Raw genomic sequence first — 576,716 nt, 5'->3', positions numbered from 1 at the left:
TTTGCCAAATGAGACCTTGACAATCTTAGAAACAGTAGCATAATTTACATTTATAACAAATGACACTTGAGAAGAAAAAACTATTGAATAGCCAAAAACTCTAGCTGGCTAAATTACAAATAATGTTAAGATGTACTTCCATTGTTTGTTTACTTAATCAATAGCTCAAGAACTTGCACTAATTTAGCTGCTTGTCTTCATGATTGTGTTGTAACCATGTTACATTGGGGTTCCACTGTGGTTAGCCTTTTTTACAAAAAAGATGGCGGGACAGTAGGACTTCTAAACCTGGGGCTTGTCCGCCTTTTTTTTCTCTCTTCTCCCACATTTTTTTTTATTTTCTCTTTTCTTTTATTTACTTCTTTGTGAAGAGCTCAGTTGCAGTGATGGCATCAATGGCGAGTATTGCTGTATCTTCCCCTTTGCTTCTTTTAACATGGTCCTGGACTGTTCCTGGTTGCAGCTGTGATGTGAACAACTCCAATTTGATTTATTTATTGTCTCGTGTATTTTGTTACACTGTCGCCACTCTCCGGTGTCAGGTTAAAACACAGAAAGGTAATCTAAGACTAAAGGCAGAAAATTAACAAAATAAAGAGAAAGTGTTGGACTTCACAATCCTTCTCGTTAAGAGCCCCTCTATGGGCTATGGGTGGCCAGGCATGGGTTCACTTTGCCATGTCGCTGCCATTAGAATGAAATTTAGCACTCTTCAGTGCTTCTTGCCTTCAACAACGCCCTCGCCACTCTGAGTCCTTGCTGGACCTCACCAATGCAGGCACCAACAATGCTGCCACCATGAGTCCACTTTGGGCCACCTTGCTGGTGCACCTTCTGGCCCTGCCACTGGGTCTTATACTGGGCCCAAACTCACTTCCACTGCCACCTCTAGGAATCTGCGCTGGACACGGATCCCCCCAGGAGCCCAAACCCACCTCCAACCCCACTGCCACATGTCCATGCTGGGCCCATTCACCATCGATGCCCCAACTGCCACTCAGCTCTTCAACAAGACCTAAGTAAAAACAAAGAGAAAATAAAGATAAAAAGGTGGGTGAAGCGAGGGAGAGAAGCAGACAGACCCCGGGTTTAGAAGACCTAATCTACGCCATCTTTTTTGCAAAGCATCCACTTGCATTGAACTGCAATAGGAGATGACAAAAGCCATCACTACCAGTGTAGCACAGGAAATCCGAAGAGAGGAATACTCTTTTTGCTCTGGTTTTGCTTGATGGAATCATAGAACGTTCAAGAGACAGAAAGTGGCCTCTTAGGCCATTGTGTTGGTGAGTCAGTTAAAAAATGAGCTACCAAGCCCTAGCCCACTTTGCAGCAATTGGCCTATAGCTCTGCTGTCATATATTGTACCTGATTGTCTGGATAGATATTATCGTCCAGGCAATACATTAAAGAAATATGTGGGAGTTCAGCTAATTAACTGTGGTGAATGTGATGGGGAGTAACTCCACAGAGGTGGTGACATATGGAAAAATAAGGGACACTGCTTATCTTGTGATATTTTGCTCTTTTCTTCCTATTCGTTGGCTGTTATATAAACAAAGACAAGATGAGAGGTTTTATTATAAAAATATTGTTTCGTTCCTTACATTCAAACTATTTTGAATTTTCTACAGTTGTTAATATACATCCAGGACATGGTCTGCCAGACATTTTTGGTTTACAGTATTTAATATTTATAGTTTAAAAGGTGCTGAATTTTTGATTTGGTGTTTATTTTTTTGCCTCTGAGAAGATAAATTTTACTTTCGTATGTTATACTAATGTGATTTATGAAATGTGTTTAAAAAGTAAGGAACTCCCTCCCAAACTCCCACCACCTCACCACGTCCCTTCCTGCTTTCAAACCGTTTCCTTCGACCTTCTCTGTGACCATGCTTTCACCTCTCCCTTTGTTTCCTCTATTTTTCCTTGCTAGCTGCTGTCCCATACTGTGAAATATTGTTTTCTATAATAGAACTGGTATTTAACTAAAGTCGGTGTTGTTAAAACAGGAGGTGGACGTTATACCAATGTGATGAATACACCACCTTATACAGTGTGTGATACAATTTGAACAGCTGGTCTTTTTAACTAAGTTCTACATAAGGACTCCCGGGAAGTTTTGAAAATTGCCTGATGAGCACTGTGGTAGTTTTAACAAATTCAAAATAGAAGCCCTTAATACAGCAAATTAAGATAATTGTTTAATCAGTGGTTTTCTGTCAAGAAAGCTGCAAAATGACTCTGCTTCTAATTAATCAGTGCTATGTAAAATATGGCGAAGGATTCTAAGTAAGGACCAGGTGCACACATGGCAATAATTACATTTAATTACAAAACAAAAACAAATACTAGCCTAAAAAACACTGGTTAGCTTCTTTTTTGAAGGCGTCTAGCGGACTGTTTTTGTAGTATTTTCTTACTAGATACATAAACTCTCCTTTGCTGTTTTCTTATGACACCAAATCCAGATACTGTGTCAGGATTGCATTCAGTAAAGACATATGTCACTTACACTCTGGACTGCATGTTTTGTGCATAGGCCTGAATTAAAATGATCAATTGAGTAAGGTAATGACAAAAAGCTAAAAAATGTGAACTGTGAGCTGTTTGCAGAATTGGCCTAATCATAGTGTTTCATGATGTGGCAGTCGTGAGGGATGTAATAGAAGTTAGATGACAAGTTGAGATATATGACCTATGGCTACGCGTTGAGCAGGTGGACCTCAAAGAGGATTTCTAAAGCGAGCAGAGAGATGTAGCGAGTCAGAGATGTTGGCAAAGAGAATTTCAGGGTGCAGAACGAATGTGGCTCCTTCCTTAATGGTTGAGCACACAGGATGGGGAGGAACATGGCAGAATGACAGACAGCGTTATTTAACTGCAGACACCAGAGAATAGTATGCAAAGTAAAGGTGGAGTGAAACTGCAAAGGGGTTTGGAAACAAAGACAGCAATTTTTGGGGAATCAGGAGTTACTGGAGGACTAATATGCTAGCAACTAAAATGGGACAGAATGTGACATTCAGAACTGAAGACGTTCCTCTCAATTCTTACATTTGATTAATCATTCCTAACATCTGCAGTTTTTAAAACTAATCTTATAATATCTGTGAATATCATTTCATGGCTGGTTTCTTCCCTTTCCCCAAATCATCATTATATATCAACTGTTAGATTCGGTCAAATTTGTTTTTATATAGATGCATACAAAGTGAACGTTAATCAAACAGTTCTTGAAAGAAGATCAAATCAGAAAGATTGAGGATCTGACTAAAAACAACGAGAAACAAATTGTGACTTTGATTTTCCAACTGAAATGCCCAGTTTCCAGGGCAACAGAAGAAAATGCAAGGGGTCTGTCATCAGATTTTAGTCGCAGTTGATATAAGTGCAAGACTTCCTATCGCCAATTAAAGAAGATAACTGTCATATAATGGCAGTGGGTGTGTCTTTCACAGGTTGATATTGAATCCACAAAAGTCATTTTATATTTGAATCTAGTTTCTGTCCCCTGTTGGCTCACTGTCACTCCTCCATGCTGTCTGCTCCTCCAATGCATTGTCTTACTGCCACACCAGTTTTCTATGCTGCTGCTAAACAGACAGCTGCATTTAGAAAAAAATCCGAAAAACAGAGAGATTTACTGTGATTATAAAATGAGATGTATTACTTTATCGATAATTTTACTACTTCTGATATCTTTAGTTAATCCAATGGATTAAATTTTTGGGCAATCCCAGATTTAAAATAAAACAACAATTCTCTTTTGGAATTAATTTTTGGGATGTGTACATCAATAGCCAGATTAGCAGTTATAGTGTATTCTCAATAACCCTGTTCAACCTAGAGTCTTGCTACAGAGGGCAATTAATAGTCAACCTTATGAGTATGGGACTTGAGAGACATGTGTGTGCCCAATTGAGTATGAAAATCAGGCTACTTTTTGAGTCAACCTTTTATGCTTGGGTAACAATCCAACAGCTTAATTCTGACTTTGATTGAAAACAACTTTTTTTTTTGACATTTCAAGTTTGTTTAAAATAAACTCAAATTCTGAAGTCATCCGGTATTTTACAAAATGATTTGTATTAGGAAGAATCTTCTATTAGATGTTAGGGATTGTGTTTTATAAATGGACCATGAAATCTCCATAAACCAGTTAACAAATAGAATAAGGTGTTCAAATATCAGAAGCTTTTATGTTCAGCTAATTCTACGTTCCAACATTAAGTAGGAATACACACAAATGTATTTTACTCATTTTCAGCAGTATTTCAAATTTGACTTCAATGAAAAATATCGACATTTTATCTGAAATTCTTGGAGGAAGGTAACCAGTCATGGCACACTCTGAAGCCTATAAGATCTCATTAATTTACTCCTTGCTTTCCTTAGAAGTCTGTTGTTTCTTCACTTTAACTTTTAATATGAGAGAGACCCATTCTGTTGCAGTCCCTCTAAAGGTTTTCCTGTCCTTAACTAGTTTTCCACTGCTCCTGCTTCAGTGTATATTTCTGCTCCAGCCTCAATCAACACCCCATACTCACCTTCCCCCTTTGCTTTTGAAAAAAATACATTGATTATTTTGGTAGTTTCAGCGTAACGTGAGCAAGGGTCAAAGCCACTCTTAACAGGTGAACACTTCATGTTACCATACTTGACAGCTATTTTAACACATCTATTAAGCAATCTATCTAAAATATAATTCTCTTCGAAATAGAGGTATCACAGCTATAATCAGATTGTATCCTGTTACAACATTAGTATATTTTGTGATGATTGCATCAACACCTATAGAGCATGGAGTGATAGAGATGTACCTTTTGTCCAATTTGTCCATGCTGACCAGATATCCTAAATTAATCTAGTCAGCATTTGGCCCATATCCCTCCAAACCTTTCCTATTCATATACCCATCGATGCCTTTTAAATGTTGCAATTGTACCAGCCTCCACCACTTCCTCTGGCAGCTCATTCCATACATGCACCATTCTCTGCATGAATAAATCATCCCTTAGATCTCTTTTTTAAATCTTTCCCATCTCAGCCTAAACCTATGCCCTCTAGTTTTGGACTTTCCTAATTTGGGGAAAAGAACTTGGCTATTCACCCTTTCCATGCACCTCATGATTTTATAAACTTCTATAAGGTCACCACACAGCCTCCAATGCTCCAGGGAAAATAGCCCCAGCCTATTCAGTCTCTCCTTATTTATCAAACCCTCCAGCCCTGGCAACAGGCTTGTAAATCTTTTCTGAACCCTTTCAAGTTTCACAACATCATTCCTATAGTAGAGAGGCCAGAGTCAAAGGCAGTATTCCAAAAGTGACCTAACCAATATCCTGTACAGCTGCAACATGACCTCCCAACTCCTATACTCAATGCACTGACCAATAAAAGCAAGTATACCAAACACCTTCTTCATTATCCTATCCACTTGTGAATCCACTTTCAAGGAACTATGAACCTACACACACAAACTTTGTAAAGTATTCCAAGGAATTTTGATACTCCTGATTCTGTCCCATTACTTATGAGTTGTCGTAGAAAGCAACTTGCTTCATCTGCTTTGAATACACCAAGACTGGACAAATTTCTCACTTGGCAATGGCCAGTTGCTAATTGAGGGGGATTGGAGCTAGCTAAATGCCTCTTTGATGGCGCAACTCACCTCATTAATATTCAGGTTCCTAGCTTGCTGAATACACTAAAGAGGCCAGGCATTGAGAATTCTCAAAGTGGAAGTCAGAGTGAGTACTTGGTGACTTCAGCTCACCACTGGCTGTAACCCGTGTTTCTCAACACTAAATGGTATCTCCATGGTGGAGACATAGTGGATCAGCCAGAAATCTGTGCACTTCTTGTCCAGACATGTCCCTCAAGGCACTTCTGGGAATTTTGATGCGGAATGAAGAATGGTATTCACTCAGTTGCTGGGACATGGAAGTTTTGATCCTCTTCTGAAAGGGCCAGGATTTTCTACTCAAAAAGGATTGGGGTCAGATGGCAGGCGCCCCATCTGGAACCTTTTGGTCCTGTTGTTGGCTATTTTCTCCTTCAGTGAGAGAATCAGAGGGATTGGATGAGCTGAACGCTGTGCTAGACTTTGTTAGGACTAGTGCAGGTGATGGAAAGACGTTCCCAAGGAGAGTGTAGGTAGTGTGGACGGCATATGAGGTCAATAGTGTGAGAGGTTAGTGGGTTGGATGAGAGTGAATGAAGAGCGTTGTTGCAGCTAATTGCGAGAGTGGCAGAGCATGAGCGTAGGTAGGATGTAGGTGCAATAGCAGAGATAGAGTGAATGTGAGGTAGCAGAGAGAAACAAACGTGACAATTAATGTGGTAGGGAAGAGAAAGCCTTCAATCTTCTTACAGCTCTGCTAGATGATGGGCGCCACACTGAGCTAGATCAGGTTACCAGGGTCTGTTGTTGTGGGCTCCTCTTCTGGACCACCCCCTCTTCTAGGTCCTTATTGGAGGATCCCAGCAACAACTTCCCTGTCTTCAACATCTTCACATTGTTTGTCACTGAGCAGGCCAGCTTCAGAATGCCACTGCTCACCTTGGTGCCCAGCAGCCTGGTAATTATGGTCTGGGCACAAGGAATGCTCATCATTTGACAGATATCTGCTGAGTAATGAATTGTTCTGGAACAGTGCACTTTAAGATGGCACTAGAAATGAGCAGAGAGATGCCATTGTGGCAGTGTTGGTAGTTAATAAGATAAGTTTGGTAAGATATAGTGAGAAATATTGTTAAGCCTCGTGACAGTAAACCATCCAAAAACCTCAATGCAACCAGCCCTTAGCCAAAAAAATAAGATTCAAGTCATAATGTAGGAACCTGAGCCTAACTTTAGAGAAGGAACAAGACTTTAGGTGACAAGTGATATAGGAAACAAAGTCATAGAAATTATTGGTAATATCAGTCAACATCCGTTTTTATTAACATCATATTTGATGGTGAATAATATATTGAGGTCTAAGTCACACATATAGAACAAGTGTGGACTGGTAATGTTGTGAAAAAAAGCAGTTTAGGAGAGAGATCTCAAAACCATCTATATTTTTGGCTTGCTGATCTCTCTCTGATCAGATTATTCACGCATAGTCTCCGCTACCATTTTCCACATGTCTTCTGATGCTGATGACAATCCCAGCTTAAACCTCCATTGGCACATCATGAACAAATGGGGAAAAATGTCCTTTTTTTTACATGCCATCATGTACAATGAGGAATCTTTATTGAAATTACATTAACTTAACTCTATTTGAATGTAACCATGACCTTTTCCTTGCAAGAAAAGTTTAATTACAGGCAATGACTTTCAAAGAGGAAGTGAATGAAAGATGTAGTTATTACACACTGTTATAGGAACAGCTTTGTATTTAAGTAAATCATATTGCACTGACCCAGTTTGTACAGTTATTCACTCAGTTAATTCTGAGCAGTTCCAAGTGCCTGAGTACATACAATGCTCTGCTGTTGGTGCAATGACATGTACAACTTTAAAGCAAATAATATCTTTGTGTAAACACACATCCTGTCTTACACCTGAATTCCAGAGTCTACAATTAAATTCTGACATTTAAATCATAATTCTGGTCTGAAATGATCAGCCACTGGGATTCATTTGCTTCAATTTGCTGAAGGTACTCTGGGTTAAGAACAGAATATTAAGATTGGCAGGAAACGTTATCAATGTCTTTTAATCATACGATGTACATCACTGATGTACTAATCTGTACAATCCTCCCAGTTCTGACATCTTGCCATGCCCTGATTTTCATCAACACTGGCTTTGTCTATGGCTGCCTAAAGGCCTTAATCTCTGGAATTAGATTCAGTATTTCTAGGCAATAGAGTTTAAGAGTCTGAATACAGTTTAAAACAACAGATCTCTTCAAAAGAAAATCTTGCACTGAAGTTGTTCAGAACACAGAACAGTCTGGTGAGCAAATTGAGATAGCAGAATTGTTAGTAACAGTGAGAAAGTTAGTGCTGTGAAGGCGGCAATCCTCCAGTAACATGACTGATGCTGAGAAGATGCCTATTTCACCATAAAGGGTGGAAAGAAGACATCTGTAGCAAAGTGCAGTAAAGAGCTTGTACATTTCAACTCCGATGTCACAACAGATTGAAAGTAAAGAGGGTTTGAACTAACTGGAGATCAGCTGCACACAATTCCATAAAAGACAGAGCAACTTCCACAAACTCAGGATCCAGTCCAAAAATAAAGAAATTGCCTAACCTGAACATCCAGAATATTTCATAAAATCAGGATCTGTTCAAATCAAAAAACAGTTGCCTGATCTAGAAATCCATGACCCAACAAGGAGGAAAGTAGTTACTTAAACAAAACAGTCATCTTCCATGATGGACATATATGAGATTAAAGATCCCCCTCTTGATGTTATTGACAAATTACTTAAGTTAGCAGGGATGTATTCACCTGCAAAGGAACTTAAGGGTCCTACAGATAAGCAAGACACCAACTCTAGGCTCAGTAGGAACAACATTCTGTGCAAATGATGTCCAAAAGAAAAAGGATCCTCTGGCAGAGAAGTGATTCATAGCAATTTGTTTCAGGGTTAACAGTCCTGAAGCCAAAGACCCACCAATCTTTCAAATCAAAAGGAAATGTGTTATCTTCAGACATCATATATCTTTAAAGTCAGAGACCTGCAAGGTGAAGGGATAATAGTAAATGTGGTAAGTTTTATATATATATTAAAGCATATTTATTAAAGGAAATGTATGTTTTCCAGGGGAAATTAAGACAAAAAATGTTTTATAGATAATCTGAAAGAGCTAATATTGAAGTTGTAAAAGCTCCAAACAATGTAATGATGCTGCACAGGCTTTAGTGGAAAAACGATGATGAGGTCTCAATGAAGAGAGACGTGTAGTACCTGAGTCCTGATACTTGTAATTATACCCAAGTACAATAGTTAACATTAGTTGTATCATTGTTATCAGTAATAAACTACAACTTATTATGTAAGACTTTAGCTCTTTTACCTGTTAGTCTCTCTCACGGTTTATCTGATAATTGGTCAGGGCAGTTTACTCAACATAGGAAAATGAAGAGCAGGTTCCTCTGGTGCAGTGGTAATGTCCCTACTTTTGTGACAGGAGGCCTAGGTTTAAGTCCCTTCTTCTCCTCCAAGGGTGGTATAACATCTCTGAGAAGGTTGATTTGGGAAATGTGGATTGTCAAAGTGAGAACTGAATGAGTTAAATTGCAGTGGTTGAAGTAAAAAGTAAACACATCTACGTCAAATTAACAAAACTCAAGCAGGTTCTGCAGTCAGCAGAAAATTTCCATAGAGCACTAGTTTGATTCAAATATACCACTCTTTCCTCGAAGCAAGCTTCAAGCCACAGGCATGATTTGAGCTCATAGCTTAGGCTGACATTTCACTGACGTGCTGCTTTGCTGAATAACTTGTCTCCAATGAGATAACTGAGGCTTCATCTGTTCTCTCAGTTTAGTGTAAAAGGTTCATGATACAGCTCAAAGAAAAGTATGTTCAGCTGTTATTGTCAATTTTACACGTCAATGAAATGTACCAAAATAGACAATGTGGTCAGTTAACTTGTTACTACCTGATTCCATGCATAACAACATTGTTTATAGATGACAGTTTTCATATAGTCAATCTAGTGCTAGATAAATTTGTTCCTGTGAATAGAATTTAGACAATAGGCCATAAGACATAGCAGGGTAGACCATTCAGCCCATCAAATCCTCTGCACCATACATGGCTCTTCTGATAATCTTCAACTCTACTTCCTTGCTTTGTCTCTATAACTCTTGATTCTGACTGATTAAAGTTGACTCTTATTGATTAAAAATCTATCTAGCTCAGCCTTAAATATACTTAATGACACAGTCTCCTCAACCCTTGTGGTAAAGAATTCCACAAACTATCTACCCTCTGAGAGGGGAAATTTCTCCTCATCTCTGTCTTAAGTGTGACTTCTTATTCTGAGATTAAACCCTCTTGTCCTAGATTCTCCCAAAAGAGAAAACAACCTTCTTGCATCTACCCTGTCAAGTCCCCTCAGAATCATGTATGTTGCAATAAGGTTCTTCCAAATTCCAATGAATTTACTCCCAACTTACTCGACCTCTCCTCCTAAGATTATCCCTCCATTCCTGATGTCAGCCTTTTCAACCTTCTCTGGACCGCCTCCAATGCCAGTATAAATTAGATCAGATTCTCTACAGTTTGGAAACAGGCCCTTCGGCCCAACGAGTCCACACCAACATTCCAAAGAGTAACCCACCCCGATCCATTTCCCTACCCTATATTTACCCCTGACTAAGGCTCCTAACACTATGGGCAATTTAGCATGACCAAGTCCCTTGGCCTACACATTTTTGGATTATGAGAAGAAACCCACACAGACACGTGGAGAATGTACTAACTCAACACAGACAATCGCCTGAGGCAGGAATTGAACCAGGGTCCCTGGTGCTGTGAGGCAACAATGCTAACCACTGAACCACTATGCCACCCACAGTGAAGTTGAAAGGTTAAGAATAAAAACTCTCAAATCTGAACAGATACAATGTGAAAAAAAATGTATTTCATTGCTGGTGACACCTGACTTCCAGCTAATGCTGAATAAAGTAACTTATAATGTGGAAACGATGACAGTGTGTTAAACTCAAATGTACTTATGACCTTACAGAAACGTATAAAATTACGAACAGAATTGATAAAATAGAAGCAGAGAGGATGTTTCCACTGGTAGGTGAAACTAGGACAAGAGGGAATGGCTTCAAGATTAGAGGGAGCAGGTTTAGAACTGAACTGAAAATTAACTTCTTCACCCAAAGGGTTGTGAATCTATGGAATTCCTTGCCCAGGGAAGTAGTTGATACTATTTCAGTAATTGCGTTTAAAGCTAAGGTAGATACTTTTTTGAAAAATAAATGAATTAAGGGATATAGTGAAAACGTGGGTAAGTGGAACTGAATCCATGAAAAGATCAGCCATGATCTTATTGAATGGCGGAGCAGGCTTGAAGGGCCAGACAGCCTACTCCTGTTCCTAGTCCTCATGTTCTTCAACCATGCTTTGCAACTTTACCTTCCGAGGCAATTATTTGTTTTTACTTTTCCTTCCTGTAATTTAGCAAGTTGCATTTAAACAAACGGACTTACTTGAACAATTACTAGTTCATGTTCTAATAACTCTAGCATTTTTTAAAATCTTGAGTATTGAGCTTTCTAGTGTTACCTTATATCAACTGAGTCTGATTCATCAAAGGATATATCAACTTGTCTGGGAGCCCCTAACACATATATACATTCTTAGTCGTCCAGTACTGGCACAGTTGATAATCCACATACAAAGATAAAATACAGATTTAGACGTAGACACAATGTCTAAAAATTAGCTCGGCAAAAATTCTTATCTTGGACTCCTTTAACCTTCTAATCTTTGTTGTCTGTTCAGATGACACATTAAAAGATACAGGGAAAGTGCGTCAGGCTACCTCAATTCCTGTCAGTGCTCCAAGCTGATAAAAGTGGCTAGATAGCCAATTGTGGAATGATATGCTCAGTTGCACAGCTTCATAACCCAAAAGCAATTGTCCTCCCACGCGTGTGGTAAATTATGTCGTGAATTTGTTCAAGAATGCATGAAATTCCTCTTAACTCCTCTTTCCTTTAACTGTAGCACTGTAACTGTTTTAGGTCTGAGGGCTGCATATTGTCAGAAAGCATGATTTTGATGCAACACCCTTGGTGATAACACTGTTTTGCAAACATTTCCACACAGTTCAGAGACAGAGAAGTGAATTTCATTTGGACGTAAAAATTGATTTTATTTTCTTTAAAATATTCACCAATGTAGAAGATGTGATAGTAGTTTCTTGATACATTCCTCTCTTCTCACATCTATCTTTTACTAGCCATGGCAGAGTTGACTGCACCAGATTCCTCCAAAACGTCTCCTCGTTTGCTCATCTGGAAGATCTTCATAAACTTTGGAATGGCTTCTCTTTCAATATCTCCACTATCGCTATTGTTATTTCAAAAGTTTTTCAAAGAAACTATCCATGTCTCCCTCCTCTTCCTCATCAACATGCTGTCCCTTAACAACGTAATTGAGGTCATAAAATTAGACTGTACATGTTTCAATGACTTCTACCCTCAGATTGCTCCAATCCTTCAATGCACCCTTGCTGTTTAACCAACTCTGGATGTCAAACAAGCTGATGCTAGAAAGCCCGGTCACTACAGAATTCCATATTGCCACCAATTTCACTTCACCGAGACACGCTCTAATGTTAGCTCAGATTGCTTGCAACGCAGTCAGCTCACCTGAGACTCTACTGATGTTCTGACTTCATGCACTGTTCTTTATAATGTTTCCAACATTCGACTCCAGAATATTATCTGTCTCCTTTGTAGACTCATCTTTAACTTTGTCACAGTCAAGCTGCATGATTCCAGTAAGATAGAAGTTCCTCCTTAAAGCCTCCCATGTTTTGTCTTCTATAGGCTTAGATTTATTCAAAGGTCTGCTGCTTCTATCCTGCCCCACATAAGACCCCACACTATTGCCAGTGCCGTTCCTGCCACACATCTCTGTATCATCCTTTAGTATTACAAGTTACCCTACCAGCCCATTCCCAGCTCTGAACCTGGCATCTAATGCTTTCTCTGCTGCATTGCTCCAACAAATGTGGCCATGCATTGAACAGTGTTAACCCAACATTCTGGAATTCTCTCCAAAATCCATCCAACTTGTCACATCTTTCTTCTCTTAATACATGTTCTTTTAGCAGCATTTTGACCATTCTTCCTGGTATGTCTCTTCTCAGTGCTCATTTGCTGATACTTCTGCAAAGCATATTGGGATTTTTTTTCTGAATTTGGTACCAAAATACAAACTGCTGCCATTTTGAAAATATTACACAGCTTTAATTTAGAATTCCATGAAGAAAGATCAATACATGGAATGAGTCTCTGAGTGGGTTCTTCGTTGGAAAATTCTTGTTTTATTTAAGCAGTCATCGAATACTTTGGTTTGGTCTTTGTGATGAGTGAAGATTAACTGAATTGCCTCTTGTGATAAGTATCCATTCAGTGATTAAATTCAGGATAGCACACACTTACACGCAATTACTGAGGGTGGTGAAGGGGCTAGTGGGTGTTCTGGAATAAACTTTGCTCTGAATACTCTAGGGATGAGTTGAAAGGCTAGGAATTAGATCACATTAACTTGGGGCACATTTCTAATGTGGTAAAGATGGTGTGCACTAAGTAAGGCTATTGACAAGACTGTGGAAAATTGCCTCACATCAGGAAAGTACTGGCAAGCGCAGGTGTCAGCCATAACATGACAGACAGCTTGCTCGTCATGGAGTGGGGTATATTCTCTCACTTGGCAGGCAGCTGAGGTCCTTAACCAAAGTCTGGGAAGAGGGGACAGGTATGAGAAAGACAGGAGGGTTGCTCCTAATTTGCACGTGCATGTACCCCAACCAATGTAGCATACATTGCATTTTCAGTGATAACTGGGCATACCCACCACATTGCAATGCACCAATAATGTGCAGTCAGAATTCTATGCATTTAAAGTTTTCTGCCATGGAGTATTGCTCAGAGTTCACTTTCAGCCATGTATCCTGACCTGTATCACTGTTGGAAAGTGTATCAACAAGGGAAATGACTGCATTACATCCTGGTATGCCTGTGTAAACACAGTTCGCAGATTGATCTGCGATTTGCATTGTCAGTTATTAATTTCTGTTTGAACTCAGGCTTGACCACAGCTGGGCTCTTCAAGGGGATTTGCAAATCCATCAATCAGACCTCGGGAGGAATAAATTCATTGTATTCTGAGAGTATCGTAAGTTGGTGAATACACAAAGCTCAGGAGGAATACGCAGCGCCAGTCATATCAATCATCAGACTGAGTTAAATTAGGAAGAATTTACAGGGGAAAAAAAATCAACTTGCCTCCCACCCACCCTGCTGTTTCTCCGACATAAAAACAGCTTAATAGTTCTATTGTTTACCTCTGAACTACTATGGACATTGAAATTACTCAGGAAACTTTCATTTCTCAGGCTACCCATCTGGAACAGAGGTTAGACTATATCACTAGGCAAATTTTATTCTGGTTCTTACTGTAAAATTCAAGTATACAAATTGTTTCATCAGTGCTGCTTCTCTCTCTCATTTCGAATTGGAAACATTGATTTAATTTTACTTCCACTGTCAATCCTGCTCTCACCTTCACCTAGTCCACCTTTGACCTCTCTCTTCCCTTTCTCAACATCTATGTTCTCATTTCTGGGGATAGGCTGGCCACTAATATCCATTACACACCCACTGTCTCCCACAGTTAACAACTGTACATCGTCATACTCCACCTCCTGTAAGAACTCAATTCCATTCTCCCAGTTTCTCCATCTCCATCTCATCTGTTCTGACAATGCTACCTTCCACAAGGGGCCTCAGAAATTTCCATCTTTTCCGTCAACCAAGGATTCCCTGCCCAGGGCCTTCAGCCATAACCAACCCTTTTCCCCCACTTCTACCTTCACCTCTTCCCTCCCTTCCCACAATATCAATAGGTTCCACTCACATTCTACCTCACCAACCTCTGCACCCAGTATTATTGTCACTTTCAGCAGGATGCCACCACCAGACATATATTCCTCTCCCCTCCCTTGTTGGTATTCTGCAGGAACCATTCCCTCTGGGACACCCTGGTCTACTCCTCCACAATTTCCAGCATCTTCCCATGGCACCTTCTGCAAACCGTAATTGCAAATGAAGCAGTAATTTAGCTGCACTTCATTCAATCTAGTCTACTCTATTGGCTGCTCATAATGTGGTCTCCTCTCAACTGGAAGATGAAATGTGGATTGGATGACCATTTTGCAGAACACCTATGCTCTGCCTCAGAGCTGTTGCAGTGTTCCAGTGAATCTCAACGCAGGCTGAATGAATAACACCTCATCTTCCACATAGATACATTACAGCCTTCAGGACTCAACATTAGGTTTAATAATTTCAGAATGTAAACACTCTCTTCCATGACAGCTCACTCCATACATGCACCACCCTTTGTGTGAAAATGTTGCCCTTTAAGTACCTTTTAAATCTTTCCCCTCTCACTCTAAACCTATGCCCTCTAATTCTGTACTCCCCCACTCTGTGAAAAAGACTTTGTCTATTTACCCCATCTGTGCCCCTCATGATTTTATAAACCTCTAAAAGATCACCTCTCAGCCTCTGATGCTCCAGGGAAAATAGCTCCAGCCTATTCAGACTCTCCCTATAGCTCAACCTCTTCCTATAGCTCAGATCCTCCAGCCCTGGTGACATCCTTGTAAATCTTCTATGAACCCTGTCAAGTTTCATAACATTCTATTTTGGTGTTCTTAGCTGATGGAAAAATGTCACCCAGAGCAGTAGGGGTAACCTCCCTGTCCTTCTTCAAAATAAAACAATCAGATCATTTACATCCTTTGAGGATGATGGATGAAACTTCATTTTCCTATCACATATGGCATCTCCAGCAATACAGCATCCTCTCGCTGTACTGCACTGGAGTGACAGCCTAAGCTGTTGTGCTCAGATCCAATGTTTTCAGTCAGAGGTCCATGTACTGCACTGTCAACTGAGCCACACGAAGCCAGCAGCCGTGAAAGTAGCCAATGAGGTGTTGGAACCTTAAGGAATTGGAATAGATGTTCAACAAAAATATTGATAATCATCAGTCCTCTTTCTTATCTATGCAGAAGCAACAATTAAAGACACATTTAAAGAAACAATCTATCAGGGTTTGAGATTGGAAAGGTGGAGAAATAATAACATCAGTTAGTTTTGCAGATGAAAAAGAATCATATCATCAAAGAATCCCGACAGTATGGGAGTCCATCGAGTCCACACTGCCCCTCTGAAGAGCATTCCACCCAGACCGACCACATCCCTGTAACCCTGTGTTTCCCAAGGCTAATCTATCTAGCTTGTACATCCTTGGATGCTATAGGCAATTTAGCATGGCATTCCACCCGAACCTGCACATCTTTAGACTGTGGGAGGAAACCAGAGTACCTCATAACAAGCACCAAAAGGATTACAAGATGTCTTAGCTAGACTAATAACAGCTGGCATGAACTTGGCGTGAAAGTGAACATTGGAAACATTAGAGTGATATCATAGAGTCATAGAGATATATAGCACAGAAGCAGACTCTTTGGTCCAACTCATCCATGCCGACCAAATATCCTAAAAGAATCTAGTCTCATTTGTGAGCATTTGGCTCACATACCTCTATACCCTTCCTATCCATAAACCCATCCAGATGCCTTTTAAATGTTGTAATTGTACCAGTCTCTGCCACATCCTCTGGCAGCTCATTCCATACACGTACCACACTCTGTGTGAAAATGTTGTCACTTTGGTACCTTTCAAATTTATCCCCTCTCACTCTAAATTTTTGCCCTCTAATTCTGGACTCCTACAATCCTGTGAAAAAGGCCTTGTGTATTTATTCTATCCATGCCCCTCATGATTTTATAAACATCTATAAGGTCACCCCTCAGACTCCAATGCTCCGGGGAAAACAGCCCCAGCCTATTCAGCCTTTCCTTGTTGCTCAAACCCTCCATCCCTGGTGACATCCTTGTAAATCTTTTCTGAACCCTTTCAAGTTTCAAAACATCCTTCCTATAGCAGGGAGACTAGAATTGCACACAGTGTTCCAAAATGGCCTAATCAATGTTCTGTACAGATGCAACATGACCTCCCAATTCCTGTACTCAATGCACTGACCAACAATGATGTGTATTACAATTGCATAAAATATTAATTGTTTGGTCCTTTATTTTAATCCTTACCATTGATACAAATGTCTGACATTAGAAAAAGAGGACAAATTGGATCACTCTTTCAATGAGACACCACAGGCACATTGGCTCAAATGGCTTCCTTCTATAAAATTCCATTAGAATTACAAATTTGGAATCTGACATCTCAAGATGAAATAAGTCCCCTATTATTCGCACCCTGTTGGATGGTCGAGATGTATTCTGCAGGAAAACCCAGCTTTGAAATGGGCTTCCTCCTATTCTCAAAGTCTTAATTTGCAATCCAACTGCTGTCAAATCTACCACATCCATACAAAAATGGTTCACTTGCTTCAGCCATTGTACTGCTATCGACAAGGCATTTTATTACGAGTTGTCATAAAACAGTGTGAGGTGAGAACGGCCTCAAAGGGTCAAATAACTCAAGAATATTTATTTTTGTGTTATGAACTTTATTCTCCAATTTTCATCTTCCTTTTTGCCAATCACAGACCTCCTGGCCCTACCCACAATTCACCAGTGTCTTTCCATATGACCATCATTCACATGTGGGCCTTGACAATATGCTCGAGCAAGCTTTAGAGCAATCCATTGACCAGAAACTGAATTGGACCTTCCCTTTAAATGTTGTGATTATGTGAGCAGGTCTGAGGCTGAAAATGTTGTACGTTACCTCCTGACACCTCAAAGGATTACCATCTACAGGACTCAAGTCAAGTGTTTGATGGGATACTCTCCCTCACCTGGATGAGTGCAAATCCAACAACACTCAAGAAGCTTGACACTATTGAAGATGGATTTGATTTGGATGTGATTGCAACCATCTAATGGTCTTTCAATCTTCACTCCCTCCACCAGCGATGCACAAAAGCAACAGCAGCAGCAGCAGCAGTGTGAACCATCTGCATCGTGCACTGCAGTAAATCAGCAAGGCTCACTCAAAAGCACCATCTGAGCCAGTGATCAGTACATAGAGGACAAGAGCAGCAGATGTTTGAGAACAGCGAGAATGGCAAGTTCCTTACCGAGTCACGCACTGCCCTGACTTGGAACTGTGTCATGGAGACAGTAAGGACTACAGATGCTATGAAGCTAGAAAAGCAAAGCAGGTCAGACAGCATCCGAGGAATAGAAAAATCAATGTTGTGGCCCAAAACGTTGACTTTCCTGCTGCTCAGATGCTGTCTGACGTGCTGTGCTTTTCCAGGTTCACATCTATTGACATTGGAACTATGCCATCATTTCTTCATTGTCATGTGGTCACATGCCTGGAACTCCCTGCTTAGCAGCGCTGTGGGAGTCCTTCCTAAGTGGACTGCAGTGGTTGCAGAAAACAGCTCACTACCACATTCCCAAGGGCATTTAGGAACGGGTAATAAATGCTGGCTGAGTCAATGCTGTCCACATCCTGTGAGAAAAATCTAGAAAGACCGAATCTGTTGTTCTTGCAGTTTGTTGACCTTTCATTGGAACATTCTGATATGTGATCATTGACTTGAAATTTTAACTCTGGTTGTCTCCCACAAATGTGTCCAGAGCTGCTGAGTATTCCCGGCAATTTTCTGTTTCTTTTGTCAGGTTTCCAGCAGTCATGGTGTTTTGCTTTTATGAACCCGAACTTGCTCTCATCCAACATCTTCACATTACAAATGGTGACTAAACATCAGCAGTAATTCATGCTTTGGGATCTCCTGCATTATGATTTGATGAGATATGGAATTTTATAGAAGGAAGCCATTTGAGCCAATGTGCCTGTGGTGTCTCATTGAAAGAGTGATCCAATTTGTCCCAATCCTGTTTGATCCTCACAGTCAGTCAATGCTTCCTTCTTCAAATATTTTTTAATATCTATTTTAAAAGTTACAACTCTGCTTTTAAACCATTTTAAAGCAGTGTATTCCAGGTCATAACAAAAGATAAAGTCACCGCAGCCCTGCAGGACATGGGGTTGCTCTCTCATTAGATGGAGATGACTGATGGTGGTTTACCTGAGCGACACCATGCCTTAGGTGATGGGACAGGTTGAGAAGGAGAGTCCTTCATGGTCACCTCAGCCAGTGTGGGAATTGAACCCACACTGTTAGCAACACAAAACTGCTGTCCAGCCAACTGAACTAACTGACCCAAACTCCAGATACCAACAACTTGTGCAAGAAAGACAATTATCTAATTTTTCCCTTCGATTCCTTTGCCAATTCCATCAATTCTGCCTCCTCAGGGTTTCTGATTCTCTCAGCAGCGGTAACAGTTGCTCTCCATCTACTGGATCAAAAGCCCTCATAACTTGTGAACACTTCTATCAGATCTTCTCTTCACTTCTCTATCCTCAGGATTTTCTCTTGTCTCTCCACAAGTTCTTGCTTTCTTTAAGATATATGTGCTATTACTGGAAGGTAGGCACGATATCAGAAACTTTGCCTTAATTTTGACACAGCTTACCCTGAGTTTCAATGGCCAGTTTTCTTTGACCATCATGATCATGATCTGGATAGAGATGGGATCAGTCTGGTTCCTTCTTGGCCCAACCAGTAATGGATAAACTCTTCAGGCCATCTGGGAGTAATACTTGAAGTGTATCATTTGATTGTGGAGATAGTTTTCATTTTCTTTAGCCCGAGGAGGAAATGGCTACATTATCTGTGCTATGTCACTTGAGGCTATTTCCTGACATGCCTCTGGAGTTCCGATTCAAATCACACAAAAGCATGTTTGAAGTGCATTCCAATTAGCTTATGAATATTTTATTAAGCAGCACAAAGCATTAGTTCACATTCTTAACAGAATGGCTGAAACAGTGCCTGAGGCATTGAGACCAGAATATAGCATTAGAGATATGCCATCATACCTTAAAAACCAGCCTAAAAATTGTATTGTATGAAAAATTATAATCATTTTCTTTCCTTATGTAATCATAGCATAATGTGAACTCAAACAGATATCCTTCTTTGTTTTTCATGTTATACTCCTCATTGACGAGATACTTGGAAATCTTTATTTCAAAGTGGTACTAGTAAGTGATATCATATCGAAATTTTATCATATTATCATATCATGATATCATATTGAGTACAAAAGGAACACTAATGTTTAATTTTCTGTTGTCTAGCTGGGGGATATTCCTTGAAACTTCCTTTGTGTGACCGTTAATGAATTAATCAACAAACCTGTTCTCAGCAGATTGACAATATGGTGCATAATGGTATGGTGAATCTGGTACAAATGTAAGTGGGAGAAAATTCACTGCTAAAATGGTTAATAATCTCTAGAGTCAAATATGGAATTTTAAATGGGTACCATTACGTACTGGCAACAAACAATGTAAGAGCTTGTCAAATTTACTGGCATGCATGCTATCATCTTTTCCATGGTACAGGGTGACATTGACTGCATACACATTTCCTTGCCTGTATTCCAAAAAGAGCTGCACTCTTTCAATGTGCTGCTGATGTGCAGTTGGAAGTGGTGTTACAACTGAGGCTGGAGGATGACACTAGCCGATCTAGTCCCACTATTCCTTGGGTCATAACACAAAGTACATAAATCACAAATATATGGCTTATCTACATCTGTTTTAAATAATTATATCCATCAACTAGGTTTCTTAATTGGATGCATCATAGTATGGTATGGCTACTGCTCTTCCAAACACAGCAAAGATCCACGGAGAGTTGTGAACACAGTCTGGTCCATCACAGCTTCCATCCATTGACTCCATCTATACTTCCCACATTATCAGGAAAGCAACCAACACAATCAAAGACCCTTCCCATAGCAATTATACTCCCTTTCACCGTCTTTCATTGGGCAGAAGATAAAAAAGTTTGTATTCACGAACGGAAAGATTCAAGAACAGCTTTTTCCCATTTTTATTAGACTCTTGAATGGACCATTTTAATGTTAATGCTGAGCTCTCTCTGCACCTTCTTGGCAGCTGTAACATTGTATCCTGCATTCTGCCGTTTCTCTGATTCACTGGTACAGTACGATTTGCCTGTAAAGCACATAAGACAACTTTTTACTGTACCTCGGTACACATGACACTAATAAACCAAATCAAATTAAATTAAATTAAAGATTTTATTAAATAAAATATGGCAGTCAGTTATATAGAAGTAAGAGTGCTTATCTCTCTAATTATCCTCAAAACACACATACAAACATACACTCGTCAGAATAAGAGAACAAAAAGATTTCTCTGAAGAGATTGGCTTTCCAGAAACAAAAGCACTGTGGCTAATGGGCTGTTCTTGCAGGCAAAAAGGGATGAAGTATTGAATGTGCTGGAGTCTCGAATAAAAGCCATATATTGCGGATGCTGGAAATCTGAGACAGACACAGAGAAGGGTGGAGAAACTCAGCTGGATTGGCAGAATTCATGGGGAGAGAAAAACAGTGTTACTGTTTCGAGGCTGGTGTGACTGTTCTTCAGAACTCAGAGCCCAGTCCTGTTTCTTTAATTTTGTCTCTCTCTCCACAGATACTGCCAGACCGGCTCAGTTTCTGCAGGATTCTCTGTGTTTATTTTATGTTCTGGAATCTGGTGCAGCAGATGTTATCAAGTCACCAGCGACACACACACACACACACACAAACACCTCTGAAGTCTTCTAATTCATTCACGGGATTTGGAGTCTCTGGCTGTTCAGTTCCTGTCCTTTAATGTCCCAGCAGGTAATTAAGATTCAACCAGTTTGTTGTGGGTCTGGAATCACAGGATGACAATTTCCATCCTGAAAAGACATTAATGAACCAGATGATTTTTTTTCCAAACAATCAGCAATAGTTTAATGGTCATTAGATTATGAATTCCAGATTCTTTATTGAATTCAAGTTCCTCCATCTGCCATGGCAAGATTTGAACGTAGATCTCCAGAGCATTGCCTCAGTCTCTGGATTGGCAGTCAAGTGAAAATACTACCTGGGTGTCACCTCACCTTAAAGGCACAGCTTGCTCAGGAAATACAATCTTGAGCTGTTCCTGATAAAGTTTTGAGGATTTTTAAAATTATTCTTTCAGAAGGTTAAAAGGGCATCACTCACACCTCAGCAAAAAGGTTTTGTTTCGAAAAATAAATATTAATTTCAGATATCTGGTCAGCATGGACAAGTTAGACCGGAGGGTCTATTTCTGTGCTGTACATCTCTATGATTCTAAGTCAAAGGGATCAACTGTGCAGTTCAGTGCAAACTTCTCTCCAACTCACCTTGTTCTCAGCAAACTCCCCTCAAACTGAACCAGACAAGTCAAGAACATCTCCAAGTCGGTCACTGTTCAAAACCCAGTTGCAGCAGGGTCAACAGCAAAGCAAGCAGTTATCACTAGCCATGTGATTTACACTAAGCCTTATTCTTTAAAAGTCTCCAATGTATGCTATGAACTTTCAATGACCACTTTCAAAGAAATCACTTCAGGTATTCCCACAAAATTTGATATAAATCCATTTTCCGTAATCTTCCAAAACTTAAATGATCCAAACCATGTTAAATGTAAAGAATGAAATGTTGGAGAGATTCAGCAAGTCTGGGGTCATCTGTAAATAGAGAAAAGGAGTTAACATTTTGAGTCCAGTATAACTTTCCTTTGGCAGCATCTTTAGAGAGAGAGAGAGATTAGATTTGAAACATTAACTCAGCCTCTCTAAAAGATGCTGCCAGACCTTCTGAGTTTCTTCACCACTTCCAGATTTTATTTCAGATTTCCAGTATATTGCATTTAAAGAGAAAGCATTTTTGTAGATAGTCCTATGAAACAAAGAGTGAGCTCTAAGTTCTATTCAATCCTCAAGATCAAGTTGGTATGGTGCTCCTTCGTGTCTTTTGGCTTCAATGAAGGTTTATCAGCAAGATTTCTGGGCACCAGGTAATTTATACCCATTAGCCTTCTTCTGATAGCCTAACACCATCAACATCCTCATGCAAGTAATCTGTGACAGAATTAGTGTACAACAGCACATTCTGATGAGTTGGGTAGTACTCTTTCCCTTTTATTCCCACCCTGCTCCTGTGCACATTTCCAATAGTAGTAAATATCTATCCAATTTTAACTTCCATCATCTGATTGGTTTACCTCAGCCTTTGCATGGACTAAAATGTTTCTTTTTCAGAAAAGAACAAAATACAGAACTTAGCTGACTGTTTTGGTCACTTGACCACACATTGAGGCAAGATTTGTGAGCCCATATGGATAAACTAAATGATTGACACTGCAATTTCCATGTTTATTCAAAAATATCGAGACTAGGTAACTAAGTCATTGTCAAGAGATTTGCGTCTCGTGTTCTATTCAAGCATACATAATAATTACACATTTTCGGAGAAGAATGGCTCATTTGGTGGCTGATCAGTTTGAAAAGTTAATGAAGCTAGATTCTGGAATACACATTGAGTCACATTTGAATCACATTGAGCAGACCAGATAGAAGGAAAATAAATTTGTAACAACAAGAGCTAGAATTCTCTTTCTCTCTGTCTGTTTCTCCCATTATTTTGGAAGACACCATCCAGTGGAAAAAAAAGTGGGAAAAGAATTATTCACCTCGAGCCCAAGGATATCGATTGAAGCTTCTACTTTGATGGATACGAGTCAGCTACTAACTGACTGTAACCCTGGTAAGCATGTAACACTTCAACATCACTAAGAACTGCTTAACTGTGTAACTATTATTTCCTCTGTCTGTTCTGAGACTCTCTGCATTAAACCTATTGCCAGCACTGCGTGTGTTTTGTGTTTTATAATGTTTTTCTCCATGGTTTTTTAAATATAATTCTTCTTCCTCTCGCTCAAGAAAAACTTTGTTGTTGGCTTCTTCATATTCTAATGAATTATATTTTAATTAAAGTGCAATAACCACATGCCAAAAAAAATTGTTATGACCAACCAAGAGATGGGTTAAAGCAAAGGGGAATTGATTTCCCATCCTCACTTTGTCGTGTGCCAGTGTCTTTCCATATCTAAGCTCTTTCTCAATCTTAACCTCTAAGGCACCCGTGGTGTCAGATTCAGCTGGTCATCATGAGCATAAGATCAACTGGAGTGTCTGTTCACCTTCATTGTCTTCTCTCTGTCTCCCCCTTCTTGTGAGTGGGAAGGTTAAAATCTTCGGGATTTGAAAAATGTCAATGATTGATTGTAATGAGGGAAGACGAGAAAGGAAGAACTGAGTCTTTACAGCACCTGTAGTTTGTGAATTAGAAGACATTATGGGACAAAGGAGAAGTGGAAAGAGAAAAAGCAGAATTAGCTGTACTGATGCCCTCATTATCGATTCCTAAGATCTGTAACAGTCACAGTAACATTTTTGCCTCTACCCGTCATAACCAATTCTCCTCTGTGGAGATTGAAAATTGTTGATGCGCTCGTCCTCCACCATTTCTTACTGCTGCCTCCAATTAAGTATTGTGTCATCTTATTCTGCAAGAAAGAGGGAAATATGTCAGTTACTGCCTTGCAACTTGGGGCATTCTGGCTAACATGGCTGAGTAGCTGTCAGTGTGCACTGGCTGTGATTTGTATGTGCAAGGTTTGTGACAGTGAGTGAAGCTGAAATGAAAGAGATGAATTGAAAGGGTGAATCTAGGTAGAGAATCTAGGTTGTTGGAAGATGGAGGTCATACAGTTGAACAGTAGATGAGGTTTGTTGAGTAGATGGTGTGAGTTCCTATTTGAAATTAACACACATCACCACACTCTATCAATTTCATTGGAGTAACATTCCTGGCATTGCTATCTGCTGCTACCTGTCCTCACTGACTCTTCAGCATATGTCTGGAGGACCGCATGTGGATTCAGGACATTTCTCCTCCTTTCCAGCCTTACAACAAGCCCTCCAGTACACTGACTGAAAAGCATGGGACACCCTATCCTACATCTTCAGCCATTATTTGAAGTCTTACAGCCAAAACTCACTTCTGAAAGAAGAATCTGAATGTTGCTCACAGCCACGATGCACCCCGTTTCGAGAGTAGAGAGCTGTAGGTAAATAGCGCTAAAGACTCTGTAGTGGGCTCCCTGCTGAGGCAGAGAGACAGTGAGGTCTGCAGATGCTATAGATCAGAGTTTAAAGTGTGTTGCTGGAAAAGCACAGCAGGTCAGGTAGCATCCGAGGAGCAGGGAAATCGACGCTTCCAGCCGGAGCCCTTCATCAGGAATGAGGCTGGGACCCTTGGGGGTAGAGAGACCTCATCCTTGCTGAGGCATCGAGCTAAAGAACAGAGCAAGTAATACTGGCTTCAGCAGCAATTTCAGAGAAACAGTCATCACCATTTACCATCTCATCTGGCACACAAGGAACACACAAGTTAGTCATGCACTGAGATTCCCCATGTCTGTTTTCATTGATTATCCAACTTAACCCCACCATGTCTATTGATTAGTACTACTGTTTCACAGCACCAGGGATGTGGATTTGATTCCAGCCTCGAGCGATTGTCTGTGTGGAGTTTGCACAGTCTCCTCATGTCTGTGTGCATTTCCATTAGTTGCTCCGGTTTCCTCCTACAGTCCAAAGATATGCAGGTTAGATGGATTGGCCGTGGGAAATGCGGGATTATGGGGATAGTGTGTGTGTGTGCGTGTGTGTGTGTTGGGGGGAGGGGAATGCTGCGTCTGGTTGGGGTGTTCTTTGGAGGGTCGGTGTGGATCTGATGGGCTGAATGGCCTCTTTCAGCACTGTAGGTGTTCCATGATTCTATTGCTTTAAGAAATAATCCTTGAATCACTCAACAAATTCAGCTTCCGTGTCACCTTTGCCCCTCTAATTTCTCCAGTCAATATATAAATTCAAATCACCCATCTCATTTGTATTGCCATTCCTAAATTCCTCCATTATTTCTTTATTTATACGTTATCCTACAATGTGTCAAATCTATAAGGTTATGGTTTGCTTCCATCCTGGACATCTTTCCCCTGCTATTCCTTATTTTCACCCAAACTGATTGCACATTTAACTGTGTTATGGTTTTGAATCCACAACTATCTCTGTATTATATTCATTATATGATTTCGAACTGACTACCATGGGTTTTTAATTTGCTTTTTGCTATCTGAATTGAATTGAACTAGCTTTATTGCCACATATACTCAAATGAGTGCAGTGAAAAGTTTACAATTGCCACATTATAGTGCCATTTCAGGTACAAAGGTATAGATACTCAAGATCAAGTTTAATGCTTTACTCAAGTGATGGCTAACTTGGAGCAGTGTTACAGATTTCACTTTTCCATATTTTTTGATCTTGGACATCAAAGTCTGAAAAGCCTTTCAAGTCTGAAAAGCTCCAAATTTCTCTCCAATCATTCCTCATAACTCAGGTCTTGTGATATAAAAGGTAAGACTCATCAAGCTTCTGGAATTCTGGAGGAGTACAGATTTGCACAATCAGTACATAAGATTCTGGGACTTGGAGATGCTAAACCCGGAAGAACTGGGAACATTCTGCCTAATTCAAGCCTGATTGATCAACCATCAGAATGGTTAGTCCAATACTTTGTATCCATTTTTGGACAGCATAATGTGTATTATATTCTGGATTAGTGGTGCTGGAAGAGCACAGCAGTTCAGGCAGCATCCGAGGAGCAGTAAAATTGACGTTTCGGGCAAAAGCCCTTCATCAGAAATAAAGGCAGAGAGCCTGAAGCATGGGGAGATAAGCTTATCTCTCCACGTTTCAGGCTCTCTGCCTTTATTCCTGATGAAGGGCTTTTGCCCGAAACATCGATTTTACTGGTCCTTGGATGCTGCCTGAACTGCTGTTCTCTTCTGGCACCACTCCAGAATCTGGTTTCCAGCATCTGCAGTCATTGTTTTTACCTAATGTGTATTATATCCTTGTTGTAGTCAACAGTATGGCTGATGGGGGAATTGACACAGATTAGGTTACTTACACCGTGGAAACAGACCCTTCGGCCCAACAAGTCCACATCAACCCTCTGAAGAGCAACATTTACCCCTTCATCTAACACTGCAAGCAATTTAGCATGGCCAATTCACCTGGACTGTAGGAGGAAACCGGAGTATCCGGAGGAAACCCACGCAGACACAGGGAGAATGTGCAAACTCCACACAGACAGTTGCCCAAGGCAGCAGAGCTAACCACTGCGCCACTGTGCTGTCCATGTGAACAATGTTTCAGTAATAGAGTAATAGAGTTATACAGCACAGAAACAGATCTTTTGGTCTAAAGTGTTCATGCTGACCAGGTGTCCCTTACTAATCTAGTCCCACTGCCTACATTTGGCCCATATCCCTCTAAACCTTTCCTATTCATGTACCTGTCCAAATGTCTTTTAAATGTTGTAACTGCACCAGTATCTATGAATTAATTTGGCAGTTCATTTCACATATGAACCACCCCTCTGTGTGAAAAAGTTGCCCCTCAGTTCCCTTTTTAAATCTTTCTCCTCTCACCTTAAAAATATTCCCCCTAGTTTTGAACTCCCCATCCTAGGGGGAAAACGTGTGCATTTCAAATTATCTATGCCTTTCATGATTTTATAAACCTCTATAAAATCAACCCTCTACCTCCTGTGCTCCAATGAAAAATGTCCCAGCTTATCCTTATAACTCAAACTCAAACTGTCCAGTCCCAGCAACATCCTGGTTAAACTTTTCTGAACCCTTCCCAATTTAATAATATCTTCCTATAGCAGGGTCACTAGAACTTCACACAGTACTCCAAAAGTGGCGTCACCAATGTCCTGTACAACCTCAACATGACATCCCAACTTCAATACTCAATGGTCTGAATAATGAAGGCAAATGTGCTGAACACCTTCTTAACCACCCTGTCTATCTGCGACGCAACGTTCAAGGAACTATGTCCTTGAACCTTTAGGTCTCTCTGTTTTGGAAGACTAACCAGGGCCCTACCATTAACTGAATAAGTCCTGGCCTTGTTGGTTTAACCAAAATACAATACCTGGCATTTATCCAAATTAAATTCCATCTGCCATTCCTCAGCCTTTTGGCTGTATCGATCAAGATCCCTTTGTAATCTTAGTTAACCTTCTTCACTGACAATTATACTACCAATTTAGATTAAAAATCACACAACACTAGATTATAGTCCAATAGGTTTATTTGGAAGCAATAGCTTTCAGAGCGTTGCTTCTTCATCAGAGAGCTGACATCAATTTTGGTGTTATCTGCAAACTTACTAACCGTGCCTTCCCAAATTCTCATTTGAATCGTTTATATAAATGACAAGCAAAAACTGCTGATAGCAGTCAGAATGTTATACTCAAGATGTTAAATGTGAAAAGGTACTGTCCTTGTGAAATCATAAGTTAAGGACAATATCGCAGTGAAATGGGTTAACTAAATTCAATACTGATTGCAAAAGCAGAATCAGTGAGACCACCAGAATGCAGCTCCCTTACGGGAGGTGCAGACTGCTGTTCGGTTGCATTAGGCACTCATGAAATTAGACTTCTTGAAGATGTATGCAGCCAATGAATAGTGCAAGTTATACTGGCCACAGCAGCTGCTATCAGTAAAACCGCTGGCAAAACGATTTAATGCCACCTGGAAAAGGAACAATTCATTTCTGTACCCAAGATCCTTACCTCTGTTTAATTTAGTTGTTTGTGTCCAGCTACAGTGAAGAACATATTGAAAGAGAGATTTAACATAGTTAAATATTTGAGCAATCTTCACTTCTAATTTTAAATTTAATCCTTTGTTAACAATTTTTGTTGAATAAAATATTTCGAAAGGTCTGAGGCCATGTTTTCTCAAATGGTCCGGAATGACAAGTTACATTATACTCCCAGTTAAATGTTACAGAAGTGATATTGATTTAATGTCAGTGCTCATAGACGATGGAAAAAGGGTAGCTGGAGAAAGGAGAGGGGAACAATTTACGCATTCACCTAGATGGCGCTGCAACATTAGGATTTTAAAATATGTTCAGGATAAGACAATCTTCTATAGCTTGGCTCGGATTTTCTGATAGCCAGATAGATGTCTGTGCAGTCCAGATGGGAGATGTGCATCATGACAAAACAGAAACCTGATGTAGCAGACCCCAAGCGAATTGCCTGGAAATGAAGATTCCAACTGGCAATTTCTCTTTGCTAGGAACCCTCTGAAAATCTCCGTTCAAATCAGAGAATTTGGAGGATCCTGCTGTTGTTTAAATAACACAGCATCTAAATCTGGCTAGCCATTAAACTGGCCTCCCAACTTAATGACTGCATACCTCTCCAACATCATCTCCCCCAACTCCTTACATGCCCCAGATCCTGACCCAGTACTCTCTCTCTTCCCCCAGACACAAAACACACAACCCCACCCTGCCATTGGAACTCAACACTCAGTCCCCACCCCTAGGACCAGAGAGCCTCACCCTCTCCTCACTCTTTGCTACTGGACGTGATTCCATTCCCCTTCCCTCAGGATCTGGCTAGGACTGAACAACATCCACAATCTCCCTCCTGGAGCCCATGAATGCTCCTGACCTGTTCCCATTCCCTCACCCACCCAGATTGGGCCTGGCTCTTTCAGGGGCCTGGCGTGCACCAGGACCTGACTCACCCAGTCAGCGGACGTGACACCATCTCCTGAACCCCACCAGACCCAATATCTCTCCATTCGGCTCAACCTATCTTAAACATTTCATCACTTATTGGACATTTACCCACCTTGCACATTGGCAGCTTACCCACCTGACACCCTACTTACCTAGCATCTTAACCACTGACCACTCTATTTATTAGGTACCCAGGAATCAGCCAGCAGCCTTTCCTCCTTTCATCCTAACCTCACACTGAGCTGACCCTATCATGGGAGCTGTCAGAGTGCTGTCTGTGATGCTGCATTTTTCTATCACAGAATTCAACAATTGAGCGCTTAAAAAAAAATGCCATGACTTTCCTTCTTTGGACCATCTTTCACTGTGAGGGTTCTATAAAATTTAAAATACACTCTGCAATTCTGAAGCAACCCTGATCGTAACCTCTTGTCAGAAATGTGGTGCTTCTTATTAACATAAAAAAAGACTGAACTAACAATCTGAGTCTGAATGCCATTGTTCAGAAAGTCCAGTTCTCTGTTTTCTGAAGATTGTGGTCTTCACTTATTGCGTGACTTATAATATCTGGAAGCAGACTACTTCTGCTCTGTTAGTAACTTGCTGAATGTACAGAAATGCTTTACATTCAGGATGCATTAGGCGGCTGTTGGTGCATCTTTGCTTTATTAGCAGACAAAGTGAATTCTAAATCAAACTGCATAACTCTAGAACTAGCTGAACATATTCGTGAGTTGGATTCTAAACTGCCCTTTTTCTGTCAACTTTAAGAACTCCAAAGCACCACTTGAATGTTGGTGGAGAGCTGACATTTAGGAGACACCGTGAAATATTTAATAATAACATAGGAGTATCATCTTGATGGCCATGAAAAGATAAATTTGTTTGAAATGATAACATTTCAAAGTATAAAATAAAATAACTTGACTTGTCAGTGAGTTGGGGTTGTCCAGCAGGATTATAAATAACTAGACAGCATATGGATTAGCAGAGGACTAATCTTCATATTGTAGACCATGTGTGGAGTGAGGAAATATCAGCTCTTATCATTTTGCTACATATTTCATCCTTTAGGCAAAATTATTTCCAACATATAAAGTAACCAGTTCTGCTGTCCTGTCAAAAGGCATCTATCACCATTGATTATTTAATATCAGCCACATTTCATTCGATCAAAGAATGAGACCAGGCTGATCATTATTTACATCCTTATTTGGCTCTGGAACAGTGAACATATAGGCCCATCAATTGAGAATTCTAACAAATTGAAAATGAGCAGATGTTAAGTGCATTAGCATGAAGATGGTGTTTTGTAGGACTGAAGGATCCTTGTCCAAGAAAAAATTACAGATTGATTCCCAATTTACAATTATTCAATCTATACATACTCATACTTACAAAGGCAATCTCATACAGGTGTATCATTTTAAAGATCTGACAGATGAACATTTCCTGTACTTACAAATGGTTCCTTTGTTTTGTCCTGCAATATGTTCTAACTTGCATACAATTCAAACCAAGAACAGTACCTGTTCACAACCTGGGGACTGCCTGTTGCTTTTGTTTTTTTCAAATATTTCCACTGACAACATTTAAAAAGATGGATAATCCAAGTACAAGCTTCTCAGTTGGAAAATAAAATGTTTTCTAGGATCTTCACTTTACTGAGGCTGAAGAACATGCACAAATTTAACCCCAACCTATTTTTGCAAGGGAAATAAATCCAAATCTAAAATCAGGGGAGTTAATATTCAACTTCAATATGGCTAAAAAAAAAAGGTGGTAGTGGGTCAGCTACACCCTCAGCTCTATTATCACCTTCATCAACTTCACTGGAAAATAAAATTGAGCAATGTGTCAGCCCCTAATATGGGGTGACTTGTTACAGTAGTGTTGATGGCTCTGACCAATCGTGCCCAACACTTTAATATATAATGAATGCAAAGTACCACACGAATGATAGAAGAACATTAAAACGATGGAATTGTACAATAAAAGAGGTCATTTGACTCTTTGAAAGAATTATCTAATGAATTCCATTCTTTTGTTCTTTCTCTATGGGGCCTGCAATTTTCTCCGCAGCACATATTTACTAAATTCCCAATTTGCTTATTTAATATCACAAGGTTTTGTAAGATGATCAAGCAATAATTTAGCACTTTTTACTTTTTTTGTCACTGCAGACTAACCCCTCAGCACCATAATATCATCATAATGAAATATTGTCATTTTTTTATTCTTTCATGGCTGTGGGGAACACTAGCTAGGTTCAAAACCCTCCCCTAATTTCCCCTGAGAAAGTGATTGGTGAGCCACCTTCATCAACTGTTCCCTCCTTATCCCCTGGGAAAGTGATTGGTGAGCCACCTTCATCAACTGTTCCCTCCTTATCCCCTGGGAAAGTGATTGGTGAGCCACCTTCATCAACTGTTCCCTCCTTATCCCCTGGGAAAGTGATTGGTGAACCACCTTCATTAACTGTTCCCTTCTTATCCCCTGGGAAAGTGATTGGTGAACCACTTCCATCAACTGTTCCCTCCTTATCCCCTGGGAAAGTGATTGGTGAACCACCTTCATCAACTGTTCCCTTCTCATCCTTAGAAGGGTCACTGGACTTGCGGCATTAGCTCTGTTTTTTCTCCACAGGTGCTGCCAGACCCAATGAGTTTCTCCAGCAATTTCTCTTTTTATATCATCAGGAATAATCTTTATCCACCAAGTCATTGCTTGGGATTTCTGTCAATCTGGATTCAGCTGTCGAAGTAACAGTGATACTAGCAGCACTCGACAATATTCAAGAGGAAATCAAACAATAACTTTCAGCAACTGCAATTGAGCAGACAAATGTGGAAATCAGTGAATTGCTGTCTGTGCTGCCCTACTCCTCTAGGAGCTACACAATAAACAGGAGCCTCACCATTCAATATTTGAATTGCATGAAGTTATAATATTTACCTCATTGATAAACTCAGAAGAAAACGTTAAGGCTTATCCCTTCCAATGGAAGTGAACTTTTGAGAGTACAAAAAGTCTGCTGTATTGCCAAATATTCTCTGGCACTTAAAGTTCAATTTTCAGAACTTCACATCTCATTATTTCAGATTTTAATAACTGCTGGAGATTTTAAAATGTTTTTAAAAAATCTTTTAATCCCACTTTTCCTTCATTTTATTTTACTTGCTGTACCTGATATGTTCATTGAATTCTGTATTCGCATTGAAAGCCCCAAGTACATCCTGTGTTGCTAATTAACCATTCTTTAATCTAACTGGTGAAACAGATACATTGTTGTTTGTCTACATAGATATAAGGTCCCGTGTAGTGGGTGCCATATTGAAACAGCTCTCTAATTAAAGTCAGTTTAGGGCAATATTTCATAAAAGGTTTTTGGAAGTATATTTGATCCTTGGATAACAGGTTTGTCTCATGAAGAGAAATAGAGGAAACTGGGGCTGATTCCCTTGGAGTTTCATAAAATGAGGGATGATTTCATTAGGACCTGCAAAATTCTTACAGAGCCTGTCAGAGTGGATAGCAATAGGAAGTTACCCTTGGCTAGTGAGCCATGGGACAGAATCTCAGAATAAGGGGCAGGTCATTTAAAGATCAGATTAAGAGGAATTTCTTCAGTCAGAAAGTGGTGAAGCTTTGGAATTTCCCACCCAAAAGAACTGTGGAAACCCAATTATTGACTTTGTTCAAGATAAAAATGGAAAGATTTCTTGAGACTAATGACATCAAGGTATATAGTGATAGTGCAAGACAGATGATTTGGCATGATCTAGCTGGATGGCAAAGTGTACTTAATGGGCTGAATGGCCTTCTCATATCTCTTTGTTCCTATGTTCATATGAAATGAATGGTTGGCAGTATTTGTTCACTGCTGACGACAAAAGTCAAACCATTAGCTTTTGTGCTGATATGAAGAAAAGAACTTTGTAAGAAGCATGTATCTGCTCACTGCTGTACCCCAGCACTAATTCTAAAAGCGATTCACTAGGTTGTTGGAAGACTAAAAGAGAAAATCAAATAAAAGATAAAATAATCAATCACATCTAGAGGCTTAACAGGAAGGTAAGAAGGATTACTTCATCTTATTTCAAAATGTTTGGTACATGACAAAATAAATACTTTCATTACTGTTGTGCCTAACTGAACCATAGTTTGTTGACAAAAGAATAGAATTAGAATTAGATTTTATTGTCATGTGTACTCAAGTACAGGAATACATGAGTACAGTGACAAGCGCACAAAGTCACCATTCTCCGGTGCCATCTTGGTTACAAAACCAAATTTAATAAAAAAGCAAAAAAAAGCCAAAAGGTAAGAAAGCGTTCAGATCATAAAGTTGAAAGTCTTATACCCATAAAGGTGTTTGGAACGCCCATCCACTGATGCAGACACCTGGGTCTAGCCACAGCCTTGATTTTAGGTTAGCCTGCAGGCCTCTGATGAATGGTGCTTCTTCATTTATTTCTGTACAACAGGCTACAGCAAATTCTCTTTGTACCAGACCTGACATGGTACTCGCCCATTTTAATCCACATTTCCTTCTCAGTCCTTACTTTAGCAATTCTCCACTTTGATTTGTTAAGGAGATGCACAGTTGTTTGCTCTATTCATTGAATGATCAGTTTCTCTCGCTGGGAATTTATCATTTCACATTCTCATTCTGATCATTATAACAGCAACTTCTCGCTCTTTATTTTCCTCAGAAAGATCTTGAGCAGTTCACTTGGGAAACATGGGTTTTGAAACGCAATAACCGGAACTCCTTTTGCAACAACAGTTATTTCACGCCCAACAAAATTCCAGATATGCTCAAGTACACTGTTTGATTAAGTATATATTAGCCAATGGGAAGCAAAAAACAGGAGAACTATAAATGGGAACATCACCGCCTGTACCACTCACCACTCTGACTGGAAATCTGTCAGCATTCCGTCAGTCAAAAACCTAGAATTCTCTCCCTAACAGCATTATGGATCTATCTATAACACATGGACGGCAGCAACTCAAGAAGGCAACTCACAATCACCTTCTCAAAGACAACTAGGGATGGGGAAAAGTAAAAAATCACACAACACCAGGTTATAGTCCAACAGGTTTGATTGGAAGCACTAGCGTTCGGAGCACTTCCAAAAGCTAGTGCTTCCAATTAAACCTGTTGGACTCTAACCTGGTGTTGTGTGATTTTTAACTTTGTACACCCCAGTCCAACACCAGCATCTCCAAACCAAGAGATGGGCAATAAATGCTGGACAGTCAGTGACACCCATAGCCCATGAACAAATAGAGATAATAAAATAAACTGAATGGATGCCACTTGTTTTAGCCTGGTCAAAATAAAACCTCACTGCTATTATGAAAGAAATTAATCAAAAATGTGTTGTCATTAATGGTTGTGGCGATAGGTCAAATTAAAAAGAAATGTATAGTTCCATACATGTGGTAAGCCTGTGTAAGGAAACATTAACTTTATTGAGGGAAGACCGTCAATATAATAGACACCTTTCTGCTGGTACATGTAAATATCAAAACACGTGTCAGAAGAGCTCTGCACGCTCTCATGATTTAAGGGATAAAAGGGAACATTTCGTGTTTTTTTTTTGATGAGTTGTGAAGTAGGAAAGCAGAAATAAAGCTCGCAGCTCCAAGTCCCATGTACTTTAAATGTATTACAGTGAAACATAAAGAGAGCAAGGATTGAGAGTTTATCAGGAAAGGTAAGATAACAACTAATTATGACAGAAATAGGGAGTATGATGGCCCAAGTGAGGACTGTGCAGTTGCAGACATCTCCCAAAATTCCATTGCTGTAGTTTCTTTTCTCAGATAGACAGAAGAACTTAGGCCCCAAGTCCTGCATAAACATTCAAGATAATCTTTAGCCTGTAAAAATTCATCAGGCATTCTCTGTTGCTTTAAAATGCAGTGGTGACAGGCATCAGCTCATCACATGATCAATCATAGCTGTCACCAGTTCACCGTTATGATGCACAGTACTCCCTGTCTCCAAACTAATGTCTGCATGTGCTTTTGCTGTTATTTCCTACAAGTGAATTATAACTACATCTTAGACAGCAGAACTGTTGTACATTTCCTACAAACACAGCAACTGCTGACAACACGATGTAAATCCTACTTCATTAATCTGGGGTTCAATTAATCCATCTATAAAATATTCCAACAAATACAGAACTGTTTAACATTTTCTAAAAAAAGTCCGGCTGATTTAACGGCCTTAGCAATTCATTGCATATACATGGTACCTGTGGTGCCTTAGTGATCTCCTCTAGCAGAATAAAGCTATTCACTGCTTCGTCACTGGCTTACAGCCTGTTCCTCACTCTTATTTGCTTTGCCATAAGTGACCATATCAACTGTAGCGCCCTGGGCTGGAAAACTCTCGATACTGTACTCTGAACTTCTCAACTCCCTCACTGCACACAAATACCTCTGATACAATCATTTTTGAACAGCTTAATCGTCATAGTCAAGAGTTCCTCCTGGTGATGTCTTCAGCCTAAAAATCTTCAGTTCTTTCATCAATGACCTTCCTTCCATCCTAAGCTTGGAATTGGGGGTGCTCACTATCGATAACACAATGTTCAGAATCAACCATGACTCCTCAGCTACTGTAGCAGTCCATGTGCAAACACAGCACGATCTGGATAACATTCAAACCAGGGCATATATTAGCAAGGCAGAAGTGGGTACTGCAGATGCTGGAGATTAGACTCAAGATTAGAGTGGTGCTGGAAAAGCACAACAGGTCAGGCAGCATCCGAGGAGCAGGAAAATTGACATTTCAGGCAAAAACCCTTCATCAGGAATGAGGTACATAATTAGCAAGTACACCATACAAATGACAGGCAATGACCATTTCCAACAGGTCAGAATTTAACCATCTTGACATAACATTCAGCAACATTACTGTTACCAACACTGTATCAATATCCTGGTGGGTCCTACCAACTAGAAAGTAAACTGGACCAGCCTCAGAAACACTACAAGAACACAATAGAGGTTGAGGAGTCTGCAATGTGTCACCCACCTCCTGACTTCCAAAGTCTCGGCACCAATCTACATTTGGTATGGACTGGACCAAACCCCTCAAAGCATATTGAAAAGATAGACCAGACTCTAACTTTATCTTATTTCAGAGATAAGTGTAAGGCATTGTGTTCCAGATGCAATTCGATTGGTCAAATTACCAGGCTTGAAACAAAACACACTTTTCTCATACACTATAATTAAAATACAGACAAAATAAAAGGAAAAGAATATTTTTAACGGTGACTCTATCAAAATGCTTAACTACTATTAATTAATTGTTCCAATACAATAACATCTCACAAACATACCCTCAGCAAAGGGAATTCAGTAAAATAGATTGTCTCACATGCAATTCTAGCAGCAAGAGCAGAACCCCAGCTTTTAGATGTGACAGAGAGAGGAGTATGAGCTCCCACATCCAGCTTGAAGACCCCACAAACTGCTACTGAAGACTAAAATGAAAAAGAAACTAGTTCTGTGGGAGGTTGATCCCACCCATTTAGGCTGCTTCTATTGTTCCAACTTTTAAAAAAACCCAAGCTTTGTACTTTGTTGGCCTGAGCAGACCACACTACTCCTCTGCCTCAATCTTACTTTGTAACAAAAAAAGGACAAAATATATCACTTAGTATCATCACACAAGGTACAAGTCAGGAGTGTGATGGACTACTGTCCACTTGCCTTGATAAGTACAGCTCCAAAAATACTCAAGAAGCTTGACACCATCCAAGGCAAAGCAATCTGCTTGATTGATTGCCCATCCACTACTGTAAACATCTACTCCCCCACCACTATTGCACCACAACAGAAATGACTACCATGTACAAGATGCGTTGTAGCAATACACGAAGGCTGCTTCAACAGAATCTTCTAGATTTGTACCTCTTGAAAGAAAAGGGCAGCAGACACAACCGCACAGACATAAGGAAACATCACACTTGCACGTTTCTCTTAAAGCTACCCACCATCCTGACTTGGAATTTGGAAATTATTTTCTTTCACTGTTGCTTGGTTGAAATCCTGGAACTCCCTCTGTGTAGTGGTTGTAGTGAGATCAGCTAGATGGATCTCATAGAATATGAGTTCCCTGATTGGTGTTGATAATCTGGTCCAACCACGGAGCCCTGGCTGACAGATAAGAACAGGAGTGACATGAATCCTGTTCACTCTGTGAGCTGGCTCCGAAGGAGCTGAATCTGTGTCAAGGTCTCTCCATGTGCAAATAAAGGATGACTTGCTGACGGGATACCAGCGTCTGTGAAGTTATTTCACTTCCTAATGGCACTGTGGGGGTACCCACACCACATGAGAACTGCAACTTTTCAAGGACAATTATAATGGTCAACAATTTCTGGCCTTTTCAGTGGTGCACAGATGCCCTGAAAAGGTACATCTGACAAAGTCTTGTCCTCACTCCTGTTAAGCTGCTAGTCCTTGTCCCCTGCCCTGAAAAGCGCTCTCAAATGTGCTTTTGTCATTTTTATATATGCCATTCCTACATGGATGCCGAAGGAATCAAGTATTACCACCCTGTGTCAGATACAGACCACCAATCAACAACCCAGAAGCCAGGGAAACATTCAGATAAAACAGTCTCGGGATGATCCAGGCTGTGATTACGGACGCACACAACAGACTACACAGGAACAGACAAGAAATTGCATGACAAAAATCATTAATTTCAGAAACAACCAATCAGGAGTGGACTGCCACAACTGAACAGGCCATCACCATCGGACAAAACAGAACCAGTCACAGAAAGAGAATGGCACTACAAAGACAAAATGAATAAGCATCCCAACAGCAGAGAAGACAACATAGCAGACACCTGGGTAAGAAACCTCTCCAACAGACAGCTCACAGATGCAGAAAAAGCCGTACTAGCCAAGAGACTCAAAGACAACCACAGGAAAAAACAACAGACGTCCTAGCTGCACTAGAATGTATGCTCAGAACTAACAGACTAATTGAAGAGACACAGCAAACAGTCAGACAGACCATTGTACCCTTACTAACAAAGAAAAGACAAACAAACAGCCTCAACATCAAAGAGAGCGAAGACCCAAAAACATTCAAAAATGACAAGAATGCCATACCAGCAGACAACAGCAGAATGACTGTTATCATGGATAAGACCAAATATATTCAGAAAGCAGATATACTACTTGCAGTTACTGACACCTACCTACAGGCGGAGTGTGACCCCACATCACAGCTAACCAATAGAATAAAGGACACACTACGAACCTTCAAAAAAATGGACTAATAACCAGGATTGACCTACAAAGGATGAAACCAGAAAGCAACACCCCAAGATTTTACAGGTTATCCAAATTACACAAACCAGACATACCACTTAGATACATTATGGCATTGCCGGGAGCGCCATCGCATAAACTGGCAAAAGAACTTCAACAAAAACTAAATCATCTTATTAGCGGATCCAAACACTCCATACAATCATCACAAGAATTCCTAGACAACATCAAGAACATAAAGATAGACACGAATGAAGCAATGGTCTCATTTGATATAACTGCACTTTTCACTTCAATTGACAAAACTTCAGCCAGGGAGACAATGGCCAACCTCCTGGACAAACAGAACTGATGACACAACAGGGAACCTATCAACAAGGACTGTATACTCAAACTACTAGACCCTGTGCTTAACGACACACTTCATATTCAACAACCAAATATATGAACAGATCAATGGGACACCTGTGGGCTCACTCATCTCTGGGCAAATAGCAGAAGTAGTAATGCAAAGATTGGAACAAACAGCTCTCCCACAAATCCAACCCAAACTCTGGATCAGATGCGTTGACGACACTTTTGTTATCATTCAGAGAGCAGAAATCGAAAATATACACCGGATCAACACCATGCTCACAGGGATCAGATTTATGAGAGAGTAGGAAACTAACAATGAACTCCCATTCCTGGATGCGATGGTACAAAGAACACAGAACGGTGAATGCACCACATAAGTGTACAGGAGAGCCACACACACCAACCAGGTCCTGAATTACAACAGCAACCACCCAAACACATACAAGAGAAGCTGCATTAGGACCCTGCTGAAAAGGGCTAGTGCTGTTCTCTTTCTGTATGTGGTTCTGTTTTGTCTGATGGTGATGGCCTGTTCAGTTGTGGCCATCCACTGCTGATTGGTTGTTTCTGAAATTAACGATTTTTAGCACGCAATTTCTTGTCTGTACCTGTGTAGTCTGTTATGTGCGTCCATTATCATAACCTGGATCATCTTGAGACTGTTTTGTCTGACTGTTTCCCTGGCTTGTGGGTTGTTGATTGGTGGTCTGTATCTGACACCCCGGGCGGTAGGTTTACGAAGGGAAGAAGTAGAAGAGTGTCTCTACCGAGTCTTCGCCAAGAACGGATATCCTTGCAACTTCATCCGCAGATACCCAACAGACAAACAGCATGACGAGGACATGCCACGATCTAACTCACTAGCCATGCTACCTTACATAAAAAATGTTTCGGAACTGACAGCCTCACCTCTCTGACCACTTGGATTCATGACAGCCACGCTCAGACAACAACTCACCAGAACAAAAGACCCAATACCCATCATATGCAAGACTAACGTGATTTACAAGATTCCATGCAAAGACTACACAAAACACTGTATTGGGCAAACAGGCATACAACTAGCAATCCACATGCATGAACACCAACTAGCCACTAATTGCCATGACTATTTGTCCCTAGTAGCCATACGCACAGATGACAAGGGCCACAAATTTAATTGGGACAACACAATGATCATAGGACAAGCCAAACAAAGGACAGCTAGAGAATTTCTAGAAGTATGGCATTCATCCATGGATTCCATTATCAAGCACATTGACCTGGACCCAATTTATCAGCCACTTCAATGAACAATCAGAACCGGCAGCTGGAAGCAGCAGAAACGGAACCAATAATTTCAGAAGACACAGTACTGCAGTGCTTCACAAGAGGCTCCAAAGCACTGAAGATGTCACCTAGATGGGGGATGAAACATCTCCAAATCAATTTCCCAGCTCGGCGAACATACCCATAACCACAGCAACCGGCACCCAAGCTACGAATCTTCATGCAAGCCTTGAACATGTCATTCTGTTTGGGGATGAAATTCAATTGAGTTCATGATGTACTCTGGACTGTCCGACAGTAGCCACTCATTTTAGTGTGTTTTGTCTGAAATTTAGTGCCATTGATCTGAGTAAGCCTGAATATTGAGAGATGGTTTTGTTGTGGTAATCAACACAATTCAGTTTTGGAAAGTAGACCTGAGTCTTTGACAAATTAAAGCCAATATTTGCTTTTCAGATCTGATTCAAACTGGAAGACACAATGTCATCTGCTAATTGGACTAAAATTTAATATCCTCTGTAACATTTTTAAAGTTTCTGCTCTAGTCATTTTCATCATTTCAGGCCACCATCATGGATAACCCTCACTCTCTATAATTCAGCCTTTATCTTTATCTGCCCAATAATCACATTACATGTGATGGCACCAAGAGTCAGAGAGAAGTTTCATTACCTTATTCAAACTCCACTTGAAAATCTGTGCCATCATATCAAATTCTTGAACGTTGTAAGTTATCAGCGTTTACGCTTTAATAAATCATTCCACAGGCTGTAAAAGTCTCGCAAATACATAAAATGATTAACTAATCAGTGATTTAAAATGGTGACACACCAAAACCTGCAATAAATATGGACAGATCTACAACTTCTGCAACTGCATCAATTAAAGCCTAAGCTGAATATGAAATGTCACAAGAAAGTTAGATTTTGACCCCCAAGAACAGTCGACTGCACTTCAAAACACTTCACTGGTGCTAAACCACTTTGGGGTGTCCTAAACTCATAAAAATGTAAATAAAAGTCTTCCGTAAATAAAACAACAAACTTCAAAGAGAGGCTTTTCATTATCTTTTACAAAACACTAAAATCTCACCTTATACTGTCATAGAGTCACACAGGACAGAAACATATCCTTCGATCCAACCAATCCATGCTGAAAATAATTCCAAGCTAAACTAATCCCATCTGCCTGCTCCAGGCCACATCCCTCCAAACCCTTCATGTACTTAACCAAATAAATTTTAAATGTTCTAATTGTACCCACATCCACCACTCCCTCAGGAAGTTCATTCCACACATGAACTATCCTCTGTGTAAAAGATTTGCCTCTCTTTTTAAAATTTTTCTCATCTCACCTTAAAAATGTGCCCCCTAGTCATGAAGTCCCCTATGCTAGGGAAAAGACACCTACCATTAACTCTGTTTATACCTGTCATTATTTTATAAACTTCTGTAAGTTCGCCCCTCAACCTCTGACGCTCCAGTGAAAAACACCCCAGCCTATCCAGGCTTTCTTAATAACCCAAACCTTCCATACCCAGCAACATCCTGGTAAATCTCTTCTGAATCCTCTCCAGCTTAATTGTCTCCTTTCTATAACTGGGCAAAGGCTGACTTGGGGAAGGGATAGAGCATGGATAAACATTCTCTCAATGTGGCCCATTACCCATTCTGTAATTCAGCAAATATCACTATCAGAAACAGAACACATCAGGTAAACTGGAGCGCAAAAAAAGACAAGATAAATTGAACATTGTTACATGAGATTTACAATTTTTCCATCTGTTTAATCAGATGCTTACCATTCAGACAGCTTTTAAATTAACTCCAGAACACTGAGAACAGCTACCAATCATGTTGTGATAACTTACGTATGTGTATTGTCAATTTATCTTCTCGCTGATGTGAATTATCACCTTACTGGACATTGAAAATCTCATTCCCTCCCGTTGAAAAAAGACTTAATCATCTGGACCAGCTAATCACAGAAAATTCCCAGTCTGGGGATTTGGAGAATAATTATGACAGTACTGCAAATCTCTCCATCTGGCTCACAAAAATGTATTTTGGTCATGACACATGCATTTCTCAAAGTGAAATGTGGATTTTTGTCAAAGCCTCCGTGAAAAAGAGGGATTTGTGTTTTTTTTAAAAAAATAATGTCTAAGCAGGCCAAAGAAAAGGTCTTTCTGAGCGAGTTCCAGGTCAGCTGGGCTGGTTCTGAACAGTTTGATGGCACTGACAAAAAAACAGCATGAATAATGACTTTTAATTTGCACCAAATAAAAAAAACATCTGTTAGATAGATGTTGTAGCAGCAGGAAGGTGATGTCACTGAACCAGTGCAATTCGCACCCCACGTTCTGCCATGTACTGATGTCAGTGGTTGGCAGAGAGTGATGTCACTGACTCATATCAGGCGCAGTGTGAGCAGCATTGCAGATAGCACAGTAAGTGTGAGCTCACTGATCCAGAGGGATTCTCCAGTATCATATTCCGTTGCAGAACAGGAAATTGGTTGATAAGCCACTTAACCCAAACAGAAGAACTTACTACCAACAAGAAGTACAGTCGTTACAGCAATTTCAGTTTTTTTAGATTCCAGCTAACTGTAGGAAGGGGAAATTGCATTATGTCTGTCCTGGTCCATTTCTCCTGCAGATAACTGGAACAGAAAACTCAAACAATTATTGGCAGTGGCTGATGGTTGAGAGTCCATATTACATTGCCAAGAAATCTGTGATGATGATTTTTCCTCTGGCTATCCTGAGGTTGGACATTAGACTCAACCTGAAAATTTTCTCAGGAGAATGAAGCTGAGATTGTGGGTAATTTGAAATACCAATAAGAGGACATTGAAACACATTTTTACAGTATCTCCGCATTTAACAGCAGACACTCACACACTCGATCACAACAATATGTGCCAACATGTCATGTGTATATTTGTGTGTTTGTATGGGAATGTACATATATTCATACATCTATAAATGTGTATTTGTACAGTATGTTGTGTGTGAATTATATATTATATATATATATGTCTATGAGTATCCATCGAAGGTAAGGGAAGAGCAACACTTGTTGGCTTTGCCAGTGATACCCACAATGCATGAAAGAATTAAAACAAGCAAATGTATTTCAAAGCATTGGACATGGGAATCAGTAACAAATTGTTTTGCTAATTGAAGATGGATAGCATGGCAGGGCTTGTTGGATCAAGAGAGAGAAATGAAATGTCGTTATCCATTTAAAAGTTATATATTCTGTTTTTATTATTAAGTAGAACTTTGAATTTCTATCATTACTTACACTTAAGTAGCAGAATCAATGGGGTTTTAAGAAGTAAGGATGTTGTTCCAGTTGAGGAGTTTCCCTGGCATGGGCTGAGAGATTGATGGATGTAAATCTGAAATGTAAGTCCATCATCATTGATGGAAGGGTATAATTACAGTGTGACAAGTTTACACCAACAAGAATATCTTGCATAACATTACTGAACTTAACACAGAAATACAAATTGCAAATATAATGCAAAAACTGGCAGGAAATATTATGATGCGGAGGAGCCAGTGTTGAACTGGGGTGGATAAAGTTAAAAATCACACAACACCAGGTTATGGTCCAACAGGTTTATTTGGAAACACAAACTTCCGGAGCACTGCTCCGTCATCAGGTGGCTGTGAAGCAGGATTGTTAGACACAGAATTTATAGCAAAAGATTACAGTGTCATGCAACTGAAATGATATTTTGAACAAATGTTTTCTTCCGTAAAAATCTTTTGCTATAAACTCTGTATCTTATGGTCCTGCTCCCTGATGAAGGAGCAGTGCTCTGAAAGCTAGCGCTTCCAAATAAATTAGTTGGACTATAACCAAGTGTTGCATGACATAAATGCTTGTGCATATGCTGATGTATGTAGCATTTCTATTTGTGTGTGCATAGTAAAATGTGGTATTAAGGATAATATTTTTGTGAACAGAAAAATTAACAAAAAGGACAGAACTGAAGAAGTGCAAAATGTTCTGAAGTTAGGAGGAATTTGGATAGAAATCTTCAACTTGCTCAAACTAAGGCATTGAGCCCATTAAAATTGTGAAAGATTTGTGCAAAATGACACAGAAAGGAATTGTAAAATAAAAGTTGTCATCACTAAAGAGGAATGAAACTTGAAAGAGTCAGTTTGGAAAAGATTTAAAAGGCTGAGGTGTCTTACTCAGACATTTCACCGGGATTGAGTATCTGTAGGGAAACAGATTGAAACTTTATTTTGTTGCTTATGTTAAGGCCTTTCTAATTGTCTTCTACCTTTGTTTGTTTTTCTTTTGAGTAATAAGCTAGTGCTTAATTGTTCAAGAACATCTGTAAATTTATATGAATATCTAGCCATGACTAACCACCATGTCAGCAAATTGCAAAAACATTAATTGTATGATCTGTCAAGCCAGATTTCATTCTGTATCTGTCTTATCTAGTCATAACTTCGGCTGGGATCACAATAATAGGAAGGAAACAGTCCTGTGGAGATTTGCAGCAAAGAAAGAATGGGATTGAGAGTATGGTGCTGGAAAAGCACAGGAAATCAGGCAGCATCCGAGGAGCAGGATAATCGATGTTTCGAGCACAAGCCCTTCATCAGGAATGAATGAGTCAAGTAAGCATGCTTTCAAAGTATTTTACAGGGGAGGTGTAAAAGTAGAATAATGAGTTGAAAAACTAAGGCCTCTGCTGTAGATGGTGGAAAAATAACATAGGCAAGGTTAAACACTGAAAATGAAGGAGCATGGAATAGGATGTAGGGATGGAAAATGTTGGAGAAGTAAAGGCTCAGCACAAGGGATGATTTAAAAATGACTACAATGATCTGAATTCATTGCAGTGTGGAAGCAACGATATGATTAGATGATTGATTACATTACAGTGTGGAAACAGGCCCTTCGGCCCAACAAGTCCACACCGACCCGCCGAAGCGAACCCACCCATACCCCTACATTTACCCCTTACCTAACACTACGGGCAATTTAGTACGGCCAATTCACCTGGCCCTGCACATCTTTTGGACTGTGGGAGGAAACCGGAGCACCCGGAGGAAACCCACGCAGACACGGGGAGAACGTGCAAACTCCACACAGTCAGTCGCCTGAGGCGGGAAGTGAACCCGGGTCTCTGGCGCTGTGAGGCAACAGTGCTAACCACTGTGCCACCGTGCCACCCACCGTGCCGTCCCTGCTCGGGCGGGTCGCTTTGTGGGCGGCACGGTGGCACAGTGGTTAGCACTGTTGCCTCACAGCGCCAGAGATCCGGGTTCAATTCCCGCCTCAGGCGACTGACTGTGTGGAGTTTGCACGTTCTCCCCGTGTCTGCGTGCGTTTCCTCCGGGTGCTCCGGTTTCCTCCCACAGTGCAAAGATGTGCAGGGTCAGGTGAATTGGCCATGCTAAATTACCCGTAGTGTTAGGTAAGGGGTAAATGTAGGGGTATGGGTGGGTTCGCTTCGGCGGGTCGGTGTGGACTTGTTGGGCCGAAGGGCCTGTTTCCACACTGTAATAATGTAATCTGTAAAAAAAAATCTGTAATCTGTAATCAGACAATGGTTTGTTCAGCCACAGAACTGACGCAGAGATGGAGATTGGAGATATTATGAGCTGGTAGTAGACAGAGTTGATGACAGAGAGAACATGAGATATCTGTGGAGATAATAAGTGGGATGCACCCAAGGACTATCAGACTGGAGCTTTATTTGACATTATTTTAGTTGTTTACAGGTTAATTAATCTTTTTGACACTCGACTCACATTTTCTACTTAATTCTGGATTTTTGTTTATATTTCATTCCGATCACATTTCTTTTGAAATGTCATGTGTTCTCTATCAGCATCTTCAAAATTTGTAGTGTGTTTGAGGTTGTTCTTGAAACTAACAAGTGCAATTTTAGATCATACATTGATGAGCTTTATCTTGAATGCACGCTCTCCAACTGTCTTGAGATTAGATTCCCTATAGTGCGGAAACAGGCCCTTCGGCCCAACCAGTCCACACCAACCCACTGAAGAGTAACGACGCAGATCCATTTCCCTCTGACTATTGCACCAACACTATGGGCAGTTTAGCATGGTCAATTCACCTGCCCCACACATCTTTGGATTGTGGGAGAAAACCGAAGCACCCGGAGGAAACCCACGCAGACATGAGGAGAATGTGCAAACTCCACGCTGACAGTCGGCCAACGCTGGAATCAAACCTGTGACCCTGGTGCTGTGAGGCAGCAGTCCTAACCACTGAGCCACCATGCCACCCTATCTTAACAGCTGAAAAAAATGCAAATTATTCTGAGAGCCGACGTGCATATTTTAAGTCTCTGTTATGACAAAGTGCATGCTTTGAAACTGTTCCAATCTAAGATTGATTCATTATCAGAAGGAAGCTTCCTCACATTGTATCTCTGTATGAATCAGCATAGAGAATAAACATGCTTCAACAGCAATCAGTCAAATGAAAGAGAGAATTGGCAAGCACTGTCATGTTTATTATAGTTACCAGATATTCTCAAAGTTTTATAGTCAATGAAGTATATTTCAAGTGCAACCACCATTGCAGGAAACACCGAACGTAATTTGTGATGATGAGTCATATCAGACTTGAAATGGTAACTCTCTTTCTCAGATGCTGCCGGACCTGCTGAATTTCTCCAGCACTTTCTGTTTCGATGCCTCAATCTCAAGATTTCTTGCATGAAAGAAAATTGTATTCCCTACTATCCAGAAAAAAATAACATCAAACACTCACAAACGCAGGTATTAAACTTAAAAAAAGAAGGCAGTGGAGGATTTCTTTACAGTCAAGAAGATAAAGACAGTTGCAGTTTAATTTGATTGCTTTTTTTACTGACACTGGTTCTGAGAGGGGTCAACAAGACCTCTCACTACCAGTGCATGCTGCTTTCTCTCTCCTCTGTTCCTTAAAGTTGCTACTGAGTTCATTTGTAGATTCTTGTGCCTGTGTCATTGTTCCCTTCCAAGCTGAATAGTTTGAGGCAACCTTTCATCTCTCAATGTGAATTTAGCCTGCCAGAACAGTTCTTCCTTAAATCACAAGTAAATGAAACAACACCCTACCGGGAGTCTAGATCCAATATTCATCCAAATTTGTAAGACTAAATTGCATTTTACATTGAGAACAGGCTCAGCTTTCATGGTCAGATTGTCATTTCATGGAGCAAGAGTCTCTATATAGACTCTCTCTTGTTGCCCAATCTCAATATAATGGCTAGAAGCTCAATTAATAGTGAACTGGGAATCTGAAGACCACCAATGAATTGCCAGGGATTAACAGATTAATCTCATAACTGCAAGTGGTTTGGAAATATTCATTGTTTTCCTTATAATACGCCTTCTAAACAAAAGCACCTCAGGATACAGGTGCTGCTGGAAAGACACATTCATTGCCTGCTCTTTATCACACTGGAAATCATATTCCTCTTTATGATAATGGTATTTTCAGAAAGGTTACAAAGACCCAGAGTTATTAAGGGAGCTGTCATGTGGGTGGCATGGTGACACAGTGGTTAGCACTGCTGCCTCACAGCGCCAGAGCCCGGGTTCAATTCCTGCCTCAGGCGACTCTCTGTGTGGAGTTTGTGCATTCTCCCCGTGTCTGTGTGGGTTTGCTCCGGTTTCCTCCCACAATCCAAAAATGTGCAAGTTAGGTGAATTGGCCATGCTAAATTGCCCATGGTGTTAGGTGAAGAGGTAAAGGTAGGGAGGTGGGTTGCGCTTCAGTGAGTCGCTGTGGACTTGTGAGGCTGACAGGCCTGTTTCCACAGTGTAATCAATCTAATCTACCTATCAAAGTCAAGATATGTGCAACGTTAAAGAAGTACTGAGAGATGATAGTGTCCTGTTGAATCAAATCAACAAGCACATTCTTTTCAGTCCAATATAGGTCCATCTATTGCTGTGCCTTTTTCTTTGATACAAATGACTCCAGCTTTGCTGGAGATCCTGAGTATCATATACACTTGAATGTTCTCCTGTTTTCAAGGACAATTGTTTTCACCTCTCCTCTGGCACTCACATTCAAATCTGGATGAAAACTATCGTATGCTCTGGAGATTAGAGTCGAGAGTGTGTTGCTTGAAAAGCACAGCAGGTCAGGCAACATCCGAGGAGCAGGAGAATCAATGTTTCGGGCCAGAACCCTTCATCGGGATTCCTGGTGAAGGGCTCTGGCCCAAAACATCGATTTTCCTGCTCCTCGGATGCTGCCTGACCTGCTGTGCTTTTCCAGCAACACACTCTCGACTCTGATCTTCAGACCTCACTTTCTCCTATGCTCTGGAAATGTTCAGTTGTAGTAGAAATGTGACTGATTGTGGATGTGCTGGCCTCAGCTTACATCACTTCATGACCTCACGGTGTCAAGAGGTACAGTTAGTAAGTTTGCCGATAACACCAAAATTGGAGGTGTAGTGGACAGTGAAGAGGGTTACCTCAGATTACAACAGGATCTTGATCAGATGGGCCAATGGGTTGAGGAGTGGCAGATGGAGTTTAATTCAGATAAATGCTAGGTGCTGCATTTTAGGAAAGCAAATCTTAACAGGACTTAATGGTAAGGTCCTAGGGAGTGTTGCTGAACAAAGAGACCTTGGAGTGCAGGTTCATAGCTCCTTGAAGGTGGAGTCGCAGGTAGATAGGATAATGAAAAAGGTGTTTGGTATGCTTTCCTTTATTGGTCAGAGTATTGAGTACAGGAGTTGGGAGGTCATGTTGCGGCTGTACAGGATATTGGTTAGGCCACTGTTGGAATGTTGTGTGCAATTCTGGTCTCCTTCTGATCAGAAAGATGTTGTGAAACTTGAAAGGGTTCAGAAAAGATTTACAAGGATGTTGCCAGGGTTGGAGGATTTGAGCTATAGGGAGAGGTTGAACAGGCTGCTGTTTTCCCTGGAGTGTCTGAGGCTGAGGTGTGACCTTATAGAGGTTTACAAAATCATGAAGGGCATGGATTGGGTAAATAGACAAATTATTTTCCCTGGGGTCAGGGAGTCCAGAACTAGAGGGCATAGGTTTAGGGTGAGAGGGGAAAGATATAAAGGAGTCCTAAGAGACAACTTTTTCACACAGAGAGTGGTATGTGTATGGAATGAGCTGCCAGAGGATGTGGTGGAAGCTGGTACAATTACAACATTTAAGAGGCATTTAGATGGGTATATGAATAGGAAGGGTTTGGAGGGATATAGGCCGGGTGCTGGCAGGTGGGACTAGATTGGGTTGGGATATCTGGTCGGCATGGAGGGGTTGGACTGAAGGGTCTGTTTCCGTGCTGTACATCTCTGTGACTCTATGACTCTATAAGTGAAGGCTCATTTTATAGAAATCCTTCCGCCAATTTGCAACACTGAAGTCTGAAAAATAGCAACATTGTGAATGTCCAAAAGTTCTGTTTCTAGTGATACTGACTGAGGGGTAAATATTGACCCTAATACTGGAGAGAATTTCCTTGCTCTTTGAACAGTTCAATGTTCAAACAATTGTATGTTAAATTTATCTGGGTGGGAAAACAGGGCTTCAGTTTAATTTTTCATCTGAATGGGAGCAACACTGATGGCACAAGGCTAAGGTGTCAACCTCAATTGTGCACCCACTCCTCTGAATGGCACTAGAACTTCCAACCTTCAGACTCAGACCAGAGACCAGTCCCTATTGAATCTGCTGATACCAACCTGCTAATAGCACCCCAGGGAAGACTTCCAGTCTGCAACATTGACACCAAACTCAATGTTAGGGAAAAGTCATTGTCAGCTTTACCAGCTGAAATGATTCCACTTTAAAACTGAAAAACTCCGGAGCGATTAGGTGACAACTTAATAAAGTACAATTTACATCATGGCAGGAAGTCAAATAAATACATGCAATGAATGACTACTGCAGCCACTGGAAATACCACCTTAGGCCAGAAAGAACCTGTGCCAACAGAAAACTGTAAATAAAGTGGCAGAGTGGAAATTTTAATGTGACTGCTAGATTAATAAGAGAAGGGTCAACAAATTATAAATGAAATGTTCAGCTGACAAGCAGTGACAGACAAGCACAAATATCGGACACATATTGGCTGATGTAAATAACTGCATTGGGTCAGATTTCATTTCAAGGAATAATTAAGTGCTGCACAGAATGCAGTCTGGTAGTGTAACATTTAAGGCACTCACTTAGCACTCTTCAAATCATGGATTCCAGTCCCAGTGCTGCTTTATAGCTGAATGGGTGATGTGTTTTGTCAGTTCATTGCTGAACTGCTACGTCTCTGAGTGTTTTGCCTGCAGGACAGGGTCCTGACTTCACTTGTCTTTAATAGTATACAACCAGTAAGAGTTGCCCAATGGCAAAACAACTGAAATCTTAACTGCTGAGGAGGCATTAATGGAAACAGGGCAGCCCTCAGTAGTGTAGTTATAGCCAAATTATATTGCTGTTCAGATAACTTCTCCAAAAATCAAAATACACACTCCAATGTTAGATTAATTTTTGACACCTATATCTCTTTTGTTATTGAGAAGGTTAAAGGATATTTGTCGTTCACATATTTTCATTAACTACTCAATTTTCCAATGCATCTAACTGCATATCTGAGAAGCAGGCCTTTCTGCAATTGCATTGATGATTTATTCCATTAGTGGAATTCTGTAAGCTATCGGTAGCATCCTGACTGCATTTCATCACAATCTCATAGTCTGGCACTTCTTTCAATCTGCCAACACCCAAAGCAAAGGGAAAAGGTCTGCTTCAATGAGAAGTGTGGGAGGACATATCAGGAGCAACAGCAGGATTAGTTGTAAACAACAGAGGACTTGGTGCATGCTGAACAGCGAAAGCTGTTTAGACACAGCCAGGCAAAGCCCATAGTCAAAGCTCTGCAGTGCGAATACATTCAGTCATGAATTGTGGTGAAAAGTTCAACAAACAACAACAACAGGAGGAGACTCCATTAATATTCCCATTTGAAATGCTGGTGGAGCCCATCTGTTTGAGAGACATTTTCAACAAATGGAGGAACCAATTTTAACAACAATCTCTGGCAACAAGTGCTGAGTCGATAATCTATTTCAATCTTTAATTTAGATCTCCACCATCACAGATGCCAGTCATCAGCCAATTTGGTTCACTCCACGAGATAACAGTTGAATGCAATGGGGATATGGTGTGAAATAAAAGCCTTGGCATCAAGCTGGCTTTACTGCTGAACACTCGTACTCTGAAACAAACTGCATGTCTGTAACCAAGCTGCTCTGGAACAGTTAAAACACTGACACCTGTGCAACAATGTGGAAAAAATATTCAGTTAAGACCTATCCACAAAGAGCTGGACTAAACCAGTCCTGTTAACTACAGCTCCATTAGTCTACTCTCAATCATCAGCAACATGATGATAGTCCAATCAAATGACACTTACTCAACACTACTCAGCTTACTGATTTTTGACTTGGATTTTATTAGGCTCACCCAGCTCCAGATTGTGTAGTAGCCTGGATAAAAGAACTGAATTCAAGAGGTGAGGTCTAAGCCACTGCTCTCAATGTCGAAGCAGCATTTTAACTAGTTCAACATCAAGGAACCCCTTGCAAAATTAATGCCAATGGGAATCAAGGTGAAAACTCTTCACTGACTGGAATCATACCCAGTATAGAGGAAAATGGCGATAGTTGCTGGAGAGCAATCATTTTATCCCAGAGTTCCTCGGGGCATTCCCCAAACATTTTCAGCTGCTTCATCAATGACCTTCCCTCCATTATAAGGTCAAAGATGGGGATGGTTCACAGATGGTTATGCAATATTCAGCACCATTCACAACTCCACACATTCTGAAGCAGTCCATGTCTCTTTTTAACATGCCATGGACAATATTCAGCATTTAACTGAAAACTGAAAGGAATCTGCTTATTACACAAGTACTGGACAATGACCACCTCCAAAAAAAGAAAATTGAACTATCTTATATCTTCTCATGACATGTAACAGCACTTCCGTCTCTGTTTTCATTTACTATCAATCTTTTTGGTGGTCACCACTAATTAGAAACTTAACTGAAATAGCCGTGTGAGTACTGCAGTTACAAAAGCAGATCAGAAGCTGTGAATCCTGCAGCAAACACCTCATTTCCTGAACGCCCAAACCCTTTCCACCAATTGGAAGGCATAAAGAATATGATGAAAATCTTTACTCTTGCCTGGTAGAGTGCAATTCCAACAACACCCAAGAATCTCAACACCATCTTGGACCAGCAGCCGGTTTGAGGGGGACCCAATCCACCACTTTAACCAGTCACTGTTTTCACTACCGGCACACTGTGGAAGCAGTGCATGTGACCCAAGAGATGCACTGCAACAAGTTGCCTTGCCTTCTTTGACAGCATCTCCCAAACAACTACCACCTTCAAGGCCAATGGTAGTAGGTGCTTGGCAATGCTGCCATATGCAAGTTTCCCTCCAAGTTGCACATCATCCCAATTTGATTAAATATATCCACATTCCTTTGTCATCATCCAGAAACATCATTCCTGAGTCAAAGTCCAGAAACTGCCTTGCTAACAGCATTATGAATGTATCTACACCATATAGAGTGCAGCTAATCAAGAAAGTCGCTCACCCCAAATATCCTCAAAAGTAGTTAAAGATGAGCAATAAATAAAGCAAGGCACAAATCTCATATTTAACAATAAGGAAAAAATGCCTTTGCTTCAATTTAAGCGAGCAGGGAGAAGTATGGTGAGCTTCAATTAAGTTCAAATTATCCATTTACAGGTTTCCCTTTCCTTTTTTTTCTGCTGGATCATCCCTGAGCAAGAGTTGATCAATTAATAAATTATTTCATAATGTGAATCAAAATGAAAAACTGAGGAAAATTACAAATCCTGCTCGTGATTGTTAAACTGACCATTTCAATAATGAAGATAAATGAATAAAGAATGTGTATTTATATTGCACCTACCACATCATCTGGACATCCCAGAGTTTTATAATTTGTGAAGCATTTTGTTAAATATAAAATTGGATTGTAGATATTGCTGCAGCTGATCACGCAGCCATGTTTCAAACATCATTGAGAAAAATACTTGTGTCATCAGTATTTTTCACATTACCACATCTCCAGCCGAGTTATGTTTTGTATCAAGAAGACTTATTATTGACAAATTAGATGATGAGTTTAATTTCCATATTTCAATAAATCATTAAACTGTTGGGTCAGAGGGAATTAACTATCTCTCCTTTTTAAAAATTTTTTTTTCCTCCTCCCAGGTTTTCTATTTCCTATAAATGATTACAGTTGTAATATTTTTCTTTTCCTGTTCAAGCATTGATTTAACCATTCCAGTTTAATGTAGCATTATGACACCCACTGTGACTCCCTGAGAATCAATGGAATTGCAAGATTTCAAGATTTGATTCTGGTCTCCTTGCTTCTGCCATAATGTAAAGTTTTGTTTCAATTAGAAAGTCTGTTTAATAATTTCACAATTATGTCACTTTTAATTTTGCATTGAAGAAGTCAATTCAGAAGGAAAAGCAAACTCGAGCTCTTTGAATAAGAAATGATGTAAAGGTTTCTCTCCCTATTGAAATGCCCTTTGTTCCAGCTGCAAAGAGGGAGCATGTTAATATCACTCAATGATTGTGGGAGATTATAGTCACCCTAATTTGGTTGTGTATTTTCTCTCCTCATCCTGTCAGAGTCAATTTTATATCCAAAGGCGCTGCAGTGAATCAGGCTTTGTTGGTTCTGCTGATCCCAATCTATGTGCACAGCATCATTGGCTACTTGATCTCTATGGTGACCAAACTGTTGACGCCTTGTCTCTGTTTTCATTGGCACAGAATCAAAGTGAGCTTGGATGTGTCAGATTTGGAACAGGCACGGTGATATGTGGCGTCTTGAGATAACAGAAGCCTGCTTTCCTCGCAAACATGGGGGTGGAGGGGGTGGGGAGGAGATGGACGTAGGTTCTGCTGCTAAGAACAGTGAGGGGTTTCAATATCGACTTGTCACCATCTTACTCCATTTACCTGATTCTCTAAATTGCATCAGAACCATTTTGGCCCGCATGAGCCGCAACCACTTTCATCATTAACCCTTTCATTCTTACAGATCTGTGTCTTCACAAAATTTTCAGTGATAAAATTGCAGACTGTGGGCGACTGATCCTCTGAAATGTTAGTGGTGACCTGCAGAAGGTTAGACTGATAAAGTTGGAGGAAGTGAACCTAAATTCAAATTATGTGAAAGTTGTTTACAGAGGAACCTCAATTATCCAAAGGACACAGGCGGGGAGTGTTTCATTCGGTTAATCGAATGCCGGATAACATAGTTTAGCCAAGCATTGGGACCTTGCAATCTTGTCCGGATAATCCAAAATTCAGATAATCAATTGCCAGGTAATCGAGGTTCCTCTGTATATTTTTCAAAAAAGTCTCTGAGCAGCAACATTCCCAAACACAATTAATGTATTTTGCTGATGATGTCACATGGAGTGGTTGAGATGAATGATTCAAATGTATTTAAGGGGCAGTTAGAAACTAAGTGAGAGAGAAAGGAATTATAGTAAAGGGAATTGAACCAAGGCTCATAGTTTAAGTCCCTCCAATCAGGTTTCTGTCTTGCCACAGGGCTATGATGATTCTTATTAATATTATAAATGGTATTCTTTGTGACTATGACAAAGTGATACCAGCCCTTCTCATCATTCCCTACCTTTCTGCAGCCTTTGATATCATTGACCACGCCATTCTCCTCTAACATCTGGGCAAGATTAATGTTGCCTGCTTCTATTCTTAACCATCCAGCCATATCCAGTGAAATACCAGCAATGTTTTCTCTTCCATTCTTGCACCATTATCTCTGGAATTCCTCAAGGATCGACCCTTGGTCTCTTCCTGCTTCTCATTGACATGCTGCATTTTTCTACATCATGGGAAAACATAGCAAGGATTCCACGTGTTCATTGATGACACTCAATTTTAATTCACTTCTATCTCTCTTCATCCCGTTGCTGAAAGATTACCAGCTGATTGACAGACTGCCCCAGTTAACCAGTTCCACAATTTTAAAATTATCATCCTTGTCTTTGCAGTCTCATCTCTCTCAATCTCTATAATCTCTCCACTCAACACCCTCTGAAATATTTGTGCTGTTTTATCTGATTTGTGCCTCTCCCCAGAGTTAGCCATTCCTTCAGTTGCCTGGGTCCTAAACTGAAACCAATTCACCTTTCCCCCCAATTGACTTGATTTTGATCATTTCCCGATAATTGTGGCTAGGTGCCAAATTTTGTTTGGAAATGCTCCCAAAAAGATGCTTTAACTTAGTAATGGCACTTAACAATTGTAAGGTGTTGTTGTGTAGAGAATGAACACAGGCTTAGATACGTTAGATAAACTGTGTACAACTGAACAACTGTGCAATACTTATTGCCTGCAGATTATGTGGCATTTGAGTATAGCACAGAGGGGAAAAAATCTGGTGGCTTTTTAAGGGGCATGCAATCTTTCCCATTAGATTTTTCTTTCAGCCCTCCACTCAGGTGTTTCATACCTAAATAGCAAAGACAAAAATCTACCACAACTTTTATTTGTCCAATTCAATGAATAATCTAGTTGTTCTCTGAATGACTGACTGGGTGTTTGTTGTTACTTGTACATTGGATTAGAAACTGGGCCTATAAAATGGCACTAGATGTGAGGAAGGAAAACCATTTCTTCTTGTCTTGTAATGTTTTATTTCCTGTTATTCCCATGGCCAGTTGACAGACCAGCTTAAGCTGCCTGAGTTACCGACTCATTTATTTTCAGCCAAGAATACTGAGAAAAATCAAACTATTGAGGAATGATGCTTCCTGTGTCAAAGTTAGCTCATTGAAGTCATTCCAATTTACTCGTCAAACTCCCAGGTCAAGATAGTCACTCTTGTCTGTATCTGATATCTTTGGTTTTCTCTTTCTCTGTCTCTTCTCATCTCAATTTCTCTCCCGTTTCCTTTCTCTCTGTCTGCATCTGTTTCTCTTACAATACAAACATTCATAGTTCTAAAGTTTTATATTACAGAATCGCTACAGTGAAATTTGGCCAATCATGTCTGCAGTGATTCTCCAAAAAAACTTAATGCCGTTCTCCTGTATTCCCCCCATAAACCGACACATTGCTCCTTTTCAAATTACTGTATAATTCCCTTCTGAATACCTTGATTGAACCTGCCTCCATAACACTCTAAGGCACTGTATTCCAGATCCTAACCACTTGCTGTATGAAAATGTTTTTCCGAACATCTTCCTACCTAGCATTTTTTTGGAAGAATTTTCCATCTATATCCTTTTATTCTCACTCCTTCATGAGTGGGAATGTTTTCTCTCTATGCAGTAAATCCAGACCCCTTATGTTTTTGAATATTTCAATCAAATTTGCCTTCCCTTTTCTAAGGGGAATAGTCCCAAGCCACACCACTCAATTATTACATTTGAAATAATTAGCTGTAATAAATTTTGAACATCATGATGTCTTGCGAGATGTTATATCCGTGATGCCATTCTTTATATCTGTGGCTTTATACAGCCACATCTCAATAATTTTACCTCCGAATTTCACATTACGTTCCTGTTTTGGGTCTCCAAAGCAAGCTTTTTCTCTCTGTTGAATTCCTTTTATTTTTGGTGAAGATTGTGATTGCAAAATTAATTCATGAATAAAGATTGCAGGGAAAATGCAGTACCCAGAAGGTTCCTTCATTATCCTTTCAAATCATTCACTTTTCCCAGACATTCTTTTTTCCAATCTCTCCACTCACCATATCCTTCTCTTCTAACCACCTCCTACCTCCTGTCAAGTATTTGTTCAATCCTCAAGTCTTCCCCTTTCCATTACTCTACTGTAACTCACATTGCACTTAATTAACCACTCACTTATCTTCCCCGACCTTCTACTTGCTCTTCCAGGGGTAGATAAAAAGAGACCAAAAGCCTTCTCAATCTCAAAATCTTTCCATCATCCCTGCTCTCATCCCCTTTCTCTGATCTTCTATCCCTCTCTTACCCTCAGATTTGATTCAACTTTCAAATAAATCAGGGTAAATTGAGGGAAATATGTCTGCACTTGCTCTTTATATGCTGAATCTTACACCTTTTGTTATTGGTTCAGTGTCAAATTCCTTGGGTTTCATGGAGGGTTTCTCTCTGTCCTATCACATTTTAGCGAAGCTGGCTTACCAACTACCTACTCATTCCTGGGGCACCCCTTGTATCTGATTCTAGCTTCACTCTAACACTCACCATACCAGAACAACTTGCAACATCCTGGAACAGACCTGCATCCCTGAGACCAGTACCATCGCTGAAAGGCTATTGGGTATCTGGGCAAGTGCTGTCAGTCCAAACTGCCCTACATGTTTCCTGACATTCACCCTGGACATGACAGCCCTTGACTTACTGTCCCCTGAATAAAGGCTCTTCTTTGACTTGACCGCAGGCTCCTGATGACCATGGTACACCTCTTGGATTTGTTTCTGTACTAAATGGTACTGAAATGCAGCAGTATGGTGAGCCTGGTATCTCTGGCTGAGGGGCAAGTTTCAAAAGGCAAGGCAGGGGTGCTGTGAGCAACCAGTCGAAGTGAGTGAGTACCTATGGAGCTGAAGAACAGTCCAGAGCTGCAGCTTGGTCCAGGCCATGAGCTGTGTGCACAGTGCCCTTGCTTCAGCATTATAATGAGAGCCGCCAGTTCATGCATGAAGACCTTATGCTCGAAATATTGACTCTCCCGCTCCTCGGATGCTACCTGACCAGCTGTGCTTTCCCAGCGCACCACTTGAATTGAATTTATTGTCACATGTACCGAGGCACAGTGAAAAGCTTTGTCTTGCGAGCAATACAGGCAGATCACAGAGTTAAGTAGCATAGATAGTAAATAATAGGTAAGCAGCAAAAGCCGCAAAAGCAAAAACACAGGTACAGGCAAATGTTAAGAGCTTGTGAGTCCAGTCACTTTTTCACCCTAAGGTGCAGCCTTGGAGTGAAAAGACATACAGTAAGTGGATTGGAGATGTGCCATGAGGCTTCATAACAGCTAGATATATCAGATGGCAATGTCTGTGGACATAGGATGTGTATGGCTGATGCCCATGGATCGTAGCATGAAATGTCGGTTAAAAAAAAAAGAACTGCAGATGCTAAAGGATAAAGAAAGTGAGATGACTGAATGAATTGAATAGACAGAAAAAGTGAGAGAAACCCAAATACAGTTACGTAATTTTAAACTCAGAGGTAAAATCATTGAGATGTGGCTGTGGGAAACAGTTTTTCATCCAAATGATAGTAAAATTCAGTCATTCAATCCCCCTCAAAAGCTTTTGATGTTAGATTAATTAATAATTGTGAAAGGGAGATTAATTATTTTATTTTATTCAGCTAAAGATATGGAATTAGGGAGGATTAAGGAAATTAAGATCCAGATCAGTTGTGATCTAATAGAGTTATACAGCGATAGATGGATGGAATGGATGGACGGAATCTTATAGGGACCAGAATGATGTGGGCTATGATCCAGGGAGACAAATTCCTGATGTCAGCATTATTGCAACTCAGATAAAATCAGAAACTGCTGGAAAATCTAATACTCCCAGGCTGACCTTGACCCTGTGTCTGCCCAATTATTTCTTTTCTCTCTTTATCACTGGGCTTCATCTCTACCTATCCTTTACTCTTTCCTCTGCCCCTTCCCAATGCCCCCCCCCCTCGCTCCGCCCCCCCAAACCTCTTGTTTTGAGTATAAATCAACCTTTTCCTAGCTACCATCAGTTCTGAAAAAGGGTCACTAAACGCAAAACATTAACTCTGCTTTCTCTCCACAGACGCTGTCTGACCTGCTGAGGTTTTCCAGTGATTTCTGATTTTGTTCCTGAAATATCGGTATCTTGTATTCAACACCAGGGTCCTGCAGAGCAAGTGGCAAACTGAAATCGCCAGTTATTCGCTCGGACTTCCACGTCGAGAATCCTCAGCGTGAGTTTACTCATAGTGGGTGGTACGTTTGGAAACTGCATATTAATCAGGAATTTACAAGGGTCATTGACAAGTAATAATCCCCTTTAAGAGACAAATTGTTGCTGAGTAGTGAGAATCTCACCTTGATGCCCTGAACATAATGAAAAGATGCAATGAGTTGCAATAATCCTGACATCAGGAATTTGTCTCCCTGATCATAGCCCACATCATTCTGATCCCTATAAGATTCCAGCCAAAGCATTTATCTATCGCTGTCTTACTTCATTAGATCACAACTGATCTGTATCTTAATTTCCTTAATCCTCCCTAATTCCATATTCCTAGCTGAATAAAGTAAAATTATTAATCTCCCTTTTACAATTATTAATTGATCTAACATCTAAAGCTTTTGAGGGGGATTGAATTACTGAATTTTACTATCATTTGGATGAAAAACTGATTCCCACAGCCACATCTCAATGATTTTACCTCTGAGTTTAAAATTATGCAACTGTATTTGGGTATCTCTCACTTTTTCTCTCTATTCAATTCCTTCAGTCATCTCATTTTCTTCACCCTTTAGCCTTCCAACTGTTGGAATTGCAATCCTAGTTTTTCCAGTTCATCCTACGCAATGAACTTTATTTTGTACATTCTTTTGATGTCACAGCATCCCAATTGGAGAGGAAATATACCAGTAGACTTTGTTTCCCAATTACCTTCCACACTGCAAGCAGGAGCAGGCTAACAATGCACCAATAGTTTCTGGAGATAAAAGCTGCTGTAAATTAATTGGGTCTCAAGTTAAATTAGAATGTGTGCAGCCCAATGACTCCACACTTCTTGTGTCTGATGGAAACAATCTCCATAAAACATGTATGCAGGCTGTCTGTAATTTGTAACACATTAGAAGCAAGCCTCCCTTTTTTTTGTTACTATAGAACAGTTTATGCCTAAGTGACCTTAAGGGACCTATAAAAATGAGATGTGTCATAAATCTGTCAAGTAAAGATATCCTTAAGTTTAATATACTCAGGACAGCATATTGATATTGGTTCAACACTCAGTCCAGCACCTTACAGGAAACGCTCTTTATAGTAATTGCTAAAATAGCTGCCCAATTTGTTGCATTTTGAGGGGTGTGGGAGCAATTCCACCAGTATCTCGAATAACAAACGTGCAACTACGAAATAGTACTCAGCAGGCAGCCCATTAATCAAAAACCCTGACGTTTCCACAGGCGAGTCTGATTAATATGTAATGTCAAATTGTTACACATGTAATCACACTGTTTTGACATTTTGTCCACATGTGCTGACAGCTGCGTGTGGAAATTGCCCTGCTTTTCTCTGAACACTGAGATAATTCAGGTACTAAAAAAATGAAATCAAATCTGTATGTTCACACAAGAAAAATAACCCAAAGGGTTTTCAGCAGTGATGTACAGAAACCATTACCGAAAATCACCTCTCTCGAAAATACAAACAGCCGCAAAATGTTTGCTGCACAGACAGAAACATTTCAAAAGGCTTCTGGCAATTTTTGGACACATTTAACTTTTCTTCCTATGTGCCAGTCCAGCTCAGTTAGCAGTGTGAAAACTGAACAGGATTAAGCTAGAATAAAACTGAACCGAAAAATGGGGGTGATGTTATTTTTTCCTAATCCGCAAAGTTGATGAAGGATTGAATTTTCTTTTAATATTGAATTCTGTATGGAACATTACTGAGGATAGCTGACAGGCTGGTGGGTTAAGTATTCTTTTAGGAGCTCTCAATAGCCCAAAGACAAATCCCCAATGGCTCACTGGTGAATGTTTCACCTGATGTCCATAATCCAAGAAGATTTTTGATTCATTCCCTGGTTTGTGTTAAATTGTTGCATGTCGAACTGCTGCAATGGTGTGGAGTCTTCCAAGGTTAGAGATACAGCAATGAAAGCAGCTGAAGGTGACCATCCCTTCCTGCATCCAAAGCTGTTGAACGAGAGCACCTTTTAACAAAGTAGAGATGCCTCAACAGTTAAATTATCTGCTGGCATTCCCTGATGCAGCATATGTACAAAGGTTTGCTGGTTGGACTAATTGTAAGTGTACTTTGAAAGCAGGAAGCATCTTTTGGAGAAGAAGGAGTAAAGGAGCAGATTTTAAGAGGATGTTTTAAAGCAGATATGTTCAGACCTTCACCTTACAATGAGGAATCAGGAATTGCCCTCCTCTTCTCAGCCCATCCAAATTTCAATGTCCACAGTTTAGAAGGTGTACATTTTAACAGGCATTTGGAGCTGTTATAATTTATTTTAGACCAACATTTTCATTGAAAGTTTAATTTTGCCATAAACATTTTCTTTACAATTTGGTGAAGTTTAATTTTCGCAAAGATGTATTCAATGTTTACTCCTCCCTTGTTGCACCCATCTCAAACAAGCTGTTTTACATGGAGGTTGAGGTAAATTGCAATGGTTATGAAAACCTCTGCCTTGATTTGAATAAAATCCTGTTTGCAGAATCTCAGCTACCAGCAGGTCCCAGCTGAATATCCATAGGGAGGAAAGGAATGGGGTTGACTACATTCTCTCAAAAGTGAAGCTCATCGCTCTGCAGCACACATATCAAAGCATGTCCGCTCTCAGAACAAGCTTACCAATACAGAATTAGAACTAATATAATGCTTAGAGCTCCAACTCACAATGATCGGCTTTGTGGTTTTCTATGTGGTTACCAATGCGACATGCACCACACAGAATTGAATTCTTGTTGAGACAGATGTCTTAAAGTTTATTAACAATGTTAACTATTTACATGGCTATGATACCTCAGACATGTACACACTGTCAGAGGGAAATACTGTTTAAAAAACCAATAACACTTGGAAATGAGTGTTTTGGGCATACCGGAGCTTCAGTTTAAAGTACACAAGTCAGACCAGTATGTGCCCTTTGCAGGTTTTACTGGGTTTTTTTGGATAATCTGGATTCTGATGATACTGTGCATTAAAAACACATAACTGACTGACTACACTGCCTTCATTATGCAGAGGCGGTGACTCAGGGCAACATAGGTTACCTCTATACCAGAACAATAAATGTTATCATGTTATATAACTGTCTTAAAGGTACAGAGGCTGTGTGGTCTGCAGTCTACGCCATAATACACTGCAGATATAAGGTTTCAATGACATTAATTAACAAAAGAAGCTTTCCAAAGCTGTGGAGAAGCCTCTGAAATGTCTTAGATGAAAGATAATGGAAACAGTTCAATAAATGAAAGAAGCTCCGTTACAAAGTGTGGACGAGAGAGAAGAAATAATTAGAAATTTAGACATTTGTGTCTTCGCATCATTATTGACTCATTTTGTATATCTTCATCATCTAAGGTTTGACACGAGAGTATGCTATTGCAATCTGTGCTCAGTTATTTGCTATCCCCACTCATATCGAAGATTAATGGCCTGAATGACTACAGCTATCCTATTTGATGCAGATGCTTCAGTTCAAAGTTGCAGCTTTGCCACATTAAAAGTTTAGTGAGAAAGTTTTCTTTCACAGTTTCAAACCTTAATTCAAATTGCTGAGGTGCTAGAACTGTCAGGCAGATATTCTCATCAAGTGGCAGATTGCTGCTCAGTTTTGTTGGCTCTCTGTGAATACAAGCCATTAACCTCTCAGTCGTGTTTCCCTGCAGCGTGTGAGACTTCAGGGACTCAGTGACCAACGTTAGGAGTCTATTTATTCCAGGCTTAGCAGTTGTCGCAAAGCAGGTGAGGGCACATGAATGTGAGTGAGGCAATGGTGACTGTAGTCACCTAGAGTCACTGCAGTGCCACTGTGTTCCTCCTTACGATAACAAGGTAGCAAACTCATAAGATAATTTGGCACAGCATGGATTCGTTGTAGTTGGATGTTTGGATAAACCAAGAAGAGAAAAGAAATCAGGTACATTAGTTCTTGCTGGCATTGAGGCCCTAAAATAGAATAGCATCACAGAAACTGAAGGCTCAAAGTGTTTCCACAATAGACAAGTGAGGCCTTTCTTTTTTTTAATGTCCAACACCACTTGGACAGAGCTGGCAGTAATGTCCACTGTCAGGACCATTATAAAGTCAGTAACAAGCAGGAAGACAGAGGTATAGAAATTGCATAGTGTAACTTTAGACATGTGTTGGGTTGCAAGAAACAGGAGTGTTTGGAACATTGAATAAGAACAAAGATATAAAGTCCTCAGGCCCCTGACTGTGGGGGATCAGGGATTTGCTGCTTGCCTCCGCTCAGGCTGCACTCTGGACTTTGACCTGGAATGAAAATCAAGGCTCATGAGGGACAGTCACTCAGATGTCTGCTAAAACCTGACAGCTCCTGACTCTGGTCATCATGCGTCAGTGCGAGAAACCCAAACCTGATCAAGTCAGCGTATTTTACAACAGAAAAAAAAGCACGCTCTTTAGACAAGTCAATCATTCAAAAACACTGGACACACAAAATAAACAAAGTCTGAAAAAAGTTTCAATCAATTTTTTTCAAGTCCTTAAAGAGCATTATCGAATCATATATCGGAAATAACAACCACACATGGCAGTGGTTTTTCCTGCCTGCAGATCTCCCTTCAAACGATTCTACATCTTGTGCCCCAGATAGGTTAAAGTTCAGTCGCCTTAGCATTCCAGTAGGACTAACACTGCAGAACAAAGCTCAAACGGAAACCCTTGAGCAAAATGCAAGGAAATGTTTAAAGGAAGTTTGTCATTCCAATAATGCCCTGGTTATGTTTGTTTACAAAATTCTATATTTGGTGAGAGCAGACCTGCACTTGATTAGCGCAGGGCACAGAGGGTATCTGTTAAACCCCTGGAGTCTTTTGAGGTTTCCTGAATCAGGCAGGTCCGCGCATTCAGTTACAAGTTGCTAATTGTAATTTACAAAGTTCACTAACAAAATCATTTGTCATCATGAGTTCAGAGCTTACAAGCTGACTCAGAATAAACAACATAAACAATAATATAAAATAATATCAATTAATCACTTCTGATTTTGGAACTTAAGCTGATTTATCTGCCCAAAACCAAGGCAGATTTAACATGGGGCAAAGAAATAGTTTTAATGTCATTTTGCTTCCTGTAGGTATTTGCACCAGGATCTTCTAACAGTTGATCAATTTTAGTCACTACCTGCTGAGCTTATTGTGGGTCCCATATAATTACTTAGAAATTCTTAACGTGAATCAAAACTCAAATAAATCATTTTCCAATCATTGAATAATCAAAGAGCAGAGGGTATGGTGCAGCAGATCTTTTGTCCATACGACAGGGCTACTGATACAGTACTATCCATTTTACACTATCACATAAAGTCCAAATTGACCCATGTGTCCGTTAGTGTACAGTGGAAGCATCACATTCAACAGTAACTAATGAGGTTTGTTTTGCTATGACCACAACTATAGGGGGCAGATTCAATGCACAAGCCTGTGAAATCATTGCATTCCACCAGAAACTTTGCAATATCCTTGTAGAAAGTGACCCCAACTATTCAGTCTGAAAAACAGCCTTGCTTGAGACAGTAAGGTAACCAATCCACCAACATTATCCACTCTTTAAAATGTGTAGATCGCTTCATGTAACCCTAGCTGTTAAGCAAAAGCAGATTTGTCATACAGTTTTGGGGGAATCGAGGAGTAGAGGGTTTTAAGATTACAGGGGAAGGAATAAAAGGGAACCTGAGTGATAACGTTTTTACCCAGAGGGTGGTTCACATATGGAATGAGCTGCCATTAATTTACAACATTTAGAAGGCATTTGTACAAATACATGGAAAGGAAAGGTTTAGAAGGATATGGGCCAAATGCAGGGCAAAGGGGTTAGTGTGGATGGACATATTGGTTGGCATGGACCAGTTTGGGCCAAAAGGCCCGAATTCGTGCTGTTGGAATCTATAACTGCCTATGACTCTGCAAACACTACACTGTTCAATAACATATTTGACTAATATAAATTATTACAATGTAATAATTGAAAGATGACTAGCTGGTGTTTAATGTCATAGCTTCTCAACTAGAGATAGTGAACATAGCAACAAGAGAGATGGATCGGGTGTGGAGATTGAGACTGAGACAGATCAGGCGAGTAGGAAGGTGAAGGGGACAGCACGGAGAGTGGAGAAAATGGATGTGAAGGGAGAAGGAAATTGGACAGTGACAGGAACAGTGAGGGAGAGGTATCAAAAATTGCTGCATGGTTTCTGGTTTCAGTTCCAGTGCAGTGTGGGTGCACAGTGATGACATGAGCTGCGTTGACTTTCTGCCCCAGTGCATTGGCAGGAGGGGCAGAGAAAGAAAAAAAAGGCAGGTTTTCATTCACATAGCCCTTTTTCAAACTATAGATCATCATTTCAAACCATAGGTCATCATTTTACTAAGTACTTTTGAAGTTTAGTCACCATTGTAATGTAGGAAATGCAATAGTCAATTTGTACAGAACAACTTCCCACAAACAGCAATGTGGTAGTGACCAAATAATCTGCTTTTGTGGCATCATTTGAGGAATGAATGTTGCCTGCCACACCAGGAATAACTCCCCTGCTCTTTGTTGAAACTATGCCAAAAGATCACTTAACTACCTGGGAGGATAGATCAATGTCTCAACCAAAGGACTGCAAGTGCTAATAGTGCAGCACTCCCTCCTCAGAAATACCAGCCCAGTTATTTATTTATTCTCAAAGCCTGGAGTGGTTCTTTTACTTAGAACCTTGCAGATCAAAGGAAAGCGTGTTAGCATTTAGCAATAACTGATGCACAATACAAACTCCCTGTAAAGTTCCATTGCACTTTAATGAGGAATGAGCTTTCAGATATTCACATTTAGCGTCAGTAGCTTTATAATTTAGGGCCTGCACACAAATGCTGTTTAGAATCAAACTTGAAACATGACCGACGTAGATCTCACTTATACCATCCCTTTAAAACTAAAAGGATTGTCATTTTGTAAGTATATATGAGAATCCTATTCAATTTTTAAATGCGTTATCTGACCAAGAACAAATATAGGCATAAGTAAATAAATAGGCTTTTTTTGAAAACATGGTCATCTAACTTCAAACAAAGATTGCGCTGAACAGTTCTTGCCTATAAATTCTTAAATCCCTGACCGCAGCCTGACTTACCACCAAAGTATGTGACCTCATGATGACCTCCCATCAACTGAAGTGGTGATTATTAGGTCTGATTTTGAAAATTAAGCTCTTTGTGTGGCAATATACGCAATCAGTGAGGTTATTCCAATGTGGCAAAGGTAATGCACTGTTTCAACTCATTCCTGTCAGACTTTTTTGCTGCAAACACTGTACGATCCTGCACAGTTTGAAACCTTTTCCCGATTCAGCAGCAGGACAGGCTATCCCCATCTGTGCTGCAATCTTATGCCCAGAACTACTCTCAGTAATTGATAGACATCTGAAGCTTCAGCTCCCTGTCGGTGAGCTAGCTATTTGAGATGTTGGACCACTTGTGAACTTTCTCCTCTTATTTCATTCTTTGCCTCACTAGGTTTCTTTGTATCAGTTAAATTTTACCCACATTATAACTATCAGTTATCGTTTTCCTTCCTCTCATTACTCATCTTTGCAGGGAATGGCATTACATGACAACAGATATATATGAAAAATACATAAACATGAGTTCTGCCCAATTAACAGAGATGAAAATGATCAATTCAGCATTTGATTTGACTGAAGCTTGAATCTCCAACACATGCTCAGATATCAGGCTTGTTCCCATACAATGTAGGTAAAGTCGCCATAGTCATATCAGGCCATAGGGTTGTTCACTCATTAGAGAGAGAGATGACTGCTGGTGGTTTAACCGGAGGGTCATCACGTCTCAGGCAAGGGGAGTGGTTGAGGAGGTCAATTCTTTGTTGTAGCCTCAGCCAGTGCGGGAATTGAACCCACTTTGTTGGCCTCACTAACTGACCGTGCAGCCAACTGAGCTAGCTCAACCCCTGCCACACATCCATCTCTCGTTTCTTTTGCATGTTCATACCGCCTCTTCTGGGGTACTGTGTCCACTTCTGGCCACCCTATTGTATTAATTGGGGGGGTGATTCAGAAAGGAAATACCACAATGTTGCTGGATATGAATGGTTTGAGTTATAAGGAGAGGCTGGACAGGCTAGAATGTTTTTCACTGCAGTGTAGGATGTTGAGGGGTGACTTTATAGGGGTTTATAAAATCATGAGGGGTATAGATAAGGTGAATGATCAGTGTATTTTTCCCTAGATAGGGAATTTCAAGACTGGGGGCATATTTTAGGGTGAGAGGTTAAATAGTTAAAAAAGACATGTGGGGCAACTTTTTTTTATGCAGAGTGTGTGGAATGAACTTCCAGAACAAGTGGTGGATGAGGGTACAGTTGCAATGTTTAAAAAACATTTGGATAAGGACATAAATAGCAAGTGTTTGGACATATATGGGCCAACCACAAGCAAGTGGGACTAGTTTAGCTTGAAATTATGGTTGAATCGAAGGGTCTGTTGCCATCTCTATGACTCCATGACTTTCCATATCTAACTTTCAAACTTGAATTAATTTTAAGTTATATCCTCCAATGATACCTTCATTTAATTCACTTTTTAAGAAAAGGATGGCAGTGATTTCTTCTGATCACTGTGTGTCAGTGATATTACACATGTTAAACTACACAAGAATAGCACTCTGGAAATTAAGACGCACAATTCACAGTCATCAAATGTTCAAAAATTTTGTGCAAGTTTGCAAAGTCCCCAATTTGCCTGTCAGATAGACTCAGACCAACAGAAAACATAGACCAGGCATTTTTCACTCAGAGAGTTCTGGGTGTCGGGAATTTGCTTCCTAGTTTGGCAGTTGAGGTGGAAACGGAACCTGGATCAGAACTTAAAGTGCTGTAACCTGCAAAAGTGTGCACCAGATGCTGGAAAATGTAATTAGAATGGAAGACTAATTTATTCAACCACTCAGACTTGGTGAGTTGGATAGCCTCTTTCTATGCCACTACCTTTCTCTGATTCTAAAGGGATGACTGCGCATTACAGCCCTCCCATGTTGACCAGGGATTCTAGGTGCATGAGCCCAACTTCTCAACCACTGTTGACTGCAACCTCTCCCTGTATTTTCACCACAACATCAAACCTCGTCCTCGTCCCCCACCAGCCAGTAAATTCTGATGACTTATACATCTCCAGTTAAGTGATGGTCTAACTCCTTGCCTCCCTGAGCTCTAACCATTCTTTCTTCAGACATGTTAGCTTTTCTCTCCCTGTCTACTTGCAGTACCAATCTTCAGCTCCTCCTTTTCTGGGATAGCCAATCTCTCCTTGAACCCTGCCATGCACAGATCCCTGGATTCCTGCAATAGCTTTTCTCTCCGGATCCACCCCTATGCATAGATATGCAGTGTTTGCTTCCCCAATTGTCAGGACCCGTTGCCAATAGTTCCCCATCTATAGCCTTCTGTCAAATGTTTCTTCATCCAGCATGTTGGCGGGCTGTCATTTTGTCTCAATGCTCCCCAAAAGCAAAAGGACAAAACAACAAGGTTTGTTCGTTAAAAAGCTCACATCTTCACTGACTATACCCTTTTCCCTCATTCTTCTGTTTTTCCATCATCTCTTTCAATATTAGAGCTTTTGAAAAAACACAGAAATGTGTACAGCAAAATTTAAGCTGTAAGTTTTCAAAATCCAGGCCAAAATATAGACCTAATCTATCTGGTCTCTCTTCATACATTAGTTCTTCCAAACCATGAATCAATCTGGTAAAATTTTGTCGTACCTCCTCCATTGACAGAATATCCTTCCTCGGAGAGGGGGACCAAAACTGCACCCAATGCCCCAGGTGTGGTCTTGTCAAAGCCTTGCACAGTTGCAACACAATATCCCTGTTCGTGTACTCAAATTCTCTGACATGAAGGCCAACATGTTATTTGCCATCTTCACCACTGGCTGCCTCTGCAAGTTTACTTTCATGGACTGGTGTACAAGGACATCCAGGCCTCACTGCACCTCCTCTTTCTCAATCCATCACTATTCAGATAATAATCCAACTTCCCATTTTTGCTACCAATGTGAATAACTTTATATAACTTCAGTTCAACCACATTTGGAATATTGCATACAATAGTGGTTACCACACCTCCAGAGAGGGCACATAAAAGTTTTACCAGGATGTTGCCTGGTTTGGAGAGTATTAGCTATGCGGAGAGATTAGACAAACTTAGTTTGTTTTCACTTGAATGTCAGAGGCTGAGGGGTGACCTGATAGAAGTTTACAGAATTATGAGAGGCATGGATAAAATTGGATAGTCAGAGTCTTTTCTCAGGGTGGAAATGTCAGTTACCAGGGACATAAACCTATGATAAAAGAGGGTAGGTTTAAAGGAAATGTGAGAGGCAAGTCTTTTACCCAGAGAGTGTTAATACCTGGAATGCACTGTCAGAGGAGGTTGTGCTTGCAGATATAATAGCAACGTTTAAGGAGCATCTTGAAAGACACATGAATAGACAGGGAACAAAGGGATATGGATTGTTTTAGATTAGATTCCCCTACAGTGTGGAAACTGGCCCTTCAGCCCAACCAGTCCACACCAACCCTCTGAAGAGTCACCCACCCAGCACCATTTCCCCCTGACTAATGTACCTAACATTATGGGCAATTTAGCATGGCCAATTCACCTAGCCTGCACATCTTTGGACTGTGGGAGGAACCGGAACAACCCCACGCAGACACGGGGAGAATCTGCAAACTCCACACAGACAGTTGCCTGAGGCTGGAATCGAACCTGGGACCCTGGTGCTGTGAGGCAGCAGTGCTAACCACTGAGCCACAGTGCCTCCCTTAATTGTGTGGGGGAAAAAGCTTTTAGATTCTCAGCCTTTTAGTAATTGCTATTTATTATTTAGTAATTTAGAATGCAATTAGTGTCCACTACAGTGAAAATTATTTGTTCAACTCTTCTGCCATTTCCTTGATTTCCATTATTATTTCCCCAGCCTTGTTCTATAAGCTGCTTTCTCCAGTTTCCTAATTTCCCCTCCCCCCACCTTGTCTCAGACAAATCCCTCGAACTCAGCACCGCCTTCCTAACCTGCAATCTTCTTCCTGACCTCTCTGCCCCCACCCCACTCCAGCCTATCACCCTCACCTTGACCTCCTTCCACCTATCGCATTTCCAACACCCCTCCCCCAAGTCCCTCCTCCTTACCTTTTATCTTAGCCTGCTGGACACACTTTCCTCATTCCTGAAGAAGGGCTTATGCCCGAAACGTCGATTCTCCTGTTCCCTGGATGCTGCCTGACCTACTGCGCTTTTCCAGCAACACATTTTCAGCTATAAGCTGCTTATGTCAACTCTGGCCCCTCTCCATCTATACTGTGAAACGTGGGATAGGATTGAATTTTTAAACCAAAGACGTATTTTTGGTCAAAGTTTTAAATGAGTTCTCTGTTTAGTTAATTCTCGCTTCAGCCATGTCTATCTACAGTATTTTGATGTTGTTTTAGTAGTCCATAATTCAGCAATCCATAATTATGCCAAATTTGCATGACAGCTAGTCAGTGAAACATTGTGTGATATATTTAGAATTACAATGGGATGTGTTACATGTAGCCTTATGTGATCGAATATGGATGAGAATATCTATTATTATGATGTACTTGGAAGAGTTTTCTTGAGTGAAGAAAAAAGCTTATTGCATCACTGCTACAACTTTGGAGTAACATGACTAATATCTATTATTGCAGAGATTGCTAGATGCCCATTCACCCCAGATCTGTTTCCAACTTCTTTACTCTGACCAAGTTCTCATGGTATCATCACAATGGTGTTGCTACTAACCTCAATCAAATGTCAATCCTTTCAGACCCATGTACAACAGTGCTCTTTCTCCTGTGACATTCCAGCATTTTTTTTTATCGCCACCAACTACCACACCTCGTCAAAGGATTACCACATTGATGCACCTTTCACACATTTTCACAGTAAAGCTTACTACATATACCACGTATTTTCTCCCTGGAGTTGAACAGACAGGATTAACTTACTTAAAGCAATAAAGTGTTGAAATTAATGTTATGCAGTACACAGGGCTGTCTTGGAGCAGTGTGGTGATAGTAACAAGACTGCTGGAATATCTCATTCAGAAAGTGATATCATGCCTTCTAAGGGATTACTGGATGCAAGTACTCTAGGAATGTAGATGACTGTATGAGATTGTAAAAGTTGCTGGCAGTGAATATGAACTCACCACTCACATTTACTACATAATTGTGTGGTAACTGACTGACAGCAATAGATGAAATGCTGCAACTGCAATTAGGTATAGTGATGGGTGGTTCATGTAAGTTGGTAATGATGATCATTTGAAAAGCCACTTTAATCATAATGGACTGGGGTGGTTCAGTGGTTAGCACTGCTGCCTCACAGCACCAGGCACCCGAGTTTGATTCCAGCCTTGAGTGACGGTCTGTGTGGAGTTTGCACATTCTCCCTGTGTCTGTGTGGGTTTCCTCTGAGTGCTCCAGTTTCCTCCCACAGTCCAAAGATGTGCAGGTTAGTGGATTAACCATGCTCAATTGCCCTGCAGTGCACTGGGATGAGCAGGTTAGGTGGCTTAGCCACAGGAAATGTAGGGTTAGGGTTAGGGTGGGGGCTGAGGCTGCATAGCATTCAACAGCATCCATTGAGTAAGCTAACAAAGATAAAGACACATCAATGTTGCTGAGGACTTCAACTTTGGATCAAAACACTTCAGCTTTCTTTTAACTCTGTCAGCTCAATGAGAGACAATGGAAGTAATAGGTTGTTGAAAACTCCGCCCAAGACTCATTAATATCATGGCCGCCTATCCTGCAACATCTCACAATGACATTATTTGTTTTCATTTTTATATGCAAAGAGCTGGGGGGAGGGGGAATAATCAAACAGAACATTAGCCCAAGTGTGGATATTGAAACACAAATGTTAGCCATAAAATCATTGAAAACTGCTTCAGTCAACGGCCATGCAATGTTTTGTTTGTACACGAAGAATGTGTTTGGATTACTGTTCATAATGAATGGAATTTTTTATTAATCAGTCTGTGTTTTTAGATATCATGACTTGAAAGTCAAATAAAATCACAGTGGCATTTAGATTGCAGTTCAGATTTATAATTCACTCTGTTGGACAGTTTTTCTTAACATTTTAATATAGTTTCAAAGGGTAAGAAATGGGATAACAAATATAATGTATTGAGCTTAAACTCACAATTAGGGTATAAAATGCAATGGGCTTGTCTAAATCTTTGAGAAATCCCTCTTGCTGTTATTTAAACCTCTCTTCCTTCCCCCCACCCACCATCACCCTGTCATTCATTCTTATTTTATATGCTTTCCTTGTTGAATAGTGAAAAGGCAATCTATTTTGACACCCTAGCCAATGTTATTATGATCCTCGTTGATGATACTGCTGGTCAAGTCAGATCGCAATGTGAAACCTGGCTTAATAGACTGTGGGCTGAATTTTATGTTCTTTTGGCTAAGCTGATGTTACGTTGAGGTTGGTGAAGTGATGCTTGCCACGTGGCCAGGTGTATTTCCTTACAAATGTTGCCAAACCCGTTATGCTAATTGGAGCTTCAGGCTTCGTGGCAAGTTTCCGTCCCACCTTACCACTTGGCGTTCCTGGAGTAATTTGCTACTCAGTACAAGGTCCTCCCAAAGACCAGTATCCTTTGAGGTCGCGCCATTCTCCATAGCCTGCTGGCCTGTGGAAGCTGTGCTGCTCAACTGTGGTTGGGGTGAGGGGAAATGATGGAGAAGTGGAGGCTAGTCCTTACTTCTCTGAGATGGAACTTGAGGTCCTTGTGAATAGGATGATCGAAAGGAGAGGAGATCACTACCTGGGTCAGTGCCACCTTCAGAGTGAGAAGGACTGAGCTGCAGTGCTGCTTGAAGGTGAATGACCTTCTGCACTCCACTAGAGTAAGTGCAGTATGCTGCTATCTCACCCACCTCCATTCAAAGCTTATTCTCAGACCATCTCTATTACATGCAACACCTTTCCTCTCTCAACCCCCTTGTTCCTTCACCACTAGCCCTGCATGCCCTCCCTGCTGCCTACTTGTTCCCTTAACACCTTTACCCCCAACTAGCATCAGCACTAGCAGCTGTGGCATGCACTTGAGACTTCCTCATTCACCAATGTTTTTTCATTACTGGAGAAAAGCTCCCATAAAAAGCTGGGTGATGCAGGCAGGCATGTGCTGGAAATATATTTGCTCACACTCTCCAAGGCAAGGATACTTTTCCTTACAGGACAAGACAGGATCTGCGTCTGTGAGAACTTAGAGGTAACCATATCCCGGTGCCTGAGTAAAGAGTGGACTCTTTCCACCACTTCTGTGCTGGAGACTGGCTTTGTACATCACAGCAGGAAACAGATAAAGAGACTCAAGACATATGGGATAAATAGCTGAGCAGGTAATTTATACAGTTTGTTTTGCAAACAAGGTTTTGTAAACAGTTTGTTCATTTCACTTTACACTCATGTGATTGTCCCATTTCTGTTTGGGCTTGAGGCACTCCATCACACCTTGTGGCAACAATCCTTGGCCAAAATATTTTGGGGTGGTCAATGAGTCCCAAATCCATCAGGTGGGAGCAAGGGTAGCCATGCCTGTGCATGGCATCGACTCTCTCAATACCTCGATCTTAATGTGACTCCTGTCTACAGTCTGGCCTGCTGGAATGTAAATCTAAGGGAGGTGCCCAGCGTTGATGGAGATGTAGAGGTACAACACAAAGAGATGGGTAATGCTGCAGGATGGTTACTGGAATATGTCTGTGCTACTGAGATATCTTGTATTGGAGGCCAGTGTTGTTACCCTGTGGATACCCAAGGAATGGTTGAAGATGCAGCCTCCTGTCTGAGAAGTCATTTCGCTTTCCCTTCATTGTCACTCCCTTCACCTCAACATTGTGTGCTCTCCATGTGGTTCACCAGGGAAATAACAGCAAATGGCCCTGTGCCAATGGCATTCAGTCTCAGCATTGCCATCCCACTGAGACCCCTGACATCACCCTCTCTGCCTTCCAGCTGTCCATTTTGTCAATTCCACACACTTCTCACCTCCCCACACTAGGCCGACAACTGCCTATTTGTCAACCCCTTACCCCAACCCGCCCTTGTCCTTTCATTTCTGTAAACAGAAGCCATGAAAATGTGGTGACCCACCCCCTCAAGTGATCCAAACTGCCAGCAGCAACTCTCATATGCCCAGACCTCTAGCAGGTGAACAGATATCTTCCCACTGATGCCACACCTACCCCACAGACTGGTAGGAATGAAGGACTGATGCTGACCCACTCCCTGCTGTGTATCGGTTCAGTCTGCCTGTGCAACACTGCCATGACCAGATACACGAATGTGGACCAAAGCCTGAGACTCGGAAAGTGGGAGTGGGGTGGTATGTTGCTGTGCCAGACTATACATGCTGCCACCCATCCTCCTAACTGATGTCTGCCCCCATGGACTTCACTGTGGACTGTCCCCCTCAGACGTTCAGACATGATCCACTGCTTGCTGCTCATGCCATGTGTTTGGAGTGATTACTGAGACTTTGTGGTAGACAGAGGTTCATTGCACACTGATATATGACAAGCTGTACCTGCTTTCCATTCGGCCATCTGCCTGGTCATGTGACTGCGCCAACTGCCAATGCAAGGCAAAGCATGCATTTTAATTGCTCTCTGGGAGTAAGGGAGCAGCCCCAGTACAATTGGTTCCTGTCCCTCTGTGGTACATGTACCAGATGCAGCTGTCCACTGCTGTTTGCTGGTATGCCCTATTAAACCAGTCTATCCTTGGAGGGCAAAGTGCCAGTGCATTGAAGGATGCCAGGATAGTGGCAATACCTCTGTGAGAGTGGAGTGCCATTGCTCACAACAAAAGGATAAATGGGGCTGGTGAATCATACCCTGCTCTGTCATTTACCCATGAAAAAAATAAACATATTTTGGAGCAAGTAACCATCTCAACCCATCAAGAGCCTACTCTGGTTTCCATGGTGAGTTTACCTGACAGCCATTTTGTAAGGAAAGCTTAGGAAGATCACAATGATGAGGGAACTGACACTGCCTAATGTGAGCCTTGATATTTTGCTTGTGAAAAGTGTACGTGACACCATAAGATGATTTGGACATCAAAATGAGACTCATCGAACTGCCAGATTCTACCACTCATCATGCCAAAGCCCATACCACCAGAGCCTGGTGGAATTGCATCCCATCAGCTTTATTTCTGTGGTTGATTACTATAGTGGTCAGTCACTGAATGTATTCACCAGAGGCTGCTAATGTGTATCTTTAATAAAAGTTAAACACATTTATACAGCAGGGAAAAAAACTATTTTTACACCAGATAACAACTATTTGAAATGGTTTTCTTACAACTGTCATAAATAAAGATTAAGCCCTACTACCTTCTGTTATGAAGATATTGGAGTTAAAAGCATCAGAACAACCGGACACAGCACCAAGAGTTCTCAATAAGGCAACAATGTATGTAACACTGAGTAGAACAACTTGATTAGCTCAATGTCTGCAGACAAAAACAAATTTGAATTTGGCCAATCAGGTTAAATTATAACCCGAAAAGAAATACCAATTTCCAATCAAGTTTGAATTGAGTATATTGACAATCTTAATGGTCTGGGTATAAGACCGAGGGAAATCAAATAGTTGAGAGGAGAATTGCCAAGTCCAAGCATGTAACAGACTGCTTGTAAAAATATCTCCCTTAAAAGTACTTTTTCGATCAGTAACCTATAACGCAGAAATTCCTAACAAGGAGAAAAGAAACACAGGAAGACCTGAAAGCAAGAACCTAAAGCTGCCTAGTTTTGAGATAAGAAGTGTTGTTTTGTAAATCTTAATTGTGAGTTTTATCAGACTAGTATTATAGAAGGAAAGGTAAAAGATAGGTTAGAGAAAGAAATTGTAAATAGTGGTGAGTTAATTATTCTCTATTATACTTTAAGAAATAAAGTTGTTAATTCTTACTTTACATAGTTCTTGGCCATTTAAATTTTACAGATTACTGCATGGGATAAATCTTTTCTGTGTTGCTGGTTTTAAATTAAGCAGGGGGGGATTTAACCTGTGTCGTAACACTTCACAACAATCTTGCAGAAACTCAAACCTCACTGTAGGGTCACCACTTATTCAGTTGGCACAGTTGTATTTGGTTTATTTTAGGCATTCACTCAATATTACCTTCTTCAATTATTTTCTCTCAATGAGACTTTAAGAAAACTGCTCATATAGCTCACTTAATCCTTAACATGTGTTTCTTAAGTTAATGCATTTAACAACCTTGTTCGGGATGTCTTCCTCTCTTACCCCTCAAAGCCTTCAGTTTTTGTAGCTTTTCTCTAACTAACCTCTAAATTAGGTAGGACCTATTTACTTTTGTCCTGTTTTGGAGACTGATAAATGCTGTGAATATTACAGGGCTTTTGAAATCTCTGAATGGCTGGCTACTCTCTCATAAGGAAACTTGCTCACTCACTAACTTCCTGGTTGGTTGCTCTTGCAGATAAACACATTTCTGGCTCCCTGTATCATACAACATCACAGCTTAACCTTTTTTCTCTCTCTTTTACCCTCGGTCTCACAGGACTGAACTATTCACCTCAAGGGCTTACTTTGAGGGGTTTATTTAAATTCATGGAACAAGTTAGCAGACAAACACAGTAACAACACTCACAGTACTCAGAAATGAAACTAAAACTATATCCTCCTCTTCTTAACCCACACAATATAGAAGTACAAATCCAGAAAATAAGCAAAATACAACATCATCACAATCAACCTATTGAAGTGAGTCAGTATTAATCACCATTTAGTCACCCCTTTCTCTTATTGGATAAGCATAGACTCTGCCCGTGAGATCATGTACGTGCCCTAATTAAATTAGCAACTGTAAAATAACTTAAACAGAATGCTTTTCATTTTGTATTTTACTCATCATGTATCTCATCAGCATTAAAAGTAGCTTGTATTTATATAGCACATCAAATGCTGTAAAAATGTACTCTGATGTGCTGCACTAAGTTAAGAAAAGTGGTCAAATACCTGGTGACGGGATGTGATGGTGATCAGAAGTTGATGAAGGTTGGATCAATGAAAGAATACTCAGCAGAAAACTGCAAGAAAAGCATAGTTCATAGGAAGGTACATCAGAGTAGATGACATGGGGCAGATGAGGGATTTTCTAGATGGCATCTGATATAGGGCAGACGTATAATGGATGAGTAGCATCGAGGGAGTGTATATGAAGATGAAAGCCATTTTTTAAGCAATGCTATTAAATCATGATTCTTAAAGTGGATAAGCTGCTTATATCATCAATACAAACATAATTATACAAACATAAACATAAACCTATGTCACAACTGGACCATGTATCTCTTCTAATGTCCAGGACTAGAGGTTGATTTCCTTGTTCTGAATTTCTTCGGGGAATTGATTAACTGATGGCTCCACCAACTGAAGGACTTTGTCTGTTGACTGTGATCTAGTACAAGGTAACAGCTTCAGTGCAATGTAATTTCCATGCCCCTTGGACAATCAAATTAACACGGAGATTTATTAATTCTACTGCTTTTCATAATAATAAATCCCTGAATTCTTTTAAAGCAAAACATAAACCTGCATTAGAGGAGAAAGATATAAACCCCCAGGCACTTTGGCATTTTGTCAGTGGAATTGATGAATTTCAGATGCTCCACTGCTAAGGTGGAAATACATCATTTTAGTTTGTGACGTCCGGCCAGGTGCAATCAGTCAAGCCAGGTACTTAACCCCTGATCCTCCATCCTACACCCGATCTCCAACTTCCCAATTGTCTTGAGAATCTTTGGAGATGTTGTCACTTCCCAAGCTCCTGTCAATCTTCTTTGGAAAACCATACTCAAGTTCCCTCAAATCAACTTCCCATTCCCTGCCACACTACTGAAAGGGTTTTAAATCAAAGGTACAAATTGCACCCTCTGTGACTGCGAAGATTAAAGGAATTCTCCTCTATCTTCTTGACCAGCCTTTAATTTTTGACACAGTTGATCGTATCATCTTCATCCAAGGCTGTTCCATCTCATCCATCTGGGCGCTACTAGACTTGTCTGGTTCTGTCATAGAGTCATAGAGATGTACAGCATGGAAACAGACCTTTCCGTCCAACCTGTCCATGCCGACCAGATATCCCAAGCCAATCTAGACCCACCTGCCAGCACCCGGCCCATATTCCTCCAAACCCTTCCTATTCATATACCCATCCAAATGCCTCTTAAATGTTGCAATTGTACCAGCCTCCACCACTTCCTCTGGCAGCTCATTCTGTACACGTTCCACCCTCTGTGTGAAAAAGTTGCCCTATGGGTCTCTTTTATATCTTTCCCCTCTCACCCTAAACCTATGCCCTCTAGTTCTGGACTCCCTGACCCCAGGGAAAAGACTTTGTCTATTTACCCTCTCCATGCCCCTCATAATTTTGTATAACTCTATAAGGTCACCCCTCAGCCTCTGACACTCCAGGGAAAACACCCCCAGCCTGTTCAGCCTCTCCCTATAGCTCAATCCTCCAACCAGCCAGAGGTCCAATGGCTTCTCTTTCCACAGCTACGTCATTATCACTGGTGTCTCTCAAAGAGTATCCTGTATTCCCCACTTTTTCTGATCTGCATGTTGCCAGTAATAACATCATTTGAAAACACTAAAGTTTTGATGTGCAACCTGATGACACCCACTTCTATCTCACCACCAACTCTCCTGGCCTCTCTACTACCTTTAAATTGTCATACTGCCAATCCAATACTGGATGACCTGAAATATCATCCAATTAACCATTGGGAAGACTGCACTCATTGCTTTAGGTCTTCACAATCAATTTTCCATTTTTCAATAATTCCATCCCTTTCTCTAGCCAACAGGTGAAGCTGAGCCAGATGGTACCTTTGCTGTTAAATTTGACAAGATTACATTTCTGCACAGTTGCTAAAACCATCTAACTCTAAGTTTAAAATGTCATTCGCCACTGTTCCTGCCTCTCTCCTGCTGCTGAATCACAGAATCACAGACTTATTGTGGTTCAGAAGGAATCTACAATGTCTGTGCTTAATATCAGAGCATTTTAACTTAGCACCAATTCCTCATATTGTTCTATACATTGTTTCTATTTAAGTAATCATTCAAGCCCTTCTGAATGCCTCAGTAATCTAATTCTGGTCTCTCGAACATCGTTGACTTTAAACTCCTTTACCGTTGTCGATCATTCATTCTGCTTACTGGACGCTAAGCTCTGGAATTCCCTCGCTAAACCTCTCCATCTCTCTAAATTGCTTTCCTCATTTAAGATATTTCTCATAACCAAGCTCTCGAACATCTGTCCAAAGATGTCCTAATGTGGCTTGGGATCATAATTTGCTTTATAAATGTTCCTGTGATGAGCCTTAGACGTTTTATTATGTTCTAGGCACCATAAAAATGCAAAATGTTATTGTATTTGGGAATAAAATTACTGGTGCTGAAGCAGGTGAGTTCTTAAATGGATGAACCTTGAAGAGGACTGTGTGTGTGAAAATGATCCAAAACGTGACCAGGTCAGGGTGAGATTTGATTACCAATAACTTCATCCAATCATTTATTTCTGATCAATAGAGCCTTGCACCAATCACTTTCTCCTTGAAGCAAGGAAAGTAATTTCTCTGCTGTCCAATGCAATGTTATTGACCAGAAAATACAGCCGGCACTGACCCCGTAAAAAAAACAATTAAAAACTGTTTGTTATCATAGTGATTGATTCGGATTTGTATTGCTGAACCAACAAAAGAGGCAATGCCATTGTGAGATAAGACACGGCCATGTTGTCACCTTCTTGTGAGATAAGCCATGGATATGTTGTCACCTTGCCATAATATTTGAACTCTAATTCTTCAAAGTCTCTGTGTGGGTTATGTCGAGACATCTGCACTGATAACTCCTGTCTGCACTTGAATGGCGCTGCCAGAAGGGCTAGAAATAAGAGACCGCACCTGAGTCTTAGGCTGGCTCCAAGCAGCACTGGAATATAGACAGAGAAGAATAAAGTTTGCCAAGTCACAGACTATTCCTCTTGGAATTACTGCCTTACTGCCTAAGGCTACCAGATTTTTTTTTCCGGAACACTGGAACACTGCTTTTACTGTAAGCTGCTGAATTCACACACACAGTCTCAAAATAAAATGAGACCGCAATCCAAGGTCGTTTTAATTTTTTTCTCATCATTTGGACAGAATGCCTCCATCCTGTATAGGTTACCCATAATTTACTACTTACCTGCATTAGCAGTACAGTTTTATAATTTAACTGGGAATCTGTTCAGTTGAAGTAAGTAAAACCCAAATCAAATTAACATAAAATGAATAGGCCCCTATAGACTCGAGCTATTCAAGACAATAAACAATGTGGACTTTATTGTATAAAGGTTAATAGTGTTGGCACAGGCTGTGTGCTAAAATTATACATATATTTGCCTCAATGGCGGAAATCGTCATTTTATAGCTATGTGCACCACAGTTTACACAGGTAAATTAGACCAAGGTAATCCTTCTGCAGATAATGTAGCAGAGAATAGTCACAAAATGCACTAACTAGTCACATGAATTGTGCTTTATTTAACATAAAATAACTGCATGCAATTCCGAAGAAGCAAGACTGTCTCAATTTTTGTGGGGGGGGGGGAGGGGGGGGTGGTTGGAAGGGGGCTGCGTGCTGATGCGGCAACAGAAACCCTTTTTTTAAAAAAATAATTAAAATCAATTCAGTCTCACAGTGATTGGAAAGACTGACAAAATAGGGTACAATTAGATTTATTGTTAATTAATTTTTGTAAGAATTCTGAAACCCGCCTCTGTTCCAGTTCTGCTTTGTAATGCACAGAAGATGATTTTTACTTATATTGATGTTGAGTAGAAAAGCTCGTCATAAGTGTTACTAACTGATCAAAAACTTGCTTGCAGTTAGATTATTCAGGCTATCCTTTTGTATTGAAGAATTTTGGAAAATCAGTTTGATGAAAATTGGAACATTGCACCTGTTTTATTAGGAATAACGTAGGGTATTAATAAGCAATTTTGGGGAGCAATTTCAATATTTCCAAAGGTTACTGAAAGATTTATGATCCAATGTCAGATTGGTTGATATCTGCAGCATGTCTTGCCTATGCTAATGTGTGAGTGCCTATTTTGAGTCAGCAATTTCTGAAAATCAAATAGGTCACAGTCCAATTCCTGGCGAAATTTGGACCTTTCTTATAGTCTGGGTTCAAAGGTTTCCTCCATCTAGGATCATTGTTGTAAATTATCTTTTTTGTGGATCCTTACTGAATGTTAGATGGTTGGCAGGGTAGGAAAAAAAGGTCATCAGCAGTCATCACCTATCTTATATGGTAACTCATCAAAACATTTTCGAGGTGACTTGCCCTTAACATAGATATTTAGCCTTCTCTGATCAGTTCATATCAGATCAAGTGCCGTAAACCTCATAACAATACCTGGTATTTTCCATACTTCATGTTGGATTGGAAGAAGTGTAGCTGTGGGAGTTGTGGATTACTGGCAAGTGCAGAGGAAAGGAATGAGGAGTGAGGGGAGCTGCCGGATTTAATGACAGACTGTGTAGACTGGGATTATATTTATTGGAATTTGGAAGAATGAGGGGGAATCTAGAAGAATCATATAAAATTATGAAGGGAACAGATATGGTAGACATAGAGAGGTTGTTTCTACTGAGGTGAAACTAGGACAAGAGGGCTTGGTCTCAAAATTAGAGGGAGCAGATTTCGGACTGAATTGAAAAGGAACATCTTCACCCAGAGGGTTGTGAATCTATGGTATTCCCTGTCCAGTGAAGTAATTGACGCTACTTCAGTAAATGTTTTTAAAGCTAAGGTAGATTTTTTTAAACAGTAAAAAAATTAAGGGTTACGATGAGAGGGTGGGGAAGAGCAGCTGAGCCCATGAAAAGATTAGCCATGATCTTATTGAATGGCAGAGCAGGCTCGAAGGACCGGATGGCCTACTCCTGCTCCTAGTTCTTATGTTTTTGTGTTCTTAACTTGTTTACATACATTTCCTGACAAGTAGCTGGCTAAATTAATTGATAGGCTCCAGTTACCTGGCAAGGAAGACTGTGGCAGACTTCATTGGAAATAAAAGTTTGGGCAGATGTGGTATAGACTTCTTATTTGCTATCTCGCTTTTTCATATTATCAAACAAAGTCCACTCCCTTTCCCAATCATACCCAGTAGATCGAATACAACAGAATTAAAAGGGAAGAACAAACTTGTGTTTACGCAGCTCGTTTCACTTCTTACATAAGGATGTGCAAAAGCGCCTCAGGGAAAATCAATTGGATTTAAACGGAAGCAATGCGGATTAATGTGAAAATTAAACGGCATGGACCAACAGAATTGAAATTAATCTGGTGTGGTGAAATTAGTTGAAGGATCCTGGGATGTTCCCAAGTTATCCTTCAGAAGAATTTCAATTGATCACTTGCGTGCAGACAGAGTCAAAGTTTATGACAAACAAGGGCAAATTCCTTGTATTTGAGCTGATACTGGGGAGCACAGTACAGCTGCAGAATTATTATGATGATTGCCTTCACTCATTTTCAGGACACCTCCCATTGGAATGGTGGGATTATTGATTTTATCTGGACATACAAACTTCAGTGATACGTAATACAATCCCTGAACTTTAAAAATGATCATTCCATATCAAACATGAATTAGAGATAGAAAGGACACAGGACTCCAATGACAAAATTTGATTTGGAAACTAAGTAAGATTTCATTCTTTTGTATTTCTGCAATGTTTTGACTTTTCATTCATTGAACCTGAAAGCAATGTTAAACATACCTATGCTGTTCAAAATTTGCAGTCTTCAGTATTCTGAAAACAATAAAGAGACAATGAGGAAGTACAGGAAGTGTTGTAGTCTAGGAAATGCAGCAACAAATTTGTGAACAGTAGCTTGACACCACAGCAGACAATCTATTTCAGTATTGGTTATTGAGTGAAATATATAAGCCACGGCGCTAGGCAAGTTTTCCCACTTTTCTTCAAAATAGTACCTATTACATCCAGCTGAGAAAGCAGAGAGGGCCTCAGTTTAATATCCCAAATAAAGGTACACTTCCAACAGCGCTGCCTCCCTCTTTTACCAAAGTTACTATTCTCAAGTCTCTATTTGGGACTTAACTGAACAGTCTTCTGCTTGAAAAACAAAAGTACAACTGAACCACAGTTGACAAGAGCATCTATGGTTCAGTTGATGTTGGATAATGGCACATGAACCATTTGCAAAGGAGAATTTATCAAGGTTTAGCAAATGAGTAACTGTACCATGACATTTTTAGCTAGAAAGCAAATGAGTAGGTTTTACATTGCATCTATAATTCACTGCAAAATTAAATAATGGGGTTTAAAAGATAAAAAAATTACAAAATAGTTTGAGATTTCTAAGGAGAAACATCTGCTAATGTCATAAATAAATCTGGTAGAAATTTAAACCAATCTTCTGCAGGAAAGTGAGTACTCCAAATGTAGCGCAAACAAAATGTGGGGTTACATTTTAAGACATGTCAATCCCTCAACTCTTATTGGACAGTGAATCCTTCAGATTGTGGATTGGATCACAGAATCATCGAATCTCTATATTGTGGAAACAGACTATTTGACCCAACAAGTCCTCACCAACCCTCCAAAGAGTATCCCACCCATACGCCTCCCCTGACTAATGTACCCAACCTAAACATACCTGAAAACTATGGACAATTTCACATGGCCAATTCACCTAATCTTCAGATCTTTGGACCGTGGGAGAAAACCCACGCAGACATGGGGAGAACGTGCAAACTCCACACAGACAGTCACCTTAGGCTGGAATCGAACCTGGGTCCCTGGCTCTGTGAGACATCAGTGCTAACCACTGAGCCACCATGCTGACCTCTGCACTGAAACTCTGGAAACTTGAGATTTGAACATGCAGTTACAAACAATGTATCGTGCAGGACTGGTCCAATCATGGGCTTCACACAGTTAAGAGGAAACATTTTGGTATTCATTTCTAGGATGTTGGTTCTTGCAGTGTTAAAGCAGGATATGTTATGACTGGTAGAAAGTGAGGACTGCAGATGCTGGAGATCAGAGTCAAGAGTGTAGTGCTGGAAAAGCACAGCAGGTCAGGCAACATCCGAGGAGCAGGAGAATCGATGTTATGGGCATAAGCTCTTCATTAGAAATGACTGGTTGGTGACTGGTTGGTGGAATGGAACTAGTAATGTTTCTTTCCCAAGAATCACAAATTTGAAGAAAATGTTCTCATTTTTTTTGTCAGGACAAAGCAAATTGTTTTCTACTGTATTTAGCTGACTGAGTATACCCTGTGTTAATGGCATAGATTTAGAATTTACTCATCAATTTCAGAGGCATTGGGAATTAATTATACCTTAATATACCTTGATATTTTATTTCCCAAACTATTGAATTGTTTTAGTGCAGTTTGTTTGATGTCTGAAAAGGAATCTGGAGAATTCTCAATGAGATTAAACGTCTACTGATGTCAAGCGAGGAGTAAACAAACAATGACCTAAAGGAGGAAACTCATGTCTTTTCTTTGTTGAGTGGTGTTTGATGAATTTGACTTGGTGCCATTTTCTCAAGTAGGAATTGTACAGTTCATGCATCAAGCCAATGGCTTATATCAAGGCAAGTAGAGTCATTCAGAAGATCCACATTCCAAGGAGCTTGACAAATTGGAAATACAGTGTTGGGGAGGATGAGATACTAACAGGGAGAAATTCAAAATAATAGTCAAAAATGTGGCTGAGAGGATCAATTTGAAGAAGTTCATTAAATGATTTGGTGAAATCGAGGAGTAGGTTATCGGAGGAAGGTTAGCTGAGGCAGCTAAAGGTTCTGCTGTTAGTCGTACATTGAAGTGACAACCAACGCATCAGAGCCATGAAATTATCATTTGCCAGTTTTGTACTCTTAACACAGAAATAATACAAACATATTTGGAAAAACTGTTATGACCAAATGAGGAGGGCTAAATGGGCTCTGCTCTTTTAAATATGGCCTCAATTGACCTCAATATTTATTTTTAGCAAACAGCTATTTAACTTAAATCAAAATAAAGGAGCTAATTATAAGCTCTTGAGGGAATAAAAGATGAGTTTTAATCCCTAATAAGCCCGAAAAATATAATACCACAAAATCAACACACAAATACATCGATAATAAGTTTAACACAAAGACAGGAAAAATAAAAGTTTAAAAGTCATTAGAGTTCTTGAGATGTTCGACTCTTAACCTGAGACCACAGTTGTTTAATTGCTAACTGGTATCCTCAGCAGTGGTAACATTTGTAGATACCTTTTAGTTCATGGTAAATGGTTGTTTCTCTGATTTGTATCCTTTACCAGGTGCTGTTCACAAAGTGGTGAAGTGAAAACAGGGAGAGAGAAAAGTTTCCAGTCCTTATTTCCTAAAATATTGATTCATTTTTATCGCAGTTTATTCAATATCTGAAAAGGAATCAGGAGAAATCTGCATGAGATAACATGTCTCCTGATGTCAAGGGACAAGTAAGCAAAGAATGACCTAAAGGAGGCAATCCCTCTTCCTTTTTTTCTGTCTGCACTTCTGTCAAGTAACTACTAAAAATTACTAATTTTTGTATTCCTGAGTCTGAGTGCATTGTCTTTCTAAGTTGGATCCTCGCAAACAACTTTCATGGTCAATATGTGCAATTTCTCATGCTGGTGTGTATTAAAGCAAGGCAGATGATTTTCTTGATACCTCATATGATTGACAAGTTTTGATAGCTTTAGTCAAAATGATAATTTCAGTTCAGATGATTTTGTTTATTCCACATTGATTTCTTGAACTTGCCTTACTCTATGGTCAGGTGATTGCTGCTGTCATTTTAAGTAGGTGTTTGTGTTTTTTTAAAATCTGTTTTAATCCATGAAAGGTCTCAGAATGACAATCTCAGAGAATAAAATCGAGTGAAGAAAGTTGAAAATGATAGCCTACATTTTACCACTATTGTGACAAAGCATCGACAGGGACTGAAAGTGAAAAGCTCACTTTCAAGCCCTGGATCTTCGACTTCGACTGGAAATTAGTATCCATTTACTTCTGTGAATCTTAGTTTTAAGACTTAGTTTTAATCTTAGTGCTACAGCGGGCGCACACAGAGGGAAGCCGGAAGGTAAGCCGAGACCAGTTTAAATTAACGTTTTTCTTTTTGAAGTCTGTGTTTTTTTTTCAACTAGGAGCGGGAACCCGGAAGTCGTCAACAGAGGCTTCTGGGAAGGTAAGAAGTTTGAGTGGAGAAGGAACCCGAGACACTAAACGTGTAGTGTCTCCCACCCTCCCTCCTCCTCTAACCTAAAAAAAAGGACTCAGTCGGCTGGACAGGTAAGCGACTTAGTGTTCTTGTTTTGGAGACTAAGTGTAGAGTTATGGCAGCACAGGCAGTGGAATGTTCCTCCTGCAGGATGTTTGAGGTAGGGGTGACCATCGATGCTCCTGACAACTTCACCTGCAGGAAGTGCAGCCAGCTCCAGCTCCTCACAGACCGCGTTAGGGAACTGGAGCTGGAGTTGGATGAACTGAGGCTGAGAGGGTGATAGATAGAAGCTACAGGAACATAGTTACGCCAGAGAACAGAGGTAGCTAGGTAACAGTTAGAGGTGGGAAGGGGAGGAAGCAGGCAGTGCAGGGATCCCCTGTGGTCGTTCCCCTCAACAATAAGTATACCGCTTTGGATACTGTTGGGGGGGGGGGGTGGCCTATCAGGGGTAAGCTGCAGTGACCGGGTCTCTGGCATGAGGTCTGGCTCTGAGGCCCAGAAGGGAAAGGGGGAGAGGTGGAGAACGCTAGTTATAAGAGACTCTATAGTTAGAGGGACAGACAGGCAGTTCTGTGGACATGGGCGAGACTCTCAGATGGTTTGTTGCCTCCCGGGTGCCAGGGTCCGAGACGTCTCGGACCGTGTCTTCAGAATCCTTAAGGGGGAGGGTGTGCAGCCAGAAGTCGTGGTGCACATTGGCACCAACGACGTAGGTAGGAAGAGGGGTGGGGAGGTCATTCAGGAGCTCAGGGAGTTAGGCTGGAAGCTAAAAGCTAGGACGGACAGAGTCGTCATCTCTGGGTTGTTGCCGGTGCCACGTGACAGTGAGGCAAGGAATAGGGAGAGAGTGCAGTTGAACACTTGGCTGCAAGGATAGTGTAGGAGGGAGGGCTTCAGGTATTTGGACAATTGGACTGCATTCTGGGGAAGGTTGGACCTGTACAAGCAGGACAGGTTGCACCTGAACCAGAAGGGCACCAATATCCTGGGTGGTAGGTTTGCTAGCACTCTTCGGGGGGGTTTAAACTAATTTGGCAGGGGGATGGGATCCGGACTTATAGTCCAGCAAGTAGGTTAGCTGTTTTTCAGGATGTCCAAGAATGTAGGGAGGTTGTGGAGAAGGTAGCACTGATAGGGAACACTTGCGGACACAGAGATGGGCTCAAGAGTGTATACTTCAACGCAAGAAGTATCAGAAATAAGGTGGGTGAACTTAAGGCGTGGATCGGTACTTGGGACTACGATGTTGTGGCCATTACGGAAATGTGGATAGAAGAGGGACAGGAATGGTTGTTGGAGGTTCCTGGTTACAGATGTTTCAGTAAGATTGGGGGGGGGGTAAAAAAGGAGGGGGGGTGGCATTGCTAATTAGAATTGGTATAACGCCTGCAGAAAAGCAGTTCAAGGGGGATCTGCCTTTGGAGGTAGTATGGGCTGAAGTCAGAAATAGGAAAGGTGCAGTCACCTTGTTGGGTGTTTACTATAGGCCCCCCAATAGCAGCAGAGATGTGGAGAAACAGATTGGGAAACAGATTTTGGAAAGGTGCAGAAGCCACAGGGTAGTAGTCAGGGCGATTTCAACTTCCCAAATATTGATTGGAAGCTCTTTAGATCAAGTAGATTGGACGGGGCGGTGTTTGTGCAGTGTGTCCAGGAAATTTTTTAACTCAGTATGTTGATTGTCTGACCAAAGGGGAGGCCATATTGGATTTGGTACTTGGTAACGAACCGGGACAAGTGATGGGCTTGTTAGTAGGTGAGCATTTTGGTGATGGTGACCACAATTCTGTGACTTTCACCTTGGTTGTGGAGAGAGATAGGTGCATGCAACAGGGCAGGTTTTACAATTGGCGGAAGGGTAAATACGATGCTGCAAGACAGGATCTGAGGAGCATAAATTGGGAGCACAGGCTGTCAGGGAAGGATGTCATTGAAATGTGGAACTTTTTCAAGGAACAGATACGACGTGTCCTTGATATGTATGTACCTGTCAGGCAGGAAAGAGATATAGTCGTGTGAGGGAACCTTGGTTGACGAGGGAGGTTGAATGTCTTGTAAGGAGGAAGAAGGAGGCTTACATAAGGTTGAGGAAACAAGGTTCAGACAGAGCGTTGGAGGGATATAGGATAGCCAGGAGGGAGCTGAAGAAAGGGATTAGGAGAGCTAAGAGAGGGCATGAAAAATCTTTGGCGGGTAGCATGAAGGATAACCCCAAGGCCTTTTATGCATATGTGATAATCATGAGAATGACGAGAACGAGGGTAGGTCCGATCAAGGACAGTAGTGGGAGACTGTGTATTGAGTCGGAAGAGATAGGAGAGGTCTTGAATGAGTACTTTTCTTCAGTATTTACAAATGAGAGGGACCGTATTGTTGAAGAGGAGAGTATGAAACGGACTGGTAAGCTAGAGGACAAACTTGTTAGGATGGAAGATGTGTTGGGCATTTTGAAAATCTTGAGGATAAACAAGTCCCCCGGGCCTGACGGGATATATCCTAGGATTATGTGGGAAGCAAGAGAGGAAATTGCAGAACCATTGACAATGATCTTTTCATCTTCACTGTCAATGGGGGTGGTGCCAGGGGACTGGAGAGTGGCGAATGTGGTGTCCCTATTCAAAAAAGGGAACAGGGATAACCCCGGGAATTACAGGCCAGTTAGTCTTACTTCGGTGGTAGGCAAAGTAATGGAAAGGGTACTGACGGATAGGATTTATGAGTATCTGGAAAGACACTGCTTGATTAGGGACAGCCAGCACGGATTTGAGAGGGGTAGGTCTTGCCTTACAAGTCTTATTGAATTCTTTGAGGAGGTGACCAAGCATGTGGATGAGGGTAGAGTAGTGGATGTAGTGTACATGGATTTTAGTGAGGCATTTGATAAGGTTCCCCATGATAGGCTTATGCGGAAAGTCAGGAGGCATGGGATAGTGAGAAGTTTGGCCAGTTGGATAGAGAACTGGCTGACCGGTCAAAGTCAGAGAGTGGTGGTAAATGGTAAATACTCAGCCTGGAGCCCAGTTACAAGTGGAGTTCCGTAGGGATCAGTTCTGGGTCCTCTGCTGTTTGTAATTTTTATTAATGACTTGGAAGAGGGAGTCGAAGGGTGGGTCAGTAAATTTGTAGACGATACGAAGATTGGTGGAGCTGTGGATAGTGAGGAGGGCTGTTGTCGGCTGCAAAGGGACTTAGATATGATGCAGAGCTGGGCTGAGGAGTGGCAGATGGAGCTCAACCTTGTCAAGTGTGAGGTTGTCCATTTTGGAAGGACAAATAAGAATGCGGAATACAGGGTTAACGGTAGGGTTCTTAGTAAGGTGGAGGAGCAGAGGGATCTTTGGGTCTATGTTCATAGCTCTTTGAAAGTTGCCACTCAGGTGGATAGAGCTTGTAGGAAGGTCTATGGTGTATTAGCGTTCATTAGCAAAGGGACTGAATTCAAGAGTCGTGAGGTGATGTTGCAGCTGTACAGGACCTTGGTAAGGCCACATTTGGAGTACTGTGTGCAGTTCTGGTCGCCTCATTTTAGGAAAGATGTGGAAGATTTGGAGAGGGTGCAGAGGAGATTTACCAGAATGTTGCCTGGAATGGAGAATAGGTCGTACGAGGATAGGTTGAGAGTGCTAGGCCTTTTCTCATTGGAACGGCGAAGGATGAGGGGTGACTTGATAGGGGTTTATAAGATGTTCAGGGGAATAGATAGAGTAGACAGTCAGAGACTTTTTCCCCGGGTACAACAGAGTGTTACAAGGGGACATAAATTTAAGGTGAAGGGTGGAAGGTATAGGGGGGATGTCAGGGGTAGGTTCTTTACCCAGAGAGTGGTGGGGGCATGGAATGCGCTGCCTGTGGGAGTGGCAGAATCAGAATCATTGGTGACCTTTAAGCAGCAATTGGATAGGTACAAGGATAGGTGCTTAAGCTAGGACAAATGTTTGGCACAACATCGTGGGCCGAAGGGCCTGTTCTGTGCTGTATTGTTCTATGTTCTATGTTCTATGTTCTAAGACTGTCCACCTATGTTATTGCATGATTAGTTCTCCAACAATCTTGCACCTAACTTGAATGCTATGCACAGTTGGCAAGTACATATTTCACTCAGTACAATTAAGAAAATACAATGGAAAATGCCCAGATACATATAGAAATACAGATTTAACTGACTGCAAAATTGAATTCAGCCCAAGACGCAAACATTGTCCATTCAGCTCAAGGTGCAAGGAGACAACATTAAACAACTATAGCTCAGAATTATTTTCTTAAATGACAGTTGATATTTACCATGCTCAATAAAATAAACAATCCATGCAAAGCATCAGGAGAACATTTTTCCTTTCCCGTCCTGACGGACCATCACCGAAAGAAAGCATTACTATGACTGACAGCTGGTGAGTGAGTACAAACAGGCATGGATTACTATTGGTACGACATGGATTCAGAAGGGAAACGATGGGAGGGGCCAGCAGCAAGTTGGAAGAGGCTGTGAAAAGCTCAGAAGTTTGAAGGTCACTGTCATCTAGGTTACTTTGGGTGGCTGGAGCCACATGCTAGTGCTCGGCATTCTATTGTGAAATATCCTTTGTGTGTTAGAGAATACGTACAACAAAAATGGTTCCACTTGACAGGTGCCATAAATATGATAGTCACTAGTAAATTCAATAGGGAGTTCAGGGAAAATGTATTTACACAGACAGTATGTTACAACATGCAACTTGTCACCATAAGGGATAATTGAGGTAAATTGCACAGATGCATTTAAGGGAAATCTAGATAAACACAGAAAAGAGAAGGGATGAAAGGAGAACAAAAAGAACTGACCAGAATCATTGGCTGAATGGCCTGATTCTGAGCTGCATGTTCTACACAATTCGGAGTTGTAGCTGTCCAATTGCAGCGATGTGAATCAATGTTACACAAGCTTGGCTGTTGCTTAACTGGGGACAATACCTGGAATTAGAAAGCCAGTCAGCTGCAGTCATTAGAGCTTACTGTGTCTAGATACTGCAACCAGTATACAATCTCTCAGATGGAAACACAGCAAAGGCCCTGCACATGAGGAGATGAGAAATAAAAGTGAGCTTCTGTGAATGTTTCAAAGATATAATTTGGTATATTCTGATTAAAATGCAATTCCGGTTAAGCATGCATGACCTAGCATATGACACCACATTCCTTCATATCAGGAGAGGTGACAGCCTTCAGAATCTCAATGCAGTCTGTACACATTGTGACATCTCACCTATTTCCCATATGAACTTGCTGAGGCGGTTGCTTTGGGTCACTGGTGTCAGAGTTTGTTTGGGTTTCATCAGTAAGGTTAATTACTCAGCCCTGATCATTTTTCATTTACAAGTTATTTTAATTTTATTTCAGTAATCTAGAACGATACCATCTTGCGTAGGCAAAGTTCAACTGATCAGTCACTTTTAGTCAAATGTAAGTGACCTAAAGCAACCCAGACGTACTGTGTGTACTTACTTGTCCTTTATAATTACGTTGCATTCCTTGAGTCTCATTTAAGGTAACACTCCAAGCCACACAGCAATACTCATAACAAGTTTTAGTAATAGTACTAGTGTATGTAAGCAGCAATAGAGAATTGTTAGCCTTGCTTATGCTTATCTTACTCTCTGTAACGTCCATGAGCTGTGGTTTATAAATGGCATTTTCATCCACTTCTGTATTACAAATAATGAAAGATTAATGTTCATGATTAGCAATCACACAACACTCATTTTAAAACACGATATATCATCACCATCCATTGAAAACTCCAATATTACCTGGAACTCCAGAACTTCCATCTGTATTATGAAGAGTAATATACATTGCATATTGAGAAAACGTACAAGTTGGACAAAGGAAGCAGCAAAGTCAGAGAACTGGAAGAGTAAATTGTGAAGGTTAAAGCAGAGATGGATGAGGGACTGATACCAGAGATGGAGTAAATCTGAATAGGGATGAGGTAGAGTCTGAGCTGTGAGGGTGAAAACATGCGATGAGATGAAAAGCTGGAGAATTAGCAAATGAATAATGTGGCAAGATTACAGAATGATTCACAAAAGAGAATAAGGTTTTTCAAATCAATCCACTGGGAAATGGAGACCCAGTAAAATCAGCAGGGATGGCATTGATGGACATATGGGGCTGACAAATGTGCATGTTGGACACTTAAGGGGGAATAGAATTCACGAAGGCAGAAGGTGGACTGGAAAAACTCAAAACTGGGTTGATAAAGACATGATAACATTTTAAGAAGGTAACACAGGAGAAAATAAGAAATGTTGATAAATATCAGAAACCAGGTTTCAAATCTTAATCCGGGTCAAACTGACTAATATGGTTGTACGTAGTCTGATTCAGCGAGAACAAGCCACATGACAGAGATCAACTTTGATTGCAAAATTACAGGTTATTTGGTAGAGACAGAAATAATGGTTCCAGTGTTTCTGGTGTTCAATAATTGGAGAGACTTATTACAATGGCCAAAAATCACAATGTTGGGATTTCAATAAGGATTTGTAGAAAAAATAATTGACAGGCCATAGTCAATTAGGTTAGCTATGAATAGTCATGTTAATAAATTTCATAGGAAGAGAGACAGTGCATGAATGGAGGAGGCCATAACAATGCCAGTGTCAAGGATAATAATTAGGTGGTAAAGAACTGGCTGTAGAATGAATCAAGGGGGTAGGTGGTGAGACATGAAGAAGGGATTAATTTATTGCAGACTGGGAAATCTCAGAGAGGATTCCCTTTGATTGTAACCACACCCAATGGGAATAGGCCAAATAGATGAGTGAAATGGCAGACATAACTTGCTCTCTATTCCTGTTACAGTGGTTTTTTGTTGCTAAATTTTCAGGATTTGATGAAGACCTCAACATGATTTTAATCACTTGACAGAGCAGTCACACACTGTCTTGGCAACTCAAGAAGGAAGTTGGAAGAGGAACAGTAAAATTAGTAATCTTCATTCTCTATGCCTTTCCTTGAAGACTGTCTCCTCTGGACATCACCAGGGTACTGCTAGGTGCATGTTATCTCCCTCTGGAGTGTGATTGCCTCCAGAACCACAGCTCATTAATTATCTTAGGTCAAGAGCCTACTGTCTTCCAGAATTTCACTTCTGTTTAATTTAAGTTGGTGATTCTCATGAAAGATCAATCTTCATAACGACCAGGAGGCCTATGTGTGTGCGCAAATGTTTCCGGTCACATACAGATGGGTCAGATGAATTGTTTGTCAACTGCCTTGGTCCTCACCCATGCAAGAGGTAAATCCAAGCTTGGTAATTTAGGAAACATAATTTCTTTCTGAATCAAACTGAGAACTCTGAAGTCTTTAAGAATAGGTGATGGCTGGTGAAGTGTCTTCTCTGCTCTGCTTTAATTAGAGCTTTTCAAATTAATTGAAACTGGATAGACTGATTCAAGCTTTCTTTTGAGGTTACTGTGGAAGGCATCAAGGAAAATGTTGTTTAGAATGCTTAAGCGTTTTCTCAATGAATATTTGGATTTCTTCCTTTTATGTCAATGGATGGAGAACAGTTTCAGTGAGTGAACAATAGACTTGTATGTTTTGAAACTGGTGGCTTTATTTTTTGCTGTATGTCTGGTTAACATAGCCCAACAGATTTGGGTAATTGCTTGGTGTTGAATACATTGCAAGCCTCCGTCAGTATGGACTCTTCATGAATTTAGGTCTGATTCCTACTTTTCCATCGGGACAGCATGCAGCCATATGGTAATGGCATGTCTGTGTGATGACTGGATGTCTACTTGGGTAGGATTTACATGGTTTGGGACTGAAGGCCTGCCTGTGTGATACTTGTCAGTTTATTTGTGAGAAAGGGCTTTTGCAGCTGTCAGGCAATGTGGCAAACCATGTTTGGATAAGATTTTTGATTGTCGGTTCAAGAAGATGGCTTGTTGTCCCTTCAAATAGGAAATCTTACATAATGACAACTTTGCTGATCATTTATGTCATCGGGCTCAGCTTAATACATATCCCAAACCCTGTGCTGAGGTACCAAGAGCTTCTTGTGACTTCCAAAGGATTCACTTGCTACTGGCAAACGTCTGCTTTGCACATCATGCAAACACTCCAGATGACTGACAGGACGGCACAGGGGCTTTAATTATTTATTGTTTCAAAAAATACACCATTTGACTTTCAACGTCGCATCTATCATCTGAAATGTCAGAATATTTAAATACTGAATTTTAAAGATGTATGTTTTGGAAAGGAGTCAGTGTGCATAAAGCACATCAGCATATTGCTCTGAAAGATAGCAAACAGAACAGTTCTCTTTTAACGCTTTCAGTATTGAATGTTTTTTGAAACAAGCAAACGTAGGGGTACTGTAGAACAGTAAAGGGCCATGCTCTTTCCATGTATGGCAGCTATTCATACAGTTACTCTTAAACTACTAACTTCTCTATCTGACAGTACATGGTGTAAATGCTACACTCAGCCTAGCCTTACCGCTAGGCATGTTATCAGATATTTAAAAGGAATGCTACAGAAAGTGTAATCAAGCCCAGCCGTTTAGCCTGACTCAGACCTCCTTCCTGCTGTTCCGGTTTTCTATCTGCTTCCAATGCGTGGTGCGTGAGGCAGGCAGTAATTTGTTAAGTCTGATGTGCATCCTGCCAAAGGGACAAGATGCCACCTCAACAGGATATGGGATCAAATTCACTTTACATCACTGCTGGTAGATTTAAACAGATTTGATTTGCTAATTAAAAAGGGCAAACGTTTCCTTCATTATTCACTTGAGGGAACTGAATCAGGTTGCGATTGTGAACTAGCATGTAATGTAAAACAAAAGGATACTAGCTTCAATTTTGGAATGAGGAATAGCCAGCAATCTGGGTTTACTCACAAACAACCATGCATGCATAAAACTAGATGTTCTGTTTCTCTAATTATTGTGGAGCAAATGATGAGTAGCAATTGGAATGGACGTTGAAAGTTTTAAGCTTATCTCGACTGCTTTATATCTTAAAGGATCTGGCGTGGCATCAATGTATCTCTTCGAACAAAGATTGGATGAAAGTTTCATGACAGTGTACAAAGTTAAGTTTTAATCGTCTACTGAGTGGGACATTAATTTAGTTTCCCACCTTCACTAACAACTACTGACCAACAAGTTATGTGTGGTTAGAGACAAAAAAAAGCTGCCCATGCTGGAATCCTAAGTAACAAGCAGGAGACCAGGAGAACACAGCAAGCCAGGCAGCATCAGGAGATGGAGAAGTCAACATTTCAGGTATAACGCTCTTTCAGGACTGGATTCCAGCTTGCTGTGTTCTAACAGCTACCCACCCCCAACTCCAGCTTTTGACTAACAACTTCTGCATAGTTAAAAATCATAAAACACCAGGTTATAGTCCAACAGGTCTAATTGGAAGCACTCGCTTTCGGAATGTCGCTCCTTCATCAGGTGGTTGTTTAGCACAACCACCTGATGAAGGAGTGGCGCTCCGAAAGTTAGTGTGCTTCCAATTAAACCTGTTGGACTATAACCTGGTGTTGTGTGATTTTTAACTTTGTACACCTCAGTCCAACACCGGCATCTCCAAATCATAACTTCTGCATAGTTTTCACATGTACACATCAACTCTACAAACTCCAAATGTGAAGCTTACTCTTCTCATCAAACTTGCTAAGGTCATACACAAAATCAAAATTGGCATTTCATGGAGAAATAGTAACTAGTAACTTGTGTTAAGAAGCTGCATAGCTCTCTCATTCACCATTCTCCATGAATTAAGCATTTTATGTACCTTGGCAAGACCACATCTGTATTCAGCATTCTCCTGTGCTATTATTGTTCTAATAGGGGGAGTGATAATATCACTGGGCAAGTAATTCAGAATCCTGTCCTAATATTCTGGAGTCATAGATTTGAAACCCACAATGGCAGACAGCAAAATTTGAATTTAATAGAAAAATATCTAAAATTTAATAAAGCTAGCCTAATGGTCACCATTGTCATAAATAAAAAATGCATCTGATTCATCCTTCAGGGAAGGAAATCTGCTGTCCTGACCTGGTCATGCTTACATGTGATGCCAGGCCTGCAGCAATGTGTTTGACTCTTAGCTGCTCATTGAAATGGCCCTAGCAAGGTAGTCCGATCTAGAGGAAGACAATAAATGTTGGCTCAGCCAGTGACACCCACATCCCATGAATTAATTTAAAAAGAAATCTATTTAAATGTCACTTTATGTGAATGGAACCTCACATGACCCCATAGCTTCTCTTTTGGTTTGGCCAAAATGCTTGGATCAGCTTGCTAGCCACAATGGATTCGGTGCCTGTTTTAAACTCTATACCTTGAATTTTATTTTCACTTTGGATGACTTCTTGACAAAGATTTAAATGAAGTTGAGCCAGGATTCAATGCAGACTGATTCGTGCACCAAGGATTTCTGTTTCAAATCAGAGAGCATTCCAAATAAGCTTATCGCATTTACTTTCCTGTTCTGGTTTGATGTTTGAAGAAAGAATAAAACAGAGTATGTACATTGCCAGCAAAACTGAAGCAAAACTCTTGCAAATAAATCAAATGTTGATCGACAATATGAGGTATAAAATATTACTTCTTTCAACTGGTTTATGGACTGTGGTAAGGATGTTGAGTGCAAATGAAATTGTGATTTAAAAGTGGTGCTGTCCATTTAATTCAGCTAAGCTAATCATATTAGTTTGTGATACACTTCCCTCAGTTTTAACCAATTCATGCCTCTTCACTTTTAGCCTTTGTATGTGTTTCCGATATTCTGCTTCCTCAATGCAGATGCTAAACATCTGTTGTCTATTTGTGAGGATAACGAAACTCCAAGCTAGGCGAGTGCAAGGTAAGTGACATGGTCCGAGTTAATTTGGGGAAAAACGGGAGAAAAAAACTCCTCTCCTCTGGAATTGTGGGCTACTTCATCTTAGATTATATTAAATTAGATGGGATTCCCTACAGAAGAGTAACCCACCGAGACCCAATCCCCTTCCCTATACTTACCCCTGACTAATCCACCTGACACTATGGACAATTTAGCATGGCCATTTCACCTAACCTGCATAGCTTTGGAATGTGGGAGGAAACTGGAGCACCTGAAGGTAACCCACACAGACAAGGGGAGAATGTGCAAACTCTATAGAAACAGTCGCCCGAGGCAGGAATCAAACCTGGGTCCCTGGCGCTGGGAGGCAGCAATGCTAACCACTGAGACTTTAAATCCTAACAATTCCTATCTCTACGTTCACCCAAATATTGACAAAGAATGACAAACTAAAGAAATCTATGCACCTTATGAATGGAAGTTCAAATCTTTTATAAGATATGGGTGCCTTTCTGATAACCTGATCAAATGCTGCTTTGAAACTTGCTTATTGCAAATTCAAGTTCATCTCTACAACAATTTGAATTATCAGAAGAAAGAAAAAAATCTGTGTTTTTAAAAAAGAGCAAAGAGCGTTAAGGCAATAGGTTTTCTGAAAAAAATACACATTTCCTAACCTCATAAAGTGTGATTCAATTTTAATATCCTCACTCCTGCACCATTACATCCTTCAGACGATATGAGAACATAGAAACAGAAGTGGACCATTTGGCTTGTGGAGCTTAAAGTACCAGAGAGCAGCAGAGGAGTTACATAATGATGGGTTCACTAATCTAATAATTGAGAGATATGCACCAGTTGTAACAAAAAAGGTAAATTGCATTTATATAGCACCTTTTATAACAGCAGACAGTCCCAAAGCACTTTACAGCTAGTGAAATACTTTTGAAGTGCATTCACTGTTATGATGTAGGAAACATGAAAGCCAATTTTTGGATTTCAAGGTTTCCATAACATCGATGCGATAATGATCAGATCAATTTTATTTTTTACTAAGTTGGCCAGGATCCCACTGAAAAAATATATCCTGATTTTCTTCATAACAATGCAGTGGAATCTTTTGAATCTGCCTGGAGAGAAGATAGGTCCTCAGGTTAACATTCTGTCTGAATGACTCTGCATCACAGATTGAAACAGCACCATCTGTCAATATGCTTCTTTTCTCTAAATGCATTGTTCCAATGATGGAAGTGCTTTGGACCAGATTTTCAGTGCACTGTCAGAAACCCAGAGCCCATATCAATTCCAGGACCCCAATTAATATCCACTTCAAGCAGCCTAATGAGCCAGGGGACAAACTCAGCAGTTAGAGGTGCTGATGCTCCTAGGAGGCAGGGCCCACTTCCTTGGCAACAATGGTGAAGGCAGATGATTAAAAATCCCAAACTAGACGACATAGGCTTAAAGTGAAAGAGGAAAGATTTAAAAGGGACCTGAGGGGTATTTTTTTTAAAGAGAGGGTGGTGAGTGTATGGAATGAGCTGCCAGATGAAGTGGTAGAAGTGGGTGCAAGTGCAACATCTAAAAGACATTTGGATCGAAACTTTTTGGACAGATATGGGCTAAAAATGGGCAAATGGGACTAGTTGAATTTAGGAAACTTGGTCAGCATGGATGAGTTGAATTGAAGAGGCAGTTTCTGTGCTGTATGACTATATGACTCTTTGGTCAGCCATGGAAGTGGACCGAGGGGGGCAAAGAACTACCATTGAATAGCCGGTTAGGAGCATCGATCACGCCAACTTTCCTTAGCCCCACAGATTAAATGCAATAATGACGCCAAAGAAATTTATTTGAGTCTCACAGTGAACTGACAGCTGTGCACTAATGGGAACAAGACTAGTCAGGCTCACTGGAAATGGACTGGCTCTTAAACAGCTCCTTGAAGAGCTATTACGAGCGACAAATATATTTCAAGCTCCTTCACACCCATCCCCCGACCCGTGCTGCCTCATTGAGAAAATAAACTCTCCTAAAGCCATCAGAATCACAAAATAACGATCAGGACCACAAAACTTAATTCCTGTCCCACCAAGGGTTTGAAAATCTAGGTCTTTGTATCTGAGTAATTCATGATGCCTCAAATTATTCATAATAAATGTAACCTGCAAATTGTCAAACCAAAGAGAATTAAATGTTTGTTGGCATCAAGTTGAGGGTAGCAGTACTGGGTGGTGTGTTGGTGATGTTCAGATTTTGAGCTAGTTCTTTGATTTTTGTTTCCATCTCCTTTTAAAAAAATCAGATGTTTCATTCGTTCCATTCCAGAACTTGAATGCCAAAGTCCCAGCTTCCATACTACTGCAGTTCTGAGAGAGTGCTGTGCTGTCAAAGGTGTAATATTAAACCAAGACCATTACATCAACAGATCCAACAGCCTTATTTCAAAGAAGAGTAGCAGATCTTCCTGGTGTCCACGCCAATGTTTATCCTTCAATTAACATCACAAAACAGATTATCTGTTGTTTGTCCCGCATAAATTGACTAGTTTATTCCCTGATTGCACATTAAAAGTATATCATTGCCATTAAAGTGTTTGGTCATGGAAGGTGCTACATAAATTCAAGTCCTTCTTTCTTTTTAATTTCAGCGTGCTGGATCTCCACTTGACAATTCATGCTTGTCTCATTGGGTGATTTACTCAATATTATATTTGGTGGCAAAAGAAACAGACGTAAAGTGATAATATATTGACATCAGCGACACCATATTTCTATCACCGTGGCTTGTCGACATATATTAACATCTCACCTTCTAAGGTTTCATCAAGGGAAAATAAATCAGGTGAAAGTCTCAGTGGAACGGTCACTTATTTACCTTTTCCTCAGTGCCAGGACCTCTGGCAAATACACAGTTACATACAAAAGATTCAAAAAGAAAGAAGCTAATTTTTTTCCTAAACATTGCGTTTGAGAAAGATGAAGCACTGAGCGAACTGTTTCTTTCTAAATGTTTTAGATATCCAATTAACTAAGTCGCAACGCTGGAATAGTTCAGTGGTTAGAAAGCATGATTGATTGAAGTTAGTAGGTTTTTAAAGGATTTATCGGCCACTTTTGGGTGAAAAGCTTTGCTAGGCGTAAGGCTAATGTGTAAATCTAATGCACATTTCAACTTAACTTTTCAAAAGATGTTTGGTGCCCAATTCAATGCAGGCCTGATGAAGCACACAATTTCCAAGACTCGATCAATTTCAAACAAAAAGCCAGAACAGGAGGACAGAGAACAAACATACTTCTTTTGAGACCAGCAGAGTGCACTCTCTGATAAGCCTATAATTTCCTGGCTTCCAACAGTCACATTTCCTGTAGATCTCAAAAGGTTTTAATAACCTTGTGTTGCATTTTGTTTAAAACAAGTTAATGGAACTTCCAAAATTATCAAACGTATTAGACCAATTTACAAGGCACTTCTTGTTCGATTCTGACTGTGGATTGGCTTCAACACTGGAATAAAACGTTGATTGGAAATACAACTAATGTTATAACTCTAGATTACTCATTCCTGATTTTAAACTCAGATTAATTGTGTGTGAGCTCAGCTCAGGTTGTTGTAATAAATGATAGCATTGCAAACATTCTCTATAACTATTGGTGAACCAGAGACTGAAACAGTCAAAGCCCAGAGTATTACATCATCTGAATAAGTCAAATTGCTTTCTGAAGAAAAGTTTCTCCCATTTATATATATTTGGAATGTAAGATCCACTTTATGCAGAAATAGAATGATAATTTTATTAAGAGTCATTTGTCAAACCACACAACAGCACCAGGCTAAATTCTGATGTGACTGTTCTTATGCGTTTACAAAATAATTGTTATAATTAAGAGTATGCAAGAGATCACTAACAAAGCTGAGAATCTGTAATTGAAATTGGTTCAATTCATAATGGTAAACATGTGAATTGTAATTATTTGAATGGGGATTGGTCAGTGGGAAATGAATGACCAGGGACTTCAGATAAAGCAATGGGACTGATGCAGTTAGGGTTTGCAATCCAAGACTGCAATCCAATCCAAGGAGAGGAAAAGCTTAACCAGGGCTCTTGTTTCTGATTACTGCCTAGTCATATTTTACAGACTTGTTCATGGTGTCTAAATCAAGATTGTGCCTAACGACTATCACACAGGCCGAACAGAGTGGCCTCCTGGGTGAGACACAGGAATGATATCAGCATTTGGGAAATGAATCCTAGCACCTTTAGAAGAGACCTGGGAAAAGTAACAGGGAGGAGAAAACTGTGAACTCCTTACACAAATGTTTTGTCAAAGGAGGGCACAGATAATGCCAATACATGAACTAACAAACCCATCTTGATGTTACAATTGAGAAAAAGAGTACAAACATACCAACAACAGTAGAAAACTTGGCCCTTCATGTTTGTTCCACCATTCAATAGGATCATGGCTGATTTGTTTTTAATCTCAACTCCACATTCCTGCAAACCCATGATAATCTTTTATCCTTTTAGGATCAACAATCTGTCAACCTCTGCCATAAAAGTTTTAAAAGGCTCAACTTCTACTGTCTGTTGAGGAAGGGAATTCCAAAGACTCACAACCCCCTGAGATGGAAAGAATAGGCATTTTTTTCACAATTTCGAGATGCTAAATGATAGATATTTTTTGCTGCATGGTAATTAATGTTTCATATTAGGTCCTGGGTGTGGGAACACCACTGTTTTTTCAGGCTTAATATTGGTATACAAACACAAAATCTTCAACAAGGTCAAGATAAGTAATTTAAGGTTCAGCCTGTTCAGATGATTATAAAAAATATTGCAGAAGAATTCAAACAGATAGGGATGTTCTCTTAGCTGATGCCAATACCACAGAAAAACAAATTAACACCTTCTTTTCCTCACTATTATTGGGGGGCTCTCGCTCCATGCCTGCAAAACCCCAATGATGAGAAGTAACTCATTGTGATGAAAAACTTTGGGACATCCCAAGGACATGGAGGACAGTGTAAAAGTGAAATTATTTCTTTCTTTAAATCATGTAAATGTGGATCCATATTTACTTTGGAGTCTGTGATTGGAATCTTCTGAGTTAGACTCATTTAATGTCTGCAAAAGGCCCAGGGACACGTATGCCTCATTCTAAGAAAGAAGGTCTGATGTATCTTGTACTTAAATAGATACCAGTAAGCTTTCCTCTTGATTGAGGACACTGGGTAGGATGCCCTGGTCACCTATACCTAGTGTGTCCAGAAGAAAAAAAAATCAGTCAATCTACCTGTCCGATTTATCTAATGTATTTCACGATGGAGTGCCAGTATGACCAGTATGTTCACTTTCAGGAATGTCTGCATTTTCCCTTTTTCCCAGCCAATAAGAGGTCAGATTTCAGTAGTGCTCCCAAGGAAACTGGTGGTCGCAATTGGTATAGCGACCCCCCAGTCTAACAGGAAAGGGGTTAATGTCTTGCACACTAAGAGCGAGGGGGATATGGGCTTACAGTAACCACTGACTTGCCCCATGTCCATGCCCTCGATTGTTCACAAATTATCCCCTATCAGGCAGCCAGCATCTCCATCAGGCTTTCTGACTCTTATTTGTCCCACCTGGCACCATTTTACCCTAGCTGGGAATAAGCCTTTAAGTGCTCCTTAAGTGGGCATTAATTGACTGCTTGAGAGTCTTAATTGAAGTATAGTCACTCAGTGTCCTTCCTGCCTGGGAATGTAGATAGATGGAGGCAGGGAGGAGTTCAGGTAACAATCCTGATGATAATCCCAATAACTGTCCACGTTTTCTGCCTCCTTTCTGGCTTACTGTGGTCCCAGAAGATCTGTCATTCAAATTCTTGTGGTGCAATCTCACCTTTTGCCGACAGCAGTGCAGTGTTGGGGGCACTTTGTGTGGCACAAGATAAAAGTGGTATTAAATCAAAGACTTTTACCTATGGTAGCTCAAATTCCGAATTGTGGAGGAGGCAATGTTTATTTTCATGTGCTCTCTCTACCTTATTGTGAAATTAAAAATCACACAACACCAGGTTATAGTCCATCACGTTTATTTGAAAGTACAAGTTACTCTGAAATGTCTTTGTTCTCACCACCTATTTTGTTAGTTTTAGATAGAGTGCAACAGGAACTAGATGGTTCTCCCCTTCTGGGGACTGTGGGGGTTTTACAACTGTGGAAATGGTCTGATCGATATGGTTTTCTCATTTTACTCGACGCTTTGCCAGCGCCAACGAAACAAAGATCGACCAAAATTCGGGTGATAAACAATGGAAAATCTGGACCCAATCTCTGCTACCCAGTTCAGGAAACCTTGTTAAAGGGAGCAGGGTAAATCTCTGTAGGGAGAATTGCTGAACATAATATTTATTTTACAACTTTACAACAGCCTGAAATAGGTGAGCCTGACCTTTTAATCTGTTGACATTATTCATTTAATTCAAAAATAGCCTTAATTTCACCCTCTGTCATTTTCACTTATTATGCAACTTTATGTCGGACAGTCTAATAGATCACTGGATATTATCATTTACGATGATTGTACATATAAAACATAGAAACATAGGAAATAGGAGCAGGAGTAGGCCATTTGGCCCTTTGAGCCTGTTGTGCTGTTTAAAATGATCATGGTTGATCATCCATCTCAGTACCTTATTTCTCAGTGACACCTTTCTCCCCATTCCCTTTCATCCCTTTAGCCGTAAAAACTATGTCCAACTTGTTAAAATCATTCAATATTTTGGCCTCAGACACTTTCTGTGACAGAGAATTCCACAGGATCAGCTCTGTATCCTCACCTCAGTCTAACCCTGGTTCTGGACATCCCAGGCATCAGGACATTCTTCCTACATTTACCCTCTGTGGCCCTGTTGGAATTTTATAGGCTTCTATGAGACTCTCTCTTCATTCTTTTAAACTCCAATGAATACCGTCCTTACTAATCTAATTTCTCTTCAAACTTCAGTCCTACCATCCCAGGAATTGCTCTGGTAAACCTTTTTGTTGCACTCCCTCCACAGCCAGAACATCCTTTGTCAGATAAGGGGACCAAAGCTGCACACAGTACTCCAGCTGAGGCCTCACCTTCAATATTCTAAGTTTAAGAAAATCTTATGGTGTTCCTGTTTTACAAGGTGAGTTACGTTCATGAGCCAAGGACCACATCACCAGCAGCCATGAAGACTCCAAGCAGCAGTGTCCTGGAAAGAGGGTGTTTAAATATGTTTGTTGAAACCTACATTAGCAGTTGAGCAAAGCTGCATGACATTTTAAAGTAAATTGAACCCCTATTACCACAATCCGATATAGGAGTGGCAAATATCTATTAGTGAAATAACATGAAAATATTGCAAATGCAAATGTAGTCCATACAATCTGAACACCATGCCTCAGTGGTTAGCACTGCTGCCTCACAGCGCCAGGGACCCAGGTTTGATCCCAACTTCAGGTGACTGACTGACTGTGTGGAGTTTGCATGTTCTTCCCGTGTCTGCGTGGGTTTCCTCTGGGTACTCCAGTCCAAAGATGTGCAGGTTAGGTGCATTGGCCATGCTAAATTGTCCATAGTGTCCAGGAATGTGAAGGCTGGGTGGATTAGCCATGGGAACATGCAGGATTAGAGGAGAAGGGAAGTGGATCTGAGTGGAATGAGTGGAATTATGAGTGGAACTGAGTGGAATTACAGGAGAAGGGAAGTGGATCTGAGTGGAATGCCCTTCAGAGGGTTGGTGTGGACTTGATGCTTCCACACTGTAGGGATTCTATGGAACCTATTATTCTCCAGTAGAAACTAGAAGGAGGAATAAGCTGTTCAGTCTTTGAGCCTGCTCTGCCATTCAGTAGAAACATGGCTGATCCTCCATCCGGGTATCACATTCCTGCTTTCTCTCCAGGTGCCTTTATCCCTTAAAGTCTACAAAATGTATCTGTCTCTTTCTTGCATATATTCAGTGACTTGAATTCTACATATTCATTTTCCTCATTTCAGTCGTTTATGGCCTACCCTATATGCTGAGACAATGACCCCCAGTTCTAGATTCCAAATGAGGGAATCTGTCCAACCTTATTCGAAATTCATATGTTTCAATCAGATCCCTTCACTTTCTTCTGAACGCTGGCGAACACAGGCCCAGTCAAATTAATCTCTCATTGTACAGTCATGCCGTACATGATGTCATCATAGTTAAATTCCACTGCACTTTCTTTATTACAGGTTTTTCCTTTCTTAGGTACAGAGACCAAAACATCATATAATACTCCAAGTATGGTCTCCTCAAGGCCCTTATAACTACAGTAAGACATTCTTACTTCTGAGCTCCTGTTGTGAAACCACTCTGCTCTGTGTCCGAGGGGAATCCTATCCATAATTGAGACTCTATCCAATTGAAACAGAACTCCCTGTCCTTTGTATTCCAATTTTCATGAGATACACGTCAACCTTCCATACACCCTTTGAATTACTGCTTTTAGCTCTGCACCAGCTTTTAGTAATCGGTGTACGGTAGTTCATCGACAACGTAATGGTTGTGTTCTTGCACCTTAAAAGAAAATCGCACTTTAGAAACAATGCTTAAAGTGTTGCCGATGTAATCGTGTTACAGCCAACACATGTTTTAAAAGTTTGTACTTTAGAAACCATGTCCCCAATTCGACAATTGCGTTATATCAAATTCGCATTAACGAAACACACGTTATAGCAGAATGACCTGTGCTTTATTCCTCCAAAGCTCAATTTTTTGACATTAAGGAAGTATCATTTCTCTTGAAGCTAAAATGGATGATCTCATGCTGAGGAGTGGAGTGAACCTGGGGGTGAATGGCAGCAGCAGAATCATAAAATCCCTACAGTGCGGAAACAGGCCATTTGGCCCAATAAGTCCACACTGACCCTCTGAAGAGTATTCCATCCAAATCTATTCCACTACCTTATTACTCAACATTTCCCCTGACTAGTGCACCTAACTTTCACAACCTTGAATACATACTTGGATAATTTAGCTTGGCCAATTCACCTAATCTGTACACCCTTGGACTGTAGGAGAAAACTGGAGCACCTGGAGGAAACCCACACAGACAGTGGGAGAATGTGCAAACTCCACAGAAACAGTCACCCAAGGCTAGAATTGAACTCAGGTCCTGAGCGCTGTGAGGCAGTAGTGCTAACCACTGAGCTACTGTGCCACCCAGATAAATGCCAGAGGAGCGGGGGGGGTGCTCTGATCAAACTCACTCAGAGCAGCAGCAGGAGTGCAGCACAGCAGGTGGAACCTTCACTCAATCCCGAGCCAGAGCTCCTGAGGTGACATTACTATTCAAAAGGTGATGTAGGGCAAGCCAATTGTCTGCTTAGGATTCATCTTCAGAGACTGCAGAGAGACAGAGAGCAAAGTCCTTGTTTTGTGGCCTGTACTTTGTTAGGAATAGACAAGGAGAGAGAGAGTGGGAAATCTGATTTGGTGAGCAGTAACTGAGGTTGAGTAATTGTCCCCTTGTTTTTTGTTTAGTGTTGGTAAAGTTCTCAATCACAGGGGAATTCAGCCACATGGAATCTTCCTCCTGTAGTATGTGGGAAATCAGGGACACTGTCAGTCTCCATGGTGACTACGTATGCAGAAAGTGTGTTCCACTGCAACTCCTGATTGACTGCATAGAGCACCTGTGGAGGAGCTGTGGACGGACTCAATGTGGAGCATCCATGACACTGAAGACCTTGTGGACAGCACGTTTATTGAGCTACTGCCTCGATCATTAAGGGCGACACAGGCAGAAAAGTGGGGTGACCACCAGAAGGATTAGTAGGTGTGGGCAGGCAGGGCAGGGGTCTGCTGTGGCCATCTCCCTTTCAAACAGATATCCAGTGTTGGATATTGTTTAGGGGAATCGCCTCTCAGGGGAGCCCTGATGTAAAGGTGTCGATGTTGGACTGGGGTGGACAGAGTTAAAAATCAAACAACACCAAGGTATAGTCCAACAGGTTTATTTGGAAGTACAGCTACCTGACGAAGGAGCAGCGCTCTGAAAGCTTGTACTTCCAAATAAACCCATTGGACTATAACCTGGTGTTGTGTGATTTTTAACTCTCTCAGCAGCCAGGTTTGTCACACCATTGTTGGCTGTGCTGCACAGCAAGAGAGGAAAAGGACTGGGAGAGCTACGGTGATGGGGATCTTAATTGTAAGGGGAGCTGACCAGTGGTTATGGGGCACTTGGGTAACTGGGTGGCTCAGTGGTTAAGACTGCTGTCTCACAGAACCAAGGACTCAGGTACAATTCCAGCTTGTGTGACTATCTGTGTGGAGTTTGCATGTCCTCCCCATGTCTGCGTGGGTGTCCTCTGAATTTAGAGAGTTAGGTAGTAGATTAAAAAGAACAATACTAAGGTTGCAATCTCCAGATTACTTCCAGGGCCATGCAGTCAATAAAGGAAGAGAGGTCAGATGAAGATGTGGCTAAAGGGCTGTCAAAGGAGGGAGGGCTTTGGATTTCTGGGGTATGTCACGTCTGTACAAGCTCGATGGGTTGCACCTGAACTGGAATGGATCCAGTATCCTTGCTGGGAGGTTTGCTCATGCTGTTGGGAAGGATTTGAACTGATTTAGCAAAGGGATGGGATGTAGAGTAGGTTTTAAGTCAGGAGCAAGGTTGAATTACATACAAAAGGAATGTCAAGACATTCCAGTAGTTGCAGCAGACATGGGCAGGAAAGGCACATGTGAGGATCACAAAACCAAAAGGAGTTTGACTGGTAAGGCAGCTGAAGTTAGAGTATTGATCAACACACAGGAATATGATATTGTGAGACATGATTGAAGGAAGGACAGGACTGGAAGCTCAACATTCCTGAAGTTTCAGACACAATGGCTGGAGGTGGGGGGATGTAACGCAGTAATGAGGGATGATGGCCCAGAGGTTCTTTAAATGAGGTCATATGGCCAGAGCTCAGGAATTGAAAAAGGGTGATTACTTTGCTGGGATTTATACCATAGGCCTCCCAACAGTCAGAAGGAGATCGAGGAGCTGATGTGTAGGCAAATCATAGAGAGGCGTGGGAGCAAGAGGATTATAGTTGGAGGGGATTTCAACTTTGCAAACATTAACTGGGGTCACCTTGCTGTGAAAAGATTAGACAGGGTGAAATTTTTAAAATGCATCCAGGAGAGTTTCTTTGTGCCAGAATGTAGCTAGCCCTGGTAGAGAGGGGGCAGTGCTTGTTTTAATCCTGCAGAATGAAGCTGGTCAGCTGGTCAAAGTTTCAGTGAGCATTTTGTGGATTGTGACCATAATTCTATAAGTTTCAAAATCATTATGGAAAGGGACGAGGGAAGTACTGAAGTTACGTATCTAAGTTGGGGAAAGGTCAATTTCAATATTAGACAGTATTTAACAAGCATAATCAGGAAGCAGTTACTTGCAAATAAGGGTCCAGTTGGAAAGTGGAAATCACTTCAAAGTAGTATCGTGAGATTTCAGGGCCAGCATGTTCCGATAGTGAAGGGCAAGGGCAAAAAGTCCAGGGAATCTTGGATGTCAAGGTGAAACATGAGTTTGATAAAGAAAAAGAAGAAAGCATATGTCAGATATGGTACATTGCAAAAGGGGAGGCACTTCCAAAATATAGAGAGTGTAGGGGGTCAGGAGTGCCTTTGGCAGATGGGATCGGGGAAAGTCCTAAGGCTTTTTATAAGTATATTAACAGCAAGAGGATTCCAGGGAAAGAGTGGGACATGTTAGAGACCAAAAGGGCAAACTTTGTATGGAGTCTGAGGGTGTGGGTGAGATGTTAAACGAATACTTCCCATCTCTATTCACAGAGCAGAATGACATTATAGCCTGGAATTTCAGTTGGGCTGGTAAGGTTCTAGAACATTTTATGATTAACAAGATGGAGGCATTCGATGTTTTAGCCAAAGTGAAGGTGCATAGGTCCCCAGGGTCTGATGAGATGTAGCCCAGGCTGCTATGGGAGGCAAGGGAGGGTGGTGGAGGAGATATTTAATACTTCACTGGCCACAGGAGAAGAGCCAGGTGACTGGAAGATAAAGAAGGACAGCAAGAATAGGCTCGGTAATTGCAGATCAGTTAGTCTGATGCCAGAGTAGGGAAATTATTAGAAACAATTCTGAGGGAGGGATATATTAATCAGCACTGAAAAGGCAGGAATTGATATTTGATAGTCAGCAAGGATTTATTAAAGGGGATCCTATCTGACTAATTTAATTGAGTGTTTTTTAAAGTGACTCAACATATTGATGAGGGTAATGTAGTTAATGTGGTTTACACAAACTTTAAAAAGGCGATTAACAAAGTCCCAGATGGAAGGCTGGTCCAAAAGACAAGAGCCCAAGGGATCCAAGGCATGTTGGCAAACTGGATCCAAAATTGGCTTACAGATACGAGGCAAAGGGTGATGGTGGACCGTTGATTTTGTGACCAGTGGTGTACTGCAGGGATTGGTGCTGGGACTCTTGCTGTTCTTTATGTACCTTAATGACTTGAACAGGAATGTGGAAGCCTTAATCAGTAAGTTTGCAGTTGACATGAAAATTGGTGCTGTTGTTGATTGTGAGGAGGACAGTCTCCGGCTACAGTGCGATATTGATCAGCTGGTAAATTGGGCAGAGCAATTTAATCCTGACAAGTGCAAGGTGATGTATTTTGGGTGTCCAATCAGGGAAGAACATACACAATGAATGGGAGGTCTCCAGAGAATACTGAGGAAGAAAGGGGCCTTGGTGTACAACTCTGTTGATTCCTGATGGTGTCAGCATGGGTGGACAGCCTGGTGAAGAAGACATACGGATGCTTGCCTTCATTAGCAAGGGTGTAGAATATAAGAGCAAGGCAGTCTTGTTACAACCTTATAAGGATTGGCTTATAAGGCCACAGATTGAATACTGTGAGAAGCTCTGGTTGCCTTGCCACACTTGTCAGAAGGATGTGATTGCACTGGGAGGGGGGTTGCGGGGGGGGGAGAGTGGGTGGGGAGGGGGGGGGGGGGGGAGTGGGTGAGGGGGGGGGTTGGTGTAGAGGAGTTTCACCAGGAAGGTGCCTGCATGGAAAGTCTCAGTTATGAGGAGAGACTGGATAGTGTGAAGAGTCTGAGGGGGATTTGATTGAAGTATACAAAATTATGAGAGGCACAGACAAGGTAGATTGTGGGAATCTTTTCCCTGCAGCTATCTAAGACCAGAGGCATAAGTTTAAAGTGAGGAGAAAGTGGTTTCAAGGAGATCTGAGGAAAAATGTTTTCATCCAGGTAGTGTTGGAAGGTAAATGGATCATGCTAAGTGGGTGGTGGAGGCAGGAACTCTCGCAACATTTAAGAAGTATCTGAATGAACACTTAAATGTCAGGGCACAATGGGTGATAGACCAAGTGGAGCTAAATAGGATTAATGTGACTTGGTGTTTGTTGGTTGCCATGGACACGATGGGTCAAAGAGCCTGTTTCTATGATGTACAACATTATGACTCTATGACTTTGCCTCATTGAATTCTAATTGCCACAATTTGGTCAACTGATTTAATATATCTATGTCCCTGTGTAACTTCCAGCTCCCACCCTGGCTCTTTACTGTGCCTTCTATCATAGTTTAAACAATGGAGTAGCATCTGGGCTGACCAAACTCATTCAATTTCCAAACTACTGACTGTATCAGGGTGAAAACAAAAAGTGCTGGAAATCACAGTGGTTCCGGTAGCATCCAAGGAGAGAGGGCAAGCTAACATTTCAACTCTAGATGACTCTTCATCAGAGCTGATCTGATTGTATCAGGGTATCTGATTGTCATTCACAGTACAGTAAAATTACAAGGAAGCCCAAAAACTATGACCAATCAAATATCTGGTCTCTCTGTACTCTGTGCTGCAAGTGTGTCACCCCTTAGGTCTTGTTCCGCCTCCATTTGGCAAAGTCCCAAAATTAATGTCAAAATGTTAAGATATGTGTAACACTGGATTGGAGACAAACTTGGTTCAGTGACAAAGTTTTGACCAAGCTTTTAATCATAAACTAGTCCCTTATATTTCCGAAATGCTGCATACACAAAAACGACAGAATTATCTGTACAAGATCTTAAGACCACAGGATTGAAATATCTGTGGAACCTCATTTGGTTCATCTTGGCTCATTCATCCTGAATATTCAATCTCTCATCAACAGTTTATGACTCTTTCTTAAATAGTTCCAGGGGAATTACCTTTGCTGGCGTGTCTACTTCATGTGTTGATCATTCTTTGTACAAAGAACTCCTTGATACCAGTCCTGAATTTGGCTCTTTCCATTTGAACCTGCTCCCATTTGTCCTGAAGTAGCATTCCAGATTCAATTTTACAATGTTGTTTACCTTAATCAAGTCCCCTCTTGCCTGGTTCATATTCAAGACTTAAAATCTTATATTTCTCGTCACGACTCAATCTTTGGACGGCTGCAGTCTTAGAAAGTTTCTGTTCATCTCAGTGACCAGAACTTTGTCATTCCTCATATTTCTTAAAGACTCAAAACCACTGTTCATGATATTGGCTGTTGATGGATTGTAAATATTTGGATAACACCCTTGGTGCACCATTTTAAGAGGTGTTAACATATTAAAAATAAGAAATAGGGAGAGGCATGTGATATAAACGTTTTAAACACTTCCAACAATATTTATTTCTAACCTGAGTCTTTCACCCCTTTCCTCCCATGGTTGATACAAAAATGTTGCTGTGATACTCAAAAACGGTGATCCAGATTCAAGTCTGGTTTAACAAAATTAAAAAGCTGTTTAGTGGAGGTAACCAGGATGACAGAATCCACTGTGTTTATTTTACATTTCAGCAAGTGGGAACTGCTTTAGGTTAAATAAAATAAATGAATTGTTAATTAATTATTTTCTTTCCAAAGCCCTGTCTGAGCTATTTTTCATTTTGTATATTTTTGATGAAAATGTGTAAATTTTCTTCTATTCAAAGCTTGTAGTTCTTGATTCCAGAGGTGAGGATCAGGGCATTGGAGGGAAATTAGTGGCAAAGACCATGAGAAAGAAATGGAAGCAGAGTTTTTTAAAGACAAACTGTGAATGGTTCCGATTGTTCATCCCATCCAATGTGACCTTTCTGTATTTTGCTACCAGTGACAGGGGTGATGGCTTATTTAAACTGAAGTATAGAGTAATGCACTTGAGTGATTAAAACTACTAAAGTAGGGGTCATCTTAACCACCTGAAAAAATCAAGAGAATGTAGTCAAATCTCTCTGTCAAACGTTGGCAGCTTAATATTTACAGCTGTGAATTAGTAACAGTGTTGCTGTTGGTAGTATCTGCAAACAATTTGCCAACTAACCCAGTGACCACAATTTACTGTTCCCGAGTTTTCTCTTCCATACCTCAGCCCTCCCCCACCATCCACATCTGCACAACTCTTCATTAACAAGCAGGTCTACAGATCTTTTCTGGGATGCCCTGAATGAAATTCCTTGCCCATCCTTCTAGGAGGTACAATTAAGTAGTCAGAATATGGATATATAATAAGACTCATCCAAACATACCTCCATCACTTGCTTACCTGCCCTTAAATTGGTTCTTGTTCCTCATTCTGATAAATCATATAGGGATGGTACTGTTATTCTGAATACAGTAGAGAAGGATTTTATATATAAACACATAAATTTCAGTTAAGACAGTCCAACTGTTGTGATCCATTCTGGAGATGGAAGTAGTCATATCAATGCTTCTTGCATATTTAATATTTTTGCACTAGAATACACCCACCAGATTCAAATAAATTTCTTCCCCCATTGCAGTATGTGGATTTAAATACATGCAATTATTTCCCATGAAGTGCACATTAAATACAAATCTCTTTAAATTAAATGATGGTGCTACTGTGTTTAATTATTTCAGAGAATTTAATAACGTGTGTTTTATATACCAGCTGGCTAGTAAGATGACTGATGTTTTAATACAGCACAGAAAATAGTTGGACCACTATTGCCAGCTGAAATATTAGAGATGGGATAGGACTTGAGATTTCAGTTTGCAGAGTCCCTGATGGAAACTACGGCACAGAGTCTCCTGTGTACTTTCTTTATCAATATTGTTTTATAGGACATGAACATCACTGCCATGGTCAGTTGTCTATCCCAAATTGCCTTGAACTGAGTCGCTTGATAGGCTGGCAACCTGGAGTCACATAGATCAGAGCAATTAGGGATGGCAGATGTCCTTCCCTAGAAGATATTAATGAACCAGGTCAATTTTAAGAACAAAATATGTCAGTATTGAGACTAGATTTTCAAAAAGGAACTCCAGAATCATGAATTGTGCTTAAATTCTACTAGCTAATCCTGGTGAAGTTTCAATGCACATGCCCAAAGTATTAGCCTTGGCTGCTAGTCTCATGATACTCCCACCTCACTACTAATCTCCAGAGCAGAAGGAATTCTGCAACAAAATGCAGGGATTGGAGGATAGTTCCATAATTACGTGCATAACTGCAACTCTGGTCTCTAGCCATCATTGATGGTAAGAGTACCCAATGATGTCCATTATACCTAGAACTTGTGCTATATTGTGTGGGCCTAATACTGTAAGCTGCTTTGGTTGGAGACTGAGGATGGCTGAAAGAGTGTGGCTTGCCTACCTGCATCAAGGTATGGATGACAAATGGCCTACAAACAGTTGGTGAATGACTCACCGTGTGAATACTCATTCAACTTTTATTATTTTTCTGTAGCAAATCCCACCCCTCCAAATTTAGTCATTTCTGGTACTTAAGAAAATTGAAGTGTGTGGAGTCTTTATATCTCGATATAATACGTACTGGCAAAATATACCTTGGCAAGTCTGAATTACTAAAACAATCAATCCAAACAATCATTACTAAATGATTGGTTTACAAGGTAATCTTAAACTTTATTGTATGTTTAAAATAATCAGTGGAGGAAATTGACTTTAATGTGGACTGTTGAAAAATTAATTCCACATGATTTCTCAAAGGAAAAGCCATACATGAAGTATGATGCCATCTGGTACTTGCTGGAAGAGAAATCGTGCCACTGTCAGGGTTTTTATATAGATCATGTCAAAGTTCATTCTTGCACAGGAGGGGGAAAATGTCATTTGAAGTCCAACATGCTTATTGGAGAACCCCTTGGGGTTCTGCAGTTGGCATACCATATGTGCCATATGAGAAAGCTGAAACAGAAGGGAAAAGCACAAATCATTAGGTAAGATAACCCATAAATCATTTGATAGACAAATTGAACTATGTTCAAGTGCCAGGAAACCAAGCATCAACAGTTCTACGAAACCTGCTTCTCTTCCAACATATGAAACATATATTAACAGGCAATGAATGAAAATTGAAGAACTGGAATGCAGTGATTGCTGCAACAGACTGATTAAAATGGACTAAAGGTGGAAATGCAGCTGAACTCCTGAGAACTCAGACTACTTTGGTAATTCCAGTTTGACATGGCACATTTAGCCAGTGCATATTGTATAAAAATACCAAGACTACAATCAGGGAATCAAGCAATAAAGGATAAGAAGAAACAGTCTGCTTGAAGTAGAAGATCAGCCATTATCTTTTTGAAGGTTTAAGAGCAGGTTTAAGAGGTCACATGGCTTACTCTGCTCATAATTCTTATGGCTCTTACATCTAATTGGTAAGATTCAGCAGGTCTTGCACAAATAATGGGTGATTCACATCTAATGTGGTGTTTCAGAATGAACATTGAATATGGCTTATGGCAGTTGGTGATTTATAGAGTCATAGAATCTTACAGTTATAGAGCACAGAAACAAACCCTTCAGTCCAAACAGTCCATACCGACCATAATCCCAAACTAAACTAGTCCCACTTGGCCCACATCATCCAAACATTTCTTATTCATGTACTTATCCCAATGTCTTTTAAATGTTGTAACTGTGCCCACATCCATCACTTCCGTCGGATGTTAATTCCACCGACAAATCACTCTTTGTGTCAAATAAGTTGACTCTCATGTCTTTTTTTGAAAATCTTTCTCCTCTCCCCATAAAAATATGGCCTCCAGTCTCCTACCTGAGGGAAAACAAAACATCCATCATTCACCTTATCTATACCCCTCATGATTTTATAAACTTCTATAACGTTACTCCTCAGCCTCCTACGTTCCAGTGAAAATATTCCAACCTATTCAGTAAATTTAATTTCTGAACTGGAGTAAAACTTTAACTAAATTGCCTTGTTTTTCACTTGATTCTCAGAAATGTCAAGACCTTGAATGATATTTTGTAGATTTCTTTATTAAAACAAAATGGATGTAAAGGAATTTATTGAGTCAGAGCCCCTCACATTCCATCAAGCCATATATATATGTGTCACCTCAGCTACTGTACAGTATTAAGTATTTCAGAACTGTGCTTAAGGATTCTTAGCTTTGTTTCAGCTTTAGTTATCATCTTGAGAAACAAATGCTTTTCTATTGATGTGAGTAATGTTGATAATGTGGTATCAAAATGTATCTATGTTTCTATGCAGTGTTAACATTAGATATAAGGCAAGTGAAGGCATTGGGTAAAATGGCCATTCTTCTGCCTCAATATTATCTTTACATTTATGTTAATTGCAGACAAAAGAAGTTTCTTTATGGCCTCATCATCTCAGATGAGCTGGACCTTTACATGTCCAATATCCAGGTCATTTGTAGGAAGTTTGCCACTGTCTATTTCATCACACATCTTCCCGTAATCTTCAGAAGCTGCCTGAATGCAAAACTCATCACAGAAACATGTAGCTGCCAGTTTGCTGCTGATGAACCACTGTAGATTTTTTTTTTTAAATCATGCAAAACCAGGTTAGAGTCTAACAGGTTTATTTGAAAATACTAGCTTTCGGAGTGTTGCTCCTTCATCAGGTAGCTGTGGAGCAGGATAATAAGACACAGAATTTATAGCAAAAGATCACAGTGTCATGTAACTGAAACAATATGTTAAACAAACCTAGATTGTAAATCCCAGAACTTCTTTTAAATCACATTCTCAAGATATAAGGTTTTATATTTAAAAAAAGGTGCCATCTCAGCTCAGACAATGTATTAAAGGTGTGAGGTTAAAGTCTGTGTGAGTCAGACTGATTCTATTTCCAATGTAGGAATTTTTAAAATGTCACATGGATTGACTGCCTGCAGATTGTGCACTTGTTGAGTAAAATAAAATGTATCTGCAAATACAATTCTGCAAATTCACCCCATAGACTTATATGTGTGTGTGCATGCATGTGTGTGTGTGTGTGTGAGAGAGAGAGAGAGAGACTGTGTGAGTTGCACGTGAATGTGAGTGCGCATGAGAGCGTGTGTACTTGTACGCTTGGAAGCGTGTGTGTGAATGTGACGGAGTATTAGCCTCTGAGAAGGCGTGCATGCTTGTGAGTGTGGGGAGATGTATGTGTGTGTGCCTGAGAGAGTGTGTGTATGAGAGTGACTGTGAATATTTAAGAGTGGTGTGTGTGAGAGTGTATAGTGTAGTGGGGTCACCTGTAGCGTAACATGAACCCATGATCCTGGTTGAGGCCATCCTCATGGGTACCAAACTTAGCTATCAGCCTTTGCTCTGTCACGCTCTGTTGTTGCCTATCCCAAAGTCCACCTTGGACGATGGTCACCTGAAGGATGGAGGCTGAATGTCCCGAACCACTGAAATGTTCCTGACTGGGAGGGAACATCCTTGCCTGGAGATTGTTGTTCAGTGTCCATTCATCCATCGTCGTAGTGTCTGCTTGGTCTTGCCAATGTACCACGCCTCAGGGCATTCTTGCCTGCAGCATATGAGATAGGCAACTTTGGCCGAGTCCCATGACTGACTTTTTTTTTGGACAAGGGAACCTATCCATGTCTGCCTGATGGATTTAGACAATATGTACAGTTCAAATCGCTGTGCCGGGGGGAATATGTACACTCCTTGCAATTGAATTGCAACAAAGAAGGCTTTAGTAAATCTCCTCAAAAACTTCACAGAGATTCTGCAGCTTTCCTGCTGGAAGACTGAAAGCAAGAATGGAGGGAGCTTTCGGAAAATTGATGGAACTGGATGGTTACATCAATTTCTGAGGCTCCACTGGCCTGACACTGAGAACCTATGTGGAGTCCTTTTAGAATTTCGACACTGTCCTTTCAAAGTCATTGGCTACATTGGTGCAGTAAGTGCTCCCAAGGATGAAATCAACAGTCCTAATCATTTTTAAACAGATCAGGAAATTGCTTAGAGCTACTCCCACTTTACCAGCATTGCATTATTGGTCTCTGCCTCACTTTTTCAGTGAAGATGTACCAAGGAGCTGAAACTGCCTGGAGGGGTATCCCAGCCACAAATGTTAAAATGGATTTTACAATTTTGTAACTGTTTTTTATTACTGGCATAAGGATTTTATAAAGTGCCTAATGAGTATGCAATGGGTGCTGTGGAGCATGAATTAAGTAGATTGGTTGGACCTTCAGGGGTTAAGGAAAACAGATATAGATTTCAAAAGGAGTGCTGTGATTTTTTTCATATGCTACATTAGCCAGCCGATGTAAATAGATAAGTCTTATTTTTAAAATATTCTCAATCAAACAGCACCGTTCTACTGCTCGACTCTGGTCCCGAAACAGCACATTACAACAACTCAGCCACATTCATTAACCACTTGTGAATCCCAGTTGTACTGCTGTTTGCTATCCCTTTTCTGCAAAGTGTGTGTAGAAGTGACTGCAATCTGCAAAGGAACGTGACTTTTCCCTCTCGGTGCTGAGACAGTTTGGCAGCCAAGGAGCCAGAACATTGCTTTTGCAAGGCATACAATTGCTGTAGAGTGCGTAGTGTGAGCCAGTCCGCAAATGCTTATTTTTAATGGATTAGACTGCTCAGTGAGTACCCACTTGTGTTTTTTAGACCATATGGCTCAGAAATATTATGTTAGTGTCAAGGCACAAAAGCATAACAAGTTAAACCTTTCAACCTTTCCTGGCTTGTGTGCCAAGTGCTGTTTCTCCAAACTCCATTTTAAGAGGTTTTTTTTTTAAATGATACATAATAATCCTTCGCATGGTCACCAGCAGATTTTGGAAGCATTTTCAGGCCCTGCTCAACCTGAACTTTTCTATTTCCATTCAGTTCGGCAAACCCTCAATTGATTCTTTAAAAAGGGAGCTAATCCTCAGAGGTAAAATGAAAGGTAATTCAGCATTGCAGGTCTTTTTTTTCTTTAAAGTGCCCAGCTGTTATATGCTTCTGATGTCTTATATGGTGCACAGACCACCCATTTACTCAAGACAAGATCATATGCACATTGCCTGCTTCTTCAGATAGCATTGTGTCGCTCCAGCAGGAACTTTCCGCACAGCTATAGTAAACAGATGTAGACGTGGTGCAATTTGCAAATATTTGTGTTGAGCATTGCCCATACTCCCACCCCATCAATGTCAAGGAGGAGCCTAGCAGAGGGTTTGCTGTCACTGGCCATTTTCAGGAAAGCTATATGCAGCAGTAACAGCCCGGTAGAACAGTTTCCCTGCTGACATACATGACTGAGGCAATCTGGAATGAGTTGCCAGGGTTACCATCTGGTTCCTGACTGAAACCTTTTATTTCCTATTCCCCATCCTAGTTGTCATTTCAAAGTCAATGATAACAAGTGCTTTTGTAAGTTCCAGCAACTCATTTCGAAACAGGCTGGAGAAATATTTAAATTAAAAATATCAGTGAGATGATGGAGGGAGCTGCAGTCAAGAGTTTAGCCGTGAAGATTGACACACTGCGTGCAGTCAGTGGAACTATGCTAGAACAAAAATGTTAAGTGTACATTGTCAGTGGGTCAGGAAGTAATGGCCTCGAGTTCTTTCTAACTCCTTTGAAGATATTCTGTCCATTAGTTATAAGGGTCTGGTGACGCAGTGGTAATGCCCTTACCTCTGGTCCCAATGGCCCAGGTTCAGGCCCCAACAGTAACTGGCCTCATGACCTAACATCTCTGAACAGATTGATTAGAATATCTAGCTGCAAGACAGAAATCAGAATAAGGAAATTTGATTATCAAAATTTGTTCACCAAGCGAGAATGAGAAGAGCACTACAATGACAGGGAAGTGGTGGAGGGCTGGTATAATTACAGCACTTAAAAGGCATCTGGATGGATATATGAAAAGGAAGGGTTTAGAGGGATATGGGCCAAATGCTGGCAAATGGGACTGGATTCGGTTAGAACATCTGGTCAGCATGGACGAATTGGAGCAAAGGGTCTGTTTTTGTGCTCTTGACTCTATGATATTTGTTGAAGTTTCAGTTGTGGGTGAGACTTTCAACAGCAGAGAGAATTATGTAAAGCATAAATGGGTAAGATCTTAGGTATATGGGAAAGCTGTTTCAGCATTAGAACAAATGTGAGGTAGAAACTCCATTTCAGCATCAAAGAGATTCAGCTGGTCTACTTTACCCCGAATGATTATTCTATGATGGATCATTATCATTTTGATGCTCTGTTGATCACTATTCATTGCCACCCTCCTTCCTTTAGGTGAATACTCTACCTAGAGTGGTTGGGAAAAGCCACAAGGTAGTCTAATAGGAAGAGGCTCATGTCTCAGAAAAGGTGTGGTTTGGTACATGATAGCAATCAAGTACAATGGCGTTATCAACATTGGCCTAAGTTTTCTGATGCACAGTGAGCTGCTTCAGCAACAGAGATGGTGGTTGTGCAGTGGGACAGTGTGGAATCCTTGATGTAACAGGCTCTGAAGGAGTTAATGTTCAGGGAATGAATTCTGCCATCTTCATCTGGTCCGGCCTGCATGTGATTCCAGATCCACTGTAATGTGGTTGACTTTCAACTGTCCTCTGAAATGGCCTAGCAAACCACCCAGTTTAAGGGCACAAGAGATGGGCAATAAATGCTGGCCAGTCACGTCTCATGAGTGAATTTTTAAAAAATTTCCTGGGAAATTGAAAAATCCACTGGACAATTCCCCTACATCTGGAACTCTCTGAAAGTATCCACTGAAATGAGAGAATCAGGAGGATTCCACTTCTGTAAAGTAAATAATTGCTCAGGAAAAGTTAGACAATTAAAAACATGGCATAATTTCTGAGTAAATATTAAATTGACTGCCCCACCTCACCAATTTACAACAAACTCTCCAACCACAATTCCCCTAGATTCCTTACAGCACACAGACCCTGATTCAACACTCTCCTCTCCACCTGGAACCCGACAACTTCTGCCCAAGAATTATTTGCCCCATGCTATGGCCGAGAGGTGATACAAACCCTCTCTGCTCAGGCCTTAAATGAAATCTCATTCTCTCGTCAGGACTCAACACAGACCTCTACTGCTGGAATTGAAAACTCCCCTCTGCCAATCCTATAACTCCTCCACTCCACCACCATCACTACCACTACCTCTCCCTCCATCTGGATTCAGAATTCCAACATTCACTCACTGACCTCCCAGACTTGAAATGTCCACCTCACTTCAACCTATCCTAAACACTGCATCACTTAACAGTCCACCTTCTTGGCACCATACTTACCTGGCACCCTAATAACCTGACACTTTACTTATCTGGCACTCTATCCCTGCTCAACTGGCACCCTATGCTCCTTCAGCACCCTAGCTTGGCACTTGCATTACATGTTTGCCCTTTTACATCTGTAATGTCAGGCCTTTAAATCACAGAATATTACTGACTGCTGGGAAAAAGAAAGCCTGATTTGTCATCTTCTGACAATTCTGTGCTGCAAGGGATATGTCAGGATGGAAACGTGGCTCCACATTTTTAAAAATTCATTCATAGGAGGAGAACATCGCTGGCTAGACCAGCATTTATTGCCGCGAGGAGAGTGAAGAGTCAACATTGCAGTGGGTCTAGATTCACATGTAAGACCAAGTAAGGATGGAAATTTCTTACCCTAAACGACATTAGTGAATCAGATGGATTTTTCTCAACAATTAGCAATTAATTCATGGTCAGCATTAGATTCTTCATTCTAGATTTTCATTGAAATCAGATTCCACCATCTGCCATGGCAGGATTTGAACTCCAGTTCCCTAAAACACTACCTGGGTATCTGGATTGACAGTGCAGTGATAATACCACTTGGCTATCACCTCCCCACTGATTGTGACCCCCTGTCAGAAACATGTAAAGATAAACAGGCAGAGTAGTAGTCTGTGTGTAATTTCCACTCTTCAGAAAATCTGTTCCTTTATTCCTGAGACAATGAGGAGATATAGATGGTAGGCCCATCTCAGTCATTATCCATTTGTACCCTCTCTCCACATCCTTTTGGAACTTAAAGCATGCCTCAGCAAAAAGCCTTTCAGAACTAAATGGTTTATCTAACAATGCAGGAGAAATGAGGACCTGAGGTTTGCTTACTCTGGATTACATTGACATCAGGAGAGAGGTTGTGTTGGGTAGGCTAAAGGATATTAAGGTGGACAAATCCCCAGGACCGGATGGGATCTATCCCAGGTTGCTGAGGGAGGCGAGAGAGGAAATAACTGGGGCCTTGACAGATATTTTTGTAGCATCCTTAAACACAGGTGAAGTGCTGGATGACTGGAGAGTTGCTAATGTTGTCCCCCTGTTCAAGAAGAGTAGTAGGGATCTTCCAGGTAACTACAGACCAGTTAGCCTGACGTCAGTGGTGGGAAAGTTGCTGGAGAAGGTACTGAGGAATAAGATCTATTTATATCTGGAAGAGAATGGGCTTATCAATGATAGACAACATGGTTTTGTGTGGGGGAGATTGTGCCTTACCAACTTAATAGAGTTCTTTGAGGAAGTGACCAATTTGATAATTGAAGGAAGGGCTATAGATATCATATACATGGACTTTAGTAAGCCGTTTGATAAGGTTCCCCATGGTAAATGAATGGAGAAAGTGAAGTCACACTGTGTGTTCTAGCTAGGTCGATAAAGAACTGGTTGAGCAACAGGAGACAGAGAGTAGTAGTTGAAGGGAGTTTCTCAAAATGGAGAAAGGTGACCAGTGGTGGTCCACAGGGATTAGCACTGGGGCCACTGTTGTTTGTGATAAACATAAATGACCTGGAAGAGGTCATTGGTGATCTGATCAGTAAGCTTGCAGATGACTCAAAGATTGGTGGAGTAGCAGAAAGCAAAAGGGGCTGTCAAAGAATAGAGGAGAATATAGATAGACTGGAGAATTGGACGGAGAAGTGGCAGATGGAGTTCAATCCAGGCAAGTGTGAAGTGATACATTTTGGAAGGTCTAATTCTAGATCGAACTATACTGTAAACGGAAGACCCTTGGAAAAAGTTGATGAGCAGAGAGATCTGGGTGTGCAGGTCTATTGTACCCTGAAGGTGGTTGCACAGGTGGATCGAGTGGTCAAGAAGGCACATAGTATGCTTGCCTTCATCAGGTGGGGTATTGAGTACAAGAGCTGGCAGATCATGTTAAAATTGTACATGACTTTGGTTCAGCCGCATTTAGAATACTGTGTACAGTTCTGGTCGCCACATTACCAAAAGGATGTGGACACTTTGGAGAGGGTGCAGAGAAGGTTTACAAGGATGCTGCCTGGTATGGAAGGTGCTAGCCATGAAGAGAGGTTGAGTAGGTTAGGATTGTTTTCATTAGAAAAAAGGAGATTGAGGGGGGACATGATTGAGGTCTACAAAATCATGAAGGGTGTAGACAGGGTGGATAGAGAATGCTTTTTCCCAGGGTGAGGGATTCAATAATGAGAGATCACGTGTTCAAAGTGAGAGGTGGAAAGTTTAAGGGGGATACACACGGAAAGTACTTTACACAGATCATGGTAGGTGCCTGGAACACATTGCCAGCAGAGGTAGTAGAGGCAGGTACAGTAGATTCATTTAAGGTGCACCTGGACAGATGCATGAGTAGGTGGGGAGTAGAGGGATACAGATGCTTAGAAATTGGGCGATAGGTTTAGACAGGCTTGGAGGGCTGAAGGGCCTGTTCCTGGGCTGTAAATTTTCTTTCTTCTTTGTTGGCACAGCCTTAGAGTAAAGGGAAGACATTTTAGAACAGAGATAAAGAGAAACTTCTTCAGCCAGAGAGTGGTGAATCTGTAGAATTCATTGCCCCGGAAGGTTGTGGAGGCCAGGTCATTGAGTATGTTTAAAACAGAGATAGATAAACTGTTGATTGCCAAAGGGATCAAAGATTATGGGAAGAAAGTGGGAAAATGGAGTTCAAAAAACTTTCATCCATGATTGAATGGCAGAGTGGACTCGATAGGCCGAATGGCTTAACTGCTGCTCCTATGTCTTATGGTCTTATGGACTTGTCAGTGAATCTATTGTTATTGGTGCTAGAGATACACAGATGCTGGCAACAATCAAACAGGTCAACTCCATCAGAAGGTGAGCTGTACGAAGTTAAGGCACTTCAAAGATACTTGACTTCAGACAGGCCATTTAAATATACAGCAAAATATCCCTGCTGATTGAGAAGAGATGGAGTTGGGTATCACCTCCATACATGCAGAAACTTAATGATGATGTTACTGAAGGGCAACATTACAAATAATTGCTTAAAAAGGGGTAAGAATACAATATTGTGCACATTTGAGTTTGCAATCGGGCCACAGATGGACAAACACAGGACTATATTGGGGCAAGGGTGGGAATGATTGGGCACATGAATTTTGTAATAGCATAGACAAAGGCTGCAGTCATGTGTCTGGATGCCAAAACTGAATGCAGCCAAAATGCTTGAAAGTTTATTAAAGGTTAAATGAACCAGAATATGCGCACAGCCAACATCGAGATTGCACACAATGCGGTCACATTGGACACTTTATAACTTGTTGAGCTCAGGTTTCCAGAGGAGACTATTCCTCCTCTGCCATCCGTGACTTTGATTTTACCCCACTTTTACAACTGCTGCACTACTTTGTCTGCATTCCATAAACTTTTCCTAGCAGTCCCCACCAAAGTGCAGCAAGGTCAGCAAAATATTACGACCCTAGAGTTGCAAAGACCGCATTAATGTTTGAGTTGGCTGGGAATTAAATTCGAATAGGGACTCTAGCTGAGGTGATAACGTGAATCCAAATGCAAACAATGTATAGACGATAGCATAGATAAAGGCAGATGCAGAATGCAAAACCCTGATGTGAATAAACCTACTCCATTCTTCTTTTGATCCTCATTTTCTATCTCCAAAAAATCTCTAACACAGAGAATCACTGAAAGAAACTTAATGTGTAGAATTCTGATTCAGCAATCAGCATCAATCATTTGCACTGATATCACTCCTTTAACATATCCTAAACCACTTCACATAGGTGTAGCCTGCTACCAAACCAAAGAACAACATTGGTGATCAAAATCTTGATTTTAAGGAGGATCTGGGTTTGTGGAAGGTTTACCAAAAATAGATGTCATTACGGAGTGTGACAAAGGCAAAGTACCAGAGATCACAATTATGAGGCATGGACAATTTTGGATAGGTGAGGCTGGTTTTAGAGGTAAACAAGACCAGAGCTGTGAGATTCAAGCACGATGATAAAAATTTGGAGATATAGAAGCAGAGGTCAACATATATGAGAAATGTTACTAGTCAGCAGTTTTGGTGAAGATTAGGAAACAAGCAGATTTTTGGAAGTCCAAAATTTCACTAGGTGAGAAGAAATGAAAAGCAACAAGAGAACAACAGAATGATCAACTCTGGAGATAACGAAGACATGAATGGGAGTTTCAATGCAGGGGACCTCAGGCAGAGGAGAAGAGAGGCATGGTGTAAGTTATGATACAAGTCTGAGAAGAGAAGCTATATTCAGAAATATATGACAATGATTAAATAGATACAATCAAGTAATAAATGTCCTCTGGGTTCAGACAACAGAGTGGACACTCAGAAGGACAACCATGTCAAAGTTTACAGAGAGATTGAGAAGGATGTGGGTGGGGAATGTACCATGGTTACAAACACAAGGGATGGAATTTAGGACTTTGTTTGTGGCATTTTAATACATTTACTGTGGTGGAAACCTAATTGGAGAGACTCAAACATTAAATTGCAGAAGTAAAATCCACAGGCTAGAGCCCACATTGTGCTCTTTCATGATGTTTGCTTGTTGACAATGGCGAGTCCAAAAGCTGGAGAAGAATCTATCCCTGCCATATGGACCAAAACTAGTCTGAATGGTACTGTAGCATAGAGCGTTTAGAGTATGGGCCTTCATTCAGGGTGCTATGATGGGGATCTTGTTTTAGGGGCTAGGTTGCCTCGATCAGGAGCTGAGAGCTTGACAAGAAACATCAGCAAAGATGGGTTAGCATTTTAGTTTCCCTGTATGGTGAGTGCTGATCCACTATTGGGTGAATACCAACACTGGGGGGGATAATGGCCTGTCTGGTGTACATTAACTGTCTCTGGGGCAGGTGAGCCATCTACATGTCTTTCCAACACAGAATTAACCAAAGTAGAGGGGGGCAAACTCCAGGGCCTCACCAATCTGCCTGATTAAATGCCATCCCATCCCCATCATATAGAGTGTGCTATATTCTGCCCTGTGTGTATTAACAGATGATTGCCAATTCTCTGTGAGGGACAGTAAACCTTATATAATATGGTGATTAGCCAACATTAATTGATGAGCAATCAGGAAGGATATTGTTCAGTTTACAACTCTGGGGATCTTCTATACTTTCCCAGCATCCTATTTTAGTTTGCTCCCATTAAACCCAGATCGAAAACCCAAAGTGACTTTTCTTTGAAAAGCTCAAAATTATGGTGTCAGTTCATAGAATGATAGGATCAGAAAATAGTACAGTATAGAAGGGGGCCTGATACATGAGAGGGGAATCTGCACTCAAAAGTGTGGCTCTTTCCTGTGGCCCAAATAATCCTTTGACCTCACCTTGAGTAAGTTCAAGGTGTTAATCAAACTGAATTCTTGACATGAAGATGGGAAGCAAGAACGGTGCTGGCTTTTGATCAAGAAACCTGTAGTCAGTGGGAAATGGATTAAAGTTTGAATTTTCACATGGGAAACTCTCTAATTGGTGCGGATTCCCCATCCAATGACAACCAAAATGGCGATGAGTCCAATGAGGTGTGGGTCAGTTGGACTTCCCACTGAGGCTGCTGGTTATCCTGCTGGAGAGACCTGTGGTTGGTGATGAAGTCTCTCACAGCACCAGAGAGAAGCAAGAAGTCACAGGGGAACTGGATGTCGGGCATTCAGGGCAAGCTTATCCCTTGCTGCCTTGATGCTGCCCTGGATCTAATGCTGTGAGAATGGCAGGAGGATGCCAAGTCATCACGCACAAGGGGTATCCCTCTCTTCAATACCATCTCCCTCTTTCTCTTGACTTCACCTTCTCTCTTTCCTCCTGCTGCTCCTCTGATGATCTGTTACCTTCCAGGTCCTCATTCTCCTCCAAATTCACAGTTCCCTGGAGGGCCACGTAGACCACCACAACAACCAAGATCTTTGCAGGAGGAGATTAGAGTCCACCCAGCTGAATGGTCCCGACACCAGTGTCATATTTTCAGAAGTTTGATGATCTGCTTAATGGCTATTGTACTGAGCAGGTAGGATGGGTTGTATTGCCTGTATGCCTTTTCTTTCATGGATGGATCCCAGGGTACAGGGAATATTCCTTAAGAAGATGGCTACCCAAGGAATATTCCTTGATCACTTGGGTCCATCCACACAATTCAGGGTTTGAGTGACAATCTGAGACGCTCAGGATTGATGGAGGAAAGAAGCATCCCAGCAGCTCCCAGAAAGCACACCCACCCATTGGAAAGGAATCTTCGAGTCCTGGGTCACAGTGAGGCTGTGGTTGTTGTTAAATAAATACGCTGTCCAGCTCTGACAAAGAGGTCATCAATGGTCAGTGAGATGTCCCCACAGCTGGTCCTCGCATGGAGTCTGAAGTGAAGAAAATTAAAGCTACAATGACTTTGATGGCCAATAGCTTGGGATGGTGATCAGAGTTGTGAGAATTTTGGTGACACCCAGATATCTATCACCATTTGCCTGGGCACTCACCGTCTGCTGGTTCTCTGTCATCCAAGATCAGCTCCTGTGAAGGCTATTTGGCCTCTGTTAACATTTTAGAACATAGAAAATAGAATATAGAACATTACAGTGCAGTACAGGCCTTTTGGCCCTTGATGTTGCACCAACCTGTGGAACCAATCTGAAGCCCATCGATTCAACACTATTCCATTCTCGTCTTACCCTCTTTCTTCAGCCCTGCCTTCTGGATGCCTGGAGTTCTGCCCTTCCTGCAGAGCCTATTGTTCCTCATTATGACTAGACCCAAAAATCTGACCTCTTGTTCCTTCTACTGCCAGCTCTAATGTTCTTTCTGGGCAGGTGTACTGCCCTGCTTTCTTGGGATCCATCATCCTTGATTTTTTTTGTCCCTCTAATTTGCCTCATCATCGATAAGTTCTCCTCGAAGTCACACACTATTTTGATCTGTATCTATTATTGATGGTCCTTCACAGTTTATTGGTTCAAACCCCTTCCTAACAGTACTACAGCATGCAGACTGAAACATTCCAAGAAGGTACAGTAGCTCACCACCATTTTGTCATGGAAGATGAGGGATGCAAAATAAATATTTCAATGAATAAATATTTTAAAATTCAGAAACACCAGTGATGGACTGAATGAAATTATGGTAAAAGTTCTTCAGTCTCATTATCCCTCTTCAGACAATTCAATTATACTGCTTCAGACATTTCATCAAAGCATGATGCGTTATGTAAGCTTCAGACAAACGGTTTCCTCTGTTATCTGTGAGAGATAAAAATGTCTGCCCAGGACCGTGACTATTCTGTCCTACAGCTAAACTGGGTACAAAAGTAAAACACGAGGAAAATCAAGATCACCAGTATTTTTTTTTTAACCCAGCATGTATTACATCGTGCTCTTTTAAAAATCCTGAAATGGTGCAAACAAACTCAAACAACTCAAACTGAGTGGGAAAACCTGGAGGAAAATGCTGACTGATTCTAACCAACCTATAACTGTTCACAATCAGCGCTGCCTTGAGTTTATATATTTGTCTAGCTCCTCAATCTAACTCAATCTTGTCTTCATCTTGTTGAACTGTCAGTGATGGTGGTGTCAGAGGGGTGCTGATGTTCACAGTTAAGATACGCTTTAATGATTAAATAGAAAACTCTCACATTCCTAGCTTGAGCGGATGACATGTTTCTGGCAACTGTTTGAAGATTTTTGTTCCTAACTAAGACCCTGGATTGTCTCCTCCAGTGGATCTGCCTAGTAAAGTTCACAGTGGGCTTTCTGATGGAGCTGAAGTCACATGTCATGAGCTTAACTAGCCATGATGAACCTGAATCTGTCATATAAAAAGCCTTAAACAAATATCCGGAACCTTTGAAAAGACAGTAATGCCAGTCATTTTCTTTGTAATGGTTTTTATGCAGCACCTTTGTTTACTAAGCAATATACACCTTACAGGAACACAAATAATTGGTACTGAGCAAAGTAGAAGAGCCACTTGCAGCCTGAGACTGGGAGCATATTTTGACTCTTTATGCCTTGATTTCCTCAAATCCATTCCGACCTAAAGAAAAAGAAACAAGGACAGATTTTCTCTCTTTCACTCTTTTTTCCACCATCACCACCACCCAGAAGGACAAGGGAGAATGAATTTCATAAACACAAATTGAAAATGGAGCCCAGTCACTCATCTCTAAATCTGTTTTGTCATTTGAGTGGTTACAAGGCCAGGGGTGCACTGTACATTTTAATCTGTGCCAGACATCTTTCCAGCACTAGATACCAGTGGCAGCTTCCATTCCAAACACCCAGTGATGCTTGTCAAAATAAATCTTAACTTCTGACCGAGCTTTAGGACCAACTACAGAGGAGGAAAAGGATTGCACCTGTCAATCATAGCTGAACGGACTGGAATTTGTGTTATTAAGTCCTATGTTGGTGGTACAGTCATGGGATAACAATCGCTCAGAGCTGCTCCAAGTCCAAAGCACACAAATGATCTGAATGGACAGAATTTTGTTTTGTGCTCGAGTATTTCCGACTTTGTTGAAAAGTGCCAGTTTATTGAATTATTCTCTGGCCCAAGTCTGCTAGCTTCTGTCTAGTTTGCTTTTCCATCTTAATAAGAATCTTTCTTTATGAAAGTGGAATACCATTTTCATTTGATTACTCTCATTGAGCTTTAATGGGATTTCTAATTCATTCGGCCTGCTTAAACATTGCTGTGCATTAGCACTTGAAATGAAGACGGGCTTTACTAATTTCAGCCAGCTTTGAGGGGCTTTCATTGCAGAGATTTTGTTTCAATTTATTGCAGCAGGAAAGACTCAGTAGGGAAGAGGAGAACCGTGTTAATTGAGAGAGAAAAATATATAGAAGAATCCTTTTAATCTTTGAGCTCTAATAAAACGGAGATGTCATTTTCCTAATACTAATTAAAGTGGACACTTCCATTTGTTATGGTGTAGATAATGAAATTATGTCAGACATTTCAGCTGTCATGCACAAATATAAGAGGTAGTTATGACTAGATCCCTTACAGTTTATTTTAATTCCAGTTGCTGCAAATGACCAGTTAACTAAACATCATGTCACCTCTCAGGTGACACTGAAAAATTCACTTTTCACAGCACACACCCTAGGAAACATTCTTCCAGAGCTTGTTTTAAAGAACTTTGTCAAAATACAGCTATTAAAAAAAATTGAGAAGCAGTGAAAAGCAATAGGGCAAACGAGCCTGTCCTTTTCTTCATATTTGAATCTGATTGTTTCACCATAGGGTATAACTTGACTATATCTATTTAAATGGTGTCAGTCATTGCTCAGTGGTAATATTCACTGAGTGAAGACAATTTTCAGTTTAAGTACCGAAGCTAAATGGACGGATCAGTGCAGAGCATTGGAAGAAGGCTGCACTGTCAGACTCTCATCTTTCGGATGAGATGTTAGATGCAAGTAAATTATCCTGCAATAAAAAACAGAAGGGGAGCTTGCCTACTTTTCTGGTCAATACTTACCCCTCAACCAACTCTTAAAAAAGATAATCTGTTTGTATATTCATTTGTACTTTGTGCGATGCAATACGCTATTTATTGTGTTTTTGGAGTCTAAATTCATTCAGTCTCCCAAAATGTTGCTGCTGGAATGCATCTACAATCACTCCTTATTTACAGCTTATCTGTATCCATATTCTCTTCACATCAGATTATGGAGGATTTTTGTACATATTCTGTTCATATTAGATTAGGAACGTGTCAGGTCTGGACTAGAGAATGTCAGGTCCGGGAGAAGAGGAGGAAGGAATGTTGGTTCCCGGGGAGAGGGAGGTGTTGATTCAGGTAATGGGGCTTTAAAGGGTTTGAGGGAGGTGTAGGTGAGAATATGAGTGGTCAATTGCAGGGTTCTGTTTAATAGTTATACAAGAGTCTGTGTAGTTTAAATACTGTAAACTTTTCCTGAGTAACAATTTATTTAATTGCAGTGGAATCCTCTGAATCGTCCAGTTGGAATGAATATTGTTGGGGGAAATCTTCAATTTCCTGGGCAGCTCCTTCGCAGTCTGCTGCAATGAGGATTCTGTATGGCCTCCACATGCAACTCCCATTTACACTTCAGAAACTATTATCTAGTTATCCAGGCATTTCTCTTTGGTTTTGACTGTTCTAACACTTTGGTCATGTTCTTCATTTCTGGTTCCATCTACTTTGTATCTTTTCCAGGAGGAGTATTACACCATCGTATCCTTCTGACGTACTGCACATTATTGTCTGAAAAATATCTAGTGCGGGAGCAGATGCAATTCCATTGTTTAATATAGAGTCATAGAGTCGTAGAGATGTACAGCATGGAAACAGACCCTTCGGTCCAACCTTTCCATGCTGACCACATATCCCAACCCAATCTGCCAGCACCCGGCACATATCCCTCCAAACCCTTCCTATTCATATACCCATCCAAATGCCTCTTAAGTGTTGCAATTGTACCAGCCTCCACCACTTCCTCTGGTAGTTCATTCCATACACGTACCACCCTCTGTGTGAAAAAGTTGCCCCGTGGGTCTCTTTTATATCTTTCCCCTCTCACCGTAAACCTATGCCCTCTAGTTCTGGACTCCCAGAACCCAGGGAAAAGATTTTGTCTACTTACCCTATCCATGTCTCTCATAATTTTGTAAACCTCTATAAGGTCACTCCTCAAACTCTGACGGCAGGGAAAACAGCCCCAGCCTGTTCAGCCTCTCCCTCTAGCTCAAATCCTCCAACTCTGGCAACATCCTTGTAAACCTTTTCTGAACCTTTTCAAGTTTCACAACATCTTTCCAATAGGAAGGAGACCAGAATTGCATGCAATATTCCAACAGTGGCCTAACCAATGCCCTGTACAGCCGCAGCATGACATCCCAACTCCTGTACTCAATACTCTGACCAATAAAGGAAAGCCTACCAAACGCCTCCTTCACTATCCCATCTACCTGCGACTCCACTTTCAAGGAGCTATGAACCTGCACTCCAAGGTCTCTTTGTTCATCAACACTCCCTAGGACCTTACCATTAAGTGTATAAGTCCTGCTAAGATTTGCTTTCCCAAAATGCAGCACCTTGCATTTATCTGAATTAAATTCCATCTGACCACTTCTCAGCCCATTGGCCCATCTGGTCAAGATCCTGTTGTAATGTGAGGTAACCCTCTTCACTGTCCACTACACCTCCAATTTTGGTGTCATCTGCAAACTTACTAACTACACCTCTTATGCTCGCATCCAAATCATTTATGTAAATGACAAAAAGTAGAAGGCCCAGCACCGATCCTTGTGGCACTTCCCTGGTCACAGGCCTCCAGTCTGAAAAACAACCCTCCACCATCACTCTCTGTCATCTACCTATGAGCCAGTTCTGTATCCACATGGCTAGTTCTCCCTGTATTCCGTGAGATCTAACCTTGCTAATCAGTCTCCCATGTGGAACCATGTCGAACGCCTTACTGAAGTCCATGTAGTTCACATCTACTGCTCTGCCCTCATCGATCTTCTTTGTTACTTCTTCAAAAAACTCACTAAAGTTTGTGAGACATGATTTCCCATGCACAAAGCCACGTTACTATCCCTAATGAGTCCTTAAATAATAAATGTAATTAGCTTTCTGGAGTCTTTATCCAGGAGTAGTTGCCAAAATCCACTTTTTGATTGCAATTTAGTGGATATGGTACTCTTGGTTAGTTTTGCCAAACTTTCATCCACTCATGCTGTTTTTTTTTCATATATTGGATTCTATTCCCTTTAACATTGTATCAGTGATCGTGAATCTGTGTCAGTTTAATAGCAATGTGCTTGATGTCATGTTTTTAAACTTATCTTCTTCTGATTTCTCAGTTAATAGATTCACTCTTTCTTTGAAAGGAGAAAACATTGTGGTTGGCTCCTTACTGCTCACGGCAATCTTATTTGAAATTAATTTTTTTAGGTGTGTTATGATACACCTCTGGAGCAAGTGGAACTTGAACACAGTTCTTCTGCTGTTAAAGTAGGGGCACTAGTACCAAGTCACATCATTGAAGGGAGGAACAATTTGTACAAGAAAGGGGTGAAAACCTTTGTAGTGACAGACTAGAGAGGTTAAATCGAGGAGAGCTAATTCACTGCTTGTCAGCTAGTCACAGCAAAAACATCCATGTTTATGAACAAGTTACTAATTCAGATTTGTATCACACCTGGAAGATGACGATCGTGTGTTAAAATATGTTTGTTAAATACCTGATCTTCAAACAGGCAAGTGTTATAATTTTAGGCAAGCAAATGAATGTCTGGAGCAATCTGGTATTGGAAGTAAAGTCAGTTGGATTATTCAAAAAACCATGCAGCGATTGGAGAATTAATAAACTTTGAAGGATGATGCAGCTTTCTTTTATCTCATATACTCTGAGAAACTAGGAGTCAGGCATTTGGAAATATTCTTCAGAGGAAGGATGTAACCAATATAAAGTCTAGGTGGCAGCGCCAGCATGGTAGGGAGCAATAGGGCTCCTGAGCCCATATGCTCCAGGCCAGTCGAATCCTTCTGTCTCTCTCCTTTCTTATCCTTCTCTTTCTCTTTTCTTTCATCTTCTGATGTCGTGGGTAAGCCGGAGTGGTCGTCAGTGGCAGTGGTGGTGGGATTGAGGCCTCCTGGCTTCGTAGCCCTGGAACCAGGACTCAAGAACTTGGAGGACCATTGGCTGCGGCGGAGCTTGGTGCCTGGAGCGGAACTGCGGTGGTCCCAGAGCTGGAACTCAATGGGTCGTAGATGAGAAGTCCTGGCACAGGCTGTAGGTGGGGTCTCAGCACGGTCTGGAGGCGAGACCCAGCACGGACTGGAGGAAAGGCCCAGCGTGGTCTGCTGAAGGACTATAATGCTGACATTTTTATTTCTTTATTTTTCTACTTTATTACCAAGATTTCGAAGCTAGATACCTTGTAACTGAGGTAGCATGAAGGACTGTAAAGATTTTATTTGTGCATTTTTCTAATTTATTCATCAGTTCCTCTAGCTAGGTACTTTTGTGTCTAAGATGGCATTGTGAGTGGTGACTTTGTAAACTTTTCACTGCACATATGAGTACATGTGATAATAATTCTAATTATAAGTTAAGCTTCATATATCGATTGGGACTGGATGACTTGGGTGCAATACGGAAGAAAATGACACCATCAGGATGGCAGGAGGCTTCTCTACTTCCCTTACATTTCAAATGGATGGGGATCCTGAGGGACTTTGCCATGACTTATTATCTCCCATACCAAACTTTCTCTTTGCTCAGTGTCTGGGTCATCCAATGTGTCTGAGAATAATATCAAGATAAGCTGTTCGTTTAGGTCGAGGATTTTGTGGAAATGGGGAGTCACACTCTAACGTGCTGGGGGAGGTGAGAAGGGGATAGTTTGCTTTGTGCAAATTTGAAGGCCTCACAACTATTAAAGTAATAAAACAAAATTTGGTAAAGCAGCCCAATAGTCTCATTTAATAGAACAATGTTTGGTCAAATAAATTAATTCACATGTAGTGCTAAACTTTGCAGGTCAGAAAGATCCCAGGTTTGATTCATGGTGTTAGCTGAGTTGAATGATACCACATAGATAGCGATAGGCTGGCACAATGGGTGTAGTGCTTGGACAAGGGTAGAAATTGAGATGCCAATTAACCAAGAATGCTGTTTCTTATTGCTATTGATCAGCTCTCATTGGAATATATTCATATATAGATTTGATGGTGATAGCATCAAACTGCAGTGGATCCAACAGTTGTGCTGATTGTCTATAAAAAGACTTACATATGAAATTTGATTATATGGGTACTGGTATCAAAGGAGCTCTATCCTTATTCATAAATAAGAACATAAGTAGGCCATTTGGCCCCTCAAGCCTGCTCTATCATTGAATAAGATCAGAGTTGATCATCTATCTCTATGGCACCTTCCAACACTGTTGCCACATCCCTCAATTTCCTTAGTATCCAAACATTCAATTAACATCTGCTTTGAATACATGCTCAATGAACACACATCCCCAGCTTTCTGATTCATGAGCCTTTGAGTGAAGAAACTTATCCTTATCTCAGTTAAAATGTCCTCTTCCTTGTCCTGAGACTGTGGCCCATGTTCTAGATTCTAGACTCAGTGGAAACATGGGTGTTGAATGTGATAGGAGAAAGTGAGGACTGCAGATGCTGGAGATCAGAGCTGAAAATGTGTTGCTGGAAAAGCGCAGCAGGTCAGGCAGCATCCAAGGAGCAGGGGAATTGACGTTTCAGGCATGAGCCCATCTTCAGGATTCCTGCGATTGTGGTACCTGCGATTTTACAAAACATTTACAATTTAGATCTCTGGTGAGATTTTGCAGGTGTTGGTTGGAAGCTAAAACAAAGTGGCATAAGGTGGCGTTGTCAAGAGCTGCCACTGAGACCATTGCAGAATATAACAATAGTTTCTGCTAGCAAAGGTGGAAGTTCTGAATGATTTTTAATGATATCTGTTTCAAAATCAAATGAAAGAAGTTCTGGGATTTATATATTAATGAAACAAAACCTGCAATCCACTCCAAAAGATGCAAGACTTAACAGCAATCTAGGTTTGTTCAATCTATCATTTTAATTGCATGACACTGTGATCTTTTGTGAGAAATTATGTGTCTTATGATCCTGCCCCATTAGTTACCTGATGAAGAAGCAGCGCTTTGAAAGCTCGTACTTTGAAATAAACCTGTTGGAATATAACCTGGTCATAGAGTCATAGAGATGTACAGCATGGAAGGAGACTCTTCGGTCAAACTCCTCCATGCTGACCAGGTATCCCAACCCAATCTAGTCCCACCTGCCAGCACCCGGCCCATATCCCACTAAACCCTTCCTATTCATATATATGCACCCAAATGCCTTTTAAATGTTGTAATTGTACCAGCCTCCACACTTCTTCTGGCAGCTCATTCCATACACGTACCACCCTCTGCGTGAAAAAGTTGCACCTTAGGTCCCTTTTATATCTTTCCCCTCTCACCCTAAACCAATGCCCTCTAGTTCTGGACTCCCCAACTACAGGGAAAAGACTTTGTCTATTTATCCTATCTATGCACCTCATGATTTAGTAAACCTCTATAAGGTCACTCCTCAACCTCCGACGCTCCAGGGAAAACAACCCCAGCCTGTTCAGCCTCTCCCTGTAGCTCAAATCCTCCAACTCTGACAACATCCTTGTAAATCTTTTCTGAACCCTTTCAAGTTTCACAACATCTTTCCAATAGGAAGGAGACCAGAATTGCATGCAATATTCCAACAGTGGCCTAACCAATGCCCTGTACAGCCGCAACATGACCTCCCTACTCCTGTACTCGTTACTCTGACCAATGAAAGAAGGCACACCAAACGCCTTCTTCACTATCCTACCTACCTGTGACTCCACTTTCAAGGAGCTATGAACCAGCACTGCAAGGTCTCTTTGGTTCAGCAACACTCCTTAGGACCTTACCATTAAGTGTATAAGTCTTGCTAAGATTTGCTTTCCCAAAATGCAGCACCTTGCATTTATCTGAATTAAATTCCATCTGCCACTTCTCAGCCCATTGGCCCATCTGGTCAAGATCCTGTTGTAATTTGAGGAAACCCTCTTCACTGTCCACTACACCTCCAATTTTGGTGTCATCTGCAAACTTACTAACTGCACCTCTTCTGCTCGCATCCAAATCATTTATGTAAATGACAAAAAGTAGAAGGCCCAGCACCGATCCTAGTGGCACTCCACTGGTCACAGGCCTCCAGTCTGAAAAACAACCCTCCACCACCACCTTCTATCTTCTACCTTTGAGCCAATTCTGTATTCAAATATCGAGTTCTCCCTGTATTCCGTGAGATCTAACTTTGCTAATCAGTCTCCCATGGGGAACCTTGTCGAACACCTTACTGAAGTCCATATAGATCACATCTACTGCTCTGCCCTCATCAATCCTCTTTGGTAGTTCTTTAAAAAATTCAATCAAGTTTGTGAGACATGATTTCCCACGCACAAAGCCATGTTGACTATCCCTAATCAGTCCTTGCCTTTCCAAATATATGTACATCCTGTCCCTCAGGATTGCCTCCACCAACTTGCCCACCACCAACTTCATGGCTCGCTGGTCTATACTTCCCTGGTTTGTCCTTACCACCCTTCTTAAACAGTGGCATCACATTAGTCAACCTCCAGTCTTCCGGCACTTCACCTGTGACCAAGGATGATACAAATATCTCAGCAAGAGGCCCAGCAATCACTTCCCTAGCTTCCCACAGAGTTCTAGGGTACACCTGATTAGGTCCTGGGGATTTATCCACCCTTTATGCATTTCAAGACATCCAACACTTCCTCCTCTGTAATATGAACATTTTGGAAGATGTCACCATCTATTTCCCTACATTCTATTTCTTCCATATCCTTTTCCACACTAAATACGGATGCAAAATACTTGTTTTGTATCTCCCCCATTTTCTGTGGCTCCACATAAAGGCCGCCTTGCTGATCTTTGAGGGGCCCTATTCTCTCCCTAGTTACCCTTTTGTCTTTAATGTATTTGTAAAAACCCTTTGGATTCTCCTTAATTCTATTTGCCAAAGCTATCTCATGTCCCCTTTTTGCCCTCTTGATTTCCCTCTTAAATACACTCCTCCTGCCTTTATACTCTTCAAAGGATTCACTCGATCTATTCTATCTATACCTTTCATATGCTTCATTCTTTTTCTTAACCAAGCCCTCAATGTCTTTGGTCATCCAGCATTCCCTATACCTACCAGCCTTTTCTTTCACCCTAACAGGAATATACTCTCTCTGGATTCTCGTTATCTCATTTTTAAAGGCTTCCTATTTTCCAGACGTCCCCTTACCTGCAAACATCTGCCCCAATCAACTTTTGAAAGTTCTTGCCAAATACTGTCAAAATTGGCCTTTCTCCAATTTAGAACTTCAACTTTTAGATCTGGTCTATCCTTTTCCATCATTATTTTAAATCTAATGGAATTATGGTCACTGGCCCCAAAGTGCTCCCCCACTGTCACCTCAGTCACCTGCCCTGCCTTATTTCCCAAGAGTAGGCCAAGGTTTGCACCTTCTCTAGTAGGTACATCCACATACTGAATCAGAAAATTTTCTTGTACACACTTTCCAAATTTCTCTCCATCTAAACCCTTAACATTATGGCAGTTCCAGTCTATATTTGGAAAGTTAAAATTCCCTACCATAACCACCCTAATATCCTTACAGATAGCTGAGATCTCCTTACAAGTTTGTTTTTCAATTTCCCTCTGACTATTGGGGAGTCTATAATACAATCCCAATAAGGTGATCATCCCTTTCTTATTTCTCAGTTCCACCCAAATAACTTCCCTGGATGTATTTCTGGGAATATCCTCCCTCAGCACAGCTGGAATGCTATCCCTTATCAAAAACTCAACTCCCCCTCCTCTCTTGCCTCCTTTATATCTTTCCTGTAGCATTTGTATCCTGGAACATTAAGATGCCAGTCCTGTCCATCCCTGAGCCATGTTTCTGTAATTGCTATGATATCCCAGTCCCATGTTCCTAACCATGCCCTGAGTCCATCTGCCTTCCCCATTAGGCCCCTTGCATTGAAATAAATGCAGTTTAATTTATTAGTCCTACCTTGGCCCTGCCTGCCCTGACTGTTTGACTCTCTTCTGTTCTCAACTGTACCAGTCTCAGATCGATCTCTTTCCTCACTATCTCCCTGGGTCCCACCCGCCCACCTTACCAGTTTAAATCCTCCTGAGCAATTCTAGAAAATTTCCCTGCCAGTATATTAGTCCCCTTCCAATTTAGGTGCAATCTGTCCTTCTTGTACAGGTCACTTCTACCCCAAAAGAGATTCCAATGATCCAAAAATGTGAATCCTTCTCCCATACACCAGCTCCTCAGCCATGCATTCATCTGCTCTATCCTCCTATTCCTGCCCCCACTAGCTCATAGCACCGGGAGTAATCCAGATATTACTACTCTCGTGGACCTACTTTATAAATTCCTGCCTAACTCTCTGTAATCATCCTTCAGAATCTCAACCTTTTCCTTTCCTATGTCGTTGGTTCCAATGTGGACAATGACCTCTTGCTGGCCCCTCTCCTCCCTGAGAACATTCTGCACCCTCTCTGAGACATCCTTGATCCTAGCACCAGGGAAGCAACACACCATTCTGCTTTTTCTCTGCTGGCCACAGAAACATCTGTCTGTACCTCGGACTAGAGAATCCCCTAACACAATTGATCTCTTGGAACCTGACGTACCCCTCATTGCATTAGAGCCAGTCCTAATACCAGAAACCTGGCTGTTCGTGCTACATTCCCCTGAGAATCCATTAGCCCCTATATTTTCCAAAACAGCATACTTGTTTGAAATGGGGATAGCCACAGAACACACCTGCACTAGATACCTACCTCTCTTACCTTTCCTTGAGTTAACCCATCTATGTGACTGTATCTGAGACTTCGCCCCGTTCATATAACTGCCATCCATCACATACTGTTGCTGTTGCAAATTCCTCATTGCTTCAAATTGTCTCTCCAACCAATCCATTCGATCTGATAAGATTCATATCCAACAGCATTTATTGCAGATATAATCTGCAGTAACCCTTAAACTCTCCTTAAACTCCCACATCTGACAAGAAGCACATATCACTATACTAAAAGCCATTTTTTTGCTCCTTCACAATCTACAGACCCAGAAAATAACAATGTCTTATTCCTCCACAAAACACTGTCCCAGGTGAGATTAATAGTTACAGCTTATATTTTAAGTTAAATCTAGAGACATATCTCAAAAAACATATAATCAAGAAAGAACCCACTCTACTCACTATTGCAGACTTTCTGTAGGCCACTTAGAACAATTAACTTACGTGATTCTGTGCTGTGAACTTCGCCCAAACAGTTCCTCCAAGATCAATTGTGAATTTCACTGTTTGTTAATTTTCCCAGACGCACACCGATTTCCAGCGATACATTAATTCAAACAGCAAAAGCAGTGTCAGTTTCTTTCTCTCTCTCTCTCTCTCTCTCTCTCCTGCAATGACCTCACCATGTGCTTCCTTTGTCTGTTCTTCTCCTTTTTAAAACTGCTGTTGTTTTGACTTTATTTCCCCCAAAGTTCCAAAACAACACAACAGCATATAAAACAGTAATTGCTGCTCCTGGAATTCAAGGAAATCACCTCCAGCAGCTAACCTACCTCAAAAAAGGAGCAGCTGTTACAGCCAGAAATTTTCCTGTCCTCCATCTTCGATTACCCAGAATCCTTGTTGTGTGATTTTTTTTTAAAACTCTATTTTCAACTTTTGTTACACCTTCCAAATGATAAATAAGGACTGATTCTGAGAGCAGAGTGACTTTATCATTCATATTGTGACCCAGGTGTACATCCTCTGCCATATGCCATACCAGTCTGCAATTCTCTAAACCTTCACACCAAGGTGTTAAGCTTATCACAATGTGAATGTCGGTGCATCTAAAATTCAACACAACATTGTTTACTGTATAACCTGAAGTTGCAAGAGTTTATGATAGTGTGGTATTGAGAAGCCTGTTTTACTAACTGCAAGCTTGGAAAGGAGTCAGAGAAAGGGTTTCTGTTGGGGCGACAGGACTGGCCAGCCTTCATTGGGCAGCTTCTGACTCGTAACATTTTGCTCACTTTGACAACTATAGAGCAATCAGCAGACCATGCCTCTTGCCTCTTGCACTTCGTTGCAAAACTTCAGCTTTAGTCCACTCTCTCATGTTTCGCTGTTCGAGGATAATTTTAATTAGACTGTATTTCATTTCTCTAGGTTCTAGGAAATATCACTCATCACAGGGCAATGTCCTCATTCCCAGGAATCTGTCTAGGATATAATGATTGCATTCCCTATAGGGCAGGTATATCTTTCCTTGAGTAAGGAGTTCAAAACTGCTATTGGGCCTGTGGAACTCCAGAGTGTGGACCCAGTGGAACTACAAAGTTATTGGGCTTGTGGACTTAATTGCCTCCTTGAGTGGAGGCAATTAAGGCCTTGACTGCCTCAGGACAAACCAAGACTGAGACATCCCAATATGTTGCTATTTCAGAGTTACTGTGCCTGTGGAACTATATCGACACTTACTTTCTTGTGGGACTACATGGTTACTGGGCTATGAAACTACAGGGTTCCTGGGCCAATGGAATTCCATAGCTACTGAGCCAGTGGAACCACAGTGTTTACTGGACCATTAGAACTAAAAGGTTTACTGGGCGTTTAAACTACAGGGTTCCTGGGCCAGTGGAACTACAAGGTTACTGCAACAGTGCAACTATAGGGTTACTGGGCCATTAGAACTACAGAGTTTACTGAGCAATTAAACTACAGGGTTCCTAGCCTGTGGAACCACAAGGTTACCGAGCCAATGGAACCACAGGGCTATAAAATTACAGGCTTACTGGACTTGTAGAACTGTTGGATTATTGTCTCTATTGAATTACAAATTAATGAGCTCCAAGAGGAAAAGATTACAAGTGTTTTATAATCTTGTTTGAGTTGAGGGGTATATCAGATTGAGACGTTCTGGAGGAGTTTCGTTTGGGGTCAGCAAACATGAGTGATGGGTTCATGAACTTGAAGCAAGGAAATGCAGGTTAGAGGTTCAGTAGTTGGAGGGTGAGTAAGTTGGAGCAATTGGATCCAGATTGGACCAGCAGATTGAATGGGTCACATGGGAGTTCATTGGAGTTGCAGCCAGGGTCATGACAATTATCATCGTTAGAGGGCAAGACTGGGATTAAAGTGGCATTAAATGGAAGCCAGTGGTTATGGTGAAACCTTTTAAGGTAGGATTGGGAGGAGCAGTCTTGCTGATGTAACTTACTCATCCAGTTTAACTTGTTGCTGCAAGTGTTCAGCTGTGTTGGATTCCTTGAGTGGAGGCAATTAAGGCCTTGACTGCGTCAGGACAAACCAAGACTGAGACATCCCATTATGTTGCTATTTCAGGAATGGGGAAAGGATACATATGTCTGTTGTTACCCAAAATGACAGGCTGCACACTTCCAACTGGAAATACGTGCATTGTTTAATATTAAGACCTTAGTAGTCCTGAGACCTGAAAAAAGGACAGTCCATGAACCAATTTCTAGAATTTAGATTAGATTAGATTACTTTACAGTGTGGAAACAGGCCCTTCGGCCCAACAAGTCCACACCGACCCGCCGAAGCGCAACCCACCCATACCCCTACATTTACCCCTTACCTAACACTACGGACAATTTAACATGGCCAATTCACCTGACCTGCACATCTTTGGACTGTGGGAGGAAACCGGAGCACCCGGAGGAAACCCACGCAGACACGGGGAGAATGTGCAAACTCCACACAGTCAGTCGCCTGAGGCGGGAATTGAACCCGGGTCTCTGGCGCTGCGAGGCAGCAGTGCTAACCACTGTGCCACCGTGCCGCCCACAAATTTATTGTGTATCCAGATGGACAACCCCACATAAAGTATTTTTAAAAATTTTACATTACTCATTCTGATTGGGAATGAATGGACCAAAATAATTATTAGGTTCTATTGAATAAAATTAAACATGATTACTGTGTATGGACTGGGTGAAGTTTTAAGTTAGAAACAACAAAACTATATTTTGAGTTGTTCAGTTTAAATCCATCCCAACCTGTTTGTATTCAGTGTAAAATAACTCAGGAAATAATCTGTGATTAAAAATACATTGGAGTATTCTTTTCGACACCAGGAAAAGTTCTGACATTTACCAGCTAGTCCTTGAGAGCCACCATGTTCACTCTGCAGCAATCACTTCACTGAAGGAAATGGAGAGATGGTGAATGACTTCTTGGCATTCATGGAACTGAAGAGTGAGTACCCAGAACCAGGAATGATGCCAATCTACCTTCCCACAATGAGAGCCATTCTTTGACTGATTCTGAAGTACGTCAATGGCTATGTTCCAGTGGGGAGATCCAACATGCGGTTCCTCAGAATATTGCTCATGGGTGCCCAAGAGAGAAAAAATAAACATTTTTTTCAACAAATTATAATGGGCAACATCCACTATCTCAGATTGAAAGTACTCACTTGACATTTGACATTTTTACTTTGTTAGATCGTTGATAATTGCAGCTTTTGGAAACATGAAGGAGCTTTAAATAATACACAGTAAAACATTTTAATAAACTTCACCTCAGATAGCAAGATCTAAATTTATAAAGCTTACTTAATAAAATACCCCAATTCCCTCAATATTCTCCCTTTTGCTCCTAAGGTTCGTGTATACAATGCGATATGATTCTATGCACACTGACTACATTCCATGACCTTGTCCTGGTCGCAGAATCATACAATTTTCTGTGGAGAAGATAAATTCCTTTTTCTGTAAGGCTGATTTTGGCCCTCTGAAAGAACTATTTATCAAATTCACTCCATGGGCCTTTGGACAATGTATTTTTCAATTCTATGCCTTAACAACCATTTGAGTAAAATACCTTTCTCCAAATATTTCCTTTTAGTCTTTTCCTGGTTATCTTAAATTAATGCCTCCCACTGAGTGGCTCACCTATGAGTGGAAATAATCTCCCCTCCTTCATTGAAACATCACTCAATTTTGTGTAATTCTGTCAGATTTCCTCTCTCAGAATCGTCTCTGTCGAAGAACGTGATTTGCATTCCTACAGTGCTTTTAATGTTGTAAAACATCGCAAAGCATTTCTCAAGAGTGTAATCAGAGGAACAAAAACTGACAAAGATAAAGAAGGAAATACAAGAGCGAGTGAGTAAAAGCTTGGACAGAGAAGTTGAGTTTTAGTAGATTATTCAAGAAGAGATGGAGAGGGAAAGAGGCTTGGGGAGGGAATTTGAACTGACCTACTGAACATGCAGTGAGATGTTGGAAATGGGCTGCACTGGAAGCCTCACTTGGAGAAAGAACATAAGAATACAAGGCAAAAAGAGCAGGAGTAAGCCGTTCAGCCCTTCAAACCTGCTGTGCCACTGAATGAGGTCATAGTTTGTAATTTTCTCTAACTTCTGGAACTGGAGTGGTCATGAAAAGACACCAAGTAAATGCAATTCTTTCTTTTCTTCAATGCTTTACTTCACATTGAATTAATCTGACTTCAATCAGCTGCCGAATTTATGTTCTCCCTTAACATTATTTTCAGCCTCATTCTGAATTAACAGTGCTTCTTAATGTTATGCCATCTTCAAACTTTGAGATTGTGCCACTTATATATAAATTTGTGTATGTGTACACAAGATTATAATAAAATGTATGCAAAGAGGCAGTGCGGGAGAGGGAAGGGTATGGGATGTTGTGGGTAGAGAAATGGTTCCATGGGATTGAGTAAAACTCCCCATCATCTAAAATACTGGACAAGACCCCAGACCTTTGTAATATCTAAAACACTGGACAAAATCCTGAGCTCAGGCTGCAAATAAACACATACCGAGGCACAATGATTTCAGTCTGGAACTATTGTTCAGCCTGGAATTCCAACTTACACCTCCATTCTAAAAGAACAATCAACCAAACCTAACACTCTTGACAGAAACTAATTTTTACATGTCGGGCTATACAGCAGCAGACATTATGGAGCAGAGATACTGGACATTGAATCCCAGTTCACACATACTCTTAAATATCAGGAAGTTAACTGACCTCAAAGGGAATACCAGAAACACAATGGCGACACAGAATTGACAAAGTTAAAAACTGCTCAACACCAGGTTATAGTCCAACAGGCTTATTTGGAAGCACTAGCTTTCGAAGTGCTGCTAGTGCTTTCAAATAAACCTGTTGGACTATAACTTGGTGTTGTGTGATTTTTAACTTTTTACAGCCCAGTTCAACACCGGCACTTCCAAATCATAAACACAGGTTTGAGAAGGGATAACGGGCCACACAGTCTGCCTTACTGCCAGCCCTGATCGTGCCTGCGGGAAAGCCTTGTGCTTGTGAAATCATGTCTCATGACTTGACTGAGTTTTTGATGTTGTAACTAATAAGATAGATGAGGGCAGAGCAGTAGGCATGGTTTAGTAAATTTAGTAAATCATTTGATAACATTCCATGTGATAGATGAATTGGATACAAAACTGGCTTGATGTTAAGAGACAGAGGATGGTAGTGGAGGGTTGTTTTTTGGACTGGAGGCCTGAGACCAGTGGTGGTCTGTGGGGATTGGTGCTGTGTCTACTGTTGTTTATAATTTATATAAAGACTTTAGGAGGCATGGTGAGTAATTTTGGAGATGACACCAAAATTGGTAGTATAATTGTCAGTGAAGAGCACTATCGACGATTACAAATGGACCTCGATCAATTGGGCCGATAAGCTGAGCAGACAGAGTTTAATATGGATAAATGTAAGGTATTGCATTTTGGTAAAAGAAACAAAGGCAGGACTTATACAATTAATAGTAGGGCCCAAGGTCCTGGGTATTTCTGTTGAACAGAGACCGAGGGATTCAGGTACATAGTTCTTTGGAAGTTGCTTCACAGGTAGACAGGATGGTTAAGAAGGCATTTAGCACACTTGCTGTCATTGCTCAGACATTAAGTATAGGAGTTGGGATGCATGCTAAGGTTGTAAAGTGAGGCCACCTTTGGAGCACTGTGTACAGTTCTGGTCACCCTGCTATAGGAAGAATATTATTAAATTGGAAAGCGTTCAGAAAATATTTGCCAGGCTGTTGCCGGGACTGGAAGGATTGAGTGATGAGGAGATGCTGGATAGGCAAGTATTCTTTTCATTGGAGTGTAGGAGATTGAGGAGTGATCTTATAGAGGTTTATAAAATCATGAGGTACATAGATAGGGTGAAGAGCCAAGATCTTTTCCCCAGGGTAGGGGAGCTCAAAACTAGTGGGCATATATTATGCTGAGAGAAGAATGAATTAAAAGGGACCTGAGAGGCATCATTTTCACACAGAGGATAGTTTGTGTGTGGAATGAACTGCCAGAGGAAGTGGTGGATGCAGGTACAGTTACAACAGTTAAAAGAAATTTGGACAGGTACATGAATAGGAAAGGTTGAGAAGGATATGAGCCAAAAGCAGGCAAGTGGGACTGGTTTAGCTTGGGGAACTCAGTCAGCATAGACAGGTTGGGCTCCAATGGATCTGTTTCCATGCTGTATGACTCTATCAATGACTACTAATTGTAACCTTTTTTATTGTTTCCAGAAGTGTTCCAGGTATCACCATTACATTGATTATTATTTATCTACCTGGTTTATCCTTTTTGCACATCTTGCACAAAAAGGTTACACGGGTATTGACACAATCTTTAATCCTCTTCTAGAAATGCAATATTGTTCTGATCTCTGTAGATACAAATGATTTATGAAAATAAATTCAAAGTACCAGTTAATGGCTGATATCCCACTGCCCAAAAAACCTAACAATTTTATAGAACTCATTTTCCTTACACTATATGGTGACAAAAAGAATGTTGAAGGTTGTGGATATGATTAAAATCAAGTAGATGTTTGGCAGGTGCTGATGAGAGTGTAGGTGAGTTACTCACTAAGTTCCAAGCCATTGACCTGCTCTGATCAACAACTTGTTCATGCCGACCAGGTATCCTCAATTAATCTAGTCCCATTTACCAGCATTTGGCCCATACCCCTCTAAACCCTTCCTATTCATATATCCATACAGATGCCCTTTAAATGTTATAATTGTACAAGCCTCCATTACTTCCTCTGGGAGTTCATTTCATACATGCCACCCTCTGTGCGAAAAACATTGCCCCTTAGATCCCTTTTCGATCTTTCCCCTCTCACCTTTTAGTTTTAGAATCCCCTCCTCTAGGGGAAAGACCTTGTCTACTTACCCTATCCATGCCCTTCATGAGTTTATAAGCCACTATAAGGTCACCCCTTAGCCTATGATGATCCAGGGAAAATAGCCCTAGCCTATTCAGCCTCTCCCTATAGCTCAAACCCTCCAATCTTGGCAACATCCTCTTAAATATTTGCTGAACCTAGATTTCTAGTGTTGTGTGTCACTCCTGCTCCATATGTATATATCCCATCAGTTCTTCTGCTCTGCAAATATCAGAGTTACACCATCACACCACCAGCGCTATTTGTATATTCTATTTTACAACATGAATTGTAATGTGGAGGAATTGTTGTTGGACTGGGCTGAATGAAGTTAAAAATCACACCAGACCAGGCTATAGTCCAACAAGTTTATTTGGAAGCACTAGCTTTTGGAGTGCTGTTCCTTCATCAGCTGGTTGTAGAGTATAAGATCTTATCCTCTACAACCACCTGATGAAGGAGCAGTTCTCCGAAAGTTACTGCTTCCAAATAAACCTGTTGGACTATAACATGGTGTTGTGTGATTTTTAATATGAACTGTAATATCCTGGTATGGAAAAAAGATGTTTGCCTATCACTTTTTGGGCAATTAAGGGTGGGCGTCTAATACTAGCCTTGCCACTCACAGACACCTTACAGACAACATGCCAGAGACTGCCACCATCATCACTGGGCAGGGCCTGTCCAACTAGCAGGACAGAAACAGCAGAGGTGGCAATACTGTGCTATAGTTCAGAGGGTGGAGCCCTCAACATTGATTCTGGACCCCACGATGTTTCATGGAACTAGGTTGAACACAGTCAAGGAAACCTCTTGCTGGTTATCACGTACCACACAACTCTCTTCCCTTCCCTCAGATGATGAATCAGTACTCCCCTATGTTGTACACTACTTGGAGGAAGCACTGAGGTAAGGGTGTGGAATGTACTCTGGGTTGAGCATTTCAAGGGTAACTCAGTAGAAGTACTACCAGCTGAGCTGGTCGGGCCTTAAAGGACTTTGCTGCTAAACTGGGTCTTTGGCAGATGGTGAGGGAATCCACAAGAGGGAAACCATACTTGACCTAATCCTCACCAACTGCCTACCTCAAATGCATTTGCCCATGACAATATTCCTAACAGCGACCTTTTAGAGACAAAGTCCATCCTTCATATTGAGAATAACCTCCACCGTGCTGTGTGGCACTGTCCTCTGTACTAAATGGGACAGATTTCAAATAAATCTAGCACCTCAAGACTGGGCATCCATGAGGTACTGTGGGCCAGCAACAGCCCTGTACTCCACAAAATCTGCAACCTCATGATCCAGTATATCCCTCACTCAATCAATACCATCAAGCCTGGGGATTAATCCTGGTTCAATGAAGAGTCCAGGAGGGCATGTCATTAGTAATCCATCAAATCCACACTACTGCCCAAAGGACAATCCACCCAGCCCTAGCCTACAACCATATCCCTTCAACCCTGGATTTACCATGGTTAAATCTCATAACCTATGCATCCTTGGACACTTTTAGCATGACTAATCCATCTAACCTGCACATCTTTGGACTGTAGGAGGAAACCAGAGGATCCAGCAGAACCCCACTCAGACACAAGGAGATTGTGTAAACTCAACATAGACTGTCACTCAAGGCTGGAATCGAACCCGGGTCTCTGGCACTGTGAGGCAGCAGTGCCAACTACCGAGCCACTGTGCCACCCATGGGAACCTCACCACCTTGCATTAGCAACCTGGATGCAAACCCAACTGGGTTGTCCTTACTGCATAGTGTTGCAATCAACTAGGACAAAGTGAGGACTGCAGATGCTGGAGATCAGAGTCGAGAGGGTGGTGCTGGAAAAGCACAGCAGGTCAGACAGCATCCAAGGAGCAGGAGAATCGACATATCGGGCAAAAGCCCTTCATCAGGAATGTGGCATAAGGGTTGCTATAAGTCTTGTCTTCTTGGTGTCACATTGCAAAGTGACTTATTCAATGTTATTGCAATACCTTAACAGTTAGTTGTCACTGGCTATTTGGTTCTAATGAAGGCCTCAATAGCACTGCAAGTCCTTGTGTACAGCTTCTCACTGAAACATGTAAGATTATGAAGGGGGTCAATAAGGTTGACATTGAGAAAGGTTGTTTTCCTGATGGACAAAACTAGGATCTCAAAAATAGAACAAACAGTTTCCTTCTGAGATGAAGAGAAATTTCTTCATTCATGGAGTTGAAAATGTTTGGAATTCTCCACAGCACAGGATTGTGGGCATTTCATCACTGAATATGCTTAATGCTGAGATTGGTAAACCTTTAGATATTCAAGTTGGGAATCAATGAATATGGGGAGCCTTTGAAAAAAAGAATTCAGGCAGAAGGTCAATCCCAATCATTTTGGATTGTAGAGTTGGTGCCAGGCACCTTACAGTTTACTCTTGCTCCTATCTCTTATGTTCTTCTCAGGCTAACTATGACATGAATGCCATGTAGGCCCTAAGGAAGAAAGACTGATTCTCAGCTCCACCTCAGGTATTACCCTACTCATGCACTTTGAGAGAAAAAGTTTCAGGACTGTCCGAAGTTGTATTTTGTCTGCTATTTTCCTTCTCTGCATAATACTCACATCTGTGTGACATTAAGACAATCAAAAACACATGAAGTACACTTAATGCAACAAGGGCTTTAGCAAGATTATTAAAACAATTAAAAATTATGAATGTAAAACTTCAAACATGGGGAGCTTGGTGCAAGTGTAATGCTTTCAGTAAGTGCTTTGTTCCAACGAAGGAGTTAATCAGGCACCACTTCCATTACTTCACCTTCTGATGATTTTGCCTGCATGATTTGTACAAGCCTTCTGCGTCACAAGCTATTCTTAGCACCTGACACCTCCACCCAGAACATAAGTCACGATTGAACCTCATACATCAACTCACTCCCTTTTTACCATATTAAATTTATGGCAGCCAAATCTTCTAGCCTGCATATATGAGGAAAGAGAATACAAATGGCCTGTCGGCAAACAACTGATGACATGACTTGTCAAATATAGAAACCCCAACGTCTGCTTGGCAGAAAACCACCAGTGATCTGGAGGCATTGCGTCAGCACAGGCAATTTACATTTCCTCCAAACTGTTTTAAAAAAGACTTGTTAAATGTCACCATAAGTTGAGGTGCCCTAACTAAATATTTTTAATGGAACACAATTTAAATTTAGAAAACAGGTAATTACGGGTAGTCGCTTCTCTCTAGTTTATCTGGGCAAAACGTTTTAACTGCAGTAAATAGTTTAGGGAAAAGATCCTTTATAATGCTGGCTGCCAGCTTCACTCTGGCCAAATCTGGTTTTGAAAGCAAAAACATGTCTCAACCTACCATTTCGATAAATGTACATGAATCCAGAAGAAGCTTCTGGAAGTGATTTTCTGCATTATTCTTTCCAATAAGTCTGAAATAAAATAAAAATAGAGTACTTCCTTAAACAAAACCAGGCGGGACTTTTTTTTCAGACAACACATTTGCACTGGTTGTAACTGGAGACTTAGCTTATTGGAGACATTTTGTTTTTCTTTAAAATTGCTGTATATGACTAATTTTTCTCAACCACGAGTATGTGCTGACAAATAGGCTGAATTTATTTACAGCAAATGTCTATATTTACAAATAATGATTTAACCCTTTCCTGTGAGTGCAGTGGTGATGTCTGATAGCCAGCATGTAAGTTCAAAAATCAGTTCAAATTGCCATGGATTTGTTTGAAGCATCTTTCTAACGAAGAACTGACACACTACGGGGAAAAAAAACCTCTAAATTCCAACTGAATATATAAAGTTGAACGCGCTTTACATTTTAAACGTGAATTCACGTATGTCACTGATTTTGTTTCACTGAACTGTAAGATTATCCTTACTTGAAAATCCAAAGTTTCTAATTCTGGATCAAATATTTTTGCTGTGTGGTAGGAACTGCTTTATAGTCCTGGAGATCATTTTCTTCATTCATTTCTTTGAAATAAAGAGCTGTATTAAGCTTCAATGGCTTTTGAGAATGAAAAATGTCTGGTGCAATTTAGGAACATTATCAGAATCCCTAAAAATCAACAACTAGCAAATATATAGGCAGAAAATTCTGTGAATCTCTTTGAATGTATTCTCCAGAATTTGCAGTTTTTGATACCATTACTTGTGCAGGGAATCTTTAATATTATGTAACACTACTTCACAATTATGTCATAAATCAACATTTGACACCAGAGCACATATGGTGATAATAAGACATAACAGCTTGGTCAAAGAAATAGGTTTTAAGGAATAGCTTAATGGAAAGGTAGAGAGATGCAGAGTTTTAAGGTGATAATTTCATAGCTTAGAGCCAAGTTGGTTGAAAGCACCTCCACTGAAGGTGCTGCAATAAAATTCAATGATATGCCAGAAACCAAAAATGGGAGGGCGCAGAGCATTACAAGTAGGTGAGAAGGGGTGAACCTGCTCCGCTCTTTTCAATCTCCTTGTTTGGCTGAAATAAAGCTTGATGTTCTTTTTTTTTCCAAATGTCTATACCTCTTTCAAATAAAAAAAGTAGTTATCTAATACCCACTACATCATCAAGGAGCCAAGTACAACGTTTTCTTGAGTGAAAAAAGAGCAATTTTATTTTCTGCTGACACCAAGAGAAGTTATAAGGATGTGATTTCAGCTATACTTTAAGTTAAAAAGTGATAGTTCCCAGTACCAAAAGATGATGAAAGGCATATATGTGTAAGGTGTTCTAAGAGCACAGAAGTTTTAACTTGAAGTCAGAGTTGCTTAATTCATATCTTTTATCTTTAGCAGTAGAGAATATTTCAGCTCTCCTTTAATGTTCTGATGCTTCTGTTCAATTGGTTCTATTAGCAGGCATTTTGCCTTCTGGAGAGGCTGAGAGAGCAATTTCTGCAGCTTGTTCCAGTCACAAAACTATCTCTTTGCTTGACCAAAAGCAGGTCCTTGAAATACATGCTGATTTATGGACCTTTAACGTCTGAGCTCATTGTTTCCAAGCTTGATAAGCACAGGTGACAACTTTCATGTCACCATAACATACAGATGCAGATGAAGGCCTTTCCACGTGTGACTGGATGAGCTAGTTTCAAAGTCATAGTGCATAGAATCCCTACAGTGCAGAAAGAGGCAAATTGGTCCATCGTGTCTGCACCAACCCTCCAAAGAGCATGCCACCCAGACCCCACCCTATCCCTGTAACTCCACATTTACCATGGCTAATCCATCTACCCTGTACATTACAATTTAGCTTGGCCAATCCAGATAACTCACCTATCACTGGAGTGTGAAAGGAAGCCAGAGCACTCGATAGAAACCCACACACACACACACGGAGAATGTGCAGACTCCACACAGCCAGCCACCAAAGCTAGAATCGAACCCAGGTTTCTGGCGCTGTGAGGCAGCAATGCTAACCATTGAGCCACCATGTCACCTGGAATCCTTCTGATAATATCTTAATTTCAGTTGAGACAATTCTATTCATTCCATGTTGTTACCAATACGTTTGTCTAACCTGAGTGGTTAGCTAATTTCTGTGGCCATTTTAATTTATTGTTGTTCCTTTCTAAGACTATTTCAGTCCATGGAAGTCCCAGGCAATAAAAATAGATGATGAACTCGGAAATCAATAGTCCATATTTAATCAGTTTTGTGACAGGTGATTTCAGAGGATGTAGACTGGAAAAGGATATCCAGATAGAAAAGGGTTCCAGGCCATGTCAAGTTGAAAACACAAATGAGAGATTTAAAATCACAACATTGCCAGACCAGGAGTCAATCCAGATAAGCAATTACAGTGGTGATGAATGAACAGGACTCATTATGATGAGCAACAGAATTTTCAATGAGCTCAAGGTCTGGACAGTGAAAGATGGGGCACTGACAATGGATGCATTGGAATAGGCAAGTCTAAAGGTAACAACGCTTGCTTAACAGTTCCAATAGCAGATAAGCTGAGGTGGTGGGAGGGCTGGGTAACTTTGTAGGGGTGGAATAAGCGATCTTGGTGATAGGGATGAGGTAAGGCCTGAAAAACAGCTGAAAGTAAAAAAGGTACAAGTTCTGAAGAAGTCATATTGGACTTGAAACATTAACCCTGTTTCTCTTCCCACAGTCATGCTGAGTTTCTCTAGCATTTCCTGTTTTAAGGTTCATTTCAGATTTCCAGCATCCACAGTATTTTGCTTTCAATTGCAAAGAGAGATGTCTGATTTAGCCTCACATAGATGCCAAGCAAAGGGATAGAATTGATAGCTCAAAATTCAAGTTAGTGGCAGGGACCAAGATAATATAGATAGATACTTTACAGTATGGAAACAGGCCCTTCGGCCCAACAAATCCATACCGACCCTCCGGAGAGCAACCCACCCAGACCCATTCCCCTTCCTTATATTTACCCCCAACACTATGGGCAATTTAGCATGGCTAACTCACCTGGCTTGCACATCTTTGGATTGTGGGAGGAAACCCATACAGAACAGGGGGAATGTGCAAACTCCACACAGACAGTTGCCCAAGGCTGGAATCAAACCCTGGTCCCTGGAGCTGTGAGACAGCAGTGCTAACCACTGAGCCACCAGACAATGACAAAGATGACTTAACCAGCTGTAGTTTGATTAGACACAGCACTGATAACAGCAACGTAAGAAAATGGACCCATTCACTGTCATTAGAAACGTTCATTTCTAGTTCTTTTATATGTTTACTTTCAAATTTCACAGCTATGCACGGATCGCTGTGTGCAGCCAGTTTGATTAATTGATATCACTCTATGTTCCCTTTTCCCTAAAAAGATTAAATATTGATTGGAATACCTGAGTGTGAGTAAATGCTTCTCATTGCAGAAACCAAAGGAACATTTTTTGAATGTAATGAGTGCTGACTTGGCTTTTCACATACAAAAAGCTATTTCAGAGACTAGGACGAGGCTGGTCATAGCCGCAGTTTATTTATGTTACTGCTGCCAAAAACGTTTATAAATTACATTAACTGGCTTTTAAATCTTGGAACCTGCTTAAAATGAGAGTGTAGGAAAGGACTAAATGAAGATGAACTTAATTTTCATCGGGGGTGATACATCAATGAGTCTTTTAAGGTTTTTCCCACAGCAACTACATTCCTGCAATCGTCATTGACAGATGACCAATGCTTCACACTTGCAGTATACTCAATTCTGACAATGCTACAAGGCAGGACCGTTTTACTTTACTGGTTCACACTGTGACAACAAAATGACACTGGGAGTGTTCCTCCTTTCTTGAGCAACTATTTCTGAGGGGCAGAGCAAAGACGATTGCTTCCTGGGATGAGAGGGTTGATCGCTGAAGAGAGATTGGGCAGAATGTATTTGATATTCTTTGGAATGTACAACAATCTAAGTTGATCTGATTGAAATTCTTTGAGAACTTTACAGGGTAGACACTGAAAGACTTTTCACCTGACTGGAGATTCTAGAACAAGGGACTATTGTCTCAGGATAAGGGAGCAGCCAGTTAGGGCTGAGATATTGAGAATTTTCTTCATTTAGAGCTATGTAACTATTTGGAATTCTGTACACCTAAGAGCTATGGATGTTTTGTCTTTGAATATATTGAAGACTGGAAACAATAGATTATTGGGGATCAAGGGATATGGAAAGTGATGTTGTACTTGAATATTAGCAATGATCTAACTGAGTGAAGGACTACACTCAAGGTGCTACATCGACATGCAGGAGGCTGGAAGAAAACAGCAAGCCAGGCAGCATCAGGTGGTGAAGAAGTCGACATTTCGGGTGTAACCCTTCTTCAGGGCTGGGGATGGGTTTAAGGGGAGCTGCAGATAAAAGGGGAGGCAGGAGCAGGGTAGTGAAGTATGGATAAGTGAAAACAGGTAGAGGGTACGATCTGATTGGTCAATGGGAAGCATGGATCAAGTAGGGGGCTGGGAGAGTGGAAAGGAGGGGGAGGGGGCTGGGAAGGGTGTCAGGGCATGAGAAGAAGGTTATTTGAAATTGGAGAGCTCAAGGTTGTTGGCTGCCTAGGCGGAAGATGAGCTGTTGTTCCTCCAATTTACAGTTTGATTTGAGGTGCCACATAGTCTCATCAGACTCCTTTATGTTTTTACTTCAGATGTCAATGTTCACTGTTCGGAATTAGATAGTCATGTCCTTGCTTTTTAGCAGTTGTGGTTGTTTAGCTCAGTTGGCTGAATTGTTGGATTACAACACAAATGACACTGACAGCATGGGTTCAGTTCTTGTGCTGGTTGAGGTCATCATGAATGCCTCACCTTGTCCCTTGCCTGAGGGCATGACAACCATTAGGTTAAACCACCACCAATCATCTCTCTCTAATGAGAGAGCAGCCTATAGTCTGCAAGAACTATGGTAACTTTGCCTTTGAGAAGTATTTGTGAAGTGGCGTAACATAGATGATAGTCAAAATCCAACTCATAATTCCCTGAACAAAAAACCGAATGGACTGTGGATGATGGAAATCAGAAATTGCATGCTTTTGTTTTGGGTCATAAGTCCCTGTGCCTTTTGAGTTATTAAATCTCCACCAGTGATTTGTAATGCATTTGGATGCTAGGAAGCTACACTGACAAAAACAAGAAACAGCAATGCAAGGGGATCTCTGACCTTCCCCCAATGATACACTGAGATTGGGGATTCAGAGAAAAGAGAGATTAAAGTTGTCCCAACATCTCATGTCTTACTTTCACCATGACAACAATGAAGGGCAATTCATAATGAAATCTTGAGCCATATCCCACACATTCTGTGGGATATTGCTGTGTATGCATAGTACAGTATTTCACTGTTGGTGATCTGATTCAGTTATAAATAGGCTATTTACAATCTGATAGACGCCTTCATTCAACAGTAATTATTATAAATCGATAAATGTGCAGCGGTTAACTTCACAATACTGCTACCAAATAGCAATGGCATTGCAGAATAAGCACTGTTTATATGATTAGGATTTAGCTTCTTTCCTACAGTTGAATGCAGCTGAGTGGCATCTCACCTATGAATGCAATCATCTCTCTTTATGCATTTGATATGAGACATGGTTCGCATAAAATAGAGATTCTCTTCTTGAGCATCATATGTAATAATTTTATTTCAAAGAGCATGAAGGCATTAAGCCTTTTGGGTGCACTGACCAAGTATATATTTAGTCAGTCTTTATCCCATGTCACATCTGTGACTTGTGCGTGCAGCAAAGAGGACGGTTTGAACAAACCTGACTGAAATCAAACAACCAAGTGGATGTTGTAACCTGTGCTCCTTTGATTGAAATTTACTCCTTAGACTGTAAGGGTGGCACGGTGGCTCACAGGGCCATGGACCCAGGGTCGATTCCACCCTTGGGTGACTATCTCTGTGGAGTTTGCACATTCTCCCTGTGTCTATGTGGGTTTCTTCCCACAGTCCGTAAATAAGCAAATTAGGTAGACTGGCTGTGCTAAATTGCCCTTGTGTCCAGGGATCTGTAGGTTGGGTGGATTTCCCATGGGAAATACAGGGTTATGGGGATACGGTAGAGGCATAAGACCATAAGACCATAAGACATAGGAGCGGAAGTAAGGCCATTCGGCCCATCGAGTCCACTCTGCCATTCAATCATGGCTGATGGGCATTTCAACTCCACTTACCCGCATTCTCCCCGTAGACCTTAATTCCTTGTGACATCAAGAATTTATCAATTTCTGCCTTGAAGACATTTAGCGTCCCAGCCTCCACTGCACTCTGTGGCAAGGAATTCAACAGGCCCACCACTCTCTGGCTGAAGAAATGTCTCCGTATTTCTGTTCTGAATTTACCCCCTCTAATTCTAAGGCTGTGTCCACGGGTCCTAGTCTCCTTGCCTAACGGAAACAATTTCCTAGCGTCCACCCTCTCCAAGCCATGTATTATCTTGTAAGTTTCTATTAGATCTCCCCTTAATCTTCTAAACTCCAATGAATACAATCCCAGGATTCTCAGCCGTTCCTCATATGTTAGACCTACCATTCCAGGGATCATCCATGTGAATCTCCGCTGGACACGCTCCAGTGCCAGTATGTCCTTCCTGAGGTGTGGGGACCAAAACTGGACACAGTACTCCAAATTGGGCCTAACCAGAGCTTTATAAAGTCTCAGTAGCACAACAGTGCTTTTATATTCCAACCCTCTTGAGATAATTGACAACATTGCATTCGCTTTCTTAATCACGGACTCAACCTGCATGTTTACCTTTCGAGAATCCTCAACTAGCACTCCCAGATCCCTCTGTACTTTGGCTTTACGAATTTTCTCACCATTTAGAAAGTAATCCATGCTTCTATTCTTTTTTCCAAAGTGCAAGACCTCGCATTTGCTCACATTGAATTCCATCAGCCATTTCCTGGACCACTCCTCCAAACTGTCTAGATCCTTCTGCAGCCTCCCCACTTCCTCAGTACTACCTGCCTATCCACCTAACTTTGTATCATCGGCAAACTTCGCTAGAATGCCCCCAGTCCCTTCATCCAGATCATTAATATATAATGTGAACAGCTGCGGCCCCAACACTGAACCCTGTGGGACACCGCTTGTCACCGGCTGCCATTCCGAAAAAGAACCTTTAATCCCAACTCTCTGTCTTTTGTCAGACAGCCAATCCTCAATCCATACCAGTAGCTCACCTCGAACACCATGGGCCCTCACCTTGCTCAACAGCCTCCCGTGTGGCACCTTATCAAAGGCCTTTTGGAAGTCTAGGTAGACCACATCCACTGGGTTTCCCCGGTCTAACCTACTTGTCACCTCTTCAAAGAACTCCAACAGGTTTGTCAGGCACGACCTCCCATTATTAAATCCATGTTGACTTGTTCTAATCCGACCCTGCTCTTCCAAGAATTTAGAAACCTCATCCTTAATGATGGATTCTAGAATTTTACCAACAACTGAGGTTAGGCTAATTAGCCTATAATTTTCCATCTTTTGCCTTGATCCTTTCTTGAACAAGGGGGTTACAACAGTGATCTTCCAATCATCCGGGACTTTCCCTAACTCCAGTGACTTTTGAAAGATCTCAACCAACTCCTCTGCTATTTCCTCAGCCACCTCCCTCAGAACTCTAGGATGTAACCCATCAGGGCCAGGAGATTTATCAATTTTAAGACATTTTAGCTTTTCTAGCACTTTCTCTTTTGTAATGGAAACCATACTCAACTCAGCCCCCTGACTCCCTTTAATTGTTGGGATGAGTCTGGGTGGGATAGTCTTTGGATGGTCAGTGTAGATCTGATGGGCCAAAGAGCCTGCTTTCATACTATAGGAATTCTATGACTGTGTAGTCATCAACGGCATGCTTTTCTTTGAAATTGACATTCTTGGGGCATTCTCAGGAAATATATTCAATTACGGTTTTACCAAAAAAAGTCACCTAAAAAGTCAAAGCCATTTGCCTCAGAATTTTCCTGGTATTCAAAAAAGGATAATTGAATGTACCTTCCTCTTCTAATAGTATTAGTGTGACACCAGAGATACATTCGCAAGTGCTTTCATAAATTGAATAATGTTTGAATGAAATATTGACTTTTTCAATCGTCTTGCAGGTTGTTTTCCACCGTGACTGAGAGAGACAATTAATAAGAGAGAGGAAAGTGAGTGCAGGCGGGGATATGCCCTGAGTGAGTGTGAGTAGGCAGCTTAGAGGGCATGCAGGGTTTCTGGTGTTAAGGATTAGGATGGATGATAGTGAATGAGAGGTGTTGTAGGCAATAATGAGAGTGGTAGAGCATTGAGCCTTAGTGGAAGGTGGGTATCAAACCAGTGATGGAGTGAGTGTGAGGTATTCAAGAGAAAATGGTGGCACTACCTTGGCAGAATAGAGAAGGTCATTGACCTTCCTCTAACGTTTACCATTTTTTAAATTGCTCAGACTACACTGACCAGGGTGCCAACCTCAGACCAGGCTGATATAATCTGGTATCATGGTGTCCACTGCTGGTCTTAGAGGAAGAGATCATCCTTTGTCTGTACCAGCCTGTTTTTACATAGCTTGGGTTTATTTTATTATGTGCTCTTAGATTGTGTTTATAGTAATTATCACATGGTTTTTTCCCAAACAATGGATAGATCACTTCTGTGGCTGAGCAAAGTTGGGTAATAGGTCCCCTGTACACAAAAAAGGGCACCGACTTCCCCAAGTTCTGAGAAAGGACAACTGGACCCAAAACGTTAGGTCTTCTCTCCCAGATGCTGCCAGACCTCTTGAGCTTTTCCAGCATCTGCAATTCTCTCAGCTTTTACCAAATTTTCCTTGTCTGCTCTGTCCAGGGCAAATGTCAGAAATATTCAGGGCCCTTCCAGACTGGCAGTGCTTGATACAAGTGCACAACAGCATGGTGCTGGTGTCAGGCATGCCAGTCCATTCCAGGTTATCCCAGCACTGGCAAGCTGTTCTGAGTGTAGTGAGTGTTAGAATGGAACCAGAATTGGGCAAGTGAGACTCCATCAACATTCCCTGTACTATTTGTTCCTTTTGTGTGATCTCCAAGGCTCGTGTGCGGCAGTGTCTTCTGCAAACAGAAGTCAACGCATCAGTGCCAATCAGCGTATGCAGAACCTCCCAGTGGCCATACCGCTGAGAGGGGCATTGGGTGTCATGGGCCAGGGCAGGTCATAAATCAGGCAGGTTTTGTAAGATGTAAGAGATCTTGTTAGGTCTCGTGGAGTCAAAATCCCCATGAAAGACGACGAAACTGACACGTAAAGAAATGGTAAGATTCACCTTGTATTCTCCATTTACTTTGCTGTGAGTCCGCACTTAATCTTAACCAATCAAGCACTGTCAACAGACATCAGTTACCCGACTCCCAGAACAACTGACTAATTGAACATTACAATGTGTTGGCAAATTAAGAGTTAAGCAGACCTTCTTATTTCTTCGGTACTCTTCATAACTTCCCCATATTGATATGATCATTGTTTATTTGGAGATAGAATCAAATCATGGCTGCATGATGTCTCCTGTTTACATCCACTTGTCTCTTTATACCCCCACAATCTTGGTTTCACCAAGGGAAAAGGTAGATAAAGCAACAACCTTTTCCAAAGCATATCCACCCATCATCCTTTCTCAGCCCATAAGGACACTTCGTAATCAGTTGGAATGTTATCTTTGCATGTTTCTACATCAACAATGTCTGTCATCAGGTGAACAAACTCATCTCATTGTCAGTGGCAAGCTATTGCATGAACTGTTTGATTACTCTTTAGTCTGACAGTGTCTTGAGTCACAAGAAGGGCAATCAGAGACACAGGAAGAAAGAAAAAAAGTTATTGGCCCACCAAAGAGAGCCTACAGACACTGGTACAACAGCAGTGGAGTCGCAGGTAGACAAGATAGTGAAGAAGGCATTTGGTATGCTTACATTTATTGGTCAGAGCACTGAGTTTAGGAGTTGGGAGGTCATATTGCGACTGTACAGGACATTAATGAGGCCACTTTTGGAATATTATGTGCAATCTGGTCTCCCTCCTATAGGAATGATGTTGTGAAACTTGAAATGGTTTAGAAAAGATTTACAAGAATATTACCAGGAGTGGAGGTTTTGAGCTGTAGGGAAAGACTGAATAGGCTGGGGCTGTTTTCCCTGGAGTGTTAAGAGGCTGAGGGGTGACCTTATAGAGGTTTATAAAATCATGAGGGGCATGGATAGGGTAAATAGACAAGGTCTTTTCACTGGGGTGGGGGAGTCCAGAACTAGACTGCATAGGTTTAGGGTGAGAGGGGAAAGATTTAAAAGAGACCTAAGGGTCAACTTTTTCAGGATAGTGCATGTATAGAATGAGCTGCCAGAGGAAGTGGTGGAGGCTGGTACAATTACAGCATTTAAAAGGAATCTGATGGGTATATCAATAGGAAGGGTTTGGAGGGATATGGACCAAGTGCTGGCAAATGGGACGAGATTATTTTCGGATATCTGGTCAGCATGGACAAGTTCGATGGTAGGGTCTGTTTCCATGCTGTACACCTCTCTGACTCTATAATTTTCGGAGAACATGGGTCTTGCGTAGCCTCCCAACCAAAGCTTCAACAGAATGCAAGCAAACCCAGTGTTGCTTGATTATTTTTGATGCTGAAATTTGGGTCATTTGGACGTACAGAGTCCAGGTTGGGATCATTTCTTTTGCCTGGTCAGCCGTGTATCATTCTAATGTGTCAGATTGAGAATTATGAAAAAAAACTGAGACATTTAGACCACAGTCCAAAAAGGAAGACAAGTAAGAGAGGCTATGTACACAGCTGTGTCGGGAAATGCTGCCACAGTTTCATGCGTATATTACAGATTCTGGGCACCAAGCCATCGGGAATTGATCCAGATATTTATTTTAAACGCAGGCGCAAGCTGTCAAGCACAGTTTGGTATGAAATATACAAAATATCATTTTCCAATACAAACACATCTGCACCCTATGGCAGGTCAACCACTAGCTGGGTGTACACTGTGGCTGCCATGCTACTGTTTAAGGTGACCACAGTGCGGACGCCTCAAGCCTAGTCAGGCAGCTAAGTTACAGTCACTTGGCCCAGGACCACAGGGTGGAGGTGCAAGTCCACAAATCAAAGAAACACTAAGAAACAGTCCATCATTAACCAGCTTATGTCCAAGTCAGGACGTGCAGACCACAAGCTGAGAAGAATGACTGAGTGTCATTTTATGCAGCTTGGATTTTTTTGTTAATGCCTCTGAGGTCATTTTTACAATAGTTATCACATTGCATTTTCCCAACAATGGATAGATCACCCCTCTTCGTGAGCAAAGCTATGTAATATTTCTGGTTAGCCACATGTTTCAATTAACTCCTACACAAACATCTCTTTACTGCTGAAAAAACATCACAGATGATTTTAAGAGGGAGGAGAATTGCATCCTACTGTACATTTGTAGCATAGATCTATTCCTGCAGGGATTAAACACTCCTCTTAATTCTGGTCATGTGTCAATTTCTCAGCACCCTGAATTGAAGTGGAGAATTTTCCTTTTTGATACATTGATTTAACAGCTGTGTGGGTAAGCACTTATTGCAAACTTGGAGACAAGCTGCATGTGATTTTCTTTCCTGTAGTTTATGTCCAAACTTACAATAAGTAACATCTCCCCATCATTACTTTCTTATGACTGATCACTGGATAGGAGAAACTTTATTGGCACAGCAATAGATTTGTGTAACTGTCAGATACCCTGGTGAGTAACACAAAAAGCAATATGAAGAGCTGTTGTAAGGGAAATTGAATGGTTGCCCATCACTGTCCAAAGCACAATGCATCACCACTTGGTAGACTGCACAAGTGAAGGAGTAACTTCCCATATTCTACCAAGAATTTAGTTACATTGCTAAGAAGGAGTGTACCATTTTAAAACACCATGTTGAACTGCTGCAGTTAGTTTAATTAGAAGCTCATTTCTCTCATGAATAACCAGAGATCAAGTAAGAAAACCTTACAAATAGTTGAACTGTTGTGCAGAACTTGTGTATTGTTGAAAAGAGAAATAATTGGATGAAAGCTTTTTGTCATATCCACTCATCAGAATAAATATGAGAATGCTAAATTTCAAACAAACCTAATTATTTACACAGTATTACAAGAGAAAATGGTTAGTAAGTCTTCTCAACCAATCAGCACCCCTTTATTTTAACAGTAATTCAAACTGAAGTCAGGGTTTTTGCAAAAGGTAATGGTTCTGAAGGGGTTACCATGCATAGTACATGGGCTCCATCCATTGTTTTGATGTCACACAGCGTGTGGAGAGAGATGTGAGCTCTGAGCGATGTGGGCTATGGTAAGATTGGAGCAGAATCACATGAACAGTCCAATGAAGCCCATCTTGACCTCAGGAGCAACTCACTGCATCTTTTATGTATCTGCCAAGTGGAATGGCAAGATCTCACTGGACATGTGAGTTGCCAATTAAGGGGTATTATTACTTATTAAAGAGCTATTATCGCAAAAACTTGCCTTATGAATATTCAGCTTCCTATCTTACAAAATGTGCTGAAAAAGCTGAATTCTCACCCTGGCTACCTGGTAATTTCAGCTTGCACCAAATGACCTACATGTTGGAAACTGGGCAACAACATCCCAGGGCATCCTCCATGAGCACCATCCATATGCACTCCATGTCCAAAGATATTGGTATCCAATATGTCTCAGCTTCTAATGGCACTACTCTGATTAACATACAGGACATTTCTGCACCTCAAAGAGGTGCACCCTGAACTGCAGCAGCAACACGTAATTAGAATGTTGCTACAAGGACACAATACGTTCAGGGACATATACCCAGCTCATGGACTGGACCAGGCCACATGTATGATCTGTTCATTTGATCATGCACTCTGAGCCTACCCGAAAACTCACAATGTCTCTGCCCTGATTTGCTGTTTTACACTTTGGCTCCTCAGCGAAAGATACCAGGCTCACATTACAACTGTTTTGACTTGCCAACTCATACAGTCACAAAAGGAGGAAGTTTGTGATAGTTCCCGGTCAATAACCTTCTCTCAGGATTCCCAGCACAACAGATCAGCTCCCAGTCTCTGGACCAGGGCTTGGATGTGGTCCACCAGGTGCTAGAAGCAACCTGAGTTATGGTCTTGTCTTCATCAGAGGTGAGGTCTGAAAATGTGTTGCTGGAAAAGCGCAGCAGGTCGGGCAGCATCCAAGGAACAGAAGAATCGATGTTTCAGGCATAAGCCCTTCTTCAGGAAGGGCTTATGCCCGAAATGTCGATTCTCCTGTTCCTTGGATGCTGCCTGACCTGCTGCGCTTTTCCAGCAACACATTTTCAGCTCTGATCTCCAGCATCTGCAGTCCTCACTTTCTCATCAGAGGTGAGGTGCCAAATGCTGTGCAGCCCATCAATCATGTGAACTCTTTCTATCCTGTTGTGGACAGTTAGATCATAAGATCATAGGATGTAGGAGCGGAAATAGGCCATTCAGCCCATTGAGTCTGTTCCACTATTCAATGAGATCTCGGTTGATCTGATAATCCTCAATTCCAATTTCCTGCCTTTTTCCTATATCCTTTGATTCCCTTACTGATTAAAAATCAGTTTGTCTCAGCCTTGGATATATTTAATGACCCAGCCTTGACAACTCTCTCCAATAAAGAATTGCACAGATTCTCTACCACCTGGCAGAATAAATTTCTCCTCATCTCTGTTTTACATTTATAATCCCTTATTCTGAGATTATTCCCTCTCACTCTAGATTCTTCCACAAGGTGTAACAACCTTTCCACATTCACGTTATCCCTTAAGAATCTTGCATGTTTCAATAAGATCACCTCTCATTCTTTGATACTTCATTGGAATCAGGCCCAATCTATTCATCCTGTCCTCATAACACCAGTTCCTCCATATTGGTATCAGCCTAGTGAACTCTCACTGGACTGCCTCTAATGCCAATACATTTTTCCTCAGATAAGGTGCCCAAAACTGTTCACAGGATTTCAGCTGTGGTTTGACTAGTAAAGTTTTAGTAAAACCTCCCCACATTTATACTCGATTCCCTTTAACATTAAGGGCAACATTCTGTTTTCCTTCCCTATTACCTGCTGAACACGGCTACTCAACTGTTGTGATTCATGGACAAGGAGCTCCAAATCCCTCTATTCTGTAGCTTTCTGCAGTCTTTCCCCATTTAAATAGTTTCAGCTCCTGCATTCTTCCTGCCAAACTGCATAACCTCACATTTCCCCACATTGTATTTCTTCTGGAATGAGGGTAAGTCAGGTATTAAGAGAAGTAATGTCAGGTGTTGAGATGGGTGGCAGTGAGTGAGGGAAGGTTTGCAGATGATAATGAGATTGGTAGAGTATGAAGACTGGTGGGAGATGGACAGGGTAGCAGAGAGAGAGTGACAGTGAGGTATTGAAGAAAAGATAGTGGCACTTACCCAGCAGAGTAGATTAGTTCACTGACCTTTCTACATTACAGAGTATTTCTCCAAACAGCTGAGCCCGCACTGAGCCAGGCGGTAACCTTGGACCAGCTGGCAACACCAGATCAATAAATGGAAAATATTGTGGATGTCGAAAAACTGAAATAAAGACAGAAAATACCGGAGAAACCCTGCAGATCTGGGAACATCTATGGAAAGAGAAACAGTTGACATTTCAAGTCCATTGTGACTCTTCTTTAGAGCTGAACAAAGCTGGAAAATGATGGGTTTTATGTCAACGAAAGAGGGGGAAGCAGCGAAATTGGATCAGATTATGAGGGTGCCCAGAGCAAAAGACAAAGGCAGTGATCATGATGATAAAGGAGTGATAGAGATGTAAAATAGGTGTAAATGTTCAATGTGATAAGCAAAACGTGGGTCAAATCTGCTGAGAGCAAAGCCAACAATAGTCAATATTCAGTCCTCACCTTCCATTTAGGAACTCAACAATCTCCTGGACTCAATATGTATAACAGAGTTTGATCTCTATTCTATTACTTCCACCTTCTCCTGGCTGTGACTTGGTTGTGAATTGTTGGCTTTGTTCTCAATGTAGTGGACCTTTTCCCTCCTTTTCATTGCAACATTATTACAACAACAGGGTGAGACAGGTGGTGAGGTAATGAGGTGAGGTTGCTAAGATACAGTGAGAAAATCTGCTGTGCCTCACAGCAAAAACCCTCCAAAAATGACCACACAACTGGTACTTAGCCAAAACAAATGTACCATTCAGTTCCAAAGAGGGTTCTACTCGCATTCAGAGAAAGCAGAAACAATTGTACCAATCTTCATGCCTGACCTAATGCAGTTGTACTTGTTTTCATGTCACACGCTTTCTTATTGTCTAAGAACATTGCCTCCCCTATAGGTACAGTATTGTATCCATTACCAATAATTCCCAGATATGTCCAAATACAAAGGATGATGAATGGCAAACAGATCTCACACAGTATCACAAACTGTCAAGGGCATAAATAACTTAAGATAGCAGGAGTTTTCATCTAGGAAAATATAAGGACCTTTGGTGATCCTGCCTGAGTTGTTCCTAGCTCCTAGGAAAATGTTCACTACTTGATTTCAGATATACTTTCCCTGGGATCAATTTTGTGGCAAAGGGTGAGAAGTGCTTTTTCCCATAAACTCATATTTATGTTACACTCCTCATCACAATATTGACTTGAGAACTGGATGACATATGTGGCCTTGAAGCACCTGTAGGAATTGTTGCTAACATGCTGTTGTCTGTGTTTTTCCTTCAATACAACTGAAGACTGCCCACACCATATTTTTAAAGACCAATGATTAGGAGTTTTATGAAAACATCCTACAGAGCACAGTGAGTGCAGCAGATCCAGTTCAATTCTCCTCTCCTGCAGGTATTGCTTCCTAATTAGAATACGCACTTAAAGTATCCCAAACGCTACAGCCTCTATTTGAATGATTACTGCTCACGTGTGAGACATAACAGTGAGAATTGCCGGGCTATTTGACTTCAGAGGCATCATTATGGGTTCAGATCCTTATCAAAGGATTTGATCACATGATGCAATTTGATACTTCAATGCTGTACTGAGGGAGTGCTGTCCGAACTTCTAGGTGACACATTAAACTAAGATCCAATCTGTCCTTCCAGTTGGTTTATGGACAAGACCAAAGCTCCTCAAAACATTTCAAGGAGATAGCTTAAACCCTAGCTTTTATCTTATTTAAAGGCAAGTGTAAGGCACTGCGTTTCAGATGGGATTCGATTCATCAAACTGCTAGGCTTTTAACAAAACACACTGTATTCTTGCACCACAGTTAAAATGCAAACAAATAAAGAATCAGCATAACAACTCTGTCAAAATATGTAACACAATAATATATTATTTAACTTCTACTCATCAACTGTTCCAGTACAGAAGCATCCCATAAACATACCCTTGCCAAAGACAAATTCAACAAAACAGATTTTCCTTGCTATCTCCACCAGTCCAGGAGGCAGCTGCCTCACAGCACCAGGGTCCCAAGTTCAATTCCAGCCTCGGGCGACTGTCTGTGTGGAGTTTGCACATTCTCCCCCTGTCTGTGTGGGTTTCCTCCGGGTGCTCCGGTTTCCTCCCACAATCCAAAGATGTGCAGGTCAGGTGAATTGGCCATGCTAAATTGCCCATACTGTTAGGTGCATTAGTCAGAGGGAAATGAGACTGGGGGGGCTACTCTTCGGAGGGTCGGTGTGGGCTTGTTGGGCTGAAGGGTCTGTTTCCACACTGTAGGGAATCTAAAAAGAAATTGACAATGAATTGATCAGCAGAGGGAGAATGCAAACTATTTGTGGCAGCAGAGAGAGAGAGCTGTATCTAGCAGCTACAACTCCAAAAACCCCAAATTCAACAGCTGAGAGCAAAACTAAAACCCTGGGTCCGTGTGAGCCCGACTCCACCCACTCATGCATCTTTTGTCTAAGTTAAAAAAAACTCGAAGCTATTTACTCTGCTTTCCATGGAGCAGACACCAAGCTGACAACATCCCTCTTCAAGAGAAACAGAACAGAACAAATCTCTCTTAAAGGAAGAAATCATCCCAACTTGAAGGTGAGCAAAGGTGCTCTGGTGCATTGACACAGATTTTATCTTATTTAAATTTACTGACCTTGCTGTGCACAGATTATCTGATATATCTCTCCAATATTGCAAGTAGGACAACACTTATTGACTGTGCTACATTGACTATGAATATCTTGTGATTGAACGTTATGCTCTATCATAATAGAAGAGTTAATTGTTCACTGTGTCAAGGACCTTCTGCTACTCAATTCCAAATGATAATTTAATGACTGCAGTGTTGCAGTCATCTTGCACTCAGAAGTCGTGAACTAAGAGAAGAGTTTTAATGAGCTCAATATCTTTAGTTTTAGCTTAGAAGACCTGATTTCCTTCATTGTAGCCATAATATTTACTTGTTCAACATGACTGTATATGTTCTTTGGCACCATGTAGCTCTTTGATTTGTCCTGTATTAAGAGAGTGTAAAGTGATAGGCAGAATGCTGTGTTTTTATGGGACAAATAGTCTTCGACCATTCTCTTTAAAAGTATTGCTCATGTCACTCCTAATACTGTTCTACATAGAAACGAAAATATGTCTTTTGATAATTTGATGTCCCTCAATCTTTATGTTATGTTAACCATCTACACTTCCTAATAAAATCCTTTCAAAATTCGGCTTTTCCACAAACCTATATAATGATGTATGTAACCTGCTGTGGAAGATATGCCTCATTCATGACTCATTCCACTAACCAGTGAACTGGAACCACTATTCAAGTTAAATGTGAGCTATTTTAATGATAGCAAGGCCTCCCACATTTTATGTTCCATCTGTGTTCCATCTGCCTCTCAAGGTATAAATCATTACCATTTTTTTTAGTAGAACCACAAGCAGCACCTTTTGTGCTATTTCATTTTCACATTGCCTTTGGACAAGTAAACTGAAGAGATGATTTAACTAAAAATTATGAAGGATAAGGCTGCAAAATTCAGATTAGTAGGTTTATTGAAGGTTCTATTGTGTATGCTAATTGTTCTCCTAGTGGGATGAGCTGTACCTTCATCCAATGAAGCAAATGCATCATTCAGCTGAGAAGGACACCTTCATGTGCACCAGAGCCATGGAGTGTGTGTCAAGATGTCCCTCTGTGCTATACCGGCTGGTGCAATGTCAACATCCAACTTTACATCACACAGCTCCATTGGATGAATTTGCTAAAGTACAAACATTCAGTCAGAAGATCTCATACTAGTATTATTTGAAATGTCAGGCACTCAAATTTGTAGTAAGCTAATTTTGAATAATTCCCATCATTTGTCTCTTGAAGGAACCTAGACTGGTCTTGGAAATGAGTTCCTGGATTTAGCAAAGGGTGTCACTCCACCTGAGGAATGGGAATCCATACAAAGATTCCAACAGTATAGAGATAGCAGTTGCAGTGTATCAGAGTTAGGAGAAAGTGAGGACTGCAGATACTGGAGAGGCAGAGTCAAAAATTGTGGTGCTTGAAAAGCACAGCAGGTCAGGCAGCATCCCTGTGAGTCTAATTGTTGTGATTCCTTTGATCAGGAAGAACCAGAAGGAATTACTGAACTATTATGATCTTACCAGCTTGTTTTTTAAATTATTGGACTCCTCCTAGAACTAGCAACTCTGCAGAAGCGCAGTTCCTCCTAGATGCCTGTAAAGTTAAAAAATGAACCTTAAAAACTTTAAGCATGTTAAAGAGTTACAGTAATTTTGTCTCTTAATATCAGGACGTGAAGAAGGCAGTGAACAATTATTGAGTTAAAAGAAATGGCTTGCAGATTTTCGATTGGTACATTGTTGAAATATGGTAAGGAATAAAGACCCATAAGAAAGTTCATTGCTAATTGCACACAATAGAATTCTGATATGACATCTTTGTGCATAAGGCCACTGACAAAAATATTGGCCAAGTCTGCCTTGAAAATGGCGTTCATAATTAGAATAATCACCTTAGGGCTATAAGAACAATTAAAAATCAGTAAAATGTTTCAGATTAACAACTGGGCAGCTGTTCCTGAATTATTTGGAACAGTAATGATGAAGTAAATCATCCATGTTGATGTTGTGAAGGTTAGATAGGACTTCTTTTTTTAAAAAAAGTGCTCTGAAGATGTCAGCAATACAGTCCATGCTGCATTAATTGCCTGACCCCTAGTCGATGATGAATACATGGTGGTGAGTGGTCACTTCGAATTGCTGAAGTCCTTGGTATGGTAGTGTGCTAAGAAAATATCAGATCTAATGATCCCAATAAAGAATCTTAGCACAATGTGAAAATACACACATCTTGTAATAAAAATGAAGCTCTCTTTAATCTAGTTCTACCTAATGGTATATCGATTGGATTTTCCTTTCAAGGCATCATTTAGAGTTTAAAAACATTTCAATTGTAAGCAAAAAATGTGAATATAGAGATTACAAGAAAAAAATGATTTAATAAGTATTGGATGCGGGAAGTGTTGGGATCATACTGAACTGTTCTGAGACTATTTAACAAAAGAAAAACACCCCAGGCACTTGGGGTGCTTGGAACACATATTTTTCCCTTCTAAGGCATATGCTCGCCTGGGAGAAATGTCTAAGACTACGTCCAAGCTGTCTGAGTGCTCCTTCTTGGCCTTCCCTGCTATTAACACATCAGAAGATAAATGGTGACCTGGGGTAGAACTTGTAAAATGTTTTCCATTGTCCGCTGACATGTTGCACAGACTGATGATACCCCAAATGCTAGTTTCATATATTAGTACAATGTCAGATGGGTATTAAATGTAGTATACGTCTGAGAATCCTCATCTAACCGCAATTGCAAGTGTGCATGACTCAGTTTCGTGAAGGACAAGCTCCCTGCCAACTTTACAAATAAATCTTCAATGTGAGGGATTGAATATTTATCCAACTGTGAAAAGTTATTTATCGTTTGTTTAAAATCCCCACAAAAGTGAACGGACCCCTTTGCACTTCATACGAGGGACAATCAGCGCTGCCTATTCCACAAATTGGACTGGTTTGATGATTCCTTCACTTTCAGGCATTCTGGTTTCTGCCTCTGCTTTTGCCTGTGAGGGGTATAGCACTGAGCAGACCTTGCAGAATTGTGGGATAGCTTCCTGATCAACATGCAAAGTTGCCTTAGCTCCTTTGATAGCCCATAGACCTTCCTGAAAAACATCCTGGTATTTAATTAGGATTTCACTCAGGCAGCCGTTTTCTAATCAAAAAATGTTGAGCCAATCTAGGTGAATTTTTCGTGACAAATTTTGTTCCGTCAAGCTTGGGCCTACAATCAATGACAACTAAACCAGCTGCTCCTCATAGAGACCCCAGATGTTGTATCCCTAATCTGTAAAGGTCCCCCGGTATAGGTTCTCAGTCTGGCTGAGGTGCTGCAGAAACCTGGTTCTGTGAGCACCGAAATCTTTGTGCCGGCATCGACCTCCATTAGCACTGCGTGACCATTTAAACAGACCTTTATTTCCATTGGTTCTGATTTGAATGTTGTTAAGCAATTTAACCAAACCAGATGTAGGAGGATTTCCCAACACGACTGGCTATCGGTCTATAAGCTCTCTTACTCAATTTAGGTCTAGTGGGACTCTTTTGCTGTCTCGGGTCTGCATACTGGCAGCAACCACAATGGTTAAATCTGTCAGCTCTTGAAAGGTTTAAGTATCTGGGGCTTCAGAGAAAATTAGGATTGTAATAACCAAAAATGTTGCATGTCCACAAGCACTCAGGAGAATTACTTGTTGCTTTTTATCTGCCCCAATGTCATTTGACCGGAGAAAAAAAAATTCTTTCCACGTACTGGACCCAATCTTCGATAGCAGGATCAAACAAGTCTAGCTTTCCAAATAACAACATGACACTAGAAATGTTTACACCAACTCAAAGATGACAGTCTTGAGCGAATTTCTTCGGGAGCGTGCTTTTCTCTCGTCACCAACGAAACAACTCCACAGAAGCCGGTGTCCTGTCATCAAGTCCCCCTTTATTTACATATGGAGAGTCCTTGATACTGATCCAGCTCCCTCAGAGCCAGGTCTCAGAGTGAACGGAACTTCTGACACTCCTGTTTATATCTGTCAGCCAGGGCTCCGTGATTGGACCAAATTAACAACCTCAATCAGGGAGCTCATATTCTTTGAGGTCAACCAGGCTGATCTTGTTACAATCACTCATCGTCATCTGAAAAGTAGAAAAGTTAAGCCTTCCAGGCAACTTTAATCCCCAAGAAAAGAAAAATACTGCGGATAATGGAAATCTGAAATGGAAGAACAGAAAACGCAAGAGAGATGCACCAGGTCTGGCAGCATATTAAAAAGAGAAAAACAGAGTAAATGCTTGGAATTCAATACAGTTCCATTTCTGAAGTACTGGACTCATAACGTTAATTCTGTTCGTCTTTCCAAAGATGGAGTCAGACCTGCTGAGTTTTTCTGATATTAATGTCAGTGTTGTCATGATTCCAATATTTGAGGCAGAACTATTGGATAAAATAGGCTGAAAATATAATGCCCTCCTAATGACAAAGTGAACTCAGAGTTACTTCATTTTGTAAATATCCTCCTCTGCCAACAGGACAAGTAAATTACCATATTGAAGCCTCCTGCATCAAAGCACTAGCATGGCCTGAATTATGTTTTTATTTGAGTGAATGATCGAAGTGAAGTCTGTATCACTCAATCCATATGGTGGATTGGTGCCTGCTGGACAGATTATCAACTCAGTTTATTCGTGCAGAACATCAATCCAGCATTAAGAAAAGACAAAAACCAAAGTCCAAGATAAAGAAGATCAAAACTCTCAGTCCGAAAGCAGCCTGACCAAGAGGGAAATGTCAAATATAGCATACAACTAATCCAGAAAACCTTCACAATCCCAACTCAGTTTCAGAAAAGTGGGTTCAAATAGAATCTGCTGTATTTCGTACTTGTGCCCAAATCATTGAGATTGACCATTGTCATCACCAGAACTGGTTCAATGAAAATAATGCTGAATTACGTGACCTTCAGAACAAATATGAGCAGCCTTCATTACCTGGCAAAAGAAGCCAATGTAACAATGCCAAGATGGTGGCATTCCAAGATGGTAGCTTAAGGCTGACATCCAAAGACAAATCCAGAAGCTATGGATCATATGATGGAAAGAGAAAATCCAAGAGATTCAACACAAATCAAGAGATTTGTGGTGACCATCATGATATATGAAGCTTTTTAAAATATCTGTGTCATATATAGACCAAAATCAAATAGACAATATCCCCTCCACCACAGGATGAAATGCCTCTTCTTAAGGACGGCAATTCTAATCGTCAACAAGAGAAAGAACATTTTCAGATACTGCTCCAATGTGAATCCACATGGACAGTTGATATAATGTTCAGCAACACTCAGAGGAAGCACCGAGGATGGCGAGGACACAAAATATATGCTGGGTGAGGAATTTCAACGTTGACCACCAAGAGTGGTGCAACAGCGACAATACTGATAGAACCAATCAGGTTGTAAAGGACATAGCTGCTGGATTGGATCAGTAACCAGGAATGAGGGAACCAACAAGAGGGAAATAGATACTTGACCTCATCCTTAACAACAAAAAAAAACAGAAATTGCTCGAAAAGCTCAGCCGGTCTGGCAGCATCTGTGAAGAGAAATCAGAGTTAACGTTTCAGGTCCAGAGACCCTTCCTCAGAACTACTGTTCAGGATGACAGTGGAGCTGGAAAGCAGAAAATGCTAATGTTAAAAAAAAATTGTTGCAAGAATCAAGTACGTTCTGGATACTTCAAAAGTTATTTTGGATAATTGTATATAAAATCATTTGATTATAAATAAATACTGTTTACAATACATATTCTATATATTATATAATTTATCAATTATTATATTATATAATTCATCAAATATTTTATATATTGATTTGACTGATAAATACGTCAAGAGATATGGCACCATCACACCTTGGATTTCAGGTGGTGCCGACACAGGACCACTCTTTGCGAGTTCTGTACAGCTAATCTTCTTCTGACATTTTTTGCAACCGTTCTGCACTTTTAAACGGCAATACTAAGTCTGTAAAAATTATCTTGTATGCCTCACTCTGTAGGTTATCATCTGCTTGTGCTGCATGCAAAGCAAAACTTTTCACTGTACTTAGCTACATGTGGCAACAATAAATCAAGTCAAAGTGGATGGTAACTTCAGGAGGAATCTTGGTAGCTTTAAACCTGAAGTATCAGAAGAGATCGTATTCAAAAGTCCTTAGTGTCGGAATACCATGAGAAACCAGGATCAAACAACACTCATGCCAAAACAGATAGAAATGTGAGCTGAAGTACATGAAGGAGAAATGAAACTGCTTTTACTGATAAGATTTTAATAGCTCACCATCACTTTCTCAAGGACAACATGGGTGAGCAATAAATGCTGGCCCAGCCAGTGATGCCCACATCCTGTGAATGAATAGTATAAAATACAGAAAGAATTTAAGTTTGAAAAGAAAAGGGTAAGATAAACAAAAATATTCATTTTACAGATATCACAAACAGATGGATGAAGAACTGAAAGAACTGTGGATGTTGTAAATCGGAAACAGAAACAAGTTGTTGGAAAAGCAGATTAATTAAATATAAGCATGCAACCTCAAAGGGCTATTTACCAAATAATTACAAAATGCTCAATGTTGCAGCATCACATATAAAAGTGGAAGAAGTCTGTGCCAAGAGCTTACACCCACATTTGCCTTTCATGAAAGATTTCACAAGTACTAGAAATATTCAGATAATATAACATAGAACATTGAAAAGTACAGCATAGAACAGGCCCTTTGGCCCATGATGTGCCAAGGGTTAATCTGAATGTAAATAAAATAACTTAACCTACGCACCCCACAATTTACTGCTATCCATGTGCATGTCCAGCAGTCATTTAAATGTCCCTAATGACTCTGCTTCCACCACCACTACTAGCATAATACCTCTTAAAAATACTTTTTACCCACTGGGAGAAGGTGTCTTATTCACATGTGACTTTAAGATGAAACTTCAATTTAAATGATGATAGATATTCTAAACTTTGATATTCCTAGATATTCTTGAATAGTTACAAATAACATCAAACTGATTTCTATGTTTTTTATTTGTTCATGGAATGTGGGAAAAACTGGCTGGCCATTTTTTATTGCCCATTCCTAACTGCCACTTGAACTGATTGGCTCACTCATGCCTTATTCAGACAGCAGTTAAGAGTCAACCACATCACTGTGGGTCTAAAGTCACCTAAAAGGGCATTAGTGAATGCATTGGGTTTTTACAACATTAAATAAAGACGTCCACAAGTCAATACAGAACAGTTGTCACCAACACGGATTTGAACAGTGTGATCTGAACTGAATACAAGTGTCTTTAAAATATTAAATGTTTTGAATATCTATATTTGTCTCAATCATTAGGTTAGCTTTTACTCTCAGATTTTACCACTTGCTACAGTGAGATTCAAGTTCCACATCTCCAGCAGATTAGCTTGGGTTGCTAGTTATTATTCCAGTGATAATGGCATTCTATCACTTCCCTTGTTCTTACAGAATACTGAATGGCCTGGACAGAGTAGATTTTGGGAAGATGTTTCCATTGGAAGGAGAAGCTAGAGCTGGAGTGCACAGCCTTAGAGTAAAGGGAGGATTTTTTAGAATAGAGCTAAGAAGAATCTTCTTCAGCTAGAGAGTGGTGAATATATGGAATTCATTGCCACAGAAGGCTATGGAGGCCAGGTCATTGAGTACATTTAAGACTGAGATAGATAGGTTCTTGATTGTAAAGGGCATCAAAGGTTACAGGGAGAAAGTGGGAGAATGGGGTTGAGAAACTTATCAGCCATGATCGAATGGCAAGGCAGACTTAATGGGCTGAATGGTCTAATTTCTGCTCCTACATCTTATGGTCTTATGGGATTATATCTTTTGATAGTTTTAGGCATATCAGTTTGCGCAAATGAATAAATCATCTCATTTTATCTGTTTCGTTACAACTTCAAATGGATTTTAATCTCTTACATACTCTTTCAGTGGGCAAACACATATTCTGAAGACATAAATCCCATTGGAACATTTTTAGTGTAGTTAAGGTTAATTCACATTAGTCGTTGGTTACGTTAATCCTGCAGACCCAAGACTAAGCATTGGTGGGATTTACTGGCTTGAATTGAGTTAACAGAACTTACCTGGAAATTTTCATGACCTAATTAGCTCCAAATAATAGTTAAAAGCTAAAAATCACTTAATGTGCATCATCCCAGCCAAATGATACTAGAACTTATAGAAATTTCAATTTTGGGATACAGAGCAGACTCTGTTATAAAAATAGAATTTTCATTTCTCTTGAAAACAAAATATCGATATAGTCGGCTTTCTGTGATTCTAGAGGTAACTCTTTGATCTAAACATTTGAGTTAATTGAAGTTAATTTTTCAGAATGCAAATTTAGTGTTAACAACATTGAGCAGATAGTTAAGTAACAACTGCAAAATAATATCTGATCGGCAACATGTTGTTAATAATATTGTGAAAATGATTATTCATTTGGGCACTTTTAAGAAAACCTGGGATGCCTTCCTTTTCAAAATATTGAGGGAATGAACTGATATGGAATAATTAAAGTCTGCGGAGCTGAGATCTCATTCAACATTGTATTTGCATTGTTTCTATTTTAATACTGGAAACTACTAGGTTCTATAATGCAGGATTGATTGACTGACCACCAAGTAACTTTTCAGTTGATCAGGATTTGTATACGATAGATAATGTCTGACAAACCACAATTAGTTCATTAAAGAAGTGACCATGTTAGGGACCAGGAGCATGTCCACAGATGTTATTTAAATGAACTCCCAGAAAATATCTGATAAAGTCATTCAGAAGAAATTGCTACGTAAGGTTGATGCTTGTGAAATGGAAGGCAAATTATTGACTCAATTGGAAAATTGGCTGCAGTTAGATAAGAAAAAATGGACGGATGTATCCACTGTGCCAATTAGAGTAACAAAAGAAGTCTTACAAAATCCCTGTTGGGGATCAATGATTACAATTCTTGGTAATTGCCCTCTTACCTATTGGTATGAAGGTGTAAAGGGTAATGTACCTTTAAGAGAGTTGAAGAACTTAGCAAGCACATAGAGTGCTGGAGAATTTACAATGTAACATCTGGTTCAACAACTAGCAGTACTTGCGTTGCTATGAGACAAAAACAAATTCGAATTTGGCCAATCAGTTTAAATTATACACCAAAATACCAACTTCCAATCAAGTTTGAATTAAGTATATTGACAATATTAAGTTGGGGTATAAGAATGGGAAAAATTGAACAGTTGGCAGGAGAACTGCCAAGCCACCAACATCTGTAGACTGCCCGGAGATTAGCTCTCTTAAAGATACTTTTATCTATCAATGACCTCAGATATCCCTAAGACAAAGAAAAGAAGACAGAGAAAAATACAAAGAGAAGATTTGACGGCTAGTTGGTTTTTGAGATTTGAAATTTTCTGTAAATCTTAATCAGGGGGTTTATTGGACTGGGGATGGTAAAAGATAGGTTTAGTTAAGTGAGTTGTAAATAGAGTTAGTTCATTATTTTCTGTTAGAGTTTAAAAAATTAAAGTTGTTAATGTTTACTTTAACTGGTGACTTTTGGGATAGTTCTTTGCCTCTTGAATTTTAACAGATTACAGCATGAGGTGAATCTTTTCTGTATGCCTGTCACCTCCTTTAGGGTAACTTGAGCTCAGCAGTAAATGCTGGCCTTGCCAATGCTGTCCACATACCATGAATAATTTTTTTTAAAGAAAAGGCTGACTTGCAAGCTGACCTCATTTACTTAACATCAGGTTATTTACTGTCTGCTATGAGCACTAACTAAATATTTGATGTAATTAGTGGGTTCTGCAGCACTTAACTTCAAGGCACTGTGACCAAATGCTATTGACACATAGAATGAATGCTGCTTATACAAAATCAAGTCATTGTGAGAGCAATATGGTAGCGGTCTGAGGTATTTGCAAATATTAAGGAAGGGAGAAAGAAGAATTTTTCGAACATAGCTTCTGCCCATATGATTTTTGGAGAAATAGATTGTGCATAGTTCTGAATGGCTGATCCTCTGTTAAATTACACCACCAGGTAACCTGCAGTAAGAAGTGATCTCTGCCACTATATCACCAAATGAAAGAGTCTGTGCGAAGGCCATACCAGCTTAATAAGTTTTAACGTAAGGTTCACCATAAAGGGAGATAGAATGTTTATCTTCCTCAAGAACTTGAATCGTTGGTATCAGCCAACAGCAAGTTTGAAGATAACTGTAATAAAAATAATCAAAGTACAAGGATTTCAGTGTTGTTTCTTTACGAAGGTCCACCATTACGTTAATTATTAAATTGATGGGACATTGAGTAGTATAGGACACAAACAGAGAGGAATTAAAACAAAAGAACAAAAGAAGAAAAGAGGCCCTTTGGCCCTTCAACTCTGTGCCGATCACACACTAGCTAAAAAACAAACTTTCTGCCCTTATTCGGTCCATATCCCTCTATTCCCTTTCTGTTCATGTAACCATCCAGATGCCTCTTAAACATCTCCAATCTCTCTGCTTCCATCACCTCTTCTGGAAGTGCATTTGAGCTTCCTACCACCCTCTGCATGAAGTATTTCCCTTGCACAGCTCCCTTTAAAGTATATGAAGGAGCATCAATGTGAAAATACTTTAAAAATTATAGATTGACTCTTTGTATTCATGACAACTGCTGATTGACAAAGGAGGCCTTGTTTGCTTTACTGTACATGAATGCATGTTTGTTCCTTAAGCAGGATAATGCATGAATTTAATCCTATTCTCCAACTCATACTTAGCATTATCATGTGAAAGAAATTCCATTTTAAAAATAATATGAATGCTGGATAGTTCCACTTGATGTGCATTTTTTCCGAAACAGAAAACACATAATTTTGATATGAACAGTTACTTTTAATCTTAGGTTCAATTTTCTCAAAATGATTCACTCTCTGTCTCCTGCACATTTCCTTGATAATTACTGACTAATCCATCAAAATAATTCTGTTATAATTGCATGCTGAAACCAAGAAGACGTTGAAGTAATACTAGCTGGAGAAATTTGGCCAAACATATTACACAGTGCTTTTGTTAACTATTTAATTCCTGCAAGTTATTTTTAGGCATTATAGCAAAGCCTGTTTATCAAATTTCATTTCTAAGAATGGATGCACTTGCAGAGGGGCAGAAGAAAGAAAGAACTGAGAATTGCAGATTATTTCTGAATCCACTGGATTATATATTTTAAAAATTGCAGTCTTATATACTGGCACACAAGTTACAGTAGCCTCATATGGTTAAAACAAGGTCCTGCAGTTTCAATATGTTATAATTAAGCTGCAGTGCCTGCCAAATAATGTAGGAATGACAGGAAAAGGATGAGGTGGTCGGTGGGCCTCTTGTGGTCAAATCCTCTATGAATCAGCTGATTCTTTTCTCGTTATGTACTATGGAATTGGTCCAAACCACTATCATGACAGGGGAGTCAACTCAAGTTTTCTTTTCATGGCTTGGCTATTTGCCCACCGTTTATTAATATAGATTGCCACTGATTAATAGTGGTCCAATGCTTTCAATAATGTTCACACCTATAATAAATATACCTTTGTTAATGTCTGCTTTTGCACTTTTGATGTTTTCTTCAGTAGTTTCTATTTGTCTTCATCTTACTTAAGCTGCCTCGGGTGAAACATCATGATTACAACTGGTGAAACAAACGCGTCATTATAAAAATGTTCCTGGTCCCAATGGAAGTTCCATTAAGATAGTCAAGGAGCACAAATCTCCAGCAGTTGAAACTTCTACTAAAATTGTTTTGCTCTGCCAATTTCATTGAATTTAGCGGTGACATCTGATTGTAATTTCATTGTTTGATTGCTGTTAAGAATACCCAGTGTGGATCAATTGGCACTAACCTTTTGTCTAACAGCTCGACATAAGACATTAAAACACTCTTTTTGCATTGTACTTTTCATGACTTCAAGCTGTCCCCAAGCATTTTCCAACCATAAGATGTAGAGGCAGAAATAGGCCGTTTGGCCCATCAAGTCTTCTATGCCATTCATGGCTAGTCTGATAATCCTTAATTTCACCTTCATTCCTTTATCCTCATATAAAAAAATTGTCTATGTCAGTCTCGACTGCATTTAACAATCCAGTCTTGACAGTCCTCTGTGCTAAAAAGAAATCCACAGATTTACCATCCTCTGGGATAAGAAATGCCTCCTCATTTCGTTCTGGAATGTGTGACCCTTTACTCTGGACCTAGACTCTCTCTCAAGGAGGTAATTCTCTGAATTTCCCATGTTAATCTCCCGAAGAGCCTTTTGTTTCAATAAGGTCTCCTCTAATTCTTCTAAGCTCCAATGAGCACTCCAAATGGCCAATGGTCAAAATATAAATATGTTTCATATTTACGATATTGGAATGTTGTCTTAATTTTCTCATTTTATTTTGCCGCTGTTGGTGAGAGTGAATAATTCCATATGTCCCACAGCTTGTTCAAGTGCACAACCTGGATAACAAACTCTAATTTGACCACAACAATGATAGATTAGATTAGATTCCCTACAGTGTGGAAACAGGCCCTTTGGCCCAACCAGTCCACACCACCCCTCTGAAGAGTAACCAACCCACATCCACTTCCTTCTGACTAATGCAGCTAACACTGTGGGCAATTTAGCATGGCCAATTCACCTGACCGGCACATCTTTGGATTGTGGGAGGAAACCGGAGCACCCGGAGGAAACCCACGCAGACACAGGGAGAATTTGCAAACTCCACACAGACAGTCACCTGAGGCTGGAATTAAACCTGGGACCCTGGTGCTGTGAGGCAGCAGTGCTAACCACTGAGCCACCGTGCCGCCCCAAGAAAGCGATTGGAGTGGGAACAGTAAAAACTCCGTCCAGGGTAAAGGACACTTCAGTTGAGTGGGAATCCCACTAGATCCTGGTTTCACGCAGTACGCAACTGTACACATCACAATTAGAAGCATGTGCTTGGCAAAATTTCAGATATCCATCTACATATATATAAAATGGACAATGCAGCAAAACAAAATTACAAAGCATGCAGTCTCATGTTATAAGAGATGATACATTGTGAAAATTAATCACAATGTTGACATAAAGTCATCCATTTTTTTCAAAGCATTTCTGTATTTTAAAAATGACATTTTTAAGTGTATCCTTGACATAATAGTAGCACTCTTGCTTCTGAAGCAGTAGGTTGTGAGTTCTTATCTGATTCCATCTAAATAAGTCACCTTTTTTCTTAAATCCACCTATGCAATGTAAACTTGAGCATTTGCAGAACTCAACTATTCACACTGGTAGTGACCCCACAACCTCACAAAACTCTCAGAATAATTTCCAACTCTGAATACTCTATTTGTCACCTGAGAAATGGGCAGACAGCAGAGGATAAAGGGACTAAGATGTTTATTGGACATCAAAGATAAAGTTGTTGCAGTTTTGAGCAGGCATACCAATGGACATAGAGTATTTCTGTTTCATGTGGGTACCTGTTTAAAACTACAATAATGTACCACCAGTAATGCAGGTACTAAGCGACTTGCACAAGACAAAAGGTTAAAGGCCTGCTTGGATACCTGGGTGTTCTATCTACACTGCGCCATTATTTTATATCACGTGCACCACAGCAACCCTCTCTTTAACAAAGATGATGTAAGTTACTAATTAAATAATTCCATTGCATTTTGATTACCTACAAATCTACAATCCTCTCAGGACAAATGCAAGAATACAAAATTTCAAAGGGACACATAACTTAGACTGCATGAGAAAAGGCGGTTGATTGGTAGGCAAGAAGATTCCAATTGGTTGAGGCCTTTCCACAAACAATGTATAGAGAACAGTTATTCCCACGGTCTTGTATAAATGGTTTAAAAATTGACACTGATTGGTCAAGATATTGCCACGACAAGAACACCAGGGAACCATGTTTCTCCATACTTTTATTCAATTGGAAAAGGTGGAGAAAAATCATGGGGGACAATGGCTCCTTGATACATTCCTATTGTTAATGGGTCAACCAGAGTTTATTTACCCACAAATCAGCACATTTTTCTCATGTAGTATAAATTGTTGTTCCCTTTGAAATTTGGCATTTTTGCAATTGTTCTGATGAGGGCAAAACAAAATGCTTCAAATGCATATTCGTTTTCTTAGAAGTAGTTCTTAGTTCTGCATTACAAACTGGTATGACAAGATGAGGATAAGGAATTAGATTAGATTACCTACAGTGTGGAAACAGGCCCTTCGGCCCAACAATTCCACAGCGACCTTCCAAAGAGTAACCCACCCAGACTCATTTTCCTCTGACTACTGCACCTAACACAATGGGCAATTTAACATGGCCAATTCACCTGATCTGCACATCTTTGGATTATGGGAGGAAACTAAAGCACCCGGAGGAAACCCACGCAAACGCGGGGAGAATGTGCAAACTCCACACAGACAGTTGCCCGAGGCTGGAATTGAACCCGGGTCCCTGGCACTGAGCCACCATGCCGCCCCAACTTTCTTTTTAACCCCATCTCCCCCTTTTTCTTGATCAGTTACAATAGATTATTTTTTTCTGTTTTAGCAAGTATTTATCATGCTTAAAATTAAAGTTAGGTAGCCAGATCAAACATAAAGGAATTTTCAAGGTTTTCTCGAGTGAAAGGGAGTGCAGTCTTATTACCGATTAAATCCACCTCCCCACTCCCCAAAAATCAACACACTTCAACTGTATGCACACAAAAATGTACATGCGTAAAAGAGGAGGGAGACAGGAGTATCTAGTACAGATAGCAAGGTAATTCCAGATGCAGTTTAAACATTTTGAATCCTTGAGTTGCAACAGTGACAGCTCAGTCCCAATGGTTCAGCTTTTCTCCTGTTTCCTCGGATGGACAAAGCTGACAAATAACTTTGATTTCTCCGTGACCCTTATATTTTTCCAAACTGGTTTTACACAGTGTGGTTTTCTGAGATTGAGACTGAGGGTGACACAGCTTTCATTATTCTTGCTGTTATCAGTTCATGTTACTTTCTCTCTCCTAATTGCTCAAAGTAAGCCTCTGAAATATGGATTCTTTTCTTTTTCCAAATTTAAAATCACACAACACCAGGTTATAGTCCGACAGGTTTATTTGGAAGCACTAGCTTTCGGAGCACTGCTCCTTCATCAGGTGGTTGTGGAGTATAAGATCGTAAGACACAGAATTTACAGCAAAGGTTTCCAGTGTGATGTAATTGAAATTATATATTAACAAACACCTGGATCGTTTGTTAAGTCTCTCGTCTTTTAGAATGACCATGTTGGTTTCAGTTCTTTCATACGTAAATTGCAAAACTTTTTCTAAAAGTTATATTCTCGAGTGAACTTTAACAATTGGTGTCATGTTGGCCCAGATAATGCATTGAAGGTGCGAACTGCCCTGTGTGAGACTGTCTGATGGTCAGACTGATTCTAATCTAAAAAACAGATTTACAGAATCTCACATGGATTCATACAGTTTTTGAGCAAAGTAAAATGTAATTCTGCAGGTATGAATTCACCCCACAAACTTGCGTTCAAACTCAACTTCACTTGAGAATGTAACTTTTAAAAAAGGTTTTTAAAAGGTTTTTCTTTGAGAAGGTGACCAAACAGGTAGATGAGAGTAAACTGGCTGATGTGGTGTATATGGATTTCAGCAAGGCATTCGATAAGGTTCCTCACAGTAGGTTATTGTACAAAATGCAGAGGAATGGGATTGTGGGAGAGAAAGCGGTTTGGATCAGTAATTGGCTTGCTGAAAGATGATAGAGGGTGGTGTTTGATGAGAAATATTCATCCTGGAGTCCAGTTACTAGTGGTGTACCGCAAGGGTCAGTGTAGGGTCCACTGCAGTTCATCATTTTCATAAACGACCTGGATGAGGCGTAGAAGGGTAAGTTAGTAAATTTGCAGACGACACTAAGGTCGGTGGAGTTGTGGATAGTGATGAAGGACGCTGTAGGTTCCAGAGAGACATAGATAAGCTGCAGAGCTGGGCAAATGGAGTTTAATGCAGACAAGTGTGAGGTGATTCACTTTGGTCGGAGTAACCGGAATGCAAAGTACTGGGCTAATGGTAAGATTCTTGGTAGTGTAGATGAGCAGAGAGATCTCAGTGTCCAGGTACACAGATCTTGAAAGTTGCCACCCAGGTTGACAGGGTTGTTAAGAAGGCATACAGAGCTTTTATTAATAGAGGGATCGAGTTCCAGAACCATGAGGTTATGCTGCAGCTGTACAAAATTCTGGTGCGGCCCCACTTGTAGTATTGTGTACAGTTCTAGTCACCACACTATAAAAAGGATGTGGAAGCTTTGGAAAGGGTGCAGAGGAGATTTACTAGGATGTTGCCTGGTATGGAGGGAAGGTCTCACGAGGAAAGGCTGAGGGACTTGAGGCTGTTTTCGTTAGAGAGAAGAAGTTTGAGAGGTGACTTAATAGAGACATATAAGATAATCAGAGGGTTGGATAGGGTGGACAGGGAAAGCCTTTTTCCAAGTATGGTGACGGCGAGCACGAGGGGGCATAACTTTACATTGAGGGATGATAGAGATAGGACAGATGTCAGAGGTAGTTTCTTTACTCAGAGAGTAGTAAGGTATGGAATGCTTTGCCTGCAACAGTAGTAGATTCGCCAACTTTAAGTACATTTAAGTCGTCATTGGACAAACATATGGATGTACATGGAATAGTGTAGGTTAGATGGGCTTCAGATTGGTATGACAGGGTGGCACAACATTGAGGGCCAAAGGGCTTGTACTGCGCTGTAATGTTCTATGTTTTGCGATCTACATATGAAAGAACTGAAACCAACATGGTCATTCTAAAAGATGAGAGACAAATTGAACGCACAAATTGCTTGGGCTTGACACACAATCCCAGCAGTTATTTTAGGTTAATAGAGTTCGTTTGAAACTATATTTAATCCAAGAAAGTCTCAAGTATTAATGCCAAATGAAGAAAATTGCACATCGATATTCAATTTTTATGACCATGCTAACACAAGCATCTAATTGTCTTTTAACTTTTAAAATGTATATTATCCCAATGTCCTTTCTGATATTTTTACTTCAGTTAACCTCACATAAAACAGACAGAAATCTAATCATTCATGTTGCCTTCATCCCAAAGGACCATAAGCCTGCTCTCTCATTACTGAGAGACACAACTGGTGGTTGGTTTAATGGAAAGTCACTACACCTCAGGCAAGGGGAGAGATTGAAGAGGAGAGTCCTTCATGGTAACTTCAGCCAGTGTGGGATGTCACTGCTCTGTGGGATGTTTCAAAGCACTTTGCATCCAGTGAAGTAGTTTTGAAGTGTAGTCTCTATTTTAGTGCAGTAAATGCCGCACCTAATTTGCATTCAGCCAAGATCACACAAACAGCAATGTGATAATGATCAAGTTGGGTCAGTCAGCTCAGTTAGCTGGATGGTAGATTTGTAATACAAACTGATGCCAACAGTGCAGCTCCAAATCCTACACCAGCTGAGATTTCTATGAAGGACTAGGAGTAAATAAAAAGAATCAGTAAGGCCATTGGGATATGTCCCCACTCTTCTATGAAACAATGCCAGCACAATGTTATGCTCCTCTGAGCAAAGAGATGGGGTGACGGTTTAGCGCATCAGCCAAAAGACAGCAGCTCCAGTTATGCATGGCTCCCTCGGTACTGCACTGGATTGATAGCCTTGACTTTTATGTCACCCTGGAGTGGGCTTTGAATCCAGAACCTTCTGATTTGAAAGCGAGAGAGTTTCCAACAAAGCCACAGTCAATACAAAACTGCACTTATTCATTTTTAATTGGATTCTTATCTTTATCCACGGTAAACTAACTTGGTTGCATTGTTCTTCTTCTTATGTGAAATGTGCAACCCTTTTTTTGAACCACAGTAGACCTTTACAGTTCTATGCACCAGTTTCTCTTCCTGCCTCAGCACAATGAGTATATTTCCTATCTTTCTAATGATGGCGCAACACAATTCATGTTCTCCCATAAAACCCCTTGATGCAATGACTTCGTTATATAATAGAATCATTGAGCGCACAAATTTCTGTCAGTCTATTGTGCCAATGCTGGCACTTTGAAACGGATATCCAATTGCACAGAATTACTTAAAATACGCAACTTTGGAGCAGACCATTTGGTCCAATTAGTCTGCGTCGTTGTTTATTTTCGACACAAATCTGATCCCATTCCACCAACCTCATTTCAACCTTTTAGTGTATCATACTATTCCCTTTTCTTTCACACATTCAGCTAGCTCCCTTTTGCAAACATTGCAATTTTCCTTAACCACTTCCCAGGCCGCTGAGTTCTACATCCATGGCCACTCCCCTTCTCTTTAGCCATAGCCCTGCAGATGTCTCCTTTTCAAGCTTCTTTGCAATTAGGTTTTAGAAAACACAATTGAATCTACTTCCGCCACCTTTCCTGGTGTTGCATTCCATATCATAACAATGCCGTCTGTCTAAAAAGAACCTTTCCTTTCCTTCTGCAAATTATCTGAAGTCTGTGACCTTTTGTTACTGATCTGCTTACAGGTAGGAACAGTTTATCCCCATCTAATCAAGCAAAACCTCTCATCATTTTGAAAATTCCGCAACAATCTCTACGAGGTTTATAAAATCATGAGGGGCATGGATAAGGCAAATAGATAAGGTCTTTTCCCTGGGGTAGGGGAGTCCATCTGGGATGTTCTGGAGTGGAATTGATCCTTCTGGGAGCAGATGTGGCAGAGGCGGAGGAATTGGGAGTAAGGGATAGCGTTTTTACAGGAGGAGGGTGGGAAGAGGTGTAATCCAGGTAGCTGTGGGAGTCGGTGGGTTTGAAGTAGATGTCCGTGTTGAGTCGGTCCCCAAAAATGGAGATGGAGACATCCAGGAGGTGGAGGGAAGTGTCTGAGATGGTGCAGGTGAACTTGAGGTCAGGGTGGAAGTTGTTTGTGAAGTTGGTGAACAGTTTAACCTCCTTGTGGAGCATGAGGTGGTGCCATTACATCCCAGATGGCCTCCTATTTCGAGGATCACAATTCCCCCTCCCACGTGGTCAACAAAGCCCTCCAGCACATCTCCTCCACTTCCTGCACCTCCACCCTTGAAACCCCCCCCCCTCCAACCACAACAAGAATTGAAACCCCCGGTCCTCACTTTCCACCCCAACAACGTCCATATATAATACATCATCCTCCACCATTTCCGCCACCTACAGTCAGACCCCACCATCAGAGATATATTTCTCTCCCCACCCTTTTCAGCATTCTGCAGAGACCATTCCCTTAACAACTCCTTCGTTTGGTTCCTTCCACATCTAGCAGAGATTTTCCTGCACATCCAAACACCTCATCTACTGTGTCTGTTGCTCTCGATATAGTCTCCTCTACATTGAGGAGACAGGACGCCAACTTGTGGAGCATTTCAGAAAACATCTCCAAAACGCATGCACTGAACAATCCCACCACCCTGCGGCCGACCACTTCAACACCCCTTTTCAGTCTACCAAGGAAATGCAAGTCATGGACCTCCTCCACTGCCAAATCCAAGCCACCCAACGCCTGGAGGAAGAACACCTCATCTTCCCCTTGGGACCCTCCAACTACACGGGATCTATGTTGATTTCACCAGTTTCCCGATCTCCCCTCCCCTCATCTTATCCCAGATCTAATCCTCCAACTCGGCACCGCCCTCTTGACCTGTCTTACCTGTCCATCTTCCTTCCCACCTATCTGCTCCATCCTCCGCTTTGACCTATCACCATCATCTCCCCTCCATCATCTACCTATCGCATTCCTCGCTACCTTGTCCCCAATCCCAATTCCCTCCCATTTATCTCTCAGTCCCTTTGGGCCTCCCCCCTCCCCCACCACCCCCTCATGCCCTCCCACCCCCCACATTCCTGTTGAAGAGCTTATGCCCGAAATGTCAATTCTCCTGCTCCTATAATGCTACCTTACCTGCTGGGCTTTTCCAGGGCCGCAATTGACTCTGACCTCCAGTGTTTGCAGTTCTCACTTTCTCTGAATTGGACCAAAGGGTCTGTTTCCATGCTGTACATCTCCATGAATCTATGACACTAAGCATTGTCTCATAGAGTCATAGTCATAGAGTTATCCAGCACAGAAACAGACCCGTGTATCCAACCAGTCCATGCCAAACCGTAATCCCAAACTGAACTAGTCCCACCTGCCTGCTCCTGGCCTATATCTCTCCAAACCTTTTCTATTCATGTATCCATCCAAATGTCTTTGATATGTTGATATGTCTTTGATACCTGTATCCATCACTTCCTCAGGAAATTCATTCCACACGCATACCCCCCTCTGTGTAAAAACGTTGCTGTCTATCCTCTCACTTTAAAATTGTTATCCCTAGTCTCGAAATTCCCCATCCTAGGGAAAAGATAACTACCATCAACTCTACGCCTCTCATTATTTTATAAACTTCCATCAGGCTACCTCTCAACCTCCTATGCTCCAGTGATAAAAGTCCCAGCCTATCCAGCCTTTCTTTGTAACTGAAACCTTCCATACATTTCCAGCTCTTCTAAAGTCTCCACATAACTAAAGAGCCTTTAAGTTGCAAATACTGAAAACATATTGAAATAAATTCCTATCACCTGATTGAAAATTCTGTTGTATTACGTTTCATAGTTTGTATGTAATATACCTTTCAGAGATTTGCTCACAATAGTGTGTGACCTAAGGGTATAAAGGTCTCAGTTTCCATCTTAACTGGAACCACTTGACGTAGAACACATTGTTGAAAGCATATGACTCAGTGTGACCTACGTGCCTGTAACATTTGTGTACATCAGATGCTGTGATAGAAATCTGTTGAATCTTTCAATACCACACTACCTACATCTGGTTTTTATGTGAGAGTTAATAAAAGCAATGCCACACAGTGACAAACACCAATGGAGGCAAAGCCAGAGGGATTGGTAGAGAGTTGGGGTGCTGGGGCATGATTTTATGGAGCCTACCAGGATAAGAAATAACATGTAAAGGTGATAGCTCTCAGCAGGAAGCAACATTTTGATTTCCAAAGGTTGAGATGCAAACATAAATATAAAGGAGCTTATTTGTAAACACCGAAAGGACTATGATTCAGTAAATCATAGACAAACATAGAGATTGCTGGAAAAGCTCAGCAAGTTTGGTAGCATTTGTGGAGACAAATCAGAGTTAACATTTTGGTTTGATTGCCCCTTCCTCAGAATTAATAAAGTCTTACCTATGAATTAAAGAATCCTATTGCACCTAGCTCAGATTCTTTTGAAGCTTGTGTGCAGCATTCAGCTTTGTGCAGCTTTGCTTGAAGTCAGCAATTTTCCTTGCTTGTACTCACATTCCACAGAGGTTTGGGACAGGCAAGAGTGAATCATAGTGGAGGAGTGTGGCCTAGTTTTGGGATCTAGAAGAATGGAAGATTGATCCAAGAGAGAAGATGACTCAGAGACATGAAGGCGTGAAGTGGGAAGAGCCTGGTGTCCAGGGTGTATTGAGGTGCCAGTATTATGGTGATGAGGTCTGTCAGTCAAGGAAAGAAAATGAGTTATTTAAAGGGTGGTGTCAGTGCTGGCCAAATGTACATCCATCTCAGTGTTTTGGCTGGTAGAATGCTTAAGGGGCTTTGAGTTTACATATGTGTCTATTATATTGCCTGAGAGTAATCTCAAACAATGTCCTTTACCATGCTTTGAAATAAGCGTCTACTCAAGCTGAAAGCTTGTCCCACTCTGTGATGGGTGCAATATTGAACTTAAAACTTCAATGAACAGAGAACAAAAATAATGTTGTTTTTTTCCAGGATAAAAATAATGTGGTTTGTCAGTATGTTTATCTCAGCTCAACTCAACAAAAACATTTGTTCACATGAATAATGTAGCATGAATTAATTTTGTGAAACTTAAATCTGAACATTAATACACTGAGGCCATCTTCCTGATTTTGAATCTTATGTTATTGATAACGGATCTGGGCAAGACGTTCTGGTCATGTTGCAGAACGTCACTAACTAACTAGGTGGCTCTTTTATAGCCCACATGTCTATGTCGCATGGTCAGATGATGGCTGAGTTTTACCACTGAACCTCACATGTGTTGTCCATGCACACCGCTGGCATTTCAAATTTTAACTGAAAATGTGTGGAGAAAGAGGAAAAACAAGTAGTTGGAAGTGATGGACACTTGGAGTCATACAGTCAAACTGCAGAGAAAAGCCCCTTTGACTCATTGAGTCTGCGGTAACCTATGCAAGTCCCACTTTCCTAACACTTGACCTATAGCCTTGAATGTTATGCCATTTCATGTGCTCACCACATACTTATTAAAAGTTGTGAGGTTTCCTACCTCTACTTTCCCAATGTCATTGCGGAATAGTGCTGGGGTGGAATGGAAAGAGTGTCATAACACAGTTGTGCTCAATCTAACATGAGCCCAATGCTAACATTTGAAGAGATTCTTGAGACCCTAAGAGTCAAAGAAATCATAATAGTATAAATAATAAAAGAAAATGATTGAAATAATCTCTTTGCATCCTATTACATTCAAGACTAACTTAAGGACCAACATTTGCTGTCACATATGCAACTTGCAAATAACAATGGTCACCCACATCTGCCAATGCCCTTTTACTGCATGCCACAGATATTAAATAACAGTCATTAATTTATATTTTTAGTACAGGTGTAACAATACGAACTTAAAAAGAATTGTATAAATGCAAATCATTCTTATAAAAATATAGTACAAGTGTGTTGAGGTTTGTTTCCACTTCACTGTTCTAATGGTTTATCCTATGTGTTGATCCTTTGTTTATAACCGAATGCAGATGTAGCAGAAGTTATTTTCAGTAAGTTCAGAAGCAGCCCAATCAGTTAGCAAATGTATCACTGAGCTGGTTTCCATGGAACACAATTTATAACAAATATGGAAAATTCAGAAAAAAAACCCACCATTGTCTTTCCCAATTAGCAATAGCCTCACTTGATGAGTTTGACAAAACAAAATCATCTCATGATCCGAATTTATTCAAGTTCATCATTGACCCTGTGGGTTATGTGGTCTGTTACTATTGGTTATTTATTTTTATAGTAAGTACTTATCCCATATCAATTTAAATATTGCACTTTTCCAGAAGGAATTTATTTTTACTTCTCTGGGAAATGCATTCATTACTTCGTTTGCATCAGTTAAACTTAATTTATGTGAAACCCATAATAGTTGAAATGACATGATTTAAGCAACACATTTTGAAACTTAGATTGTAATCAGTTCAAGGTTCAGAAGTATTTAAAACAGCTACCATGTATTGTGACCATACCCCAGCCAAAATTCCCGAAGTTATTACAATTCCAGAGGGTGTACCCCCAAATTGTCAAGTTCCTGGGACCCTCCTTATTCACCACCCCAACCCCCTGCCTTGATTTTTTCTCTTGTGCGTACCTTTTTTCCAGATCAAATTCATTTATATTTTAATAAGATCCAACTAAACCAGTCTTTCTTGAAGTAACAAGAGAGAGCTTTTATTCATCACTAAACAGAGAAAGAAATAATATGATCTACTCTGTGTGTCATCCTCTGTTTCCAGCCTAATTCAGGACACAGCAGAAGTCATTTTCTATAAGTCCAGAAGCAGCCTGACCAGTTTTGCAAGTACATCACTGAGCTGATTAGAAAAGCCCCCTTGGCTCATTGAATTTGTGCTAGGTTAGAAATAAAAGTGAATCTAAAATAGGATAAATTTAAAAAGATATATAGATCAGTCTCTGAGCCATTGGTGAAGAGAGAAGAGTGGGACATTGATAGTCAAGCAAACGATTTTGAGATTCTTGGCTTTGCAGGTTGATTGAAATCCTTTTCTCCAGCTTCCTTTGATTGATGTGTTAGTTAGCTGGCTTCTAGAGCTCAGAGTAGGAAATATCTTTACCTGCAATTCTGGGGTGATTAGAGGTTCTTTGACTGCAACCTTCCCAGCATACTCACAATTGAACCCAGACTAGTACACGTGAGTACTCAGTTCACTAGCACACCTTGTTCCATTAGTATACGAAGGATTTAACTGGCTGTTAATTCACATTCTTGTGTATTCTTGAAAGGGGAAGACCCAAAACATTCCTTTTGCCCAGAGATCTGTCTTTTCTCCCATCACCTTTACAACCTGTGACAACTTCCAGCAGATTACGGGTGAGTTTGGAATGCACTTCAAACTTGTTAGAAACTTCCATGACACCTCATTTGATGTGGAGAAAGTGGGTACTGCAGATGCTGGAGATCAGAATTGAAGAGTGTGTTGCTGGAAAAGCACAGCCGGTCAGGAGCATCTGAGGAGCAGGAGAATTGACGTTTCAAGCATAAGCTCTTGAAATGTTGAGTCTCCTGTTCCTCAGGTGCTTACCTGCCGGTAACTTCTTCAATTACCTCGCTCCCATTAAATATTTCAATGAACAGTTTGGCATTAAAAGGAGCAGATGCTTGGATGGCCCACTTGGGGACTTTCAGCTTGTTGTGAACCTGTGCAGTTTAGAAGGGACATGATAGCGCTCCACTATCCATAGACATTCTTGGCATCCCTTGTTTAAGAAAAGGTTGATTTTTAATAAAAGATATTTTACCTAAAATATGTATTATTTATTGATTCAACTTCATTTTTCAGAAGATTCAAACATTCTCTTAACCATGGCTGTCTCACTCTCCAAAGATGTGGCCTGACCTGATCAGTATTTCCAGCATTCTCTGTTTATTCTTCAAATCTCCAGCATCTGTGGTATTTTGTTATTGTGCTGAGCATTCTCCTTTCTCATGCATCACTTTGTGCTTTTTTTTACATATATTTATGTGCAAGTTGTAAGATGAAAAGCAGGCCATTCTAACTATACTGGCACTTTCCCTCCACATTGAGGTGTGGTTCCCAATCCATGACTCTACTTAATGCTTTTGGTCTGAATTTTACAGCAACTTCTCAATGCCTGGATTAAATGAGGATCCTGAGTCCCACATAGAGTCATATCATTTTTTCAGACACCCAGTTTAGAGGTTTCAGATCTCTTTGTACTAAGGTCTGTTTAGTGACCTTTCAAAAGTGTGGTTCCTCTGAGCTGGACCAAATTGTCATAATGTGTAGGCTGACATTGAAACAATAACAGAAATCGATGGTTCCATGCACAGGCTCATGTAAATCAAGTATGGCCGAGAAATGGGACTTTATCCTTATCACCACACAGTACTTTACAATAGTTCTTTCAGTCCTGGCACTTTAACTTCTGACTGTTCAATTCCAGATCATATGAAATAGAGCTCAATGAGAATGATTTAATTCTCTGGGTCTTTTCTTCATTCAATACTTCTGTCACGCTGATGATAAATTAATCTCACAGTAATTATAGCCAGCAAGTTTGTCTGTTAATGGTCATGTGCGTACAGAATTCTGATTGAAAATCACAAGATCGAAAATGTTCACCGTAAATCTGGTCATTGCTAATTACTCAAACATACCCTAGTTTCCAACAAGCAGAACAGTTAATCAGAAGCATCACTGCCAATCCTCAATGAGCTGATTCCTCAGACATTTTATATACTGTTTAAATAATAAAAATGCAGTTTAATTTTGTGTGCATACAGTCAAAGCAATGGAATAACTAAAATTGGCAGAGATAGGGAAATGAGCACAACATCTGATTATCTTAATCTCATTGCACAGAAATAAAATTCATTTAACTTTGCATATGTGAAAGTATAATTTATTATTCTAAGTCATGCTTATATTGAAAAGACACCACATCCAACAAAGTCCAAGCAAATTTCAGTTACGTTACCAAACAAAGTGGCAGTCATAATAATGAGCTGATATACATGGAACAGATGTACAGGAACAGCCGCCATACAGTGCCTGTACATCAGAATTAATTAAAAACTTAAAGGGCTAAGAAGATGTGGCAAGCTCCGGCTAAAATGATACATCCAGTATGGAAGCAAATGCTAAAAGATATCTGATTAAAGAGAGCCGAGTTTAAAAAAAAGTCCTCTCAGTTTGCTGCTATTATTTCTTGCTGATTAACTCTTCAGCTTCTTTCTCTTCAATCCAGGGTAGAATGATCAGAAAGCACAAAGTAACTGAGTTCCCTCATGCCCTAGTAAATATGAGAAGGTTTTCGACTTTCCCATAACCATTTGCAAAGTTCTGTTCTATTTTGTAGATACTGATGACACACTGAGAACGAGGAAAGAGGTTCTTCCGAGAGAGTATGAGGCACAAAATTGAAAAGCAGAACCTCAAAGGTTAAAAAGTACTTGGATGAGTATTCAAGCTATGGGCCAAGTGCTGGAAAGCGGGACTAGTGTAGACTTTAGAGTAGTTTTGTTGATGAAGACTTGATTGGCTGAAGGACATCTTTTGTACTGTATGATGCTATGAAAGTTAGAATCTCTAGATTATCATCTGAATTATGTAAAAATTTTACAGGGTGCATAAAATAAGGGAGATGAAAATGTGACTCAAAGATTGGCATGGGAGAAAGTGGGTTCCTCTTCATGAGCCACTTGCTCTGGTACTGTGGAAAGGGAGGACTGTAAATTAGATTACTTACAGTGTGGAAACAGGCCCTTCGGCCCAACAAGTCCATACTGACCCGCCAAAGCACACCCATCCAGACTGATTCCCCTACATTTACCGCTGCACCTAACATTATGGGCAATTTAGCGTGGCCAATTCACCTAACCTGCACATTTTTGGACTGTGGGAGGAAACCAGAGCATCCAGAGGAAACCCACGCAGACACAGGGAGAATGTGCAAACTCCACACAGTCAGTCACCTGAGGCAGGAATTGAACCCGGGTCTCTGGTGCTGTGAGGCAGCAGTGCTAACCACTGTGCCAACGTGCCGTGCTGTACTGCTAGGATTGTCTACACTGGAACTATGCTGTGCCCAGTGTTCATGGAAAGCACATAATTAGAGAATTAAAGAGGGTTTTAAGTAGAGTGATACAACACAGACTTTTCAGTCCAACCAGTCTATGCCAACCATGTTCCCCAACTAAACTAGACCCCCCTGCCTACATTTGACCCATCTCCCTCCAAACATTTCCTATTCGTGTACTTATTCAAATGTCTTTTAAATGTTGTAACTGTGCCTGCATACAGAGGAACCTCGATTATCCGAACGAGATGGGCCGGCACTATTTCAATCAGATACTTATTTATTCGGATAATCGATTCTAGCTGAAACAAGGGAAGCCATACTGATCTAATGCTGTGCTCTACCAGAGAAGTTGTTTAAATCTATAATTTGTATGAGCCTGCAATTTAAACAAACTAATCTTTGCAGATTAGTTCTGCAAATTACAGGTTAAAATGAGAAGAAATAAACCCTTACCATAATCAGCTTTACCCCACTCAGGACAGGTCCCTTTGATTTTCAAACTTTGCTATTTACTTGAAGTGTATTTGTCACATCAACTACTAGCACATGCTACAGAGGTTATGTTGACATAGTTTAGTGATATGCTTATTTCCTTGACTTTTCAATGGCTGCCACATTGATAAGCTGCCTGCCTCTTCCTTTGCACAAAGACTGGCATTATGACTGAGTATGAAAGACCTTACACACTAAAAAGCAATGTGAAGATGATAGGCCGGCAAGCTTCAAGTGACCCATGGTGAATGAGTGCTCAGAAAGCAAGCCAAGAAGGTGCATCCTGTGCAGCTGCATAAGATAGGGGTGCGTCCCTGTGTGTGAAGCGACCTGGCAGAAGTGTGCAAGTCAAAGGTGTCCCTGAACTCCAAAGCAAAGTGGTGGATGGATGAATTGGTGTGAGAATTGGTTCAAGTGCAAGTTTAAGATGCCGTGAGACCAGAGGTTTGCCGAAGCTGTTTAGTGTGGGTGGAGAGTCGAGGAGGGAAGTGTGCATGGAGGTTGCAGGAATGTTGCGAAGAAGCAGTTCATAGAGTCATAGAGATGTACAGCATGGAAACAGACCCTTTGGTCCGACCCGTCCATGCCGACCAGATATCTCAACCCAATCTAGTCCCACCTGTCAGCACCCGGCCCACATCCCTCCAAACCCTTCCTATTCATATACCCATCCAAATGCCTTTTAAATGGTGCAATTGTACCAGCCTCCAACACTTCCTCTGACAGCTCATTCCATACACATACCACCCTCTGTGTGAAAAAGTTGCACTTAAGTCTCTTTTATATCTTTCTCCTCTCATCCAAACTAATTTTGTAAACCTCTATAAGGTCTCCCCTCAACCTCCGACATTCCAGGGAAAACAGCCCCAGTCTGTTCAGCCTCTCCCTATAGCTCAAATCCTCCAACCCTGGCAATATCCTTGTAAATCTTTTCTGAACCCTTTCAAGTTTCACAACATCTTTCCAATAGGAAGGAGACCAGAATTGCACGCAATATTCCAACAGTGGCCTAACCAATATCCTGTTCAGCCCGAACATGACCTCTCAACTCCTGTACTCAATACTCTGACCAATAAAAGAGAGCATACCAAACATCTTCTTCATTATCCTATCTACCTGTGACTCCACTTTCAATGAGCTATGAACCTGCACTCCAAGGTCTCTTTGTTCAGCAACACACCTGAGGACCTTACCATTAAGTGTATAAGTCTTGCTAAGAATTGCTCTCCCAAAATGCAGCACCTCGCATCTATCTAAATTAAACTCCATCTGCCACTTCTCAGTCCATTGAATCATTTGATCAAGATCCCATTGTAATCTGAGGTAACCTTCTTCGATGCCCACTACACCTCCAATTTTGGTGTCATCTGCAAACTTACTAACTATACCACTTGTGCTCACATCCAAATCATTTATAATAATGATGAAAAGAAATGGACCCAGCATCGATCCATGTGGCACTCCAGTGGTCACAGACCTCCAGTCTGAAAAACCACCCTCCACCACCACCCTCTGTCTTCTACCAGCAGTTCTGTATCCAAATGGTTAGTTCTCCATGTATCCCATGAGGGCTAACCTTGCTAACCAGTCTCCCATGGGAACCTTATCAAACGCCTTACTGAAGTCCATATAGATCACGTCTACCACTCTGCTCTCATCAATCCTCTTTGTTACTTCTTCAAAAAACTCAATCAAGTTTGTGAGACATGTTTTCCCATACACAAAGCCATGTTGACTATCCCTAATCAGTCCTTGCCTTTCCAAATACATGTACATCCTGTCCCTCAGCATTTCCCCCAACAACTTGCCCACCACCGAAGTCAGGCTCACTGGTCTATATTTCCCTGGCTTCTCCTTACCACCCTTCTTAAACAGTGGCACCATATTAGCCAACCTCCAGTCTTCTGCCACCTCACCTGTGACTATCAATGATACAAATGCAAAATACTGATGCAAAATACTCGTTTAGTACCTCCCCCATTTTCTGTGGCTCCACACAAAGGCCGCTTTGCTGATCTTTGAGGGGCCCTATTCTCTCCCTAGTTACCCCTTTGTCCTTAATGTATTTGTAAAAGCCCTTTGGATTCTCCTTGACTCTATTTGCCAAAGCTATTTCATGTCCCTACCTGCCCTGACTGTTTGACTCTCTTCTGTTCTCAACTGTACCAGTCTCAGATTGATCTCTTTCCTCACTATCTCCCTGGGTCCCAACCCCACCTTACTAGTTTAAATCCCCCCAAGCAGCTCTCGCAAATTTCCCTGCCAGTGTATTAGTTCCCTTCCAATTTAGGTGCAATCCGTCCTTCTTGTACAGGTCACTTCTACCCCAAAAGAGATTCCAATGATCCAAAAATGTGAAACCTTCTCCCATACACCAGCTCCTCAGCCGTGCATTCATCTGCTCTATTCTCCTCTTCCTGCCCTCACTAGCTCCTAGCACTGGGAGTAATCCAGATATTACTACTCTCGAGGACCTCCTTTTTAAATTCCAGCCTTTCTCTCTGTAATCACCCTTGAGAATCTCAACCTTTTCCCTTCTTATGTCATTGGTTCCAATGTGGACAATGACCTCTTGCTGTCCCCTCTCCCCCCTGAGAACATTCTGCACCCTCTCTGAGAAATCCTTGATCCTGGCACCAGGGAAGCAACACACCATTTTGATTTTTCGCTACTGGCCACAGAAACGTCTGTCTGTACCTCGGACTAGCGAATCCCCTAACACAATTGATCTCTTGGAACCCACATACCCCTCATTGCATTAGAGCCAGTCTCAATTCCAGAAACTTTGCTGCTCGTGGTACATTCCCCTGAGAATCCATCGCCCCCTACATTTTCCAAAACAGCACACTTGTTTGAAATGGGTATAGCCACAGAAGACTCCCGCACTAGGTGTCTACCTCTCTTACCTTTGCTAGAGTTAACCCATCCATGTGACTGTATCTGAGACTTTCCTCCCTTCCTTTCACTGCCATCCATCACATACTGTTACTGTTGCAAATTCCTCATTTCTTCGAACTGTCTCTCCAACCGATCCATTCGATCTGATAAGATTCGCAACCAACAGCATTTATTGCAGATATAATCCACAGTAACCCTGAAACTCTTTGCAAAATGGCCAGGAAAAGCTTCTAGTGAGCCACTCTGCTTTACATGTTGGCCAGTCACTGTCTCGATGGAGGTGAGGAGAGTTGGGAGTAGCGCATAAGTAAGGCAAGTTGAGGCTTTAATGAGATGTACATGCATGGAAATCTCAAAATTATCACTTAGTGGCAAGAATCTGTTTTTGCCATTTAAAATGCAAGGGGAAAATCGGGAAATCTTTTCTTGACAGTGAGAATCTAATATTTTCATTCGCACTGTATTTTCCCACCTTTCTTGTGCTGCTTACACCACATTAGGGAGGAGACAAATTGTTTTAATCAATAACATGATGAAAAATAAAGTTAATGTGCTGCAGAGGTGATGGGCTAGGTGGTCTCTTTATGTGCCATTGATGCTCAATAGTTCCTCAGGTGTGAAACAGAGAAAAGATGGATTAAATCCTTTGCCAAGCTCACACATTTTATCGATTTCTACACCCTTTTGCAGAGTTTTAAAGTATTTACAGTGGAGTTATTTCAACGTAAGAGGATAACTGAACATTTTTCCCTTCCACCCACTGACTTGCACAAGTTCACACTGCTCTTTAAGACTGGATAATTTACAAATGTTTAATAAAAAAAAACCTTCACCCTAATAAAAAAACATTTTTGATCTTCCTGTATTACGCGAAATATTTTCCTTACTTCTCTTCTCTTGCCATTAACCCAAGTTCTGACCTACACAAACTGGTATAAAGTCATCATTTAAATTACTTGGTGTTAACACAACTTGAGTAGTTGTTTACTGCTGTTCTTGGCTGTCTTGATACTAAACCTTCCCATTATTTTCATATTCTTCAACATTCCAGTGTAATCAAAGATGGATTTTGTGTGAACTTCAACTCTGCCTGTTCATGTTGATCACAAGGTGATTGAGATAAACTGCTTTCTCCATCTGCTTTAATTTGCCATATAATTTCAGAAATGTCTTGTTTATCACCTTTCTCTTTAAAAATAAATTCAGACAACTTTCTGCCCAGGTCATTTAACCCAGCTCATTGCAAGTGTGCACACTGATCTGTTCTGATCAACTTAATAGCTGCCAACCACCCCTTCCTGTCTAATACCTGCAGCTGGGCTGCTGTGAGATATCCTGGCACTCAGTGTCTGACTTAACTCACTCCCAGAGGATAAAGTTTAGTTCCTAGAAAATAACACAGAGAGTTTGTTGTCCCAAGTCCTTAACCCTTCATCTCTTTTCCACTCCTATTAATCTAGTTCTTGATGATTAAGTTTCATCAGTTCATCATATCCAAAATATGTAACGTGGCAATAGTTTTGTCAGTAAGATTGTATTACAGCTTTGAGCATCTTATTTGAAGTGTTTCTTTTTAAAGGTGGAAATTGTAGGATATTTAAATGACCTAAAATTAAATAGGAACAGAAGTCATCTACATTGCCTCTTGAGCCCATTTTGTCTTCAGTATGATTATGGCCAAACTGTGACTTAACTCCACGTATGCCACATAACCCTATATCCCTTAATAGCATTGAATAACAAAAACCTATTGGTCTTAAATTTAAATTTAACAATTGACTAACAAGCTATCAATTGCTGTTTGTAGAAAAGTGTTCCCAATTTCTATGACCCTTTTGCTTGAAGAAATGGTTCTGAATTTCAACCTTGCGAGGTCTGGCTCTAATTTTCAGACTATGCCCCCTAGCCCTGGGCTCCCAAACTAGCGGAAATAGTTTCTCTCAACCTATTTTATCTGTTTCCTTGATATCTTGAAAACTTCGATCAAATCACTCCTCAATTTTCAACATTCCAGGGAATACAACTTCAGTTGTTGCATGGCTGCTGCTAACACATTAGTTTTAGTCATTTGCCATGACTTTATTTTCTTTTGCAAGCTTTCACGAAAATTCTGTCTGTACCATTTCTTTCTGCGACGTGATGGAGATGTGCTGTGATTTCTTTGTTGCAAGTGATGACAATCTTGGAGAATGACATTTAGATGATATTCCCTGTCTGAAGCAGCTCATTATGGAACCATTTAACAAAATGGATGGTCGATAAATATTAGAATGAACTTATATCCTCACCGTAGTTAACTATCTATTCGATAAAAAGCTATTCCAGGAATAATGGGGTTTCCTGGTTCTGTGAAGTAATCTATGTAATCAAGCAAGATTTCATTTAGGTCAATCTATTACATCTATTGAGTATCATCTTTGTTTAACTGGTATCAGTCAAAGGAACTCAAATCATCATCCAAAATTTGAAAATAAAATCTGAGGTAGGATTCTAGTGCATCATCAAGTGAGTGTTGTAAATGTGGGGTAAGTTAACACCCAAGCAACACTTGACAATATACAACAGAAAGCATTATGACTTTTAAGGGAAATACAGCAAAAAAAAATTGAAGCCAAGGAAGATATGGAGTAATGGGTAGATGGTGTTTTACTCAATGCTTTAGACCAGAGGAGGCTAATGTTTTCTCGTGGGATGGGGACGCCTTTCAATTTTCTCTTCATTGTGGAGCCAGTGAGAAAATTGTAGAAAGGTAATGAGTGCCTCAACAATAAATCATCAAGAAATTCAAAATCATTCAAAAACAAAAAAAAATGATAATTTAAATAAATGATTGACAGAAATAACCATTTAAAATGCCAAACAGCAAAACTTAACATTAAAACTAAATTTTGCCTGTTGGTTACAAAGCAGAGCTAGAGATTGAAGAAGAATTTGCTCCAATCCATGATCACTGGGGAATGGAGTGGTGACTGGGGCAGAGTTAAGGAGTTAGATTGCATGGAATCTTTCATCTCCCATAAAAGGCTGATTATTACCAAAAATTAGCTGTCACCCTTGGTAAGTTTTCAGCTTCTCTCCCTAAAGCTCAGTGAGTTTTATCTCACTATCATTCCAAATTCACCCCCTTAACAATGCACTCCGCCCCTCTGCCCACTCGCTCTATTCTTACACTTGCTGTTGGCAGAAATTCTCGCTATTGCTGGGAAATCCCAGGAGCCCTACCACGAGGGCCATCTTTGAACTCCAGCTGTATACTCGGTCAAGCAATGGCTGCTGGGACTTGCCTTTTACGGCTAAACTACTGAGACAGCAAGAGACAAAGCAACACTTCTCAAGGATGCAGGTGACATAGCTGATATTTCCTTACACGTGCAATGACACATTCCTACCCAATCACTGTGTGAGCACCAAGCCACACAGCTCTCTTATTCTTTGCTACATCCCGTCTTGCAACCAAATCAGCGATACTCTTTCCCCAATGTTCACTAAAGTCCAGCATTATTCTGTCCGGGAGCATCACATAGGAGAAAACCTTGAAATGCTTCAAAAGCAAAGACAAATGGAGAATGAGCAAACAGAAGTTACTTTTGCCTTTCTGAACAGATATAAACACCAACAATGTTCTAGTCAATGAAAGATCACTGCACCCAGGTCTCATCTCCTGAATCTGGTGTCAATTAATTCCTGCCTGGCTTGTTGTGCCCCATGCTGCTACATTTTAGCATGTAGAAAGTGATGCTGTTCCTGCTGAATGCCCTCCTACTTGGAAAACTTCTCCTGCTCTCCCAGATCATCTGCCTCCATCACATTCCCTCTTTGTCTGCTCCAGTTGTGCAGAGCACAGTGTGCCAGGATGATACAGCACTCCCTGTCCTGATTGTATCATAAATCCCAGACTGATCAAGGCAACAGAACCTTATCTTCCAGAAAGAAAGAGAATACTCAGAAATTCAGTAGGTCTGGCAGCAGCAGAGATAACATTTTGAGTCGCATGACCTTCCTTGAACTGAAAGGTGGAGGAAAATGTCTTTTTTTAATGTATATTTTTGACAGAGGAGGGGGCCCAGTGCAAAAGTCAAAGTGGCTATTAATAATGGAGAAACAAAATGTCAAATGAGTGTCAATTAAGGTGTGAAAGGAAGAGAAAGATTCCTTTCTATTAAGTACAAAGTAACAAGACACAAAAAATACAAGGCTGTCCGGGGTGGTGCGTGTGGCAATGTTAGAAAAATGAAGGTCAGGCATACTGCTGCCAATTACTGAAGCTATTGAATTCAGTATTGAGACCCTGAAGCTGTAAAGTGCCAAAGTGGAAAATGAACCCCATCTTCAGCACACCTATCAGTTGCTTGATGGATCTAGTCAAATCGTAGGCAGCATTGTATCTATCCTCTTTGCATAATGGAATCACCAATCATGGCCATAGACAGTATTCCTTGTCCCCCATTTAACCTACCGCGAATCCTCTTGCAAGGATGCCTTCCTTGAAGAAGCTCTCTTCCTCCCTCTACAGAAGAAGGGCTTATGTCCGAAATGTCAATTCTCCTGCTCCTTGGATGCTGCCTGACCTGCTGCGCTTTTCCAGCAACACATTTTTCAGCTCTGATCTCCAGCATCTGCAGTCCTCATTTTCCCCTCATTAACCATCCTTGTAAGTCCTCTGAACCCTTAAACCCAGCTGCAATCGGAGATTCTTGAGGACATAGGCAATTCTCAGGGATCCACAAGCAGACTTCTAAGATGTGGGACTGATGGTCACAGATGGATATCACATTGCTGGAATGAAAGCTTTTTCTTCTGTCGAACTCAGATGTATCGTGTAATGGTGCTCTGAAATGTGACATAGGTCTGCACTAAAGGAAAACCAGCTACACTAGCAAAGCTTACAGCCCAGTGGGCAACACTGGTCTCATCATGGGGAAACAAAATAAAGCAGTGTGATCTGGCATTAATGGTATCAATAAGAGCCTTGATATGTTTGCAGGTTAAGGATTGAAAGGTCCCACAGAGGTCCCCAGTGGATCCTTGGAAGTAGCCAGTCATATAAAAATTCAATGTAGCTTTCACCTTAACTATGATACCCACCCACTCCTTCACATTGCAGGTCCCACTCCAGTAACTGGCATAGCTCTGTGACAGAGTCCAGAACATCCACAGCCTGTTTGACACTGCACCTCACTATCCAGAATATCATTCCCGATGAACAGTTTATGCTCAAAATGTTGATTCTACGCTTCTTGGATGCTGCCTGACTGGCTCTGCTTTCCAGCACCACATTCTCGACTCTCTGGAATAAGTAGATCAATAGACTCTAGGTCTTCTGTTACTGTTAAGACTAGGATTTGTTTCCCATCCCTAATTACCCCTGAACTGAGTGGCTTGGTATATCCTGTGCATCTTGAGAAGCCCTTCAGCTGTGATCTCTTCATAAGGGGGCTGTTCAGCATCAGGTGGAGCTTGTGGCTGGTTCGAAGTTTGCTAGCTTATTAGATCCTCTTTCATTTCTCTGCATTTTCATTACATTGCAGCATCAACAAAGATAACTCCTGCTGTGGCTCCATTCATTACTTATGCTTGTAATGAATCTGGGTGGAGAAGATAAAAAAGCAGAACTGGCCCTTTGTGATGAGGGAAGGCAACATTTCCAATGCATCCTGCTATGATTGCAGATGGCTTCATCTTGAACAGTGCAAGTGCATGAGTGATGCAATTGGCACCTTGGAGAGGCTCCTGTCAGTCAGAAAGTAGCCCACATATTGCGACAGGAAAACTCTGGGCTGAACCCTTTTGTTCATTTAGCTGAGTCCACTTGGGTTGTGTAACATATTGGGGAGGGTTTTTCACTTTGAGGCCTAATGAGTTTCTTGCTGTATATCATCAAAATGCAACATTAATTATCTACTCCACCCCATGACATCCATCCAGTCTGATTCTGGCCTTGTCTTGCCATACGCCATTCCCAGAACAACTCAATGTTCAGTCAATGTCCGCTGAAAGTCTTCAGTGCCTCTGGATGGGCACTGGTTTTCCAAAGCTGACCTGCTGATGGACAGACAGAACCTGAACATGGCAGAGAAGATGAAGATGGCACCGCAATTCACTGACAGGGCCTTAGATGTCTTGGTTGATGGGATGGTGTAAAGGAGAGGAGTTCACCTCCCTGAGAGAGAAAGAGAGAGAGAGAGAGACTGTGCCACCAGATCCTGCCAGCTGCTCTGGGGTAACCAGCAAACAGTACTGTAAGAAGATCAATGACCTTCTGCACTCCACCAGGATAAGGGTCACACTCTGTTACCTCACACTCATTCCACCTTTGTTACTGCATACACCACTTACTGAGGTTCATGCGCTACCACTCTCACTATTGCCCACAACATCTTCCCTCACTCAGCGCCCCCCACAAACACCCGCACCACCAACCCTCATGCCCCCTGAGCTGCCTCCTCACTCCACAGACCTGTCACCAACTTTTAAACCATGTACATCAGCTCTAACAGATGTGCCACCCACTTTCATCTGACTCAATCACTCCGTTTCTCACACTACGGAGAAGACATTCTAAAGCAGGGCACGGCAAGGCCATACAGATGTGGGGGTGCCTGAGATTCAGGTGCTTAATGCCCATGGGGAGGGAATCCTGGATCTTACACCAGAAAACTGGGACCAGTCCTGCAGTGGTTCAGAGACATCTGTGTCCTGCCAGCCAAGTAAGTATCACTGTTTATTCCACTGCAATTCTCACATTAACCCCACTGTCACTCTTGGTCATTCCACACCGCCAGCCGCAACCCCTCTCGTGTCTTACGTTACAACTAGCATCACCACAGAGTATACTTGTTTATCCCAAAGGCCACCACGTGATTTTCTGAAGCTGACATTATTGAGGTGTTGGCTAAGCTGTCTCCTGCAGCCCCCATCAGCTCAGATCCTAACATCTCAGTGGGCTTAGAGAGAGTGGAACTTAATCTGGTGAGCACTTCACTGCAACACACTCCACAGACTCCCTGACCAGAATCACCCTGAGCAAATGTCTGACTGTGGCCTATCCCCTGGACTGATATTGGAGGTTGCCGTTGAGTGACTGTCCTAGAGTTCCTTGACAGACAGGTGCCTCTGGAGGTATCAGTGAGGTTCACTCCTCTTGACTTTGAAATTTGTCTGCCTGCTTGTTGTACATGCAATGTGTTTGTCACATTGACACACAGAGTATGTGTGCAATTGACGTTGCATGTTATTGTATTGGAAGATGCAAATACCCTTGATGAAGACATGCAAGGCAAGCTGCAAGTATGAATGCACTAATTGGCATGTCATGGTAAGATAAGGCATGGTTGATCTGAGCATGCAGGTGGGCACTAAGTGAATGAGCCTTGTCCATTCCTTGAGCTGAGTTCCTTGTACACAAAGTGTCTCCACTGCAGCATTTCTATACTGGTAGCTGATATGCCTTGCAATACAATCTGTACTTTCCAAGCGGCCTATCAGTGTATCGAAGAAGTGCCATGATGGTTGTGAATAATTGGCAGTTGTCGAGCATCAATATCCGTGGGTGAGAGGTGTATGTGGCTGGTCCCATGGAATATGGCTGGGCTGCAGTTTGGTTGAAGGCAGTATGGAGATTGTTCAAAACAAGCAGAGAGCTGACTTTAGGAACAAATTACTGCAGATGCTGGAATCTTCACTGAAAACAACAAATGCTGGTGATTACAGCGAGTCAGACAGCATCTATGGAGAGGTAGCAAGCTAACATTTTCAGTCTAGATGAAACTTCAGCTCTGATGAAGTGTCATCTAGGCTCAAAATGTTAGATTGCTCTCTCTCCATCGATGTTGTCTGACCCGCTGAAATCTCCAGAATTTGTTGTTTTCAGAGAGTTGGCTTTCCTAAGTACCTGCTCTGCTCTCCATGCGAATTATTCTGACATCTATTGAGCTATTGTATTTGAGATCTGTGCTTAAACCCAATTTTGTTTTGAGACATTGAGCTCTATGTAGCATCAACTATCACTGAATATCACTGCAGTTATATACTGGGCAGTTTTTGCTTTGGGTGCAATCAGTAAAGTGAGAACAAATTGTACTTGAGATTCTATCTATTTTTAAGATGAATTATGGTTCAAAATTTTTAATACATTTTTTTGCATAATCTTCCTGAAGCAGTGCAATCTGGCATTATTTTAGAATAGTTTCCTTGCATTAGTGAAAACATTCATGTTATATTTAAGAATTGGAATCTGTGCAGTTTTATTACTACAAGTAGAAATTAGATGAAACATATGAAACAATCAAGCCACCCAACCATTTACTATCTTCATTAGAGCATGATAATCAGTTTCTTTTGAAAGTTATCTAGTTCTGCCTTAGCACCAAAAACGCAAGGTCCTCAGTGAAGGACGACAAAGGGACAAAGTTAGTGGAAACTTGACATAATAATCTGAGGGCACAATTTCCAGCATGCTGCTTTTGAAATCATTGCAACAAAGTATGTGAACTGAATTGTTTTTGAAACCCCTCTTACATTGTTAAAAATCACACAACACCAAGTTATTGACCAACAGGTTTATTTGGAAGCACTAGCTTTTGGAGTGCTGCTCCTTTACCAGGTGATTGTGGAGTATAAGATGCCCACAATCACCTGATGAAGGAGCAGCGCTTCGAAAGCCAGTGCTTCCAAATAAACCTGTTGGACAATAACCTGGTGTTGTGTGATTTTTAACTTTGTACACCCTAGTCCCGGCACCTCTAAATCCTCTTATATTGGTTTGTTTATTCAGATGAAAGGCAGAATTAATTTTAGCCATTTAGTCCATGAATAGATTGGATTATATTTAAAACTGAGACCTCACATCTGAGATTGATACCTATAATTTTAGGAGAGAAGAGATCATCATCAGCTTCTTGACCTATGCTGTCATTCAATTAGAGCATAGTTGAGTGCATCTCAATCCCACCTGCCCATTTTGGTTCCATAATCCTTAATACCATTGTCTACCACTGGTCTATCAATCGCAGTTTTCTATTATTTTATTGTGTGCAGGCAAAAACATCATGAAGTTCAATCAATCTCAGGGATTTAAAAAAAAATTTAGGGATCCAAAGTGATTTTGACTTAGGATTGAAGATCTACTCCCTTAAAAGCTAAATCCAAATTATATATTTCTCACATCCAGAGCATGCCACACTGCTTCCCCATGAGGTCAGGGACATAATCAGCTTGAGAATTCTGCCAAAACATATGTTGCAAAGTGGAAAGTATTGTTCAGTGATGCTCAGGCCGTAATGGAACTGCATCCATTATGACAGGAGTTTGGGGATTGTACTCCTTCTGAAAATTTCAGTAAAGTTCAATGATCCCATGTTGTTGTGTGGGAAACCAAACTGAAAGTAAGAGCTATGACCACAGTAATATTGTGCTGAGCCGTTGTGGAGCCGTTGTGGAGTGCAGGATCAGTCAATTCACCCTGTTCTTTCAACAATGTATGAGTTAATTCAAAGTTATGTATGTGCTGCAGGCTCAAATCACTAACTAAATACTCTTTTAAATTGCACATTTAAGTACTAAATATCCACTGCACCTCTCCAAATAGACAAAATCATGCAATATAGACTCTAATGCTATAAATTTCCAATAGAGCATTTCATAAGGTATTATCAACATCCTCCAATTGAGTAGAAAATTCAGCCCTTAATTTAACCCTATAATCCTTAAAGAGTCATTGAGAGAACTGACTTGGAAAGCATTATTAAAAGGTTAATTTGTAACAGAAGGAGGAATGTACCGCTGGGCTGCAGAAACAATGTTCAAAGAGGGAATTTTATTCAGCAATGTGAGGTGCTGAAAGCATGGCAGAGATCCCATTCTGACCAAATGAAGTGTGGAACTCTACATCCTAAATCTCAACGGAAGCAGCAATGTCTGGCCATAGTCAGTGCTACTTCCATAGGATTGAATAGCAGCCTAAAACACTGAGATTTAGAGGTATTTACCTTACTCCTAAGCTCCACACACCAGCACAGATGTTCCTTGTGGAGCTGTGGTTACCGGCGGAAACTGGAAAGGACACACATGCGGCAGCCTAGTAGGCCCTAACTAGACGCGTGGAGCCTAACATGCTTGTTCATTAGGCTCGGACAGACAGGCTCCCTTTCACCTCTCTGTGTTTATACAAAGAGTAAGTTATCCCACCTCTGAAAATGAAAGCGGGCTGCTCCGACCACAGCCTAATAAAAACCTGCCGTGAGGCACTGCTGCCAAGAAAAGCCAACCTGGAACTCATTTAAGAAATGATCAGTAACAAGAACATAGTTACCTATAAAACTATAGATAACACCACAAGTAATGTTAACCGGAGTCTCTATGTAGCATGGACCACTTTATTTATATTCTGGGAACCGATATATAGCAAAACATATTCATCCCTATCGCAATTTCTGCTCTCTTGTGGTTGAGCGATTCAAAGAATAGCATACATTGCATACAAAACTTTATGCAACCACATCTACAAATTCCAAGATCTGTGTTAATGGAAATTTTAATGTTTGCTCAAATGATTGGGTGTAATCAAAAGTAGGAGGAGAAATTCTAAAGGTTGTCATTACATAATTACAGTAAGTAATTTGTTTAATTGTCGTGAATAAAGTGCCTTTTCACTTAATTATGAGGGTTTTCCATGTGAACCCTGCTAATGCTACACCTTTTATGGTTCTAGTGTTGACACAGCTCCTGAATAAAATGCCATGTAAATGTACGAAGAGTATGTAGTCTGGATTTAGATCAGCACAGAAAGCCATGTCTCCTGTCTGGGAATTTTACTTTGGTTTTAATCTGGAAGCAGGCCAGCATGTGTGTGGACCTGGAGTGACTTCACAGTCTGTCGCCATGCGCATATGCAGGCAATAGGAGATGGTAATGTGGCACCACAGCGCCAGCGCCACCCCCCCACCCCTCATGTGCTTGTGAGGCTCAAGCTTCTGTGCTTGTGGTCAGTTGCATGAGTAAATAGTGTTGACCACAGACCTGAAGTGGGAGTTAATCTACTTTGCAAAATCAGCGTGCCTTACATTCTATTGGGCACCAAACGTACCTCGGCCAAAGCAAAGGGGACAGAAAAGGGAGTGATCCAACTGCGGAGGCTGCATCAGATTATGAGTCAGAATTGCAGTGAAATAACATAGTAATGGTAATAGCATCTGCAGTACTACTCAGAATAGATTGCTCCAAAGGGGTACATAACCAATTTCAATGACCTGAATGACTTGAGTGACAGTCATACATACTTGATCAAACGACAGTAGGGCAGCCTGAAGGTTGGCACGGTAGGCCTTTAGGTTTTTGAAGACAAGAATTCAAACTCATAGTAGCACCAGGTTCATCATTATTGTGACCTCTCCTCTTCCATAATGCTAATTTGCTCATCAAGCAAGTCAGTATTCTCCAGAATTGGTTAACCATTCTGCCCTTAATTGCAAATAGCAAGATCATTTTTCTCAAGTAGAAGATACCACCTGGTTATTAATTTAAGTAGTTTGTGGGCTTGGTAATATTTAAATGAATTGAAGAAATAACTCTCTCATTCAGACCGAAGGAGTTTTGAGGACAGAACATGAACAGAAAAATTTCACACTTCGGTGAGTCATTAACCCTGATGAAAGCTCACAATACTCAAAATAGTTACTTTTTTCAAAGAAGTCAGATTTAATTAGTTATGCAGCTTGACTTTTTATCCTCAGCAAACAAAGCCACCTGTACCGGCTTTGCTCTCGTCAAAACCACAAAAAGAATCTGTTACAATGAATCAATAACAAATAGTGGTTGTGTGAACTTATTTACCTTGAACACTCATTGTTATAACTGCTATTTTTCACGCATACATCAATATCATATTAACACAAAGGTTTTGTATTACTGTAGCAGCAATTATTTAGTGTAACATTAAATGGTTCATTCATTTTAATCTTCTTTACTTCATCTCTCAGCCAGGTTAGATCAATCAGTTCCTGTTCTAGGCCACAAGTTGGAAGATCTATGAAGGTAGGGCAATCAGTCTCAAAATATTACAAGAGAAGAATAAAGAAGCATATTGAACATTAACCAGCCATCAGTTGTCAGTGGCATTGATCGCAATGTAAACAATAATTTAAAGTCTGTTTTAACCTTTTCTCAGAGATGTTAGGCATTGGACATTTCAATGATTTTTGCATGTCATAGAATTTCATAATGTAGGATTCAGACTTTCAGAAGCTAAAATCAGGAAAATCCATCTTTACATTCAGCAAGTTTTTTTTTGTCCTAACTTCTATTTACCCTTTTAGCGATGCTTGATTCAGCCTATTTGTGTAAGGAACAAAATGAACATTTTAAACCTGAAACTAAAATGGAATAAAAGAATGATCTTAATTCTCTACTTTATATCTAGGAGGAAGTTCTACTTTTAATAATCAATTATATGTTGTGTCAAATACTACAAGTACTTTTTTTACATTGATGGAACTGAGAAGAACCTTCAGAAATATATTTTTCCCCGAGTTCCTTGTTGGTTAGCTACAATGTGATAGTGTGAAATGTTGACATAACAATTTATAATGGCAACTAACTATATAATCACACATTGAAAAAATTGTGACAGCAGAAAATCAGGTTTGTGGATATTGAAATGAAATGCAATGTCTTTCAAGCTGTTGAGCAGCTATTCAATATAAACATTCACCAAATTTTAGCTCATCTCTTTTTTTTTATTAGTAATGCTTCTGGGACTATCACTGCTCCAGCACTCCAATTTATAGGTCAGAGAACTGTATTTCATTAGTAAAATGAAAGATGCAATAAATCTAGCTAGCTTTCACCACAATTCAGGAATACATGGCTAAAGAAACAAAGATTTTATATGAACAAAAACTGAAAATGCAATATTTTGACAGTGCTGCCCAGTGATTGGAAACTCAGCATTCTCAAGTTAGTTTAACTCGCATACATAGTCTACTCATAAATCCTACCATTACTTTCTAACTCCAAGATTCAAGGGTTTGTTTTTGAAATGTATTCTGTCAGTGGAGATCATGCTCAAAGGGGGTTTGGCAAGGAAATATTATGGCATTAATTTTGAATTTATGCAACAAGGAAAATACAATGGTGAATGTCTCATCCATTTTTATATCTGTCCTAATATTCATCTCTCTTAATTTATGTTGATACTCAACCTGTTTAACTGCATTTTGAACATACTTTTATTGACCAGCAGTTCCAGGAGTGGCACTGAGCGTCTGGCTCAGAGACATAGATGCTACCCACTGCACCACAAGACCTTCATGTTCTAAATAAAGAGGTGGAATTATTTTAACAATTGAATTTAATGCAAGCACACAATGTGTTGGAGGTATCTCTTCTGCTTGGACCCATATTTTAGATTTTATTTGCACAGGATGGAGGTTCTAAGATGAATCGCTATTTTCATCTGTGCCATTGTGTAAAGATAGATGGGTGACTTTTCTCCTCACAGACAAAATAGGAAATCTGAATGAAGACAAGTCTAAAAAACTCTCACAATCCAGTTAGACACAGTCATTGATAGTAGATCGAGACTAATTTGGCCAGAATATCAGCCCTGGTGAAAGACAATGAACCTGAAGCATTAACTTTGTTTCTCTCTGCACACAAACTGCTGGACCAGCTGAATTTTGCCCTTTCTCTTTGTTTTTATTTGAAGTCTTGACATTACATATGACGGATAAAAAGTGGGCTTCACAAACAGTGAAGGACAAACGCAAAGTGGATAAACATCCTCAAAAAAAATCACTTTGCTTAATATTACTATATCATGTGAATCAACAGTTTCACTTTGTGAAATGAATAATGACAAATTAAATCAGATGAATATTAGGATAGATATAAAAATGAGCCAGACATTCACCATTGTATTTCTTTCATTGCACAATTTCAAAATTAATGCCATAATATTTCCTTGCCAAACTCCTCTTTGAGCATGGGCTCCACTGATGGAATACTTTTCAAAAGCAAACTCTTAGATCTTGGAGTTAGGAAACTGTGTTGATCAATTGACAATTGTGCATTGACAATTGGCCTGTTCAGTCACATGAAAACCCATGACATAAACTACTGACACTGAGTAGATGTCATCCTACAATGAAGTGACAACTATCACCACTACCACAGATGTCTGGCATCCATGGCATTGGTAAATTTATTCTACAATAATAAATATTTTCTACAATAACCACAGCTCATTGATTGATCCAAAAGATCAGAATCTTTTTCCCCTCCTTGAATCATCTATCTGAAGACAGTTCTGACCAATAGCACTGCAGCAAGCAGGCATGCTCTAAACCTGCCCTCAAACTAATCAGGGTCAAACGCTGTGCTTTTGGCTCAAAACTGGTTCACACCAGTTGACCAGCCAATTAAGTCATCACAGGTTCCAAAGACTCTGAGTTGCTATGGCACCTTATAGTTTTACATATTATTTGTAGTCCAGTTCATGATGAGACATGGTCCAATTTCTTTCCATTACAATCCCCCCCCCACACACACTTTTACTGCCTAGCTTTGATGTATATTGGAAGGATTGACAAGTTTACACTCAACCCATTTAACTGCATTTTGAATATGCCTTTTTCGACCAGTAGTTCCAGGGAGCACATGCGGCAGCACATCCCACTAGGTAGTGATATCAAGAGTGTAGGGTTCAAGTCCTTTTCTTTCCTTCTCTGTTGCTATTCTGCATCATTTGAAAGGCATTCAGATTCAACGGCTGACACACCTTGATGGACCAGCTGACGTCATTTTGAATTATTGGCAGCAAGCCCCTCTCAGTCATTAAGGTCAATGACTCCATGCTTCAAGATGACTTTTGCAGGGTCTTTGAAGCATTTTCCATGTCCTCCCATGAAATGCTGGCTATTTGAGAGTTCAGAAAGCAGGATCTGGCAGACTTTTTGGCCGTCTGTCGAGCAAGTCATAGCAGATTTTTGTTGGAGTATTGTCTGCTCATTTCATGAAGGACGTTAATATTTGTTCAGTCTTCCAATGAAATCAGGAGGCCTTGGTAATGATCCTACTTGTGGAATGTCTCTCGCATTCTCTTGTGCCAGTGATACACAATTCAGATCATCACAGCATGGTAATGTCAACTGCTTTGTACACTAGAACGTTTGTTGACTTGTGAAGGTTTTGCTGTCAAACACTCACTGCTGTAGTTTTGTTGAAGGCTGGGCTGGAATAGCCGATCTGGTGTTTACTCTCTATGTTTCTGGTTAAAAATCACACAACAGTAGGTTATAGCTCAACAGGTTTAATTGGAAGCACACTAGCTTTCGGAGCGACGCTCCTTCATCAGGTGATATCAGGTCACTATCACCTGATGAAGGAGTGTCGCTCCGAAAGCTAGTGTGCTTCCAATTAAACCTGTTGGACTATAACCTGGTGTTGTGTGATTTTTAACTTTGTACACCCCAGTCCAACACCGGTATCTCCAAATTATGTTTCTGGTGGCCTTCTGAGAGAGGTGGTTGCCAAGGTATGGAAAGAGGCAGAAGCGGTTACTGCAGATGCTGGAGATTAGAGTCAAGATTAGAGTGGTGCTAGAAAAGCACAGCAGGTCAGGCAGCTTCCGAGGAGCAGGAAAATCAACCTTTTGGGCAAAAGATGGAGGGCTTTCCTGCTCCTCGGATGCTGCCAGACCTACTGTGCTTTTCCAGCACCACTCTAATCTTGAAAGTATGGAAATATTCCAGAATATTCCAGAATCTCTTTGTTAACATATAATGGGAGGGGGGGAGGGTGTGTGGAGTTGACCACGTGTGTGTTGATATGAGTTTCATTTTGACAACATTCAAAGGCAGGCTAAGTTTCTTGCATGCAGAATTGAATGATCTAGAGTGGTTTGTAAGTGTGTTGCTGACTGAACCTTGACACTACAATCGTCCACAAATGATCATGTAGTCTACGATAGTCAAGTTAGTTTTGGCATGGACATGACTGAAGTTAAAGGGTTTTGGATCTAGGCAGTGTTCAATATTGACACCAGAGGTGTTAGTTAATCTTTTAAGAGGTGAATATCTACTGTCAAATAGATCATAAATAGCATGAGAATGATCACACAGTGATGTTTGACAGTGGTTCACTGAAGATGAAGGTTTAGAGCCTCCTATTTTAGACAGTGGTAGCAATTATTGAAGCAATTGCAGAAACGTGATGAAAGTTTGATGGAATGAGACATGACAGAATTTGTGCCTCAGTGTTATAGTTCTATCTTGGGCCTGTCATAGTTTCAAGCACAGTTTGTCACTGCTGAGGTGAGTCATGCATAGAAACTGTGACATCTTTTCGATAGGTGAGGTGAGGGAATTCAAAACTTCTCTTCATTTCTCAAGTAGTATCACTACTGTACAGTAGAAATATTCAGTAACACAGGAGATCTCTGAAAGCTTTGCCATGAAGCGACTTAATCAAGAACAAGGGTAGTTCGTGCCTTCATTCATGACTCAGACAGATTTATTTTGTTTTGTCGTCTTATATTTATATTTTTTCCTTTGCACTCAAAGTATCAACATTCTGGAACAATGAGTTTTAAAATTAATTTGTATTTTTGCTTCAGTATTCACCTGTTTAAAAAAAAGGACATGAGACAAGGGCACTGCTGGCCAGACCAGCATTTATTGTCCATTCCTAATTGCCCAGAGGGCAGTTAAGAGTCAACTATATTGCTGTGGCTTGGGAGTCACATGTAGGCTAGACCAAGTAAGGATGGCAGTTTCCTTTCCTAAAAGATATTAGTAAACAAATGGGTTTTTCCAACAATCGGCAATGGATTCATGGTCATCGTTGGACTCTTGTTTCTAGAATTTTATTGAATTCAAATTCCACCATCCACTGTGATGGAATTCGAACCTCAGTTCCCAGAACATTATCTAGGTCTCTGGATTAACAGTACAATGATAAAACCGCTGGTTCGTCACTCTATCCCCAAATTCAAAGTTGGGCAGGTACTTACATTCAATGTGGGGAGGAGCAAGTACATATGTTGACAAACAAAGAATAATGTAGACAATTAAGTACTTGTTCATATTTCAACAATATTTCAAGCATCTTCAGTTCTATCATCAATGACCATTCCTCCATCATAAGGTCAGAATTGGGGATATTTGCCAATGTTTGCAGAATGTTCAGCATCATTTGTGACTACTAAGATACTAAAGCAGTCCATGTTCAAATGCAACAAGATCTGGACAATATCCAGGCTTGACAGACATGTAGCAACTAACATTCAAAACATACAAATGCCAGGCACTGACCATCTCCAGGACACAATCTTACCACAACCCCTTGATATTCAATGAAACTCAACTGGACTCACCACATGAACGCAATAGCTACAAAAGTCGGTCAGAGTCTAGTAATATTGCAGTGAGTAATTCACCTCCTGGCTCCTCAAAGACTGTCCTTCATTTGCAAGGCACAAGTCGGGAATTTAATGGAATATTCCCCACTTGCCTGGATGGAGATCCTACAACACTCAAGAAGCTTGACACCATCAAAGACAAAGTAGTCCACTTGATTGGTACCACATCCAAAAGTATCCACTCCCTCCATCACTGATGCTCAGAAACAGACACTTTGGTCTAACTCGTCCATGTCAAACAAGATCACCAAACTAAACTAGAACCTGTTTTTGCCCTATACCCCTCTAAACCTATCCTATTGATGTACCAATGTCTTTAAAATGTTATAACTGTACCTGTATCTGCTACTTCCTCGAGCAGTTCATTCCAAGTACAAGCCACCCTCTGCGTGAAACATTTACTCCTCAGGTCCCTTTTAAATCTTTCTTCTGTCACCTTAAAAATATGCCCTCTGGTTTTGAACACACTTACGTTAAGGAAAAGACCTTTGATATTCACCTTATGTATGCCCCTCGTGATCTTATAAACCTTGGTAATGTTTATAACCCTCTATCATGTTTATAAACCTCAACCTCCTACACTCCAGTGAGAAAAGTCCCAGCCTATCCAGCCTCTCCTCATAAATCAAACCGTCCACTCTCAGCAACATCCTGCTACATCTTTCCTGAACCCTCTCTGATTTAATCATATCTATCCTCTAGCAGAATAAAACTGTACATACTAATCCACAGTGCCCTCACCAATGTTGTGTACAACTGCAACTGACGTCCCAACTTCGGTACTCAATGGTCTGAACAATGAAGGCAAGCATGCTAACCACCTTCTTAACAACCTTGTCTACCTGTGACACAACTCTCAAAGAACTGTATACATGAGTCCCAGGTCTCTCTGTTCAACAACACTACCCAGGGACCTACCATTAACTGTATGAGTCCTGTCCTTGTTCATCTTATTAAAATGCAACATTTTGCATTTATCCAAATTAAGTGCCATCTGCCACTCTTCAGCCCATTGGCCTTAATGACCAAGATCCGTTTGTAATCTGAAACAACCTTCTTCACTGTCAACTATACCACCAATTTTGTGTCATGCACAAATTTACTAATTGTGCTTCCTAAATTCTCATCCAATTTGTTTATATAAACAACAAACAACTGCGGACCCAGTACCGAACCCTGCAGAACACCACTGGTCACAGGCTTCCAGTCTTAAAATCAACCTTCTACCATTTTCTCTGTCTCTTACTGTCAAGTCAATTTTGTATCTAATTGACAAGCTCTCCCTGAATCCCATTTGATCTAACTTTACAAACTAGTCTACCATGTACATTATGAAATATCTATAAGATGCACTGCAGAAATTAACCAAAGGCTCCTTTGACAGTACATTGCAAACCCATGACCACTTCCATCTCGAAGGACAAGGGCAGCAGATACATGGGAACATCCACTGTCGTGATTGTAATGAGGTCTTCCAGGTTGACCTCATAGAATATGAGTTCCCTGGTTGGGGATCCGCAATCAGGGAGTCCTGGCTGACAGATATAAAATCAGGTTCTGTTCACTCTGAGGCCTGGCTCTGAGGTAGCTGGATCAGCATCAGGGACTCTCCACATGTAAATAAGGGGTAATGGGATACTGGCCTCTGTGGAGTTATCTCAACCACGACCTGCAATGTCCACTCCAAGCCATTCATCATCCTGACTGCAGAATATATTGCTGTTCCTTCAGTGTTGCTGGATCAAAATCCTAGAATTCCCTCCTTAAGGGCATTGTTAATCTCCCTACAGCAATTACACTGCAGCAATTCAAGATGATAGTTGCCCATATTGCAACATCACTTTCTCAAGGGCAAAAAGGAACATGCTTGCCAGTCAGCACAAATCATAAGTGAATATAAAATGTTAAGGTGACCATGTAAAGGAGACACAAAGCAAATGCAAATATGAAAAAATTTTGATCATGCTACACACACGCACACGCAACAATCTGTCTCTGTAGAATATATTGTAGAGCAACAAGTTTGAAAATACTCATCTACTGGCAACAAGATAAAAAGTTGGGAACAATTAGAATGGAAAACAAAACAGATTTAAAGCCCAATTGTGTAGTTCGATTTGTGTTGCTTATCTCTACGGGAGTAATTTTGTTGGAATTTATTTCTGCCTGTTCCATATGGAATGCAAGGCAGATGTGAAATAAATAATACATATAATTTTGAGAGAACCAATGTAATTACTATTTGGTTACAGTATATTTCTATGAGGTTTAATATTATAGTTACCCATAGTTTTCAGTATGTACAAGAATGTAAGGGGTAGGAGCAGGTGAGGTCATTTAGCCCCCTTAACCTGCTCCAGCAATCAACAAGATATTGGCTGATGTGGCCTGAACTGCACACCCCTGTCTGTCCCTTATAAGTATGACTCCTTGACAAAAATCTGTCTACAGTAAATGTATACAATCTGTATGTGGTAAGATTCCCCATGCTTGACACATGGACATAGTCAAATGATATAATCACCCACAATTTGAAACATATATAATTAAATGATATAATTATCTATGGTTTCAAATTTTTGATATAGTACAAAGCTATAATTTGCCAAGTAATCATGAAAAAGTCAAATTATGTAAAGAAGGACTAAGATTCAAAATTAGATAAGGAAGATAGAGAGTAGTTGCTTTTTGAAATGGAAGGAAGGATGTAATGGCATCCCCCAAGAGTCAGTATCAGAACCACTTCTCTTTTTTTCTTTACATGGAAAAGTAGCACAGATTAAGAAAGAAAGTTGCAGCAATTGGAAAGATGGAGACTGAAGAAATGGGCAAACACATGGTAGAAGAACATTAACTCAGAAAGATGTGAGGTGGCATGAGAAACTTAGGAACTTACCTATGGAACTCTTTGAAGGTGATAGGACAAGTGGATAAAGCATATAGGCAACACAACAGCTCCCAGACTATCCAGCAGGGAGTCTTAAGATGTGATGGTCGCTGATGACTTTTACATTGTTGGAATGGAATCCTTTTCTGTTTATGAATTCAGCAGCATTATGACATGACACTCTCAATGTGACGTGTGTACAGTCTGCAATGCCCGGTACTATAAAGCAGTCTGCCTGGGGCTGCAGCACTGACTTGGACATGGGCAATTGAGATGAAGCAGTGTCATTGGGCACAAACTACACCACTAACAGTCTCAATGCGTTTGGGGTCTTGGGCTTTGAGATCCCGCAGAAGTCCCCAATAGATCTTTGGAAGCAGCCAATTGCATAGCAGTTTAGTGCAAATTTTGCCTTGATGACCACTGGGATACGTTGACCACCAAACGTTCAGATCACAGGTCCTGCTTGAGGAGTCAGCATGGTTCATGACAGTGTCCTGGCACATCTTCAGGTTGTAATGTGGAGGGAATGGTACCGAGGACAATAGGACCTAGCTCTCTTGTACCTACCCCACATCCTGAGGGGATCTTCAGCTGCAATCCCTTAATGTGGACACTGTTTAACAGCTGCTGGAGGCCTGCTGGTGCTGGGCTTCCTGGCACATCCAATCCTCCTCAAATTCGATAGCAACTGTGATGATAGGTCCCGCTGTCACTGGATCCATTGGTCTCACAAACCTTAGTGAGGAATGTAATAGACATAATGGGGACTTAGTAAAATGGGAACTCAGCATCTGGGAGATTCACAAATGATGGTTTAGCATACTCCTCCATGCACTGGACCATGGAGATTCTGAGAAGGAATGTCATGGAATACTTCTGCATGGACCTTTGACATAGGGACCTTATTCTTATTAACACAGCAAATGCCACATCACATAACTACAGGAGATTCTAAATGCAATAAGGTATCAGTAATCTTATTTCCCCACGCCACCTCATGCATCGCCCAAAAAAAAGAGCACTGCATAAAAGAACAAGTAGGAGAATACTTACAGTTCAAGGCAAAAAGAAATCAGCTCCATGCTTTTGTGCAGTCTTTGATAACTTGGACATCTTTCAAAATTGTGGCCCAATGGTCTCAATTTTAGGGTCACCTGTGATTTCTTCTGCTTCACAGAGACGACTGTGACCAATCTGAAATGACCAATGACATAGAGAAGATAGCTTCTGAGAAGGATTACTGCCCCACACAGGTTAACACTGAATTCTTTGCAGGTCTTCAACTTGTGTGTAAGTGTCTGATTAATGCAATTGCCCTTTGCATGGCCTCACAATGCTCACTAAAAGCGCACAAGCTCTCAGAGAACAAAAAGCACTTACACTACCCACTCTGGATGTGTTCACAGCCATTTTCCATATCCAGTGCTCAATTATAAGTCACATAAACATAGCAGGCAATGCAGGTCAGGCTTGGCTGTGGGTAATCAAGGGGCATCCTCGAACCTCCATGTTTCTTTCTTCCTGGGACTTCTGGATGAGCTCATCCGTACTGAGTTTCCATATATTCCACGCAACATTTGGACACAATTTCACCACGCAACATTGCCCCCTGACACCAGACCTGCAGCTTAGCTATGCCAACCCATTGTGTGGCGCTAAACTCCACTGAGGCCAGGGTAGTGGTAAGCATCAAAGATCGCCTTCCCACAGTAATCCAATTCGCGATTGTCTCTGAAGAAGGGTCACTGGACCTGAAATGTTATCTGTGCTTTATATCCACAGATACTGCCAGACCTACTGAGTTTCTGCAGCAAGTTATGTGTTTGTCATTTTTGTCTCCTCCCCTCAAATGTTGTGGTTTTCCTCCAATACAGTTGTTGCCCCTCTGCATTCCAGCATGCTGCCTCCAGTCCCCACAATTCAGCTTCCCACTTCTCTACCACAGCTACGTCTCCTGACAACCCCCTTGACATTCATTGAGCTGATCCTCAGGACTGACTATGGCCCACCTCCTGACAGACTTGGACAGACAGCCCTAGTTGATGTGTGACCAGATCCCTGACAGATCTCAGTGCAGTTCTTGAACTGACTTATCACAAATCCAGTATGATATATACTCCTGACCCTGACCATCACAATAGACCAATGGACTATGTCCAAGCCCCTGGACAATGAGTGGATGCTGTAATTAACTTACTGTGCTGGGACCCCCTGACTGATGGCTGTCTCCTTTGACCTGATTAAGAACTGCATCTCTTAGAGTTTGAGGCACAGTCATTTGGTTGCTGCATATACACTATGTTTGCGATGTATACTGTTCGCTTATAGTGCAGGTGTAATATTGAAGTAGAACAGTGATATACTGCAACATATCCACCCTCTTGACTGTTGATTACTGTCACCCATGACTAGCTGCCTGGCTTTGTCTCTGAGCTAAACAGCAAGGCACAAGGTTGGCCTTCAAGCTCTGGGTAAGGGGACAAAGCAGAGAAGCTGGGAGCATTGAAATAGGGGCAAGATGATTGAGCTCTAAGAGAGCAAGCAAGTATCTCTGAGATGTACCTTGGCTCGCTCCATAGGGTGAGTGCCTATCCCTGTACCCAAGGGTCATGGCAGCAGCATTGCAGTGATGGGTGCCAGTATTCTCCATAGTACAGCACCCGTAATAAGTCGGTCAGATATGCGCATGAGGATGGGTGAAGCTGATCTATGTCTGATGCCAATGACTATGTTGTGTGGTGACCATAAGACATGGGAGCAGAAATTAGGCCATTCGGCCCATCAAATCTACTCTGCCATTCAATCATGGCTGAAAGGTTTTTCAACTTCAGTTTCCCGCTTTCTCCCTGTAACCTTTGATCCCCTTGGCAATCACAAACTTATCTATCTTTGTTTTTAATATACTCATTGACCTGATCTCCACAGCCTTCTGTGGCAATGAATTCCACCTCAAGAAATTTCTCCTTATCGCCATTCTAAAGGGTCTTCCCTTTACTCTAAGGCTGTGCCCTCAGGTCTTAGTCTCTCCTGCCAATAGAAACACCTTACCAACATCCACACTGTCCAGGCTGTTCAGTATTCTGAAAGTTTCAATCAGATCCCCTCTCATTCTTCTAAACCCCATTGAGTATAGTTCCAGAGTCCTCAAATGTTCCTCATATGTTAAGGTGAGGGAGTTCACTGACCAGTGCCCTGAGATATTGGTGACAGCTGTCCAAAATGAAGGACCAGGGATCCAAGCAGCAACCAGGTGTCCACTCTGATATTATTGTCAGGAATTGGTAACATCTGATTTCTGTCAGGCAGTTATAACGAATGGGAAATGAACTGAGATGATCCTCAATTGCCCCCAGTGATCTTTAACTCTGTGGTGTTTTGAGCTTCATGTAACTGGGATTTCAGAGCCCTCAGAGGACTGCTAGCTGGATTCCTACAAGAGATGATGTGGCCTGCTGATGTACCAGGTCTCTACCAATCCTTCACTTAGTTTCCACCATCCACATCAGCCCAGAGATCTCCACCCATTCCGGCAAGACAGTTATATCCACATGTTGCCTGAACTGGGCTTTCTGTCCATTTCTCCACCCCACCCTGATCTATCTACCTAGACAGGAGTCTGTGTCCATGTGCACTGAAAGTACATGACACCAGGATCAATTTGAGGTTAGCAACACAATCTAGACAGAAGTTCCATTCAACCTCTGTACTGGAAGCCAATGGCACCATCTGAATATGGATCAATTATGGCAGGAGGGCTGAAACCTTTGGAAGTTTGATGCAAAGCAACATCTGTGTGCCAGTTCTGATAAAAGCTTAGTAAATGCTAATGGTTCCTTCTCCACAGATACTGCCTGATCTGCTGGGTGTTTCAAGCATTATTTCCGATTTCCCGCATGCATGCTATTTTGCTTTTGTACCTGTGCGCCATGTATAAATAGGAGGCTGAGGAACCGAGCAGAGTTTGAGAGTTGCAAAGAAAAATCCCCAACACATTCATGAAAACAAACCCCAGACAGGCAGGATTTAGCGAATTGAACAGGAAACTCAATGAGCCTGTGGACGGATTAAGTTAGTCAGAATTCATTTCATTTGGCATCTCATTGCATTTCAATCATCAACAGCACCAGGGTCATTGAAATTTTGAAATACCTCCCACTATTAAAATGGTATTTTATATCCTTAAAATTTCAGACCAAAGCAAAACATGCTATTCTTTCTGTGCATAGATTTTGAGCAAGGACTATGTTTCTAATATCAGTTACATTATTCGCTTTCAAATCAACAAGAATGTTGTATTTTCAGTAGGATCATCATGTTTCTGTTTAGTTAACTGGTAAAAGAAACTTCCGCCATATTTAGAGATTTGTGACAATCATAATAACAATTCCAGAGGGGGCATGGTTTAGAGTGCAATATACCATACGCTACAGATGGAATCCAGCATCTTACTTCACGCTGAACTACTCACTCTCTCAGATAAACCAGGGTGGCATAGTAGCTCAACGGATAACACTGTTGCTTCACAGCACCAGGATCCTGAGTTCAATTCCAGCCTCAGGTGACTGTCTGTGGAGGTTATATGTTCTCCCTGTATCTGTGTGGGTTTCTTCTGGGTGCTCTGCTTGCTCCCACAGTCCAAAGATGTGCCGGTTAGGTGGATTGGCCATGTTAGATTGCCTATAGTGTCCAGGGCTGTGCAGGCCAGGTGGATTAGCCATGGGAAATTCAGGGTTATAGGGATGGGGTGGAGGCGGGTTGCTCTTTGAAGGGTCGGTGTGGACTTAATGGGCCAAATGGCCTACTTCCAAACTGCAGGGATTCTATAAACTGTGTAAGGTGTGAGTTTACTCTGGTTCTGCCTCAGCCACTATAGATCAATATTTTCTCTGATGATAACATAACCATTGCAAGAACAATCTGATATGAACGTTACTGAAGTAGTAAACATGTTTCTTAAGAACATTTGAAATATTTTGAAATAATCACCAGAGTGAATTTCCCACAATGTTTGCAATGTCACCAATACAAAGTGTCTCATATCAATTCATATAGAACTTCTCTGATATCCCTGGATTGCTTGAAAATTGGTGCAAATGCTCAGCATGTGATTTATCAGACTTTATGCATAAACACTTTGCCATTTGGTCTTTAGTGCTCTGACTCTGTGTAGAACCACTTCCTACCCATTCCAACTGGGATCCCATTAAAACATTACTCAGTCATCAATCAAAGCAATCGTTGGATATGCGGAACAAAAACAGAAGTTACGAGAGAAAATCAAAGGTCCAGCAGTATCTGTAGGAGAGAGAACCAGAATTCAAGCTTCGTGTTCAATATGACTGTACCTCAGAATTGAAGAGAGGTGGAAACATAATGGGTTAAATGCTGTTGAGAAAGGAGGCGGGGGTAAGTGGACCAAAAGGGTTTGAGTGTAAAGGAGAGTAGAAATCAAAATTGATTGGTTCAGAGTAAGAGTTAAACTGGGAAAACTACCTTCCCTTTTGTTGCAGCTGCCCTTCCAATCTTTCTCAACAACATAAAATCAATCACAGTTTCACCTCAGTGAAGACAAAATACTGCAGAAGCTGGAAATTTGAATCATGTGCATAGAATACCTGAAGAAACTCAGCAGGTCTGGTAGCATCTGTAGAAGGAGAAACAGAGTCAACACTCTTGTGATTATAATGAGGTCAGCTAGGTCAACCTCATAGAGTAAGAGTTCCCTGATTGGGACTGTTAATCTGGTCCAATCGGGGAGTTCTGTCTGACTGTGTCAGACATCCTATTCACTCTGAGGGCTGTTTCTGAGGGAGCTGGATCAGTGTCAAAGGACTCCCCATGCGTAAATAAAGGTGTCTAGGGATACCGGATTCCGTGGAGTTATTTCAAACATTTTGACTAAAAACTATGAACTGTGTTCTGAAAAAGAGTCATGCCAGACTCAAAACATTAATGCCTCCATAGATGCTACCAAGCCTCCTGAGTTTCTCCATCACTTTCTATCCTTCTTTCAGATCTCAAGCATTCACAGAATACATGTGTGAAGTGAGATCAAATCTGGAGTGAAACAAAAACAGAAATTCTTGGAGGAACTCAGCAGGTCTGGCATCACCTGCGGAGAGAAAGTAGAGTTAATGTTTTGAATCCAGTAACCCTTCTTTAGGACTGGAGTACTCCATTTTTTTAATACCAGAGGCTATTGTTGGGAACTGTACACTTAATGAGTATGTTGTGTTGCACCTTAATTTCACTGTTTTAATATTATCACTGCATTACAGCATTGTAACCTGAAAATGACCTTAACCTAATGTTTGCATAAAATTCTCTCCTGACTATTTTAATGGGTTTATTTGGAAGCACTAGCTTTCGGAGCACTGCTCCTTCATCAGGCAACTCCGAACGTTAGTGCTTTCAAATAAACCTGTTGGGTTACAACATGGTGTTGCATGATTTTTAACTTTGTCCACCCCAGTCCGACACTGGATCTCCCACGTCATGACTATTTTAATGAAATTATTAGCCTATTAGGGGAGTTACTTGAAAATGCAAGAGCAAAAACAAAATTCTGAAAAATTGATATTCAGAAAATAAACTGTGAGTATTTCAGTCGTTTGATCAGAGCTGAAAGCTATCAAGATCTCTTTTGAAGGGCAAAGCGAGGGAAGGGTTGTATGTAGTTGGATCTTGGCTAACCAAGTGGCTGCAAATGGGCTACAGTGGATGACAGAGGATGATGGAGGACATGTGACCTTAGCACAACATCACAGCAGATCTCCTAGCAGAAATAGCTACAGGCAAGAGAACCATTAGCCCATTAAAACGTGAAGGATTCTGCCAAAATGGAGGAGACAGGTTTGATCGGAGCATTGAATATTCACAGGAGAGAGTCTCACTGTAATTTCAAGGCCTATAATAACTAACCAGGGGAATATTCTAGAGGCATTTATAAATATTTTTAATAATTATTTCTAATAGTTTTAGCTGTATTTTATCAGATTGGAGAGAACCTTGTTATAGACTGGAAAACATATGTGTTATCCCAGTTATAAAAACCTTGGCTGTCACAATGGTGCAATTAAAGTTTCTTTTGTACTTAGTCCAGTGTTTATTGCCTACCTTTACATATCTTAATGTGGTTTGGAAATGATCCTCTGGCACCTTATAACCACTTCAATTAACTTTAGAAGGTCGGAATTTGGTGTTTGAGGAGATTCCCCTCTTTGCAACAAAATTGTGAACACATTTTCAAATTCCTGTTTGGGAGTATCAGGCAGAAACATCCAAAAAAATGTTGCTGATTTAATATTACTCCCTATCTCCGTAATTGCTTCCAGTCTCCCATTCTGCTTAGATTTTTGAACCTCTCCAATTCTGGCCCCTTGGGGATCACTGATTTTAATCTCTCAACCATTTTAGAGGTTGTGCCTTCAGGTGTAGAGGTCCTAAAGTCTGCAATTTCCTCCAAAAATCTCTCTGTCTCTACCTTTAACACATTCCCTAAAACCCACCTCTTTGTTTGAGCAGTTGGTCTCCTGTCCTCACATCATGTCATGTGATTTGATGTCAAATTCTGCTTGATGTAATGCATCTGTGAAGATTACTCTTGAATTACATTCCATGGGTAAACTAATGCCTAAGTACACATTGTTAATGACATAACTAAAGACAGTATGCAAGACAATTCCACTCCTTGGTCAGGCAATCTTGTAACCAAGATACATAATATCAAACATGTTACATATGAGGAAATATTCCAATTGTATTGAGTGGAGCTCCCTATTGATATCATGCCATTTGCACTGCTGGTGTTATTTTCTATGTTCTATATGGTTTAAACAATATTGAGTAGATTTCATTTTCACTGTCTCCTGCTCCCAGTGGGGCACTTTGAAGAATGGTGAACCAGTCAGTAGAACATAAGAAATAGGATTAGGAATACACCACCTGACCCTTGAGCTTACTCCACAATTCAATAGGTTTTGCCGAGTCTCTTTGCCCAAATGCCATTGTACTGGCTCTCTAGGGTGGAATCCACAGCAGCTCAAGATGGGAAGCCTGGTGATGGGAAGGGCATTTGATGAGATGGGGTGGTATTGTCTCAAACCCAGTCACATTCCTTAATTCTGCCTTCATCAGAATTAAGCTCTGGGCAGGAGCATCTTTAGTCAACATAACCACCCTGGTGACAATTGAGGCCCTTAAGTTGCTGTTTATGGACTACTCATGAACACAGACCACCACTAGCTACAGATGGGCCTGACATTGTATGGAGTTCCCAATAACTGCTAACCTTTAGTGGCAGGGATGTGATGGGAGGTGCTGAGGGTAAAGATGGGTAAGTGTTCCCAGACTTGAATGATTGGACATTAGGCAATGGCATGTCCACTGGAGTCAATACTGTTTCACATGATACTGCATCCATCAAATTGTTGCCTACTCATTAGCCTGTCTAGGATTTTACATTTCAGGTCAGGAGTCTCGAATCTGAATCAAATGAAGGTCATTGCTCCACACCTTGTGGGAAACAATCATTCCAGTTGTCAGTTTTTCTGGAATGGCTAATTATTGGTGAGAGGCAGGCTGGCTGTCTAATTATAAATGATTCAGATTCTCAGTGGTGGAACATCAATAAGATGCCCTCCATCATGGAACGAGCAACAGCCCGTCATTCAGGGAAGACACTGGGGTACACCTCCATCTATAGGCATCCTCTCAGCATTATTTAAACATTTTGACTTAGAAAATGGCCTCAGCAGCTGGACATTTTATTTGTGGAGAGGAAACCCTGCTAGGAAACCATCTTCAGGCAGATATGTCTTGGACACGTTGGGGAGTCAAGATGACGACTGGAAAAATCCAGTCAGTTTCTGAAAATAAGATTCTCTTCAGCCCCTCAGCTGTCAATCCCAATGATGACAATTAGCCTAAGCCATGATGGTAATGACAAACTTGCTAGGTGCAAATTTTCATGCCTATCTATTTCCCAACTTATTCCACTGTCCTAAATTGCTGTGCTGTCTCTTATTGTCCTTACAGCTTGCATCATTAGCAAACCTGGATACGTTCATCTTTTCCTTTCCATCATTATTACAGATTGTAAATAGCTCAGGACACAATAATGATCATTGTAACACTCCACTATTACAAGCTGCCAACTTGATAATGCCCCAGTTATCATTGCCTGCTGATTTCAGCCCACTAATTAATCCTCTAACCATGTTGCTATTTTACCTTTAACTCCACAACCACCTGATGAAGGAGCGGCGCTCTGAAAGCTAGTGCTTCCAATTAAACCTGTTGGACTATAACCTGGTGTTGTGTGATTTGAAACTTTAAAATACAACCTGTGTGTGACTTTGTCAACTGGGCATTATTTATCTATCCTACTAGGCATATCCTCAAAACTCTCATAAATATATCAAATATAACTTTGCTTTCATAAAGCTAGGTTACGCTGGTCTGATCTTATAATGGGTTTCTTGGTTAAAACATCCTCATTAATAAGTACCAGCAGTTTCTTGACAACAGATGTCAGGCTACATGTCCCTTCTCTGAATCATTGTTTTTTTTTTGTCTAAGTGTTAAATCCATCAAGTTCCATGAAGGATTTTTGTCAGGGTGGCCCAGCATGTTTTCTCATGCTATAATTCCAAATGCACCTCATTAGTTCCTTACCTCACCCGAATGATGCCCCTCACGTTTGGTGTTAGCTCAATTCATTCATGTCCTTTTAGGAAGGAAACTGCTATCTTTACCCAGTCTGACCTACATGTGACTCCAGACCCACAGAAATGTGGTTGACTCTGGACAATAAATACTAGCCTAGCCAGCGAAGCCATGTCCCTGTGAATGAATATTAAAAAAAATTGTAGCACCTACCATGGCCAGAGGAATTCGGAACTGCCAGATATCCTAGAATGTTCCAGCATTCCTGCAGATAGCATCATCTTTAAAAGGCCACGGCACACCCAGACAAGTGCTGTCAGTCAGAATTGCCCTGCACAGATTGTGACAGTTGCTATGGTCTTGGCAGAGAAGAGGAAATTGGTGTCTAGCCTTGACGTTAGGCATCTAGAAGTCCTTGTGCATGGATTGGTGAGAAGGAGGGCAATCCTCTTCCCCAAGAATAGGCCATGATGCCAGACCCTGCTAGACTGGTCCTATATTGCCAACCAGTATGCTGTCAGCCTTCTGGTGGAATACCCAGGAATGTTGGAAGAAGGTCAATGAGCTTCTCAGGTCCACCAGGATCAACATCACCATTTTCTCTCTGTTACTCTATCACACTCTATCTCTGTTACTCCACCTTGGCTCTAACATTCTCACTATTGCCTGTAACGTCTTCCCTCACTCGCTCTCACTCACCCCATCCACCCTTGCACTATTAACCCTGCATACCCTCTGCGCTACCCACTCACTTGCTGAGGGCATCTCTCCACCTGCACCAATGGTAACAGCTGTTCCATCCACTTTCATCTCCCTGAATATTCCCTCTTTTTCATTACAGGAGAAAAGAGCACAGTGGGGCAGAGAAAGGTGGTGGGCTGCCCAACATTCGCCTCCTCACATTTACACCAAGTGGTCACTGAACCTGACTGTCTCAAGTGATTGTGCAGGAAACCCCTGACTGAAGGGTGATTCCCTTGACTTGACTGAGGCCTAATGACAATTATTATATGCTTCCTGGCTTTCTATCTGTTCTAAATGGCAAGGCAAGACTGTGAGTCTAATACCTCTGGCTGAGAGGCAAAAAAAAGGTAAGATATAACAGCAATTCTGTGAGCATGGAGGTAGGTTTGAAGTGAGTGACTGCAAAGAGAGCAAGTACACAGCCTTGCAAAGTAGCCTGTTCCAATCCATGAGCTGGGTGCTTGTCCCTGTGTGTAAAATATCCGTGCAGCAGCATTGCAATATTAGTTTCCTTTGTGAACCAAAGAGCAAATTTAAAGTACAGAAGTGTACTGCAAATGGATCCAAATGTTCCAAAGATGATGTGAATGGATGGCAAGTGTCTGATGTCAAAGTCCATGGATGTGAGGCAGTCATTGCTCATGGACTGGTCCTCACTCCCCATGATAACTTTTCCTGTGTGGCCTTTAAGGAACCAAAGTCTATTTTAGCTACTCTCCTCCTTTTTATAAACTTATTAAAGCTGTGACATCTTTTATATTCTTAGCCAGTTTACTTCCACATTATGTGTTTCTTCTTTCTTTCGACTATTTGGTTATTCATATCTGAGACTCTCTCAACATTCAAGCTTATTATTTTTGCAGTATTATAAAGTTCGTATTTTATCCTAATATGATCTATATCTTTCCTTGCAGAACACAGCTAGTTCCATCTTGTTGAGTTGTTATTTTTTAATGGAATGTATTCTTGTTGAAATATTTGAATAATTTATTTAAATGTTTCCTACCCTTTGTTTATCACCGTAACGTTCAACCCATTTACCCAACCAATCTCAGCTATATTCATGCAATTATCTTTGTCTGAACATGACTTTTAGTTCTAGTCGATTCTTTGAATAAAATAGAATAACTGAGGGCACAATTCCAGTCTACACTATGGATTAATTCTCATTACTTAAAATTGTTTCCTTGCACATTCCTTTCTTAATGTAACTCTATTTTGTCCCGAACATGCTCCCATACCAAATTACATATGGTCCTGTTCTATGTTATGTTTAAAGTGGCTGCAATTTCTCTTTAAAAATATATCATTGCAAATTAAGAGACAGCGCTAAATAGTTTGTTCTGTCCAGTCTAGAAAAAACATATACTTGATCCAAGGTGAACATTTCATATTAAATTGGCTCTGCATTTATCAGGAGTTCACTATATTTTATCAATCCTACCACTGTAATCAAAATGCACTGAAAATTACTCACACCACATATTTTAACATGAGCTCCTTTAGATGACTAAATGTTGGTGGGAAGTGGATCAGTCAACCAATGCCTCAAGCACACTAAGCATTTTTGGACAACAGTCTTTTAACTCCTTTTGTACATTTGTTTCTTATCTAAGCAGAATGCATTTTTCTTCACAGGGAAAGTTGCAAAATGAGCTCCTGATCAAATTTTTTTTAAAAAGTAGACAACAAAGCTGGCTTTTTTCCCCTGTATTGATTTATTTTGTACTGATAACTGTGAAGTAAAGAGTGGTTTTTTGGGAACATTGCAGTTCTTTTAGCATTGAGATAAAATAAAATTTGCATTAAGGTAAACCTTTCACAGTAAATGCCTATCAAATTTGACATTAAATAATGCTTAACCTGATCCATGGAGCTTTTCAATTCTGATGCCAAAGGTTTACAATGATTGGTTTAAGGTATCAAAATGTAAACCAATGGAAATCATCTTAATTTACTCAGTGGGCTGGATTTTACAGTGGTATATCGGGCACCCCTCTCCCCAACACCTATGTACAAAGTCACATGACAACTTTAGATCAGCATTCTAATGGTAGCCTGTCAGTTCCTGACAGTACATATGGCCCATGGGTCCAGACATCTCAAAACTACCTACCTTCTCGTCAATGTCAAATAGCCAGCCAATTAGCTCATCAAAAACCTGCTGTTTTGCATGGTTCATACATTTTACAGTAGGTGCATGGAAAAAGGATCAGGAGGAAGTCACACCGGTAGGGGCTGCACAAAGGCATGTGAGAAGGCTTGAAAATGGGACAGGGGTGAACGTAGCAGCACATTCTGCTGCTGGGCTTCACAGAGTTTGGCTGTGAGTAAATTCATTTGACAGGCTCTATCGGCTTAATTAGAAGAATTAAGGCAGGAGTAAGAGGGCCTTTAAATTCGGATCAACTTCCGAATAAGGGCCAAATCCAGCTCCCGTTGGACATTTCGCTCAGGTGTATGATTGACTGCTGAGGCTCATGTACTATGTTCATTGACCAGTTAATACTTGATCCAACATGGTGTAATAATGGTGACAGGAACCAACTGACCATGAACACTCCTTCCTAGCTCTCCCAGCCTAACATTCAGTGTGACCTCCAGCTCAGTCTCACACAGCGAACAGAACCATCTTATCTTGACCTCCTTGTAATCCTGCCAATTTGCTGCTTATTTTTTTTTATTTCCTCAACTCCATAACAGTATGTTTTTCAAAGAAAGGAAGACTTTACATTCAGTCTTACGTCTGAATAATTCAAGAAAGGGAAGTCTACGATATAAGTAGCCTGGAGTAGTTTCAATGAAAGACCTTGATATGATGCAAAAAATCATTTGAACACACTGGTTCACACTTTATAGATATCAGTTAGCACTTGCCTGAGCAATGAGATGAGGTGTTATGAATTTATATGATATTTTTATAATAGACGTAAAGTCTCAGAGGAGAAAAAGTGATGTTGGCTCCACCCTTTGGTTGATTTGAAGTACCATGGTTTAACTGCCCCAAAATCATTGTTATTCTTTTGACCTTTCTCCACTTAATCTTCCAAGCTACAATTATGCAACTTTATACATTCTTGCTCTTATCTTTGCTCTCACTGTTAAATCCACAGAGAATTCTAGAATGATGGAGGACAGAAGGAGGCCATTCAACTCAGCCAGCGCAAGGTCTTTGGTAAATCCAATTAGATTGATTCCCTTGTATTCTCTTCAATGATATACAATTATTTTCCTCTTGAAGTAACACAAACCTACTGTAACTCCTAATCTCCTGAAGTCAATTCTTACCCTTCTATGATTTTTAACTTCTAAACCCAAGCTTGGCATCATCTAATCAATATTTACTTTTCACTTAAGTTCATCTTCACTCCTACTCTTACACTGTAGTTCTTAGCCTATCTTGGTTAAGCAACATTTTTTTTCTCTATGTTAATACTTTTACCTCTTACCAATCAATCCACAAGAGCAGAAGATATAGGAGCAGAATTAGGCCATTCAGCCCATCAAATCTGTTCCGCTATTTGATCATGACTGATATGTTTCTCAACTCTGTTCTCCTGACTGCTTCCCATAACCCTTGATCCCCTAACTGATCATGAACCTATCTATCTCTGTCTGAAATGCACCTAATGACTTGGTCTCCATAGCCTTCTGTGGCAATGAGTTCCTTGAATTCACCCTTCACTCCCTTAAAACTCAGCACACTCTCCTCTCCTACAGTCTGAATATTGATTCCTGTTACCTTGATACTTCTTGCAAGTTGTCCTGATGAGTACAAGATGAAAAGTTTTGGTAAAATGCATCTTTTTTCAGCAGTATCTAAATCTTCATTATGGTGTTGTGATGAATCCTGTTGTTGTCCAGCAGTATAAACATTTAAATTCATACTGTGCCCAGTTCATGGAGGCTTATTCTCTGTCATCTTCACTCTTACAATTTTATTGAGAATACAGAAGATTCGATAAAAGCACAACACAAATTATAGCCCTCCAGAAATTAATATCTCATTATTGATTAGTTTCAGATAAATATTATACAAGTGAAACTCTTACCCAAAGTCATTAATGAATAAATAAAACTCCAGAACAGCCTATATAAAATGAGAGATCAAAGTGACAACATAACCTCTGATTATCCAAATTGGCTTTAAGATGCCAGAGCAGACCATATCATTTTGTGAGACCATAAGTACTGCTCAATGGAAGTGTACATGAGAGTAGTTTGCAGAGTATAATAAATGGCTCAAGCAATATTTTCTGGTTATTTTATTCTGTGCCCAGAAATGTTAGGTTTCATCTGAACCACAATTTCCATGTAAACAAAGGTGCCATTTCACATCCTTTAGGCCAGGATACGCAGTCATTACCTTTTACAAAAAAATGCTCAAGTTTGATTGATTGGCTTTAGATAAATTTAACTTCACTATTTTTTTTCCTGCGGAATTTCCTGTCAAGTGCGCCCATTCCCATCTGCAAAGGTATTTGGCTCCAGATCTCTTGTGCGCTGCCATTGCTGAGGTGATTTAGTAACAAGTACATGAATGATCCTGTTATCCTTGCCCTTGTCTTTTCCAATTGTCCTGGTCTTTGCCACCAGCCTGGGACCCAGCTCATCCTGGGAACTAAGAGGCAACGGAGGACAAAACTCTGAATGTATCAAAGTAGGATTGAAAGTATCTCCAAAGCAAATCTAAATTTTTAAAAGCAGTGAATTTTCTTTATGGCACAGTATTACTGTGCTGTACAATTCCAGGTACTAATTTGCTCACAAGTACAGAAATGCTTACAATGGTACTGCAGTCAAATGTACATGTTTCCTATCCTTAACTAACCTCTAAGCCTAAATAGACTAAGAACAGAATGTGACCACTTATCAGCTTTTGCTTTTAAATATGTAATCTCTAAAAGATTAAAATGTTAATACTCATTATAATACTGCAAACAGATAAAAGAAAATTCATAAAATGAACCTTCAGCAAAGTTTCTGAGATCTTTGCGTCGTTCACTTCAAATCCCTAAGAAAGTGAATGGGAGCTCAGGGCAAGTGCCATTGGGATGGTTTTGGCAAGACCAAATGGAATTCTGCAGCACAAATTTTCAAATTCTGCGACTACAGAAAAATAAAATTTGTGTGATAGGCCCACTGTAATTATGGTCAAGTTAAACTTCTTTTTCCAAATGTTGGGAACCACAGAGGTAAGAGCTATTTGAACAGTTGTTTAATTTCACTTCATAGTGTTATGTTAAGCTTTTTGATATAGCGTCAGCCATCTTTGTGAGCCAGGAGCAACATCATAGAGCCCAAAATACATATTTTTCATTTCGAACAGCAGTCTGACAATGTCCTGTCAATCAATTCTTTAACAACACTGTTCTATCTCAACCAGACACCATGTGAGCACAAAATCCAAATAAGTCTATAAGGAAACCATTGCTAAGGTCTAGGATGAGGCCTAGACTTAAGCTACATTTGTTTGTCAGGCAGTAGACTTAGTTGGTTCACCTCAGAACCAACTTGCAGGCTCAAGTCCTACTCCAGAGATTCAAGTGTAGCTAAACTATGGTATTGCTGCACTGTTTCAAGCTCTACTTCTTAGCTCAGACATTAAAGCGAATCTACCCTGGGCTCTTAGCTGGACATGCTCAGGGTCAATCACTCTTTCGGACTAAAGCATAGGTGGCATCCATAATTATTCTTCAAAGTAAAAAATACAAATTATCTACACAGTAACATATTAGTGTTTATGGGACTCCATTTTGGATGGATTGGGTGTGGCCTTTTGACAGTGACTACACTTAGTTGGCTGTAAAGTGTTTCAGACTTTCAGAGGTAATGAAAAACAGTTCACAAACACAAGCTGTTACTTTGCAAAGAAGCACTTAGCAGAGGGATGTCCTCAATTCCCTATTCAGATAGCTCATGTGAGAGGAAAGTCGGTGTGAGGGGTGCATGCCTGTTGGGAAAGTCCACATTTTACACATTGGTGGTACTACATTCAATGGCCTCAGGAGCCCTGTAAGCTGGAATACCGCTTACCAGTGGCACAGTTCTAAAGCGAGGTTCTTGACCTGAAATGATTAGTCTGTTTCTCTCTACACAGATGCTTATTTAAGCCATGCATCCTTTGGAAATGTGAATTCAAATACTCTTGAACCTGAGTGTGAAACATAAATCTCTGGAGGTCACCAAGATCAATTTAATTTGAAACAGTCAAATGATAACAGAATTGGAAATAATAAGTCTTTAGAGATATCCGAATATTTATTTTTATACGAAATGAACTCTTCTCTTCTGAAGCCGAGCTTTGACGTTTTTCGATTAGCTGATCAGAACTGACACACACTTGCAACGAAGGGTTAATCCTTTTCTCATTTTATTCAATCTGCCCTCGAGACAGCCTTGGAGCGCCACAAGAACCCAAAGGAACTATGTGAGCAGACTAACAATATTTGAAATTCAAAGTACTTACTGTATATTTCAGCCACTTTTTTGGAAAGAAAGCGTTTTTAATAACCAACTCGGGAAGTGGGTATTGACAAGAATTCAAGATGAGATAGTATTACCTTCGAAATGCATGTGGAAAATGTGCTTCGGAAGTATTCCTGTGCGAAACTGAAGGCAATGCTCATCAAGTTCAATTAACTTAATCTGAGGCGACAAAAGAAAGTTTGACAACTCTCTCTCATCTCACTTCACCACCCCCCCCCACCGCAACTGCTCACATCAAGTCTCTTAGCACTGCTTAACATTCCTGATGAAAGCCACTAAGGAGAGGATCCTGCTAATTAAAAGCCTATTAGCTTGATTCCTGATTGGATTAAACTACTACAGGATGAACCATGTTGTCACTGAATTCAAATCAATTGCTGATCTAAATTAAAACGTTGCATATGATACCCTCTTACAATGGCAAACCGAGGTCGTGAAATGCTATTTCCTTTTGTTGCATGAACTAACTGAATCAACCTCGGTTTAATGTGCCTACTTCCATTCCCTTTGTCTCAAACTAATGCTGGTTCAGAAGCATGGCAGATATAATAATGCTTCAGACTCAATCGCCTCAGCTACATATATGGATATATGATTGATAAACATACAGACCTGTATATACAAATGATAAATTCTGATCTCGGTATGAAAATGTTTACTTGTGGATGGCATGACCAACTGTACAGATCATCAAATTATTTTATGAATAAAGTATACTTTTGAATTTTAAAAAATCAGACCATTGAAAACCCCTCAGCATAATTACTTCTGTTTTAACATGCTTTATATGATAGCTCCAAATAAACATAATCAAGAAATATTAAATGGAAACTTTTTTAACAAAGGTGAATTCCCGTGTAAATCAAAAAAGTCACCTCAGGTTTAATATTACAGATAGACTCCAGTGCCTGTCTGAACAGCAAAGAACAAAGTGATCAGCTCCAGGAACTTGTGGCTGAACTCTGCAGTGAGTGCAGTGAAGTAGTAGTTACATTCCTTAACCAGCAATTCAGTAGCATGTTCATTAATCCAGAGACCAGGGGTTCAGAACCAACAATGACAGTTTCAGAATGTGAATTTTGTGCAAAAATCTGGAAACAAAGCATTGGGTAGTAGCAAAAGTGACAACCGAGTGGTCAGATTGTTTCATTAAAAATCAACTGGTTTCTTAGATTTATCAGGAATGGAGAGTTTGAGATATAAAAATAGACTGGAAAGGCTGAGACCTTTTTCATTGGAACATTGGAAGTTGATGAATGACCTTATTGAAGTTAATACAATCATGAGGGGTAAAGATAAGGTGAATGAGAATGGTCTTTTCCCTAGGAGGGGGGAGTTCAAAACTAGGGGGCATACTTTTAACGTGAGAGGAGAAGATTTAAAAAGGACATGAGGGGCAATTGTTTTTACCCAGAGAGTGGTTGACATGTGGAATGAATTGCCAGAGAATGTGATGGATGCAGGTACAGTTACAACATTTAATAGACAATGGATAAGTTCATGAATGGGAAAGATTTGGAGAGATATAGGCCAAGCACAGGCAGGTGGGGCTAATTTAGTTTGGGAACAAGGTCAGTGGACGAGTTGGACCGAAGGGTCTGTTTCCATGCTTTGAGTCTATTAAATTCCTTTCAGAAAGGAAACCTGTTCTCCTTAAATAGTGTGGGCTGTTGTCGCTTCAGATGCACAGTATGGTTGACTCTTACCTGTCTGCTGAAGTGTCCTGGGTTACCAGTCATACAAAGAGACCAAACGCTAGCCTTGCCAGAGGTAGTCGCATTTCAGGAATGAATCAAGACAAATAAAATTGGGAAAGATAGCAGGAAAAAAATTTAAATTATAAATACTCGAAAGGCTGCTGCAGTGAATAACTCGGCATACCGTGAGTAGAAACACTAGTTAGGTTGCCCTGACGAACAACATATTTCAAGTAAAAGGGCAGCATTAGTAATCATGCTCGCTTTGTTCTATCTGGGCATAAGTTGAGAGGCAATCCAATATCCAAGTAACTGCATTGCAAATAAATCATCATAAGACTGAATCTTGCTCACCCATGGCCTATCAGGTCACACAGATAAGGTGGTAGAAGCAAATACATTAGCAAGTTTAAGAAGCATTTAGACACACAAATGCACAGGGAATTTAGGGATATGGACCATGTGCAAGCAAATGGGATCAGTTTAGAATGGTCTCATGGTTAGCACAGACATGGTGGGATGAGGATCCTGTTCCTGTGCTTTACTGTTCCAGGTTTCCTCATACAAGGATCAAGAAATAAGGAAATGAAAGAGAGGGCATGGAAAAATAAAATGAGAAAGCAAGAAAAAGAAAAACCCAAAGATGTTTTACCAATATATTTCATAGAACCCCTACAGTGTGGAAACAGGCCCTTCATCCCAAGTGACCTCAGAAGAGTTACACACCCAATTATCCCTGATTAATGCACCTACACATCCCTGAACACTAGTAGCAATTCAGCATGGTCAATTCACCTAACCTGCAATTCAACTAACCTGCACATCTTCAGACTGTGGGTGGAAACCCATGCAGACACAGGGAGAACGTTAAAACTCCACACAGACAGTCACCCACGGCTGGAATCAAACCCAGATCTCCATCACTATGAGACAGCAGTACAAACAACTAAGCCACCACACCACCCCAAAGATAAAGAGCAAAAAGATAGTTAAGGATAAAGCCGGATATATCAGTGATGAAGAAGGGAACTTTTGTGAAGATGCAGAGGATATGGGAAGAATTTTAAATGAATTTTTCATCTCCATATTCACAAAGGAAAGAGATGATATGGACATGGTAATCCAAGCAGAGTAGAGTGAAATATTGGACAAAATAATCATAACAAGAGAAGATTTGAAATCCTTGCAAGTGAGTAAGTTGCCGTGGAGTTGAAGGAGGTCAGCATGGAAATTGCAGATGCTCTGAAAACTATTTTCTAATCTTCAGTAAACACAAATGAGTGCCGGATGGCAGGAGGAATGCAGATGTGGTTCCATTTCTTAAAAAGGATACAAGACAATTATAGGCCAGTTAGTCTTACTTTGACGGTGGGCAAAGTGAAAAAAACAACAACACCAGGTTGTAGTCCAAAAGATTTATTTGGAAATACTAGCTTTCTGACCGTTGCTGAATAAACTTAGAAAGGTATGGACTGGTCAGGGATATTCAGCATGACTTTGTTAAGGAAGATCAGGCTTTATAAACTTGATTGAATTCTTTGAGGAAGTGACAAGGAATATCGATGAGGATAGTGCAGTGAATGTTGTGTACATGGAGTTTGGTAAGACTTTTGACAAGGTCTCACATAGCAGACTGGTCAAAAAAGTAAAATCCCATGAGATACAGGATAATGTGTCGAATTGGATCCAAAGTTGGCTCATTGACAGGAAGCAAAGCATGATGGGTCAATGGCTGCATTTCTGTATGTAAAGCTGTTTCAAGTGGTGTTCTACCGGGCTCAGTGTTTGCTTTATACATTAATGATTTGGAATTGAAAACTCAGTTTTGAAATTTGCAGATGACACAAGAAACTTGACCATGGAGTGGATAGTACAGCAAATTGATTTAAGGTCCAAAATGGTATAAATGGGTTAGTGGAGTGGGCACAAAAGCAACAGGCGACTGACTGTGTGGAGTTTGCACGTTCTCCCCGTGTCTGCGTGGGTTTCCTCCGGGTGCTCCGGTTTCCTCCCACAGTCCAAAGATGTGCAGGTCAGGTGAATTGGCCATGCTAAATTGCCCATAGTGTTAGGTAAAGGGTAAATGTAGGGGGTATGGGTGGGTTGCGCTTCGGCGGGGCGGTGTGGACTTTTTGGGCCGAAGGGCCTGTTTCCACACTGTAAGTAATCTAATCTAATCTAATCTAAAAAAAAAGATGGGGTTCAACGCTGATAAGTGTGAGATAAGGTGTGGAAGCATTTGTAAGTATTGAACTGTAAAAGGGAATACACAATAAACAGGAGGGGTAGATGAAGTGAGAGTTCTCAGTGTGCAAGAGCACAGGTCCCTGAAGGAAGCAGTACAGGTAGATACAGTTGTAAGGGAGGCTTATGAAATGCTGTCCATTGGCAGTGGTATAGAATACAAAAGTAGGGATGAAAATAACAAAACTGTAGAAGACACTGGTAAGGCACAACTTGACTATTGTGTGAAGTTCTGGTCACCATGTTACAGGAAGGACATAATTGCTTTAAAGAAAGTGCAGAGAAGATTTACTAGAATATTGCTAGGGCTGGAGAATTGCAGCTGTGAGGAGAGATTGGAGAGGATGAGTTTTTTTTTCCCTTGGAATAGAGAAGGCTGGGGGTGTGACATGATTGAGGTATGCAGAATTGTGAGGGTAGAAATAAAGTAACCAGGAGGAACCTATTTTCTCTAACAGAGAGTTTAAAGATTCAAACGAAGAGGCAGAAGGTTTAGAGGAAAAAACATTTTTTACACAGAGGGTGGTTAGCATCTGGAATTCACTGTCTGATGGAGGCAGAGACCCTGAACGTTTTCTAAAGATACCTGGATCTGCACCTTAATTGCTGTAAGCTGCGGGGCTAAGGGTTCCAAGCATGAAGATGGGATTGAAAGGTCATATGAGTGCCTTTGGGTTACCAGGGACAAGATGGATTGAATGGCCCCTTCTGTGCTGTAACATTTCTATAGTTCTAAAGTTGTAAATTAACACTGCAGCATATAAGCTGGTGACATACAGCCAATGTTCAATTTATAAAATGAATTCTTCAGGGAAGTGGCGATTTCTATTTGTTCCTGAATCAAGTGACTCGTTAGGCCATTTCAGGGGGCAGTTAAGAGTCAACCGTATTACCATTGACTTGGAGTCATATATCGGCCACCAACTAATGATGGTAGAATTCCTTTCCTAAATGGCTTTAGAGTACCGGACATCTACTTAGAACAATTGATGAGTGTTGTCACGATCACCATTTCTGAGACCAGCTTTTACTTTCAGATTCATTATGCTTACATTCCAGCAGCTGTCATGGTCTGATTTAAATGCATATGTGACATTAGAACCACACCATCACCCCCTACTATGTTTACCCATTTGCTAATGATGGTGTATTCCTCACTCTACCTACAAAATGAAGGAGAGACCTATGCTGGAGCTTGATGAATGAACCATGACTTTATGGCCAGTTACCAGATATGGAACAGTTAGGGGCTTCTCAAAATTGAAAACTAAGGGTCAATTTTGGGCCATAAAAACACAAAAAATCATTTTGCTTAATATTCACCTTGTTTGTACTGGCTGCCCTACTATAATGTATTTTTGTTGGACCTTTGGATCTGATCTCATAAATACTTGGACTTGCTGAAAATCAAATCAAACTTATTCCTACCAGCTATAAGTGATGGTATGTTTTTAGTGCAGAGCACTTTGGTCTGAGGTGTGCAGTGTTCGCAGAGGCATTAATTGGATCAAAGTTTGGCAGACTATAACTTTGGGTGTTCATTGCCAGAATTCAACAGAGATTGCTGCCTGAACCTGGGTGTGGGGTTGGGGAAAGAGGAGTGGGGTAAGTGCACAAAATAATGATTTTGTCAGCTGATGGTTTAGGAATAGGTTCATTGCCAGGAACTCAAGAGAATGGTCTCTGACAAAGCTGTTACAAGCCTGAATCAATCAGCTACATTTATCATACAATCTGTTTTGGGACCAGCAATTTTTTTTGCAAAAATTGGGATCCAGAGACATTATCAGACAATAAAAATTCCATGGATTTGTTAAAAAAAACATAACCTTGACTGTAGAACAGTAGAACAGTGAAATGATCTATAATACATATACAACTTATACTCTAACACCTAGAATTAACATGAGGTAAACATCAGGAATAGACTGTGATCAAATATCCCACAGTGTACAAAGAATAGCAAATACGAACAAAACGTATCACAAGGATTTTTCAGCAAATCATCTCAAATGTTAATAACATAGGAGATCATCAAATCTCATTCATCCATAATGGATTCCATTTTAGGCTATCATTTTAGGCATAGATTTCTTCACAAGGTAATACAAGTCCAAGATACTGCACTGTTAAAATAAATGGATCTGAATAACAAAATAAAACATTGTGGATGTAGGTTTGCTCACTGAGCTGGAAGGTTCATTTTCAGATGTTTCATCACCATACTAGGTAGCATCATCAGTGAACCTCCAGACAAAGCACTGCTGATGATTCATGCTTGATACTTATATGTTTGGGTTTCTCTGGGTTGGTGTTGTCATGACCTGTAGTGATGTCATTTCCTGTTTTTTTCTCAGCGGGTGGTAAATCGATTCCAATTCAATGTGTTTGTTGATAGAGTTCCGGTTGGAATGCCATGCTTCTAGGAATTTTCATGCATGTGTCTGTTTGGTTTGTCCGAGGATGGATGTGTTGGCCCATTTGAAGTGGTATCCTTTCTCATCTGTATGTAAGGATACTAGTGAGAGAGGGTCATGTCGTTTTGTGGCTAATTGGTGTTCATGTATCCTGGTGGCTAGTTTTCTGCTTGTTTGTCCAATGTAGTGTTTGTTACAGTCCTTGCATGGCATTTTGTAAATGTCTAATGTCATTTACAAAATACCATGCAAGGACTGTAACAAACACTACATTGGACAAACAGGTAGAAAACTAGCCACCAGGATACATGAACATCAAGTCGCCACAAAATGACATGACCCTCTCTCACTAGTATTTTCAACAAACACATCAACAAACACACTGACTTAGATCGGATTTACCATCCTCTGAGAAAAAGAACCGGAAATGACATCACTACAGGTAATGACATCATCAACCCAAAGAAACCCAATAATATAAATAGAAAGCAGGAATCATCAGCAGTGCTTCATCCAGAGGCTCACTGAAAATGTTACCTAGAATGGTGACAAAATGTCTGAAAATGAACCTTCCAGCTCATCGAGTAAATTTACATCCAGAACCTCAACCTGAGCTACAAATCTTCTCAAAACTCAATAAAACATTGTATTTAGAATATCCGAAGGTTTCATTATCAAGATATTATGATGTCACATGGACTCCAGCACAAACCAGACAAAAACCCATCTTTACATTGTATGACACATATTTTAAATTGGTACAATACAAATACCAAAAGGTTAGAATGCATTTGCATGTTCATCCCTTCATTACTCTTGGGTAACAATGTGAATCTATTGCTTAACTCTGAAGGAAAAGCTATGCAATTATATAGCACTTTTTTCAACCTCAGGACACCACAAAATGCTATAAACACAACGAAAAACATTTGAAATTGAGCTACTGTAAGGACAGAGAATGTAGCAGCTATATTGTGAATGTAAGCAATAGATATTTTACATGAATATAGACGCACAGATTTGAATAGGAGTGGATAGCTGGCTGTGCACATTAAACTTACTAACACTGACTGCTTTTACTGCCTGATTCTTCACAATAGAATACAATGATCAAAAGGTACATTTATGTGGAAAATCCCAACACCGTCACAGATCAAGAAGAACATTCTGTGGTGAGATTGTGGCAGAGTAGGAGGCGCTTGCCAGAGCTCCTCTGCTCTGCCTGTTCTTTTCCTTTCTTTTTCTTTCATTTTCCTCTCCTTTTTTTCCTTCTTCTCTCCCCTTAGCACCAGAGTGGAATCATAGAGCAGAGAGAGGCGGCGGCAACAAATCCCCACAGCAGCAAGCCCTGGAAAAGTGTGTGGGCTGTGAGCCCCAGAACAGTGTGAGCTACAAGCCCTGGAGAAACGCAAGCCCCTGAGCAGCACACAGGCAGTAAGTTCCAGGCGGAGACCAGCGCCAGGGATGCAATCCTGGCACTTACCTTGGAGCGAGACAAAAAAACTGGAATCCAAGGTAGACAAGCAGGAGGCTGGAAGAACATAGCAAGCCAGGCAGCATCAGGAGGTGGAGAAGCTTGGAGCAGCTGAGTGCTGGCATGGAGCGATCTGGGGTTTGGATCTGGGGAACAGCTGTTGGACTGAGACATGGCGCTAATGGTCAGACCATGTGTGGAGGCCCTGCGCTGAGCTGCTACACTATCAATTTCACCAGTTTCCTCATCTCCTCTTCCCCCCACTTTGTCCTATATTCAACTCTCCAACGGAGCACCACACTCTTGAACTGTCCATCTTCTTTCCCACCTATCTGCTCCACCCTCCAATCCTATCATCACTACCCCCCCACCTTCATTTATCTATCGCATTCCTAGCTACCATCCCACCCATCCCCAACCCCCTCCCACCTAAGTCTCAGCCCCCTTGAGCCACACCTTCATTCCCGAAGAAGGGCTTATGATCGAAACATCAACTCTTCTGCTCTACAGATGCTGCCTGACCGGCTGTGCTTTTCGAGCACTACACTCTCGACTCTGCTACACTGTAATGTCTATTTGACATTTCCTACCTCACTGTAATGTCCTATCTTTAATGATGTCCTATTTTTAACTTATTTTTCAACTCTATAAAGTAATGCAATTACTTTTATTCCTCTGTCTACCTAAGTTGTCGCCATAAGAAGGCAAACATTGAAAAATCTTTCCATTGTACCCCTGCATTGGAGTACATGTGACAATAAAAGGATTTTCTATATTCTGTATTCCACCTGAAGAAGCCGTCACTGAACTTGAAACGTTAACTCTGCTGCTGAGTTTCTCCAGCCATTTCTATTTTTGTTTCAGATTTCCAGCATCGCAGTTCAATGTTTTATTCCTCCAATCAGATGTGGACTAGACATTATGGGTCATTCAGAGTTCTAATTCTGTGAATCCAATTGAAGCAACTTTATTTATTGAAGAAACTCCTCTCACCAGAATCACTGTTTTTATCTCCATATGTTTTGAGATGAGATCTCATTACACTTTTATCTGAGTACTCCCACAGCGTAATCCAACTAGAATGAATCTGAATATGTCTGTATTTGATGATTTAAATGATTTCAACTGGTTTAGCACAACCAATGTGCAAGTCTGCTATATGAGAGGTGCTCATGTGGATGGTGAAACATGCTGAGATGTGTCCAACCACTGTATAAATAAGGGTGTTAAAGACTTAATACAATGCCATAAACATTGTCCACAATGATACTGTCAGATGGATTTGTGGGCAGAATAGATTAGGATCTCAAAGGACTGAGTCTTCCTTAAAGCTTCTGTAATAGCTGTAACTAGTTGCTAATGTGCGACACACTGCATCCTGTTCATAATGAGAGTCTTCTAGCTAGTTTGTGAAGTAATTTTCCTCTACTGAATTAGAGCAAGCAGGTTCCAATTTCCTACATTTAAATGGGATGATGGCTGCAACATTCACTGTGAATAGCAATTCATACAGAGTGAGCTGGCATGCCCATACAACAACAGACTTCAAAATCTTCGGACTACCACAGCCTCGATGCTATGACACTCTAAAATCTCTGCAGAGGCTGTAAATAAAAAGCTATTCTTACCTTTTCAGGCTTCCATGTCATAGTGTATTAGAGCACAGAAAGAGGATCTTTGGCTCATCATGTCCATACAAATCATCAAGCCCTTATCAACTCTTAATTCCATTTCCAGGCACTTGGCCCATAGCCTTGCTGCTAAGGTGTATCAAATGTTCATCTAAATACACCTTAAATGTTGCAATGGTTCTCTCCTCTATTAACCCTTCAGGCAAGGAGCTCCTGACACTGCGTGGGCGATAAATAATCTCCTTAAATCCTTTCAGAACCTTCTGCCTCTTACCCTAAGTCGATGCCCCCACATAACTGACCCCTCTATTAAGGTGAAAAGTCTATGACCCTTATAAGTCTGTGGTTTCAATCAGGTTCTTCCCAAGCCTGCTCTACTCCAAAGAAAACAACCCCAGCCTATGCCATCTCTGTTCAGAGCTGATTCTCTCCAGCACAGGCAACATTTCGTTGAATATTCTCAGCACTCTCTCCAAGGCAATCATGTCCTTCCTATAGCGTGATAACCAAAACTGTGCTTGTAACTCCTGCTGCGGCCTATACATATCCAATAAAAATATCCTACAAATATCATATACAGCTCTGTCATAATCCCCTTACTTTTGAATTCAATGTGTTGACTAATAATGGTGAGTATTCCATATGCTTTTCTTTGCCATCCGTGCTGATGTATTCAAGGATCGATAAATACACATACATACCAAAGTCCTGCAGATCTTCATTACTAGACAGAGTTTTATCATTCATCATGTGCGCTCTTGCCTTGTTAGTACTTCCAAATACAGCACTTTACAGCTTTCGGAATTAAACTGCAGCTGCCATTGTTCTGCCCATCTGAGCAGCCTGTCGAGATCTTCCTGTCATCTAAAGCTTTCCCCCTCACTATTTACAGCACCGCTTTTTTTTGTGCCATATGTGACTGTGGTTATAAAACTTCTTCATTCACATCTAAGTCATTAATGTAGATTACATACAATAAGTGACCTAGCAACAAACCCTGCAGTATGATACAGGATATACAGGATTCCAGTCACAAAATTAATCCTCAATACTCTTTGTACTCTTTTCCCCATATCACTAAGACTTTGCTACCTACCCTACTCAAATTCACCAAAAAGATACAGAGCCATTGTTAATGGCTCCTGGGTTCTGACACTCATTTGAGTACTTCAGGGAAAATATGGCAGAGGCATTTTTCGGCCCATCAATCTCTGCCCTTTGCTGGCACTTACTCTGGACTAGGCACAAGTGCTGCACCCCTTCCAGGGCAGCTTCAGAAATTCATCACCACATTCGCCTTTCCTGTCTACTTGACAAATGAGCACCTCTGAAAGGAATAGACCCCTAGCAAAAGCATTTTGCCCTCAAACTCTTTGCAGGCTTCCAGCTATCACATTTTTTCATATTCAGGCAGAGGCAATTTTTTTACTTTACACTGGAGGGTGCTGTTTTAAGATGTTATATCTAAACTGTCAGTGCCTTTAACAGCAAAAGACAACTTGTATAAACTGCTATGACCACAAGACTTGCTGTAGGACTTGTTTCAACCGGCGCAGAGTTAGATAGCCCGTTGGCTGAAGATGATGATAATTGATTCACTTCAGATCCCAGCAGCTCTCCTGAACTAAATATCTGCTGGAACAAAGTCATCCTAGGTTTTACTCAAGAGTCAATCTTCTTTAAAGGAAATAATCCTCGCAAGTGAAAATTGAACTTAAATCTTAATTAAAGCCATCATGATGAAGCTCTCCCATTCTCCCATCAGCTCCCATCTGGTCTATCTCCAAAAACCTTGACTAATATGGTACCATTAATAGACAATAAGTATTCCAAGATGTGCAAATTTAGATTCAGATTTAAACAGGCAATGAGCTAACGTGACAGATATGAGAAGAATGAGGAAATGTTTGGTGACAGATCTTGCTTGCAAGGTGGAAAAAGCAGCAGAGAAACAGAGGAACTTAAAATGGGAATTTCAGGTGGCAATGCTTGGAGGCACAGAAACTGATGGTTAAGCAGTGGAGTAGGGGATTCACAAGAGGCCAGAGATGAGGAACATAGAATTCTAAAGTATTAGCAGGAATTTTGAACCTGGAACAAGCCCACAAAAGGATTCGCAGAAAAGCAAACATGGAGCTGTTCAGGATATTGGTGCCAATACAGGTCAGCAATAACAGTTGGGGGCAAAAAAGGTATGGCCAATAGATTTTTGAATGATTCCAAACCTATGGAGCATGGAAAATGAAAGCCCATCGGGAGAACACTGGAATAGAGCAGTGTGTTAGTGACAAATGCAAAGATGAATGTCAAATTTAATAAAACATAAGCAGAGGTAGGAGAGAAGGCAGCAGATGCTACAAAGGTGGACATAATACATTTTTGTAATAAAGCAGATGTGGGGTTGGAAATTCAATTCAGGGTCAAATTGGTTGCTGAAGATAAAGGTGAACAAATTCACCTGGACAGACTGCTTGGCAAGAGGGATGCAATTTGTTAAAAATAAAAACCAGGGGAGGCAGTAGCCAAGTGGGATTATTGCTAGACTGTAAATCTAGAGACCCAGATAATATTCTGGGACACAGGTTCAAATCCTATCATGGAAGATGTTGGAATTTAAATTCAATAAAAATCTGGAATTACAAATCAATTGATGGCTGTGAAGCCATTGTTGATTGTTGGGGAAAAACCCACCTGGTTTACTAACAGCCTTACCTGGAAATCTGCCATCATTACCAGTTCTGAGTTACATGCGATTCCAAACCCAAAACAATGTGGTTGACTCTTAACTTCTCTCTGGACAATTAGGAATGGGCAATAAATGTAGGCCTAGCTAGCGATGCCCTCAATCCATGAATTTTTAAAAAACTGTGACAAAATTTCATCATTTGTTGTGGTGCCATGGCAGATAGGTTTGATATTCCCAATGTTTAACGGAATCAAATTAAAATAAGCACTCTGGTAACACAGAGGTAATGATGAGGTCAAGGTAGGTGATGGAAAGGCGGAGCTCAGTGTTGTCAGTATGCATTGCTTATGATCCAATGTATTCAAATGACAGTGCTAAGGGGAAACATACAGATGAGGAAAAGAAGCAGGCCCAAAGTAAATATTGAGTGGCTATACTTGGACTATAGTTTGGACTCCCCTAACCTGGGGAAAAGACTTTTTCTATTCACCTTATCCATGCCCCTCATGATTTTAAAAATCTCTATAAGGTCACGCCTCAGCCTCTTCTGCTCCAGGGAAAAAAATATCCTAGCCTATCCAGTCTCTCGGCCTAATTCAAGCCCTCCATTCTCAATAACATCCTTGTAAATCTTCTTTCCAGTTTAATAGTATCCTTCCTGTAGCGGTATGACCAGATTTGCACCCTGTACTCAGCCAATATCTTGTACAGCCACAACACAATGTCCCAACTCCTGTATTCAATGTTCTTACCAATGAAGGCAAATGTGCCAAATACCGACTTTGCCACAATTCTGAGGAAGGGTCAGTCAACCCAAAACATTAACTATGATTTCTATCCACAGATGCTGCCAGACCTGCTGAACGTTTCCAGAACTTTCTAGTTTTGGCTCTGATTTACAGCTTCAGTAATTCTTTAGGTTTTTATTTGCTTTTCTTGCCAGTCTGTCTGTGACGCCACTTTTGAAGAACTGTGTATCTGCACCCCTCACTGTTCAACAGCACTCCCCAGGGCCTGACTAGATGGTGGCAGAGTAGAGTCCCTGAACCCAGAACTCGCCTGCTCCACATGCTTTTCTCTTTGTTTCTTTGTTGTTTTTTCCTTTTTTCCCATTTTTATTTCTTTTCAGGTATTTGCCTTTTAGGAAGAGCTCGGATATGGCGATGACATTGCAAGTGAGCCCAGCGCAGACTTGAGTGGGCCTAGTATGGACTCAAGTGGGCTCAGCACAGATATGAGTGGGCCTAGCACAACTCAAGTGGGTCCATCACAGACTCGAGTGGGCCCAGCACAGAGTAGAGTGCGAAAAAGTGAGGACAGCAGATGCTGGAGATCAGAGTCGAAAAAGTGTGGCACTAGAAAAGCACTGCAGGTCAGGCAGCATCTGAGGAGCAGGAGAACCCACAGTGGTGGAGTGGTGTTTGGGCCAATGCAGTACCTCATGGCTTGTCACCAGACTCATGGTCCTTTGCTAAGCACTTAACAAGAAGGACTGGAGAGGTGAACACTACTTCTTTAATTCGTAATTTTCTGCCTTTATATCCGATGTTCTTGGTTTGTTTTTCTGTGTTTTAAGATGGCGCTGGAGGGTGGTGACACTATACATCGCTTTTCATTGTATTTTGTAATAAAATAGACGTGACAATAAATAAATCAAATATGTTCAGGTCCTGCCCTGGTTTGTCTCATTGAGAGGAGAGGAAAGCATTAGTGAGCAAAGATACGATGTGTTGGGCACTTGAGCAATTTTAGTCAACTATGCTACATCATTCAACAATAACTAGGGCTGAGGTACCCAATAAGCCAGCCTAGAAAGTGTTATTAAATTTTTGAATATCCTTAAATGTTAGTGGTAAACACCTCCAAGATGTTATACAACTCATGCTTGCATTTACCTCTAAATAAAATAGTTATCTTGAGAGTTTTGCTTTTGAAAATACCCAGGATAAGACTTAAGCATCTAGATCTTAGTTTGTATGACTCATCTTCAGATTAGATGAAGCCAGCAGACACCATACTGGCTTCGAGATGACAATGATTGGGTTAATTGTGATTTGAAGCAGAAGTTTCAAAGTTCCTGCCTTTCCACTAAATTCCACCATAGCCAGCTGTGTCTAGATTGAATCAATCCTGGTTCAGGTGCCGGCTAGTGTTGTGAGATGCTACAGCAAAAGGCATGCATGCGATTTCTCCAAAGAAGAATCCACTAGCCGCTAACCAAATTGGTAAGCTCCTCGACTCTGATCAAAACCTTCTGGACAGACGTGGGCAAGGAAGATGGCCATACCATTGACAACTTCCAGCAGCAAGGTCAGGGCCATATTTGCACACTGAACATGGTCATCCAGTGTGCATTTCTTTCTCCCAAGTGTACAGCAGACCATATTGTGAGGAGTGAATACAGGATTGAATGAGGTCCTCTCCATTCTTGTCAGATTTCTGCAGAGACCTGGGAAACCCAGGTCCACTCCTATTCCACTCCCAACATCTCCCACGGCACCTCCTCTTGCAATCACAGACTTATTTCCTCACTCCTCACTATCCAAGGCCCCAGACACATCTTCCAGGTGAAGCAGTGATTTACCTGCACTCCAGTCAAGCTAATCTACGTATTTGTTGCTCACAATATGATCTGCATTCCACTGGTGAAACAAAACTCAGACTGGGTGACTGCTTTTCAGAATACCTGTGTTCTATTCACCAAAATGATCCTGAGCTTCCAATTGCCTGCCACGTTAACACACTGCCAAGATCTCTGGTCAATACCTCTGCTTCAGGCTTGCTGCGGTGTTCTAGTGAAGTTCAGTGCAAGTTGGAAGAACTGTATCTCATTTTCCACTTGGGAACCCTACTTGCAGAACTCATTATTGTGTTCAATAATTTTAGGGCCTGAGCACCATCTCCCATGTCCTTACTCCAATCCCATAAACCAGGCCTGTCATCACAAGGGGCTACTATCAGAAACAGTCAATGAGCAACTATTCTATCTCCAAGGCTGATTTTTATCCATTCATTAGTCTGCCTAACTGTTCCTTTTCTGTCTCTAAGATCCTTCTCCACCCATTGTTTACTCCTTCTCTCCAGCCCCACCCCACCTCCCCCCATCTTCATCATATATACCAACTTTTTCCTGGCTACAATCAGTTCTGAAGAAGGGTCAGTGGACCTGAACACTAACTGTTTTCTCTCCACAGATGCTGACAGACCTGCTGAGGCTTTCCAGCAATTCAATTTTTGTTTCTGATTTCCAGCATCTTCGGTTCTTTGCTTTTCTTTGGGGTTAAGAGGCAAAATGGAATGTTGGGGTGCCCAATGTCCTTCTGCTGACACACCATTGTTACCAGCTGTGGCCAGGTTAGCAGACACATCACCTGCTGGGAGTACAATTAACCCAATCAACTGTCCAATTTAAGGGATTTTCTGACTCTAAGGGCATTCAATCAACAGGGAGTCCAACCAGTGAAACCTTGCAGCTGTCCAAGGGATTCACGATGGCAGGCTTCGAGATCTCCTTTGGTAATGGCCTGTTACCTGCCCTCAGCTACTCCAATCCCCTAAAGATATAGGCAAAGTCAGTTAGATGATCCAGAAATAGTGTATTTTTGAATGAGATGAGCAAGAATTAGAATGAGTGATATTAAACATTCCAAGATGTCAAATACCACCAGCTTGTGGTTGAGGTAGTTCATAGGTATAATCTTTCTTCCTGGACTGGGTCCCAGGATTCACTGGGTTTACAGTGATAGGGGAAAACCACTAAGACATTTGAATGAGAGGAGGCTTTTGTATTAAGCAGGGTAGACCAAAAGGTATAGGAACAAAATGGGGCCATTTGGTCCATCAAGTCTGCTCGCCATTCAAATACTGCTGATATGTATTTCAAACCCCATTCTTTTGCCTTTTCCCCATAACCCTTGATCTCCTCACCAATCAAGAACCTATCCATCTCATCTTAAATACAGTCAATGACTTGACCTCCACAGCCCTCTGCAGTAATGATTAGCACAGATGCATCACCAGCTGGTTGAAGAAATTCCTCCTCATCTCAGTTCAAAAAGATCATTCCTTGTTTCTGAGATTGTGGCCTTGGGTTCTAATCTCGCGTACTGGTAGAAATATCTTCTCCATGTCCACTCTATCCAGGCCTCTCAGTAATTAGTAAGATTTAATCAGATTTACCTTTTTCCTTCCAAACTTCACTGAGTGCAGACCAAGAGTCCTCATATGACAGTGTTACTGAAATCACCCAATCTTAATGATATCATTAGATTAGGTAGAGTTTGATGCAGTCTACAACATTAACCCTTTCAGAACCACTATCACCAACAAATCATTTTGAGGCAGAACATTTCCTGAACTAACAGGCTTGGTGAGAAATATTTGGTGTGGAAACTTGTTACAACATTCCAATAGAAGGATCATAGAAAGTTTTCCACATTCAAAATGGAAGTTGGTCAGGCAGAATCTTCCCTTGTCCAAATACATAGTCATGATTCAGAGAGAGAAGGGAAAGGTCAAGAGAAGTAAGAGCAATTTGTAGAACATGAAGCAAAACAAATCAAGAAAGGAACCTGATGTGTAAGAATAATGCAGCTAATGTGGTGGAAATTATAAAAGAAAATGAAGTTTCCCTTTTTACCCTTCAGAAGGTATGAGCAGTGCAAAATGTGTCATCACCATCAACATTTTGAAACTATAAGCCATGGAAAGTTAGCACCACCAGGAGTTGTTACGTGACAGCGAATGCTGGAATAGGGTATCAGTACTTAAAGGGTTAATTGCCAATTAGCTCAGTCAGCACTAATATTCAACTGTATCTTCACATAAACAGTGATTGTCAGAACTGGGCCCACTCAGTCTGCAATCAGCCCTGCCCTCGCTTTGATCTGGACAATAAGTTCACTGAAAGAGAACTGACAGTCTTTGAGTAAAACAGACACAGCTTACAACAAATTGATATATAAAAAAACGCCAGCCATTGTTTTGCAAGGAATGTCACCCATCACCATGACAGCTTTTGGCTGCCAGTAGCCCAGGCACTCCACACTAATAATTAGCCCCTAATTGGTTGATTAATAGCAATACAGAGCAACTGTTTTATCAAGAAGTCAATATTAAACCCTGCTTCCCCCCAGCAGGCCTTCAAAGATAGCCCAGCTGGAGCTCCTTGTAGCTCTTTTCACTGGTAACACTACATCAAAGGACAGCTCAGGCCCGGAGCTGTCGTCAGTACAGGGCTGGTGTCAAATAATTGTGAAGAAGCCGATCTTCCACTTGCTCTGTAAAATTGATTTTAATGGTCTGTCACACCATACTCTCAGGCGGTGTAAATACTGATATGCAGGGAAATGATCAGGATCTTCTCTTTGGGGTGCCTATGTCAGGCATATTAACACACACTGATAAAACAGTAAGGGTCAGAGACAGCATAGGATAGCCAGACAAGGATAATACTGCCTCCACTTGAATAAATACATATATTAACAATACTTTTTTTTACAATGGCTGTTTAGAAATAAGGCTTAAGTCTATCAAATACTTAATATTGTGTTTCTTCTGTCTGTCCAAGAGATTTACTAATTTTTCTCTAAACACATGGTGATGTTACTTAATTCACATTGAGGTTAGCTTAGCAACTATCACTGCCTCCCTTATGTACTACAGCTTTCTAGATTTAGTGCATTTGGTTCTTGTCGTTAGATTGACCAGCCAAAAATACTAGAAAATGAACTCTACTAGATGTGCATATGTACACTTGCTGGTATAATGAATACTTCAGAGCAACTGAGGTAGTTCTAAATGATGTGATAACATGATGTACATCTGCAAGATTTTCCCCTTTTTAATAATTTATCTTGATTTTACAACAAAACATAAAAGAGGCTTGATTTACAATCGTGTTTTTTTCACAAACTCAGGACATTGTGGAGCAATGTTAGCTGTTGATAACACTCTTACCTGAGGCTGCTAACTTGAATCCCATTGCAATGACTTAAGCACAAATCCCAGCTAACACTCCAGTGCCATACTCAGAGAGCAACGTTGAAGGCTCTGTTTTTCACATGAATCTCTGGACCTGTCTGTACTTTCAGCAGAATGCTGAATGCAAAGTAGCTGAGCAGAGGCTGACAGCCAAGTTCGGTACCCATGGGGATGGCGTCAACTGGGTTCATGTCACACTACAGGTGACCCCACAGCACTACACACACACACACTCATGTAGACTCTCTCTCATACACAAGATCTCTCTCATATGCTCACACATATGCACCCACACTCACACCCACGCATGCACTGTCTGACAGATGTATACTCCTTTACTCTCTCACAGCCACTCATAAACACTGCCTCCCCTACTCCACACACACACGCAAACACACACATACATATATAAGTTTGTGGGGTGAATTTGTACTTGCAGAATTACATTTTATTTTGCTCAAAAACTGCATGAATCCATGTAAGATTCTGTAAATCCCTTTTTTAGAAATAGAATCAATCTGAATATTAGGGCATAGACAGCCTCACACAGGGCACCCCACACCTTCAATGCATTATCTAAGCTGATGTGGCACCTATTGTTAAAATTGATTTGGAGATGCCGGTGTTGGACTGGGGTGTACAAAGTTAAAAACCACACAACACCAGGTTATAGTCCAACCAGTTTAATTGGAAGCACACTAGCTTTCGGAGCGACACTCCTTCATCAGGTGGTAGTGGAGTTTTTGCTATAAATTCTGTGTGTTAGGATTGAGCCCTCCACTACCACCTGATGAAGGAGTGTCGCTCCGAAAGCTAGTGTGCATCCAATTAAACCTGTTGGACTATAACCTGGTGATGTATGATTTTTAACCTATTGTTAAAGTTCACTTGAGAATGTAACTTGTAAAAAAAGTTCTGAGATTTACATATGAGAGAACTGAAAGCAACATGGTCATTCTAAAAGATGAAAAACATAACAAACAATCCAGGTCTTTTTCAATATATAATATTAGTTGCATCACACTGTAAACCTTTGCTATAAACTCTGTGTCTTACAATCTTATAGTCCACAACAGCCTGATGAAGGAGCAGCACTCCAAAAGCTAGTGCTTCCAAATAATCCTGTTGGACTATAACTTGGTGTTGTGTGATTTTTAACTTTGTACACCCCAGTCTAACACCGGCTCCTCCAAATCATTCAATGTAAAAGGTTCCACTATACTCATTTGAAGAATGACAGGGGAATTGTCCTGGGTACTTTACCAACATTAACCCCTCAATCAATATCTCAAAAACAGATTATCCATTATGTGGGAGTGCCGATGTTGGACTGGGGTGGACTATGTCAGAAATCACACGACACCGGGTTATATTCCAACAGGTTTGTTTGAAACAGCACGCTTTCGGAGCACCTGCTCCTTCCTCAGGTGGCTAGTGATTATCCAGTCATTATCTATATTACCTTTTATGAAATCTTGCTGTATGAAATAAACTCTGCATTTCACTGCATTGTGTGTACTCTTCAAAAATGCATCCTGAGCTATCATGTGTTTTGGACATTGTAAAAGGAGTTCCATTAATTATGTTTTTCCTGCTTTTAGCCTATGAAATACTTTTGAAATGTAGTCAATGTTCGAATGTTGGATTATTCAAACACAGGGAACAACACTTCATTGTTCTAACTAATAAACAGGTCATCTCTACATTGCACCACAATTTGTAAAGGATCAAAGTAAAATAATTTATTGCCCCATCTTACTCTGTATTTATCTACAATTCAAAACAAATAGTATTCCAAGGGTATATTGTTCGTGTCACAGTCTCACAGAAACATGTCAGTGATAATAAATGGTACCTATTGTTTCCTAAGTTGTTTTAATTCTTTCAAAGGCCAGAGGCATCATTTGTTCCTAATTGAGCTTTGAGAAGGTGGTGGTAAGTTGCTTCCTTCACTGGTACAGTCCTTTTGGTATATGGCCCATCACAGTGCTATTTGGAACTGAGCTTTGGGATTTTGATTCAGCAACAGTGTAGGAGTGTCATTATAATTCAAGGAAGGATGATGAGTGGTTTGGAGGGGGACCTGCACGTATTGGTTGTGGAATACAATACTTCTACCCTCGAAAAGGATATGGGCCAAGTGGAGGTAGGCAAGACTAGTTTAGTTTGGGGTTATGGTTGTTATGGACTGGTTGTACAGAAGGGTCTGTTTCCATGCAATATGACTCTATGACTATAAATAACAACTGAGAGCATGCACAGATGGAGCTATGCCATACTTATGGCAAACTGCAAGGAATTGGAGCCTGAGTGTGCAATGTTCCAGAATATGTCCTTTCTTATCTTCCCTTGTATATAGTTCTGTTTAATTAAGTCCATGAATGTTCATTAATAAGAGGGTAGATTTCATCTCACTACAGTGGTGCATTTTATGCCCTTATCCTCTAAGGTGGTCGAAGTTCTGGGTTTGGAAGGTACTGTTAACAGGAGTCTTGGTGAGTTGCTGCAGTAAATCTTGCAAATGGTACACATGCCTGCCACACTGAATTGGTGGTAGAGAAATGTGATGGATAGGATCCCAATCAAAAAGATTGCATTGACCTGGAGGGTGTTGAGTTTCTTGATTGTTTCTGGAATTGTACTCATGCAAGCACTGGAATATAGACCATCATATTTGTGCCTTGCAGATGATGGACAAGCATTGGCAATCAGGTGATATGTTACTCACCACAGTATTCCCAGCTTCTTACTTGCTCTTGTAGTCACATTATTTTTATGAATGGTGCCATTTAGTTTTGCTTAATGGTAACCAAAGAATATTACTTATGGAGGACTCAGTGATGATAATGCCATTGAATGTTAAGAGGAGTGGCTAGATTCTCTCCAGTTGGAGATGGTCATTGCCTGAAACTTCTGTGGTGTGAATATAATTTGCCTCTTATCAACCCATGGCTGAATGTTGTCCAGCTCTTGCTGCATATGGACATGGGCTGCTTCAGCATCCGAGATGCCAGATTGGCATTTCATTTTGTGCTATCATCAGTGAACTTTTTCACACTGACCTTATGATGGAGAGGTCATTGATGAAGCACCTGAAGATGGTTGAGCTGAGAATAATACCTGAGGAATTCCTGCAGAGATTCCTGGCACTGAGATTGCCAGTCACAGCCACAATATCTTCCTTTATGTGAGGCATGACTCCAACTTTTCCCACTGATTTCCGATGATGTTAACTTTTCCTGCCTCATTGGTGGTGATACTGGGTCAAAGCTGCTTTGATGTCAAGGGCAGTCACTCCCACCTCACCACTGGAGTTCAGCCTTTTCATCCAAGGTTGCTGAGTGGAAGTGATGGAACCCAAGCTGAGCATTAATGAGTGGGTCAACATAGAGCAAGTGCCACATGATAGCACCGTCATTAACACTTTCTATCACTTTACACTAATGATTCAAAGCAGCTAAATGGGACAGGAATTGGCTGGGTTGGACTTGTCCTGCATTTTGTTCACAGGACATTTCTGGGCAATTTTCCACATGGCCAATAATGTTACTGGTGTAGCTGTAATGGAACAGTTTGGCTAGAGGTGCAACTAGTTGTGGAGTATACCTTCAGTATTGCTGGGATGTTGTCAGGGCCCTGTAATCTTTTCAGCAACCAGTACCTGGAGTCAACTGAATTATCTGAAGATTGGCATCTGTGATGCTGAGGATGTCAGGAAATTGAGGTGGATCATCCACTCCCCACCTCTGGCTGAAATGAATGCAAACTGCCAAGGGTTATGACAGGTCTTGTGTCATGACAGCTCCACCGGTTGATGAGCCTTTTGCCAGCTGTAGCTTAGTAAGTAGCATTCTCACATCTCAGTCAAAAGTTTGAGAGCTCCCAGTCATACTCTAACCACTTGAATACAAAAAAGTAATATCCTTTTACTCTTTTCGGAACTCAAAATGCACTGTATAGTGGCAACAAAACCTTTTTTCACAGTATCTTTCTAGATAAATATGGCAATAAATAACTCATAGGAAACTCACAATGCAGTTCAAAAGGGGTGCAACAAAGTTGGGGAGGCTGCCTTTCTTGTGAAATGTCAATTACTTATAAAGGACCTCATAATATAATTGGAAGAGCAAAATGGTTTCTTTTGACCAATATTTATCAATCAAACAACATTGTTAAGGCAAGTTATCTCAACACGTTTCTCATGATTGCCTGTGAAACCTCACTGTCTGCAAATAGCTGCCATATTTCCTACATGACAACAGGATAAACACTTCAAAGGTCTTTAATTGATTTGAAAGGGGTTTGAGTACTTCTGAGGTTGTAAAAGATACAACAATGCAAGCTTGTATGTTTCTTAATATCTCAGTCAGAGTTTTAAAAAGTCTCATTGGCATGGGAATGTGTAAGCACTGAATTCCTCTGGTCTCTATTTCCTTCACTCCTAATGATGAAAGAAATGGCTTTAAATTGCTAACATATAGTCATAATGAAGTGGGTTTTCCCTATTGCTGCATGTCACTGAAATATTTTGGTTACATTACTTTTTGACTTTATTGTTCACTGAGTCTAATAAGCAAGTTGTTATAAAGGCTAACACTACTGCAAGAAAAAGTGGGAACAGTAGATTGTTCCAAATGAGTGTTACCTGAAAAGAGGAGCAAGATATTAATATTAGGATTGCAACTTCGATACCATGCACACAATGACAGTGCTGCTTCTCTTGACCAGACATGGCATATGAACATAAGAACATAAGAATCAGGAGCAGGAGTAGGCCATCTGGCCTGTCAAACCTACTCCGCCATTCAATAAGATCATGGCTGATCTTTTCATGGACTCAACTCCACTAATCTGCTCACTCACCATAACCCTTAATTCATGTGATACCAGGTTTCTTTATGAGTATGGCTCCAAACTATGGAAACAGAGTTGGATAACCACCTTTGCAAGCATTTTTCATTTCAAACCCTGATCCTGGAGTAGTTCAAAATCCATCCCATTTTAGATATAACAAACTGCGCACTGGTGCAACCTGCTGGTAATCTGGCTATGTTTCCTCACTTCTTCAGTTGAAAGTGTTATTTTTAATTAGTTCTCATTCTTCTTTTCTTCTAAAATTAATATTGTTAGATCGGCATATTTTCTGTTTCAACAGTTATAGAATTGTAGTCCTAATCCATTCAATCTCACTTTCTTTGTGTTGCATTGTGAGGCAGCTGAATTAAACAGGACACCTCGTGGGTCTTTCTTGTCTGTCACAATGTCACTTAGGGCCAGAACAAAGAACAGCAAATAACAAAGAAAATTACAGCACAGGAACAGGCCCTTCGGCCCTCCAAGCCTGCACTGATCCAGATCCTCTATCTAAACCTGTCGCTTATTTTCTAAGGATCTGTATCCCCCTGCTCCCTGCCCATTCATGTATCTGTCTAGATATATCTTAAATGATGCTATTGTGCCTGCCCCTACCACCTCCACTGGCAATACGTTCCAGACACCCACCACCCTCTGCATAAAGAACTTTCCAAACATATCTCCCTTAAACCTTTCCTCTCTCACTTTGAACTCATTACCCCTAGTAATTGAGTCCCCCACTCTTGGGGAAAAAAGCTTCTTGCCATCCATCGTGTCTATACCTCTCATGATTTTGTGGACCTCAGTCAGGTCCCCCCCTCAATCTCTGCCTTCCAAATGAAAATAATCCTCACCTACTCAACCTCTCCTCATAGCGAGCACCTTCCTAACCAGGCAATGTCCTGGTGAATCTCCTCTGCACCGTCTCAAAAGTATCCACATCCCTTTGGTAACGTGGTGACCAGAACTGTACGCAGTATTCCAAATGTGGCTGAACCAAAGTCTTATACAACAATAACATGACCTACTAACTCTTGTACTCAATACCCTGTCTGATGAAGGAAAGAATGCCGTATGCCTTCTTGGCCACTCTATTGCGCTGTGTTGCCACCTTCAGGTTACAATGGACCTGAACACCCAGATCTCTCTGTACATTGAGTTTTCCTAGGACTTTTCCATTTACTGTATAATTAGCTCTTGAATTAGATCTTCCAAAGTGCATCACCTCACATTTGCGCAGATTGAAGTCCATCAGCCATTTTTCTGCCCAACTCTCCAATCGATCTATTCTCTGACAGTCCTCTTCACTATCTGCTACTCCACCAATCCTAGTGTCATCTGAAAACTTATTAATCAGACCACCTATACCTTCCTCCAGATCATTTATGTATATCATAAACAACAGTGGTCCCAGCACAGAACACTGTGGAACACCACTGGTCTCAGTTCTCCATTACTACTCTCTGCCTCCTGTTGCCCAGTCAGTTCTCTATCCATCTAGCTACTACACATATCAAATGTGGATTTACCTTCAAACAGCTGTTCCCAATTTATATTCCCCAGCTCCTGCCTAATTTTAGTATAGTTGGCCTTCCCCCAATTTAGCACTCTTCCTTCAGGACCGCTCTCGTCTTTGTCCATGAGTATTCTAAAATGTACGGAAATGTGATCACTATTCCCAAAGTAATCCCCTACTGAAACTTCACCCATGCAACTTCACTTTCTCCATCAGCACATCATGGAGAACCTTATCAAACACCTTACTGAAGTCCATGTATATGACATCCACAGAAATTCCCTCATCAATCAACTTTGTCATTTCCTCAAAGAATTCTATTAAGTTGTTATGACATGACTTTCCCCTCAAAAATCATGTTCCTTATCACTGATAAGCCCATTTTCTTCCGAATGAGAATAGATCCCATCCTTCAGTATCTTCTCCAGCAACTTCCCTACCACTGATATCAGGCTCACTGGTCTACAATTACCTCAATTATCCCTGCTACCTTTCTTAAACAAGGAGACAACATTAGCAATTCTCCAGTCTCCGGGACCTCACCCATGTTCAAGGATGCTGTAAAGATGTCTGGTAAGACCCCAACTATTTCTTCACTCGCTTCCCTCAGTAACCTGGGATAGGTCCCATCTGGACCTGGGGACTCATCCACCTTAATGCCTTTTTGAACACCAACACTTCCTCCCTCCTTATGCTGATTTGACCAATGGTAATCAAACATCTATCCCTAACCTCAAAATCCGTCATGTCTGTCACCTCTGTGAATACCGATGCAAAGTACTCATTAAGAATCTCACCCATTCTCTCTGACTTCACTCTTATCTTTCTTCCGTTGTCCTTGAATGGGCAACCCCTCCATAGTTACTCTCTTGCTCCTTCTATATGAATGAAAGGCTTTGGGATTTTTGTTGACCCTGTTTGCTAAAGATGTTTTATAACTGTTTTTAGCCCTCTTAATTCCCCATTTCAGATTGGTCCTACATTCCCAATATTCTTCCAAAGCTTCACCTGTTTTTAGTCACCTTGACCTTATCTATGCTTCCTTTTTCCTCAGTCTCAGTTTCATTGTCATCCATGGTTCCATAATCTTGCCATTTCTATCCCTCACTTTCCCAGGGACATGTCTCTCGTGCACTCTAATCAACCTCTCTTTAAAAGCTTCCCACATATCAAATGTGGATTTATCTTCAAACAACTGTTTCCAATTTATATTCCCCAGCTCCTGCCAAATTTTGGTATAGTTTGCCTCCCCCCAGTTTAGCACTCTTCCTTCAGTACCGTTCTCGTCTTTGTCCATGAGTATTCTATAGTGATCACTATTCGCAAAGTAATCCGCTACTGAAGCTTCAACAATCTGGTCGAGCTGATTCCCCAATACCAAGTCTAATATGGCCCCTTCCTGAGTTGGACTATTTACATACTGCTCGAGAAAACCCTCCTGGATGCTCCTCACAAATTCAGCTCCATCTAGATGTCTAACACTAAGTGAATCCCTGTCAATGTTGGGAAAATTAAAATCTTCAATCACCACTACCCTGTTGCTCCTATATCTTTCCATAATCTGTTGACATATTTGTACCTCTATCTCATACTCATTGTTGGGAGGCCTGTAGTACAGCCTTAACATTGTTACCGCACCCTTCCTATTTCTGAGCTCTGCCCATGTCACCTTACTGCTCGAGTCCTCCATAGTGCCCTCCTTCAGTACAGCCGTGATATTTTCTTTGGCCAGTAATGCAACTCCTCCACCCCTTTTACCTCCCTCTCTATCCCGTCTGAAGGATTTATATCTTGGGATACTTAGTTGCCAATCATGCCCTTTCCTCAACCAAATCTCAGTAATAGCAATAACATCATACTCCCAGGTACTAGTCCAAGCCCTAGGTTCATCTGCCTTAACTACTACACTTGTTGCATTAAAACAAATGCACCTTAGACCACCCGTCCCATTGCATTCATTATCTGCTCCCTGCCTACTCTTATCCTTAGTCACACTGACTTCATTATCTAGTTCCTTACAGGCTTTAGTTACTACCTTCTTACTGTCCACTAACCTCCTCATTTGGTTCCCACCCCCCTGCCACATTGGTTTAAACCCTCCCCAACAGCATTAGCAAACATTGGTTCCAGTCCAACCCAGGTGTAGACCGTCCAATTTGTAATAGTCCCACCTCCCCCAGAACTGGTCCCAAAGTCCCAGAAATCTGAATCCCTCCCTCCTGCATCATCTATCGTGCCATGCATTTATCTTGCTAATTCTTTCATTTCTACTCTGACTAGCACGTGACACAGGCAGCAATCCTGACATTACTACCCCTGAGGTCCTACTTTTTAACTTGGTTCCTAACTCCCTAAATTCTTTGTGTAGGTCCTCATCCCATTTTTAACTTATATCATTGGTACCTACATGCACGACAACAACTGACTGTTCACCCTCTCCCTTCAGAATGCTCTGCAGCCGATCTGAGACATCCCTGGCCCATGCATCTGGGAGACCACATACCATTCGGGACTCTTGTTTTCGACTGCAGAACTGCCTATCTACTCCCCTTACAATTGAATCCCCTATGACTATAACCCTACCACTCTTTTTCCCACCCTTCTGCACAGCAGAGCCAGCTATGGTGTCATGAACATGGCTACTGTTGCCTTCCCCTGCTGAGTCATCTCCTCCAACATATCCAAAACGGTATACCTGTTTTGGAGGGAGATGACCACAGGGGACACTTGCATTGCCTTCCTGCTCTTTCTCTGCCTTTTGGTCACCCATTCCCTTTCTCCCTCAGCAATCCTAATCTGCGGTGTGACCAATTCACTAAACGTGCTATCCATGATCTCCTCGGCATTGCACATGCTCCAAAGTGAGTCCATCCGCAGTTCCAGAGTCATGATGCAGTCTAATAAGAGCTACAACTAGACACACTTCCTGCACATGAAGGAGTCAAGGACATCAGTTGTGTCCCTGACCTCCCACATTGAGCAAGAGGAGCACAAGATGGGTCTGAGATCCCCTGCCATTTCTAATCTTAAGCTTAACTTGGTCTTAACTTTTATAAATGAAAAAGGAAAGAAAGATTTTTACCAATCACACCAACAAAAAAAAAACTACCTTCCTTTTTTGGTTAGAGGAGGAGGGTGGGTGGGAGACACTGCACGTGCAGTGTCTCAGGTTCAGCTGCTGCCCCAAATATATCGGTTCACTCACCTTCCCAGAGTGCAATTTGACCGCTCCCACTCAGTTCCTCGCTCTGGCCGCATTCCTGCACTGATGCAAATGAAGGATGCCAATGCTCGAGGTAAGTCCTGTTAAGAGGGAAATTTACCCTTCCGGCAGCACCTTGGTCCTCGCTCTCGACTGCTCCTGAAAATCAGGCCAGAGATACAGTTGGGATCATGCAGCCTGTTGGCAGCAAGGCATGGCAATAACCTGCTCAGTGGGCAGAATGGCAGAATGGCTGGCGTGCTACACCACTGCAAAAAGAAGTCCGGAGAAATAAGATATTGTATTTGGCAAATTGTCAGTGATGGAATTGCTGTATTGGCAAATCTATCACCAGCAATGCACAGAATGAAATATGGCACCTTTGAGTTTTAGCCCTGATCCTACAAACTTCCATTGAAATACAGTAGCAGCTACAATGGGAAAACAGCTTGTTGAAAGCAAAGGGTAAAAGGCTATGTTGTGCTTAGGTGATGTGGGATGTTTTTTTTAACTATAGCCCCCTTGGACGAGAGAATGGAATTGCAAATGTTCACAAAAGAGCTATAACAACTGAAAACTGCCAAGTATTTTAGCATTTCTTTCACAAATCATAAAGAGATCGACTCAATTAAACTTGATGTTACTCAGCCTATTTCCCATTAAAATACAAAATTAAAGATTACTGAGGAGAATCTGCAACGTCTATTAGGGTAGAAATTATTTGGCTAGAGGTAAAACATGTCAAAAGGAAATAGTTCGGAAGGAGTTAATGTTGAAACTGCATTAAGCTTCACCTAATCTGATGATGTCTCATGATTCTTTAAACAGAGAAAAAAAGAGTAGCTTAGCCTCCCAATGCAGACAGATGTATCATCGCTGGCTCCTGAAAGTCTTTAAAATTATACCTAATTAGTAAATGTAACTCGTACTTATTGTTATTATGTAAAATACTACATCTTGTTTTTAAGACAAGTGCCTCTTCACATTCAGAATCAATAGTAGTTATCCGTTACCACCGCTAATTAGATTGACATTTAGACTTGGCAAAGAAAGCATGTTTGGTGGCAGCATTCTATCCAGCCACCAATGGTTGAACCACAACATACAACAGCTACTTAGGCCTATGACTAGAATTGTCTATCAGCTGTCCTATTTGTACACCACCTGATATACAGACCACTCAGCCCAAAATGAAATGCCCAATACTGAGAATATCTGATATAGAGACCACCAACAGTCAACATAAAGACTGTCTGGTACCAAGATCACTTGGTGCAGAGATGGTTCAAGATAAATTCCAATGATTGGCTTAATCTAGGAAACAATTGAAATTTTTTTTTTTGCATTGTGTGTAAGAAATTTGAATGGGCCACTTCACAATTTTTGTCATATCAGCACAAAAGTTATTTTATGACTGTGAGAACTGTATTGAAGATGAAATATTATAAAGTGACCAAAGCTAGAAGTGGCACTTAAACATTTGCAATCTTTTTCATTACTACATGAGAAAAATAATGATGAGCATGAGGGTGAAAATCCACAAGTTGTGGCTCAAGATGCCCTGCTCCTCTGAACATTGTGCTCCACTCATATATTGCTGAGAGATTTAGCACTAAAACAAATAAAATGTATGAAGTTGTTGTGCTTGCCCAGTACATAGCTCCTAAACCTGGCAGAAATGGTTAAGCTTGCCTTGTGCGACCTTTTTTCCAGTGGTATGGTAAGCATTAATTACTGGCAACAACAGCTCTATCATTGAAAACTCATATTTACAAATGTGGAGATTCATGCCTTTACATTTTAATTATCATTGGAGAATTTTAAAGTCTACACTGCAAATTAATTAATTTTTTTGTTTGACTATTTATTCTTTTTCTGCACCTATCTTACTTTTCTATCTTCATTACACTTACTCTACTTGAATTGACATTGAATTAACTATCATAAAATGAATTTCCAGGGTTAGAAAACTGCATGTCGCAATAAATATTCTTATGCATTGAATAGATTTTCATGCAGATCCCAGACTTTCCTGGATCCCTCCATGGGTTCTGCACATTTAAACTATGGTGAAAACCAAATAACTTTAACAAAAACATGTGTTTCAACAATACCATGGTGATCAGACTTCTCCCGAAGAACTCATCTACCCAACTCTTCAAGGACCATCTGCCCGTATGTGGCAGTCTCCAGATAATGCATGGGACTGATCAACCATCTGATAACCCAACAAACTGGAAACAATTTAGTCTCCATTCCAAAAGACTACCTCAGAGAAGGTCACAACTATTTTCAAAAGAAGTGTTTCAAAGTGAACATAAGAAGATACAATGAAATGCAATTATCTTGAATTCTGCAAGAAAGAATCCACTTTGGTTTGACCAGAAATTCAATGAGGCAAACCTTGTAAAGATCTAAGTGTCCAAATTTAGTTATTTCATCTATTTATGATATGCGGATTATATATTTATGATACACATATCCCTTTGCCGATTTTACCCAACCAGTCTTTGTCATTAAATAAAAATTGAAAGAAATTCAGATGCTGTAAATCAGAAACAAAAGCAGAAGTTGCTGGAAAAGCTCAGAAGGTTGGCAGCATCTGTGAAGAGAAGTCAGAGTTAACGTTTTAGGTCCGGTGACCCTTCCTCAGAACATTAGTTGATTGATGTACTACACACACACATGTGGGGAGTGAAGTCAGCATGTCTGTATGAATGGTAGTCCAAATGACATTATGATATATCTGCCAATAAGACACTACTCATGAATGCTGGTTAGCTCATTTAGCTGGATGGCTGATCTACTCTGCAGACTGATGCCAACAACATAGATTCAATTCCCACACTGGCTGATGTTACTATTGAAGGAATCTCCTTCTCAACCTCTTCCCTTCATTTGGTTAAACCATCAGCAATTGTTTCTCTCTGATGAGCAAGCAGCCCTATGGTTCAGGAGGACTTTGGTTACTAAATGTTTACTTATGAACGTAAGAAACATTTAAACTCTGAGGCTACTTCCAAATAGGGACTATGGATCTAGTAAGTCAGAGAAGCTTGGATATCTATTTTAGTGATTTTTAATAAATTTTATCTCTTCATATTTCCTGACAATGACATTGTCTACTGTTGGGCAATCTTGTATGGCCGTAGGTTAGCAAAGAAGTCAGAGGGGGAAGATCCAGTCTTTCATTGATTTACATTTACTGTGGTACATCCAGGCATTAGCCAGTGCTCACTTACCTCTAATTTGCCTTATTTCATTCAATTCCCCAAATCAGTGATTGTCTCTTTTTGCAATAAGCCAAATAACTCAGTGCACTACAACTGGGGAATGATAGTTGCAAGCCATTACTGCATCATGCAGGACTATGTGCTTACTGTGGTACCCTCTGCATCAAACCTTTAAAGAGTTAAAATCTATTGCTGAAGGCAAGACCAAAGCTCAGTTGCACTGAGGCAAATCGACCAGGCACGTTGTTGAAGCAAACAGTGGGGTGCTTTGAATACACTGTTTCTTTCAACGTCATAAACTGACCACTCAGGAAACACATGGCTGTGCATCTCTTCCTCACTCAAACCAAAGTACAAATGTTTAACAGAAGTGAAGCTTAAAAATAAATTACAGGACTTAGAGACAAGGCTAATCACGGCATCAATGTTCTTTCCACGCTAGTTAACTCTTTTGGAGATTTATGTGTGCTATACTTCACCTCCAGCCCTGATGTCTTGTGTGACCAAATATTTAGTTGCAAAAAAAAATACAAACTTGGGTTACAAAGTGAAAAACCTTAACATTTCCTACAACATTTGTTTTATTGATTGAACACAGTCACCGGGAGCAGATTGCAATGGGCCACACACAGTTCATAGGTTTCAAACCGAGTGCAAAAATAAATCTTGAAAATGTGTGTATGTACATGTACCATTGGAAAAACATTTGCTTGCTCCACTGATGGCCTGACGCCTCTGATTCCTGCGTGTGCCAGTTCCCGCTGTGTTTCAGCTTACCTTGCTGAGTACTAAACCGCCAGAACCTGCCGGTAACCCAGCTGTGACCCACAGTTCAAGTCTAAACAGTTAGGTGGGGTTGTTAGACACAAAGTCATCCATAAATACTTCAAAGAATTCCCTTGGACCATGCTCAGTTGCATTTATTGGAAGTCAATGGAAAAGATTCTACACTTAGATGGATTATGGGTAAGAACCACCCTTTGAGAATGTAATATTATTTCAACACAGAATTTGAGTCATTCCCTTGTAATTAAACATGAGTGATGGTGTTTGTATTAAAGGTGTTTTCTTCTTGGTTGAAGATGTAGAAATAAACACTGTGCACAAAATGATGAGATTGTGAATGAATCATTCTTTCCCCATTACTTTTCTTCTGAGTTTACTTGCTGCTTTTCCTAAAAACACTAGCAAATACTGGTGTGCAGATCCTGCAGTCAGCCCTCCATTACCGCAATGGAGTGACTTCTCTTCAAAGGTGAACCATGAAATGTGAGCGGGCATTTTGACTTTGGACAATCACATAAAACGTGTGGTTCTGAATTGAGTCAACAAAATCGTAAACCATGAGAGATGCATAACGAGCAGCTGAACCCAAATATTGGTAGTTTTGCATGAACAGTATCACCAGTTCCACAGTTAAGTGAAAGCAAGACTGATGGAATCACAATGAGACTTCAGCCCTGAGACTTTTCAATTGGCTAATAGCAGCAAGCGCACTCTTATTAAGCTGATGATAAATGTTGAAGTATTTGGATTACAGCTACAGCTACATCTGACAGATATGTGAACACATGGCTCTGCTCCCAACAAATATATGAAGATAAGAACATTTTAGGGGTCTGAAGTTGAACTGGAGCAGGTTAATTGGAAATGCTTTTTGTTGAATAAAACAGTGGCAGAAAAATGGGAGACCTTCAAAAGAGAGATGAATAAGATGAAAGCTTTGTACATACCAATGAGAAATAAATATGGGGTATCTGAAGTCGAGAGTGTGGTGCTGGAAAAGCACAGCAGGTCAGGCAGGTTCAAGGAGAAGGAGAATCGACATTTCAGGCATAAGCATTTCATTGGGAGTAGCTTATGCCTGAAACATCGATTCTCCTGCTCCTTGGATGCTGCCTGATCTGCTGTGCTTTTCCAGCGCCCCACTCTTGACTCTGATCTCCAGCATTTGCAGTACTTATTTTCTCTAGAGTATCCAAAGCTAGAGTACCCTGGATGACTAAGGATACCAATGAAAAAATAAGGCAGGGAAAGGAGGTATGTTATACATGGTGGAATAACAATCGCAATAATAATCAGGAAGCGTATCTCAAATGTCAGCAAGAGATGAAAATTAGAATGAGGAAGGCTAAGAGGAAGCATAAGGAAAGGATGGCAGAGTGCACTAAAACAAGTAATAAAATGTTCTTCAAAAATATTAATAGAAAAATGTTTGTGAAGGATAGAATGGGGTCCTTAAGGAAGAAGCAGGTTAATTGCTTGTATCACTTCAGATCTGTTAAAATTGATTCATTCATGGCAAGTACGTGCCATTGACAAGATGAGCATCATTGTGTTTCCCAAATTGCCCTTCAACGGAATGTCTTGGTGGACCATATGTGAGAACTGTTTAAGAGTCTGGGGGTTACTGGGCTTCTGGAGTAACCTGCAGGCCAGGTCACATAAGGATTGCAAATTTCCTTTCCTAAAGGGCACCAGTAAATGTGATTTTTTTGATAATCAATGGTAGTTTCATGAACACGGTTTCACCCTGTAATGTCATGGACCAGTGTCATTACCACCTGGTATTAAGCACGCTAAGGGCTTACCGAAGTGAAAGAATTTGTGCTTCATGACATCTTTTAGGCATTTAGAACAATCATAAACATTTTTCAGCCAATAAATTGATTTTGAACTGTGGTCACCATTGTAATGTAGGCATACAAGGAAGGAAGCCAGAGTCTGATTCTTGCCAATAGAGAGGTGAGTAGGCATGTTTTTTCAAACGATAAACTGGGGAAGTGGGAATACATCTGGGTTCCCTGTTGTTCTTGAAGTTCCCAAGTACAGGAAGTTAAGGACTGTGAAGCAAATAATCAGCCAAATCGTTGAGAAACCCAAACTTCCATCCTTAACCTCCACTGACCTGAGTGAGCTTCAGTTGGGCCAAAGAAGTGGCTCATTATAATAAATGGTTTATCACGTGAATTTATGAATTTGACTGGAGATGAATGCACAACCGATCCCAGCACAGCATTCCAAAGGATCAAAACCACTTCCCAATGACTCCCATTATATAGAACTTCCCATCCAAACATAATACTGCTATGTCAAATTCTGCTCCATGTTTGAAACACTCACAAATTATGCACTTTTGGACAGTTAATGTACACAAAGCAGTTAGTTATTTTCCCAATTTCGTCATGGCGACCATCCATACTAACAAACTAATCCCCTGTGCTTAAAGTGGCTTTTAATTACGCTTTTACAGTTAATATACTTTGATTCACTTGCCGATTAAATAGACTGGAGTGCAAACCCTTGTCGGGCAGCTATTTTTATCCAAGGTTTACAAGACTTGGGCAGAACATTTTGTGGCAAGTTAGTGTTATGTTTATCTGGACCTGATGGCTCAGTGAGGTTTGACTCCACTTGAGTTAATTTTGATCCGTCAGATCTAAATAAAAACAGGAACCCTCCCATAATGTACACAGTTACAGAGAGGAGGCAGCAGCGGAGTCTACTATCTCCTCCCAACCAAAAATAGACACATTTGTGATATGATCGGTTCAAGACACATGTTGAAACATTGATTGGCAATGCAGTTTTCAAAGCAGCCCCACCACGTGTTCACGATGTTTGGAAAGGGTGCAGCGTTTTCTTTTCCCCTTGTTGTTTATTTTCTGTACTGTCAGCAGTGTGGTGCCCACTTTGCAGCCGAGTGTCCTCACTGCTGTGCTGAATCATTCTGTTCCAGTCATTCCTGTGTCCCGAAGGAAACCACATAGGCTTGTCGATCCCCTGCCAGCGTGTGTCATTCCTCTAATCCATCTCCTCCTCATCTAAACATGAAGCAGTTGTAGATATTAATCGGAATCCAGGCCTCCTATTTATAGCGCATTATGGTCCGATGAGAGGCTGCTTTGTTCATTGTGGGACATGGTGGTGTGCTTGACTGAGGAGTCTGATATCTGTATAATCTGACTTAATGTTGCAGGTTCATTTTTAAAAAAGTTATTCATGGACTGAGTTTCTACCAATATCAAATACTTTATCTTGATTCCCGTTTACCCTCATCTTGGACTTAATTAGGTGCCATTTTGCACTCTTTCATTCGATAATTTTACGAAAAAGTAATCTTGTGAGTTTAACTGAAAGGAAGAACCATTTAAAATGTTTCCTTTATTTGCAAATGATGAGTATAATTTATTTCCCATGCATGATTGCATGTGTTGACAACTCTTTAATAAGCACTTTTCTTAAAAGTTGAGAATAGACTAATGGGGGAGATTGGGATTGAGGCAGGAAGTGGGATAGTAATTGACTGCATTAGATTTGTCTTGCTTTCAGTGGACAGGACATTCCTGGGCAAAATTCCACATGGTTGGGTAGCTGCCAGTGTTGTAGCTGTGCAGGAACAGCTTGGCTAAGGGTGCGGCTAGTTCTGGAACACAATTAGTCTTCAGTGCTACAGCCGGAATGTTGTCACGGCCCATTGCCTTGTGGTATCCAGTGCTTTCAGACATTTCTTAATATCACGTGAAGGGAGACAAATTGTCTGAAGACTGAGAACTGCGATGCTGGGGTCCTCAGGATGAGGATGAAATGGATCTTAGGCTTGGCACTTCTGGCTAAACGGGGCTGGAAATATTTCTGCTTTGTACTTTGCAGTCACGGGCTGGGTTTCTCCATCATTGTGGATGGGAACATTTGATGACTTTTCTCCATCAATTAGTGAATTACCCTCCACTGAAACAGAACTTTGGTCAGATCCACTAATTGTAAGTGGATATGAATCAGCAGTTGGCCCACAGCACCTCAAGAATGCCAAGTTTTCCATTGCTAGACCTATTCTGAAACCCTCCCATTTAGATCATTGGTAATGTCACACAGCACAAAGGAAGTTGAGTTAGAGCACTATTCTTTGGATGGGTTTGACCATCTTCAATTTGCCTTTATTCCCTTTCATTTCACTGATTCAGTGAGTGCAATCTAATTTTTGTAATTTCTCTGCATTCCAGCAAGAAGTTTCCTAAATGATACCACTAATTCCTGAGACGATTCCATGTGCTGGAATTTAAAACATGATTGTTGTGGCATGGAAGCATGTTTCAAGGTCTTTTACAAAAAAGGACAGCCATTTCGAAAGTGCCACAATCCCATTGTGCACTTGTTAAGCCAATTCCATCTGTATTAAATTAAACATTTTGCTCATTCAACATAGTTTCAAGCCCACAATCGTTCACTGTTACACCTTTTCCCGATCAACATTGTTAATAACATTCTCATTCTTCTGAAGCAGAGAAGTAAATTTTTCACGCACCCCCCCCCCCCCCACCACCATCACCCAGGTGTAAAACCAGGAATGCCAACTCACTACCAGTTAGAGAACCTATTTGGTTTCTATTTCCATTGATTCCTGTAGATCATGGTGGTTTCTGTATTGAGTGGTCAAATCACACTGTCAGTGTCATACTTGTACTGCAAGTCAAAAAACCCACCAAATGCTTCTTTCAACACTTTGTGAGCATTGCCATAGCAGACATACTCATAATATATTGAACATCTTACACTTCCTGTAGGTTTCACCCTGGGTTTCCTACAATGTTTTGCCCACTATGCTTTACTAGCATTTTTCCTACTGTAAAACAGCAGGTTTACAAAGGAATGCCACAAGATATATTTCTTTAACAAAGGCAGAAGAGTGCATGGTACCGTATTTTTTTGTGTGTTGCACATTGCCTCTGGAGCTTCTATTGTTATGTTCACTAAGAAAACACTGCATTTCTAGATGTGCGACATGAAATCTGAAACATTTTAAGTCAATAGGAATTTTAAAGATCATAAGAGTTAACTCAGTCATAATTCCTTTAACTACATTTAGAGTCCAGTTAGTATTAGTGTCAAACTTTACTTAAGGTACCTGAGTGTATTTAGTAAACTACAAACCCGCAGGTTCTTCAGTAAATCTGTTTAATTGCTAATAGCACTCAAAACTTAATTCAGAAATCAATATATCAAAATTGATCAAATATTAATTAAACAGTTCACTGAAGTAGGGGTGTCTTGGTAAAGAAATAGTCTAGCCTTCTCAGGAAATTGCATGTTCTTACCTTAAATAAAATTCATTCCTCGTGGCTTGGCAATAAACAGACAGATTACAGAACATTTCAAATACTTTAAGGAGTTTCAAATTTGTACATCAAATATTAAATGGTTTTTAAATTATGGCTTATATGGGCCAAAATAAAGGAACACTGCAGCTTTCGGGCTGGAGGGAGTCTGCGAATGTTTGTGCTGGTGGCTAGTGGCCGAGGTCGTGGTAATGACAAGGGGCACTGAAGTTGTCTGCCAAGAACATTGTGGAAACTGGTCTCATCCTTTCCAGTTGTCTCACAGTGATACATCCTGCCATCTTGTTTATTTTGTCTTGCATCACTCTGGAATTCTCTCCATTGAAATGTGCAAGCTCCCAGCCCTCCACTGAGTGGGGCTGCAAGTCGTCAGAGACAGGAGAACAAGGTTCACTGCATAAACCTGTCAGATCAATCTTCAGTCTTAATTATTGCTGGCAAGAAAAAGCTGCAAACCAACGAGTGAAGATCTCCTCAATGAAAGTACACAAACCATTAAAGTTTCTTTGTTTATTATCACTCTTTGGGCTGCTTTCCCTCGACATGGACAGTAAGCATTTAGTTAATTCAAGGATTATTTTTAAGTCCAGTCCTCCCTCCCTTTCCTATCTCCTCAGGTCCACATTGCTGTTTTGTTAAGAAGTGCACAGTATCAGCAGGCAAGAGCTGAGCCCCATTTTAACTTGTTTCCAATCTTAAACCCCTTCAGAAAAAGAGTGTAAAAGACTGAAAACAGGTAGGATAAAAAGAACAGTGCAAATTCATGAGGAGGTTATGTAGCCTCTGAGTCCCACTGCAATTAATTAAGTATCTTACTCCACATTAGATCGTTAGCTCATGAGCCTCAAGAAGAACATTGAGATGAGTGAATTAAATGGACAAACTTTTGGTTTGAGTGAAGGGAAGTATTTAATCATTTGTGGAGTGTCAAATTGGAGCAACAGGAAGAGGGTTGGAACAAAGCCACCTAACAGCAGATATGGAGACCTGTGGGGTCATATTGCTGGCTCAGGCTGCACAACAATTGAATCGAACAAGGTTTCATTAAGGAGATTGTGAATGAAATCAGACAATCACCCATTTCCACTCCTTTATTAGAACAATCCAGGTAACCACAGCCCTCAACTATATTGCCCTAACAGGACCTTCCAAGCATCTGTAGGAATGACAGTCAGACACTGTTTCCTGTGTTATTGTTAAAATAGTACCTGAAGCTCACAGTCCAGATAACTCAACAAGAAATAGCAGTGGACTGCACATTGTAGTCATGGAATTAGTGCTTCATTCTTCAATTAGTTGCACAAGACGACTGGACAGGGATGACCTTATTGTGTTGTACAGTTTGGTTTGGGCTGATATTCTACTGAATTTGCTCTCCCCAATTCGGATAGCAGATGCATCTACATGATATTGAGGTGGACACAGTGATGACATGCAGTATAATCCACTTGTAATCAAGGAGGTAGACCTTGAATTTGTGCAATCATGTGAGATGGTTAATGGTGAGTAGGCAATTTTTATTTCCATTGCTCGGGGAAAACTAGGGATAATGAGCTGCTAATTAATATCAGCCATTAATGCAGGACAGAGTTGAGCAATGTTTATTGAAAATAATTTTAAGAACCACATGTTTGTAATTCAATGCATCCCACTAGTACTCCTGTCTCCTCCCACCTATTACAGGTGAAATGCTTCTGAAATTTCACTTGTTGCATGAATACAACTTTTCTTTCATTTATTTCTCATAACTAGGCACTTCATTCAATGTCCTTCTATCCTCTGCAATTATTTTAAATTGATATTTATGTCTTACCTTGATGTACGTTTATCTGGAACATATCCTTCTGCCAGGTCTCTCTAATTTATGAAGATGGTGCTGTGACTGACTGTTCAACATTGCTCTAGTCTCCACCTTTTCTGCGAGTTTGGTAGCTGGCCACTGCTGGAAAAATGTGTTGCTCTCGAACCAGTGCCAGGATGTCCTCTGTGTTTTGTTCCCCCACCCAACAATTGCGCACACAACAGCTGGACTGTAGACGTTTTGTGTACTTGCAGTGGTTAAAAGGCTCATTAGCTGCAGGAACACGCCACATTTTCTTGCTGTTGCTGCTATCAAATTTGTGCTCTCGGGACTTGAACAGTTCAAACCCCTGCTCAAGCAGCAGCAGTCTCTTACTGTTTCAGGAAAACATGTTTCTCTCCTGAACGTGCTGTCTTTCAAGTTTGCTGGATGAATAACCTGGGAGTTGAGGGGCATCTCTGAGGTTTGTTTGCTCCTTCCCCACCTGCTAGGATTCTCATTCACTGAGAGACAAGGCTGCCTATCAGCGTTTCCAAGAAATGTGACCATTCATTGCGTTGCTGCAACGATGAACTGGAGAAACAAGTTAATCCATCAGTAGCTGGTCTGGCTTCAAAATCCATCCCCGCAAAACTGGAAAGCTAACCTCTCCGGCTGTTATATCACCAGACCATGCATTTTCCTGATTAAGTGTCAAAATCCCATTACACCCAAAATATTTTATTATGCTTCACAAATTCCTGAACTCTGGACATTCGGGGGAACGTATGTGCCTGATAAAATTGCATATATCATGTCTTCAGCCAACAGTATTTTCCCAATGATTTGGTAAGCGTTATAAGGAGAAATATCAAGAGCAAAACAAATTAAAATTCTGTAATAACATATCTGTGATTTCCACAGGATAATTTATTAGAATGATGTCTTATCTCAATCCTTCTGCAAGGTGACTTTAAATATACCAGCAGAACAATTTTTTTTTCGCAGATCTGTAATTCATTAAAGAGGAATTGAATGTTATATAAAAAAAATACATTGTTAATTTATATTCATAGTTACATTCCAGATGCTTTTGAAAAGTATCATTCAGCAAAATACAATTTGGAGACAGATTTGTGCCAGAAAATTGAGAAAGAAATTTCCATTTATATAGCACATTTCATAACCTCTGGAGTCACAAAATTATTTACACCCAGTGACATACACTTTGGAATTGTAGCCACTGTTGTAGTGATGGAAAACCAATTCGCGCACATGAATCTCCTGAAAACAGCAATGTGATAATGACAGTGTAATCTGTTTTTGTGATATTGTAATGGAAAGATCACTGTGTTAACTGAAATAATGCCACAGAAACCAGTATCCTGTCACCAAGTCACACGTTATTTATACGTGGAGAGCCCATAATAGTGATCCAGCTCCCACAGAGCCAGCTCTCAGAGTGAGGAGGATATCTGACACTCCTGTTTAAATCTGTCGGCCAGGGCTCCATGAGTGGACCATATTAACAGCCCCAATCAGAGAACTCATATTTCACCTGGCTGACCTCGTTAAAGTCACCACAATAACATTCTGGCTGTACCTGAAGAAAGTATTACGGGATGTCTTATGTCTGTGTACCTGAGTGGGCAGATGGGGCAACAGTTAACATCTCATCTTAAATCTGACAGCATTCCCTCAGTATTTTACTGACGTGTCAGCCTAGATTTTATGCTGACGTCCTGGGGCAGAAGTTAATACCCCTCAGTGGCATTTGGAAATGGGTTGCAGGATGGGGGATCTCAATGCCCTTCCTCTTTCACCAGGTTTAGCCTAGGATAGAATGGCATATAGGCAGGCTTCGAGTCTGGAGGCTAATTGAAGCCTTAAATGGGTGATTAAAACCCACTTAAAGGCCTTGACCCATTGTTGCTGGTATTCAACTTGTGACAAACTAAGGATTATGCTGGAATTCTGAAGAGAAGCCCTTCTTGTATGATTCTGGGGCTGCCGAGTTCAGAGTCGAGAGTGTAGTGCTGGAAAAGCACAGCTGGTCAGGCAACATCTGAGGAGCAGGAGAATCGATGTTCCGGGCATAAGCCCTTAATCAGGAATCCTCAGATGCTGCCTGACCGGCTGTGCTTTTCCAGCACCACACAGTCTATTCTGATCTCCAGCATCTGCAGTCCTTTCTTTCTACTGCCTAATTCAAAGGCTATTTGAAGGATTCAGCTTCAGGAGAGGGCAATAACACAAAAAATGAAGGAAAAACTTTGCAGGTCTGGCAACGTCTGTGGAGAATCAGATGCTTTGAATCAGGTATGACTTTTCTTCACAATGACCTGAAATGTTAATCCTTGTTTCTTGCACCACAAATGTTGCCAGTCCTGCTGAGTTTCTCCAGCATTTTCTGCGTTTGTTTCAGACTTACAGCATCGGCAGTAATTTGCTATGATTCAGGACGTGGAGCCTACTGAAAGGCACTCCCTTGTCCTTGCCTCTTGCCATCCTCCACCTCCTTTTCTCACAATTCCCAGCCCACAGCTATCCATCCTGGCTTCACTCACTTATGGTCTGCGAGGGAGAGCACCTCAATGATCTGAAGTGTCTATTGGGTGCATTGTTGGCAGGAAAGGTTATCATTAGTTACAGAAGTACCTGGTGATTCACCAGCCGGCAGGTGAGAGCTTTCTACTCCCCCATCATCAACATTAAGGTCCACTCTTGGAATGAGAACTTGATCCCACAACCTTCTGATATGGAGGCTGAAAGTGTGACCCTTGAGCCATGATCAGTAAATCACCTAGTGAAGGCCCATGGATTAAAAAGCCGTGATCAATTCCAGTCCAGCCATGCGCTGGAAATCAATGTACTATTATCATGTCCATTTTAGCCTGTCTGCGACTTTTGTATTTTGACAATGGAAGTGACTTCACATATTCAAGTTTTAAAAACAGTGAGGTTTATTATTCTAACTGTGGTTCTTCAGGAGTGCCTTGTGTTCATTTGAATGGCCTCAGAGACAGATGGACTGCTAAAAGTGTTGCTGCATTTTGATGAGGTTAATTCCGGATTGTCTGAGAACGCAACAGAACAAGAAGATCTGTTTAAAACCAGTTCGAATACAAACCCTCAGCATGATTGCAGCATATTTATTCCAGCAGTAGAGAACAAGCTTACTGCTAACAAATCAATTCCATTGCATGAAGAATGACAATAGAAACTTATAGGTCGCCGTAACATGAGTAGACAGGAGAGGGGAAGCCCCAGTTTTCAGCACAGAAAGTTCATTTTTACGAGGATACAAGTACAATAAGCATCCTGTTTGAGTAATGATCTAGACAAGTGCAGATGAATAAACTTGTATGCACCTAGTTGTTGGACAAACTATTTAATCATTCATTTGTATGTTTGAAACAGAATACTTCAGTAAAATAGAATTAGCATTCATCACAATATATTTCCTGTGACTCAGATACTGAAATAGTCCATGTCAAATTTAACAAGATCTGGACAATATTCAGGCTTGGACTGTCATGTTACATTAACGTTACACAAATGACAGGCAATGACATCTCCAACAAGAGAAACTAACTATCATCTCTTGATATTTAATGGCATTGCCCTTACTAAATCGCTTTCATTAATATCCTTGGGTTGACCATAGATCATTAACTGAATTGGACTAGCCATATAAATACAATGGCTCCAAGAGGAGGTCAGAGGCTAAGAATCCTGCAGTGTGTAACCCACCTCTGACTTCCCAAAACCTGTTCACCATCTCCAAGTCACAAGTCAAGAGCAGCAGTCTCTCTAATTTTCTTTCCAAGGCCCCTGCACTGCACTGATTTCCAAAACCAGAAGTCAACAGCCTGATCACCATTCCAATGCCGATCACCATGCAAGGACAGATTGATTGGCACCCCATTTGCTCGTTCTATTATTGACACACAGTAGCAACAGTGTGTATCATCTGCCAGATGCACTGTGAAATTCTCCAAAGTCCCTTAGACAGCACTTTCCAAACCCATGTCAATTACAATCTAGAAGGACAAGGGCAGCAGATACAAGGGAAACCACCATCTGCAAGTTTCCTTGTAAACCACTCATCACATTAACTTGAAAACACATTGCTGCTCCTTCACTGTCATTGGGTCAAAATCTGAGAACTCAGTCCCTCATGGCAGTATGGGTGTCCCTGCACAAAAAGGACTGCAGAAATTCAAAGAAAAAGTTTGCCACCACTTTCTTAAGGGATAATAGGGGTAGGCAATACATGCTGGGTCAGCCAGCAATGCCCACATCCCATGAGTTAACAATTAAGAAAGCGGAGTATAACTTGTCATGGTTTATTTGGATTATCAGAAAGCCTTTGGTAAGGTAATGTGCCACATAGGAGATTAGCAAATAAAACTAGAGTGAATGGGATTGAGGGATATATATTGGTATAGATTTGGTATTGGTTTACAGACTGAAAGTAGAGATTGGAAAAAAATGGATTATTCACCAGATGGCCAAAATAGTTTGGAGTCAAAGTAGACCATTCAGCCCATTGAGCTTGGTCCACTTTTAATGAGATCTGATAGTCCTCAAAGTCACTGCCTTGCTTTATCACCATAACCCTTGATTCCCTTACTGATTAAAAATCTGTCTCAGCCTTCATATATTTAAGAATCCAGCCTCAACATCCCTCTCGATAATTAATTCCACAAACTCACTGCCCTAAAAGTAAATAAATCCTTCTCATCTCTGTGTTCAATTATTGATCACATTCTATGAGATTAAGCTGTCTGCTTCGAGATTGTCCCAAAAGGGGAAGTAAGCTCTCAGCATCTACCTTGTCAACACCCTTAAGGATCTTATATCTTTCAATAAGCTGACCGCTCATTCTTCCAAACTTCAATGAATACAAGTCCAACCTACTCAAACCCTTCTCATCAGAAAATCCCTCCATAACCAGCATCAGTCCAGTAATCCTTCTCTGGTCTGTCTCCAATATCATTGTATATTTCTTTAGATAAGGATACCAAAACTGTTCACAATATTCTAGCTGTGATCTGAGAAGTACCTTGCATTGTTTTAGCAAGACCTCCCCATTTTTATATTTTGTTCTCTTTGAAATAAAGGCCAACAGTCCAGTTGCCTTCCTTATTCCCCACTGAACTTGGATGCCAACTTTTAATGATACAAGGACCCTAATCCCACCGTGGTGCAGTCTTCTGCAGTTGTTCCCTATTTAAATAATATTCAGCTCTTCTGCTCTACCTGAGAGTGTAAAACCGCACATTTTCCCACGTTCTGTTCCATCTGTCAAGTATGTGCCCACTTGTTTAACCTGGCTATAACCCTCTGTAGATTCTTTGTGTCATCCTCATTGTTTGTCATCCCACCTATTTTTGTGTCATCCACAAACTTAATAGCAATACATTAATTTCCCTCATCCACGTCATGAATATATAGAAAATAATTGTGGTCCCAGCATTGATCCACATGGCACTCTACAAGTGACATGCTGGAATCATGAAAATGCCCCATGTCTCCCAACACACTGTCTTCTATTAATTAATCCATGTTGGTGAGATTAGGAGATAATATTTGAAAATGTGTTCACTAACTTTGACCACTCAAGTGACATTGGTCATGTGTTTCCGGCACTGTAATTCCATCACACCTTGGCTGTTGCTTCTATTTCCTTCATTGTGCATCTTCTCGTTTCCCTGCAGAAAGATTCCAACTCTCCTCCTTTCTCTTTGTATCCTGACGGAGTCGGCAGGGCAGGAGGTGTCCAGGTTCCAGAACCGACCACTCCCTCTAACGTGACCTTTATTCTGTAAATTTTATTTTCCTTCATTTGATTTTTCAATCAGATTAACTTTTCCTTCTTTTTGTGGCTGTGGTGGTGGAGAAAGGTTGGGGGAGCTGTTGGACAGTGGATCTGATCCATTCCTGGTGACCATGTCAGTCACAGCTTGAGCAACTGCTCCTGTGTCAGTAAATTGGGGTGCGTTCTTTGCCTCTGATGTTTTGACAGCATCTGCACCAGCGATGGAGAGAACGATCTCGCGGGTGAACGACCTCTCAGTCCTCGAGAGTTAATCGGTTCTCAGAAGTTGAGATGGGCCTCAGACGATGAGTGTTGGGACAGTCTCCTGGTTATGTTAGCACCTGGAGTATCGGCAGTGCTGAGGTGATTTTGGCAGAGGCGACGTACTACACCCAGTCAGCAGTGGCGGGGGCTGCTTCAGCATGGTGATGCAGTCTCAGGGAATGGTTTGTGTGGCTGCAGAGTGTGGCGGTATCCCATAACCACTTGGGAGATCAAGGAGCCGTGTATGGAAGAAAAAACGTAACTTGTCCTAACTTTGTGTGATTTATTTTTTTAATTTATGTAATTAAAATTGTGCCAGATTATGGCAATTTATAGGCATTTTGCTGTATATGCATGTAACGATAAATTACTATTTATAGTAATTATCACTATTATTCTGTCCACTGCTTCTCTTTCTCCCTCATGAGGAACAGAGAAAGGTCCAGTGCCTGTTGCAGTAAAAATCCATTTCCTCCTTCTGGAATGTAGGCAGGCTGAACGAAGTATAGGCTACCATCGAACTGTGCTAGCCTTAATGGGCTGAGAAGTGGCAGATGGAGTTTAATTCAGACAAATGCGAGGTGCTGCATTTTGGGAAAGCAAATCTTAGCAGGACTTATACACTTAATGGTAAGGTCCTGGGGAGTGTTGCTGAACAAAGAGACCCTGGAGTGCAGGTTCATAGCTCCTTGAAAGTGGAGTCGCAGGTAGATAGGATAGTGAAAAAGGCGTTTGGTATGCTTTCCTTTATTGGTCAGAGAATTGAGTACAGGAGTTGGGAGGTCATGTTGCAGCTGTACAGGACATTGGTTATGTCACTGTTGGAATAGGTCTCCTTCCTATTAGAAAGATGTTGTGAAACTTGAAAGGGTTCAGAAAAGATTTACAAGGATGTTGCCAGGGTTGGAGGATTTGAGCTATATGGAGAGTCTGAACAGGCTGGGGCTGTTTTCCCTGGAGCATCGGAGGCTGAAGGGTGACCTTATAGAGGTTTACAAAATTATGAGGGGCATGGATAGGATAAATACGCAAAGTCTTTTCCCTGGGGTTGGGGAGTCCAGAACTAGAGGACATAGATTTAGGGTGAGAGGGGAAAAATATAAAAGAGACCTAAGGGCCAACTTTTTCATGCAGTGTGGTACATGTATGGAATGAGCTGCCAGGTGATGTGGTGGAGGCTGGTATAATTGCAACATTTAAGAGGCATTTGGATGGGTATATGAATAGGAAGGGTTTGGAGGGATATGGGCTGGGTGCTGGCAGGTGGGACTAGATTGGATTGGGATATCTGGTCGGCATGGACGGGTTGGACCGAAGGGTCTGTTTCCATGCTGTACATCTCTATGACTCTATGACTGTATGACCATGGGCCGTTCAAAAATGGGCAACTCATCAACAGTGTATTTAGTCCTGTTGTAACTGTGGCAACCATGTAGATAGGCAGGCAGAACTCTGTTTATATCCTTCTTGCAAACTTCTGTTGGGCATAGGGTAATCATTCCTGATGAAGGGTTTATGCCCGAAACGTCGATTCTCCTACTCCTCGGATGCTGCCTGACCTGCTGTGCTTTTCCAGCATCCCACGCTTGGCTCTGATCTCCAGCATCTGCGGTCCTCACTTTCTCCACAGGGTAATCATCCCCACACTCACAAATGAGTCACATCAAATTTTCAGTCCTTTAGTTTCTCGGAACTCACATAAACTTCTCTCCTGAGGAAAAGCTTCCATTGCCAAGATACGGCTAAGCAATGACAAAGCTTTTTTGCACAGCTGTACAGCAATGAGTCTGCCCTGATCCTCAAACCCACTGTCAGACAGATAGAGCTAACTTCATTGACTAGCATGGTGCCAGCAGTTTCACTTTCCAGACTGTTTCTACATGAATATGTTGAAATGAAATACTGGATCTATTCACACATTCTTTACTGAGAATGGCCACGGTCCCTTGCCTTTAATCAGCAGCTCTGCACTGCTCTGACGCAGTCAGCCGAGAGGATTAGTAATGTACCGGAAAAAGTGACTGCCAAAATCTGAAGCTTTTAGTCAAGTGTCTGCCTGTAATGTCTGGGTCGCACAGCAAGAATACATTTTTTTTATATAAGCCTGAGCCATGAACATTTTCTAATTACAAAAGGAGCTGTTCACCAATATCAACAACTAATCCACCACATTTTGTGGTTACCTGTGTGGTTGGTGAAATAACTCCACAGAGGCTGATATCCCGTCAGCAAGTTATCCTTTATTTACACATGGAGAGTCCTTGACACAGATCCAGCTCCCTTGGAGCTAGCTCTCAGCGTGAACAGGATGTCTGACACTCCTGTTCTTATCGATCAGCCAGGGCTCCTTGTTTGATCCAGGTTAACAGCCGCAGTCAGGGAGCTCATATTTTATGAGGTCCACCTGGTTGATCTAATTACAGTTCCTGCATCCCTCCCTCTCTGAGTCTGAGGGCATCAGCCATTTTTGTTTTTGTAGCTCCTCTTAAGGTGTTTTAGCACCAGGTCATGTTCCTCCAATTCTGCCTGAGATATGAGCTGTGTATAATGCGCAGTAGCTCACCATTTGCACCTGGAGTGTCTTGAAAGAAATTCATCCTCTTCAGGCGGCAATGGCATTAAGGCGGTGCCTGTCTCAGATTCCGAGGTCTCTTCAATGCATGACAGGGAAGGAGAACCCAAAAAAACGCCCGCATAGTCAAGGTATAACCGAGTCCAGGGTTTACCTGGCCATTCCCATGAATGTGGGGGAGCTGCTGGCAGTACTTCTTGTCCTTGTTGGCACTCTGGATGCTGCCCCACCAACACAGCTAGGTCTGTATCCAATCCTGGCCACCAGACATAAGGTCTCACCAACATCTTCATTTTGGAAAACCCCGGCAGGGTTCAGCCAGTATCTGGCAGCTCAGAACAATCATTGTTGCTCCACATGAAAATATGTCATCTTCTATTGTGATCTGGTCTCTCCAGATCCAAAAATGTTTCATTTTTGCTTGTGATGACCCTTTGGTTTCCCCCCATCACTACCAGCTCCTTCAGCTTTGCCAGGACTGGATCTTTCTGCATCCGAAGTCTGATATTGTCAGCTCTGACTGGAAGGGTGTCCAGAAAGTTTAAAACCAATGCAGAATCTTGTCGTGGCAGTATCGCCAGAGGTATATGTGCCAGTGGGAAGTGGCTCACTGCATCCACATTTGCTGCTTGGCTTCCTGGGATGTTCAACTTGAAATTATACACACACAGAATCGGAGCTCACTGCTGGATTCAGCCTGAAGCTATAGGAAACACTGACTTGTCCTCTTCAAGGAAACCTAGCAGGGGGTTTCTGGTCCATTATTATTACAAACTTACATCCATAAAGGCATTGGTGGAACTTCCTGACTCCAAATATAACAACCAAACCTTCCTTCTCTATCTGACATATCTACGCTCTGCATTTTCCAAATCCTGGAAGCATATGCTATTGGGCATTCCTCTCCATTGGACCACCCATGAGCTAATACTACCCTGATGCTGCAGGGGGCAGCACTGCATGTCAATGCCAGATTTTGCTTGGGATCATAATGTGCCAGCACCTTAGAGGATGATAGCTTTGAGGATGACTTCACTGGAAACCATGGCTTGGCTACATGACCATTGTGGAGGCTGACCCATTTTTAAGAGTTGATGGAAACACGGCAGGATGGAAGCCATCTTACGCATGAACTTTCTGTAATATTTCAGCAGCCTAAGGGAAGACCTAAGCTCTGGTCCTGCCATGGGAGCCGGGGCACCTTTAATTGCCCTCACTTTATCTTCAAAAGGTATAGCACAGTTTTGTCAACTGCAGAGCCCCAGCAGGTAATTTTGGGTGTTTGAAACACATTTTCTTTCCCTAAGGCATACGCCCACTTGGGAGAAATGTCTCAGGACTGTGTCCAAGATCTCTAAGTGCTCCTTATTGGCCTTCCCTGTTATTAACATGGCATCAAGATAAATGGCAACGTAGGGTAGACCTGGTGAAATGTTTTACATCGTCTGCTGGAAAATTGCACAGGCTGAAGATATCCCAAATGGCAGTCTTATCTATTGGTACTGAACCTAAAGGATATTAATTATAGCATACTTTTGAGAATCCTCATCTAACCAACAATTGCAAGTACACATGGCTCATGTCCAGCTCTGGTGAAAGATAACACCTCAACAGCATTGCGTATAAATCCTTTATGTGAGGGATTGGGTATTTAGCCAGCTGTGAAAAATAGTTTACTGTTTGTTTGAAATCCCCATAAAGGTGAACCGATCTTTTGAGCTTCACGATTGGTGCTGTCCATTCCACAAAAGGACTGACTTGTTGATTCCTTCCTTTTCCAGCCGTCTGATTTCTACTTCTGTTTTTGCCTGAAAGGCACTGGGTGGGTCTTGCAGGATCATGGAACTGCTTCCTAGTCAACATGCAAGGTGGCATTGGCTCCTTTGATAGTCCTTGGACCGAGCTGAAAAACTTTAATAAGGCCTTCATTTCGGCAGCCATTTTCTGATCAAAAAATGTTGAACGAATCTTAGGGAATCTTCCTCAACCAATGTCCTCCCTCTTCAAGTTTGGGCCTGAACCTTTTACTGCAAGTAATGGTCATTGAACTAACTGTTTCTCATAAGAGACCGGAACCAAAGTTGTATCTTAATCTGTAAAAGTTCTTGATATAGGTTCACAGTCTAGCTGAGGTCTTGCACAGACCTAAGGGTTGGAGTGCAGAGTTCAAGCCTGGTTCTGTGATCACGGAAACAGCTACGCTGGTGCGAACCTTCATTAGAACTGGATGACCATTTAACAAGATTTTTTTTTAGATTGATTCCAATTTGGATATTGCGAAGCAATTTAACTGTTCCAAACCAGATGTAAGTGGACTTTCCGGAGTGCACACTCTCCTGGATACTGGCCTGTGAATTCTGTTACTCAATTTAGGTCCAGTGGGACCCTTTTGCTGTCTCAAGTCTGCAAATCAGCAGCAAATCCATTGGCTTGCTGGCCCAGATCTTGAAAAAAGTTTAACAGCTTGGCTGAGGCTTGGCTTCATTTGAGGGTTTTGCTGTGGGCTGACCAAGAGTCCCTCTGTTCAGGGTATATCCTGAGTGAGGAGAAAGTGAGGTCTGCAGATGCTGGAGATCAGAGCTGAAAATGTGTTGCTGGAAAAGCGCAGCAGGTCAGGCAGCATCCAGGGAACAGGAGAATCGACGTTTCGGGCATAAGCCCTTCTTCAGGAAAGCCCTTCTTCAGCATAAAGTGCTTTTGCCTGCTTACATCGTTAATCCCACATATCAAACAGCCTGTCAGCATCTCATTATGGGTTAAACCAAAGCCACATGCCTCTGCCAGTCATCTTAACCTAGTCAAAAATTCCAAAATGGATTCCTTTGGTTCTTGAATTGCTGAGTAAAAACGATAGCATTTCAGAATTAGCAGAGTCTTGGGGTCATAATATTCCCTAACTAGATCTGTCAACTCTTGACAGGTTTTTAGTATCTGGTGCCTCAGGGGAAGTTAGGCTCCTAATAACTGAAAAAAACTGCAGGTCCACAAGCTGTAAGGAGAACTACACATTGCTTTTCAACTACCTCCAGTGTCATATGCCCCCTGGGGAAAAAAACACATTCTACCACCTACTGGGTCCATTCTTTGACAGCAGTGTCGAATGAGTCAAACTTCCCAAACAACAACATGATATAAGCAATGCTTATCCCAACCCAAAGACAAATGTTGCAAGTGAGTTTCTTCATGACATGCTTTCCTCTTGTCACCACTGAAATAACGCCACATTTATGGGATGCCAATTTTACACTAAGACCGAAGAACAAAGTATCAGTTTTAAGAAGAATAAATCAGTATTTCTGAAAAGTGATACTGGGTATAGCCTTCCATTAATCAGAAAGCAGTTTTATGAGCTATTAGTTAGAAATCCTCTGCTTTAATAAAACACATTAAATTCAATTAAATAATTTTTTTCCTCTGGGGAAGGATGATCTTTCTGTGTCGGATACCTCAAGGCTTTATATTGCAACACATTTTGGGGGATGCATTTGCTGATTTCAGCATCGCCACATGTGGTGCAAGTGAACCAAGTGAGTGGATATTCTTTTGGGAGGTGGGCAGGTCACAGAAAACTATGTTGGCTGCTTTCGGCTCTGTATACTGCTGTATGTGGGCTATCTATTGGCTGCTGAGAAAGGGAACTTGTACACAAATGTTGATTCACTTTCCCATTCACCCTATCATGAATAGAATAAGTGAACACAGTACAGAAATGTTTGTGCTCATCAATCATGGATGCCTAATCTGAACTTGTTAGATCATGTTTGAGGGTACATCCCAGTTATATGCTTATCCTTTGCACACCATTAATTAAAGTTAATGGGGACCATCACAGTGCTGATCCATGTGCAGTTTGACACAATTTAGTTACAGCTTAGTAAAGAGGAGGATTAATAATCTATTAGAAAAAAGGACGGAAGAAGTACATTAATGTTCATGATTTGGAGATGCCGGTGTTGGACTGGGGTGGACAAAGTTAAAAATCACACAACACCAGGTTATAGTCCAACAGGTTTAATTGGAAGCACTAGCTTTCGGAGTGCCGCTCCTTCATTAGGTGGTTGTGGGACCTGATGAAGGAGCAGTGCTCCGAATGCAAGTGCTGCCAACTAAACCTGTTGGACTATAAGCTGGTGTTGTGTGATTTTTAACTTTGTACATTAATGTTTAACATTTATAGCTGTTAGCATATTGTTACGGGAATGAAGAAGAATCGTGCAGCACTGCACAGCATACAGCTTTGTCCCTTTGTTACAGGCTTTCCACCACTAATGACACAGCTTGAGCACTGGCAGTATTCAACAAGAAAAGCTAAGTGCAGCAGTTGCTTGGTCTGATCTAATTCAATCTGAAATGTCAGGACGCCACGTGGTTCAGTGTACACATTTCATGGAACATGGATCCCATAGAAATCCAGAAAACTACTGGTTTTACATGAAGCAATTTGTCTTTGACACATCTTGGAGTAGATCCAGCCTTAATAAATGTGATCATCAATTCAGAATAGACTCATTCCATTTATTTTGAAGTTGCTCTATGCTACGGAGAGAACACTCGGCTTTGGCCTTCTGTTAACTGCGGCTCTCTTACCTTTCAGCAAGCTTTATTATTTCACTATTATTGCCTATTCAGAGTCACTTTCTTCCTTGGCATTTTACTAACAAGTATTGCTGGTGTTGTCAGATTTTCTAATCTGCATAACACTCAGAAAGTCATGCTGCTAACTTGCCATCAATCCAGCTATGTGGAGTCACAAGGATGGAGAATGAATTCAGTGAAAACAACATAATTACATTGAAGTTAGAACATTTATTTCTCTAGTGCCTTTCATATCCTTGTGAAAGTTTAAGGTATTTCAAATTGCTTTTTGAGGTATGGTCACTATTAGTATGCAGATTGTGCATATTGCTATGAAGAGGAGTGGGCAAATAAATTGCTCCCCTCCTCAACGGCCCCCATTAATTTCCTGTCTCTACTGAGTACAAGCAGTTTTTTGTTTGGAAATATAGATCAAAGTGTTTATTAGTTTTATGAATGCACGATCAATTTATGCAACAGTAGCAGAATATTTATTCTTGCACTCATCTCCAAAAATCTCAATGCCACATCAGTCACACAACACACACTCATAAAAGACATGATTACAGATGGTAGTGCACTTCTACAAGCATTAAAACCAAGATATAGGTTCACAGTTTGCATGTTTCATTGTAGGAAAACCAGTCTTCTCAGGTTTTTTAAAGAAGGATGCATTTTACAGAATTGAGCTGTTGCTTAGACGAATTCTGATATCTGGAGTTGGATATCAGGATTAATCTAGGATTCCTCTGAAGAGATGCATGAGCAGTCATGCAATTAGTCACTTGTGGATCTTGTGTATGGAGGTACAATTTCTGTATAGATGGACTTGAAGTTTGAAATCAAGCCTGGAGATTTTTGATTGACTTTATAGATTTCTGATTTCAAAGTCAATCAAAAATCAAGTTGCTGTCTGCGTCCTTCTGTGACCTCCTGCAAACTGGGGAAGTCTGAAACGGACCTTCAGGTCAAAACCCATTCTTTCCCATTTTGGTCACCTGATCAATATTTGTATTTTCCACCCAGAACAATTCAACTGAATGCCATTGCTGTACAATCAAGATAATGGATGTATTCTTCATTCTTACTATTTTTGTACACAAGTGTCAGTTTCAGGGTTCCAACTCTGATGCACAGAGACTGGACTTTGTGTGAATTTCCAAACATTTCTGAGTGTAAATTCCACAGACAGGTTCCACCTTGGATGTATTCATTTAGTGGGGAGGTCCCCTACCCATGATGACTAAGTTTGAACTTTCCAAATGATTGTGATAGTCAGATTGAATAAGACAGTTTGACTCTTGGTAGCTATTTTAACAAGTTGTCAGTATCAATTTCAGAAGCTTCCAAAGGAACACAAGCTGATATTTGAAGTTCCAAAAAAGACATGTCTTTACTGGCCAAGTTTTTTTCTTTCTTGGGATGCAAGTGCCACTGGCAAAGTCAGTACTTAATTTCCCTTGAACTGGATGGCTAGCAAGAACCTCTCAGAGGGCTAAGTTGAAAAGTGTGGCGCTGGTAAAGCACAGCAGGTCAGGCAGCATCCGAGAAGCAGGAGAGTCAATGTTTCTAGCATAAGCCCTTCATCAGGAATTCCGAAGGCTGGAAATAGCTGCATGCAAGTCAGGTAAGGATGATTGTGATGGTCACCATTACTAAGACTAGCTTTTGATTCTCGCATTGAACTTAAATGCTGCAGTCAGATTTGAACCTGCATTCCCAGTGGCTCCATGGCATTACCACGCACTACTAGTTCCACACTAAGAAACTCAATGAACCAACAGGAGATCTTCTTATGCTGAGGGACACAGGGAGAGCTCCCTGCATTTTTTTCAAAAAAAATCTATCTGCCTCAACAAGCAGATAGAGCCCAGTCTAATATTGCATCAAATTGTAGTACTCCCTCTGTACTGCAACTACAATCGAAATAAAGTAAAGATTTGATTTTATGTTTATATCATATGTTCTTTCACAATCTTACATCCATATAAATAAGTTTAAAGTTTTATTTTTAATTTGTCCACAGTAAGTGTCACTGGCCAGGCCAACATTTATTGCCCATCCCTAACTGCCCAGAGGTCAGTTAAGAGTCAACCACTTTGCTGTGGGTCTGGAGTCACATGTAGGCCAGACCCAGTAAGGACAGCACATTTCATTCCTTGAAAGATGTTAGTAAACCAGATGGGTTTTTACAACCATGATTACATAGTTGTTGTTCGTCTAGTGTTTTCTGCCTTGTGGTTCCAGGATGCAGCCCAATTCTCCTAAACTGGCAGAGCTTTCATTCACATTGTCAGTGAGGGTTCTCAAAGGAATTTCAGCCTATAATCTTGTAACTTCTCCACTCAAAATTCACCATCTCCATGGTGGGATTAGACTCCAGAACAGTAATCTTGGGTTTTTGATTACTAGAGCAGAGTCATTGCTAGTCCAGAGACATTTCCATTCTGCCACCATCTCCGCCATAGTGTAGCAACTGCTTTAATGAACAAAATGAGGCAGGCAATGCAGTCTTACAAGCAGCAAAGTGATCTTGGTCTAATAAACTGACTTAATTTTATTTGTTGACGTGTGAACATTAATCAAAACACCGGAGAGGATTTCCTTGCTTTTCTTTGAAATAGCACTACTGATTTCTCTGCTACCTGAAAAGACAGACTTGCCTTGTTTAACATGTCATCTGAAAGACAGAACCTCTGAGAATGCTGCATTCCCACAGCACTAGCCATACTACAGCATTAGTTCAGTCTTATGCTCAGGTCTCTGCAGTGGTCCATAAACCCACAACCAGAGGCCAGAGCCCAGAGTCCTACCACTTAACCAAGGTTGACAGTATAGGTATTAAGAAATGTCTCTTGTACTTGAATGTTGCCACAAGTATAAGTTGCATTGTTTTACTGCATGTAAATCATTAGAATACCAGATTTAAGTATATCTGGACTGTAAAGAAGGTTCATCAATGATTACCACATTCTGTTATTAAAAATGTTTATCGAGTTTCTAAGTCCTTGTTCCCTTCTCTACCTTAGTGAGCTTTGAGCTCACAGCAGTCAAAGTCATGCCACACATGTAAACTGAGTCATGAATTTTTAAACAAACCTGTGCAAAAGTTAGTTTTAATGCCTGCAAACACTACATCCTACTTCCATTTATACTGCAATGTCATTAAGCAAAGTGAAAAAAAAAGTATGTCACATTCTGCTTGCTTTCCTATTGCTCATATTGATGAATACATGTACAAAAGTTACTGAGGAAAGTGTGCAACCAACTAACACTTTACATTAAAAGGAATGGTTACAAATGGTTTGACTGTTACTGGACAAAGCTTACTTAATACACAGCAGTAGTAAGTCATTCCCAATGACAAAAAGACAAATTGCTTCCTGTATTTTAAACATCACTGCAGCTACTATACTTCTGGCGATGCACAGTAGTTCTTATTTATCCTGATTGCTTTGGGCTACACCTCTTGGCAGCAACAAGTGCTGCAGCACTGTAAGAGAAAAGTCTGGACAGGCAGGCTCATGTGTGTCACATTCTAAGAATGCTGGTCCAATTTCTAGCTACGTGCGGTTGCCCACGAGCAAAAGCACAGCTCTGTTGGAAAGATCACAATTGTCATTCTGGGCAGGGGGTGGGTTCACTCTGAACAATACCCTTGCTTCACCTTCTGACCTCACTGGACTCATTTAGAGCACAAATTTGGAACACTCCTCGTCTCATTAATGCAAATAATTGGCTGTTACTAAAATGCCCAAAGGTAGCTTTTTTTCCCCCTCCTTGGAGTTAATAATCCTTATTCTGTTGAATTTAATTTAACCCAAGTGTAAGTGATGAAGGCTAATAAAGAGAAGAAAGAATTGCATTTATATTCTTGACTTCGAGATGTTCTGAGTGCTTCGCAGCTTCACTTTTGAAGTGTAGCCACTGTTTTAAAGTAGGAAACATGAGAGCTACTTTGCACGCAGCAATCTCCCACAAATGGAAAGTGATCATGTCCTTTTTAATAGTGATGTTGATATAGGGATAAATATTGTCCGGGACAGTGGAGATAATTTCTCTGCTCTTCCACAAAATAGTGCCAAATAGTGACATTACAGAACCTCCTGTGTACTATATGATTCTACAGGGCGTCTTATATTCACCAAAGAAAGCAGCCATTGGATGGATGTTTTATGTGAACGATGGTAATGCATCTCTTTCTCAGTGCTGCGTTGAAACAGTAGCCTAGAACTTTAGTCAAACAGTTTTATTTGAAATCACAAGCTTTCGGAGTGCGACTCCTTCATCAGGTGGCGTAACAAAGGAGCAGTACTCCAAAAGCTCGTGATTCAAATAAACCTGTTGGACTATAACCTGGTGTTGTGTGACTTCTGACCTTGTCTGCCCCAGTCCAACACTGGCACCTCCACAACATAGAATTTCATGTTCAATCCTCTAGACTGAATGGCTCTATTTATTTTTCATGCCTACGATTCCAAGCCAGAACAGTTCGTAATAAAAAAAAAAGAACTGTGGACGATGTAAATCAGAAACAAAAGCTTAAATTGCTGGAAAAAGTTCAGCAGGTATGGCAGCATCTGTGGAGAGAAATCACAATTAATGGAGGAAAGGTCACTTCCTTCTATTAATACACTGTCTTCATCAAACCATCTGACACAAGTCTTATCATAAGACACCTTTAATAACTGATTTACCTCAATAACTCTCAAACCAATAATCTGTCTACTTGAGGTATGGTAAGGGAGGGTCACTCAACCCGAAAAGTTAACCCTGATGTCTCCCCACAGATGCTGCCAGACCTGCTGTCTGTTTTTTGTTGCCATGACTAATGATGCTGCTTTCACATGTTGCAAGCACCTGAAATGAGATCTGATGGGGATAAATGGCAAAGAAGTTATTCACCCAGGTTTCACTGTGCTCTCATCACCATCACGGCTGTATGAGGGAAGGTTGTGCAGGTGTCTGCCCTGCAGTTTTGGACTGAGCAGCAGGCAACACCATTGGCAACACTGCAGCAAAGACTGGCATTCCATACACCACATTCACAGACATGAGAGAAACATTCCCAAATGTTCCTTTTACTGCAATGATAAATTCGGGCTTTCAAACCAAACAGATCTTATGCACATCTGAATAGGAAAAACAACTGCTTGCTCATGTGCATTTCACATTCAGTGGGCGATGTGGCTGGTTGAGGTTGCTGGCAAGTGCCAACTTAATGAGGTAAGTTAATTTATTTATGAGGGATTTCCCTAGTCAACAACCTTGGTACTGGAAATGTACTGGTTCACTTTCAATTAACCAGATGTCAAATGATTCCAACCTCCAGCGTAAGAAATTTCATAATGTAGTCAGTCTAAGAGCCACATCATATGGTTATTGCCAGAATCTCTATGAGCCAGTGCTAGGGCATGCTTATATTGCCAGCATCTTAATTATACCAGGCTGTGAGCACTGTTCATTGTCATATTGTTTTATGCCATGATCAACTCTACTACTCATGATTACAGGCAACAAACAAAGTTTATTTTATTCTTATCATAATCCTGTTTTGCCATCAAAGTACATGTTTTATAGCATGTTTGTGGCTTAAAATGCCAAAGCAATAGAGAATTTTAACAAGTAGGTGCACATGCACAAACCAGGTACCTGCCTCTGTGTGAGGGCATTACTATTACTCATTTGGAAGCACTCTAATTTGTGGATTACAGTTTAGGATTGTGCTCCACCCTACACTTGTTTACATAATAAACAAGCCCTGTTAACAAATCCTTCAATGATAGATGGAAATCTAAAATTGTTAAGTAATTGTAGGAACTTTACTTCCCTTCTGTAGCCTGAAGATGCAACCTTGCTCCTCTGTAACATACCTTCCAACATTCCGCTCCACGACTATCTTACTTCTGGACACCATTCCTTAGACGTCCTTGCTGCTGATGAGTTGCTACATTCCCACCTTTCTGGCTGAACCCCGACAGGCAACCTGCAGATGGGGCATTGAAGTAAACATTGCATGTGCCCCATGCTGTGACATACCCCAGCCACCCGCAACTCCCTTAGCTAATTCCCAAATGAGTACAGCATTGAAGATATACTTGCGCAATTCTATTGGAAAACAATGTATTATTTGCATGCTATATCCTTGGGAAAATAATAACTCATTTCTACTATTCGGCTATGCACAAAGAAGATCATCTTAAACCCATGGTATGTTTGTGGCCAGTCTTGAATATTGGTGAACAATACTTGGAATCCTGAAAATTTTTGAACTAACAATCAACCTTGGAATAAACTGAAAACAAGAGCCATACTTCATGTTTATGTCCTATCATATAACTTTACTACGTTCATCAAAGCATTAAAATTCTATCACTTTGTTGCGACAAAATAATCACACATTGTTTGTCTGAACGCTAATCATGCTTCAGAGTGCATCGTTAGTTGTGGCATCGGAGGTTCAAATGTTCTTTGAGGTGAGCACCACATGTGGGCACTGATTGGCTTTTAGTGGGGACTGGGTGTTACTCCATTGACTCTGGAACTTACCCACAGCCCAACCTGCAGTTTTTCGAGAGTGTGTGGGAAGCGCATGACAGATAGCTATTTCTTTCCTTCCATACCTCACTGCCAAACACAAATATGAATTGGTTTTGCACCTTACATGTGAGTACACTTCTAAAACCATGAGGAGGGGCTCAGCTTTTCTAGCAGAAGCTGTCTCTTTAATGCCAATTTATATGGCTCATGTGATGCTACTTATTAAAGGTGAATAAGGGCAATAGAAGATAATGGGATTGTGAAGTGACAATTTGTGGCAAATCAAAAACACCAATGCAGCAGGACCAAACGGTTAGTTCACTGGAAGTATCTTAATACCCTAAAAACAATCTTCAAATTATTTATAATATTGCTAAGACTACAGTGATATTCAAGTTGATCTAAGTGTAGTATCTTTCAGGACTGCTCAGTACTCAGCACAGCAATGTGGCGTGATTGCTTAGAATTTACCTGGACACCCTGCGCTGGCCTATTACCAACCCACGACCTCTTCATTTCCAACTGCCGCCGGGACATTAACCGCCTCAACCTGTCTACCCCCCTCCCCCACTTCAACCTCTCACCCTCACAACGCGTAGCCCTCCAATCCCTCTGCTCCAATCCCGACCTCACCATCAAGCCAGCAGATAAGAAGGGCACAGTGGTAGTCTGGCGCACTGACCTCTACACCGCTGAAGCCAAACGCCAACTCGAGGACAACTCTTCCTACTGCCCCCTCGACCATGACCCCACCCTACATCACCAAACCATCATCTCCCAGACCATACAGAACCTCATCACCTCAGGAGATCTCCCACCCACAGCTTCCAACCTCATAGTCCGGGAACCCCGCACTGCCCGGTTCTACCTCCTTCCCAAGATCCACAAGCCTGACCACCCTGGCCGACCCATTGTCAGCATGCTCCTGCCCCACTGAATTCATCTCTACCTACCTCGACACTGTCCTATCCCCCCAGTCCAGGAACTCCCCACATACGTTCGAGACACCACCCACGCTCTCCACCTCCTCCAAGACTTCCGTTTCCCCGGCCCCCAACGCCTCATCTTCACCATGGATATCCAATCCCTCTACACCTCCATCTGTCATGACCAGGGCCTCCAAGCCCTCCATTTTTTCCTCTCCCGATGTCCCCAACAGTACCCTTCCACCGACACTCTCATTCGTTTGGCTGAACTGGTCCTCACCCTTAACAATTTCTCCTTCGAATCCTCCAGACCAAAGGGGTAGCCATGGGCACACGTATGGGCCCCAGCTATGCCTGTCTCTTTGTTGGCTACATAGAACAGTTGATCTTCCGTAATTACACCGGCATCACTCCCCAACTCTTCCTCCACTACATTGATGACTGCATTGACGCCACCTCATGCTCCCACAAGGAGGTTGAGCAATTCATCAACTTCACCAACACATTCCACCCTGACCTTAAATTTACCTGGACCATCTCTGACACCTCCCTCCCCTTCCTGGACCTCTCCATCTCTATTAATGACGACCGACTTGACACTGACATTTTTTACAAACCCACCGACTCCCACAGCTACCTGGATTACACCTCTTCCCATCCTATCTCTTGCAAAAATGCCATCCCGTATTCCCAATTCCTCCGCCTCCGCCGTATCTGCTCCCAGGAGGACCAGTTCCACCACAGAACACACCAGATGGCCTCCTTCTTTAGCGACCACAATTTTCCTTCCCACATGGTTAAAGATGCCCTCCAACGCATCTCGTCCACATCCCGCACCTCCTCCCTCAGACCCCATCCCTCCAACCGTAACAAGGACAGAAAGTCCCTGGTGCTCACCTTCCACCCTACCAACCTTCACATAAACCAAATCATCCGCCGACATTTCCGCCACCTCCAAACAGACCCCACCACCAGGGATATATTTCCCTCCCCACCCCTTTCCACCTTCCACAAAGACCGTTCCCTCTGTGACTACCTGGTCAGGTCCACGCCCCCCTACAACCCACCCTCCCATCCTGGCACCTTCCCCTGCCACCGCAGGAACTGCAAAACCTGTGCCCACACATCCTCCCTCACCTCCATCCAAGGCCCTAAAGGAGCCTTCCACATCAATCAAAGTTTTACTTGCACATCCACTAATATCATTTATTGCACCCGTTGCTCCCGATGCGGTCTCCTCTACATTGGGGAGACTGGACGCCTCCTAGCAGAGCGCTTTAGGGAACATCTCCGGGAAACCCACACCAATCAACCACACCGCCTTGTGGTCTAACATTTCAACTCCCCCTTCCACTCTGCCGAGGACATGGAGGTCCTGGGCCTCCTTTACCGCCACTCCCTCACCACCAGACACCTGGAGGAAGAACGCCTCATCTTCCATCTCGGAACACTTCAACCCCAGGGCATCAATGTGGACTTCAACAGTTTCCTCATTTCCCCTTCCCCCACCTCACCCTAGTTCCAAACTTCCAGCTCAGCACTGTCCCCATGACTTGTCCTACCTGCCTATCTTCTTTTCCACCTATCCACTCCACCCTCCTGCCTGACCTATCACCTTCATCCCCTCCCCCACTCACCTATTGTACTCCATGCTACTTTCTCCCCACCCTTCTCTAGCTTATCTCTCCACGCTTCAGGCTCTCTGCCTTTATTCCTGATGAAGAGCTTTTGCCCGAAACGTCGATTTTGCTGCTCTTTGGATGCTGCCTGAACTGCTGTGCTCTTCCAGCACCGCTCATCCAAAATCTGGTTTCCAGCATCTGCAGTCATTGTTTTTACCTAGAATTTACCAGTCTATTATGGACACAAAATAATTTTCAATTGCCAGTCAACATCGTTACCTGAAGTGATTGTTCTCAGTGCAATGCAAGCTAAGAGAACCACATGAGAGTGCAGATGTAAAAGATGCAATGTCCAATGCATATTACAGGGTTAGCCACAAAGTTAACACAAGATTACATGTCCACATTAGGCGAGAAATCAGTCAATAGGAATGAATTCCTGAATGTAATACACAGGCTGACCTGCTGTTCAGATTATGTAGTGTACTTCTATTTGCTCAATTAAGTAGCTTTTCTCAATTAAATAGTCTTCTAAATAGCTTACAACTCGGGTCCCCAGTGGGCCAGAAAGTGGATGCAGTGAACAATACAAATGAGGGAATATCAAGGTTCAATCCTCATTCTGTTCGGTTAGTTATAATCAGCTTCTATAGCCATCAATTTAAGAAGGGGACCAACAGGCAGGGTTCCCAACCTTGATGGTTGTTCAGTCTCTTGGACTGAGTGTGAACAGGAGAGGACAGAACACATGAGTAATAGGTCCTGTTTTAAATAACCGAGCAACGCTCATTCTTAGGTTTACATTTGAATCCTGGTCACTTGGATGAACTGATTGAAGGCAACTAAGAAATTGTGGTACAATTTTGAGGCTGTCATAACCCAGGAGACAGGGGTTTGTAGCATTTGTGAACATTAATTCAACACAATTAATTATGTCAGCACCTTGACTTCTAGCTTTTATGGCAGCACCTCACACTGCGAGATTCCTCAGCTTGTACCTCTTGCAATAACATAGCCACCAGACACAAAACACATTAAGCTTGTGTATGGATTCCAAAGATAGCATTATAGAAACAGTGCACTCTTACTTTTTTTAATATAACAATACTGTGTGTGGTTAATGGCAAACAGCTGTATCGTTTGCAATGACATTATAGCAAATCATATTCCTGCACATAGGAAATTAGAAAACCTTATAAAAAATCAACGTTACCATGGCCTTGATAATCTTGTATAGTACTCAACAATTTTTTATTAATATTAATTTAATATTTCCATGCAGTGTGACTGTATCAACAGCTTCTAAACAGGTTGTTTTTCCAGTATCAATAAAAGTGATTGACATTGATGTACAAGATCCCAGTTCAATGGTGACATGTTCAGTATGGTAGTGGCCATGTGGCATGTAGAAATGTTCTTCCATCTCAATGTTTGTTGTCCTACATCATCTGATGCAGACAAAAAATAAACCAACTTTATGATAAAACAAACAAGGTGAAATTCCCTTCGACCCTTGTCCCCATAGAAATGTTGATAGGTGTTAGATATAAGGTGGTGAGGCCTTGGGCTCCTGCAATCCCACAGAATAGCCACGTTCACAGAGCCTCAGGAACCATTGCACAAGCCATATAACATTGTAAGACATCAGCCCTCCAAGCAGAGCCTCTCTGACAACTGGTCAAACAAATACTTGAAACACTCACTATAGACATATTGAAAATAACACTCAAAATGTTCACAGAAATGCTTCAAAAAAAAAGTATTCCTCAGAGTTTCCTGCATGTTCTGAGCTGAAACATTGAAGTGATAACACACACCAGTGGAATTTGACGATATAGAATGAAAGTTAAACACAAAGCCTAACTTATGCCAATAAAACATGTTTCTCAGAGAACAGAGCCAAAAATCTTCATTCTGTTTCTGAAGTTCATATTTGCAGTGTTGGCATTAACCCAGCATGAAATCAGTACCTGGGCCATGCAGAACTAAAGCCACCAATATGTTGTTAGTGCGTCAATGATTCACTTAGGGATTGGTGCTGTTTCAGATGCCCAGTTACTTAGGGTGCACTGAATACCTTGATGTGGTTTTTACCCACAGTTGTTGTTCTAGTTGTTCCAAACAGGTGAACATCTGCAATAAACAGAGCACTCAGAAAAGAATTACCGTGACACTATCAAGTGTCGAAGTAATGAAGGAAGAAAATATGGAGCATTACAATGGGAATAGGGAACTGGATAGTGGGCAAGGGTTAATGAATTGACTGCTGGTTATACTCCTTGCTTGAAAAGGGGCAGCAATAATGACCCTGACTCCACAAACCATTAAGTGCCAGAGCATCTGTCTAAGTCAGGAGACCTTTAATTTTTTTAAAAATTTCAAAAATATACTTAATTCATAAAAATATTTTGATATCTGTACAATCGCTGATGCCATTCTTATGTATACATTGCATTTCTTTACATACAGAGATGAGACTGAATCATTTGTATGTTAACTAGTCTGTATGTTAACTATCCAGGTGTTTAGCTGAGGCATCAGTGGAGCCCAATTACTGAGTGGGCCCCCATGTCCTTCTTCGGCAGGCAGACCTTACACGGTGGTCTTTCCCCATCGTGCCTTGGCAGCAGCTGCCCCAAGCTTCAGCGCGTCCCTCAGCACGTAGTCCTGGACCTTGGAATGTGCCTTTCTGCAACACTCAATCGGGGCCACCTCTTTCAGCTGGAAGACCAACAGGTTTCAGGCAGACCAAAGAGCATCTTTCACTGAGTTGATGATCCTCCAGGCACAGTTGATGTTCGTCTCAGTGTGTATAAATTTTGTTTTATTTCAAAAATATACTTTATTCATAAAATTATTTGGATCTCTATACAATTGGTCATACCATTCTTGTGCAGACATTACATTGCTTTACATACAGACATCGAAATTTATTTTTCCTATATACAAGTCTGTACATTTACTATCCAGCTCATCTGCTGAGGCACAGTGGAGCCCAAATGACTGAGTGGGCCCCCTGTTTTTCTTAGGCAGGCAATTGTTACAAGGTGGTCTTTCCCCACCGCGCCTTGGCGGCAGCTGCCCCAAACTTCAGCACGTCCCTCAACACATAGTCCTGGACCTTGGAATGTGCCAGTCTGCAACACTCAGTCGGGGTCAACTCCTTCAGCTGGAAGATCAGCAAGTTTCGGACCGCCCAAAGAGTGTCTTTCACTGAGTTGATGATCCTCCAGGCACAGTTGATGTTCGTCTCGGTGTGCGTCCCGGGGGGATCAGGCCGTAGAGCACGGAGTCCCGCATCACGGAGCTGATCGGGATGAACCTCGACAAACACCACTGCATTCCTCTCCAGACTTCTTCTGCATAGGCACATTCCAGAAGGAGCTGTGTGACAGTCTCATCCCCCCCACAGCCATTTCGAGGGCAGCGTGCGGTGCGACTGAGAGTCCGGGCGTGCATAAAGGATCTCACAGGCAGAGCCCTTCTCACCACCAGCCAAGCCATGTCCTGGTGCTTGTTGGAAAGTTCTGGCGATGAAGCATTCTGCCAAATGACTTTGACAGTCTGCTCAGGGAACCGCTCAAATAGGATCCGCCCTCTCCTTTTCCCGAAGGGTCTCAAAGACACTACGTGCTGACCACTTCCTGATGGACTTGTTGTCAATGGTGTTTTTCTTCATAAATTTCTCCACGAAGGACAGGTGATACGGAACGGTCCAACTACTTGGAGCGTTCCGCGGCAGCAAGGCCAGGCCCATCCTTCGCAACACCGGGGACAGGTAGAACCTCAGTACGTAGTGACACTTGGTGTTTGCATACTGGGGATCCATGCACAGCTTGATGCAGCCACACACAAAGGTGGCCATCAGGGTGAGGGTGGCAATGGGTGTGTTTTTTCTCCATTGCCCAGATCTTTATACATCGAGTCCCTTTGGACCCGATCCATCTTTGATCTCCATATAAAATGGAAGATGGCCCAGATGACTGCAGCGGCACAGGTTCTGGGAATAGGCCAGACCTGTGCCATGTATAACAGCAATGACAGTGCCTCACACCTGATGACCAGGTTTTTTCCCACGATGGAGAGTGACCGTAGCTTCCATCTGCCCAGTTTCTGCCTCACTTTGCTGATAAGTTCCTCCCAAGACTTGGCAACTGTCCCAGCCACCCCCCTCACCCCCCATACCAAATACCCAGCACCTTCAGGTGGTCGGACCTGACGGTGAAGGGGATCGAGGATTGGTTGGCCCAGTTCCCAAAGAGCATGGCCTCGCTTTTGCCTCGGTTTACCTTGGCCCCTGAGGCCTGTTTGAACTGGTCACATATGCACATGAGTCTGCGCACGGACAGCTGATCCGAGCAGAGAACGGTGACGTCATCCATGTACAGGGAGGCCTTAACTTGTAGGCACCCGCTGCCAGGAATAGTCACCCCTCCCAGGCTCGCATCTTTCCTGATGGACTCGCCAAATGGCTCTATGCAGCACACAAACAAGGCAGGAGAGAGAGGGCAGCCCTGCCTGACTATAGCTCTGACTGGGAAGCTATCTGATTCCCACCCATTGATTGAGACTGCACTGACAATGTTGGTGTAGAGCAGTCTGATCCAATTGCAGATTCCCTCCCCAAAGCCCATTTTGGAGAGAACATCTCTCATATACCTATGTGATATCCTGTCAAAAGCTTTCTCCTAATCCAGGCTGATAAGGCAGGTGTCCAACCCTCTGTCCTGCACGTAGACGATCATATCCTTGAGGAGTGCGAGACTCTCAGAGATCTTCTTGCCCAGTACAGCACAGGTTTGGTCAGGGTGAATCACCAATCCGAGAGCAGACCTGACCCGGTTGGCGATAACCTTTGACAAAATTTTGTATTCAATAGAGAGATTGGTCTCCAATTTCTGATTTCCTCCCTCTCCCCCTTCCGCTTGTAGATGAGGGTGATGATGCCTTTCCTCATGGATTCCCTCATGGTTCCTGCCAGAAGCATACTGACATACACCTCCAGCAGGTCCTGGCCAATCAAGTCCCACAGAGCAGAATAGAGCTCGACCGGTAAGCCTCGCTTCCGCGAGTTTTATTCTTTTCGAAGGACTTGGGCCTTAGTCAGCTCGTCCAGAAATAGCGTCTGGTCCAGCTTCTCCTGTGTTCTGTCATCTAAAACCACCGTGATAGAGGACAGGAACGACTGGGAGGCCGCACTTTCGGTTGACTTCGAGTCATACAGGCTGGTACAGAAGGATTTGCTGATCCTCATGAAGTCAGCCTGAGATGACATTATTGAGCCATCTTCTTCCTTCAGGCTGCTGAGCACAGAGCTCTCTTTGTGCACCTTCTGGAAGAAGAAATGTATGCAAGTTGACATACATAGGACTGCAACTGACATTTTAGGATTCAACTCTCAGAGTTGGTATTGGCTACTCTGCCGACACTCTCCTCATGGTCAAGCTGAAGAAGAGTCCAGAAGTTACGGTTTGGATTTATGTCTCAGACGCCATTGGCAGATTTGAAAGGCTGTTCCAAACTCCATAAGATCTAACTTGGCCATTGTCACACAGCAGTATGTTGAGCGGAAGTTGGCAAGATGTATACACAATAGTGACCCTATGCAAATGGGAATGTTAAAATTGGACTCACATGAATCACTGGCAGGATCAGTGTGAAAATACCAGGTAGTTTGATGATGACACTTGGTAGGGAGGTACAATGCACCTTGTTGATGTGAATGGAAATAGAAAACAAGCAGATAGTACAGTAAATGTCAGCCCTTTAGCGCTAACCTTATGCATCCACCAAAGTCAATTTCTATCTTCCAGTGTCTATTGTTAAGTGAAGCTCAGGTTCGATCAGGTTCAGGAACAGAATAATGAGGATACAGAAACAACAAACTTCTAATCATATAGGAAGTATATGAATTAGCTGTTGTTTGCTTTGGTGTGATCCCCAAGATGACAAGTTTCAAACCATTGTAGTTCACATGCAGCATTTGCAATCAATGCTGTGGTGCAGGTGACAATCTTCTACAATGGCTTACACAAGGACCTCACCAAAATCAAATCCTTCGATATCCTGTTGTCTATCTCTAATTGCCCAGAGGGCAGTTAAGAGTCAACTGTATTGCTGTGAGTCTGGAGTCACACAGGCCAGATCAGGTAAGGATGATAGATTTTCTTCCTGAAAGACATTAGTGACCACATAAGTCTTTCTGACAAATGGCAGTGGTTACATTCGACTAGAATATTATTCCAGATTTCTTTTCATGAGGTCACATTTCAGCACCTGTCATAAAATCGTAGAAGTTTACAGCATGGAAACAAGCCCTGCAACCTAATTTGACCATGCAATCCAGTTTTCACAATTAATCGAGTCCCATTTGTCTGTGTTTGTTGCATACCCTTCCATACCTATCCCATCCATATACCTGTCCAAATGGTTCTTAAGTGACAAAATTATACTCGCCTTCACCATTATCTCTGGCCACTTGTTCCAGACACACACCACCCTCTGTGTGAATAAACATTGCACCTCTGAACCCTTTTAAATCTGTCCCCTCTCACCTTAGACCTATGCCCACTGGTTTTAGACTCCCTGGCATGGGGAAAAGCTGTTGGCTATCTGCTTTATCCATGCCTTTAATGATGTTATATACCTGCATATATTCAGTCTCCTTCAGTTTCCTACGCTCCAAGGAAAAGAAGTCCCAGCCTTATCAGCCTCTCCTTATAATTCAAGCCTTCCAGTCCAGGTGGTATCCTAGTAAACCTGTCCACCACTCTTTCCAGCTTAATGATATTCTTTCTATAGCAGGGCGACTGGAACAGCACGCGAGTGTCATGATGGATCTGAATCCTCAGAACCTTAATCTGGCAATCTGGAATATTCATCCGGTAATAATAACATTTCTCCACCATCTGCCCCTTTTGCTATCTGTGTGGCTGGCTTAACGGATCAATTAGCACTAAAAGCGAGTCCCTGGTGTCCACTGACTATTATCGAGTGCCTCAGTATCAGAATCTGGGGAATGCTGATTTTAGATAAGGCAATAAACCAAGACTCTTTCTGCCCTCCACAATGTATGAATAAGTCCCACAGTCCTGTTTAATGAGAAGAAATTTCTTCAAGTATCCATATCAAAATTTATCCATCAACCACCATCAGAAAAATTGTTATTTACCCATTTATCACATTGATGCTTGTAGGATCTTTCTGTATACAGTGTGGAAGCTCTCTTTCCTATGTTACAGCAATGGCTAAAACATAGTTCATTGGTTGGGACATTCTGAAGTAATAAAAAATGCAGTACAAATGTTAGATGAAAGGAAGCTCACAAAGAAAGAGATAGCTGAATTTCCTAACTACAGATGACAAGTTCTGTATACAAAATAAACACATTGGGCTTGATCCAACTTTTTCAGAAAGTTATTGAAAATTCCCAGTTGATACTGATGTCTGAGAATTCAACAGGTAGGCAGCCTTAAGAGATATTAGTGACAGCCTTAAGAGATATTTTATAATATAGTTTCAAACAGTGTAATCATTGGAATGTATTCAGCCTGGAGCTTGGTGACCAGTAGTTTGTTCTGGGACCTCTGCTCTTTGTGATTATTATAAATGACTTGAATGGGGAAGTAGAAGGGTGGGTTAGTAAGTTTGATGATGACGTGAAGGTTGATGGAGTGGTCAATAGTGTGGAGGACTGTTGTAGTTTGCAACAGGACATTGCCATGATGCAGAACTGGGCTGAAAAGTGGCAGATGAGTTCAACCTGGAAAAATGTGAAATGATTCATTTTGGAAGGTCAAACCTGAATGCACAATCCAAGGTTAAAGGTATGATTCTTGGCAATGTGGAGGAACAGAGGGATATAGGGTTCCATGTCCATAGATCCCTCAAAGTTAGTACCTAATTTAACAGGGTTGTTAAGAAGGCAAAGATTTGTTGGCTTTCATGAGCAGGAGGATTGAGTTTAAGTGCCGTGAGATTTTGCTGCAGCTCTCCAGAGCCGTGGTTAGGCCACACTTGGAATATTGTGTTCAATTCTTGTCACCTCATTATAGGAAGGATGTGGAAGCTTTAGACAGGATGCAAAGGTAATTTACTAGGATGCTGCCTGGACTGGAGGGCATGTCTTACGAAGAAAGTTTGAGGGAGCTACGGTTTTTCTCACTGGAGCACAGAAGGGTGAGAGGCAACTTGATAGGTGTGTACGAGATGATGACAGGCATAGATAGAGTGAATAGTCAGAGACTTTTTCCCATGGCGGAAATGGCTAACATGAAAGGCATTATTTTAAGATGATTGGAGAAAGATTTAGGGGAAATGAGGTAAGTTCTTTACACAGAATGATGGGTGTGTGGAATGCATTGCCAGCAGTGGTAGAAGAGTCAGATACATTAGGGACATTTAAGCGACTCTTGGATAGGCACATGGATGATAGTAAAATGAAGCGTATGTAGGTTAGTTGGATCTTAAACTCAGATAAAAAGTTGGGGCAACATCAAGGGCCAAAGGACCTGCTGCATTGTACTGTTCTATGTTCTATTTCAATCCAGTTTCCATTCATAGGATTGATAGTTTTATTTCAGTTGTCGACAAATTTCATAAGGAATGAGATGCATACACTGAGATAAAAGGACACTTTTCTTACTGATAAAAAAAATTTAACTACCAGGCACAGGCTAGCATTAGAACATAGAACATAGAACAATACAGTGCAGAACAGGCCCTTCGGCCCTCGATGTTGCGCCGACCTGTGAACTATTCTCAGCTCACCCCCTACACTATCCCAAAATCAACCGTATGCTTATCTAAGGATTGTTTAAATCTCCCTAATGTGGCTAAGTTGACTACGTTAGCAGGTAGGGCATTCCACACCCTTACTAGTCTCTGCGAAAAGAACCTGCCTCTGACATCTGTCTTAAATATATCACCCCTCAATTTGTAAATGGATGTTACCAACTTGACTAACTCATTCCATATTGAAGATCTATACGAAAAATATATATTTTTTTACAACATAAAAAAAGGGAAAGAAAAGAAAGAGAAAGATTAGCTGAAGTCTGGAAGTACAGATAAATACTGGACTGGGAAAGTCCTGGAATTTCTCAATGAAATTCGTATCTAATAAAACAGCTAATAGCATAACCAGACTAGAGGATTCCTTTGTGCAGATGCCAGTGCTGTTCTTTAAGGTACCATAGTCATGGATTTTTTTTGGACTAGAACATTGAAACTGAAAAATATACCTTTACATTTTATGAAGGAAACAAGCTCCATACCTCCCAAGAAGGCACTACACCCTCAGGGCTAGGAGATAGAGATGAACATACATCATTCCATTCAAATCTTATGGCATATTTCCGTGTACTTAATTTTGTTTAATTTAGTAAACAGTTGAGACTTGTTTTTATTAAAGTCAGATACGATATGAAGCTATGACAAACATCACTTCACCATTTCTTTCCGAATGCTTCAGATAAAGTTGCTGCTGTTTGTTTGCAGGTTAGAAATTACAGCTGGCATTATTGCTGAGTGAGCCTTGAACAGAATCCTCCGTTCATTATTGCAATAGAAATTGCCTATTCACTTATCCTTAAAACCTGCGTTATAACCTGCGTTTATCCTTAAAGCCTGCTTTAAAAGCAGACAAAGACTTCCAAGTAATTGTTTGCCGATGCCCCCAGCAGTAATTTCTTGGATACCTTCAAGTGCACAGTTGTAATTTAATGCAGTGCATTTTCTTCCGTTGGTATTTTGTTAGATACAACTTGGAGTAAGAAGCAGAGCTGGTGACGAAATGCTTGCAATAAGGGAAAGAAGGAGAAAACCAACCAACTCTTGTCTCTTGGAAAATGCACAGCAGCACATATAAGGGTCGTGACACTAAAAAAGCAGATGAGCAGACTGGGGATCCCAGCGTACAGTGTATTGAATTTCAGAGAGAGGTTTGGCATCATTAGTGCAGTAATTTGGACAGATGTTGCACCCTAGGCAACACATTATTATAATAAAATTATCGTAAGTTGTAATTATAATTTAAAAGGAAACACATTTTTATTAATCTGACAGAGACCAGTTACAATGAGTGTTTCAGGAATTCTTTTCAAATTTCCACATTACCTAAAGGCATTAGCCTGGCCCTTGACAGACACATCAGCTTATCTCACTGGTTACTGGTTCTAGGCACCCCTATACTGAGTGACTGTGTTTCTGTCTCCTGTCATGATCTGCATCTGATAAATGATGCCACTTCTTCAGCTTCAGTGCCGAACATCTGAGAGAAAAAAACCAGACACGACTATGGGAGAAGAAGCAGAAGAATGAGTTAAAAATGTGAAGCAAAACAAAACTGAAATTATACATTGGAACAAATACTTGTTCTTTGACATTAGAATTAGTACACCTTATTGACACAACACAAAATACCATTTTATTAATGAAGGCACGTGAAAATAGAAGAGCATCATTGATCATCATTAAGAGGACAACAGGATACCATCGTGCAGACTCAGTCTGACCCACACTAGATCCATCTTCCCCACTTAATGATCTGCTAGCCCTAGGGTAACCACTTGAGAGTTCTGTTAATGTTTTATGATTAGAGTGAAGCTGCTCCTTTGCTTCCTACAAGTGTCAAATAAATTATGAGAGACAAGTTAGCAGTTAGTGACACCAAATGCACTGAGCAGTTTTCTTGTATAAAGCAGAAACGTCTCAAGGAGAACAAGTAAGCCATTGTTGAAGCATGAATGAACCCTCTGGGCTTCATAATAGCAACCTTATATCAAGTAAGACAGAAATTGGTGGCCTTATCATACAACATTTCAGTGCTCAGACATACTGTAAGTCAGACTTGATGAATCTCCACATGGTGAGTTCCTTTCTCGAATTATTTGAGAAACTACTTCCTTGAAGAGTGAAGAAAGAATAGATGACATGCATTCCTGTACACCTCTTCAGTAATGTCATTGGTACTACAATGAGGGACTTAGCCATTTTCAGCTACAGGGTCATAGATGAACAGAGCTTATCAGTGGGATAAATAGCACAGGAAAGATGATCAAACTGAACAAAGCTTATTTACTCCAATTTTAAGCATGCAGACTGCTCTGCTGTTATTCATATGAACTCCAAAAGAATGTACCTTTGGGAAAGTATGCCACATGAACTTGTCACTGTGGTAGGAGAGAATAGAAAGAGTCCTGACAGAGTTCTGGACATGAATCTAAAATAGTGAGAGGACACCCTCACAAGTTTCACGACTATTCCTCACTGATTCCCAATCTTTATGTTTTAATGCTAATTTCTGATATAATTAGCAAGAGGCAGTTTTAATAGTTTTGATTTTGAATATGTCATTAGCCCAAAGGCTATTGACAAGGAGAATTGTAGTGATGCATTTTCAGGCATGATTTCTGTCAGCGGACAGTGTTTGGACTTTCAATAAGTTTTCGATCCTGAGACTTTGTCAAATGTAATTCAAACCACTCATAATTGTAATTATCCTTGCCCATCATCATGGTTTCTGTAATTACATGCTCCCCATTCACAGTGGTGAAGTCTCACATTTCGTCAAAATATAAAAAGTGTCCTCTACCAGATCTATTAAAGAATCAAGACAGTGTCTCAATCAACTCTCATTCAGCTATGAGGATAACCAAATCAATCTATAAAGTAAATCCATTGTTATTCTCTTGATAGGAAACACTAAATGAATCTTTTGTTCAAAAAACAAAAAATTGTGAATGCTGACAATCTGAAATAGGAATAAATAAGGTGAACAAGTTCAGTTGGTTGCATAGCATCTGTGGAGAGAAACAGCACATCAAGCTGATGACCTTTTAACAGAACTAAAGAGAAACAGAAATGGAAGCAATAGTTGTATGGTGCTGCAGAATTTGAAAGTTGCTGATAAAAGGCAAATTTTATTAAAGTTTTCCATCTTGCACTCATCAGGATAATTTACAAGAATACCAAATTAAGGGGAAAACCAACATCTATATGATATGAGAGAAGAGTGCTAATTAATTGGCTTGTGGACCCTTATTGGTTGAGATATTGCCATGGTGAATGCACCAATTAATGATGATTTAAACAAATCTTAGCAGTTAATTGTCAATCATTACTATTATTCCTCTTCAGCTCTGATGAAGGGTAAATAATGTAAAATGTTAACTCTGTTTCTCTCCATATATGCTACCTGACATACTGAATATTCTAGCAAGTTTTTTTAATCCTAAATAAAACTCTGATTTTTTTCAGTGCAAATGCCCAATACCACTTTTCATCAAATAGGTTAAAAGATAAACATGACAATGAAAATACATGTTCAGCAGAAATCTGAAACAACTCCTTCAAATACAGACAAGGGGTGCCAATTTAATCTTCCCAGAAAAGTTTCTGTCATGGATTAATTTCAAGCTATTTTATATGATGTTGGTAATAACGTAGCAACAGAGATCCACAGTCACAAGATATTTATCACAGTTTTAAACTGGAGTTAATGCCTACCCCATCTAGTTGAAAGAGCAAGTAAGACGCTAAAGTCACGATAGATATTGTCCTCAAGGAATCAATTACAAAATAATTGAACATGCTGTTCTCTCAGAGTTAATTGGAAATTACCATGATCTCTTATTGTAATGTTTCTAGGGTGTTTGGGATGAATGGTAATTCTGACGTAACAAGTCCAATATGCAAATGTCAGGATCAGATATATTAAACACCAGAACACCAGAATTGCTTTTTAATTTCCATTGACGTTGATGAGTCTAAAATAAGTGGACACTTCAATCCACTCAGTTTCTCACTAGGTGGGGTGTGAGTTCACTATTCCTGTTACACAATCAGGGGATTCAAGGCATTCAAATTCTGCAATGACATTTTATGAAGTCAATGGTGATAACATCAAAATTATTATCCTCAGGGTCATCTAACATGTCTGAACTAATTCAGGAAAACTGCTAGGGGGTCATTTGAACTTTGGCCAATGATTTGAAATGGGCAATATTGATTGAACTGCATGTTACAAATTTTCATTTCAGTATTAGAAAAAGTTAATGGGCATTCCTGATGAAGGGCTTTTGCCCGAAACGTTGATTTCGAAGCTCCTTGGGTGCTGCCTGAACTGCTGTGCTCTTCCAGCACCACTAATCCAGAATCTGGTTTCCAGCATCTGCAGTCATTGTTTTTATCTCATCAAACATGATGTCACCAACGTTACATTCTTGACCAAAGCCAACATTATCCCTGCAATTTCTAACATTATTTCTCTGTCGATGATTTGGCATTTCATATAGAAAGAATGACTTGTCATATACTGTTGATTGTCATTAGATTATCATCTAGAGCAATGTCATATGAATGCATTCCACCTTCTGCATCTGATAATAGCACAATCTAATCACAGACTTCGACGTGAGGCAGGAACGGGAATGTTTGTCAAAGTTGCTGCTTGGACAGCAAAAGTGCAAGAGGACTGCAAAGACTAGACAAGACATAGCATGTTTGTGCCAGAGAACGTTGGCCAATGTAATTAATTGAGACTTAAAATACACATACTTTAGTTTGGAACAGTTCCAACAAATATCACAGCACTAGTTTCCACAAGTCTCTCTCACTTAAAGTATTCAGCAAAGACGAGGGGGTTGCTTTTCAGAGACAATAAATGAAGGTAACTAAAATGTGACTGATTTGCAAGCTGAGGCGAATCTAAACAACACAGGAAAAATCAATCATTGGGAATTGTTCGGTTGTGTCATCCTCTATCATGATGGCCAACCTTGCCGCCTCTCATCAGTCAGTTCTGCAAAAGTGCAACTTCCAAAATTATTGTAATCCACTGAACAGAAAATTCCCTTCTTTCGAATTGGTAGTTTTATAAAGCAAAATCTTTCTTCATTGTCTCAGGAGCCCGAAGGGTTATTTCTGAGCTTCAATGACCAAAACAGATTACGGTCCAGAAAAACCGTGAAAATGAACTAAACAGGTCTTTCGAATGAATATCAAACTTTTGCAAATTCACAGCAAAATACTTGAAAAATAATTCATTAGTTGTAAGATATTTTGCTTTCTCCATGGAGTGGAAAAGGTGCTACATGAATGAAATTTACTTTGTTTTTGACACTTCTCATGCTTTCTCTCTCTCTCACACACACATATCCTTAACACTGTTTCTTTTGTGATGAAGCTAGTGCTCAGGTAATACGTACAGTGGAGTACCAGTGCAGGAAATTTGCAGCCCACAGGAGTTCCCATTCTAATAATTCCCTCAATTATTTGTATTCTCCCTAAATAATAACTATTCACATGATTCTTTGCCTTTCACTGTTCCATTATTTGTTTATTGTCATATTGCAAAAAGTAAACTACCTTTGCAACAAAACGTTTCCAAATGGCTATAACCTGCTGCTGTGAAGAGTGGAAAATTCTGGAAATTCAGTATGTGGCAGTTGGTGAACTGAAACCTGTTCTGAATAACTGCATATGCGGTCAAGATTAAACTATCAGAATCAATCCCTATTAAATTGGGAATATTCCTGAAATAATTTCTAGTCTTTCTTGCACAAAAGAACCCTGTAATAATCAGAAATTGACTGTATTTTACGGGCTGATCTCAGAATCTGCCTACCTTCCTCCTTGTCTTCCTTATTTCTTCTATTTTTCTCTTCAATTTCTTTTTATTTTTCCAATTTATTTTTGATGCCTTAATTCTTTATTTTATGATACTCATAATTGGAGGAAATAAGCACAATATGTGCATATAACACTCAGAAAGATGATATTTAAATAAATGATACATCTGTATTTTCATTATTTCTTTACCATTATATGTATCATAGTCACTTTATCAATTTTCTTCACATATTTGACCAAGATCATTTTATTTCAAGAAATTATATAGAATTAGAAAATTTTTAAAATCATATTGATATGCATGTGCACATTTATGTGTTTGTGCATATAATGCTGTGTTGCAAACATGTCTATGGTATATATCTGTATGTCTCCAAATGTAAGTATGTTTATATATGGTGTATATATAACATGGTTCTAGTGAATGTGTTTGTCTGTGTACATGTATAGATGTTTGTATGGTGGCATCTCAAAGTCTTTTGTGTCAATAAAAAAACTGGATCTGAATTGTTCATTCATGTTAATAATTGGAAGGCAGTTACATGTGATAAATGCATGGAGTCAGCTCAGTGAGCTATTGGGTGAGTCACAATTTTATATCTATTTATCAAGAATTCACATTAAGATGCTTATGGTAATGGTTTAATTCTGTAATGTAATTAATGATCATCTTTCATGTGCTGGTAGACTGAAAATTATAGAAGTCATAGATTGTACTCGAAAGATAGAGATTTTATTAGTTTCAGATTTTCTTATAAAATTAGGTAAAATATAAAGGAAGAAATTCAGGAAAATAAATTCAATAAATATAATTTTATTGCTGAATTAATTCTATTAAAAAGGATACCTATAATAGTTGGCAGGAAATTTTCCTTCAGTCCATTGTAAATTATACATTGAAAATCCTTCAGTAATAATGTGAACATAATAGAAGTGGTACTGACGCTCTGGAATGTGGCTGAAGATTTAAGTTTTTGAGCATGACATACATTCTGAATAAAAAACAGAAAGAAAAGATGCATTAAAGACTCTAACCCAGTTGCAAAAATCACAGGATGGCAATCAACCAACCTCATTGTCAAGTTCTTCTATCTTCATTTGAAAACTGCTGACAATTGTCTGGCACATTACACGGAATTTAAGGGTGGCAGCATGGACCTGTCCACTAACTACAAAATGGTGGCTACTCCACCACAGCCATTTTCAGGAGGACCAATGGGATTCAACCTCAATTGGGCACTTGCCTCTCTTCCTGGAAGGTTTCCAGTGGCAGCTACACCACCAGAAATGGTGGCTACAACAGGTACTCTGCTTTGGCAGAGAATCAGTGACAAAGCCCAAGACAGGTTTACCCCAACCCCAACAGGAAGGCTTTGGCAACTGAGGTAGAGTGGGTCATTGTAAGGCCCAGGGAAGACTCTCTCTCTCTTTCCCTGGATTCCCTCCCTTCCCACTGTGTTGTGCATCCATTGGGCGGAGAAGGTAGAGAAGGTGTGATTTGCCCTTCATCTTTCAAGAAGAGGTCTTTAAGGGCCTCAATTGGCTTCTGGGAAGTATGGTTGATCTTGAATGTGTCCCCCTCAGACCTAACCAGAGCCAGGCAAGAAATTAGTGGAAGGTTCATCCCATATCTTACAGCCGGATTATAGGTCTCCCCTTGCTCCGAACCCATCTTTAGGTGGATTACTTTCTATCAACTGAGCCTTTTCAATTTTGCGTGCACTCTCAATCTTATGTGCTCATATCTCTACAACACACTCATGTGCACTCCTCTTACCCTATGTGTACTTGCACCCCCACAAGACACCTATGTGTGTGTACAAGAATACAAACAGACCCAAACACAATTCCCCCAACTATATGCATATGTATACACACGCACACACACACACTCACACACACCCCCTCTATAAAAACACAACCAAGTATAAACAATTTCCATAAACACAGTCAGAAGTTACATGACACCAGGTTATAGTCCAACAGGTTTATTTGAAATCACAAGCTTTCGGAGCACCGCTCCTTCATCAGCTGTCGAATGAGTAGTACTCTGAAAGCTTGTGATTTCAAATAAGCTGTTTGACTATAACCTGGTGTCATGTGACTTCTGACTGTGCGCACCCCTGTCCAACACTGGCACTTTCACAAACACAGACACAAAAAACAATATAAACATCTCACATTAACAAGGATGTTTACAAGCACAGACACTTTCAAACACATCCACATACAGACACTGGCTCCACATAAACTATTCTCACACCCATGATCATACACATGGCTACTTTCATATCTCCCACCCATGCATACAGAGATACTTATAAACACAACCAGCATGAAGACACCATATATGCATATACAAGCACCCAAACCCAGAGACACATACTCACACACCCACATCTTTAATTAATGTCTACAGAATGAATTATCCTGTTCAGGGAGGGTCCAATGTCCCTCAATCTTCCCAATCCAACTGAGGTCAGCAATGTCCAGTTGGAGCCAATCTAGATTTGTTTGAGTTTACACACAATTCTGTGACTTCTGATTTCAACTGAGGGCTTGATGAGGCTATGGCTTACCAATTATTTCAGCCCTATTCCCAAGCAGAAATGAAACAATTTAAGCAAATCATATGTCAGATTGTACAATGTGTTTGGAGGAAGACATATTACTCTTGAAAGTGTCAATTCAATTATAAATATAGATATATATTTGATTGGCTCTTGAATTCATTCTTTCCATTTGGAAAAGCTCTAAAGTGCATTTGCAATCAACAGGTGAGATGAAAAAAATCTCATACTCCAGTCCATTGAAGCAAAATAATATGTTTCAGTATTTATTGGATTATAAAAGATGGAGGGCTGGACTATTTACCATGTAAAAATGCAATATTGCAGTGGCTGAAAAATTGTATAACCTCTTTGTAAGCATTAAACTTGGAAAAAACCCACAAATTACCATTAGAGTAGGCCCCTCTACTCTAACTTCCCCAACCCCCCCACCCCAAACATAAGATTTACAGCATCTGTGCAAACAAACAGCCCAAAGGCATAGAGTAAGGTGATATTTAGCCTCACTGCAAGTCATAGAAAATTGGCTGTCAGCCCTGCAGTGGTACCAGAAGAGTAATTCCCATCACGTCCAATGAAAGCAATTGCACTAATTAAAGCAAGTTTTTCATACCAGTGCTTGAACGAGAGAGGTTTTTGGGAGGTGGTGGCTTGTAGGAATGCCACATACAAAGAAAAATATTATTTTGATGTTTTATCCAAGCACATTCAGCAACATTACCTCTAATTAATGTCTTGTTGCATTCCACAATTGTATGTTTACGACCAAAATAAGCATCGGAGCTATTTGCTTTCCAAAGGGAGGCAATTAGGGCACATGCACTTCACTTTCAGGGCAGAAAAGTGACAAGTGTAGTGCACCATGAAAGAAATAAGAATGAGCCACTGTTTTAGTCTGTTCCATGTATTTACTCTCTTGTACAAACAAGTCAAATATCTTCTTAAATAGCCGAAAAGGAGGAACTAATCTTTATCAAAGATAAATACTGCAGCAGGGTCTTGTCTGAGATTCATTTTACACTCAGCAATGAAATCCATCAAGCACAGAGAAAGATTCCACTTGGCAATCTTTTAGATATTCATTCACAGGATGTGAGTTCTGATATGTGGGTAGGCCAGCATTCATTGCCAATCCTTAACTGTCCTTGAGAAAGTGCTGAGCTGCCACTTTGAACTGTTGCAGTACATCGAGGTGCAGGTACACCTACAGCACTGTCAGGAATGAAGTGTCAGGATTTTGAGCCAATGATCATAGACAAATAGTGATATTGTTCCAGATGTGGCTTGGAGAGGAGAGACTGGAAATTACTAATGCTCTTATGCTTTTGCAGCCCTTGTCTTTTAGGTCATGGTGGGTGCAGGGTCTTTAAGGTGTGTGTTGAGGGAACAGTAGTGAGTTGCTGCAGTATATCTTGTAGATGGTAAACACTGCTGCCAGTGTGAATCGGTGGTGGAAGGACTGAATGTTGAAGGTGAGGGATGGAATGCCAATATTGAGGGCTGCTTTGTCCTGAATGATAGTGTTGTTAGATTCATACCGATAAATGGAGGATATTCCATTACATGTCTGACTAATGGCTTGTAGATGGACAGGCTTTGGGAAAGCAAGACACACATTGCACGCTCTAGAATTCCTAGCCTCTGAGCTGCTGTCATAGTATTTATATGGCTGGTCCAAGTCAGTTCCTGGTCATTGGTAACCACCAAGGATGTTGATGGCAGGAGACTCAGCAATGGTAATACCACACTAAATGCCAAGGAGAAGGGGTTAGGTACTCTCATTTCTTGGCATCTGATGGCAATGATTATTGGCAGTACGATCACTCAGTAGTTAGCACTGATGCCTCACAACACCAGGGACCTGGGTTTGATTCCAGCCTCGGGCGGCTGTCTATGTGGAATTTGCACATTCTCCCCGTGTGTGTGTGTGTTTCCTCTGGTTGCTCCAGTTTCCTCCTACAGCCCAAAGGCAGGTTAGGTGGATTGGCCATGCTAAATTACACATAGTGTCCAGAGATGTGTGAGGTTAGGTGGATTAACCATGGGAAATGCAGGGTGATAGGGACAGTGGGTGGGATGCTGTTCGGAGGGACGGTGTGGACTTGATAGAATGAATGGCCTGCTTCCACACTGTAAGGATTCTATGATTATGCAATGATCACTGAACATACCTACTTCATATTTTGTGATGGAGGGAAAGTCAGTGATGAAACAACTGAAGATGGTTGAACCTAGCATGACTAAGATATTCAATGATCACAACTATTTACCTAGCTTCTAGGTATAACTTCACATTGTATCCTCATTCCTGATGAAGGGTTTACACTCGAAACGTCAATTCTCCTGCATCTCAGATGCTGCCTAACCTGCTGTGCTTTTCCAGCACACACTCTCGACTCTGATCTCCAGCATCTGCAGTCCTTATTTTCTCCTAATTGTGTCAAACCTCCCAGGTAATTGCCACGAGGTCCATTCATGCATTGTGGGTTATTTATCTGGTTTCTGGTTAACTGGAGACCAGAAGACTTGGATCAATTTTGTTGGTCAAATGTTTAATTAACCAATCTAATGCAATCAATTCATAACATCAAAATAATGTAATAGTGGCGCGCTGGCTACTATTCTCGGCCGAGAATCCAGAACGATTTTAGATTCGAGCTTCTACTATCAGTAAAAGTGTTCTTGAGGCTATCAGATTGTCAATCTGTTTTTTATTCATTCACTCTAGGGATGTGGCCATAACTGGACTGGACAGCAGTTATTGCCCAGAGAGTCAATCATATTGCCGTAGTTCTGGAGTCAGATGTAGGCCAAACCAGGTAAGACAGCAGTTTCCTTCCCTAAAAACCATTAATGTACCAAATAGGTCCATCTGATAGCCAAAAATGGCTTCACGATCAAAATTAGACTCTTAATTCCAGATTTTTAAAATTTGAATTCAAATTCCACCGTCTACCATGACAGGATTTGGCCCTGGGCCCCCAGATCCATTAGCTGGGTCGCTGAGTTAATAGTCTCGCAAGTAGTCTAGGGAAGTAAATATGACATCCTTGCCAACAAGATTGGCACTTAACTGCCCTCTGAAATGGTCAAACAAATAACCGAGATGTATAGAGTTGGGAAGGATTCTTCTGCTGCCCCTCCGTTATTTTCAAAGTGTATGTATGGACAGGCATTGAAGGCCAGCCTTAGAGATTCTGAGAGAATAAGAAAAGATGAAGAAAGAACATATAGGAAGATGCCACTTATTGACATACCATGTTCTTAATCCATATGCTCATATAGTATAATCTAGCATCGCCATACCTATGGCATATTAATCTCCAAAATGAATCCATTCCTAAAACCTAAGATTGCTGCCTTTTTGTGCTTTGAAGCTGCTCACAATATTTCAAATATCAGAATTTCTGAAACCTTTATCACTAGGTGTTATGCTCAGTGACTTCCTTTGTGTAACTCTGATAAGATCAAGAGGCACTGTAATCTTAAAATACATATCATGAGCAAAGTAATCTTGTGGGTAATTAAACTGCTTCATGAATTGTTTGGAATGTCTGAAAAAGCTCTTACTGAAGCAGGAAGGGGTTTAACTCTTTTAATATCAGGTTCTATCTGGAATGAGGTTGCAGTGAATGTGTTTGTTTCAGACACTGCCAGAAATTAAAATGTATGATAAGCAAAAAAAATGCTTTCAGTAAATAACTTAAAAACCATTCTTGGATCACAAATCAAAGTTGTTCAATTTGCCCTTCAGCCAGGTGTAACATTGAACTTAGTGGGAGCAGCTTTCAATCCATTGGTGAAACTTTGCTGATTTCTAACAGACTTTCTGGCCAAGTTTTGCTGGTGGACTGGGAGTAGATTGACAAAAAAAATCTTGTTTTTTTCTGTATTTCTCACAGCCCAGAGCTTTTAAGAGAGTGGAATATTAGATAGTAGCTCTTGAAGCAAATTAAGTTAGATTCCCAGCCAGTATCAGAGTAGCCAATAATTAAAAATATTCTTATTAAAATTAAAAATTGTTGTATTCTCATGTGTTAAATAAAAAGCAGATAATTTCTAATGGCATTGTGGGTCAACCCACAGCAGGTGGACTGCAGCGGTCGAAGAAGGAAGCTCACCACCACCTTCTCAAGGACAACTAAGGATGGGTAATAAATGCTAGCCAGCCAGCGACACCCACATCCCACAAATGAGTAAAACAAAAATTGCATGCATAAAGTGGGCTGCATAACTTGCAAAATATACACTTACAAATGACTTGGCTGCAAACAGTTTTAATTGTCATTCTAATATTACATATTACGGGCCTGTGACAGGAACTCTTCCTGTCACTCTCTGCCACCCATAATTTTATCTACAGCAAAAAATAAACACATGTTGAAGTTATTCAATTCGAAAATGTTCCAACGTTTTGTTAGCTGAATAATTGCAACATTGGCCTGCTTTGACTGAAGGAGGAGTCAATATTTCAACTGTTTAACACAAAGACATAAAATGAGAGAACCACCTCAACACAGAAAGCTTAGCTTGTGCGATCAACAAGGAACGAAAATCAAATAAGATCTGCAAAACTTGCTTTCATCAAATGGTGGCAGCAGGTAACTTCACTAAGAACCTGTGAGCTTGCCGAGCAAGGACTCCAGCCCACACCTCTACCCTGATTGTAACTGAACAGAGCATTGTGAAGAAGCTTAAAATACTGCAGCTTGCTACTTATACCACAACCTGCAGACTAGGGAATCAAGATGTTGATAGATATTTTAGAAGTCAGAAGAATGTTTCTCTAAACAAAGAACTACGGATTCTGGAAATCTGAAACAAAAAACAAAATAGCTGGAGGAACTCTGCAGGTCTGGCATCATCTGTGGAGAGAAAGCAGAATCAATGTTTTGGGTCCAGTGACCCTTCTTCAGAACTGTTGGACTCAAAATGTTAACTCCACTTTCTCTACACAGAGGCTGTCAGATCTGTTAAGTTTCTCCAGCAAATTCTGTTTCTGTTTCGGAATGTTAGTCTGACCTTGTTTGTATTTTACACTGTTTGGCTTTTATTTTGCAACGTTCTTTCAAGTCATCTCTTCAAAGAGAGAATCAGTCCAAAATATGTCCGGCTGATTCTCATTTCCTGAGCACCTTTTCCTGTTTTTCATTTCTTTGCATCGTTTTGTGGTTATTTACAAGCCTGTTTGTAGTGGCTCTTCCCCAGCCGGAGATGAGGGTGCCAGGTTCCTCCAGGCATGTTGATAGATCAGGACAGGATACCTCATCCAAGTATTTGTAATGACAAATCTTTGCAAAGGCACAAGACCTCTTTTCAAACCTGTTATATGTGTTCTTCACAGAAACAGTTCTTTGAAAGTAGGACTGTTGCCCAATGGAAAAATGGATGCTGGGCCACACTGTATTGGTGTATCACTTGTAAAAAATACAGCACCAATATAGACACATAGATTGTTCTGCATTAAGAAAATAAGAGTGGGAATATAACACATGCAGACCAGAGTGAGCACTTCAGCTTTATACACACATTCGATTCTGTATTACTTTGCGAAATCGTATTACAGCACTCTTTGTTTCTTTGGATTTAGAATGCGCCTGATACAACGTTTCCTTTAAGCAGAAGAACTGAAAATTATACAGTCTTGTTCACAGTAGGTGCTAAATGCAGACTATATTCAAGTCTGCAATAATCTTCAGCCTGTTACTGTGCACAAACATTAGCTGATAATGTGGTCATAAAACAAGGCTGAAGATTTTGTAACAATTTTCAGCAAGAGGTGCTGGGATGATGATCCATCTCAAACTCCCCTAGATATCTCCAACATCACAAATGCCAGTCTGTAGCTAATTTGATTCACTGTACGTCATGCCAACATGGCTGAAGGTACTGCATTGGCTATGGGCCCTGATAAGGTTCCAGCATTAGTACTAAAGTCTTGTGCTTCAGATCTTGCTGTGCCCTGAGCCAATCTGTTCTGATACAGCCAAAACATTACCATCTATCCGACATTCTGGAAAATTGCAGAGGTCCTATGTGCAATAAACAGGAAAAATCTAACTCAGTCAATTACCATGCCAGAAGACTACTCTTGATTGTCAGTAAAGTGATGAGAGGGGTCAAACAGCACTTGTTTAGCAATAACCAGCTCATTTAGAGTCATATGGGTTCTGCCAAGGCCACTCAGCTCTGAATCTCATTACAATCTAGATTCAAACATGGACAAAAGAGCTGAACTCTAGAGGTAAGGTGCAAGTGACCCTTGACATCAGGATCCTATTTGGCCTACAGTGTAGCATCAAGACGTTCTGGCAAATCCAGAGTCAATGGAAATCTGGGGGGAAACTCTCTGCTAATTGGAGTCACACCTTACACTAAGGAAGGTAGTTGTGGTCAAAGGAGGTCAGTCATCTTAGCTCCAGAACTTCTCTGCAGGAGTTCCTCAGGACAGTTCTGAGACCCAACCATCTTCAGCTGCCTCACCAATGACCTCTCTTCCATTATGCACTACATTTCTTCTCATTTCTATAGCTGCTGGATGGACCTTCAAGTTCCTTGTGCAGTTGTTTCTGGATAAATCAGAAATGAATGCATCAGCATGCCTGTTGTTATGCAGCGTAGAGGGGCTGTTGATCACAATGTCAGAAGTTTGGAAGTTCACCAATGATTCCACAATAATCAGTACCTCTCACACCATCTCAGATACAGAAGCAGTCCATGTCCAAATGCAGCAAGAACTGGACAATATTTAGGGCTAACAAATGGCAAGCAACATTTGTGCCAGGCACCATCCATCTCAAAAAAGAATGAATCTAACCATCATCCCTTGATTCAATGGTATTACCAATACTGAATCCCCCACGATCATGATTCTGGATGTCACTGTGGACCAGAAACTTAACTGGACCAACCATGTAAAACTGTGATTGCTAGCAGATCAAAGGCTAGGAGTCCTGCAAAGAGTACATCACAGCCTGACTCCCCAAAGTCTGTTGACCATCTACAAGACCCAAATCAGCAGCATGATGGAATATATTCCACTTGCTTCAACAAGTGCAGTTCCAATAGTACTCAAGAAGATTGACACCATCCAGGCAAAGCAGCCCATTTGATTGGCACTGCATTCGCAAACATTCATTCTTTCCACCATCAATGCTCAGTGCCAGTAGTGTGTACTATCTACAAAGTACACTGTAGAAATTCACCAAGACTCCTCAGACAGCACCTTCCAGACCCATGGCCACTATCATCAATGCATGGACAAGAACAGCAGATATATGGAAACCCCAAGGATAATCCCAAGGCCTTTTATGCATATGTGAGAAACATGAGAATGACGAGAATGAGGATAGGTCCGATCAAGGACAGTAGTGGGAGACTGTGTATTGAGTCGGAAGAGATAGGAGAGGTCGTGAATGAGTACTTTTCTTCGTATTTACAAATGAGAGGGACCGTATTGTTGTAGAGGAGAGTGTGAAACGGACTGGTAAGCTGGAGGAGATACTTGTTAGGAAGGAAGATGTGTTGGGCATTTTGAAAAACTTGAGGATAGACAAGACCCCCGGGCCTGACAGGATATATCCTAGGATTATGTGGGAAGCAAGAGAGGAAATTGCAGAGCCGTTGGCAATGATCTTTTCGTCTTCACTGTCAACGGGGGTAGTACCAGGGGATTGGAGAGTGGCGAATGTTGTGCCCCTGTTCAAAAAAGGGAATAGGGATAACCCCAGGAATTACAGGCCAGTTAGTCTTACTTCAGTGATAGGCAAAGTAATGGAAAGGGTACTGAGGGATAGGATTTATGAGCATCTGGAAAAACACTGCTTGATTAGAGACAGCCAGCACGGATTTGTGAAGGGTAGGTCTTGCCTTACAAATCTTATTGAATTCTTTGAGGAGGTGACCAAGCATGTGGATGAGGATAGAGCAGTGGATGTAGTGTACATGGATTTTAGTAAGGCATTTGATAAGGTTCCCCATGGTAGGCTTATGCGGAAAGTCAGGAGGCATGGGATAGTGGGAAATGTGGCCAGTTGGATAGAGAACTGGCTAACCGGTTGAAGTCAGAGAGTGGTGGTAGGTGGTAAATACTCAGCCTCGAGCCCAGTTACAAGTGGAGTTCCGCAAGGATCAGTTCTGGGTCCTCTGCTGTTTGTAATTTTTATTAATGACTTGGAAGAGGGAGTCGAAGGGTGGGTCAGTAAATTTGCAGATGATACAAAGATTGGTGGAGTTGTGGATAGTGAGGAGGGCTGTTGTCGGCTGCAAAGGGACTTAGATATGATGCAGAGCTGGGCTGAGGAGTGGCAGATGTGAGGTTGTCCATTTTGGAAGGACAAATAAGAATGCGGAATACAGGGTTAACAGTAGGGTTCTTAGTAAGGTGGAGGAGCAGAGGGATCTTGGGGTCTATGTTCATAGATCTTTGAAAGTTGCCACTCAGGTGGATAGAGCTTGTAAGAAGGCCTATGGAGTATTAGCGTTCATTAGCAGAGGGATTGAATTCAAGAGTCGTGAGGTGACGTTGCAGCTGTACAGTACCTTGGTAAGGCCACATTTGGAGTACTGTGTGCAGTTCTGGTCACCTCACGTTAGGAAAGATGTGAAAGCTTTGGAGAGGCTGCAGAGGAGATTTACCAGGATGTTGCCTGGAATGGAGAATAGGTCGTACGAGGATAGGTTGAGAGTGCTAGGCCTTTTCTCGTTGGAACGGCGAAGGATGAGGGGTGACTTGATAGAGGTTTATAAGATGATCAGAGGAATAGATAGAGTAGACAGTCAGAAACTTTTTCCCCGGGAAAAACAGAGTGTTACAAGGGGACATAAATTTAAGGTGAAGGGTGGAAGGTATAGGAGGGGTATCAGGGGTAGGTTCTTTACCCAGAGAGTGGTGGGGGCATGGAATGCGCTGCCTGTGGGAGTAGCAGAGTCAGAATCATTGGTGACCTTTAAGCGGCAAGTGGATAGGTACATGGATAGGTGCTTAAGCTAGGACAAATGTTCGGCACAACATCGTGGGCCGAAGGGCCTGTTCTGTGCTGTATTGTTCTATGTTCTATGTTCTATGGGAACACGACCATGTGCATATCCCCCCTGAAACCCTCCATCCTGACACCAAGATATGTCATTGTTCCTTCGATGTTGCTGGATCAAAATTCTGGCAGTCCTCCCTAACAGCATTGTGGGTCTACTTACCGATAATTTGAAAATGCAGCTTGTCATCACTTTCCCAAGAGTAATGAGGGATGAACAATAAATAGTGATTCAACAGGAAAGCCCACATCCTCTGAATAAGTAAAACTAAAAACCTGCATGTTCTAAAATGTCTCAAAACCGTTCATTTTGTTTCTAATATCAAAACAGTGATTAGTATCTATTTTGGGATTTCATTGTTGTTTTTAGAATGACGTGTGGCAGTTTGATCATGATTCCTTTTTTCACCTTAATTTGTATTTCTGGTGATTTTCCTTTGTAGTCACTGCTGTCAATATTTAGGCTGGATTTGCTTTGATACTTTGGCCAATGATTGTCACCGTCCAGAACACACAGGACCAAAATATAGAAGGCTCCAGAGGTCAATCTACAGTGTACCCCACTGTCACATTTCAGCCTCAATGCATTGAACACCACTCAGATGACACAATTGAGTGTTTCACCTCCCACACCGAAGAGTGTTATAAATCAATATTAAGCTTGCAGCGAAAAAAGTTATTCCCTTAAAATTATTTCCTTATTAATTTTCACACCTTCTCTCCTGAATGAAGAATTCTTCAGCTATCACTCACTTCCCAAATCTTGTCTGAAATATCAATTTTTATATGTGAAACGAAGTCCTCACTCTGGGATTATCCTGCTCAGGATGGAATCTCAGTGAGCAAAGCTTCCAGTTGCTCCTTTGGATTTTCCTCCCTCTCTTACCTATTCCTCTAAGTGTGGGGTCAACAAATATTATTCATTATACACTGCAGGATGCTCCCAAATTCCAAGTAACAAGAAGGAGCCCACAAAGAATGGAAAGTAATTGCAGTCCTGTTATAGCCAGAGTACAGGTCATATCCTAACTCGCATTTAATCCCAATCATCTATCACTCCCCTTCTCAGTGATATGCATTTGTTCCTGATCCAATCCTGTCAACACCAGTTTCTCTTCCTTGTTTTAAAATCTTCTCATGACAATGCCTATTCACTTTCCAATAACTTCCTCCAGCCTCATTTTCTGTGGGAACTTTGCATTTCCCACTTCTGAACTCTTATGTATCCCTAAATTTCTTTGCTTTAAAAGATCAGGCCTTCTGTTGCTGAGACCCTAAGTTTTGGAATCCCCTATCTAAACGTCCTTGTCTTCTACATCTCTCTCTCTCTCTCTCCTCTTTAAGATAGTCTGTAGAATCTACCTCTGACGAAGCTTTGGTGACTTTTCTGGAAATCTCCTTCTGAAATATCATCAATTGGAGCCCATTTCTCAGTCCACAGACTCATTGAGTTGCTCCAACATTTACTATTTTGATTTCAGATCTCCAGTGCCAGCAGCATTTTGCTTCTGGGCTCACATTTTCTTGTTGAATCAATTTGATTGGCATATTTTTATAACAGCTTAAAATGTGTTGCTGGAAAAGCGCAGCAGGTCAGGCAGCATCCAAGGAACAGGAGAATCGACGTTTCGGGCATAAGCAGGGCAGGTAGAGAAAGCAGCTAAATAAAGTCTTCTCATGTTCATTAATAAGGACATACACTACAAGAGCAAGAAAGTGATATTCAGATTGTGCAAGAAACTTGTTAGACCTCAACTGTAGTGTACAGTGTGGGCACAACTTTCTAAGATAGATGTGAATGCATTGGAGATGGTGCAGAAGTGATTTATAAGAATGGTCCCAGTAATGAGAAATCTTCAGTTACGAGGATAGATTTAAGAAGTCAGGACTGTTTCCCTGGAAAGAAGGAGGTTGAGGGAAGATTTTATAGAAAGTTTTGAAATCAGGAACAAGCTGGACAGAGTAGATAGGAATGAGTTGTCCCTGCTCATAAAAGGAAAAAGAAGGAGGGGGAACATAAGCCCGAAATGTCGATTCTCCTGTTCCTTGGATGCTGCCTGACCTGCTGCGCTTTTCCAGCAACACATTTTCAGCTCTGATCTCCAGCATCTGCAGCACTCACTTTCTCTCGGATATTTTTATAACATTACAGATTGCTTATAAATGCAAACTGTTCTTGTTGCTAATGGGGCAGAAGTATCTCACAGGTCAGACCAACAGCCCCACTGAAAGCCTCTGCCAAAACTAGGATGCTTCATGTCCTCGAGTCCTCATTGTCCTAGCTGATGGAGATCTCTCATCTCCCTTGGGTATAAATAGGGGGAGCTAAAGTCCTTTAGCACTATATTTCAAGACATAGCTTCTAGACAGTGAATTGAAAATGTAGGGTTCGATAAGTGTGGCATATTCAGTGTAAGAATGCACTGAAATAAATGGTTGCTTTTGTGCACAGATCATTGAAAATGGCAGGGCAGGTAGAGAAAGCAGCTAATAAAGTCTTCTCATGTTCATTAATAAGGACATACACTACAAGACCAAGAAAGTGATATTCAGATTGTGCAAGAAACTTGTTAGACCTCAACTGTAGTGTACAGTGTGGGCACAACTTTCTAAGATAGATGTGAATGCATTGGAGATGGTGCAGAAGTGATTTATAAGAATGGTCCCAGTAATGAGAAATCTTCAGTTACGAGGATAGATTTAAGAAGTCAGGACTGTTTCCCTGGAAAGAAGGAGGTTGAGGGAAGATTTTATAGAAAGTTTTGAAATCAGGAACAAGCTGGACAGAGTAGATAGGAATGAGTTGTCCCTGCTCATAAAGGAAAAAGAAGGAGGGGGAACAGATTTAAAGTAATGTGGAAACATAACAAGGGTGATGTGAAAAAGAAAACATGTTTCCACTGCCTGGAAACATGGTGCAAGTAAGTTCAATTAAGGTATTCAAGGGGCATTGGATAATTATTTGGATAGAAATGGTTTGCAAGAATATGAGAAAAACCGGAGATTGGCTTGCGGGAAAAAAACGAGTGCAGATACAATGAGCTGAATAGCCTGTTTCTGCAGTGTTTCAATTCCGTGTTTCTGTGATTCTGCCTTCTCGTCTGGGTAAAATTTCCACTTTTATACCTGGACAAAAAGTAATCCAAAAAATCATACAAAGAGCATTGCAATCCAGTGATTTGAATTGATTATTTTTACTCAAAAGCAGAAAGTGTCTGCAAGTATCTTCAGGAAAAGGCAAAACTTGGGAGTGAGGAGAAAAATTGCACAATTCTTTACAAAGCTTGAAGAGAAGAAATCCTAGATAAATTATTAGTGACATCTAATAAATGGCTGAAACAGTAGGGGGAGCATAGATAAGGTGAATAGCAAAAGTCTTTTCCCTAGGGTGGAGGGTAATCAAAACTAGAGGATGTATTTTTAAGGTGAGAGGCGAAACATCTAGAAGGGACCTGAGGGATTACGTTTTAATACAGAAGGTGGTTTGTATGTGGAATGAACTGCCAGAGGAAGTGGTAGATTCAGGTACAGTTGCAATATTTAAAAAACATTTGGACAGGTACATAAATAGGAAAGGTTTGGAAGGATATAAACCAAATGCAGGCAAATGGGACTAGTTTTAGATTGGGAAACTCAGTCAGCATAGACAGTTGGACCGAAGGGTCTGCTTCTGTGTTGTATTACTCTATGACTCTGTATTAAATATTTCTAATCAAATTTAATTAAAATATACATTTGTAAAAGCAAGTTTTATTTTGTCCCAGGTCCATGCAATTAAAATGAAGAATGTAAAACAAATTCCTTCAAACTCCATACTTGGTCCCTGCAATATCTTTTGTATAATGCAGTTAATTTAAACCAAGTAGATTTACATTTGGACCATTGAGGAAATGCAGGTATCGAAAAATATATTAGCTCCCAATCTGTGCACCACAAACCTTGACATTTCAAATGCAACCTTGAAATCCTACCTAAAGTTTAGCTGTTGATCCTCAATAATGCATTTCAATGTACTTCACTTGAAAACCTCTCATGTCTTTGTTCGGTGATGACAAGGGAACAATGTTGCCATGACAACTTATTTCTTATTCAGAAGGGTCAAATGTCACATTTCCCTGGGCTGTCAAAAATCCTTCTTCAACTTTGAAGTCTCAGAAAAAAAATTACAAATGGAATTCAGAAACATTTTGAAGGAACTCCTTGTTAAGAGACATAGGCTATTAGATTTTTATCTGGCTTACTGGTCTAAACCGAAACACAGTGGAACTTTGTTAGATACAGTACCTTGAGATTGACAAACCCACCAGTATCCCAGCAAAAACAACTGGCTGTAAAATTACTGACATGCAACCAATTTATTTGTGACTTTGTGTTAAGTTTCAACCTTACTTGTGGAAAAGTTGCCCAATTTCCCTCCTGAAAGATCTGGCTCAAATTTTTAGGTTAAGTCCAAAGATTTTGCAATTGAGGTCAAGGCCCCAATGTCAGGGTCAACTGGAGGTCATAACCCTGCACTGAGGGCGAAACAGTCATCCAGCTGTAATTTTGTCTTGATAGGACAATGGTGGTCAGCAGCTGAGGCTTATTGCTCATTTGAGAGTAATTGGTAGGTGTGTGGGCTGTTGAAACACGAGGATCAAAAGGGGGACCTGTCCGTTCAGAAAGATATGAATCACACAAGAGTGCTGAAGTAGAGAAGGAAGGTCTCAAAGTCTGGCTGAAATGCTGCCTCATTTTAACACACACACACACACACACACAACTCCATCACTGGATTTCTACTGAGAAGCAACCTCTGGCTGACTTCATCCCCAACATGTTGGCAGATGGGTTGAGGAAAGGGGAGGTGGACAGCTAACATTAAACATATTGACCTCGAGGTATCTTCAATTGCTATACCCTCAGCATTCAAAACTTTTACACCAAGAGTTCGCAACTAATTCCACATGTAGTGTTTCTTCAGATTTCTGAGTTGAAGAACAGGGTTCTGATGTCTCCATTAGATCAATCTTACATTGGATGAACACCCTGATGTTTTAAATATTAGCTCAATTCAGACTAGGGAGCAATCCCAACTTTGATGGCAGCTGGATACTTTTTGAATGCTGGAGGAGTTAAAGGAAACATGACTAATGTCTGATTCTTCAGCATATTAAAACTGGGAAAACTCAAAGCTTTAATTAAAAAGGGCTGTTGAACGTTTGAAGTCGTCACAATAGTCAGATTAAAAGTGTTGGTTACAGATTGAAACACATTTCCCTCCGCACTAAAAATCCTTTTGGTGGTTTCTACATTAATATTTCCTCCTTCCAAGGTTGTTGTCTGATAGCAAGTTGTTTGGAGGAGGGAAGGTCAGTAACACACAACACAAAGCCTTGTCACTGCGTGGGGGTTAAGTAATGGCTCTGGACGAATGTTCCTTGATCTTTTGCAAGAAGTACAAAACAAAAATGATGTCTCACTGAGCACCCAGTGTCAGCCTGCTTCTGCCATTCTCTGGATAAGGACTCACAACGAAACAAAAATCCTGCTGTCAAGTCTAGCTGTAGACAAAGCTCTGGAATTCTCTGCCGAAATCAATCAACTTTGCCTATTACCTCTGTACTTTAAAATTCTCCTCAAAACTCTTGAGTTCAAAAACACATTGAATCCCCATTTCAGCTTCTTCATTTCTCCTCCCTTCCCTCTGAACAGGATCAATTATATCCCTTTTCCCTTGTCATAATGCCTTCTACAGCAATAATAATGTCATATCAATCCATTTCTGTGTTGTTTCATTGTTCAGAAAAGTGTTCAGAGTAAGATTAATGGAAGATGGACCTAACTACAAGATGGGAGGAAATTTCAATGCAAGGGAACCAATGTACTGTGCGAATGAGGGAAGATAAGGAGGTGAAAAACACTTATTATATTCAAATGTTAAATGCCATTACACTTCAAAATCCAACATCCAGCATTTGAATTCAATCATAAAAATCAGTTTGAAAATCAGAGAACATGTAAACGCTTAGTGTACTCTGTAAATAACTCTTGAATCGTGATCTACAATTTCAGCAGCTCTTGCCAGAATTAGGAGTTTTCTGTTAATATCTACTGCACCGCTTTCCTGCACTGAAGTTGAATTTCTGGCCAGACATGCCTGCCTTCCCAGCTTGAGGCATTTCTCCTGTCAACTAACTACACACAGGCATGCTACCAGCACCTTTCCTGTTGGCCGATCCTGTGGCAGTAATGGTTGTCGCCATGGAGAAGTCAGCTCCTTGGACCAAGTAAAATAAAGCATGAGAAAAGTTCCCCACCCTTTCTGGTTTTCACTCACATAAGGCCCCTTGTATTCATAAGGCTTCCTTCAGCCAGAACGATGGTATGGTCTGGACCGCAAGCATCTTCCCAATCACCTGGCACTGCAGTCCTACACTCAGTCTGCTGATAGGACGCTCTCGTGGTACAGCTCTTCCCTCTGAGAGACAGGCATTTCACCCAGCAAGTTGATAAAAGTCACCATAACTTCCAACTGAAGCACTAGTGGGCTAAGGGAAAACAGCGTAAGTCTCATTCGTGATTCACCTCCTTTGAATTGACATGGGCTCAGATTAAGCTTGCTCTATCAGCCACCTCCTTGCACATCTCACTTACAGTGTTGCTATATTTTCAGACGTTCTTCAAGGATACAATGAGCACTTACGTCAGGGGGTTCTGTTTTCTGACATGTCCTATGACCAATTCTCTCCAATAATAGTGCTCTCACTCTCATGTTGAGCAGCTTTGTTATTGGAGGATCCAGACCACCTTCAGACAGCTGCAACCAATTCCTCAAAGTTTACAGAACCTTTCACGCAATGAAAAGAGTCTTTCTGTACCGTCAACTGTTTTGTGACAATAAACCTGGAAAGGAGCATGGCTTTTTTCTATTTTTACACAGGCTTTTTTTCCAACTCTTTTTTTTCCATTTGAGAACCACAACTGGTCATTCCTAAAAGCAGACTTTATCCAGAGAAGGAAAGAAAAACTAGCAGAAAATTATGTAACAGGCATTTTCTGATTTTGGGGTTTTTTAGCATCATGGTGATAGCCGTGTGGAGCCTCCAAATTTTGATTTTGAAAGTTTTGAAATTTTTCAGCAATCTGACTTCAAAGCTGTTATGCCATCACTATTCATAAATGCAGACACAGATTGTTTTCCTATAGTAGCTTCTGGAAGTGACCTACATATATTTTAAAATGGACATTCACAAAGTAGTTAAGATGGCTTCCAAGAGTCAGGTGATCATTGCTTATTCAACACAGACTATATTAAGATTCCAGAAAATTCTAATCAAATCTCCCTTAGTGAAGGCCTCTGTCTGGAATGGACTTATCAAGATGAATGTTATTGATGAGATTCACCTGAAACATAAAATTGATGGTGCTCTAAGCCTCTTGCCTCCAAGTTCAATATTTCACAAAACAGATCTGACAGCACAGTAATCCATAAAATAATTGTAAAAGACGATCATTTCCCTTCAGTTGTCTGCTAATGTTGTTTTAACTTTATGTAATTCTGAGTGGACCATTAACCATCCGACTGAAACTAGCCTCAAGTTCCTTTACTATCCCAAAACTCAGGAAAAGGACAGGGCAGTCTGCAGAAGACAACTAAAGAGCCAGCAGCTGTAGAAAATACCTGTATCATCTTTGCCTTTTGAAGAACCCTGAGACTATGCAGTTTCTAAAATTCCCTTAGCCTGATTCCTACATCCAAGTCTAGCTTTAAAACACTTGGACATCCTGATATTAAAGCAACAAGTGTCTAACTTTGTGACTAACTGAACATTCATCTATTTGAGACAATCCTATAATAATCTTGCTTGGTGATCCAACTTGGTGTGGATTTAATGGACTGAATGCCCTCTTTCTGCACGGTAGGGATTCTATGACTCTCCTTCCTCACTGGATTCACAAACACTGTCTTCCTTCAATAAGATAGGTGTGTGAATTTTTAAAATAATTCTTTCATTTGCAACTCATTTCTCTGCAACTGTATTATCTTCAACTTTTTTCCCCCAAGAGTGCAGGTGTAGAAATGATTGCTTAGTGGTTGACCTAACATTTAGACTTGGGATAAGTGTTTGAATGGAAAATCTGTTTTATAATCCACAGATGTCCATTGCTGGATATTTAAATTGATCACACACTGATGGTTCGTTAGAAGCACACTCATCTACCTTTCTAATGAACCATTCTGAGCGCAGACAGAAGGGGATGGATCTGGTGGATTCAGTTTAGTTCTTCATGACAATTACAATGTAACAACTGATGCGAATGTTACCCGAGTTGAGGGGTATTAGCTACACAGTCAGGCAGAGAAGCTGGGTTGTTTTCTTTGGACTAAAGAAGATTGACAGGAGATTTGATACAGCTGAACAAGATTATGTCAGATTTATTCAAGGACAGAAGAATGTCCCTGTCAGTTGATGGTTCAAAGATTTGGAGGCACAGATTTAAGGCTTTGAATTGATATTGGAGTTATACTTACAAGAGTAGTAGATACTTGTGACAGTTTGGTGGTCAGTCAAGTCCCAGGACATCTCTGCAGGAGTTCCTTTGAATAGTGTCCCAGGCTTAATCATCTTCAGCTGCTTCATTAATGACTTTCCCTTCATCGTATACTCAGAAATGGGGATGTTCACTGAAAATTGCATAATGTTCATCACCACTGGTGATTCCTTAGATACTGATTCAGTCCACAACCGTATTCAGCTAGAACACATCCAGGCTTGAGGTGACAAGAGATTTGCACCATACATGTGCCAAAATGATCATTTCAAACAAGAGTGAATTTAACCATCTTTCCTTGACATTCAACGGTATTATCATCAATGAATCCTCTACTATCAACATTCTGGAAGATGCCATTAACCAGAAATTTCACTGGACCAGGCAGAAAAATGCTCCAGCTACAAGAGCAGGTCAGAAGATAAGAATTCTGGAGGTAACTTACCACCTGACTCTACAATAACTATCAACCATCTATAAAGTACAAATGAGAGGTGTGATGGAACATTTCTAACTCCAACAACATTCAACACCCTTGCCAATATCCAGGACATAGCAGCCATTTGATTGGCACATATCCACCATCTTCAACATTCACTCCCTTCACCACCAATGTGCAGTGGCAACTGAGTGTATGATCGTCAAGTTCTACTGCAGCAACTCACCAACGCTCCTTTGACAACACCTTCAAAACCTGTCATCTCCATCATCTAGAAGCACAAAGGTAGAAGATACATGGGAACTCCATCAGTTCCAGATTGGCCTCCAAGCTACCCATCACACTGACGTGCCACTACATTATTATCCTTTCATCTTTGCAAAGTCAAATTCTGTGAAACTCCTTCCTGACAGCTGCACCTCAAGGACAGCAGTAGTTCAAAGTCACCTTTACAGGGACAATTAGGGATTGGCAATAAATGCCCTACTAGCCAGCAAATGTTAACATCCCATGAATACATTTTTAAAACTGCAGTGGAGTTTATGAGGAAGACCTGTGTGAAAGCAATGTACTGAAACTCAGTGCCCACAAGGATGATGAAAGTGGAACATGGAAAATAGGCTTTCAGGGCTATGAGGTATGAACATGGGGAAGAGACTGACTGGTCTTATCTCTACAAAAATGGCATTTACCTGAATGGGCTCTTTCTTCATCACAATGATTCTACATAGGAGGAATTTAATGGCCTCCCCCATTATGTGTGCAAGCAAAGGTGGGGGTGTATTTAATAAGGCACAAGAGGTGGTGGGTTGGGCTGTTCCACCTCCACCCCAATTAAGTTTAGGGCAGGGAGTGTGTCCATGGATTTCCTTCTTGCTCTACAACCACTTAAGGCCCTTGTGGGGCAATGAATTGCTATTCCAGTGTCTCATGTTATTGCTGATGATATCAACTGAGCAGTAGGTATGGGTTTCACTTGCAAGGAACATGACAAGCTTGGGGGAGTCCAGTGTTAAAAAGGCACTCAGAGCCTGATAGGGTTCCTGGCATCAGGAAGATAAGTACCTCTGAGAGTTATCCCTTCCCCCTGTAGCTGAACATCCTACCCTCCCTGTACCCATTTCCTGTGCATTCCCTTGCACCCGAACTGCAACCACCCCCCTCCTCTGTAACCACCACTATTCGCCTGTGGCTAGGATCCAGTGACAATTACAGAGCTTGAATGATAGTTGTACCTGTGGCCCCCATCACATCTCCAGTGATACTGCCATTCAGTGCGGCTGGAAGCTCTGACTGGCCAGGAGCACTTGGCAGGCAGGATTTCCAACCAGGGCATCCTTGATCTTGGGAAAGTCCAACAGTTAAGTGCCTGAGTGACTCCTAATCCAATGAACTTTATCTCAAAGAGGCAACATTGGGCTGTCAGTGTATTTCTAATTAACAAGCTGCTACCTCTATCAGAAACTGCCCTATAACTCTACAAAACACTCAGCACATGGTGAACTTAATGTTTTCAGTTTGGTTCTCAGGTATGTGCATCTGATTACTAATGTCCGTTTTCTGGGAAACTCAATGGACTCCTAAACCACTAATATGGTCCATGCTCATTAGGAGTTGGAAATGGTTTATTAGTAAAACCTGAAAAACATTGTCTTGAAAATGGCTACACCTGAAACGCATCTTATATCCTTTGCATATCAGTAACAACAGCACTCTATCACCTATTGTACCCAAATATTGTTTGTTTCTCTTTCTTTCTCACATGCTTTCACATGTAGACAGACTGAGACTTGGAACCCAAACACTGAAAAGTTTCTAGTTGATGAATGTCAGTACCTTTTCAAACTGCAAAGGGAAAGTATTAGCTTTCGCTCTCAGAGACAAAGGGATAATACCCATCCCTCAGAATCAGAAACCTCATCTGTGTATGGGTTGGAGGCTTGAATTGCACTCTTGCTAATGACCACCATTTCTATGTTAGGAGTTTAATTCAGATAAATGCGAGGTGCTGCATTTTGGGAAAGCAAATCTTAGCAGGACTTATACACTTAATGGTAAGGTCCTAGGGAGGGTTGCTGAACAAAGAGATCTTGAAGTGCAGGTTCATAATAGCTCCTTGAAAGTGGAGTCGCAGAATAGGATAGTGAAGAAGGCATTTGGTATGCTTTCCTTTATTGGTCAGAGTAGTGAGTACAGGAGTTGGGAGGTCATGTTGCGGCTGTACAGGACATTGGTTAGGCCACTGTTGGAATATTGCCTGCAATTCTGGTCTCCTTTCCATCGGAAAAATGTTGTGAAACTTGAAAGGGTTCAGAAAAGATTTACAAGGATGTTGCCAGGGTTGGAGGATTTGAGCTTTAGGGAGAGGCTGAACAGGTTGGGGCTGTTTTCCCTGGAGCGTCAGAGGCCGAGGGGTGACCTTATAGAGGTTTACAAAATTATGAGGGGCATGGATACGGTAAATAGGCAAAGTCTTTTCCCTGGGGCTGGGGAGTCCAGAACTAAAGGGCATAGGTTTAGGGTGAGAGGGGAAAGATATAAAAGAGACCTAAGGGGCAACTTTTTTCATGCAGAGGGTGGTACATGTATGGAATGAATTGCCAGAGGATGTGGTGGAGGATGGTACAATTGCAACATTTAAGAGGCATTTGGATAGGTATATGAATAGGAAGGGTTTGGAGGGATATGGGCCGGTTGCTGGCAGGTGGGACTGGATTGGGTTGAGACATCTGGTCGGCATGGACGGGTTGGACCGAAGGGTCTGTTTCCATGCTGTACATCTGTATGATTCTATTAATCTGACAAACTGTAGTAGCAGAAGCATACCTCAGCACTTGGGCCAAGATGTGCCTCCACCCACTGCACCTACTCAGTTCTGAAGCTTAATAAAGTACATGAAGACTCTCCCATGTCTAGCAACAAATAAGGCAGATACAAAACATGTTTATGTCAGTTTCCATAGCTAGTCTTTCTTGAAATAGACTGCTAGCCATGCGCCAGAGTCAGAAGTCACAAGACACCAGGTTATAGTCCAACACGTTGATTTGAAATCACAAGCTTTCAGAGCACTGCTCCTTCGTCAGCTGAAGTAACCTGATATACTATAACCTACTGCCATGTGACTTCTGGGGATTCAGTTCTTCACCCAAGCTGAACTGAGCTGAGCTTCCGAATCCACATTCTCTCCATCACAAAGATTCCAAGTTCCACCTCAGTAACAGGCCTACGTCATTTCCGCTCCTATTCCAGTTGGTAAATCATTCATCCATATCTTTGTCCTCTCCAGACTTGACTATTTCAATTTTCTCCTGGTTAATCTTCCATTCCCCAGAAGGAGAGCAGGGTATCATCCTGGTTATGATACTGGACTAGTAATCAACAGGTGCAGCATATTACAAATGATGGGATGTTCCTCGGTAGTTAGAGGCTGATTTGGTGTGGACTCAGAGTGAAGCAGACAATACATTGGGACAACTTGATCCCATTTCCTTCTGACTTTCCTAGGGTTGTGTTGGCACTGCAGTGCAGAAATACCAAGAGGCAGAAAGTCAATTGAAATTGGATTTGCACATTCATTCTTTCTTTCCCAACAGCACTGGTGGTCCAGGCAGGTTAGAAAAGATGGGCATACACTGGGAAGATCTGTGAAGCTGTGAAGATTTTGGTCAGTTACACTGAAGAGCTCCAGATAAGAGGCTGCTGTAAGAAGCTTCTCTCAGAGAAATCTATCACCGTGTGACAGGTGATTTCCATCTGCTTTGAAGGCATTTTGTCAGCATGTCACTTTACCTGGCTACCCTGGGGTGCAGGAGCAGCTTATGACACTCCAGATCCCCTTCTGCAAAGGGTCAAGGGCAGAAAGATCAACACCAACAAATGGTCCAGCAGCAAGATAACTTCTTCCCAATTGCGTATCGTCTATCAAATAGAGAGAGCTGGCAGCAAGATCAAGCTAGGAGGCAAGAGTCAGAATACACTGTCAATAAACAGAGGAGATCAGCTCCCTCAATAGGACTCTGCCTCCTCACATCAAGAGGTTCCAAATCTCATGGGAGGTACCTGTTAATATGTTACAGCCTCCCATGTCCTGACCTACTGTTTACTGCAGCAGATTGTCAGTGGCTTAGAAAGTGTCCACACCTGGAGACTCACCATCCCACACCCCACCTTCCAACCTTTCCCCACCTGATGTCTGAGCCTCTTACCAATTTTTTGATGTCTGCTGCAAGAAGAAGAAGAAGAAGCAGGGAAGTGTGAACGTTTATAAAAGCTTGTATTTGTGAAGGAGGGAAGGACAGCATTTATGGAGAGTGACTATGAGACATGAGTGTGAGACAGGAATGGTGTGATGGAGACACATAATATATTGTTAGTATTGTTTATAAATTGAGGTTCTATGATGGAAGGAACATGGATTTTAGTTTAGGGTTCTGTGAAGTCTGATTGTTTTTAAAAATAAGGTCAGAAATTTATTTAGCACAGTGAGCTGAAGGCATCATTTATAAGGAATCACATCATGTTATCTAAATGACTGATAAATTTCTCTGGGAAGATAATTGCAAAATTGTTTGCTGATTTTTATTTTTAAATCCAGAAGGGGAGAGAGAGAGAGAGAGAAAGAGAGAGAGAGAGAGAGACCCAGACACAAGTTCTCTCAGAGATATTTCTCTGAAAACCTTGGTACGGAGATTTCTGTACATTTGAGATGTCATGTGAATGCAAATTGTTGCAGTAGATGATTTTTTCCATGGTCTATTAAAAACCCCAATGCACTTTATATAAAGATAATAAAAGATATCATTGTGCATTATTTCATTCTTTAGCAATACAAAATTAAACAAGCTTTCAACATCACAATTGAAAACCCTTCCAAATTCATCCTGTCACATTCAGTTAATTCGTTGAAAAGAAATATTTAATTCAAGCGAAAGAGATTTGGATTAGTAAACATTGAGCCCTGGGATCAGGATGTTGATACAAAAATGATTACTTAGCTTTAAATGTACCATATTACACGCTGTGAAAGACATCACTGCGGACAATCTGCAAGCTGTTTTAGTTAACCATTAATCATCTGGTTAATTTGTTTCTGCTTGTAACTGACCACTGAAAAGGAATGAGTAAGAACACATTATCTGGAATGTTACTACAAGTGGACCACCAACTATAGCACGATCAGTGAGTGGGTATCAGGTTTTAAACTAACCTCTTACAACCGCTTAGCAAAACAAAGGAACAAAACACAGCAGCAGGCTGAATTTGGCTCTGTAAAACATACCCCTTTTTCTTCATAGCAATGGTCCATTTTGTTTTAAGGAACTGCAGCAAAACTCCATTTCATGCAAGCAATGTATGGAGTGCCACTGAGACACAGGTTGCACAGATTAATCACCTGCATACACCAGCAAGAGAAGTCTCGGTCTTAGACCTCCCTCGAAATATCTGGAGAACATTAAGTCCAATCCAGACAAGCATAAATGATACAACCACCAACTCTGTTAGTAGAAGACATGGGATGATTTGAAGCATGATTTTGTCTATTAGTCACAGGACAGGCCATGGCACATGCCAAGTCAACCTGTATGTAATAACCTGCTACAGGATGCATCTCACTCGACACCTCAGGAAGTCATTCAAACATCCCATTACAAGCTTGTTTCACCTGTTATAAAGAAGTAGTGGAAACACAAGACAAAGCTATGTTGCACTTGAACAAGTACAATGGATAAACAAAGCAACTGACATACCGAAGGCCACAGAGATACAAATCCAGTATTTCTGAAAGGTGAATGCACGCAAGGCACCAAAGACTGCATCATGAGCTAATTGAATCAAAATCACCAGTAAAATTGTGAATAAAATTTGAATCAGATTCAAAAACATCAGAAAACCAAAGTCCATATTAATTCTCTTGTTTTGGATTTAAGCAAGATCATGTTTGCTATTGAAAATAGTTTTGTGATGCTTGATAGTATAGACTAATATACATCTTAACCTACAGTTCTAGTGTTGTGGATTCATGTGCAAAGTTGCAGTCTCTGAGTGCAGAACAGGGCCGCATATTGATACTCAATGAGTTAATAGCCTAAAGTCATTTACACTAACCTGTCTTCAAAATCAAAGATTATTCAGCCTGTAACTACATTTAATTATTCATTCTAACTCCTAAAAGCAAACATTTATCAATAGAGTGCAGCAAATCTTATTATGGAGAAACATTGGCTACTTATAAAAACTAGGGATGCATCGAAGCAGGTTCCAAATTCACACTAAGGTGGACAAAAAGAAAATATTCCCATGAGATTAACTTAATTACTGAATTTGCATTTCTCAAAAGTAACATAACAAACTCTCTTTTAACTACAGAACAGAATTTTAAATGCTCAAAATCTTTCAAAGACTCATACCAAGACTTTCAACTGTTGAAGACATGGAAAATTAAAAGCAAGAAATTATCAACTTATGCATCAAAGATCATTTCCAAGCAGAATTCTACCTGGAAATCTGAACACATAAACAATAGTGTCGCCCTAAGCTGTTCTTTTGAGCATCAAATAAATAATTGCCCATTATTGCTAAGTCACAGAAGCCCCATGTAAAATCGATCTGGCCTTATTATGACCGGCTTCCTTTCTTATTACTTTTGGTGAATACTGTTTGCACAGTTGTTGAATTCTTGATCTGCTCAGTTATCTCGTAATTGGAGTATGTCACCATCACCTTGGGAACAATATTTCTCGTTCTTCTCCTATCAATCCAAATGTAGTATATCAGTGATACTTGTTGGAAATTTGTATTGTTTGAAAAAGATTTATAGAGTACAACCAGTTCATGCCAATCATAATCCTAAACTAAACTAGTCCCACTGCCTCTGCTTGGCCCATATCCATCCAAACCTTTCATATTTATGTACTTATCCAAATGATGTTTAAACATTGTAACTGTACCTGCATCAACTATTGCACTGGAAGTTCATTCCACACACTCTATGTCAACAAATTGCCCACATGTCTTTTTTAAATCCTTCCCCTCTCACCTTTAAAATATGCCCCCTAGTTTTGAACTTCCCCCACCCTTGGGAAAAAGACACCTGCCATTCACTTTATCTATACCCCTCATGAGTTTATAAACCTTGTACACTCCAGTGAGAAAAGTCCCAACCTATCCAGTCTCTCTTTATAACTCAAACACTCCATTCCCGGCAACACGCTGGTAAATCTCTTCTGAACTCTCTGCAGCTTAATAATATTCTTCCTATAACATCAGAAGTTTCAGGAATACATTGTTAAATATTGCCCATTTGAGTAGCATTATATGTGATCAAGGCAGCTCTGAAGCAGGCTGAAAACTTGAGAAACGTTGCTGTCTGAGGATAGATTGGTTAGACCAAACTTGAATAGAATGGAGCTTAGAAGAATATGAGATGATTTGATTGAACCATTTAAAGTCGTGAGGGGATGTGGGAAAGATGTGGATGTGGGAAAGATGTCTTTTGTGGAAAAATCCAGACCTAGAAAACATGATTTAAACAAAAATCACCCATTTCAGACGGAGATGAGGAGTAACTTTATCTCACAGACAGCCGTGAGTCTTTAGAATTCTCTGTCTCAAAACACAGTGGAAGGACAGTTGTTGATTCTTTTTCTAAGTTTGAGGTTGATAGATTCTTGTTGAGTAAGTGTTATTGTACGTAGGTGGGAATGTGGAATAATCAGATCAGCCATGATTTTATTGAATAGCACAGTAGTGGCCTAGTCTCCTGTTCCTAAATGATCTGTTTTTATGTGCATGACCTATCCAAATCTCTGGGATCCTCCTTGTCTCAATAGCATAAGATAGAAACTGAGAGATTGGAGGCAGCATCATGCACACTTACTCCACTACCATCAAATTTCTCAGGATGGATTTTATTATAAACTTGAAATTACTTACAGCTTGTTCTTACAGCTGGCACTTATACTCCAATAGTGGGCTACCAACTGTTTACAGCATTTTCCGCATTCTGTGTCTTTTAATCACTGCTCAAGTTTTTGCAACGCTCAATGTTGTCAAAGTTTCATTTCAGTGTCTGTTTTTAATTAACTGGACTATCCTATCCATACAAGAGAAGAGTCCAGCTGTTCAATTGTAGAGTTGTCAGAGAAGCAACAAATGTGAACCACCAGTGGAAGAGCAAGCTATCTTTCATTGTCTTCAGTAGTTGGTCCAGATGTCCTGCCTACAGTTTACAGGCAGTCCCGGGGTTGCAAACAGTTCCATTGTTGAGTCGATATGCAGGTCGATTTGTACACAAGTGGGAACACTATGCAGGATAATATAAAGTAGCCATTTGCTAGTTCATAGGTTCATAGCTTCATGCAACACAGAAAGGGTTTTTCAGCCCATCTAGTCTGTATTGACACAGCAACCACTAAAAGTGCACTAATCCCAATTTCCTGCACTTGTCCCATATCCTTGAATGCTATGATATTCACGAATTTTTAATGTGTTGGATCTTTTAAATTATACCTCTGTGTGGGACCCTCTGTATTCAATTCCCGTCAGCACTGCTGTCCTAATGAATCCTTTGAGAGCTAAATTAAGCTCAACAATATTTTTCCTACATATATTACTCCAAAGTTTCCCTGTTGTGATATGATCTGAAACATCCCCAAACTAAGAGAGAGGGTTAAACAGTGTTATTGTCTGTAATAACAGATCCAATAACTATCATTGTGGATTGCACAAGGGTGTTGCAAACCTGAAAAACGAAGTTAAAAATCACACAACACCAGATTATAGTCCAACAGGTTTTATTTGGAAGCACATGAGCTTTCGGAGCTCCAAGGAGCGGCGCTCTGAAAGCTAGTGTGCTTCCAATTAAACCTGTTGGACTATAACCTGGTGTTGTGTGATTTTTAACTTTGTACACCCCAGTCCAACACCGGCATCTCCAAATCCTGAAAAAGGAACATTCATACTTTAATGACTCAGACTGGTTGCTTGCAATTGGCATACTGCTAATAAATTAATATATTTAATTTAAACTTGATGCAAAGTTTCAAAAAATAAAGTGATGTCTAATATCTTAACATCATACTTGTTTGGGCTAACTACATTAAGATGTTTGCTGCTTGCTTCAAAGAAAAGCAAGCAACAGAACATTCTGCCTTTTTTAATGTGAACTATGTTCCCATCCAGTATTATAACATTTCACGCATGTTTACTTCAGGACAAAGATAAAACACAATGTCTTCTGGCCTTACAATCTGTAAAGCTTATTATGGTCTCACTGAAGTGATAAAGTGTATTTGTGTTTGAATTCTCCATGTCTGAAGTGGGCTCTTTATCATGATCCACTAATGTTTGCTGACAATGATATCATGTCTCAAGCTCTGCTGTAGACCCACAGGGCAGGAGCTTGTCTTGCCCTCACCCTTCCGATGTCTAGATTTAATGTACACTACCAGCTAATACTGTGTCAGTGGCTCCAGGCTGACCAAACGTTGACTTAGAACAGTCGCAGGAACATTGAAGCAGAGTGCTTATTCACAAACTTAAAAGGCTGATCACTTCCATATTGACATTTGCCATCAGATCCCATGTTGACAGGATCCTCCCTGTCTTACAGTTTCTCACTATTTTTCAAGTAGAACTGTGCATATTTAGTAGGGTATAAATCTTATTGACAATCAGACAATCCTCACCGTCTAAGCCCATCTAAATTAGAAAGGTAGATGAAAAGTATAGCTGATTGGCTGATTAATCTGCACTTCTTTGTATTGCTACTTCTTTAAAAGTCCAATGTTCTCCCTTCCCCTGTGGCTTGGCTGCGCAGATATTTGACGATTAAACCCCACCACCTTCTCTTGTTATTTTTCCCAAGTAACCATTAATCACACGCTGGCATGTGGGTGTCAGCCTGTATTTGATCATGGAAGGTAATCAGATTTAAGCCTGTTCCTTTTCTATCCTCACTAAATGTTAATTCATGCAACGGTGTAGCATGCATCATGATATAGCAAGGAGATCTATCGCTGGATGCTTCTTCCCCCCAATCTAAGGCAAGAGAGTGGAAAGTAATTCTGATTATTAATAGATCCACAACCATTGTTTGCTAATGTGTCCAGGTACTATTGAGGATTGCTTTGAGACATTTATTTTGTTAAACGAATGGTCTGAAATGAGCAAAGCTTTTTAAAGGGTTCTCTAATTATGTCTGCTTCACACAAAAAGCACACACACCATCGTATATTATTGTTCGATATTGATAGTACCATGTTGTGGTATTAAATGTTGTCCCATTAATTTTCTTCCACAAAAAAAGGACCAATTGCAACAGTTTTAGCAAAGAATTCAACTAAATCAGTGGTCACACAAATATTCTTCAGGAGTTTCTCTTTACAAGTGCACATACTTACTCAAAATTACAGCAATTCTAAGGGCTTGAAGATCCAGCTCCCACATAATTAGTGAGTAGGTTTCTGAGACCCTTCAAATTATCCAACATGTCTGTTGGCATTTTTGAACTTTGTAACCTCATGTCCTCACACAAGTGAATAACACTCATTTCCCCCTACTCTAGCTATAAATCACTTGCACAGAAAATGACAGCCTGCTACATGAAATTTAAATTTCTTTTGGTTTCTTTCGTGTTTAGTTTCTGACCACAAATCTGAAAAGCTAGTTAAATTTGTATTGCTAATATTGAACTCCAGAACATTGAAAGCATCTGTGCTTGTGATAGATGCTTGCATTTAATATGATCCACCAATTATCATAAATTTTGTCGACCATCTTTTTAAAATCTCAGCAGCAGCATTGCACAGCTGATGAGTTGTCCAGAACTAGAACAACTTGATGACTTAACATCAATAAAAGCCAAAAGTAAATACATCAAATAAAAGCTAATTTCTCACCCTCTTTTTCTCTGCTGCGCTCTGTTCATTTCTTTTTATGTTTGCTTTTCCACTTTATCATATTATTGTTTATCCATTCTTCAATTACTTAAGAGACCTCAGTGAAGTGAATAGATTATGGAAACTGGGGACTTTGTCCTCAGAGAGATTAATGGGAGTTTGGATCAAAGTTTTCAAAATTGTACGTTCTGGCCAAAGTGGATATTCAGGACTTTGAAACCAAGCTTCAAAGCTGATGTAAATCAAAGCTCTTCAAGGTCTTTTCCGATATGTTGAAGATACAACAAAAGAAATTTTAAAAATGACACAGACAGAAGCTGTTTTGGACAGTGTAAAAACATGGTCTTGATATTCGAATGAGGTCCTAACATTTGTAGGCAGGTTCAAGAGAAATCCCTGGCCAGAGCTTTAGAACTCCACCAGATCCCAGAGGATAAAAAAACCCCACTAAAACTGGTGAATAAGACATACTGTTCTGAGTCTCCTCGTATCTTTCAAAATGGAGCTCAAATACTCCCTGTACATTAATTCCCAAACACGAGTGTTTTGTTTACAGGTTTTACCCTTTGGGTAGGTTGGGGATGGGCTTTGATTTCTTGGTAGAGGTTATTTAAACTAACAATTTGTTTGATTGCTTGGACTAAAATGCACCCACTATTAGAAACAGGAGACCTTAATCAGCAGAAATGATGCTTTAGAATGGAGAATGAGTTACTGATTGTCACTGGACCAAAGCTGTGAAGCCCATGACAAGCTTTGTATATGTTGGAACACCAATCACTACCAGCTAATGGTTGGGGTAGTTTTCTGCACCTATCTGCTTTCCTCAACTGGGTCAAAGTGTCCACCTGGATTACTGTGTAGAGGAAATGCACTAGTATGTCTGAACAAGCTACCTGACAAAGGAGCAGTGCTCCGAAAGCTTGTACTTCCAAATAAATCTGTTGGACTATAACCTAGTGTTGTGTGATTTTTAACTTTGTCCACCCCAGACAACTCTGGAACCTCCACTTCATGAACAAAAAGTGACAACTGTATTAAACAAGATGTAGTTTATTGCAGGATAGCAATCAAGTGCAACTATTAGCACAATAGACATTGTTAGTAAGTGTACAGGGAGCCCTAGGATAATAGCTCTGTTCTCTTCAAGGTCGTAAACATTTCAGTCTTTTCCCCTCCTATATCCTTATGACAGCATGTCTTTGTGTGGTGGTTAGTGAAGTCTCAAACATTAATTCTTGCAGAACCATTAACTTATACTACAGGCTCAAAACTATGGAATGTGGGTACAATTTTGTAAATTCATGAATGGTTTGTGAACATCGCTAGCAATGCCTGCATTTGTTTTTCATCCTTAATTACTCTTGAAATGGTGACGGTGAGCTCTTGAGCCACTGAAGACGATGTGGTTTAGGCACACCAGCAGTGCTGTAATCAAAAGTGAGTTTGAGGTTTTTGACCCAGTTACAATGATGGAATGACAACATAGTTCCAAGTCAGGGTGCTGTATGGTTTGGAGCAGAACTTGCACTCACCACCTGACAGTAGAGGTCACATGTTTAGAAAATACTTTTGAGGACCTTAATGGGTTGACTGCAATGCATAGCCCTTAATTCAGTTCAGCCTGCAGTTTACTGCTGCAGATAAGCAACTAATAATGTTTGGAATGTTTATTTAATTCAATATGATTTTCATACAGCTTTTACAGTAGTTTTAGTATAGCTGTACAGATTAATGAACATTGAAGGACCAAATAGATGTAGAGGGCAGAAGGTAGATTGGCACAGGATTATTTCAGAGACTTGATCTCCGGCAGACGATTGAAGGTGGAAAGCACAAACATCCAATTGTCAATGCTCCCAAGTCACCCAGAGTGAGGAGGAAAGGGAATGATGGGAATGTCACTGGATCAGTATTCCAGAACCGTAGGTCAATGTTCATAGGGACGTGGGCTTGACAGCTTAGGAAATTGTGAAATCTGAACTCAATAAATATCTGAAATTAAAATAAAAATGAGCCTAACTGCAACCTTGCAACTGTCAGTTGTCATACATCACACATAATTCACAAATGTGAAGGGGAAGAACCCTCCCATCCTTTCCTGGCCTGCCCTAGGTGTGACCCCACTCTGACAATGTGGTTGACTCTTAATTCCCCATCCAGTTAGGGTTCAGTAATAAATGCTGGCCTAGCCAGTCATGCCCATATCCCATGATCAAGCCTGAAAAAATAACATGTGCCAGATGGATGGATGGATGGGTGCAAAACATGTTAACTCCCTCAATCCCGAGGATTGGAAAACAGTTTTGGAAGGAATTTCCTGACCACAGAATAACTAGTGAGGCAATACTCAGGACACCTCTTCCAGCCTTTCCCATCCTCAGCACCAACAAACTTCGAACTCTTGAAGCGAGACTTGCATAAGCCTCACTTCACAGTGCTGCCTGCATCAGCTGACATAGGGAGGGCAGGCACAAACTTCCCCCCAAGTTCACAGCACTGCATTCTTCAGCATTCTCATACCAATTGTCATACACCCCTCAGCTGATAACCTCTCTTGCAGGACAGGTTAACACATGATGTCAGTTTGAGGCTATAGAGTTATGGTAAAAGGCAGGTAAGTGGAATTGAGGATTATCGGATCTCATTGAATGGCAAAGTGGAGTCATTGGGCTGAATGGCCTACTCTGCTCCAATGTCTTATGGCCTTATGGAGACTTAAGGGGGCTTCCCCAACCTTGTGTTCCTCACTCCCTCACAGGAGAAAAAGGGGTTTGTTGTAGAGACACTCAGCTCTTGCAGTGGAGCATAGTGAGGTTAGTGGTATTTTGCCAACACTGGGTCATTGACTGAGCATGTACTGTCACCCTGGAATCCCTTTCTTCTTCAAACACATGCACAAAGTTCTCTGTACACATGAAGGAAACAGTAAACATTCTATGTAAGTAGGGCTGTGAATCAGGGAAGAGCAGTCACTCTTGCTAGGACTGATAAGTGTTAATTTTTACAGCTAATGGTGAAAGTTAGCCTCACATTGAATGAATTGTTTGTCAAAAGACCAATTGTTAAACCAGGGGTGGGTCAGGGGGTGTGCTTTCAAAATCATCCAGCAACCACCTCGGGCACTGTTGTAACAAAAGCTGCTGCATCATTTACAAGCCATTGTACTCTAATATCAGCAAATGGGCATCTTCTGTCTTAAGAACGCTGCCTCAGATACAAACCTGTTGTTCAGAACATCACCAGTACACTGCTCAAAAAAATGCATCAAATAATCTAAGTGGTCAGAAGCTGAAGATATGACACCATGTGCTGTAATTTCCAAACTGCAAATAAGTAGCAATGAATTTTAATTTCTTTGGATTAAAAATGGTACTAGAAATGTGACAAATATCTTATTAGTTGCAAGAAGAGTCTTTTTCCCAGGGTAGGGAGTCCAAAGCAAGAGGGCATAGATTTATGGATTTAAAGTGAGAGGGGAATAATTTAAAAGGGACCTAAGGGGCAACTTTTTCATGCAGAGAGTTGTGCGTGTTTGGAATGAGCTGCCAGATGAAGTGGTGGAGGCTGGTACAATAACAACATTTAAAAGGCATCTGGATGGCTATATGAATAGGAAGGGTTTGGAGAGATGAAGGACAAGTGCTGGCAAATGGGATTAGATTAATTCAGGATATCTGGTCAGAATGGATTAGTTGGACTGAAGGGTTCTGTTTCCATGCTGTACAATTCTATGACTTTCAGAGGATAATTAACTTGCTTACATTGATGCTTGTGTGGCATACAATGCTTATCATGCCTGAGTGTATTAATCACATACACGACGCATATAGTTCTTATTTCTTTGTCTGAATTGGGATATATTGCACCCAGCTATACGTTCACCAGTTAGATCTGTGTAAAGTGTTAATAGCATGCAGGTATATAGTCTCTACTAAAGAGTTAAATGGAGTGAAGACAGCCTTTGAGGCTTTTAGTAGCAAAGTGAGGGCTAAGTATGTTTGCTTTAATACCTTTTACTCACAAAGCATAAGCAAGACACAGAAATCAATGGACAATTTAGTCTGAGAGAAAATACCTTCCAACTAAAAACTAAACGTCAGTTGAAAGAGTCATGAAAGCAAAGTTACACCTAACCTCTCAAGTAGACAGAAGAGATCCCATTTGGATTGATTTCAAAGGTGAGTAAAATAGTTTTCTTTTGTGCCTGGCCAATATTTTGGCACCAATCAATATCACAAAAAGAGATATCACGTCCAATATTACTGCAATTTGTGGAAGCTTGCTATGTCGAAATTGGTTGCCACATATTCCACATTACAGCAGTGACTGTACTTCATTGACAGTAAAGCTCTTTAGGACTGCCTGAGGTCATTCTTTTACAAGTCATTCTTTTCTTTCTGACACTCTGATGATTTGCTGGTCAGTATGTGATGTCAGCACTATTTAATAAATGGTGATGACAGCAACAGCAGCTGGGAGAGAATTGAAGATATAACAGCCTGGAGGCAGCAGAGCTTAGCGGGAGAGAACCGATAGTAAAAATGTGCACAGCAGCCATTAAGATGAGAGCAACATGGGAAACAAAAGCAGACGTAAATCAACAAAATGCAATCAAGAAATGTCGTCACAGAATTGGAAGGTGATTGCAGGGAACTGACCGTAATCCATGAGGGGTCATCCATCTCTGTTAGACAGACAAGTGCTTGCAAATGTTGAGAGGAACAAAAACGGGTCATAGTCAGGGATCTGTCTACCTACAGTCTGGGGAGCAGTCAAACCTGTTGGATCAGCACCAGAATCACATATCGTCAGTCAGGGAGCTTATATCACAGCTGTCAGTGATCTAGTCAGTCATGTTTCGGGTCGCTGGAGTTGGACAGTGGTCTGAGGTGATCACAATCCAGGAGCTCCACAAACTGAGTGGTGAAGAGTGTGTGAGAGGGGATCTGTCAGGACTCATTGCCAAAAAGGAATGGTTCAATCAAGGCTGGGGATGGGAAGCCGAGACATGTTGAGGTGATACTAGCCAGCGACAGGGATCGTCAAACTATAAGGGGGAAGTGGAGCAGCATTGGAGAGCATGCTAGGCTAAGGATGAAAGTTATTACCATTGCAGCTTCTGTAAGGGGAATGTAGAGGAGCAGAGTGATCATCATTAAAGTGTAAGTTTGTAATGCCAGGACTCAGGACGCAGTGAGGATAGTTGGAGGCAAACTTCAGTGTGGTAGGTATCTTCAGGGGATGAGGGATCCATGGGTATGGGATATCAGGTTAGGGCAAGGTAAAAGGTGACATGAAGATTCTGGGGAGAGACCTGGCAACCAGGAGGAGCCCAGAGCTTAACTGTGTCTAGCATGAACTGTGTTGCCTGCCATCACTCAGCAGGAGATGTAATTGATAAAAGCCTGTGACAATGCCCAGGGTGGACCGAGTCAGAGTCAGTTTGATTGGCAAAAGCACAGGCGCCATGTCTAATGAACACAAAGATACTGAAGGGACAAATACATGAAGCATGCATTTTCAAAATATAGTTCCCTTTAATTTGCAATGATTTCATCGTCCATTTGCAATACACTTACAGTGAGTGTGTTGAGGCTTCAAGCCAATTTGCTCAACACCATTGGCCCTTGCACATTGCCACTGATGTCTACGTCACAGAGATGCTAATGGCTTAAAAAGAGGCAATTGTTGGCCAAAAGTGATAGATCAGTTGTAAAGCATGCAAGGGAGCTGTGGAAGGGTGGGAAAATCGCTTTATCATTGTTCACAGAAGTATTCCGATGGACTCTGCTGAATGCAATGATAAACTTCATGTCTGATGTGGGTCTGGCATGGGAAGGGGGGTCAGAGTACAGCAGACACTCCCATTGTGATGCAACATGCTGGATACTCAGCTAGGACAGGTTGGTGCACACACTGAGGCTGAATGAACAATGGGGGAGATAAATGCTATAGGAAGGAAAGAAAAGGGGGCAAGAGAGGAGGGGGAGTGGTATTTTTAATTAGGGATAACATTACAGCTGTTCTTAGGGAGGATATTCCTAGGAATATGACCAGGGAAGTTACTTTGATGGGACTGAGAAATAAGAAAGGGATGATCACCTTAGTAGGATCATACAGTAGACCACCACCCCACCCGCGCCCCCCCATCCCCAATAGTCAGCAGGAAATTGAGAAACAAATTTGTAATGAGATTTCAGTTAACTGTAAGAATAATAGAGTGTACGAAGTTATAGATCACACAACACCAGGTTATAGTCCAACAGGTTTATTTGGAAGCACTATCTTTCAGAGCATTGCTCCTTCATCAGGTGGTTGTGGAGTTAGGGTTAGTGTCATACTCCACAGCCACCTGATGAAGGAGCCGTGTTCTGAAAACTAGTGCTTCAAATTAAACCTGTTGGACTGTAACCTGGTGTTGAGTGATTTTTAACTTTGCACACCCCAGTCCAACACCGGCACCTCCAAATCAATAATAGGGTGGTTATGGTAGGAGATTTTAATTTTCCAAATATAGACAGAAATATAGTACTGAGGGCTTGAATGGGGAGGAATTTGTTAAGTGTGTGCAAGAAAAGTTTTTGATACAGTATGTAGATCTACCTATTAGAGAAGGTGCAAAACTTGACCTATTCGTGGGAAATAAGGCAGGGCACGTGACTGAGGTGTCAGTGGGGGAGCACTTTGGGGCCACTGACCAGAATTCTATTAGTTTCAAAATAATGATGGTAAAGCATAGACCGGATCTAAAATTTAAAGTTCTAAATTGGAGGAAGGCCAATTTTTACGATATTAGACAAGAACTTTCAGAAGTTGATTGGGGGCAGATGTTTGTAGTCAAAGGAATGGCTGGAAAATCAGAAGTCTTCAAAAATGACATAATGAGAGTTTAGAGACAGTAGGTGAAAGACAAGGCTGGTAAATTTAGTGAATGCTGGATGACGAAATAAATTGAGGTTTTGGTTATGAATAAGAAGGAAGGGTATAGACAGCAGAGATCGAGTGAATTCCTGGAATAGTATAAAGGCAGTAGGAGTATACTTAAGAGGGAAATAATGAGGACAAAAAAATGAGATAGCTTTGGCAAATAAGGTTAAGGAGAATTCAAAGGGATTTTATAAATATATCAAGAACTAAAGGAGAGAATAGGGCCCATTAAAGATTAGTAAAGCCACTTTGTGTACAACCACAGGACATGGGGGAGGTACTAAATTAATATTTTGCAGTAGTGTTTACTGTGGAGAAAGATATGGAAGATATAAAACATGGGGAAATAAATAGCAACATCCTGAAAAATGTCCATGTTACAGAGGAGAATGGGCTGGATGTCTTAAATGCATAAAGGTGATCAGGTGTACCCGACAACTCTGTGGTAAGCCAGGGAAGTGATCGCTGGGCTCCTTGCTGAGATATTTCTATCATTGATAGCCACAGGTGAGGTGTCAGATGACTGGAGATTGGCTAATATGGTGCCACTATTTAAGAACGTTGGTAAGGTAAAGCCAGAGGACTATAGACTGGTGAGCTTGACATCAGTGCTGGGCAAGTTTTTGGAGGGAATTGTGAGGGACCGGATTTACATGTATTTGGAAAAGCAAGGACAGACTAGGGATAGTCAATGTGGCTTTGCGCATGGGAAATCATGTCTCATGAACTCGATTGAGTTTTTTTGAAGAAGTAACGAAGAGAATTGATATGGGCAGGACAGTGGATGTGATTTCTATGGACTTCAGTAAAGTGTTTGACAAGGTTCCTCATGGTAGTGGTTAGCAAGGTTAGATCACATGGAATACAGGGAGAACTAGCTCGAAGGTAGGAGACAGAGGTTGGTGGTGTTTTCAGACTAGAGGCCGTGACCAGTGGAGTGCCACAAGGATCGGTGCTGAATCCACTGCTTTTTTGTCATTTATATAAATGATTTGGATGTGAACATAGGAGGTATGGTTAGCAAATTTGCAGATGACACTAAAATTAGAGGTGTAGTGGCCAGCGAAGAAGGTTATGTTAGAGTATAATGGGATATTGATCAGATGGACCAATGGGCTGAGGAGTGGCAGATGGAGCTTAATTTAGATAAATGTGAGGTGCTGCATTTTTGAAAGGCACAGCAAAGCAGGACTTATATTCTTAATGGTAAGGCCCTGGGAAGTGTTACTGAGCAAAAAGACTTTGGAGTGCAGGTTCACAGTTCCTCGAAAGTGGACTTGCAGGTTGATAGGATAATGAAGAAGGCTCTTGGTATGCTTGCCTTTGTTAGTCAGTGGATTGAGTATAGGAGTTGGGAGGTCATGTTGCGTCTATACAGGAGATTGGTGAGGCCCCTTTTGGAGTACTGTGTAAAATTTTGATCTCACTGCTTTAGGGAGGATGTTGAGAATGAAAGGGTTCAGAAAAGGTTTACAAGGATGTTGCTAGGGCTACAGCGTTGGAGCTATTGGGAGACGCTGAATAGGCTGGGGTTATTTTCCCCGGAGAATCGAATGCTGATGGTGACTTATAGATGTTTATAAAATCATGAGAGGCATGGATAGGGTAAATAAACAAGGTCTTTTCCCTGGGGTGTGGCAGTCCCAAGCTAGAGGGCATAGACTTAAAGTGAGAGGGGAAAAATTTGAAAGGGATTTAAGGGGCAATGTTTTCATACAGAAGATGGTGTGCGTCTGGAATGAGTTGCCAGAGGAAGTGGTGGAGGCTGGTACAATCACAATATATAAAAGGTATCTGGATGGGTACATGGATAAGAAGGGTTTAGAGGGACATGGGCCACATCCTGGCAAAAGAGACTAGAATAGGTTAGGAGATCTGGTTGGTATGGGTGAGTTGGACTGAAGGGTCTGTTTCCGAGCTGTACATCTTGATATTCTATTTGGTCCTCATTATGAGGGTGCTGCCTGTCTCCCTGTGTGTATGTATGTAACCCTCATCTGCAGGATATGCCAACACTGATTGCTTTCAAGTCAGAGAATCTGTTTTGCTCCTTGTGCTCTGAACATAGGTCATTGCCATTACCCAACGCTGGTGGGATGTTGGTCAGTGTGGCTTGCTCATAAAGAAGGTGAAGGCAGATGCAGGAAGATCAGGGCTGACTGAAAGCCCAGGAGTAGCAGCAAGATACTACAGAGGGTGAGGAGCACCCAGCTCAGGCACGACTGTGCCCCTTAGGATGTGTCAGAGCCTTGGGTGGACCAGAGTGTCTCGCCCCTTACACCAGTTCTTGGAGAGGAATGAGCCACTGTGTTGAAGCAGTTCTGGGTCACTGTGACTGAACTATGCTAGATATTGAATGGGGACCTACGGACTGCAGGTGTACACACCATCCTCTTCCAGTCATTGTGAAGCTGTCAGCTGCATGAATTTTGATCTCTTTCCAGGAAGAGACAGATGATCTGTGTGGAATCTCTCAATCTTCCACCCAAATGCTTTAGGACAATGATGATGCCATTACACCAATGCATATTGTTTCTCCCTTGATGAGGTCAGTGCAGCCCAGGCTAGAGGATTGAGGAACATAGTTAGCTTCCCCCAGGTACAAGGTGTACCATCAACTGCACACATGTGGTACTGAGGAGGCAGTATCACAACACTGCAGAATTCAGCAACAGGATGAAGGTTCTGTTCCATTAATGTCCAAAAGATCTCCATGACCACCTCCTGGAGGTATATGACCACTTCCATGGCAGCTGCCATGACTCCCACATCATGCTGTACTCTCACTTACCTGAAATGTTGAGAATCCAGTTGCACTGCAGGTTGCTAGAGGACAGGGGATACCCATTCTGATGATGGCTAAAAACGCTGTTGTGAAACTCCACTGCTCCCCATCCCCCAACATCCCCCCACCATCCCCCCACCCCTACCCCATCCCCACCCCAACCCTCAACTATTGTGGATCACAGATACAATGCCACCCATGCATTGAACAGAGCAATAGTGGACCAGATTATAGGGCTGCTGAAGATATGGTTCTGTTGCTTGGACCAGTCTGGGAGCCCTCCAGGACAGCCCAGACACAGTATGAGGTATCACCCTGGTGTGCTCTGCTCTGCACAAAGGGAGCAGGCAATGAGGCAACGTCATAGATGCTGAGGAACTGGAGAATGGGAGCAGCCTTCCACATATAGAACATGGAGATTGAGGAGGAGGAAGCTGTCCTTGTGGATGGCAGATAACATTGAATGGATAACAGTTAGCTATGTCCAGTGATATAAACCTGACAGGACCTGATGGGTAGCCACTTCAAGTAGATGAGAGCTTGGTGGAGCAGTCAATCAATGACTGCAAAATAATTAATGGTCATCATTCCAGCATTTCATTTGCATTATGGGAGCAAACTGTAGTCTCCATTCATTTTATCTGTGTTCACTTATGTTGACTAAATAAAAGGTCATCTTTGGAATTGACCAATTGCTTGCCTGTATGTGATGATCCCCTACTGGACAATGACAAGGTGTGAGTCCACAAGGGGAGACAGAGTAGAAGTGACTTAGAGACGTTGATTAGACAGGATGTGACTAAAGAGAGGCAAACGGTGTTGCCTGGTGGTTACACAGGGACCTTTTAAAGATGGCATGGGTGCCAGGGATGATGGTCATTTGGAGGTTAATTGGGTGATTGACAGGTTCTTCCAGGAATGGCGGGTTATAGTATAGGGCTAGAATCAGGTGAGAAGGGCACTGCAGGGTCAGGGTAGTTAGTAAATGAGACGAGTTTGGTAAGATGTGGCAGAAAAACCTGCTTGGCTTTGTGGAGAGACTTGTCCTGAGAAACTCACCAAAACTTGACACTTAGCCAAAAATCATAAAATTCAAAGCATAAAATTCCTAAAATCAAAAGAGGTGAAGAGGTCAGAACAAGAGAAGAAGCCTGAGTTTCATGAAACAATATGGCATGAGACAGCTATTAATATTGATTCTTAATGGCATATAATAGGAATTCTGTACGGCTATTTCTGTGTGTAAATTAGTCCATTTCATCATCTCTCTACATCAATTTTCTCCTTTAAAGACATTATTTAGAAAATTAACCCTGTCTTTTTGACTCTTTTGCCCCAACCAGAAGGCTTTATGCTGAGGAAATAATATGAACCTGTTTCGAGACACCTCCCAGCTGCATCTCCAAGGATGGTACCCGGTAATGGGATGAAGGTACATCAGCTGTCTGCTGAATACCAGGCAGGGCAGGTAATTTAAATTATCAAGGAACCTAACAAGGGTGATGGGGGGTATCATGGTCTCCAACATTTTGATGACTGAAATACTTGAAGAGATTATAAAATTCTCTGAAGGATTAAGACTGCTCACGACTTCTGATAAATTTGTGAATTTGACTCACACAAATCACCCAGGTATTAAAAGCTTCCAGAGTCGGCTTATTAAAGTCTTATTAGTTTGTGGTTCATGGAGAGACTTTAATGATTAATTCCTTCAACTGACACGTTGGTTAAAAACAATGGGCGGCACTTGGCACAGTGGTTAGCACTGCTGCCTCACAGTGCCAGAGACCCGGGTTCAATTCCCGACTCAGGCGACTGACTGTGTGGAGTTTGCACATTCTCCCCGTGTCTGTGTGGGTTTCCTCCGGGTGCTCCGGTTTCCTCCCACAGTCCAAAGATGTGCAGGTCAGGTGAATTGGCCATGCTAAATTGCCCGTAGTGTTAGGTAAGGAGTAAATGTCTGGGTATGGGTGGGTTGCGCTTCGGCGGGTCGGTGTGGACTTGTTGGGCCGAAGGGCCTGTTTCCACACTGTAAGTAATCTAATCTAAAAAAAATGCTGAGGGGTTGAAATAAATGTAAATAGAGGTTTAGATGTCAGTGACCTCACATTTCAGCATGTGCTGCAGAAGCGGTAACGCATTTGACTGCTGGAGGGGACAAACAGTTTTGCTTTTTCCTTGTATCAAAACAGGACAAATTATACAGGAATCAGTAGGAAATTGTTTAGCATCTCAAAATTCCACAGTAATAAGCAGATTTCATTATGTTCCATCCATAACACAGCAAATCACACTACAACATAGCACAGGTAATCATGGTGTAATCACATTGTATCTAGAAGTGAATCAGTGCTGCAGGAGAAATATGGAAGATTGAGGTGAAAATAACTAAAAATTCTGTAGTACCTTACTTCAAGGGGGATTAAATTTTAACCATATTGAATAAAAAAGCTCACATTACCTTCCAGAATACATAATTAATAGAGACAACTGACTAAACTAGAAACTGTGCTAAGACTATGCATCAGTTAAATTCAAACAGGCAGTGGGTGTTCAGGCATTACTTATACCTGCAGAGGTTAAATTACAGTACTCTACTGATCATGCTGTCCTCCTCAGATTTCTGCATGTGTTACATGGGTGGCAGTACCACCAAAGATATTACAAGTTGCTTTTTATTTCCGCAGTATTAACAGACTACTAAGCTGTCTTGTTGATCTGAAGGAAAATATCTGATTCCTCATTAATCTGTCAGAATAAAACAAAGACCAAGTGTCAAAGTATAAAGTATGTTATTTGCAGAGAAAACATAGGCTTTACGCTAGACTGAGTTCTATCATACCTATAAAACAACAGTACAGTTAAACATTAGAAAGTGTGAGCTTTGGCTATAATGGCTGATGACAATGTCAACAGTTTCCACAACAAGAGCCCTATCCCACCCACCCCTCTGCCGCAATTCTTTTATCAGCCACTATATTCTCTGTAAAGTTTAATTTCTTCAGTGATATTCTTTAACAAGAGCTAGTTTTTAATTTTGTCCATTACTGAAGGGTTAAACTTCACAAGAAAGTGGAAAAAGTGAACATTTTCTGGCAAAACTTTTCTGTATCTATTGCCCATAGGCCAAACTGTCACATTTTATAATCTTTAAGATTCTTATCTCTTATCATCACCTCCCCCACTTACCTCCAATCCCAGTAAGCTGTCACTGTTTATCATTTTCTAGAATTGTCCAAAATGTTTCATTATCATTCAGACTTGTCAATCTCCCTTTGTTACCCTTTAAAGTCTCAATTAATTTGCCATTCCTTTTTCATCTTTACGATTGCCATTCTTCATCCTCAGGATCCATTTTTACTCCATTCATCATTCTTTTGATCCATCCACCGTCATTCATCATACTCATGACCTATTTGTTATCTTTCATTATCTTTCAATTCCATTCATCATCCTCAGAACTCACCTCTACCCTTTCATCATCATCAAAACCCCTCAACTAGTTGTCCATACATCCTTGTGGGTGTCAATGTAACTTCCATTTATCTCAGTTTGTCAGAAGTTCCATGGGCAAAAGCATTGTATTTCTTCTGTAAAGTACTTTCTATACTCCTCCGTCTAACCTTTTATCATGTACCCTTTGAGTTGAAATGTTATCAATGGAAATCAAATTTAAGTTCCAAAGTATTTCCAAATTGTCAATTTTGTGGATTTCATGAAGATCAAAATGATCAGCCTGTTTGATCATTCTTAATACTTTTACTTGTGTGTCCTTACCATTGCCCACGCTGTGCTCCTGTGTCAGATCAACAATGTTAGCTTTGCTATTCTGTCATATTTGTATGACAGGAATCATATTAACAAATTAGTCTTAAAGTCTTTTGGAATATTTCTAACAAAGGTATACATTTGGTGTTGTTACAGTCTGGTGTTGCTTAGATATAGACAGGAATTTATTTATCCGTCTTGAAGCTGCAATGATGCTTGCAAATAAGCACTCATCTTTAGCTATTTGTCTTCTTTCACCAGTTCCGAAGAAACGTCACTGGACCCGAAACATTAACTCTGATTTCTCTCCAAAGATGCAGCCAGACCTGTTGAGTTTTACCAGCAATTTCTGTTTTTATTTCACACCAACGTAATGTTCATCATTAGAAAAAGGCACCAAACTGCTCCAGTCTAGAGTTACTTCAATATAGATATCTGCATTTTTGTTTTTAAGAAAAGTCCCACAGAGGTTTAAAATGAGCTGTAAGTATATTTGCAATCGGTTGGCACAAAATGTATTTTAATTGAATTTCACTTCAACACAATCAAAGCTAAACTCAGTCTCCAGTTGAAAACCAGCTGCATAATCCTACACAGCTGTGATATTGCATTAATTGTTCACAAAGGAAAAAAGTAAAGCAGATTTAAAATATCAGCTAACACTGACCAGTCTTTAAACCTATAATTGTACAAGTATTTACTACATTGGAGGTTTTTCACGACAAATTGAGGGCTGCAAAAGAGAGCACCACATTGTTGAGGTTTATTTTTTAAACTTCAGACATGACACAAATTCAAGCACACCATTTCCAGTCAGAATGTCTTTTATTATACCTAGGGGGACAATTAAAATTCAGAATGGGGAAAAGTTTCCCCATGTTTTAGCAAACACTTGAGGGAGCTGTAAGATGGCAGTGACAACAAGTTTAGTAACACTGCTAACTTTCATTTCTGCTCTATTGTGGTATTGCTTTCAATTTTTCTAACTTCATCCGTGAGATAATGGGGGGTAATCCATTTCAAATTGAATTTGTCCTAGTCTGTCTCTATTTGCATTGTAGTTACACAGCAGACTCTCTGTCCTGCAGTAACTGTTTCCCAATATGTTTCATTGTGGTTCAATTCAAAACATGTCAAATTACGTATATTTATGTAATGGCATATAAATCTATTATGTATATGTCCTAATGTAAAACAAAATAATATTCAACATCACTTCATAAAATAGTTACTTTCTACTTCAAGGAAGTCAACTTTATATTATTATAAGCCTCAAGTTAAAGCAACACATTTCGTGCTGCTGAACATAGTGTAAACTCGCCAAAATCTGGTATGAATTGACATTGTCAGCCTTACTCAAAGAAGTAATAAAGACAGATTGATTTGGGAGTTGGTGGGGTGGGGGGAAGAAATGGTTTACATGACCAGAAAAGAATATATGATCCGGCCTCAAATATTTTCACAAAAATCCATATCAGTAAATTATAACTAATTTTGTGACATGCATGATGGTCAAGCTAACAGGATGTCCTATTACGCAAATTTGTGAAAAGCACACATGCATTGAATAAGGATAGGATTATACTGAGGACTCTGTTCAAGTAGCTCGAGCCAGATAATTGAGAACTTCATCTGTGATGGATATTGTATAGGGTAAACATTAGCTATCTCTCAATCAAGAATGGTCAACTCAGGGCCATGAGTTTTTACCATGAGCCTCCATGTGAAAGAACAGGCTGATTTTCGACCTGTATGTTACTGAGAACATATGACAGAATGTCCCGAAAGGTAATGGGATCCAAAATGCAGGATTTGTTTCTTTTTCTTTCCTTCTCTGTCACCAGTCAGCTTCTTCACTCAGATGTTGTGTCTGAAAGCATGATACAGTTTGATGGACAAGTTGTCACCATTTTGAACAGTTAGTATCAATCTCCTCCTGGTCATTCATGTCAATGCTGCCACACTTTGTGGAGAACTTTGCAGTGTCTTTGAAACATTATTTTAATCCTCCATTAGAATACGGGACATTTGAGAACTGAGAAAACAAGATCTGATGGAGAAATGCTTTTCAGTCACCTATATTCATTCCACCAAAGTTGATCTTGCAGGAGCTTGCCAGATTGCTTGTGCAGCTAATTTCAAGAAGGATACTGGCATTTGTTTGATAATCCTTCTTTTGAGTCCAAAGCAAGTGTTGAAGGTATTGCTGATGGAATTTCTCTAGGGCTCTTATTAGTCAATGAGTTCCCTTCAAGCCTCACTGTGGTACAGGAGTGTGTTGATAGCTACAACTTGACAAGCTAGGGTTTTAGTTGACTTGAGGAGGTCTTTCTTGCTAAACAATCACTTCTGGCAGACCTTGGTAGCAGCTTGTGCATAGTATTATATAACAGGGGGACTTGAGGAACTATCATTGTCAAGACAATGATGATGCATAGGTGATAAGATTTCAGTAATGTGTTGGACCACAATGACCAAGACCATTTTGTTGTTGCCGTTTTCTTCTGCCTTTACAGCTGGTGATGTCTCCTTTCATCTGATCAGTCATTGGCCATTGTTTGTTCTGTACTTTGCTCAGCATCTTCTCACAACCTTGGTGCTACAAGTGGCCCTATTAGGAGCAAGAAACTCCCAACAGCATTATTCAAGGGATTATCAAAGCACACAAATCTCTTCAACTCATGCACAACATTCCACAGTGGTTGCAATGGGTGGAGGGTACCGGATGGATCAATATGATTTTTTTTTATCGGCAGTAAGGGTGAGGTGAGGTAGATTAGTGTCATGAGCAAATGACATATCAGCAATTTCCCCTCATTAGTGCTCTAACACAGAATGGGACAAATTGACAACATAATTTTACATCTATTTTATGGTCCACTACGCATTAATTTCAATGGACAAATTATCATGTTCCCAGTGGGTGAACCTATGTTCAAATTCCAAAGATAGTTCTTCTCTTGAAGTACTTTAGTATTAATTGTTGAACATCTGCCGTAAAAGTCAGACCATTGAACTTTTAAACATTGGATTTTATTAAGTGACTCATTTATTTCAGGAATTTTAAAGGCATACTGTTAATTTGAGGAGTTACTTTAACACACTATAGAGAGCAAGTAAAAATTGAAACTGATTCCTGAAGCATTGCCTCACATAGGTGAACTTTTAAAATTCCTTTGACTGAGCAAACACTAATCTTATAAGAGTTTTGGTGGCATTTTATTAATAAATTGGATTTTTTAGATCAACTCCGAACACAAAAATACCCAGTTTTTGTTTATAGTTTCTCATTGAACACTGATAGGAACTGACTTGTGTAAACAACATACAAGAATAATTGTACAGCCCACTTACAAAAAGAAGTTCAGTGCCCACCGAGTTAATAAAAACTAAATTAATATAATTTCTTTCTTTTTTAATTATTAAAGGTCAGGATGTCTCAGACGTTATTTGCCAATGTGGGTTGTCCGGCATCAAAAGTGAGTCAGCCGTCAACATATTTGGTTGACAACCTACTTCTTTCTTAGAGAGTCTACAGCTGTTTCTCGATCAGCTGTTAAAACTTGATCCAAGCTATTTAATGCATTACAAACTAACAGTCCTGATACTGGAATATTTACTTTTTTGTTGTTTTTCACTTTCTTTTACTGGTTTATTCATTTGACAAGTCAAGTGTTGAACCTACAATTATTATAAGAGTGCAAAGTCATTGTCAGCTTCTGCTTGATGTCACTTTTCAGAAAACATGTTTTGAAGGGATTCATATATTCCTGTGCTTACAAAAAAGGCACTTGCATTTCGATTGTGGCAGATCATGTTCTTAGGATGTTCCAAAATTATCGCAATCAATAAATTGCACTCAAAATGTGGTCACTGTTATTGGAAACTCTTATTGCACAGCAACATCCCAAAGAATTGTAAGGCAATGGAAAGAGTTAAACAGCTTTGCACATTTTCCCAATATAAAATGTAACGTGTGTGGTCTGTTGCTCAAGATATTACTTGTGGCTATATACCTCAAAGGAGCTATACACTCTACCAATGTGAATAGGTGGGAGATTAAGCAATATACTTGATGCCTGACATAAGTAACTAAAGTGGTGGAAATTGGATCATTAACTGACAAGATAATTTGTCATAAAATTAAGAATCTGTTCAGTGATAATCTAGCCAAGGAGCCAGTCATGCAATGAGGAAGAAAAGATTAAAAGTAAAGATTGTCTTGCCTGTATCTGTACAATACACTGTCTCATGAAGTTGTAATAAATAGACTATTAATCTTTAATTCTGATTGACCAATTTCACACCTGAACCTTAAGCAGTTTTAATTGAGCTAAAGCACTGTTTTAAATAGCTGTGGAAATGTTCTACCCAACAAACTGACCAGGATCTATACTGTGTCTCAAAATGAATGCAAAAACAACAGTGCTAAAGAATGGATTTGTGTTACAGTGATTGAAACTGAAACACCTCATCTATAGGAAAAACTAGAGATAAAAGGAACTCAACTGAAACGCATTTTGCAAAAAATCTCAAAAAGGGTGCTGAGGACCCCTTTCTGATTCAATAAGATCTTGATAAATTGATATTGGGAGATTGAAGCTCATTTGATCATATGGTCCATCTCCATTTTGCGCCAATAGCCACATGATCCAAACACTTTCCCTTGAAAACCTATGATAAAAAGCTTTTTTTCTGTTAGCTCCAGAAGGTAGAAACATCAAGAAGGCCGGCAGGATGAAAGACACAGCAACTGTCTCAACATTTTCTTTAAGCTTAAACGTTATCTCTGCTACAACTTGGAACACATCACAGAGATAGAGAATTTAAAAATTAAGGGAACATTAAATGTTGCAGCAGATATTCTAGAAAAGGACAGATTACAGTTTGAAAGAGACTGCAGCAGAACAACTAGCTTAACTATAACTCCAACGAAACTTCAAAACCAACATTGAAACATTTAATACTTTTACTTATGAACTTTAACATTTTTTGCAATTCCATCCCTCCCCACCCTATGACTTAATTTGTTTGCTCACGTGCTCATGTGTCTGAAGTTTGAAATTGGTTTTACGTGTTAATAATGGTCATACCTTTAATAATGGTCATGCTTTTAACTGAGTGAGTTTTTAAAAAAAATACCAGAACAACTGCTTTACTTGCTGACTCAGGAGATCTGACCAGTTTGTTCTTCATAGTCGTACACATGGTGGAGTACATTTTGAATTAAGCAATCATATCATTTTAAAAAGATCAAACTTTATCAGGAGTGAAAAAGAAAGCAGCAGTTTATTCATCCCTCCATGCTTGATCGTAACAGTCGACAGTTTGAAACTCTTTTTTAGCATAGGGTAAGAAAGGGGAAAGAAACAAACAATCAATAAAATAGCACAGTGCTTCTTCTTCAAGGAAGAAATTTTCAAAGATTTGTTGGAGTACCCATAGTAGAATTTGAGAGATTAAAGAACAAGCACTCATTTGGTTTGCTATTGCTCTATTTTCAAAATCTCAGGAGGATGAAAGAGTTCACTGTGATGCTTGTACCTATGGACAATAACACTGTGACAATACTAGATAAACAAACTGGGTGACAGAATGACTAGCAGTGGAGCAGGGATACTGCAGGATGTACCAACAAATACACAATGCTGGAGACAGAGCAAATCATAATTGCATATCCATTAGCTTGTTCCATTAAAACCAACTGATTTCAGTTCTTTCTTGAAGCCTGTATATATTAGCACACCTAAAGTTACTTCTCATGTCCACTTTTCACTGGAAGTTACTCCTGAGAATAGCTCTTTTAAGTCTTTGATGTTGTTTACTTTAACAAATCTGCACTTACATAAACTGATTGAAAGCTTTTACACTTGACTGGACTAAACTTATTGAACTCCCGAGACAACAAAACTTAACCAATTGAAGATCTTGTTCCGTAAATTCATGGGATAAAACTGGTTTGAGAACATAACTCAACAGTGTTATGTGCAAAGGCATCTGAAGGTCTCTGACCTGTACCAATCTTAGACTTGGTGTTACTTTAGCAGTGAAAGGCATGGATTCCGTGATCATCCAAGTAGAGTGAATGCTCAGAAAGCAAGTGAGCAACCTTAAGATGTAAACTGATCCAATTTGTGAGTTGGATGCATGCCCCTGCATGCAGAGTGTCCTTGAAACAGCATTGCAATGCTAGTTAATGATGTGTTTCAAAGTGCAGAAGCAAACCGTAAGTGGATTGGAGATGCGCCATGACAAATGCAGAGAGCCTGGCACGTGTCAGATGCCAGTGTCCATGGAGTTGGTATGAGCAGACACAGCCCACAGAGCATTCCCTGAGATATTGTGCCAACATCCAAGAAGGAATTCTGGAGAGCAAGTAACAAGCTGGAGTCACCAGATTCTCACTCAGACTTATCTGTCAGAAATTAAATTTTCCATCCGATGGGTGGTAGGAAACTGCATATTCATAAGGAAAAACAAAGTGGTGATAAGGGTGATAATCATAATTAATCCTCCTACATAGGCCCTTGTCACTTCCTTGTAAAAATTCATCATGAAGTCCAGAATTTGGAAAATATAATTTTTTACTCCCAACATTAAGATGTGCCTTGCTTAATGTCAAATACGATTCTCACATTTCTTGCCATAGTCATTCTGCCCCTTATTCATAGTTCATCCTCACAGTTAGACACCTGCTCAAGGCTACAGCAAAAGACTTGACATTGTAATCTGCCTTACTACATTGTTCCTTAAGCATGTTAAATGCATTTTAGTGAAAATATCTTCCAGAAACACTAAGTTTTGAGTGAATTAAAACATTTACTGGAATGATACCAGAACTGAGAGACTACATCTACTAGAAAAGCACTCACAGGTTAGTCCCTTTACTTTTGTTAAAAGAGGATTGAGGGGTGATCTTTGAAGATCTTTTGAGATAATGTATGGTTTTAATAGAGTGGGCACAATTATAGAATTTACAACTGTGGGGAATAGCAAAACTGGATGCCATTTATATATAATAATCACCAAGAAATCAAGGCGTTATTTTGATGAAACCTTTTTACCCAGAGAGTAGTGAAAATGTAAGGATTTTAGTAAAAGAGTTAAATGAGGAAGAATGAAGGGGTGTTTGATTACAGCATTGAACACTGACATAAATGGGCCTGTGTTATATATTCTCTGTCATTCTATGTGATCAATAGACAGTACCATCTGTGTCCAACTGCATTGAGGTATTGTTTAGAATCTTCACATTGCTGATTATAAATTCACTTAATTGTCAACACATAGAAACCAGCACAACAAGAAGTCCTGTAGATGGATGGCTGCTTTTCTACAATAATAAAAAAAAACAAAGACTTAAATCGCAGGAGTTAAGACTCTGAAACCTGTGATTTTTGAGAAATCAATTAGACTTTGGGCCATTAATTATGAAGGAAAAAAATTGTCTCTCATCCACAAATAATTGGACTTGTGTTTTTTTTTTAAGTATTGTCTAACTGGGCAACCACACAAGTGAGAATGCACAACTCATAACTGAAGGCAAAAGATGTTATCATGGTTATTTCACAAGATAGGGCAAAAGATGCTGTTGTGGTTATTTTTTACTGGGCTGGTCATCCAGAGGCTTGAATTAATAATCCATGGAATGAGAAATCATTCCAAGTCAGTTCGACAATTCAAATTCAGTTTAATAAAAGTGGAGATAAAATAATTTTAGATGGTTATTAAAAAAGCACTGAATCACCAATATCCACCAGGGAAAGAAGCCTACCGTGCTTAATTAGCAGGTTTGTCCTACATGTGACTCCAGCGCCAAGTCAATATTCTTGACTCAAGATTTGGATTCACCGGTGTTGGACTAGGGTGTACAAAGTTAAAAATCACAACACCAGGTTACAGTCCAACAGGTTTATTTGGAAGCATTCGGAGCGTGCTTCTTTATCAGGTGATTGTGATGAACCACCTGATGAAGGAGCGGCCCTCCGAAAGCTAGTGTTTCCAAATAAACCTATTGGACTATAACCTGGTGTTGTGTGATTTTTAACATCTTGACTCAAAATTGCCCAGCTCTTGTAGCAAAATTAATGCTCCAATAATCACATCATCAAATCAACTCAGAACAAATAGTGATGGACAACATTTGATGCCACATTTCAAGAGGGAGTATCAAAAAAATCTAAATAATTAAGTTTGGCTCATAATTTAGCTTGCTCAGTTCAGATATGATGCTGTCTCATTCAAACAATGAATCTTTCACAGTATTACACACACGTGTTTCATTGAGCAAAGCTAGTGAAACACAAAAAGCAGAAGATCTGTGCCATCTGGGCTTAGGATTCATTACCGAAAGCATACAGAGGAAATCTCTCAAATAGTCCCATGTGTGCTGTTATTTTAACTATTTTGAACTTTTATACCCCATAATACATCAGGAACAAAGGAAATGTAAATGCCAATTTCAATAATGGACACACTGAAGCGAGGATTTGCAGAACACTGTGTTTGAACAGACCTTGAAATGCAATGTCGTTTACCAATTTAAACATGAAAATCAAATATAAAAATACATGATCTGAATTGGAACTTGCGTTGCACTAACAGCTTAGGATTTTTATACAATATATTTGCAGGTCGACAGAGGTAAGGTCACTTGCATCAGAAACCTAGCTAAAATTGTTGCTCATCATTAGTGTGCCAATATGAGCCTCCAAAGTGCCACAGTCCAGGATTTGAATGTTAATGTAAACATTTTGTTTTCAATATAAAAATATTTTGCGCCGATATGAAGTCTCGCTTACGCCAGCAATGAACACAAAATTCAGTCTTCCGCCAGGACAAATAGCACAAAATCAAACCCAAAATGTTCAGTGGAAAAATGTATTCTTTAAACAAGCATACTACCAGACTGCTTTGTAAACATTATATTCAGCTTAAAGCTAATAGAACCTCAAGCTAATAGAAACTAGGAAAGGCCAAATGAACTGTTGAACTTAACTATGAACACTGGTCACCTGTACATTAAAGGACTAATTGCTGATTTCCCTATGGGAGGTGTCACATTGCAAATCTGTGAGACTGTGCTGTGGAACTCTCTGAGGAGGAATCACCCTTATTGATAGGTTCACGGTCAATTAATAGCTTAAGCTGCTAGGCTCCAGGAAAAATTATACAAAACATCACACTCGATGGTTACAGGAAAAATGGCATGAAAAGAAGGACTGATAGTATGTGTGCAAAGGGAAAAGCCTGTGTCTTTTTTTCCATTTGTGGTAACTGAACACTTTTAATTAGCTTTTTTTGGAAATGTTATTGAAGCAATAAACAGATTAAAACAGTACTTTCCATAGCTGGTCTCTTACCTACTAACATTTAAGTCAAGCTTTTTCTTTAAATCAATTCACCTACTCTTCATGGCATTCTTCCCAGAACAAGTACAGCCACAGGGTATTTCTATCTGGACTCTAATTTCTGTGCTATCTTCATCAATTAATTGTTGCTTTGCAATGTGGCAACCCTTGGTGTATGTGATCGATTTGTCCTCGAACTTACAAGTGGTATATTACAGACAACAGTTACATTTGTTTAATGGCTTCTCTTTAGGATTTTAGGTTTCAGCCTTTGGTTTATCCTACGATCTAACACATATCTAAGCAAAATCTTTAGCCCCATTCCACAAGGTGTTAATTGCTCCTCGTCAATAACACAGCTGACATAGGGATGAGATTTTCTTTCTGCTTTAGGTCAGAATCTATAATCATTGGATGTTTGCTGAATGTGATCAAAAACCAAAATGTGAATGTCCCAGATCACATTCTCCCTCCCCCCCCACCCATTACTGAAGAAGACAATATGGGCAAAGACCTAACATTGAACTACTTAAGAATTGAATGCAGGTCCAGTACTGGACAGCCATAAAATCCTAATTTTTTTTTTAAATATCAGAAGTGACATGGAAAGGAACTTTAATTTTCTAGACATTTGTAAGGCATGAGAATAATTAAAGTATAGGCATCTAAGTAAAGACCAATCTATCCTGTGGCTAGATCTCTTTAATATGTTCTCATCTTTAACTCCTAGTTTCTATTTTCTACAGATATTTCAAGTGTATAAAATAAATACAAAGGCATGGATTAACAGCAGGAGGTGAATGATAGAGACCAAGCTGAGCATCATTGTACAAAGGAAAGGAGGTGGTCTTAGTGGTGGAATGGATGTAAGGAAGAATATGCAAGTCAAAAGCTAGGTTTTTATACTAACAAATGCCAATTAATATGACAACCAGGATCACGGAGTACAATCTCTGAACATATAAACTTAAACATCAGGGACAAGACGATGATACCAGTCACCCTCCATTATCCCTGCTTCCAAACTGTTATAATACCGAAGGCACCCCATGCCTCAGTACATTAACATTATAAACTTTATCATACCTCAAAATCACTTTCCATCTACTTCATGAATCTTTTCCAGTCATGAGCCTCCACATGTACCTTCTCCTCTGACACTGTTTGCTCCATATTCCTCCATTCAACTAACAACCAGCAGGTTTCTAGTCATTATTTGATGGAACTCTCACCTTCAATGATTTTAACTTGTCTTGGACTTTCTTACATTTATCTGGAAGTGCAAGTTAATGTTATCAAATGAATATCACAAACATTAATTCTATAAATATTTTTCTTTTAGAGGAAACTAGATTCTCAGTTCAGGTTAGACATTTGTTTATATGTTGTTATTTCTAATTGTTTGTGCTGAATCACCTACTTATAAATCAATTTTGTACAGTCACTGCCACTGCTTTGAGTTTTGAATCTTATTAACCTGGAATCTTGTGCTTACGCTTAAATGTGTGTCTTCTTTCTCCTAATTGTAGAATCATAGATCCAGTTTCCTTTTGTAGATCCATCAATCTGTTATTGGGATAAAGAAATCAGAATTAATAACATAAGCCCACTCACAAATGCAGATTCTGATCTAAACGAGGCAAAAATAAAAACATCTTTATCGACCTTTCCACTTAAAGCATTCTTTCATGATTGAGAGTTGGAATGTTATGAAAGCTAAGCTCCATTATGCTCCAAAATATAACTTACCCAAACATAATATGGTATTATATAGATTTAAGAAAATGTGTAAGAATATGGAGAAAAAGCAGGAGACTGACATTAGGTAATGATGCTTATTTAATGAACCAATGCAGACACAATGGGCCAAATAGTTTCCTTTTGCATTGTAACACTATTGTAATAATTAAACATTACTAAACCTAGAGGTACAATAAGCAAAGTATGGAGAATCTCTACTGGTTGTGAATAACACAACCACTATTGAACAACAATTCAACAAATTATTGATTTTAACACTTATAACACTTATAACTTTAATTATATGTAGAGAAACAAAGCAACAAGTCAATAAGAATTATATACTGGTGGTTACAAAAATGATGACTAGAGATTGGGCTAACACAGGCTAAGTGTTCTCCACTGAGTTAAGCAAGGCTGATCTGATCATCTGCTATTGAAGCGTTAATTAGAAATACATGACATTAGAAAGATATTTGCTTGTTAAGTAGATTCTTGAAAAAAAATCATTGACAAGATTTTTTCATTTTATGCTTTCCAAAACGTCTTTTCTGTTCATAAAAATAAAGTGGAAATATTTAAAGCTAGAACACTTAGAAGAGCGACTCTTGAAAAATGGTTAAGAGAAACAGAAGAATAGAAGTGAGACAGACATTGATAATTATTGTTAAGAAATCAACACTGAGAAGCTCCTGGGAGATTGATAAGAAGCAGACGTTGACTCCTATTTTCAAAAGAGTGGCAAAACAAGACTCAGGTAAATGTGGATTGATTTGTTTACTACCAATATTTCACAACAAGATGGAATTGATTATTATGGACAGCTTTAATGAGTAACTACATGATAATAATCAGAATCATAGAATCCCAACAGTGGAATTAGAAACCATTCAGACAATTAAGTCTGCACTAACCCTTTGAAGAGCATCCCACCTTATACCCGTAACCCCCACATTAACCATAATTAACTCGCCTAGCCTGTAAACCACAGGGCGATTTGGCACAGCCAAACCAGTCAACCTGTGCATTTTTGAGAGGAAACCAGAGCACCTGGAGGAAATTCACACAGACACAGGGAGAATATGCAAACTCCCCACAGTCACAAAGGTTGAAATCGAGCAGTGCTGCCTCGTGGTGTAACTAGGGAAACTAAATATCAACAAAGAAAGACAAAATCTCAACTGATCAACTTCTTTTATATTTTCTTTTTAAGAAGCAATAACCTGACAAGGCTGGGATGAGTTCTATAACATAATGTACCTTGACTTCTAGAAAACCAGTTGACAAGTAAGATATTACTTTTGCCATATATCTGTGGTTGGGGAAGACTGCTGCCGTCAAATCTTCTTTCCATACTGAGTCCAAGGGGTTTTGGTGAAGAGTGGTGGGGGCTGAACCACTTGTGAGTATTAAGAAGAAGAAGCACTTGTGGTAACAAGATGTCGTTTATTGAATAATAACAAAAGTTACAATTTACATTAGTTAGCAATACTTATGAAAATTATCAGGAGCCAGACATGACACATCTGACTATTTCAGGATCTCAAGCTCTCATTCTCCACCTGAGGCTATGTGTCATCATCAGATTGGGTGAAGACTAACAGAGTCTCCAATATTAAACATTTCAGAATCATGCTTCATATAACAACATTTAGCCTTAGAAACAATGAAAATTTGGGGTAAAACCAAGGAATAGATAAGAAATTGGGTAAAGGACAAAAATGAGGAAAACTTATTAGGAGAGTTAAGTCAGGGTGGGACCACATGCTATGTGGAGTATCCCAGGGATTGGAAATTAAACCTTACAAATTGGTAAAAAACACATTTAATGAGAAAGAAACCCTCAAACTTATAATCAAATCTGTTCAGATGTTTCAAGAATTTTGTAATAAGTTTGATAAAGTATATATAACTAAACAGACCAATAAAATTCAGTGTAGTCAAGCATGAAGTATTGAAAGTATCTGAATGTGATGTTGAAAGATATTGAAAGAGCTTTGTAGATTCAATGGTCCATACCTCCAATCACTGTAATCAATAATTATTGTAGCAAATACAGTCAAAATAAAGTACATAGGAACATAAGTACATTAATAGGCCATTCAGACCCTCAAGCCCGTTCTGCTATTTAATGAGATCATGGCTGATCTGTGGCCCAACTCCATATACCTGCTGTTGGTCCATATCTTTCAAACCTTTGCTTTCCAAAATAAAATCTCTCACAGGTTTAGAAGGAACAACTGATCCAGCATCCACTGCAGTTTGTGGAAGAGAGTTCCAAACACCTACCACCCTTCATGTGTAGAAGTGCTGTCTAACAATCCTCTTGAATGGTTTGGCTTTAACTTGTAGACTATGGCTCCTCGTTCTAGAATCCCCAACCAGTGAAAATACACAATGGACTACAATGGACACAATACAAGGAATGGACTGCTGACAAAATAATGGAAGTCACCGCTTGAAATAATTTAGGATGCAGCTGGACCCATGATAATGATGGGAAGGGATAAGCGCTTTAAGAAGGAGTTAGTCACAAATAACCAAACCATCTTCATTATATCGATTTGATGGTCTTGTATTCTCATAACGCTTTTTAAATTTGATTTCAGAAATGGTTCAAAGTGATATTGTAGTTAAGAGATGTATTAGTGTCATAGAGTCATACAGCACTGAACAGACTCCTCTGACATAGTCCCATTTGCCAGCATTTGGCCCATATCCCTCTAAATTGAAAAGTGTTGTGCTGGAAAAGCACAGCAGGTCAGGGAGCATCTGAGGAGCAAGACAGTCAACATTTCAGGTATTAGCCCTTCTGATGAAGGGCCTATGCCTGAAACATCGACTCTCCTAGTCCTCAGATGCTGACTGGCCTGCTGTGCTTTTCCAGCTCCACACTTTTTGACTCTGATCTCCAGCATCTTTAGTTCTCACTTTCTCCCATATCCCTCTAAACCCTTCTTATTTACATACCTATCCAAATGCCTCTTAAATGTTATAATACTTTGTATAACATTTGACAGCATGGCAATTGCTTATCCTGAAATAGTTGTTTTTTCCACTTGATGTTTTATCAGCTATAGACTAGCCAGTAGAAGGAGGTGTCCAGATCTATTTTAATAGAATTTTTATTTTAGGGATTGTCGATATTCTGGAACTCACATTTTAGTACAGAGATTCCTGAGCAGCGTCAGAAAAAAAAGTGCTGAGGAAACAACACCTTTTAAAATTCATCAGGAAATTCATTTATTGGGGGTGGAGTAGATTACCTCTATTATATTAGCGATGGAACAGCATGACATCTCTTGAGGTGGTCTGTGTCCACAACCAGTGATTCTGTCTCCTTTGCACACTCAGAAGCAGTGTCGGTATTCTAAGGAAGTTCTGTATGCTATCATGTGAAAATAAAACAAAGAATTGCCAGAGCCGCTGAGTTTCTCCAGCAATTTCTGCCTTTGTTTCATGCTATCATGTGATTTCTGTACTAATGACACATGCAGAGAACAACCGCACAAAATGATGCTGCCACAGGGAAGATAAAGTTGCACTGATACAGAAGACTAAGGTCAAAACTGTGCAACTCATATTGTGCTGAAACATTCCACAATGGGCCAGGTATTCAATGTGTCTTCTCACACATTCATTTTGTATATGCTGTTACCATCAATAAAAAAAATTAAAATATCATGGAACAATATTTTGAGAAATATGAAAAGTTACAATAATAAATGCTTTCTGCTCTGTGGTTGAATCTTTCTGGATTTTCTGCAAAAAAAAGCAACAAAGACAACGTATGAATCAGAGATTTCATTCTAATCTTTATTTATAATAAGTTTCGGGAAAATGTCTCCAACCAGGTCTCACAGAATCCATACGGCATGGAAAGTCTGTTCCATAGGGGCAACTTGCAAAATAAATCATGAGCTCTAAGGGGTATTTATTGAAAATAAACCATTGCTTCTAAAGCAGGATGGAAATTATCCATCAATTACTGCAGGGTTTACATTTAATTTATTTTTTTGGAAGTTTAAACTGCTCTCCAGGATTTGTTTAATAAAAATCAGAAGGAGATATGAGGTCATTCATTATTAAATTTTAATGACGTGTAAATAATTATATTTACGGTTTTTCCATAACTTCGGGAACTCAATGTTTTAGCACACATAACAGTTGAGGTGTGAAATATAGTCTCAGCCCTGACATTGTTAATCCATTTGTGTGCCCGTTTATGTATAAAATGAAACAGGAAAACACCTCACATAAAATTGTTCAGCAAAAGGAACAAATATAAGAGGAAAAAAAACATATTTCTCGGCCCAGGGCTTCTTTTCCTACACAGTGCGTTTGAAAGAAATTTTAAAAACAAATAGAAAGTGCCAGCCATTCTTTATCTTACCTGGAATAGGATACACTAAATTCCATTGGCTATGCCCAGGCGCCAATGATAGAATATGAAAAATGGCACCAGCAGCTCAATAAAGTGATTACTGGAAACTTCAAAGCTATAAAAACTAAACGGTAAAGGATGTATGTAATACATTATGCGATTTAAGGCTGAAGGGAGCTAAAAGCAGGGAAGGGGAAATAGAGAAAATTGAAAGGCCCTGCTGTATGCGTGCCAGAAATTCAGTACCAGATAAGGCCTGGGGTTGCTAGGGCAACCAAAGTCTGCAGGAGCCAGCATCTTGCTAGCAAACCACAAGATCAACAAATGGGTGTGCAAATATGCTGATATTTGGGGAAATTAATGAATATGGTTTACAAGGATAATAAAAACATTTTTATCCTGTTTCGTAATGAGTAATATGAAAATGAACTGATTGATGGCTGGTTTCTTTCGGAATTTTTATTTCTTGGAAGGAGTAAGCTGAAGGTCCAGCTTTAAATTTAAAAGAGAAATAAGAAATATTTGGCTTGAGCACGTTAGAGTCTAAAATCGTTAACTCTCTCAGAATGATATTGCATTTTGACTTGTGAAGCTGCCTCTGAATCAGATTGCTCCCTTATCAACAAGTTGCATCTGTAGCAGAAGAATGTCCTTTATGTAATCAAAAAATGTGGACTGGCCAAAAGAGATATTACTAAGAGTGCTTAAGACATTGGTCAAAGAGATTGGCCTTGAGAGAGCTAAAAATTCACAATTATATTTCCTATCTGTTATCATTCTCATTGAACGCACAAGCTATAAGACTAAACTAATCAATGAAAGCATCCTTCTTCTTTAAAGCAAGCCTAATTTCCCATGTCTTCCTGGATGTACAATGACTAGCAGTTCACTGGATATAGAAGTCAAATTTGATTTGGCAATTCCCTCTACAGCACAAATGCAGGTTAAAGAGCAGACATTTAAAGAGAATGAATACAGATTATTAACTTACCGAAATCTCACTGGTACAATTGTTAATATTGATCTCACCTCTGGAAAAAGCATGTCTGCCAGGAACAACAGAGTGAGATCGGGCTAACTGTTTATCCAAAGCTCCGATTAACTGAAGATTTGAAAACATTCCAATTTGTACTCTATGTATTATGAATATGCTTTAAGAGTAGGGTAGGGTGGGGTTGCCCTTTAAGAGCTATTTTTGGAAGCATTTTAATTTCTGTTGCCAATTTTTGCGCACCCTTATGTACCCAGAAATCAGTGCTGTCTTTGTCCTTGCCTGCCGATTACATAAGGACAGAACATTAGGTGTTTTCTTCTATGTCTTTTCTCTTCTTGGTGTAAAGCAATTCCACCCTCAGGAACCTGAAACAACTATTGGGAAAGTTAAAGGGAAACAATGTGGTATAGCTGGAATTCAATGACATCAGAATAGTGAAATCTGCATTTTATTTGACTGGTCTCTGTACAGAAACACGTGACAAGTTCATCACCTGTATTTAAGATAGCTAGAGATAAGAAATAAAGAAGAGGGTAAGTCATTTAGCTGCTTAAGATGGTTTCACATTGAATTTGATCATGGCTAGTCTGCCGCAGGTCTCTAACATTTTTATTTTGTAACTTTAACACCCTCAACTTACAGAAGTCTAGCTTTTTTCAGATTTGTGATTTGCAATTATCCAAGGTTTAACAGCTCTTAAAGGGAAAAAGCCAACCAGCTCACGTGCTTATTTTATAATTTTCTTCTGGCAAATTTCCATAGATTCACTTGCCCAGTATTTTGTTGTCAAATCAGTCTGCATAGGGTTAATGAAATAACTGCATAGAGGCCAGTATCCTTTCACCAAGTCATCCTGTATTTATAGGTGCACAGTACACTGGCTGTAGCCAGCCAGCTTAGAGTCAATCTCTCAAGTGAGGAGATTGTGAATCCCTTGTTTTTTTTTATTTTAAACAGTATACAGTTTACAAACAATTAACATTCAAAGCTGTATACAGGGAATGAGCAATTTACAAGGGAGAGGGGCAGCAAAGCCAAAGCCTAAACCCACCGTTCAACCAGTTTCCAGGGAAATGAGGACAAACCTCAAATCCCACCTTCAGTCATCACAAAGGTAGCAGTGACAAATACATACTCGACAGTGCAATGATTTAAGAAACAGTGCATAGAATACAGACTGCCTCACCCACCCCCAGGGACCCACCCATCCCTCCAACCTTCCAGCCACTCTAAGGCAGCCTACCCCATGCCCCTTCTGGCTCTTGGTCTGACCTGACACAGCTTCCAGCCGCACAGCCCATCCTGCTTCCCACCTCCCCCCTCCTCCCCCCGCAACCAGGAGAACAGCAGTCAGGACGGTCTACCAACTTTCTGGCTTCCCTAACCATCCTTTGTGCCTTCTAGGACAGCTCGTCCTGGTATCTGCCTGGGGTGAAAGTGCTGAAGATGGCCTACCCACCTTCCAGCTCTCAGTCTTCCCCTATGTACCATCTGGCTCTCACCTATCCTGATGTGCCACCCGACCTGTGGACTGCCCCGACACACCTTCTGGCCACCTCTAGGCCAGCTCATCCCCTTCCCGGGGATGACAGTGCACAGGGCAGCTCACAAGCTTTCCGGATCTCAGCCTGCACCTATGCACCTTCTGGCTCTCGGCCACTCTGACATACTTTCCAGCCACCTCAGGGAGAGCCCATCCCGATTACCCTTTCTCAGGATGAAAATGGTCTACCCACCTTCCGGCTCTCGGGGCAGTCTACCCAACTTCAGGTTCACAGGACGGCCTACCCACCCTCTGGCTCTTGGGATGACAGCTTTCAGGACGACCTATGACCCATCCAGCTCACAGTTAGGTCTGCCAGACCCAGGGACACACGAAACAGTGCAGGTAATAAACCCAGCAAGCAACAAGACAGAGTTAATTATCAACAGTGTCCCTCTGGTACAGAGTTCATTACTATAAACCATTCTCTTCAAAATGTAGAGTCCATTGCCAAAAACAGAGTCCACAACCGAGGGCAGAGTCCACTCCTCAAGGCAGCAAATGCACATCCCACAGCACATACGTGTTCGGTCTCCAGAGAGTCCTGGCTCATCCACAGAGAACCAGGCCCACTCACAGGAACACAGTACATTGTAAAGGTGTAGGGGTTTGTTCACTCCCAAAGGCAGGGTCTACTCCTAAACTCCAGGATGCAGCAAATGCTCACCTCCCAGCCTACACACAGGTGTTCAGTCTTTACAGAGGCCTGGTCCACTGACAAAGGCTAGGCTTACCCACAGGAACAGGTCATCTGGAAAGGTGTATTTTCTCACAGAGGCTCAGTCCAAATGTTAAAAAAAGTGAAAACACTTTCAAAAAACAAATAAAACCAGAATGCAAGGGCTAAGCCCTGCCACAAAATCAACATTGTCCTTTTCTCAAAGTAAAAGAAAAAAGAGGAACTCACAGGCTGTGACCAGCCAGTGAAACAACAGTTCCCTGATGACAGCTGAATTACATCTGAAACACATTGACTGTTTAGATCAGGCAGTTTAGAAATCAGTCCCCAATAAAAGGAATACCAGTTAACAAACTGGCTATATAATCCAGCCAGCTCAGGAATCAGATTCTCCCAAAAACAAATAGAAACCAACAGCAGCAGTAACACACTGACTGTGGCCCAGCCAGCACATAGTCAGTTCCCTAAACTGAGGAAACTCTAAATCTCCTGGTTATATCTGTCAGCCAGGGCTCCCTGATTGGCCCAGGTTAAGACCCAATCAAGGATCTCACAGTCAATAAGATCCACCTGGCTCCAATCACTATACTGAGTCAACTGAATGTGCTTAAAATGTGCAATATTTACAAAGTTTGGAGTGAATAGTTTGGATGCATTTAACAATGCTGGTTACAATTAGACTTATCTGCTCCTTTACATGTTTTGTTTACATTACGAGATGTTCCAGTAATGTCACATCATGTTAAGATGATGCACCACTGTATGCAAGATTAGGAGTTCAATGCAGCCCCACTCAGCAAATCTTTTCCTGAACTCAGTTATCCCATTGGGTGAGACATAGAGAGGAGCCGAGGAGCATTTTTACTCTGAAAGTGATATCATAAATAGAATTATTCTGAGCGAGTAATGCAGGGATCTAAAGGAACCCAGTGATCTCCTGGCTTGTTTCAATTGCCTATGAGAGTTAGTGTGGAATTTAACAGATTGTTTCCTTAAATTTGCTTGAATTTTGAATTGATTTTCGACTTCTCTGAAGGAGATTCACCTGGGATAGACTGAGTTGTGAATTATACTATACAAGTTGTATGATTGGGTTTAATCTGATTCCATTTGCCAGCATTTGGCCCATATCCGTCTGACCCCTTGATATTCACATACCCATCCAGGTGCCTTTTGAATGTTCTATTTGTACCAGGATAAACTACTTCGTCTGGCAGCTCATTCCATACAAACACCATCCTCTGCGTGAAAAGGTTGCTCCTTAGGTTCCTTTTAAATCTTTCATTTCTCATCTTAAATGTATGCCTTCTAGTTTTGGACTCCCCTACCCTGGGAAAAAGATCTTGGCTAATCACCCTATCAATGCTCCTTATGGTTTTATAAACCTTTATAAGTTCACCCCTTAGCCTCCGATGCTCCGGGGGAAACAGCCCCAGTCTACTCAGCCTCTCCCTACAGCTGAAACCTTCCAATCTGGCAATATCCTTGTAAATATTTTCTGAACCCTTTCAAGTTTCACAACATTTATTTTATAGCAGGGAGAAATGAACATGGTATTCCAAACGTGGCCTCACGAATGTCCTGTACACCCCTAACGTGACCTCCTAACTCCTATACTCAATGCAGTGCCAAGTAAAGGCAAGCATACCAAATGCCTTCTTCGTTATACTATCTACCTGCGACTCCACTTTCAAGGTACTATGAACCTGCACTGCAAGGTTGCTTTGTTTGGCAAAACTCCTCAGGACTCTATCATTAAGTGTATAAGTCTTGCCCTGATTTGCTTTACCATTGATGTTGGGGTAGTCCATTCCCTAACAGGAGCATGTGATCCAGTGAACTGGATGCTTGTCTTGCCAAAAAGAATACCTGACAGAAAGGAAGCACCTGAAACATTTGTTACTGCTGCCAGGACAGCTGTTCTGGTACTCCTGAAGAAACAATAACCTGAATATTGCTTTAGCTTCTTTAGCTTCCCCTCCCTCATGTTGGGCTCCTCTAGCTATTACTCAGACTGAAGTTATAATTACTGGCAGACAAGATATGAGCTCAGAGTCAAGAGTATGGTGCTGGAAAAGCACAGCAGGTCTGGCAACATCTGAGGAGCAGGAGAAGATATGAGCTCATACAATTATTGGAAAGTGTCAGGGACGGCTGAAGATGGTGGGGTGTTGTGGTAATGTCACTGAACTAATAATCCAGAACTCCAGGCTACTGCTCTACGGACTTGGGTTCAAATCCCAAAAGGTGAAATCTGAATTCAACAGTGCAAGCACCACTGAAGAAGGGTCACTGGACTTAACTTTAATTCTGCTTTTTTGTCACAGATGCTGCCAGACCTGCAGAGTTTCTCCAGCAGTTTCTGTTTTTGTTTCAGATCATCAGCATTCTTTCTTTTATTTTACGTAACCACTGCTGATTATTGTAAAAATGTATTTGGTTTACTTAATACTCTTTGTAAAGAAATTTTTCATTCCCACTTGGTCTGGCCTACATTTGACTCTAAACTCACACCGAAGTGGTTGACACTTAAATTCCTTCCGAGATGAGCACTAAATGGTTGCCTAGACAGAAGTGTGCACATCTGATGAGCGCAGTTTCAATAAGCGAGATGCTGGATATCATCTTTTAAAAAGTGTTGGTGACAGTCTGGGTGCAAGTTGTTAATAGGCAAGGTCATGATAGTCAATGATAGAGCCCAGTGCAGATTCACGATGGTCAGTGATGGGGCCCAGCACGGACTCAAGGGTGCCCAGAATGAATATCTAATATTCACCACCATTTCTCATGCTTCATTGGAATTCTTAACCTTGCTGATGAGAGGCTAAGACAACAAAGAACTGTGGATGTTGGAAATCTGAAACAAAAGCAGAAATGGCTTGAGAAACTCAGCAGGTCTGGCAGCATCTTTGAAGAGAAAACAGAGTTGATGTTTCGAGTCTAGTGACCCTTCTTCAGAAGGGTCCCCCAAGCGGATATAGCCCCTGAACCCTCTTCAGCCCGCTTCTACCTTATTCCCAAAATCAACGAACAGGACTGACTAGGCAAACCCATTGATTCTGCCTGTTCCTTCTGCATGGAATTTATTGCTTCCCACCTAGACGTGACCTTTTCTCCCCTTGACCAGTCCCTTCTCACTTACATCCACAATTCTTCTGACGCTTCACAACAGTTTTAGAATTTCCAGTTTCCATCTACCTACTTTTCACCATGGACGTGCTCTCCGTCTAAATGCCCACCTAAGAAGGGTGGTCTTAGGGGTCTCTAATTCTTCCTGGAAAGAAGGTATGAGCATTCCTATCCACTGCCAGCATCCTCTGCACTGCTAAGCTGCTCCAGTTCTGAAGAAGGGTCTCCGGACTCGAAACATTAACTCCGCCTTCTCTCCAAAGTTGCTGTCAAGAGTTTCTCCTGCAATTTCTCTTGTGTTAGGAATTAGTGTTGGCTCTTCCAAAATGATAAATCTAACCAGACACTCCTAAATATAAATTTGTGTCAACTACACAACCTTTACAGGCTGCATTAAGAAAAATGACTGATTGTGGCTATTTGATTTTGACATTTAGGATAATGAGTAATGCAAAATAAAGAAGTTTTTCGTGCATCAGTCTATTTGTGATGATGTTGATAATGTCATGCTATATTGTGAGATGTTGAACTTTGCCAAAGTATAGGCAATTTTCTATATTGCTCCAATCCATACAGCTATTGATAGAAGTGATTAACTTCAACAGACAAGAAAAATTATAAAATTTACTAAATGTTATATTTTGACAAAGGATTTGCAATTTTTATGTCTGTGATGTAAATTGTATCTAGCAAGCAGCACCATAAGGTTGTCAGATTATTTTTAATTAAAGATATACTCAGCTTGGACATTAATATTTCAAAAGGTAAAATGCATTTTCCACCATTAGTACCTGGATCTCTGAGGTGCTTGAGATATGGAATGGCATAAATCAGCAACTGCATATGGCAATAACTATATGATAGGATCAGTCAAATATGGAATAAGTGAAGCATGAACATGACTGTAGCTTGGTGCAGTCAACAAACATTCTGGTTCACACACAATGCTGTGGTGTGGGAGGTTAAATAACTGCTTTGGTGGCCCAGGCCCCTATACTTCACCTGTGGAGACCCAAGTTCAAAATCTAACACACAAGAGGGCAATAAATGCTGCCAATTCATCATGGTTGCTGAGGGTCACAAGGTGGTGAACCCATAGCAGCCTCAGTTTACCCCCCGGTGAACATGTGTTTATAATATAAACACAAAATAAATCCCTTCCGTGCACTATGCCCCAGGGTTAGTCCCATGCATCCTTGCCACCAAAACCTTTAAACATCAAAGTCATGTTTATTTAAATTGCCTAAATCTCGTCTTCCAAAATAAAATTTAAATCAAGAATTCCCATGTGAATAATGGTACATAATGAAGCAGAGTGACATCAGTAAGATATAGTGCGACAGCAAACCATTACACTGCACAGAATATCTAATATTTTAAAAAAGAACAATTAAAGGTTCTCAAGGGCTTTGCCAAATATTGGAGAGCTTCACAATCACTTCCTATTCCAAATTTGACTTATTCAGCACATTAACAAATTCAAATTTACAAACATATTTAATGCATTGTTCAAGTTACTGACCCCTTTTTCATTCTTATACGGTACAAATTCAATGAGTTAAACCAACATGAAATGAAAATGCATTGATTAATATTTGAATTTTTATGATTGTTGTAAAACCAGCCTGTAGAATTATATTATTGAATAAAAGAAAATATAAACAAAAAGCAGGAAAAGGCCCTTTAGTCCCTCAAGATCATCAAAGAATCCCGGTAATGTGGAAGAGAGCCCTTCGGCCCATTAAGTCCACACTAAGCCTTCGAAGAGCATCCCACCCAGACCTACCAGTCTACCCTATCTCTATGTTTCCCATGACCAATTCACCTAGCCTGCCTATCTTTAGACTGTGAGAGGAAACTGGAGCACCTGGAGGAAACCCAGTGAACCTTCTCTGAATTATTTTCATCACACTTATATCCTTCCTAAATCAAGAGACCAAAATTGTGCATGGTGACCAGATTTGGTTTAACTGCTTTCATGTCACTTGAAGGTATAAAGTCCCATATGCCATCTTACTTGGGATCACATGCTATATGAATCATGCTGCTTTATATAAATGAATCCCCTTATTCTAGTCCAGCCACTCATGGGTTTGTCAATATAATAATTGCAGTTAATGGCTATCCATAATAGGCGTCTATTGGATGCTTCAAAAGCACATTCTCCTTGGTTAGTTTCTAATGTTACAATGGACAACATTGGCGTTGCCATTTCAAATGAAGCAACCTGATGGAGGCAAAATACATATCAGCAGATACATAGGAAAATGACAAACTATGCTTCAATTGACAAGCAGAAAAAAAGGAAAAGAAATTTAGATGGAAACATGAATAGAAGCAGGCAGATAGGGCTAATTGGACTGGTTGGACCAAAGGGCTTGTTTCCATGCTGCATGACTTTATGACTATGACTATATAGCAGGTCGTGACTGTGCAAAAGAGAAAGATGGCTACATTTTGTTTGAAAGGGATGCATTGGTAAAAGGTGAACAGAATCTATAAGAGCTACGTACAAGTGATCTAAATTAGGCATTCCTTTTTTTTTACTTAGATTTAGATTACTTACAGTGTGGAAACAGGCCCTTCGGCCCAACAAGTCCACACCGACCCGCCGAAGCGTAACCCACCCAGACCCATCCTCCTACATTTATCCCTACACCTAACACTACGGGCAATTTAGCATGGCCAATTCACCTAACCCCTGCACGTTTTTGGATTGTGGGAGGAAACCGGAGCACCCGGAGGAAACCCACGCAGACACGGGGAGAATGTGCAAACTCCACACAGAGAGTCGCCTGAGGCGGGAATTGAACCCGGGTCTCTGGCGCTGTGAAGCAGCAGTGCTAACCACTGTGCTACCGTGCCGCCCACAAATGTTAGGCCAAATGAGTCTAATTCTTACTTATATTTCTGGATTTGTTAGTTTATCTTGTTTCAGTTCTGCTGGTTCATAGATTTGGAATAGAGGGGTATTGAAGGAGGCAATAGGGCTATTGTCCGCTGATAGGTGAGCCAGCTTTCTATTGCTTCTTTTCAGAAAGGCTGCCGAATTAAGTGCCTACCTGGCATTTAACTGGGCAAGGAGACCAGGCCTGAAATCCCATTTTCCCAAGTGCTGCCATATATCTTCACTGTATGAGCAGTGTTTGTGGCTGGACATCTACCTACAAGACAGCCAGGATCAGTAAGGGGCCCAACAAGGTAGAGACAGTGGTAGTGGGGTCAGAGGACTGGGGGGACTGTGTGATAGGACAGTCCAACAGGGGCAGTAGGATGGCTCTCAATGAGCCAACCCTCACCACCTTTTCCGATATAAGGTAGGACAGTCCTACAGGGGCAGTAGGGTGTCTCTCAATGAACCAACCCTCACCAGCTTTCAGGTATGAGGTCCCACAATCAGAATGGGGGACACATCCTTGAAGGCTGCAAACAATGCCAACTGGGCTTTTTTTTAAGATTCCACACAGGCCCTTCAGCCCAACCAGTCCATACCGACCCTCCAAGGAGTAACCCACCCAAACTCATTTCCCTCTGACGAATGCACCTAACACTATGGGCAATTTAACATGGCCAATTCACCTGACCTGCGCATCTTTGAATTGTGGGAGGAAACTGGAGAACCCAGAGGAAACCAACGCAGACACGAGGAGAATGTGCAAACTCTACACAGACAGTCACCCAAGGCTGGAATCAAACCTGGGACCCTGGTGCTGTGAGGCAGCAGTGCTAACCACTGAGCCATCATGCCGCCCCTTTCTTTCCTGTTTTCTGACTTGGCAAGTCCTTCATCAACAATAGGTGGTTACAGCGGTAGTGAGATGAGGTCTTTACATGTGCATTATTTGGGCAATCAAGAACCTCAAGTAGTGATTCAGTGTGAAGGCTGACAACAAACCTCCACCCCTTCCCTTAATCAGGGCAGAGGGGAGGAACTAGCAGGGTCTCCACCTGCCACACTTCATCCAGATTAAATGCCCCAAACCACCAACCTCACCCAGGGTAGGGAAAAATGTAAATGCAGAGTAGACATTATGGTGTCCTTATTGTTTGTTGCCTTATTTTTAAAACAAGTTACAACAAACGATCAGATTACTTTGAAACTGCTTACGTTAGTTATGGTTAATGTCAAAGCTTGAGTGAATTACACAGTCATTGTAATTCTAATTTCAATGCATTACAACCGTGATGAGACATCAAAATGTGTGATATCGTATATAAAGTGCTATGGTATAATCTAAGTTCATGAAAGGTGTTACATCAAACAAATTTGATTAATTTCATTGCAATTTAATATGTCTAGAAGTGTAACATTGTTATGCCTTTGTTAAGGGGGCTGTGTTACTATAATCACTGTGTTAAGTGTAATGTAATAGCAGTCACTTTGGTCATTTCAATGCAACATTGGAAGAAATGTAGGAACATAAGAACCAAGAGCAGGAATGTACAGTTCAGTCCCTTGAGCCTGCTCCAGCATTTGATACAATCATGGCTGATCTCATCTCAGCCTGAATTCCATGTTCTTGCCTATTCTCCACAATCTTTCAACCCATTACTAATTAAAAATCTATCTTCTCCTTAAATTGACTCAATGTCCCACAATCCACCACATTCTGTTGTGGTAAATTCCACAGATTCACTACTCTTTGAGAAAAGTAATTTCTCCTTATCTCTGTTTTAAGTCTGCTACCCATAATCCAATTCTGTGTCCTCACAGTTTAGATGCCCCATATGAGGACATTTATTTTGTCAATCCCCTTTAGCATCACATACCTCAATTACATCTCCTCTCAATCTTCTAAACTCTAGACAGTATAGGCCTAATCTGCTCAATCTCTCTTCATAAAATAAACCCCTTATCTCTGGAATCAATCTAGCGAGTCTCCTCTGAATTGCCTGCAAACCAATTACTTTCTCCTGTCAAGTAAGAAGGCCAAAATTGTGTGCAGTACCCTAGGAGATGAGACATAATGTTGGGGTAAGTCCAGGAAGGAGCTCTCATTAGATCTTGAACGCAATGGTCAGTTACTTGGAACGATCAATATTAATTCTAAATTCCAAAATAGGGATAGGCTAGATTTCCAGTACTCTCACCTCATACCTCAATAGAGGCAGAAACATCACTGAAATAGACAAATAAAACTTGCACCCATTCCCAGATGATACTGTTGAGAAGTCCTTTGTTCTTCTTTAGAGTAAGGTGGGTGAGAAGGCATATAACTGAATCAATAGAGAGTGAAACTGAAACAGATCATAGACATTTCAAGTGCACACCCACAAGCTTTTTAAAGATTGTGATGTCACCTGCCTCAACTTCCTTCCCAGGCAGTGCATTCCAGACTCCCACCACTCTCTGCGTAGAAAGAAATTTCCTCAAATCCCCTCTAAACTTCCTGCCTTTCAGCTTAAAAGGATGTACCTTGATATTGACTCTTCAACTAAGTGGAGCAGCTGCCTCCTATCCATCCTGTCCATTTCCCTCATAAGCCTATACACCTCTATCAAGTCCCTTCTCAACCTTCTCTGCTCCAAAGAAAATAACCCAACTTTATCTAGCCTCTTTTCACAAGCGAGAAAGAAATTATTTTCTCAAAGTACAAAAAATATTTGAGGTAACTGGTCAGGTAAACACATTGGGGCTATGCAAAATATATTTGGATATTGGGCTGAGTTCAGGTAGGAGAGGTTCGTAGAAAAGGTCTTGAACTTTATTCACACAGCTATTAACCTTACTGAGTAATCCCTTACATGTACTGTAAATCTGCATGAATACGTGCCCATAGAAGTTTATAACATAACAGAAAAGCATTCAGACCATCAAATCCTTGCTAAAACCAAAACCAATTCCACTGTCTGTGCTTTATCCTGCAGTCCTTTAATTAGATGCACAGTATTTGCTAACATATGGCATTTTACAGGAATGCTCCCCACTATGTGTCCTAAATCTATTCAAGTATTTATTATAAGCCAGAATTTTTGCTTTTCAATAAGGTCATGGTTTTGAAAATATGTCTTCTATCATTTCTTGCAACTTGTTCACAGAGACTCTGCAGCAAGTAGGAATTGCTTGCAAGTAAAAATTGGCAGCTTTAAGACAGGTAACTGTTGAATCAATTGTAACCAGAAGGTGCTATTTTTTCTAGATGAGAGGCTGTGCTTTTAATGGAAAATCACCAGCAGATGAAATGTTACTACATCAATTTAAAATGAGCTCTTAGAAAGGAGCTGCACAAAAACATCATCTGTCAATGTCCCAGAGAACACGCAATTGCATGTATATTTGTGATACTTTTACGCCGCAGACCACAGTTCACAATGTGTTAATTAAGATCATTTCTGGTCATTTTCATATGATGCCAAGAAATAAAAAAAACACAATGACAGTATTGAATGAATCTACTGTGGCAATGGAGCTATTACCAAAATCCTTTTTAGCAATGCAGCTGTGCTCATTTAGTTTTCTAATAAAGTAGAGACAGTATTTGGAATATCCTTGAGCTTTCCAAACATGACCATGTTATCTGATAAGTTCTACTGATAAACAGCAATATAAATCCTACCTCCAGGCTGCAGGCAGCAAAGTAATCTTGCTCCTCTGTGGTCTTGCATGGACCTCACACCCTGTACTGTGAAAGTCATAATGGAAAGGCCTTGCAGAATGCAGCAATTTATGCTGTTTTCCTTACCCCATTTCTTACACCACTGCTACAAGGTAGCCATGATTGCAAATGGCACCAATTGTGTTTGAAGATATAAATTTCAGGCTACGTTCAGCTCAACTGTTTCAACAAACACTCCCAACTTTTATTATATGTTCTACTTTTTGCCTCAATACCCAAGAATATTCCCATTTTGTAATCAATATCTGTAAATATTTGCCTTACACATTTAAAAGATAGAAAGTTCTGAAACAGTATGATCATTTTGCCCCACAGGGCTCCAAAGGAAGCATAATTGATGCATTAAACCTGATTTTAATGTCAACATTTCTGCTGCTTCACTTTATCAACTGGTTCAGATGAAGAAGCCTTGTGAAACGATTTGATTTCATCTGTCCAGGATAGCCACTCAACAATTTTACAGCCAGTGGTTTTTCCTCAAGTGGTTAGAGCAGGAAATTTTGGAGGAGTTAATTGAAATTTAGGTTACCAGTGCCTCAAGTTACTAAAATCAAATGCCAAAACATTATTTGTAATCGTTCATAGGATGTGGACATCACTGGCAAGGCCAACATTTATTGCTCATCCCTTGAAGAAGTGGTGGTAACTGACCATCTTTCACACAGCAGTGTTGTTGGTGCAGCCATTTTAGAGGGAATTTAAGCATTAACCAAATTGCTGGATGGCTGGAGTCAAGTATAGATAGAGTCATAGAGTCATAGAGATGTACAGCATGGAAACAGACCCTTCAGTCCAACCCATCCATGCTGACCAGATATCCCAACCTAATCTAGTCCCACCTGCCAGCACCCGGCCCATATCCCTCCAAACCCTTCCTATTCATATAGCCATCCAAATGCCTTTTAAATGTTGCAATTGTATCAGCTTTCACCACTTCCTCTGGCAGCTCATTCCATACACGTACCACCCTCTGCGTGAAAAGGTTGCCCCTTAGGTCTCTTTTATATCTTTTCCCTCTCACCCTAAACCTATGCCCTCTAGTTCTAGACTCCCCCACCCTAGGGAAAAGACTTTGTCTAATCCTTTCCATGCCCCTCATAATTTTGTAAACCTCTATAAGGTCACCCCTCAGCCTCTGATGCTCCAGGGAAAACAGCCCCAGCCTGTTCAGTCTCTTCCCATTGCTCAAATCCTTCAAACCTGGTAACATCCTTGTAAATCTTTTCTGAACCCTTTCAAGTTTCACAAAATCTTTCTGATATGAAGGAGACCAGAATTGCACACAATATTCCAACAGGGACCTAACCAATGTCCTGTACAGCCACAACATGACCTCCCAACTCCTGTACTCAATACTCTGACCAATAAAAGAAAGCATACCAAATGCCTTCTTCACTATCCTATCCTACGACTCCACTTTCAAGGAGCTATGAACCTGCACTCCAAGATCTCTTTGTTCAGCAACACTCCCTAGGATCTTACCATTAAGTGTATAAGTCCTGCTAAGGTTTGCTTTCCCAAACTGCAGCACCTCACATTTATCTGAATTAAACTCCATCTGCCACTTCTCGGCCCATTGGCCCATCTGATCTAGATCCTGTTGTAATCTAAGGTAAGCTTCTTTGCTGTCCACTACACCTCTAATTTTGCTGTCATCTGCAAACTTACTAACTATTTCTCTTATGCTCGCACCCAACAGATCTTCTTCCTTAATCATATGGGATTTACAACAGTCCAAAGATTTCACAGAGCTTTTATGGCACAGAAGGAAGCAATTTTTGAAGAAGAATATATTTGATTTTAGATGGAAAGGTGAAAAACACACATTTGACCCAGGAAAGAGTGGAAAAACTCCATTTTGGTTGGGAAAGGTTGGAAAACCATAGATGAAGTAGATAGCCACCATTTTGATTATTAGAAAATCAACAAAAGCTGAAACTGTGGGAAAACCCATTAGGAGTACAGAAATCCAGTATTGTAAGTAAACATATTTTTAAAAAAACCTGAACTGTAAATTAGCACAGAGTAACCAAGAATAAAATTTAAGGCTTTATTGAGGAATTCAATATCGTGTTGCAGAAATGCAATACTAGAGAAATACAATGTTAAAATGATTGAAAAATAAAGAACATACCATGACATTGCTGTGCAACAAAATCTATCAATTTAAAAGAATATTGATGAATACAAGCTTTACAAAGCAATATTGAAGTATTAATCATTAATGTGACAGAGAAGAAATCTAAAAGACATAATACTTCCAAACAAATTCAAGGTGAGTGAAGGAATATATATTCAAGATTGGACCTAATGGTAGTGACATGGGGTTCTTATGATACAACATTGTCTCAAAATAAGAATGGTTAGCACTGCTGCCTCACAGCATCCTGGGCCCAATTTTAATCCCAGCCTTGGGTGACTGTCTGTGTGGAGTTTACATATTCTCCCTGCGTCTGCATGAGCTTCCTTTGGGTGCTCCGGTTTCCTCCCACAGTCTAAAGATGTGCAGATTAATTGCATTGGCCACGCTAAATTACTCACAGTGTCCAGGGATGTGCAGGTTAGATGGATTAGCCATTGGAAATACAGGTTCACCGGGAAAGGTTAGAGACCGTGGGTCTGGATGGGACGCACTTTGCAAGGTGGTGTGGACTCAGTGAGCTGAGTGGCCTGCTCCACACTGGAGGGATTCAATAAAAGAACAAATTAAATACTAAGACTGAAGCTAAGCAAGGACTATTATCTTCAAAGAGTCCAGTTGTGGATGATATTATCAAATGACAAACTATCAGAATATAGACTGTTTTGAAAATGTCCTAAAATGTTTAGCTACTTTATTCAATTTCAGAACAAATACATTTCTTGAACAAGCTGGTTTTGTGATGGAGCTCAGCTTCCAAATGATCCCAGAGAATATTTCATCGATGACAGATTAACGCAAAACTGTGAAAATGTAGCTTCAAACACAGAATTCACATAAGACAGAAGTAAGAACAGCAGTTGCTGGAAAAGCTCAGCAGGTCTGACAGCATCTGTAAAGAGAAATCAGAGTTAATGTTTCAGCCAGTGACACTTCCTCAGACCTAATGGTAGATAGGAAATGTTGGTTTATATGCAGAACATAGGGTGGGTGGGGTGAGGTAAGGACTAAATGATAGGTGGTAATAGAGCCCCAAAACAGAGAAGAGCAGTTGGATAGACAAAGGAGTGAATAACAGTCTGGCTGGGAGGTTATATAGCTGTTAATGGAGACTGTTAGTGGCTAACAATGGGTAGTGTATGATGGCAGACAGTGTGATAACATAGTCTGGTATGTGGGGCTGGGGGTTTAAGACATGGGGGAGTTCAGACCCTAAAATTATTGAACTCGATATTGAATCCAGAGGGCTGTAGGGGTCCCCAAGCAGAAAATGAGATGCTGATCTTCTAGCATGCGCTGAATTTCGTTGAAACACTGTCTCTGTCTCAGACTTGCTACAGTGTTCCACTGTCAGTCTCCATTAACAGCTATTCACCCTCCCAGCCAGATCATTATCAACTTCTTTGTCTGTTCAACTATTCTTCTCTGTCTTTGGGGCTCTATCCCCACCTATCCCTACACTCTGTCTCCAACCTATCTTCTGCATACAAACCAACATTTTCCTAGCTCACATCAGTCCTGAGGAAGGGTCATGTGACCTGAAATGTTAACTCTGATTTCTCTTCACAGATGCTGCCAGGCCTGCTGAGATTTTCCAGCAACTTCTGTTTTTGTTTCTGATTAACAGCATCCGCAGTTCTTTCAGTTTTTATTCACATAAGACAGAGTTGTTACTGAGATTCTTAACAAGACTTTGTCATATTTTAACACCCCAAGGAAGACTTAACTTGACAGAAATCTAATCAAATCTTGTTGGAAGCAGAAACCAGAAAAAACTCAACAGATCCTGAGTGGCAAAGACCAACATTACCTTAAGACAGCAACAGAGTCTATCATTTTGTAAGGTATGGACAATCCATGCCATGTTACATGCCAAACACTTGTTCCCAAAAAAATCACCGCAGTAAATTTTCTTAGGAATGGAGAATGTCTAGCCATAAGAAAGGAATGCTATTTGAAAAACTGAAGGCTTTTAGAAGATATTCAGAACTAAGACACAGTGACAGAACAGAAGGAATGCGAGCTGTCACAGACATAAAGAGGATCCACACACAGTGCAACCATTACCATTAGAAAAGATACCTTCATTGGAAAAGATAACATAGGTATTCCTCAAGGAAGGGGCTAATTCAGAACATACCGAACCTCTCTACATCAATAGACACTCTCTTGATTTTGTGCGTGTTACGAGATCAAGTGTTACTGTCCTCTCAGGCTAATTACCTTGGCAAAAAAAAGCAGTTGTTGCAACTTATAGAGAGACAACCACAAGGTGTCGGTGGAATAAGTGTCAGAAGGACAGGAATACTACAAGTTACATCACATGCACCTTGCATAAAAGAGTTTAAAATGTGTATGTTGTTCTCAGATTCAGTTTGAGCTTGTGCACATTTTTCATCTTCTGCTTCCTCAGAAGAGGTGAGTGATGTGGACAACCTCCTCTCTCTGCTCTATGGAACACTATGGAATTAGATAACATACCTTCACTAACACTTAAAGTAAAATACAATTCTTAAATTCTTTTGTTTGGGTTTGAAAGTATCACAATTACATTTATATAAAAGCTGAGGATACATAATGACCTATGTAATAACCTATGTCATTTCTGGGACATTACACAGTCAAATGTAGTCATCAATCATTCATGCACATTCAGGTTAAACATTGGCTTGTTTGAATCTTATAGCACTCACATAGCTCCAAGCAAGTTTATGAACACCATAAATACAGAGACGTTTATCACCCAAAATACTCTGCACATATGGATATGCACATCCAACCTGTTAAATTTGTATTTTAATTAATAAATTCTCAATTGTGGATGATCAGTATAGTTGAGGATCCACACTTTGAGGACTAAAGCTGAAAGCATTTACAAACATTTTACAAAATGCTACTGACAATAGCAGTTCTTCAGGAGTGCTTCAGATTGTAAGAACACTCCTCAATAATGTTAATGAAAAATGCTAAGTTAGAGTAACTATTGTTGTCTAGTCCATTTAATGAAGAACACCTTAAAAGACAATCAATGTTCCGATGGATACTAGGTTGGAAAATGGTATTAAAATCTGAGACAGTAAACAAACCATTAATCCATGGAAATTAATTATATTCCCTATAAGTTGCAGAAGGTTTGGCAAGCGAACAACCAGTTCTCATTGAATGCACTTCTGTTGCAACTAGTTACCTTTTGTTTTAAGACATGAGGAACTCCTGAGGTACACATTCATAATAAATGAATAAAACTGAAGCACAATAAACACAAAATTCAGCATGCATGGAACAACATGGTTCACTTGACACTGTGGTACTATAACAGTTAATAGCTGATTAAATACATTTCAGGTGTCAGGTCTGGGTAAATGGAAAGGTTGCCCCAGCCAGTGCAACTGTGTTCCCCAAGGGAGAAAACACTAACAGGCATTGTTGCAATACAGCCGTGGGGGCACTCATTAGGACAGGAAAGGACATGGATTCTTTTAAAAGAAATACCAAAGTGAGTAACTAGCTGCTAATGCTGTGTTAAGTCTGAAAAACTGGAACAACACCAAAAAAAGTGCTGATTATATCCTTACCATCACTGAATTCTTAATATACTTTATTTTTCAGTCAAGAGGGAGACTGTATTTCCAAAAAATAATAAACAAAATTTAGAGCACATTTGGGTGCAGGATTTAATTACTTCTCTCATTATTTAGCCCTCCATGAGGCAGCCAAGGACCTGCTGAAAATTTATATTAAAGCTGGAAGTCTAAGAACAGAGAAAGGAATCAGATTGTGTGTGCTTGTGTGAAGAAACATTTTGCCTTCTTAATATGGTCCTCATTTAAAGTTGCAGCACAGTTTGATTATGAAGGGAAGACAACATTAGCATCAAATTTAGATGACAAAATAATTGTTTTCTTTCTCTTTTCTGCAAATCCTGCCAAACTCTATTGACATAATTTTCACATTCAATCTGTTCCAAATCAGCATCATACCTGTTCCAGGCACAATTCAAATCCAAGCATAAAATTACTAAGGTCCAAACCACTTCCCATTCAATCCCAGTGTATAGGATTCACGATCCAAGCATAACACTTAAGTACAAAATCTTCATCCAAGTATAAAATATTCTCCCAATTATCCATTCTTTACTGCTGAACAGACAAAATATGGTCAGTTCACTGCCAGGATTCACCTGCAGGCAGCTGCACATTTTTCACATTTAATCCTTTTTGTTGAAAGTTCAAGGCTTTTGGTAAGTACTCTGTTGTTTTGTTTAGACTGAATTGCTGAATGAGTTATTCTATAGGTCCTGATTTGCAAATTGACTGTTTTTGCCAATGTTCTGTTGCAGTTCTGGTCTACTATAATTTTTTTTTGGCAAATTATTCATATGTCTGCCCAGATTTCACTGTCTTGGGCCTTTATTTGGGTCACAGACAACAATACCATTTAAGACATGAAGATTAAGTGCAAGTTGTACATAGATTGCTTTCAATACATACTCTTCATCCATGGATAAGTATGAGAGTAACTTAGAAGTTCATTCCCTAACCAAGAAAACATGGATTTGAGTCATTTTTATGAGTGAGGTAAGATTTTTAAAAAATCCTTTAACTTTTGCAGCATTCAACTCTCGTAAGCCATATCCTATGTTCAATCAAAATAGGATTTTACACTCATTTTTTGTAATGATCCTGCATATTGCAATACATGGCACTTAACACAAATATATTAAAGCTAACCATGTAGTGATAGCACTGATTTATATTTCTATCTGTATGTGCAATAACAAGTTGGCTAAGATGAAGTAGATTGGCTTTAAGCAGGAAAAAAAGATAACATGGAAAACATACTAGTTCCATGAAATAAGTTGGATATAGATCTTGAGACAATAGTCTAATTTTAGTATGACATCAATGACTAATTTAATTGTTTGGTAAAACTGGTGGCAAAGTAGCCAGATTTAGTTTGAATTCTTTAATTCTACCATTGTATACTAATGGAATGGGGGTCTTGTGTTGCAGTGGTAGTGTTCGTACCTCTGAGCTAAAAGTTCCAGGTTCAAGTCCCACATCCTCCAGAGGTGTGTAACAATAGGTTGATTAGAAATAATTACAATAATGGGGCAAATAATATATTTACTCATGGATCAATTGTATTAACTTAGTTTGACGCAACAGTGCATCTATTGAATGACCAGATAATTTGAGAGAAAAGTAGCTCAATTTAAATATAAAACATGCTATGCCATTCACACCTCTGTCAGGAAAATGGATTCAGACAGTCCATAGTTGGAAAACTAATGAGAAGTTGTTTAGCTTGAAAACCTGGCAGATACATCAGAAGGTAAGGGAGGGGAAAGGGCACTTCAAAATGGAAATGCTCTTCTTTAACCCTTTTAATGTTCAACATGACCTTTGAAGCCAGGCCTCCATTGTGGGGGAGGAGGAGGGTAGTGGGAGAGTGTGGGGTGGGGAAGAAATTGTTACTCCAGTGTGGCTTAGGGTCACTTCTGTAGTTAAGCAAGGAGTAAGGATCTCTGGGTTGTCTTGGACTGTTTGTTCCCACTTGTCTGTTTCTGGGACATTGCCTCCAGACAGGTAAACCTGGCCTTGCTGCCTCCTGGAATATCCCGGTCATTGAATAGAATCATGGAACCTTTTACTTCTAACCAAAAGGATTAACAGGACTCTGGGTTAATATGCTGAAAATGTGTTGCTGGAACAGCGCAGCAGGTCAGGCAGCATCCAGGGAACAGGAGAATCGACGTTTCGGGCATAAGCCCTTCTCTGGGTTAATATGTTTTCTAAAGGTTTGCACTTCTGAGAGTGAATTAGATTTAGAATTAGAATTAGATTTTATTGCCGCACGTACTCAAATCTAGAACTACATGAGTAGAGTGGAAGGGTACGATGTCTCCATTTCCATCGCCATTTTAGTTACAAAGGTACCGAGGTACAAAATTTTAAAAATAGAGAAATAAAGTTAAAAATTGAACAGTCCTTCTTAAGTGCTTAGCCATGCTGGCTCTCTCTCCCAACAAGGACACAATTTCCTCTGCCTTGGCCCGCTGTCTGGGAGGCTTCGAGGTACCTGCTCTCACCAGCGCTGCAGATGCAGGGGGACCGCCTTCACCACTGTGTTGGCCTCACTCATCCCACACTGGGTTCGATCTCAGACTGTCAGACTCTTGATCCTGCCCCCCGCAGCTGTCGCTGCCTCCATGACTGAGCTCTCTCCAGAAGGTGAGTGAGTAGGAAAACAAAACTAAACAAAAACTGAAAAAAAAAAGAAAAAACACGAGAAAAGAAGAAGTAAAGGAAAGAGACAGAAAAGCGCATGGAGGGATGAGATGACTCCATGTAAATGAGTGGCAATGAACTGGCATTTGTGCTCAATGGATGAATTTGTAAGCCCTGAAGGATGTGGACCTGGAATCACGCAGAGACAGAATTCCATGGACTGATGTGCTGGCTTATTTTCACTATTTTTAGAAGCAGGATCAACCACACTACCCTGTGGCCAAACATTTCAACTCCCCCTCCCACTCTGCCGAGGACGTGCAGGTCCTGGGCCTCCTTCACCGCCGCTCCCTCACCACCAGACGCCTGGAGGAAGAACACCTCATCTTCTGCCTCGGAACACTTCAACCCCAAAGCATCAATGTGGACTTCAACAGTTTCCTCATTTCCCCTTCCCCCACCTCACCCCCATTCCAAACTTCCAGCTCAGCACTGTCTCCATGACTTGTCCTACCTGCCTATCTTCTTTTCCACCTATTCTCTCCACCCCCCCGACCTATCATCTTCATCTCCTCCCCCACTCACCTATTGTACTCTATGCTACTTTCTCCCCACCCCCACCCTCCTCTCATTTATCTCTCCACCCTTCAGGCTCTCTGCCTGTATTCCTGATGAAGGGCTTTTACCCGAAACGTCGATTTTACTGCTCCTCGGATGCTGCCTGAACTACTATGCTTTTCCAGCACCACTCTAATCTAGACTCTGGTTTCCAGCATCTGCAGTCATTGTTTTTACTTAGAAGCAGGATGGCAGGGCTACTATACACAAGCATTGGTTATTCGATTGCACTTGCTTAAAAGGCTGTTAACACTCATAGCCAGGCACGTGCAGGTATTGGGGCAACAGAGACACTTGCTCATGATGAAGTGGGGTCAGATGCTGCAGACCTAGCTGCTGTTAATGTTTCTCCTTTGAAATTTTGAAATGTTGGAGAGAGGATTCTTCAAATCTCATAGCACTCTTTGTATTGCCGACCTGAAAAGGCATCTTAGCTGCCACTTCATTGAGAGTCCTCCTACAGTCAGCTAATTGTGCAGCAAATGCTCCTTTTAGGCATGTCAAAGAAAATCAATGCTGAACCACTGTCCTTCTTCCAATATTGCATTGTGATCTGATTTGTAGAGGAATCTGGAGAAATAATCCTACTCTGAATATTTGAAGTGGGGTTTGAATACACCACTTTCTGATTCAAGGGCAAGTTGTTTCCCACTGAACCATGTCTGGCAACACTTTATACAGGTACCTCCTGTCTTGTGATCATATTTTTAAAAATGTAAAAAAAGATTGCTTGGGAGAAAATCCATTTCCCTGTCCACCTACAGCATGGCCACAAAGAGCGTAAGGAACCATGTCTGCCTAAGCCACAACAGAAACTACCCAGAGTGCCTCAGTCTTGACCAAACAGGCTAACTAAGACACTAGGCAGCAAACAGGAAATAACTCAAACCACTTCCAGACTGGGGAATACACTTCCCGAGACAACCTGACAATAGACTTCTAAGCCCTCAGGAAGCACAACGACTCCCGAAGCCATAAAGGCAGCCTCACTCCTCATACATACTGGAACTCCACAAAGGATGCTCAGACTGAAAGGTACCAAGGTAACTTACTTGCAGCCTAACCACAATGGAAACCCATTGATGCCAAGATGAGAGACATTAGCACCTACTCTCACAGAGGATCAGAATTTCCTAATTCAATCACAGACTGATTGCTGCTATCAGGTGGTTGATTGTCCTCTCATTGATTATGTTTTACTCTTGATTGTTCTGTAATTCACACCCATTACTGTACCCCTATAAAACTGCCTTGTGCCTACTGCTCAAGGAAGACAACCCTTAGTCTACCTGTACAGACTCTCAGTTCTGTGTCAGCTTAGTCAATTTCTCTTCCAGCGATATTGCTTGTAATAAACAGCTTGTCAATTTCGTATGTTTCACACTTGTGTGGTCTCTGTTCAATTGGGTAATTTCTCTGACAGTTTGCAAATGTGCTTCTCTTTTCTGGCTGTTCCTGTGTTTTGGCCAAATTATAAATCTCAACGATGGTCTGCAGGCAGGTACATATTATGAAAAAAATATTTTCTTACCAGGCTGGAGTCAGACTTCCCAGTTGACTGACATGGAGAGGCCATTGATTAGATGGCAGCAAAGTGATGGCCCAGGGGATAAACTGCTCCAATCTGCCAATTTAAGGAGAGCGCTTGAACTATGGCTGAGGGGTCGGTTATCTCAGCTGAATGGCTGGTTCGTGATGCAGGATAACACTAACAGTGCAGGTTCAGTTCCCACGCTGCCTGAGTTTACTATGACAGTCCCACCTTCTTAGCCTTGCTGGAGTGGTAACCCTCAAGCTGAACCGCCGACAATCATCTCTTTCTCGTGAGAAAACAGCCTTATGGGACGATGGTGACTTTATCTATCAGAAAGAAATTCAAATGTACAAAATGCCAAATTATTTCCCAACATGCATTGAAAGTCTTTGTGCATCATCTTGCTGACTTCTGCCCCTAATGGGAGGATATGCACTGAGAGGCTTTCCATGGACACCAGGATTTTGATAGCGCATACAGATTTACTTATATCCCATATAGCGAAACCCAAGCGCAACGTCTCAAGCGCTGTCCTGCTGTTTTTTAACCTTGATTTACAGAGTTCCTATTCTGAAATATGTAACTTAGATTAGTATGCATTGACATTCCAGCCACACAGCCACAACCAAGCAGTACATCTTGTTTCACGGTTTAGAAACAGTAACGTGAGTGAGTTGTGCGGCCAGCAATTGTCATACATGCTGGGAAATCAACCACTATCTGTTTATGTTTTGGATACAGTGCTGCCACCAATCCTTCTTTCAATAATGGGTTTAAGAGCCTGCTTGGTGAACTACGGTAGAGGATAAGCTACCAGTGCGTCTTAACAAGAAGAGGCAAGAAGATGTGGGTTATTTCATTACAAATACTCAGACTATAATCTAGTAGAAAGAACAAATGGTATTAAATCACACTGTGATATAACTTCAAAACATTAATTGCATGAGCGATTCTGTGTAAAGTAGAATTATTCTATTAAATTTTGTTGTTCATGGCTTGATGTACTAAATATTGATATTAGCTAGTTCGACATAACTACAAGGAGCTATGGGTGATCTTTTGATCTTGTTAGTATCTCTTGCTGCAGTCTTTGATTTTTCATCCAGAATGGAATAATATAATCAGATTAGCGGTCTGTGACATTAATCCTTTCAAAATCATACACAATTAAAGCAGTAAACAACCTGGTCGATGTAAAGATGAGTGAGTTGCACAGAAAAAGAAGAAGATCAAAGTGAAAAAGAGAAAAAGGATTAAAATCCGAGCCTGAGATCCTGAGGAAACCGGATTGCTTTTTCATAACCCAAATAATTCTGTAATGTTTCAGTAAAAACATTGTCACAATCAGATTGAAAAGCAACATGTACCCTGTTCATGAACTGTGGGAAATCAATATTGCTGAATAGCCCAAAAACTAGATTAAGTGAAAGAATAAATGAGCACAGGGCATGTCCGGATTGTGTCATTATCAAATCGTAAGAGGGAGGGCAGGGATTTATTTTCATAAAACATAGATGACTATCAGTCTTAAAGAATTGAAAAAAGGACATTGCAATTTTAATTAATTAACCCAAGTCTTATTTCAGTGCTCCATAGGGGCTATATTCAGACCTCAGGGAATCTTTGTTGGCCTGAATACTACAGTGAGCATTGTTGATGTAGTGAGTGTTTCTACAAATCAGATTTGTCATCAGTATTTATTGTGCTTTCCAAAGGCCATAAGTATGAGGGCTGAAATTCCATGAGGAACTCTTCATGCTTCGAGTGCTCAAAAAGAACAAAATTGTGGCTCATTAGGAGCAAACACAGTAGCAATTCCCCCAGGTCATGTGGTTCGTAAAATAAACTTGAAATGGCTACATCATTTTTTTCTTTTGCTTTGCAGACGCTATGGCCTTTGAGCTCCAGGAATGAGGCTGCAAAGAAGCTAACATGGAGGTCCTTCCTGAATTGTCAGTATGTGGGCTTTGTTCAGCAGTGTGTTGCAATGCTTGAACTGCTAATCCTAGCCTTACCGTGGTACAAATCAGGAAACTTAATTAATGTGAACACTCACCACATTGAATCAGGTTTGAAGGGTGGTCTGTTTTTTATATGCTTTATTTAAGAATTCCAGTGTATACTTTTTATATTCTAAACACAATCAAACACAATTAAAATTTGCGTCACATGAAATCCTTCAATTGTAGTTATTGCGGTTCTTATTTCAAATGTTAGATCTGGTCATTGGGAAAACATATTTGACAGTTGCTGCTTCAATTTTCTTTTATTTTAATGCATGTATTCCAAGTTAATTTTTGAATGGCATTCAAAGGAAATTGGTGTTTAATGTTCAGTGTAACCTGTGAATTTATTTTCGGGTTTGAAACACTTTTCTATCGCTTAGGAAAAAATGCAATGGAAACTGAGAGTACAGAAACAGATAGCAAAAGTAACAAGTTGCGATCTAAATGTAAAAGGCAAAAATGCATGGGGTTCACAAATGAGCATAGAATTGTAGGAAAACTCAAGGACTAAAGTTAGCCAATTTCATGTTTTTTTTTGAAATGTCCAACTTTGAACCAATTTATTTTTAATTGATTGAAACAAAGTACTATATCTTCACAAAAAAGACAGAGCATTCCTGATTTACACACCATGTATTTCTACATATTTGTCATTGTGACGGTGATTGGCAATTAACCAAGGATATCAGAAAGGCAAATTTCTGTTAACTTTAATACAGGCAAAAGAATTGAAATGGAGAAATGCTTTCTATTCTTAAGTGTTCACTCTTCCAGTTAATTGACAGAACTCTGGCTCATTTGAAATAGTTCTTTTAAAATGCTGAACCCAGTATAATAACCAATAACAATCTTATCACAGCAAGTCATGAACAATAGAATACAACAGAATAATTCAACTCTGCAGAGAAGAGCTGGAGACAATTAATGTTTTGCAATTATATCACAGTGCAATTCAATACCATATATTATTTCCTGTACACTATAGTCTGAAAACCTATCGAACTGGAATGGGAGCAAGAGAAAAGAAGAAGAGAAAGGCTAGCTGCTTCTCACAACTTTCAATGGCAATCACATTAGAAAATTTAGAAGCCATTTTGAGCATCCTAAGATTCCACAAACAATAATAGTACAACTTTGTTAATTTGGGTGTATAAACTTAAATTGATATAGAAATTGTGACCAGGATTCCTGGAAACTTCCGGTTATTCTTTGAATAATGTCAAAAGATACGGATATTCACCTGAAGAGGCAGACCAGACTTTATTTAATCGATGCGGATAAACGCACCTCCAGTAACATGTCACTCCCGTGGTATTGATGCACCAGCCTTAGCAATGTGCAAAAATCCCATGATGATTCTTCATTGCATAAATTACTGACTCAGAGATTACCGCCAATTGTGGAAGAAGAAAACAACTCAGAGGCTGAGCTGAGATGAATATGAATGAAAGCATGAAAAAGAAAGCTAACTGTGGGCCAGCTGCAAAACAGACAGCAAATTTGTCAATCAAACATCTCTGGGAATATTAACCAAGTAATTAACTCAGTTGGCTGCATGGCTGGTTTGAAATTCAGAGTGATGCCAATAATGGGAGTTGCATTCCGACACCAGCTGAGGTTAACATCCAGGATTCTCTTTCTCAATCGCTCACTGGGTTGAGATATGTGGTCGGCATGGACAAGTTGGACCGAAGGGTACATCTCTATGACTCTATGACTTTGCCTGACCACCACCAATATTTATCTCTGATAAGAAGGCAGTCCTATGGTCAGGAACGACTATGGTGTCTTTACCTTTAACCAAGTAATCAGTTTTTTTACAGATTCCCTTTGTCCTGATTAGAGGCTTGCTGGATCGATGCACAATATTCCATGCACTTTCATTTTTGATTGGTGGTTTTGTTTTACCAATACTTTGGCTGATCCATTCTAATTTATTCTTATGAAACAGCAAATGCAGTAACAAGGTGTTAGGCATGGAAAACAAAGAAATTATTTTTGGTGGCGAAGTAATTTTTGTAATCTGATGCACATATCTCACATTTAAAATTATGGATGTGTTGCATTGATCTCTAAAATCAGTCTCCAAATTGTAAGAAATATATGCAACAAATTACCTATGGCATCAAATAGGCTACAGCTCAATGACAGAAAAAAGTTTAGTTGTTGGATGTTGTGCAGCCAAATTTAAAAGCCCTAAAACACATGGAACTTGAAAGTTCAATGGCATGTGAACATTGTATTGTTTTCTGAATCTACAGTAATAACCTGCTTAATACTGTAACCAATTTGAAAACTCCTTTTGTTGGGATGAGGACATTCATCATTGGCTGGCCATTCCAAATTGCTTTTATATTGAGTGGCAGATGGTGATGGAGGTGATTTCCTCGAATTCCAGGAGCAGCAATTACTGCTTTATATGCTGTTGCATTGTTTTGGAAGTTTGGAAAAAAAAGTCAAAAACAACAGCAGTTTTAAAAGGGAGAAGAGCAGACAAAGGAAGCACATGGTGAGGACAGTGCAGGAGAGAGAGAGAGAGAGAACCTGCACAGTTACTGCCTTTGCTGTTTTGAATTCATGTGTCGCTGGACATCGGAGTGCATCTGGGAAAATTAACAAACAGTGAATTTCACAACTAATCTTGGAGGAACCGGTTTGGGTGAAGTTCACAGCACAGAATCAGATATGATTTGGAGATGCTATCACCTGATGAAGGAGCGTCACTCCGAAAGCTAGTGTGCTTCCAATTAAACCTGTTGGACTATAACCTGGTGTTGTGTGATTTTTAACAGAATCAGATAAGTTAATTGTTGTTTTAAGTCTGTCCAAGAGAAAGGCTGCATTAGTGATACAGTGGGTTCTTTCTTGATTATAAAGTTTTGGAGTTAAGTCTCTTGATTAAACTTAAAATATAAGCCATAGCTAGTAATTTAACCTTGTGCAGTGTTTTGTAGAGGAATAAGACGGTGTTATTTTCTGGATCGGTAGATTGTGAAGGAGCAAAAATGGCCTTTGCAGTGATATGTACTTCTTGTCAGATCAGATTATATTAGATTAGATTAGATTAGATTACTTACAGTGTGGAAGCAGGCCCTGCGGCCCAACAAGTCCACACCAAGCCGCCGAAGCGCAACCCACCCAGACCCATTCCCCTACATTTACTCCTTCACCTAACACTATGGGTAATTTAGCCTGGCCAATTCACCTAACCTGCACATTTTTGGACTGTGGAAGGAAACCGGAGCACCCGGAGGAAATCCACGCAGACACGGGGAGATGTGAGAGTTTAAAGGTTACTGCGGATTATATCTGCCATAAATGCAAATCTTATCAGATAGAGTGGATCAGTTGGAGAGACATATAGAAGCGATGAGTAATTTGCAACAGCAACAGTATGTGATGGATGCAGTTATAGGAAGTTGGGAAAGTCTCAGATACAGTCACATAGATAGGTTAACTCCAGGAAGGATAAGAGAGGCCGGCACCTAGGGCAAGTATCTTTTGTGGATATACCCATTTCAAACAGGTATGCTGTTTTGTAAAATGTAAGGGGTGATGGATTCTCAGGGGAACGTAGCACGAACAGCCAAGTTTCTGGTATTGAGACTGGCTTTAATTCAATGAGGGGTACATCGGCTTCCAAGAGATCAATTGTGTTAGGGGATTCTGTAGTCCGAGGTACAGACAGACGTTTCTGTGGCCAGCAGAGAAAAAGCAGAATGGTGTGTTGTTTCCCTGGTGCCAGGATCAAGGATGTCTCAGAGAGGGTGCAGAATGTTCTCACAGGGGAGAGGGGCCAGCAAGAGGTCATTGTCCACATTGGAAGGGAAAAGGTTGAGATTCTGAAGGGAGAGTACAGAGAGTTAGGCAGAAATTTAAAAAGGAGGTCCTCGAGGGTAGTAATGTCTGATTACTCCGAGTGCTATGAGCTAGTGAGGGCAGGAATAGGAGGATACAGCAGATGAATGCATGGCTGAGGAGCTGGTGTATGGGAGAAGGATTCACATTTTTGGATCATTGGAATCTCTTTTGGGGTAGAAGTGACCTGTACAAGAAGGACGGATTGCACCTAAATTGGAAGGGGACTAATATTCTGGCAGGGAAATTTGTTTGAACTGCTTGGGAGAATTTAAACTAGTAAGGTCAGGGGGGGGGGGGGGGGGGGGGCGGCCCAGGGAGATAGTGAGGAAAGAGATCAATCTGAGACTGATACAGTTGAGAACAGAAGAGAGTCAAACAGTCAGGGCAGGCAGGGACAAGATAGGACTAATAAATTAAACTGCATTTATTTCAATGCAAGGGGCCTAACAGGGAAGGCAGATGAACTCAGGGCATGGTTAGGAACATGGGACTGGGATATCATAGCAATTACAGAAACATGGCTCAGGGATGGGCAGGACTGGCAGCTTAATGTTCCAGGATACAAATGCTACAGGAAAGATAGAAAGGGAGGCAAGAGAGGAGGGGTAGTGGCATTTTTGATAAGAGATAGCATTACAGCTGTGCTGAGGGGGGCTATTCCCGGAAATACATCCAGGGAAGTTATTTGGGTGGAACTGAGAAATAAGAAAGGGATGATCACCTTATTGGGATTGTATTATAGACCCCCTAATAGTCAGGGAAATTGAGAAACAAACTTGTAAGGAGATCTCAGCTATCTGTAAGAATAATAGGGTAGTTATGGTTGGGGATTTTAACTTTCCAAACATCGACTGGGACTGCCATAGTGTTAAAGGTTTAGATGGAGAGGAATTTCTTAAGTGCATACAAGACAATTTTCTGATTCAGTATGTCGATGTACCTCCTAGAGAAGGTGCAAAACTTGACCTACTCCTGGGAAATAAGGCAAGGCAGGTGACTGAAGTGTCAGTGGGTGAGCACTTTGGGGCCAGCGACCATAATTAGATTTGTTTTAAAATAGCGATGGAAAAGGATAGACCAGATCTAAAAGTTGAAGTTCTAAATTGGAGAAAGGCCAATTTTGATGGTATTAGGCAAGAACTTACGAAAGCTGATTGGAGGCAGATGTTCGCAAGTAAAGGGATGGCTGGAAAATGGGAAGCCTTCAGAAATGAGATAACAAAAATCCAGAGAAAGTATATTCCTGTCAGGGTGAAAGGGAAGGCTGGTAGGTATAGGGAATGCTGAATGACTAAAGAAATTGAGGGTTTGGTTAAGAAAAAGAAGGAAGCATATGTCAGGCATAGACAGGATAGATCGACTGAATCCTTAGAAGAGCATAAAGGAAGTAGGAGTACACTTAAGAGGGAAATCAGGAGGGCAAAAAGAGTACATGAGATAGCTTTGGGAAATAGAATTAAGGAGAATCCAAAGGGTTTTTACAAATATATTAAGGACAAAAGAGTAACTAGGGAGAGAATAGGGCCCCTCAAAGATCAGCAAGGCGGCCTTTGTGTGGAGCCACAGAAAATGAGGGAGATACTAAATGAATATTTTGCATTAGTATTTACTGTGGAAAAGGATATGGAAGATATAGACTGTAGGGAAATAGATCTTGCAAAATGTCCAGATTACAGAGGAGGAAGTGCTGGATGTCTTGAAACGGTTAAAGGTGGATAAATCCCCAGCACCTGATCAGGTGTACCCGACAACTCTGTGGGAAGCTAGAGAAGTGATTGCTGGGCCTTTTGCTGAGATATTTGTATCATCGATAATCACAGGTGAGGTGTCGGAAGACTGGAGGTTGGCAAACGTGGTACCACTGTTTAAGAAGGGCGGTAAAGACAAGACAGGGAACTATAGACTGATGAGCCTGACCTCAGTGGTGGGCAAGTTGTTGAAGGGAACCCTGAGGGACAGGATGTACATGTATTTGGAAAGGCAAGGACTGGTTAGGGATAGTCAACATGGCTTTGTGCGTGGGAATTCATGTCTCACAAACTTGATTGAGTTTCTTGAAGAAGTAACAAAGAAGATTGATGAGGGCAGAGCAGTAGGTGTGATCTATATGGATTTCCTGATAAAGGGCTTTTGCCCGAAACATCGATTTTACTGCTCCTCGGATGCTGCCTGAACTGCTGTGCTTTTCCAGAATCACTCTACTCCAGAATCTGGTTTCCAGCATCTGCAGTCATTGTTTTTACCTATATGGACTTCAGTAAGGCATTCGTCAAGGTTCGAGGAGAAAGTGAGGTCTGCAGATGCTGGAGATCAAAGTTGAAACTTTATTGCTGGAACAGCACAGCAGGTCAGGCAGCATCCAGGGAACAGGAGATTCGACGTTTCGGGCACAGGCCCTTCCTGAAGAAGGGCCTGTGCCCAAAACGTCAAATCTGCTGTTCCCTGGATGCTGCCTGACCTGCTGTGCTGTTCCAGCAATAAAGTTTCAAATTCGTCAAGGTTCCCCATGGGAGACTGATTAACAAGGTTAGAGCTCACAGAATACAGGGAGAACTAGCCAAAGGTAGAAGACAGAGAGTGGTGGTGGAGGGTTGTTTTTTAGACTGGAGGTCGGTGACCAGTGGAGTGCCACAAGGATCGGTGCTGGGTCCTCTACTTTTTGCCATTAACACAAATGATTTGGATGCGAGCATAAGAGGTACAGTTGGTAAGTTTGCAGATGACACCAAAATTGGAGGTGTAGTGGACAGCGAAGAGGGTTACCTCAGATTACAACAGGATCTGGACCAAATGGGCCAATGGGCTGAGAAGTGGCAGATGGAGTTTATTTCAGATAAATGCAAGGTGCTGCATTTTTGGAAAGCAAACCTTAGCAGGATTTATACGCTTAATGGTAAGGTCCTAGGGAGTGTTGCTGAACAAAGAGACCTTGGAGTGCAGGTTCATAGTTCCTTGAAAGTGGAGTCGCAGGTAAATAGGATAGTGAAGGTATGCTTTCCTTTATTGGTCAGAGTATTGAGTAGAGGAGTTGGGAGGTCATGTTGCAGCTGTACAGGACATTGGTTAGGTCACTGTTGGAATATTGTGTGCAATTCTGGTTTCCTTCCTATCGGAAAGATGTTGTGAAACTTGAAAGGGTTCAGAAAAGATTTACAAGGATGTTGCCAGGGTTGGAGGATTTGAGCTGTAGGGAGGGGCTGTTTTCCATGGAGTGTCGGAAGCTGAGGGGTGACCTTATAGAGGTTTACATAATTATGAGGGACATGAATAGGATAAATAGACAAAGTCTTTTCCCTGGGATCGGGGAGTCCAGAACTAGAGGGCATAGGTTTAGGGTGAGAGGGGAAAGTTATAAAAGAGACCTAAGGGGCAACTTTTTCACGCAGAGGGTGGTACGTGTGTGGAATGAGCTGCCAGAGCATGTGGTGGAGGCTGGTACAATTGCGACATTTAAGAGACATTTAGATGGGTATATGAATAGGAAGGGTTTGGAGGGATATGGGCTGGATGCTGGCAGGTGGGACTAGATTGGGTTGGGATATCTGGTCGGCAGGTTGGACCAAAGGGTCTGTTTCCATTTGTACATCTCTATGACTCTATGACTCTATGACTTGACCATTTCAGAGAGCTGTTTAATGTCAACCAGCTTACTGTCGGTCTCCAGTCACATGCTGGCCCGTCTGGAACATGATCAACTGGTTTCCTTCCCTAAAGGATATTTGTAAACCAGTTAGGCTTTCACTGATAGCATCAGGTCACTCTTTGTTAGAGTAGCTTTCAATTCCAGATTTTATTAAATTCAAATTCCACCTACTGCAACCAAAGGAGTTGAACTCATATTTCCAAAGCTTCTGAATTACTAGAACAATGACATTATCTTATCTCGCCGTATTCCATCACCCCGCACCCCCACCCAATATTGTACAACAATGGCTCAAAATGGTCATCAATTCAACTGAGAATCCTCAGGCCTCCACAGACTAACCATGTCAAATTAAACAGACTGCCTTCCAAGTAGTTTGTAATTAAAATTATTGAGGCTTCTGTGTCCTATCTATGTTGCAAGCCAGAGCTTTTACAAAGTCGTTTGTACACATGACCCTGTCTGCGTGGGTGGAGCTCTATTACAATATCTGGCAGCAAGAGCAGTATTCAGGCTCATCCCTCAAGTTAAGAAGTGAAAAGGAGGAGCTGAGAGAGGCAGACAAGACAGTCTCCAACCCATGTAGTGCTCTTTAATCACCTCACAGCTGAGTTTGCAAAACCTGTTGTAAACTACTCAAAGAGATTAACGCTGAAGAAGAAGTTTAATTCTATTAGCCATTGGCAGTGAAGTCGTAAATGTGTCATTTACACTGTCATGATCAACAATGAATTGAGGGAATCTTCCATTTAACAGTTCTCATTAGCTTTTACATCAAAAGACCCTATTTCATTAATCTTCACAATTCAAACCTTACACCTCGGTGCAAGTGGGCTATTTTTCACAATAGAAATTGATACCACAATTTAGCAATTAACCAAGCTGCAATGACTCCTATTGCTAAATTGTAATTGACCTTTTTCTTAGATCAGGACAAAATTGGGTTGGGATATCTGGTCGGCATGGATGTGTTGGACCGAAGAGTTTGTTTCCATGCTGTACGGCTCTATTACTCTATTTGCGCTCCTCTTTTACACATTGAATTTGAAGTTTAAGATTTGTGGCAGGCCTCCATTAGTCAACGAGAAGGACATAGCAGCCAACCCTACTCAGGATTCTTCAGGAGTTACCAATTCTCGACAAATTTTTTAAAAACGTCTAAAATTACCTTCCTGTAGAATAAGGATGAGATGGTGTTCTCCATGAGGCAACAGTATTAGCCATGATCCTCACCATAGTTTGACCCCGAATTCAAAGACGTCGCCAAGGGCCACTTCTTCTACATGGTCTGATGTGGATATTTTTACTCAGGTGAACTGTTTGCACTGAACATATCACTGAGACTTGAGGGCCAAAGTCCTTCACCCCTCTGGACTCTCAGCTCCTCATCCACTTGTCAAGACCAATATCCCAAGATGTGCAATTTCAGTGCCTATGTTTTTGATGTCAATTTCCTCAAAGGATTAACTGATGCCTGTTTGCCAGCCTTCCCCTCCCTTCAACATATTTATTTAATCAAACTGTTCAGATATTGTTATAAAACAGCTCGGGGGCTGGTGTGCATAGACCTCCTAGTTCCGGACATTACCATTGTGCCACAGGTCATAGCTAATTTAAAACAACCTGTTCAGATGTGATATGTTGTACCTCTGAAGCAAGAGAAACCGTAACTCAGGCCTCCTGGCTCAGAGGCAGGTACTTTACCTCTGTACCTCTCACCTGCCATTTTAGCATATTTTGTGCACCAGCTTACATTCTTACTGTTGAAGCAACATGGTTAGACTGCAGAAACTGGCCTGAGGGAAGAAAGCATCAAATATCCAGCCTCTAACTTGAAGTGTGTCTGACAGAGAAAGATAACATCTGAGCAAATCTCCCCTTGCAGTGGTATTATCGATTAAAATAGTATTTAAAGAAAGAAATGTGGGAGGCATGGTGGCTCACAGCACCAGGGACCTAGGTTCGATTCCCACTTTGAGTGGCAGTCTGTGTGGAGTTTGCACATTCGCCTCATGTTGGTCTGGCTTTCCCCTGGGTGCTCTGGTTTCCTCCCACAATCCAAAGATGCACAGGTCAGGTGAATTAGCCATGCTCAATTGCCCATAGCGTTAGGTGCATTAGTCAGGGTAAATGTAGGGTAAAGGAAAGAGTCTGGGTAGGTTACTCTTCGGAAGGTCGGTGTGGACTTGTTGGGCTGAAGGGCCTGTTTCCACACTGGAGGGAATCTCATCTCAAATGAAACAAATTGTGTGACCACTGCACCTCTCTCACCAAGTGGGACATCTCAACACATTTTGCAATCAATGGAGCACATTTTGAATATAGTAACTTTGACAAACAATTGACAAGCCAGTTTATGCTCAGTAAGGAAAATAGCAACATGATAAAGACAAGATAATTATTTTATCAATGATGCTGTTTGATGTATTAACCCACCTTGCCTTTTAAATCTTTATCCACCTGCCTTCCATATCATGGCGTCTACTGTTGTTTTTCAATTCTCTTATTCATGAAGCATCTTAGACTGTGTTGTTAAACTAAAGGTACTAGATAAAAAGTTATTTTTAACAGATATTTTGGAAGACCTTTGAAAGATAATTTTGTAATCAGGGAAAAGCATTCAAATATTGCCAGAGAAGTGGTTGTATTCTGTAGAATAATTAGCTCTGGTATTTTCTGACAATAAGCTATAAGGTCAAGAGGGTGGCGCTGGAAAAGCACACAGGTCAGGCAGCATCCCCGGAGCAGGAGAATTGAGTTTCACGCATAAGTCCTTAATCAAGAATGATGATGAAGGGCTTCTGCCCAAAACATCGATTCTCCTGCTCCTTGGATGCTGCCTGATCTGCTGTGCTTTTCCAGCACCACACTCTCGATTCTGAACTCCAGCATCTGCAGTCCTCACTTTCTGTTAGTTAGCTATTGGAGCTATTTTAATACTCTAAGATTACAGCAAACAGGTACCAAATCTGTCACCATTTTGCACCTTAAAACGAGGGTACAACCAGCAGTCAAATAGTCTATGTCTATTTTGTACTGAGCTGAAAATTGAAGTCATCCATCTGAGTTTTCAGTTGTCTTTTTTTCATTGAAAATATTAATGTCATTCAGTTACATGGTCATACACAATGGGTATCACTATTTGCTTGCAACTAATACAAACACTAAACTGAAAGCATTGTTCTGCAGTGCATCATAAAATCCAAGTTCCAAACCAAGAACTTAGACTCTAGATTGACTTTCCAGTGCACTACTGAGAAGATGCTGCATTAATCAGAGTACATGTTTTAGTTGAAACATTAAAGTATGGCCCTTACTGCTTGTGCAGTTGATCCCAAAGACCTCAGTTACCCTACTTCATGAAAAGTAGTAAGTTTTACTTTCCCTGTCAGTATTCTTTGCAGATCTGATTTTAAAAAAGGATTAGGTCATTGTATCAATACTGAAACTTTCACAATGGCTGCCTTAAGTGCCTACAGATAAATTGTCACTTTGTGTATGTGACCTGTTCTGGGCTATGCCTGACGAAATGTGACAATACACAAAGCAACAGATACTAGTGAACGAAGTTCAAAACGTCATTTATGTCTTATAACACCATTTTAACCAATCAGTGACAATATTGATACTTAATATTGATAAGTATCATATTGATACTTCATTTTTTAATATAACAAAGATAGCAGTATTCGAATTAGTGTAATTTTGCAATATTTGTGGTATTGGCAGTCTACTATTTTCCAAGTGTCTGCAACGTGCCAGTAATAATATCATCACATGCCTTATCTATTGAAGGCATGCTTCACAAGTTATTGAAAATGGCATTTGAAGTTATATAATTACAGTTATCACAGGTTATAACTAATTCAAATTGGTAAAACACAGATTTTTGACTTGGTTCAGAGTTCTGAAGTCCTTAATTGTTGCACAAAGTTTTGTCTTCTTATAATATTAGATCAATTCTAATATAATATTAGATCAATGAGATCAGTACTAGAGATGGCAAGAGGAAAGGTTGCTGTTTCAATGCCGAAAGTTGAATGGCACATTTCCTTGTCATCAATTTCAATGTTTTCATAAGATACCACCATGGATTGCACTTTTGAAAGTGTTCAAAACAGCATATTGTTACAATGAAATTGTACGGATCTTCAACTATTTTAAATGGGTTCAGACTGGTCTAGCCACTCAAAGAATGAACTTTTGGCACACAGGTTGAAATTTCTTGGTGAAAACACTTTTGTAAATTGGTTAGCCTCAAAACATCTGCAAGGGCTGAGTACCTTCCTCCTCTCGGTTGCAATCTTTTCCAGTTCCTGCTGTTAGAGCGATGAGACTAACAGTACAAACAAGCTGGACTTACCCATGACCACATTGAGGTATGTATGACACCACCATTGCCTTATGTCCTCTGGAGAGACCTAAAGCACATAGACTGGGAGTATGCAGTGTCCACACGTACAGACTGTGTGCTTAAGCTCCACCCATGGTGTGGCAACTTGTATATTTCGCTGGCATGATCCCTGACTATTTTTCTTCTGCTATTTCTGAAATTGGAGCGGCCTCAAATTCAATATTGTGACAAAGTATGTCTGTAGAGTGCTGAATAAAGCCACAGTACTCAAGCAGCAGATTTCAACAAGCCTCCGCTTTAAGAGAAACTGAACACTTTTGCAGCAATCAGTCAGCAAAGGCCAACTGGCTCTCCGAGTTTTCGAAGGCCTCAGAGTATAGTCTGTCAACTTAGAACTCACACTGTTAGCTAATGTCAAAGCTAAGCTTACCAGAGATGCAACGAATAGCTCAAGCTCATTTATAATACATCTTCTTAATGACTGACTGGGAAGCTATTGGATGACCGGCAAAACTTAGGTCCCAACCCAACAATTTCTGATTCAGATCAAAAATCTGAATTTGGCCCACATTTTAGGATTCCCATTAGATATACCCATCTTGGCTAATTTATTGTTTTCAGTTCCACTCTTAGAGTATATGCGCTGAATGACTGCTGCTGACTGTGAATTTGGTCACATTTCATGCCACTGTGTAACATGCTGCTCTTTGGCAATTGATGGCATTAATATCAGGAAAATACTCAAAAATAAGTCAGTCACAGTCTTCTTGAAATTTATGGTATTCTAATTTAATCTAATTCCCAAGGTTGGCCTGACTCCAATTATTTTCTCTGTGACAGCCTCCCACCAGTCCATTCAATTCCTGACAGCGTGGTGATGGAAATATACAGCATTCTCCTGTGTTCTGGTGAACAGATAAGTGACTGTTTTCTTGGTAGTCAAGTAATGGCAGAGGTAGTCAAGTAATGGCAGCATGTCAGATTCTCCTACAGCCTTGTGACAGTTAAATGGCCAGTTCTGTGCCACCTGTGATCAATATGCACACAGTTCCCTCTTGGTCCTCTATTAAGTAAGTAGCTGGATTCCTGTAGTTTAATGACAGCTTTGAATGTCCATCCTTGATATTGTAATAATGGGTACGCATCCAAATGCCTGAATGTCGAGTGTTGCTGAAGCATCTCAATGTTGGCAGTGAAGTGATTGGTAAATATCCAATTCCTAAACAGTTTAGTAATAGGTTGACATCCAAATTCTTGTTCATAAATATCTGATTACATTGTCACCTGCTGGAATCTCTGTGCTCTCAACCTTTGGTGGGAGACCATAAAACCAAGATATACTTTTTAATCACTACATGTTCGAGTAATGTTTGATGTGAAATAGGTGAAAGATGCCCCTGAACCAGAATGGTACAATATCAGGCTACTGCTATTCAACACCATTGGCTAATTCATGTAAGCAACTGAAAATCTCCAAGTATTTAGTCTTGCAATCCAAACTGTAACCAGGAACACATAACCGCAAGAATGTGGTTTCTATCACCTCCCAAGCTGAGCACTATTGATGAATGCTGATAGTGACTTCGTGCTCACATCTCTCCAATGTGTTTCATTTAAGAGCCTGAGGGCTGAGATAGAAATGAAGGGAAGCAGTTGAATCTAAAATAACAGTGGGAAAGTGGAAACTACTTTTCCCTGCATTGAAGTTAATAAATTCTTTCATGCCCTTAAACTAGGTTAGATTCATACCCAGAAACAAGGGATACAGTGGGATAGATTTTCTCAGAGTGATTGAGACTCCATGGATTTTTAAAAATGGTAGATAGGACAGAAACCTGAAAGTCCTGTCTACCATTTCTTGCAGACCCTATTTTCACTGACAGGGGCAAGAGGATGGGACTTGAAGTCTATAAATGTAAATTATGGACTGGGCCATTTTAAATTCAGAGTTCAGGCGAAGATGACCTGATTGTTTTTCTTCCAGAAATGACACCAATCCACAGTGTGCACTCCTTGACTTAATAGTGAAGACATAAATGCTCTTCCAGGATGGCGAGCATGTGTAAACAGTTAACCTGTCAAGCTATGAAATCCTGCGCCCTTTAAAAATGAAAATATCTGTCTGTCTGTGCTTAAGAGTAGGAAAAAAACTTTATGAGCAGTTTCAGTGATACCATGGGGTAAATTAATTGTCACAGAATTCCCAGCCTCTGGCTTGTATTATTTCTACTGTACTTATCTGTTGGTTCATTTCAGTTGCTGATCAGTGGTGAACCTCAGGATATTGATAGTGGGGTATTTAGCGATAGCAATGTTATTGAATGGAAATGAGTAGGTTTACTCTTGTTGGGGATCAGTGCTCAAAATATTTGTTTCTCTTAAGATTTTTGGGGACTGCCATTTGGTTTTCAGGGACTTCTTTTTCATTTTCACTAACATCTTTATTACTTTTTGTCATCATTAGTAATTATGCATTCCACATATATATATATAGACATATGAGGGTTTGGACTCATACAGAAGCAGAATTAGAAGAATTTATCATTTTTCCTCAATAAACATCACCATTCCATTAAACCTAAAGCTATAACGCACAAGGAAAGCATTAATTCCTCATCAGCACAGTATTTAATTTGTCACAAGACAACAGAAATAAGTCAGGAACTTTTAAAAAAATACCTGACCCACATTTCCAAACCCAACCATCATTCTAAACATGTTCTTCATGGATAGAGGAGATCATAGTTAATTGGTTACATGTTTATCTATAACATGATCCTTGCACCACAAATCATTCATTATGTGACACTATATAAATACAAACATTTATCAAATAAAAATATCTGATTCACAATCTTCACTACAATAGCACCCATTGCATTTTCACCTCACCCCTCTGATAATAGATGGTGAACTCCAGCTGCCTTAAGCAAAAGACTCCACTTCATCACCAAGGAATTCATTGCTTCAGTTTTCTTTGCTCCCAGTTAGCTGGGTTTTCCTTTCTTGCAAGGTTTAAAATTCACCTCTCCCTTTTGATGAGTAACTAGTTTTGGAGTACTCAGTATTATTGGCCAAATGTTGTCATGGCCGCACAGCCTTTACAGTATTCATTGCCTTCTGCTATTTCTTGAGATTATGCAGACTGATATGAGTTGGCTGAAGATTAACATCAGCTGGGTTTGTGATAGTGCTGTCTGAGACGTACTCTGTAAGGTATGATTCTGTGAGTAAGAGTATGTCAACCAGTCTGCAGGCCAGCTTCCAATCTTGGGACCCCTAGACCTCACCTCCAGTGTTGCTAAAAATGATTTTGTTAGACACCAGTGCACCGTGGTGTTGTTATTTCCAGTGACTGGGTAACTTTAATTGATCTGTCTGATTTTATTACTTGTTGACTTGTCTGTAGTGGTTTGATATAATTGAATGACTTACTGGGCCATTTCACATGGCTGTTGAGTCAACTGAATTGCACTGGAGTCACGTGTAAGCCAGACCATGGAAGGAAAGCAGATTTCATACACTGAAGCACATAAGGCTTTTTTTCTGACAATCAAAAATGGGGAAGGCCAGCGGGAATAATGTTTAACAGAACTGTGATAAGGTCCAAGAGAAAACGTACAAGTGTTTAAACAGCCCCTTTCATCACACTGCAGTCCCTGTGTCCTCCTCCTGTCTACATCCAGGATTCAAAGGCTGACTTCATCCTACATGCACCTTCCCCTGGAACAAAAAAAACATGCCAGTCTGAGATGCGTGTGCCAAACTGGGGAATTACCCAAATTGAGCTATGCACCTCAGTAGTGAAATATGTTAACCAAACTTCATTAGTTGCCCTTCGCAAAGTCTGAGTGTAATGAAGCACACAACTCCACCATTCTCAGCTTTGTATTATTGTAATGCTGAACAAATAAATAAAGAACATCATTGTACTGAATAATAGGATCCACTAAGGAGTTAGTTATTTCTATTTTTCAGTTTTATGGTCACTACTCCACAGATGTTCAGTTTGCTAGTAAAACTGTTCCACATTATACTGCACCTTTTGACAGTGCTGCATTTTGCATTTTGTTGCATCAGTACCAGAGGACAGTGGATGCCCACTGATGCCAGTTTTGTCTTTAAGCATCTGACATATTGTAGAGTCTCCAAGAGGCACTAGTATAGTAACTATTGGCCAAAAATAATCTACCATTGAATCTATTAAGACTTTGGGAATGCAGAAAGCTTCCTTTTATTGGTTGCTCACTCAAATCTTCTCCAATAAATCACAATCCATATCTGTGTTTAAAACATATCATCTTCTCCTCTATGTAGCTTAAATCCCATATCGCAACCAGAAGATCAGCCCAAGGTGAAGGAAACTTTATCAGGCATTCCTAACATTAACTATCTTATCGCTTACAGAATTATGGTAGTTTTTGTTTGTTTTGATATTCGATTGCTGTTATTTCTGGCCATATATAATCTAAGTGAAGAAAGGAATAGACAAATAAGAATCATGTGAAAAAATAGTTTGGTATCCTAATTGTTCCATTTGAAGACCCATGGTTGTTCATGAATAATGGCTTTTGTCAAGACAACCACCATATCCCCAAAATAGCTGGTGAACTATGGATTGATATTGCTCATTTAGCCTCTTTTCTCATTGAAACGATTCAGTTAAAGTAGACCACCAACCAATAAAAGGAAGCTTTTCCTAAACAAGTTAAATGGTAGTTTATGACCAGTATTTGCGAAAATTCTTCAAAAGTAAAAAGAAAAAGTAATCGACTAAAAATTTACAGATTCAAGAATGTGGTGCTGGAAAAGCACATCAGGTCAAGCAGCATCAGAGGAGCAGGAGAATCGACGTTTCGGCCTTAAGTCCTTCATCAGGAATGATGCTTGTGGGCGAGAGGGCTGAGAGATAAATGGGAGGGGACTGGGGCTGGGGGGAAGGTAGCTGGGAATGTGATAGGCAGCTGAAGGTGGGGCTGAAGGTGATAGGTTGGAAAGCAGGGTGGAGCAGATCGATGGGAAAGACAATGGACAGTTCAAGAAGGTGGGTGCCGAGTTGGAGGGTGGGAGGAGGGTAAGTGAGGAAATTGGTGAAATCCACATTAATCCCATGTGGTTACAGGGTCACAAGGCAAAAGATGAGGTATTCTTCCTCCAGGCGTCAGGTGGTTCGGGATTGGTGATGTATACGGAGGTTGGTGATGTGGAAGATGAGGACTAGGAGGTTCTGTCCATGTTGCATTGGGAAGAGTAGGGTTAGGATTGGAGGCATGGGAAGTGGAGGAGATGCACCGGAGGGCATTGTCGACCACATGGGAGGAGAAATTGCAGTCTTTGAAGAAGGAGGCCATCTAGGATTTTCAATGGTTGAAATGGTCATCCTGGGAACAGATGGGGCAGAGGTGGAGGAATTGGGAATAAGGGATGACGTTTTTACAGGAGACAGGGTGGGACAAGGTGTAGTCCAGGTAGCAAGGACAAAACCTCTCTGGTCCTCACTGTCCACCCCACCAATCTCTGTGTACATCGCATCATCCTCCACCACTTCCACCACCTACAAACAGACCCCCCCTCTCCAGATATATTTCCTTCTGCATCCCATCAGCATTCTGGAGAGAACCTTGTCAGATCCATGCCCTCCATCAGCCGTCACGCCACTCCTGGCACCTTCCCCTGCCACTACAGGAAGTGCAAAATCTGCACTCACACCTCCCCCCTCATCTCCATCCAAGGCCCCAAAGAAGCCTTCCACATCCAACAGAAATTTGCCTGTACCTTCACAAATGTCATCTACTGGTTCCATTGTACCGATATGGTCTCCTCTACATCGGAGAGAGAGGATGCCAACTTGCAGGTCTTTTCAGAGAACATCTCTGGGACACCGGCACCAACCAACTCCCCCTCCCACTCCACCAAGGTCCCCCTCCCACTCTATGCGGGTCCTGGGCCTCCTCCATAGCCAAACCCTAACCACCTGATGCCTGGAGGAAGAACGCCCCATCTTCCACTCTAGGACCATGTAACCACACGGGATTAGTGTGGATTTCACCCGTGTCCTCATTTCCCCTCCCCCCCATCCCAATCCCGAGCCTCCAACTCCAGGGGCAGCACGGTGGCTCAGTGGTTAGCACTGCTGCCTCACAGCACCAGGGTCCCAGGTTCAATTCCAGCCTTGGGTGACTGTCTGTGTGGAGTTTGCACATTCTTCCCGTGTCTATGTGGGTGTCCTCCGGGTGCTCTGGTTTCCTCCCACAGCCCAAAGATGTGCAGGTTAGGTGAATTGGCTGCGTTAAATTGCCCATAGTGTGAGGTACATTAGTCAGAGGAGGGTGGGTTGCCCTTCGGAGGATTGGTGTGGACTTATTGGGCCAAAGGGCCTGTTTCTACACTGTTGGGAATCTAATCTAATCTAATCTAAAATTTGGCACCACCCTCTTTACCTATCTGTCATCTTTCCCATCTATCCACTCCACCCTCCTCTCCGACCTATCAACTTCTCCCCCACCTTCATCCACCTATTGCATTCTCAACTACATTTCCCTTGGCCCCACCTCCACCCCCTCCCATTTATCTCTCAGCGCCCCCAGCCCACAACCCTCACTCTTGATGAAGGACTTATGCCCAAAACATTGATCCTCTTGCTCCTCGGATGTTGCCTTTCCAGCACCACTCTCTTGACGCTGATCTCCAGCAACTAGAGTCCTCAATTTCTCCTAAAAGTTTGCAGACACCAAGAGTTATGGACTAGGCCAGACCACTCAAAACATTCTTAGCCCAAGACCTAACTTTGCAATATCTTTCAGAAGTATACAGTGAAAATTACCCAGAGTAAGATATCCAGGTTGACTACTAGATTCTAAAACAGATTTTTTAAAAATTGTTCACAAAATTACACAATTAAAAACAAAGAACAGAATAAAGAATCCCGGCAGAACTCAACCTATCCAACTAGACTTACTTATGCTGTCCCGATTATACACAACAGTCCCAATAAGCAAACTCCCTTTAAAACCCAGTATAAATGGAACACATGACTACAGGTTGAAGTTCAGGGGCAGAAAAGAGAGAGGGTTTCCACACAGCTCCCTATTGACCTTCCCAGTTCAAGCACCATCTAAACAATCTGGCATTTTTGTCCTTCAATTTTTCCACAAATGTCGATGAGTTATGATCAGTGTATACAATTGTCTCAGGTGCATTGTTGGTAATATAAGCACTGAAATGTGGTAATGCCAACACCAAGCTTCGAGTCTCTTTCTCCACTATTAAATATTTCTGTTGATGAACGTTTGACTTCCTGGAAAAATACCTGATGTGTCTTTCTATTCCCTCATCATCCTCCTGCAGGAGCACCGCACCGACACCTACATCACTGGCATCGATAGCCACCTTGAAAGGCTTTGTGTAATCCAGTGTAGCTAATACTGGGGCAGTGGTTAACACAGTTTTTAGGCTGTCCAATGCCTTTTAACAGTCCGCTGTCCACTGAAACTTCTTGCCCCTTTTTAACAATTCGCTGAGTGGAGCAGCTGCATCGCTAAAGTTTGGCACAAGCTTTCGGTAAAATCCATTCAATTCCAGGAACTGTAGTACTGCTATTTTTGTCAATGATGTGGGAAATTCCTCAATTACTTTTGTTTTCACATCCCGTGGGGCCATTTGTCTATGTCCAGTAACATGGCCCAGGAAGGTGACTTGGGCTTTGCAAATTCACTTGGTTCACCACCAAGTCTGCCTTCTGAAGTCAATCGATCAATGTCTGATAAATGCTGTAAATGCTCCTTCCACAAGTGACTAAAAATCACCAGGTCATCAATATACAGCACACAGTTGTGTAATTCAGCAATGACCTTATTAGTCAGTCTCTAAAATGTAGCTGGAACATTTTTCAAAGCAAATGGCATGACTTTGAACTGATATAGTCCATTTGGCATTACGAAAGCTGGAATTGCCTTTGCTCTCTCTGACAGAGATACATTAGCCTCTGAGCAAGTCCAATTTAGAAATGTAAGTTGTTTGTCCCACCCAGTCCTCCAACTGTGAAATTGGATATGCATCAGTCTTTGTAACAATGTTAACTTTGTAACCATCAGGTACCGTCTGGTTTTGGCACCATGACTACGGGTGAGCTCCAGTCACTGTAACTCACTTTGATTATGCCATCTTGGAGCATGTGCTCTATCTCCTTCTGAACCTGTGCCAACTTTAGAAGGTTATGCCTATAAGGAAGTTGCTTAATCAGAAAATCATCTCCTATATCTACATCATGCACAATTAGGTCAGTACTTCCCAGTTTATTTTTGCATATCTCCCTTTGATTGTAATAAGTCTTTCAGGTCATTTTGATTTTCTTGTGGAAGGTAACTCAATAATTTATCTCAATTTTTGACAAATTCCTCATTGTTCAATTTGATTTGAGGAATGTCCAATTCAGAGTCCTCTGAAGCTGGTTCTTCCTTCTGTGCTGTAATAATTAATATCTTCTCCTCTTGCTTTCCTTCCCTGACCAAACACCTTTTGAGCATATTCACATGACACACTCTGTGAGTTTTCTTCCTGTCTGTACTCCTTATCAAGTCATCTTCTCAATTTGAAACAGGCCACTAAATCTGGCTTTTAAAGGCTCACTTGTTACTGGAAGTGACACCAATACCTTATCCCCAATTGCAAAATTGCGAATTTGTGATTTCTCATCCGCTTCCTGTTTCATTGCATGCTGTGATACTTGTAAATGCCATCTATCCACCTCTCCAGCTCTATTTAATCTTTCTCTAAAGTTTGACACATGGTCCAAATGGACGGTCTCTGAATTCTGACTTATTAATTTCTCCTTAATCAATTTAAATGGTCCTTTCACTTCATGTCCAAAAATTAATCCAAATTGACTAAATTTGGTCAATTCATTCGATGCATCTCTGATCGCAAAAAGTACAAACGGAACTCCCTTATCACAATCATCTGGGTAATCCTGACCATAAGCCCTCAACATCAGTGTTTGATGTCATCTCTCTAATGCTCCCTGCGATTCCAGATGGTATGCAATAGATTTGAATTGCTTTATTCCCAAGTTATCTATAACCTCCTTGATTTCATGTAGCCCACTTTATTTCAATAAAAACACCGGAGCTTTTCAACTTCTTTTTCCCCCCTCAAGGGTTTCTTTTTTACCCTGTGATAAAATATCCTTATGATCTTCACCGAGATCTATCTTTCCCTTTCCGTGTGAGGATTTCTCTTTGCCCCTATTTCTATCCATCATGGACTGAAACTGATTCTGGAAGCCAAACCTTGTTTTATGGACCAGCTCATAATCATCAGCCACTTCAGCTGTCAACCTTGCTGTTTTAACTCTCCGCTCTTCCACATGAGTTTGCATTACTTCCTCACTGAGCCTACCCTCAGCCTTTATCTCCAGCCTTTTAAGCTGACTTTCCTTTTATTCTTGATGAAGGGCTTTTGCCCAAAACGTCGATTTTGAAGCTCCTCGGATGCTGCCTGAATTGCTGTGCCCTTCCAGCACCACTGATCCAGAATCTGGTTTCCAGCATCTGCAGTCATTGTTTTTACCACCTTTCCTGTTTAAGTGTCAGTTTTTGAATTTCTAAAGCTCTCTTTGTTCCTTTCCCTGCTCTCGCTTTTTCTCTTTGTTCTGCTGCTCTCTCTTTGTCCCTCTCTTCTGCTCTTAATCGTAACTCAAACTGTTTCATTTCTGCTGCCCTTTCCTTATCTCTCGCCTCCAACTCAAGCTGCTTCATTTGCAATTGAATTCTTGCCATCTTTATAGATTTGGATGGTTTAGCCAACAAGTTTAAATGCTGACCTACTGCTGTAATTATCTCTCCTTTCCTCACAGAAGGAGGCAGTTCCAATTCCAGCTTCGCTGCTAATTCTTACAACTTGGTCTTCTTGCAAAACTTTTAAACTCACTGCATCCACATCCAGAAAACTTCTGGCGACTGAAAGAGCCATTACTATACCAAGCTTTGTCTACCCAACCGAACTTACACCCGAAATAAAGACACTCGCGCCGACCACTTGCTGCTTAAAATCCTGCAAAGAGCCCCCGATCTATTATGCACTAGGCCAGACCACTCAAAACATTCTTAAGCAGGCAGCCCTAGACCTAGTGGGGGGCACGGTGGTACAGTGGTTAGCACTGCTGCCTCACAGCGCCAGAGACCCAGGTTCAATTCCCGCCTCAGGCGACTGACTGTGTGGAGTTTGCACATTCTCCCTGTGTCTGCGTGGGTTTCCTCCGGGTGCTCCGGTTTCCTCCCACAGTCCAAAGATGTGCAGGGTCAGGTGAATTGGCCATGCTAAATTGTCCGTAGTGTTAGATAAGGGGTAAATGTAGGGGTATGGGTGGGTTGCGGGTCGGTGTGGACTTGTTGGGCCGAAGGGCCTGTTTCCACACTGTAAAGTAATCTAATCTAATCTAATCTAATCTAACTTTGCAATTTGTTTCAGTAAGTGTACCGTGAAAATTACCTGCGTAAGATAGCTAGGTTGACTACTAGATTTTAAAACAGTCAAAAACTTTATTCACAAAATCACACAATGAAACACAAAAAAAAATAAAGAACCCATACAGAATACAATCTATCCAACTAGACTTACTTATGCTGTTCCGAAAATATACAACAATCCCAAAAAGCCAACTTGCTTTAAAACCCAGTATAGGTGGAACACATGCTTATAGGTTGAAATTGAAGGGCAGAAAAGAGAGAGAGTTTCCACACAGCTCCCCGCTGAGAGCTGACCATTCCCCTCTCTTTGTACAGGTAACTTCTAAAGCATGACCACTTTGGCCTGAAGTCTCACCTCTTTACATATAAACAAAAGGCCTTCCAAAATCTTTCTCATCTCTGTACCAAACCATATTGATTTGGTTTATTGCCCCTCTGAAAAAAAAAACAAGGACAGAGTCTCCTTGACTCAAGGAACAGCTTTTAGAAAAAAAGTAACTAGTTTTGTGACACCCAGATTGAAACAACTATAGATAAAACAAAAGAGTACTCAGAAGAGAAAGTCTACAATATCTCTGTGGGATACTATTGGGCCTTTGGTTGACTTCCTACTTCCTACTGAAAAGAAGAGGTGAACCGTCAAATGTCAAAATCCAGCAACTACGAGTGGCAGCTGTCATTAAATAGTTGGGCATTTATACACATAGAGAAGTCAGCAGATTTTCAGGGAAAGAAAAGATTCAAAGCTTTTGGTCCGAAGGCATGGTGCTTCTTGCTGCCCAGTCTGTCAGCTGGCTTGAGGTATCTTTTTCACCGAATGGGGAGGAGTTTCTTCTGAATGGTTCAACATGGAATCTCTCACCGTATCTAGCTTTTAGTGTCATACTCAACTGGGAATTTAAGATGGCCAGTGTGACCACATTACCTACAGAAAAAGCAAAGTTCGGTTCTATTTGTATCATTAGCATGTTGAAAAATAAATTTTCTACTCCATCTGCATCTTGCCTTTGTTTTAGTCAGTGCCTATATATTCTCACAGTGAGGTTTCAATGAAAATTCATTATCTCCTGAATGAAACCTCAACAAACTACAATTAAATTATTGATCTCTAAAGTGGAGGCTCAGTCTGAAATCCATAATTCTGCCCAGACCTGGAGTCTTTTTGAAACATTCTTTATCAAGATTAAAAAAAAATTAAATGTGTTTAAAACAGTTATTCAGTTATCCATTGGTCACTAATTGCACATTTTCTTACTACTTGTGATTCTTTCATATTTAATCATATCATTAAATTGTCACTTCAAAGGTAATGCATCACTTAAATCAATCACTGCTTTTGCCTTTTAAATGTGTCATCCAAGATGCAAAATTTTAAAAATATGGTACGATTCAGGACACATTTTCAGCCACAGCACCATCTCGGAAGTATGATGTTATAAATTACATTGTAAACCATCATACAAGTTAACTCACTTTAGTTTGGCATTCACAAACCCCTAGACTCTTTGTACTTCACCTAATCCAACATCAGGAGAATACTTTACAGTTTTATCAGGCTGAAAGGTTTTCAGTTTTCAATCTACCTTTGTGTTCTCTCTTATGTGCAACTCCATTGACATTCTTGTAAGTGGTTTAGTGTTCTATGTTCAGGCGGGGACCTGCACAACTCAAAAATGAATTAACTATAGTATAGCTGGGCAATTTAACAATTCAACTTCATTCTTTTCTGAAATAAAAATTGTGTCTTTCATGTGTTCCCTAAGGTAGCTCCTCCAATGTATCCAAGGGTAAATTAGAAATCGTTGACACAATGCAGCCAAATATAAATTGTCAAAAGGTACTGAATGAAGGCACAGAGTAAGAAGTGTAATCTAGTATCACTTTGATTCTATTAACTATAGGAACGTATCTGAGAACATGGAAGATAGTTGGCTATTCTTACTAAGCAGGCCACTTAATTTTCTGATCATCCTTTTTATTGTGATTGGTTCTGTGATGAGTAAGTTTCTCCTTTCTATGGCAGGCTTTCTCCTGAGACAACAGTTGGCTGATTAATTATTTACATTTCCGTATGTCCAAATTCTGTATGTCCCAAAAATCCTCAGTATTCAAAGGAAGTGGAAAGACAGGTCCTGCACACATTTTGCTGCTCAGAAATTTATCAGTACATCTGTCAACCCAAACACAATACTCCTTTTCCCAAGAGTGTGTTTTCGGAAGACTCATTACATTAGGAATGCATAAACAGAAATAATTATTTAATTGTTTAAACAACCTTGGATTGGTTCAGATACTTCCTCTGAATCTGAACCTACATGGAGAGGCAATAATGTAGTCTATCTCTTGACCAATATCCTAGAGTCCAGGTTAACATTCTGCAAAGGTAGATTCCAATCCTATCATGGCTAACGGGGAATTGAATTTTAATTAATAAGTCTGGAAGTGAAAAGTCATTATTAGTAAACATGACAACAATGTCAATTATTTTAAGCGCCCATCTTGTTCATTGGTCTCCATTCAGGAAGAACCTTGCTATTCCTTTCTTTGCCTATGGCTGACTTCTGATCTTTAGCAATGCAGTTGACTTTTCATTGCCCTCTGATATGTACCAGCAATATGATCAGTTCTACCAAGCCACCATAATGCCTTACTAGGAATGAAACTGATTAGACCAGATGGCATCAACTTAGGCACTGGAAATTGGAAATGACTATGGTAAATCCAGCCCTCTTAACCCTACAAAGTCCTCCTTACTAACACCTGGGGGTTATTGCTAAAACTGGGAAAGATGTTCACAGACTAGTCAAGCCACAGCCTGACATTGTATATAATGAATGATACTGCAAGCATAACTATATACTAGACATTGCCGTTACCATCTCTGAGTATGTCCTCTCCCACTGATGTGACAGGCCCAGAGGTGAAAGCACATTCATTTATAATTAGGAAGGAATTTTCCTGGGAGTCCTCAACTTTGACGCTATACTCCATGACTCTCATGGGATCAGGTCAAAGCACTCACTGGCTCTCATTTATTGTGTCCTCACCTATCAAAGCTCAGATGATGAGTCAGTGCTCCTCCACGTTAAACAAATATAGAAGAAGTATTGAGGGTCTCAAAAGCACAAACTTTCTCTGGATGGGTGACTTCAATATCCATTGTCAAGGTGATTCAAGAAAACTACAACTAACTGAACTGGACTAAAGAACTGCTAGGAGAAAGTGAGGACTGCAGATGCTGGAGATCAGAGCTGAAAATGTGTTGCTGGAAAAGCGCAGCAGGTCAGGCAGCATCCAAGGAACTGGAGAATCGACGTTTCGGGCATAAGCCCTTCTTCAGGAATGAGGAAAGTGTGTCCAGCAGGCTAAGATAAAAGGTAGGGAGGAGGGACTTGGGGGAGGGGCATTGGAAATGCGATAGGTGGAAGGAGGTCAAGGTGAGGGCGATAGGCCGGAGTGGGGTGGGGGCGGAGAGGTCAGGAAGAAGATTGCAGGTTAGGAAGGCTGTGCTGAGTTTGAGGGATTTGACTGAGACAAGGTGGGGGGGAGGGGAAATGAGGAAACTGGAGAAATCTGAGTTCATCCCTTGTGGTTGGAGGGTTCCTAGGCGGAAGATGAGGCGCTCTTCCTCCAACCGTCGAGTTGTTGTGGTCTGGCGATGAAGGAGTCTAAGGATCTGCATGTCCTTGGTGGAGTGGGAGGGGGAGTTGAAGTGTTGAGCCACAGGGTGGTTGGGTTGGTTGGTCCGGGTGTCCCAGAGGTATTCTGTGAGACATTCCGCATGTAGGCGACCTGTCTCCCCAATATAGAGGCGGCCACATCGGGTGCAGCGGATGCAATAGATGATGTGTGTGGAGGTGCAGGTGAATTTGTGGCGAATATGGAAGTATCCCTTGGGGCCTTGGAGGGAAGTAAGGGGGGAGGTGTGGGCGCAAGTTTTGCATTTCTTGCGGTTGCAGGGGAAGGTGCCGGGAGTGGAGGTTGGGTTGGTGGGGGGTGTGGACCTGACGAGGGAGTCACGGAGGGAGTGGTCTTTTCAGAATGCTGATAGGGGAGGGGAGGTAAATATATCCTGGTGGTGGGGTCCATTTGGAGGTGGCGGAAATGACGGTGGATGATACGCTGTACATGGAGGTTGGTGGGGTGGTAGGTGAGGACCAGTGGGGTTCTGTCCTGGTGGCAGTTGGAGGGGCGGGGCTCAAGAGCGGAGGAGCGGGAAATGGAAGAGATACGGTGGAGGACGTCGTCGACTACGTCTGAGGGGAAATTGCACCCTTGAAGAAGGAGGCCATCTGGGTTGTATGGTTTTGGTAAAGAATTGCTGGGCTGGGTTAAGCCAGGTGGTGAGAGAACCAACAAGAGGGAAATACAGCCTAGCCTCATTCTTGGCAATCTACCCATCTCAGATGCATTTGCCCCTGATAGTATTGGCAGGGAATCACTCCTGGTTCAATGAAGAGTGCGAGAGGGCATGTCAGAAACAGTATGGTGCAACACAGAATTACTTTTTATGCCAAGCAGAGGAAATAGTTTGCAACAGGTAAGTAGTCCCATAACCAATGAATCAGATCAAAGCTGTACAGCCTTACATATCTAATCACGAATGATGGTAGACAATTAAACAATTCACAGGAGGATGAGTCTCCACAATCATTCCCATCCACAATGATGAGAAACACCAGCACATCACTGTAAAAGACAGGCACTTGCAAACATTGTTAGCCAGAAGTGCTGAGTAAATGATCCATTTCTTGAGGTCACCAAAATTAAGGCGGTTTGCAGCCAGTTTGATTTATTTCATGTGATATGAACAAATGGCCTGAGGCACTATATCTGGCAAAGGCTATGGTCCCTGACAACATTCTGGCAATATTACTGAAGAATGGTGCTCTCGAACTAGTCCCATTATTGGCCAAGCTGGTTAAGTACAGCTATAACACCGGAATTTACTTGACAACATGGAATATTGGTCAGATATTTCTTGTCAATGAAGTCAACCCAACCAATTATCATCCATCATGGACAAAGAGCTAAACTCAAGATGTGATGAGAGTTACCTTTCTTTACATCAAGGCAGAATTTCACTGAGTGTGATTTTAAAAAAAAAGACCCAGGTCTTCTGTCATTTTCATGAGTAAGACAAATTGAAGATTCACATTTATATACCGCATTTCATGAGCTTAGGCCATCTCAAACTGTTTTACTGATGATAAAGTACTTTCGAAAGTCAGAAATTGGGAACTGTAGTTGTCGGTATGCACACATCAACATCCCATGTGTTTGTGATCAAACAACCTGTTTTGTGCATAATGTTTTGGAACTAGAACTTTATCCCATAATGTCCCAGAATTGAGAGAGCTATAACTAAATCACAACTGACAAAACACCTTAAGAGCTATATTTAGCGTAATCCTTGTAGAGCAAGAGGCATTGCCAACTGCTCTAGGTATTGCTGTATATGGGTCTGAAAGAGTTAATATTGAGAGTTGTCATAAGTACCAACCACAATGATGCTGCCAATTGCACTTGTGAGCAAAGAATAATAGGGGATCTCAGGAGGAGTAAGACTGAGCATCCAGGTCCTCTCTCTAACAAGTGGCGCTGGAGAAAGCACAGCAGGTCAGGCAGCATCTGAGGAGCAGGAGACTCTGATGAAGGGTTCTGCCTGAAATGTTGACTCTCCTGCTCCTTGGATGCTGCCTGACCTGCTGCGCTTTTATTTCCGCACTCCGCTTTATCAACTCACCTCTCCAGCATCTGCAATCCTCACTATCTCCCTCTCTCTAACAATGTTTATCATTATTATGGAATCGTTGACAGGTTGCTAACATGCAATAAACTACAGCATATTAACCAAAGGGTTTCATCTTGCTTGACTAAGAAATAAGTTTTCTTTTGAACGCCCAACCAAGCTGAGCATATACATGCCCACATCTGAAGAGAATGGTGGCAACAAATCTGCAATGCAGACTGACTTTACCTGGTCAAATCATATCACATGAAACTGGAGCCTATCTGCCTGGTAAAATGTCCTCTTTTATCATTGTGCATGTGAAGCTATGTTCAATAAAGCCTGTTACCCAAAATTGCAGGTCTTAATTATTGTAATGCTATCATTGTTATTATAAATTATATTAAATTCTGCCTGTGAGATCATTGAAAAATCCCAAAATGTGAATCTTCACATATTTATTTGCCATTTTGTGCCCACATTTCAGATAAAGAGATATTGTTCAGGTATATCTAATATTATTCTTATTTCATTCATATCTATTTGATTTGATTTGCTTTATTGTTGTCACATGTGCCAAGATACAGTAAAAAAGTATTGTTTTGCATTCTAACCAGACAAATCATACCTTGCTTAGTTAGATCAGGCTAACAGAACAGAATGCAGAATATAATGTTACAGAGATGGTGCAGAGAGAGATCAGCTCTAATATTTGAGAGATCTGGTCATAAATCTGATAACAAGGTAGAAGCTGCTCCTAAATCTGTTGGTATTTCAAACTTTTATATCTTTGCCTGATGGATGAGGTGGAAGAGAGTGTAACTGGGGTGGGAGGGGTGTTTGATTATGTTGGCTGCTTTTCTGAGGCAGCAGGAAGTGTCGACAGAGTAATGGAAGAAAGGCCAGTTTTCGTGATGGACTGGGCTGCGTTCGTAATTCTCTGTACAGGTTGTTTTGTCAACGTGAATTCACTGTAAAGTGACTGATGAATTTGGGACACTGGTTCTAAAGTGCAAACTTTTAAAACGTGTGTTGGCTGTAACGCGATTACACGTTGTTTCAAAAGCATGATTTTTCTAAAACGCTGGGCTGCACGAGAACCCACCATCGCATTATAGAAGAACTGACTGTAATTTCTTACAGTCTTGAGGAGAGCAGTTGCCATACCAAGTTGTGATACGTCTGAATAGGATGCTTTCTATGGTGCATCTACAAAAATTGACAAGAGTCTTTGTGGAAAATGGTAAGAGTTGCTTGTTAAACGTTGGCCTTCCTTTCTCATATTCCCATTTGTTGGGCCCAGTAAATGATCTGCATGTCTCTGGCACAATCTTGTGACCTGAAATTATTTAATTCAGATGACCAAGAATGGGTAAAGTACAGGTAACCTGAGTTTTATTCCCATATCCTGGTTTTCGATAGGCCAAAAATAAACTGTCCAGTGAATTCAGTGTTAACATTGTCTTTTTTTGCACATAAATGACAGTTCTGAACATCAGTACAAAAAGCATTCTAAACAGGCACAGGCAACAAAACCACTAGAAAACTGAGAGCAGCTCACAAAAATATAGTGAGAATTTGACTCTGGACAGCGCTAACACCATACCCACAGATAAAAGACTGTGCAAGCTGTAATATGTGCACTCAAAAAAGTAGCAATAGAAAATGTATCAAATGATTTATTTTGTTGACAACAGTGTGTGATTTAGAGTCATAGAGATGTACAGCACGGAAACAGACCCTTTGGTCCAACCTGTCCATGCCGACCAGATATCCCAACCCATCTCGTCCCACCTGCCAGCACCCAGCCCAGATCCCTCCAAACCCTTCCTATTCCTATACCCATCCAAATGCCTCTTAAATGTTGCAATTGTACCAGCCTCCACCATTCCATACACATTCCATACATATACCACCCTTTGTGTGAAAAAGTTGCCCGTAAGTCCCTTTTAATCTTTCCCCTCTCACCCTAAACCTATGACCTCTAGTTCTGGACTCCCTGACCACAGGGAAAAGACTTTGTCAATTTATCTATCCATGCCCCTCATAATAAGGTCACCCCTCAACCTCTGACGCTCCAGGTAAAACAGCCCAAGCCTGTTCAGCCTCTCCCTATAGCTTACATCCTCCAACCCTGGCAACATCCTTGTAAATCTTTTCTGAACCCTTTCAAGTTTCACAACATCTTTCCGATAGGAAGGAATTGCACACAATATTCCAACAGTGGCCGAACCAATGTCCTGTACAGCCACAACATGACATCCCAACTCCTCATCTTCCGCCTAGGAACCATCCAACCACAAGGGATGAATGCAGATTTTTCCAGCTTTCTCATTTCCCCTCCCCCCACCTTTTCTCAGTCCCAACCTTCAGACTCAGCACCGCCTTCTTGACCTGCAATCTTCTTCCCGACCTCTCCGCCCCCACCCCCTCTCCAGCCTATCACCCTCACCTTAACCTCCTTCCACCTATCGTATTCCCAATGCCCCTCCCCCAAGTCCCTCCTCCCTACCTTTTATCTTAGCCTGCTTGGCACACCCTCCTCATTCCTGAAGAAGGGCTTATGCCCGAAACATCGATTCTCCTGTTCCTTTGATGCTGCCTGACCTGCTGCGCTTTTCCAGCAACACATTTTTAAGCTCTGATCTCCAGCATCTGCAGTCCTCATCTGCATCTCCAGCATCTGCAGAACAAAAGTATGGTGCTGATGAGAAAGAGATGAACAAAGAAACCCAAAGGATTAACAGAGTAAGATAGGGAACCAATAATGGCCAAATCAAATTCCAGGTCTCCTTGCTAATTTTAGAAAAGAATGTTTTTCTGTGTAACTCTCATTGAAGTTTGGGAAGAAAAGGGCAGAAATTCTAAAAGGGCAGAAAATCTCTTGAAAAAATGAGCATCTCTTGAAATAATTGCTTAGGTCATACATTATCCAATCTTATAAAATGCAATGTGTCATATTTATCAGTACGTCTGAATATATTCAAGCATACTAAACTAAATCAGTAAATTCTCAGAGTCTGTGGGATGTGGACATGTTAATAATTACTGGGCATGGCTGTGACATTCTCCAGCTACACCAGCGCACTGAAATGTTAGTCATGAGACGCACCTTAACACAATAACAGGTTAACTCATAAGTTCTGTTTATATAATTGCACCAAACTAAATCACTTTGTCAGAACCGAGACTTTCGGAAAATTGATGTTATTTCTAAGAGAAGGGTGTGGTGTCTCGCCAAATAAACTTCACCTAGCAGCACATTCTATTTAAGGTGCTGACAGTTTATAATAAATCTAACCAGTGGTATACTTTTGCAGAAACTTTACAAAATGACCATAACAGCCTGTGTTCGTTTCTATGGTTACGAGACAAATACATTAAACAAGAAGCCATGACATGCATACACACCTCCCATGCTTGATACAGAAACTCTTTGCTTTATCTGTCCTAAAAGAAAAAGAACTAAATTCAAATTTTGTGACATTCAAATTCAACAGTATTTTTGTGATGATCATTTGAGTATAAATAATGGAAGATATCTTTGAATGAACAATGCTTCCAATGGCACAAAAAGTGACCTTGCACAAATTGAATTCTCATTTTAGATTGAAAAGGACATTAAAACACTGCTATTTTCATCACAGCATTTTGAACTAAATGATGAAACTTATACACTATGTTGCATGATCCTTGGTTATTTTCCCAGGGCATGAGTCAGGTATAGTTTACCAGTTTCAGATTTCTAAACCAATGCACTTCCAATTAATGTTCAATTTGTCTTTATTCTGTTATTTTTAAACTGAGCACTTTACAGGGTTTGATTCAGATTTTGTCATTGAAACTGATGCTTTACCTATTGCATATTGTTGCATCTTTGACTAAACGTGTAAATTGCAAAAGCATCATTCAACCAAACCCGTACTTGGTGGCATTATTAGGTAGTAGAAAGTAGTTACTCTATTTTGGCTCATTAACCATATGTCAGGTGACAAATATGCCACTGCTCCGAGTGAGAAAGTGTGCCCTGTCATCATTAAGCAGCATTTCATTCTGCGTTCTGTCATTAACTAGTCATCCATGAGCTATCACTTCAATCCATCATTTAATGCCAAGACCTGGAATTATGAGGTGCTAATTCACAATTTAATATTCCCAGCTGCAGTCTCCTTCTCTATCAGTGCATAGGGAAAATCTAGGTACACTTTTGTTTTACTGATCAGACAATGTGGGCAGCTTGGGTCGGAGCTCTAACTTTGTATTCCATTGTGTACCCTTTGCTTTTTTCTCTGCTTATCTTGGCATCACCCCTCCATTTGGATAAAGAACTATGAACTATTTTGAGCCTCACATAGTGAAATGGATGTACCCAAACCTGACTACCTTCATTCCAGCCTCAAAGCTGGCTAGTTTGACCGTCACTATACCCTTTCACCATAGAGAGGCTTGTACCTTCTTTTCTGTAGTGTGTTAGTGAGGTTTTGTACTAGTGGCTGTTGTGAACTGTGTAACATATGATTGGTGAGATGTTTAGAATTTTTAGCTGTTAAAATATGTCGAGGAGTATGGGAATAATCTGGGAAAATGGAACTGATGACCTTGTGATTAATCCTTCTTTATTTGTTTGCAATTTGTGCTGGAAGCCAGCATTTTCTGAAGAAGAGTCACTGGACTCGAAAAGTTAACTCTGCTTTCTTCCCAGATATGATGCCAGACTTGTTGAGTTTCACCAGCAATTTCTGTTTTTGTTTCACGTCTCCAGCATCCTCAGTTCTTTGCTTTATTTTTGAGGATTCAAGGGGATTACTACATTTAACTACTCAAAAATTATTAATTTCACACAGTTCAACCAAGGGATGGGATTTGATGCAAGGCTTTCAATCGACCAATCAAAGCAGTTTAAAAAAAGACACATGGAAAAGCTGTTTGAGTCATGGTTGGTTGGAGAAAGAAGCAGGGCAAACATTGAATGATTACACATATGTGTGTGTGAGACAAAAAAAACACACTCTACATTTCATAACATTAACTGTTTTGCTAAAGGAAACTGAATGACACTTAGAACATAGAACATCACAGTGCAGTACAGGATCTTCCGCAGGATAGTGCAACAATTTGAAGTCCATCTAACCTACACTATTCCATTTTCATCCATATGTTTATCCAATGACCATTTAAATGCCCTTAAAGTTGGCGAGTCTACTAATGTTGCAGGCAGGGCCCTCCACACCCCTACTACTCTGAGTAAAGAAACTCCCTCCGACATCTGTCCTATATCTGTCACCCCTCATTTGGTTTGTGTTGTGGGAAATCCTAGAACAGTGGGTCAACTCTGAGGGATCTGAAAAGGTCCTTAGAGTTCTGAAAGACTTGGGAGATAGCTGTGAACTACAAATAGCAACATTGGGATTGGGTTTTGAAAAGCCCGCAGGCGGTAATCACTTGATGCCATTGAACAAGGTTGGGGGAGGACTAGCTTAGTGAGGCTACCTGTCTGTGAAGAGCTGGAGTTTTGCCTGTGAGTGGGTGTTGGAGGGAGTTTCTGGAGTTCAGGAGAGCATTGTACCAAGTAGGCAGGATGATTGTCCAAAATGGGAGCTGCACATGAAGGGGACAAATTAAGAAAATAGAAGAATGGTGAAGGCCTTTGAAGTTGAGAAATATAGACCATAAGACCATAAAAAATAGGAGTGGAAGTAAGATCATTCGGCCCATCGAGTAACTCTGCCATGGCTGATGGGCATTTCAACGCCACTTATTGACACTCTCCTCATATCCCTTAATTCCTTGCGAGATTAAGAATTTATCAATCTCTGCCTTGAAGATATTTAACGTCACAACCTCTACTACATTCCATGGCAGTGAATTCCACAGGCCCACCACTCTCTGGCTGAAGAAATGTCGCCTCATTTCCATTCTAAATTGATTCCCTCTAATTCTAAGGCTATGTCCACGTGTCCTAGTATCCCTGCCTGATGGAAACAATTTCCCAGCGTCCACCCTTTCTAAGCCATGCATTATCGTGTAAGTTTCTATTAGGTCTCTCCTCAACCTTCTGAACTCTAACAAATACAATCCCAGGATCCTCAATCGTTCATCGTATGTTAGGCCGACCATTCCAGGGATCATCCGTGTGAATCTCCACTGGACATGCTCCAGTGCCAGTATGTCCTTCCTGAGGTGTGGGGCCCAAAATTGGAAACAGTATTCTAAATGGGGCATAACCAGAGCTTTGTAAAGTCTTAGTAACACCTCACTGCTTTTACATTCTAACCCTGTTGAAATAAATGACAACATTACATTTGCTTTCTTAACCATGGACTCAAACTCCAAGTCAACCTTTAGAGAATCCTGTACCAGCACTCCCAGATCACTTTATAGTTTGGCTTTATGAATTTTCTCATTGTTTATAAAATAATCCATGCCTGTGTTCTTTTTTCCAAAGTGCGATGGTCAAATATGATGTCCATTGTATATAAACATTCGGGAGTGAGGGTGGAATTTGCTAAGAAATCGAAACATGAAACAAATAATTTCAGACGCTGGAAATCTCAAACAAAAGCAGAACTTGTCAGTGAAACTCAGAAGGTCTGGCAGCAACAGTGGAGTAAAAGCAGAATCAATGTCTCAGTCCAATTAAGCAGGGTCACTGGACCTGAAACATTGCCTGATTTCTCTTCACAGATATTGTCAGACCTCTGGAGTTTCTCCAGCAATTTCTGCTTTGGTTACTGAGAAATCTATCTTGATTATATTTGGTATTCAATATGTTCAATGGGGTGGTTGGTCAGTCTTTTAGCCATATTAACCATATGCTAATTCTACTTGTTAGAATATAGGTTGCACACGTATTTTAGATTCTATCATTGTTCTAATGTTCTAACAAAATAAAATTTATTGTTGCTTGATCAAATCCATTGAATCTTTTGGCTCTATTATAGATTTGCTGTATCTTACACTTTGTCTAAGATTTGCAAATGTTGGAACCTGAAGTCGAGAGAGACAAGTTAACAAGTTTCAAAACAGAAAAGGAACTTCAAAGATGAAAGGAAGTCAAAAACCTAAACAGGCTAACCAGAAGGTTAGGATACATTTTTTAAGGGAATTTGTTCCAGACAATAATATAATATAGATGGTATGAAGAATAACAGTGATATTAGGAAACCTATATGTTTTTATTGCCAATAGACAGGGCATATAAAAACAAAATATTGTCAACAGAATGATAAACCAGTTGGGGTTATATGAATGCTTAAGCAGATTTTAGAGAGGGCAGTATCAGTAAAGATGATGAGTGTTAGTACAGTTATGATAGTGAAACATGTTCCCTTACTTCTCAAATAACATAAGTAAACAGATTCAAAAACAGAAATTACTGGAAAAGCTCAGCAGAAATGGCAGCATCTGTGGAAAGAAATCAGAGTTAACGTTTCAGGTTGAGTGACCCTCACTTAGAACTCTTGAAGTAAATAGATTAATAGTTTGAGAACTACTGAGGTAGATCAGTTATTAAAGGTGTCTTATGATAAGACTTGTATCAGATGGCTTGATGAAGAGAAGGTGTTAATATAGGGTCCTTGTTTTATTATTAAACCTGCTCCCTTGGATGATGACCATCAGGAAATAGAACCGTCTCTGCAAAAAAAACAAAACTAATTAGCATCAAGACCAACATGCATGCATGAAGAACATACTTGCTGCTGCAGACTGGTGAAACCAATTACGTATCTGTCACAGGAAGTAAAACCTTTAAATGAGGACTTAGAAAGGTTCAATTTAAATCTGTAGAAGCAAATTCAACCTAAAGATAAACCTTCAGTTCAAACTTGATAAATTTCAAAGGACCTGAAGTATCTCTGAAATGTAATGAAAAATGTCTTGACCAGGAAAAGGAATTGGTGATGAGTCAAAACATTTGGCTGAGAGCAGAATGAGTACATCATGAAAATTTTAAACACCAGGGCAATCAAGAGATGCATAGTGTGGGCAAAAACAAAAGGTCCCGACTTTAAAGACATTTGAAGATAGTAAAACTCATTTGGTGCAGGTTTGTTCATCTGGCCTGAATCAAAACAATGAATCAACAAAATCTGTTCTGGAGGAAGTCAAAACGATCATTTTCAGCCTGGTTGTTAATCTGAAATACATAATTGTGTCACAGACACCAAGCACTCATTATAAGTGCATATCTATCAAGAGTACAAGAGAAAAGATATACTTAAGAAGACTGAAAGGATGTAGTTTGTGAATATTGTGGAAGACTAGTAGTGTCGAAAGTAAAATGCAAGCCCAGAATAAGGAAGCAAATGACATCATTTGAAAATAAGACACGTTCACATTTTGACAATTGTTGACTAAAAGTAAAAATTTATCACATTTGCGTTCAAAAAATGTAATTAAAGGTGGAGTTATGCCTCCAGCAAAAGGGCTATGAACTGCACTGAAACATTATCCTGGAGTTAAAAGAAGAACATAACAGAAGAGTTCTGATATTGAGTTATATATAAGCTGTGATGCTTAAATCCTGCCAACCCTACTTGTCACAAGTCACCTTATTTGAGTTATTCTTAAATAATTTTGTAAAGACAATATGTGCAAGCATGTAAATGAAAGTTAAAAATAATTCCACAGAAGAATCCATCACCAAGTCATCCTTTACTTACAAATGGACAGTCCTTGACTTTAGTACTACCTCACTCAGAGTCAGCTACCAAAGTATTAGCATCTCTGACCCTCTCCTTTTTTTTTACTTTTTTTTAGTGCTTATTTTTCCCCAGCACCCATGTCATGTGTGTGCAGGTGAAGGACACAGTGAAAGACAACAAGTGTGTTAATCTTTATTTATATTCCACCACCAGGGATAAAGGAAACACTGAAGTGGCCAGTGACAAGCAGTGCCCTTCACATCAAAGGGCAATGCTGCATGAACAAAAAAGTGAAGGGGAAGGCAGAGATTAAATCAAGAACCTCTCCTTTTTTTTCCTTTTTTTTTCTTCTTATTTTTCCCTGGCACCAATGTCAGGACCCTCTCCTTTTTATCTGTCATACAGTGCTCTCTGATTGGACCAGATTAACAGCCCCAATCTGGGAACCCATATTCTATGAGGTCCAGCTGGCTAAAGTTTAAGATGATCAAAACTATATTTTGAAAGTCATGAAATTGTCACTCTGGTGAAACTTTCTTTCTTCCAAGGGAGGTATGATGAAAAATGCTGTAAATGTGTTCAGTTTCTGCTTTAAGCCTGCATTTTGTGCAATTGGTGTCATTCAAGGAACAGAGGGCTCTTAAAGGTTTATTCCATTGGACTGTTCCAAAAACATCAATTATACTTAATTCTGTTAAGCAATAAAGGTGGGATTTGTCTCAAACTTTTCAGTAGGTCAGTCAAAACAGTTCAGGGATCACTGAGATGCAGTTACGAGGTCACAGCTAGCTAGAGGAGGAGACAGACAAAAACCAGTCATTTATGTGCATGTCAGAGACAGAGAAACAGACTCAATGTTCAGCAGGGCTCTTATTACCTATATTGCTTAAGAGAACTGGATTGTATGGGTTCTATGTATTTTGGCTCAGGGAATTCCCAGGGGAGTGGAATATCTTTGCATCGTGAGTGAACAGAAAACTCAGAGGAGCAATTAAGAGCCTAGAATAAGCATGCGCACAATCAATTGTTTCTCCAGCTGAGACTAGGGTTTGAGAAGCACACAAACAGTATATTCTTGATCCAATCAAGTATGAATAGGAAGGGTTTAGGGGGATATGGGCCAAATGCTGATAAATAGGACTAGATTAGGTTAAGATATCTGGTTGGCAATGATGAGTTGTACCGAAGGGTCTGTTTCCGTGCTGTACATCTCTATGACTCTGAGATTGGAGTTTCATGATCCTAGTGGGAATAATACTCCAGAAATCAAAACCCAAATCAAATACTATTAGTTGCCATAAATGTGAAATATGACCAATTTAATGTTTAGGATGTCTAATGTTTGGCTGTGAAACTCTCACTCATGAACAAGAAAGCAAAACTTTTTTATTATAAAAAAACTTTCCTTTAATACGTGGCACAGCAACAGACTATTAATTATTAATAGGCGAGCTTAAAATAAACTTCCTTGAAATCTGAGATTCACTCACATTTAAGATGGACAAGGTAAATAAATATTTCAGGAAAATATAGCCTAATGTCCAAACCAATGGGATATTTATAAGATTTTCTCATGTTTCTTTCTTGGTTTGTGATAATGTCATGTTTTTGTCAACTGCAATGATCCACACACTGGTAGCTGGTCAGCTGGACTTCAGTCTTGGCTTGAGTTCACAGTCCTTTCTTTTTGGTAAAGTTTTTGAGTGTTAATTCTCTTCCATTCACAGTGACAATGAGAGAGAGAGAGAGAGAGAGCTTTTTGAGGGGTTGAGTTCCAATGCAAACAGCTTCACACAGAGTACTTCACACCTTCAATGCATTATCTGGGCCAACTTGGCATCTATTATTAAAGTTCACTTGACAATGTAACTTTAAAAAAGGTCTGCGATTTACACATGGTCATTCTAAAAGATGAGAGACTTAACAAACAATCCAGTTACATCACACAGTAAACGTTTGCTATAAATTCTGTGTCCTAAAATCTTATACTCCACAACCACCTGATAAAGGAGAGGCGCTCTGAAAGCTAATGCTTCCAAATGAATCTGTTGGACTATAACCTGGTGTTGTGTGATTTTTAATTGAGTTCCAACTGTTCTCTCTGCTCTCAGTTCTGAGACAAATTACCATCTATGATTCACGCACAAACTGTTGCTGGGCATTTTTCCCTTAAAGATACCCAATGCCACCATGTATGACAAAAGTACCAAGTCCAGTTTCAACAAAAATGATCAGAGTTCCAATTTTCCTTCAATTTGAGAAAAAAGAATTCCAAACGTCTATTTTTCTGGTTTATACTTTTATAACCAATGTATGTAGTCCTTACAGGAGCTACAGGAAAAACTCAGAGGCAGGACTGCCTCAGTGAGGCTAGCTGTTAGTGAGGCTAGCTACAAAATGCCTGTGAGTGAGTGCTGGAATGCAATTTCCAGAGTCCAAACATGTATACTCAGAAAAATATCCTCCCAAACAGGTGAGTTGTTGAGGAAATCCATGATAAATCTGCTCTTGAAAGGGAATTCAAGGCCAGACCAAAAAACTGAAGAGTTGTAACTGCGTGTGAAGTTCATTTAGAGTTGATGAAACAGCGTGACATTAATATCTATTGGGTGTTGCGAAGAAATCAGTCTTGATCACATTTGCCATATTCACTGTGCTCTGGTCAAACATAATCTTTTACCAATATTATGTGCTAATCTGGAGTCTCAGAATATACATTGCACATGTATTGGAGATTGTATGATTGTTCTAACATTGTGATTAAAGTATTGTTGTTGGATCAGGTTTGAAATCTTGTGTCTACATTCTCTTCATAGTCCACTTAGATCGCCAGTTTGTCGACTTTAAACAGCAAGTTACTGGTTCCTTGCCAGATTCTAACATTCATTTGGTGATCTGGTTTGGGATAGTGACAATCTCATTGAATGGTAGACCAGTTCTAATTTATTCCCAGACCTGGTAATGATGCATGAGGAGAAAACTATTAGAGTCATAGAGATGTCGAATGTGGAAGCAAACCCTTCAGTTCAACTCGTTCGTGCTGACCAGGTATCCTAAATTAATCTAGTCCCATTTGCCAGCACATGACCCATAGCCCTCTAAACCCTTCCTATTCATACACCCATCCAGATGCCTCTTTAATGTTGTAATTGTAACAGCCTCCACCACTTCCTCCGGCATTCATTCCATACATGCATCATCACAAAGGGCTGCACGGTGGCACAGTGGTTAGCACTGCTGCCTCACAGCGCCTGAGACCCGGGTTCAATTCCCATCCGTCAGGCGACTGACTGTGTGGAGTTTGCACATTCTCCCCGTGTCTGCGTGGGTTTGCTCTGGTTTTCTCCCACAGTCCAAAAATGTGCGGGTTAGGTGAATTGGCTATGCTAAATTGCCCGTAGTGTTAGGTGAGGGGGTAAATGTAGGGGAATGGGTCTGGGTGGGTTGCGCTTCGGTGGGTTGGTGTGGACTTGTTGGGCCGAAGGGCCTGTTTCCACACTATAAGTAATCTACTGCGTGAAAAATTTTCTCCATAGGTCCCTTTTTAAATCTTTCCCCCCTCATCTTAAAAATATGCCCTCCAGCTTTTGACCCTGGGGAAAAGACCTTGACTATTCACACTATCTATGCCCCTCATGATTTGATTTTATTTCCAAAAAAATGACAGCAGAACAAGGTGCAATCACAAGCAATAAATAACTTTAAACAAAACCCCAACCACTCTCTTCATGGCCTATACATCCTGCAAATTACAAAGAAAAAGAAAAACAAACAACCCTAATAAGTATAAACTTATACAAAGCACAAAGCCATAGTAAATTAGAGCAGCAGGAAGACAACTGCATTAGCAAAAGAAAAAGAAAAAAAAAGAAAAAGAAGGAAAAAACAATCACAACAAATGATACGTCAGTCTGGTACAGTTAAAAAGACAACACCCTTTACATATGAGAGAAAAGGTTTCCAGATTTTTGTGAATTTGTTAGAGGAGCCAGATAAGGATAATTTAATCTTTTCTATTTAAGAAAATATAGCACATCTCTAACCCAGTGTGTATGAATAGGCGGATTTCCAATTTAACAATATCAATCTTCTGACCAATAGGGTAGTGAATGCTATCATGTCTTTTTTAGTTAAAAATCACACAACACCAGGTTATAGTCCAACAGGTTTATTTGGAATCACTAGCTTTCCGACCTCCGCTCCTTCATCAGGTGGTTGATGAAGAACCACCTGATGAAGGAGCAGCGTTCCAAAAGCTTGTACTTCCAAATAAGCCTGTTGGATTATATCCAGGTGTTGTGCGATTTTTAACTTTGCCCACCCCCTGTCCAACACCGGCAACTTCAAATCATGTCTTTTTTTTGGAGGAAGAAAGGTTAGGTAAAGAGGGTGACACCCCAAACAAAGCAGTAATAGCATTAGGAGTAAGATTTTCACTGGATACCTTAGAAAAGGTGTCAGTCCAATACCTACTTAAAGAAGGACAAAGCCAGAACTTGTGCATACAATTTGCTGGGGTTTGTTGACACCACTCGCAGGACAGAGAAACCTCATCAAATATTTTTACAAGTCAAGCTTTGGTGTGATGGGCATGGTGTAGAACCTTGCATTGAATAAAACAATGCTTTACACAGATAGGAGATCTTTGCACCCTTTGTAAAATCTCATCCCACACATCACCCGGGATTACTTCTTCCAGATCTGTTTCCCAGATAGCTTTAATAGAATCAAGAGAATCTGAGCATACTTTATAAATGTTTGAATTAGTTGCTGAAATAACCCCCTTTAAAGAAGAAAGTGGTGCTGGAAGGATGTCAAAATCAGAATCATTAGGAGGAGTGGGGAAAACCTGAAATAAACTGCGGACAAAACTGTGAACTTGGAAGTATCGAAAGAAGTGGCTTTTAGGAAGTGAACATTTATCAACTAATCTTTGAAAAGGTGCAAAAACATACAAATCATTCAAAGGTTTTATTCCTAACTTAGGCCAACCAGAAAAGGCATTGTCCACTAAAGATGGGAAAGTTATGATTTGCCGCCAATGGCGCCTTAGTAGAAAATGACTGAAAGCCAAATTGAAACCAAATTTAAGACAGGATAAAACAATTACATTGTTTGTGTAAATAGAGGTTGAAGAAAGGAGAGGTGAATGCAATAAAGCCTACAATGTTACCAGATAGGTAGAATTTGCCTCAACAATCAACCAAATTGGGAGAGCATCAAGGTTCTCATATTAGAGCCAATAGTTCAAATTTCTAATGTTTGCTGCTCAATAATAAAACAAAATATTTGTCAGCACCACTCTACCTAGTATCTTAGGCCTCAGTTACAACTGTTTTTGTAACCTTGGAGTTTTTTTATTCCAAAGAAATTCAAGAATGAGACTATCTACTTTACAGAAAAAGGAAAGACAGAGTAAAACTGGTATGCGTTGAAATAAATAAGAAAATCGTGGAAAAAGATTCATTTTGATGGAATTAATTCTAGCAACAGACAAATTAAGGAGAGACCATCAGTTGAAATCACGTTTAATTTGTACCAGTAACGGTTCAAATGTTTTCCTGTATAAATTGTCTAGTGTATCAGCCACGTGTACACCAAGACCAACAAAACCAGAGTTAGCATTTTAAATGGTAAATTATCTAGTGGTTATTCCCTGGCAGGCTTATTGATAGTAAATATCTCACTTCTGCTAAAATTTAATTTATACCCAGAAATCTTACTGAAAGATTCTAAAACTGAAAGTGTGGTGGGAACAGAGAGAGATAAATATAGCAAAAGGTCTTCTGCAAAGAAGGCAACATTCAACGCGATACCATTTCTAGTAATACCAGTGAAATCAGGATGAGTCCTTAGAGCAATAGACAGAGGTTCAATTACAATGGCAAACAGCAGTGGACTCAATGGATAACCTTATCTAGTGGAAAGATAAAAGAAGAAATAATCAGAATTCATATTATTGATCCTAACAGAGGCCTGCAGTAATACAAAGAGTAGTTTGATCCAAGAAATAAATTTTCCCACAAAGCCAAACTTTTCCAAAATAAAAAAATGATAATTCCACTCTATCAAAGGCTTTCTTAGCATCTAAAGATATCAAAACCTCAGGGAGAGTGGATGGGGAGGAATTGTAAACAACGTTAAATGCCCGCCTAAGATTAAAAAGGGAGTGTCTGTTGTGAATAAATCCTGTTTGATCCAAGGATGTGATAGATGGAAGGATAGATTCCAAATGTTGGGCCAATAGCTTTGACAATAATTTAAAGTCAACATTTAGCAGACTTATAGGACGATATGAACCACATAGTAAGGGATCTTTGCCTTTCTTTAAAAGCAAAAAAATTGATGCCTGAGTTAAAGTTTGAGGACGAGAGCTATAACACTTCAACAAACACATCTACCAAAAGCGGAGCCAGTTTTTACCAAAATGTTTATAGAACTCGGCCAGAAAACCATCGGCTCCAGGACTTTTAGATTAGATTAGATTACATTACAGTGTGGAAACAGGCCCTTCAGCCCAACAAGTCCACACCGACCCGCCGAAGCGCAACCCACCCATACCCCTACATTTACCCCTTACCTAACACTACATGCTAAATTAGCTAGCAATGTAGCATGGCCAATTCACCTGACCTGCACATCTTTGGACTCTGGGAGGAAACCAGAGCACCCAGAGGAAACCCACACAGACACGGGGAGAATATGCAAACTCCACACAGTCAGTCACCTGAGGCGGGAATTGAACCCAGGTCTCTGGCGCTGTGAGGCAGCAGTGCTAACCACTGTCCCACCGTGCCACCCACTTCTATCACTTTGTAGTGATCTAGCCACAGCCTCAAGTTCTATTGCTGTATTGGTTGTTCCAATTCCTTTGCCACATTTTGATCAATAGTAAGAATGTCAATCTTATCAAAAAAGTATCAAAATCTGCTGTAGCAGAAGAACATTCAGATGAACAAAGTGAAATGCAAAATTCCAGAAAAATCTTATTGATTTCTAATGGTTCTGACATTACACCTGAATTAACCTTAATCTGAGATGAGGACATTTGACGCAACTGATGTACCAACTGTTTACTAGTTCTATCTCCTTGTTTGTAAAATTTAGACCTAGAGAAAAGTAAAAACTCAGTGGTACATTGTGACATTACAACAATATACTCAGCCTGTAGGGATATACATTCTTTATATATTTCTGAAGACATAGAGATTGCATAAAGAGAGTCTAATTGAGATGGATGTTGTGCTAACCATGCCAATTTCTCTTTCCTAAGTCTGTTCTTACGTGTTGCATAAGAAATTATTTCCCCCCTGTTGAAGGCCTTCAGGGTTTCCCACAACAAGGAATCTGAGGTTTTGTTAAAAAAAATTTAAAAATCTATCTGCTGAGAGACAAAATTAACAAAGTCTTCCTTTAAGAGTAGGCATGTTTTGAGACGCCAAGGTGGGCTGTATTAAGAAACTTCTGAAAGTGAACATTCATAGAGATAGATGCATGGTCTGATAAAACAATGTAATCATATTTGCAACCAAAAATGGATGTGAGCAGTCTGTCATCCACCAAAACGAAATCAATATGTGCAAAAATTTGGTGGACATGCGAAAAAAAAAATCCTTTTTAGAAGGATTAAAGAACCACCAGGGATCAACAATATTAAACTCCATCATAAAAGTTTTGGTTATTTTAGCAGATTTGGACTGAGCACTTGGATTGGAGGAAGAACAGTTTAAATGAAGATTCAACCAACAGTTAAAATCTCCTCCTAAGATTAACTGGTGTGAAGATAAATCCGGTAACATTGAACACAACCATTTGGAAAAAACCTCATTGTCCCAGTTGGGAGCATAAACATTAGCTGAAAATGTGTTGCTGGAAAGGCGCAGCAGGTCAGGCAGCATCCAAGGAGTAGGAGAATCAGGAAGAGCTCATGCCCGAAACGTCGATTCTCCTGCTCCTTGGATGCTGCCTGACCTACTGCGCCTTTCCAGCAACACATTTTCAGCTCTGATCTCCAGCATCTGCAGTTCTTAATTTCCCCCCAGCATAAACATTAGCCAAGATTACATCAATATCAAAACTCTATCCAGTACTAATAATGAATCTGCCAGTAGAGTCAGAGATAGTCTTAGCATGAATGAAAAGAATAGGTTTATGTTAAAGAATAGCAACTCCTCTAGATCTGCTAGAATAGGAGGAAAAATACACTTATCCAATCCAACCTCATTTCAACTTAGGACTGTCAATATTTTTCAAGTGGGTTTCTTGTAAATAAATTATATGGGCATTAAGACGGTGTAAATAATGTAAAACCTTACTGTGTTTAATTGGGTTGTTCAAGCTTTTGCAATTCAGATGGCAAATTTAATGTCCCCACCTACCAAGGGTGCCTGTGTGATATGTAGCAATCACACGTAAAATCCCAAATGTGTAATAAAGATAAACAAATGTAAACCTTGCAAAAGTGAGGTATGTGCCACCCCTCCCTATCCCCATCAGAAAAGAACAAACTTCACCACCCCCCGAATGTATATCCCCAATGAAATACCTGCCCACCAATCCCTCCCCCTCCCAGCAGAAGCACCCTCTAGATGGGTGTGTGCTCTCTTCCCCCATAGTGAAAAAAAACCCGTGGTCTTCTCTAGCTCAAGCAAACTTTACAGCAACCTCGGGAATGTACAATGTTTTTTGTACAAAAGCTACTAAGCAAAAATAAGTAAAAATGTAAATGTAATTAAAATATATACTATATACAGTTAAACAATTTAACTCCACATTCTTTACCAATGAGCAACCTCTCGACAAATCAAAGTCTTGAGTAAGAAAACATGTAGTTCTTGGCGAATGAAGTCAAATCAAAGAAGAATACCAAATTCAAATCTGGGAACACAGCATACCATCTATCTTCATCTCCACTATGAGAAATGTACTTTTTGTCCGTGATAGCATAAAGCTAATGGCTAATCAGCTTAATTAGGCTCAACCATCAATCCAACACTGGAATGACAATCTTTTTACGGTATTATTCAAAAAGTCCATAGCCCGACCCGGGTCATCAAACCTATGAGTTAGGCCACTCGGCAAGATGATATGTAATATCGCTGGATAGCAAAAGCCAAATTTTGCTCTGAGTGTATGTCTTTCTTTACCTTGGCAAAAGCTGCACCCTGCTTAGCCACAGTTGGGTGAAATCCAGAAAAATGTATTATAATTAATGTTTGTTCATTTCTGGTGAGATTTTGCCTCATTAATAACCCACACAAAAGCACAGATTAAAAGTTGGGTCTGATGTCTTATTTTACCTTTAATACATCTTGATAACGATTGTAAGTGCTGGGCAACTGAACAGAGATCAATAACTTGCCAGTGCTAGCTAATAATGAGGATTAGAATTTTTTTGCATCCTTTTTGTTTTTAGAAGATGTCTCTTGTAAATCAAGTCCTGAAGAAGACTTTTGAGAGATGAGCATAGTTCATTGTGAGCCTATATCAGCAGAAGGATCATGTCAGCAACATTGAGGTCATATTCCAATCACTGAAATGGCAAACATTATGGGACCACAAATTGCCATTAATGCAGTAATAAAGGTCTTGCTCATGCCAATGATTGATGAGCTAAAATTTCATGACTGCTGGGTGACTGAAGTGTCTGCCTGAAACAATGGATCGACCTCTTTCCCAGGTCGGCCAGATTCTAAGGGTAAACCCTGATAGTACTCCAAGCAGCTTGTAGATTGAAGCTTAGAATAGCCAGGCCATTCCCACTTGTGTGAGCATTCACTCAAGAAATAGCTGAAAACATTGAGAAAAATGAGGTATTTTTGCATAGTCTGAAAAAGCAGGAAAGGGCTTCTCAATGGCAGTCCATTGACTATCTATCCTAGCCCCTCCATGGTGTTGCACTGGCCTCCCTCCAACTGAAGATTTAATTCTGGGAACCTCTTGGATGCCAATTGGCCAAAGAGCATTGAACTGCAATCAGATAGCAGTTGGGATGATAAGACTTGTCTATTGAGTTTAAAATGAAAGCAGGACCTGAAAAGGGTGACCAGCACTTTGATTTACTGAAAGGTAATGTGAGTCAAAATCAGCCCTTCATGTTCCAATTGCATTGAGGATAGCTTGACCCCTGGCAAAGTTGCATAAATTCATTGCATCTTATGCAATGAATTGCTCCTTTATTTCTACTTATGGAGTTAGCCCAAAACTAAATTAATTACTTGGTAGGTTCAAGGATCCTTGTGTTGAGTGCAAACACTGAGACAGACCTTTTGGGTCAAAATGCTTTTTTCTATGTCATTCTTGAGGTCATGGGTTCAGACCAGAATGATTTTCCATTTTTTAGTATCAGAGCAGAAATCTAAATAGAATGTGTGCGATCTATCCAGGCTAGTTTATTTGAAGTATTAGGTTGTATTTACAAAAATATAACAGTTTAGAATTGTTTAAACAGTTTGAAGCAGAGTATTTTTAATGGCTAGATGCCACTCATAAGAGACAAACAATCCACAGAAAACAACTTGCATCTACATTAACTCATTAGCAAAGTAAAATTCCTTATGGAGTTTTTCAAGGTGAATGGTAGAGTCTGGACAAGAAATAAAAGGACATTCAGGTGACTGAACACAAGTTTAAAGGATTATATTTCAAGCTGGCCTTAAAGTCAAGGAAAGGAGAAATATAGGTGATCCGAATAAATGCGGCCATGATAGCTGAAGTCTTTCCCATTAGTAAAAGAGCGAAGGGAGCAGGGCGCATAGTGATACAGGGTCAATATGTAAAAAGCATTTTGTTTATAACAGAGCGAACACTAGAATGCATACAAAAACCAAATAGTAAAAAAAAATAGAATTATCTTAATTAAAATGTAGGCAAAACTAAGTGGGAGGGATGTCATTCAAATAACTTTTAATTGCTTTTAAAGTGCTCCATACCTAGCAGGTCACATTTGAAGTGAAAGTACTGTCATGATCCAATATATTATGAAGTTTCAAACAACAATTTAAAATTTTGAACAAAGTGGACTGAATTTTCCCAGCTTTTGAGTGACATAGACAATGGTAAGTCGATTGGGAAAACATGGTCAGATTGGAAAATTTAGCTTCATAATATTGATAACAATATCCAATTCTGATTGGCAAGATGGGAATTTGAGTGGTGAGTAGTGAGGTGTCTATGTGCATCCCATTATTACCAAAGCTCACTTTGTTGGTATGCAATTTCCTATTCGCTGACCAGACAGATGAGGGGGGCGGAGTGCAAAGACCCTGTTCCGGTGTTGTACTGTTCTTTGTATGTGGGATGTGGAGCAAATGCTGACTGTTCACATTATTATAGATCTATAGGAACCATGACCAATGGTGAAAGTACAACAAGGGTCATCATGGCTCTATGATGTTGCAGAGAAATGCAAAGACGAACAGATGTGTCAGGAAGCCTAGGTCCAACGGTGATCTCTTGCAGCTGCCAAACATCCTCCACATAAAGAGCACACAGCTGAAGATGCCTTCAGGACATGAGAGATGTACAGGAAGCCGAGAGTCTATTGTCCTTGATGCCATTTCTTCCAGACTGATGAATGCCTTGGAAACTGCTACAGTGCTGGGCTAAAGGCTGGAGCAAGACTTGCAAACTGAGAGGGTGGATAGCCATCCATAAGACCATATGAGCAGGAATTAGGCTATTCAGCCCATCGAGTCTGCTCCACCATTCGATCATGGCTGATAGGCTTTTCGACTCCATTTTCCCAATTTCTCTCTGTATCCTTTGACCCCCCTTGAAAATCAAGAATGTATCTATGTCTGTCTTAAACATATTCACTGACCTGGCCCCTGCACAGCCTTCCGTGGCAATAAATTGCACAGATTCACCACTCTCTGGCTAATGATGATTTTCCTTATTTCCGTTCTAAAGGTCTTCCCTTTACTCTAAAGCTGTGCCCTCAGGTCCTTGTCTCTCCTGCCAATGGAAACATCTTCCCAATGTCCACTCTGTCCAGGCCATTCAGTATTCTATAAGTTTCAATTTGAACCTCCCTCATCCTTCTAAAGACATTGAGTCCTCAAATATTCCTATCCATTGGACTTCAAGATGAGAAGTGTGCTAAATTTGTATGCAACTGACTGCTTCCAGGCAACTACCATGGGACCACAAGGGACCTGTGTAGGATCTCTCAATCCTCAATGCAAAAATCTATCAAGGTTGTAACTGATACAATTTGCACCATATCACACCATGTCATCTGATTTCCCCATGACGAGGTTAATGCTGCAACCCAAGCAGTGGGCTTTGGCAAGATAGTTAGCTTTCCCCAGGTGCAAGGTCATATAGACTGTAGATCACATTGACAGGGCCAGATCATAAAGTAGTCAATTTCATTGACAGAAAGGGATTCCATTTCATCAATGTACGAGTCACCTGTGATCTGCAGTACCACATGTTAAAAATTTACCTCTTGAAGCTGCCATAACCTCTCTGTTCTTGAGAACTTACATGTTCCTGCTTTGTTTCAAGGGTCAGATGCCCTGAAGGAAGATTACTGGGAGGTGTGTAACCTTGGTAAGATAGGAAGCTGCGTATTAATGAGGTGTGGGGTTAATAAGACATTTGCCACCATTTAGCGAGAAATTCACCTCACAGTTCAGCAAATAAATAAGAAGTGATGATGATAGTCTTGTGGCATTATCACTAGACTACCTAGGGACACAGGTTCAAATCTAACTATGACAAATGGTGGAATTTGAATTTAATAAAAATCTGGAATTAAGGATGTAATGTTGATCTTGGACCCATTGTTGGTTTATGCTCTTTAGGGAAGGAAACTGCCATCCTTCCTTTGTCTGACCCACATGTGACTCCATAATTCTGAAAACTAGAATAAAAAGACCATTTTGGCTTGTATCCATTGTCCTATCATTTAAGCTCAATTACAAGAATAACTTTCCTTTTGGACTGAAGGGTTGTATTTACAATTCAGCCATGCTGCCCTCATGGCTTGCTTCTTCGATGACTGTAGTCTTCCACCCACTGTAGTTGACAGGATCCTCAATCGCATCCGAACTATCACCCATGCTTCCACCCTTGCCCCTTCCCATCATCACAACAATGTGATCAGGTTCCCTTTGTCCTCACTTTTCATCCCATCAGCCCCTGCATTCAAATGATCTTTCGTCGCCATTTTGGACAATTCCAACAAAATGCCACCATCAAGCACATCTTGCACTCACTCCCCTGTTTGCACTTTATAGCGATCTTTCCCTCCAGGACACACTAGCCCATTCCACAACCATCAACATTACTTCCTCTTCTCCATGGCAACATCACATGTAACTGGAGAAGATGCAATACTTGCCCTTCACCTTCTCCCTGCTCACCATCCAAGGGCCTAAACAGTCTTTCCAGGTGAAGCAGCATTTCATCTGCATCCCTTCCAATCTTGTGTACTGCATTCACTACACCCAATGTGGCCTACTGTACACTGGAGAAACCAAATGCAAACTGGGTGACTGCTTTGTGGAACACCGCCAGTCTGAGTGCAAGAATGACCCTGACTTTCCTGTAACTGGTCATTTTAACACAGCATCCTTCTCACATGCCCACACATCTGTCCCTGGCATATTGTTGAGTTCTGGTGAATCACAGCGCAAACTGGATGAGCAACATCTCATCTTCAGACAATACACTTTACAGCCTTCTTGACTTAATATTGAGTTCAACAGCTTCAATTGAATTTCTTCTCTTTCTTTTAGCTTGTTATCATGTCATCTGGCCCTTCCCCCACCCCTGTGCCTGTCCTTTCAAGTCTGGTAGGAGACATACCATTTTTCTGCCATTCTCACATTCCACACACTTAATCTGAACAATCAACATCTTTTCGCCACCAGCACTCCATACCCATTAACCACCCCCCTAAAAAAGAAGAGCATAAATGACCTGAAACATTAGCTTGCTCTCTCTGTATGGATTCTGTCTGACCCACTATGATCTCCAGCATTTAGAGTCATAGAGTCATAGAGATATGCAGCACGGAAACAGACCCGTTGGTCTAACTCGTCCATGTCAACCAGATATCCTAACCTAATCTAGTCCCGTTTGCCAGCACTTAGCCCATATCCCTCTAAACCTTTCTATTCAAGTACCCATACGCCTTTTAAATGTTGTAATTGTACCAAACTCCACCACTTCCTATGGCAGCTCATTCCATACATGCCCCACCCTTTGTGTGAAAACTAGAGGCTGTTTGAGGCAGTTTTTGTTAGAGAGAAGGTTGAGATGTGACTTAATTGAGACACATAAGATAATCAGAGGGTTAGATATGGTGGACAGTGAGAGCCTTTTTCCTTGGTTGGTGATGGCTAGCACGAGGGGACATAGCATTAAATTGAGGGGTGATAGATATAGGACAGATGTCAGAGGTAGTTTCTTTACTTAGAGAGTAGCAGAGGGGTGGAATGCACTGCCTGCAACAATAGTAGACTCACCAACTATAAGGCATTTAAATGGTCATTGGATAAACATATGGATGAAAATAGAATAGTATAGGATACATGCGCTTCAGATAGGTTCCACCGGTCGGCTCAACATCAAGGGCTGAAGGGTCTGTACTGTGCTGTAATGTTCTATGTTTTAAAACATTGCGCCTTAGGTCCCTTTTAAATTCATCCCTTCTCACCCTAAACCTATGCTCTCTAGTTTTGGACTCCCTCAGCCCAGGAAAAAGATCTTATCTATTTATCTTATCCATGCCCCTCATGATCTTATAAACCTCTATAAGATCGCCCCTCAGCATCTGAGACTCCATAGAAAATAGCCCCAGCATATTCAGCCTCTCCCTATAGTTCAAATCCTCCAACCTTGGCAACATCCTTGTCAATCTTTTCTGAACCCTTTCAAGTTTCACAACATCCTTCCGATAGGAGGGAGACCTGAATTGCACACAATATTTCAAAAGTGGCCTAACCAATATCCTGTACAGCCGCAACATGACTTCCTAACTCCTGTACTCAATGCTCTGACCATTAAAGGAAGGCATGCCAAATGCTTTCTTGACTATCTTGTCTACCTGAGATTCCACTTTCAAGGAACTATGAACCTGCACTCCAAGGTTTCTTTTGTTGTTTTCAGTACAGATTCCAGCATCTGCAGTAATTTGCTCCTATACTCTGTATTGCAAAGGTCTGCTAAATATTTGCAAACTTAAAAGTCCTATTACTTGGTCAGAAATATGGCCCGATAAAGTATTACTACTCAATGAAAACCACTTGTTTTAATTCATTGTTATATATTTCTATATATTCCATTGTAAGTAAATCCAAATATTAATTTTAGTCTGTTCACACTGGTCCTTTTATATTTTTACCAGTAAAGGGAACAGGGAGAACATTATGGCATTCATTAATTATTTCCAATAGTTGATATCACCATCAAAAACTATTGTTATTCCTGTGGAGGTCATACTGTTTGTGGTTAGTATTTGGAAACATCTACAGTTCAAAGTAGATTCACTTCATGTAGAAACTTTGACATCCTAGCATGGGCATAAGCCAACCACAGCAGCATAGCCAAATTGTAAATATATCTACACAAATACAGCCCTTCAGTCCAAAGGGAAAACTATTCCTGTAATTGAACTTAAATGATAGGACAATGGAGACAAGCCAACATGTTCTTTTTTCTTCTAATTTTCGGAATTATATCTCACATCCACTTCTGTTTCAATCACGCAACTTTGTAATACAATAAATTAAAGACCTTTTTCACACAAAATGTAGAATTATAATTAAAGTTTGCTGGTATTCTGCAACCAATATATTTTTTGAAACTATTGTGAACTCCAAAGATCTTTAATGTACAGATTACATTAACAAATACTCTACTGTGCTCAAGAAATATATTAAAGAAGTGCTCTAGGCAAGTCAGCACAGAGAACAAGTAGATCTTGATCCAAAGAATTTATATCAAGCACACTGTGGCCTTACGACCTTACATTTTTGCATGTTGCATTATCCTTGTTTGTATTTTTAATATTCCTGTATGTACTGTACAACTGCAAGACTCATGCTAAAACTATTCTTGTTCTTTCACAATTTAGCTCAACTTGAGGAAGTATTCTTAATGAGTTTCAGCCCTGATCTCCAGCATCTGCAGTCCTCACTTTCTCCTCGAAGTATTCTTAATGAGAGCAATATTGATTTGAACGTTATGCACAGACCTGTGTTTTCTTGGAAATGTAAGTATTTTCTATCATGCAAACATTTACTTTCATATTTATTAGCTGTTCCACAGTAATTCTTGGATCATTAGACGATCTTGTGTGTATCTGTTTATGTCACATGTGCATGCATAGACACACATATTTTGGCAAAAGAGAAAATTACCACAGGGGGTTATTATGATTTTTGCTCCTCAAAACTTTTGAAGTCTGAAGGGAGCTGGGTGACACTTAACTTTAATATTCAAATATTTGAATTAAAAGGTGTAGTTTCACTTTTAAAACCCTTTGATCTTGACTCAGTTATCCAGGGTGGAATGGGGAGAGACTGCTGAGATATAAAATTAAATTAAAAAAAATTATCCTGTTTGGTTATGGCCACTTCTCGGGTTGTAGCAATCCCACCAAAATCTTAACGTAGTCCCTGAGCCTGCTTGTTTTTTTTTTCCATGTTATGTCTTACAGCTGGAATGCAATATACCGTTAAGGGATGTCACCTAATGACATGTCACCTAATGATACAACAATCTCAGTCTCCGTCTTACTGCGGCTACTTGCTGCATGACATGCTGAGGTGAGAGTTCAACAACTTGTAACCGAATAGCTCAATACTAGCCCAGACACACCAGTGCCTGTGATTCTAACATATGTAGATGCCAGGAACTGTAATAAACATTGATCGAATCTTTCAGAGCACACGATTCACTTCCACTTCTTACGTTACAAGAGCTAAACATTTGCCGTTTATAAAGAAATTACTCCCAGAACCCACATAAAACTTCACTCTATCCAATACTGATCAATATTACCAAAAGATTCCTTGTTTGAAAATGCTGGATGTTTAGCTGATATCTAGGAAGCTTGAAATTTATTTGAAACTAGTATGACATTAAACATATTTTAATTGTCCTTGGAGAGCTGAGCATGGTCTTGTGAAATTGTTGGTATGTGCTGTCATTGCACATGCAGAAAAAAACAGAAATTCAGTTTCTACCCCAATTTCTAGCAAAAGCAAAGCAATGTTAGCAACTGCAAATACAGTATAGCACAACCCAAATATCAAGCTTGAGTTAATAAACTTTGCATGGTTGATGTAATCTCATAAAATTCTGTTACTTTGAAATAACGTAAAATAATTCACTAACTTCATTGATAGCTTGAAGGGTTCCATGTAATTTTACTCTGCAACATTGTTGGATAATTCTCATTTCTTGCAGCCTTTCTCATAGTGTCTACTGTTCCATGGCCAGGACAATGAACTTACAGGACCTATTTCCAGAATTATGAGCAATCTGTAGAAGACTCAAACCCAGAACCCTCTTCATTTTTTGGGGTAAGTATCTGGCCTTAACTCATCATCTGACCCTTGCTGAAGCTCACTCAGTTGTACGCTGGGGTGGCATGTGAACCTGCCATCGCACTGTACTGTACCAAAATAAACCATTTATTCTATCCCTAAGCAGAATTGTATGTGTGATCCCAATTGTTTAATATAGAATGGTGGCCACCTAAGTGTTAAATGTGGAGATTTTAGCTTCAGGTTCTCATCCATTTCAACAGCTTATCTTCCATCACGTCTGAAAAAAAGATACTAACATTTACACTAATAATAATTTTTTAAAAAGAAAATAATTACATCTATTGAGAACGTTGTTCTGCACCAAATACCAATCCATTATTGCCACCTCTGCAAATGCAGTTTTAAAATGACAGAATATGCTAGAGAAACTCAGCAGGTCTGGCAGCATCCGTGGAGAGAAAAACAGTCAACTTTGCGAGTCTAATATGACTCAATTTTGAAGAAGTGACACATCAGACTCAAAGTGCTAGTTTTATTTCTCTTCCCATGAATGTGCTAGGCCTGTTGAGTTTCTCAACACTTTCTGTTTTTATTTGAGATCTTAGTCATGTACAGTATTTTGCTTTTATTTAACGCATCTAGATTGATATTCCAGATTGATATTAAAGGACTGCTTCATTGGGAAGGCACTGTTTGCCTGCTCAGGTGACCTTACCCAAAAAAGAGATGGACACTTTCCTCATATTCTGGTCAATAATCCTCCCTCACCTTGAACTGGTACAGAAAAAAGACATAATTTACCAATTCTGATTGCTGAATTTGCTCAACTTAACAATGATCATTTTGCTTTAAAAATAACCTCCCCTTGTGAAGCCCTTTCAGATTTTTCATTCATGTCATAAGAAATCTTTGCAGTCTTGTGTAAATTCGAAGGGATAGTAATTAAAACCTGGTTGCTATGAATGTTTAAAACTGTTCGCAAAAGTGGATTTTAGATTCATTTGGGATGCATTGCGTGTTTATCTTTAAAATTTGCAGAGCTATAATTTGACAGGTTGATACTGTGCTTATTGATACTGTGCTTAAGGAATTTGGAAAAGGTGGCATGGTAGTTCGATGGTCATTACAACAGAGGAGAATCTAAGAGTGTCCCTCAATTACATCATGTGCTATCAATTCTCTTGCCATAGATCAATATCACTTGCATGCCATTTCAAGATTGTTTCCTCCTGTGTTGTCACAGACACAATAAACTGGACAAGTAGAACACATCCTAAAACATAGTGGTGACAAATCTAATGACAACAACCCTCTTCCTCTGTCCCTACAATTATAAAAGCAATTGCTGTCTCATAATTCAAGAGCAAAGTTTAATTGCCCATGTTACAGCTGTTGGAAGGTTACACATTGTAACATATCTCTTCAGCACAAGTTTCATGCAGGATTTTTACGTATGGCTTTGAGACCTTTAATGCCTTGAAAATGCCAAAATAAGGGAGTCATTATTATTAAAATACTGACTCCAGTTCCTCACTGTGTGTGGCGAGAGCCGGTCAATAAGGCTTCCATTCGTCACCAATTACTAGTTGCTGCCACCCTGCCTATTGCTGCTACTTAACAGCAGCCAGTTTTAGAGACAGTAAACCTCTGCCAATATATGAGCCAAGGGACAGTCGAATCCCCTCAAAGCTAAACAAAAATAATAAAAGCTTGGGTTTAGCGAGGAACTCTGGCTGCAAGCTTCCTGGATTAATGCAGCCATGAGTCTCTCCTTAAAAACCTTCATTGTCTGACCTCTGTAACTGAAGCTTAAAATGACTAATTTATAGAAAGCCACCGACCCTGCTTCTTGCAATGCCAAGATTTTTTTTTCCCCTAAAAGCTAAACAGCTGCATTTTTCAAGTTAATGCTATGCTATATTAACCATATAGGTACAAAATTATAGAGCATTAAATTTAACTCTTTAACCAGAGCATCGAGTTAGAATTTGATTCATTAAAGCATGCTATTATATGTGTGGGGCATCTATAATAAGTTTGGAATAAATATTTCCATTTTACTAAGCTAATGAAAGGACTTTGCCTTTGTGAAGTCTGTCAATTGATTTATATGCTCAATAGCATAAGTTTCCACTTAAAACTCCATTTGAAGAAAAATGCAATGACATTCAAACTGATGTGCAATTAGTAAAAGTGAAAATCAAGGCAGCTAAGAGATGTGTTGTGCTCGGGTGCCACACCAGAAATACATTTCTTCCTTCAAATTAAATACAAACTGAAGATTCCCACCAGTATCTTGTCTTGACAGGGCACTTTACTGGGAAGAGGAGAAATGTCAATGTTGTAGGGGTGGGGAAAAGGAGAAGGAGTCCATTTCAGTTTAGTTTCAATCTTCATCCTCATAAATCATCGAGTTGCATAGAGCCACTGGGATAAAGCATGAATACATTATTCATCATTTCTTGGAGTGAGAATCATGGTGCTATGCTCAAAATTTATATTGCCATTAAACCCTTGTGTAAGGACAAGTCAACTTTCAGCTAACTGTATTTTCCCCTGCAAACACCAATGACTTAGATATAGAACTAAAAAGAGTGGCATCCAGACTTGTGGGTAATACTAAAACAGGCATAACAAATAGCTCTGAGGAACAATGGAAGCTGCAAATTGATATGACAGGATAAATGGTAAAATGAGCAAAATGACAGAATAGATACATTATCAGTACATGTGAGGGGGTACATTGTGATTAAATAAAGTTAAAATATTGTAAATAAGAGAAGGTTAGCTGATATCAAAATGCAAGGGATATGGAGTTTCAAGTTCACAAGACATTATTATAAGCAGCACCTCAAGTGGATACAGCTTTTTAAAAAGGCAATGTAATACTAGGTTAATGGCAAGAGGCACTGAATGTAAAAACTGAGACATAGTGGTGACTCTATATAAAACACGGTTGGAATACTACCCACGGTTTCGCACTCCACACTGTCGGAAAAATCTTGAGGCAATTAAGGAACAAGTTTAGATTCACAAGGATGAGGTAATACAAATACAAAAACAGAACCTTTCTCTGCACAAAGGTGCAAGAGATTGTGGAGTGATTGGAAGGAGATATTTAAAGTTATGAAGAGGCAGGAAATTGAAGATAGAAATGGAGCTCCTGTAGATCAGCTGTCATACCTTCAGCAGACACCACTATTTCTGCAGTAGTTCCATCAATTCTCTGTGATAAGGTAGAAGACTGAGAAAACTAAGCAATATTTCTACCCTTGGCATTTTCCTTTGAATTTCCAGAAGGTTTTAGAATGTGTGGACAGCAATATCAGAATAAATTCCAAGGAATTTTCCTGACATAGAAGATTACAAGACTGTGGAATGGACTACTGGAATTAATGATTAAAATGTAGACCATATCAACAGTTGGTTGAAGGAAAATTATGCAATGCAGATAAAATTACATTGGACACATAAAGTAGTGCTTTATGTTAGTTGCTTTTTATGTCACTGATGTTAAATATATTTTAAAAAAAATACATTGACAAGACAATGAAAAAACAGTTGAGAGTCTAATCCCAAAGCCAATGAGAATTGGCCTCCAACAGCTGCTTTGCAATCACAGTACTCATTCCATTGGCTAATAAAGTCCTCAGGGGTCCCCAGATTTAGATGGCTACACTGAGCCCCTATTCTGTACTGTTATCAGACTTCACCGACAGCCAAATCTATGGGTGGAGTGTCAAAGCCCAACTCCATGATCCCACTGTGCAGGGAATGCTCCACAGAAGAAACAGACAACTTTCCAGAAGACTATAAAAACAGAGTGAGCATGTCAGTTTTGACCTGCTGCGAATGTGGAGGACTAACAGCAAAATAGACTCGGGGGGGGTAAATGGTTTGACTTCATGCAAGAACTTCAATGTAATAACTAGCCTGCAACACAAAAAGTGCTACAGATAGCCAGGTGCATGTACATTTTGGGTGGAGTGTTGAGATTATTCTAATATTAATCTGGCAACACTGCAGTTCCAAGAACAGAGTGCAGTGATTTCAAAGTGACAGAGAATAAATTTAAAATAGTGGCAACATCAATGTACCAATTGTTACTATGGGAAAGGAAATGGGCTATTAATCTCTCCAAAAATGAAAATAATGTTTTCCTGGTAAACGATGCGCAATAAGCAAAAATAGACTTTGAAAAGCGAATCGCATCAATTATTTTTTAACACAAACACGTCTCCAAGTTGTGTAAGGCTTTTTATGGAGCAAATGATGTTGAAGGAATGCTTTGAAAAGTAACACTGCATTGAACCTGTACTGTGCTGCTCATAAAGTATGGTTGTATTAGGCACATGTTACAACACAGACTTTTGTAGTTATTTTTTAATCACTTTAAAAGTTTTAGTGTGGTGTAATATATTGGGGTGGTAAAATATCATTCTTTTCCTGTACAACAAGTCATTTTTGTTCAGCTGATTAATTGCAACTTTTGTTAGATGTAGAAATCAGACAAAATTGATATTGTTTCCTGTCACCTCCCTCGGTGCTTTTACAAATGGTTTGTATTAGGAAAAACGAAGGAGTTGAATTAGAAACGTGTGTTCCTTGTTGTAGTGGTTTTTATCCGAGTCAGAATGAGTCACAAATTCATCTATTGCATTAAGACAAAGGATTACCAATGAATTATGGCAATTTTTCAAAGCCTCCCTCTATTCTGCTAGAAAGATTTCACTCACTGCTGCTCTTTCTAGTTTAAAGATTAACCCTTTGAGATTGAAATAAATATTTACTTCTGTGAATCATATCACGTGGCATTCACTGTAACAATGGTGGTAATGGAAAATGCCATAATCTAACAATAAAGTATAAACAGAATCAACGTGCAAGGTTAAAGCAAAAAGGCAGGAGAATAGCACTAACTTATAATGCTCACTCAGACAGCCAGTGTATAGATGATGGGCCGAATAGCCTCCTTTTGTACTGTAACAATTCTGTAATTCTAAAGTTAGATTATTATGCTAGCAATTCTCCAATGATAAACATAAATCAGAATTTTCTGGATAGCATATTCAAATATACCCCAGTGATCTAAGTGATGCATAGAAGTCAGTAGCTCACCAATGTCCACCATGGGAGGAAATTTTCCATTCTCACCCAGTCTGGCCTATATGTGACTCCACACCCACAGCAATGTGGGTAACTCCCAATCATCCTCTGAGATGGCCTAGTAAGTCTTTCTATTGTAAAAATTGCTAAAATGTCTTCACAAAGAAATGATACTGGATGGACCACCAGGTGTCAACCTACACTGGAAAAGACAACGGCAGAAACAGCCCTGTCGACCCTGCAAAAGCCTCCTTACTGGGGGCTCGTGCCAAATTTGGGAGAACTGTCTCACCATCTAGTCAAGCAACAGCCTGACATAGTCATACTCACAGAATCATTCCTTACGGACAATATCCATCATCACCATCCCTGGATATATCCTGTCCCACCGGCAGGACAGACCCAGCAGAGGTGACGGCACAGTGGGATACAATCGGGAGGAAGTTGCCCGGGAGTCCGCAACATTGATTCCGGACCCCATGAATTCTCATAACTTCAAGTTAAACATGGCCAAAGTTCTGCTGAAGAATCAACACTCCTCCATATTAAACAAAACTTGGAGGAAGCAAGGAGGGTGGCAAGGGTACAAGATGTACACTTGGTGGGGGATTTTAATGTCCACCACCAAGGGTGTCTCTGCAGCAGCAGTACTAATTGAGCTGGTCTGATCCTAAAGAAAATAACTACTCGACTGGATCTGTAGCAGGTGGCGAGGGAACAAATAAGAGGGAAAATCAGATATGACTTCAACTTTACCATTACCCTGGCTGCGGATTCATCTCTCTCTGTGACAGTTTCAGTAAGACTGACCACCACATAGTCCTTGTGGAGTTGAAATTCTGCCTACACAATACCGTCTACCATGTTGTATGACACTGTCACCTTTAAACAGATCTAGCATATGAAAACTGGGCATCCATGAGGTGCTGTGGGTCATCAGCAGCAACAGAATTACACCCCAACACAATCTACAACCTCATGGCCCAGCATATACCCCACTCAACTATTAGCATCAAGCTGGGGGAGCAACCCATGTTCAATGGAAAGTGCAGGAGAGCATGCCAGGAGCAACATCAGGCATGCACAAAAATGAAGTGTCAACCCAGTGAAGCTACGAAACAGGGTTATGTGTATACCCCCAAACTGCACAAGCAGTAAGCAATACATAGAGCTAAGTGACCCTACAACCAATGGATCAGATCTAAGTTCTATAGTCATAGAGTCATAGAGTCATAGAGATGTACAGCATGGAAACAGACCCTTCGGTCCAACCCGTCCATGCGACCAGATATCCCAACCCAATCTAGTCCCACCTGCCAGCACCTGGCCTATATTCCTCCAAACCCTTCCTATTCATATACCCATCCAAATGCCTCTTAAATGTTGCAATTGTACCAGCCTCCACCACATCCTCTGCAGCTCATTCCATACACGTACCACCCTCTGCGTGAAACGGTTGCCCCTTAGGTCTTTTTTATATCTTTCCCCTCTCACCCTAAACCTATGCCCTCTAGTTCTGGACTCCCCCACCCCACGGAAAAGACTTTGTCTATTTATCCTAGCCATGCCCCTCATAATTTTGTAAACCTCTATAGGGTCACCCCTCAGCCTCCGACGCTCCAGGGAAAACAGCCCCAGCCTGTTCAGCCTCTCCCTGTAGCACAGATTCTCCAACCCTGGCAACATCCTTGTAAATCTTTTCGGAACCCTTTCAAGTTTCACAACATCTTTCCGATAGAAAGGAGACCAGAATTGCACGCAATATTCCAACAGTGGCCTAACCAATGTCCTGTACAGACGCAACATGACCTCCCAAATCCTGTTCTCAATACTCTGACCAATAAAGGAAAGCATACCAAATGCTTCACTATCCTATCCACCTGCGACTTCACTTTCAAGGAGCTATGAACCTGCACTCCAAGGTCTCTTTGTTCAGCAACACTCCTGAGGACCTTACCATTAAGTGTATAAGTCCTGCTAAGATTTGCTTTCCCAAAATGCAGCACCTTGCATTTATCTGAATTAAACTCTATCTGCCACTTCTCAGCCCATTGGTCCATCTGGTCAAGATCCTGTTGTAATCTGAAGTAACCCTCTTCGCAGTCCACTACACCTCAATTTTGGTGTCATCTACAAACTTACTAACTGTACCTCTTATGCCCGCATCCAAATCATTTATGTAAATGACAAAAAGTAGAGGGCCCAGCACCAATCCTTGTGGCAATCCACTGGTCACAGGCCTCCAGTCTGAAAAACAACCCTCCACCAACACCCTCTGTCTTCTACCTTTGAGCCAGCTCTGTATCCAAATGGCTAGTTCCCAGTCATAAATGGTGACACACAGTTAAACAACTCACTGCATTTTATTTTTGATTTGGTTTGATTCATTATTGTTACTTGTACAGAGATACAGTGAAAAGTACTGTTTTGTATGCTAACTGGACAAATCATAACTTACATAAGTATATCAGGGTAATAGAACAGAATGCAGAATAGTGTTACAGCTACAGTGAAGGAGTAGAGAAAGGTCAACTTTAATATGAGTGGTCCGTTCACAAGTCTGACAATAACAGGGAAAAAGCTGTTTTTGAATCTGTTGGGATGTGTTTTCAAACTTTTTTTATTTTCTGTCTGAAGGAAGAGGGTGGAAGGGAGTTTAACTGGGTGGGAGGGGTATTTGGTTATGTTGGCTGCATTCCTGAGGCAGTGGGAAAAGTATAGGTGGAGTCAGTGGAAGGAAGGCTGGTTTTTGTGATAGGCTGGGTTGCATTTACAATTCACTGTAATTTCTTGCAGACCAGTTGCCATGCCAAGCTATGCTGCATCCAGATAGGATGCTTTCTGTGGTGCACCTATAAAAATTGTAAGAGTCCTTGTGCATTTACCAAATTTCTTCCACCTTCTGAGGAAGTAGAAACATTGGTGTGCTTTCTTGACTCTAGCTTCACCCTGGATGGACCAAGCTCTTAAGGATCTGCACCTCAGCACCATTGATACGGACACGCTCGGTTTCCTGAAATCAATGACCAGCTCCTTCATTTTGCTGGCATTGAGGGAGAGATGCCACTGAGCTGTCTATCTCTTTCCTGTACTCTATCTCGCCTTTGTATGTGATCTGAACCACTATGGAGGTGTTATCAGCAAATTTGTAAATGGAGTTAGAGCTGAATTTGGCCACACAGTCTTAAGTGTATAAGGAGCATAGTAAGGGGCTGAGTACATAGCCTCTTTGGGCACCGATGTTGAGGATTAGTGTGGAGAAGGTGTTGATGCCTATCCTTACTGATTGTCTTCTTCAGGAAGACAAGGATCTAGTTGCAGACGGTGGAGCAGAGTCCTAGGTCTCAGAGTTTGGAGATGTGCTTTGTTGGAATTAAAAGTGGAGCTAAAGTCAATAAATATGAGTCTGATAAAGGTGGCCTTGATATCCAGGGATGAGTGTAAGGTGATGGTGTCTGCTGTGGACTTATTGTGATAATAGGTGAATTGTAGTGGATCAAGGCAATCTGGGAGGCTGGAATTGATGCATGCAATGTGGGTCCACAAATATCCCCACCCTCAATGATGGAAGAGCCCAATACAATGCAAAAGATAAAGCTGAAGCAGTCACTTTAATCTTCAGCCAGAAATGCCAAGTGGATGATCCAACTCAACCTCCTTCAGTGATCACCAGTCTTCCAGATACCGGTCTTCAGCCAATTCAACTTATTCCACATGATAGCAAGAAACTGGAGGCACTGGATACTGAAAATACCATGGGCTTTGAAAACATTCTGGCAATAGCACTGAAGACCTGTATTCCAGATCTCGTCGCTCCCCTGGCCAAGCTGTTCCAGTACAGTTACAACTCTGGCATTTACCCGACTATGGAGAAAATTGCCAAGATATGTCTGTACACAAAGGTAAGGACAAAACTCAGCCAATTATCATCCATCAGTCAATTCTTGATCATCAGTTGAGCTAATGGAAGATGTCATCAGTAGTACTATCAAGCAGCTCCTGCTCAGCAATAACCTGCTCAGTGGTGCTCAATTTGGGTTCTGCCAGGGCCACACAGCCTCTGACCTCATTAGAGCCTTGTGGTAAACATGGACAAAAAAGCCAAATTCCATAGGTAAGGTGAGAGTGACAGCTTTTGTCATCAATGCTGCATTTGGCAAATGGTGGCATCAAAGAGCCCTAGCAAAACTGGAATCAATGGGTATCAAGGAACAAACTCTTCCTATACTTGTCGCATAGGAACGTGATTGTAGTTGTTGGAGGTGAGTCATCTCAGCTCCAGGATATCTCTGTAGGAGTTTGTCAGGGTAGTGCCCTCGGCCCAACCATCTTCAGCTGCTTCAGCAATGACCTTCCCACGATTATAAGGTCAGAAGTAGGAATGTTCATTGATTATTGCAGAATGTTCAGCATCATTTGTGACTCCTCAGATACTGAAGTAGTCCATGTTCAAAGACAACAATATCTGGGCAATATCCAGGTTTGGGCTGACCAGTGGCAAGTCATATTTGTGCCATGCAAATGGCACCTAATGACCATCTCAAATAAGAGACAATCTAACCACTGGCCCATGACATTCAATGATGTTACCATCACTTTCAACATTCTTGGGGTTACTATTGACAGGAAACTCAACTGGAGTTGCCATATAAATTCAGTGGCTGCAAGAGCAGTTCAGAAGCTACAACTACTGTGGTGATTAAGTCACTTCCTGATTCCCCAAATCCTGCCTTCCATCTACAAGGCAAAAGTCAGGAGTGAGATGGAATAGCACCCAGTTGCCTGAATGGAAGCAGTACCACCAAAATTCAAGAAGCTTGACACCATCCAAGTCAAAGAATTGGCACCACATCCACAAGAATCCACTCCCATCACCACCAACAGTCAGTTGCAGCAGCCTGTACTACCTACAAGATGCACTGTAGAAATCCACCAAAGATCCTCAGACAGCACCTTCCAAACCCACAGCCACTTCTATCTAGAAGGACAAGGGCAGCAGATACATGGGAACACCACGACCTGCAAGTTCCCCCAAGCCGTTTATATCCTGACTTGGAGCTATGTTGCCGTTTCTTCACTGTCGCTGGGTCAAAATCCTGGAATTCCCTTCTAAGGACACTATGGGTCAACCTACATCACTTGAACCACAATGGTTTAAGAAGACAGTTCACCATCACCTTCTCAAGGGTAACTAGGGACAGGTAATAAATGCTGGCCAACCAATGTATGACTAAAATAAAATGACCAAAGTGAAAACTATTGCGATGTGATCCTCCCTATCTGAGGCAGAAGATTTTTTTAAAAACTGACATTCACAGGTAAACCAAAAATAAGCATAGTTTAAAATTACATGTAGTTGATTCACCTTGAGGTTTTTCTTATCTATTTTGTTAGTTGATTAATGACTCCTAGCTTACTTCACATTGAATTTGTTCAAATAGTTCAGAAACCAGAGGTGTTTAGTCTTCAGTCTCTCCACAACCAGCTATTGACTTCCTCTGGGGCTTGTGAGTATAAGTGGGCACATTGTGATTATTCACCACTTTATTAATGATATTCACAAACTGAATTAGTTAGATTAGAACGAGGAACCAGTCACCCAATCCTCATCCTGACACAATCACGATCCAGACACAACTGAAACATGGAACAATAAAAAGAGAATCCAACAAGAATGCTGCATTTTTTTATTCACAGTAAACTACAGTCGCTATGATTGCAGGAAACATACTGAAACCTCTCGCGGCATTCAGCATGGATGGTTTTGTGAAGAGGTTCATGAACCTTTGCCGGAACATCATACTGAGAGAACCTATTCTGAAACATTTAAATGTCTTGTCATGTAAAACCAAGAGCGATTCTTAATCCTGTCAATGTAGCAGGAACTATGTTCAATTGTAATAATGTTTCATCTTGTTTAATCCTTAAATTGTAAACTTATCTTGATTTGTTTTTGCTGTGCTCACTGGGAAAGTGATAAGCGCAGAAATGTTTGATGGACGTGCTGTTTGTACATCATTGAACAGTGTGTTTTTCTACCTGTTTGTTTCAAATCTCATATGAAGGGAAGAAAAATGAAATTTGTTCTTCTGAAGCAGCAGTAACTTATATTTATACAGTGCCTTTAATACAATGACACATACTAAGGTTTCATTGGATATTATCGAACAATGCAGGATACACAACTTCAAAGGACAATGTTAGGGGCAGATGATTAAAACCATTTGCAAAGGGGGAGATTTTAAGAAGGGTATGAAAAGAGGAAAGTGAGAGGCAGAGGTGTGGGGTGGGTGCAGGAGTTCCACATTTTGCATCCCAAGCAATTGAAGACTTGGCTTTCAAGGTTAAAGCAATTAAAATGAGGACTGTTCATGGGGCCACAATGAGAAAGATACAGATCTATCGGGGGTTGCACAGCTGGAAGAGATGATAGGTGAGACCTTGGACTGATGTGTAAACACAGATGGGAATTTTAAAATCAATACGATACTTGACCAGGTTCCCATGCAAGTCATCGAGTAGAGTAGAGATAGACGAACAATAATTGATATAAGGGCACAGGCAACAGATGTTTGGATGGTTTTCAGTTTGTGGATGATAAATGCGAGAGGCCAAAAAGAGTGCTTTGGATTAGTAAATTCTGAAAGTAACCAATGAGAGTTTCAATAGATGAGCTGAGAGGTGAAGAGGTCATTGTAGAGAACTAAGCCATCAGTAACCTCTAAAAAGGCGTATCAAGGTTAATCACGATGGGCTGAATTTCCTCTGCTGGAGTGTGAACAATGGTGAGAAAGTTGGAAAAATTCAGTGAGAATGGGAAATTCTCACCTTGACAATGAGAAAATGTTTTCTGATTTTGCTATAAATGGTGGTTTCAGAATCTTGTATTAACTGATGACTCCCTTATTCCCACTCATGTTCTTCCCATTATGAATCCACTTGCCTTTTTTTTTATTACTTGCAATTCTCCGTCCCCAAGAAAGGGACCTGAACTCAATGGATTGGGTGGCAATCCTCTCCCGTGGCTGTTCCAACTATTCATACTCAGCAGCTTCTTTCAAGGATTAACTGGGTACCCGGTGGAACCTCCCAATCCTGAATGAACCCATAAATACACTTGGGACATCACTGGTGTCATTTTCTCCAATGCACAACTGCTTATACTCTTACCCCACAACAAGGAGCATCAAGCAGCTCAGGCAGCAGGATCCTCCAACTATCACTGGGCTTCTCTTGGATACAGGGCAATATCAATTGTACCTACATTACACTTGGCAATCCCAAATACTAGCTTGCACAGGTTGGCAATAGTAAAGGTGCCCACTCCTGCAATGTCTAATTATTTGTGAAACAGTGATGTTAAATCTTGCAGGTCTAGACTAGATATCCTGGAAGCTCCCATGACTTATACATTCTGAAGAACTCATTAGGTTCCTGCCACATTTCATGGATGAGTCATAGAGGAAACAGGCCCTTCAGTCCTACTTACCCTTGCTGCCCAGTTTTATTAGATCAAATACCCTCTAGTGTGGAAACAGGCCCTTTGGCCCAACCAGTCCACACCAACCAGTCCCTCCGAAGAGTAACCCACCCAGATCCATTTCCCTATGACTAATGCACCTAACACTATGGGCAATTTAGCATGGCCAATTCACCTGATCTGCACACCTTTGGACTGTGGGATGAAACCAGAGCACCCAGAGGAAACCCACACAGACACGGGGAGAATGTGCAAACTCCACACAGACAGTCGCCCAAGGCTGGAACCAAACCGAACCTGGGACCCAGGTGCTGTGAGGCAGCAGTGCTAACCACTGAGCCAATGTGCCGCCTTGTTTTCACAGTTAGACTAATCCCATGTGTCTGTGTTTGGTCCTTACTCTTCCATACCAATCTTATTCATATACCTGTCCAAATATTTTTTAAATGACAAAATTGTATTCACCTCCCCCATTACCTCTAGCAGCCAGTTCCAGACACTCACATCCCTCTGTAAGAAAATATTGCCCCCTAGACCCTTTTGTGTCTCTCCCCTCTCACCGTAAAATCTAGTTTTAGATTTGCCTACCTTGGAGAAATACTGTTGACTATCTACCTAGTCTATGTCTTTCATGATTTTATAAATCTCTGTAAGGTCACCCCTCAGTCTCCAGGGAAATGATCCACAGTCTATCCAACTTCTCCAGGGAAGATTCACAGTCTATCCAACCTCTCCAGGGAAAAGGATTTACAAGTCTATCCAATCTCTGCATATAACTCAAACCTTCCAGTCCAGGTAGCATCCTAGTAAACCTTTTCTTCACTCTTTCTTGTTTAGTAATATGCTTTCTCTGGTAGGGTGACCAGAGTTGCATGCAGAACTTTAATTATGGCCTCACCACCATCTTGTACAACTGCAACAAGATGTCCTAACTCTTATATTCTATTACAGAACAATCCAGGTTGCAACACTTGGACTGGTCTCCTGGGAGCTTGCTGTATAGATCAAAAAGGTGCCCCACAAGATTGTGGCATGTTGTCCTCTTCACAACTGGTGCTAACAAAGGGGGAAATAGAGAAGAAATGGGGGATCAACAATAACCCTCTCAGGATGAAGTAAAAGACAAGGGTCAGGACTTTTATGAGAAGACTCATGCAAGACAACATGACAGAGTAATGCCTCGTCAAGCATAAGAAACCAGTGATAACCTCATTGAAACCTGGTTCCAGGATGATTGAGCTGGGTTTGGACTATATTTAATACCACAAAATTCTGTCATTAACCAAGGAAACAGCCCTGCTTCATTGTAACAGACATGTAACCCTTCTCATTGTTGCAGTCCTTGACATTTTCTATTGCTGAATGAAAGTCTTATTATCCTGTCTGATTGTTCACTTGATATCTATGAGTGACTACACTTCCAACTATCTTCACATTGCATATCCTACTGACCAGAACTAAGATTCTATGGTGCTAATGTTCAGTTGTTGTTAAGGATCCAGTCTATATTCAAGTCAAGGCTTCCACAATAGCGAGTGTGTTGAGATAAGTTGTCAGGAATTCCCTTTTGAACTTTCAATCATTAGTAACCCTTTAATATTCAGAATGTGCAGAGTGTTAAGTTGCTCTGAAATGCTTGAACATCCTATGGGATAACATTAACCTTGCAAAAGGCAATGCTTTGAGCTTTTTTTTTGACAGACCAATGTTCTGAGGGAAAGTAGACATACCTTGAATTGCAGTCTGCTCCCTTGAAATTCTCACACATGGAATGAGCATTTCTCTGCAGAGATGCATGGAATCACCACTGATTCTGCACTCCCAATCATAAGGTGGGTGTAACTCTTGGAATGATGTGAGCAAAGCAGGCACTAGTGCAATTATTATAATCTTTGTTTAACCTTCATGTTGCTTACATCCAAGCCTTGGCTGCAGTCAACAACGGCAAAGATCCAAGGTTTCGTTGAGGTTATCTGCCATCAAGGACGTGGTTGGTTTGAGGAATGAGTAATGTTTGGCCATTTCTTCTTCACGTTTGGAGTGTTGAAAAGAAATTGCTCATCCCTCACATGAGACTGGAGGATTTACTCATGCTGAAAATATGCTGCCCATATACAGGTTCACCCATCCTCAACGTGAACTTTGGCAGACTTCAACATCATGGGTAAAGGAGAATGGATGGGCAGGGCAGCTGTAAAGTGCTCAGGAGGAGAGGGCCCTGATCCTTATGAGTGCTGTTAGCATTGCCCAATCTCCTTCAGAGGAAGGGGCAATTAGAGGGCGGTTGAGGTCTTTTTGTTGTCTTCTTGTCTAGTCACTGTTATTGAGCACTGATAGTTCAAATAAAGGAATGTAGGCCTGTGGCATATCTGGCGGACACTGAGTGTGTTGGACCCGGGTCTCCATAGATAGAGCTAGATAGTTGGAGACCAAAGCCAATACAGTCCTGATAATGATGATAGACTTCACCAATCTTTGATCCAGCTTACTGACTACCACTGTCAAAGCTGCTGTTCCTGTACTTGTCTGTGCAATACCAGACGAATGTCATTTACAAGTTCGCTGATGACAGCACCATAGTTGTTTGAATCTCAGATGGCGATGAACTCAGACTACAAACAGGAGGTGGAAGACCTGGAAAAGTGATGCACTGAGAACAATCTAGCTCTCAATGCTGGCAAAGCCAAGGAACTCGTTATTGACCTTCGGCGGGATATTACTCATGCCCGCCTATGCACAGAGGTGGAATGAGTGGAGAGTGTCAAGTTCCTGGAAGTGGTCATCCACAACAAGCTTTCTTAGACTCTTCATGTGGACACACTAGTTACAAAGGCCCAACAATGTCTCTTTTTCCTCAGGCAGCTGAGGAAATTTGGCATGACGGCGAATACCCTTGCCAACTTTTATAGGTGCACCATCGAGAGCATTCTGTCTGGATGTATCATGACCTGGTATGATAACTGTACCAGAGAAGGTTACAGAGAGTGGTGAACTCGGCCTGGACAATCACAAAGGCCAACCTCCCATCTACAGAATCCATCTATCAGGCCTGCTGTCAAGGAAAGGCTGCCAGCATTCTCAAAGATCCATCTCACCTTGGCAATGTTTTTCTACAACCTCTACCATTGAGAAGAGAGTACAAAAGCCTGAACACATGTACCAGCCGGTTTCAAAACAGTTTGTACCCTACTGTTGTTAGGATACTGAATGGACTCACAAACTCTTAACATTCACCTTTACCTTTATTTTTGCCGCTGTTGACCTATTATTTACTTATCTATGCTACTTAACTCTGTGATCTGCCTGTATTGCTCATAAGACAGAGCTTTTCACTGTGCCTCGGTACATGTGACAATAAATTCATCTGTAGTCTGTATAAAAGTTGGAAGAGTTTCTCTCAGTCCCCACCTCACGCCTTTGAAAACTTCTGTTAAATCTCTTATTAGCCTTCTCCTTTCCAACTGTCCCAACTTCTCTAAACTATCCTCATAACTGAAGTATTTCATTCCTGGAATCATTCTCATAAATCTCTACTGCACTGTCTCCAATATATTCATATCCTTCCTGCAATGTGACATCCAGAACCATACCTAATACTCCAGCTGCGAGAAAGCAATCTGTTAGATAAGTTCATCAAGACCTCATTGTTCTTGTACTCTATGCTGCTATTTATGAAGCCCAGAAAAGTGCATGATGTATTTAAAGCTTTCTATAGTTGTCCTGGCATCTTTAATGACTGATGTACATAGAGCATCAGGTCTCTCTCTTTCTGCACACCCTTCAGACAGGAAATGATAGGACCATAAGATAAGGGAGCAGAATTAGGCCATTGAATCCATTGAGTCTGCTTTGCTATTCAATCATGGCTGAGATGTTTCTCAGCCCTATTTTCCTGCCTCCTTCAAGTAACCTTTGATCCTCTTAATAACAAAGAACAATCTATACCTGCCCTAGATAAATAACTTGGTCTTCACAGCCTTCTGTGGCAATGAGTTCCACAGATCCACCAACGTCTGGCTGAAGAAATTCCTCTTCATCTCAGGAGGCCGTTCTTTCACTCTGACGCTGTGCCCTCTGGTCCTAGTCTCTCATACTAGAATCATAGAATTCTTCAGTGTAGAAACAGGCCATTTGGCCAAACATGTCCACACCGACTCTCTGAAGAGTATCCCACCCAGACCCATTCCATTACTCTATAACTCTACATTTACCCCTGACTTATGCACTTAACCTACATGACCCTGAACACTATGGAAATTTAGCATGGCCAATTCACCTAACCTGGATTGTGTGAGGAAACCAGAGCACCCGTAGGAAACTCACGTAGACGATGAGAATGTGCAAACTCTACACAGACAGTCATCTGAGGCTGGAATTGAACCCAGTTTCCTGGTGCTGTGTAATGGAAACATCTTCTTCATGTCTGCTCAATCCAGGACTATCAGTATTCTATGAGTTTCAATGAGATCCTCCCTCATTATTATGAACTGCCTCTCCATTCTTTTGAATCTTCTTAATAACAAACAACAATCTAGATCTGCCCTAAATAAATACCTTGCCCGCCACAGTCTTCTGTGGCAATGAGTTCCACAGAATTCATTTCTCCTCATTAAACTTAGCTGCCTCTTATTCGCCCACTCCACCAATGTGTTAAAGTCCTTTTGAGATTCTACGCTGTTCTGCTCATAGTTTACAATTCTCCAAGTTCGGTGTCACCCACATTTAATGCCAGGGCTAGCATGAGCACTGGAATGTCTTGTCAGTGTTAAGAAATTTCACCTTTCCAGCTGCACAACTCCATGAAAAGGGCACCAGGGAGCCTGATTTTTAATAAGGTAGAGAGTGAAATATTGTGTGAGCCACATTGCTCCAAGCCATGGTGGACTAGAACCATGAATCAAGTCAATTGTCTACGGGAAAATTGCACCCAATGACCCTTTGATGTCTTCCCCCTTAATGATTTGGAGATGCCGGTGTTGGACTGGGGTGTACAAAGTTAAAAATCACACAACACCAGGTTATAGTCCAACAAGTTTAATTGGAAGCACTGGCTTTCGGAGTGCCGCTCCTTCATCACACAACCACCTGATGAAGGAGCAGTGCTCCGAAAGCTAGTGCTTCCAATTAAACCTGTTGGACTATAACCTGGTGTTGTGTGATTTTTAAGTTTGTACTTTCCCCTTAATAGCTAACATGTGGTATCTGCATGGCAAACTTCATTTTGTATCTTGTTCTATTCAATGATTAAATGACTGTCTTGATGGCCATGGGGATTATAGTTCGACAGAACTTGAGGCACTTCTTTATATTTGAGTGAGTTTCAATCATTCAGAATTCATAGCAATTATCTCTCATGGTGAATAACTCAGGTGGAGAAACACAAAAGAACATAAGTGAACCATGGCCTAGTCTTAAATACCATAAAAAAATTACAATTTGCATTTATATAGCACTGTTAGTGTCATAAAAGGAGCTTCCTAAGTGCTTTTCAAGCATGTTATCAATTAAAAAACCAAGGTAAAGGAGACAGTAGGTCAAAAAGTAGGTTTTAAGAATTTCTTTAAGAGTTAAAGGAACTCTTCAACATTTAGTTTGCCTTACTTTGGTGCCAGTGATTCTTATTAATGTAGAGAACTATGTGTGAGCTAACAAAATGGGGCCAGCAAATGTTAACTTTCAGGAGCATCATACACAAGGTTGCTTATTCCACACAAATGCACTTATCTGCAAGGGTCACTGGACATTGTTCAGGAGTAGAAGCACCAGTAAGTTGTTAGACACATTCTGGGATATTAAAGTTGTTTATAGAAGTCTTGCTGTTGTCCTCTGTGAGACCGGCAGACTTGATTTTGAATGTGAAGGACGAAATCTGCCATTCATTTGTCTCAGTCTGTGTGGTTCAATACTTGAATTTATGACAGTGTCACTGGGGAACTGTAACAACATTACATTAAAGACACTCATTGCATATTTAACATTTTCCAATTCTAAATTACAGTTAAATATATTTTCTAAAGTAATAGACGCAATGGCAAGAGGAGTAAGACTGTAATTTACTTAAATCTTAAAATGAATACACATTTTTGAACAATTACATATTTTCCATGACCTTACACTATTTAACCAATTGTAGTGTTCTTTTAAGAATGTTTTGGGATTATTAATCCTATATAGTTCTTGGATAAACTGTAAGACCAGAAAAAATAATAAAAGATTGAATATGTGCAATTTGCTGTCTTTGTGCAGATTAGTCACCATCATGTCTTTTTTGCTTAAGCGAAATATCCTTTATTCTAAATTAGTTACTTGAAATCTACCTATCTATTTTTCCTTTCATGGTAATTACTTACAAACTAAAAGAATAGGTATGCAGAGAACGCTTTTCTTATGATTTCAACAATGTTTATCAACAAAATATATAACTATTTTTAATTAATTCACGGGAAAGTAATCTACTTTCTGCATACTTTCAAATTTTGTCTTGAAAAATCAAACAAGGAAATGCCAGATAAACAGGAAATATTTGCCACTGACATGTTAAGCAATAAATATCCAATTTAAAAATGAAGTTTCATCAGTAGCTCGTGTCTCATGCTGAATTGTAAACTTTTAATGGTTCAGAAATGACATCTGAAAGCTTTTAGCTCTGAGGAATTAATTCACACTTCATAGTCAAACCACTAGATGGTGGAATAAGTGGGAAAAGTATTCCATATCTGAATGTATGGGGGGTGTAGGGTAGGCAGAAGCAATAAGCTCTTCTCTTCCCTTAATGGTTAACAATGAGAGCAAACATACATAACTGAGGTTAGATCACATAACATTCTCAGTAGAAATTGGAGATGAAGTATGATCACAGAAAGCACTAACAGGTCCCTCCAGAGGGAAAACATTTTGAGAAATTAGATCGAGAGATATTGCGAAAGTAAATCAGAAGATAGATAGTTATTGCCTGCTTCAATTAACAATTTGAGCAAAGATGATCATGGTTGTAATGTTTGCTCCCATTTAAAAATTGTTATGATTGTTGATTAGCAATACGGAACTTAAAAATATCGTAAAAAGAGACATTCATCTGATCCAGCTGTATCTTCAAACCTACCCTGCTCCAATCAGCAGCCTTCTCTGATGTTTAATAAATTGATGTTTCCTTTTTAAGTTTGGTTTCTTACATTTCTGTCCTGATGACTACACAATGAATAGCTTTGGCTTTATGTCTCTTTTTTAAAAATATGTAACTGTTATGATCCCATAGAGGTCAATAACATTTAAGCAGAATTTTGAGCTTCCAGTTGATAGTGGAAAGGATAACGTATGATTTCAGACCTGTAACAAACAGACTAAAAGCACTATTGACAAAATATTACTAAATGTAGGTAATTTATACTTTAAAGTACAAAACAGCACCTTCCCCATTTACTTTTAGCACAACTGAGAAATTTACTTCTTATGTATAATTTATACCATCCCTTTAAGTAGTCTTTTGATTTTCTTGGATCCAGTCCAAAATGATTCTGAGCTCCAAAGGGTTTTACTTCTACTTGAATGTTAGTAAACATGTTAATTACTTTATTTCCCTGGAGATTCTCCCTCTTGTATGAGCTCGGTAAACCTTGGCTAGTTTCATGTCAAATCTTCAAGTATTTGATCTTTTCTATCTGTGTGCCCGCTCACCTGTAATACTGCATGATAAACCATGGAATGGTCGGTCTCTAGATGCTCCATCTCTCAGATTTTGTCACACTAATTGTGTCTGAGACTTTCAGGGATATCTTAGAAACCCTTTACATGTCAAAGCCTATCTCGGTGGGAATGTGAATTATATGGGCCTTGCATTCAGATAGAATGCTGATTAGCCATTAAAGAAAAAATAGAATCCCTTCAGTGTGGAAACAGATCATTTGACCCATTGAGTCCACACCATAGAGCATCCCACCCAGACACATCCCTTTACCTGTAATTCCCATGGTCAATCCACCTAACCTACATGTCTTTGGACTCTAGGAGGAAACTGGAGTACCCAGAGGAAACCCACATAGGCACAGTGAGAATGTGTAAACTTTACACAGACAGCCACCCAAGGGTGGAATCAAACACAGGTCCCTGACACTGTAAGGCAGCTGTACTAACCACTGAGCCACTGTACCACCCTGTTCTTTAGCTGCAACTCTGTTATACCATAGAGTTTGCAACAACAAATTTTCAACACCTTCCGGAGACTTTGGAGACTTGTAGTCCAGTCATTGTAAACACAGATGCTCCATTGTATCCAACTGTGAATACCTGACAACGTCTTTCCAATAACAAAATCATTTAATGTTTAACAGTCACATCACCAAGGCCTGTTGCTCAGTAGAACTTTCTTCATTTTGTCCTAAATTAAAGATACGGTAACAGTATCAACTCCATGTTTGGAACAAAATTAATGCAATGTACAGCTTACAAATTCGTAATAAAATAATCATTCCAATGGTACTCTCAGACAAATATATTTCTGTGCTCAGACAGACAAACTGAATTCTTGTAAGCATTTTGACTGAAAATAAAGACATAAAAGTAATCTTTGAATTTAGCCTGATTTGCGCATTATCATAGCTGGAAATGTGTTGCTGGAAAAGCGCAGCAGGTCAGGCAGCATCCAGGGAACAGGAGAATCGACGTTTCGGGCATAAGCCCTTCTTCAGGAATGGGGAAAGTTTGTCCAGCAGGCTAAGATAAAAGGTAGGGAGGAGGGACTTGGGGGAGGGGCGTCGGAAATGTGATAGGTGGAAAGAGGTCAAGGTGAGGGTGATAGGTCAGACTGGGGTGGGGGCGGAGAGGTCGGGAAGAAGATCTCAGGTTAGGAAGGCGGTGCTGAATTTGATGGATTTGACTGAGACAGGGTGGGGGGAGGGGAAATGAGGAAACTGGTGAAATCCGAGTTCATCCCTTGTGGTTGGAGAGTTCCTAGCCGGAAGATGAGGCCTCACTTTCACCTCACTTTCTCCTTGCGCATTATCATGTTTTATTTTACAGTGTGTTTCCAAGACACTCAAAGTCCAAGTGTATCACAGAGTAATGAAGCAGAGCATTGCTTCACCTAACAATGCATTATTGCTTCCTTTTTTACCTTTCTTCATTTTTGCAAATTATTCAGGATATAATACTGAAGTAGAAAAAGAAAAAATTTCAAAATCTAAGACAGTAGGACAGGTTAACAAGCAACTAAAGAAAATTCAAAGTCAAACCTCACAGTTTAAGCATCACTCCAAAGGTAAAAGCACCATAGGGCAGCTTTCTCATTATACAGAAGTGTTTGGCAGTGGTTTAACCTGAGGGTCATCATGTCTCAGGTGAGGGGAGAGGTTGAGAAGGAGAGACATTCATGGTAACCTCAGCTGGTGCAGGAACTGAACCCACGTTCTTGGCATCAGAATACATTTCAAATTCGCCATCCAAGCTGACCAAACCCCAAGTGAAGCTGAAGACAATACCTGAGAGGTGCATTTGCCAAAAGAGACAAAGAAAAACAGACAAGGCAAGTGCAGTCAAGGTGTTCAAATGGAGAAGGATCAATCAATCAGTACAGAAAGTGCTAGAACATTCATCTTGCACCATCAGGAGGTGGAGAGGTCAACATGTCATGTGTAACCCTGAAGAAGGAGGTCACCCAACATGTTGACCTCGCCACCTCCTAATGCTGCCTGGCTTGTTGTGTTCTTCCAGCCCCCTGCTTGTCCACCTTGGATTCCAGCATCTGCAGTTTTTTTGTCTCTAACCAAGAACATTAATCTTTACATCTAAATTCACTTATAGATCTAAGCAAATTCAATACAACTGTGTTTTGTTTCACAGAGTATAAATATAATAACAACTAAACATAATGGTTTGACTGTTCATGTAGTTAAACATTAACAAACAAAAAATGCATTTCTGATATGTTCAAGGTAAGAGAAAATCAATGCATTTTATTTCTGCATGTTTTTCTCATTCTGATTTATAATGAAGCAATTGGATTGATATTATGCCAGACAACATCAATTCATTCAGATGGCTGTAAGTGATCCCAGGACACAAGTTTGAACAATAAAAGAGGAATTCTCCCACCTGTTCTGGACAATATTTACCTCTCTGTCACTAAAATACATTGGTTAGTTTCCTCATCAGTCTTGAGGAATCATTTTGCATGTAGATTGACTGCTGGGTTTTCCTTTGTTTCAATAGAGAACAGTTCAAAAGTATTTCATAGACTGCATAGCACTTTAAGATCTACAGTTAGCATGAGAGGCGATGTGAGTTTTAACCTCATTTTTTAATATTGATTAGAAAGTCAGTGGAAGTTCTTTTTTCTCTAAAATAAATCATTGTTTACACATGTAAAGGCCCTGCAGTGCTTAAAATTAACATTTGATTTGTGGAGTCAATTATCTCCTCTACTATTGGGCAATAAGGAGTAAAAGGAGGTAATTTATCATCACTTGTAACTTGTAAAGAATGTTTTCTTCACAATATGGAAATCAAGCACTTAAAACACAGTCTGGTAAGTTAATACCAAGATAAACAGCCACTGTTGAGATCATTATTGCCATTAGATTACTTTAGTTATTTACTTTTTTTCCATTTGAATTCAGAGAGACAAGCATTCATTGTGAGATTTTACCAATTTTTTTGGCATTTAGAATGTCACATTATTTCTCCGAATGAAATTCATCAAACACTATACGTGGTCACAAGCAATCCTGCTGGGCAGCCCTCAGTCCTTCAGAAGAATCATTCCTTCAACTTTCAGTGCAGAATCCATTCCAGCCCCAAGCATTTCCTTGAATTAAAATATCCACAGACCTGTAATTTAGACAGGATAGGCAGTGCCAAAATTTGTCATTTAACACAACATTCATTGCACCACTCAAGTCTCGTCATGTACTTTCTCATCTAACTATCAGCATTGCTATTTGTTCACTTCTCCCTCATAAATTTGTGTAATTTACATTTATATGTGTCCCTACGCTTCACCTCAACTACTCCCTTTGGCAGCAAGTTCACCTTTCTGGATAAACAGGGTTTTTTTTCTAAGCTCCCTGCCTGTTTCCTTGAATTGGTGCCCAACAGTTTTTGTCTTCCCTGACAAGTAGAAACATTCATCTGCATCTAATCTATTCAGAACCTTCCAAAATGTTAAAGCCCTCTGTTAAGTTATCTACCCAGTATTCCCTTTCCAAGAGAAAAGAGATTTAGTCTGTTCATCCTTCCTTGAAAGATATAACATTGCAATTCTGGGATCATCCTTACAAAGTTGTGTTGAATATTTAGCCCATCCTTTTTTGATAAATAGAATCAGAACATAGGTTAAAAAAAAAAGACTTGTATTTATGCACTTCATTTCAAGACCACAGGATGTTCCAAAGTACTTTATAGCCAATGACGCACTTTTGAAGTGCAGTCACTATTGTAATTTAAGTAAGTGGTACCTTGGCTGCTGTGACGCCCAATAACAGCTTATTATTTGTAGTATGTTCAGTTTGTAGTATCTGCTGAGAGCATTAACTCTTTACTAGAATATGAATTCACATATACTAGCAAGCCAATACTGTTTCTTCCATCTCTCACATGCGTTCAACATTAGCAGCAGGCTGGATGTTCTCCTCTTTAATCTACACACTTGCATGCTTTACTGCAAGACTTGTAGTAAAGGAATTAAGAACAGGAACCCTCTCTGATTGTTTAATTCCTAATGCAGTGAATCCAAAACTAATTGTCACATCCTCAACATTGACTTGGTCAAACCAAGCAATTCACTGTTTGCACTGAGAGAACCTGAACTTTTCCTGGTCTTTATATCTGCAGGTCACCCCAATAATCATTGAGGTCATTAATTTCCTTTCAAAGACTGGAAGCAGTAAATTAAGAAAGTATAGTCTTCTTCAACTTTCATTGAAATATTATTTATATGTTACAACATATTGTAATGCACAGATATTGACCTAGAATCTGGTGCATATCTTGATTTGAGAATTCTCAACAACTGAACTTTCAAAAATCATGCCCATTATTTGCAACTGGAAGAGAAATTAAGAAAATACATAATAACTATTACACAAACCACAGCCTGTCTTTTAAATCTTCAAAGCTTGTCTTTTTCAATAGCAGATCAAGTTTACATACAAACTAATAATTACAATTTTATTTATTTTGAGGAAAGAGTGACAAAGATTAGGTTTCAGAATGTGGAGGATTGAAGTAAATAATCTGAGCCAGTGCACATCAATCACCAAGCCTCCTTCTCATGTCATCTGAAGGAAATAGAATGACTGTATGCTGCATTTAGCCATTTGAATTTAACAATACTTTGAAAGTATTTTCGCAGCCCAAGCCTTTTACTCGTCACTCCAAGGAGAGAAAAATAAAAGTAAAGAGTTGGTCCAAGCCAGCAATGTAAATCCATACACATGTATTAGCTCCGTGAAGTGCTTCTAGAATATTGAATCTCAATGCTGCAGGTTTCCATGTTTCCTGCTCTCCTGCAATGTACTCAATACAATTCACAACTGTCTTCTATTTTGTGAAGGAAGTGATCTGAAGAACAGTTGCATTACAAACTGAAATTTCAAAACTAATTGTACAGCACAGTTCAGGAGATAATCAGTACATCTCAGGGATGTACGCTCAGATTAAGCAAGTTCATCTACACACACATTCTGATGAACCCTTTTCCAAAAATAACTCATTTAATCTTGCTGTCTATCTTGTGGCTGTCAATATAATTCCAACTTAACTTTACACAAAGAAACAACAGAAACTTAAAATAATAAGAAACTTAACATTTCATACAACTCAATAATTGATGCTGTTGTAATTTTGTTTTGCTTAGACAAGCAGAAGGAAGTCGGGGTTGTTACCTGGATGAATTACTCAACTTTTCATTTACTGTTAAAACATATTTGACAAATGTGATCACGGATATTGAAAAGATGTTTGTGAATTAAACTTCTGTGAGTTCCATGAAAATCACATTGGAAAGTCAGTAGGCTTGACTGTTACTTTTGAGTTCACTTACTTAAGGAGAAGAAGAAAAAATGAATGATTTAAAAATCGGGACTATTTCAAGAATGTTGAGCCCTCATGTACCTTATTGGGAATAATTGAAGGCTCTATTGGTTTCCAATTCTACAACATTGAACAATTAAATGTGGGTATCTTCACTAAAACAACATAATGTGTGTGTCGGCTTGTGTGCAGCATGAACATGACTTGTCAAGCCAAGTGGTCTGTTTCTGTGCTATAAAATTCAAAGAACTCAGTGTAAATCACCACATAATCCATTAAAAAGCAACCTGATTTTCAACAGAATCTCTTCTGCAGCAGCACTGCCTGCCTACAGAAATGAATTGGGGGAAAAGAGAAAACCTGGGACAAGTTATTCTTATTTCATATATTTTTCAAAGTGAATACCAAATGAAGAATATCTTTAGAGGAACTTCTTCACCCAGAGGTTTGTGAATCTGTGGAATCTTTCCTCTGCCCAGTGAAGCAGTTGAAGACTGCCTCGTTGAATGTTTTTAAGGCAAAGATAGATAGATATTTGAACAATAAAGGAATTAAGGGTCATGGTGAGTTGGCAGGTAGGTGGAGCTGAGTCCATGAAAAGGATCAGCTATTCTATCTTACATCAGCTTGCATTGTATGTGCACTGGTCTACGAACTGACAAAGTTACCTTGGGGTGCTCAGGTTTCTTCCCACAGTCCAAAGATGTGCAGGTAGGTGAATTGACCATGTTAAACTGCCCATAGTGTCCAGGGATGTGTAGGTTAGGTGGATTAGCCATGGGAAATGCGGGGATAGGTCCAAGGGTTGTGGGTCTTGGTGGGATGCTCTTTGGAGGGTGTGAATGACCTGATTCTCTGATTGTATTGAATGGTGAGCAGGCTTGAGGGACCAGTTGGCCTACTCTTGTTCCTAGATCTGATGTTTTCATATACGAAAATACAATGTTGTTATTTGAGGAGGTGGAGAATTTGAATGTTCAGATGATCTAATAAGATGCAAATAAATAAGGCAAAAAAGACAGAATATTATTCTATACATTACAACATTACTTTTGAAAGTTAACATGTGCTAGCTTGTTTCCTTGTTTGTACAATAATATAAAATGGAAGTTGATTAAAAGGAACAGGATTTCTCTGCATTTGCAGAATTCTTCAGCTCAACAGAGCCCTTTTGTTATGAAAGTCTTCCTCAATTATCTCTAGCTGAAGATTGTGCTGCATAGTCAATGTGTTCTACAACATCATACCATGTGGTGTAAAAAGGGACAAGATAATTATTTAAAATATCAAATAAATGTGCCGTACTGAGAAAATATACGGATGAATTAGGGTGATTTATTTGTTCTTTTAAATGCAGCTGTGACCAAACGAATATTAAAACAAACCGTGGTATGTTTTCAATTATACACCGGGAAAGCAACATACAAACCCTTTTATATGATTTTACGGAGCTTAATAATGGAGGAGTCTGCCTAAAGAAGAAGAGGAAGAGAGAAGAACCCAAAGGTTCCGCTTTCTCTATACTTTGAATCCAATGGCAAGATTGCAGATGTGAAAATACATTTATGACAAAGCAATGTAATTTCTGTGATCAATTGTCACAATTTTTCAAGCATCTTCACACCCAGGCTTTACAGAATTATAGAGTCATTACAAGCACAGCTAAAGGCCATTCAGCTATGTATCTGCAGTAGCTTTACGAATTCTTCTTTTTCAGCTAATAATCCAATTCCTTCTCAACTGAAACTGCCTTCACCACTCTCAAGCATAGCCTTTCAGATCGCTAGGTGTGAAAAAGTTTTTCCTTATGCCACCATTGCTTTTCTTTTGAAATTCCCTTGAATCACTGAAAACTTGCACCACTTCCCAAAATCTATTTTATATATCTATGTTATAAAATTTTCTAGTAGTAAAGAACTTGAGTTCTACTCTCTGATTGATAGAGGACCTGTCATGAAGAATGCACCATAAAATGATGTCAACCTGCCTGATTTAAAATGTCAACAAAATCTGGCAATTAACTGTCAATTGTTATTAACTGGTGCATTCTCCATGACACCATCTCTATCAATCTAATTTATTAACCAATCCACATTCTCCTCTCATACAGTATAAATGTTGTTTTTCTCCTTAAGTTGATATTCTTATATATTGTTCTGATGAGTGCAAGATGGAAATCTTTGACACAATGTCCCTTTTTCAGCAATAAGTTTAGATATTTAGACTCTGATTAAGGTTTTGGTTTGATGTGTTAATTTATCCATACGATGAAAAAGGAGATGATCATCGTATGGTATTATGCTGGAATGTGTCTGCATTCAGTTTGTTGTAGCTGCGTCTTGAGCTAAAACTCTTTCTGATACATTTTATTCATACATTCTTGAACAACCTAGCAAAAATAATGGTTTTAAAGCACTAATGTTTGCTGGCGCTATCTGAAATATTTTATTCCAATGAACATAAAAAAGGAGCGTTTCTCTAATCTCTTAGCATGAGAAACATGTGTACACACCCAGGAAGAAGAAGATATGTAGGGATAATCCAGGAATAGCAGTGAAGATCAATACTGCTCTCAAATGTTATAATGTGAAAGTCAGATAAATAATAAAAAACCCAAAGGATATCTCAGCACCAACCACCTTGGACTGGATACCATGTTAAACTTTACATCATGACACAATCCACAATATACATTTCATTAAGAAAAATCAGCAAATATGGCAAACATTCAAAATCACAGGACTTCTTGCTGCATATTTAAAATCTTTTATGTATTTATTTTGTGGACAGTGGTGGAAACCTTCTGTTTGTAATGTTGGCTTGCTTCGTGGTGGCCAAATTTGTGTTAAGCCTTGTCTCGTGTGACTCAGTCACTCTTCGTGCAGGATTATCTGCTGCTTTTGTAGCATAGGAAGACATTGAGCTGAGAAGATGCATGGTTTGCCTCTCCTTTTTTTCTCTCGTCCTCTTCTCAGACAGCTGAGCTTTTAATATTTATTCACCTCTTCCACTGCCATTCCAAACAATCAACCTCCTGGTACATTTTTGTCCTGAATCTCAAAAGAGAATAGCTGAACAGCTTTCTAGTGGTTCTGATATGAATGTAGATAACCTCTGTAGATTTTGCCAAGGCTGTCAGTGACCATCTCCCATTGCCAATGTCAATGTCCGTAACCTTCATTCCCTATTTGCACATACCTTTATAGCAGAGGTACAGATGCCCAGAAGGATGATGCAGTGGCCAATTCACCAGACAGATGTTTGGTTATATAGCTGTCATCCACATACTTGGTTCGCTTATTAACATGTGTATGCTGACAGAATTAGCATGCACCAGGGTCCCTGCGTTGGTGTTATCCTCTCAACAGGTACTGAGAATACATCTGAGAAAGTGAACTTTGTACTTGTTTGGCTGTGTCTCCTACATAGCTTGAGTAGAACTGACTTCACTACAATGGTCGAGTGCACTGAAGACAGAGACTTGGTAGCTTCATAGCTTCGGGTTCTCAGTCAGGTTGCTGTGTTTCCACACTCATTACTTGCCTTAGACATAATGGCTGCAACTTTTGTGATGCATGAGTCGGTTTCAATATCAAAAGAAATTTGTGGGGATTGTAGCTGTGCGAAGCTACTAACATTGCCAGTTTCACATTGTCAATCCTGGATAAGTAGGGATTGTGGCAATCCAGGCTTCATGACGTTACTATCAGTGCTGTTATGTCAAACTGTCATGACATGGGCTGTTTTCAGTGCAGTCAAAACAGTTTCACCTACTCATGGTCCCCATTATCAGTTTTTCTTCCTCTCTGGCTTACGATCAATCATCCTTCTGTCTGCTTAACTTTCTTTCTCACTCTGGACTCTGTTTCCACCTATCTGCTCACTCTATCTTCTCCTCACCCTCTACCCCACCATTGATTTGCATACCACATTTTCCTAGCTGCAATCAGTTCGGAAGAAAGGTCACTGGACTTGAAACATTAATTCTGCTTTCTCTCCACAGATGCTGCCTAACCTGCTGCTTTTCTCCAGCACTTTTTGTTCTGGTTTCTGGATAGGAGATGGTATAATTACATCCTGAATCTAACTTCCAGATGGAGACGGTTGAAAAAAACTCTTTATAAGTGTGAGAGAGACTGCCCAATTGCTGCTGAAGGGTAAATGTCAGCACAGAACAACACCCTGATGGGGTCCTGGTACATTTTTGTCTTGAATCTCAAAAGAGAATAGCTGAACAGCTTTCTTGTGGTTCTGATATGAATGTAGACAACCTCTGTAGATTTTGTTCTGTATTGTCTGGAGGCCCGTGACAAAAACAAAGAGAATATGTCAATAACATTAGTGCCTGAAAACTGTGGTTCAGATGTTTCCTCATCATAGCTGACCTTACCCATAAGGTACCTATAATCATTTCTGACATTAACTGAGCCCAACCATGGGTAGTATTGAGTTATGGACTTGAAAGCTTACATTACAACATTGAAAAGAATCGAGATCTTTCTCCTGTGTTAATGATTTGGGAAAATGAAGTCTTCAAATGACACTGGTTTACAGCTCAAATTTCCTGAAAACATATTGCTTTTTTTTTCTGAAGGAGAAAAGTTCCCACACAAAAACAGTTTATTGTATTTATTTGAGTTAGGATCTACTGGGTCTTGAATACTTTGATCAGTATGATCCAATTAAAGACTGGTTTGGCTGTAAATATCTATTAACATGAATCTCCCAAAAATTAATTGTGGGAAAAATTTAAATTCCACTGTGCATGCACGAGGAGACAATCAAACATAAATGCTTTATGTGATCTTGAGGTATCAAATTTAGCTTTCATGGTTATTAAACAGTACAGAAGAGATTTTAGCACAAATAAGTGTTTTTAAAAATTGAATTTCTTTCAACCCAAATAAGGATTCTGAGTTTTATGATTTTTTTTTAAACTCAAAAAATTGCCTTGAATTATGCTTCACAAATGCAGATGCATTGAGCTTTTAACAAAGGTTCTTACATTGGATGCATTGCTGCTGAAATCAATATGAAATTTGGGTTTATTTAAATTGTAGGGCCAGGAAGATGTGTGTTAACTCGAATATGAATTGTGCAGAGAGGTATGTGTTGACATATTTCTGCGAGTGACTAAGCTTCATAACAAATAGGTTTCAATATTCATGGTTAGCATTGAAAGCAAATCCCAAGGTCATTGAAGACAATTTTATTTAGATAATACAAGTGTTACTGAATATTTATGCCCAAGTATTCATGTCCTCAAGCTCATTCTGATGGCAGGCTTTTAGTCACACTACAATAGCCAAACATTGCCTAAATGGGAAGTCCATGTGGCAAACAAGAAACATAGGTGGAGACTCAGGAGGATTCCACTGTCATGCCAGAGCCCACCAGAATCCTGTCCTGTTCTGATAAAACACTTACAGCACAGCAGTTGGAGGGGTTGCAGCAAGTTAAATCAGTGATTCAACTCAATGAGCTGAAGGGCCCCTTCTGTACTGTGTGACTCTATAATACAATCTATGGGGCTCTCATGCCTATCACTCTGAGAATTGGACAGGTAGTGTATATGTATCCATCAAGATCCCATAGAAGGGAATCCCTCTGGGTTGCAGGGATATCTTTCAGCTAACAGCTATCTCCCACAACCTTTATGTTCTTAAGTGTTTCGCTATCATGTTGACTAAATTCAAGTCAAACTTAAAATTCCACTTGAACACTGCTTTGTTCAATATCATTTAGAAGTTAACCAGCTTGTTATAGCTCACTGCTATAAGTCATTAATAAGTTCCAACTGGCTCATTAAAATTATTCCAGAAATTCAAATTTACTCCTGTCAATTAAGCACAACAATTAAATCGGTAACTCCAGTGGTACAGTTCAGCTACCTAGCGAGTCCTTGTGCTAATATATACCAAATGGAGTTTAACAATACTATTATAGAGACTACAATCAGAGGAACTTAGGAATAGGAGTGTGTTATTCAGCCCATTTGAGCCCAGCTGCCATTCAATATGGGCCCTTCGCCAACACCACCCCCCTCACCTCTGTCCAAGGTCCCAAAGTTTCCTCATTTCCCCTCCCCCCACCTTATCCCAGTCCTAAGCCTCCAACTTGGCACCGGCCTCTGGACCTGTCCGTCACCTTTCCCATCTATCCGCTCCACCCTCCTCTCCAACCTATCACCTTCTCCCTCACCTTCATCTACCTATTGCATTCTCAGCTACCTTCCCCCCGCCCCCAACCCGATCCCCCCTCCCATTTATCCCACAGCCCCCAGCCCACAAGCCTCATTCCTGATGAAGGGCTTATGCCCAAAATGTGGATTGTCCTGCTCCTCGGATTGTCCTTTTCCAGCACCGCACCCTCAACCCTGCCATTCAATATGATCAGGGCTGATCAAATACTTCAATGCTTTTTTGCCCATCCCCATTATGATAACTCATTTCCCCAGAGGTGATCAGAAGTCTATCGACCCTAACTTACAAAAAGATACAGTGGTTAGGTGGATTGGCCATGCTTAATTGCTCATAATATCCAGGGATGTGCAGGCTAGTGGGAATTAACCATGAGGTATGTGGGGTTACAGGGATAGGGGTGTGGGTATGGGTGGGATAGGGTTTGGAGAGTCAGTGTGGACTCAATGGCTTGCTTTCACACTGTAGGGATTCTTTGATTCTATGATTAAACATACTCAAAGACTGAGCCTCCACAGCTCTTTGTGGTAGAGAATTCCAAAAGTTTAGATAATGAAATTTATCCTCATCTCTGACCTACGTGGCAACACCCTACGTATAAATTGTGCCTCTGCTTTTAGACTTGTCAACCAGGGAAAACATCTTACTTGCACCTAACCTTTAAGTTTCAATGAGCTCACCTCTCATTTTCCAAAACTCTAGAGAAAACAGACCTAATTTGTCCAATCCCTCTTGAGAGTATTGTTCGATCATCAGGCGAATAAGTCAGGTAAACCTTCATTATCCTCACTCTATGGCAATAATATTTTTGCAAAGATAAGGAGACCAAAACTGCAAAGTACTTCAACTGCAGTCTACCCAAGCTCTGATACAACTGAAGCAAGACTTCACTACTCCTGTACACAAATCCTTTTGCATTGAAGTCTAACATTCCATTGCCTACATAATAGCTTGCAACACCTGCATATTATCATTCAGTGACGTATTAACTTGACACTTGGTTTTGTTTTGCCTGTCTTCTATTTTCACTAGCATCTATTCAACTTCCTGTTTCCAATTTTATTCCATTCCAATTTGCATTATCCCTTCAGTTCCCATCCCCCGAACCAACTAGCATTAGCAAATCTTCCTGTGAGGATATCAGTCCCAGTCCTATTAAGGTGGACAGCTGGATAATTTGATTGCAAATAATTGGAGTAATACTCAAGTTAGCACAAACAACTTAACGCAGATATAATAGAGTTTATGAAGTTCAAACTGACACTAGATTTATACATGACAGTTTTAGGCATAAAGGGATCCTTCATTGTTTGTTTTGCCACTTCAAGCAATTTAACCCAATCCCAACTCCACTTCTTTAGACCCATTATTTATTAACTATGAGATCTCACATTTGATGTTCCTTATCACAAGTGGCTCAACTTCTTATAGGACAGGTCTTGTTGAGCTCACTGGTCAATGACATCCTGGCAAAAATAAGGTTGGTGTGGTTCTTGGACTTCAATCACCTCAGATCTCAAGACTAACAGGAGTTTCGCGGGGTGGTTTCCTAGATCCAACCATCTTCAGCTGTTTTCTGGGATCAGTCCTGCTAGCTATTATCAGTTATGCTCCCAAGGACAGTCTGTGAGGATCAATACTGGATCAGGTGAATGGGTCAGAATGGGGATTGAATCAAAGGGGTTGCTTGAAGTTCCCAAAGCTGAGTTTTGAGGCAATTGCAGCTGGGCAGTGTTAAGCAGCATCCTCCCCTCTCAGTGCTGGATCTTTCATTTGGGTACTGAATACAGTCGACAAGGTAATCTCTTCACAAAGTTGAAGGTAAACTTAGCAGGCTTTGCTGAGCAGAATATGGGAACTGAAGAACTGTGTGAGTTCCATTAAATCTCTGCGCAACTACTTAATTTCAGTGGGCTCTGGGATTGTTGGTGTAAAGTTTCATAACGATAAGCTTAAGTGACAACTAGGGGCTTTCCCACCCCATCTTATCCCAGAGGAAAATAAAAAAGCAGCAATGCTTGGAAATGAACCTATTGGTTGTACTGGAACACTGTACTGGGGTTGATGAAACAAGTCAGACCAGCATGCATCATTTGCACGTTTTACTGCTTTTTCCTTCTGGGTTTGGAGACGGACTTGCCAACACTGGAAATCCAAGGTGAGTATTTTATCGACAGTCTAGTGGTATCATTGCTGGACTATTAATCCAGAGACCAAGGTAATGTCCTGGTGACCTGGGTTCAAATCCTGCCATGGTGGAATTAAATTTTAATAAAAATCTGAAATTAAGAGTCTAATGAATCGATTGTCAGAAAGGCCCATCTAATTCACTAATTTCCTTTAGGAACGGAAACTACCCCCTTTACCTGGTCTGACTTACCTGTGACTCCAGATCCACCAGATGTTGTTGACTCTTAACTGCTGTCTGGGCAATTAAGGATAGGCAATAAATGCTGACCTAGCCAGCAACACCGTCATCCTGTGAAAGAATAAAAAAAACATTCACCATACCTCTCCCCAATACCACAACATTCCAAGTGGGCTCAATTAATTTCTACCCAATTGAAGTTAGGTAGTTGTTTTTGACTGGCACAGATGTGATGTGTTAAGGGGCCCTTTTTCTGTTTAGTAGATCTCTATGACTCGAGGGGGCACAGTGGCTCAGTGGGGCAGCACGGTGGCTCACAGCACCAGGGACCCTCGGGTTCAATTCCAGCCTCGGGTGACTGTCTGTGTGGAGTTTGCACATTCTCCCCGTGTCTGCGTGGGTTTCCTCCGGGTGCTCCAGTTTCCTCCCACAGTCCAAAGATGTGCAGGTCAGGTGAATTGGTCGTGCTAAATTGCCCATAGAGTTAGGTGCATTAGTTAGGGGGAATGGGTCTAGGTGGGTTGCTCTTCGGAGGGACTGGTTGGGCCAAAGGGCCAGTTTGCACACTATAGGGAATTTAATCTAATCTAAACATTCTGTGTCCACATGCAGAGCCTCAAGCAATATTCAGGCTTATGTTGCAATTGAAGTGCCTGACAATAATCATGTCTACCAAGAGAGAATTTAATCACATTCCTGTAGCATTCAATGGCATTACCAATGTTGGATATTTTACTATTATGGCGCATGGAGATCTAAGTCTTCAAATAAAAGCAAAGTGCTGTGGATACTGAAATAAAGACACAGTCGGTCTGGCAGGGAGAGAGAACAAGAGCTCATGTTTCAAGTCTGTTATGACTCTTCCAAATCTTGTTGTAATTTATGAATCAGAGCTACAATTTTCATTGTTCCTTTCATGAAACTACTGTCTTTGTTGTGATGTAGGATTGATTTTACATTAAGGGACTCAGGCAAAAGAATTAACAGGTAGAGAAAAGAAAAAAGACAGCTTTAAAAAATGAAAGTTTTTTTTACTGTTCTGGATGTCACCATTGCGTTGAAACCTCAGTGAACCAGCCGCATAAATCCTGTGGCCACAAGAACCGGTCAGAGGCTGGGAATTTGACTATTGGACCTGATCACTTGTTGTTCTCTCTGGTCAATGATTGAGACTACATCTCTGAAATACTGTTATAGCGAATTGTCTATCGATCTGCGTACAATTAGTCAATCAAGACGTAATGAAATTAAAAGCACAGGGAGAGAAGGGAACAAACTGGCCTTTAATACAACAAAACCAGAGCTGCTGACTGTATTGATGTCCATGCTAAAGAATTATTTTAATTTTTAAACTGAAGTCCTTTTGCTTCACTCTAATTTAAAAATGTTTTTCTCTTAAATATCTATCCAGTAGCACTCATTAATACAACAGTAGCTTTACTTAAGTAATTTATCAGAAATTGCGTTGTAATTTATTAAATTTAGACAAAATCCACACATAGAAAAATTTACCACTGAAGTAAAAACGTTTTAAAAATAAATAAAAGCTTTCACCATGCCCACTTACGACATAATTAAAGTAAATTTGATTTCCTTCAATTCTATCGTACAATCAAGGCCTTTCAAGCATAATAGGCATTTCACTTTTAGGAAATTTGCCAGATTCCCTGAAGTCGAGGATGTATTTTTGAAGGACAGCTTAGTGGTAACTTTATAACTCAAATAGCAGCAAGTAACCCAATGTAACTATGTGCATAACCATGGCAATACAAGCACTCAGTTTATTTTGCTAAAAAAGGAAATGACTGGTTATATAGAAGATTGTCACTCCACAATGAAAAGTAAATGGTACAGGAGACTTGCAGTCCACCAACTCAATAAATTATAAGGTTACTTAAGATAAAACAAACATAATTTCAATTAGGTTGGTATACATTGGTGGTTTGGGAACTGAGGGGACGAGGAGCGGGGAGGGAAACACCTAAATTGATGGAAAATTGGCTTTCAGACACTTACTAATTCAGGCAGACTCCAGGCACCAAGTGTATTCAGCACCCTCCCATCTCACCATCATGTCTGTAATCTCACGGAATAAAAAAAATACATTGATATTTGGCCCAATTCGTTACAAGGACCACTCTAATCACTTGCAATTTGGCAGACTTTCCCCTTTAACTAATTTCAACAGAGGTGTCCCTGCCAAATTTCAATCATTGGTCGTCAGTTTCAAATGAAATGAGAGACGTCTGGATTTTTCTATATGCCCAAGTAAGATAGAATAATCACAGAAAATCTTTATGCTCTATGGTCGAAGTTACTCGACAGAGTTTGTCTTATCATATGTGTGAAGGGATCAACAGAACCCTCCTTACAGCTTTGGAAAATGGCCTGGGGCTGCACGGTGGCTGCCAAGGCTAATTAAAAGATTGTATGAACAAAATAACCTCAGCTTTTCAGCACGGACACCATGAACTATAAAACAAAGTAATGGTACATTTAAATATCATGCAGCCTTCTCCCAGATTTTTCATTGCTTCACCCCCTTTCAAAATAGAGGTTTTGATAAATAAAAGGCATGAACACAAAGAAGAACAAGTTGAGACAAGAATTGCAGCAGTGAGGGTGAAAATGAGAAGGGTGTTACAGTAAGTGACATTCTAAGTAATGTCAGAGGGATCAGTCAAGCAAAAACAAATAAAAATAATTCAATTCTAGGTCGAAGGAAATTTCTGCTGCTCAAATTTAGTATTGATTTGCCAATAAGGAGTTATTCCAATTGATCAAATTCAAACCCTGGACAGCCAACCAAACTGATATTCACAGTTCAATTTAAGGTGGAAACAGTAATATTGAAAATCTTTCAGCAGTTACTTAAAGACATATTTAATTTATTAAAGATGCTTAGATTCTAACTGGTTTACCATCATTATGATTAGTGGTTGCTTTTGCCCACTACATTTTGTTTACCCCTAAACATTCCCTCTTTTGGCTGGAACTGCTGATGTTTTGAGGACAGCCAACAGGATACAGGTTACACCAGATCTTCATTGCAGTAATCACAGTGTTAAGAGGCTTCCTTGCATCACGCAATAGAACTGGCAATAGATTTTGAAGATGACATTGACAAAAAGTCCCACTGAAATCGTTCTGCCTATTTTTAGCTACATCTTTCCTGAATGCAATGTATCCTGGTAGGGTTTCCTGAAACCTGTAAAACTAACTATTGTGAGGGGAGCAGAGAGGATCTACTATGGCTCAACCCAGTTCTGTTTTCACTTGAATCCCAATGAGCTGACATTGCGTATGAGAAGTAACCTAAAACAGCAGTAGAAGATCAGCTATTCATTCTCATTAATTTCAATCAGTACAGGTGATCCAGGCCACTTTTTAATATTGACCACTCTACACTTGCCTAAAATCTAAGTGACTCCACATTTCTTTCTGGCTAGGGTCAAATTGTGGGTACCTTGATCAGAAAACCTGCCAATCTTTCCTTTTCACTGCCAAAGGCACTGAGACTACCTCTGATAAACCACTGTCATTAGGTACATTGGACTCAGCAGCGGAAGTAGACCATTTGATCTTTTATGTCTCTTTCACCTCTCAATAAGATTATGGCTGATCCTTTTGTAGACCCTTCACACTTCTGTCTGTCCCCGATAACCATTAGCTCCAATGAGAGTCTGGCTGATATAATCTAACTTAGCAAAGAGTCATACCCAAGATGTCATTGAAGGGGCAGTTTATTCTTACCTTAAGAAACAATGAGGTTATCAGTGCAAATATGTAGGTCTCAAATATAAGATCTCACCACAGGTTCAATTTAAGCATGTTCTGTAGTCTTTGTAAATTTGTAAACTGCTGTCTCCACAATGGCATGCTCCATTGTCAAATGACAGCCATTTCCGTCTTTGAGACTGTTCTTCTATTCTATCAGCCAGAATAAAAATCTTGTTGTGGAACAAGACAAGGCAGCAGAGACATGGCATGGTTCAATATTGTGTGGCATTCAGATGTTCGTGTCTCTCCATGTGTTGATGTGGAGGTGCCAGCGTTGGACTGGGGTGGACAAAGTCAGAACTCACACAACACCAGTCACTTCACCTGATGAAGAAGCAGTGCTCCAAAACCTTGTGATTTCAAATAAACCTGTGGGATTGTAACCTGGTGTCATGTGACCTCTGACTTTATGCATGATTTGTACGTTTTATACCTTGATGTTGCAAAACTTCATTTCATAAAGTTGTTTTCAAAGACACTTTTAGCATGATTATAAGATTATCCAGATCATTAATATAAGGGCTTACTCTTTTGGAAGATTTCAAGCTGTTGAAATTCAAACACCTGATGAGTTCAGCTCATTGAGAAATAGTATTTTGTTTAAAAGAATTTCTATCCCTATTTCCATGTTATGCAGCACATTACATTGGAACAATATAATTGACATGCTTTTCTGTGCCCTTTACATCAGCACATCAGGCTTGTACCTTGGCACAGAGAGGAAATGACCTCACACAGTGTAGCAAGAATAACAATAATTTCCTCCGCAGTTTGGAGGAGCTACAAGCGGAAAAAAAGTCATGTTGACGTGACCATTCGGAAGGGCAAAGCAGCTCTTATTTTTTATGTTTGAATGTTCCTTTTCCACCCTGAACCATTACCTTTGAAATGTCCTAAACAATAAAATAAACACTGCTTAATTTCCTGGTCGAATCTGGAATGTAAGTCAATGTTTCAGAGCCGACAGTTCCTGGACCTTTGCCTGTCTAAGAACTTGCCAATGTGGTGACAACTGTTTTTTAAAGTTCCTTATTACATGTATCAAATTAGCTGGAAGATTTTATTCAATTCACCAGCCATGTCAAGTCGTAACTACCTTGATACTGGGGTTACGGGGCGGGGGGAGAGGGAGTGAGGAGGTGCAGTTGGCAAAAAGCAAAGACTTTCAACTTTGCCACATGTCATAATATAATGAAATGTTATGACAAACGTTTAGCTTTTAGAATGTTTTTCTAAAGCGCTTGTTTGAAAAGTTATGTATACAATAGACTACACACCAGCTAATGGGTGGGCTGTTAATGGCAATGTTTCTTCAAGGACAATAGATACTCAGGCAAAAAATTCATTATCCATGCATAGCGCTGTCCAGCCAATGAACATGGAAATAGAGGTGCCCCCCCAAAAAAAGCTTCTGCCATAGTTGCAAATGAATATGTTTATGATGGAGATGTCCATTACATAGCTATGCCTCAATTTTTGAAATAAATTAGATTGAAGCTGCTTTTACAATCAATGCTTAAGGAAGATAATGCTGAAGAGAGAAAACATAATAGAACACAAGGATAGGTATTGCATAGGCAGAGAAAGATAAATAATTGGGTCTTATCCTCATGGCTGTGGCCCATTTTCTGGTCCGGTTTAAACTCATAGACTCTTTCTGGGATTCCTGAGTTGACTGGGCTCATTTTGATATTTGAGTTCTGTCTGAATTGACGATTACCTCAATATGGAAATATTAAGCTATAGAGTGCAATGATCATAAGGTCTACATCATTGAACATAAATGAAACATGCAATAAAAGTAAGCAAGATGTAATCACATTTTTATATTTAACACAACAGTATTGTAACTTTATGAAATCATCTTCTTCACAATGACATTTCATGAACTGTAAGACACCAACAATAATCTAAACACAATTTTCCAATTGTCCGATTTCAACAAACTTTGTTTCCATCATCACAAAGAGATATATTTTCCTCCAGTTTTTGAAATCAAAAAACTGAATAAATCAGACATGTAAGATACTGAAATTCATGGACAGTATATAACCGTAGTTAATTGACCACAGGACAGGTGCAACATTTGAGCTGAAAGTTAGAAGTTGCCAAAAATCCCACTCACGAGATTTCACTGGTGCATCGGAAATTTTCCTGCCCACCTGCCTCCTCAATATCTCAGCCAGTCTTAGTGACATGGTTGGGCGTTTTCCCAAACTGCTTGCAAACGCCATTCACTCCTGAACTCCTTAGGCTTAGTGGTAGAATATCTGCTGCGAACAACTCTGTATTTCGTCTTCAGAAAATCCTAGAAGGCAGAAAAGTAATCAGTATCAGAATGGCTTGATTGATCAATTGTAACACGCAACCTGCAGAGTAGAAACAGTTTGTTAAACTTTAATGTTTGACCTGGTAACTGTTTTTGGATTGGCACATTAGGTCTGTTGGGGGCAGTTCATTTTTCTGATTGTGTTGGATACATTTGTTGTCTTTTTGACAGATAAGGGGCAACCTCTGATGATTAAACTGACTCTGTACAGAAGACTGAAGAGAGGGTCATTAGTCAAGCATTAAATAACTAGATCCCCTCCATCCCATCCCACTAACTCTCCACCCTGCACCACCGTACCTCAGGCAGATAAGCCTGAAGATTCAAGAATGAGGCAAGTTAATAATATGGCGTCAATAGAGTAGAAGAGCCAGGGAAGCACCCCAAATAATATGTTTTTTTAATGCTAGAAATGTAATAAGTCAGGATCCATACAGAGAAAAGGCAACTTAACATTTAAGTACAAGAATTGAAAACTAAAGGATCAGGAAACATTTATTTGAACTATATTTAAGCTTCTGCAGCCAATAATGAATGGTTAAAGATGCTGATGATCAGCCAGTTCTTTTGCCTTGGTGAGTGACTGTGCCAGGAAATTTCCATCTATGAATCCTATTCCGTTAGAGCCAGTTGATTTATCCCATGGTGATTGTAAGTGTTGCTATTCACATCACTGTGCTGAGTTGGGGTCAGGGAAAGCCATTCAGGGTCCCTGTTCCCGGTCACTATTCAGGTGACCACTCCTGAAAAACGGTATGTTTACATTCATTCAGTCAGAACAGGATTAGTTCCAATATCAATGGCTTTCCTGGTTGATTGGCCTGGCTGGCTAATTCCCACATTCTGAAACACTGCTGGTGACTGCGGAACTATACCTCAGCATGAATCATTGCTTTTCCTGATATTCATCGTCAGGATTCCACAGAATTCCACAAAGCATGTTCCTGTAAATGTTACACTCTGTGAACTGGATTGAACTGATTTACAAAAGCCCTGCAAATGTCTAATAAAATTAACCATCTCAGTCCTGAAGTACATCAAACAAAATTAGTTACTGCATCGATGATTCCTCGCTCTCTAATTTAGAGCATAGAAATATTTTACAAAGATTATTTATCAAAGATTATTATTAAGGATTATTTCTGCTTTCAAAATCTTGAATCTGATTGTTCACATTGGTATATAATGTCAACCATTATCAACACATTGCTGGGTGGAAAGCTGCCACAGTCCCCTTTCCTAACTTGGTCTACATGATCGAATTGGTCTGAAGTGATGGCAGAAAACCAATAGACAGTCTAATAAGATGAGACTCTGGTCTTAAAAAAAAACATAGTTCATTTCATGATAATAATCAGGTACAAGTTACATTAGTATATTAAACATTTTAATGTATGATATAACTTTTTGAAAAAGTTTTGGATTTCAAACTAGTGGCATATGGGTTTTGGGAATTTAAAAAATTAACTGAGTAAATCTTTCTTGTACCATGATCTTAAAAAGCACTGTGTTCCTCCTCGGGTCTCAATGGAAGGTTGCTTATACTATGGGAGTTCATGCCAGAGAAATAAAACATTCAGCCTTAAAGTTGTATCAAAGTCTAGCATAAGCAATTTTTTTTTGTAAAATATTAGTTTCAAAAGCTTTTGGGCATTTTGAAAGAGTCCTGACTGACGTTAGATGCTAGAAAATCTTCTCCAAGAAAAATTAGTTTAAAAAGAACACTTAAGGGAATAAGTTACCTTAGGAAGGGTTTTAGCATGTGAAAACTTCCAAACCAGGTGTGTTTGGTTAGAATTTTACATTGGTTATTCACAGGTGAGAAAGTGTTACATTTCAGTTGTATGAGACAAAGAAAAATCTTTGCCATTTATAGGACTGAGAATGAAAAGAATCAGTTTCGATAATCTAGAGATTTGATAAGGAAGGAAAATTTCTCTAGATGTTGATCAAATGTAAAGTGATATAATTTTACAATGACTTCCTCAAGTTCTTTTAATTGTTGCATAAACCGTGCTTCCACTACACTTATATTAGCTTGTTGTTACTTGCAACTAAAACTCTTAAAAGGAGACCGTAGACATGTTGGTGAATAGATAGGATTTTGTTTCGCCAGCTATTTGAAATCTTTCAAAATGTATTATAAGTAGATAGCTTGGTTTGTATTAATTTACCATTCTTTCTTTTGCATAATAAGCTTCTGTTTTATTATGAAAGCCAAATCTGCAGACCTGGCGTGCTTATGCTTCATTGAAAGACCACACTTTAACATGTTATAAAATGAACAAAATAGCATCTATAAAGTTGGTAGCATTCACTGAGCCTCATAATTCCAGGACCTGGGTTTGATTTCACCTTTGGGTGACTGTCTGTGTGGAGTATATACATCCTCCCCATGCCTCCATGGGTTTCATCCAAGTGCTCCAGTGTCCTCCCACTGTCCCAAGATGTGCAGGTTAAGTGGATTGGTCCTGCTAAATTACCCATAATGTCCAGGGAGGTGCAGGCTTGGTAGATTAGCCATGAGAAATGCAGAGTTACATGGACAGGGTAAGGAGTGGGTCTAGGTAGGATGCACTTCAGAGGGTCAGTGTGCCTTGATGGGCCAAACTGTTGGGACCTACACTGTAGGGATTCTATAAGTCAAATTTCAGTCTGGGGTAACATTAATAATATTAGTATCACTAATAGGAAAAATAGTTGGACTCATAACATCCTTAATTTCCTGAATTTTAAAGAGCAACTTCAGGGGACCTTCATTATCACAAACGTCCCTCACAGAAGACAGAAGCCTTGATAGAAGATGCCTTTTCTTTTTGCAATAGCCTAAAATTCTGGCCAGGCAATCTCTTATTGACAATATAAGGGTCTCTATACTATCAGTCAATTTCTTCTTGAACTTGTCATCCCATCTCAGGGTTGGCTTTCATAGGGTCGTATGCAGTACATTTGCAATCTATACATGCAAAACTTTATTCTCAATCTTCCAGTCAATCTCTGCTGAAGTACACAGACTCTGTACTAAAGATGGTTGTTTATGTTGGATGCTCACATTTATCTCCTGTTGCTTTGTTGGTTAACCAACGTATTCGCTTGCTAGGTCATGGTATTTAGTGATTGTTGTTTACTTTGCATGATCACTTCCTTGGAAAATGAAGAATTGAACTTATGTAATTTCATCATCTGACATTGAGTTTGAATCTGCCATAACAATTGACTCAGCAGGCTATGTTGCTGTTTGAACAACCTCAGCTTAAAAAAAATGTTAGTAATCTCAAATGGATCACCATGTTCATTATCTCTCACATATTTTCACTTGTTGGAAACTTTGCTAATTTCTGTATCAGACTTCAGTGGAAAACATTTCTGCCAACTCTACATTAGTGCTGATTTGTAGATCCCAAGAAACCACACTGCTGACTCGGCTTTGGGTCTACACATAGCTATCCTGAACTGTATCCTTTCCAGTGCAGCTTTGTGAAAATAAATCTGAAATCTGGAGGCTACCACCAAAAACTAGCACATGGTGTACAATTGTGAAATGCTTTCAGTGCTCAGATTATGTATTCACAGCTAATTGATTAGACTACTTACAGCGTGGAAACAGGCCCTTCGGCCCAACACGTCCACACCGAACTGCCAAAGCGCACCCACCCAGACCCATTCCCCTACATTTACTCCCGCACATAACACTATGGGCAATTTAGCATGGCCAATTCACCTAACCTGTGGGAGGAAACCGGAGCACCCAGAGGAAACCCACGCAGACACGGGGAGAATGTGCAAACTCCACACAGTCAGTCGCCCGAGGTGGGAATTGAACCCATGTCTCTGGCGCTGTGAGGCAGCAGTGCTAACCACTGTGCCACTGTGCCGCCCACGGCACTGGACGTTTGGTTTGGCCATCCCTTTACACCATGTTGATGAAAGGTGGTACAGTCTTGGCCTCTCTTCCCTTCCTCGTGTATTTGCACAGTCCTATTTCGGCTTGCTGCTCCTTGGTTCTTCTTGACCAAATGTAACAAAGTTTGTTTCTGCAATCACATCTAATTTCAATCGACTTTGCATTCTTTTTGGGCTCTTCCATGAGTAAGGGAAGCCCCCCGAATTCTTTTACCAGTCATTCATTGTTCCATTTGCTTAATAACTATGTGTTGAGATACTAACATTTCCTTCATTGGAAATGCTGTCTTGTAGAATCTTGCCATGAATTTGTTGTCTGCCCAAGTCACTGTTAAAATTGTAACTGGAAATTTATTCTTAGTTTACAGGAATTTATTCTTAGTTTACAGCTAAATTTAATTCTAATCCCACAGTTGCCACCATGTCATTTGAGCACGAAATGCCTGCCACTGCCAATATGTGTTGGGTAGATGGATGCCATCACCCCCTTTACTGACAAGGTCTACAGGGCTTACTTGGTGTAAAGTGGAAAACAATATGGTCACAGAATAAGAAGAGACTCTTGTCTGAAATAGGATGTACTTAACTGTATGATAACAATCAGACACATGTTACATTAGTACAATAGACATTATTGCCAAATCTATTGGGAGACAGAGGATATCAGGTCTGCCCTCTCAACAATGCTAAGATGTTCTGTTTTTCCTACCCAAGTCCTTAAAGGGCTTGGTTAATTCAGTTGGTTTATAAGGCACAGTGATGCCAACAGCTGAAAATGTGTTGCTGGAAAAACGCAGCAGGTCAGGCAGCATCCAAGAAGCAGGAGAATCGACGTTTCGGGCATGAGTCCTTCTTCATGCTCATGCCCGAAACGTCGATTCTCCTGCTCCTTGGATGCTGCCTGACCTGCTGCGCTTTTCCAGGAAGACATTTTCAGCTCTGATCTCCAGCATCTGCAGTCCTCACTTTATCACAGTGATGCCAACATCTGGTTTTGACTGTTGAGGACTGCACCAGCTGAGGTTACTATGACAAGCTCTCTTTCTTAACCTTATCCTTCACCTGAGGTGTGGTAACTGCCTGGTTAGACCACCACCAGTTGTGTATCTCTCTCTTTCTAATGAGAGAACATCTCAATGCTATGGTAGGATGATGGTGACCTTAGTTACTCGATAGGATCATTCTATTCAGTAAAACTTATTGTAGTGTTCAGAACCCTTGCAAAACCGATACAGTTGATTCTGATATAATGTGATAATTCCATTCTCAAGCGTTCTCATGTTATAAGAAAATCACTCCGTAGTTGCGCCATTCAAACTAATGGGGCCAGAATCACATTATAGACAATCCAGGCAAGGAAAATTTGCATTCTGCAAATAACGATCTAAATTCATCGACTGCGTTAAAACTAATTTGCTTTGAAGAAATACTTGTTATAGCAGAACAGCACCTTACACAAAATATGTGCACTTCAAACTGCCCTATAAATTCTTTAATTTAAATTATTTCTATTAATGCTTAATTGAAGATGACATATGTGTGAAGGGACAAAATGGAAACAATGGAATTACAGGGAAGACCAAAATAACACATCCAGTTGTCTGCCAATCAGTTCATTGACTGCTGCCAGGTAAGCAAGGGGGAGTATCTTACTCAAACGTAGATCTCAACGCCGGTGACACAGGTCGCCGGCAGCTGCTGGCCAAAGGTATCCATGGGTAAAGGCTTACTCTTCAGGGGATCCAGTGGAGAGATGTTAAATTTGTTGTTTCTGTTCTTCTCAGAGGGCAGGAAGCAAAGAGTCAGGGAAGTCAAAATCAACGTCAGGGAGGAGGCTTTCAGATTGGAACAATTGAAGGAACTCCCCTGCATAATTTAACAGATAGGTCATTTCGGTTTCCCATTCAGAAAACTAGGCATATCTCTTGCCTGCTGGAGAATCAGATGATTGGGGAGGTGGTGAGTTGATGCCTTTAGTGGGCCTTAATGGACTCTTGGGGACGTCAATTGCTGGTGAATCAAGAAAGCCACCTATGAACCATCTTGGCCAGCACTTAATTGCTGAGGTGGTGAGAAGAGTGTGAATTTTTGCTCAGGACCAACTAACCACATTGTTCTGCGTAAAGGTCACTGAACCCTAAATATTAACTTTGGTTTCTCTTCACAGATGCTGCCAAAGCTGCTGTGCTTTACCAGGAACTTCTGTTTTTGTGACCACATTATTTTCAATTCTCTCTTGCCACCTCCAAAGAAGGGAATTATTTTCCTATTGTTTCCACTAGCAGAGATTTAGTAATCAGCCAGTTCAGCTTAAGATAATCCATAAAACAACAGTGACAAGATTTGGAGGGGCATTGGGCATGGAAATGGGAACAATTGGGTAGCGCTTTCAAAGAACAGGGAAGGCAGGATGGGCAGAATAACCGCTTTGTGTGCTCCTCACTGAGTAGAGAAACTGTATCCGATTGTGTACACCTTGGCCTAAGATTTATATGAAATTTCTCGTGGATATTACTGCTCTCTTTCTTTAGACAGCTGATCTTCTCTGGTTGCCCAAGGATTGAAAATGTGAAGACAAAATAATATTGCATTTCTCAGACACAATTTATAGTCTGTGAGCCCTTGCACTTCAGACCTCTTAAATGAATCATTCATTTACACTGGCACTCAGTTCCCTGCTCTAATGAGTCAGGTCAACTGTCAAATTCACAGACTTAGTGCCTAAAAGCTGACCAAAACCACTCATTAAAATATTCAAGATCTCAGATTATGAAGTGCCGAACAGGTTCTGGCTGCTTTCTTCCCTCCTTGTAGACAATGCTTAGTGCTCTTTGTTCCAAAGCGTACAATGGTGTTTTTGGCTGGTTAACAAATTCTGCCAGAGGATGTTCTTGGCCTAGTTGGTGAGAAAGTCTCAGATTGACCATGAAATCCTTGAGTACCCCAAAATGCCTCTGACAATCAGTCCTGGCTATGAGAGGGTTAATGAAGAAAATTGAGAGAATAAATAAAGGCACTGGCCAACAATCACAGTATTTATGACAGTTAGAGACAGAATAAGCACATTACATAACTATACACTGTTAAATTCTGACATATAATATACATTGGCCAATTTTTTTAAAGGGATGTTTTACAGAAAGATTTTCAAGAGACAATGGGGTAAACTTTCAGATGGCCATCCAGGTGTGTTTGTAGATCAATGGTAAGAACATTGGATGGTCTTTATAAGGGGTGGTCAATCTGTAACTCCAACCTTAAGCCAAGCAACACATTGATTTTTTTTTAAATTTCATGGGATGTAGGTGTCTTTGTTAAGCCAATTTCTTACCCGTCCCTATTTGGCATTCAATTGAGTGCCATGTTAGCCAGTTAAGAGTCAACCACTTTATTATGGGTCTAGAGCCAAATACTGGCCAGGCCAGTTAAGGATAGCAGATTTCCTTCACAAAAGGACAGCACTGAACCAAATAAGTTTTTACAACAGTCAAAGATAATTTCATGGTTACTAACACTGGGACGAGATTTTAGCTGCCAAATCATTGATTGAATTTAAATTCCACCAGCTGCCATTGTGGGATTTGTATCCATATCCTCAGAACATGAACCTTTGGATTACTAGGAGAAAGTGAGGACTGCAGATGCTGGAGAGTCAGAGTCAAAAAGTGTGGTGCTGGAAGAGCACAGCAGGTCAGGCAGCATTCCTTATTTCAATCTTAACGCAGGTGAAATCATTTTCATATTCTATACTCACTATAATATTTGAAGATTTTAAAAAATTAATAAAGGAATACTACCATTAATCAAAGCTACAATCCAAGGATGCTGCCTGACCTGCTGTGCTTTTCCAGCACCACACTCTTTGACTTTGGATTACTAGTCCAGTTATATTACCATGATGCCTCTGATTACCCCATATACTTATCCTTATTGTACTAGTACAACTATAAACCCAAAAAAAGACCCAAATCTCTCTTTTTATTCAGCTATCCTTTATAATAAATATTTGCACAGATCTTCCCAAAAATAATGGGTGGTCCAAAGGCTCATTGCAGCTTTGATTAATGGTAGCATCGTAATTCTTCCTTCAGTAATTTATTTTTTTGAAATCTTCAAATATTATAGTGAGTATAGAATATGAAAATGATTTTATCTGTGCTGAGATTGAAATAAGGGCCCTATCTTCACCCAGTTATGCTTCACATGCTTTCTGTACTGATCAAATAAATTTTAATATCATGATTTTACATTAGATATACTATTCATATTTTCATTTTGTGTGGTGAAGCAGGTTTAATATATATATTGATCATTGCAGTGGTACCACCACCCATGGGACATAATTTTTAAAGATGGATTTTGATATAAAGTACCCTTTGGTAGAAATATGACTACTCCAAGAGCAAAACAAAAATTGATGCAGTGAATGGAGCATTAATACTGAAATGTACTCACCAGACAAACATTTTTACCATTATGCAAATACCAGAAATGCTTTACTCCTTTTGCAACTACAGTACCCATTAGCAAACTCTTAGACTGTGTAAGAAGTGGATTTATGCTGGAATTAACAACCAATGTTAGACCCATTGATAGTAGAATATTTATAAACTACAAGATAAATTTCTGATTATACCATAGAGTATTGAGCTGATCAAAATAAAACATTGCAGTACAAGAGCCAAAACAGACCTATGTTTTCTGGGTGGTAGATAAGATCAACTAAAATTAAGCTTTTCAATCAAGATTTTAGCCCAGGTATGTTGCACATTACAAAGACAGATGCAGTTTTAAATTGCCCCAAGTACTAAGTCAGATATTTCACAACAAAGGTAAATTTTTACTTGAATAAAGTATCAGAACTTCAAGTAAAGTTTTGGTTTTGCCTCATTCAGCCAATAAGCCAATAAAATCATAATGAAAGTCCTCTGATACTCATTCTTTTTTGCCCTTCAGAAAGGAAATCATTTCCTTCCACTTAGAAGCAGTCTCTCCAATAACCTGTCTTGTCACATTGTTCAATTCTAAGGACCGTACACAATTCTAACTTTGCATTTCAGGACTTGATTTGTTGCCTCAAGATCTAACTGCAAAGAAGATGCCATTCAGTTTTGTGGTCTCTTCTACACTGGGGAAATGAAACGCAGACTGGCTGATTGTTCTGTTGAACACTTACACTCTGCATACTCCAAGCTTCCAGTTCCCTGCCACTTCAACACACTATTTTGTTACCATGTCAATAAGGCCTGCTTTAGTGTTCCAGTGAAGCTCAACACAAGCTCAAGGAACATCACCTCATCTTCCAGCTCGACATTGTAAAGCCTTTAGGACTCACGATTGAGTTTAACAATTTCCGAGCTTTGTCAGTTACACATCCATACACCCCCAGGTCATGACCTGTATGGGTTGTTCTCAGCACAGACAGCACATTTGCAACATATTCATTGTTTTCACCTCCTCTTCTTCCCTGGCTTACTATCACCATTCCCTTTGTTCATTCCCCCTTTCTTCTTTCTCTCTGGGCATCATCTCCCTCTGTCCATCTCACTACTCACAGCATCAGAATAAATACTACCAATTCCTAGCCGCTTTAAGTTCTGATGAAGAGTCACTGGTCTAGAAACATTAACTCTGCTTTTCCTCTCCACGCATGCTGATGGACCTACTGAGTTTCTCCAGCACTTTCTGTTTTAATTTGTCTCAGATTTGTGTTGATTTTCTCACTTTCTGTCTAAACTGGTGCTTCCTTGCACCATCACTTTATCTGTGAACAGAAGATTGGAATTCCCAATTTGGCAATAACTTGGGAATTGCTCAGGTTTGCCTCAGGAATGAAATAGCAATTGCAAGTGCTGTTTGAACATATTGTAAAATCTTGCTATCTTAAAACGAGATATTGTCTTTATAAAATCCGAAAGACCTGCAGATGCTTTAAATAGAAATAAAAATTGCTAGAAAAGCTCAACAGGTCTGGCAGCACCTGTGGAGAGAAATTAGAGTTAATGCTTCAAGGTGAGTAACTCTTCCTCAGAACTTTGCATGCGGTAGCTTCAGATGATGCAGACAGAGAAGACATGCTTTCCATTAAGTCTGGACTTTAAAGTTTCAAGAGATGCACATAACCCGCAAGAGCGTGTTTCCTCTTAAGCATTCTTTCTGGGAATTCCCTCTGAGTTTTCTTCTGGGCTATTTTCAGAAGCATGCAGAAAACTTATCTGTAATTCCTATTGGCTCAAGATGATTTAAGAGGGTTGTTAAGCTGAAATCAAGAAGCAACATTGGACACATGAGACCAAGAAAAAAAGAGAAAAGATCAATGTTCGCTTATACTTATGATCCAACTGGCGGTCAGAATACTGAGTATGTAGAGGAAGAAAATGGCTCTGTGCATGGGGACAGTATGAGAATGTCAAGTGACTGGGGAAGAAAGCAGGTAATAAGGAAGTGATGAATCCATGTAGATTGCATAGCTTAATGGGAGAGCGCCTCAGAAGGGAAGGAAAACGGGATCAGCTTTGAATATGTGGACAGCTTTTAGGGAAATCATGGCCTATTTGGTCTTTTGAATGTGAATGTTACTTAGTTTTCACGTACTATTCCCTGAGTAAAAGATTATCATTAATTCAAGATAATTAAAATGTGTTTTAATCAATACTGGTGAACCACATTTCACACTATACACTAAACAATTTCCAGGGAAGTATGTTCAGAACTCGCTATAAATCCATTATACCTACAGACCAAGAGAATTGGGACAACATGTACCGTTTTAAATTTGCTGCTTTGCCCATCATTTGGGAACATTTTGTTGAGATTGTTTCTGATGCCCCCGCTATTCAAATGGTGTTTGCAAAAATAATGTTGCAAGGGATTTTGGTTATAGAACATTCTTATATATTTTGATAAATCATAAAGGACAAGTAATGCTCAAGGGGTTACTGAGTTTAAAGGCAGCTGTTGATGTACCAGAGCGCACATCAACATATGAAAAAGAATTCACTGTCCAACCCACAGCAAGAGCTGGTTCTGTTGAATGAAGAGGAGTTGCAAATTATAATAGTGCTTGCATGCCATATAATTGTACTTTTATCAGAATGAATGTCAAGTTTTAAAAGAATCTTCTGAAACCAATTAAAGAGGGGTCTCCATGACAAAGTACAAGCAAAACACTATAAATCACAAAATAAGACGACAAATTTGCAATGGTAAAATACCTTACTCTCACCCACAGACTAAATAAATAAACCCAACAAAATTTTTTCTGTAATGCTAAGGAACACCTCCCCTCCTTGGCTATTAGCAATCCAAAAAATCAGGGCTTTTACCATTCAATTTGTTTTCATTATAGCAAAGAAATCATTCCTAATATGCAAGTAATTAGTGTTGCCACCACCATCTTTATAAATGTTTGTACAGATTAAAGCAATTAAAAAAGTCAGCCACTGCACATGGAGGAAAAAAATGGGAAAATACAGCAGACAACCAATCGGAGGGTTTAGTGTTTCTCTGAGAGATGTAAGATGTCACCTGAGACCACTTGGAGCTGGCAGGCAGAGAGCAGAGTGTGCCTTGGGCTGACGCCTACTACCTTTTTTTTTCTAAATCAGAAAATGGGACTTCAACCCAGTGCCAAAAATATCAACCAATTCATAGCTGTTATAAAGCCAGGGAAAGCTGAGTCTTTCTCTGGTGCTGATTTTTTTCCCTATGATCCTGACCACCCTCCCTTCGAATCATTTGAAAGTTCCCCATCCAAAAAACAAAACTGCCAAAGAGATCGATTTTGATTCACAAACAAATGACAAAATACCATATATAAGAATGTACAATGTATTCCAACCGGAACCCTTCGACTCTTGAATTCTCAATAAAATAAAACTGATTCAATAGAATTGAAGTAAATCATGTCAGTCATCATATTACTATGTTCCAGTATTTTGGCTTGGCTTGTAAAATATTGTCTGCCCTCAGATTAAATGATGACTGATTTAATTTATAACTCACTGCCTTCTGATGGCCCAGGAGACTCATAATATGTCTATTGATATTTTACACCCAGTTCACAAGCCATCGAGTAAATAATGGAGGATATATCTGTTTCTAAAATCAACTCCATTCACACCGCTCAGAGAAAGTCTTCTTCTCCCTCAGTTGAATAGGTCCCAGGTCTTCCAATTGTAAGATGGCTGTTGCCGTGACACACCCTGAAACATGTGCTATAGGAACACTGGGATGTTTTGATGTAGCAATCACCAGATGGTAAGGAATTTTCAACTTCCACTGGGCAATTGCCCGACACCTGGAACCCTCAAAACAGTTCTTGTCTCTGAATTGGAGTCAAGAATTTTGGACAGTTCTGATTGATTTACTATCATAGTAACCTGGGAAAGGTAACCCGGGACGCAAAACTTGCCTCACCACTAGGTAGGTCAAAATCAAACCTTCGCCTGACCCCTGGCCACCCCCAACTTACCCCCACAACATTACCAATAACATGACTTGATCAGATTCCCTCTGTTCCTGAGCTGATCTGACTTGGCTTGAAACCCTCGTTCCCTCTTTACCTGCCCTGACAACATCCTGACAAGAGATTCCAAACCCGAACCAACATCTCCTGACTAATCTGACCCAATCCAGGCCCATCAATCTGCCACCCTCTTAAAGCATCCCCTCTGACCAGACTCAGCACTCGCCCAGTTCAAAACACCTCCTTACCCACGCATACCGACCAGACCGTGCCCAAATGGATTCCCCATCACTCCCCCAATTCCACCTCCCCCCACCACCCCTCTCTTCAGAATCCTCCAAATTCAATAATTGAAATATCCCTCCCAAAACGACAGCCTCCATGATTTCACCCAACATTCTGCTGACCTAACTCCTCCCACCAAACATGACATCATCCCTCACCCCATCCCTCTCCCAACACTCCTCACCCACACCCCTCACCCTCAACCACCTGCCACCCTATTGTGACCCATGTGCCTGTTATCATACACCATCATCAACCCATCTGCTTCCCCACTTGTCACTCTCTAATGAGAGAACTGCTCTATTAGCCCAGAGGTGGGAGGGGGGTGGTGGGTGGAAGAGGGGGGACATTGGTTTGCTCAGTTGGCTAAACAACTGGTTTGCGATGCACAGCAACAGCAGCAGCATCAGTTCAATTCCCACACAGGTTGATGTTACCACAAAAGATTCCTTTTCTCAAACACTCCCCTCACCTGAGATGTGGTAACCCTCAGGTTACACCACGACCAGTTGTCTCTCTGAGCTGGTGTTTGAGAACTTCCCAGATCTTTCTTAACATCCTTAGAAAGTTCAAATCGGTTAATTCAGAGAAACCTCTCTTTTATGAGAGGTTTGATGGGAAATTAGAGCTCTTTTTTGGAGCTCTTTTCTCAGGATCATCCAAAATGTGATCTGTAAAATGGAATTGTCCATGTTGTTTGAATAGATGTACTTTAGTAAAGATGTCATTGAACATTGCTTGGTCCATAAGTAATTGTTTAAATTCCATTTCTGTTCGCAAGTCTTTGATTTGAGTTTAGGAGTAGAGTGTATTCCAGATTTTTGAATTATTTTACTCATTATACACCTCTCTCTTTTTATCTTTCCATTTATTTTTCCTGTGGTTGCTGATTTAAAAATTAAGAGATGATTACAGCAAGCTTCCATCTGGAGGCAGTGTTCAAGCCCAAGAAAGAGTGATGTCAGCACATGGACTTTTTTAAAAAATCCCAAATTGGAGAAAGAAAATAATAGAACTGACCAAGATCTGGACAAAGGTTGTTCATTTAAATCAATGCCTATATATTGTTTTCAAGCTGTGTTTTTCCTCTAGGGAAACTTGGAGCGAAGCTTTGAGGACCATTTAACTGCCTTACAAAAACATTGTACCAGCAGGTTCATGGCTTTTTAAAGATTAACAAAGGCAGAGTAGTTGCTGTGATTTTACATGGATCTGCAGCTTTTACTTTTGATTGTATTTGTAACTTCAACTATTTATATTTAAGTGAGTCACTCTTAAAATCAATTAGAAGTTAACTCTAATTTCTATTGTTGCCTGCTTGTTGATTAATGTCCCAGTTATAAATCTGTATAGATATCTGTACTCACAGAAACTGATGCTGCCAATTATCTATATTTATTGATATCCAAACTGTTGTCCTGTTGGTCTTCAATTAATTTTCAACATATCTTCCACCAAGACATTTGAGTCATTTTTTTATAAAAAGACACCACTGTGAACCATGATCTGACTTTATTTCCAACATAGTGCAACATAGTGTTTTACCACATACCGAAGGCTCATAGTATCTATCATTACATAAGAAACTGGGCTTGGATATCATGATATTGAAGAATCCAACAGAAATTTATTGCAACTGGCTATTACATATAAACAATACATTCACAGGCACATCAGTGTCTGGGCTATGAATCAGTTATTAGATTACAAAGAGAAACATTCTTCCAGTAAAGCTAAATATTAAGTTGGCATAATCCTACCAGAAAATAGGGCTGCTCTCTCATTTGAAGGAGACAACTGGTGGCAGTTTACTCTGAAGGTCACCATGCCTCAGGCAAGGGGAGAATTTGAGAAGGAGAGTTACTCCATGGCAACCTCAGCTAGATGTGGGAATTGAATCCTTGCGATCAGCCCCCATTCTACATCACAAACTTGCCATCTGGCAATTGAGCTAGCTGACCCCATTCAGTGGTGGTCATGCTTCAAATCATTCTGGGGTAAGATCGAGTGCAGAACATTCTCGCCCCAGGTCACACATTATGATGCAGTATTGAGATCATGAGCATGTCTCTTAAAAGTATACTGACAATGAGAAACAACATTGCATAACAGATTCATTTCTGTTTTTCAGCAGCAGCGGCAGCAGCAACTCGAAGGGTGAGAGTTGCACGAGGGGCCTGCCGGGAGCAGTGAGTCACGATTTGTGCTTTTAAATTTGAAGTCAGAGAGCAGAGGTTTCTGGGAAAGCAGAGGCTTCTTATTTTTATTTCCATCCTGCTAATATAAGTAAGTGTCTTCTCAACCAAGACCCTACCTTTGTAGGGCCTCCCACACAACCATCTCCTCTAACCTTAAAGACCAGGGACATATCAGGTAAGCGTCTCTTTTTACTCTGTGACTAGGGGACTAGCAGGGGTGGCAGTGGAGGGAGAGCAATGTTCCTCCTGCATGATGTTTGAGGTCAGGGACACCAACAGTGTCCCATCCAAGCACATCTGCAGGAAGTGCACCCAACCCTCCCTCCTCCAAGACCGTGTTAGGGAACTGGAGCAGGAGCTGGATGAACTTCGGATCATTCGGGAGGCAGAGGCTGTGATAGATAGGAGTTACAGGGAAGTAGTTACTCCTAGGCAAGAAGAAAGCTGGGTGACTGTTCGAAAGGGGAAAAAAAGTCAGTGGAGGAATCCCTTGTGGTTGTTCCCCTGAAAAACATGTATACCATTTTGGATACTGTTGAGGGGGACGACTTACCAAGGGTATGCACTGGGGCCCAGGTCTCTGGCACAGAGCCTGTCCCTGTTGCACAGAAGGGAAGGAGGGAAAGGAGGAGAGTGTTAGCCATTGGGGACTCAATAGTTAGAGGCTCAGCTAGAAGGTTTGTAGGGAACGAACAAGACTCACGGTTGGTGCGTTGCCTCCCAGGTGCCAGGGTCCGTGATGTCTCGGATCAAATCTTTGGGGTCCTGAAGGGAGAGGGTGACCAGCCTCAAGTCGTTGTCCATGGAGGTACCAACGACATAGATAGAAAGAGGGATAGGGATGTAAGGCAGGATTTCAGGGAGCTAGGGTGGAAGCTGAGAGCTGGAGCAAACAGAGTTGTTATCTCTAGATTGTTACCCGTGCCACATGATAGTGAGGCAAGGAATAGGGAGAGATATCAGCTAAACACACAACTGCAAGGATGGTGCAGGAGAGAGGGTTTCAGGTTTTTGGATAATTGGGGCTCATTCTGGGGACTGTGGGACTGGTACAAACAGGACGGTCTTCACTTGAACCAGAGGGGTACTAATATCCTGGGTGGGAAATTTGCTGGTGCTATTCGGGTGGGTTTAAACTAGCTCAGCAGGGGAATGGGAACCGGAGGTGTAGTTGCAGTGCACAGGAGGATGAGAGTAGGAAGGACAGGGACAGGATTTCAGGGTCACAGGAATGTGTTGGCAGACAGCAAACCGGTTTGAAGTGTGTCTACATAAACGCCAGAAGTATCCAAAATAAGGTAGGTGAGCTTACAGTATGGATAGGTATCTGGGACTTCGATGTTATGGCCATTTCGGAGACATGGATAGAGCAGAGTGAGGAATGGATGTTGCAGGTTCCAGGGTTTAGATCTTGCATTAAAAACAGGCAAGGCTGTAGAAGAGGGGGAGGCGTGGCCTTGTTAGTCAAAGATAGTATAACAATGGCTGAGAGAACATTTGATGAGGACTCGTCTAATGAGGTAGTGTGGGCTGAGGTTAGAAACAGGAGAGGAGAGGCCACACTTCTTGGAGTTTTTTATAGGCCTCCAGAGTTCCAGGAAGGCAGAAGAGAGGATTAGCAAAATTATTCTGGGTAGGAGTGAAAGGAATAGGGTGGTCATTATGGGGGACCTTAACTTCGCCAACATTGATTGGAAATATTATAGCTCTAGTATGTTCGATGGATCAGTTTTTGTCCAATGTGTACAGGAGGGTTTCCTGACACAGTATGTTGAAGGGCCGGCAAGAGAGGAGGCCACACTGGATCTGGTGCTTGGTAATGAACCAGGCCAGGTGTTTGATTTAGTTGTAGGTGAACACTTTGGAGAGAGTGACCATAATTTAGTTACATTTAGTTTAGCGATGGAAAGGGCTAGGTACATGCCATGGGCCAAGAGTTATCGATGGGGCAAGGGCAATTATAATGCGATTAGGCAAGAATTAGCATGCATAGAATGGGGTAGCAAAATGCAGGGGATGCAGACAATCGAAATGTGGAGCTGGTTTAAGGAACAGATATTGTGTGTCCTTGAGACGTATTTCCCTGTCAGGCAGGGAGGAAGTGATAAGGTAAGGGAACCGTGGTTTACAACAGAAATTGCATCTCTTGTTAAGAAGAAGAAAGAGGCTTATGTGTTGATGAGGCAAAATGGTTCAGATGAGGCGATGGAGAGTTACAGATCAGCTAGGAAGGATTTAAAGAGAGAGTTAAGAAGAGCAAAGAGAGGACAGAGTAGTCTTTAGCAAATAGAATAAAGGAGAACCCCAAAGCTTTCTATAGGTATGTGAGGAATAAAAGGATGATTAGGGTAGGCATAGGGCCAGTCAAAGACAGACGTGGGAAGTTGAGTGTGGACCCTGTAGAGATTGGAAAGGTGCTAAATGAACATTTCTCATCAGTGTTTACTCAGGAAAAGGAGCATATTGTAGAGGAGAAGAATGAGGTACGAGATATTAGACTAGAAAGGATCGAGGTTAGTTACGCACGGGTGTTATCAATTCTAGAAGGTATGAAAATAGACAAGTCCCCTGGGCCGGATGGAATTTATCTGAGTTTTCTCTGGGAAGCTAGAGAGGAGATAGCAGAGCCTTTGGCTTTGATATTTGAGTCGTCATTGTCTACAGATTTAGTACCCGAGGACTGGAGGATTGCAAATATTATGCCTTCAAGAAGGGCAGCAGAGATGACCCAAGTAATTATAGACCAGTGAGCCTTACTTCTGTTGTAGGAAAGGTTTTGGAAAGGATTATGAGAGATAAGATTTATAATCATCTAGCAAGCAACAATTTGATTTCAGATAGTCAAAATGGTTTCGTCAAGGGCAGGTCGTTGAGTTTTCGAGAAGGTGACCAAGCATGTAGATGAGGGCAGAGCAGTTGACGTGGTATACTTGGACTTCAGTAAAGCCTTTGATAAGGTTCCACATGGTAGGCTGATGGACAAAATGCAGAGGCATGGAATTGAGGGTGATTTAGCAGTTTGAATTAGAAACTGGCTTTCTGAAAGAAGGCAACGAGTGGTGGTTGATGGAACATATTCTGTCTGGAGTCCAGTTACCAGTGGTGTGCCAAAAGGATCTGTTTTGGGACCACTGCTGTTTGCCATTTTTATAAATGACTTAGACGCAGGCATAGGTGGATGGATTAGTAACTTTTCAGATGACACTAAAAAGTCGGTGTAGTAGTGGACAGCTTGGAAGAATGTTACAGGTTACAGGGGGACTTGGATAAACTGCAGAAATGGACTGAGAGGTGGCAAATGGAGTTCAATGCAGTTAAATGTGAGGTGATGCACTTTGAGAGGAATAATAGGAAGGCAGAGTACTGGGTCAATGGAAAGATTCTTGGTAGTGTGGATGTGCAGAGGGATCTTGGAGTCCATGTGCATAGATCCCTGAAAGTTGCAACTCAGGTGGATTAGAAGATCAGCTGTTAAGAAGTTAGGTTTCATTGGTAGAGGGATTGAGTTCTGGAACCGCAATATCATGCTGCAACTATACAAAATGCTGATGCGGCCACACTTGGAATATTGTGTACAGTTCTGGTCGCCCCATTACAGGAAGGATATGGAAGCATTGGAAAAGGTGCAGAGGAGATTTACCAAGATGTTGCCTGGTCTGGAGGGAAGGTCTTGTGAGGAAAGGCTGAGAGACTTGGGTCTGTTCTCATTGGAAAGAAGAAGGTTAAGGGGGGATTTGATAGAGACATACAAGATGTTCAGAGGATTAGATAGGGTAGACAGTGAAAGACTTTTTCCTAAGATGATGACGTCAGCTTGTAGAAGAGGGCATAACTACAAATTGAGGGGTGATAGATTTAAGGCAGATATCAAAGGCAAGTTCTTTACGCAGAGAGTGGTAAGGGCGTGGAATGCCCTACCTGGTAAGGTAGTCAACTCAGCCACATTAGGGAGATTTAAACAATCCTTAGATAAGCACATGGATGATATTGGGATAGTGTAGGGGGATGAGCTGAGAATAGTTCAAAGGTCGGCGCAACATCAAGGGCCGAAGGGCCTGTTCTGCGCTGTATTGTTTGATGTTCTATTCTGGTTATTCAGATTCATGACATGATGGTTCAGGTGCAATATTTCACCTTTGAAATTAAATATGGAGGCAAGCATGTTAGTTAACAGCAAACATGCTATCGCCATTATCAGAATGCTTCAACTGATCACAAGCCAATTATCTGATTAACTGGTCCTAAAAAATGCTGGTCAAGGCCCACCACTTCAGGGATCCAATGGTGAGAAAGTCAGTGACTGTTATCTTCTTGTTGCAGGGTAGGGGTCATAGTGAGAGGGTGATCAGGGAGGTCAGAGGAAAGGGCTATCAAAGGCCACCACCCTGGCCCTCTATTGATGCCCCTAATTTTCTCTAGTTTGGGGCAAAAAGAGGTCCCTACTCAAACCTGGTATTCAGACTTTCCAGTTCATCAACCAACGACCTTTCTCACCTGCAGGAAAGACAGCAAAATTAATGACTTGGTGATTTGATGCCTGTATGTGGCCACCAGTTGACCACTTATGGATCTTATTTTGAGTCTGGTCAAAGTCACCAATGGACGTCCATCCACAAAACCTAATGAGTGAGGTGGTGAGAAGGGGCTGTGTTGGTCTCCAGGGGCAACTCTTCTTGCATTGCCTGGAAGGGGAAATTTGATGATTGCCAGAGATGTTGGGGCATGGTAGTCTGAATTTTATTTCAGGTTATCAGGAATCTACATGGGAATGGAAGTAGGTGTATGAGTATTGCATATCTTTTGTTGCCTTGCTTTATCACTGAGTGACTGGATAGGAGGACTTATGGGGTATTAACTATCTAAACTATCTAAACTTGTCTGACTGTGGAATATTTTCATGTATGAGCTACATGGTAGGTTGCTTTCATGCAGGTTTTATGGCATTTCTTCCTCTTATTGTAACACTCAAATGACCAAATTCATTGACCCAGTTTCTGTGGTATGTCCTATTGGGACTTTCCTGGTGGGAATTCATTGTCACTCTATCAACTCATGACCTCTTTATCAATGTAAGGTGCACAAATCTTTGTGTTGAAAATGTTGATAAATTGCAATGAGACAATTAAAACGGGTTTTGTTTATTTTCAATATGGCCTTACTACCAATTCAGTCGGATTTTATATCATTCATATTCCATGACATCTCAGTAAAGGCACTGTTATTTTTACCTTGCTTGGGTTTGGATATTTATTCATTTCTTCATTGATTGAATGGGAGGAGTGGAGGGTTGAATTGATATGGGCCCTTTAACTTAACTTGAAGTATCTCAGGGTATGTTTATTCATACACTGAAGTATACAGACCCTGATTCCATAAACAACATTGTAAGGATTTATTGACAGCCTTATGTTAGTGATGTTGGCTTGTGCCACAGTCTTAGCCAAGACTGCTTTGCTATTTCACATGGAGCTGCATAGAGTTCACATGTACACAGTATATGAGGTGAAGTAGTCTATATTGCTCGGTGCAAGCAATGATCCTGTATCCATGCCCCATATCTCTTCAATTCCTTTTAATCAGCCAGGGACTCATGAGTGGGATCAGCATTGAAACCACACCCCTTTTGTTTCAACATCAACTGGCATAATTCAAGATTTCAAGGTCCTGAAGTCACTTTGATAACCATTGAGAATAACTTAGCATGTCATGTAAGTGGAAGAGGGAGTAGAGTGCCAGGAGTTGAGGGGGTAAAATGCCAAGTGGGTGAGCGATATAGGTGGAAGGTCGGTGACTGCAGTCGAGACAGGGAGTGGGTTAGGGTACAAGATGGTTATGGGAATTGGTCATCAGGTAAGTCAGGGGCTGGGTGCTGGGAGGGTGGAAGGAAAGGACACTGGTCAGTGAGGAGAATGCAAGATGACAAGTAGATGAGGGTATAGGGCACAGTTGAAGAGTGGTCAGGTTGGCTCCAGCTGGAGATATCCAAGGTAGGAAGAGTGAAGGGAGGTCAGATCAGTTTGGTTCCAGTGTAGGCAGAGCTGGGAGTTTTCCAGAACAGAAATGGAGTGAGAGAACAGGTTTCTGGGTTTCAACCTGGACTGGGGGGAATGGGAAGTCTGAAGTCTCTGACTCTAACTCAAGGTTAGGACTTCTTTTTTTGAGGACTCCAATACCAGGTAATTGCCTATTAAAAGTTTAAATGTCCCAGACAAATCCCCCATAATCAAGACATCTGCCTGGTCTTAAAGCACATCTTCCAGAGCACACCTAGTCTCTGACTTTCCAAAGGGAAAATGATCTAGGGATTATATTTGGGGCTTAACTGTTTGGCAAAAAAAATACTTCTAATTCCCCTCTTCTGATTATCATTTTGAGTTTTTGTCACTTTGCAATAAATTTGATGTCTGAAACAAGTGCTTAGATTTCCAACTTTAACTCTCTTTAACTTGTTGCCATGTTTTTTTGCTTTCATGTCTTTAAATATAATGATTCATTCTTGATGTGATTTTACTGAAGCGTTGGCTTGTATTTTCTCTATTACTCTTCCTTTGACAGGATGCCTTAAAATGATTATAATATTCAATTGTGAGCCATAAATACAACATCCTTTCTGTGGTTATTGTGCCAAAAACTGGGTCCTAATTGCCTTTTGAAGTTTCTACCTATAATCTCACTTTGAAAAATGCCTAGCTTCTTCCAGTCCTGTCACAAATCTGACCATTTGGTGTGTGTTTCCTTTCATTGATCTTTTATGAAGAATACACTGGATCTTATTGCTGCATTGCATCTGTCACATGCCTGTTGACTTTTTAACCTATTTACATTCTAATAATGATGGAAAATATGAACTGATGAGTTTTAAATTCCCTTGTCCAATTTAATATCTGTATTGAAATAGTTTTAATAATGAACCAAAAGCAGCAACTTAAAATGGCCTCAGGGCATCACCTAACCTACACGGGTTCGCTAGGTTTCATGAAAGTAATGTGGATTAGACAAAAGACAGCTTGAAGCTGAAATTAATAATTTCCCCTATGGCATGAAATCAGTCTACTTCCTCCCTGGGTGATGTGGAACGGTCCTTGTGCCTTATCTGATTGATACCATCTTGGGAATCTTCACATATTGGAGATAAAACATTGGCTATAGATAAATAGAAAGAATTCAAGGATCTTTTGGATAAAAAAAAAGCAGAGGAAATTGATTTTTGACTGCAGAATTGTAATAGACTGGAGATCTCTCTCTCTCTCTCTCTGTCGAAGAAGAAGAAGAAAAAAAGGTGGCTCAGTGGATAGCACTGATGTCTCACAGCACCAGGGACCTGAGTTCAGTTACAGGTTCAGGTGACTGTCTGTGTCAAGTTTGCACATTCTCCCAGTGTCTGCATGGGTTTGCTTCGGTTATTCTGATCTCCTCTCACAGTTCAAAGATGGACAGGTTGGCCATGCTAAATTGCCCATAGTGTCCAAGGCTGTGTAGATTAGATGAATTAGCCGTGGGAAATGGGAGGTTACAGGGATAGCGTTAGTGGTGAGTCTGGGTAGAATGCCCTTTGGAGAGTCTGTGTGGACTTGTTGGGCCGAATGGTCTATTTCCACACTATAGGCATTCTATAAAAATTCTTCTGTAAAAGAAAACAAAATCCAGGACATCACTGACTCAAAGTAAACATGAGAAAACCAAAGACTTAAAGAATAACTGCTGCTGTTGGTCCAAGAAGCCAACAAACCAACCATGGTCTCAAGTTAAAACCCTGTGCCACAAGGACATCCAAGGTACTGTAAACTGTATATCCTTTCATCTTCCTTTTGTGCTAAACACTGTCCTGTTTTAACTTCGTATGATTTTGTGTGTGTGTGTGTGTCACTATGTCATTGTTCAAAGGCAGTATGCTTAATGTGTCTTTATTAATTTTTTTTTGGGATAACAAATAATAAAACAGCTCTGTCCTGAACTCCAGAGAAACTTCTAATTGGCTCTTTCCTGATATGGTAGAAATTTGATCACAACTTGTTTAGTGGGAAACAGTCTCTTCCTAAAAAGAACTTAAACCTTTGTTGTAGCCAACCAGGGACCTAAAAAGAGAGGAACTAATTCACCCCTTATCCAATCATAACAATATCCTGTTTCTAGCTTCTTCTTCACAGCTTCAAAAATGGAATGTTGGCATTTCTGGCAAGTTAGGCATTGGGCTCTGGCCCGAAATGTCGATTCTCCTGCTCATCGGATGCTGCCTGACCTGCTGTCCTTTTCCAGCAACACACTCTCCAAGTTTGGCATTACTGCCTATCCCCAAGCACCCTGCTCACATTGTACGCTGAGAACACACTTTGACATCCTGCTTAGAATTGGATCATTGTGATAATTAGGAATCATTGAGGTATCTTTGGAGAGCAAGACTGAACAATGTTTAATGGAAGTCTCCTATATCAACAAGAGCCTTGCAATACCTCTTTTTGTAAATGTTTGTGGTGTTAACTGTCAATTGAGCATTTACTTGCACAGCAGTGGACTTTCATGGGATCATAATCACCATCCTCTGGCACTGGCCATTCAGAGGACATCAGCTCTTCATTGCTCACACAAGAGTGCAGTAGTTGTTGCTAGTGCCACACCGGTCTGAGACATGGGATCATGGGGCAATGTTGGGAAGGGAACTGTGGGATGGGTTTCATGGAGGATAGAGACAGACGGCAGAATTGTAGGTAACTCATAGTGGTCCCCACTCATAATGTCGGTTCTCTCAATCCAACTCTGACTGCCTGTGAATGAGGGACCCTGGAAGTCCACAAACATTCCTGACAGAGTTGTTTTTCCAGGATCTCCACAGGGGGATTGTTTTTTTTAAAATTGACCTCTTCAGAGATGTTATTATGTTGGGTGATTGCAGTCCTCCCAGTCAACCCTCCATTCTTCACTATTCCCAGCCATGCCTTTAATTTTTCCAATTTCCCTTTGCATTTTTTTATTTCATACTCAGTGACTATGAAATCCTCTGAAATGCTCATCGAGGTGAGTGGCGCTGATGGACCTCCTGGTTTAGAACTAGGGACACGAACACTGCACCACAAGAGCCTCTGCTGGACGAATCTCCATCCACTGCTGGTTGAAGACCAGCTCTAGTGGAAGGAAAGCCTAAAAATGAATATGAATATGCACTTACAGACTTTAACCAACAGTGGGGTGGAAAGGCTGTCCAAAGACTTTTTGGCATTGATTTAACCAGAGCACTACTGGGCGGATGAGAGAGTACCAACCCACCACAATCTTACCTGATTAAATTTCCCCTCTACGAAATTCACCACAGATGAGGGTATTATTTCTGACCAATGTAGCTAAGTTGCATACAGCAAAGCCCCATAAACAGCAATGTAATAATTCACAAAGTACATAAAATATCTGTTAGACATCTGCTGGATTGTAGCGTACAGTTGCAGACACCACACTGCAATGCATTGGAGAAAGTGCAGAAGTGAGTTACAGAAATAGTTCCAGGAAATAGAAATTTCAGCTATTTGAGAACAGCTAGGATTGTTCTCCCTGAAGGGAAGAAATACCCACGTTTCTGAAACTGTGAAGAAGAATGCTAGAAACAGGACACCATTATGACCGGATAAGGGGTGAATTAGTTTCTGTTTTTTGTCCGGTCCCTGATTGATTGGAACAAAGGTTTAAATTCTTTTTAAGAGAAGGCTCTCTCCCATCAAACAAATGTTGATAGAGATCATGAGCAGGCTGGATAGAATAGATCGGGAGATGTTGTTCCTGATGGTTAAATGAACAAGAACCAAAGGGCCTTAATGTAAAATGTTACACAGAAGAAGCAAGGGTGATGTGAGTCAAAGCTTGGTTACACAGCGAGTAGTTATGGTTTGGAATGTGCTGCCTGGAATTTTGAAGACACGGGTTCAACTAAGGTATCCAAGAGAACATTGGATGAGTATTTATATAGAAATAGTGTTCAAGGGTGTGGGGTAAAAGCAGGAGATTGGAGGCAATGTTGCTCATTTAAAAAAAGCCAATGCAGGCACGATGGGCTAAATCACCTCCTTCTGTGCAGTAACACTTCAGTGATTCTGTGACCAGAAGATATAATTGTTGAGGATTAAATGTGACCAGCCGACCTTTAGAAAGTTAAAGTGTATATTATGCTCCTTGCTTTGGCTTGTGGTATAAATATGATCTGCAAATGGCGCATGACTGAGAAGGTTCCTTTTATCTTCAGCCATTTCAGGTACAAGTTGAAAACATGAGAAAAAAGAAGTCCAATCTGATTTATAAGTTCTGAAGTAGTAGACAGTCCAAGAGCATAAGTTAAAAACAGTGTCAATTCTTCAAATTCAAATTTGGATTGCACAAAAACACCCTTGTTTACCACACAAAGCTGTATGATAAACACAAACCTACTTTTGTGTAGCGCCACTCACCTCAATGAGCATCTCAGAGGATTTCATTGTCACTGAGTATAAAATAAAGGAATGCAAAAGGAAATTGGAAAAACTAAAGGTATGACTGAGGGTAGTAAAAAACTGGGAGTTGATTGGGAGGATTGCAATCACCCAACATTACCAGAAGGAATAGTCAACACTGAGATGTCTAGTTGAGCATGATTGTTCAGCTACTACGATTTAGTGCTGAGACAGAGTTGTGGAGACCTGGATTTGAGAAGTTGATGCTTGGTAAACATCTTGTGAAGTGTTTCCAAATACTATTTCATCAGCTAACAAACTGCATCAAATTTTGAGGCTTTTGTTTCTGAAAGAAACTTCATGCACACTCAGCAAGATTTTTTAACTCAATTCTGTATCTAAATACAGTTGATCTCTCAATGAGTCCAACACATGAAGCCCGCTACCTATTCAGTTTTCACCCAAGTCCTTAAAGACATGATCATCCTTATCCTTTCTTCGTTGGCCCCTTTGGTTGTTCCACTGTCCGCTACTTTGTCTCAACCTCATCAAATTCTGCAGAGATACACTCAATGTTTCATCAGTGGACTATTTGTAGAATGTCAGAAGACCTTCAGGATAATTTATTTCCAATGTTGCAATATTTTTCACAAAATAGCCTTTCCTGTTTGCAATCCTGTTTTCTTTACTTACAGGATTCAGTCAAAGTAAATGAGCAATTATTACAAAACATCAACAGTGTCCAAATGCACAATGTTGCAGATAATAGGTTACTTCCAGAAAACATCAGGGAATCAATTTTTTACCAAGCTGATGGTGACTTTGTCGAGATTGTGGTGCTGGAAAAGCACAGCAGGACAGGCACCATCCGAGAAGCAGGAGAATCGACATTTCAGGCATAAGCCCTTCATCAGGAATGAGGCTTGTGGGCTTCAGGGGGGCTGAGAGATAAATGGGAGTGGGGGGTGAGGCTGTGGGGAAAGGTAGCTGGGAATGCAATAGGTAGGTGAAGGTGGGGGTGAAGGTGATAGGTCAGAGAGGAAGGTGGAGCGGATAGATGGGAAAGACGATGGACCGGTCAAGTGGGCGGTGCCGAGTTGGAGGAGAGAGAGACTCACCAAGATCCTTGTAGAGAGAGGAGGTGAATTTCTTCAAGGTAGGTATCCTTGAAAGAGGCTCCGCAGTAGGAGAAAGTGAGGATATTACTCACTCCTGATGGCGGCCATACGTGGGATTTTGTGGAGGAAATTTTATTTTCTGACCCAGTGTTATTTTTCTCTGGCCTTTCTGTGCATTGATATTAAGAAAATAACTAATTTTTGCACTTTTGAAAATCTAACCACAATCTCTTACACCAATTGCCAGGTACTCTGCTCTGAAATTGAAATGAGAACCTTTTATTGTTTTCTTTCCAGAAAGAAGATTATTGTTTGGAAAGCTATGGCCATTACCAATGCTGAACTGAGTTTTAAATATAAATGGATTTCACTACAGTTGGTGTTCCATTAATCTTAGAATAAATAACAGTTTCAAGAAGTTGTACTAGCAGGTTTGTTGAATTTTCAGGCTTGTTGATATAAACTACCAGAATGGAAGTACTACAAGGTTGTTTTGACCAGGTAAAAAGTATTTTTCTTCATTTCAATGATATGGATGTTTTTATGAATTCGCTAGAAGTGTTCTTACTGTCAATGAATGCAAATACTTTCCTTTAATATTGCATGGAACCTGGGGCTGTGCACCATAGAACCTGGTTCTGGATCAGTGGTGCTGGAAGAGCACAGCAATTCAGGTACCATAGAACCTGGTTGAGTAGTTTGGAGATAAGTCTCTTGATTAAACTTAAAATATAAGCCATAGCTATTAATTTAACCTGGTGCAGTGTTTTGTAGAGGAATAAGACGATGTTACTTTCTGGGTCTGAAGATTGTGAAGGAGCAAAAATGGCCTTTGCAGTGAGATGTACTTCTTGTCAGATGTGGGAGTTTAAAGAGAGTTTAAGGGTTACTGCAGATTATATCTGCCATAAATGCTGTTGGATGCGAATCTTATAAGATCGAGTGGATCAGTTGGAGAGACATAGAAGCGATGAGGAATTTGCAAAAGCAACAGGATGTGATGGATGGCAGATATAGGAAAGGGGGAAAGTCTCAGATACAGTCACATAGATGGGTTAACTCCAGGAAGGGTGAGAGAGGTCGGCACCTAGGGCAGGAGTCTTTTGTGGATATACCCATTTCAAACATGAATGCTGTTTTGGAAAATGTAGGGGGTGATGGATTCTCAGGGGAACATAGCACGAACAGCCAAGTTTCTGGTATTGAGACTGGCTCAAATGTAACGAGGGGTATGTTGGCTTCCAAGAGATCAATTGTGTTAGGGGATTCTGTAGTCTGAGGTATAGACAGATGTTTCTGTGGCCAGCAGGGAAAAATCAGAAGTGTGTTGTTTCCCTGGTGCTAGGATCAAGGATGTCTCAGAGAGGGTGCAGAATTTTCTCAAGGTGGAGAGGGGCCAGCAAGAGGTCATTGTCCACATTGGAACCAACCACATAGGAAGGGAAAAGGTTGAGATTCTGAAGGGAGATTACAGAGAGTTAGGCAGAAATTTAAAAAGGAGATCCTCAATGGTAGTAATATCTGGGTTACTCCCAGTGCTATGAGCTAGTGAGGGCAGAAATAGGAGGATACAGCAGATGAATGCATGGCTGAGGAGCTGGTTTATGGGAGAAGGATTCACATTTTTGGATCATTGGATTCTCTTTTGGGGTAGAAGTGACCTGTACAAGAAGGATGGATTGCACCTAAATTGGAAGGGGACTAACATACTGGCAGGGAAATTTGCTAGAACTGCTTGGGAGGATTTTAACTAGTAAGGTGAGGGCCTAACAGGGAAGACAGATGAACCCAGGGCATGGTTGGGAACATGGGACCGGGATATCATAGCAATTACAGAAACATGGCTCAGGGATGGGCAGGACTGGCAGCTTAATGTTTCAGGATACAACTGCAACAGGAAGGATAAAAAGGGTGGCAAGAGAAGAGGGGGAGTGGCATTTTTGATAAGGGATAGCATTACAGCTGTGCTGAGGGGGGATATTCCCAGAAATATATCCAGGGAAGTTATTTGGTGGAACTGAGAAATAAGAAAGGGATGATCACCTTATTGGGATTGTATTATAGACCCCCCAATAGTCAGAGGGAAATTGAGAAACAAACTTGTAAGGAGATCACAGCTTTCTGTAAGAATAATAGGGTAGTTATGGTAGGGGATTATAACTTTCTAAACATCGACTGAGACTGCCATAGTGTTAAAGTTTAGATGGAGAGGAATTTCTTAAGTGCATACTAGACAATTTTCTGATTCAGTGTGTGGATGTACCTTCTAGAGAAGGTGCAAAACTTGACCTATCCCTGGGAAATAAGGCAGGGCAGGTGACTGAGGTATCAGTGGGGGAGCACTCTGGGGCCAGCGACCATAATTCTATTTGTTTTAAAATAGTGATGGAAAGAGATAGACCAGATCTAAAAGTTGAAGTTCTAAATTGGAGAAAGGCCAATTTTGATGGTATTAGGCAAGAACTTTCGAAAGCTGATTGGAGGCAGATGTTCGCAAGTAAAGGGATGGCTGGAAAATGGAAAGCCTTAAGGAATGAGATAACAAGAATCCAGAGAACGTATATTCCTGTTAGGGTGAAAGGGAAGACTGGTAGGTATAGGGAATGCTGGATGACTAAAGAAATTGAGGGTTTGGTTAAGAAAAAGAAGGAAGCAAATGTCAGGTATAGACAGGATAGATCGAGTGAATCCTCAGAAGAGCATAAAGGAAGTAGGAGTATACTTAAGAGGGAAATCAGGAGGGCAAAAAGGGGACATGAGATAGCTTTGGCAAATAGAATTAAGGAGAATCCAAAAGGTTTTTACAAATATATTAAGGACAAAAGGGTAAACTATGGAGAGAATAGGGCCCCTCAAAGATCAGCAAGGCAGCCTTTGTGTGGAGCCACAGAAAATGGGGGAGATACTAAATGAATATTTTGCATCAGTATTTACTGTGGAAAAGGATATGGAAGATATAGACTGTAGGGAAATAGATGGTGACACCTTGCAAAATGTCCAGATTACAGATGAGGAAGTGCTGCATGTCTTGAAACGGTTAAAGGTGGATAAGTCCCCAGGACCTGATCAGGTGTACCCTAGAACTCTGTGGGAAGCTAGAGAAGTGATTGCTGGGCCTCTTGCTGAGATACTTGTATCTTCGATAGTCACAGGTGAGGTGCCGGAAGACTGGAGGTTGGCAAACGTGGTGCCACTGTTTAAGAAGGGCAGTAAAGACAAGCCAGGGAACTATAGACTGGTGAGCCTGACATCAGTGGTGGGCAAGTTGGTGGAGGGAATCCTGAGGGACAGGATGTACATGTACTTGGAAAGGCAAGGACTGATTAGGGATAGTCAACATGGCTTTGTGCGTGGGATATTATGTCTCACAAACTTGATTGAGTTTTTTGAAGGATTTGAGCTATAGGGAGAGACTGAACAGGCTGGGGCTGTTTTCCCTGGAGCGTCGGAGGCTGAGGGGTGACCTTATAGAGGTTTACAAAATTATGAGGGGCATGGATAGGATAAATAGACAAAGTCATTTCCCTGAGATTGGGGAGTCCAGAACTAGAGGGCATAGGTTTAGGGTGAGAGGGGAAAGATATAAAAGAGACCTAAGGGGCAGCTTTTTCACGCAGAGGGTGGTACGTGTATGGAATGAGCTGCCAGAGGATGTGGTGGAGGCTGGTACAATTGCAACATTTAAGAGGCATTTGGATGGGTATATGAATAGGGAGGGTTTGAAGGTATATGGGCCAGTTGCTGGCAGGTGGAACTAGATTGGGTTGGGATATCTAGTCAGCATGGTCAGATTGGACCGAAGGGTCTGTTTCCATGCTGTGCATCTCTATGACTCTATGACTATGACTCTATGTAGGATGTATGTGGGGACAGTGGTGACTTGGGGTGGCCTGGGCAATCTGAAGTCATGGACTAACATAAGGGTTTAAGTGGGGGAGTGAGGAAGTTAGGGCTGAGCTTTAGAAAACCTCCAAACACCATTGAGAGCTGGCTTACTGTTTTGGAGTTGATCACTGACAATCTGGCTTGTTTATTTACTGTTTGTTTTATTTGATTGGTCCTCTGTGTGTTTACAATGGTCTATCCCTGGACCACAGAAACAATAATTCTATAGGGACATAAATTCACTCATGTAGAGAAGTAGTTGCCTTCGATAGAAATGTTAGATCACTTGATAGAGTGAACGATCACTTGTGTTAACTCACTGGCAACTAAATGGCCACCATAAATTCTGAAATCTACCAAATAGAATATTGACCAATTTTTCAAATGTGAAATTGCTCTTTTGTGCAGTCATGATATTTCTCACTTAACTGATATTTGTTGCCCAGGGACAAAAATTGCAATCCTTGCGATCAGGATAGAAGAAGTTGGAAGATGATGGGCTTCATAGAATAACATTATGTAGTTTATGCAGTAAAACAGCAGAGAATCAGGCCTTATGGCCTCCAAGTTTATGCTGACCAATGAACACCAAAAAGCACTATGTCCATTTATCTGCATTTGGTCCATCGTCAACTATGCCCATGCATTTTAAGTACTCATCTAGAGACTTCTTAAATGTCGTGAGAGTATCTGCCTCCACCATTATCTCAGGCAGCACATTCCATATACCCACCACCCTCTTGGTGAACAAATTCTTTCTCATTTCACCTCTAAACTACTTGCACCTCACCTTGAACTAATTCCTGCTGATCTTCGATACATCTGCCTTGGGGAAGAGATTCTCACAATCTACTCTGTCTATACTGCTTATAATTTTGTATAGCTCAATCAGATCCTCCCTTAGCGTCCTCTGCTCCAAGGAAAACAAACACAGCCTATCAAATCTCCTTTAATATCTGAGACTTTCCATCCTAGGCAACATCCTGGTGAATCTCCTCTGCACCATCTCCAGTGCAACCACACCTTCCCAATGGTCTGGCACTTGAACTGCTCATAATAGCCCACCTGTGACCTAACCAAAGTTTTATAAAGTTGTAAAAGACTTCCTTGCTCCTGTATTCTACACTCCAGCTAATGAAGGCCAGCATCCAATATGCTTTCTTCACCACACTGTCTACATGTGCTGACACCTTCAGGGATTTATGGACTTGAACACCAAGGTCCCATTTTTCCTCAGTATTCACTAGGGACCTACCATTCTTTATGTATATTCCTTTAGCAGATCTCCTAAAATGGTGTGATTGGTGTCCTATGAGAATTGACAGTAATGTTCAGAAATTATTCACTCTCAAAACTTTTCCCCTTCCCCTTGATTAAAATGCATTTTGACATTCTAATCAAATCCTCATTTCAAGCTTGAAAAAAATGTACCAGTGTGAACAGCAAACACCAGAGGCCAGGAGGGTTAAACTTGAAGTGATTGATCTCTGAACTTACAGATGTTGACTCATGGTACAACAAGGCAACATCTGATTGGCCAAATTTCCGGCACCACTTTCCAAGTGAGTGTGGCAACCTCTCAGTGGAATAAAACTATGTCACAAGCTCATTTTCTTTCAAAGTCCAAAATCTTCCAGAGAGAGGGAGATACCGTGAAGTAGTTAAATGTTCTGAGAATACTTATATATCTGAAGTAAAGGTGCCAGTCCAACTGTTCCAATTGTTGGTAGATTTAAAACAAATTTAATCTGAATGACTGCAGGTATATTACATAGTTAAACCTGTTTAATTGAGTTTTTCAGATATTATGTTTGTTAAAGTAGATGATATTTATTTTATTAAGTGAGAAAAAAATCCATAGCACGTAATTAAGGCTTTTTCTGAAATGCCAAACTTGCCATTTAATCCCTCAGATTTTACAACATCTTTCATGATTTCTTGCAGTATTTCTGGGGATACACTGTGTTCTTTGGCAGCAACTGACGCAAATTCAGGACTCGAAAGAGTTTGAAAAACTGAATGATCTGTGCTGAGATCCCGATTCATTTACCCAGAGTAGATGGAATCAACGTTGAGATTTGTGATTGTCAAGGCTTGCACACTGAGATCTGCAAAATATCTTTCAGCAGCCAAATGGGAAACACACATACAAGGAAAATGACTTTTCTCATAAAAATTTCCTTAGTGAACTTGGAGAACATTAATAGTAAATGAACATCTTGCCTGTGGGGAAAGATATTAACCCCAGCATCTACCTACATAATAGTTGAAATGATTAGTTGCTTTGCCATAACTCACTGCCACAGTAAAAATATTAATTTTGGCTGTCCTCATGTTTCTTTTCATATATATTGCGTTTCTAAGTTTTCACTGAAGTATATTTTGAGTATTAAGAAGGACCCAGGTGCTGCCTATGTTTTTGGAAAGGCTTTTGTTATTCGTCCCAACTCACAGTCTATAATGCTTCATCAAATCAAGATTTTCAATCAGTTTTGCTTCATTAATGGCAAGTCTCAGCAAAAGTCACCTAGGACCACAGTGATTCAAAGGTTTGTGGTATTTCTCAAAGAAGAAAGAATAGAATTCCATAAGTATTTTTTTCTTTATTTGGCATTCAGAGATTTTCTTCTGAGATTTGCCTCTTGCCATATATGATTCAATACGTTAGAGACTTTTTGCCTTATAGTCTTCTACCATATTCATCATATGGCATCATATCCTCTTACTATCATGAGCTGTCTCATTTCATCACAAATTTCCCATACAGGAAAGTACATATATACAACAGGATGAAAGGGTGGTAGCTGAATGGTAAAGGTGCAGTTTAGACTCACAGTATACCAGGTAAGGGAATATACCTTGGTCTATTGAGAGAAAAACTAAAATGCCAAATGCCTCACTTACTTCGTACAGCTGTTCCATGACAAATTATTTATTTCATTGCATGAAATAACACCAGTGTAAAAATACTATCAATGAGCAAAGAATTGCCAACCATGGTTATATTCTCAGCCATACAACATTATTCCCTTGACAAATCCTTCTGCATATAAATCCATTTCAAAACCATTGCAAATTTATAATGGATATGCTTATAAAACGTCTTCCACTCATAAAACACTGTTTCATCCTTCTTCTACTATATACCATTATTCTGCATCTTAAATATCAATGTCAAAAATAAGTTGCATTTTCTTTGAAACTAACCCCAAAAGATATCAGTTGAGCCCCTTTGGATCTCTTCACATGGATATTGTTTGAGCTCAGTTCCTTTCTAAATTAATTATTTTATCTTTGGAAGCCAAGAATTTAGTTAATGGCCCCTTGGTTGCATGAGTCTTCCAATCCACAAGAAGAAAATAAGTACAGTGTTGGTGTAACAATTCATTCAATCCATCATGTTCCAAACAAATCAAGAAACATGGATTGAGTTAAACAGATGATGGTGAAACCCAAGGACACATGCCAAGCAAAATGGCTCAACCTTGCACTTATGGTTGAAATCCTACAAAATGCAATGTGTGAAATTAGATTAGATTCCCTACAGTATGGAAACAGGCCCTTTGGCCCAACAGGTCCACACCGACCCTCCAAAGAGTAACTCACCCATTCCCCATATTTACCCCTGACTAATGTACATAACACTATCGGCAATTTAGCATAGCAAATTCACATAACCTGCACATCTTTGGATTGTGGGAGGAAACCCATGCAGACATGGGGAGAATGTGCAAACTCCACACAGACAGTTTCCCGAGGCTGGAATCAAACCCGTGTCCCTGGTGCTGTGAGGCAACAGTGCTAACCACTGAGCCACCGTGCCATCCTGAATGATTAACAATGTTCTAGATTATTTTAATTTTATATGTGCCTCCTATCAGATTAAGGATAAATAATTTTAGGAGTGCGAAAAGTATTTTTTTCAAGCAGAACTATGTCATATTACTCTGGATAATTCTGTGACTGGGATGATCAGAAATATATTGTGAAGATAGATGCCATTGTTTTCAACAAGACCACATTCCCTGTGCCCCAGCGACCAGCTCTCATCCTCTCCTTGCAAATATCTGGGGTTGAACCTGACTATTCATGATCTTAGTGTCATACTCATCCCAAGTTGCTTCCAACAACATATAGTGTGCCATCATTAAAACTGTCCATTTCTAGCTCCATCTTCAATAAATTAAGGGAATTAATATAAGCAGAGAAACTAAAACGAACTAAACACTGACAAATTCCTAGTACCTGCTGGCCCATGTCTTTGAGCTCAAACAAAGGTAACTACAGAGACATCGGACCCACTGCCTGTGATTTCCCAAAATCCCATAGGTTTGAGGACAGTGCCTTTAGATTTGATGTTTGTAAATATAATGCTACTTTAAGGAAAGGAATTATAGCAGGTAGACAAATCTACAGGTCTGTTAGACTGACATGAGTTCATGGGTAAAATGCTGGAATCTGTTATTCAGGAAAGATTAACAAAGCACTTTGAAAAGTATGATATCATTAGAACTAGTCAACATGATCTACTGAAAGGGAAATCCTGTTGGACACAAATATATCTGAGTTTTGCAGGGATGTAACTAGTAGAGGAGGAAAAGGGAAACCAGTAGATGTAGCCATAACCAAATTTTTAAAAAAGTGTTTAATAAGATTTCCAAAAAAAGGTTAATTGACAAAATAAGTACAAGTAGTCTTGGTGGCATACATTCATGTGAACAGAACATTGGTTAAAGGACAGGAGGCAAATAGTAAGCAGAAAATGGTCATTTTCAAAATGGCAGGTAGGATAAGTATTTTAACCTCAGCTATTGACAATCAATATTAGTGGTTTAGATGGACAGGCAGAGAACAATGTATCTACATTTTCTAGTGATACAAAGTTAGGTGGAGGAATGGGAAAATCTCAAAAAGGCTATAAGAAGACATCGATGAGTTAAGTGAGCTGACAAGAAGATAGCAACTGGTATAAAATGTGGATCAGTGTGAAGGTATTCATTTTGGCATAAGAATAGAAAAAAAATCTTTTGAAAGGCGTGAAACTTGTATATGTTGCTGTTCAGTGCAACTTGGATTTGCCTATACAAGGACAGCAAAAACTTAACTGGCATGTACGACAAGCAATTGAAAAGACAAATGGTATGGTGGTCTTTATTGCAAGGGGATTGGAGCAAAGGAATAAAGACATACTACTGCAATTGTACTGGTGACAGCAAACCTGGAGTACTGTGTGCAGTTTTAATCTTTATATTTAAAGAAGATTATACTTGCATTGATGGCAGTACAGTGAAGGCTCGCTATATTGGTCCATGGGATGAGATAGTTGGCCTCTGATTCCTGAAGAAGGGCTCATGCCCAAAACATCGATTCTCCTGCTCCTTGGATGCTGCCAGACCTGCTGTGCTTTTCCAGCAACACATTTTCAGTTCTGATCTCCAACATCTGTAGTCCTCACTTTCTCCTATGATTAATCTGGACAGGTTAAAAAATTGGGCTTATATTCCTTGCAGTTTAGAAGAATGAGAGGTGACAATCATTGAGGACTGAGATGAGGAGAAGTGTCTTCACTTGTGAATCATTGGAATGCTGTATCTCAGAGGATTATTAGTATGCCATTGTTCAATACATTTGATAGACAGATTTTGGTTTCACAAAGAATCAAGGAACACGAAGAGCAGGTGAAAAAGTGAAGTTGAAGCCCGGGATCTCCTATGACCATGTTGAATGACACAGCAAGCTTGGGCCGTGCGTATTACTCTTCTATTTAGTGTGATCTGGTGTTCCATGATATCATCAGCCTCTGTGCATAAGCTCATCTGTTGCTAAAACCTTACTCAATTCCTTTATTCTCAATAGACTTGACCATTCCAATGCACTTAATTGGTTTTCCACCTTCCGTCCTCTTTAAATGTAAGTTCAACCAAAGCTCTGTGGCCTGTATCTTAACTCTTATCAGTCCCATTCATCTGTGAGTACTGTGTCACTGTGTCAATTAAGCAACACTTCAATTTTTAAATTCTCTACCATGGTTCCAAATCCCTGCTTCATCTTACCCCTCCCCATCTCTATAATTTCCCCAGCCCTTCAATCTTCCAAGATCTCAATGTTCTTTCAATTGTGGTCTCCTGTGTACTGTGAGTAATTTAAAGTCAACTTATTTATATGGTGGGAATAGGTTCTTACGTGAAGTAGATAGAGAACAAATCAAGGTCCAGTTTAATGAAAGAGAGTTGTATGTGTTCAGTTCTGTAGTTCGACCGACTGAACTTGCTGACCTTGTGGTCCCTGAACAGCTTTTCATTTCTTATGGCATCCATGTTATTTTTGGCAAAATTAGGTCGACAATATCAATGCCAGCAGAATGATCAACATACACATGTTGCAATGTTGCTTACAGCATTAACACTTAAATCTCAAAAGTAAGGACATTATAATAGGGAATTAATACCTTTCCTATATCTTTTCATGAGTCTCCCACTCATTTAATAACATGACATCTCTCTTGCAAATGACATTAAAAGAAAAACATTTGCTAATTGCCCAGATCATGAGAATTAATTTCTTTTTTAAAGAAAAATAGCTTATGTGCTCTGCAATTCCCCTAAAAAAGTGGAGGTCATCATTCTTAACCCAATATACATTTGCAGAATCATCTCATATAACCAAATGTGAAGATAAAAACAACACAATAGTTTTTACTATTCACAAAACTACTTGACCTCTCTAGGGTTTGAGGTAGGATTTAGTAATTGTTGTCACAATATGTGCCACGCTATTTGGGAATCTACAAAATAAAGTTATTTATTACTATGGCACGGAAGGAAGATAAGAAGTGTCCCATGCAATGGATTTTAAATTGTCTTGCCACTCGTGAACCTTGCTGCTTAGATGCTTTGTATTGTTTTTTGTGCATCATTATGGATCATCGAAGAATAAGCCAACACCAGAGCAGCAATGAACTACCACAAAGATTTCACCAGGATTTGGTTGAATGCCAGTGTTACCAAATCGCAAGCTCACCAGTGCCTTGTATCAATTCAGTACCATGGTGGTTCTTCGTCTTCAATGGTATTATATTCAGTCAATACCACAACAGCTTATGTCATTGTGGTAATTGTGGTGTCCAATAAATACCTGAAAAGATTCCCATGTGATTGTCGAAAGAAAATCCTTTAATTATTTTAAAGACATACTTTTAGCAAGGACAGGCAGGCTGCAGTTAACACGGAATGCTGTTATTGCCCAATCCATCCTTGCATTGTCCTGAAGGATTTTTAATAATGTTTTCCTTGTGGCTAGGAGACAAAGATAAAAGCTACGGATGTTTCAACAATGTGCACTCCTCTTCCTAAAGGGAAGTAACCATGTGGCATAGTTTGCAATGGGTGCTCTATGCTGATTTCCAAAAGGTTGTTATTTTTAGATGCGCTGTCAGTAAAAACTGCTACAGACACTTGTCCCACCAACACACCAAGGAACTGTCTCAATTCACAGCAGTCCAAGTGGGTGATCCACAAAAACATGAAGTACTTCTCCTGTTTAAAACAAACCAAGGCTGGAAAATATGCATTTCACATTCCTTTTCTTACCACTGCCCAAATCCACCAATTACACAATGGATCAAAGTTAAATAATTTGGAAGCCGCAGATCTGAAATAAAACCATAAGATATGGGAGAAACTCAGCAGAACTCGCATCATCTGTGAAGAGAGAAAGAGAGCTAATGTTTCAAGTCCCGTAACTCCTCTTCAGAACACACTCAATGGGATTGCTAAACTCAAAGACATATTCTTTGTTCATTAATTTAACTTGCATATGTGGAATCTTGATGAAGTTTTATTTGGATAACTATACATTTCAGAATGCCATGTGGCACCTTACAAAATGTTGTATCTGATCATGTAAGGGATCAAGATTAAAGCTAGCTAATGATATACCACAATAATTAATGGTTCCCATAATCAATTAATTCTGACTTCGATCACATATTTATCCGGATTAACACTTTACCTGTTGCAAAGGCCAAGGAAATCCTGACATCAGGACTAATGGGTTCTCATCCAAATCTGGTTAGATTTATTTGCAACCAAAGCGTCTAATTTGCTGTTAGCCTGATCATCCTCCAAAACAGATACAACATTTTGGCTACAATAATGCTTTCTATTTGGATGTGGTTAGCAGGGTAACAGATTTCTTACTTTGAAACTATATTATGCTCTTGGATTCTGAATTATGGGGCTTGTTTGTTGATTTTAATTCTATGAAGGTGACTTGTTTTTTTAAAGGTCAGAAAGTCATTTCTACCATTTAGCTCAAAGCTGTATTTCCAAGGAAGCATATGACTTAATAACTAGATAAACTATGAGTTGAGATAATTGATAAAAGGCTTACTGATATGAGTCTTTATAACTTATAATGAAAATCCAAGGACAATGGTATGTTTAGTTCAGAGGAAGAAAGCAATATTTACCAACAAAATGGCAGTTTAGTCAAAGCTCAAAAAGAATCTTTGAATCCAAAAGAAAAGTATTCCAAGTGGAAAGGGCTGGAGAAAGCATTTGTTAATTTTCAATGAGGAAATACAAAAGTGGCTTAGCCTTCTGTGTGTCTATGGGATAGTCAGAGACAATCACATTTTGTGAAAGGCACTGGTAGGAAATGCTTATAACCTCATTGGTTGATCGGGAAGTTGTAAAATTAAATTAGAAGTGATGCACCATTGGCTTTGAATGTCTAAATGATATTCCTAGTGAATTGTTTATGACAAGATATTTTGAAATCATAATATATATATAAGTAGCTTTGTTGTGTCATAAATTTATATTCTTTTGTTAAAAGTACATTGACAGCATCTTGTCCATATGTCTAGTGACTAAACATCTTGGTAGCTAAACTGAAAAAAAAAGTCTTCCAAACTAGGTTTCATTCTGGAATCTCCAGTATTATCATCAGCTGAGATCATAACATTATGTACAATTTCAATGTTTGTAGATGTTTATCAGATAATGGAGATAGACTTACAACAGATACAAATATATTTGATGAGAAGTAGGTGTGCTCACTCATAATTGCATCATTTGCAGATTCTCAGAGACTGAAGCTGTCTGTGTACGTATCCAGCAAAATCTGCACAATATTCAGGTTTGGGCTAGAAAGTGGCAAGTAACATTTGTGCCACAGGAGTGATTATATCCCATGAATGAGAACCTAATGATTCCTCGTTGATGTTCAACAACTTGCCGTTGTTGAATCTCCACATTCAACAGAGTTAGCAATGCCATAACCAGAAACTTCAACAGCAGATCAGAGGATTGGAATTATGTGATGAGTAACTCACCTTCTGACCTAGCAAAGCCTGGTCACCAGCTACACGGTACAAGTCAGAAGTTTGGTGGAATATCCTCCACTTGCCTGGATGAGTACAGCTACAATAACACTCAAGAAGCTCAACACCATCCAGGACAAAACAGCTTTCTTGATAGCATCCCATTCAACACCTTTAGTATATGCTTGTTCCATCAATGCTGAATGACAGCAGTGTGTACCATATACAAGACGCTTTACAGTAGTTCTCAAACTTTCTTTTACAGAGCCTTGCAAACCTGCAATGTCAACTCCCAGAAGGACAGGGGCAGCAAACTTGGAACCATATTGCCATTCCTTTGTTATTGCTGGTTCAAACTTCAAACAGCATTTTATGTACTTACAACACACAAATAAACAAGGTGACTAACTTCCAATGCCTCCTGAAGGGAATTTGGGAAGGACAATAAATACTAAGATGGACCATTCTCACTACCTGTGAAAGGCAAGAAAAATCCTCAACTGACTGCAGCAATTTGAAATGAGGCAGTCAAGTGAGCCGCTGTCATTATGTTAACTTTTAGATTGATTAGCTCTGTTGGCTGGATGGCTGGTTTGCAATACAGACTGATGCCAACAGGGTGAGTTCAACTCCTGCACCAGTTAAGGTTATCGTGAGGAACCCTCCTCCTCAACCTCCCCCCTTGTCTGAGATGTGGTGACCCTCAGATTAAACCACCAGTCATCTCTCTCTCTCTCTCTCTCTCTCTCCCTCTTTCTCTCAGTAATGAGAGGGTAGTCTATGGTTTGATAGGACAATAGTGATTTTACCTTGATGTGAGCTTTTCTTGTTGTTTGAGGGAAGCAAGTTTTTTTTATTCTTCTCCAGAATTAGATCAGATAATATTGCCTTCCCTCCCTAGAATCCCAAAACATGCATGGTCACATATTTCAAGATCAGATCATTTTGTCATAACTTCAGGAAGAGGATTGGAATGCCAAGACAGAATGGGACTATTTTGAGATGTAAAATTTCTAAGAGTTCAGGTTTATTAACTGCAAAAACAGGCATTTTCACATTTTTAACTCAAAGAATGTAGAGTGATGTGAGTTAAGGTGCAAAGAAGTACAAATTGAATAATTTTTTTTACAATCATTAAGAAAGATGAAACACAGCTCAGGAAAGAAAGTGATGGACATGAACCAGCAGAGAATGGGCTTCTGTCAAAAAAAATCAACAGATGTTTTAAAATCAAGAAAACAACATTGGGACATGATAAGAGAACCAATGATACCTAGATCCCTCAAATTTCAATTCATTATCTCGGACCAGTCTTGTGATACGGTGGCTGTCTAGTATATCACAATTCATGAGCTAAACTTTTTTTCAATGTGATGCTTAAAGAGACACCTGGTCTTTCAACATAATTTGGTAAGGCTGCCTATAAAATAAGCATCTTCAGAGCTAAGAACAAGATTGAGATTCCTGCTAATGTACTATATTTTAAACTGCACACCCCTTTAGATTTCAACAACTCAATTTTAGAATACATCACTTCAAAGTGGAACCTGTATTTCACATCTGATATCTTTAAGACCACCATTTTAGACAAGTGTATTCAGACCAAAGGACTAATCAGTGTTGAGTATCCTAATTCTTTCCCCTGAGCTTGGTCTGTGATGTTAAGCACAGATATTCCTGCTACCTGACAGTGCAGACATTAAACAGATCACACAAATGCTTGCCTGATGCAGTGGAAACATACACCCTCCCTCAGGGGTCTTTCTTTATTACGCTCGAGCTGTTTGAAGACAGGAGGCTTTCGTTTTAGTTGGAAGAAACAAACGTATTTCCATCTCGACTTGCTTTTGCAAAATGCAATTCTAAGCCTCACAAAAAAAGTTGTGAAAGTATAAATTGCACAGAATTTCCAATTTCTCATTCAATTTGGAACAGACACATTGTGACTGCAATAGTGTCGATGCTCCAATTAAAATGATGTCTGGCCACAAGTTGCTGACAAAATTAAGTATTTTTGAAACATGCAATTTGTAAGGATGCAATTTGATTAATGCACAAGCTGGACCACCCACCTATCCAGGGGAGAAAGGAATGAAAGCTAAAAACAAGATTTTACAAATGAGAGATAAAGAAAGTGCTTCACTGAAGTGATAAGATAGTCACCCTCTAGGCATATGGACATGTACAAGATAAATGTTAAAACGGAAGCTCCAATCAGGAAATACTTCTCTGAACAACTCACTTAAAACATTTCATATATCCAACAGATTTCATTACTTAATTACCTTATTCCACAATTTCATCCATAGATGACCAACAGACAAACAACGCAGCAAGGACATGTCACGACCGAACTCAATAGCCATGCTACCTTACATTAAAAATGTCTCGGAACTGACGGCCAGACCTCTCTGACCACTTGGGTTCATGACAGCCCAGAAACTGACAGCCACACTCAGACAACAACTCACCAGAACAAAAAAACCCAAAACCTATCATCTGTAAGATTAGTGTGGTTTACTGGATTCCATGCAAAGACTGCATGAAGCACTATATAGGGCAAACAGGCAGACAGCTAGCAATCCACATTCATGAACATCAACTAGCCACTAAATGCCATGACCAGCTGCACCAAGTAGTCACACAAACAGATGACAAGGACCACAAATTTGACTGGGACAACATAATGATAATAGGACAAGCTAAACATAGGACAGCCAAAGAATTTAGAGAAGCATGGCACTGATCCACAGACTCCGTCAACAAACATATTGATCTAGAACCAATATACGAGCCACTACAACGAACAACCAGGATGGTCAACTGGAAGCAGCGGAAGACACAATACAGCAGGGCTTCACTGGAGGCTTCAAAGCACTGAAGATGGCACCTCAGCAGGGGATGAAACGTCTGCAGCTTAGCTAACATACCCACATATACATTGATCACCTTATTTCACAAGGAATTAAGAGATACAGGGAGAGTGCGGATAAGTGGTGTTGAAATGCCCATCAGCCATGATTGAATGGCGGAGTGGACTCAATGAGCTGAATGGCCTTATCTCCACTCCCATTTCTTATCGTCTTATTTCATGCAATGGTTTTAATTCACAATTATAATTCTGCAAATATAAAAAAGCAAATATCTACATTCACACAAAATTGTTATATACAAAAGCATTATTTGACAAAAAGTTTTTTTCATAATGACGTTCATTTGTTTAATTTTACTGTATAATTTCGGCTTCAGTAACACTCTCAAAATCCTCTGAATAAAAATCTACGTTTTCACCAACTTCCTCAATGTTTGTTAATTTCATAGAATAGAATCCCTACAGTGTGGATTCTATTCTATTATCCCATTCATCTTATTGAGTCCACACCACCCGTCTGAAGAGCATCCCACCCAAATCCTGCAACCCTGCATTTCCCATGACTAATCCACCTAGCCAGCACGTCGCTGGACACAATCGGTAATTTAGCATGGCCAATCCACTTACTCTGCACATCTTTGGACTGCGAGAGGAAAGCAGAATACTCGGAGGAAACTCACACAGACAAGGGAAGAATGTACAAACTCCACACAGCCACCTGCAGCTGGAATCAAACCTGGGTCCCTGGAACTGTGAAGCAGCAGTGTTGACCACTGAGCCACTGTGCTGCCCTAATATGCTGAATATTTCAGCTACAGTATCATTCTTAACATTTCCAATGAATCTGTCTTCAGTTTCAAAATTTGTTGTCATGATTTGGACTGGGGTGGACAAAGTTAAAAATCACAACACCAGGTTATAGTCCAACAGGTTTATTTGGAAGCACTGGCTTTTGGAGCACTGGTCCTTCATCAGGTGGTTGTGGAGTATAAGATAATAAGTCACAGAATTTATAGCAAAGTTTTACAGTGTGATGTAACTGAAATTAGATACTGAAAAAAGACCTGGATTGTTTGTTAAGTTACTCATCTTTTAAAATGAACATGTTGGCTTCAGTTCTTTCATATGTAAATTGCAGAACTTTTTTAAAAGTTACATTCGATACCTATGAGGATGACCTCAATTGGGACCTTGGGTTCATGTCACACTACAGGTCAAGGTCCATGTCACACTACAGGTGACCCCACTACACACACACACACACACACACCTATAGACCCATACACTCATGCAGACCCTCTCTCAAACGCTCACACATACACTCGCGCACAGACACACACACACACCCTCTCATAGACTTATACCCCTTTACACTTGTCAATTAATACTTCCAGAATTACATTTTATTTTGCTCAAAAACTGCATGAAGCCATGTGAGATTCTGTAAATCCGTTGTTTGGATTAGAATCAGTCTGACCATGGTGGCACAGACAGTCTCACACAGGACAGCTCACACCTTCAATGCATTATCTGGGCCGACATGACACATTGTTAAAGTTCACTTGAGAATATATCTTTTAATAAAGTTCTGTGATTTACATATGAAAGAACTGAAACCAACATGTTCATTCTAACAGACAAGAGACTTAACAAACAATCCAAGTCTTTTTCAATATATAATTTCATTTACATCACACTGTAAACTTTTGCTATAAATTCTATGTCTTACGATCTTATAATCCACAACCACCCGACGAAGGAGCAGCGCTCTGAAAGCTAGTGCTTCCATATAAACCTGTTGGACTATAACCTGGTGTTGTGTGATTTTTAAAATTTGTTGTAACATTAAATAATTTGCAATAGATTACATTATAAATTCTTACTTCTTCTGCTAAAAAGATATTTCTTGGTGATGCTCACCAGCTGTTATATTTTGTGATGATTTTCAAGATTTTTTTTGTGTCTTTCTATTTTTGTTGTTTCCACCAGAAGAATATGCAGTGGCTCTGGTTCTCAATTAAGGGTGGCAACTGTAATTTATCATTTGTTCGACAGATTGATGCCAATTATTATTTTCTGTGCTTCTGCATATACATCTGAACTATTTTCATTATTATATTCTGGGCCTGACTCAGGGCTGAAGTATTTTCTCAATATTTGGAAAAATATAACGCTCACAGGCACCAGGACGCAAGTTGACACTTCGCATATATTCTTCTTCTCTTCACCTCATTAATTACACAAATGTGACTGTTTTGAATAGTACCATATTTAAACCCCAGGTCTACAGCTCTTCACAGGCTGCAAGTGGGGAACCGACCTTTATACTTTGGTGATCAACTACCTCTCAACTACCTCATCCTCACAAATTATTAACCTTTCTCGATATCTGTGCTTCCTACTCACTCAATGAGACATCATCTCTTCAGCTCCTGCATGACCATTAATTTTACTATAGAATTTTAGCCTCAATTTTCTACCCAATTCTAACACACTCAACCCTCCTCCATTGCAGAAAAAAAAATGTCTTCGCATTGACTTGAGAGGGTGTAGACTGGTGTGCAGTTGAGGTAAGGAGGTGAACAAAAGGTTCCCATTGCCCTCTCCACCATATGAGGAAAAAGGTTTCTTGATTTGGCCAAGCAGGTAGTATTCACTCATGTTGGGATGGAGAGACCTCCATGAGTAACCAAGTCAGTGGGTTTCATTATGTTGTACTACTATGTTCTTCCATCAATACCAGCACTAAGTTATTCTTAATCTGCACAGGCATTTGTCCCATTTACACAATGAATTCCCTCCCTTTTCTTCTATAGACTCCTTCAGCAACCAGGGAACTTTCACCAGAAAGAGGTCAGCCGCAGACTCCTTCAATCCTAGATCCACCTCGGAGAAGGAAGCCATTAAGCTTTCAGAGGATGCTCCAGCAAGGTTTCCATCTGCTCAGGGACTTTCCCCAGAGAGGGTTCTCTATCGAGATAGATTTGGGAACACAGTCTGGTGAACACATGCCATTGTAACAGTGCTGTGTCCATGCGTATATGGGTGGCAGAGCAGAATCAAGAGCCACATGTGGAGAGAGCAAACCTCACCATTGAGCAATCATTCTGCCAACCCGTCAAACATTTTCAATATGACAATGTGATGATGCTGGGTTGGTATAGGATGAATACATCCAGTCTACTACCAGAATATTGGACATTCACAAACTTGAGATCTCTAATGTCTGTACACCAAATGTATCTTCAGCTCCTTGAGCCTTCCTTAACCATGGCACCAGCTCAGTTGTTTGTCTCCTGTCAATGATTCGTTGCACCATTCAATAACCTTCCTATCCTTTCTAATCCACATTCCTGATACCCCTGGATCTCATTACCGCAAGACAAGACAGTGAAGCCATTTATCCTGGTGTTCAGGACCTCAGTGAGCTCTCCAATGCAGTGAGCTGTGTGATGTTGGTAACATGCTGGTTCTATCTTGGAAGGATCTGCTGGCGTCGAAACTGAATGTGATGGTGACTTTTGTGGTTACTGCCAACACCAACAATCACAACACCATCGTTGCCCTGTCTGTAGCAGCATTTCTCATTTGAAAAGGTAGTACAGATCAGTGATCACCTCCTTGGTATATCATCGCCCCCTACCCCCCCCCCAACATTACTCCTGGTGAAGGTATTAGTTGGCCTTCTACTGACAACCCAAAGTCTCTCTCTCTCTCGAAACACATTTTATTTCCCCTTCTGCTTCACTTCCTTGCAATGCTGCAGCCAAATAGCAACAGAAGTCCCCCTGACTGATGAGAAGGTTATCACAAATCCACTCAACTCCTAACAAAGCCTCAGCACCACTCCTTCCCGAATGAAGTGTCTGTCAGTACTCCATCAACAGCACAGCATACTGTCCCTCCACAACATCCACAGCAGGAAGGGAAACTCATACTGACATCAGCTGGTGATACCATGGTGATAATTTTAAATAGCACAGATGATGTTAGTGAGGTTATGGATTAGTAGAGTGGACGGAGTGGATGTTGAGAAGATGTTTCCAATGGTAGGAGAGACTAGGACCCAGGGGCACATCCTTAGAGTAAAGGGAAGAACTTTTCGAATGGAAATAAAGAGAAACGCTTTTAGCTAGAGAATGGTGAATCTATGGAATTCATTGCCACAAAAGGCTGTTAAGGCCAGCTCATTGAGTATATTTAAGACTGAGATAGACAGGTTCTTGATTGCCAAGGCGATCAAAGGTTACGGGAAGAAAGCAGGAGAATAGGGTTGAGAAACTTATCAACCATGATTGAATGGCAGAGCAGACTCAAAGGGCTGAACGGCCTAATTCCTTATCCGATGTCATATAGTCTTAAGGGTATGGGTAATATGAATAAAACCCCTCCCTAGCAACACTTATTACTTTGAGTTTCCTTTAGCGCTACAATCAGGGTCCTTATAAGAACTAACATTGATTTTACAACATTTAAATTCAGAAATAAAGCTGTTCTAAATGCCCAAAAAAGGATACTGTACTCTCTAATCCAGATTAATGATGCCTTAAACCTTCTAATATATGTGGTTACACTGGATCTATTATTAAATAATCCTGCCAATCCACAGGGGAGAAACTGCAGGCAAAGTGAGAAGCAGGATGCATTTGCATGCATTCTTTGCAGAATGGACTGGTGTGATCGCTCAAAACTGGCGCCAATTTGTATAATATACAGTGGTCCTTTAAACCACTAATAAGCATTTGGTTTCCTTCTTCAGTAACGTAAGCACACGAACAGTGACATCACTAATGAGGACCAGACCCTCAGACGTGTTCCCTGAAATCCTTCCAGAATTTGAATTCTCTCCTCGAAGTAGGCATACTGAGAATACAACTGGAAATATTCCCAATGTATCGTCTGTCACACAAACCACCCTTAGTAAGCATGTCCACTGTATAAAATCACAGTTATGTTTACAATTGAACCCTTTGAAAATACATGTTACACCAGGCACCCTAGTAAGTCCAATATTTTGCGGATTATTTCAGAATGTTATGTTTATTTCTATTATTCAGTTACATGCTTGACTCCTACCAGTGCAGTTTGGTCACTATTACTTGACATATTGATTATTCTATTTTATTCACAAGTATAAAAATAGTCAATCTTCAGGAGACTGAACAAGCTTTGATATGCTTTCACACCAGTTCATTTGAACTTCATCAGACTATTGAGAAAGAAACAATCTGATACAAAGTACTGAAAGTATAATTTCAATGTGTGATGAAGGGACATCTTCAAAATAAAGAAGGGACATAGAATTATAGAAGTGTACAAGGCACAATAAGGCCATTTGGTCCATCATTCCTGTGCCAGTTATTTGGAAAACTATCCAATAAATCCTATTCACCTGATCCTTTTTTCTCCACAGTTCTGCAATGCTTCTATGACCATAGCTCGGTGGCTCAGTGGTTAGCACTGCTGCCTCACAGCACCAGGGTCCCAGATTCAATTCCAGCCTCCAGTGACTGTCTGTGTGGAGTTTGCACATTCTCTACTTGAGTTTCCTCCCACAATCAAAAGATGTGAATTGGCCATGGTAAATTGCCCATAGTGTTAGGTGCATTAGTCAGAGGGAAATGGATCTGAGTGGGTTACTCTTCAGAAGGTCTGTGTGGACTGGTTGGGTCAAAGGGCCTGTTTCCACATTCAAGGGAATCTAATCTAAGACCCTTTGTGTAAAATGCCCACTGTTTGTAAAACATATCCATGTGGAAATATTAAATAATGGCAATATAAGTTAGTGTTCTTGCACTGTGTGGGACTTTGTTGTAAAATAATTGGTGACCTTTTACATCTCATTGTTTTCCTAACAACACTCAACATGAAGCAAGTATAGCTGTGTAAGGTATTTGAGAGATGCCAGTGCATATAGAATTACTCATCAACGTGAGTCCAGCCTTCCAAAAGAGGAAGGGAGAAAAATTAACATTACGAGTGTGTTTTTCAGTGCAGCTTTCACATGTGTTTGAGTACATTACTATATAGATATGGACAGGAATGTCATTGTACAAAAATATTCCAAAAAAAACTGCTAAGTGTGAAAACACAAGAGCATTTGCTATAATGTATTATAATAATATGTTAGCATATGGTACAATGTTAATAGGGATTCTGATTGTTAATGAAATCGTTGTATCTGTGTTTTGGAGGTTCCACTAGAGAAATGTTCCCACACTAGCAATACAGGATCACTTCAATAAATGGCATGGTGGCTCAGTGGTTAGCACTGCTGCCTCACAGCACCAGGGTCCTAGGTTCGATTCCAGCCTCAGGTGACTGTCTGTGTGGAGTTTGCACATTCTCCCCGTGTCTGCGTGGGTTTCCTCCGGGTGCTCCAGTTTCCTCCCACAGTCCAAAGATGAGCAGGTCAGTTGAATTGGCCGTGCTAAATTGTCCATAGTGTTAGGTGCATTAATCAGAGGGGAGTGGGTTACTCTTCAGAGGGTCGGTGTGGATTTGTTGGTCCAAAGGACCTGTTTCCACACTGTAGGGAATCTAATCTAATCTAAACATGGCCTACTAATAAGCATTCCAGATTTGGTTCTCAATGTATTACTTTCAAAAATTATATTTTGACTAAATATTAGGCAAAGAAAATCCTTTGATTCTCTCTGATTAAAACAAACCAGTACCACCAGCATCCATGTAATTCTGCTCATGTAAGTGGCAACACGAGGACACAATGAGAACTGTACACCTGCTTGTTTTCAACCAGAAAAGAAAGTAGTGACATGAATCACCTCCGAGACCAGGGCAATTAAAGCAAAACCAAACTGAACCAAATCAAAACAGACTAAAATAACACAGGATATATTATGAAAACATCACTGGCTGCTGAGAGGCAGGTCTGCAGCCTTTGATGGACCATAGAAAGGCCTCACTGAGCTGGGCCTTTGCACCTACTGAGTTGCCCTTGGTCACAAAAGTACGTTTCGTCAATAATATGTTACAGCTCATTCCCTAGCAATACATGATAAGAAGAAGGAATTACCACCATATTCATAGATTCAAAACAGACACTACGTTTTTTTTGCCAGCAAAATATTTCCCCTCCCCTCCCCATGTCCGATTTAAGCTTATTTAATGAAACAAAAGAAAGCACATTTTGACTTGCCTTTCAAATATTCCATCATAAACTACAACACAATGCAAGAAAGTTCCATCAGAAGCATCTCTCCAACTTCAAAACCGTTGGGAGTAAATTGTAGGAGTTCCATAATTCCGTTTCTGGCTTTCCAGATGGATTCAAATCTGATTGTCTAGAGTTGTGTTTTCAATTACAACCAAAGGGTACAGATTTAAGGTAAACAACCCCCAAACAGGGAGGAGATGGGTAGTGAAGGTTATGGCCTGGGCTTTCAATGATTAAATGAATGGTGAAAATGAAGTTAAATAACTTTCAAAAGAAAATTAGAAATGAAATATTTGTCAGCCTATGAGGAAAGAAAATAGGACTCAATCTAATTGGATCAATTTTTTTTGGTTCATTTACTGGATTGAATGCTGGCTTGACCAGCACTTACTACCCATCGCTACTTGCTGAGGTCCTGGGGTCACATGTAGGTCAGCATATTTTATTCCTTAAAGGAACATTTAAGAACATTAATGAACCAGGATTTTTTTTTAATGCCAGCTTATATACAGTCACAATTAGGCCTACTCTCTGTTCCACAGTTTACTGAATGCAAATTTCACCATCTACCACAATGGGATTCCAACCCATTTCCCAAAGCATTGGCCTGAAGTTTGGAATTACTAATACAACAAATGCCCATGAGCCTACCGCCACCAGCCAGAGAGTAGCAATTATTTTGCAGAGAAGTAGGGTACAACATAGAAAAAAAACAGTCAGGACAAAATATTTAGCCATTTCCTAGAACTATTATACTTCAGGTGACTTCCAACTTCTCATATCCAAGGCCAAAGTCAATCACATCAGCCATACATGGATGGAAATTATTACAACCTGGTTAGATGGTGTGAACTGGTTCCCTGATTTTCACTCTCCTCAGCTGGGTGCTGTAAAAATGGTTCCAAATGTTTAACATGTAGCTTTACCTCATTCCAATTAAAAGATAGTTAACCAGTTCACAGTTACAAGTAGAAATGATAAGGAATCTGCTAAAGGGCTTAATCTTTCTTTTTTTGGCTATGTGCAACATTCAATGAACTTTTGGGTGGGCTTTTCACCAGAAGGCTGGGTGAGCCTTGCACTGTATCTTACCAAACGTGCTGCACTAAGTTCTGACCACCGCTCCTGGGTGTCTCTCATGTTCAGTTCCTGTCCCGTTTCACCGTGCAGTGTTGCCATAACAACTCATCACTCACTGGATATCTGTATCCCTGGGAGGGTGTTGACTGAAAATGATGGAAAAGGAGAAGATAGTATTAGGACTCTGGCAGGGACCTGGAGGTCTTGATCAAAGAAGTAGGCCAGCATCCTCAGGAACAAGAGCAGAACTTGCTGGAAAACCTCAGCAGGTTTGGCAGCATCTGTGGAGAGAAAGGGTTCTGAAGAAGGGCCATTTGACCCGAAACATTAACACTGTTTCCTCTCCACAAATGCTGCCATACCTGCTGAATTTTTCCAACAATTTCTAATTTTGTTTCTGATTTCCAGTATCTGCAAATCTTTAGCTGATGGTAAACTTTGGTTTGGACACTGGGCAGAATTCTCCTGCTGTTCTCCAGCATAATGCAATCGGAGCATTTGGTGCACGGAGTGGGCTAAACAGGACTTTGGGTTAACTTCTTATGAGAAGGCTAGAACCACAGACAGGCCAACACTCAATAGCAGTGCTCTGCTATTGTAGGTAGCGGGTCGGCGATGGTCTTCCTGGCGATCATGGCCTCCTCTACATTGGGGAGACAGGCCGCCTACTTGCGGAACGTTTCAGAGAACACCTCTGGGACACCCGGACCAACCAACCCAACTACCTCGTGGCTCAACACTTCAACTCCCCCTCCTACTCCACCAAGGACATGCAGGTCCTTTGACTCCTCCATCGCCAGACCATAGCAACACGACGGCTGGCGGAAGAGAATCTCATCTTCCGCCTAGGAACCCTCCAACCACAAGGGATGAACTCAGATTTCTCCAGTTTCCTCATTTCCCCTCCCCCCACCTTGTCTCAGTCCCAACCCTCGAACTCAGCACCACCTTCCTAACCTGCAATCTTCTTCCTGACCTCTCCACCCCCACCCCACCTCCACTCCGGCCTATCACCCTCACTTTAACCTCCTTTCACCTATCGCATTTCCAACGCCCCTCCCCCAAGTCCCTCCTCCCTACCTTTTATCTTAGCCTGCTTGGCACACTTTCCTCATTCCTGAAGAAGGGCTCATGCCCGAAACGTCGATTCTCCTGCTCCTTGGATGCTGCCTGACCTGCAGCACTTTTCCAGCAACACATTTTCAGCTCTGCTACTGTACCAATGTAAAGTTTGAGTTTAGGTCTCTGGAATAGGAGTTCCACTGAAGTAAGGTTGATAGCCTAAAAACTTCATAGTCATCATGACAACACATATTGAAATTCTCCCTTGAGAAAATGTTTTATTGCCTAATTCCTAAGCACACATTCCTTCCTCGTGTTGAAGAAACCCAAAACCTCAGATGGCAAAGGCGCGAGGTGGCAACATAAACCATGTCCATCTCAGATTCCGAGGTATCTTCAATGCTTGACTGAGAGAGAGAATCTGCAAGTTCCAGAATCGTTGGAAAGGCTGTTGAGGAGCTGGGCACATTTTGTTCCTGCACGGTTTGTGAGTTTGCAGCTTTCATATGGTCCACGTGCTTGTTTAGGACTGTTGCACTGAGCCAAACTTTATACGTCACCCGCCTGACCTTGTGTCAAATATACTTCTTACCCATGCAGGGCCATTCCTGTGGTTCCTACACCAAGCTTCATCTCCTGAAGCAAGCTCTTGCTGTCACTTAGCTGAGTCTTATTTCTGGCATTAGCATTCCAGATGCGATTTCACCCTCCCTCCAGGTCTGGAAAGATCAGATTCAACCTTTTCCCCAATAACAACTCTGTTGGAGTTATTCCTGTAATTTACATGAGGGGTGGTCCTATAATCAAATAGGAACCAGGACAGTTTGGTATTGAGGGAAGATGTATGCTGTTTGTTTCAGCCTGCCTTCAAAGTTTGGAAAGATGGGTGGTATGGAGCTGTCTTTACACGACAAATACCATTCGACTTTCGGATATACTCAACTTCCCTGTTGGTAAATGACAGCGCATTATCCGTGACTAATACTTCAGAGAGTCCGTGTATTTCAAAAGATTTGTGGAGTTTTTCTATTGTCATCCCCGTGTTTGACGAATGAACTCTACGTTTGTCCAACCACTTTGACAATAACTGAGAATATTGAGCTCATGAAAAGACCTGCATTATCAACATGTAACTGAGTCTAGGGTTTACCCGGCCATTCCCATGAATGTGGGAAAGCTACTGATGGTCATTGTTTTTTCCTTGTTGGCACTCTGGGCACTGCCGCACCAATAATGCGATGTCTGAATCCAATCCTGGACACTAGGCATAATGTCTCACCAATATCTACATTTTAGAAACCCCTGAATGACCCTGATGGAGTTCAGCCAGTATTTGGCAGCAACCTTTGCTCAGGACAATCACTCTTGCAACAATTCCACCGCCCCACCGCCCCGCCAAGCCCCCCACCTCCCGCCCCAATGATATGCAATCCTTTACACTGATCTGGTCTCTCTGGATCCAAAAAAGTTTCAGTTTTGGTTGTGATGGTCATTTGGTTTTCCCCATAATCACCAGCTCTTTCAGTTTTGCTAGGACCGGATCATTCTGCGTCCAAAGTTTAATATTGTCAGTTTTGACTGGAAGGGTGGCCAAAAAGTTAATCACCTTTATGGACAATTTCAGTGGCAGTATCATTGGTGATGTATCTGCCAGAGGGAGGTTGCTCAATGCACCTGGCCTCCTGGATGGTGTTCCAACCAGTAATTACGCACACACAGTATTCAAGCCTCTCGCTGAATTTGGCCTGAAGCTATAGGCAGCACTGCCTTGTCCTCTTTAAGTAACCTATCAGGGGTTTGTGGTCCATAATGATGACAAATTTACATCTGTAAATGTTTTGGTGGAACTTTCTGACTCCAAATATTATCGCCAAACATTCCTTCTCTATCTGAGCGTATTTATGCTCTGCATTCGCCAAAGTTCTGGATGCATATCTATTAGAAGTTTCTCTCCATTCTCTTATGAGTTAATACTACCCCGATGCTGTACAGGGAGGCATCACATGTAATATCCAGTTTTTGCTTGGGATCATAGTGTGCCAACACCTTAGAGGATGATAGCTGTTTCTTTACTTCCTTGAAAGCTATAGCTTCGCTATGCAACCATTTCAAAGGCTGCCCCTTTTTCAAGAATTGATGCACAGGTGCCAGGATGGGGGCTAGGTTATGTATGAACATTCTGTAATAATTCACCAGCCCAAGGAAAGACCTGAGCTCCAGTACAGACGTGGGAGACAGGGCAGTTTTAATCGCCCACACTTGGGGTGCCTGAAACACACATTTTTCCTTCGAAGGCGTACACCCACCTAGGAGAAATGGCTAAGTTCTTTAGGTGCTTCTTGTTGATCTTTCCCAATATTAGCACATCATCTAAATAAATGGGATCAAGGGTAGACCTTGTAAAATGTTATCCGCTGAAAAATTACACAGGCTGACGATAGCACAGATGACAGTATCGTATATTGATACAAATTCTTATTGGTACTAATTGCATCATACTTCCGGGAATACATATCGAACCACAAATGAAAGTACGCATGGCTCATGTCCAGCTTTGGGAAGGATAGTCCCTTGCCAGCTTTGCGTATAAATCCTCTCCATGAGTGATTGGGTATTTATCCAGCTATGAAGAGTGGTTTATCATTTGTTTAAAATCCCCACAAAGGCAAACCAATCCATTGGGCTTCACATTTGATCCAACCAGTGCTGCCCATTCCACATACTGGACTGGTTTGATGATTCCTTTGTTTTCCAGCCTTCTGATTTCTGCCTCGACTTTTGCCCGTAAGGCACATGGCACTGGGTGGGCCTTTCAGAATCGTGAAATTGATTCCTGGTCAACCTATAAAGAGCCACCGGGTACCTGCTTTGACTTTCAAGTTAGGGATGATCACCATCTAGCTTCCTTGCAGTGTGTGGTGAGATGAGAAACTACATATTAATTAGGCAAAGTTTGCAATTTTTTGAGGCTGACAGAAAAGTAACTCTCCATTAATAGGAACCTCGCACAGAACCCATGTTCAAAATGCTATAGTTTGCTCCCAATGTCAATGAAGTCCTTGCCCAAAATGATTCTCCCTTATTTCTCACCATAGCCCACGTCATTCAGGTCCCTATAAGATTCTCCAACAGAAATGATGCAGCTTTCAGATAATTTTCACTTTCCCCGAAGACAGACAGCTTGCTAGCCTTTTTTTACATTGTCTCTTACACATATCTCAGCATGCACTTGACACAGAATCCAAAATAGCTGGAATCATCTCGATGCTGTCAGTGCATAGCTAACACAGTGTGAAGAAAGTAATAACTGACCTAGTGAGCAGCAAATGGGGCAGGATGCCCTATCCCTGATCCTAGACCCACTGTCGGTGTTCCTATTTCACTTCAAATAAAATGCAGCAGATCAACAAACGGCCACAGGCTGTATCCATCAGACAGCGGGATCACTGCCCAGATTATTAGCACCATCCTTTCGTCCCCAACGCCCCTGACGCCAGGATTGCAAGTTAAGCAAACAGTGAAAAATAAATGTGTTCCACTTACACAGAAAACTGCCTTCCAGGATCAAGCCTTTGGAAATATATACAGCCTCCTGCCCAAAGGAATAGCGAGAAATGATCCGCAGATAAATGAAGCGTTGTGTTACTATGATAATATTCCAAACCCATATACCACTAGTATTTCTTACAGATTTCTCAGTGTTTCTGTCACAGCAAGGTACTATTTTAACACGTGCACAGACAAAATAAAACCCGGACCTACAAATATTTAACTGTTTTCATTTGCACATGTCATAAATCACAGAAATTCTTCTAATGCAAGGCTTGAATTTGTTTATTTTGACCAGCCGCAACACACTACCCTCTTTGGGGATCACCTAAAACCAAAAGTGGTTTTGCTTGGAGGTGATTATTAAGATTGAGCAGCCATCCACACATCGCGTTATGAATTGGGACCTTGTAATGATGATATTTGTTACTGTAAGTATGAATTCTAACACATAATTCTCATAACTGGGCTCAAACCTGAATTCTGGAAGGGGGCACACTAAGGTTTTTATGCCTATTCCCAGCAGTGAGCTTAAAACTGTTACGCCTAATTTATATGAGGTTTCTACTTAAAAAAAAGTCAACTTTCACTGAATTAGAATCCAATGTCAAAGGACTGAAATTGTAGAATTAAAGTCTTAACATAGTAGCCACTGAAGGTCTCAGGTCTTGTCGTGATTTCCAAGTAACACTTTTCAAACATTTTAAGAATTGCTGAGTTTGTCTTGTGAAAGTGTGCATTAATCAAGTTTGAAATTAGCTTTAATTTCAACCCCACTCCTCCCATATTTACAATTAGTTCCCACAGTATAGATCTTGTTTCACTTTACTATTAGCTAGATTAAAGTAACATATTAACCACCACAGGGTGGCTGTACAAGACAGTGCTACTCGACAGTATATCATGACAAAGATACTATGTTGAATGCAATCTTTTGAATATACTTTTAATTAGATGCATGTATTTTGAACTAGTCATAGATTCAGCTCTTTGTTCTATATTTCCCCTCTATACACCCTTTAGCTATAGTTACTGGGTTGTACTGAATAGTGAAGCACCCCTGGTAGCATCATCAATCCAATTCCATGCAGTGTTCTACATGGAAACTTTTCCAACCCTTTCCAACATGAGGCCTCTTTGTTGCTAAAATAGGATCCAACACAAATCTTGGTTAAGGACTCATCATAATTCTCCAGTGCAAATAATCCATCCCAGTCAAAGCAAAACAAGAACTTAGAATAGGAGCTAAAACTTCATTGAGTATTAACTTTTGACATTCCTAGAAATCTACATCTGAATGAGATTTCAAATAGCTATTTAATGGCTATTTCATGAATAATGAAAAAAAAACTTCATATGATTACTTAAACAGTGCATTTCTCAGCTAATACAACCTATGCAATTCAGCATCAGAGAGGCACAATTGTCATTGAAGGCTAATTGTTCAAGGTTTACCTTACCTGTTAAAACATCATTTTGCTTTAGCAGAAGGTTTAGTTGCATTTGGACTATTTGGGAACTTACTGAAACACTTTCATCAGGAATGTTAATCAATTTTAAAATTAATTTTAATTTCAATGGCTTAATGGCAGGAGTCAGAGAGTGCTGATGGAGGATTGTTTGTTACCAGCAGAGTTCTATAGGGATGAGTGTTGGGTCCTCTTTTGTTTGTCATTTATATAAATGATTTGGATGAGAATATTGAAGACATGGATAATAAGTTTGTGGATGACACCAAAATTGGTGGGGAAATAGTGAACAATGAAGAAGGCTGTCTACAATTGCAAAGAGATGTTCATTGATTGGGTCAATGGGCTAAGGAGTGGCAGGTGGAGTTCAGTTTGGATAAATGCGAGGTATTGCTTTTTGGTAAAACACGTTAGGGTAGGATGTTTAAAAGTGGTGCCTTGGGTAATGTTGTAGAACAGAGACACCTAAGGTTTCAGGTATGAAATTCTTTGAAATGTGTGTCACATGTAGATAAGGTGGTTAAGAAGGCGTTCAGCATGCATCCCTACATTGCTCAGACTTTTGAGTATAGAAATTAGGAAGTCATGTTGCAGTTGTTCAGGACATTGATGAGGCCTCTTCTGAAGGACTGTGTCCAGTACTGGTTGCCCTGTTATCAGGAGGACATCATCAAGCTGGAGAGGGTCAGAAAAGATTTACCAGGATGTTGCTGGGAATGGAAGGTTTGAGTTATAGCGAGAAGCTGGATAGGCTGGGACTTTTTTCACCAGAGCATAGGAGATTGAGGATGATGTTATAGAGGTTTTTAAAGTCATAACAGCTATAGATAAGGTGAATGACAGGTATCTTTTCCTCATATTGGGAGATTTCAAAAGTAGAGGCCATATTTGTAAGGTGAGAGGAGAAATAGTTAAAACCACAGAGAATGGTTCATGTGTAGAATGAACCTCCAGAGGAAGTGGTGGATGCGGGTGCAGTTCCAATGCTTAAAAGACATTTGGATAACTGCATGAATAAAAAAGGTTTGAGGGATATGGGTCAGGCAGGTGGGACTAGTTTAGTTTGGGATTATGGTTGTCCTGAACTGCTTGGAATGAAGGGTCTGTTTTCATGCTGTATGACTCTATAACTTTTGTCCCTTCCAAATTTTAGCTGAAGGCATGTCTTGGAAGAGGATAAATTTCGAATAATTTCCTTCCTTGCTGTAATGATCTTTCCTTCATTATAAGGTCAGAAATAGAGTTTTCACTGATCACTGTTCAGCACTTCTCTGATACTGTAATATTCCACGTCCAAATGCAGCAACACCTGGATAATATCCAGGTTTTGCTGACAGGTGGCAAATACTGTCCGGGTCACACAGGAGCTAGGCGATGACCGTCTCTAACAAGAGAGAATCTAACCATCACCCCTTAACACTCAAAGGCATTACCATCGCTGACCCCATACTATCAACATTGTGAACTTACTGTTGACCAGAAACTGAACTGGACTGACCATATAAATATTGGAGTGACAAGAGCAGGTCAGAGACTAGGAATCCTGCAGCAAATAACTCACTTCCTAATGCCTTGAAGCCTGTCCATCATTTGTAAGACAGAAGTCAAGAGAATGACAGTCTACTCCCCGTTTGCCTTGATGAGCGCAGCTCTAATAACACTCAAAAGCCTAACATCAGTTAGCATAAAGCAGCTCACTTGATTGGCACAAAAATCCACAAGCATTTATTCCTTTCATCACGAAAGCTCAATAGCAGCAGTATGTAGCGTCTATAAGATACAATGTCGAAATTCATCAAGGCTATTGCACAGCACTTTCCCAATCCACTATCAACACCAACCAAGAAAGACAGTGGCAGTACATAAATGAAAGTACCACCATCTACAAATTCATTTCCAAGTCATTCACCATCCTGCCTTGGAACTATATCACCATTTCTTTCAAGTCATCAATCAAAATTTTGGAACACCTGCCCCAAATACATTGTGTGTCTGCCAACACCAAATGGATTGCAGTGATTTAAAAAGGCAGCTGAAAGCCGCCTTCTGAAAGGTAACCAGGGATAGCCAATACATGCTGGTTCCAGCCAGCAATACCTATTTCCCAGAAGTGGATTACAAAGTGATGATATTAATTCTATGAAATTGACGTGTACACTCAGAAAGGAAAGAGCATTTGGACTCATATTAAATTGCATCACATTCTCAGAACAGTCCAAAGCATTCACAATCGTAAATAAATTTTAACTTGCAATCAGGATTGTTCTGTTCACAAGGTCAGCAACTATTTTGCATGCAACATGACCCCACAAACAACAAATGAATAAGAATAAATGTGTTTCTGAGGAGTCATATTGGACTCAAAATGAAAACTCTGTTTCTCTCTCCACAGATGCTGCCAGATCTGCTGTGTTTCTCCAGCCTTTTCTGGTTTTATTTGAGATCTCCAGGTGTCTGCTGGATTTTACTTTATTAATAAATATGTGGTGTTAGCTGAGTGATTAAGGTCCTTCAAAAGAAATATTCCCTGCTAATGTAGTGACAAAGTTGCCATGAGGTCTTTTGTGTCTATCCACATGCATTCCAGTGCTCCATCTGCATTGCAGAACCAGCTTGGATTATGGACTCAAGTACTAAAATGGAATTTAACTACACAGCCTTCTAACACAGAGGCAAGTGTGCTAGAAAACAGATAGGCTGATAATAAGTCAAATGATGTTCTGTAGCTGCTCATAAATTTCCTAATGATAGATTCAAATTTCCTAGCACTTTATGGCTTGCAGTAAAACATAAGGAAGATTGCTAATCAATGTGTTGAAGCTGAAACCACTCTGCATAATAGAGAAGAGAGGACAACTATCTTGGAATACTCACTAATTCTCATTTCCAGGTGTACATGGTTAGCCAAATTGTACCTCAAAGGGTTATTTCTATACATTTCTATCTAAAGTGTATAAAGTTGGGATTACAGAGCGATGCCAATATTTGGAACTGCTGTTTTCTTAAAAATGTTATTTGAAAATGCTGGCAAAGAACACCTCTGTTGTACTACATTTTGGCATGTGTAGCCTTAAAGATGTTATTGTAACCAAGTGCCACAGAGTTACAGGATATTGATACATGGGCTTGCAAACGGCCAATTCCTGTCTTTGGGCAAGTTTTCAGAGGGAAGTGGAGGAAATGGGAAGATGATTCACACTTTGGGTATTCTTGCTACCATTTGAAGATCACCTCATGAGCAGCACTGCCAGTACTTTGTCTGGTTAGTTAGGAAATGGCATATGTTTTTCACAAAGGCAGTGGAGTTGTGAAATACATTAGCAGGGAGGAGCTACTGTTCTAGACAGTATCAGCGGATTCAAGAGGCATTGAGGTGAGCTTGAGTAGAGAGAAGGGATGGAGGGCTATTGTAAAGGGGTTGGGTTGATGAGCTTAAAATTAATTGGAAATAACAAGCTTATTGGATCATCCATTCTATTGCTGTTGCTAAAAGTTATTTCAGCACCAAATGTTCCTCTATTCCTGTTTTATTTTAGGGGAGATTGCTGGAATTAAGTATAACTTCCAAATTTTAACTCTTAAAGGAATTCAGTAGCATTATTCTCTGGTAAAACACAAGCATTAGATTTCACTTAATTTTAAAATAGACATTATGTTTAATGCAATGCTATTTAATAGATTCAGCTTCAGAATGTACCGAATGTAATTTACAGAATGTACATAACAGAACATACATTTACGACAAAACATGCTGTAAGTACTTTCATTTTGAAAGGGTTAAAATACTTGGTAACATTCTCTAACAGTACTATACTGCAAAAAATTTCTACAGATGTAATATGATAGAAAATGTGCGTATTTTGAAAGCTGCAAAGGAAATTCAGCGTTCAAAAGATTGAATAACATGAATGTTATGTCAAAACTGATTAAATAAGAACACACATTGCACAAGTTTAATTTTTACTCAATTTCCAATGGCTATGCCAGTAACATTAATTTGCTGTGGGTACAATGCATAGATTTAGGGGCATCAGTTCCCAATGATGTGCTTTATTTTGTAAGGGTATGTGCTATGCAGTATGTCATTTATATTCAATTGTCTTGGAAGTAAAGGGTGCATTCTGATCAGTGTTTGACAATAATTCAGTTCTATATAGCAAACATTAATCCAGCCAGTGACCATTAGCTTTTTATAGATTTTCATCATCAAATACTAACATTTGAAGCTGGGCCACCATGACCAAAGGACCCACAGGAGATGCAATTTTAGTCAAGCCCACCTGCCTAGTAGGCCCAAGCATTCACACTATTCCATAAGGTATCAATTATAGAACCACTCAGTCCTGGCACATACAGTTATATGTGAATTCTGCTTAAAGCCAATAATTCCGAGAAAGTAATTCTGCTTCTCTCCAATAGCATTAAATTCCTGATTAAGGTAATGCAAGTATTGATAATGCTACAACTTTTCATCCACTGCTTCCTAGATTATTTTAGCTCTTGGATTCAACATCACATTTATAAGTAATTCACAGTAGTTCAATCCTCCATCTTTCCTCTGAGATTTAATGAAGATTTCAGTCATTTGCCTGAGTAAATAGACACTAAGTCCTGTCAGATATTTCTTAAACGCATTTCATGGTTCCTCGCTCCAATCTTCAAAATCAGCATGGTTAAAAATATTTCATTAATTGATTAAAGATAAAAGATATACCCAGGTAAATCACACCCCACACTGACCGGGTACAGTCCCCATCACACCCCACACTGCCTGGGTACACACCCACCACATCCCACACTGCCCGGGTACACTCCCCCATCACCCCACACTGCCCGGGTACACTCCCCATCACACCACACTGCCCAGATACACTCTCCATCACCCCACATTTCCCGGGTACACTCCCCATCACACCCTAAACCACCCTGGTACACTCCTCAGCACACCCCACACCGTCTGGGTACACTCCCCATCACCCCACCCTGCCCGGATACACTCTCCATTACCCCACATTGCCCGGGTACACTCCCCATCACACCCCAAACCGCCCTCGTACACTCCTCATCACACCCCACACCATCCGGGTACACTCCCCATCAGCCCACATTGCCCGCATACACTCATCATTCCACACTGCCCGGGTACACTTCCCATCACACCCCACACTGCCCAGGTACACTACCCATCACCCCACACTACCCGAGTACACTCCCCATCACCCAACACTGCCCGGGTACACTCCCCCATCACACCCCACATTGCCGGGTACACGCCCCATTACCTCACACTGCCCTGGTACACTCCCCATCATACCCAACACTGCCCGGGTACACTTTCCATCAGACCCCTCACTGCCCTGGTACACTCCCCATCACACCCCATACTGCCCTGGTACATTCCACATCACCCCACACTACCCGGATACATTCCCCATCGCACCCCACACTGCCCGGGTACATCACCCCACATTGCCAGGGTACACTCCACAACACCCCACACTGCTCTGTTCACTCCCCAACACTCCACACTACTTGGGTACACTCTCCATCACCCCACCCTGCCTGGGTACACTCTCCATCATCCCACACTGCCCGGGTACACTCTCCTTCACCCCACCACACCCCACATTGCCAGGGTACACTCCACAACACCCCACACTGCCCTGTTCACTCCCCAACACCCCACACTGCTCAGATACATTCTCCATCACACCACCCTGCCTAGGGATACTCCCCCATCACACCCCACTTTGCCTGGGTACACTCCCCATCACCCCACACTGCTGGGTATGCTCCCCATCAGCCCCCTCTGCCCGGGTACACTTTCCATCACTCCACACTGCCTGGGTACACTCCCCATCAGCCCACACTGCCCAGGTACACTCTCCATCACACCCCACACTGCCCGGGTACACTCTCCATCACCCCACAGCATAAATCTAGAGTTACATAGTTATATTAACTACATAGCGCTATATAGTTCTATATTCTTACAATCCCAAGCGTATCACAATATTGTGACAGTGTCCCTGCCTCTAGCCCAAAAGTCCTGGGTTCAAGTTCCACCTGCTTCAGAATTGAGTCATAATGTTCCTGAACAGGCTGATTAAAAGACATCTACTCCCTACTACCTTATATCTCAAGTAGTCAAAATAATGTTTGAAATCATCCTGAAATACTGAGCTGACCATTTCTAAATACTTTTCAATAATAAGTTTCTTTCCTGAATTTCTTAACATAATATTGAATTAATCCAAGCAGTTCTTCACAATTGATTCCATTTTCCTTCATTTTGAATTGAAGCTATTTGAAGAGTTGGTTTGAAAAGCACCAGATAGATTTTGGAGCGAATAGGCAAGCCAATTGTTATATCCTCAAGAATGAAACTTATATGAAATCTTGGATTTTCAAATTGCATTAAAAAGCACCCATCATTCACAAACAAACTATGGAAAATTTGCTGCAGCATTTCAACTGCAATTATTTTTTCCTCCTTTACATTGATGGATTAATTTTTCCATGTTGGTAAAGGATATAAATATCTGATTTTTAAAAAAAAAACAGTTGATGTGTTGTGACTGAAATCAAAGGATAATTATTAAATAAAGTTCAGATTTAAGATGATTATTGAAAGAACCAGAGGTAACTTGGGGAAAATCTTTCTTTTAAGCAATGAGAGGTAAGGGTTTGCACGCCCTATGTGTTGTATGTGCTGTACCTTTAGGAAAGTTCACCTTACGCATGCAAGGTTGACTCTGCCTACCAGTTAGTTGGCTATAGATTTGCAAGCTGCACACACAGAAATTTGTTGGTGTTATAATGTTTGCTCACAATTAACAACATGTTTTATTTTTTTAAATAAATAAAACCAAAGTTAATCAAACCCTTTGAGCTGTTGCTGAACAAAGAGACTTTCAACGTGGAGTTGCAGGCAGGCAGGATAGTGAAGAAGGCATTTGGTATGCTTTCCTTTATTGGTCAGAGATTGAGTAGAGGAGTTGTGAGGTCATGTTGCGGCTATACAGGACATTAATGAGGCCACTTTTGGAATATTGTGTGCAATTCTGGTCTCCTTACTATCGGAAGCTGTTGTTAAACTTGAAAAGGATTCAGAAAAGATTTACAAGGATGTTGCCAGGGTTGGAGGATTTGAGCTATAGGGAGAGGCTGAATAGGCTAGGGCCGGTTTCCCTGGAGCTATGGAGGCTGAGGGGTGACCTTATAGAGGTTCATAAAATCATGAGGAACATGGATGGGGTGAATAGACAAAGTCTTTTCCCTGGGGTGGGGGAGTCCAGAACTGCAGGTCGGAGGTTTAGGGTGAGAAGAGAAAGATTTAAAAGGGACTTGAGGGGCAACTTTTTCATGCAGAGGATGGTGCATGTATGGAATGAGCTGCCAGAGGAAGTGGTGGAGGCTGGTACAATTACAATACTTAAAAGGCATCTGGATGGGTATATGAATGGGAAGGGTTGAGAGGGATATGGACTAAGTGCTGGCAAGTGGGACTAGATTAAATTAGGATATCTGGTTGATATAGATGAGTTGGACTGAAGGGTCTAATTCAGTGCTGTGACTATGACTCTATGTGATTGTCAGACCATTATCATTAACATGACACTATAGGATACCGATTCAATGGTAACCTCAAAGGAAAATAGGTAAATTCATTATTGGGAACAGATAATTCAGAATACAGAGGAAAGTAACTGGAGTGCTCTTTGAAAAGTCTGGCACAGATTAAATGGACCATGTAGCTTCCTACTGTTGTGTTGTATATTCTATGATTCTATAAAATCTTCTTATTGGTACAAATTTTACATTTCTTTGGGTAAATGAAAGTTGCATTAAGTTTTCTGGAGGGATTTTCATTTCAAAGCCAAGTGAGATTTCTCACTCCATCTTACCAAAGGTATTTCATTAAATACCTACCCTGCCACTATGGTGTCCCTTATATCCAACTGCATTCCCATCTTACACAACATGCCCAGAACAACCTCCCTCGTACCAGATTTCAAAGCTGTGCAACTGTAAACAAGCCCATAATCACCAGTGTCACTTAGCTCTTAAAGAGACATACATAAAGGGACCAAGCGAACATGCACCAGCTGCACTACATAACCGCTAACATAGAGGTAAATATTTGGACAAGTCTAATCATGAGTTTTTATTAGCAACCAGCAAAGGGGAACAAAGTTACAAAGTGTGGCACTGGAAAAGCACAGCAGGTCAGGCAGCATCCGAGGAGCAGGAGAGTTGATGTTTCAGGCATAAGCCCTTCATCAGATCATAAGCTCTACATTCCTGCTCCTCGGGTGCTGCCTGACCTGCTGTGCTTTTCCAGTGCAACACTTTTTGACTCTGACTCTCCAGCATCTGCTGTCCTCATTTTCTCCTAACAAAAGGAACACAAAGGGAATGAATACAGGCTGAAGTTTGCAGCAACAATGTGAAGGAAATGTTGGCATCTTGACTCTAACAGTCTTCTGCGCCCAGCTCTCATCTACTGGAACTGAGAGTTAAACATATCCTGTCTGCTTTGTAGCTCTAATGCAGTTGAGTATTGTCATTCACAAAATGAGTTTCCTCCAACCCAATGACTTAAACCTCCTCCTCAGAACACTAATTCCATTCCTTTAGCTGCTTGGCAATTATCACATCACCCTCATAGTCTGCTCCAATTGTGTGGAATTCAGCATACCAGCACAGGAGGTTGTGGCACACTGGCTGGACTATCATTCTCTCGAACTGATTTTCATTGATTTATAGCACTTTCAGTTTGATAGCTGATGAAATGTGAAGATACCAACTCAGAAAGCCTGTTATTTCCCATTATGAAACAAGTTACCTTAGACTGGCTAACACACCACTCTAAAGGACTCATGGAAAATTAATTGTTCTTTAAAAGATATCAGACAGTTCAATATTTTCTTTGTGCGATTACCAGCATATACCCAGAAATTTGCTTTATTTAGAAAAATGAAGAGAGAAAAGCAGACTGTAGAACAGACTTAAGAAATTAACACAATACTTAACATGGTCAGCATACTCACTGTAACACCAAATCTTGACAGCAACACAATTCTCAGGAATCTACTTTCATCAACAGTTAATCCTAATCCCCAAACTGGAACACCCAATATACACTTTGATCATGAGAAACTTTGCACCAGCAACTTGAAATTATAAAGGCAAGCCCAATAAATTTGTACTTATATTCTTTATAAATACTACAATAGGGATGATCTTGATTGTTGGTGGTTGTCCTAAATTGTCTAGCATTGCATATTTTGAACTGAATTCTCCAATTAGTATTATTCAGTAAAACTGCGTGGCACAGTAGCACAGTGGTTAGCACTGCTGCCTCACAGCAACAGAGATATGGGTTTAATTCCCGCCTCAGGCAACTGTCTGTGTGGAGTTTGCACATTTGCCTGGTGTCTGTGGGGGTTTGCTCCAGTTTCCTCCCACAGTCAAAAATGTGTAGGGTAGGTGAATTGGCCACGCTAAATAGCCTGTAGTGTTAGTTGTAGGGAGGTGGGTTGCTCTTTGGAGTGTCGGTGTGAACTTGTTGGGCCGAAGGGCCTGTTTCCACACTATAAGTAATCTAATCAAAAAAATATGAATCGATTTCAACAAAATCAATTATGTTGGCTAATACCAGTATTATTAACATACAGGTTGGAAAATGTAAATTTGACTTCAAAGCAATTTCTCTGAAAGTATTTAATTCCTGATTGTAGATATCAAATGCTATCTATTTTCTATCTTTGTATGTTTATGGTGTGTAGAACATTACCCACCAACTGGCCCATTAAAAAATTCTATATTTTCCTTAGAAAAAATTATATTTGGTGATAGATATAAAGACATTAAGAGAACATAAGAACTACAATATGTGGACAAATTAGTATTAATACCATCATACAGAATCCTGAACTGGACAGATGTCTCATAGTACTTTTGATGAAAATATCATCAAAAGTAAAATTCAGTTGTCAACTGTAATCCATGCTCCACAGACCATGGAGCAAGATGATACGTTTTCTGTATGTTAGTCATTTAAGAGTTCGAACAAATGTACTGTTTTGAAATATTTGTTATATTTCTAGAGTTAATTTGATGTCAATCACATGAGATTCTTCTTGGATCGGCTGAGGTGTCAACAAGCTGGTACAAATGGAAGCAAATGCAAGATGAGAAATAAATTTTTCCCACACTGAATATTTAGTGAGTGGAATGCACCTAGAAATGTAGTGGAGGCAAGTTTAATTGAGGCATTCAAGAGAGTTTGGATGTTTATTTAAATAGAAACAATGTGAATGGTTATGGGAAAAGGCGGGAGATTGGCTGTAAGTTAAACTACGCAGAGAACTGGTGTACATATGATAGGTTGAATGGCCTCATCATGCATCATCATATTTCTGTGATTGTATAATGTAACTTTAAACTGCATGCTTCAAGCAGTGCACCAAAATTATTGGAACAAAACTTTTCAACAAATACTTTTTTCACGTCCACCCAGCCTTGTAATTTGATAATCATCTTAGTCCATGTACAAAAGCCATTAAACCTTTTGGAAAGCTTTATGTTTTATAATTTATTGGAGATGGACACCATCAATCAAGCAGCGAGCATCCAGGTGGGAAATCTGGTGACCAAAACAGAATGTTGAGCAGAGAGTTAAAACGCTGCTATATTCATAGAAATACAGACTTCTGGGTCTCAACAAAAGCTCTTTGCCTTTTGCTTCTGAACTCTATCCCATTTACATTGCAGACATATTTTCAGCCTTTCTCAAAATGCAAGCATAATAAAATAAACTAAGAAAAGTAAGAAACTGAAGGAGGTAGAAGGGCAAAGAGGTCTAGGGATTGAGATGAATGATCCATTAAAAGCATCACTGCAGATCAGCAGAATAATTACAAATGTTAAGGAAGCATTAGGATTCATTTTTAGATGCATGGCATTCAAAAGGAGTAAAGTTATGTTTATGGCACGCCTAGACTGCTGTTTAAGTTTTACAACTGGTCCCCTAGCAATGGTCCAAAATTTGTTATGATTTCAGCCAAAACACCTCAATATCGTCATTCTCTTTGATGAAGGGGAGGAACTGGCTGCCCTTCTTTATTCAAACTCTACTCCCCCACTCCACCTCACAGATTCCTCAAGAACAAACCACGACAAGCAGACCAATCACAGCCAGAAACCCTAACCACCTTACCATACATCAAAGAAGTTTCAGAAATGACAGCCAGACTACTAAGACCCCTCGGAATCCTAGTAGCACACAAACCCATCAACACTCTCAAAACAAAAACTAACAAACTTAAAAGACCCAGTACAACCCATGGACAAAACCAACGTCATCTACAAAATTCCATGCAAGGACTGTCACAAACACTACGTAGGACAAACAGGAAGAAAGTTAGCCACCAGGATACACGAACACCGGCTAGCCACAAATAGACAGGACCCTCTCTCCCTCGTAGCCCTACACACAGATGAAAAAAACCCACCATTTCGACTGGGGCAACACATCTATCCTGGGACAGGCTAAGCAAAGACATGCCAGAGAATTCCTAGAGGCCTGGCACTCCAACAACAACACCACAAACAAATGCATAGATCTAGATACTATCTATCAACCCCTCAGAAAACAAATGGGAAATGACATCACCACAAACCCCAGGAACCCCATCCAAGAGAAAGATATAAATAGAAAGCAGGAGACAACAGCTTCACTTCACTTGGAGGTTGCCACTGATGATGTTACCTAGCCAGGAAATGAAACGTCTGGATATCAAACCTACAGCTCAGCGAGCAAACCTACACCCTAAAACTCAACCTGAGCTACAAACCTTCACAAACCTTGCAAAATGCTTCCCTTTATTGGTCAGAGCATTGAGTATAGGAGTTGGGAAGTCATGTTGCGGTTGTACAGGACATTGGTTAGGCCACTGTTGGAATATTGCGTGCAATTGTGGTCTCCTTCCTATCAGAAAGATGTTGTGAAACTTGAAAAGGTTAGAAAAGATTTACAAGGATGTTGCCAGGATTGGAGGATATGAATTATAGGGAAAGGCTGAATAGGCTAAGGCTGTTTTCCCTGGAGCAATGGAGGCTGAGAGGTGACTTTATAGAAGTTTATAAAATTATGAGTGGCAAAGTCTTTTCCATGAGATGGGACAAGAGGGCATAATTTTAGGTTGAGAGGGGAAAGATATAAAAGAGACCTAAGGAGCAACTTTTTTCACACAGAGGGTGGTGCGTGTATGGAATGAGCTGCAAGAAGAAGTGGTGGAGACTGATACAATTACATATTTAAAAGGCATCTGGATGGTTACATGAATAAGCAGGGTTAAGAGGGATATAGACCAAGTACTGGCAAATGGGGATGAGATTAGGTTAGGATATCTGGTCACCATGGACCCCAACAATATCCTTGTAAATTTTTTCTGAACCTTTCAAGTTTCACAACATCCATCCTATAGCAGAGAGATCAGAATTAAACACAGTATTCCAAAAGTGGCCAAATCAATATTCTGTATAGCCTAAACGTGACACCCAAATTCTTATATTGGATGCACTGACCAATAAAGGCAAGCATACCAAATGTCTTCTGTACCACACTGTCCACCCAAACTCCACCCAAACTTCAAGGAATTAACAACCTGCAGGCTAAGACCTTTTTGTTCAGCAACATGCCTCAGGATCTTACCATTAAATGTCTGAGGCCTGCCTTACTTTGCCTTGCCAACGTGTAATACGTAATGTTTATCTAAAAACTGCTAAGCACAGTCAACATCAATTTGAGGATCTACATGAAAAATAGATAACTATCCTCAGAGATTCACAAACAGATGTGCAGGACATCAATTGTTGCCAGTGATATCTGGAATGCACAACAAACATTAATACTAACGAAATTGTCTTCAGTTTGTTTCCATATAGAGACAAAATACTTGAAAAAAACAGGGCCAAGTAACAGCAATCATAATTTCAGGGGAGAGCTGCTAAATTGAGAGATCTTGTGAATGGGCTATAGATGCAGGCTAACATTTATATATAGTCTTCCAGCAATACAAGTCCTGCTGTGTACCATTTCATGTCCAGGCAACCATTTGGAGTCCATGTAGTCTCAGAGTGCTTTTTAAAAATTATTCTTTCCTATCCAGAATAGCTAAAGTTGTCCATTACATAATTCTCCAAAGCAGGTGGCCTCCAAAGAAAGGAATTTATAGCTAATTACCCTGCAATCATCATGTCATTAGATATACTCTTTACCAAAAAAAATTCAATAGTTTTGCTTACTTGCAATTGGCAGTGATGCAATAATACATTGAGCTGTGAGTGGGGTGCTAGAAAAGCACAGCAAGTCAGGCAGCATCCGAGGAGCAGGAGAATCAACGTTTCAAGCAAGAGCCCTTCATCAGGAATAAAGCTTGTGGGCCAAGGGGGTGGAGAGACAAATGGGAGGGGGTGGGGCTGAGGGGAAGGTAACTAAGAGTGCAATAGGTAGATGAAGTTGGGGGTAACGGTGATAAGTCAGAGAGGAGAGTGGAGCAGATAGGTGGGAAGGGTTCACTATGTTCTCTAGATTTCGGGGAAATCATAGTGGAAAAATATCCGGCAGGAAAGAGGGCCATTAATGTACTTTTCTACCCCTCAGTACCTATCCCATTGTTTCTTCCTTTCATTATAAAGGCTCCTTGATTTTGTGAAGTGTCTCATAGTTGTAAATACCATTGATTAGGAGAGGATGGAAATTGTTTGCATTTTGAGGCCAACGCTGCTGCATGTTCCCGTTTGGGTGAGATGATTTCTGCCAGTTTCTATTTTGAGCACTTCACTCGAAAATGTCCTTTGATATCTGGTGGGACAGCAAAAACGATTAGGATTGCAAGTAACCATTGAGAATTTCTGTCAGTCAGTAAACCAAGCAAGTTTTGCATCTCTGATGACTGTGGCAAAGGGAGAATCTCAAACATGCATTACCAGAATTTCCTTCAGCAATCTCTTACCATCACTTTCAGCCAGCAAACTAACCCCTGGGGCTGACTGGGTCATGAGAAAGCATTATCAATGTAATCTCTGAGTACACTTCAAGCTCATTTCCCACTGATCACCACTCTAAGGAGTGACAGATGGAGGAAAGCACTAGGAAAAACACATCCAATTAAATAAAAATGTACATTGCATTGTTAGTGTTCTTATGAGCATCTCCTATCCTTAAGCTTTATCTGTGTATTTAGAAATAAATCATAAACATATGCCATGACTGTAATATAGGAATGTAGAAACAGATATAGACCATTTAGCTCCTCAAGTTTGATTCCACTATTCAAGACTGTGGTTGATCATCATTCTCAACGCCATCTTCCAGCGCTATCCTCATATCCCTTAATATAATTAATCACTGAATAGCTATCTATCTCTGTCCTGAACTCACATAATGACACAGCCCACTGTGATGGTGTATTTCAAGAAACTAACATAAGTTATGTGCATCATCATCTGGTCAAGATTAAGGCTGGTTTCAATCAATGTGACCCAGTGGCCTCAAATGTTAAATCCATTTCATTGCACCACTGCTGAGATTTTTGGCAATGTCAAGCAATATCTACGATGCCAACAGTCCCGACTGCAATAACAATGCCAAATGGCATCAAAGTTTGAATGGAATTTTAAACATCTTCATGCTATGATTGGTTAATGGCTGCTTGTTAACAGCTGCTGTTTGCAGGTGACAAGAGTTCCAGCCCTCTCTCAGATAAAGACTGAAAGATGTTGAAAGGCTAGTCAGTGGCCCTTAAAAGAGATGATAAGAATCAATGCAGAATTCTTCAGAGGAAGCAGCAAGAGAAAAGAAGGCTCCTGCTGATTTTATCGTGAATGAATGGCATGGACATCAAAAAAAATTAACCAAGAGATTGTTGACCTGATAACTGCCCAGTGATAAGATAGCCCAAAGGGACTGTGTTGAAGATTTTGCTGAAAAAAATTAATTCATTCAGGAGTACGGTTCAATCAGACAAGCACGTTTGAAGCACAGTCTGTGCCTGTCCATGTTTCTAAAGTAAATAACACATGTAATGCAAACACGAACGATATATTGTTACTTGAACAGCTCAACTCAGCTCCACAAAAGCAAAACACTCATAATTATCATTGGAAGCTTCAGTTTACTACACGTTTTCCAACGATGATTATGATAAACTTTCACATTGCTCTGATTTCTTTTCCTCAAAAGTAGCTATTAATTTTCATCTCCACTTTTCAACTTAGAAAACTCCAGCTTATTCACCAAATGTACTCTTCAGAGTCAAAAGGTGAACTCACAAGATGTCCCATTGTCCTTGCTGAAGTGTGCTTAATTGGCTTAAAACAAAGAGAAAAAATTCTGCATCATAACCCAGCTACAACACAACATGGATACATCTTGATTCCTCAATTCCTAATTCATTAGTGAGGAACTTGCATCTTATCAATTTTGATCAACTGTCTTGTAGATATGTTAGCAAGCTCAAGAAAGAATCAAACACAAAACACAAGGGTAATCTTCAACTTCTATCTCTTAATTTAAAGTCCAACAAATGGAACTAAGTTTTCATCTGTCCACAGTTGTGAATATTCCAATTTAAAACTACTTTTGACCAACATGGTAGCAGAGGCCTTAGTGATGATTAGTTTTTAATATAAATCCTCTCAATGTCAAACATTAAAACAACAAAGTACCTGGGTCAGAAAAAGATTGTGTTTCAAAATGAAAAACTAATCAATGTGGACTTTAGCTTGTTATATAAAACTAATAATACAACATTGCTTTTGAAATTTGATGAAAACCTATAGAATTCACTGTGTTTATAAATATCTTGTATCATTTTATTCCAATGTGACAATTACTGAAAATATATCTGGGTGGGAAGTAATTTGACACCAATATCTTTAGTACCCACAAATCTATTTGGTTTTGTGATATTAAAACAGAAATTTTATAAATTTAATTTAAAGTGGCTCGGTCTTTATTTCTGTGTTATTTGCACTCCAAACTGTCAGTCAGAATGCCATTAAACAGCAGTCTAGCAGAATTAGAATTAACATCTGTATTTTTAATCCTGAGTTGAGGATTTCAGTTCCCTTCTGAGGAATATTTAGGCAAAACTAAGTCAATACGCAGAAAATCGAAATTAAGAAATAAACTGCTATAATAAGCAAATAAAGTAGACTGATGTTTTAAAGACTTCTTCTAATTTTGGGAATACAATTCTGGTTAACATCTTTTTTCAATGTTTGATATTCATTTTAAGCAAAATATGATGGGAAAGATCTTGTGTCTTTAAACTCTTTGTGAAATCAATGAAGCAAAAAGAAAGAACAATATCAGTGAACTTTACAAATTTTCTTCCACACTCAGAAATAAATTACCTTCAAGATTAATTTAGAAGTTGTATAATGTGTTTTTAAGGGTGTTCTCAGTGATAGCGAGTTCAATTTTCTCATCAGTATGCACTCAATTTCCAATTGTGATGTTACAAGTTTTTTCCTCTTTCTATTCCATAATGATCCAAAATATCACTAAAGGATGACTGTCATGAATAATTAACCCATCTAACAATGGTGAAATACGCCAATCACAAAAACCTAGTTGCAGTTTTAAAATGACTTTTTTTTTAAAATGCTGGACTATTTAATAGTGATCACTTCATACAAATCATTTTTACAAAATATATAGCACAAGTTAACCCAATGAGTTTAGTGAGTGATGAACAAAAATCTTCCTGTTATTCCCTCTGCATACATTCTGCACCTTCAAGCAGTTCATCAAGACACCTGGATATTTAATGATATATCAATAGAACTCACATAAAATAAGAGCTGATGAATTATAAACGTTTAAGTTGTGAAACCTTTGTCATTTGCGAAGATCTGCAGATTCTTCTAATACCATGCTGACTGGATGGAGACTTAGAAATAAAAGTAACTCATTTTGAAAACATTGAAATTCAATATGTTAACAATCACCTTCAGTTTCTGACCTCTTCCAATGAAATACATTTTCTTCTTCCTACACTCCAATATTACAAATGTCAGTTGCTTGATCAGACTTGTAGTTGGAGTATTGCAAGAGAGTTTGGTGATGATGTCTAGTTAGGTTGAGTCTGGGGGATATTGTGGTGTCACGCGAAGAGTCATAGGGCAGTGGAGAGTTGGAGGGTTGGTGGATTATCTCATGGATTTTGTCTTGGGTTGTGGAACTAAGTTGGGGGCACCTTGATTAGAAGAGTCAAGAAGACAGCTGGAGGAAGCGTTTATCGGTTACTTTGTTACCCTGGAATTAGGCATGGTTTCTATCTTTGCATCTTTTCCTGACTTTTCCAGGGAAGTAAGTGGAACTGGTCTGAAAGCTTTATCCGTAACGGAGTCTGAGGCTGTTTTGAAGGTTCCCAGGGAGAAGAAGAACTGACTGTAAGAAATTAAAAGTGGACAACTCCCATGGGGTCAGAGTGTTAGGACTCATGTGGAGTTGCAATATGTATCTCTAATCCAATTATTTGGAGATTGGACTATCTGCACTAATATATGTCAGAAATAGAATGTGTGCATCTACAATATGTTCTAAGAAGACATTCCATCTGTAACAAGCAGAGAGCAGCAGTGAGGAGTGATTGAGGAGAATATTGAGGAAAGTTGGCTGGCTCACTACGACTGCAAAAGGGATCACAGAGGACTCATTGCCAAAAGACCTGCAGGATGGGCAAGGTCATATCGTTGGTGCATTTTTGGCCTTACCAAGAAGGGAGTTGTGCTGGATCTACTCCGAAAATATGAGGCAGCCCAAGTGGAGAATGTAGGGAAGCATTTGGGAAATAGTGAACATAATATAATAAGGTATAATATCAAGTTTCAAAAGCACAAAACTCAGTCAATTATTAGGATTCCAGACTGGAAAAGGGAAAATTTTAGGGTCTTAAAGTAGAACTGAAGCAGAATGATTGGAAATGCATCTTGGTGAATAAAACAGTGGATAAAAAAAGGAGAATTTCAAAAGAGAGATGAATAGGGTGCAAGCTAGGTATATACTAGTGAGAAATAAATACAGGATATCCAAAGTTAGAGTGTATTGGATGACTAAGAATATTGATGACAAAATAAGGGTGAGGAAGGAGACACATGATGCATTCTGGAATAATAATAGCAATAGAAATCAGGAAGAAAATCTCAAATGCAGGAGAGAGGCTAGGGCTGGAATAAGGAAGGTTAAGAGGAAGCATGAGGATCTGAAACAGAAAAGAGAAATTGCTGGAGAAACTCAGCAGATTTGGCAGAGCAGGCAGCAAGTCCTGGAACAGTGTGAGGGGAGCAAATCCTGGAGCAGCACATATGAAAGCAGCCCCAGAGCAGTGTGGGCAGTGAATCCTGGGCGAAGATCCACACAGAAGAGGCAGGCCTGGAACTTATCTTGGAGCAGCCAAGAGCCAGTATGGAATGGTCTGGGGCTTGGGAAAGGGCAGGGCTGGCTGTTGGACTGGGGTCTATCATGGGTGGTCAGACCACGTGCAGAGGTCCTGCACTGAGCTGCTACACTGTGATGTCTATTTGAAATTTTCCAACTCACGGTATGATCAACTCTTTAACAATGTCTCATTTCTAAATTATTTATTTAAATTCTGTAAAGTAATGCAACAACATTTTACTCCTCTGTTGTATCCAAGATTTGTACCTTGGCACTTGTACCTAAAATGGCACTATAAGAAGGCAGACATTGTAAAAGTTTTTCACTTAAGGGCAGCACAGTGGCTCAGTGGTTAGCACTGCTGCCTGACAGAGTCAGGGACCCAGGTTTGATTCCAGCCTTGGGTGACTGAGTGGAGTTTGAACATTCTCCCCCTCTCTGTGTGGGTTTCCTTCAGGTGCTCTGCTTTCCTCCCACAATCCAAAGATATGCAGGTTAGGTGGATTGGCCATGATAAATTATGGGTCTGGGTGGGTTACTCTTCGGAGGATCGGAGTGCACTTGTTGGGCCAAATGGCCTGTTTACACATTGTAGGGAAATCTAATCTAATCTAAACACCAGGTTATAGTCCAACAGGTTTATTAAAAAAGAAAATAAAAGTTTTTCACTATACTACTACAATAGATTAAATGTGACATTAAAGGGTATTCTATTCTATCACATCGGATACAACGAAAGCAGAGTTAATGTTTTGAGTCTGGACTGTTAGTAGCTAGGAATACTTGGTATATATGTTGAAGCTGAAGTTGAAAAGAGGTGGATGGGATGAAGTGGGAGAAATGAGTGGATAAATGGAGATAGAACCCAGAGAGAGAGAGAGAGAGAGAAAGATGAAAGGAGAAAATATACAATGAGATTATGGATGGCAGGTCAGGACAGAAGAGTAGCTGAAGAAGTGATAATAAGAGTTAAGAGTAGAAGAAAATGGGTGAGCTGTACTGAATGCAACCCATATAATGTGATAATGTGCTGAAGTGTATATAAGAATGGGTGGACTGTGCCAAAAGCAACTCATGCCATAACAAGACTGGGGATGTGGTGGTTAAAAGATAGGAAAGGATGTAATCAGACCATGAAATTATTGAACTCAATGCTGAGTCCTAGAGACTTCAGGGTCTACAAGCAGGAAATTAGATACTGTTCTTCAAGCTCATGCTGAGGCTCTCTGGAATACTGCAGATGGCCCAAGACAGAGATGTTGGCCAGGAAATGTGGTGGTGTGTTGAAGTGGCAGACAACATGAAGTTCAAGGTCTTTTTTGAGGACAGAACATAAATATTCTGCAAAGTGGTCACCCAGTCTGACCAGTTTCATCTCCCCAGTGGAAAGGAGACCACATTATGGACAGCTAATACAGTAGACTAGATTGAGTGAAGTTCAGGTAAATTGTTGCTTCCCCTGGAGGGTGCGTCTGGTGCCTTGGATAATGAGGAGGGAGGAGACAAACAGGCAGGTGCCACACCTTCTGCAATTGCATGGGAAGGTACTGTGGAGTCTGAGGAGATGCTGGGAGCACAGAAGGAATGTCTCAGAGTGTCGTCGAGGAAAGAGTCCCTGTGGAAGCCTGACATGGGAGAGGAGAGGATTATGTTGGTTGTGACATCCTGTTGGAGGTGACAGAAATGGTGGGTTACAATCCTTTAGTAGCAAAGGCTAGTGGGGTGGTAATTGACGAATGGGTGACCCTATCATTGCTGTGGGAAGGGAGGGAAGAGGTGAGGGCAGAAGTGCGAGAGATAAGTAGAACACATTTAAGAGCTCTGTCAACCAAAGTAATGAGGATTGCTCAGTTGAGGACAGAGGGGGACATTTCTATGCTCCCCTGTGGAATGTGGCATTACCATAAAAGATATAACAGAAATGGAGAAACTAAGAGAGTAAGATAGAGCGCTTACAGGTAGAAGGTTGCATTGTCAAGGTAATTGTGGGAGTTGGTGGATTTGTAGTGGATATCGGAGGCCAGCCTATCCCCAGAAATGGAAACAAAATGGGAAGGAAGGAGTCCGAAATGGACCAGGTGAAAGTGAGAGCAAGGTAGAAACTGGAAATGGAATTGATAATTCTTTTCAATTCCAAATGAGAAGCAAGCAGAATAGATTATGTCATTGATATACCAATGTTTTGTTTTATTTTTTATTAACATGAGGATAGGTTGAAGACTGCACTAAAGCAAATAGTAAAATATTCTTCAGACATATTAATAGTAAATGATTAGTGAAGGATACAGTGGCACTCATCAGGAACAAGCAGGGTAAGTTTCTCATGAAGCAAAAGGTGTGGCAGAGGTACTAAATGAATACTTTGCTTCTGTCTTTACAAAATTTGAAGATGGTGACAATGACACCGCTGAAAATGTGGTGATTGAGTAACTAAGCAGTACAGTGAAAAATGAAGAAGAGGTGCTAAAAAGGCTGGCAGCACTCCAGGTAGAGAAGTCGCCAAGCCACAATGAGATAAGTTGTAGATCGTTGAAAGAAGTAAGGGACCAAACTGTGGAGCCATTAACAGCAATGTTCCAGGCCTCTCTGAACACAGGATTAATCCCAGGGGACTGGAGGATTGAAAATTGTGACACCATTATTCAAGAAAGGAGCAATCTACAGACCTGTCAGTTTGATGTTAATAGTGAGAAAACTGATGGAGGCCATTATTTGCAATAAGGTAAAACTTAGAGAAAAATAAGTTAATATTTGACTGTCAACATAGCTTTACCAAGGACAAGTCATGTCTGACCAATTTAATTGACTTTTTTGATAAGGTGGGACACAGGCCGTGGATGAGGGTAGTGCTGTGGATGTTGTAAATTTGGACTTTCAGAAAGCAAACGTGGCAAGTTGATTAGCAATTTAGACACATTTGGGATTAATGGGTCTTTGGCAGCATGGATTGGAAGTTGTGAAAAGATAGGAGACAGAGAGTAGGTATAGATGGGCATTTCTCTGATCGATGCCAAGTTGAAAGTGGTGTTCCCCAGGGATCGATGTTGGGATCTTGCTTTTTCTAATCTATGTGAATTATTTGAAGATGGATATTGAGGGAGAAATCATTAAATGTGCATGTGATACTAAGCTGGGAAGAATAATGAATTTATGAGGATGACACTGATCAGCCTTCAGAGGGACATTTACAAGTTGGCCAAATGGGCAGATACCTGGAGGATGAATTTCAATGCCCAGAAATGTCAGGTAATGCGTTTTGTTAGAAAAACCAAAGAGAGGTAATACATGCTTAATAGTGCAGCTTTGAGGGGAGTGCTGGAACAGAGGGACTTTGGGGTTCGTGTGTATAATTCTCTGAAGGTGGCAGGCAAGTTGAACATTTGTTAGGAAGGCTCAGAGGATCCTTGGGTTTATAAAAAGAGACAGAATATAAAAGCAAGGAATCAATTCTACAACTCTACAAATCATTGGTCAGACCATATTTGAAGTATTCTGTTCCGTTCTGAGTACCTGATTTAAGAGACGGTCCAAGGGAAATTTACTAGAATGATACCGGGAATGATAGATTTTAGATACAAAGAAAGATTAGAGAAATTGGGCTATTGTCCTTTGAGCAGAGAAGATTAAAAGCTGACTTAATTGAGGTTTTCAAAACCATGAACAATTTTGACAGATTAAAGAAGGATATCCTGTTTTCACAAGTTGGTATGTTAGTAACTAGGTGTCACAATTTCAAGACTGACAGCAAGATAGCGAGGACTGAGATGAGGGGAAACTTCTGTACTTGGAGAGTTTATATAATTTGGAATGTGCTGCCTGGGAGAGTGTGGAGGTGGATTCCCTGGGAAGCTTCAAAACAGATTTGGAGATACATTTGAAAGTGACGAGGTTTTATGGCTAAGGACAGAGGGCTAGAGAATGGGATAAGCTGGGTCACTCATTCAAGCGCTGGTAGAGACATGATGGATCAAATGGCCTCTGTCTGTACATTCTACTATTCAATGATTCTATGAAATTTAATTAGAGAGAAAACAAGGCTAAGACTAACTGAATATGATATGCATCCAATAAGCAGTCCTCATGCTATAACACACTCAGAACTCCTTAGCCCTTGCATTTAATCAGCAGGTTGGGACTTTAGATAAATAGTTTTTCCTCAGTGGAAATGATAGCTATGCTGGGATTTCAGCCACACACTCCCCGTATACTTTGTCAAACATCTTTATTATTGTTACTGCTACTGAGTTCAAGAAAAGGACCCTCACATTTTACAATATGGAAGTCTTTTTCTCATTTATTATTTTTAATATTTTTATACTGCAAACTCTGGCTTAAGTCATAAGCATGTAAAACAATTATCAAACAGTGCCTCAGGGTTCAAATAGCTACACACTGCTTGACCTTCAATCTCATGCTTAATGAATCCACCCAGGCCTCTCAAATATATTGCAGCCTTGTAGCATACACAACAACCACCCCCACACCTCTCCACCCCACCAGATATCAGAAATTCTAACATCGCTATTTCTCTTCATTTATGATGAAGAGTTGAAACAATGCTTTCATTTTAAATGTTAAGCTTTGGAGCATCAAAAAGTTAGTTTTTTAATAAAAGACTTGTCTGTATTGAGCAAATACTAAGGAGCTACAAGACCAAAAACTATTTCATTTTGTGCCATATATCACAGTCACCAGTGTCTATCAATCTCCATTGACGCACAATGCAATATTTTCTGTAATTAACATTTTATTACTTTTTGTTTTCATGTATAAAGTTTCCCCTGATGGGGCTCACATATAAAGTTCTGTTCAGTGCAGGTGAAGTTTCTAATTACAATCAGGCTTGTGGCAAATGCAATAACGCTTCACATATGTTCACCTTCTACATAGCTAATTTTCAGATCATGCTCTCATTTACATTGTAATACATAATATATGCATAAAAGCAAAGAAAATTCTAGAATATTTGAGCTTTTTACTTTAAAACTCAGCTTCAAAGTGCAATTACGCTCGCCAAAGAGGAACATTATAATTTAATTGCAAATGATGTAATGCTCCATTATTCAAATTTGGAAAAGATAATTCAACTGAGAGAAAGAAAATCATGTAAGTTATAATAATTCAGCTTATAATAATTAAACGTATGGACATTTCCCTGAGGGCAGTTTAAAAACCTCAGAGAACTGATAAGAGACCGTTGGGTTAAATCCTATTTTATGTCGCAGTTGAATGTACAGAACTGAGCTATAAGTAATGTCTTATCAATTATGTCAAATATTCCCATGCATTATTTATTCAATCTCCTGTATATGTGCACGCATTTCAAATGTCTGCATAAATCAGATAGAGTTGTCTCATGTGATGAATATTATTTATTTTTCATGTTCCATTCAGATCAAATTCATTCTCTGCTAATGGACTTGTGACATTTCTGTGTCACTGTTATGTGCAGAATAAATAAGAAAAGTATACACATATCTCAATTACAAATGCACTTCAAATACACCGGGCCAAATCTTAAGACAATGATATATATCAGAATGAATTTAATGCAAACATACTTCCTTGTATGAAAAACAGAGTTCAAACACTTCAAACTTTTTTGTGAATGTAGCTTGGATGCTATCCATATTCCCTTTAGAAAGAGTTATATAGCTATTAAAATGTGACTTAAAACTCCAAATTGGAAGGCTCTAACTTGCTTTTCCATATTTTTTTAATGTTGAGTCAACGCGTACAGGTTTAGCTTGTGAACAGATAAAAACCCATTCAAAGGACATCAAGTCACTTCTAACGAAATAAGAGTTGTTCAGAAAGAGTTAATGGACTGGTTAGTTTGCGTTTGTTACATGGAATCAAAATGGGTATGCTACATGCTAATCTGAATCAATGTAAACAAACCAAAGTCCTACCCAATATCGTGAATCTCCATGGTCACAAAGCTGAGCAATGAAGAGCTGCTGACTTCTGACTGACTGATAGCTCTCAGTGAGACCTCCACCCTAGCCTTTGGAACTGGTAACTGGCCAGTTCAGTATTTAAGCGTCTCGCTGAATCTCCAGCTTGCAGATGACACATTACATCACTGCCATTAAAATGTGCACTTATTCTGCAGCAGATGACACAGAACTTGGTTAGAATTTTAAGCTGAAAAAAACAGAGTGAAAATTCAAAAGGATATTGACAAGCTTGTGGAGTGGGTAAATAGATGGCAATTGAGGTTCGGTGCAGAGAAGAATAAGATTAGATTACTTCTTAGATTAGATTACCTGCAGTGTAGAAACAGGCCCTTCAGCCCAACCAGTCCACACCAACCCTCCAAGGAGTAAACTACCTAAACCCATTTGCCTCTGACTAATGTACCTGACACAATGGGCAATTTAGTGTGGCCAGTTCATCTGACCTGCACATCTTTGGATTGTAGGAGGAAATCAGAGCACCCAGAAGAGACCCACACAGACATGGGGAGAATGTACAAACTCCACACAGACAGTCATCTGAGGTTGGAATTGAATCTGGGACAGTGGTGCTGTGAGGCAACAGTGCTAACCACTGAGCCACCATGCTTCCAATAAAGGTTATGCATTTTGGTCAGAACACTAAAATGTAACATAAAAAGTGTGATCCAGTTCCAAGGAATGTGCAGGAGCAGAGGGACCTGGACGTATAATGTGCAGAATATTGAAGTTGGCTGGACAGATGACAAGAGCAGTTAATAAATCATGCAACATCCTTTATTGTGAGTGGCATAGAGTACAAGAGTAGAGGGGTGTTGTTGAACTTGTCCAAGACACCTGTTAGTTTTCAGTTGAAATATTGTGCATTTTTGTGCATGCCACAATGTAGGAAAGATGCAAATGCATTGGAAAGCGTGCAAAAGTGATTTACAAGAATGCCTCCAGGAATTAGAAACTTCCATTTTGATGATCGATTGAAAATGTTGGGGTGTTCTGTTTGGAGAGAAGAAGATGGGAAAGAGATTTCCTCGAGATTTCCAAACCATAAGTGAAGGAAGTAGAGAGAAGCTGTCCCTGATCGGAAAAGGAGGAGGGAATGGATTTAAACTGATGTGCAAAGGAAGCAAGGGTGACGTGAGAAATAAAGCCCTTTCACACAGCAAGTAGTTAGTGTTGGAGTGTACTCCCTGGAGATGGAGTGGAGGTGGGTTCAGCTGAGGAATTTAGGAGGGCATTAGATGATTGCTTGGTGAGAGGTGGTGTGCTGGGATACAGAGAAAAGGCAGGAGTTTGGCATGAGGAAAAATAACCGGTCCAGGTATGCTGCACCGGATGGTCATCTTGAAGAATGTCCATATTACAGAGGAGGAAGTGCTGGATGTCTTGAAACACATAAAAGTGTATACACCCTCAGGACTTGATCAGGTATACCCTAGAACTCTGGGGGAAGCTAGGGAAGTGATTGCTAGGCCCCTTGCTGAGATATTTGTATCATCGATAGTCACAGGTGAGGTGCTGGAAGACTGGAGGTTGGCTAATGTGGTGCCACTGTTTAAGGACAAGCCGGGGAACTATAGACCAGGAGCCTGACATCAGTGGTGGGCAAGTTGTTGGAGGGAATACTGAGGGACAGGATGTACATGTATTTGGAAAGGCAAAGACTGATTAGGGATAGTCAACATGGCTTTGTGCGTGGGAAATCAATTCTCACAAACTTGATTGAGTTTTTTGAAGAAATAACAAAGAGGATTGATGAGGGCAGAGCGGTAGACGTGATCTATATGAACTTCAGTAAGGCGTTCGGCAAGGTTCCCCATGGGAGACTGGTTAGCAAGGTTAGACCTCACGGAATACAGGGAGAACTAGTCATTTGGATACAGAACTGGCTCAAAGGTAGAAGACAGAGGGTGGTGAAGGAGGGTTGTTTTTCAGACTGGAGGCCTGTGACCACTGGTGTGCCACATGGATCAGTGCTGGGTTCACTGCTTTTCATCATTATTATAAATGATTTGGATGTGTGCATAAGTGGTATAGTTAGTAAGTTTGCAGATGACAGCAAAATTGGAGGTGTAGTGGACAGCGAAGAGGGGTACCTCAGATTACAACAGGATCTGGACTAGATGGGCCAATGGGCTGAGAAGTGGAAGATGGAGTTTAATTTAGGTAGATACGAGGTGCTGCATTTTGGGAAAGCAAACCTTAGCAGGACGTATACACTTAATGGTAAGGTCCTTAATGGTAAGGGAGTGTTGCTGAACAAAAAGACCTTGGAGTACATGTTCATAACTCCTTGAAAGTAGAGTCATAGGTAGATAAGATGATGAAGGAGGAGTTTGGTATGCTTTCCTTTACTAGTCAGTATATTGAGTACAGGAGTTGGGAGGTCATGTTGTGGCTGTCCAGGACATTAGTTCGGCTACTTTTGGAATATTGCATACAATTCTGGTCACCTTCCTCGCAGAAAGATGTTGTGAAACTTGAAAGGGTTCAGAAAAGATTTATAAGGATGTTACCAGGATTGGAGGATTTGAGCTATAGAGAGAGGTTGAATAGGCTGGGGCTGTTTTCCCTGGAGCATCGGAGGCTGAGGCGTGACCTTATAGAGATTTATAAAATCATGAGGTGAATGGATAGGGTAAATAGACAAGGTCTTTTCCCTGGGATCGGGAAGTCCATAACTAGAGAATATAGGTTCAGGGTGAGAAGAGAAAGATTTAAAAGGGACTTGAGGGGCAACTTTTTCATGCAGAGGATGGTGCATATATGGAATAAGCTGCCAGAGGAAGTGGTGGAGGCTGGTATAATTACAATACTTAAAAGGCATCTGGATGGGTATATGAATGGGAAGGGTTGAGAGGGATATGGACTAAGTGCTGGCAAGTGGGACTAGATTAAATTAGGATATCAGGTTGATATAGATAAATTGGACTGAAGGGTCTAATTCAGTGCTGTACATCTCTATGACTATGACTCTATGTGATTGTCAGACCATTATCATTAACATGACACTATAGGATACCGATTCAATGGTAACCTCAAAGGAAAATAGGTAAATTCATTATTGGGAACAGATAATTCAGAATACAGAGGAAAGTAACTAGAGTGCTCTTTGAAAAGTCTGGCACAGATTAAATGGACCGTGTGGCTTCCCACTGCTGTGTTGTATATTCTATGATTCTATAAAATCTTCTTATTGGTACAAATTTTACATTTCTTTGGGTAAATGAAAGTTGCATTAAGTTTTCTGGAGGGATTTTCACTTCAAAGCCAAGTGAGATTTCTCACTCCATCTTACCAAAGGTATTTCATTAAATACCTACCCTGCCACTATGGTGTCCCTTATATCCAACTGTATTCCCACTATGTTCTTACACAACATGCCCAGAACATCCTCCCTCGTACCAGATATCTGCTGAAAGACCAGCATTCCTTTAGAATGCATCATTTTTGAGGAACCACTGTGCACCTATGTAAATATTGCCCTGCACCGGCAGTGCAATGGCATAGCAACAACAAAGCCATGTTGCCCACAGGATATAAATGGTGTGGGTGACACTCCCTCGCACATGCAACCACATGCTCTCACCCCTAGTCGCTATTTTACCACCAGGCCACACTCTTCATCTGTACTTAGATACATCCTGAGAGGGATATGGGCTATGTGATGGCAAGTGGGACTAGATTGGGTTGGGATATCTGATCGGCATGAACAAGTTGGACTGAAATATCTGTTTCCATACTGTACATCTCTATGACTCTGTGACTTGATATAAATGTGAGTTGGTTTTGTTGTTTAATCCTCTTGCTCTCTTTGTTAGCTATTGTGAGGTACCTAATGCCAGCATCAGTCACCTATAAGTCATGGACAAAACTAGCCTTCCCCTTCTTTCCAGAGTTCCAAAGTTGGTTGTTCACACTCACGCTGTGTTGCAACAACATGTTTTATTTCCTGACTCCATCCTTCTGACATCACTGAGAAATATTGCCAATTTAGCACCAAAGAAAACCATTTCTGCTGTAATTTAGCCTGTTACTGTATGATGTGTTGGGAAACCAGTCGAAACACACTATCATGCCAG

General features: G+C 40.5%; 1 long non-coding RNA gene across 3 annotated transcripts; it reads right to left on the bottom strand.

Moving 5' to 3' along the window:
• Window positions 1-114,558: 114,558 nt before the first annotated feature.
• On the bottom strand, window positions 114,559-374,288 carry LOC122561930 (uncharacterized). Of its 3 annotated transcripts, XR_015761466.1 has the most exons (7): window positions 374,172-374,288; window positions 370,324-370,445; window positions 366,813-366,883; window positions 219,379-219,519; window positions 218,893-219,060; window positions 150,379-150,451; window positions 131,871-135,491 (listed from the first exon to the last, which is right to left on the bottom strand). It is a non-coding gene; the product is annotated as an uncharacterized LOC122561930 (long non-coding RNA). The 3 variants fall into 3 exon arrangements; XR_015761464.1 differs by lacking the exons at window positions 366,813-366,883; window positions 370,324-370,445; window positions 374,172-374,288 and adding an exon at window positions 253,332-253,430; XR_015761465.1 differs by lacking the exons at window positions 131,871-135,491; window positions 150,379-150,451; window positions 366,813-366,883; window positions 370,324-370,445; window positions 374,172-374,288 and adding exons at window positions 114,559-114,859; window positions 253,332-253,430.
• Between the last annotated feature and the right edge of the window lie 202,428 nt (window positions 374,289-576,716).

This window comes from Chiloscyllium plagiosum, unplaced genomic scaffold, assembly GCF_037043375.1.
Source record: "Chiloscyllium plagiosum isolate Xiang-an unplaced genomic scaffold, Cpla_swu_hap1 HiC_scaffold_25, whole genome shotgun sequence".
NCBI lineage: Eukaryota > Metazoa > Chordata > Chondrichthyes > Orectolobiformes > Hemiscylliidae > Chiloscyllium > Chiloscyllium plagiosum.
Note: the sequence above shows the minus strand (reverse complement) of the source record. Positions and strands in the feature narration are given on the sequence as shown.